The 547,913-nt window shown below is 37.0% G+C and overlaps 5 protein-coding genes across 19 annotated transcripts; 3 read left to right on the top strand and 2 right to left on the bottom strand.

The window, feature by feature from the left end:
- Nucleotides 1–3,277: 3,277 nt before the first annotated feature.
- LOC114479138 (neuropilin-1a-like) lies at nucleotides 3,278–102,374 on the bottom strand. The gene is made up of 18 exons (XM_028472654.1): nucleotides 101,769–102,374; nucleotides 100,704–100,878; nucleotides 69,742–69,923; nucleotides 59,489–59,716; nucleotides 52,075–52,245; nucleotides 46,459–46,625; nucleotides 30,228–30,383; nucleotides 29,326–29,470; nucleotides 25,729–25,904; nucleotides 24,862–25,017; nucleotides 21,995–22,139; nucleotides 16,892–17,074; nucleotides 16,301–16,345; nucleotides 10,324–10,461; nucleotides 7,309–7,613; nucleotides 5,562–5,658; nucleotides 5,434–5,466; nucleotides 3,278–3,810 (listed from the first exon to the last, which is right to left on the bottom strand). The coding sequence occupies exons 1-18, from the start codon at nucleotides 101,833–101,835 to the stop codon at nucleotides 3,536–3,538; spliced, it is 2,844 nt and encodes a 947-aa protein (XP_028328455.1). The 5' UTR covers nucleotides 101,836–102,374; the 3' UTR covers nucleotides 3,278–3,535.
- Nucleotides 102,375–212,657: 110,283 nt separating this feature from the next.
- pard3ab (par-3 family cell polarity regulator alpha, b) lies at nucleotides 212,658–492,078 on the bottom strand. 10 transcript variants are annotated; one of them, XM_028472041.1, is made up of 26 exons: nucleotides 491,773–492,078; nucleotides 452,152–452,253; nucleotides 401,679–401,862; nucleotides 396,638–396,825; nucleotides 396,229–396,372; nucleotides 369,937–370,028; nucleotides 365,532–365,615; nucleotides 361,395–361,520; nucleotides 358,486–358,901; nucleotides 356,079–356,218; nucleotides 354,993–355,121; nucleotides 351,102–351,137; nucleotides 344,532–344,579; nucleotides 330,792–330,980; nucleotides 328,751–328,921; nucleotides 322,099–322,249; nucleotides 312,396–312,582; nucleotides 310,700–310,851; nucleotides 309,824–309,868; nucleotides 300,959–301,189; nucleotides 299,822–300,062; nucleotides 291,617–291,745; nucleotides 279,770–280,042; nucleotides 230,877–231,000; nucleotides 220,847–220,992; nucleotides 212,658–215,214 (listed from the first exon to the last, which is right to left on the bottom strand). In XM_028472041.1, the coding sequence occupies exons 1-26, from the start codon at nucleotides 491,890–491,892 to the stop codon at nucleotides 214,824–214,826; spliced, it is 4,239 nt and encodes a 1,412-aa protein (XP_028327842.1). In that variant the 5' UTR covers nucleotides 491,893–492,078; the 3' UTR covers nucleotides 212,658–214,823. The 10 variants fall into 10 exon arrangements, 9 of the variants coding, with proteins under 9 accessions (XP_028327842.1, XP_028327844.1, XP_028327845.1 ...); XR_003675910.1 differs by lacking the exon at nucleotides 212,658–215,214 and adding an exon at nucleotides 255,455–255,477 and having other exon boundaries at nucleotides 220,976–220,992; XM_028472043.1 differs by lacking the exon at nucleotides 309,824–309,868.
- A 6,731-nt stretch (nucleotides 492,079–498,809) lies between these two features.
- crema (cAMP responsive element modulator a) lies at nucleotides 498,810–512,454 on the top strand. Of its 3 annotated transcripts, none has more exons than XM_028473240.1 (8): nucleotides 498,810–498,936; nucleotides 501,258–501,382; nucleotides 501,620–501,736; nucleotides 504,335–504,417; nucleotides 505,331–505,455; nucleotides 506,371–506,556; nucleotides 509,912–510,071; nucleotides 510,444–512,454. In XM_028473240.1, exons 2-8 carry the CDS (start codon nucleotides 501,269–501,271, stop codon nucleotides 510,586–510,588), a joined length of 930 nt encoding a protein of 309 aa, XP_028329041.1. In that variant the 5' UTR covers nucleotides 498,810–498,936; nucleotides 501,258–501,268; the 3' UTR covers nucleotides 510,589–512,454. The 3 variants fall into 3 exon arrangements, with proteins under 3 accessions (XP_028329041.1, XP_028329039.1, XP_028329042.1); XM_028473238.1 differs by having other exon boundaries at nucleotides 506,368–506,556; XM_028473241.1 differs by lacking the exons at nucleotides 498,810–498,936; nucleotides 501,258–501,382; nucleotides 501,620–501,736; ... (1 more) ...; nucleotides 505,331–505,455; nucleotides 506,371–506,556 and adding an exon at nucleotides 507,602–507,947.
- Nucleotides 512,455–517,552: 5,098 nt separating this feature from the next.
- Nucleotides 517,553–540,501, top strand: LOC114479280 (cyclin-Y-like). Of its 4 annotated transcripts, XM_028472876.1 has the most exons (11): nucleotides 517,553–518,322; nucleotides 531,768–531,842; nucleotides 533,913–533,930; nucleotides 534,342–534,376; nucleotides 535,098–535,192; nucleotides 535,324–535,359; nucleotides 535,909–535,966; nucleotides 537,723–537,842; nucleotides 538,452–538,618; nucleotides 539,150–539,312; nucleotides 540,297–540,501. In XM_028472876.1, exons 1-11 carry the CDS (start codon nucleotides 518,169–518,171, stop codon nucleotides 540,411–540,413), a joined length of 1,038 nt encoding a protein of 345 aa, XP_028328677.1. In that variant the 5' UTR covers nucleotides 517,553–518,168; the 3' UTR covers nucleotides 540,414–540,501. The 4 variants fall into 4 exon arrangements, with proteins under 4 accessions (XP_028328677.1, XP_028328678.1, XP_028328680.1 ...); XM_028472877.1 differs by lacking the exon at nucleotides 533,913–533,930 and having other exon boundaries at nucleotides 517,555–518,322; XM_028472878.1 differs by lacking the exon at nucleotides 535,098–535,192 and having other exon boundaries at nucleotides 518,271–518,322.
- A 4,704-nt stretch (nucleotides 540,502–545,205) lies between these two features.
- Nucleotides 545,206–546,261, top strand: LOC114479634 (gap junction delta-4 protein-like). Its single transcript, XM_028473401.1, has one exon. It carries the CDS (start codon nucleotides 545,206–545,208, stop codon nucleotides 546,259–546,261), a length of 1,056 nt encoding a protein of 351 aa, XP_028329202.1.
- The last annotated feature ends 1,652 nt before the right edge of the window (nucleotides 546,262–547,913 follow it).

The raw sequence follows: 547,913 nt of genomic DNA, 5'->3' as shown, positions 1-547,913 counted from the left end.
TAAAAGAGAGGGGGTACTTGGACCAAAAAAATGTGAAAAACTACTGATTTAATGTATATTTGAAACTCAAGAACTGCATGTCAGATTTAGAAAATAATCCCCCTGCCTATAAAGGTAGTCACTGGATAATAGGGAAGTGATGTTGGATTAGATTTTGGGGGGAAATTGTCCTCCAGCCTGTGGAATGCAAAAAAAAACACTTCACAATTTACAGCCGAACAGATTTTTGACTACAAATAATTAAAAAAAAAAAAAAAAAAAAAATGACACATATTTGCACTCACTGAGGTCATAAAACATCTCCATCTGACTGGGAAGGAAGCAGCGGAACGGTTTGTACTTAAAACATTTATTTGATCCAATTCTTTGGAATGTAATAGTCAATGATGAGTCTGCGACAACAGAGACGGATGAGTCTGGCTTGCTGACCAGATATTCCAAATACAAACAATACTTTAATCACATAAGGCCTCACTGATTTCCATTTTTTACCCCTACGTTCATGTTTTTTGTAGTTTTTTTTTTTTTTAATTCAGTTTTCCAGACGGCAAAAAACGACAGAAACCATAATGAAAATAAAAAACAACTTTCTCTTCATTACAAAGCGAAAGTTCAAACAATGGCACGTACATCAGTGACAGTACAAAAAAAAATAAAAAACCCAACAAGGTGATTAATATAGTGAGTAAATAAACTCAATACCTTTCCAGAGAGATGCGTGAAAGCCTTTTCGAGAATGAAAAGCATCTCTGTGAATCCAACATTTCAGTGCGATGATGGTGGCGTCATCTGAAACCTTTTTTTTTAATTTTTAAAAAAAAAGAAGCGACAATAACACTGTTCACTCCTTCCTCTCTTTTTCATAAATCAACATTATAAACACGTAGATTCTTTTAAATATATCAGTGCAACATTTGTTTTCACCTGGAGTGCTGCAGCATCCTTTGTTTTCACACACAGGAGCCTCCATATAAGAACAATTTAACAGCAATAAAAGATAAAAAGATAGATTTTATGCTCAATTCACACATCAAACTAAAAATGTCTAGATTTAAGATTTTTTTTTTTAATCTCATATACGACATGTGTCAAACTCAAGGCCCGGGGGCCAAATTAGGCCCTTTAGAGCATCAGATTCAATCAAATTAAAAAGATTAAAAATCATAGAAAAAACACTTTGTAAATGACCAATAATTAGATTCTAGACATCTCAGCCCTTCCAATTACAAAAAATCAATTAAAATCCACAATATTTGTAGAGCTCACTTTTCATTTTTAATCTGATATTATTGAAAGAGCTCCTAATTTTTCCAAAAAACTGGCAAATTTTCCTCAAATTATGTTTAACAATGAAATGTGTCGGACAATGTGAACCAGCTCTAAAGTGAAATAAAATAAATAAAAAACCTTCAGTCAGACTTTCCTTTTCACACATGGATAAAAAAAAAAAAGAAAAATAATTATCAGACTGTTGAATAGGATAAAGTGGGATCACCTCGTCTTACACCAACCCTGTAACTACAGCACATTCACGAGACGAGACGTAGGATTTGGAACAATCTTCATGTGAGCTGGAGGTCGTTTGCTGCCTCCTGATTGGCTCCCAGCCTGCTGGACACACCTCTGCTTTTTTTTTAATTTAAAAAAAAAAAAAAGTCTCTGTGGACCAATAAGCAGCGTTCTAACATGAATGTGAACCTGAAATTGTCTATTTTTTTTACCCTGTAGTAAATCGCTTCCTGTTTCAGAATTAGACCCTCTTTAAAACTCCTCCACGTGGAAAAATAATAATAAAAAAAAAAGGATGCTGCAGCACTGGTGTTTTTTTCTATAGAAAAGGGCGCTCAAATATATTAAAACCTATGTACAATACGCTGAATGTGTCATGTGCCATTAACAAATGAGGCATTCGGGGGGGGCTCCTACATGTTTCCCAACTGGAAAATACTGAGTCTTTTTTTCTTTCTCCACAGCCTCACCACCATCAGCTTGGATTGTAACAATTCCATATCGCCATTGGAGGCGTGAGGATCTACAGGTCGACACAGACATGGACAGCACATGACGAAAGTGAATCATAATCACAGTCTGGAAATGTAAGTTCTGACCACATAGGTGTTCACAATCTCTAGTGGGGAAAAAAGTCAGCCAATGGTACGACAACCAGCAACAAAAAACAACAAGGCAACAAAAATGTAAAAACAAAAAAAAAAAGGAGGAAAAAAGGCACTGTTGGAGCTAGACACGGTTCACACACACACACACACATGCACACACGCATACATTCCCACTTTTAATGCAGACCCACATGAATGAGTTTGGACTCTTTCCCACAATCAGAGGAACGTATGAGCAGCGAATGAGCAACACAGCTAACGTTCAGGAAGTCGGGCATCTGGTTAAGTTGTGACGTTTCTGTCCAGCAACACCAGTCGCCATATTTGTTTGGAGGTAAAACAACGTTAATGACGTTTTGACTCCCGTTTCACAATGCCGAAGAGCTGTTGTGTGTTTGGCTGTTCGTCCAATGTAGAAAATAATACAGATATCACTTTTTAAATCATCCCAAAATATAAAAAAAACAAAGAAAATGCTGGACGGATGGGTTTAAAAACTGTTCTCCAAAAACATCCCATTCCTACGTGTGCTCTCTTCATTTCATAACCGGTAAGTGAACAGTTAAGATCTGAAATGAGAATTGAGGATTTTAGGGGCATCTCGGTGGCTTTAGTTTTTATTCTAGATGGTAATATGTTGTATTCATATCACAGCACACTGTGATTATTGGCGCATAAGGATTTTACTGCACAATATTTCATAAAATGTGCTTCATCAGGCAAAGTTAGAATGGAAATATAATTTTAAACACCATGAAATTCCATGCATATAATAACTTAGCCTTATATCATCCCCTTGCCTCTTCTAGTAGTGTTTATTGATAGTTGTATGCTATACCGGGATGTATTGAAATAAAAATGTTTTTGTCATCGGACAAACAGGAGGCGAACAAGTTGGTTTCCCCCATTTCAAGATGGTGCCCGTTTATTTACTACCGCTAACGTCATCTGTGACATAAACCCGACTTCCCGAATGTTCTGTAAAATGATGCTAGCATCAGAAAGAAAACAACACAAAGTTTGACTTTAGCGTTCCAATGAAGTACATAAACAAGACTTTCATCTAGAATTGGTCTCAACACCAGCATGTGATTACATGAAGTCAACAAAGCACGGCGAAAAACAAATAAAATCCTTTAGTTTTCTTCTTCTTTGTTGTAGTTATTTTTGTTATTTTTTTTTTTTTTTTTGCTGTACAGATTCTTTATACACAGTGCTCCCTGCAGGTCAGTCCTTTCCTCTGCCACTCCTGAGAAATGAAAAAGCATCACACGGGCTCACTTTCAGCACACCCTGCAGTCCCATTAGTGGTTTTTTAGCCCTGTGTTTCCTCGTGCGTGATTGGCTGCCTCATTGTTGTCCACACAGAGCTCACACATCAAGATTAAATCTCTCTTCTCAATCTCTTCTTTCTCCCTTCATGCTTCTGAGTAGTTAGTCTGTCCGTTCATCTTCTCCTTCTTCAGCTTGACGCCATCCACCAGCTCAAAGTTATAGTTCTCTAGGGCCGATAAGTTCCTGTCCGTCATGCTGCCCTGTGAGCAGGCGCAGTACAGCACCACGCCACAGATGGCCCCCAGGAACACGCCCAGAGCCGACATGGCGATGATAGTGATGAGGATGGGGTCCAGGGTCTTCAGCATGTTGCCTGGACCACCCAGTTCACTGGTCTCCTGTGAGAGGGAGTCCATGGCTGCAGGAGGAAGAAATATGTCACTAAGTTAAAAAAAATAATAATACATTTTATTTAAAAGCTCTTTTCGAGACACTCAAAGACACTTTACAGTATAAAGCAGGTGTGGGCGAGGAGGCGGGCAGCTGTGTTTTGGATGTATTGGAGTTTATTTAGGAGTGTGGAGGTTGTACCAAAGAGGATGCTATTGCAGAAGTCGAGACGGGATGTGATAAAGGTGTGAATTAGAGTTTTGGCAGCCGGGAAGAAAAGTGAAGGGTGGAGACGAGAGATGTTTTTGAGGTGAAAAAAAAAGCGGTTTTCATGATTTGTTTGATGTGGTGGTCGAAGGAAAGGTTATTATGAAAAATGATATGAAGGATACAGCAGTGAGAGGCGGGACATAGGGTGGAGTTATCGATGGTGAGGTGAAAGTCTGAGGCTGTTTGGGTTAGGTAGTTTGGACCAATGAGGAGTATGTCGAATTTGTTACTGTTTAAGATCAGGAAGTTTTCTTGGAGCTATGCTTTGATATCAGAAAGACAGTTTGAAAGTGTGGAGTGGGATTCAGGGCTGAGTAGACTTCCAACATTATTGTTCCATAGTTTACACTTCAACATATACATAAGATACTAAATATGTAAGAAACCTTCAAAATCCAAGCAATAAGTGCCAGTTATCAGTCCCAACGGAGCCTTCACTTTAAATATTCTAGATTGTGTGACCAACTTCTATTTAATAGAAGGCATTATTAAGGGAAGTATTATGTAATCATTTGAGGAAAATCAGAGGATTTTGTAAGAATTTTTTAGTTTTTTTTTAACAGTTTAAAAATGACTGCAATTATGTGATATTAGCACCTGCAAATATTGTTATGTTTCATTTACACAACAGTTCCTGTTTTCTCTGTCATTTTTACTTTCTCCTGCGGGCCAAATTGGATGCTCAAAAAGGCTGGATTTGGCCCACGGGCCTTGAGTTTGACACGTGCATTAAAGGGATCCTCCACTGTGTTTTTTTTTTTTTTTTTTTTACAAATTTGGCCTTAAAGCTTCAAAATGTTCTTAATACAAAATATATGATAGCCTGTGTTGTAACAGGGCCCTCTAGTGACAGAATTACTCTACTGTTTATCCTAGTACTAAATAATAGCCCAGATTCTATATCATATCTTGCACATAATTATAACTCTTAACTTTTCTTGACTTCTAATCTGTGCACGGCCCGTCCAACGTTTCATTGTGTTTTGCCCAAAACATAATGATCTTTTGAGTTACTTTGCACAACGTAACTATAAAAAGAAGTGGTATTGTCTACTGTTAATAAGGTACAGTAAAGTATATAATATAAAAGGATTTCTATAGAAACACAAACACGGTTAGTATTCAGCACAGTTCTGAGTCTGTGCCTATAGATTTCGCACATGTAGACATACTGCCACCTACTGGCATGTGGGTGTATTTCATTACTTAAAGGAACTGATGCCATTTTAAAGTAAAATACCAGCTCGTTTTGGGCAGAGGATGGTTTAAAAGTTAGTTTTTCAGCCCCAGTACACAGTAATCTGTGATCTGTGTATGACACGTGAAAATTAACACACACTGTGAGTTGAGTTTTGAGAAAAGATAACAGTGCTCATCTTACGTAGAATGAAGATGTCAGTCGGTGGAGACGGATCTAGAAGTAAAAAAAAAACACAAAGACTTCATTAGATTAAAGCACAAGTAGGATCACAGAGAGGATTTAATCTAGTGTCATCAATGAAAACGCACCCCTGCAGTCCTCTGCACTAAGTCCATCCAGGATCTGGATGTTATCGACAGCGATGTGACCTGAGCTCCGTCTGTCTGCCACGCCCTCTACCACCACCTGCACAAAACAACACAAAACACAAGCCTGTGTGAACAACGGCTGGATCTTCTTTCAACACGAAATGTGGAAACAAGCCTTTTTAAGACGAAAGTTCAGACATAAATACAGGACTTTTGGTAGCTCCCATGTCAAAACAGTGTCTGAGGTAGTAGTGTAAGGCTGCAGCCAAACTCGGACCGCTGAATAATGACTAGTTTGCTTTAACCTCTATGAAGTTATTCAATGAAAATTAATAACCTCAATGAAAATTAAAGTTGCAAAATACAGAAAACTTCTTGTAAAGTTTAACGGTAACTCAAACTTGGGAATTATGTGAATATTCAAAAATATAAACTTTTCAGGGGAATTATTTATTAGAATTAACTGGAATTTAGGAGTAATTTTAAATAACTATCATTTCCAAACATACATTATGGCATCCATTCAAAAATAATACATTCAAAAAACATTATATTTCAACTAGGATTCCAATGACATTGAAGGTTTGCCCTTAACAGGGATGTTAAATATAGTTGTGAAAATAATTCAGAATCATCTAAAATATCAGCATCCGTCATGTCAAAGTTACACCCAACTTCTGGTTAATTCCAATAAATAATTCCCATGAAAACCTAAATGTTTCTGAAAATTCCCGAGCTTATAAACCTCTCCATAGTGTTTGTTTCTCCTCCAATGAGTCATAATGCAAATTATTCTCCCCCCCATAAAGTTTACAGTGTTCAAGCAGAGCAAAAAATTCGTTACCTGGTAAAGGTGGAAGAAAAAAATTCAGCTATATATTGCAATATTTCACAGTACGATTAGCGTATCGATTCAAAAAACGTCAAAATCAATTTTTCAAATCATGTTTTTTAACAAAAAAAAAATGAAACATTTAATTGCGCTAACATATGCAAAGCATGTAAACACCCAGTCACTATGTGTCAGTGAACGACATAAAACCTTGTTGAACTACCTCAATCCTCAATGCATTTTAGCTTAGAAGCTGATTTTCATAAAACATACTGAGCACTTAAATAAATATATGTGGTAACTTTTTTTATTTATCTTTTTATTTAGGAAGTTTTAATTAAAGAATCTGTTGTAGAAGCAAAAGTGAAACCTTTTAGAAAAATGTAATTTGACAGTTTGATAAAACATACCACTTGTTGAATTACAGTTAGATATCATTTACTTGTTCTCGCAAGTTAAAAAACAAAAAAAAAACAAAACATTAAATACATTTTATTTCATACCAATTTGTACTTGTAAAGGTGAAATTTCTAATTACTGATATCACAATATATCATAATATGATATTATTATATAATATTGTTTTCATTGGATTTACTGAGGTCATTTAGTTTATTCAATAGTATAATATTCTTATGTTTAAGGTTAAAATGGATGTTATTTGTTAATAATACATGGGTCAGTTGGGAAACAGTTCTCAATAATGAAAACGTTCTACTTTTTGGACATTACATCCTGGACTATTGCGCAATAATGGACTGGCTTACTGGTTCTCGCAAGTTTAAAACATGTGGCATTTCATTCCATTTTGTACTTCTTAAGGTGACATTTGTAAATGTTGATATTTCCTAATATATCGTACTGTGTAGAATGGGGATATATCGTATCGTGACATGCAATGCACAGCCCTATTACCTGGTAGGCGATGGTGGAGTGCTGCAGTAACACCCGGCCCTCCCTCCAGCGGCTGCCCTGATGCCCGCTGACCGTCCACAGCATCTGCCCTTCCTCTGCCTCCCTCCTGAGCTTGATGTGCAGAGCCCCAGCGTGTTCCCCAAACATGTGATACCAGAAGGACATGCACAGGTCTGCGTCAGGCGACGTGATGGGCAGACTGACCAATCTGGCCATCTTCTCCTCCTCCATGTCCTCATCGTCGCCTGTTTTGCTCTGCGTGTCTGCGTCCGTCAGCTGCATGTAGATGAAGTTCCCTGGACCACCTGTAGGGGGCAGGAGAGGAAAGGGAATGAGAAGACTGAGTGACTGGGAAGGGTTTAACACAGCTAGTTAATGATCATATAATAAACATATTGGGTATGCTCTGAAATCTATGTTACAATATGAAATCATCATTTTCTGTTCATTTTTACAGTTATAAAGGAAACTATATCTAAAGTTGTTTTCTTCAGCATCTTAAACACTCAGGGTTTATTGTGTATTCCATTATGTGAGGTTCAGTTCAATACTTAATGTGAACACCTGTCTGTGCAACTCTAAGTGCCTCAGTGTCTTTCATAAAACAAATAGTTTATATCGTCCATGTACTGGTTTAATGTCATTCCACACGTTCTCAGAGACGACAAATACATTTATGTCTGCATGCTTCAGGAGAAACGCTGGCGTGACACAATAAAGGACGGGTTTCATTTAAGAAGTGTTGATCTGTTTAAGTCAAGAAATCCAAGAGAAAGTCTCCACAGAGAACAGAGAGTTACATTCAAGACGTTCAGAGTTAGGTTTCTTAAAAAAAAAAAAAAAAAAAGAAACACTTGAAGGTTGTTCATTCTCAAGCTTAGAGCACAAAGCAGTGACTCAGTGTTTTTGTGATGAATGCCTCATTTCCCAGCCGTTTCCGTGACGATACGTTTCCCCACAGTGGCATCGAGGTTGGTGCATGATTGTGAAATTTTGTAAGATGGTTTTATTTATTTTTTTCCATATAGTTTCATTCAGACTTGGTCAATATTTTGTGGTATTACTTTGAGTTTTGGAGCTGTTCGGTGGTGTAGGACTAAACAACACTGCCTCCAAACTAAAGGAAAAGCTTTTCTCCTCGAGTCAAAACCCTGTACGATAGGACAATAGGAGTAAACTCTTATGTGTAGTAATGTGGCAGTTATGCAGTCCTTCAGGACTAATCCTCTGCATGGACACTGGGATAGACTCCATTACCAGTGACCCTAGTCAGGATATGGGCCGCAGGCTTCTTTAAATTCACCCTAGAGCACTATTAATGTGTGATTTTCACTCGTGCAAACATTTTTACAGGAATTTCAATATGTTGCATTTGTGTCTGCCTGGTTAGCATCAGCGTCTGTGAAGGTGTGGGTTTTTCCCTAATCCAAAACCACATTTTCTCTCTAAACGTGCCAAATTAACTAATGCGTAATATTCACTGTGGCCACCTCGGAAAAGAACAGCCAAAAAGGAAATGTCAATAGTGATAGAGAACAAATGTTGAAGGCGATGCTGGAGTTACCCATGACTTAGATCACGTGTGTCAAACTCAATGCTCGGGGGCCAAATTCGGCCCTTTAGAGCATCAGATTCGGCCCGCTCGAGAAAGTAAAAATGACAGAAAAAAACATGAAATACTTTGTAAATTACCAACTAATTATGTTGTAGGTATCTCAGCCCCTCCAAATACAAAAAGTCAAATAAAATCCACAATATTTGCAGAGCTCAGTTTTCATTTTTAATCTGTAATTGTTGAAAGAACTCTTAATTTTTCCAAAAATCTGGCCAATTTTCCTCAAATTACTCACATACTTCATCATTTACGCGTAGAAGTGCAAACCATGGCACATAAATGTTGAATTTGCTCTTTTTCCCACCTAAAATATGTGGCCCACTTAAGATCAAACTGGTCCGTATTTGGCCCCTGACTTAGATTAATAACATCATCACTAATGCTGGGACATTTGTACCTGATATAATATACCCAATAAAAAGTACTTGTCATCAAAATATTGTACGTATTGTTTTATTGGTACAACTCTATAATTTGTCATGCGTTGTCATATTTTGTTGAAAAGTACTTTTTATTGGGTATATTACAGTAAAAATCCCCTGGCGTTAGAGATGTTACTAATTCTAGCAATGGTGTTCTAGGGTTAAGGAAACAAACTCTTTTGTCTAAAATGCTAATTATTTCATAATAAATGCCCAGAGGAACATGGCTGTGATTAGATTAAACACTGACCTAATACCGTAAAGTTTTAAATTGATATAAAACGATAAACCAGAGGTTCCCAACCTTTTTCAGGTCGTGACCCCCATTTTGATATCCCAAATGTCCGACGACCCCAGAGACATTTTTTTCTCCCCTAGAATTAGTTTTTCATCAAGTTTATCAAGTTTAGCAGCCATCTCAGATATTTTCATACTGCATTTCATTTGAACTAGATTCATACCAGTATATGAAAATGTTTAGAATACTGTAATTTGATATTTATTGAGGTGATGTGTAGAAAAAAAAACATTAAAAAAATGTAAAAAAAAAAAATACAATTTTAATCAATTTCTTTACCTAAGATTTTAATTTCATTATTATTATTATTATTATTATTATTATTATTATTATTATTATTATTATTATTATTATTGTTTAGTATACTTTAGGACAGACGTCCCACATTGAGGAGTTTTCCCCCCATCAGACCAGTACAAAGGGTAAAATTGTCACTTTTTCCTCCCTAACCATGAGCAGAAACAGAACACATCCTCTGTCAGGAGTTCCCAGTGGCACAGCGAACACATCGTGCTATTTACACCTTTGTTAGAATTACTTCAACAGCTTCCCTGAGAGCTTTAAACAGACACTCCAACAGCCGAGCACTGACTGCTGAGAGCTATGAAGCACTCCCCCAAACTATTTTGTCGAGCGCTGCTGGTTTTACGTGAAACGTTTGGAACGGCGTTATCGTCTACCTGTGTGGTCGAGTGCAGGTCCTTTGTGGACGCTGGGAGCCCCGTTGGTTTGGACCAGCCACTCAGCACCAGCGCCACTCTCTCTAGTCCAGCCGCAGTACGAAGAGAAGTCAAAATTACAGGCGAACCACAAGTAAGCTGCAGGAGAGAGAGAGGAAGCCATCAGTGTTATATCACACACACACACACACACAAAATATAACCCTAACTCTGCTGTTCCCACTGCTTGGTTTGGTGGAACAGTAGACATTACACTCATGTTCAATACAGTATGGGTATCACACAATTATTTCTGATTGTGTGAAGCTTTTCGAGACCTCAGAGGTGGTTAAAAGTCCATTTTAAAATATACCAACATCCCTCTGAGAGAAACGCTTCTCATGATCATCACCCTACACAAGTGGTTCCCGACCCTTTTCTTGTCGTGACCCCATTTATATATCACAAATGTCTTGACGAGCCCAGGGACATTTTCTCCTTCTAAAATTTGTTTTTTTTGATTATATTTGAAATATAGGTGCATCTCAGGTTGATCGCCTCCATGCCACGCTGCACTGATGCAGTAATTCATGCAAAAGGAGGTCCAACCAATTATTGAGTGCATAGAAATTAACATACGTTTCAAAAACCTTGCATATTTGTTTAAAATATCTTTTTTTTTTATTGATCTCAAGTAATATTCTAATTTCCAAGACACTGAATTTGGGGTTCTCGTGATCTGTAAGCCATAATCATCAACATTTCAAGAAATAAAGGCTTGAAATATTTCACTCTATGTGTCATGAGCTTATATCATATATATCGGTTTGAATTTTTGAAATGAGTGACCAAAAATATGAAACTTTTTTTTATGATAATCTAATTTTTTTTTTAGATGTACCTACAAATACAGAGTAGCCAGTATCAGTGGATAAAGTAACATTACGCGCCAGCTGAGATATGTTTATACTGCATTTTATGTGAACTAGATTTATATTTGAGAAAGTGAAAGTATAGAATACAAAGACAAAAATTAAGCTCTTTGAGCTTTCTGCCTCTTCCTGCACTGTATATCTATTTCTGTGATATTATGGACTGTTTTTTTATTGTGCAAAATAGAAAAAAGTGAATCCATTACGATTTAAAATTTCAATTTTTCCTTAAATAAAATTACAAAAATATTTTTATTTAAATTTCAAACTTTTAATTAAAAAAAACATCTTCAAATGTATAAATGTAATTTTAATCATGTTTATTTAATTTTATTATTACTAGACATTTCAGGCAACCCCAGGTGACCCCTTATGGGGTCACGACCCCAAGGTTGAAAAACCCTGCCCTACACTGACATCACACCTGAAAACACAGTTTAATACACTTTAAGCAAACTACTGAGTGCTTTCCAGATGCTTGAAATGACAACTTTAATATTTGCAGGTTTTCCCCAAAATGTATTACTGAAATATTTGAAAAAACTGATCATTTACACAATAAATTACATGTGAGGACATGTGTTCATTACCTTTCTGTGAGACAACAATACGTTTTCAATCGACATGGCTTTGTTTTATCAAAAAAAATAAACAAACAAAAAAAATTAAAAAAAAGCCAAATTAAAGATTCTATCCAAAAAAAAGGAACATGTCACTGTAGTCAATCTTTTACACCAACATATGTAGCTGTGGTGTTGCCAGAGTCCAGATGTGCATAAAAAGGATCAATGCTGACATCCATGGAGCGTACAAGGCCTGATAATCAGCAGAGCCTGTTTTTGTGGCTTGTTATCAGTTCTGGAATAATAAAGTTTTGTTGACACCGGTCACGCACTGATTTTACGTCACTTTCCTCACAAAGCATGTTTTACATTCATATTGATTTATATTCAGGAATTTGGCAAATCCTACCTTGGAGCTCTTACGCTGTTGAATGCACTGAAATAATGACGGAACAAATGACAAAAAACAGGCTTTCTCAACATCATATAGAGAAAAAAAATAATCTACCATTACTTCCAGTTCCAGTTTTTTGTCTCTGGCTTGAAGTGCTTTCTGAATTAGCTTTCATTTAGTTCAATCCAAGCAGCTTCTATGAATAAAAAAACAAAGTCTCATGCTTTTTTTCTTTCTTTTCCCCTATGTGTGGAACCAAACGCAGTGTGATGAAGTGTCCTCTTGTTATCTGGTTAACTGCATATTTCATAAAACCAGGCTTCAAACTGTGAGTGTTTCCTTCAGCAAAGACAGTGGCTGCACATTTTTTTTATTTTTTTTTTTTTATCACAACACTACCAAAAAAGAAAGCTGTTTCTTGCTGCATTATTGCACCCAAAGTATGAATTTATACTGGGAGAAGAAATCACACCAGTTAAAGGTGTGCACAATTTGGATTGGGGGGGGGGGAGAAAGACAAAGCTAGTAGCGACTGAACACATTGTTCAGCACTGCTGGGACAATCCTCACTAAAACTGATGGAAAACAGTGCCTGCGTGCACATATGTTTGGGATCAGCACTTTGAGAAAAGAGGAACTGGGGGAACGGAGGGAGTTCGAATTGAACCGGGGTTAGAAACTGCCACCATCAACGAATGTGGCCCCTGAAAAAACAACAACAACCCAAAGGGGAATTCCTATCTTCTCTGTGCTTCTGCAAGTAATCGAGTGGCGGCAGTGGTTCACCGCAGTATCCAAATGAATGCAACCATCTCTGAACAGTGGACGTGTTTGTTACGGAGAGGCTAATAGGATGCAGAGATGACCCCCCCCCCCCCCTCCCAAACCTGAGCTGTCGTCACGCAACGCTTCAGCTCGCCTAATTGAGACCCAAGAGAGCTTTACTGGGTCAATACGCGTTGGTCCATTCATCCCCTTTACCTTCCTTTCCTCTTCCTGCTCATGTCTATTCATTCCCTCCTGCTGGGTTTCATTGTCACACCATCCACTCTTCAACCTTTCCACCTGTCCACTTCTTCTCAGGTTGGTAACTAACTGAAGTGTGTGCATTCACAAGCTAAAATGTTCACGCAGCAACAAAAATAAGCAGCGCATGGAGTTTTGAATGTGTACCGCAACGCCTCCCTACACCTGCAGTGTCATACTGTGTGTCTACAGCTTTCTCTCAATATCTCACAATTTCTTCTCTCTTACGGCTGCCGTTTGTCACTTAGAGGAAGTGCTGCATGCTGTAGGTGGAACAAACAAACCCCTGAACCCCACACGACCTCAGCCTGTTCTGCTCACTTCATGAAAGGAGAGCATATTAAATATAAATGAAATGTAAGGCTACTTCAATCTGCCTGTTATCCTGCTAGAGTATAGAGCATTTGCATTTTCTCATCTTTACCCTTTTCATTGTTTCTGTCTACTCCCTCCTTTATCCTGAGTGCTGTTGTGCAGCACTGCAGCAGGCTGAACAGGGCACTGCCCATTGCACCCAACAATGGTCCTCATGCAAGAAGCCACAGAAGAACCAAAATAAGAGAAATACCATTCGTATAGTGGATTTTGTTAGTAGTGCCCATTGATTTTTGGGATTCACCAATGTTTTCTTATCTCATGAATTTCTTATGTAAGAGATAATTCTAAGAGTGGTAGAGAGCATTCGTACTACGATAAGAAATGCCAAATAAATGTTCGTCCAATGCACACACACACACGTTTTAAACTTAAAAAACATAAAGAACCCACATAATATAGTCCAACTTACATTTTTATATATTTTAAAGGAATTTTAACGATTTATCTCTTATTTTTTCATTGTCTATACTTACTGTTGAAGGCCAACGCTACATGACGTGCAATCTTTTCGCGACAGCAATGCATGCTTTATTATTGCAATTAAACACATGAATCTATTTTATGGCATAATTGTGACCCTCACTAGCCCTCCCTAAGGAAGGGTAAGAACAGCTTTAAAAAAAGAGGGCAGTGTTACACCTCGGTGAAGGGGAAAGGAACAGGGAAGAGGGAGTCAGGGTAGGAAAATGGAACAATTGGTTTCTTTTTAATTAAAAGCCCTGGGACTATTTTGTGAGTTAAGGGTCGTAAAAGTGGTTTACCTGCTGATTTTAGATTGTTGGCAAACCAGGATTTAAAAAGACAGCGCATGTTTAGAGATCCACAGATCCATTTGCAGAGACAGATGAGAATCTCTTAGATTTATGCAATATTCTCGAGCCACTTCCTCATTTTTACATTTATTATGGCTGGGCAATACAGACCAAAACTCTTATCTCAATATTTTTTCTCAAAATGACAATATACTATAAATCGCAATATTTTTTACTCAATAAAATTTTACCAGAAAGAAAATTCAAGGTTAAATTTGCTGATGCAAAATGCCACACAAGCAAATTCATCAAAAAACAGAAGCACAGTACTGTATATGCCATCGTTGGCCTTTTCTCCTCGAAGGGAAGTACCAAAAATAGCAACATATTTGAATACAAAATAATTTATAAGTCCAGCAAGTTCATTTTGTTTTCTTTTTAAGTAATATGTAAAAGTTTTTTTCAGGAAATGTACTTTTATCTCCTGTCATGTTTCAATGGTCAACTGCCCGTCTTCCTCAGGGGTGTCTACTGATTGCATTGAAGTGTCCTTATGACACATCAAAGAAAATCGTAACACAAACTGTAATATAATAATTTGTTATAGGCAATATTGTAGTTTTCTTTATTGCCAAAATAGAACTCTTGATATATTTTGAATATCGATATATTGCCCAGCCCTACGTTTAATTAAGTATTATTTTTTTCCTACAAAATTCAAGAAATAAAAATACTCTGTCAATGCCACCTCTCCAATTAATTCCTGAATACTTTGGTCTATGCTTGGCTTAAACAAGAAACTTTTTTAATTTTCCATCTTCTTGTCAAACAATTTTCATTCAATCTTTGCATCCCTGCCCTGACAAGGCATTCATAGCATCGCATACGCTCTGACAACGCTGTTTTTGAGTTGATTGTAACATAATTAGGAACCCACTGTTATTGTTGTTTTTGAATATTTGCATAAAGAAACACAGCAGAGTAGATCAGACCACATTGTGCTTTAATACATTTAAAGCAGTTGAAAGCTCCTTGGACCTCAGGGGAGTGCTGGATTCTGTATTTGGGATCGTTTAAAAGCAAATATCCCTGTGATTAATAGGACTTCTAACAAGCTTCCAAGCACTTTATCTCAATTGCAAACATCTGCCACAACTCTTTGAATGAAGCACTTTATTTGAATCTGATGGATAAGCCGACCGTGTGCTATGTTGTTTTGTCGTGTGCTGGTCCCTGTGCATTCTAGATCTGTTGTTTTATTGGGTTTATTTTTCATGTTAATGTGTCTTAAGTGCTACGGATGGAAATTAGCTGACTGTGGGAATCTGGTTCACCCATCTGGCGTCTTTAGAAATGTTCCTCTGCATGTTGTCTTTCAAAAGAATGAAAGAGTTTTAAAAGAAATGCCCTTTTTAGATTGATTTAAACTGTATTCTTTGTGCACGTGGATTTCTTCTAGCTCATGTAACAAGGACTATCAGATCTTCTACCATCATACAAACAGTGTTACTTGTATGCTAAACAGTTGTCCTCGTGTAACTTATTATTATTTTTCTACACAAAACAGGAACAAATATAACGTCCACTAAAATGGAATTACAATCACATTCCTAATCTAAAAAACACACTGCAGATGTGTTTATTAGCAAATCTATCTCATTCTGCAGTCCAAATGGATCACGGCTGAGCAGCAACAGGCTCATTATTAATGTACCGGCTCGATCAAAAACACTTTAATGAAAGTCGTTTCCTTTGTTTGAGTCTCTGATGTCCCTAAATAATAGAAACCGTTGGCTGAACTGAGGCAATCGTCTGGCAAAGCCTCATATCGAGCAGCTTTCCCTGAATCTGAATGATGATCAGGCCCAATGTTGAAAGTTTTACAGCCGAGAGATTGTTAAAGCATATTCATGGTGTGTGTGTGTGTGTGTGTGTGTGTGTGTGTGTGCTCACCTGGTATGAAATCCATGATGGGTTCTGTGGCTGCAGTGCTTGCAGCTGGAAACACATTAAACACTGAGGTCAGCGTCAAATACCATAGAAGGACTATTTGGGATGAATCCACATTCCACACCAGACTCTAATGGTCTGCGATTCAGCTAGAATCAGTATTTTTGGTGTGTTTTTCCCTTTCCTATGCTCTACGTTTTCTGTTTGGCTATGTTTTCAAAGCTCTAAGAGCAAAGGGATAATGACTGCGCTGACAGCAGAAGGGAAGATAAAAGAGAATATTCAATGAAACACAAAAACCTGGTTACTTTTTTCAAAAAGAAGAGCAAATAAATGAACAAGCGGTGAAGAGGAAATGACACAATCCAGTCAAAGCTATACATCTTGAGAGGGTGGATAAAGGAGAATCTCAGATGATCCAATCCCAGCACGTTTACCTTTGTTTAAAATCAACAACAAATACATGTAGAATAGACTTAAAATACAAAAACTCTCAGAACTATTCCCGCACACTGCATTTTTCAACTTTAAATGAAAACTTTTAGACAGTAGCAAGAATGAACAAAGGAAAGGTCAAAGAGTCAAACTTTTTACCAATCACAATGTTGTCATCAACGGGAGACTCTGTTTTACTGGAACAGTCCGGATGTCCTTCCTCACAGTCCGTGGCTGGAGTTATGCCCGGAACCGTCATTGGTGCAGAGAGTGTGGCGCCGAAGGTGGTCATGGGTAATGTGGAGGCGAGCTGAGTGGTGGGAGGTACAGTGGTTGTGATATCTAAGAAAGGAGATCAATAAAATTAAGACCATAACATTTGACGGGCCACTGGAATCACTGGCAAACAAGTTTAAGGTCTGAGAAAGTAGAGTTTTTACTAGGGGTGTCCCAATCCGATATCGGATATCGGTCTGATATTAGCCTGAAAACAAATATCGGATATCTGATTCCAATTTCTGGATTTTCAGATTTTTTATTGATTTTGTTTTTTTCCAATCATTTTTTATTTATTTTAGTCAATTGTAGAATACTGTATATATTGTGTTGAAGGTTAAAATGAATGTAACCAATTGGTTAATAATAAATGGGTCAGTTTTTCTCATACCTACTGTTGCTGACTATTCACTGTTTGAGTGACATCACTTGATCAAGCTTTTCTAACATTCCACACTACAAAATAAGTCATTAATATTTTATATTAAAGAAAAGAGAGGAAAAAAATAAATAAAATAAAAAGTTTGTATGATTCATGCTGATATCGGATCAATATCGGTATCATATTGGAAATGAAAAAGTTGTATCGGGACATGCTTAGTTTTTACAATGTTTAAAACTTCAGATAAAAAATTATTCAAACTGCAGTTTAGAAAAAAATTCTAAATTATTATCATTATCTAAAGGCCATAGAGGCCAGTTATAACATATTTAATGAGTGAAACTATTATTTAAAAAAATCATGCAAAAAAAAACAATATTAAATTACAACATAATAATAAATAATATAATCTTAAAATCATTGCATTTAATTTTAATATTGTCATATTGTGTGTGGAAATACAAGAGTGAATTTGAAGCAATTTTAACATAAATACATAAAATGTATCTTCTCGAAGCACAAGTGTTAAAGGGAAAAAATATAAATATGTGTGTATATAAATATATATATGTACATGTTTGAACAGATGAATGTAGAGTGGATTGCATGAATCGTATAATTACATAGATATAAATGAATGAACTATGTCTCCTATTATAGTGTAAATAGGTGCATATTATAAGAAGATTATATTTATTATTATTATTTCCTCATTGTGGTAAATACACTGCTGTTGTGTTCATGTTTGAAATAGAAATCAAACATATTTTTTATAGAAAAAACATTACATAACATAACATGAGCTGTTTGCCCTTATAGAGCTTGAAGCAGCAGCAGCAGCTGACAGAGATCTGCAGGCAGATTGTTCAACTTCTCTTCACTTGATATTGTCGCTGGATATTTTTGTAAAACCAGGAGGAGACTCATTAACATGCCTCTCGGATTAATCAAAATCACACACTTTTTTTTAAATGACTGTTATTTAATAATTACAACATTCATTTTAACCTCATCCAGCGTACAACTGCTGTGCAAACTGGCCTTGTTTATCTTTTGAGGGCACTTGAGGTCAAAACTTTATCATTACACACATTAATACATCAGCAAAGAGCTTTGACTGAGAGTCAGGGTCCTTTCAAAAAATACCGTGATTTGGATAATTGAGCATGATTAGGACACTCCTAAATGACTCCAGATGCATTAAAGCGCACTCACGAGTGTTTGTACGTGCTTCAAGCAGCTTGATTAATGTTGCTCAGACTGCTTCTGGAGATAAACTGTGCTTCTCTGAGCCAGATGTAGACGTGTGGCTTTAAAATAAACGCTCCTGTCCTATTTTATCTTTGTTTGTGTTCTTTAACAATGTGCAAGTAGTGCACTCACAATGAAGAACCTGAATAAAGATCTGAGCAATATTTCTAATAATGGTGGCATCGTGTAGCAGGTAAATCACATGCATTAACAGCACAATAATAGCAGCTAAAGTAGTGTGGTCAGCCACTTAGTAGTGATGGTTCTAATGAGAATGTAGTGTTTAATGTATGGATACTACTAATATTGGCCTGTATTTTTAATATAATTGGTATCTCCACTGTTAGCCGATAAATTATGTTAATTTTAATACTCTTATCTTAAAGCTGCACTACCTGAATCTTGAACCATGACAGAAGGGTATGGCTGAATTCCAACCGTAAATCCCGCCCCCCACTCTGATAATCCCTCCCAGTCTCCTCCTCTGAGCGTGCACACGCATAGGTTGACAGTCCAAAGTTGCACCCAAGCATCTCCTTGTTCGTATTTTGTTGCCGAAAATAAATGTCATCGTCACGAGTACGTGTTATCACCGTGCACGCGCTTCGCTATATATCGTGGCAGCCAATGAGGAGGCTCCTTTGTGGGCTCTGCTCACTCCTCCTTTCTCTAAGTTTTGTGAGCTGGAGGGGGTGACCGCCAAGATTTTGTCTTCCGGGGTTTTATTAACCAAAATACTTACATATAAGGAATAGACAGCACACAGACGTACCATTTTTTTCAGAAATTATTACTTTTACAATATACTATATGATGCTAATAAGAATCTTTTTTTTAATTAATAAAATTAATTTGAGTACCCAAGCTTTAAGGTTTTTTGTTAATCATATGTGTAAAAAAAAACTAAAAACAAATACTGTAGCATACTGTATTCAGTCTACTGTAATCCAAGGTGTGTTGTTCTAAATTTTGACACCACAATTTAAATTTTTACAGCAAATGAACATTTGTTCTAAATATCAGGTATCAGTTTCCATTATTTCTAATAATAATCGGTTTCAGCCCTAATAAAAACCCGTATTGGTCGACCCTTACTGTTTATGGTGTAAGGTGATCTTTTTCTTCTACTGTACTTTAAGGTTTCTTTGTTGTTTATTTTGAGCTGGATGTGTGCTTTGATACATCTTTGATATCCAAATGTTGTTTTAGAAATATTGTCCATTTTACAGATTTTACTGTACCACTAATTTTGTTTAAACAAATTTTATTAAAAGTTTAATTTTACGAACAACTTTAAACTGATAGAAATGACATTTTTTCTTTAGATAACATTTTGTAGGACAGAAATGAATATATCATAGATTGTTTGCTCGAAAAAAAGATGGAAAATAAATCACTGTAAGAACTCCACATCCCATAATGCAATGCGCAATTTTTTTTTCCCAACAATGTCAATGAGAGTGTGTTAACGGTGGTATTGAAAAACATTTTTCAAGTTGCAATTTCAACCTTATTCATTTTTTTTTTCAGCAATTGATCTTCAATGTATTGATCAATGAGGCGTGGATTGTTTTTTTTGTCTCCAGCAGCTTTTACAGAATTATTCTTAGAGTTTGACGATGATATATGTGCAACTGTTAAACAGACAATGAAGATGCTTCAATTGCTTTTGTATCTGAAGTGTTTGACCATGATCGGAGCAGCTTTCATAAACACACGCGTTATAGTTTTATCTAAATGTCTAATGTGTACTATTGTAGCTGCCTGTGACTTTATCTGTACAAATGGTCTTAAAGAAACAAGAGTCAACTGCTGAGAGATGGTAAGTTTTTATTTAGAAAGCTTGATCTTTAATCCTTACACTTCTCTCTCATCCTTTACTTTTTGCCCTCATACCGTCTTTTATTCCCACAGCCGCTTTGCCTGATTCCCATCATTCTCCCCACAGGGGAATCAGATACTCGCGAGCCTCCTTCCTCTTTTCATCGGTTCCTTCTGCACCTCCTGTAAGAGGTCGAGCCCTCCCTGCCCCCTTCCCCTCCTCTCCCCTCACACACAAACCCTCAAACCATCAAACTGCGACCACTGCGGGAGATGAGATAGTCGCCTGCGTCAGCCTTTTCCTGCGCTCTCTCACTCTCTCTCTTGCAGAGCAAACAGCCTGAAGTGTTAGCGCTTCACTGTGTAATGGGCTGAGTAAGGTCAGTGCCAATACGTTTAAAAAGTGTACCTTTATTTGGCACAAACACTGTTAAAGCCATCTCTTGTCAAAAATATATTCAGTGTATGTTTAAACAACCAAGGCCAAACCCAAGTCACCACACAGACACTGAAAAGTTGATCTGACGGCTGAATATCCTTTGATTCAATTTGCTTTTTTTTTTTTTGTGCACACACTTGAAGATACAATAGCAGACCTTCAAACGATTGTTATATACAGTAACTGTATTCTATTATTGAAGCACCTTGACCTGACAAAATGTATTGTTTAAAAGGTAGCCATTATTAAGCCCTAGTGTTTGCACAATAATCATCCATGGCAAACTCTTATTGTTTTGTTTGCTGACGGGTAAAAAAAACAATGAAAAATCTTTTCACTCTGCACCACTTCAATTACACAGTTTATTTTAGGGGATTTAAACAAAACCAAAAGCCACAATTCAACAAAAGCTTGTCATTTTTTTTAATCTAAAGAAAGAATTGTGTAAACAAGTCTTAGAAAACACCTTTGAGGGATCTTTGGGTTGAGTTGTTGAGTATTAATACAATTGATTGTGAGTTTTTTTTAAATATTATTTGGTTCTTTCCACTTTGGACTGCACCTGAAACTGCTCAGATTGGTGATTTTAAAGTCAAGGAGGTTAAAAACGACGCAAAATGCATCTTTTAAAACCTGCTCCTGTGTTTATTCTATGTTTAAAATAGGTTTGTATCCACTGTGGGCCATCACCGTGGGACCTTATACGAGTCCCTTAAATCTAACTGCTTCCAGGTCTCTCCTAAATGGGAATTTGTTAATCCTAATAAGACTCTCCTGGTTAAATAAAGGTAAAAAAACAACAAAAACCCAACAACAAACAAGATGCTAACACGAGTAATAAAAATTCCTGAAGGCATTACTGTTGATAAGCAAGAGGTGTCTCTTCAAAAGAAGAAGTTGGTGCTGTGTGTGTGCAGCAATACCCTAACAAAGCTTTTATTTTATCTATATAACACAGGAAGTTGCACTAATCATTGGAAAGTAGCAGCTGCATGAATGAGGGTTTGAAGTTTGAACCATAGTATCCTCATAATGTAGACTTCATTGTTGCCGTTAGGTTAATCATAAGATGTGCGTGATAAGTGAGACTGACCGTCAAGTTCACATCCCAACAGCTCCAGGCGGAGACCTACACCCTCAGCCGTGGCCCTCTCTGGGTAGATCCTGACAAAGCGAGTGGAGATCGGGCCGATGGATCTCAGCTCTGGGGTGTCATGGTTCTGATTCCCAAAGAATATCTAAAAAAGAAAACATATATTATGTGTCAGAAAAACATGCCAAAACACAAAATTTCAACCAATCTGCTGTGAAGCCTTTAGGGATGGCATGTTTGAACAACATGTATTCATGTCTTAAAGAGTAACTGAACCCCAAAACCACTTCGTATGTATTTTATACAAATGTATTTGGTATGAAGAAGTGTTGTTGATTGATTCTTGTCTGACTCATATTTCAATTTGGCATATTTTGTTGTAAAAATGTAAGAGTGACTGCCCTCTATGGGTTTAAACCTTGAAAATACAATTGAAGTTTGCTATTTGCTGAGAATAGTGGTTAATGACATTTTGGTGGCTTCTTACATCACAAACCACCACTGCTGGCCCCGCCCCTCCTATATAAACTAGCCCTTGTCGACTGCAATCTGTATAGAGAAGGTTGAATTGAGAGAATTGTGAATAAAGATGTATAGTGAGTATTGAGTAGGTAGTTAGCATAGCATAGATTGTTCTTTGGAGATTTTATAGTACAGACTAGGTGTGTTTTAAATGCTCCAGAAGCCCCACCCATAATCATGGATTTTTTTTTAATTTGCATTCTCCCCAAACCCTCAGGATCTTGGTACTCTAAGTTTCTGCTGTGTTAAAAGGGGGAAAATAGCTTTTTATAAAGTCCCTTCACAAAGTACTAACTTTGATCTGTTTTTGTTTTTTTCAGACCTGCAGGAATATTTCACTTTTGTTTTGCATCATTTCAAGTGGAGGGTAAAATATTTGGGCTCCACGTGAACAAATGTTTGACAAATCTGTCTGCTCACACCTGCAACCGATTTCTGCATTTCCTCCACGCTCAAAGCTCGGCATAAACTATTAAACGATGCTAGCCATGTGTAACGCAAACATTGATGTGGGGAGTTTTTGATCCAACATTGGTCGCTTTGATAAGAGCCTAAACAACGTGAAAAGAAGCAAACACAGACGACGGTAAGGAAACCAGAAGCAGAAACCTTCCTTTCATATGAAAGCATGAAACAGAACAGATGAATATGATTACAGTCAGACGAGGAGCCAAACGGCAGGACACTGAGCACAAATGCACTCCTGTTTGTTGAGGATGAAGCAGTTTCAATGTGACCGACTGTAAATAAAACCACATGATTGGTTGTATCTACAAAGATAGTTCCTGAACATACCTTGCATGTATTGTTCAGTCATTAATGGCATAAATACATATAGCAGCTGATGCTTCAGCTGAACCTTCCTGCCTTCATCTTTTGAAGAGATTTTTTATGAAAACACAGAGAAAAACGAGCCGTGAGGAAGAACATCTAAATGTCTGTCTGCAGTAAATCAGCAGGAGTCTAACGGTCAGCCTCGTCCTCCTCCAAGCCATCTGGAACACATAGAGGAGGATGTCACACCGAAAGAGCCAGATGAGGAAAGGAAGTGGGATATTCTCTGCAGTGACACCAATATCCTTCTGCAGATGGAATTCATGTTAAAGCTGCAGTTTAATGGATGTAATACACAGGTTTCAGTTCAACCAAAGCAGCCTCTGTGTCTTTCATATCTCATTAATGTTTCATTTTGAGTCTGTGAAATCTGAGGCTTAAATGTATTTGATAGAGATTGCATACATTATATATAACCTGAATAACGTTCTGTTTTTATTCATTTCTATTACAATGCCTTCTCTGTAGAATGTCATCTATATCACTGTTTTGAAAATGGAGGTACTAGAGAAAGAGCGAGAGAAAGGAAAATTAACAAATTAAAGCATTACAAATATGTGGTTTTATGTTTGGTTTAAGTTAAACATGATAGTCAAGTTAAATATTACCAGTAACTCACAAAAAGACAACAAAAACATACAAAACAAGAAAAAAGATATGCTGAATAATAAAAAGAACAGACAACTACAAAATACACATTCTGAGCAAAATGTAGTCGTCGGACAAAGGGGTACAGGGATTCAAAAGTTAGAGAAAGGGGGTACTTGAGCGAAATGATTTTGAGAACCACTGGTCTATATCAAGCAAAGTTAATCACAGATTAACAATAAAACTCCAAATGTTCCTCTAAAGCGGCTTTATTTGTAACAAAGGCCAGTATGTGCGGTAGCCCAGCAGGGCCAACAACACAACACACCAACAAAAGTCACAACACACCAACAAACGCCACAGCACAACGGAAATAGGGGGGATGATTTTCAAAATAAAATACTATTGACAGAGGTTACCCAGGAGGAAAACACCGACCTTCCAGAGCGTCCAGCGACTAGCGCCTTGCATGGCAGTCCTGGCAGTCCTGTCCCACTGGTGTGTGAATGTGAGAGTGATTGGGTGAATGAGCTGATGTGTAAAGCGTTTTGAGACTGCTTCAGTGTGGTGATAAGGCGCTATATAAATCAAGTCCATTTACCATTTACCATTTCAGACTCTATCCAAAAACCAAGCACACATTCGGACTCGGGAGGACCAGACCTTTGGTACTATCTAAGCACTTTTAATACCATTTTAACTAGGCTGGTTGTTTTCTCTCCTTTTTGTTTGTGTCACACTCTGACCCAATGAAAACTCTACAAGTTGCAAAGAAGAACCAAACGCTTCCCTACAACATTTCACTGCTTTCCTGTGACATAAACCCTCCTGCTTGCGTCGACAGAACAATATTCTTCACGTCAACGGTCAGAATCTGAGTGGATCTCTATTATCTGACAGATGTTTAGTGAAAGTAAACCAACCTTGGGCTTGGTGCTGTTCTCCTCTTTCACAATGGTCCACTCTTCTCCATCCAGACTGTGGCCCACTTTGAACCTCTTCATGAAGACGTTCCTGTCACGGTGTTTACCTCCTTGAATCAACACGCCACTCACCATCTTGTCCTGGCCCAGATCAACCTGCCAGGTGGTTAAAGTTAGGCTTAGTGAAATGACAAAGGATGACTAATTTGGCCTATATGAAAGACATCAAGAGTTTGCCACCAAAGAATCGCGGCACATATCTTTATCTAGCAAAGCACATAATGACTTCCTACATCCTAAATCATCAACTTGAGGGGATAAATCCAAGAATAAAAAGTTATACACTATTAACAATAGGTGTGCAGATTAAAGACAATATATCTATGGAAAGGAACCAGGAAAATAGAACTTAAACCATGAAAGATTCTGTTACATTTCGGAGGGAATCCAGATAAATATATTGACTCTGGATCAGTTTAAAAAAATGAATTCGTAATTGACCGATATTTATGAAATTTTTAGTTAAATCCGAATCAGATACAGATTGTACATGTAATTGCAATTCTTTAAAAAAAAATGGAGGTATCCACACATTTGGACCTACTGTATCGTTATTAATGGGGATAGATATTTCTTCCAAGCCTTTAAAGTGTGAATGATTATGGTAGGTCAGAATCAATGATCCAGATAACTGCCAATAACTGGCTTAAGAGGAGATTTTGCACTTTTTGCGCTTCTTGAGATGTCTTCTTTTGGTGTAAATGATCTTTCTCAAAGGTACTTAAGCAAGCTGAATGTCAAAACAGTTTGTCTTCACACAATAAGGTTGTATATCCAATTATCCCACTGTGGATCTTCAGTTCTCACCTGTAGCCACTCGTTTCTAAAGGGTTGCTTGGTCTGCTGCCCCGTCCAGCCGGACCTCCCCGTCAGCAGGCGTGAGTTTTCCGCCACCCAGCCTCTGTCAGCGAAAGATGAGGCGCTGATCTGAGAGTCTGAGATCTGTCCGGAGACCATCCCCAACATGCCAGAACATCGGTAGTCTGTAAAGGGAGTTACAGCGAGATCAATGCACGAGAAAGTGGTGGATGGAGAAGTTTTAAAAATTGGTACGGTGTGATAAAGAAAAGTGTCACTACTTTCGGTATCTTGACATTAATGATGTCAGCACTTTTAGTTGACGTCCCCAGGGTACTGCTGCAGTGCTAAAATCTCCAGATTGAGTTCTTTTGAGCGGAGTGCTTAGCTATGATAATTTAGGAAAAAAATGAGGGTGCTGCTCCATCTCTCCTTGCCTGGGGTTAGTATATACTTCGATTATTCCTGGAAATGTAGAGTGTTTGATCTTTTCCTCGTGTAATGCATAACTGAAGCCATGCTGTGGAGATGAGCACTCTGTGAGGGCCTCACCATCTGTTTCAAGACTGTTTCTTCTGCTTGTGGAGGAGGACTGTCTTCTTTTACCATGAACTCTAAGTCTGTGTCGTGCAACAGAGCAAATCACAGACAATATCTCACTGATGACTCAACAGGACAATGGAGCTTTTGTGTTCATGTCTAATTACTGTTTGCTTGAGGGCACTGATCACATGCTTTGTTTTAGACCGATGACACTATCCTTATATACTTCTCTACTGTACTAGGATTAAATTAGTAATTTTAGTGAAAACCAAAACCAAACCCAAAACCAAATGTGTTAAAAAAACCCATGCATTAGGTGTGTAAAATCACACAATTCGTATTAGTTTGAAGTGCTGGCACAAGTTGTCCAAGGTTAATGTTTTTCCTCTGTGTGTCAAAGAATCCTGACGTTAGATAAAAGCCTGACAAATTATTCCCATTAGAATACGAGCACTTTGCATACAAAGTAAAAAGAACAGGCTGTTTTCTTCTTGTTTTCTGGACATATATATATATACACACATGTTTATTTACCACAGCCTCTAATCTTTTTTTGTGCTAAACTCAAAATAAAATAATAATAATTAAAAAATATAAATAGGTTTTAACAGAGCCCAACCAATTACCGTAAATGGTGAAGCTACTCCCTCTGCAGTAATTCCCTCCTGTTTCTTATGTAGGGTTGCTAGTAACTCCCTTCAGACATTGTTCATCTGGGGTCAGGTCTGTATGATTCAGAACTTGGGACTACAATGGTTTTTCAAGTAGGCGACCCCTGTTTTTATGGTGTTTCGTCAACTGCCTTATGACACCACCATGGGACTCCTAGAACTGTCCCTTCAGCCCTTTGGGCCTTATAACGAGACTTATGTTGATAACCAATAGAACGGTTATTGACCGATTATTGGCAGATACATCAGATATCAGAGTTTAAAAACTGTCAATATCAGTACTGGCCCCAAAAATCCCATATCTGTCGGGTTCTTGTTTTCGCTGCATGGCCATTTTAAAAGGCCAATACTTCAATAATCACTTATGCAACAGTGTTTTAAACTGGGGTGTCTGCATTGACATGATAATAAAATAATTGTTTAAACTAGAACTTTGGCAGCAAGTGTAAAAGCATTTCTGCGATCCACGTTAAGATTAAAAAAACAGACAGTTATGTCAGCATGGCATCGTCCACTAAAGTCAAACATATTTGCTCAATGCTGTAAAAAATGTGAACCTGGGGATTTCTTTAAAAAAAAAAAAAAGAACCTGAGGACTTGTAAAGCAGATTGCAATCCAAAAAAAAAACTGAATTCGCCTAATGCGGATGGCGTATGTTGAAATGCCACTCAACTAGAGCTTTCCTGTATGAGCTCCTAAGTGTGTACTAAAAACAAAGACAAGTAACTGAACTAGTAGGGGTGTCCCGATCAGATATCAATATTGGTCCAATATTAGCATGAAAAAGGAATATATCGGATATCGAATTCAAATTTCCGGATTCTCCGATATTTTTTTTTTCTTTACCCAATTCATTTTTTATTTATTTTATTCAATTGTAGAATACTGTATATACTGTGTTGAAGGTTAAGATCTATGTAACTGTCTTGCATCGTAAGAGCATAAGATCAGTAGAATTCACAGTCCAACCTACTGGGCATTTTAAATCTACCAAACTCCCTGACAAATAAGAAACTTGTGACTCTGAGTCTATGATGCTACAATGTATCATTCCAGGATTATGATTAGATACATACGAGAAAAGAAAGAAAAGCATTGTACACTTAATCAAATCCATTAAGCACAAACAGGATGTTTTAACAGTCATTGTCACTGGGTTACTTGTTCAAATGGTTATATCCACATGTTCTCCGATATCTACATTCGTTCACACTGTGAAGGCATTCTGTTCGTGTTCTTTATAGAAATCTCCTACAGAAAGACTGCTTACTTTTTTTTTTTTTTTTTTACTAATCTCATGAATACAAAATGCATCCCTTGGTCGGGATTGAAAACAATGGCTTGAATGAGAAAGACAGGGAGCTTTTCTTCCATGCATTTCATCATACTTTCAAATCACATGTTTAGGATTAAGAGTTTAGTTTGGGATTTAGATTAAAATAGATGAGAGTGAGGATCAAGTTTTAGAGTATGATTGATGACTCTGTCACGTGTAATACCTGTGCACCGTATGTGCACGCCCTCCTAACTGCATCATAACACATTTCTAAATCACCTTCTAAAGTGTTTCTTCTAGGATACATCAAAGACTTAGTTTAGTGTGATGTTAGAAGATGAGTAATGGGCCACCATAAATGTGTCTATACTTGTCTGGAATAAATCCAGTGCCTCCCTGTGGGAGCTTTAGAACATAAAGCTTTCTAACCACAGCATCTGTAGTTAATAACAGTGTTGGGAGTAACTAGTTATTTTTGTAATATATATTACAGTAATATATTCCTTTTTGAAGTAACTCAGTAGTGTAACTCATTATAAGAGTGAAAAGTAACTCGTTATATACATATTTATTTTAAGTGCATATTGTCTTTGTTTTCTCACAGTTTGCAATTATTTGAGGAAAAAAGATAATTATAATTAAATATAACTTATGGGGAACAAAAAAAAGCTTCCTGCTCCTGAAACAGCAGAAGTATTTGAAACAAAACTTAGATTGATGTTATTGTAACACTATCAGTGTGATATAATTAGTGTTCTGGACCAAAAGTAACTCAAAGTAGTGTAACTCAGTTACAATTTAAAAAACGGTGATATTGTAATACAAAGATATTACAATATCTTTGTATTACAAAGATATTGTAATATCTACTTACTAGTTATCCGAGTAACTAGTAAGTAGAGCAACTTATCCGCAACACTGGTCATTAACGCCTATTTTATGAGCAACAGACCAAAATAGGGAGTCAAATGTTCATGATCTAATGTCAATAACACATTTTGTGTAACATAAGGCATTGTTGCTTCATGAAAGGAGGTATGTTCATTAAGAATTAAGGGAAAATGAACTGAAATTGGCAAATTCTGGGTATTAGTCAGATTGAATGTTAATGTTACCGGAAGTTCTGCAGCCGTAGATCTCAAAGCGCATACAGATGCCCTGCTCCCACGTCATGGGGCGGATACGAATGTAGCGAGCTAGAGTTTGTTTTGGTAGGAAGGAGCGAACTTCATCTGTTGGGTTGTGGTTCCCCTGAAAGATCTGTGAACAGACATCACAAAAATATTAATTAAGTCTTCAACAAAGAAGCAATGTCCAACCTTCTATTATTCTGAAAGCCAGAGCATCTTAGCTACGACTTAAAACTATACATTTTCTATTGCAAGCCCAACAATGACATCAGCAATAGGTTTTTATCTTTCTGTTATCAACTTTGGTAACAAAAATATTTCTTCTTTAAAGGGCCCATGTTACGCTAAATCAACTTTTCTGCACTTCAAACGTCATAAAAGGGCTATGTGGGCTTCATACACATGCCCAAAGTGTTTTTTCATTGATTCCCTCAATCGTTAGTTAGAGGGTGATTTGCTCCTTTCTTACTGCAGGGTGAGCTCAAACACCTCGCTCCAATTTGATGACACGTTCCCACTTTGATGACAAATTTGACACAGCAATGAGCTGGAGAAGCCGCGCCTCCAGGAAGCTCTCTGCCGTGATTGACATGTAAACAAACACGCCCACGAAGGTGAGCATAATTCAGCATCCTTCGCGCAGTGCTATGTATGTATTTTCTACAGTCTATGTATGTACTGGCGAACGCCCCGCCCCCACGCCAGATTTCCAACACAAAAAAAAAAATTTAGAAAAAAAGGCTGCTTTTTTTTAATACCTTGAGTTGTCTGACGTCAAAAAGAAAGACAAAGCTTTGACTTCTTTTAAGGAAGGGAAATTATTCTATTTAATTAAACAAAATAGAGACTCCTTTATTACATGTCGATACTTGTTGACTAATCATTACCTTCTGCTTTGAGCCCTCCTTCACAGTGACCCAGTCCTCTCCGTTAGAGCTCAGGTCCACTTTGTAAGCACGTACGTAATAGTGCTTCCTGGTTTCTTTGGAGATCGCACCCTGTGTCCCCACGGCTGTGACAAACCTGAGGAAGCCCAAATCCACCTGGAAAGCAAAGGATTACAAAGACATGTTAGTACAAAATTTGATGAAGATTATAAAGGCTACCACAGACTTGTCGCTTCTGTAGTTAGGGGAAAAAAACTATAATGGTTAAAAGGAAAATCCCCATAAAAGCATAAAAACAAATAAAATACACATCACGGCCAAAATTCAGAACTGAAAATGTAGTCAGTTAAACAAGGATTTGCAGTATTTACAGTCATTTAAAAAGTTAAATACATGCCAAAGTGTTTATCTTCATGTGAGAGTGAAAAGAAAGATCTGTTGAAGTGAAATGTAAAAGTCGAACAAATGTAATAAGTTACAACAGCATTTTGTCCAAAACTACAGGGTTCAGCCAAGACAGAAATTAGTTGTGAAAGTAGAATAGAGATAGAAAATGCAGGGGGGAAAAAACCACAAATTGACTTCTCATTCCACAGCAATTACTGTCAAAAAGCACTTAGGCATAAAAATGAAAGCCTGGAAAACCCAAAAGTTTTGGTGTTTGAGGTCCAAATTAGCTCCATTGTACTCAAGCACGGTATTGTGTTTGGTTTAGGCACATTTTGAATTGTCAAAGTGGATCTAACTCACAGGGCAGCAGCTCATTCATATGCAGACAAATTGTCTTGCCTTAAAACTACAGTGAGCGAATGTAGCAAGGTGTAATATATCAGAGAGGAGACAGACAGGCACAGTCATTTTCACACCGCATTTCATACAAAAGGCAGTTCAATGGACTTTTTTTAACAGAATAAAAAGAATCAACAATAAAATGTAAACATTAAACAGTTTGAAATCAATAAAAACATTAAAAATCTATCTCAGTGTAAAGACTGAGCTCTTTTTTTCTGGTTTAGACTGAGAGGAAACAGTCTGTATTAACTCATAACCTTATACAGCAAAAAAGCATAGATTTCACTAACTATATTGGTTAACACTTGATAATAACCATCATCCATAATAGCTAAATAATGGTTAATTAACCTTTAGTTAATAGTTATTTACAGTTAAACAATGAACAAAGTCATCACGTTTTTTTTTTTTTTTAATAATTTGTAATGCTATAATTGATGTTAAATGAACAGTTTATTGATGAAAACATTATAAAATATTATACACTTTATAAAGTGTTTGTTAATGATTAACAAAGGATTAGTAAACCTTGATTTTTGGTTTATAAAACATATAAAGTTGGAACTAAATTTAAATCTAAAACATGTTTATAGATGCTTTATAAAGCATTAGTAAGGGATTATAATCTTCAGTTCCAACTTTATAATAACCATCCAGATAATGGTAATAGATGCTTCATAAAACATTTATAAACCATTAACAAATATCTGGTCCATGTCTCTCTAAACATTATAGATGTTTTATAAACCATAAACCAAGGTTTACGAATAATTTGTGAATCATTAACAAACACTTTATAAAATGTATAATATTTTATAATGTGTGCATCAATAAACTGCTCATATAACATGAATTATAGCATTACAAATCATTATTAACTATCATTTCATTGTTTGTTAACAATAAATAACTAATAACTAAAGGTTAATTAACTATCTATTTACCCTTTATAGATGATGGTTATTTATAAAGTGTTACCCTATATTGTTATCAATCCATGAGTAGACAGTCAAAATAGATGGCAAGAAAAACAAAAAGAAAACATGTTTGATAGACTTTGAAAGACAAACAATAAGTCACCCTGAATGGTTTTCCTTAGTATTCCTACTTGATTCACTATGGAATGCTGTCATCTCATCAGTGAATTTGATTACTGACACGATTAAGTTGTACATGTCAGTATCTTCTACATATCGACTGAACAATCTGCTAAAGACTCGAGCACCACGCAGGATTTGCATCGTGTGTTTTCTTCTGATGAGTTGATAATATGTGTAATCTCAGTAGTTTGAGCCTCAGGCAGCAGATCTAACAAGGATGTTGAGAGGAGGCTGTTTTACTGAGATACTGGAGAGTGTGCGTATGACGTGTGTGTGTGTGTGTGTGTGTGTGTGTGTGTGTGTGTGTGTGTGTGTGTGTGAAGAAACACGGCTTGTCTTCAAACGTCATCAGTTACTAATAGGGCAGATGTAACTATAGATTTGTGGGTTTAAAACTTACAGCTGTGGGTAGAGATTGAACTCTTAAAAAAGGACTGGTATGGAAAATAAAATATCAATTACGTATTATCAATATAACCTCAATTCGTGCAATGACTGCGTGTAAAAACGAACAACTCTTAACCCTCCTATTATCCTCAGATATTACTAACAATATTTACCTGTGGGGTCAATCTGACCCCAGGAATATTTGCCTCCAGAAAATGATTTTCATAAAATTGTTATCAGGCACTTTGTTTAGTTATTGAATACATAAATAACCCCTTGATAATGAAACATTGATCTGTTCTCTAGCGCCACCATCAGACCAAACTTTTACATTGCAATTAGATTATCTTGAATAGTTTTTATCCAAATCTTGTCAAATTTACTAACAACATTAATGACCACAAGAGTATGAACCCTATTGGTTGTGGTGATGATATGACCTTTCCTGCAGCGCCACCATGAATGAACCATACTGATTATTCCTGTGATAAACACATTTATTTACTTATCTTTATCTCCTTTTTGGTAAAATATTTGGGATTATTCACTATAAAGCCCTCTGCCTCAGACACTTTCTCATCTACGTCACTTTCACTGTGAAAGAGCTGTTCCAAAACCTCATTGTCTGTAAACCTTTTCCAAACACAGTTTTACACAGTTAAAACAGTTTGGGGTCAAACTGACCCCAGAGCAACACTAATGCATGCAATATGCATTCAGCCCAATGAAAAATACCCTAATGATAATTGTATGCTTAATCAATTCCATCAAATTAGGGAAAAATAGAATGGGTTCAAATTGACCCCAGAGATAATAGTCTATGTAACGCACTATTACCAGTACATCTTTCGTTCCCCTCTATACTGTTCACTGTCCTGCCCCAGTGGCTCACAGGAAAAGTAAACTTGAAGACATCACCCCAGTTTTTCCAGACAAACCAGCAGGAGATGTTCAGTTTTATAAATAAATATCACGGGCTTGAAGAAAGCATGTGCAGACAGTCGATACATTACAAACCCATCCATAAATGCATTTTACACTGAAAGCATTTCTGTGTCAAGCTTGTGAAAACAATACATCAGATGAATGAACGCTTTAATCCAGGGTCATTTCTCCTAATTCTCTTAATCTCTAATTCCATTTCTGTGATGGAGCTAAAACTTCTAATGTAGTAAACAAAGGATAATCAAGACAAACAATGTACTCGTCTGTAATAATGAAGAAGCATTGCACTTTCAGCTCTATCCTTTTATGAATGAAGCTAATTTAAATGCTGTGGTTTTATTATTGCGGCTCTTCTTTATCTATCACACAGTGTGTTGTATTGTGTTCTGTGAAGCAGCTGTGTGTAAAAAAAAAAAAAAAATCAATCAATCAATCTTTTGTTTGTATAGCGCCATATCATAACCAATTGTATCTCAAGACACTTTACAGTAGAGCAGTCTTAAGCAGTTTAAAAAAAGCAACATTCCATAAGTGATACTATCCTCTTTCATTGTAGGAATGCGAAAATGTTCCCTCTGAATCCTGACCTCAGGAAAAGCACAACTAATAAAAAAGACGGTTGCGTTTTTCTTTTAATCTCAATGCAGCAAACTGGCTCCCAGGCTTTTCAGAAGATTAGGATAGAAGAGCGATGAGTAGAGTGATAGTTATCATAAGGAAACATTTATCTACATTTGGATGTATTTTTACACAGGCAGGGTTTCGCTCTATGTAAAGTCGATATAAAAAGTTAATTCTCAATAGTGAAAACTAACACTAGTGATGTTTTTGTTGCGTTTGGACGCCTGTAATACATGACGTGTAACTGCTGCCGTGACACTGCTCATGATGGAGGACCCAGAGGCTGGGATTTGATTTATCCCACTGTTGTTGGATCAGGAAAAAAGGGACAAAAAAAGACCTTCCTACAGGGATGTGTGGGCACTGTGACTGACAGGCAAACCCCAGGGAAGCAATGTTTAGCTGGATTACAGCGCTGGCACTAAAGCTTGGCTCTGAGCAACATTCCCAAGAGATGTTTTGCTCGCATGTACAAAACAAACGGCAAGTTACAAGAATGTTTGTAGAATATATGGAGGGCACGAGTGAAGAAAAGACCTGACGATTAGTTTGAGTCCTTCAATGGGACATGTAAATGTGAAGTTCAAATGGGGACATTTACTCCCAGACTGGCACCAATTGATCTTCCATGTTCTAATAACTTAACCCCTTCCCATCATTTACTCCCAAGAAAAACGTTCACACTTTGATCTTTTTACGGGTGCAAACAGGAAAAGTACGAACCCCAGTCAAAGTGTGCTTCAAAGAGATTACACAGAACTCTGACTTCCCACCAAAAACAGGAAGCTGTTCCAGCAGAGATAGTGACTCAAAGATTTAGTTTTTGTCAGAGGTGATTTGTGGCTTTTTTGTGCACTTAGGTACACAAAGAACTGCAGGGATTGCAGTGGTTGCACAAATGACTCATTTCTGACTTCAACTTTTAAACATTTGTAAACTACACAATACAACACACTGACAATTCCATCTTATAGAACTTCAATATCCCAAAGTTAAAATGCATTGCCTTGATTAATGGCGTCTCAGTCAGCTGACAAAGGCATATTTCAATAGGGTGCTGAGTGAGCTAAATGTCGTCGTATTTTGAAGGGGAATAAATAACAGTGTTTGATCGGTTTTGGTGAAATAGGTTTGAAAGGATGAGAAAAAGAGATCATATATGTGGGAAAATATGTTATTGATAATAAACCTTTAGAAATCTCTTGATCCATAATCTGTCGTTAGAAAATTTGAGATGGATGACTTGAGTTTGATGGAATTAGTATTATTTCTATTCTTGTTACTCATGTTTCAGTTGTTTATTCCCAATGTATGAACTGCTCTTTTCTTACATTCTTCTTGCTGCTTTAACAACCCAAATATCCACACTGTAGGATGAATAAAAGTCTCTTATCTCTTTAATTTCCTAATACCAAACTTGATTCCATGTCTGCACAAGTATTCTAAATTAATGAAAGCAGAATTTGTTCCAGTGGTAATGTTTGATTTCTGCAAAGCTCCCAGTTAGTGATCATTTCCTACTTTGGAAGTCGACAATGTTGTTCCTCCGGGATTTGCTTTGGACTCACTCACAAACTTGCTTTAATGCTTTTTCCAGATGCACATCACTAAGCTCTTCCTGCTGGTGTCAAAGAGGTCTTCAAGACAAACAACAAGCTGGTTAAAAATACCTGAAGTCAGGGGAAGGAAGCCCTTCCTGAGCTTGCATCACTCCTTTTAGAACAAGTCAGTTTACAGCCACCTGTAATTATTTATCCAGACTTGAAGAAACATTTTAAACGTTGGTAGTAGGTACTTAAATTATTAATTTACACAAATAGTATTTGTTTAATCCACATTCCTCATCAGTCTTAGTGCTTGATTTACTGAAGCATAAAAATGTTTTGCATGTACGCTAACTTGACAGCAAACATGTGTTACTTAGTAGAGACTCATTGCACATTTAGTAGTTTTGCGTTAAAACTGAGATATTCAAAACAAAAGACGATGAAGAAACGCTCGCTTTTTTCTGGAGTCAACGTTTTTGGAGTGAACCAATCAAAGATGATTGAAACATGAGCTATTTTTGTCAATCTTTGGTTGATTCCCACGATAGTTCCTCTTATTTTCCCCACAGCATTCACTGTCTCACAGATATCGTGCTTCTCCTGCTTATATTCACATTTGTTTTCTGTATTTTTATTTATTTTATTTTATTTAAAGCTGATATCCGGAGTTTCTGAGAAACGTCTCAATGTCCCGCCCTCAACAGCCTCACTTCCTCCGCCAATCTACCAGAAGCCACGCCTCTACTTTTCTGCACGCGCATCGCGGAACATATTAAGGTCACATTGTTATAGGTCTATGGGTCAGGTAAGAGCCAAAATCATATTGATCTGTTTGCTGTTATGACGCACGGCCTTGTTTCCGTGCACAGTTCCACATTCACTTTGATTGACAGTCTCAAAAACAGGAAGTCGAAGACGATTGGCTGGGCGCACTCTGTGATCGTTTCCATTTGTATAGGGGTCTATAGGACAAAGGAGGGACTTATATACATTAATGTATATGAATGACCACCAGCAGTAGACCATAGTAAAAGACTAGCTAGCTATTTTTTCGCATTTCAAAAGAATCATACATAAACATAGATTTCTCAGAAACTCTGGATTTCAGCTGTAAATTGGATTAGTTTAATACACAATGAGGAAAGACATCAAATTAAATCAGAAACATATACAAAAATGTGTCAGGAGAGGTCGAAAAGCCATCAGGCTTATAGAAAGGCCCTCACCCCTTTATATGAGATAATAATAATCAAAATTTCAGTAAGAACATGTAAAATTCTTACATACATCGACACATGTTCAACCTTGTGTGAGACCAAATAAAAATGGACAATAAACAAACATAAACTAACAGATTCAACAGACAAACAGGAATATACTGTAGAAACTAAAACAGAGTTCACAAAAAAATAAAAATACATTTCACAAATTAAATGTAACAACAGTTTATTGTTAAGTTTTAGGGTTTATTCTCCTCTTCCACTAACCTCCAAAATTTGTCACAATCCCAATGACTATTAAAGATTATAGTAATTATGACATATGGATCACGTAGGTTGTCATTAGAGAACAGTAAAGTGAACCCTCACATTTCACAATATGTGATCACTGTGACTGATTACACACTGTAAATAGATAAGCTATTGCCTAATAGTATTCCCACCTTAGTCACATTCTTCATAATACAATGCCAGTAAGAAAGCTCTTGTTTACCCAATGACAAACAAAAACAATGATGCTGGGATTTTGCTTTTATGTTTTTCTAATTTCCAAAGGAAAAGTTTGCTTGCAAAAGTTTTAAAAACGCGACACTCTCTAAGCAGAGATAATAACATGTAATCATTTTTCTCAATAAAAGCATTAGGAATAGTTTCGCATCATTGAAAATATGGGGATGCTGATAAGTTGAATCACTATGGTACAAAATATGATAAGATATTCATCACGAGGGTAGATAATGAGCTCTGTGTCTGCTGCCATCCAAACATTCAGTGGGTGACATCACCCTGACAACAAAATGGATTGAGCGCTGAAAATAGACCCAATAAAATATAAATGCCTATGAATGAATAATAGAGGTGTTTGCAGTGGGGAAGGAAGGCGTGCAGGAATTAACTTAAAGTCCTGATTTTTTTTTACCCCCCAAGGAAGATGAATCGGAAGCTGTGATGCAAAACCATGCTGTGCAGAGTCGTCCACGCGCCGCACTTAATCAAATATAATGGTGAAATCTTCTCACAAAAATCCCCAGTCATAACTCAAGGGCCTCAAAGAGCTGGAAGGTGTGATGGGGAAAACAAGCGGCAGGTTCAGATGGTTATAAATCACTGTACCGGGGGATGGGATGCATTCTTTTTTTTTTTTCTTTCTAAGGATGGTTTTCACACTAAATCTGCAACTCTATATTCTAACACTGGTGCTGGTGCGGGGTTAAATACATGGGAAAGGTGGAGTGTGATTGGAAACATGTCGCACAAAATCCTTTTCTGATCCAGACAGTCCTGGACTTCATTATTGTTGTTTTTTCTGCCTTATAACACGTCAGTAGCAGCTGTGTTTCTAATGCAGATTTTCACAAAATAAAAACAATATTTCTAAATGTGGACAAAGTATAGTTGCGCTTTGAACATGTTTCCAATGAGGGTTTTTTTTTGGGCAGGAGCCTCGTAACTTTGCGAGACTTTGCTCCAAACCTCGTTATAACACTCTGCATTCCTTTGTTGTTTCACGTCTAATGTGGCAGTAATGATTTTTAAGTAAAATACTAAGAAATGTCTTGGTCTCCTCTTCCGTTTACACGTACCGCGCCATGTTTTCTAGGAGAGAAGTGGTCATGTGACCAGGTACAGTATATGTCACATTCTATTTAGATTTTGCACATTTCCAAGGGTAATGGAAACCCAGCTAAGGATATCCAAATTTGTTGACAGCGAAAATGTTTTTTTGTTTTTGTTTTTGTTTTTTTAAGAAAGCGTCTATTTGTATGGTTGCCATACGGACAACCCCCGGTGTAATTGGTACGTTACTGAAATACAAGTACGTAGTGTCTTAGGGTTAGGGTTAGGTTATAACCCAATACCGCAACAATTTTCCTATCACGTGACCTAAACTGGCCAAATAGGGGCGCTGCGTACAGAAAGAATGTCGGTATAATGATACAGAAACTGTACGGATAGCCACAGCCTTTTTTTAATGTCTGTATGCCCTATGCGAGAGCTGCCTGTCATTATTGGTGCTTTCACTCTGCGTGAACCCTGCTCTCCTGGTTGAGCTGACCTGGGATGCCTGAGTAGTAGGGGGTGGTTTGAGTAGGGGTCAGCATTGGAGTCGCTTTTATGATATCCTCACACACAAGAGAAACTCAACTCACAGATGTAAACCCAGTTTAATACACTATCGTCTTTAAACAGACTCAAAAAGCCTCTGCACTGTTTTTTAAACAGACCAAATGTAACTTCTTGTTAAAGTTCAGTTCTTTTTCTCTCCATAGCTGCTTTTTCTTGCTCAAAGACAATCTTTTTCTCTCTAAACACCTACTTTAATCCTGGATGTGCTAGTGTAGATACAACTATTGGCACAACTCTCTGTTTGATAAAGGAGGTAGCAGTTAGCTAGTGTTGAATCGATAACAAGCGCAGCTCTTTATGTAGTGTATATACATTTACACATTAAATGTAATGTAATCCCAAAAGGTATTAATAACCACAATAAACAATGGTTTATGGTAACAGTTAATTACTTATCATCTTATTCAGGAAGTTGCAGCCAGAAGCAACTGCAAAATAAAGGTGGATTATGTTTTTAACGTGTGATAATGTTTAAAATAATCTATAATTAAACATGCACCCCATCCCCTTCAGCATACTTTCCTTGTTCTTTTGTATATACAGTAGTTAATGTTATTGAGATAAAGGAAGAATTGTACATTTTTTTACTTTTGATTTGAAGATAACAGTTTTTAGTGGCAATTAAGCAGAAAAAACTGCTCAGGTTGTCTAAGGAATTTCTGTAACTCCATCTAAGTTTAGTTTGTACTGGTAATTGAGTATAACTATGGTACATTTTAATTTTTATGTGTTGAATTTGGGTATGTATGTTGATATATAAAACTACGTACATAATAATCCTACAAGGAAAAGAGTGTGATTTGATTGATTTTTTTAAAGGAAGAAATATTTATTCTCTGTTTTTTCAGGTTAATTTTATTAAAAAAAAAATTTATTCTCTCTGAGTTTTGTTTTAAGAAAGAGGCCTCGTCAAGACCTCAGGCATCTATTTACTTTATTATTTTATCTGTCAAATTGTGTTGCATGCCAACCTTTGTAAACTTTGTGTGATTGTTCAAACAAAAATACAGGAAAATAAAGAATAATAATAACATCAAATCTATAATTTGGTGTCAAAACATCAACATTTCTTACACAGTGTAATATACACAGACATGTTTTCTGGTCTGGTTTAACTTTAGCAGCAAACCTGACCAAAAGCCCCAATGTCTTTGTGAGAAACATGAATTCTGACCTTTTCCTGTTAACCCCCGTCCTGGGAGAAGTGGGGGACAAATGAAGACATCCATTTAAAGCCAAAAGCGCTGTTCAGTTTGGAATTAACAATAGAAACAAAAGACGGGCAAGGTGAAAGAGTAATAAAGATTAGTTGCGGCTACAATTGAATCCAAAGGCTTGCTCTGGGCTCTGAAGCCGTATCGCAACATATTAATAGCTTTACTGCTAGAGCACACACATGGCTTTGTATTGGAGGGACATGATTGACTTTCAATGGGTCTACAACCAAATAGTTTGGTTATTGAGTTGTCTAAATCTGTTGAGAAACCATTAAATGTCTTGAAATATCAATTGTATTTAATAGAGATGTCCCGATACGAACCCGATGTTGCAGCTTTGAGTATTGGTCGATATCGATACGATATCAGCACGAATCATACATACTTTTATTACTTGTTTTGTGGTGTGGAATGTTACAAAAGGCTTGATTATTAAAAAAAATAGACTCGTTTATTATAAACCAATGGAAAACATATAATTAACCTTTTAGAATAAGAATATTCTGTGATTGAATAAAAGAAATAAAAAAATTAAATAGATTTTGAAAAAAAAATCCAAAAAAAACAATATATAGAATAGATTTTAGATGCAGTCCGATAAAATCCGATATTAGTTTTCTGGCTGGTATAGGACTGATCAAAATTAGATGGGGACACCCCTAGTATTTAATATTCAAGCCATTTTATTACATTATACATCCGTCCTTCATTTTCAACTTTGTGTCAATATTACACAAGATCAGAACTGATCTAAATATAATTTCACAGGGCTCGTTGTATATGTGGAACAGTTTTCTTTGTAAGTTTAGCTCACTAACACTAAGACTCCCTTCCCCAGCCTGTGTGTTTACTAACTGCAGCATAAATAATATATAAAACACAAGACAAGCTACTTCTCCTCAGGCTAAATTAAAAATATCACAACTGTGTGTATTCAGTGGCCTTCTGTTCAACTCTACATCCTTCCATTACAGTATGAAGCTCTTAGCATTTAATAAAACACTGCCCTAAATATTTCAAACCTCACAGGACCAGAAGCTAAAACCAGTCCCAAGACAGACAATAGAGAGACACTCCAACTAATCCAGCACTCACTGTCTTCCTGTTGTAACCCTCAGAGGAAGGAAGTGAGGGTCCGCTGTAATTGCGCAGGGCATTGTGAGTCTGACTCTATGAGTTCCTGTCTTGGACAATAGGACAGTCCTGGACTCCAGACACACATTTAAGCTAGTCCATAAATCTCAAGGGGTAATCTGAACCAAGTCCAAAGTCTCATTGTGTAAAGCAGATGCTTTATGTTTACAAATCCTATAAATATCTGGACAAGATATGGGTAAAGAGTCATGTATATCAACATCATGGATTATGGTTTAAAGGTGCATTATCATGCTATTTTTCACCCATCTCCATTTGTTCCAAGAACCCCAAAAACATAGTATTTGAGGTTTATTTTCCCAAACTCACCTGTTTTCCAGAGTTTTAGCCTCTGAAAAGTCACTTTCTGAGCAACTTTACACAAACGGGCTGATTTGCGGCCTACTTATGCATATTCATGAATGGGCGTGTCTATAGACGGGACACTGACTTCCTCCTCCCCGCACGGTGACGTAGGGCCAGAGGACGGCCCGCCCTGCTCCCACCCACTCTGTAGCTGAACTCATGCTGCTTTATAAACACGAGACAGAGAGTGGGGGCGGGGCGTTCACTGGTACATACATAGACTGTAGAAAATACATACATAGCACTGCGCGAAGGACGCTGACATGCTCACCTTTGTGGGCGTGTCTGTTTACATGTCAATCACGGCAGAGAGCTTCCTGGAGGCGCGGCTTCTCCAGCTCAGTGCCGCGTCAAATTTGTCATCAAAGTGGGAACGCGTCATCAAATTGGAGCGAGGCGTTTGGGCTAACCCTGTAGTAAGAAAGGAGTAAATCACCCTCTAACTAACAAGTGAGAGAATCAATGAAAAAACACTTTGGGCATGTGTATGAAGCCCTAATAGCACTTAATGATGTTTAAAGCACAGAAAAGTTAATTTAGCGTAACATGGGCCCTTTAAATACTTCACATTGGCCCTCATTTATCAACCGTTTGTACGTTCAGATCTGAGCATACAACATGCGTTTGACCATATTCACGCAAACTTTTTTTTTTTGATACTTTATTTATTTTTAATGCAGCATATATAAATTCAAAAAGCAAACAAAGCAAAACAAAACAACATCAGAAAAAGAAGATGCTGGATTGCCATTTCTGTACATTTTGTTCCTGCGATAATGTCAATGTGATAGTCCTTATCCTGTCGTTGATGTGTAGACAGTCCATTTCTCCCACTTTTCTCGGCATTGTTCCCCTTGAGTCCATATCTTATGGGTCAACTGCTCCATGACATATATTTTATTCACAATTAGCAGTCAGTCATCTTGTGTTGGTGGATCTGGTTTGTACCATTTTCTCGTAATTGCTTTTTTACAAGCTGCTAACAAAATGTTCAATAAATACCTGTCTTCTTTTGACGCAACATTCCCAGTCATACTGCCAAAGTAAAGTAATACATATGACTTACAGTAGATATGTCATAATCCAGAATTCTGACAATAACCAGGTGAACATCCTCCAAAAATGTTATATTTTTAGGGCAAAGCCAAAAAAAATCTATTTAAGTTATTCCAACATAATAATCTTCAAGCACGTGATGACGTGGTGGACTTTTTATAAATTTTGACGTGAGCGTACGCTACGATCAGATCTCACGTCAGGTCTGACCTTGTGTACGCAAATCTGAGTGTGTGGATTTGTGTGTGATTTCTGAAAATAAAGTATTAAACTAACCTCAGTTGTCATTTAAGCATACGCAGACACACATTCAGAACAGATCAAAACTGATCTTTAAAACAAGATAAAATGAATTTCAAAGAGCCCACTTTAATACTGACTTGACTGTTGGTTTTCCTTCCACGGAACACTATGTAACCTCGCTAATAAACTTTATTATCGTCTGAGCAGGAGCAGTTCACAGGTTCACACACACACACACACCCACACGGGAATGCAGCCCTGAACGCTGCTGTGAATCATTCATGCTTTTGAAATGTAAAGTATACCTTAAACTTCATCAGTAATGTAATGGAGTATAGGTGAAATTGGATAAAGGCATAATAAACACAGACAATGGACAACATTTAGTAGTTTAAGGCTTTCTTTTGTTATAGTTCTTTTAGTGTGTTATTTATTGCCTAAAGGGTGCAAACAACTGATGCTGATATAAATGGTATATTTCCTCTCCCAGATCTCCAGGAGAAGTTGTACGCAGGGCACACAGGGGGGCAGACGTCACCTATGAGCGCCTTTATACGGTGGCCGACAGGGGCAAACACGCAGCAAACAGCAAAATGCTGCAAACACAGGGATGTTGCAAAAACTGCACCTTTAAGTCCAGTTTTCACACCGTCAAAAAGCACATCTTTGTTTTGCACCACCTCAGATGTGAGAATTTCCTTTCTTTTCTTGATCTCAGTGGGCGGGGCCTCCAAACCAGGAAGATTTAAGGGTGAAACATGATAATGAGGATGGAATTCAACTGCTGAATTTATCAACCCCCGATCATTGGTATACTGGGATTGTTCAGATACGAATGCTTTATAAATCACACATTGGTCCTGTCATACGACCAAATGGGAACTAAAATGTGCACCCGTTTTCACGCAAGGTTGATAACTGACGGCCAATAGCTCGAGTTAATACAAATTCAGCAAATGCAAAGATTTTCATGTAAACCTTTTTAGACATGATGACAACCAGTTTGTCCATATTTGTCCTCTCTGTCAAATCAGGCAGAATTCAAGACAAACAACACAAGAACACAGAGAATTGCCAACTGTAATGGAAAGGCCGACTTTCATAAATACTGCAGTTAGACTTTATTCTCTTTCTCTCCAATGTGCACGAAAGTGGTACAAATGAGTGAGCAAAATTCAGAGCAGATGTGATATCTCAGCGGTACATCCAAGTTCAAATAGAGGAGCACTGCTGATCCACAGGGAGACGGAAATGATTTCAGTGTGAGGTCAAACTCAATAAAAAAAACAGTTATTTTTAGCAATAGAAGACGTTACTTTATATATAGTTTTGCCATTTGTTCACAGTTTGGATTAAACAGAAATGTAGAGAAAGAATAAATCTCCTGAATATGTGAAAGCAACCGTTTTTGGTCAAGATGTTGACATCTAAACAAACTGTATAAATACAGTTTTCTGCTGTCAGGTGAATGTTTAGACAAAATTGCGTGAACTCCAACTGTTTCGTCCCCATGAACCGGACTCCTGCACAACACACATTTCCAAACACAGAAATGCCACAAAAATCTGATCAAAGCGTATGAGACTGAAATGAAACCCTTCAGGAGGGTACAGAGTAATTGAATGTTATGTGGGCTACTGGTAATACAGTGCATATGAATGATGCATACAAACACATCAAAAATTTACATGAAGTTTTTCTAAACTAAATCTCAATGGATGCTATTACAGCCCATCCCAGCTGGGAGGGAGATGTGAATATTTAACGCAACGAACAACACAGCACTATAATATGCAAGACATTATGTGCAAAGATAAGTTGTGCAAAAATAGATGTTATAGACCTTAACAGTATCTATCACAGACACATAGTAAACCAGTAACAAGAGCCTTCATAGAGCGTAAACCTCCTCCAAGTGCCAAATCTCCTCATTGCCAGAAAATCACAGTTATAGTTTTGTAAGGAATTATTAATGATACATAGGTCCAGGACTCCAAGTGTTTATAATTAGAAACCCAATTATTATTTATTTAAATCACGATGAAATGCACAATGCGGATCAGATCCAGATGAAACCTGTTTGAGGAATAAACTTGATATGACTGAGTCAAATTTCATAAAGATCAGTCAATTATGAGCTGAGATATGAATTCTTAAAAATTAACCAATGATGAAATACAGCAATTATTCCATTTTTCAAACTGATCCACAATCACTCCAATCAATCCCCTTCTAAATGTAATGGAATATTTTATTGCGTAAAGTACATCTTTGGTTCAAATGTCATATGTACTAGGACTGAACGATTTTGGAAAATAATTGCAATTTTCTTCCTCAATATTGCGATTTAATATGCGATTATTTTTTGAAGGGTGTCTTATTTTTTTATTTTTATTTATTCAGTTCATTTCCGACATGGTTGCATTCACAGAAATTTAGTCTTGTCATGTATTTTTCAATGAAGACAAGCAATAAATCAATTTGTTTCATAATAAACAATTTAAGTATTATTTAAACTTTAAATAAATATAAAGTATAATTTTTAAAGCACAGATTACAACAATAAAGTAAACAAATATGTGGCTTTACCTCTTCAACATATATAACTAACTTCACGTTTCATGAAACATGTAAACATGCGGACTGCACTTCTTAAACACTCTCTGAACTTAACAGGACAGTCTGTAAATAAACAAAATAAACATATATATATATATATATATATATATATATATATATATATATATATATAAAGCATACTAATAACCAGTCAGTAACATCACACATACTAAAGTGCAGGAAAAGTAAAGAGAACTAATATCTACTTTTACCAATTGGATGTTTTTTTTAGGTAAATCAAACTCCCAACGAACTTAAAATAATTTATTACTAAAAAAAAAAGAAAATTAATTGCAGCCTTTGCGATTAAAAAAATCTCAATAATATATATAATAATGCAAATAATCGTTCGGCCTTAATATGTACACATTTTAAATGAATTATTTCTCTTTTGGTATTATCTTGTTATGTGTATGTATATGTATCTACATATGTATTAATGTGTGTCAGTAAATATGTTTATATGTATGTGTATGTCAGGTATGTATGTACATACAGTATATTGTTTTTTTTTGTGGTTAGAACATAGACAAAGAATAAAAGAAAGGAAAGGAAAAATCCGTTAAGTACTTTTGACACAGTCCTGCCTACAGACAAACAAATAAATAAACGCTTTGTGGTGTGTCTGGGATACAGATTATATACTGAACAAACTTTCTAAAAAGCTTGATGTCTTCCAAAACTTACGACACTTATAAGTATCGAAAAACTGCACAGGACAGTTTCTAATTCTAAATAAAATCGGTAAAGTATCAAATAATGTCCTAAGATGTTGTGTTTAAATTACGCCCACAGCTTGTCCCATTACCCAGTGCAACTCTAACAAATAAGATGAATAAAGTGAAAGCAGTTCTAACCTGTATCCATTCCCTGATCGTGTCATCTGAGGGGGTCCAGCCGTTCTCCTGGTAGTTCAAACGGGAGCGTTCCGGTGACCAGTTGGAGTTATACTGGGAAGAGGCGGTTATCTGCTCTGAGGAAATATCCCCAGACTCCATGCCTAATGGCTCCATACAAGGAAAATCTGCCAACAAATAGAAACAGACTTAAAGATCCACATCACGCCAAAGGCATGGAAAAAAAAAACTTGAACACAGCCAGCAGAGGAAAGGTTACCGTTCAGATCACAAGCTTGTAAAGTCTAAAAAAAATACCCAAAACACAAGTTTTACACACATCATTTGGTGGAGGAACAAAGAATGATCCGGAATTTTAATTTGTAGAGTCTGATTTAGTGAAAAAAGCACTGAGCTGGGCTCTCAGGGGTGTTCAATGCATATACTGTGTCAGCATTGGGAAAAAAAATCAAAATTTGTCTTAAAGTCATCCAAAAACCTTCAGACATGGTTGCTAATGAGACAAGTCCAGCTCTGATTAAAGGTGGTAGGTTTAAAAACCATTAATAAGAATAATACACATCTCTGTCGGCAGGGAAATCTTTATTTAGGCACAAGAAAAAGTCAAAAACAACATTTTGCATCAAAATAAAGTCATTTCTGCATCACTGAGGCAGCAGAATTGCTGCTAAAGCTAGTTTTACTGCTCAAAATTCCCATATTTTTATTCTGCTTAATGGTTTTATTGCATAAATTTGGGGAAAAAGTGATTCATTTAATTACCAACATTCTACCTGTATTATAAGGTCCAGGTTAGCACGCAAAAATAAGTTGAAAATTAAACACTAAAATCTTTTGAACTCAGCCTTTTCCACCTTCGTCCTCATTATTTTCTTCATCTTTCCTTATTTGTATTCATGAGACCACATCCCATGTCCTCCCCACAGCAGGTACGCAGAACAATCTCAAGTGTTTGTCTTTTTAGTTCTTCATCTAAAATGAGCCAAATGACACAAACTAGGGGCCCCGCTGACAGCTAGACTGATCAAAGGCCTTGTAGGAGGGTTTTTTTTTTTTCCTGATGGTGATGGCGGCGACAGAGCCAGAAAAAGCCAGAAAAAAACCCCATAAAATCCCTGCAGGACATCAACACTTGATCCCTGCGTGGCTTTGGGTTGAAGCGGAAAGACTTTATTCAGAACATTTAAGAAGGTTGAATAGAATTGTGAATAGAAGATACAAGCATGTTGTTTTTTAGTCTGATTGCATTCAAAATGTCACACTAATCAAAATAGCAATGTGCTTGTTTGTGTGGATCTCATGTGTCAGGAAATATTTGCAACATGTCAAGCACATCCATGTATTAACATGTCTGAGTCACTCATCGTCATGGAAGAGTAAAAAAAAAAAAAACACATGCATACATGTCTTCAATCCCACAGCAAAAATAGAGAATTAACACTTTTCACTTCTTGGAAAAGTGAGTTTTCTTTCTATTTTATTTTTTTTTAACTTTATTTATGAGTTTTAACATTTTTCATGTGGCACAATAAGACAGAAAAATACATACAGCCAGGCATTCATACATACTGTACATGTACATACACAAAAATACATACAGTCCTTAGTCCAGAGTTCATTGTAAACACAAATAGACCTGGATAACACAAAACCACTACACAAAACAACAAAAAACACAATACTAACAATGAGGCTATTAACGTCATTAAAATATCCACAAACAAACAAATTGAGTGTAATGGTGGTCATCTAAAGTTCAAAATAGTCCATAATAGGTTTACACGTGCTGTAAAATGTATGTACAGTAGTTATCTTAGCCAAGCTTCAAATCAGTGCTGGCCCGAGCCTCTTTGGCGCCCAAGGCGAGATTTTCTTTTGGCGCCCCCTTATATTTCAAACCAAGTAATTACCAGATCATTTGTTGGAAGTGTCTATTCATACGGAAACGTATCAATAGCCGCTGGGACAATGGGTACGTTTTTCAGACCTTTTCTGGACCTTTTCTACATAAGCGTAATGTGCCTGTGTATCAATAGCCGCCGGGACAATGGGTACGTTTTTCAGACCTTTTCTGGACCTTTTCTACATAAGCGTAATGTGCCTGTGGATTCACCGTGCCAGAATGGCCGAGTGGCCTACGGCTCCTGACTCAAGGATTCTACCTTCCGCTGTGATGGGTTCGAGTCCCACTTTTGTCATATATATTTTTTTAATTTTAACATATTTAACACGGCAAATTTAAAAATACATATACAAATAAACATTTTAGGGTATTTCCTGGTTCAGGGTTAGGAATAAAATGAAAGGTTAGTGGGGCATCTAAAAATAAATACGAGCAAAAAATAAAACTGACAGAACTTTAAGTCATGTGGTGAACCTATCACGTTACCTAAACTGGCCAATGAGGGGCGCTGCGTACGAACAGGCCGGCAGTCTAGTCATACGTTTCTGTATCAATAGCCACGGCCTAATTTCATTGGTTAATTAGACATGACGCCACTTGCTGCAGCAGTAAACGGTAAACAACCGCTCCGAGCTGCCTGAGTCTTGCCTCAGACAACCTGTCAATCAATTTGGGAGGCGGGAGTAAAGCTATCTTTTTTATTTTTATTAAAACTAGTTATTAATAATACAATCAAGTTCAATACGCTAATAATATCGGCCCTTGGTTATTTAATTAATTAAAAAAAAAAAAAAAAATCTCAGCCAATTTGGCGCCTCCTATGATGGCCAAGCGTTTGAATCCGTTTAGAAATGAATCTCTTAGCTTCTGCGGGGCCGAGTAAGATCTTAAACAAGGAGTGTTTTGACTTATATCTGAAAAAAATGTACAACTTTTAGTTGTTTAAAAGAACAAAGATGTTTATTAATATAGAGATCTTTTAATGAAATGATGCCTCTCCCACTGCACTCTTTAAAAACACGATTAAGCCATATTGAGGAATGCACTGAAGTATCTGGGAGTTCACAGTATTTTCTAATCTGAAGCCAGATTTTTTTTTTATTTTAAATATAGTGAAATGTTCCTTACCAGAGACCTTGAGCTTCGGTGATGAAAAAGTGAGTTTTCTATTAGTTTTGAATATTTATGACATAGGCCACGGTTACATGATGTTTTTAATTGGTAATTAGTCATTCTGAATTAAATCATTCGTAATTAAAGTGTTCTGCTTCATGCTTACATGGAAATATTAATTCCCAAACTGATTTTTACATGGAAAGCCGGTTTATTCGGCTTTAGATAAATCCTTTTCAGGTCTCGGCTTTGGGAAGGCTCTGATTGGACAGTGGGATAACGTGACGTATCACGTCAATTGGGAAAAACACACAACAAACCTATTTTTGTCGCGCAAGTGCAAAACGATCCGAATTACCTTAAAGCGGCTTTAATGTGTTATGTGTTTACAAGAAAGAGGAATTATCTAAATCGGAATTGAAATCGGAATAAACCAGCCACTTAATTCGGATTTAAGTTTAATTCAAAATTAAATTAGCATTAAGAATTAACTGTTTACAAGATCAGGTTGAAGAGGAATGAACTTTTATTCCACTTTAAAGAGTAATTAAAGCTCCCATGTAAATGTAATGTAGATGGCTTAAAGAACATGTGGTAAACTCATTGCCCAGGGGCCAAATCCGGCCCTTTAGAGCATCCAATTCGGCCCCCAGGAGAAAGTAAAAATGACACAGAAAACACAAATCATTAGGGGATCACAGTTCTCCCGGTGCTTGTATCACACGATTGCAATAATTTCTAATGTTAAACAGTTGAAAAAACTAAAAATTCTTACAAAATCCTTCAATTTTCCTCAAATTATGACACAATATTCCCTTTAAATTAAATATAAGTTGGTGACAAAATCTAGGAAATGTAAAGTGAAGATCCTGTCTGTCACTTATTGCTTGGATATGGTCAGTTTCTTATATATTTTGTATTTTTTGTATACGTAGAAATGCAAACTAGGGCACATTATTGTTGAAATGATTAGTTTTCCCACATAAAATCTGTCAAACTGCTCCGTATTTGGCCCCTGAACTAAAAAAGAGTTTGACACTCCTGGGTTAAATATGTAACTCTGAAGTACATTTTCTCTTTAAAAGAACAACAGCATTGAAATGAATGACTAAAGCAGCAGATTTGTTGAATTACTCATTATTTTCTTCTAAATAGGCACCAGGGGACCATCCAGGAGTTCACCTCTAAGGACCCACACATTCCTAAACAGGAGCCGGTGGGGTTGAGGTTACCAAGGAGCAAGAAGCATACGGGCCAATGTAACCTAAATCTCCAGGCACTCCTACAAGGTCAAACAGTCGACAGACATGTAGACAGATGACTTTTTCCCCTGACAGTGTGGATGTGTGGAGGGGAGAAGCAGGAAATGAACCTCGGTCAAAGACTTGGAAGTCAAATGGAAAAAGTTAAACAAATCGTAAACAAAATAAAAAAGTTTAGGAAGGCCGGAAAATAAACAGAAAAATCTAAATAAAACAGGAGACTAATCCAAATATGTAGACAATTTGTCAAATAAAAATAAGCATTACATTAAGCTTATTATTGTCAACAGAGTTTCCGATTCACCAAAATCAACAATTAATAAAGAGAAAGTAACTCACTTCCCCCAATATGTCTAAGGACACAAACAATAATAAACATTATCAAAGTTGAGACTTCGTGAAATATATAATCTATGTCAGACATGAGTAATAGTTGACCCGGGGGCACTAAACGCACAAATTGACACGAGAAGAAAACCAAACAATGACAGAAAATTACGCAAAACCTCATAAATACACACACACACACAAAAAAAAACACTCCAAAAACTCCAAAAGCACACAAAGCGACAACAAATATACACACAGATTAAAGGAAAATGTATAATAACAACAAGAAACAAACACAGAATGACATTAACAAAAATACACAAAATGATTCCAAGCAGACAAAACAACAACAAATTGACAGAAAATGGAATAAAAAAATACAAAACAACAAAGATACCCAAAATGACTACAAACACGCAAAACAACTACACAAATAAGCAGAAAATGAGAAAGTAATGTATACAATTACAACAAAAACACAAAGTGATTACAAACACACAAAACAACAAAAAATAAACAGAAAATGGAAGACAAGATACAAAACAAAAACAAACAAAATGACTCGTAACACAAAAAAACAGCAACAAAGATACCCAAAATAACTCCAAACACATAAAACAACAAAACATAGACCGTAAATGACATAAAAAAAATATAAAATTACATCCAAAACAACAAAACCCAAAAACAAAAACATCAATAATATGCAAAAATGACAGGAAAAACAGACAAAACCATTCCTGTTGTAATGATCAGATTTATCATTATTCTAAACGCAACAATGTTTATTATGTGGCACTGGGATCTGATAAATCCCATATCTGTGGACCCCACAGTGGTAAAAGTCAGACCATCTCTATTTATGCATTTATAAATCTAGTTTTATGCAGATCAGAGTCAGTTGTATGTTTGTGAGGTCAGAGGTCAAAGATCAGAGAAAGCCTGGACTTTAAATCCCATTTCAGATGCATCAGATGACAGACATGTGAGTGAACTGGTGCTGCTCACCCTCGTCCTCGTGTCCTGGAGGAAGGCTCCTCTCACGGATGGTGTAGTTGGCGGAGAATCCCTCTCTGGCTATGGCGTTGTCGGTGGTGATGGTCATGGACAGAATGCCCGTGTAGGAGATGACTCGGCCCGGGGACGTCTGACCACAGTATCTGCCGATGTGAGGACCCACTGAGGGAGGAGAAAGTCAGCTTTATTACTCGTCTGGAAAAGTGCATTTATCATGATTCACTTTGTCCTCTGCTGGCTCGCTGTCATGGGAAATCTTTAGTGGCCTTAAAAAAAATAAATGAATCTCACACGCTGGCCGTATTTCTAACTCCGTACAACTTGAGACAAAAAAAATCCAATTCAGATTAAAAGTCCAGAAACTTCTATCTGCTCTGATAAAACCTTATTAGCAGCTTATCTGTGCTGTCAACTCTAATCTCTCACCTCTCATGAGTGACTCCACTTTTGGGACAGTGGAATGAAGAGAATGGGAGAAACTCTCACATATTGCCATGAAATAATCCCTTCACTACAAATATGCTGCGTAGACAAAGTCACGACTCAACAAAAATGTTTTATCTTAAATAATCCACTTTTGTTTGTCATCATTTTAATTATCTAGTCTAAAACTTTAATGAGGGCATCGTGATAAAAATGTCATTATCTAAGTATCAAAAGTGAAGTTCATCTGTTCACAGTGTTATAAAAATGTGTATGTAGTACACGTTACTGTCAATGAGTTGCTTTTATGTTTTTTTTTTGGTACATTTCTAAATCAGTGATTGAAAAAGAAAGTAATTTGTTACATTTACAACAATTTCTTGTTTTAAAATGACATTGTGAAAATACAAAAATATTAAATAACTAGACAACAATCAAAGGCATCACATTAGAGCCGACAAACCAGATTAAATGTAATGCACCACACCAAAACAGCATTAAACGCTGGTAAGTTTTAGCGTTCATAAATGTAGCTATACTTAGAGCCTGATAATTGTTTTTGATATTTTAAATTTAATTAACTTGTGTTTTTTTTTTTTTTTTTTAAATGTGCATTTTGAGAAACCTTTTATTTAATACTGATGCGTTCGTGGAAAATAAATTAAGTTCCAACTGTGCAAGATTTGGTCTCTTCCTTTTTAAATTTATACATGAGATGTGGCAAGATTTATTAACTAACAAAACATGGGGGGTGAAAGTAATGAGTAACTTTTACTCTGAGCACTATTTGAGCTGCTTTTTACTTGTACTTGAGTATTTTACGTATGACGTACTTGTACTTGAGTACAATTTCAATCAAATAACAGTACTTCTACTTGAGCAGGATGTATCATTACTCTTTACACCTGATGGGGATGACCATGGCTCAGTGGTAGAGTGTGTCGTCCAATAACCAAAGGGTTAAGGGATTGAATCCCGCTCTATCCAAGTCATTGTGTCCTTGGGCAAGGCATTTTACCCACATTGCCTAGTATGAATGTAGTGTGTGAGTGAGTGTTGGTGGTGGTCGGAGGGACTGATGGCGCACTATGGCAGCCTCACTTCTGTCAGTCTTCCCCAGGGCAGCTGTGGCTACAATGGTAGCTCACCACCACAGTGTGTGGAGCGAAAGAATAATGCACATCAATGTAAAGCGCTTTGAGTGTCTACGAAGAAGCACTATATAAAATCCCAATGCAGCATTATCATTATTATTAGCTCTGTGTAGCGGTTAGCACTTTGACTTATTAACATAGAGCCCCTGGGAGTTTTCTGAGAGTTTGCATGCTCTCTTTGTGCTTCTGTAGGTTCTTCTCGTGTTCTTGCTTCCTCCCACATTTCAAAAACACAAACCTATCTAATCTATTGGTTGGTGTGAAATGCTCACATTTGAATTAGCCTGACATGTCAATGTAATATTATTAGGGATACTCGGTAGGTTTTATTAAAATGTGTGAACATTTGCTTTAAACCAGTGTCATTTTGTCATTTCTGTGCATTGGCCAAGATAAAAAAAAAATATATATATATATATATATTTTAATATCCACTGACACAACACCCTGTACACAGCAACACTCTGGCGTCCTAAAACATTCAGTCCCTGCATGTCCGCAGTTTCATTTCATCTCCTCCTTATCAGCACAAAACAAAATGAGGCTTGTTGTGGTTACTGTCTGCTAAAGATATTATATCTCCAACCTCTCCACGAGCAGCATCAGGCCTTTTAAATGACAAGGGCTGTGACATTTTCTGACAATTTGCTTCAGCTTTGGAGAAAATAAACATGAAGCAGCTGAGCTGGAATGCTGAGCTTCACTAATCTGATGGATTAAGTTTATCTGTTACAGTTTACAGAAGGTGACAGACAATCTGTGACGGATTACATTTTGAACTATTTCAGCCTGTGGTGGCGTGTAATGGTTTTCGCTGCATGAATGTTGCTGGTTTTAAGTGACTGAGAAGCAAATAAGGGATCATATGCATTTATGAAACAACATAAGATCAGGAGAGCGCGCATAGATTCTCTACCATTTTTACAAATCACAAAGTTTATTTAATAAAATCAATTATCAGGCATTTTTTTTCCTCTTTATTGGTATAGACTTTAAGAATGTAACACTGCTGTGTGGCAGCTTTTTGTGAGGCTCTTTCCCCATACATTACTGTGTGTATAATATATTTACGGCTATGATGTACAACGTTATCAGTGTGTTGTTCTGTTTGATCACTGCAGCCTTTAAATAACTGTTAAGATCAAAGGAAATGAGGGGCTTCACTCATGCCTAACTGTTAAAGATGGTTAGTTAGAAGTTAATATGTTAATGTTTCATTTACTCAGACAACTGTTTCACAGGAAATCCACTTTGATCTGCTGACAACTGCCAGTCTTCATCAGAGGCATCTGCTGATCGCTTTGATGTTTCCTTTGAAGTTTACTTGACTTCCCCATAATAATTTCCAGCAAGATTCATTTTGTCTTCTTTTTGTATAATATGTCAAGGTTTCAGGAAAGTAATGTCCACTATATGTTAACAAGAAAATTTATTCTGAGGGTTAGAGTTTCCTATAATTTAGATTAATGCATGTTAGGTCAATACGGGAAAATCCAACCACCTGAAGATAAATTATGAAAAAACTAATTTAAAGATGAACCCAAATTAGCCAAGGAACACATGGATTGATGGCTTATGTTAATTTGTGACATGTTATTTTGACTAATACAAACTTACCGAGTAATCACGCTGCTATCATATTATTAACTATGTATGTGTTACAATATTGTGTGTGTAATTAGTGTACTTCTGTTAGGTTTATATAAAGTTTGGAGTTTGTGTAGTATAACCTGCATGGTTTGAGTCTCTGTTTTAGTTTTTTGTTTGCTGTTGGCAGAATTTTTTGCAAAATGGTGATACAACCAAAGGTGCAATGATAATTACATGTCTTTATTTATTTTAACTCATTGAGTGCCATTCCTGTCTATAGACGTGAATTGTGTTTTTCGGCTGGGGTTGCTTGGAGACAGTGTGACAAAGCTCTCCGGTGAATATCTAACTTGTACCATGACGTAGTGACCAACTGGTGACATGTAGGTGGCAGCAGCACACCTTTGGATGAGAGATCACCCGCGATGGGCAGAGCTCAGAGGGAGAGGAAAAGAGTATACAAGACAGAAAATGGCGCTACGGGAGCTGATGCTGAAGCTCACACCAGCTCACAGCAGCACACACTCGACCAGAGCATGTGTGGAACTAAGTGGACTATTGAGAGTGTCGCAATGATGAGAGAAAAGGATAAAAAAAAACAAAACATCTGGGATGAGGAGGAAGTTGCAAGTGTGGAGAATGGCGGGGGGAGAGACTTGGAGGACGGCCAAAATACAGTAAGAAATCCATTCAACTCTGACCTAGATAACAAAATAATAATAGTTTTGTCATCAAAAGCCTGGTCTCAGTGTTGTTTTTGTAGTTTTATAGAAGGAAACCAATGCTGAGGTGTCCCCAAGGTAGAAAAAATTGCTTCAAAGTCACAAATAGGTTTTTTCAGAAAAAGCCGTTTTTCTCAGCTAAACATATTACGTTAAGAATTAGACACTGAAAGAAAGGAGGGGGCGGGACTAGATACGCTTGTGCTTCTTTCTGTCCCTTCTCAAACTCTGTATTCGTAAGATATGTTTGTGTTAGATTTACTTTTATTTTGATACTTGTTTTTTGATTAACGACCGTTCCTTGGTGTATATGTGATTCACTTCCTTCTTTTATTGTTTTGTTGTTATTTGATAGCAAATTTTGAGACAAAGAATATAGAAAAGAGAGAGAAACATGTATATAAACAAAGCCTATACAGTATACATCACAAACTCAGGCTTATCCATTGTATGACAAAGGACTCTAGTAGAAAGTCCACACCCTGTTTTTTTTGTTTTATTCTTTTTATAATATATATTTTTTAGCTGAAATTGGTTTGTCGAAAGTAAAAGGCTTTGCAACCACTAAGATTTTGTTGTTGTTTTTAACCATTTTGGAAAAATAAAAACACTTCGTGATGTTGACTTTAAAGAGATTGTTTTGACTTTGATGTTTGTGCTAAAACATTGCAAATGTCGTTGATGGGATGAAGAACTACACGTTGGGCCTCACCCTGCTGCAAAACGTCTTTGTTATCTGGGCCGAAAACATGTTTCTCTTTGCATACACAGCAAAATAAATCACACACAAACACACACACAAATGTTCAACATGCAAAGAGACACACCTGACTGCACACACGTACACAAAAGCATCATGTGACAGGAGAAGCCCTGGCATGTTATGTATGCTGGCACAGCATTAAAGTGTGTGTTGCTGTGTGTGTGTACCTGTGCCAGCCTTTGTGTCCCTCATATTCCCAAGCTCGTCTCCTCCTTGGCAATAAACAAGCCAAGCTTCGGACACAGCAGAGAGGAATTGTGGGCATCCTGGCAGACGGCAACACCGTGCAAAGTATGTATAGCTCTCATGATTATCTGCTCAGTGTACGGCTAAGTAGACAGATATAGAAGCTGAGAGTGGCTGGTCCAGGGAAAGGAAAAGTGTGAACAGAAGCAGGTTGTGTCTTTCTCAATCATGGGCATAGTGTGATTTCCCAAATGTGGTTGGTCAGAGAACAATGAGCAAGCTGTGAAGTGGGCTCTCATTCATTTGTGGTTGGTACATCCTGCGTGCATGTGTGTGTGTGTGTGTGTCCACACGTGGTGGAGTTTCAAGCAAAAGACTGTAATTAGCAGGGAGGCCTCCCTGGACAAAATGTTGAGTGTTTCTCTTGTCTCCATGCATTTATGACACAATAGAAAGTATATCTACTCATAATAAGTATAAAAGTAGATTTTTAACAATAAGCAAAAAAATAAAGAAGAATAAATGCTCCTGTATTCCTAAAGCTCATTTACAGAGCCAGGACAAGGATAAAAGATTCAATGTCCTCTTAAAAAAAAAATACATATTGCAGCTTTAAGTCCTGCAAAATCATACACATGAAAGCTTTTTCAATGTGTTTTTTTTTTAATTTATTATCTACTGTATAACCATTGCATTTATTTAGGAGGAGTAGATAAGTATGTTTAGTAAAACACATTTTATTTTACTGAAAAAAATAAGTAAAACAAACTAAAAGGCTGCTATTTCACTCATTAGTTCTTGTTCAGTTGCATGAAATACAATGACTACTCATTAAGTACTACTTTTAAATTGATTTAATTAGTTTTTATTATTTATTTTTTTTGGGTGGGTGGGACTGTTGCAAAATATCTTCACAGAATCCCCCTCACAAATGGATTATTTAGAGTGATCATGTAGAAGTCACTCATTCATTGTTAATGCGGACAAAGAAGAAAGACAGCACAGTACTCTGTGCCAATTCCCACAAAGTCTGCAAATCCTGTTTATATAAGAGGATTATTGAAAATAATAAAAAAAAAATGTCAACTTGCCAAAGTGATTTACTTGTATACAATATTATATCTTTGAAAATGAACGTGCATTTTGTTCTAGGATATTCGTTCCATTGTTGTCATTTCTTCTCTTTTCTCCCCCACTTTATCCTGCATTCTGACTCTGCTTTTTTTTACCCTTTTCTCCTCAACAGCTCACATTCACATCCTGTTTATGTTTAGCCAAGTTTCTATGCTCTGCAGCTTGATAGAAAAATACTGTCATTTGATTTTTGTAATTAAATTTAACATAGTTTACATGTATTTTTGGACTGTGAAAATCAGGTCAGGATTCAGCAGTTCACCTACAGTACATCTATTAAGGAGGTACATCACAATATTATACCCTGCGACTATCGTATTGATCCAAAAAATTTCCAAATTAATTTTTTTTAATCATGTTTTTTAACGTTAAAACCATTTAATTGCGCTACGTGTCAGCAAACCACATCAGACTTTGTTAAACTACCTCACTCCTCAAAGCATTTTAGCTTGGGTGTTAATTGCACTTTATTTTCATAAAACATGTACAGTATGTGGTTACTTTTTTAAGAATTTAAGAACTTAACAGAATCAGAATCTGTTGTAATTGTAATTTGACATACCACTTGTTTTTGATACTGGTACTTGAATTATAGTACCATTTACTGTTACTGTTTAATGTAAATTGTATTTCAAAGGATTTCGTACTTGTAAATGTGAAATATGTAATTACTGATATTGCAATATATATTGTATTGTGTTGTTTAGTATCGGATATATCGTATCGCAACATGCAAATGGTACACCCCAAACATCTATGAGAAACTGGATATTCTTTGAGGACAGTAATGTATGTAGACAGATGGTTTGATAAGTGTGAAAGAGACAATCTTTGTGATACAGGAAAGGCCATCTTTGAAGAGAGGAGGGGGGTTGACACATGATTTCTCTACTATCTATGATCCCATTGTTCACCTTTCACTCCCCAGGCGATTAAACAACAATCTACCTGAGTCAACTGACAGCATGGATCCTTTAGCATGATGCTAATGATGAGCCACACAATAGGTCAATGAGGGCTAATGAACTCCACAATAGCAATTCAAGACTCCCAACTAGTTAGTAAGTGAAGAAAATGAGAAGTGAAGCGTTTTCAAGTAAAAATCCAAGTGTGTTTTCAACAGCTAATCGAGAAAAAAATAATTTGTGGTTGAATTCTATAAAAAAACTGGGTCACAATTTAATGACCGTGGTAAAATGTGGGTCCCAGGGTGAGACCAGTTGAGAACCTCTGGTTTAGACTATTATTATTTTAGTCAAAAAACTGTTGCATGGAGTGCTGCATGGGTTTCTTGTGTTAGAAAGTTGCTTGAAAAGATTATTATTTTACTTTGGAAGCATATCAAAAATATCTCATTTCATAACATTCTCTTTCATGCTTAGCTCATTTACTTGTTCTCATCCATCTCACTGTCAGACCAGCTCTCCACCTACCTGCAGGAAAGCCGTCCCAGATCTCCAACCAGTCGTATCGGCACAGAGCCCCTGGAGGTGGCGTGGTATCTGGCTCCATGTCAAAGCTGTCAAAGTCCACCACGATCTCTGACATCTTGGGGGCAAAGATCATGAAGGTGCAGTCCAGGTTGTTGGGGTACTTCTCTGGGAAGCCCGGCGTTTTGATGAAGCCCTTGGGAGCCGTGAAGTTCCTGGAACATTCTGGACCTGGAATACAGATGAGTTTTTTGAGTGTCAGAAATGTTTGGACAAGCTGACTAATTCTCTCCAGGACAGAGGTGTGAATTCTCTGAGGTTAGAGGGCAAAACAGGGCCACAATTGGTTCTCACAAGACTATTACTTAAAGAAGATTGGGATCTTTTATAATTACTTGTCTAGGAAAGGAAAGGCATCATTCTTAAACATAAATATGGATTTCAGAATCAGAATATTTTAATGCCATTGTTGATGAACAGAATTCACAACTAGGAATTTGCTTTGGCTTACAGGTGCTTAAAAAAGGTGCTATAGCAAACAATAGAATAGATTAAATAAAAATAAGAATAAAATAAAATAAAAAAAGGCATGCAATAATACGTTCTTGATCATAATATAATATATATACTAAATAAATATAATATAATAATATATACAATAAACATCAGTGCAGGTTATGAGAAAATGAGCCTTTACCAGAACCTTCTTTGGATTGCTAATTTAATCTGTTTATTACAGATTTGACTTCTTAAAACCTTTATTTGGACTATAATTTAGACAAATGCAAAGTTTTGCCAAAAAAACATTGTTAAAAAAAAAAGTTAATTAATGTTTTCTGTTCATTTTAATACAGACAGCACAATTGTACAAATACTAAAGCCAGATTTAAAAAAGTACTTCCCGACATACGTAGATGAACTCAGTCCATTGTTTGATTGTTGCTTTATTCACAGAGTTAACCCTGGGCTGCATTCATTCACAGACATGCCGCGCTGTGATTAGTGTCCTCCCCTGCTGGAGCCGTCTGTGTTTTTGTTGTGACTAGTTTCAGTTGTTTGACTGTTTACGGAACGTACCAGACAATGCACGTACTTAACAACAGTAACGCACACAGATCCACTTATAGGCAGACGTACACAGGCTTATTAGCTCACATCAGTGGAAACACACACACACGCACACTACAGTAAACCTGGGATTTTCATCAACTGAATCAGGGCACAATGAAGGGCTGTAAAACAAAATGTGTGTGAGTAAAACTATGTGATCTTAAAGGTGTGTTATTATATTTTAGTGTCGGTGCTTTAAAAATGTGTCGGCAAACTTACAAACTACTCCTCCATACCAGTAGGTGGCAGTAGGTAGCAGAATGAGGCCACAATGAGATACGTTCTCAACAATTTGTTGGGACACATTTTGTGTGTTTGTCAATTCATTTAATAGATTTTCTTATAAATATATTGTGTTTATATTTTTTTCTGTTCCTGTTGTAATTTTGTGTATTTTTCTATCATTTTGTATAATTTTGCGTGTCTTTGAAGTCCTTTTGTATATGTTGTTGTTGTTTTTGTAGTAATTGTGTGTTTAAGTTGTTGTTTTGTGTCTTTGTTGTCATTTTGTGTGTTTTATGAATACTTTTTTGTATAGTTTTTTTAATTTGATTAATCTTGGTGGTTTTGTTGTTACTTTTTGAACTTTACTTGACATGTTGTGCATTTTGCTGTCGTTTCCTGTGTTTCTGGAGTTTTATGTATTATGTTGTTTTTCGTATAACTTTCAACTTCATGAATTACAATTTTGTTTTGGGGGACCGCACAAAATGTGACCCCGGGCCGCCAGTTGCCTAAGCCTAAACTAAAGGATTATATAAAATATTTTTTTAAATCATGAGTTTCCATGTACAATGAAAAAAAAGAGATAGGATCTTAACTGTTCAGTCAATACAGTGTATCATAATTTATCATCACACAGCTTTGGGTTGGGACATGGTCAAAATTTTTAGGCATGCACTGGAAACAGACGGTCATGGTTAAATTTTAGAAATACTGTCTTGGAAGGATTGTTCCTTTCTGGAAGGCAACATAACCCAACACAAGGGCTGACTCTCATTACAATTCCATTAAAACTTCATAGCATCACATTCCTAACTTGATCTTTAGGATTTTGAAAAAAAAAAATATTTATCCAACACACAAAACTAAAGTTTAAACATGTTCAAGAGACAAAACACCAAAGTGACCAGCTGGAAAACGTGTCTGCTGTTATGTTGCCTCCATCTTAGCCGTTTGGCAAACACAGCCATGTCCAATGTGAGAGTTTGGTTCTGAGTTGACTTGCATCAGTCAATCTCACTGGCAGTTCACACTTTGCTTGTCGTGACGTGACACAAGCGAAGTTACAAGACAGTGATGGATCACTGTGAGAGAGGAATGACACAAAGCTTGGACCAGGGTCACGCCTCCTGCAGAGTCATTAAGTGTGTATGTGCGTGATTGGGATGAGATGGCTTACGTCGCCCCAACAGATGTGACCCGCATGTTATCAGAGCATGGAGCTAAATGCTGAAAAAGAAGCAAAGATGCCCCCCCCTCCTTTTTACACATACACACACGTGTGCACACACAGGCACACTGCAGTGGACCTCCGGCTGTTGACACAGGTGGTGCCATTAAAGGGCGACATGAAAAATGATGAAGAAAGATGGGTGCACAGGGAACTGGCACACTTGGATCCCGTTCAGCTGGCACAGAATGTGCAGATGGGATGTTTGAATCTAGGTTGAGAAACTGTGCCATGCTCTTTGTAGGATGTGAAAGAAGAATAGTCCCTTACTCACACTAAGGTGAGTTTAAGTTAAAAAAAAAAGGTGTTTTACAAAACGAAGTGACTATTCATACGGAAACGCATCCATAGACCCTCGGACTATGGACATGAAAACGTACGTCTTCCAGACCTTTTCTACATAAGTGTAATGTGCCTGTGTGTTTTCACAGCACCTGACTCAAGAATTCTTCCTTCCGCTGCCGTGGATTCGAAACCCGCTGTTGTCATAAATATTTTTTCATTTTAACATATTTCACACGGCAAATTCCACCTTTAAAAATACATTTACAAAAAATTTTAACATTTTTGGGTTAGGGACAGGGTTACGGTTAAAAATACATATACCAGAGTATTTCCTGGTTTAGGGTTAGGGATAAACTAAAAGGGTTAGCAGAGTAGCTAAAATAAATCTGACGGTACTTTAAGTCACGTGGTGAACCCATCACCTCACCTAAAATGGCCAATGAGGGGGCGCTCCGTGCGGATAGATGGGGGGGCAATTGATACGTTTCCATACGAATAGCCACGGCCTTTACAAAAACAAGCGTGTGCAAACCCCTCACATAAATGCACTTTGGATGATAGGTTTGTGTTTCTCATTGTGTTAGAAATGTCTTTGGAGTCATTTCTATCTACGTTTAGCCTTCAAACACAGTGTTCGACGTGGTCATCTCCATTTTTGGAGATTTCAGCCAATCAACATTCGCACATCAGGTTGTCATCATGACATAAATACTGGTCATTATTTCTGATCTAATCTTACTCTACAATCCGACGTTGTAGTGCTTAGTTACTACATGTCATTAAGTTCCTTGGACATTATGATGTTATTCCTAAGAAGACCAGGAACGCTGGACAGATTTTGATGTTGCACTTACCAGGAGTTTGAAAATGCCTGTAGCCACTATCATCCACCTTACTACAGATCCATGCATTCCTTCCAGCTTAACAAGGAAGACACCTTCAAACGAGTAAGTACGCTACAATCGGAACCATCGGATGCCTTTAATCTCATACAAGTTTGGAGTTGCGTGCTAGATTCACTTTCTGGAATAATCACTTCATCACCGTTTGCCAAACATGTCGACCCAAAACACGCCTTGCTTTTAAAAGAGTTTTTATTGCATATGCAGCTTCTAAATCACCATTTAGTCCTACTATAAAAGTTTACATATAACAGTGTTTCAGTTCAGCTGGGTTGAATATCACTTTAAATCAGAAGTATTTGAGACTAAAGCATGCATTGTAAAACTTCTTTAGATTGTCCTTTTGTCTTCCTCTGTTTCCATTTAGGAATCACCCCAAGATGTTACACACCTCCTCCTCCTGTCTTTTGCACCATCAATGCAAACACCACCCACCTTCATGTCCTCCTGCACATCATATATAAACCTCTGTAGTGGTCTCTGTCTTTTCCGTTTCCAGACTCAAACAATTCCAAACTTCAGACCATATCTTTCGACCGTTTCACCTCAACACTTCCTCTGGTGTTCTCATTTCTAATCCTGTCCTTCTCGATCACTTATAAAGAGACTTTAGGACACACGGAATAAAACTCAAACTAAACCACAAACAGCAACATGTGTTTCTGGTTATCAAACCAGAAATGAAATGACATAGTGAGGATGAATCTATGGTGGAAGCCTCAAAGTCTATGCTTTATGACGGGAATGCACTCCGTGGTAAGCCAAGGGTGGAGCGCTGGCCATGGATGGATGTGACCAAGCTTTACAACCCGATTGCGCATTATCTCGTAAAGTTACCCTTTAAGGCAAAGCAGTACATGTGAAAAAGGCGGTAGTTTAGTGCAGTAGTGATAGAAAAAGAAGACGAGCTTTGACATGATGGATGTAGGAAGAAACAGAAAGACTACTGAAAGGTAATACTGTAAGCCAGGAAGGTTCATTATGTTTATTTATCTTGTAGGCAATGGAAGCTATGAATTGTAACCTTACTCTAATCCATTAAACCTGCAAAGTTCATTTTCTTGTCCTTTTCGTCAGACGCAAAAACACATTTAGCAGAACTGACCTGTTCTTTTTGGGGAGTTTCATGAGGAAACCAAGTGTGTCAAGAGCAAATCCTTACAAAGTAGCAACTGTCTAGATTAGATTTTCAGGTTTTGGGAGTTTCTACTCAATTTCACGCTCGGAACACTGTGGGATTGGTTTGAAATGTGGATCCAGCAAAGTCAGGCCTTTTCATCCATCAGTGGCTGATCTCTCAAATGCTCCTTTGGAAGAATATTCAAAAATTTCCTCAAACTCCTAAAACTTGTAAATGGTAAATGGTCTTGATTCATATAGCGCTTTATGACCACTCATGATCTTGATATTGTGATAATTTGTTTTTAAATTATTTAGGTTTTGGTCATCTGGGACAAATTAACCTCCTGTATGTTCCGACAATAAAAACTAAACACAGAGAAGCAGCGTTTAGTTTTTATGCTCCTCATCTGTGGAACAAACTCCCAGAAAACTGTCAGCGCTTTTAAATTAAGGTTAAAGACATTTTTATTCGACACTGCTTTAAATTAAACAGTCACACTATTTAATCTGATATTATACTGAATATTGATTCATATTGTTTTACATGTTTTTTGCTCATTTGCAAATTTATTTTTTATAGTGTTTTATATTGTTTTATGTAAAGCACTTTGAATTGACTTGTACATAAAAGGTGAAATATAAATAAACTTGACTTTACAATAGATGCCAAAGGATAAACCACTGCATAATAAACTCTTTCAATCTAGAATAGAGCATCATTAAAATAATATTTTATTGGGTAAACATGTCGTGTGATGACTATAAATTGTGCCACGTAATTGAAAGGAAAAAATAATCAATGGTCTGTTTATCTACTTTACACAGTGGATGCTGACTAGGACCTGTGAGCTGGAGCTGTTCCCAGTAAAGCCGAGGGAATGGGCACAACACAACGTGGACATGGCGCCTCGGCGGACACACAAAAGGAAACGATCACACATGCAAACGTACACACATATGGCCTATCTAGAGTCAGTGGTACACATGTCTTTGGAACGTCCACGCTCATTTGGTGTGTAGTTAAAGCCAGCCACTGGCCAACCACAAACACCAGCAACAGCAGGCTTTTTTTTTCCTACTTGATCCATTAGTCACACTGAAAACTGAGAGAAAAATCTAATGTCTCATTTTGGGTGATTTTAAAACCAAAAATGTCACTTTGAAAATTTAAAAATATCAAAGGATAAAACCAGGCAAAGACACAAATTCAGCCTCAAAGACAAAATGCAGGTTTAGAACCAGAGAAGCAGCTTCATTCGCCTTCAATTTGCTGATCTGACTGCAAGAGATTTTGAATAAGGCAAGAAAAGGAGCGGGCAGCAGCGTGGGGGGGGTGCAGGGGGGAGGGGTTACCTGAGTGAATACAAGGCGGCAGAGAGCCATACCGAGGCATACATTACATATATGCACTCACAGAAACACTACGGCCCAGTTTCTGAATCTCTTTTCTATGCCAGAGTATCCATCTCATCTGCAGGTCACCCTGTTGCCTCCAAGGACAAACAGCCCATTAGCTAAATGACTGAGCTTTCATTCAACTGTCTGTGGCTCACACAGAGCCACTGAGAAATGCACAGTAGGTCACAGAGGTAGATAGACACAGATATGCATACAGCTGGTCATCACTGAGCAGCATCATTAATATAAGAAGGCATCAGGTATTTACACATGTATTTGAAAGTGTGTATACGATGCATTACACTTGTTTTTTTTCTAAGCTCACTTGGTCTATTTCAAATTAAAGTTCTCTTTGATTGGATGACGTAGACCGATAACCTCTGTAATAGGGCTGGGCAATATGGACCAAAACTTATATTTTGATATTTTTTCTCAAAATGGCAATATACGATAAAAATCTCGATAATTTTAATTAAAATGAAGTCTGACCAGATTTATTAACAAACAGTTGATTTGGTTGATCAATTAAGGATACCTTGATCTGGGATGTCAGGCTTCTATGTTGTAATATAAAGGCATTTTTGGTCAGAAATGTTCAACGTTAAATATTCACAGGATTTAATATGGCAATGCCAGTCAAGGTTACTGTCAAATAAGCATTATATTTAGAATCCCTCAGGTCCAGAACCGTGGAAATGTGTTTTTAATTTCAATTATGTGACTTTTGGTTGGCTATAACACAAAAACCTGTTTTTTGGGTGGCTGCCATTTTGAATTGTCAAATATAGCGACCCCATTGAGAATTGGCTCCGACTCCTGTCAGATTTTAATTCAGCAGGTCAAAAACTGCAAATATGCCAAGTTTCAAGCTTGTAGACAAATATGCACAATTCTTCCCCTGACAGACTACTATAAGAGACAGCACGTGTGAGTGACTTCTTTAGTGTGGCTTGTTTAGGGGAAGGTCTGGGTTAGGACGCACTCAGAAATCCATCTACCTGTGCTTTTCATGTAGTTCTGAAAGCAGACCACTAAAATGAGTATGTTAATACAAAATAAGCTATAAAAAAAAAATAGATATATTAATATAGATGATGTAATTGTCTATATCGCCAAAATAGAAAACTCAACATATCTTGCCCAGCCCTACTCTGCAACAGTTTATGACTTCACAAATGATTTTATTAGAGATTAGGGATGTCCCAATACAACTCCTTCATTTCCGATATGATACCAATATTGCAGCCTTGCATATCGGCCGATACCGATATTGATCTGGTATCAGCAAGAATCTTCCATAATATCTACAGTATTCTACAATTGAATAAAATAAATAAGAAATGAATTTGGGGAAAAAAAAAAAAATATCGGAGAATCTGAAATTTGAATCCGATATTCGTTTTCAGGTTAATATCGGACCGATATCCGATGTCGATATCGGATCGGGACACCCCTATTAGAGATTAGACCTCACTGCAATCCTTGTGAGAGCTACAGCTTTAATAAGGGCGACCGTGGCTCAGGTGGTAGTGGGTCGTCTTCTGATCGAGAGGTTGGGGGTTCAATCCCTGACTATGTGTCGAAGTGTCCTCGGGCAAGACACTGAACCCCAGTGGTCGACTAGCGCCTTGCATGGCAGTCCTGTCCCACTGGTGTGTGAATGTGAGAGTGATTGGGTGAATGAGCTGATGTGTAAAGCGCTTTGAGACTGCTTCAGTGTGGTGATAAAGCGCTATATAAATCAAATCCATTTACCATTTAATAAACAAACAAAACAAAAAAAAAACATAAAAAAAGTAGAAGTTCTTGCTGACCTACATTTATCACATTAACTCGTGCCATTCATAAGTTATGGCTTCTTCATAGAGTCTAAGGTGAACGTAGCCAAAGAAGTCTTTGGTCGCTTTTGCTTTACACTAGTGCAGAGCAAGGATGACTGAGGAGGCTGAAGGTTTCCCATGTCGTGTTTGACCCGAGCCCCTTCTCAAAGCAATGTGTTCCTTGTTTAAGTACAAAATAGCAATCGCCCCTTCATTTTTCATTGAGCAATATGGTGCTTTCTAACATAAGCCCACCTGGGGATTGTTATTTCTGGACTCTGTGATTCTGTGAACAGTAACTGCCCTCAGGGGTACAAATAGAAAATGAAGAGGGAACACACACACGCAGACGTTTCTGTTTCTTTTTTTTTTTTTTTTTTAAACATGATTTATCAACGCTGCCCATTGGTGGAAAGTGAAGCGATCACAGGAGACTCCCAGCTTTGGCGGCTCTTTAAGTGGACCCAGGAGGGAAGAGCAAACACAAATGTAGGACACGGGGAGTAAGGTTCCTTCCTTGGAAGGCCCTGTTTATATAGGTCTATCCTGCCTCGGCTGGGAACGTGCAGTTTGTCCACTGAGACTTAGTTTGGCACACAGCTCAGGTCAGTAAACCAGAGGTGGCTGCTCCAGATATTTGCACCAGCAACGTCAAAGCTACAAACAGGGTTATTTTTGAACCATCATTTCTCAGAAAGATAAGGATGCACATGTCTAATTTTTAACAGCTTCTCTCCTTTTTCATGACAAATTAACACATTCACTGTTCTTTTTTAAAATCCACCAAACCAACTGAGGCATCTTAACTAATTAGTGAAAACAATGGACTTGATTTAACAACCACCAAAAATAAAACTGTGGACAGGATACTTTTTGATTTAGCTTGGACATTTTTTTCTTGGACAGGACTTTTGTTTAGGGATTAAATTTTTGGCAATATTGTTCAACACAAAATTTTTGATTTCTCTTATTCACCCATTCGAATATATACACAGATCTTCTCCCTCCACATATCATTTTTGGTTGCAATATAAAAATTTGCGGGTGTTGGAAAAAATCAAATCGACAATATGTCGCAATATTACGTCACGCGATTCTCGGATGCATTCAGAATGCATCCATATCGATTAAAAAAAATATGTAATTTTTTATTTCTTTTTATTATTATTATTTTTATTTTTTAACCTTTATTTAACCAGGAAAGTCTTTTCCACTGCAGGAGACATTGTAACTTCACAAAGAAATTCACTGAAACCTGGACATGTTGACCAGCTTGTGTTTTTTCAATAAAATCTAAAAATAAATTACTAACTTTCTGCATTTATTTGTTGATCTCGGCATAAACCTCAGTTAAGTTGCACTAAAGTCAAAGTTGGTTTAAAAGCCACAGGCAGATTGTTATGATGTTATTTTTTATTTTAAGTTGTTGGCACATGGCATGTTAAAGTTAATGTTTTGAGTGTAGAATATGCCAATAAAATATATTTCATACATAATGTTCTCATGATGGTGTACACATTTACAGATTAGTTGTTTCTTAAGTCATATATAACAAAAAATTGCAATAATTTCCTTATACTTTAATATACACACACCCCGAACTATAACTTCATTTGTCATTGGCACATTTGTTGTGTGTTTTTTTATGCCGCTGATTTATTTAATTTTTTTTCTAATTTATGTCTGTCCCACAGTCGTATATTTGCACTATTATCCTATGTTGGCATCTATTTTTGTTCTTACTGTCTGTTATTCTATTGTCTTGCTGCAACGTGTGAATTTCTCTCTGGGGACACATAAAATTCCATTCTATTCTATATATATATACGTATATATATATACTGTATATATATATATATATATATATATATATATATATATATACACACACTGTATATTTGCATGCAAATAACAGGTTAAGGTTGCTTTTAATGTGATGTCCCGCTGGATGTATTCCACAAATAAACATCATTGGTACAAATTAATATTTGTTTTCAGTATGTTGTCCCAAACAACATCACATATAGGTTTTTCCAATATTGGTGGAAAAACCGATATCGATATCAACCGATGTCATATTTTATGGCTAATATTGGCCGATAACATTGGTAAGGCGATAACATCACCCATCTCTCCTTTTATCGGAGTCCAAACATCACCACGCACCTGTCTTAAAGACCTCGTAGCGAACAGAGAATCCCGCTCCATGGGTCTCGTAGTCAGACACGAACTTGATGAGGAGCTGGCCGCCACTGGAGATGATCGGAGAAGGAGCGATTTTTCCACAAAACTTTCCTAGCATGGGAGAGAACTCATCCCCGCCATTGTAGACTTCCACATAGTCGTACCTGGAAAGGAACCAAGGAGACATTTAACGTCAATATTTATGTACATATCTAATTGTGTTTTCTAGCGTGTTGTTGCTCTCGTCTTCTATCTTAAATTGACTCTGCAAAACTGACAAACTGACAGTAAGTATATTTTATATAAAAAGTATCCGCTGTTAAGCAACTATCTATTTCATGAATCATACTCAATTTTCAAATTCATGACCATTTTTCTTGCTGTAAAAAGAAAAGAAAAGCATAACCCGACCATTGACTGCAAGCTGTGCCGCGTTGACAAGTTTAAAAGAAAAACACATCATATCTTTTCCTGATCCTTTGTTTTGAATTTGTTGAGCAGCAGAGGAAACACGCCTACATTGTGAAACCACACAAAGGGAAGCATGGTTGCTCAACTATATTTTGCTGACACTGGGAGCTTCTGTGCTTAGTGTAAAGAAAGGCATTAACCCAAATAGTGCGGTTGACCAGTTTAGAACTTGGCCTAAAGTTTCTTGTCGTCACAGGCAGTTTTCACATTTTTTTTTTGTAAATGTAAGCAAAAGCATTTAATAGTGCTTTTCTTATTCTCTCTGATTCAAAGACATTTGATTCATCTGGTAGGAATTATAATTATTTACTTTTCTGTTTCCTGCTGCTATAGGTTTAGGCAGCTGAGCTTCTCAGCTTTTTTTTCGCCCCACTAGAAAGCATCTTACACTCACAAGTACCTGTTTCAGTTTTAGTTCATTTGTTTGTTTCAGTCTAACACAAAAATATTCAAACATAAATCACAATTTGAAAATATAAAACAAGACTGAAACAGGCAGAAGCAAAAATGCCTATATGGCCAACATAAATCATAACTTTTTCAATAATACACACAAAAGAAACAATACATTTGAGTTGCCTTTATATATATATATATATATACACACACACATACTTTCTTTCATATGCAACATTTCACAAATAAAACAAACATATTTCTACTGCTTCACATAACTCTAAAATATATTGTGACATTTTCTTTTTGAAATTAAATAGCCTGTCACTCATTTTTATTTTATTTTTTTCAACATTATTCCACGATTTAACCCCTAGAGAACAGACAGACATCTTCGTTTTACTTCTAATCTTGCTTTTTGGAAAATAAACATAAATTGATCTCTTAGGCTATAAATGCTGGTCTTTAATGAGAATTATTTCTGAATGACTTCTGGAAGAGCGATTATTTTTGCTTTGAACATTATCTGTGCTATTTTATAATAAACAATATCTTTTTAGGTTTTAAAAGTGGTTCCCCAGAGTTCTACACACTACATTATATATACAGGTTGAGAAAAAGACAGAGAGAAGCAGTGATAACAAAAACAAAGCAATAGAAATAGACTACAGATCCCACATAGTGCAGTTAGGAAGCGTACACTTTCATCTGCCTCTGAGGAACTCCCACCAACAAGCTTTTGTACATCATCCTTCACCAGTAGACAGATCCCAGTGCTCCCACTGTCCAGCCCACCACACTGAGCCGTGGCATTCCTCTGTCTGTGACACTAAATTGGCTTTAGTTATGGGAATCTTTCCCTTGTGATGGACTGTCTCCTGTGCAGAATATAGCCACAGTTTCAACAATTAGCGGCTACAGCCTCATGGGATCCCATACTGGAAAGTACTGTAAATGGACGCTACAGTGACTAATCAGCCATGTACTTTTCTTTTAATGATTTGACTATCTACAAAATTAGCTAATCAAATTCGTGTGACAATGGATTGACCTTTTGTTTCGGCATGGGTCGTTTTCTTAGAAAAGGCTGGAGTCACATGTGTTCATCTAAACTGATCTTAACCCAAACTGCAATGCTAGTTTGTGTTGAATTTTTGTGTTTGTTTCTCTCGGGCTACTATGAGTACATATACTGTAGATATGATAATGCTAATGCTTGTATTGATATGACAACACATTTGGTGTTTTCATAATAAAACAAACATTATGATCAAATCCAAAGGCTGTGTTCGAAATGGCATACTAACGTACTACTCATACTAAGTTTGACGTCAACATGTGTAGAAAGTGTCTATTTGTACGGTTGCCAGACGGACAACCCCCGGTGCTATTGTTACGTTTACCGAAGTACATGTATTTAGCGTCATACGGTTAGGTTATAACCTTATATCGCAACAATTTTTAGGGTTAGGTTTAGTCTTAGTCACGTGACCTAAACTGGCCAATAAGGAGATCTGCGTATGGATAGAATGTCTGTATATTGATACGACAACTGTACGGAAAGCCACTGCCAAATTTGTATGTAGTGTGTTCACATTAGATAGTATGAAAAGATTCAGTATGCGAGAAATACGCAGATTTATACTATATCAGGACATCTTTTAAGTATGCACAGTGGGCACACTAGTCATACTCAACCGCCCCATGATGCATTGCGAGCAGACATTCAAGGAAGGTAAAATCATCCTGGGATCGACTTCAAGCTAAAAAATCCAACATCCTGTTTTCAAAACAAAAGCATCTCTTCTTGTATTCCATTCATTTTTTAACGCTTTTATAACTATGCCTCTTGTTTTGAAGTTTACAGGAAGTTTCGTCAGTAGCACAATGGCGGACAATATGGAATCTTCAAAATGTTGAAAGGAAATGTGTAAACGTGAGTTTTATGGATCAAATGACCACATGTTGATGTTATACTTGGTCACTTTTTCGCTTAAAATGTTTTCAGAACTTTCAAAGGTGGCAATATTTAGCCTCAGTGTGCTTCCATTTTTTGTCGTTGTAGGTTTGAAATGCATCTTGGGAAAATTTGAAGTACACTTCAAGGGGAACGGTCATCATCCTAATCATAATTATAGTAAATAGTGGACAGTATATACTCATTGAGTATACTGCCAAAGAGTTGTGTAATACTTGCATTCTCAGACACCAGTTATCAGGTATGTTTATATGTGTTCCAATGTTTTTCTAAAGGTGTAATTCAGCCAAACTGTATTTGTTAAACTTACCATTGCCACAAAAGCAAAATCATGATTTTCCTGATTGAATTTGAACCTTTTCCAGCCTCGTCTTGGTAAAAAAAAAAAAAAAAAAAAGAAATTGACATTACAAGCTCTAGTTTTACAACTCTACTTTAATGGTATCCTGACCTATATGAAAAAAATGTCTCCGCCCGTTTGTGCAGTAAAACATTTGAGTTTGAATCCTGCTTCAGGGAAGCAGAGCCTCCAGCAGAACCACGATTTAAACATATGGTGCAGATTGGCCTTTTACAGCAGCACCTGCATCAAGGAGTCGTAAAATGTTTTTATACTGTTTAAGGTTTGAAGAAAACTCAACACAGTGATATAACATAAAACTACACCTGTTATGAATTCTGTTTTTCTCTCATTATAATTGTGTACCTCATCGCACAACCGTATCATTCTACATCTACAGCTACAGTAAGTGGTCAAGGGTTGAAGATAATCTGCATTTTTTTTTTAACCTCTCTTAGTATTAGAAATGTCCTCAAGGCAGTACAAATGTGAATGTGTAATGTTTCTATGTTAAACTCTTTTTGTCTGCACTTGTTCTCTTTACAATTCTGTAATTTACTGAGAACTTTGCACACGAGCTTAAGACATTGTTGGGATCAGCGGGGTTCAGGTCAAAGTACAAGCAGATCATTAGACTGAAATTAGGTCTATATCTTCCAGAAATGTCTGTGATTTCTCAGATATCAAAATCCAACCTTTACTATAACCTTTATTATGCTCTAGTCCTCTTAAAAAGCTTCTCACGTATGTTTCAATATTTCCTTCTAAAACGTCTCTACTGTCTGAAAGATAATTGCCACACAAACAAAGCTAATTATACAGCGCTCGTCATGTGATAAACAAATCTTTTTTCTCTCTCTCTCTCTTACATACAGCTGTGCAAACAAATTTGGGTCACGAATGAGACGAAGATTAGCTATGACAGAAAAACATCGTGGACAAAACCAAGGCACGTTTTGGTCCAAATCTGAGACGGTGGGATGGGGCGAAGCTCAGATTTCGTGCTATAATAAAGATGACATCATTGGGTCCAAACCTGCACCTCAAACCTTTAGACCGAGGGCGCTCAGAGCTTATCCGAGGAAAATTTTGGTGGAATATGATAATTTAGCTTGGCAGAGAAACAGCCGCCCACCCCCAGACTACTTGGCTGCAGCTGAACCGGGAAAGATAACAACACACACAGCGTTCTCACAGCTAGCTTGTCGCTGCAGAGTGGTGACCTTCCTCGTGGCTAACAGCATTAACATGCAGACAGACAGCTTGTTCGGTGGCAGCTTTCAAAGGGGTCCACTTATTTCTTAGAACTGTGAAATTGGGTTTCTTGCATCGAATGTTGTCACAAATATCAAAAACATTTTTGGTAAGTGGCAATGGTGTGAAAAAAAAAAAACAACAACTTGAAAATAAAAGCTGCTCCCGCTGATATTTTTATTTATTTGATAAAGGCCTCATAGATCAATGAAACGAACATCATTTACTGGAAAAAGAAAGAAAAAAAGTCAAAATTGCAGCTGGAAAGTTTGTTTTCATCTCCACCCTAAATACTCCGTTTGTTGACAATTTTGGACATTGCATTGTGGGACGTGGAGTCCTGTAAACAGACATAAAGAAGAGTTTTTACTTAATTCTTACAGAAATTTGTTTTTTTTGTATTTTTTTTGCCAGACGAAGAACATCAGACATCATTTTTGTTCCAGTTCATTCCTGGTATTCCTGGGAATATCAGAATTCAGTAAAAAAAAAACAGTTCTATGCATCCGTCTATGTGACTCCATATCCCACAATGCAATGAGGAGTGGAGATAAAAAGAAGCTTTCAAGTGGCAATTTCAACCTTTTCCCTTTTTTTGTTCGATCTACAAAATGGTTGGTTTATCTATGAGGCATACACTATGATTGTATCTACTAAAAAATATCAGGGATAGTGGCTTTAATGTAACCAACTTTCTGAATTTACTAACATTTTGCATGCCACATGTTCACAGATATTAGATAAAATCATAGCCTGAAAGTTAGTTTTTATCTCCACCTTAAACACTTTTGTTGACATTTTCGCACATTGCATTGTGGGATGTGGAGTCCTGTAAATGTCCTGATGTAGAACCATGCATTTTTAGCTCATGTCCTAATTAAGATCATTTCCAACATCATTGTAAAGATGATCATTTTTAACTGAAAATAAACATGATAAAACCCCATATTCTACAGTATATATTGGGAAAACACTGATCATGATGGTCGATTCATTGATCTATGAGGCATACACAATGATTTATCTAGTGAAAAAGACTCTTCATTAAAAGTGATGGACTGAATTGATTTAATTTAGAGAAATTAACAATATGGGAAAAAAAATAAACATAGGACAGAAAATGCTCTTGTATGACTTTAATCGAGAAATCTAAACTGAGATTAAACAACCTGAGTTACTCACTTTCCAAGGAGACATTTGTCTTTAGTGGTTTTCTATCCCTGTTTATCCTTTACAAGGTTGCATAAGCCAATCCCAGAGCGGCAACAAACATGTGATAAAGTAGGGACATGAAGCTGAGCCTTCTGAATTGGTGTCTGAAGTTTTATGAAGTCATTTGCATATCGATGTGACAACAGAGCCTCAAAATAAGTCCCATGAATAACTGATAAAAAGCAACACCCACCGAGTGATTTTTAAATATTTTTTATTTATTTATGTTAAACGTTCATATTGTGAAGCGGCTCTCAAACAGCTCCAAGCGTAAACAATGTCTCCGTCTTTGAATTGAGTAATGAGTGCTTCAGGTGTACAAAATTTGCTCTCTCTCTCTCTCCTTTCCTGACTTCATTACTTCCCTCTGTGCGTCTGAGCCTCACATTCCATGTGTTTTGTAGACAGCTTTACACGCCCGGTGAGAAATGGACTTAAGTGTTCATTTGTAAAGTCGTAGTGCCGATAGTGATGTTTAGGTGATGGCATTTTTATTCATAGCATCAAACATCCGCCTCAACCCCCACCCTCCCTCTCTTGCTGGCATGTCTTACAGGGGCTCATAAAACCAGAGGCATGGGTAGAGGAAAAGATTGTGTGTGTGTGTGTGTGAGTGTGTGTGTGTGTGTGCGTGCATGCAGATGGCTCCACTCACTCACTCAGTCTCTCCAGCTAGTCCTGGAGGCAGTTGGTGTTTACACAGACAGGGCGTTTAATGAAGTGGCTCTGTCTCTTCACACTCTAGTTAAGGAGAGTCGCTCAGTCTGCAGCCGCTTCTCCAGCTCGCTCGCATCACTCATTAAAGACACCGGCCATTGGCACACGCAGAAAGCAGCTGTCGGTAGCAAAGCCCCTCGCACAGAGGTGGAGCACTCGCTCTCACATCTGGAGTTCAATGAGCAGACCTTTAAACGCAAGGATCGTCAGCCCTCTTTGTAACCAGAGATGGGCTGTGTATGAAATGGCTAATGCCGTAGTATGCAGAGCCCTATTTACAAAAGTGTTAAAAAAAACCTAATGGAAGACAAGCAGGGGATGTTTGACTTTTAGCTTGAAGCCGTTCCGAGGAGGATTTTACATTCCGCTCGCATTGCATCATGGGGTGGTTGAGTATGACTAGTGTGCCCACTGTGCACACTTAAAAAAATGTTTCAATATAGTAGGGCTGAGCGATTTTGCCAAAAAAAAAAAAAATACCGATTTTTTAAAGTTTTGATTTTTTTTTTTTTTTTAATGCACTTAAAATTGATTGCAGACATCAGATATATTGTCAAAAATGTAAATTTATTGCTGTTTGTCCTCAAGAGTTAAAATGCATAAAACAATCCCAAAATAAAATTTCAAGCTTTAATTCAGGTTTAAGCAAAAAGTGCAACAGCAACTTCACAGTAGCTTAAATTTTCTGGTTAAGAAATCAAATAACTTATATATTTTAATACATGTAACATTGCAATTAAAAAAATAATAAACTCTTCCCTTAGCATCTCAACATGCCTGTGCCTGTTGTACATATATAGCCTACTCAAAACGTAAACAAATGTAAACAAAGAGGGGGCGGGCTCACATCGCGCTATGGTAACCCACAAGGACGGAATGCGAAAAAGTCCAAAAAACTGTACTTGGGGAAAAAATTTTTAAAATAATTTAAATCTTGAAAAAAAAAAAAAAAAAAAACTTGCAAAGTAAAAATAGTTTTTATCTACAAATTCAATAAATCGATTAAATCGATTTTTCTGCCCACTCCTAAGTATTTCGCCATTTAGAGAAAAAATATTGAGATACAAATTTTAGTCCATATTGCTCAGAGAGGGAACTGGCTCACATCGCGCTATGGTAACCCACAAGGATGGAACGGGAAAAGACCAAAAAAACTGTGGCGGGGGAAAAAAAAAAATTTTAATTATTATTTTTTTTTTTTTAAACTTGAATTTGCAAAATAAAAATAGTTTTTTACCTACAAATTTGATAAATCAACTAAATCCATTTTTTGCCCAGCCCTACAATATAGTATACACCAGAATATTTCTTGCATACTATTCTAATGTGAACGCACTACAAACTAATACTGACATCAGACTTACTTTGAGTAGTACGTTAGAAGTCAGTAGTACGTTAGTATGACATTTCAAACAGCCATAGACGCTGATGAAACTGTGAAACATGAGATACATAAAAGCTTGGTCTGATATTGTATGTAAAAATGTCATCAGCACACAACGTCTACACCAGACATCCATTCCATGCTCGACCACATTTTCAAAACACTAATATGGAAGATTTTGGGTTGTGACGCACATGCACACTCAGCGATGACTATGAACAGCAAAAGTGTTTTCACTGGTGGAATCTGTGACCTTTTTGAAATTGAGGAACTAATCATTAATTCTAAATCTTCCCACTTACACACAGAAAAATCCATATTTCACAGACTGTACCGTCACTGTTTGCTGAACCTCTGTGTGCTGGGTTCCTCCATTTAAAAATATGGTTGTGCTCATGATCCAGAAGTAACTGCACCAGAATAAAGATACTGTAAATATTGCCTTGTTTAAATCACATTATTCGTTTTTTCTTTCGATATTAATGAGCTAATAGTAAGTAATTTAAAGTCAAAACTGTGAAATTGTTAACAGTTTGTTCCTAGAAGCATAAAAGCAGCAGCAGCAGCTTTGTGAAAGCTTTGATCAAACACAGAAGAAAAAAAAAGAACAAACATCTGTTTGTATTGTTAGAGCCCGATATGTAAAAAAAAAAGACTTAAAATGTAAAAAAGACCCAAATTGTTATAAAATGTAGAAAAAAACCTTGGGGCGTAGTATTTTACACGTATGTGTAAATATGTGTTGACTTTTTGGAAACTTTTTTTCTTACTGTTTATAAATTATCGAGCAGGCAAAACACTTTCCCCCTAATAATGTAATAATTCTATTACATTATATACCGGTATATATATATATATATATATATATATAGATGAAATGCATATAAATATATACACAGTATATGTATTAGGTACGCATATGCATTTGTGTATGACACTACTCTCTACATTGAAGCAATATGCCCTTTAATCCATAAATCATTGACTCACTCTATGATGTAATAAAATCAATATACTATTACAGTATTTTTCAACCACTGTGCCGCGGCACACTAGTGTGCCGCGAGAGATCGTCAGGTGTGCCGTGGGAAATTATCCAATTTCACCTAATTGGTCTAAAAAAAAATTTTGAAAACATATTAATTATTATCTGCAAATAATATACCAATGTCGAGTGTCCGTGCTGCAGTAGTGACTAAAGGTGCGTGCACACCGAACGCGACGGAAGCGATGCCATTGCCTTAAATCGTCCCTGATCGGTAGTTTGCACATAGTGGTGCTTTTTTGTCAGTCCATCATTTCATCGCTCCAGCGACGCGATCACTAGGGAGCTCTGTCTGTCTGTCTGTCTGTCTGTCTGTCTGTCTGTGTGTCTGTGTGTGTGTGTGTGTGTGTGTGTGTGTGTGTGTGTGTGTGTGTGTGTGTGTGTGTGTGTGCGCGCGCGCGTGCGTGTGGCCCCGGTAACAGGGTAGAGACAGAGAGAGAGTGTTGATGACGTCTTTTTTTTTTTCCTTCTTGCTCCGCTTCTACGGTTAAATGATCAACTTAACGGAGATATTAAAGGATGACTTCACTCAGAATGTGTTTGATCAGTAGTTACTGTGGTTTTAAAGAAATTTGCCGCTTTAATTTTGAACCTGATACTTTGAGGAAGTAGAACAGCCTCCGCTGCAGCCGTCAGCACTGAAGCGGGAGCGGGAGGGAGGGGCTGAGATTACACTGAGATTGACATTTTGTACATGTAACTCTTCATATTTCTCAGTGTAGAACAGTGAAATCTTTCCCAAATATTATTGCTTCTGTCATAATAAGCACGATATTTCTGTATTCCTGGTAATTAATAATTTTGGACAGAATTAGAGTTTGCAAAACACTTTGACGTTTTCTACTACCTTTAAGACCACATTGTTGTTTCATTTGTTATGTTCAAGCTGTATTTTTGAAGTGGACATGTTAAGTACACTTTTTATTTGAAAGAAGAAATACAAATGATGATAAAGTCCTTTATTCTTTGTGTTTATTTGATTCCTATTCAAGACACTTTGATGAGAATGGCTATATTGTTAATATATGCTACAGAGTATCATTTTTTAACATGTTTGGCTGGTGGTGTGCCTCGTGATTTTTTCAATGAAAAAAATGTGCCTTGGCTCAAAAAAGGTTGAAAAACACTGTACTATTATTTACCCCATAATGTAAACAAATAATTAATAAACGCAAATGTTTTTACATCTTGTTACATTATTGACCAGTTGTAACATGTTGGGTTTTATTTAAAAAAAAAAAAAAAAAAAAAGGTTTTATAACAATTTGGGTGTTGTTACATTTTGGGTTGTTGTTACATATCGGGCTCTAACACGCCTATATTTGGATAAGACGTCTAATAAAGTGACTATACACCATTGAACTTGATGCCAAGTCTAAAACACAAAGGAATGCAACACACATGTAGTGTAAACTGTTCAGGGGAACTTTCACACAGCTCCTCTATCATTCCCGCCCTCTTTCCCATGAAGCTAATAGAGTTCTGAGCGTTACGCACACACTCCGCTCATACATTACAGCTCATTAACAGGCTCACAATGCTGTGGTACAGTATGTTGGATTTTCTTCAGCAGCTCACTCCTTAACTCCCATCTGGAAGGTATCACAGGAGCATTTATGGGCTGAGCTGTTGTTACACTTGCCTCCTGCAAAGAGAAGCTAAAGCTGGGAATGACTCAATGTTTCTGCCAAGCTGTGAAACCCACCCCCACCCCTCCCCAACTCCCACCCACTCCTCTCCGGCACTCGCTTTCTCCAGCCACCGCTTGCTCTGTTTTTCTGGATCTGTTTGCACAAACCCCATTTCCCATTTTCCTCCCAAGACATTAGGATTGTCTTCCAAAAGCGTCTCAGTAAAATTGAACCAGATTTTTGGCTATTAAAATTTGATGAAGGGCAGCTAAGAAACTTGGCATGCTGATCAGCCTTCAGCAGACCTCGTCTACGACTACTACGATCTTATTCTGTGACTTCCAAAGTCATTTAGATTGGCCTCAAACAACCTCAGCTAAAGAAGGGGAAAACTACTTCAATTGATGACAGAGTGGATTTATAACCAGTGCATTTGCTGCATTTTTTTTTTTTTTTTACATATTTCCTCTAGTTTTGAAAACCTGTTGTATCCAAAATCCAAGCCTATGATTGAAGGGACCTTTTTGGACTTCATTTCTTTTTTTTTTTGGGTTCCATTTTTATTCTTCAAGGAAATAGATATATTTTGAAAACAAAGCTTTTATTTTATATTGAACGCAGGGAATGACAACTTTGACTGACACCTTTGCACTTTTCTTAAACTTTATTTGTTGTGTTTTTTACCATGAGGGGTTTCTCTCAAGTTTAGGTGACAATAAAGTTATTAGGGGTGTCCCAAACCGATATCAATATCGGTAATCAAATTAAAATTTCGGATTTTTTTTTGCAATACATTTTTTATTTGTTTTTATTCAGTTGTAGAATACTGAAGATAATATATTGAAGGTTAAAATTCATGTAACCAATTGGTTAATAATAAACAGTTTTTCTCACACCTACTGTTGCTGACTATTGTTTGAGTAACATCACTTGATCAAGTTTTTTCTAACGTTCCACACTACAAAATAAAAAAGTAATAAAAAGTATGTATGAGTCATGCTGATATCGTATCAGATCCATATCGTTATCGGCCGATACGCAAGGCTGCAATATCGGTATCATATCGAAAATGAAAAAGTTGTATTAAAAAAATTAAATTCTAGCATATAGATTCTTTACACAAACTTTTGTGCGTGGTGTCAAACTGTGGAACTGCCCGGGGGAGGAACACAAGCAATGCATTTTCATATCTTTAAATCAATGTATAAAACAATCCATTTTCACAAAGTATAGCGCTGAGAAAGAGCGATAAAATCCAACATGTTTGGTGTCATCACAGACTTTGTGGAAGTATGAATGTATATTAACCTCATGCATGTATATAAAATGAATTGGTGTATGTAATGTTGAAAATGTCAGGAACAAGTTTTGAAAACTGAATAAAAAAGGGGTGGGAGATAAGTGCTACTTCATCCCATTCCCTTTCGAGCAGTGTATTTATGTTTATCTACAGTATTTATGTTAATACATATATGTACGTGTATACACATACTACTAAAGCTTTTTATGATTGCATTAAATTGCTCAAAATAAATATATACTTAAATATATCTTTCTATAAAAGCAATGGAGGTCTGTGTGCGTGTGTGTGCGTGAGTGTGTCTTTGTGGAGCGAATATCTCCCTGACGAGGTGTGTGTTCGACCTGAAACTTTGTCAACGGCTTCCAAATACCACGAGTGTGTGCATCCATTATTTTGGAGTAATTTGGTGTGCAAAAAATTCATTTTAAGATTACGGCCCTCTCGGTATTCAGCGCGCTACTTCCGGTTCCCGGTTCATGACGTAACTGTGTTGCAGTTTGTTTGGATTTAAAAAAGAAAAGAAATTCAAAATTGAAAACGTTTTTGTACTGGTAAAAGTTACTTAAGTTAATATTTCATGGTTATTTTTTATTTTTTTCATGGTTATTTAAACTTCCGACGGGCACTGTACTGGTATAGTAAATGTTAATTTACATATTTATGGTTAAGATTTTATAGTTTGTCCTTTATTCCAGTTCAAACCTCTACCTGGCACTCGTCCTTAGCCCTGTTTTGTATCAAATTGCAAGAATGACTGTATACTAAGAGCTCGTACACTCATGCACAATTCATGCAACACTGCTAACTGAACTCCAGCTGAATAATGAAGTAGAAAATATGTCAAATACTGTATAATATATAACACTGGGTTTCCAGATTTCTAATAGGAAATAAAGAAAGTGAGAGCCTGTGCAGCTAAACAAGCACTGGGTAAAGCACAATTACGCTCTGTAAAAATGATGTGGTGAGAGGTTAGGACACAGTTTTTTGGTTGCATTATGTAACGCTTCCCAGAGGCCATAACCTAACCTTAACCCTCACTAGTAAAAGACCATGTCTGACCCCAAACTCAAACTGATTCAACCAATTTAATAAGTTTCCATCGCTAAACAAGTTTATCCCCAAACACGAAACAAACCGACATGCAGAGATGCCCAGACAGGCTCACAGGCTGCTTTAGGCTACAACATCCTGAGTTTGTAATACATGAGTTGACTCTGTTTTATTGCAAATAAACGACTTCGACTAATCGAGCACAGTTCTGCTGGGAGGCTTCAGATGGCGCGTGTGTGTGTGTGTGTGTGTGTGTGTGTGTGTGTGTGTGTGTGTGTGTGTGTGTGTGTGTGTGTGTGTGAATAGTAGACACTACAGTCACCTGTCACACACAAACACGCATACAAACACAGACACACACAGAATCTCGTACAAACTAAAACTTTTGATCAAATGTTAAGCTATTATCACTAAAATTAAATAACTTCATGATATATATTTTTGATATACAACATTAAACACTCCAGAATTGTATTTTTGGGTTATTTTTCCTGCAGAAAAAGTCTACACATGACCCTTTTAAAGCCAATTTCATAGCTTTATGTTTTTTTTACATTCACTTTGTTTTTAGGTGTCATTGTTCTATTTCAATTATTGTAGTTGATTTTTATCAAAAAATATATTGAACAATTATATAATATTTAGATAATATTCAGATTAAACTATTTTATGAGATTGTTATATTTTGTTGTTTTTTTTATATTAGCTGGTTTAAATTTAAACTGAAAGTCATCATTGGCAGCACCTTCATTTTAAACCTTAGCTTCCTAGGTAGTATGTTGTATGTAGGGGTGTCCCAATTTGATATCAATATCGGATTAAAATTTCCGAATTTTCTTTAAAAAAATTCTTAAATTTATTTTTAATTTTATTTAATTGTAGAGTACTGTAGATATTATGTTGAAGGTTAAAATGTATGTAACCAATTGGTTAATAATGAATGGGTCAGTTTTTCTCATACCTACTGTTGCTGACTATTGTTTTCTGTTTGAGTAACATTACTTGATCAAGCCTTTTCTAACATTCCACACTACAAAATAAGTAATTATTATTTTTCTATTAAATGAAATAAATAAATAGTAATGAAATAATTGATGATTCATGCTGATATCGGATCAATATCGGTATCAACCGATACGCAAGGCTGCAATATCGGTATCATATCGGAAATGAAAAAGTTGAATCGGGACATCCCTAGTTATATGTGCGTGTTTACACATTTTGACTGACAAATAAATGTGGAATCACATCGCTTCATTTATTGTTTTTCATACATTTTGACTTGTTTAACTGCAAGTAAACTTCATTTGGTTATAAATGAAATAAATCCAAGTCTTAAACCAGAGACGCCCAAGTCCAGTCCTGGAAAGGCCCTATCCCACATGTTTTAGAGATGCTGCCCTGGTCCACCACGTTAAACACATTAGCGTTTCATTAGGATGGCTTTTTCAGATGATACATTTCGGTGACATGACGAATTCTCAGTTATGGCCACCTGTACACATTTGGGAGCATCCTAAAAATGTGTAGCATCCCACAGATATAGCTGCACAAAGCCCCACTGGCACTGCTGCCCATAAAAACAAACTGGGCCACAGAGCCAAAGCATGGATAACTCATTCTTCACCTCGGCTGTGCAGTAGAAAACCTCTGCAGCACAATCCTGCTGGGAAATTAAAATAAGACAGAGGAGGGGGTGGAATTTATACTCATTTAGGAGGCTTTAATCCCATAGAATAGGAAATGAGAGTGCTTTTTTCCCCTTCCCAGTTTCTTCGACACACCGTTTCAAGACCCTGAAGAATGAAATAAGATTTGGTGTGGGTTTATCTGTGTTTATTGCAAAAAAAAAAAGATTAAAGTCAAATTTTCAATAGTGGAATAGTTTCACTTTAGGCTGGAGTTTAATTTCAAATAATCCACTTGCTTTAAACATAATGGAATTCTTGTGTAAATCCGAGTTTGTTTTTAAAGCATAACAATTACCTTCCAGATATCCTAACTCAGCAGTAATATTAAACCTATGACAAACACTGAAGTCATAGGTGGAGTTTGAGTTTGTTACGGGAGAGGGGGCAAAAGAAAAAAGAAGAATTAAATAAATAGACCATCTTGAAATTTGCACCAAGCACAAAGGTTGGTACAAACCTTAAACCTTACCCTAAACCTTACCCTACCCCTAAAAATTGTTGTGATATTGGGTTTTAACCTAACCCTAAACCTAACCCTAAATCTAATCCTAACCCTAAGACGCTATGTATGTGTACTTCGGCAAAAGAAAAAATGGAATTAAATATGTAGACCATCTTGAGATTCGTGCCAACCACAATGTGTGGACCATAAACAATAATGCAAAAATTATTAGTAACATTATTGATAACATTGACGACAAAAATTTGTGTCAACGAGTCGTTTAATGTTGTAAATTCATGATAAAATCAGGCCGACGGCCGCGTTCCGCTTCATTTTTGCTGCAGTACCATACATTCACTGCTGGGCGCAGTGTCGCGTCACCATTTACATGGTGAAGAACAATTGTGTAACAGAAGAAGAACCAACCTAAAGTCTCAAAAGTTTGGGACCATTTCACTGAAAACTTATACTACACACCTGAAGTAGAACTTACATCTGATACATGAAACTAACAGTAATATGTCAGAATCAAAGCAGCAGAAAACCGCTTTATAAAATTAATCATATTTGAATCAATTTGGGAAAACTGTGACAAAAATGTGACTTTCTGAGTGTGATTCCATAGACGGTTTAAAACCGTTTCCCTCTCGCTCTCTGTACCTGGGAGAGTTGGGAGGAAAATGGCTCTTTGTCAACAGACACTCAATCAACACCACCAAAAAGTGAGTAAAGGGCAAAGCAATAAACACTGTGTCACTTCCACTGCACGTTGACGCGCGCTAAACACTTTGACAAGTTCATTTGGATTCATCCAGATTCTGGTCCGATTACATATTAGCTTCTCTCGTTCCACAAACATGTGCCAATAATTATCTTCCACTTCTCAGACACTGATACAGAAACTGGAGCTGGGAAGGTTTTAGTGTCAGAGGGATTAAAAGCGATGAGGTATTGAATCCAAAAACGATGTCCGACAAAGCCTTCTGGAGTAACATCTATTAGATTATTAATATATTAGATTAACACATACATAGTATAATATAGTTATGTTTTTGAGAGCTGCTTTGGCCTGACAAAAAAGTGTCTCCATAGGTATACATGAACACATCCAGAAAAAAAAACATTAACTCCTAAAATGGAGATTATAGCACATTTTTACGACATTTGTGTAAGCGTTCATAAATTAAGTGGAACATACAATTATGGATAGATTTTCTGCCACCAAGATGAAAAGTACTAACTGTTAAAGGCTATTTTGAGCGTCATACGGGAGAACCTTTCAATCTATTTGATTTAGTAACATTAATAGTAATGAGATAGCGGTAGATGGTGACAAAACAATATGCGAGAAGATGACGAGACAATTAAAAAGAAAGCAGTGGCTATCCGTACGGTTGCCGTATCAATACATTGTCATTCTATCTGTACGCAGCGCCCCTATTTAGCCAGATTAGGTCACGTGACTAAGACTAAACCTAACCCTAACCCTAAAAATTGTTGCGATATTGGGTTATATCCTAAACCTAACCCTAAACCTAATCCTAAACCTAACCCTAAATCTAATCCTATCCCTAAGACGCTACGTACGTGTACTTCAGGAACTGGGGGTTGTCCGTACGCCAACTGTAAAAAGACACTTTCTTTAAAAAAAAAAAAAAAACAGAGTTGCTTTGTCAGCCTTTTTTTGAGAACAGGGTTTTTGAAATTTCAAAATAAAAGCCTCCCATAAAAGAGGCAAGGTTGACAATATGACCTCAATTCTTAGGGGACAAACGTACGTCTCCTGCTTCTATAAAAGCATTAATTTGCTTAAAGCTTTATTTAAACAAGCAAGTCATTAATCCCATAAAATATTGCTTTTGCCATATTACATATTAAATTGGCATCTTTAAAGTCCTGAATGTAGCTCCCCCTCAGGCTTTTCTACCAGACAGAGACCATTCATTTACAAGCCGTGGAAGTAAAAGACATCTTTGTCCATCCTGACTGAACAAACAGGGTGGCTCCAATGAAAGCAGAATCCTGTCACACATTTTTCAGAAGCCTTTAAGGGCGACCCATCTCCCCTGCAGGATGTCCAGACACCATGTGACCCACTGGTTGACCTACAACCTGTGGACTTTAACACTGGACTTTTTCAGAAAGCTTCTTTTTTTTTTTTTCCTTTTCCAATTTTAGGTAGAATCATATAAAGTTCTGACAGAGTTTGCATTGTTGGCGTTATCCTTTAACTTTCATCAACCAGACAAATGTAGGTCATTGATTTTTACACTGACACACAAAACTAGGCCAAGGTTTGTCTCACCCATTTCCTCAAAATCCATTAATCATTACTGTGAGAGATTCCGACACCCGTCTCATTGAAATCACTATTACACAAAAAGTATGCATTGCATTAAAAGACATATATGCTTGGCTATTTTTATGTCAACTGAGCAGGTTTTTCTGGACTTTGAACAGTTTTCTCTGACAGCTTTGGTGTAGTGTGAGGCCAGACCTGAGTCCAGAAATACCATCCTAATTAGATTCAGATGTGCAGTCATGAAATAGAAAGTTCCAACGTGTAATCGGATGGTTCCTCTCCATATCCAGTTAGTTATCAGTTGTGATGATAATCACAGAATAAAATTCCGTTGGTAAAAATTGTAATAATGGATGAAACCAATATGTGTTTGCAAAAATGTGAAATGAACACAAATTAAGCTAAAAATAAATAAATAAATCCACAAACAATGTTTTTGACAGATTAGCATATTAAAGAAATGATTATAAAACATTTTTGTACAAAACCTAAAGAAAACCTATACAAACTAACAGTAAAACAATAGAAAATACCCCTAGATTATGTGTCCTTTTACCAGAGAATTAAAAATCCACACCCTGCTACTCCAACGCTTTATCCCTTTATCGAACATCTGTTTGCCAACATCTGTCAATTCCACACAGGTTCTTAGAAAGGTTAAATATGTGACAGTGTAACAGAAGATTAAAAAAAAGAGCCAATAGAAGCTGTGCACAAAAATAGTTTAGTTCAAAACAGGCTTTGTGGCCACTGTTAAAATCCCACTGTTTATGCCAATGGAAGGGACTCAGTGTGCTATGGTGTGTTACTTAGACAACATCTGGAGTTTATCAGAAAATCCAGTAAATCCTTGGATTGCAGCTGTGCATGTGTGTGTTTTGTGTGTGTGTGTTGTCAGACAGGGATACCCCCTTCTTTAGGCTTTTAGACCCCTCTCCTTGTTAATCTGCTAATCCAACATGTGTTTCCTGTATTTCCTTGCGAAAGTACAAGTGTGTGTGTGTGTCTGTTTTTTTCAGTTTTGTCTTGTTCTCCTGTCGCAGAGTAAATAAAAAGTTATTTTTCCGTTAAACGCGATACAGTCATCCAGTCATTGGGTAAAAAAACAGCTCCTTCAGTGAATACAGTGGTCTTTTGTCTTACTGTGTGGTATTTTTCCCTTTCCTGTTAGTTTGCCAACTACAACCCAACAAAACACACATTCATTAAGATATTTGGACTTTTTGAAAATCTAAAGTACAAAAACAATGGAATATCCAGCCTTTTGTGAGGGTAATTATCTTTAATATGAATGTAAAATGATTGTAATTGCGAGTAAATTAACTTTTTGGATGCAGAAGAGAACAACACTCAGAAAGGGAAATAAATAAATATCATGTCTTTCTTTTTAACCACACTGCACACAGCTGTTCTACGAAAAAGGAAAGAGCTAATTTATACTTGACAAAATGTTTATAAAAATAATCAAATTTAAAAAAAAAACCTACATGAGACAAACGAGGAGCTCATTCCACTCCACCATTAGAGTCTAGACAAATATTTGCTGCTAACTAACAGGAGTCACCTGGTTTAGGTCTGCTAGTTTTTAGGTTATTCATTGCTGCAGAACACGAATAAACCCAAATGTTTACATACTCGTGATGAATAAATTAACTGCAGATACCCACTGCAAAATCACTGCGTGATGTATTTTCATATTGTAATGTCTTACAACCGCTTAACCATTTCTTTAACCTCTGCTCACCAATAATGACCAAACTCTCACAGGTGATGATGATTAATGTAATAAGCATGACAATATGCTAATACGTTGTAATTAGCATAAATCAAAACACCTGGAAGTTCTTGGAAGTGCTTGAAACAAAACCAGGTTTGATGCTAATTCTGTTAGCTATGCTCTTCGTGGTCAACACGTGTAAAGTTTTATTTTCATTTTAGATTAGCTTAAAGCGGCTCCCCACAATAACTTTTTATTTGATAAAAACCATGGTTTATGCCTCTAGGTCATTGAATTGAACATCAATTTATCCAAAATAAAAGGAAAAAAGGTCAACATTCCCATTCAAAAAAATTTTCTCATTCTCCCATTATCTGTGTTTTATGGAGCCCTGGAGGTGACATGAATGAGATTAAAGATTAAAAAGGGGGTAATTATGTCGGGATCCCGACTTACTAAGTCGGGGGCCCGAGATAGTTAAGTCAGAGGGTGCACGAGATAGTAACTCGGGACCAGAGACAAACTGTGGTAAGGCCATCAGTGGTTTAAAACTAGACTATCCGTTTACATTGCGTATTACGGTAAAGCCGTACTGTACCATGCTTCAAATAGCACCCAATACACATAGTACTGTATGTATTGTGTGTGTTTTGTGTAATTATGAGAAAACACTACAGTGATTCTAGTTGAAAATTGACATGGAGGTAGCTGGGAGGCTGTAGAACAAGAATCTGGTGCAGTGTCCTGAAAACAGAGCCTCGATTTACTATCTCGTGCACCCCCTAACTTAACTATCCCAAGTTAATATCTCCGGCCCCCGACTTAGTAATTTGGGATCCCGACATAATTACCTCTTTTTTTTTTATCTCATCCATGTCACCTCCAGGTCTCCGTATTGTTTCCAATACAAGTTTTTTGCAAAATTTAAGCTATATTTCTAAATGTCGACCAAGTATAATTGCGCTTTGAACGTGTTTCCATTGAAGGTTGTTTTGGGCATGCGCCTTGCAACTCCCATAAAATCTCATCCCGCAAGTATTTGCTGCAGAAAGATGGATGCTCCAAACCTTTCCATAAAACTCTGTATTCCTTTGTTGTTTGTCGTCAAATCCGACAGTAATAATCTTCACGTATAATGCTAAGAAATGTATGTCTCGTCTTCTGTCTACACGTACCGCACCATGTTTTCTTGAAGAGAAGTGGTGATGTGACCAGGTACGTCACATCATTGTCATGTGACGTGTAATTCCGGAAAAAGTGTTTCCATTATCCTTTCTGTGATATGCTTTAATGCCAATGCGTCTGAAAAACCTCTTCATTAAAGTGTAAAAACATTTAGCGATATTTGAGCATTTTTTCAAAATTCAGGCATTTCCATTACCAGTTTTTAATGCTCTCTTTCGATCCTTCTCCAAGGGTAATGGAACGGATGCATAGAAGTGTTTTTTCTTGCGTTTTTTTCATGTCTTTTTTTCAAGCAAATGTTCATTGATTTATTGATCAATGAGGCCAATATTATGGATTTATTTGATAAAAAAAAAAATATGCCAGCAGTTTTAAGATAATTAGCTTGCCTAAAGCAGCGTACTGCTATTAAACATTGAAAATATCCCTGCTAGTCTTGACATACCGCATGGGAAAGCTTCAGCATCCCCAGCAGCTAAGTGTAGGCTAGTAAACAAAGTTAGCGACTGAGTGAGTGCGTGTAGCCATTTGAACCCATATGAGGTTAGTTTGGATTGAGCTGTGATTAATATGCAAGCTCCTTCAATTTCACTTGGAAAGTTGGAAGAAAAAGGAAGTCTATGTGATGCTAATGATGCTAATAGCAGTGACATTTCACCCACCTCAATTGAAAACATTCCGAGCAATTGTAAATCATGCACTCAGAGCAATGCAGCCCCCCCCCCCCCCCACACACACACACACACACGGTGATGACACGGTTCAGATAAACACAGCTGTGGCAGCTATAGGTGGGCAAAACGCGCTGTCATCACTTTGTGCTAATGTGTTAGCCAAGGAAAAAGCTCATGTTACAAGCAATCAGCTTCACCATCATTGTTTTAATCAAGCAAAACGAGGCAAACATTAGGCCCATATGGCAAACATGGGCCCCTGGAAACATAACAAAGAGTGCTTAGAGGAGAGAGTGAGAAGTAAACAAAAGAAGTAGAGGCAGAGGAAAAAAAGAAAGTGATGGAGCCAGAAGGAAGGGTTGAAACAAGTGACAGAAGAGCCTGCGGCCAGAGGAGGACAAATAGCAAGAGGTCTGACACCGAGGGCAGGATTGGATTGACCAAACGGACCGGCCCCGTGCCCTCTGTCTCACTAAGTTTCTTTGTATTCCTCTGATCTCTTCCCCTTTAATCTCAACCCTATTGCACCTTTATCCTCACACTCTCTTTAACTTTTCAGCTCCCGACACTCTTATTTGTACATAATGTTCACCATATATTCTCTCTCTTGTTGCTCTGTTTTTTTCATCAGCCATACCAACTTCAAATGCATCCAAGGGCCTTATTAAAACAGAGAGTAGGGTCGAAGAAAGAAATCAACAATAAATGTGTTGTGCTGTTTTGAAACAATGTGTCCAGTAAAATGTTACACATTTACAGTACATCCTTTCAAACAAATATTGGATATACACTGTGTATATAGGGCTGGGCGATATGGACCAAAACTCTTATCTCAATATTTTTTCTCGAAATGGCGATATAAACCTCAATAATTTAAATTTAAATTAAGTCTGACGAGAAAGACAATTCTGGGTTAAATTTGCTAATGCTAAAATGATAGACTGATACATTGACTTGCCGATATTATCGCCCGATTTTTGCAGTTTTTACGTGTATCGCATCAGCCGATGCGGGCTGCTGCGTTTGCTGATTCGCGTTATTTAATATTTGTTAAATATTTTGTATATTTTTATAATTGTTAACATTTTATTTTTCAATAAATGTTAATTTTTTAAAAATGAGATTTGTACCATTTGTTATCATCTTTGTGTAATTTTTACGATGTGAATTGAGGGAGAGAAAAAAGAAAATCTGCAGTCCGTATCAGTCATTGGATAAGGCGGATGGAAAGTCCAAAAATATGTATATTGATATAGGTGATATTGTAATTTACTATTTTGCCAAAATAGAAAACTCAATATATGTTTAATAACAATATATCGCCCAGCCCAGATAGAAAAGCATTTTAAAATTTGGTTTAATGTATATTTAAACCTAAAATCAGTCATTTTGAACATAGGGATTGCCAAAAAGACATTGAACAGAGAACAAACTGAACCAATGTAACTTAAGAACTTACTATTTTTCATTCTGACATCAGAAAAAAGGGAGGAAATAACCTAACCTGCCCCCTTACTGTTTAATATTTAAAATAACTAATAGTCTTATTAGTTTAAGGCACAGAACAAACAACAGCATTCCTTCTGAGGCCCATGTGTCAAACACTCTTGGATGCAGACCATGAGATAATCATTCTGTGACAGCGCCACATTTAGTCTTCCTGTTTTCTGTGGCTGCTGTGGAACAGAAAAATACAACCATCTGGAGGGGACGCTTTTATTTATTTTTTATTTTTTTCTCCACAGAACAAGCTCTGAAATACCACCTTGGTCAAAAGCCACATTCGAAAAAGCTGAGTTTGGAGACAATTTTTGAGCTAATTTTTGAGCTGTGGCTCATTTTTGGCCTGCGGTATCAAAAACGTAGCTAAACATGTCTGCTGACGGATGTTTTTTTATGTTTTTCAGAGGAAGCAACATGTTATATTTGTCCATGCCGTCATGTGTCATCGGTTGTATTTGTATATACATGGATGCATTGTTCTCCTTGACAGTTTATCCCATTCTTTTCTAATCTATTTTCTCATCCTTTTACAGTAAAAAATAATCACTGTATTCCAATGAATCACTCCCTTTTGTTACTTTTCCAACCTTTCACCATCGCCCTAGAGGCATTCTGTCCTTTAGTTATCCACCATCCATCACTTGCTCATCCATTCGTTCAACAATTCATTAGTTCTGCTATTTCATTATTTATTAATCATCAACTTTCCCTATTTTTGTGGCGCATCCATCCGTGATCAATCATTCCAGATCTGTCACTGCACTATACCGTCTATCCACATGACCATTTTACATCTATTCAAATCAGCCATAAATTAAATACTCATTTATTCAAAAATGTATTTGTCTTCTATTCAGTTATCGCATGAATAGCATCCATTATGATCCATTCATTTCCATCTCATATTCAGCATTTGTCACTCTAAAAAGTAATTGTCCATACGCCATGTTTCTTTCAGGCTTTCAGCGTTACGTTGAGTGCACAGAATCCTCCCTGCAGACCGTCACACAGCCAAAATCCCCTGAATCTCTGCTGCAGGACATGTGATGCCTCCGAGCTCTGCCTATGTCAGTCCTGTGACTGCTGCCGCTGCTGCTGTAGGAAACATTTTTTTTTGACTAACTGTGGAGCGTTTTACGCCTTCAGACAAACCAAAAGGGACACTCAGGAGGAATTTATAGCCTCTTCCTCTGTGTTTCTCCCTCCTTCTTATTCCCCCTCCAGCCTCTCTGGTTCAGAATGAAGATTTGTTTGGTGTGTCCTTGAAATGTCAGTTCTCCCAACTAGAAAAGCCCCTCCACATACTACTGCCGCTGTTATTTATGATAATGAGGTGCTCTAACACTTATTCTGTGATTTACTGCAGTAATTACCTGAGGCTTTCCCTCAGCCTGCCTACCTTCAAGTTATGGGGTTTTCTTTCACTTACAAATGTTCTCATTTTTACTAACTGGTTCTGTTCTGAGAGTAAGGCTGTATTCACTAAGGATAGAAAGAAATGCCAATTATCGGCACGAATATTCTGCATTTTGACACATTTCGGCATCAGATATTTTTTTTTTTATCCGAAGTCCCAACTTTGAGTGCATCTTATTCTTCAGGGAAGTCCTGCACAATTGGGACTACAATTTGAGACTCACATTTCTGAGCAAATTCTATTTAACTTTGTTTTTATAACACTTCAGGAAGATATTTATTAATGAAAATGTTTAGTTACCTTTATAAGAGTTGATGCTGGCCCTGGGAACTCCCTGCCCTTTTTGTTTAATCTTCAAAGATAAATGAAAGATTCAATAATATTTTAGTTATATTACATTTTTTGGAAAACTTCACATTTACAGTAGAAAACTTTAGGGAGCTGTTCATTTGTTTGACTTTATAAGACATTTTGCTGAGGTTGGAAGCTCCCTGCACTTTCTGATGATTAAAATGTTAAAACAACCACGTCTATTGTGTGTTAACATGTTGCAAATATGAAAAGTTGTTTATTAAACATATTAACAGGATTTAAAACCCTTTTGTCAATGATTATAACATGTGCTCATGGAAAAAAATCTAATAAATGTTTGACAATCCTCTGTCTTTGACTTGCACATGAAACAACACAATGCAAACAAATTTGACAGTGTTTTAATGGTCTTGGGTTATGTAACTTTACATGTATAAGGAAATTCTGTTCTGTTTTTGTCTATTACCAAATGCTTAAAGCTTTATTTGCTTTTTTCTTTCAAAATGTTACGCAAGGCAAATTTATTTGTATAGCACATTTCATACACAAGGCAACTCAATGTGCTTTAAATGATAAAACATTCAAAAGCTTAAAATCAATCAGAACATTCAAAATCATCAGTAAAATCAATTAAAATCATCCACAAACACATTATATCAACAACATGACCAAAAATCTCTCTCTGAATCATACGCAGTAGAGAAAAAAGTGCCTAACTTTGATTTAAAAATGTTCACATTGGATGCTGACTTCAGCTCTACTGGCAGTTTGTTCCATTTAACACATAAAATCCAAGAATGGATTAGAATAATGATATGCAAACAGTTAAGCAATTCAAACTTAAGTGTTGGAGTTTGCCTTATTCAACATTTTGGCACCAATATTTTCACTTTGCAAATTAATATTGGCAATATCACACAATATCGTTCTAGTCATCAATAAATAATAAGCATCCTGTTTATATGGTTATCAAAAACTGTTTTCTAGTTGCCTTAAAAAAAGCCAAAGGAGTCAAAGATTGCTAGGCAACTGCTTTGAACTTACCATGTGACAGTACCACTGACAGCAACCAGGCAGTTTCATAAAACACAGACAAGGTCGCGGTTTGGATCCAGTACACTGACTTCCTGTGTCTGTGGGGAGACTGACACACTATGACTAAGCTAGAACAGTCAACGAAACGCACCGGTATCAATGTGTGCAAGTGCATCACAGAGTTCCCACGAAGCATACTGTAACTGACAGAAAGTTTCCAAGTGTGAGGAGCAAACTGTGCCAGTACAAGCCTCATGTGGGAGGGAAACAGTTCGGCCAACTCCTGAAAAGATGTCCCGAATTATCCGACCGCCGACGCATGTTCTGTCCCCGTGTCTCTGCTCTATTTTCCCGCTCTCTGCAGGGATCCACTTTTGTCAGCCACGCTATTTCTGACGTGGATGTGAGACAAGGCTCGTTCTGTTGTCGTTCCAGATTGGCTGCAGAGGCCGAGCTGACGGATCCAAACGTATCTGAGGAAAAGGGTTACTGGTTCTCGTCTGTTAGCCGAATAAAGATTTTGTCACTTGAGAGTTGGTGTGACTAAAAGGTTGACGTTAGAAATATCACCCAGAATAACTATTTTCCAGAACTGCAGGCATCAAAAATTCAGCATTTGAATATGAAAATTGACCCTAAATATGCTTAGAAGGATTTTTTTATAACATCAGGTCAAACCCACTTTGTTGGGGATCATCTAACTTTAGCATATCTTTCTTGATGAACACTGCTTCAGATTTAATCTAATTAGAGATCCTACATGCAAACGCTGAGTCATGAGCTTAGTTGGATTTTTTTTTTTTTTTTTTTTGCCGCAGATGTTGGAAATGCAGCCAGTGTGTGGTCTGGTTTCTCTATTTGGAAAGTTAAATACAGACTACTTTTACAGCAGCCAAATATGTTTGTTCCATTTTGGTCCAATAATTTGATTAGGGGACTGGGAGAAATGGGCAAACTGGGACACGCTATCCCATGACAGAGGAATGGAGTCGCTGTTTGTTTAGAACAATGATTTTCATTGTTTTTTGAAGTGGGAATTGGAAACCAAAACAGGCCAGTGATCTAAAGCAGACTGGCTTGCTACTAAATCATTATGTAGCTGATCAAAACACTATAAAAGCAAAATATAATGAGGTTGTCAAGATAAGAGCAGTGCTTTTGTAAATAGTAATATAATCTATCAGATAACTCGTGATAGAAGCATTAGCATCCAGCCTGCGTTTGATGGTTCCTGTTGGTTTTTTTCAATTTGTTTTTATTGGCACAGCCGCCAAGAGCTCCGAGTAGGGAAATTTCTGTTTTCACTTCTGTAATTCATTAAAGACACTACATTTATGTCATTTCTGAGAATTCTAATTATTTTCCATGCCCGTTTTTTTCTGTACAACAGGGGTTGCCAACTATATTTGCCTGAGGGTTGGTTGATAACAGAACGGTCTTTTTCAAACAAGCTAAAGTTTAGCATTGGCAGAAGTAGTCTACTAAGAATCATTCTAACATTCAGTGCGAAAAGGAGCAATAATGAGCAAATTAACTGTAATCTAAGCTCTTCTCCTATTAGCTTTGACAAGGACGTAATGTTATCAGCGGCGTTTGTTTGTTTGCAGGAATACGTCAGCAGTGCTGAACAGATTTTTACAAAACTTTAAACAAAGATAGAATTTATGCAATGGGAGATTCCATTAACTTTTGAAGGGGATACTGATAAATATACTGATTCTGGATCAGTTTAAAAGCTTAAAAATACCTATCTCTCATCATTGAAGAAATTACAAAATAACATCTCAGTTCATAATTGACCGATCTTTATAAAATTTGACTCAAGTATGTCAGGATTGTTTTTCAATTACTCCAAGTTTTATCTGGATCGGATACCGATTGCGCATTTCATTGGGATTTTTAGGGAAAAATGGGGTGTCCATACTGTACTTTTGGATCTACTATATTGTTATGAATGGGGATGGGAATTTTTTTCAAGCCTTTAAAGTGTGAATGATCATTGTACCCTGATCAAGATTATTGATCCACAAAAACTGCCAATAACTGTCAAAGAGGAGATTTGTTACTTGTTGTTTATCGTAGCAAACAAAGCTAAAATAGCTGCACAACATCAGAATAAATGTCAGCTTTAAGCAGCATAACTACTAAAGGACATTTTCTTTGATCTCATGACATGCTTCGACTGTCAACTACCAGTCTTCCTCAGAGGCGTCTGCTGATCACTTTGATGTATTTTTGATTTCCGCGTAGTAATTCCTGTTCATTTTGCCTTCTTTTTTAATAATATCTTGAAGTTTCATTTGTTCAGATTATTTATTGAAAAAGAAGACGAAATGAACTTGCTGGAATTATAACTACTTAAAACATTTCTAATAAGGGAGTCACTGTAATGAAGCCAAACTCCTATCTATCCGACAACCTACAGTCTATCAAACATCATTTGAGGATTAGCTGAAAAATGTATGACTATAACTGTAGAATAAATTGATTACATAAAAACATGCATCTGTATCGGCACATGAACTGTGTTTGTAAATCAGGAAGTGTCACCGTGTGATCGTGGGGCCATGAGTCAGGGATATAGAGACGAGAGCATGTGATCAAAAGGTCCCTGGTAGACAAAAAAAAATCCCCTCCCACTCACAATCACTGGTGCAAAACTCCCAAAGCTTCCTGAGCTCTGCTCATGGATCGGCAGAGAGAAGCTCAGAGCGGATACAAATTTTGTAAACATGGGGATAAATATTCACTTCTGTCCAAAACTGAAGAAAATATTGATGTTTTATCAATTTTTATCAAATGTTTGCAGAGTTCCCACACAGTAGAGGGATTGTTAGTTGCAAGAAAGCTATTGGTTTGAATCCAAACATCCATGCATGGATGGATCAAGCTGAGATACTTGCTTGTGTGTGTGTGTAATGGACAAACACAATATTCTGTTGGTCAAACACAATATTCTGTTGCTGTTTCCAATCACATTCTAGGGCCCTTTCAGCAAAAAATAAAACTAAGACATTATCTCAGGATAATAAGAGCAGAATCAAAGTCTTGCCAGATGCTTAGAAGCCATCTTCCTGGGCAGTTCCACCATTTGACGGGCTCCCAAAACCAACAGGGATCCCTGCCAAGTTAGAGAGCTACGAGCTGCACCCCATCACCATCCAACATCAACTCACACAACAAATAATGAAACCAATCGAGCAAAGTAGAAGCCTTCAAGGAAACAGCCAAATGGGGAGGGTGAAGCAGGGGCAATGGATGAATGGTCAATTCTGAGTTAAACTTGCTAATGCAAAAAGCAGCACAATGTGTGTCACTTTTGGCTTTTCCTCCAATAAGGGACAGCATGTGTGAGTGAGTTCTGTAGTGTAGTTTGTTGATGGGCAGGTCTGGTTAATTAGGACGTACTCAGAAATCCATCCAACTGTACTTTTCATGTCGTTCTGAGAAGTAGTGAAAGCAGCGACTCCTAAAACATACTTTATTACAAAATAAGCTCTAAATATATCGAGAAAGGCGATAGTGCAATTTTCTATATCGCCAAAATAGAAATTTTGATATATCTTGAATCACGATATATTGCCCAGGCCTACCACTAATTCAAAAATCACACATTTACTTTTCCTAGAATTTTGTACAGCTCTCACAATATTTGTCAAACATTTTAAACTTTCATTTTTCCATCTTTCCACACTTCAGTTTTTCATGCACACGCTCTTGCTCTTTGAGCCAATGATGCATCAGCTCTTTCGAATCGCATCATAAAACCATTATCTCATGATAAACCCTTACGGTGGTATAATATTTTCTTTTACAACTGCCTCATTTCAGCGCATTAACCTGTGGAAAAGTAATTTAGGGAGACAATAACACTCTGCTGGGTGGTGTACTACACTGCCAACTGCTGTCTTGATATTTTATCACCAGGATTTATGACATTTCATTAAGTACTTAAACTGTATTCTCATATTTTTATAGCTCTCTGGGTTATCACATGGTTATTATTGAAAAAACCTTATTGCCTTTGCATAATTAGGTCTCGAAAGCTCGTAACGAAGTGAAAGGGGGTGTATTCTACAGAAAAGAAAAACAATCCCCATTATCTGTCCTGAGCACCGATGGTTTATTTGTCCCTCGGCGGTGAAACGCGATCCGATAGTATTGGAGGAACCCATCTGTGAGACAGTGCTGGACAGCTAGCATGTGATTTACACACCAGCCATTTATGGAGCTTTTAAAAAAAAAAGGACAGCGAAGCCGCCATAAAAATAAGCTTATTTATGGAGGAGAGCAACACATGGGGCTGCTGTGTGGACACACATAACTGAGTGTGTGTGGTTGTGTGTGTCACAGAGGAACACTATGAGTTGTGTGTTTGTTTGGATGTTGTATAGCTACAAGTTCGGTCCAAACCATGCACAAAGCACACAAAACAAAACATAAAACTTTGCTTCAGGCAGTTAAATGAGTCATGAAAATAACATACGACTGTTTTGATCCAACAAAAAGTATTTGCAAAAGCAGTTTTTTTTCCCATGCAAATGGTGTAAATAACACATTTGTAACCATCATAGGCTAGAGCTGGGCAATATGGACCAAAACTCATATCTCAATATTTTTTCTCAAAATGGCGATATACAATATTAATCTTGATATTTTTAACTCAATAAAGTACACAGACATATTTATCAAAAACAGCTGCACAATATGTGCCACTTTTGGCTTTTTCTCCATTAAAGGACAGCACATGTGAGTGAGTTCTGTAATGTGGCTTGTTTTGGGAAAAATTTGGGTGAGGACGCACTCAGAAATCCATAAAACTGCGTTTTTCATGCTGTTCTGAGAAGTAACGAAAACAGCGACTCCTAAAATGAGTATTTTTACACAAAATAAGCTTTAAAAATATATACTGTATCTCCGAAATATTGAAAAATTGTAAAGGACACTGTTTGACTGTACTCTATGAATAATATTAAATACGTATATGATGTGATTTGTACTGTGTGATTGTATGAATTAAAACAAGTTTAAAAAATATAGATATCTCGATATAGGCAATATTGTCATTTTCTATATCGCTAAAATAGAAAACTTGATATATCTTCAATCTTGATGTATTGCCCAGCCCTATCATAGGCTCCAACAGTGCAAATAATATCACTTCTGAATGAAAACTGCTTACTCCTGATGGACCCACACTGAACTTCTTTCATCATTTATTATTCATATGTTTTTTTATTCTGAAAAATGATCGATGAATTGCTTCTTTGCACCTTTTTTTTATACAATTTATTTATATAGTGTGTGAGAACAAAATGTGATTTGCATCAAGGGGGACTGTGGTCCAATTTCATTGTATGTTGTACTTAATATGATTATGCAATGACAATAAAGACTTATCTTAACTTTTAATATTGGTTTGTTCCATCACTGCATGAGAAAACGTGTTAAATCCCCCTTAAGTATCTGTGTTTTACCATAATTTGTCAAAAGATTATCCCACAAATAAATAATGAATAAACCACCACATCAGGATCAAAAAGGAGTTCATGCATGATTTGGTTTTGTTCGGGGAAAACCTGACACAGCAGCATTTTATGATCTGAAAAATCAAGTTCACTTTCACCGTCTTCAGAACCAAAATCCCAACAGGAAAACTCTCACATCAAATAATGCTCACAAAACCAATAAAATACCATCTAAATGTGGAGTTGCTGCAGTTAACACTATCTGAACCTTTTGCCATGAAGTCAACACATGTGCGTTTTTTAACCAGTAGGGGGCAGAGTTTCCCACTGTATCCAGGCAGGATCCACACACAGGTGGGGGTGGGAGGACTGGGAGACAGGAGTGAGGGAAAAGGTTAAGGTGTGAACTCTTACTTGCAGTCTCTGTCCTCCAAGTCGAAATGCGGGTTGAAGTTGATGAGGATCTTCTGACCCGCTTCAGGCGCGGTTATGACCCACACACACTGCTGGGAGGGCGGGTATGCCCCCGGGTAGCCCGGGGAGGTCAGGTAGTCTGCGGTGTGGATCTCTATGCTCCCCCCGCATTTATCTGCACCAAAAACACAAGGCGGGGAGTGTTTGTAAGTCACAAAAAAAATCTGTGTTAAAAAACAAAACAAAACACATGATTTCAGCTAAATAGCCCAATATATTGTTTTACTTTATTGTTTTGCCCCTTGGTTCATTTCATTGTTGTCTTTTTTTTTGTTGTTATCTTTCAGTGTGAAATGTGCCTTTTTGTTTGAATTTTAACTTGTTCAATTAAAAAACACAATTTCATCGAGTTGCAAACTGTTTTATAATTAATATGCGTTTAAAAAAAAACAAAACAATAAACTAAATAAATAATCATTTCGCAGATTGTGTGTATTCTGTTTAACAAAAACCTTGATCATAAACACATGTATAATCAAATTAAATTCCCCATATTGGAGGCTGACAGCTTAAATAAACAGGTGGCAAAACTTCATTAAAGGTGCGGTGTAAAGTGAGAGCTTTGCCTCCTTAAAGGTGTGAAGGTGCAGTGTGCCACCTTTATCAGCAAACAACAAGTGACTGATTGTTGTCACTGGGTTATTAAAATGCATTTAGTCTGGCACACAATGCGCAAACACAGTCCATGAAATAACTATATATAGTCAAATGCTATATGTGAAATATCTGCATATTATTGTTACAATCACAAATGGAAGGTAATTGGTTTTATTTTCTGTTGATCTGCGCTATTATTGGGATAATGACAGCCTTTCTGCGCACATTATTTGATGCGTTTGTCTGATGGTAACTGTATTACCTGCAGACTATAATCTCAGAGGGAAAAGCTTAACAGGTGAGTGGTAACAATGGCGCAAAATAAATAAAAAAAAAATGATGCAAAAATGGATCAATACTCAGCTCAGCTGCCTGTTGTCAAGCAGCGTGCGTCCATTCAACACCTACCAGTCTGAGTCAACGAAGAAACCGCGATGACTTGGGTGAAAAGGAACAATAGCAATCCACTACGCATCCTTATCAGATGGTACAGCAGGAAAAATCAAAAAAACAAGAAAAGGGTCAGGAGAAAACGAGGAATAAAAGCAGGGTTTATCCGTCCAAGTAGCGGGAAGCAAAAAGCAATGTGTTTCAAAGTGGGAGATGTGCCTGTTGTAGCAGCATCCTGCACTACAGCACCGAGTCTGTCAGGGAACAACTTCCCATTTTCTGGAAAATAAATAAATAAATAATCCAAATTTTGAAAAAATTAAAAAAAAAAAAAAAAGAAAGAAATGAAACGATCAGTGAACAGGTGAAATCCGCCTTTGGTTCGTACTCAAATCTCCACTTCTGACACCACAGAGCACTGAGATACTTCCAGGTTTTTTAACAGAGAAATCAGGAGATTTCACACAAAAAAACCAGCCGCAGATCTCCACACATGGACCGGCTTTGTCACTCCTGCGCTCCGTCCGCTCGCTGAGACTCAGTGACTGACTGACTGAAACATCGGCGTCGGTGAAACTGACAGAAGGATTTCCACACCAGCTAAATGAACACCTCCTGTCCCCGAGACACTGCTGCGCGCAACTAACAGCAGAGAGCAACGAGGAGAGGAGAGTGGAGCGGTGCGCCCTCCGTGCGCTCTGACGCGTGCGTAAAGGGGCAGGAAGGAGGCGTGCACAACTATAGTGGACGAGCCGTGGACACACACACACACACACACACACACACACACACACACACACACACACACACACACACACACACACACACACACACACACACACACACACACACACACACACACACACACACACGTTCTCAAACTGAGGTCCGCGAATCCTATGGGAAAGGATTTTAAGGACCACATGTAAGATTTAAAAACAAACATTTAATGCTTTAATCAATTTAATTAAAATATTGAATTAATAATTTTCCAAAATATTTTACAATTATGTATACTTACTAAATCAAAACACTTAACTGTTCAACTTGATCATTTTAAATTAAAAATGAAAAAAAAAGGCAATGCATCAGGATGCCTCAATACAACCTTGAAAATCACCAATCACTGCACTTGAAATTAAGTTTTTTGTTTGTTTATTAGGACCCCCATTAGCTTAAAGCTAATATCCGGAGTTTCAGAGAAAAGTCTCGATGTCCCGCCCTAAACAGCTCCACTTCCTCTCACTGCCTCTGCCAATCAACCAGAAGCCACGCCTCTACTTTTCTTTGCTCACCGTGGAATATAACAAGGTCGCATAGGTTCACATTGATATAGGTCTATGGGTCAGGTAAGAGGGTCTTATATACAATAATGTATATGAATGACCACCAGCAGTAGACCATAGTAAAAGACTAGTTAGGTATTGTTTTGCATTTCAAAAGAATCAGTCATACATTAAACATAGATTTCTCAGAAACTCCGGATATCAGCTTTAAGCATAAGCCAGGCATTTCCAAAGTCCGGCCCTGGGGCCAATTGCGGCCCGTGTTCAAATTTCCACTGGCCCGCCGGCATCATTGACCACAGTAAAAAATAAAATACAAAAAAAAAATTACAAAAAGCAATTTTATATTTCACTGAACAAGACATCTGAATAAGATAATTGTTGGTGTTAACATGTTTTGAATTTACAGTGAGCATTTCATGGTGAATAAATTGTAATGTTGCACATGAACCTAGATATATTTAATATTCCAGAAAGTCTTTTTTCGCCCCCCCAGACATATGTTTTCTTCATTTTGTGATCTTTACATATAAAAGGCAGTGATTTTAACATAAACTTATTTAAATTTATTTGTGTTCCACATGAATTAATGAGAAGTGTTCCATTTGCAACACAAAATTCATAGAATAGTTTATTTGCATTTGATGTTGATGGTTCAAAGAATTTCAGGGTGAATGGGTGGCCCCCACACATTTGCACCTCGCTAAATCTGGCCCTCTTTTAAAAAAAGTTTGGACACCCCTGGCATAAGCTATCAGCTATTCTTCCTGGGTCCACAGATTACACAATAACAACACAATTTACACAGTGAAAATAATAATCATATTACACCAACAAAGCAGGCGTTTCAACAACTACAACTCAAACAAAATCAATAACAGACATAAATGCTCCGCAGTATTAGAATTTGCATCTGGCAATACATTTTCTTAATAAATAATACATCTGTAGGGATTTTTAAAATTAATAAAGATTGTGTTGTTTAATGTCATTTGGTAATGAATTTCATTCAGCTCTGTATGTTACTGAGAACTGTACTAATGACGTTCTTACTTTGGGTAAAATAAAACCACTAACTGCATGCTTAGTTGAGTAAAGGTGTGTTTCTGTTCTGAAAGAAAGCTTTTGGTATAATATTCCATAGGAAGATCATCAATTCATATAATAATTTGTTTTTAACTAAACATGTTTAAAGCCTGTTAAATAATCCAGTTTTTAACCATGATTGTTTTATAATGTAGCTATAAATAGGGTGTGAAATTATAAATGGCTTTAACAGGGGCCGATAACTCAATTCAAAGAACTTTATTTTTCCATTAGGAACTTCCTTTGTGACAAAGTGTAAGTGCATTTGTATTGTTGTCTTTAATCAAAAATATGAAGTCGTAAAGGGGTTGTCTTCTGATCGAGAGGTTGGGGATTCGATCCCAGTCTATAGCTATGTGTTCAAGTGTCCTTGGGCAAGACACTAAAGTCCAGTCCCTGGTTGGACTCTTCAACAACATTGCAGTACTTTATAAAATATACATCAATTAAAAAGACTGTAATATGTACTGCATTATGTTATATACTATTCTATACAATATACTGTTATGGCACTATACTGAAGCAGTGATACAGTTTATGTCCAAATCATTTATGAGACATTACTAAAAATGAGTATTGCTTAGCTGTTGTTGTATTATTTATTGTCTGCTTTTGCAGCCACTTTGTTCACTTGAAAACAATTTTTTTTTTTTTGATTTACTATAATAATTAACTACTAGTAATGTACAATGGTCATTCTTAATAACCATAAATCATTGTGTAACTGTGTTGTTAATTGTTTTCCTTACATATTGTAATTACAATAAAGTCTGTTCAGTTTATCAATTAAAAGCTTGCACCAGTGCAGCTATTAATGTCAGGGTACGGCTGTTTTCTCATGTGCCTCCATTAGGGACCCGATGACCTCCTTTACTGGTTCCTCTTTCAGCAATTTTCTGAGAACATGCCGGAACTTGTTGCTATACTGTTGTTTCACGTGCGTGTGAGTGTGTGTGTGCGAAGAAACAGCATTACTGATTAAATAAAGCCACTGTTGACTAAAAGCACAAAGCATCTGCTTTTACAGAATGTGTTTTGGTAAATTTGGTCAATAAAGATTTTTTTGTTTCTTCTTCAATGTTTTAATATTCATTTACACCAATAACAACCAAACCTTATCAAAATGGATTGTGGAATATGTCATTTAATAAATTACTTAAAAAATATAAAAATAAATTGTAAAACAACGTTTTTATCTATTAATGCTTTATATGATCAATGTTTATTTTAAAAAAAACTATAAGTATTGTTAGAAGAGCTTAAATACTGTTCTATTTAAGGGGACGGGACCCAGATAAGCAAACTGCTTCTCTCGTCTCCTTTTTCGGCATGTACAAAAACAAAAAAAAAAAAAAAAAAAAAGAAAGTGAATGTAACCATGTCAGAAATAAACTGAATAAATAAATAAAAAAAAAATAAAATAAAATAAAAAAATTTACTAAGGCAGCCAAAATGAATGAGAATGTGTCCTGATGACCTTCATATATCTGTGTCCCTGTCTGGCCCAATGGGTTTCCTGTGTGGTAAACAACAGAAGATTATAAGCACCTGCTGTAGCTGTGGGTAATTAATGAAAGACTGCTTGTTCAGCAGGACTTCACTTGATGAATTAGGATAAAAAAGTGATTGTCAGACGTTTATGTGAGCTGCTAATGGCTAAGGACACTGCACCGATTAAGGCTGTGTTCGAAATGGCACACTCTGTACTATACACTACAAACTCAATGAGTATTTACTGTCCACTCTATATACTATAAGTATTATGAGGATGATGACTAATGATGAAGTATACTTCCAAGTTTCCCAAGATGTATTTCGCACCTACGACAAAAACCTGACGCACACCGAGGCTAAATATCTGTTGATTTGCCACCTTTGTAAGTTCTGAAAGCATTTTAAGCGAGAAAGTGACTAAGTAGAATATAAACATCTGTTCATTTGATCCCTAAAACTTGCGGAAACACATTTCATTTCGACATTTCAAAAATTTTCAGAGACCCACCATTGTGCTACTGGCAAAAGCTATTAAAAAACTAATGGAAGACAACAGATGCTTTTGTTTTGAAAAGGGGATGTTTCATTTTTAGCTTGAAGTCGGTCCCAGGTCGGTTTTATATTCACAATGCATCATGGGATGGGAATATGACTAGTGTTCCCACCGTGCGTATGAAAATGTCCTGATATAGAATACATTCGGGTATTTCTCGTGTACTCAATCTTTTCATACTATCTAATGTGAACACGCTACATCCTCATTTTTATGTCAAACTTACCATGAGTTGTACGTTAGTATGCGATTTCGAACACATCCTCAGTGTTATTGAAATGGTGTAGTTGCGCTTTTTAATTTTCGCTATAGTTTCTGCCACCTGGAGGTGTTTTGTTTTTAATTTTTTTTCATATTCAGCGATGGGTTGCAGACAATGAGCCTTAACAAGCCCTCCTGAGGGTCCAATCAGACCACACAAGGACATTGCTAAATTCAAATATCACATAAAGGTTACAAAGTGCTAAAAAAAAAAAAAAAAATTAAAATGAAGGGAATACAATTCAACCGCAAGTCAATCCCACCTCTGGTAAAAAACGCTCATCCAGTTAAGAGGCAACACTGATTGTGAATCCATTTCACCTGCTGATGTGCAAACGGAACAGACAACGGGTGGTAATGAGAGGCGACAGACCGTTTATCTGTCCTCATCCTTTCTGGTTGACTTTTGGTCACTTTAGCATTTTTTTTTCACCTCATCCAGGATGTTATCAATGCACACTTTTTTGGAGCAATGCGTCATAAAAGACTTGATGTCAAAATACCCATTGTATTGAGCTTAATCTGCATCATTCCTTGAGGTGCTACTATAGATATGATTATTGGCAGACTTGATAAAGAAAAGTAGGAGTGTGGACATTTTGTTATAACTGTAATGTTAGACAGAATTTGAAGTCAATATTGGATTGTTGTGAAAGGCCAGAAGCACGTGTGTCATCTTCATGACCCGTTTGTTTCACACACGTAAACCTTTCTTTAGAGGTAGATTTTCTTTTGACAGGAAGTTCTTCCTCTATTCAGGAAGTAGCAGCCACGGGTAAAAAATAGAAAGTGTCTATTTGTACGGTTGCCGTTCGGACACCCCCCGGTGCTATTGGTACTGTTGCATCTGGTGGTGTGGATGGTGATGGCAAAAAAGGTGGTGTAGAATAATTTTCATCACTGTATATGGAATTACCTTGCTCCAGAAATAGTTGGAGAAAAAGACAACCTATCAATCAGTGAAACAGGGAGCTTGTTGTTTGACCCCCAAGTTTAAATATATACCAATGGTACACTTCTCAGTAATTTGCTGTGAAGACATACATGCATCCAAACAGTTAACATTTGGATATTTTCTAACATGGAATATAATTTCTATTTTAGATTCACATTTTCATTTTCTTAGAAATTTGAAGCTTTCTTGATCAAAAATAAGATTTCAGTAATCTAAACAAAAAAGACAAAAAAGTTTTCTTTTTACAGAAACAATGGACAAATTGTTAATATAAATGCACCAGCTAAAACAACTTGATCAATTTCAGCCTCAAGAAACGATGAAGAGAGGAACTGCAAGTGGAGCGGAAGCCATTTCTTTAAGTTAGAAAATGCAGGAAACAAGTACTAGTGAAGTAATCCTGCTTGAAATCTGAAAGGTCGATAAAAGAAACATCAGGCTTTAAAAAGGAAAATAAGGATGACTTTCAGCTTTTAAAGCCACAATACTCAAAAATGAGCAGCATAGCACTCAATACATTTTGGAGGAACTTTAGGAAAAATATAGGAGAATATGATAGCCCAAAAATAAAGCCACAGGAATGAAAACACAGTCTTTAAGTTAGTGAAGACGTGAGGGACAAAAGTGATTAAACTATCCAAAAGAAACATCCAAATAAGCAGCTACGGTCAAAGATTCAGATGTTTTGATACTTTAGTATACATATACAACTAGCGTTTATAAATATACATAGTGAAATATGAGCTTGCACTTCTTGTCCTCTTGAGTGGAAGACTGAGAAAAGACAAGTCTTTAAATAATGTTTGGCAGATAAACACACTCCACACGCCTGAAATAGCTTCAGAGGCAAAGCACATGAAAAGAGCAGAGTTTTTGTTGTTGTGTTGTTTTTTTTTTTTTTTACAAGGTTTGATCATAACTGTTTCCTTTTGTATTGACTCTGCCAATGGCTTCTCCATTGTGTTAATATTTGATTTGTTGAATGTTTTTTCCTTTTTTAACTGGTTAAAATTCACACCAATTATTTTGAGGCTTAATATGAGCCCAGTAAATCACTCCCAACATTTGTTGCGGTCCATTAATTACATGGAGTGGAGGTGAATTTCAAAGTAAAGCAGGAAACAGGGTGAGTTTTAATGGCAGGTGGAGAAAAAAAGTATATTCAACAATATTCTTGCACTTTATTTTAAGCAGCTTGTTGGTTTACACTTACTAGGCTACTCATTGCAAAACATAAAAGGAGCAAAAAAATTGAAACAACAGCCCATCTTATAGGGAATTGACCAATTCACTGTATACAACCAAAGGAATAGATTTAGAACTAGTTAAACACACACACTTTTGTTATTGTTTTCAGCCAAAAATAACTGGACAATACAGTATTACACATGGCTATTTAAGCGGCTGTTACGATTCTGAGTCTGGCAAACGTTGCTTCAGGATGTGTGTTTATCACAGCAGCAGCAGCATAGTTTGTCAGCTGTTTCATCTGTTTCAAACACTCACCAGAGCTGCTACATCACTTTCTTGTCATCCTCACCCTTTCCTGACCACAGGAATATTCAATTTATGGTGACAGTCCACTGTTTTGTCCAACCGCTGCGTCGCATTGGGTCTCAAACACTTCAGATCATGTCAAAGGCGAAACGAGGCAGTGTAACAGTTACTAAAAATGGAACTGATTGTGAGCGCTCAGTGCGTTTTGGATAATCTACAGTAAATACTGAACGTAAATACATTATCTGTGGGTAAAGGGACTAGTGGTTAAGGGAGAAGGCTTGTAATTGTGGGCTCACTGGTTCAAATATTACCTGGTCCATTACTGTGGGGTGTTGATCAGTCCCTTATATTAACCCTAACTGCTCTCTGTGCACTACTCCGTGGCTGCCCACTGCTCCTCAGGCAGGGGTTAAATGCAGAGAACACATTTAGTGTATGTAACTTTACATATATGACAAAGTATGTATATTCTATATTAAACCACAGTGTCTGTTTTACCTGTGGGGTACTTTGAGAGGGAGGAAGGGAGGAGCTCACATTCTTATAGGGTAGGAGGAGCCAGGATTGTCAGGAGGAGTTTCCACGTTGTGACGTCCTAACTTGAGAAAATATCCAAATCGCTCTTTTGGAGCTGACTTTATACAAAATGTGTAATAACAAGGCAGGAAGGAAACAGAACTTTTTCAACTTTGACCCTTTGAATGAGGCTAAAGGAATCACTATAGCAAAACCATTATAAAGTGATTTTTTCAGAATACTGCCCCTTTAAATTCAAACAATGGCAGAGCATTTCAAAACTGTTTTAAATATGTTTTTTAAATCCATCTATGTAAAAAATACATACATACATGAAATGGTGCAGGAGTCTGACAGCTTGAAGTGTCTTTTAAATAAGATGTAACAATAGATCAAGTTTAAAAAAAAGATGATTTAAGAATAAGGAGGGTAACAAAACAAGTTAGATTAAAAGGGAAGTGATATGACATCGTCAGGTTCTCCAAAACCAAGAATAATCAGACCAACCTACAAATCAAATTAGTTCAACGCTGACGTACTTTAACAGGCCACAATAAGGAGGAAAACGGTCGAGAGACACAAAATAGCTGAGAACCCACTCTTGTTTCAAGCAAATTTAGAAATGTTCTCCACACGAGTTCAGAGTAATAGCAGTAAGACCCACATGAAATATTCAGTGTATAAATGTTGCATTATTCACAGCAAAGATGATGAAATCTCAAGAATTTTATAATTTTTGCCATGATAAATGGGGAAAAATTGCTTCTCAGAAACTGAGCCAAAATGATCTACATAAGGAACACTATATGCACAACACATAGTGACATAGTTCAGGCAAACAAATAAAATGGAGTCTCCGGAGCTTTTTACACTTAAATGGGAAATTTGAAGCTAACATTACTTTTTAAAAGTAACGTTGACAACACTGCTAGTAAACAACCGACTGACTGATGACATAATAAAAAGGATTACATATGTTTCTTATTACACCTTTCAGTGTTTACTATTTTAAGGCTAATACATTTCTTTAATCCTGCAGTGACCTACTTGTACACCTAATTAGCATGCTGGGCTAAAACTTCAGCTTGAGGCCACATATTGATGCATTGCTGGGCACTCGCAGCTTAACTATTCTCAATTATTTCTGCTATAAATTCAACACACCACAAGCCTTTAGCACAGTGATTCGTTTTAATCCAGTTTCTATTGAACCCCAGGGGTTCGCTAAGTCAGTTTCAGGTGTTCGACAGTGGTCAAGACACACAGAAAAAATATATTTCCATGATAAATTAGTTTATTAAAAGATAAATTATGATCACAATGTTACATTTAAATTTTAAACTCTAATTTATATAAAACATGTCCTAATAAAATATATACCTATTGAAGAATTTTTTGTTTGTTTTTCCAATTACAAAGGGTTTGGTGAATGTAAGCTTGCAAATAAATTCAAAGGCACACCATCAACTGAAAATGTATCTTGAATAGAAATTAAACAAATACAAAAAAAAAAAAGATGTTTCACATTTCTTCATTCTAAAAAAACAACAAAAAATCTGTTACAATTTTACACATTTCTTGTTTCAAATAAAAAGTGCAATTAACAATATGCAGTCATTCTTATCAAAGTGTCTCGAATACAAACATGTTTTTTTTTTTTTTTATATCTTTCATATTTTGCATGCATGTCGAGGGTGGATAAAATTAAGTTTCAAAAATAAATAAATATTAGAACTACAGTTGAACTTTATTTTGTTAAATATTGTTTTGTTTTATATCATGGATCTAAAGAGCAGCGAAGTAGCTATGTAGCGCTTAAGGCAAGCAAATATCACATGGTGTTTTTTTATTGTGTGTTTTATCCAGATTTTTATGAATATCACAAGTTAAGGTAGCTTTATTTGCACACATCCACTGTGGTGAGGGTCTCCTCTCCCCACTGGCCTGCAGCTGTGGTCGGGAGCTGCTGTGAAGCTCACGGCAGCACAATAGCAAAATAATGAATTTGTTTTCAAAAATGTCAGCAAGCTTTGTCGGAGTTTAGCTATGTAGCCTAGCTTAGGAAACCAGTAGGGCTTTGTTTGTTGTAGCTTGAGTTATTTTGGCTTAAGTGCATCTAGTGTTAGAGTCATACTGTTGAAACCCCTATTCAAAAACACACAAAGCATACCCAAACCTACACATGCACATGCATGCATGGAAAGACTGTGGAATGATGGAAGAGTGATGGTATTTCAATAATGACAAAGCCAAATCACAGTAATTACAGATGACACTGACAGTGATCCATTGGCCAGCTGAGGAAAACCAGCATCCTGTCAGCCAGCTTAATGGGATCCTCCACTGTTTTTACAAATGTGGCCTAAAATCTTTGAAATGTCCTTATTATAAGATCTTTGCCTAGTAAAACACATTATTTTTGCACCATATTTGTTTTATAAACTTTTAAAAATGGGACTACTTTATCATTTATATCCTGTAATTCGCCATCTTAAAATCACGTGATTGAAAACGTCACACACACCCATTCGCCTGTAAATATCTCATTGTTTCCTATTGGAGTGAAGCACTCAGTCTGCTTTTTGGATCACTTAGCAGCTTTTGTTGGTCAAAATGCCAATTTGTGCTGCTTTTGATTGCTCAAAATAATCAGGAAAAGTTAAAGATGTCAATGAAACCTTCTTTGGTTTACCGAAAGAGGATAAAAACAGTAATATATGACAGTTGCAACTCTGCAATTTGGTAGTAGACAATGAAGCAGAGAAGAAGAGCTCTCCTTCTCTGCTTTCGGTAAACCAAAGAGGGTTACATCAACATCTTAGATCTTCTAATAAGGACATTTCAAAGATTTTAGGCTACATTTGTTTAAAAAAAGTGAAGGATCCCTTTAAGGCTCATGGTTTACAAATGCTATCCATACTAAACCAATAGCTAAAGCCATAAGCTATATTTAATGCATTATTATAGGTACATAGAATGCTGATTGTTTACTACATTTGGTAATGCAATTGTAGGACTACCTTAATTTTGCATTCTATATTTTTGCTAAATTTGACAAAAATTACAACTTTTTAAAATAGTTTCTTATCTCTCTTTGTATCAATTTTGCAACTTTGATTTGAAAGAATTCTCCGTGTTTCTTAGAGGTCAATTTCTATTTTAACCTGAACTCAATGTTTATTAAGTTTGTGATGATGTCAGATTGATACCCAACATAATGATAGCAAGTACAGTAGTAAGTAGGACTTTTTCTAAATACAAAGGGAGTTAAAAAAAAAAAAAATATATATATATATATATAAATAGCGCTGTATTTGAAGTACATACAGAAAGTTTCATCTTTATTCAAGTCAACTCAATCTATATTCAAGTCAAGATGCACAAAACCCATAGGCCCATGTGAAAAACTGCTCCAGTTCTTTGTAAAGCACGCATGCCTGCAAACATTTGTGATCCCTTTCTCTTTAAACATGTATGTATGCACGCACACACGCACACACACTCTTTCGGAAGATATTTCAACACAAGGTCATGCCACTCATGATAAGATCTCACCTTGTGGCACAAAGCCAAATGGACTTTGGTTTGTGTGCACACATGCTAGCAGAGAGCCGGCGCTCTGGAGGTCTTTGCCAGTTGTACTTACCCAAAGAGCCTAATGATGACACACTAAACGAGGGAACGAAATGGACAACACTTGCCAAAAATGCCTTGTTTGAGGACCCAGATAGTGATAATTACTGTCATTAGCAAGGAGAACGTTTGAAAAAAAGATTAGGAGTCGTTGTCTGGTGCTAAATTAAAGTGTGTGAACTATTAGTTTGTTGGCTACCATTTCAGGGGTTTGGCCAGTAATCCAAAGCGCTCCGACCCCACCAAAGACAACCGCCATGTAATTCTCCCTCTCGACTATTAAAGAATAAACATCTAAAAAAAAAATATATGACTGTGACATGTCATTATTTGTGGAATTTATTTATGAGCCTGAAAATATGTACTTTAAAATACCAACCACTTCAACAGTTTTGTCATAAATCCTACCGTTTTGTACAACACTGATTTCCACAAACTGGGACTGTATCGAGATAGCTGTGACGTTAGGTTTTAGGTCAGAGCACAGTCAGAAACAGCTGAAAGTCACACTGTTTTTTCTGCCTTTTGGAAGGATTTAATCACAATTAGTCACTAGTCTGACTATGTCTCATGCACAATGTTAAAAAACTCTATTATAGATTTGTGAGTAGAATGATAGAGTCGAATGAGTCAAGTCAAAAATAATGTGTAACAAATCAGAACTGAGCCGTTTGTGATTTTATTCTTTTATTATGTATTAATTTCATATTATGACTATATTTCTTTCTTTTCTTATTACATAATAACACATTCTTATACCTTGGGATTCTTGGCAGGAATGCTTATGTGTAAAGACTAAACTCTGACACTCATCCTATGCTTTGAAAAAGCTGTTTGACATCTGCATCGTGCGTTTATACATAAATCAATATGACTTGTCATTTCTGAAAAATCTGTGTTCACAAGCTTATAGGTTTTGTAAGAATATTTTGGTGAAGTACAATATCATATCAAATGAAACTTTATTTATATAATGCTTTTCGTATATAAAATATAATTCAAAATGCTTTACAATATTAAAACACACACAGATACAGGCTGGTACAAAGGATCTGAGAGGAACTTGGACAACACAAAGTTAATTCAACTCTTGGTGTTCATGAAGGATGACAGATTATAATCTTAGTTTAGAGTCACATGAAAAAGAAAATAATCACATGTGGATGGCTATGATTCTCATCTCTTTTAACAAGACACTGAACCCTTTTATGCCAATGCTTTTTGGCTATCAAAAATAAACAAATTTTGTTGCAGCGCATTAATCATATCCTGTTTTGTTTTGGGTTTTGAGTAGGTTTTTTTTTTTGGCGTTTGTAGTTCTTTAGCAGTTTGAAGTTAGTTGTCCTGTAATGTAATAATAACAAACTGTGCATCCCAAAGCTTAGAATAAACTGCAAAAACATGTACAATATGAATTTACATGTATTTTTTTTTCCCCCAATATGGTGCAGATTACTTAGGAAAAAGAACAACAAACTAATAAAACAAGTAACTTGACAAATGTAATAGAATTACAAATACTGACATTTTACAACTAAAAACACAAAATTTACATACTTAGACTAAAATGTGAAAAGTGGGACTAGGATCAATAAAACTTCATTAATTTATACCTAAAATATATGTATTCAACAGAAAAAAGTGTTTTTAGGGTGTACTTATACTTTAATAACCATACAGTAGGTCAAAATGTATGGATGCCTTTTTTGGGGGTGAAAACTGCAATGAAATGTGCAATCCAGACCTGATTAAACTTGGTAATTAATGAACATAATTCAGTCAAATTTAATAAACATCAGGAAATTATGAACCGAGACACAAATTGAACAAATTATGACGGATAGGGATTTTTGGATTTTTGAAACTGATCCAGAATGGGTATATTGATCCAGATCCCCTCCAAAATGTAATGGGGTTTTCCATGGCATAAGGTCGACCTTTGGTTAAGGTTTTGTCAAAATTCATTCAAAGTACTTTTAACGTGATTCTGCTAATAAACAAACTAACAAATAATTAGAAATACAAATGTGTGTGCGTGTATGTGTGAAATCAGGAGCATTGAAAGCCACTCATTGGCTTCAACAAGAGTTGAAACCCACAGGAAAGTGAGAGTATCACAGCCTTAAGGTCACAGTGAGTGTAATCAGTGACCTGGAGGCAGGGAATTTGTTACTCACTAAGTAAGTAAGTAAAGGGTGGGTGTGTGGGTGTGTGTGTGTGCGTGTGTGTATAGTTGTGGTAAAGGCCTGACCTAAGGTTAGATTGAGGGTTAGGAGGGCAATGGAAAGGCCGTGTTTCCTGAGAACTGTAATTAAAACCAATGTCCTGTGAAGTAGCCGTAGCCCGACTGTTAATGGGACTGCCACTTCATAGCAATAGAGACCACGTACTGCTGGAGTAACTGGGATTCTGGTGTGTACATTACAGAGTTATGTGAACATGCCGGACAGATAAGATACAATCCACATCCTCTCCCAACAACAATTACAGCACAGCATCCATCAGGGATAAAAGAGCAGCAAGTTTGCCCAGGTGGATTTTCTAAGGAACCCCTGATAAGTTAATTAGTGAAGGAAAGCATGTGGCAGAGGGTCCAACTTCAACTTTAGACAGGCTGTTTACGCCCACTGAGGTGTGACATTTAAAAGCCAGGAAGTCATTGCAACACATTGAAAATTTAATGCAAGACACGCATCTTTCTTTTTGACATTTAAATTGTTTTTCCTCTTTTTTTAAAGGCTATTTTAACTCATTCTCATGTAGCTATGCGTCAGAGGTACACACCAAGAACAGTCTACTCCTCCTCTCTGATTTAGCAAGTGGTGACCTGGTGATTTGCTGTGCTTCTTTTTGCCCTTTAATATTTATTCTCTGTATTTTACACATTCTGGGAATCTGTGAGCAGTGGTAGAGACAGCTGTGACACAAAAACCCATCTGGCCATCAATCAGATCATTTTAGGCAGTTATATCAGAAATTCAATATTTCAATTACTTGTATTGTTTCAGCTGTAGAATTTGGGCATTAAGTCAGAGTGAGCATGTTGCTCACGAGCTGTGGATTCACCACATTTATTATTGGTTGATAGATCATGTCTAGTTTTTTTTCTTTTGTGTATAAAACCTTTTTTTTTTTTTTTTTTTTTAACTCAAATAATAGTTTTATTTGTTATTTTGATATTGTTTGAACAAAGCAATGTTTACTCTGTGTTATGTCACAATGATTTTCCAACGGCAGGAATTCTGTCACAAAAAAACCTGAAAAACAGACGAAGTGTAGTTTTTGTATCAAAAAAATACAAAAATGTTATTGTTATCACAATTGTGTGGGAAAAATGGCACAAGTGATAATTGTTTTTCTTTGTTAACTCTGCCATAAACACCAGTGTTTATTAATTTTTTGTTTATGCATTAAATTGTTAAGCATTACGTCAAATGTACTCAACAGATTTTGACAAAATTTCAACCAAATGTAGACCTTATGCCATGGGAGATTCCATTAAATTTTGGAGGATCCAGATTATTATACTGATTCTGAATCAAAACCATACGTTTTGACCTACTGTATCATTATTAATGGGAATAGAAATGAAAACAAACCTTGGTTAAAAAAAAACATTTATTATTTCATGATCATAGTGAAAACAAACTGAGTGAACGAGGTAGAGACAGGCCTTTCTGGGTTCAACATCAAGGACTGACTGAAAAGTGCAGTTCTATTATCTGCCCTTTGAATGCCCATTTGTTTTCTTTTGCTAAACTGGAAAATAACAAAGATGGAAAATTGCATGAAAGCTAAGCTGCTTTCATTTGAGCCACTGTATTATGATAATCTGCTGTGTTAGTTCTTCTTTGACACAAGTGCAGGGAAAAAATAAGGATGGTGATTTAGCTGTAACACGAGTGTTACTAGATGTATTATAGTGCAAAAAATAAGTATATTAACATTATATACAAGCCTTTGAGATGCAATGAGTACAGCGTTTTCGTGTGCAAGACTTTTCCCTTGATTCCTTGCTAAAGCCTCTCTGACTGAGGACATCCAATGAAACGGAAGCTTGAGCAGCACTTACAGCATGTTCATGCCTGAAACTCAAAATGCTGCAGTCATCCACACAATTCATCCAGACAACTACCATTTTAAAAGAACAACTCACTGAATCTCTCCACATTACCAATAACCTTCGCAAAAAAAAAAAAAAAACAAATCTCCTCACATGGGCGACTCTTCTATTGCACTATTTACAATGCTGAAAATAAATGACCCCAGTCGAGTGAGGCCTCTACTTACTAAATCACTAAAAACAGCCACTGCCTCCTGACAACATGTTCAATTTTCCAGCTGCCTCACCTCATTTTTATTCTTGGTGTAATGTCCAGTGTCACGCAGCAGTGGTTTCAAGCACGAGCAGAATGGAAATGATAGGAAAGGGGAGAGGGGAGAGGTGAGGGGAGAGCAGAGGGCTGCCAGGGTTTAAGGCACCATGCATCTTTTCTATCTGACGGACTCTGCTGGTTACCGAGTCAATGGTTCACTGGGCCATGAAAGAGCCGATTTGTTCTCCTCCTGCAGAAGACCTTTGGTCTGAGAAAGCATGCGCACCCCAGTAGTATTTCTAAAAAATAAACCCATTTTAACATTAGCATTAGTCTTACAGGGAAATGTTTGAATGTTGATTATCTGTGACCATTTAGCTTGAAAGAACACATTACAGAAACTAGGGAAATGTTTCTCTTATGATTTCGTTATGATAAGTAATTCAGGGGATGTGTTGGGTGACCCGTTGACCTGTTGATAAATGAGAAACATGAGGTGGTTGGTGAAGTGGAGCAGAGCGTGTAGATTTAGAAATCATTTATCGGTTGCAAGATAACCAAAGCAACACGTGTACGTTTTTGGAAAGTGCTAATAAGACTCGGAAACTATAGATTCCATATGATAATGTCTGGATCAGGAGTAGTGTTCACTTTGTCGAGTAAATCACAAACAAAAACTTTTCATCAACGATTCTTTATTCGGTGACGAGTTTAGGAAGTACTGACAACAGAAATAAAAACATTTTATTTCATTTTTAACAAATTCATTATCGTAACTCAAGTGGTAGGTCATTTGTTCAAATATACAGAAAATTAAAAAGAACTCGTAAAGAACACGATGATGTATTTCTTAGACATTTTTATTATACAAGAGTGGCCCAGTTTTAGTTTAAATTACTTAACTCATAGCTATGCTTACAATGGAGTCTTTACCACAGTGACAAACATAATGGCCACGGTGACATGATGTTTTTTGATTTGGAATTAGTTATTTCGAATTAAATTATTATTATATATAGTGTTCTGCTTCGTCTTTACATGGAAATAGTAGTTCCAAATTGAGGTTTACATGGATAATAGGTTTATTCAGCTTAAACGTGTATCACGTCTATCGGAAAAACACAAAACAAACCTTTTATTTTTGGCTACAACATAGAAGATCAGGTAGGAGGAGCCAGGATTGTCAGGAGAAGGAGTTACCATGTTGTGACATCACAACGTGAGAAAAATCCAACTCGCCCATTTGGAGCTGACTTTTGACAAAACATGGAATAACAAGGGAGGGAGGAAACATAACTTTTTCAACTTTGGCCCTCTGAATGAGGCTAAAGGAATGTGTATCACTGTAGCAAAACCATTATAAAGTGCATTTTTCATAATGCTGCCTTTTCAACTTAAACAAAGCAAAAAGACTAAAATGTGATTTTAACTACAATAAATCCACTCTTTGATGAATGACTAAGAAAACTATATTAAAAATTCTTGGCAAAATTAATACTTTTATTGGAAGTGATCTGGCAACCAAGTTCTCAAAAATAGTTTTCTGCAAGACTTAATGTAAGATTGAGTTTTCACTTTTGTTTTGAAACCAAGAAAACAGTCAAAGTTATAAACAAGTGAATTTCATTTCAGCCAAGTTAATGTTTAACCAAATTACGATAAACTGTATTTAAAGCTAAAGTTTACCTTTGACTAAAGTATATGTCCGTTCAAATGAATCTATATTTTGAATATATATGATGTACTGTAGCGTTATCTTTGGGTAATGAAGCCCAAAGAGATAACGGAATCATTCAACATATCTTCATTTTGTCAGGGAGACACAATCACTCCATCAAATTGATTATTTTGTCAGACCAGACGGTTGTTAACAGGCCAATCAATAGTCAGAGCGAATTCTAATCTTAGCCAAAGCGCGCGCACACATTAACCGCTGCCACCATTCATCCTGTTCGGTTGCGAGTTTAGGAAGTGTGACCAAGTGCATTTACACTCAGATCTATACATCTGTGCATCATTTTGATCTTAAACGGGTCAGCCTGTGTGTGGGAGTGAACATCAACACACACATATGAACACAGCAGCCTGGTGCAAAGAATGTGTTGCCATGTTCTGTATTTTTCTAACCTCCATAATTAGAAAACACCAGTAATTTACATGCTTATATTCATCTGATTAGAAATCAACAACTTAATCATTTAAATTGAAGAAAATAACTGAACCGGTTTGTTTGTTTATTTCAAAACTAGTCCTGAAGTCCTGCATCTTTATAATAATTTGTTCAGCCATCAGCTTTCAGGCCAGATTCTATTATTCATCATTAGTGTTGTTATTATTGGAGGACTTAAAGCATAATTAAATATTAAACGCAGAATAAATTACCTGGTTCAGAAAATATAATATTTAAAGTGTTTGCTTTCATTCAAAAAGGAAAACACTAGCGGGTAAAAACAATTAGAAAAAACATTTCGTTTTTGACTAAACAATTTGGAGGTTATTTTAGTTAGTTCAAATACTTTGTCCTTTGAATAAAAGAATATCTCAGAGTTTTAGAAAATAATTTGTAAAATACACACAGGGGTCCTCAACCACCGGGCTGCATCGTCCATCAGATAAATAATTATGTTCTATTTATATCTGTGATTGTATGAACATCACTCACGCACATTAACAAAGTGTAAAGTGAGCGCCCCCAAGTGAGACAACCATCATCCCATACAAGTGGCAATTCCCTTGTGAATTACCTGTATAGTGAACATACGCTCCTTCCACTACATTATTGTCGTAATGCTACATTCACGCATAAACACCACTCAACCATTTTTTGCTTTAAACGTACATTTGTAAGTGAATTTTAAAAATGTGGTTAAATTGAAAGCAGAAACGTGCAGATCATTATTTCAATGGAAGCTGTTTGCTTTGGTCCCGTGTGTGAGAGAGAGAGGCTGCCTGCGGCTGTGCTGGTGGGACTATTGCCAGACAGTTTACAGTCTGGAATTTGATGGGACCGCGTAATGTTTTTCCATGCACTCTTCTCTTCTCTTTGATACATTATGAACGAAACATCGTCTGTCAAACTGGCAAAACAGACGTGTCATATCAGATGCGTGTGCACTGCAACACTGCGTGTACACCTAAACGTGCAGAGAAAACATCATCATCTCATTTCACATTCAATCGTGCTGTATTCTCCACCATGTAGACAAATGTTATCACAAAAATGTGGATCCAAGCAACTCTTTCAACTTTTTTAGAGCGAGAGAAAGCCCCCATAGACCCTAAAGTATCACTACATTTATGTATCTAAATATTCTGCCCATGCAAGTATGTATACTGTATATACATACACATGTAAGTGTATGTATATACAGTACGTACTTGTATAACCAGACGCACATGCGTGTATATGGATATATGTAAAATTCTGTACATAACCTTTTATATCACAAGTCATATTGTTTTGCACATCACAAATGTTGCTATTTTTAATATATATTGCTTTTCTGTGTACATCGTTCTATGTCACACTTGCTTTGCTAATGTAAACTTGTTTCTCGTGCCAATAAAGCTGTTTTGAATTGAATTGAGAGACAGAAGAGGCTGTGTTCGAAATCGCATACGAAACACGACACACGAAATGAGTATATACTGTCTACTACTACTGTATATACCATTAGTATGGTTAGGATGATGAACGTTCCCACTGAAGAATACTTCCTTAAGATGCTTTTCAAACCTACAACAACAAAAACCGGAAGCACCCTGAGGATAATAATTTCTGTTGATTCGCCACAAAAACATTTTAAGTGAGAAAGAATATCGACATGTGCTCATTTGATCCAGAAAACTCATAGAAACACATTTCATGTCGACATTTCTGAGATTTTCAGAGACCCGCCATTGTGCTACTGACCAAACTTCCGGTTGACTTCAAAACAAGAGCCATATTTACAAAAGCGTTAAACTATTGGAGGACAAGAAGAGATGCTTTTATTTTGAAGTGACGATGAATGACTTATCTTGAAGCTGGTGTCACGTACAGAGTTTGTAACCGTATCCCAGTACGTGACTGCTGCATTACAAACTCAGTACGTAACACGTGCTGCATTACAAACTCAGTACGTACTGAGTTTGTAACCGTATCCCAGTACGTGACTGCTGCATTACAAACTCGGTACGTAACACGTGCTGCATTACACACTCAGTACGTAACACGTACTGAGTTTGTAATGCAGCAGTCACGTACTGGGATTATACACATGCTGGAATTGCCATGTGCACATTGTCATACTGAGATTACAATGATATCTTAGTTGAATATTTTTTTAAATATTTCAGCAAGTTTCTCAACAAGTGCATTTTATGCCAAAAATGTACTTTGAACATTTGTTTTGAAGTTGAATGAACAATCTCAGCACAGAGGAAGTAAAAAAATTAATTTTCCGGTAGTGCGCATGCTCAGATACAATCTCAGTACGTGACACTGGTCCCAGGACAATTTTACGTTCCGTTCGCAATGCATCATGGGGCGGTTGAGTATGACGAGAGTGCCACTCCGCATACTTCAAAAATGTTGCAATATAGTATAAATCCGGGTATTTCCTATGTATTCAACCTTTCCAAATGATCTAATTAGAACACACTACATACTCATTTTGACATCAGACTTGGTATGAGTAGTTCGTTGGTATGACATTTTGACCAAAGCCTGAGAAGAAGAAAAAAAGTCAACTGCAACAAACATCCAAAGTTAAATTTGATTGGTTCACACAAAGCCACAAATAATGACAGATGCACATATGTACATACTGTAGGGTCAATAATAACCAATCAATCACACACACACACACACACACACTCTTACTGTAACAGCTTACTGTCAGACGGTCTTTTACAGACACATGCACACAGAAACCCAGTGGGAGAACCGAAGAGGGATCACAGCAACCCACCAGCCTTTCTCCTCCCTCCCTCCCTCCCTCCCTCTCAGCCCTGAGGTCTTCCATTTCCTCACTTTCCCACAGACGTCTCCTCCAATGATACACTATTGATTTATTGTCGGCCACAAAACAGAGAGACGGAGCGAAAGATGACGAAAAGGGGACAGAATGTTATTGAGCCAAAGAGATACACACAGAAAGAGATATCATTCATTTCACTGAGTAGCGATGATGCTCAACAGCACAACTTGGTTTTATTTATGGGTTGATAGAGACATATAAAGACAATTTGAGTTGAAATTGCTTAATAATACAGGGCGAGTAAAAACAAAATTGACAAAAGTCAATAAATGTTGCATAGTAAGATGTAATATGTAATGCTCCAACCAAGGTTTGTAATGCTCTTTTACAATTAATATAAACATTAAAAAAAAGACGTGAAATCAAGGCTGCATAATATGAAGCCTAAGGCAACAAAAAGGGAAACTAAATTATGTGCATGAGGTTTTTTGTTTGTTTGTTTGTTTGTTTAGTTTCTTTTAAAGATGTTTGTTGTACAAATTATTGCATGCATATGCATCAGGGTCATCCACCCACCCTGTCAGTTAAAAAAAAAAAAAGCCAATTCTATTTTATTTCTTTAAAGGCTAATTCAACAATGCATATTTCCTGTGTTTGTGAAAAAATATTTATTTTCATCAGGTCTAGCAAATGTTTAATGTTAGAGTAAAACGCCATTAATTGAAAAAACAGAAAGTCTTTAAAGGACATGTTGAATATGTTAGTTAAGACTGACTTACATCTGCATGACACAACTGAGTAAAGTTAAAAGTACTTTATTTTGACACATTTTGCTGAAGTGTAATCCCTTACACAGGGCTATCCAACCTTTTTTGGCTCACGAGCTACTTCTACCACGGACAGCTCACTTCATAAAGACCCAGGTTAAAGAATCACATCTTTGCACTGAATCAGAACAGAGAAATGTCTTGTCTGCATTAACCTAAATATTGTGAGTTCTCTGAGAGGCTGCTGGTCATATAACGGAGAAGTAAAACCAGTAAAACTCACAAAAAGCCGGATTAAACAATGGAAAACACTTAGGAATCAAACGATCCAGTAAGGAGGAAACAGTGATGGTGACGGACTACTATGGCTTATTAAAGAGCATGTGAGTGTGCGGGGAATGAAAAAACATTTAGCTGTGCCAGTCAGTAGCACACAGAGCATTTCACTATGTGTATTAGTGCTGGGCGATATGACGATACATATCGGGGACGATAGAAAAGTGTCTATCGAGCTATTTCTCTTCTATCGTTTTTAACCTAATTTTATCCAATATTTAAACACATTCAATTAAATGAGCTACGACAAATATATTAGTATTGTCACTATGCAATGCATAGTCTAAGTTTATATAAGTGATAAACAAGAATAAAAAACAACTTTTTCGCAAAGAAGCTCCACCTTGCGGTTTAAGTTATTTGACGTCACGCCACGAGTTTGCGACATGCTTTACGATATTAAACTCATGAGTGGAGTGCTGAAAGATGGACATGCAACAGGATGAAGTTGAATGCCCGGAGTCGCAACAAACAGAGCCCAAGAAGAAGTACTTTTACCAAAAAGAGGGGGTACGTCAGAATCGGATGGCTACAATGCTTTGGTGACCGTGTACAGCTAGCCCTTGGTAAGTGTAAAGGTGCGTTCACACCAAACGTGAGTGTAGCGACTGCAGTCCCAACACTATGCTAAATATAACAATCTAAAAATGGCCTAATGTAATATTACAATGGGAATATTATACTAACAACAATAATATGAGTGAATTAATTAGTTTGATTATACTGTGTTGAGTTTGATCAGCCTGTGTACAAAACTATAGATTATTATTGAACAAGGTATACTCGCCTTCATTTTATTTATTTATTTATTTTTTTTACCTGTTATGGCAAAAAGTGAATTGTGATACTAGCTGCCCACAGATCTAGTTGTATTATCATAATTTAATTATTACCTTGGGGTCATGACCCCATGTGCGGTCACCTGGATTTCAAATGGGGTCTCCTGAAAAGTCTAATTCATAACAATAAAAAAAATACTGATTAAAAATTTATTTTAATTATTATTCTTGTTTAAATTATAACACCACACACACACACACACACACACAAAACAATCTTAAACAACTGCATTCTTTCACTTTCTGAAATATAAATCTAGTTTAAGCTTTATTGTGGTATATCGTGTAATAGATCGTTATCGTGATATAAAATAGTCCATATTGTGATGGTTGTCTGACGATGATACTGTATCTGGTCAGGCTGGTGTGTCTGTGAGCAGCTTTGTGTCTTTCTTCCACTGATTGTTAGAGATTGTAAATAAACAAGAGTGCACTACGTCCCCTCAAACTGAGTCAGAAGCTGAATTGCTTGGTTTAATTTCTGTTAAACGTGACTGTGCCGTTCTAATTTATTTATGAAAACTTATGGCCCACGAGCGAGACTGACACAAAATGCCTCCGTGATCGACACCCTAACAGAACCAAGCAACACCTAAACATTAATGATGCTATCCAGAGTTTCTGGGAAAATGTCTCGATGTCCCGCCCTCAACAGCTCTACTTCCTCCCCTGCCTCTGCCAATCTACCAGAAGCTACGCCTCTACGTTTGTGCATGCTCATTGCAAAACATAAAGTCGCATAGCTACAAAAACTACACATTTACTGTTAGAGTGCCATAACTTTTGATTGAAACATTATCTGTCCATGAGAAATGTCGCCAAATCCTTTCAAAAGTCCCTCCACCTTTGAAAAGCAGCTCTGAGATAAATTCTGTTACAGTCACAAAGACGTTTATCCACAAGCTTTGCACCTTCTCAGAAACTCAGGATATCAGCTTTAATGACAGGGCACTGAATCGTTTGACAAGATATCGCAAGATTTAATCGTCACAAAATATATTGTTGATGATGATAGAGGTGATATCACAATATTTTGAAATATCTCGATACCATAAGGGGTTGATACAAGCCTTTCTCAAATGAGTGTCTTTCCAGGAGGAACTCAAAGGTCTCAATAGCAGCCAGAAAATGTAGACATGCTAATATTGTTGAAAAAGAACGTCCATATCCTAATCTGGGCTGTGTTGATTGTTTTAGTTTGATATTTAGAAAAACGTGTTATGCAATATCAGAATATTTTTTTGAAGAATGTCATGATGACGTGATGAATGACATGAATTGTCAGTCTGTTTTGTTCAAGTGGCACTTTTTGCACTTTAAATAGGAAAAGATGGTCTTATTTATGTTATTCTTTATTTTATATTTTACATTGAACTTGAGTTGAGTATATGCAAGTATGCTCAGCGTTAGTCAAACATTTTTTGTTATCATCTCATCTGGTGACCTTTCGTGGTAATGATTCGTTCTAATACGACAAATGGGAAATATATATATTTTTCTTTGTTCTCTTCCCATTTTTTGTGCTTTAGGTGGGAAATAGAATAAAATAAAGTCCTTTTCCTTTCTGATACATTGGTGCACACGTGGATCCACTTGAAAATCCTCCTCACCTCTGACCATTCCATCAATGGGTGCTAAATGGAAAAGACTGCAGCCAGCGTGAGATGTGCATTTAAACTGTTGTTTGCTTTTTTCCTTTTCAAAGGTGAGTGTCCAATAACAACACCACGTCTTCATACCCGGAACGCAGCTCATCTGTCTCTCTGGATCCAACACAAAATTCCGGCCACTTTTTTTTGCTTCTTGTTACTATGGCAACCACTCTGAACAGCAGCTTTTCAAAAGGAGAACGGCCCGCATGGCCATATTATTTACCTCGTGGCTGAGGCTGTAATCCCTGTCACCTTCCTGCTGCGATGCAGTCTGTACCTCTGGAAACAACAATTCAACCCCTGCATGCAACACACACACACACACACATACATGCACACACTTCATCGCCCTCAGGGAACAGCAGGGTGACAGTTACCATGGCAATATCAATAGTTATCTTTTTTTGCCTGCACGTCAACAGGTGAGCTACGTAATGTAAATTTGTCACGTTGTTTTTGATAGATGAAGAACTGAAGGAGCACATTTACTCCCAAAAAAGATGATTTAAAGGCAAGTATGTTTTCCAGAAATGAAGAGCATCAAAATCAAGTCTTGCAATAAATAATATGATATAAAAAAAAGGTAATTCAGAAATCTCAAACACATGCACAGCAATTTTGGATGCATGCATGCACCCCGACAAACACTAAACACGACGTGGGTTGTCGAGGTTGCTTTCATTAAACAGAAAATACAGATCCACCGCATTTCGTGCATACACACAAAATCAACCTCTCTCCTGCTGTGCACACTCACGAATCAGTCAAATCCATAATTGGCTGTCCATTATGCCAGAGTTCATTTGCATGGTTCCAGCTGAAGTGTTTACCAGATGTCTGTGGGTGTCGCTAACATGATTAGGCTGCCGTTTCGCTAATTTATTGGCATGATCCTCTGGGTGCTCGTCCATCATCAGTTGGATTTAAGTAATGTTGTGAAACTGATGGTTCTTCACTGGAGAAGAAAAAAAAAAGATGTTTGTAATGGTGACAGTGTTGGTTACTTGAGTGTATAAACATTGCGGTTTCTTTATTTTAATATGAATTAGTTCATCTTTACATCTGTTGTCCACCTCAACAGTAAAGATTCTCAAGAATAATGAAGATATGGCTTTCAACTTTAATTTATTTATTTACATCCAAATTAGATCATTCTAAAGGAATTACAATATGTGTGTTTGTCCTCCAATTTGGTAAGGATCAAAAGCAATGGGTAAATGTGATTAAGTATGTGTGTGTTATTTCTAAGGAGCACTGTAGTCAGAACATAACGTTAAGTGTTAAGTTTTTACTCTAGTATTTTCCAACTTTCACCATGAAATCCATAAAGCTGCCAGTATTAGTGAATCAAGACATAGCTGTAGGCAGTGAAATTCAAAAGCAAGCCTTCAATGGGAATTAAAAAAAAAAAAGAAAAGTTATTTGGAAAAATCAACCCAGAAACAGATTGAATTCTGATCATCTACTTCAATCAGGAATCTTCCAGAATATTTTTTTTCCTATTTCATTATATTCGTTTTTGTTAAACCTGTCTCGATGAAGCAAAACTAAATGAGAAGTCACTTGAATGAAACTTAACACATACATTAAGGCCAGACCACACTATCTTTGTTTATTCAAAAATAAAGATGAGTTTTAAAATGCAGTTTCTAACCACTTACTGTAATTCATCCTTTTGGCTTTTGCACCCTCGTCTGGTAATTAATTAATTCTATGTAATTTATCCCTGATTAAGGCCCCTCTATACATCTTACCATTTTAAATTATATATATATATATATATATAAAAAAAACATATTTCTCTCATGCAAACAAAACCATTTGAGGCATTTCTCTCGAATAGTATGTTTGCGTTGGAAAAATCTTTTATTTTGTGAACAAAGAAGCTTGGAGCTTATATCAGATAAAACGCTGTCGTTGAGATAGTGATTGATGTGTGAATGCAGTATAAGATCAAAAATATTTGTGAGATGTTGTGACACTTGCTCCCAAAGACAAACACAAACACGAATGAGCGCACGGCAACTAAAATACCACCCCATATTACACACTTGAGCTTGTGTTATATACACAAAGACAGGTTGTAATGTGGATGTTTAGGGGCATACGAGAAGTTGTGATGGACCAAAACAGGAAGTAAAATAAGTAAAAAAAAATATAAAATACATAGAAAGCTGGCAACATTCCTTAAAAATGATTTTTGACGAACATTGAAATAGAATGTGAGGTGTTTTGCCTATCAGAAAATGCAATCACCAGATGTAAATGTCACCAGTAATTCAACTCGAGGGAATTTGAAGAGGGACATTCAAATCTTGGGCTTTCATTCCAATATGAGGGGCTAAGCTGAATCCTGCCAGTCCTGCATGGCAACGATAGGGACGTGGCTTCAAATGCCAAGCAAATGTCACAGATATTACAAAAACACATACATATTTCTGATGAGAAATGGCTGCTGGTTATAGAATGTAAATATGTTTTGGCTTCACTGAGTAATTTTTGAGATTGCAATTTCACTCACACATAATAGCAAAAAGCCTTTTCACAAACTCTCTCTGGTTCAGTTCTCGTGCATGAGGTCAAAGGTCAAGAGTAATAAACTTGCCATAGCTGACGGTGTAAACAGCAAGTCTGACAGGAATTTAGATGATTGTTTTTTGAAAAAGAAAATTGCGTAGAATTGGTCTCCAAGGCAGAGATGGAGACTTAGCTGCTAACGCTAATGCTGCACACGGGCTAAAAATGCAGGCTTTTCGTGACTTTTTAAACAGTGACCAATCAGCTAAACAGTGCTGTTTCACTAATCGGCCTGTCCATCTTGTGCACATTTGTAAAATAATAGCTTAATAAAAATAATCATGGCCCTGGTTAACGAATGGTGGACCTTTTCAAAGCAAGAACTCATACTGTCCTTTTCACACTCGGAAATCATGCTTTACCATCAATAATTACAATTCATTTTATATATAAACGTGCTTTTCAAAAACTATATAAATACTTTACAGTTGTTAAAACAACTACAAAATTCAAAAGAAAAAAAAAACTACCAACGATAAAGGTAAATTCAGAAAATGCAGGAGTAGGAAGCAGAGGAGGTTGGTTGCTTTAATACTGCTTCTCCCATCGGTTTTACAAAAGTGCTTGGATATGTGCATCATTCCCAGGTAGAGTCCAAATTCCACCAGCTGGAGACCCAGGTAGTTGGTGTTTTTGTCAACCAGGGGTCACCTGCGTGGAAGTGCTTCCATTCTGCTGCTGAGCTGCATCCATTGGTTTTTAAAAGTGCTCGGATCGGCCGTAAGTGACATCAGTGAAAAACCCTGGTCACCTCATAGAGTCCAAATATTTGTAATACACTATTAAAACACTAAAGATCTCTGGAATAATATTACATAGACGCTGTTAGGTTGGAAATATCAACAGAGTTGATAGAGTGAATGAGCTTGTTTACGTTTTTATACCTCTCGACCTTTGACCCTCCCAGGTCTAGCATGCGCAGTTCCAGAGTGTGAAAAGGCTTATACATCTGCGGATAGGAGAGGAATCAGTCCTCTCATAAAGACATTCCAGACCTTTTTAAGGGGAGTGGTGGCCTAGTGGTACATCCTAGAGACCCCTATACAAATAGAAAATATTGCCGTGATCGCCCAGCCAATAGGCTTCAACTTCCTGTACCCGAGACTGTCAATCAAAGTGAATGCGGAACTCTGCATGGAAACAAAGCTGCGCGTCACAACAGCAAACAGGTAAATATGATTTTGGCTCTTACCTCAGAAATGTCCATCGCCAAAAGAATAACTATGACCCATAGACCTATATCAATGCGACCCAATGCGACCTTGCTATGTTCCACGATGCGCATGCACAAACGTAGAGGCGTGGCTTCTGGTAGATTGGCAGAGACAGTGGAGGAAGTGGAGCTGTTGAAGGCGGGACATCGAGATGGTCTCTCAGAAACTCCAGATTTCAGCTTTGAGGAAGCGGGCTTGTAATCGGAGGGTCGCCGGTTTCGATCTCACCCGAGCCAACACTTTGGGATGTGAGCAAGTCCCTGAAACCACCACGGCTGCCCACTGCTCCTTAGGGATGGGTCAAATGCAGAGAACAAATTTCATATATGTGTAAATATATATGATGATAAATAAAGGTGAAAGTCACTGATTTAATTTAAAATTGCTGTGATAAGAAATCTCTCCATTTGAAGCATTTCTCCCATCTGTTCAGGTGTCATGGATCTCTGAGGCATAAGGTGCATGCAGTGTAGCAGGAATGTCTCTGGTCCAGTAGCCATATTCTGAGAGTTAAAAGGTCGATATCATTGCTATGAAAGATGGCATTCATTTTGAAACAGCAAGGTCAAAAACATTTTCTCTAGTTGCAATTTTGGGACCTTGTTTCTGATCTTATGCTTAGTGAAAAAGGCCAGATGCACAAACATGAGCTCCAGAGCTTTCATTCAAACTCACAACTCCAGTCGCTAACAATACCCAGCATAGTCTCTAAATTGATATAGTATGACTTTGTGACACCGAACCATAAATTAGCCTTGTTGTTGAAGAGCAGCAGCCCCTTTGAAATGTGTTCCTTTGAAGGTTAGTTTTGTGGCTAAGAGGTATTTCTGTGACCTGAGAGTTCAAACTCCTCAACAGCAAACATGTCCATCAAATTCTTCAAACGGTACAATCCTCACAGAAACATTGCTGTGTACATTTAAAGCCTGACGTGAAATTAATCATGTGAAGTCGTGTAGGAAAGCATTATTGGGGTGGGGGTTGGTGGGGGGCACCGGCTGACGACCCTGCAGCTGGCGTTATGGTATACCAATGGAGGTGCAACAGACCAAGATACAAACACAGGGTGCAACGTCGTACTTAATCTCAATGTGCTTTATACAAAATATTAAAAGGAACTTCTATGTTAAAAATCAGCGACGATGATTTAAAAGCAGGACGGTTAAATGTTGTATTTTCTCTATATGGTACTGGCCTGGCCCAGCTCAACTCTAAACACTTTCTCTGCATTCCCATTTCCCTACAGCCTCTATAGCAATGTTTCTAAACTGGGGGTACGTGTACCCCTAAGGATACGCGATGGCACTACAGGGGGTACTTCAGAGAGAGAGTGGGGAAATTAACAAATTAAATCATTAAAAAATATAGGGTTTTATTATGTTTTTTTTTTAATTCAAATATTCAAATCCTGGACAGGACGCCAGTCCATCCAGGGCAACATACAGAAAAAAACACACACTATCATTTACAATTACGGGCAATTCAGAGACTCCAATCAACCTGACAGTCATGTTTTTTGATTGTGGGAGGAAGCCGGAGTACCCAGAGGAAACCCATGCAGCACGGAGAGAACATGCAAACTCCACACAGAAAGGACCCAGGTGTCCACCCGGGGGCATGAACCCAAGACCTTCTAGCTGTGAGGCTAACCTCTCAGCCACAGTGCACCCCAAAATAAAATTATTGATGATAGAAATGATCTTAGAACATGAACTGAAAATGCAAAGGTCAGTCTTGGTCCCACATCAGGCGGGAGATGACCGGAAAATATAAAAACTATTGAAATAAATCTATTCAGGAGGCACCAAATACTTTTTCCTTCTACTAATTTACAAAATGAGATTATTTAAAATGTGTGTTATCACTCACTCATCCTTTATAATGTATAGTTGTTTTTACATAGTATTCTGAGCTAAAAACTGTAGTCACCGTTGGACAAAGGGGGTACTTAGATTCAGAAATAAGACAAAGGGGGACTTCAGCCTAAAAACTTAATGCTCAGCTCTATAGAAAAGGGGTGGGCAACTCCAGTCCTCAGGGACATCTTCCTGAGACTTCTAGATGCTTCCCAGCTCCAACACACCTGGTTGATACCAACGTGTTATCATGCTTCTGCAGAGCTTGATGACAACAAGCCATTCATTTGATTCAGGTGTGTTGGAAAAGGAGAAAGGAACGAAGAAAATCCATCAACTGTAGCAGCTGTAAACCTGTAATAACTTCGACCAATGGAAAAAAACAAGCTGTTTTTTAACCAATCCCTGTTTCCCTGCTCGTTTTCTATCCCTCGCATGCACGAGCTCACACTGAAAGTTTTTCAGCATTTATAAAGGTAAGTTTATTGTATACTGCTGAATGAGACGACAAAGTTTCTACACAATACAAACGATGAGCTGAGCTCCTCCTCTGCAGCAGCGGTGAGCATGCATGTGAATGAGACGGAGCACAGAGGGGAGGGGCGAGGGGGGTAAAGGCGGAGCCGCTGGGGAAGTAACATTCAAAATCATGCTAGCTTTCAAAAATCACCTACCCTACCTTTAAAGACAGCGGTGTGGGAACATTTTGCTTTCATTGTCGAGTCTAACAACAGCGAAGAGAAAACGGTTAACAATAAAATGACATTGTTTGACTCGTATCGCCTATTTAAATGGAAACACTTCCAACACTTTGTCTGGAGCAGAGTGATTAACAGCTAACACCGTCATCCAAAAAGCAACAATTCCTCCCAGTGCCTTCATTCAGACACACCCCAACTTGTTCAGAGAAACACTAAAAAATAAAGGCGGCAGGGGTTCATCGTCAGTGATTTGCAGCCGTTTTTGGTGGTTGGAGATGTGGGCTTCCATCATCTTTTAAATACGCTGGATACATGTTTCAAAATAAATGGCCAGTTTAAGTGTACTAAAGTACAGGTTTATTTATTGAAAGTTTTGTTTATTATCAATTTCATTTTTGAGTGAATATTTCCCCTAGTTGTTATGTGGGCTGTTTTATAAAGTTTTGTTTATACTGTATCATACAATACACTATGTTTGTTTTGCTTCAAAGTAAAACAAAAATGTTTAAAATGAAAAAAGTAGCTCTGTTTTTTTAATCCCTTAAAAAAGCACTTAAAACACTTAACAGTGTGTGACAGGTGTTAGGTAGGTGCTCTAATCAAGACTGCTGCAAATGGTGACCTGCAGGAAGAACACAGGTTGTTCAGCCATTGGTATGAGGACAGTGGAATAGGGCAGGTGCACACCTTATTCCACATGAGCATGCAGAAGGTGCAGGAAAAGCTGGTAGGAAATTCTGTCTGGTGTGTATATGGTATGTTGTGTTAATGTCTAGCACATGACATTTACCATCTTTATTATTTCAGATGTGCTTCCCTGCTTGAGTTGAATACAGCTGGTTGTTGGTAGACTACCGACGGACCAGGTATTTTAAAGTTTGTTTGTAGTTCATCTTTTATTGATATGTTTTAATGTTTTTTGTATTAAAGTGTTTTTATGGTTATTAATGTTTTCTTTGCAGAGCATCAGGGTCCATACTCTGCTCTTGCTGAGAATAATGTTTGTTTTGTTTATTAGTTAGGCTTTGTTTCCTTTGTTCTAGTCCGTCCTGACACGTGAGCCGGTCAAGGGCAAATAGCTGGGTTTTGCCCGTGGGGCGGGGCTAGTTCCTATTTTCTTCTGTTTCTTCATTTTTTGTTTTGCGTTTTATTTGAACTTGTGCTCCCCCCTTGTCACCAATACCCTGTAAGCTCTCAGTCAGGCATTCAGGTGAGGCCTTAAGGGTGTAAGTGTACCGTGCATATTCATGTGTGTAAACTCTTTGGATATATAGGAATATTTGAATTGCAGTGTGTAATTGCTGTGACACCATATCCCCCCCAATCCTGTTGTCATAATTGAGAGTTGAACTGGGAGTCTGGTATGGTGAGGCTTATTGATCTTCATGAACTGGTTTTAATAATAAAGATTCTATTTCCCTACCTATTTGACTGTTTCTTTTGTATTGCTAAATCCTTAAGCGGGTGTAACAACTGGAAACACTTTAATGGCCTGGGCCATCAGAACCGAACCGTGACCAAAAAACCAAGGTACGTATTGAACCGTAAGCTGACTGTATTGTTGCATCCCTACAGTCTACAGTTATCTTCTTCCTTCCACTCTACACATGGTTGATGGCATTCTTCTTCTCCGTATCCCACAGCAACAAGTCAGGATGAAGAAGAACCTGCTCAAGTTCCAAAGGACCAGGAGGAACAAGAACAGCTTTTACATAACCAAGAGCCTGACTCCATTCTGGTAGCAGATACTAAATCAGAAGCAGACAATGAGCAGATCATCATTCTTCAGCTGAAGATATTAAATAGGAACACATCAGACAAGAGAAAACACTCATTGATCAGGAAGAACAACAACCTGCTCAAATCCAAGTGAATGAATTTTCCACCTTTCAGGAACAGAAGCAACTTTTACCAAAACAGAAAACTGTTCTGCTAACTGCTAATGAGAAGCAAAGTTAGCCCTGTCAATCAGAAACAGACAGTGAGACATTCCTACATAAAGATTTTTCTCCTCAAGATCACCAACAGGAACACCAGGAACCAGGATCTGGGAAACACACGGAGCAGGAGTCCAACAACAGATTTAACCCTGACACGAGGACCAAAAGCTTCATACTTAAGATTTTTCTGTTGGGCTAGTTTTCAAAGTAAAACATCTGTATTTTGTTTAGAGCTAAAATCATGCAACCTTACTATCAAGCAACCTCGTTGCATAACCCATCATACTGCTCACACTGCTTCACACCATTTACACTGATATCATTACGTACGACCAGTGCAAGACAAAACCTTGTCTGTAGTGATAGCATTTCCGAGAATGGAAGATGCCGCAAGACATTTAATGTTAACCTAACCTGGACTGATCATTGGTTCGCAGCTCAACTAGTCTGGATGGACACTTGGATGGACTATCCTTCTATCCTATCCTGTTTGTCCTTCTGTCCACTAACCCCAACCAGTCAAAGCGGATGGCTGTCACCTCTGAACCTGGTTCTACTGGAGATTTCTTCCTATAAAAAATAGGGAGTTTTTTCTTCCCACTGTCGCTAAATGCTTGTTCATGTGGATCTTGTTGGATTCTTTCTTTCTTACTACGGACTCTATTTTTTTTTTTGTTAAGCAATTTGAGATGACTGTTGTAAGTTGTGCTATGTAAATGAAGTTGAATTGAATTACTATATAGTGAATTAAAAGTAATTGACTATTTGAACCCTATTTAACATGTTTTCTATGATTTTGGGATGTTCAATAGCCACTGAATAATCCAAATAGGGAAGGACGATGAAACAGAAATGAAATGTAAAAGGGTAAACAAACAGATTATCTGAGTCCTTACCTATAGTACCTGCAGCCAGGTACCAGATACTACAGCTTTTTTACCTTCAAACCAGCTGCTCAACACACAACCAAATAGATATTGAAATGTGACAGAAACATTGGATGAGCGTTATAACCAAATGTCCAAGTGGAACATGCTCTTGCTGATAAAGCGAACATGCTGCTGTGTTCATCCACACCAACAACCACTCACAGCATGAAACATTTCACTTGTAATCATATTACACGCTACATAATCCCAGCATCCCTCACTGGGATGCCATGCCACTCACCCACTCTGACTTGGACATGTGTTGGCTATCAGCACTGACTGACAGAAACAGTGACAGACTCTTGAAAGAGGAACCCTCGAGTTGAGAAGCTTAAACAGACAGTCGAGAGCAGGCGGTTAACAGACGGTGGTTGCGTTTCAACTCTTATGTCAGTGTGTGTTTAAAACAATAGGCCTGAAGCCAGATTACACACACAAACACGCGTACTCGGTGTACATGAAGGCATTTACAGGTTTCATACAAAATCGTGTTAAATATCCGTACTCAACCCTCCTGTTGATCAATGTCATAACTCTAATTAATAACAAGCAGTAAAAACTCCTTCCCAGTAATGTTGAAGTTATTAATTTCTTTGAAAAAAAAATTACGAGAGAAAAACAAAAACACACAAAAAAACATGTAGCAATATTTGTTATACAACAAGGAAATTCGATTCTCCACTATATATGGGCAGAGGTGTAAATAGTACTGATATATCCTACTCAAGTAGAAGTACTGTAACTTGATTGAAATTGTACTCAAGTACAAGTAAGTGATACATAAAATACTCAAGTACAAGTAAAAAGCGGTTCAATTAAATAGTGCTCACAGTAAAGGTTACTAGTTACTTTCAACCCCCACATTTATTTTGGTAATACATCTTGTCACTGTTCCCTTGCATACAGTAAACATCTCATATATAAACTTAACAAGGAAGAGGCTAAATCTTGCACATCTGGAACGTAATTAATTTTCCACTAAAGCATCTGCATAAAATAAAAGGTACAATTTTTTTTAGAAATATAACACCAGATAATTAAATTAAAAATGAAAAACGTATCAGGCTCTAAGTATAGCTACATTTATTAACTCTAAAACTGAGAATGCTGTTTTGGCGTCGTGCATTACGTTTAATCTGATTGGTTGGCTGTGATGTGGTGCATTTGATTGTTGTCAGGTCATTTCATTATTTGGAGTTTCACAATGTCCATTGATCATTTTAAAACAAAAAATAATAAATTACTCATTAACGATTGGGTGTAGAAATGTAATGAATTACTTTCATACTTCTTTTAAAACGTACTTAAATACAAGTAAAATTACTGATTTAGAAATATACTCAAAAAGTACAAGTACACATAAAAGCAACTTAATTACAGTAATGTGAGTACTTATAATCTGTTACTTTCACCTCTGTATATGGGACCATATGCATAAAACTATAAATATGTATGTTACATTTCCAGTTTTATCACATCCACTTCTCCTTATCACGTGCAAAACTGTGTGTGCCAAGAAAAAAAGGTTGTGACACCATTATATATTTATATATTTCTCATACTAGTAAATTTGTTCTGAATAAACACACACAAATGGAGAAAAACATACTATGGTTAAAGGAAAAGTCTATCATTAGAGACGAAAAAGCTTTTTGTTGAAACAAAACTACACAAAGCTTTGTGTTAATTGATTTTCTTATGTCTGAGATTTTGCTTATGTTTTACAACATCTGTGGAACAGGACAATGGATAGTTAGATACTACCAAATAAGAGCAATTACTGTATGTCAGTACCCATAATATCTGCATTAAGTCAACTGCTTCAGTGCTTTCCCAAACCACGATGTTTGCTAACCTCAAGTAAAACACGCCGGCTGATGTCCAGGTGCTGTTCAGTAAGGTTCCACTTCAATCAGTGTTTACCGCAGACCCCCCCCCCCCCCCCCGGAAAAAATACCTAGATTGTGCAAAAGAGAGGCCACATGATTATGGGCCGCCAATTGTAAAATTGCGCGTGCTAAAATAAACAAACTTTTTGCAACATTTATCTACAAACCATGTTTACAAAACATTTACAACTTTTGACCAGATTCACAGCAATATTTGTAAAATTTGTCAAGTTTTTTTTCTTGCAAAAATATAATGTCAATGTTAAACGTTAAATCTAAATGTTAAATTTAAATGAAAAATGTTAGATGTAAATGTTAAATCTAAATGTTAAATCTAAATGCAAATGTTAGATCTAAATGTTAAATGCCTAATCTAAACGGTGAATTTGCATATTAGCTTAATATTTAATTTCACTCCTGACATTTAGATTTAACATTAACATTAACATTTACATTTAATTGTAACATAATTTAACATTGAAATTATATTTTATGAGGAAAAAACTCACAAATTTTACAAATATTGCTGTAAATCTGGTCATAAACATCAAAAATTCACATACGTCTTTTAAACGCGGTTTGTTGCTAAATGCTGCCGTTTATTACAGCAACTTTACAGTCGGCACCCCATACATGATAACATACAAAATACATTAATTTATTTATTTGCGGTAAACTGCCAGTTAAAGCAGTCAACATAAAAAACTTTGAATGACTTTCATTTTTTAACTTTATTCACAACAAAAGTCCTGTGCATTATGTAGTAGCAACAGTAAACATAGAAAACATCTATGAAACTTGAAATAATTTAAATAACTGGAATTCTTTTTAGATCCAAATATTTCACCCAGTTATTCAAGAAAACCATTTCTCGCTTCCATATTTAATCATGTTGGCATCTCCACACACATATGTACACTCTGATGATATATATGATACACACAAATTAGGGAAGTAAACAAGATGAGAGATACATCAAGGACCATTATAAACCAAACAGCAAATTAGTTGTAACTGTGTAGTTGATGAACCTTTTCTTCACCTGATTAAAATCCAATTGAAGGATTTTTGGATCAATAGGGTAAAGGAAACCCTACAAAATCAAAAAGAGGAGTCTGATTATTCCAATGTAATGATACTTGGCATGATCAGCAATTGTTTGAAGACGTGCCCATCTGCATGTCTTAGTTTAATGCTCGCTAAACATAATTAAGAACATAAAGCCCACTTTGAGCTCGATATGCACTCTGCACTGTGTAGTAATTAGAAAAAGAATTGGGTCTTAATGACGCTGTTTTGTTGTGAATCTATTGTGGACGAGCACATTTAAATAGAACAAAAATAATGAATCCGACGACAAAGACAATGAACCATCTTGTAAGATTTGCAGGTTAATAACGATATCAGAAAAAAAATAAAAGTACAGCCATACGCGGAATTACAGTCTGCAATAATGTGATACTTACTAGATCTCTAATGGGAAATTTTCCTTTCTATTGCTGCCGACCTCTTCTGGGAATGAGCTCTTTTCATCCTAATCCACCGCAGATTCTCTGCAAACCAGCTGCTTATAACGGATAATGAGTGCTTACATTTTATGTCACCCAAGACGCTCAATGAGTCACTGCTGATACAATGTCCTGGTGAGTATTCCTATTCCTTGTGTTCAGTGTCTGACCCACTTGGCAAGTAAATAGTATAACATCGATTTAATTCATCTCTATTTTTATGTAATAATTAGGAAGGACTTTTTTGAATGACTTACTTCAAGTTTAGGGAGCGTCTAACTGAGAACAGGCAAAGTAGGACTTATTGGAAAGCTTAGCCTTCTCTTTGTACCAAATAATGAAAGAAAAATAGTCTGTTTCTTTCTGTAGGTATGGGTCAAACAACCTTGAGATGAAGACTACAGAACCTTCTGAGAGAAAAATTCATCTTCATAAACAGTATACTGTATCTTTATGAGAATAGTTTGATTGTATACTTCTCTGTCTGATGCTAATGACTTAAAGGTCCAGTATTATGCAATTTTTATGCAAAAGTATAGTATTTGAGGTTTGTTCTCCCAAACTCGCCTGTTTTTCAGAATTTTAGCCCTCTGAAAAGTCAGTTTAATGACACTTCTAAAAACAGGCTGTCTTGGGGACTTCATGCATATGCATGAGTGGGCGTGTCTATAGAAGCTGACTCCACGCAACAGCTTTATTACCATAGTGATTTTCTTTTGCTATGCACACACACTTGTTATTGTTTTCGGCCAAAAAACTGCACATTACAGTAAAACACATGGCTATTTAAGTGGTTATTGTGGTTGTGAGTCCGACAAAAGCTGCTCCACGATATGTGTTTATCACATCAGCAGCAGCAGCGGAGTTTGTCAGCAGTTTCAAACACTCACCGGAGCTGCTGCATCGCTTTCTTGTCATCCTCTCCTCTACTGATTACATGAATAGTCCATTCAAGATGATAGTCCACAGTTTTGTCCAACCGCTGCATCGCATTGCGTCAAACATTTCAGCTCATGTCAAAGGTGATACGAGGCAATATAACGGCTACTAAAATTGGAACAGATTGTAACTGCTCCTCAGGGAGGGGTTAAATGCAGAGATTGTTGGTTGTATGTAGCTTTACATATATGACAATAAAGTATATTGTATGTTTTACATTAAACCGCAGTGTTTGTTTTACCTGTGAGTCACTTTGAGAGGAAGGAGCTCACATTGTTATATAGGGTATGAGAAGCCAGGACATTTAGGAGGAGGAGTGTCCGTGACGTGATGTGTCAAGGAGAGAAAAATCCAACTCGCCCGTTTGGAGCTGAATTCTTAACAAAATGTGGAATAACAAGGGAGGGAGGAAACAGAAATGTTTCAACTTTGGCCCTCTGAACGAGGCTAAAAGGATGTATATCACTGTAACAAAACCATTGTAAAGTGATTTTTCACAATACTGCCCCTTTAAAAGAGTGATCAGCAGACACCTCCGAGGAGGAGTGGCATTTGACAGTCGAAACATGTCAGGAGATCAAAGAAAATTTCCCAAAAAAAGTTGTCTGAACAAATGACAATGTCTTAAATATGCACCTACAGTATACATCATTAGGTTTTACAGTTGTTTAAAAAAAAAAAAAAAAAAGAAAGAAAAACTTTTTTCTTTGTTTATTTACTTTTCTACATTATTAAATGTTGGAGCAGCAGACAGAAGTCCGCCAGCCTCCAATTGAACTTCTTCAACTGTCATTTTGTGCTTCTGTGCACTCACCTCTCCACATTGAACAAGCAAAATGTTCATTTCAATAGGGCGGTCTCAACCACGTCTATACGCGCAGCTATTAGTGCAGCAATGTTAGTGAATTCCCTATAGCAGGGGAGGAAACAACAGCACCAAAGGATTTAGGGATGCACCTGGTTTACCACCATTTATTTCAGATCTTAATGAATCCGCCCCTAAGAGTCTAATGAAACTGGTACCATTAAACCCTTTAATTTCCACTCACAGAACAAAGACACCGATTATAAGTATTAACATTCCTGGATTGACAGCAAGATGTGGATGTCCATGATTTCTGACTTCTCCTTACTTTCTTTCTGACTCCTAAGATGAACATTTCATTTCATTAGTGTGTTCCATGCTTTCCCACCCTCAGTAAGCTTGCATTAAATGCTATATTGACGTATTCCTTAAAATCAATAAGCTACAGCCAAAGTTTGGCGTTGTTCTACAATTGCTACAGAGAAAATATTCCCTGGTTGAGTACTAGGAAAAAAGAAACCACAAATGAACAAAGTGAGAGCGAGAACAAGGCTTTCATTTATCAGTGTAAGAATGCAAGTGACAGAACATCACAGCATGTAGGCCTTTCCGTCTAGCTATATATAGCAGCACGGAAGGATTCCCTTCATCTCTGGTTGATGCCAAATGTCCTCACTCTGCAGGTGTCCCTATCTGTGGCTAATATTATCCATGTATAGAGTAAGGATCAACCAATGAGAAAGCCTCCCTTTGGTCCCTGAGGACCATCTGTCTTAGAACACAGCATGGGCCGATGGCATCGTGAGCTGCCAGTGCTCACACCTCCTCTGATGCAGCTGCACAATTTTTTTTTTTTTATCAACTCACCTTTTTTTTTAAATTATTCATTTCAGTTTTATTTATATAGCACCGAAAAGCAAACAATGAGAAAACCAAATGCATGTCAGGCTAATTAGAAAACAACTAGCGTTACCCAATATGCAAGCAAAGGGTTGGAGTCAATTACATTTACCAATTACAATTATGTTTTCAAATAACCAATTTCAGTTATAACTCAAATACAAGTTTTTCCAATTAGAATTAAAATTACAATTATTTTCCCCAGAAAGTCAATTACAATTACATTCTATAATAATAATCCCAATTACTGAGCCTTTAATAAATTAACCCATAAAATGTAACCTTCTGCTTGTGTTAGCTTTCTGTTAGCATCTCTTATGATAACTCGTTACCATGTTAGGCTTAATCAATAAAAATGTTGGCATTAGTATTTTTGGTGTGGGTGTCTGAGCCTTTTTTCTGTCTGTATACCCCTTGATTTAAAACATTTTTAAATTGTAAAATTAATATTTGTTTACTACAAATGTGTAAGCCATAAAACTGTAACATGGTTCCCCAAGTATGTTTTTATATAATTTCCAAGCCAATAACATTTACAATAGTAAATTATCTGAACTCAACTACAATTACAAAAAAACAGATGTCTCATTTACAGTTACAAATATAATTACACCATAACTGTATTTAATCAACCTTGGGGTCAACCAACCCTGGTAACAACTCACTTTTAACAGAAAGAATCATCCAGCAGAGCCACACCATCAAATGAATTTAATTAATATATGATTTTTTGAGCGTGCAATGCACAGTTTGTCATTATGAATAAACAAAATAATAGCCTTCGCAAATCAAAACATCAAAGGGCTATGTAATAATATCTATTTAAATGCCTTTAAGAAATACAAAGCAGAAGACAGTCACAGCCATAGCCAACCAAGACAAATGCCTTGTTGTCGATTACAGCCATGCTAATTCGCAGAGCAAATCTCCATATGCCTGGACAAACCTAATTAACACCCTTCACTTATTAACACACCCAACATTGATCTTTTCTACGCTAATTAGATGGCTTTCATACAAAGGATGTTTCTTGGCCTTAAACACATCACAGAACGTCGCAGGGTCTTTGTCGTCCACCACCCCCACCCCTCCCCATACATGCTCATCCATGGATCACTCACATTTATGCGAGTCAATGCCAAGCTATTAATCACTGAGTGATTAGCTACGCATCAGTTATTAAAGATGCTTAACCATACTTTTTGATTACAGTGAAGGCAAACTGTGGGAGTGTGATTTGATGAACATTTTATAAATATCAGGTTTTTACCACCTTTCCCACCTAGAAAATGACAACCTTAATTATTACTACTTCTTTGATTCCAGTTATAATGTAATAAATTCAGTGAAACTGTTTATTACTGTTTTTTTAGTGTATATACATATATATATATATACATATATATATACATATATATATATGTATATATATATCCAGATATATATATCCAGATATTGGATATATATATATCCAATATCTGTTTCAGAAAAAAAAATCCTAATTTCCTTTTTTAGGCAGTCAAATCAAAATGGTACAGTGATAGCCCAGATGTCCTCAGATGCATAAACAATTTCAACAAATTCACTCTTACGCTCCCATACGAGAAAATACGAACAAAAAAACATTATCCTCAGGTAACGACAGCGTTGCTCTCCTCTTTTTATTATTATTTTATTTTGAAAAGGATGTTTCTAATGCTTGATAATAATAAGCAGCAGCAGCAAATGCATAGTTTGGTGTAAAAGTGAATTTATAAGTAACCTGTAAAACAATTAGCCAACAAATACCTTGATTCGAAAATAATAGTATTTTTCTGTCTCGAAGCTTCATTTATTCATTCATTTAAAAAAAACTTTTAAAATTATTTTTCTTTTTTTCCCCTTTAATATCTTTTGGATTTGCATTTGTCATCTTGACACAAGTAGTGGAATCTTTTCGTGACAAATATCCATGTTTTTTAAAGGAAACAAATTGGTTGGTATTACTAAGTAATTGCTCTTTTCTCATTTGAAATTGGGCATTAAAGGGGCAGTATTATTAAAAAATCACTTTATAATGGTTTTGCTACAGTTATATACATCCCTTTAGCCTCATTCAGAGGGCAAAAGTTGAAAAAGTTCTGTTTCCTCCCTCCCTTGTTATTCCACATTGTAAAAATCAGCTCCAAACGGGCAAGTTGGATTTTTCTCGAGTTGTGACGTCACCTAGTGGAAACTCCTCCTCCTGACAATCCTGGCTCCTCCTACCCTATAAGAATGTGAGCTCCTCCATTTCAAACTACCTCACAGCTTAACCAAACACTGTGGTTAAATATAGAATATACATTATACTTTGTCATACATGTAAAGCTACATACATGCAATGTGTTCTCTGCATTTAACCCCTCCGTGAGGAGCAGTGGGCAGCCACGGTGTAGCACCCGGAGCAGTTCCATTTTTAGTATCTGTTGTATCGCCTCATATCACCTTTGTGTCACAAACACGTCAGATCAAGTCAATGCGACGCAGCAGTTGAACAAAACAAATGATTATCACCTTAAATGCACTATTCCTGTAGTTAATAGAGATGAGGAGGAGAAGACAGTGACTTGGCAGCTTAACACTCCGGTGAATGTTTGAAGCAGCTGAATGACTCCGCTGCTGCTGCTGTGATAAACACAGCCTGAAGCGCTGAGACGGACTCACAATCACAATAGCCGCTTACATAGCCATGTGTTTTATTGTAATGTGCAGTTTTTTGGCTGAAAACAATAACAACAGTGTGTGGATAGCAAAAGAAAATCGCTTTGGTGATCACTGATCTCCCTCACAAGAGCGAGGCATGAAGTCTGCGTTTATAGACACACCCACTCATGAATATGCATAAGTAGGCCACAAAACAGCCTGTTTTTAGAGTTGCTCAGGAAGTGACTTTTCAGAGGGTTAAAACTCTGAAAAACAGGCGAGTTTGGGAAAATAAATCTCAAATACTGTACTATGTTGTTGGGGTTCTTAGAACAAATGGAGATGGGTGAAAAATAGCATAATATTGGACCTTTAATTAAGTAAAAATTAATTGATGTAATAACCGATAGAATACTTGACTACCAAAATATTCAATAACTGCAGGCCTACATTTTTATTTCACTTTAGTGTCTATAGTTAAAAAGACCATCTATGATAATGTAACGCCAGAGATTTGCTTCATATAATTTTGGCATTTGCTTAATTTGAATCTGTGCAGCCTTTAGTACATATTATTAACCTCAGAGTATCATTACATTGCTCCTGGTACTGGACAATAAAACCATGCACTGCAAACGAGAAGCTTAAACTCTTCTTTACTGTTAGAATGAAAAATAGCTTTAAGGAGTTCTTGAGTGAAACCTTAATTAACCCTTTGATTTCACTAACTGCTCAGGTAGACGTGCTGATGACCCACAGTGTGCTTTTAATGGGTAATGTCTCAAAGGTGTAACAGTGCCGAACAGAGCAAAGATAAATAAGATAACGCCTGCAAGGCATCTGAAGAATAAAAACAACTGTGACAACTCACGTATTCACAGTTTTAGCTTTGACTTTACACAGTTGTCATTAAATGCTGCAGTAATTTCAGACTTTCCTGAGTGTTTGGGGATAAAAGTTCAGCCAGACACTGTAATGTCATCATGAGATTAGTTCATAAAAAGCAGGCAGAGAATTTGTTCCTGCGGGTGGGCGTTCAGCGCTATTGTCAGACAGAGTGTATATATATATATATATATATATATATAGAGAGAGAGAGAGAGAGAGGAAAGTATATGTTGTTTTATGATGAAAAGTTTTATAACCTTCATAATGTCACTGCATTAACAGGCTATCCTAATGTTCTAATTGTATATACTGTAGCAGAGGTTTGCAGTGACAAAGAAAGTCAAAGAGAAGATGCTGTTTTATTTTGAAGGAAAGAGAGTTTTCGTAGTATCAAACCACTGATAATTTATGTATGATTTGTCAATTAATTTAAATTTTGGATTCCCTTGCCAAGGTACCATGATCATTCACACTTTAAAGACTTGTAAGAAATTTCCATCCCCATTTATATTATACAGTAGGTCCAAATGTATAGTATGGGCACCCCCATTTGTTTTTGTTGTAAATAGCAATGAAATGTGCATTCTGGAGCCTACCTGGATGAAAATTGGTGAAATAATTGAGGAACAAACCAAACATAGCAAAGTCCCATTTCATACAAATCGGTCAATTACAAACTGAGATACAAACTGTAAAAATTGTGCCAAATTATGAGAAATAGAGATTTTTAAATTTCTTAAATTAATCCAGAATCAGTATATTGATGCAGATCACCTCCAAAATGTTATGGAATCTTCCATGGTGTAAGGTCTATCATTGGTTTATATTTTGTCAAAATCTTTTACTTTTGATGCAATCCTCCTGAAAATATTACCTTGGCGAAAATAAAATAAAATAAAATTTCACAGCTATTTTTGTGATAATCAGTGGGATTATGATACATTTTTCATGACTAAATGCACCTTGTTTTCATGTAACAGTTTATTGAAACTGAAGATTTTATAAATTTGGGTCACAGTTTGTTTTAGAAAGTGTCTATTTGTACAGCTGCTGTACGGAAAACCCCCGGTGCTATTGGTACGGTTACCAAAGTAGAAGTATGTAATGTCTTAGAGTTATTGTTAGGTTTACGTAACCTTACCTGCAAGATGGATTCTCCTGGTGTTCACAAACACCAGAATCCATCTTGTGCTTTTCCCGCCTTTGCCTTTCAAATCCGTATTCATTGAAGGTTCAACCAATATATTAAACAATGGATTAATAACTACTGTACAATGTCTAATATTGAGCATGCTGTTTTGTGTTGCATTCATTTTACCCATTGATTACATTATATAAAAATCACAGTTAGATATCACAGCATATAACAATATCACAGTTATCAGAGTGTAGTGTAGATAAAATAGTATTGTTTTTTTTGAGATAATTGTGTCTTTCAACAAATTAATTTGTAGATATTTAACTGACCATTGCTGATAATGTTATATATTTTAATGATATTGACTGAACTGTAACACTTATTTATTGACTGAAGCCAAAAGCCCACAAAAGGTCAGAGTTAAGTTTGAAGTCTCGGTAGTGGAGGCCCAACACCCTCAGAATAATCACAAAAGGACAAGGGTTATAGTAAAAGACGGCTTTTCCAACACAGGGGCTCTTCATAAGAGCTTTTTAATGAAACCTGGGCCAGTGGACATGAAAAGAATGTGCAATGAAAAGCTTTGCTAGATTAAATGACACTTGTGAGTCCATTAAATACTGGCAATAGCCTGGTGCTATTTCTCTTGATCAGAGCACTCAAAGCAGGCGAGGTTCAGAAGCGATCATGGGAGTTAATTATGTTCAAAAGAGAGCCACAGTTTCATCATACAGGACTGTGGGGAGGATTAATGGGCGTCACAGAAAAAAAAATCCAATATGAGAGTGATTAGCATTCCCCAGGGAGAGTCGAAGATTCAGTGCTTGTCTTGATAACCAGAACATATCAATGTGTTGGGACTTGACCTAAAACATGTCATTTCGGCAAAGAATATAAACTATTTAAATCGACTTATATTAGATATTCTAAAGACAATTCTCATCCCCTAAGATTCGCCATAGAAACATGTCTCGAAAACTTCATCCAGCAGCCAGATCAGCTCTTTAGAGTTGTAATTATTTATTTACCATTGCACACATCAGGCATTGCTGACAGCAACAGGGTATCCATTCTACCCCTTCTGCTGGCTCTTGAAGCTTTCCATCTCTCCACCCCATCTAAAAGCTCCAGGCTCATTTTATTTCAATTAATTTGCATAAATGTGTGTGTGTGTGAATGGCTTCCCTAACACTCCAACACCCCACCATGGGCACCCATGACAATCTAGTATGCAAATGTTAATTAGAAATTGATGTATTGCAGGAGGGTTTAAAGCAATGGCATCCCAGGGGGGCGAACCTTCACCATAAAGTGGAGTAATCTTCACAAACACTACAGTTTCTGGAGCACAATGTGTCTGAAAATGCACCTCCAAGACAAACCAGTCTGCCATATACTGTACGACAAGCAACTGTTCAGATAAACAGAGGAGGATACACGCGTAATGGATTTGTTGTTGTTCCAATGATGTTTTGTATCAGAAACGTATGGGAAGAGGTCCCGAAGGATTAAATTCTATGTTCTTATACAAAAATGACACGTTGAGTTCATTATTGGTTAGGCCAAATTAGATATTTTGCTGTCCATAGACCAGTTAATGTTCATTATAAGTAAGGTTATCTAATTTGTAATATTAGCTGACAAATTCTGACCTTCAGGTGTCTAAATACATCCTGGACTTAACCTCAGTCCAACACAAATAGAAAAATATTTTTATTCACACATCCATTGCTTTAAGACAGGGGTGTCAAACTCATTTTAGTTCAGGGGCCAATTACGGAGCAGTTTGATCACAAATGGGCCACAGATTTCATGCTGGAAAACAAGTCATTTCAACATTATTGCACTTCTACGTAATTAAAAAAAAAAAATTAAATATGTAATAAACCGACCATATCCAAGCAATAAGTGATATCAATCCCAACAGGATCTTCACTTTAACTTTTTTTTGTGACCAATTTATATTTAGTTAAGGGCAGTATTTTATATTGTGTCATAATTTCAAGAAAATTGAAGGATTTTGTAAGAATGAGGTTTTTTTCTAACAGTTAAACATTAAAAAATGACTGCACTCATGCGATATAAGCACCAGGTAAACTGTTGAGTTTCCGTTACACAATGATTCTTGTTTTCGCTGTCATTTTAACTTTCTTCTCTGGGCCGAATTGGATGCTCCAAAGGCCTGGATTTGGCCCCCAGGCCTTGAGTTTGACACGTGCTTTAAGACATGGAACTGATACAATACCAAATGCAAGTGTACTAGTGCTTTGCAGGTATTTCACTGAGGGTTTTCTTTTTTTTTGTGTATTTCTTGCTTTCTATTGTAGCAGGTTTATACATGCACACAAATTACATGCACACAAATTACATTTATGGGATTTTTTATTTATTTATTTATTTTTATTTATTTCATCATGTAGGGAAATGTACCAATTTACACAATTATAACCCCCAACTGATTTAACAAACAAAAATTTTGTGTAAAATAGGGACTCCCTGGTCAGAAAATCAATATCTTAAAATTGTGCAGAGCACTTGCATTATATAGAACCCCTGCATTGTGAAAAGTCCGATTGTTTTGTGCGTGGTCTGAACAGTAAAGGTCAGACTAAATTATATATAAATATGTAGTAAAACAGTCTAGGAATCATTGTTGCAACAAAAAAAAAACCCTCAACTCAAAGCTAAGCATAAAAATTAAACGCTAAATAATTAAGGTGATACATTTTGAGGATTTGTTAGAGGCTATTGGTGTAAGAATGTTTATTAAAAGAAATGTTCACGAATAGAATTAATCAAAAATGTATGCTTAATATAACAAAATAAATGTTGAAAAGATGGTAAAGGGGGGGAAATGCCTTATATTTTATTCTATGCTTTCCCTAAAAATAGATTGAATATGTAGCATTAAATGTCTGGGGGTGCATTTAAAAAACATGAAAACCCCCTTAGCACAAAATGTAGATTTCATGCATAGAATGTATTATGTGCACAAAATTCCCCCTGGGGTGCCAAGTATCACTTTTAATGACATTTAATGAGTTTTTTTGGAAGGGAATTAGAAATGAATGGGTAATAATTACAATGTAATTAGCATTTGATTTCCATATTAATCTGTAAGTCTTAGAATGCATGCAACGGTCTTTGATAGTTAATAGTTTATATGGAGCACAGAGCATACGCTAACGAACCTTATTGTTCTAATCTAGACACTGGAGAGGTGAATAATAAGTGTTGTGATGTGCATCTGGCATAAATGTGCCTTGGCTTATTCATCTGATTTTTCAGCGTCATTTCCCTTCAGTCCTTTTTGTTTCAGCATGTTTTTCAGTTGAAGCTAAATTAGCTTCTAATACACCAAATTTGCACTAAATTTCACATAATTTCAATAAGGCTTGTAAATTCTAGACAGGGCAAATATTAAACAGTTTCAAATTCCTTCTTCCTGGAGAAATGTTTAAATACTATTAGCCAAATATTAAGTAGAACATCTGCCATTGGTGTCTGATGATTTACAATCAGTGTCTATCTGCTTGCTGCAGTGCCAGTTTGACATTAGTACAAGAAGAAAAAACAATTAATTGCATGTGATACAGCAAAGAATCAAAGTGCAAGGCGGCTTTGTGGGCACCCGATGATGCACATCTTGCAGCCAGCTTGAAGGGTCACAGACGTCTCCATGGTTACTTTTGGCACTCACTTGCAGTTTCTGATTGCCGGGAAATAGCAGCTTCAATAATACTTGACATTTCCAGTGCTGGGGAGCCCTATATAACTACTATAAAATAGAGATTTGTCTCACAACTAAAATAATCATTAGTCTGTCCTCTGTTTGTTCTTTGTCATATGTTTCTAAGACTGAAAAAAGCTTTGAGTGTTAAACCATTAAGTGACATCTTTCAAAGTAAATGTCACTCCAGTGGTTTCTCTACAAGTAATAATACATTGTACTGGATCTGCTCTTTTGCAAAATGTTCCTCGTCAGAATCACTACAACATCCTCTCTGTCCAAGGGCGGACTGGGACAAAAATTCAGCCCTGGCATTTTGTGTCCAGACCAGTCCACTACATCATCAGCGATACAATGTAGAAGCAGTTTTACAGTCAGTAATGCTCAACATGTGGCTCTTTATGGTGTGATTTTAATTATTATTCCCACACAAAAACCTGAAAAGGGGGGAACTTTTTAATCTATCTTCTTTGTCCCATTTCACAACTTTCTTTGTCTCATTTTCAAAAATTTCTCACTTTTTTCAGATTGTAGCTTCCTTTTCCCAATAAATATCCCCTTTTTCCTATTTTTTGTCCATTTTTACAAGTTCTTTTTGACAGATCAATTTTTTGTTTTTTCTTTAATTTTTTTGGCCACTTTTCATCCAAATATACTATAAATACCCTTTTTCACTATTGTGTGCCACATTCTGACTATTTAAGCTACTCTTTGCCATTACATACCTCCTGGTTCCTCTTTATTTGCCCATTTTTTGGCAAATCTTGAGTGCCATTTTGTCACTTTACATTCTAACCCTAACACTTATTTGTCATTTTACATTGGCCCATTTTTGGCCACCTGTCACCATGTCTGTATCCACTCGCACCGACCCACTTTGGGTCGACGGCCCACCGGGACAATTCCAAATGGCCAGTCCACGCCTGTCTCTGTCTCATCTGCATCTGCATCTCATTCAAATGAATCAAAACAATACAAAAACAGAAGTTTCAGATGCTGCTCCTCATCTTAAAGGCTTAGGATTCCATTATGTATGTTGCATGGGGTTATATTGAGTCTTAAATTAACCAGTGGGAAACACACACGTCCTACTTTCAACAAGGAGCCCGTAAGTAACTCAGCTATAATTTATTAGCAGTGGGAGAACACCAGTGAAATGAAAACCAATACACACAGACAAAATTCATTATTTTCATTTAAAGAGATCTGAACCTGGTGGGGTGCAAACACATAACCTTCTAGCTGAGAGGCGCCATTGCTACTCTCTGCTCAACCGAGTTGCGAAGACATTTTCAGCTAAATTTAACCGTATAACAATTACTCTGACTGACATGACCTGATGCCTCGACATATGCCACAATTCTTCCTCTTTCACCTGTCTTGCTTATCCATCTCCTACTGCCTCATTATCAATAAACCTCAGCTGCACAGACAGGCTGAAGTGTCAGGCTGAGAAAATTGTCAATTACATGTCACAGCTGTCTTTAACTAAGCCCAGACACCGATGGTTTACCTAAACCTAACGCAAATGTATGGCTGTTTGCATAAGGACGATGTCACATACATCCTACTAAGAAACATGTGCCATAGCGTTGTTTAAATCTAAATATTTAAATTTCAAATAGACAATTTCCAAATGTATTTTGAAAGTGTATGGGTTGAGATTTGTGCCTCTAAAAACTGAATAGTTAGTATTGAATTTAATAGTAACAACTTGAAATTGAATTTACTGTTTTAAAACTGAATTAGTAAGTTGAATCTGTATTTTTTTTTTTTTTCCCGTTGAAAAAAAATGTATATTAGTACATTTCAAAAATTCAATGTATTTCTGCTCCTCATATTTAGATTCACTGCACGCAATTCAATTTCACTACACGGAGACACACTTCCGGCCAGCGAGGTTGATCAATCAATCACTGATTCATGGAACTCCTGTTTACGCCTATAAAAACTCCTTTACGACCCGTTGAGGGTGTGACCATAGATATCAATAATGAATATTTATTCATTCATTATACATATCTATATAGCCCTGAAAAAACTACTAAATTCACATGAAAGTTCAGATTTTGCTAATATTTTTTTAGTTTTTCATTTGAAGTGTCTGTTCATGTTCCCTTGTGTATGTATGCATATACTGTATCTGTATGTAGATATGTTTATGTGGATATACTGTTTTCTTCCTCAGCCAAAGCCCATAAAGACACTTTTACTGAAATCACCCCAGATTTATCAGTTTTGGTTTACAGACTAACATTTTTTGCTATTCAACTCTGCTCCAATATATATATATATATACAGTATGTTGTATGCCCTACTCATATGGGATGGGAGCCCTGATGCTCCTTTTTTTTTTTATTTTCCTTTAATGTACCCCCTTTGTTTTTTGTTCTTTGCTTTTGAAGAAGTTAGAAGTTGAGTTTATTATCCTCATTGAGAGGTTAAATTTTTGAAAATGTTCAATAGAATTTTTTTAAATTAATTATATATATATATATATGGTCACACCCTCAATGGGCCATAAAGGAGTTTTTTAGATGTAAACAGGAGTTTCATGAATCAGTGATTGATTGCTCAACCTCACGGACAGGAAGTGTCTCTCCGTATAATACATTTTTGAATTCTTACATTCTTACTATCAAAATTTTCAAATTTAATACAAACTATTAAAATTTAGTTTCTGGTGGCACAAATCTCATAAAAATGGCCCACTCTGCAAAAGAGTCAAACATTACCGAACAATATCTGAGAGGTGTGCCAACAAGACTGAGATCTGTAAAAACAGCTTCACATTCTACATCACTCTGTGCTGCTACAACATGTGCCAAGGTTTGCTCTGACAGACCTTCTTTGTGGCTTCTTCTCTGTAAATGTCATCATGCTTTCGACATCACTGTGAAAATGTCACCTCCCTATCCTGTTCATTAGCTCAGCAGCTCTCATCTCCATTATACACCATTTCCCATTATGTGGATCACACACCCAGGGCAAGACACTTTTCTATCTGCAAAGTGTGATTGTGAGACTGAAAGGAAGACTGTTCAGCCATGATCACGTTATTAAAGACTTTCCAACATTTCCCATGCAGCACTGCTGCAGAGATTGTGTGTATACAGACTAAAACAGGATGTATAGATTTGGCACTTCCTTTGAAGAGAAAGTTTTTAAGGTGGTGGAATGAAAAATTTAAACTCCAAACAAATGAATTTAACATGAGAGTAGAAAGTATTTCTATCATATCGGGGAGGCCTGTTTTTTCAACTTATCCCAGTACATGCTGGAGAGAATTCTGTAAAACTTTGACCAATCCCTGCTATTCGGTCCGAATGGAAAGAACCAATCAGATGCCTTCATCTCTTGTCCTACCCAAGCCCCACCTTTTGAGTGCATACTCAACACATGACACATAACCTGAAATATCTTGCACAAATGGGGCTTCTGAAGCAGAGGTTGCAGGCCAGTATTAATTTGTCTCGGGGGGATTTGTTATTAGTATATCAGATGTGCATTCAAGCTTGTAGGGGCGTGGTTTAGGACGGAGCCCCAATGGGATAATAATAACGTAACCTTTATTCATCAACACAGTGAAATTCTTCTCTGCATTTTTACCCAATTTTCAGCAGGGGCCCGGGGGGACTTGCTCAACAGCCCACAGTGATGGCCCGGGTGAGATTCAAACTGGTGACCCTCCGATTATAAGCCCGCTTTCTTAACCACTAGGCCACTACTCACTTATAGGATGGAGCTTAGAGGAGATCTTGTTATCTTAAATCTTGCTAGCTTGCAAATTGCAAACTGCACCTTTAACATTATGTATTAGTGATTGTCTATATCTGGAAAAAAACAAAAAGCAACATGTTTGTATGAATCAATCCTACAAAGTGTAAGTATCTTACATTTTACATTTATACTGTACATAAGAACCTAATAGGTTTTAGAAGAATGACTGCTTCAGACCTTTCAAACATTTAACAATCAAATTCAATAGTTGGTCCAGATGCTCCCACTGTAAGGCTGTTGTAAGGCTGCTATAAATGAACTCATTGTGAGACACATTTTAAAAACCAAAGTAAGTAGAATCACAGCACACAGAGGGGAACTATCAAATAAGGAAGCTATTACACACAAGATGACAGACAAAGAGGAAGAGTACAGAAGAAGTGTGAGAATTGAACCAAAGAAGACGACAGATTTTCAAAAGAAACTATTTGCATACGCTTTTATTTGTAATGAAAAAGGTCACATAAATTACATTTAATTTTTCCTCCTTTAGGATTAAATGTATTATTGCAACCGATGAACCAAATTTAAAGTGACCATCAGTGAAAAATAAAAAGGCTTCTTTGTGACATGTTGAAGGAGAAAGCTTGAGAGGAAGCAAACAAGTAATATTGTACCAATCAGCATCAAGTTGCAAACGCGTGGAAGACTCTTGAGCTTTTTAATTGGTTTGTATTGCAAGTGCTACTATGGCAACTGTTGTGATTGACAACTCAGACTCCACAGAGATCACGTTTCTAAGCGAAATGCGCTTTCAGGGTCTTTTCTGTCAGTGGCAACAGACCAGACGTCCATTTCTCAATAAACTGGACAAACGGGACTGAGGTTGTGAAAAACCAGCACATGTCAATGGTTTGGGGGAAATCAACCAGGACACGGGACGTAACTCTGAAAAACCGGGATTGTCCCGGGTTAATCGGGACGTCTGGTCAATCTATACAAAGTCAAAAACATTAGAACCAAAAGTGAAAGACGTACCAGTAATCCATGGCATGTTGCTTCACTTTGTTGCATGATTTCAGATGAGATATGGTTGATGGGTCCTTAAAGAGGAACAATTGAAAGATTTCCACTGCTCCAGAATGCTTTCCAGGCTTTGAGTTGCTTGTTAAGAATATTTAATTTTCTTAAAAGGTGGTGAACATCAGGTAAATTGAATTAGCAGATATTTGAAAAATGGCCCCTTGGGGACAGGAGTACCCCCTGAAGCGCTGGACATGATTCAACCCACACAGCAGAGATCTAATAGCATTTAACAAGTAGCTGTAGTTATAAAGACCTCGTAGATATTGATGGATATCACAAGGGAAAAACATCTTCCAAATGAAAGCAGTTGTTAATATTCATGAGCTCAGTAGAGCCATCCAATACCAGCAGATATTCAGCTGTTGGTGCTTTCCTCCATCAGTAGTAGAACCATTATCGCATGTCTGCTGCTTTCTCTTTGTCAGTCTGGACCCAGGGTAATATTTGTTAATGAGTTACGCTGCTGCTGCCATGGTAACCGGCCGATCACCACAGAGTGTGAAGCAGGAGTGGCACCCTTGACACCAATCCATAAATACAAGCCACCCCGGCTTCGGAACCACAATGCATAATGCAGTGGAATAACCCTCACCCGCCCCACTCATTCAGCTGTCTTCTGCTGTTTCCCGTCTTCCATCTCTCACCTTTTCTTCCATCCCTCTGCCCCCCCCCCACCCTAATTCATTCCCTCTGATTTAATCACATCATCTGAGAGACCCGCATCACCCACTGCAAGCCACCTCATCCAAAATCAGGAAGAAGGCAAAATGAAAGAAGGATAATGAGAAAAATATTTTCTGAAGGGAAACGAAAAGGAAGAAAGCAGCACTTTGTCACAATGACACGATGGTTTGGATCCAATTCAAGGTCGAAAATTAAAACTTGCTTCGGCACAGCCAATAGAAGGGAACTCTAGGGGCATATTTAGTTTAGAAGAAAGGCTTATGATATTGCCAATCCATTAAACATGTAATAACCCAATTTATTGACCAATTGGCTTTGAATTGCTTTGAATCATCAGTTTTTTAAAGCTTCATTAGGCTTCATGGTACTTGTATTTTGATGCATGCAAAAGAGCTGCTACAAATGTCCTCAATGTATACTACCATTCTTTGAATGAACAAACATAACTTAAAAAAGAGGCCATGAGTAAATACAAATATCAAGGTTGGGGTCAGTTATAATTTTAATTGCATAATTGATAATTACAATTATGGCATAATTATAACTGTAATTTCAAAAATCTGTTGCTGTTGTAATTACTTCTAATTACTAATTCTAGAAAAAATGTCAATTGTAACTTGACACAAAACTGGAGAACCATGTTACAGTTCTATGTGGAGTTCTACAAATATGTTGTAAACAGTCATTAAAATATGTTTCCCACATTTTACCATTAAAAAAAATTAAATCTAGGACTATACTGACACAAAAAAGGCTCAGATGCCCACGGCAAAAATATAAACACCTATGTTTTTCATTGATTAGGAAGCTTAACAAGGTAACCAATCGATAGAAAATAAATTGGAAGATAATCATTGGTTTTTAGTGTATTTTACAGCTGATCTAGGACCCGTTATCATAAGAGATGCTAACAGAAAGCTAACACAAGAGGAAGGTTAACTTTTATTATGTAATTTATTTTAGGCGCAGTGATTGTGATTAATTGTAATTTAACTTTAATAATTGTGAACGTAATTGTAATTGACTTTCTGAAGATAAAAAATAATTGCAATTTAATTGTAATTGGAAAAAATGCTGGTCACTGTAATTGGAATTGAATTGTTATTGAACATGGGTAATTGAAAACGTAATTGTAAGTGAAAAATGTAATTGACCCCAACCTTGGCAAATATACTCACTGAATGTGATTCAGCACAGAATTATGTCCATCTGAGAGAGCCTCCTTAATAATATATCTATGTTTTTTATCATATGGTTAAAATAAAAAATAAACAACATTGCATTCATCATTTCTTTGAAACCGTGCTCCTTGTTTGGTGCACCAATGCTCTTAAGTATCATCAGCAGACAGCTGCAGGTTTCTTTGTCAGGTCATCAGTTCACTGACAGAGCGCATCTATCTAATTACACAAAGGTTGCCCTGATGCCCTTCTTGCTACGGTGTGACCAGATGACACCGCTCTCACTCCCATCTGTCCCAGCTTCCTGACGGCTTGCAAACCAGAAGCAGCACAGATTGTGACACTTATGTGACTTCACAGGCACAGCGGGCTATGATGCTCTCCAGAGTCACAGCGGTCCCCAATCCCATGTGACCCCTTCTGGATGCAAGATTTTTGACCAACTGCATGAATGCTCAGCTCGGTATCTCGCTTTCTCTTAGAAATACGCAACAACATTTTATATGTTTTTCCGCCAAGAAAATACATCACACGTGTATCTGAAGGGGAAGTCATGGCTTTGCACAAGGGTGGAATTAGTCTCTACTTGTGTGTGTGTGAAGTATTTCAAAGAGAAACACTCCAAACCATACATGAGTTCCTTTCATACATTAATTTAGCAGTGTATAATTAAAGCTTGTTTGTGTTTTTCTCTACAGATTTCTTAATTTTTTTGTTTTGTACTTCACGAGGCAAAGTAAAATGCCTTATTTTACATCATACCATGTATTTCCATTTCGTCACTATAGGATAGGAAGTCAAAATGGCATTTATTTTTTCCACTCCTAACTAGGCTTGTTCCCAGAGTCCACTGGGATAAACTGCAGTAACCAGTGCAACTTTGTACTATTGGATAAGTCGGTTTCAGAAAAGAAAGGAAAAAACAGCAAAAATTAAAATGAATAGTTATTGACATTGATGTAATGTAACTTAGGATTTCTCTAAAGTTTTTCATCTAATAAGCAGTTTGTGGTGGAAACAATCTGGGGGTTTAATGTAGCGTTTAATGTAGTGTACATTTGTTTTCATTCCTTATTTGTGACGCAAAACTGGAAACGTTCGATATAGTAAATTATTTATTTATTTTTTGCCCCCCCCCCCGTCAAGAATCTCAAACTCCGCCTATGAATAAAATTTAACTTTACGAGTTTACTTCTCTATTGATTTCAAGCCATACTGCGCTCTGCGTGCTGAAAGACGGCAGTATTTTTTCACCACAGGAATGTGTAATTATGTTTCATGTTATGCTCTGTGGAACCCTTTACATGACCATTCTGTTCATTAGGAGTCTCCGGTGACACTATAATGTGCAGCCATTATTACAGGCACCATAAAACACAAGTTGGTGATAAATTATTAAGTACATTTCTATTAAATATTGTTTTAGAGATTGGGTTAATGGAGGGAGGTAATGGTTTGTTTGAACAAATGAAGGGATTAGACAGGACTATTTCAATCATTCACCCTGTTTTTATTATAACCGCAAACATTTTTACATTTGTTTTTTTTTGTTTTTTACAAAATTTTAAGTTTTATATTAAGTATAGATTGATCTCATCTCATGTTAATTGCTTAGTAATAAATCTCCTCTTTACCAGATATCCCCAGTTATCTGGATCAGTGATCCTGATCATGTTACCATGTTCATTTACACTTTAAAGGCTTATAGGGAAATTTCTATCATTATTAACGATACAGTAGGTCCAAAAGTATGGGCATGCCCAATGTTTTGAAAAAAAGCGAGCAATTTATTTGGTTACTAAATTACTCATTAGAGTAATTTAGTAACCAAATAAATTGAACTCACTGAAATTTCATGAAGATTGGTCAATTACAAATTGAGATATGAATTTTTTTTTTTAGATTTCACCAATATTGAGAAAGAGGAATTTTGTTATTTTTAAACTCATCCAGAATCAGCGTATTGATCCAAATCCCCTCCAAAAATTTTATGAATTCTTATATGGCATAAGGTCCTTCTTTGGTTTAAATTTGTATTCTGATGTAATATTGCTAACAGACAAAAAAACAAACATTGATGGAATATTACCTTCTTGACAGAGGTCAAAAATCAGATATCAGGATAGAAGTTCAGATCAAGTTGATAAATGATCATTCCCAAATCCAATTCTGTAGGAATTCAGCTCGACAAAGTTGCATATCAATCTTAAAATTATTATCTTATTACAGCCTGGTTCACAATAATCAAGCTCTTATTTTAAAGGAGAAATGTTCACCCTGTTGAAAATGTAAAATTTTGTTTTTACTAGCCAGTTCTTAGCCTATTAACCAAATAGCCCTGTCAACAAACAGGCTACTCACCATTACAATATGCATCTTGTGTGTTCAGGTTTTTTTTTTTTGTTTGTTTGTTTTTGTCTTGATAAGACAACAAATCTGTTTGTTTTACTCACTAATCTTCAACTAAGCAATCTTCTCAACCAGCAACTAGTATAGTTTACCTATATTCTCGCTGTTAAGTAATTACTGAAGTATGTTACACTGGTAGCAAGTAAAAATTATCTCTGACATTACCAGTAAAGCAAATCACTTTATGATGCTTTTTACACACTGACATTACATTATTGTGTTGGTCTTAGAGAGGAAATTAGGTTTAATTTCAGAGCAAAACTATTGTGCTTTTTTAGCCAAATAAACAAAAGAGATCAGCCACAATGTCACTGTTGATAATAATATAGGTTAACACATAACGCGACCAACATATTCAGATTGAGAAATGTAATAGTGATGACTAAAAGTATTACATGACGTCAAACACAAATCAACACTCTACAGCACATCAGTGAGAGACACGGACCGTTCTGCATCTGATCTACTCAGTCCACTATCTCTCAACTTACATAACCTCTCTTGTCCTGGGGGGGGCTACCAGTGCTGCTCGAGATTGCATCAGCACACAGGTCAAAGGAGCGTGATGACTAATTCATGGGGCCGTTTGCAGGGAACCCTCGCTGAGAGCCATTAGTCGACGTCAGCCGTTGCTCGTGCAGTCATGGGAGTTAGTGGGCGTTGTGTGTTGGAATTGGGCTTCTAGAGTCACAAGGACAGCAGGGGTCATATTGGAATTTCTTTAAATAATTAATATTTTTGAATGATTTCAATGCTTTGGTAGATTTTGTTGATGTGATCCCAGATTCAAAATGGTCTGTGTGTCCACAATATAATCCTCAATATTACATTAAATAGGATATTATTGTGTGTATTACATATGGTATTATTTAATGAAATTGTTTTTTTCTTCTAACAATCCATCGAAACATCCAAAACAACAATTTGTTTGGGAGCGAGTAAGCAGAAGTTTAATCTAAATATCAATTTTCTCTCCTCCACACTGCTCTACAAAGACTTTTAAAGAAAGTGACCAAACTAAACCTCTGGTATTATATATGACATTTGATAGAGCTAAAATTTACAACAGGCACTATTTAACATTGAAACCTCGAGATCTGACACTAGAGCTGGGCAGTATACCGGTTCATACCGAATACTATATTTTTGTTATGATATGAAATGTTTATTGTCCGCCGTACCAGTGTATTTGATTACACAACTTTCAGACCGGACCCTTTAACGTTGCACTTCTAGGTAGGAAGGTAAACAGTAGGGCTCTGTTGTTAGTTGCGGTGTAAATCATACGTGTAAATGGATAAGAAAGACACAATTAAAAGGTCTGAAGCTATGTGAGCATGTGCCTGTGTGCGCATGCCTCTGCTACAGAAGAACAACGCTCACAGACACGGAGGCACGGTTAGCTTAGCGTGTCGGCAGTAATACACAAAAAAAAAAAGAGAGCAAAGGATCGCAATTTCTAATTCCCATAAGAAACCACCACACCACTGAGTATGCAGCATTTAAAGCTTGAAATCAAGCTAATTCTGAAGCTAAGCTAGCGCGGTAAAGAGCCATTGGGCTGCTGTTGCAAACTTGTATTACTACTAGTGTGGAATTATTCTACAATATTCGCTCATTATGACAGTAAAATAGACCATCCTAAGTCAATCTACTGCAGTAATTCATCTTTCAACCCATAAAAAATGCTGTGAACATTTGATTATGCATGAAAAAAAAAAATAACGTCATATACCGTGAAATTGTTAGAATTTTGAAAAATACCGTGATATACATTTTTGGTCATACCGCCCAGCCCTACCTGACACTTCTCGTGTCCTGACAGGAAACGGTCTCGTTTCGGAGGACAAAGAGCGTTACCCTGGCTTTATCAGAGAGTATATTTATAAGATTGTGGAAAATCTACTGAATGAAGCAGAGCACAAAACCCTTTGTTCAGAACTGGTTCATAAAAGAACAAAAGAGGAAGTTTTCCAGAGATGAATGTAGAATAGAAAAGCAGCAGGGTATGTGGGGTGCAGCTTTCAACAACTTCCAAATCTAAAGTAAGCTTGGCTAATCGTGCACAAAATGTAAACAAACGATTTCTCCTTGTCTTTATGTTGAAAGTACTTGGGAGGCCCAAGTATGCGGTGATGTCAGACACCAGCCATTGGATAAGATGATCACCAGTTAAATCAGAAGACAACAGTACGAGCAGTTGATAACCGTTCAGAAGAAGAGTTTACGGTACTTGCCCGTTGTTGTGACCAGCGGTTGTCAGCAGTGTGCTCACACACTATTTGCTGATTTACCTTTGTAAGTTGTATTGAATCAACAAAAAACATGCAGACTTTACATTTCTGACTAATCACACAGCAGTTTCTTTGTTCTACTCAGGTAATTTTAAAGAAAACAAGCTGCAAAAACAATAGGAGTTTTTGCTGACGTATAAGAGAAAATCTGTCTTCAAGAAATATGCAGAGAGGCCTCAACTAAACAAAAACCTGTCCCATTAGAACAGAGGAAGGCGGATATAAAGGAAGTGAGAAATTCTTTCTTTTCTTCTTTCGTTCTTTCTAAGTACAGTAATTAAAGTTGTCAGTAGGTGGATTTGTGAAAGGAAGGATTAGGGTTCTGGTGCAGGATCTCAAACTGTGCTGACAATATGGTCAAACCACAAAGCCGGAGGCCACTGGGACCTCAGCTAGTGGATGATAGATCCATCAATATGACAGCTTCAAGCAGCACTGATTGCTCTCCAGAGCAACTTGCGTTAGTCTGAAGGCGCAGCAATGCACAAAAATCTCAATATTCCGAAACTTGTATCGACTTCGCTTACATGCAGACCAATAACCAGTCAATAAAAACCTCAGACAGACTGGAAAAAAGTCTTCATTGAGTCTCTTGAAAGCTTATAAATTACTTTTAATGAGCAGAGACTGTTTGTGGGAAAATTCAATTGAATTTTTTTGCAATAGAAATTGTCACTCTTAATAGTCATTATCTGAAGTGGATTTGTCAGAGTTGTGTTACGTGGTCAGGCAGGAAATCAAAGTAATATTCCTCAAGCAGGAGCGTGTGATGCCGTGAACCAGAGTGGTAGGAAAGAGTGCAATGTTCTAATATAATGGTGAGAGAAAGCGACGCGATATAGTCAGACATTTCCTGGTGGACAGCAGTAAAATAAAGCAGGTCTATGCTGAATAATGGCTGGTAACAATCACAAACTAACATACAAGGGCTTGAAAAATTGAGCCCTACACCCTACAACACAGTTATGATGAAAATGAGGAAAAACAATGACAGCCAGGAAACTTCTGTCTGCTACAAAACAATATGTCAATAAATGATGAACTTGAAATAACAAATCTTTTAGCTAAGAATCCTTTAAGATTTTCTACACCGCAAGATTCTGATTCAAAAATCATTTGTCAATAACAGTTGACATTTTATTATTTCTTAGACCCTCTAAAGCAGGGCACACAATTTTCTAAACATGAAAAGATTTTTTTTTTTACTTGAACAGACCCCACACATGAAGATCAAATTTTTTTTTTTAAAAATCAGGCATAGAGCATTGTGTGTGTGCTCCGATAATCTCAAAACAGCACAGCACATATAGAACCATTCTGTCTCACCACTGATCTTCCTCCAAGACAGAAATCTTGAGTGATCACAAAAGATCTACCGCTGCATTCCAAGCAACTCGGAACTCATAGTTTTCCGACCTCCTACTTGAATGTGAGTTGGAACTAGCCTGGAATCCATCCTGATCTCCTTCTATTATTCAATGTTTAATACAGACCATAGTCTAGAAGTGCTCACAAGGCATTTCAGTAGTGGGTGGCTGAGCAACCAATCAAATGAAGAACGGATGTGACGAGAATAGCGCAACAAGTGTAGATCTTTTACCCTAAACGGAGTCGGCAGAGGAAAATGGCCTGTAGTACGGTACAGACTTCCGGTTTTAAATCTTCTTATTGTGGTTTCAACAATCTATCCAGGTCTTTTAAAACAGAACAGAGCACAGCTCAGAGCGTCTTCTCCAATGCTGGTACCATGTTTGTTTTGACACCGCTTGGTGCAGGTGATATGACGTTATTTCTGTACGGCTCTGATTGGCTAGGTTTCTTTTGAACCGAGGAAGTGAGCATTACCACACCCACTTTCTTACAAAAAGTAAAGAAGTGGGTGTGGCTTATTGCCAGGCTAACTTGGAACGCCACCTGAATTCGTTGTTCCAACTTAGTAAAGTCGCAAAAAAAATCTAATATTATAGGGATCAGTACGTTTGAGATATCTCGATGTGCCGCTGCTGAACTCTGTTGAACTCAGATATCTGAATTTTTCACTCGGAAATCGCATCATTAAATGTTTTCAGTCAGCTTGCTTCTTGATTGCCTACATTTTGTTCCATGTCACAAATCACAGATCATGAGTCGTTGGCTTTCCCCACCCACAAGGAGTTTTAGTCATAAATATTTAACAAGTTCAAGATTTAACAATTGTTGGTCCTGACTGGTTTCGGAATCAATCATTGGGACAGGATAATCTTATCGGATAAACTTTTAAAACATATAATAATTCGGCATTTGCCGTCCTTTGTCGGGAAAAGGAGAAATTTGGACAAAAACAGCCCAATTGTCTTTTTGCATGTACCCCACTGAAGTCTTTTCCTTAATCAATTGTACTCATGTTTGGTGTGTGGGAACCCTAAGCTTGAATGTTCCCAATCCTGTTTTATGCTCAAACTGAAGGTCTCACTTCCTGCTGCATCATGTGATAACATCGTCACCGGCAGTATGAAGGCTCTCCTATCAAAAGGCTGCCTTGAAGCTTTGTCGAAAATTTAAGAAAACAAACCACAACAAGGTTTTTGAAAAGCTTTTCAAGGCTGTGCGTGAGACACAATAGTCCGTCTGAAAAGGAAGGCAGAAGACCAGCAAACAAGCATTCAGACTCCATGGGGACAATGACCTCTATGCTTCCTTCCTTAGGGTGCTTTAAAACACTCTTGAGAATCACACAAACCACTGAAAGAGGAAGCAGGGGAAATAAAAGTGGCATGCATGCTGGTCTGAAGGTGATAAGATAACTTTTAGAATTGACTCCATTCCCACACTGGCCCTAAAAGTACTACTGCTAGGGAAGCATTATACTACTTTTGTCATAAGCTTAAAATAGTAAGCAGCTGTGATTAATTTGTGGGTGAAAAAAAATCCATTATCACCTTCATATTTGAATTCAGAAGTGTGGAAGTGTACAACATTATTTCAACAAACCTTTTTTAATTTTTCTATCAATAAAATCTACAGCAAAATGAGTCTACAGAAGAATGAGCGACATTTGCAATCTAGTCCTATGTTTAGAATTCAATTACATGATACAGTGGACATCTGACTCACATTTGTGGAAGGTTGGGGGGTGGGGGATAAGGTGAAAAAAGCATGAATAACATAATTCAACCCAACACGGTTGTATGCTTTCTTCCAGTGACAAAAAACCAATCCATGATGAAAGCAATTATTTCTGATTCACTGAATCAGATTTTTGGGTCAAAAATGATCATTTCTCAACTGCTTTTAAATCTTAAACAATCTTTAAATCTCCAACAACAAAATGCTGAACATCCTGCTAAAATCCAGGCATCGACATTTATTACATTCACACCAGGAATGTCCTTTTTTTCTGTGTACTGTATTTCCTTTCACACACAGCTCTCACATACTAAATGGGTTTTTCATCGTGGAAAAAGAAGAGAGGCACATAAATTTTCACCAGCGAGGTGCCGTTCCATCGGCACAGCCTGAGCAGCCTCATTTTCCCGGGTACATCACACAGTCTGCTGATGGAGAAAGATGATGCACTCGCACCCCACTAACAGGTTCACGCAAGCCCAGATGCTTAAGCCACCTTGGGCTAATTCAATTCCAGTGCCTTTCCAGAGTAATAGAGTGTACCCACTCCTCTTTGCAGTTGTGGCGCATGGAAAAAGTGGGTCGACGAAGTGGGTCCACCACAACACTGATAAAGTAAAATAGTCATTTTTTTTAAATCCTTGAAGAACACAGTCTGAAAATGTTGAATAAAATATAATGTTGCATTAACCATGCTGTTTTTGGGATGTCCCTCATCCAAACAGATTGAATTAATTTTTTTTAAACCATGAACAAAACTGAAATTTTTTTGATTTTCTCTTTTGCATTTTATGATCATTTGTCTGTTGTTTTTCATTGTGTTTTTGCAACTGCTCTTTATCCTTTTGGCTGTCTTCTTTGGAAGGATCAAAAAAGTTTCACAGATTCTTTGTAATTCACATTGCTAAATATATGTAAAGGAACAAGACGAAAGTTTTGAAACTCTATATTTAGAAAAAAAATCACGCCCTACTTTACAGACATGCTGCTTATAGCCGACTAGAGCCTCATGCATCCTAATTTTGTGCAGCCCTTAAAGTAAATGCACAAATTGAGTCCTAAACACACAAAATGACAACAGAAACTTACAAAATGAAAGAAAAAAATACAAACTGACAAGAAAAATACACAAAATAAAAATATACGATGAACAAAATGACAACAGAAGCTTACAAATGAAAGGAACATTTTCAAAGTGACAAGAAAAATACACAAAATAAGAGTACAATGTACAAAATGACAACAGAAATACACAAATGAGAGATAAATATAGAAAATGACAAATAAACCCCACAACAATGACTCCAAAAACACAAAATGGCAACAAAAATACACAAAATATTATTTTACATACTCTATTATAGCCCGACTGATTGATCGATGTTGGTGATAACGAAAATCGGCCTGATTAATATGATGCGCAGATTAATACATTGGGCTCTGCTCCAAAAGCACAAAAAATGACTCAAACACAAAAATTAAAGTAAAACAAAGACAGCATAATAAGAGAAAAATATATTAATAATTGTTTCCTGTATTATTGCTCAGATCAGCCATTATTCTAAATGCAGAGATGAATGTTGATAATGATAAGTCAGAAAATCTTATTTTTGTGACCCCCACCTTGATAAAAGTTGACCATCTCTGGCTTGAAGGGCGTATCTAGTTTGACATGTTCTGCAGTTAAAATGTTTTGCTTTCAAAAAATTCTACAAAATATTTCATCTTTGATGACTGTTTATACATGCCATTGATACTGCATTTGGTGGAAACAGCAAACTAAGATTGCACAAATGCAATCTCCAAAACAACTTAAGCCACGTGCTCATAAGTTGATGTTCAGTCTCTGTGAAGTTAATAGTTTCTGCTTCTCTCATACACATGGAATGAGCTGCGGTGCATATCTACTGAGTGTGTCTGGCTACTCGTCAAAGCCACATACCAACACAACATTCATCATCACGCACGAAAGAGCCTTAGCAACCTGCCATGGAATTGCTTTTCACAATAAACCCAGCAGTGATATTACAGAACCTGGGCCAAAATAACACGTGAAAGGGATCTAAAATTGATCTTAACCAGAACCTGATAGCAGGATCTTAAGATACATATTGATGACAGTAATAATGCATATACTGTGCTTCCTTGGCACACTCAGTGCAGATATTCACACTTATGACAGAAATGGTGAAACTTTAATTTCCTGATTACAGGCTTTGGTACAGTATAAAAGTGCATTACCACGGCGTTTCAGAAACTCTGATATGATAAGGCTCCATTTTTTGGCATTCTTCTCACATTTGATTTTGAAGAGACTAACTGAACATATCTGAGGGGAATTTTTCTCATGCAGCTATTGTGTAAGACTGATGAGAACTGGTTAACTTGTTTGAAAACCACATATTGAGGGTTTTGGAGAATAATGCGTGTCGAATTTTCCTTTATTAATACAAGGTGTCCAGCAGCGAGTTAGACGAGGGCCAAGTTATTAAACTCAGTGGTGTGTTCATTCAGTCAGCAGCTAATATATGTTACAATAATGGCTGAAAATTCCCTTTAAGCTGTTTAATAGTATTCGCGGAAGATTTGAATGCCTTTGTGAAATTGGACTCAAAGCGTTAATTTGAAATATCATAATGAAATGAAATACTAAAGAGGCTTATTTTATGTCATACCTAAGAAATCCTATCAAATTTCATGACGAAAATTAGACTCATGAAAATTGTTTGTTCAAGACATTTAAAAAAAAATCTATTAGACATGATCCATTTGCATGCACAAATGGAATGTGAATTTTAATGATGCCACCATGCATTTTGGGCTTCTTCTTTACTCATTTATGCCTTGCGTTACAACCAGAGGCATTGTCAAATCTTCAGATTGCCTGACTTGTTGCAAATATTAATACAGTTATTTTGTTATAGATTAGCTTCAATACATTACTCGGTATTATATTTTGATACGCGTTTGCTGGTGTGCCTTTTGGGAATTCTTTATAACATGTTTTATGCCCCAAAAAATTGGAAAAACACTGCTTTGAGGTACAGATTAATAAATATCAAACCAACAACTGAAGCATTTGTCTTTTATAACCACTTAGCCGAACACAATTCTCCCTGAAGTATCTTCAGTAGTGCATAGAGCATCATTCCCTGATGAATGTAATCCAATCATCCCTCTGTGAAAATAGTCTAATAAATCTAAAAAAAATGGAACAATCTACTTGTTTTCTCCCTCAATTTGGTTCCTTATATTGGTTATTTGTAAGATAAGAGATATTAATGACAGTTACATTAAGTATTGCATTGTGTTGATATTATAAATTTGTCTAACACAGAATGTCCATTGATTATATGACATTTTTAGATATAATTACACTGTGGCAGACATTCACTAACTACATTCTAGATACTGTATTGTAGTATTATGATCATGATTATCCTGGATTGTTAAAAATGGACGGAAATTACAAAATCCACTTCCTCAACATGGATTATAGTGAATACTCTAATTTTAAGCATGATATTTTTCAGTAAAATCAAATGGAAATTTCCATATGACACTGAATATACCCTCACAAGCATGTTTTGAGAATGTATGATGCACTTACACGCAATTTGTTTTGTCAAGACAATGGAAATATTTAATCTCGTTCAAAATCTGTCCACATGTGACAAAATATAACAGACGATGGGCAACCGTGGATCACTGGTAGAGTGGGTTGTCCATTAACCCAAGGGTTGGGAGTTCGAATCTCGCTCTACCAAAGTCATTGTCGTTGCGTCTTTGGGCAAGGCACTTTACCCACATTGCCTCGGATGAATGGGCATTAATTGTTCATGAATCTTGGCGGTAGTCAGAGCGATCGTAGGCAAAACGGGGCAGCCACTCCTCTGTCAGTATGCTCCGGGCCAGCTGTGGCTACAATGTAGCTTACCACCACCGGTATGACTGATGTGACTGACGAATATTGGTTACTGTAACATGCTTTATGTCTCCTTGAAAAAAAGTGCTATATAAATCCAAGCCATTGTTATTATTATTATTATTATTATTATTATTATTATTATATCATTAGACTTCTCCTTCAGCAATGGAAATAGCTATATGACCTAACTCATGGGTCTTGCAGTTTGTCTAGTTGTTGAATGACTACTCAACACATAAAGCAGCCTTTTTGAAGAATAGTAGCATAGCAACGATTAGGATCACTGCAGTAAAAGCATTAAATGTCATGTGTCTGCCTTCCTATTGATCTCAAAGTAGAATTTGACGAGAAAACAACTCAAACAACCTCTAGGTTAATGTGTACACATTCCAACCTGCTGAATATGAGTCAATACATCACTATCGACTGTACAGCACTCAAACAAATGTTTTCAAGGCAATCCTTGATGTAGAAACGGCATGTACAGCTTTCAATGCAACGATATGTTATACTGTACCTAAACAACATGAAAAACCAGGCGTCAACAGCAAGTGTGTTTTTGTTTAAAAAAGAAGAAAAAAAATCTATTAAATGTATTTAATGGGTACAACACAAGTTAAGATGAGACATAATATTGTTTAATAATAATGTTTTCATGGAAAAACAGACAGAGTCCTGACTGTTTTAAAAAGTAGGCATCTATTTAGCAAGAATTGGATTATGAAACAAAGATGAGTTGTTTCAAGCTAGTCTCACCATAGTGCAGATGATGCCATTTGTATTACCTTAATGACCAATGTCCCTCTTGGCTCAGCACCCACGCAGGCTTTGGTCCAACACTTACCAATTACAGCTCAGCATTTTGTCCTTACTCTCCTCAGGTGTTCTTTTATTGTACAAAATCAGCTGAGAAAGCTGCCAAACCTGCACCACACGCAACCACCTCACATCAGGTCAGTTCAAGCAGAAATGGGGTTTGTCACCTGGCCAATGCTTTTGACTGCGCTCCTGCCATATGGTTAACAGCAAGACGCCATATCTAAAAGATGTCACAAAGTCTAGAGAGTAATAAAAGCGTGTCTTACCGAAGCATGGCATGTTTTTGCTCAAAGAGGGGAACTTAAATGCAGAGGTGAAAGTGATGGATTACAAATACTGAAGTTACTGTAATTATGTATGTTTTTTTTAAAGAAGTAAATTCATTTGTTACATTTCTACACCCAACCAAGTAAATTATTATTTTTGTTTTAAAATGATCAACAGACATTGTGTAACTACAAAAAAAAAATGAAATGACCAGAAAACAAAAGCATCACATCATTGCTGACCAATCAGATTAAACGCCATACACGGCGCCAAAATAACATTCAGTGGAGATTATTTTACCACTTTCTTGAGTTCAGGTTGGGGTTTCTATCTAATGGTATTATGTAGTCCATAAATGTAGCTATACTTAGAGCCTGAGATTTTTTTTTGTTAATTGAATTAATTGGTGTAATTTTTTTTTTTTTTAAAAAGAATGGAACATTTTGATAAACCTTTTATGTTATACAGATGCCTTTGTGGAAAATAATTTAGTTTCCAATTGTGCAACATTTGGTCTTTTCTTTTTTTAAGTTTATACATGAGATGTTTACTGTATGCAAGGGAACCGTGGCAAGATTTATTACCAAAAATAAATGTGGGGAGTGAAAGTAATTAGTAACTTTTACTTTCCATACCGTTTAATTGTGCAACCTTTTACTTGTACTTGAGTATTTTATGTATGACTTACTGTACTTGTACATAGGGATGCAAATCGTTAGGATTTTTGTCGGTACCCTTATCAGTAAAACTTTATGTAATTTGGTGTAATAAAAGATGTGAAAATATTTGTATTTATTTTTATTACCATTTGTATTACCACAAGAGGAGGTAACACATACAATGCAACATGACTGACGTCAGAGAAGACTCTTCTCAACACCTGCCTTTTCAAAATTTAGTAAGTCAACTATTTTTGTAATACACAGTTTTTCTAAACAAAGTCGCAGCACACCATGCATACAGTGATGCTGATAAAAACAGAAGCTAAAGTGCTTTTTAGAAATGACAATAAGGATAAACACATCTCTTGGCTTCAACCCAATAAGCTACAAATAAACATATATGTAAACAGAAAAATGTAGAGGAGGTGCTTCTCTTCTTGTATTTGGCCAGGGTCATGGTCAGTAGGGATAGGAGGAAGACTTCTGTAAACTGATATTTTTTTTCTCAAATTGATGGTGGTGGTGTCCGAGTGCAGATGCTGGTTTCAGATGCTGAGATACGAAGCCATAACGTATTTTCGTGGTCAAGTTTTTTGCTTTTTGCTGCAACACAGCGTAAATCCACAAAAAGATGTCTGACTTACATCATCTTCTTCATTATCATTGTCCTGAGCCTCAACCACAGTCATCATCACATCTGGCTGTAGATCCCTCACAATTAACCTTGTAATGGCCCTGTGATATTCCTCTTTTGTCTGCCATCATGTTCATTTGCCCTCGTTTGGTGACGGTAAATGGGGTTAGCGGACCCGTCGGGGCTACTGCTCAGTTCACGATCGCGTAAGGATTAACGTTATTTACATTTAGAGACGTCACATAATATCAGCAGAGTTAATAACTACTCTATAGACTCAAACATGTGTACTTCTACCATCACTTTCCATTGGCGCATTGTGAGAGACAGAGCTGGGAGGTTGCATTGTAGACGCAGCGCTAACGTTAGCCAGCATGTTTTAGATGTTTCCCTCTTCCAACACACCTGATTGAAACGTCCAGGGTCGTTATCAGGCTTCTGCAGAGCTTGATGATAAGTTCATCATTTGAATCAGGTGTGTTGGAGGAGGGAAACTTCTAAAACATGCTGGATAGTGGCCCTTGAGGACCAGGATTGGGGACCCCTGCCCTACATCATCACCTGCTGTCATAATTACGTTATGGAATAAAAATACCGATAGCGGTATCATTTGTTCAGAATCTTAGCGGTACTCCTGTACCAACCTAATTAGGAACCGGCACCAAAAAATACCGGTTCTAGGTATGCATCCCTACTTGTACTTGTACTTACGAACAATTTCATTCAAGTAACAGCACTTCTACTTCAGTAGGATATATCAGTACTCTTTACACCTCTGCTCAAATGTTTCTTATAGAAATATTTCTTCTTAAAACCAAACAACTGGACTTCACACATGTAGATCTAAATTGTGCCACATTGTGAACACATGCACGCATCCACTTGTTACTTAAATGTTTGCACAGGCTTTGATTAGACAGAACTGTCTCCCTTGCTACAGCATCAAACAGCTCATTTAAAACACCAGAAAGTCCACGCATCGCTTCTCATCTGCTTCATCCTTACTGCTCCTTCTCTCTCTCTCTCTCTAGGACACTAACACACACACAGCGCTGCACTCGTTAATCTACCTTGGCTCTATTTAAGAACAAATACCCAACAGAACAAAGCAGAGAACACTTGATCCAGATGAGATAGCTTTATGAAGTGTTTGAGTGCACTGAATGCGAGTAGATGTGTAGAAACAAAATAGGATCAAAAGAAGTGTGGCGCGAGCACACACACACACACACACACACACAAAGTCTTCTCGTGTTTTCCCTGAGAGTTTCTCTTCATCTATCCCCCGAGACGCTCCACTCTGTAATCCTTCAGTCGACATGTTCATTAGCCACCGTGCGTGTGTTTGTGCGTGTGATGTATGTGATTCACCCGCAATGCTCGCTTGGGAATCAACATTAAGCAGCGCATCAGTTCCCCATATGCTGTGACCAGAAAGAAAAGCGTCAATTAGCAGACGTTTTGATTCCATCATGAAGTGCAGACAGGCGGTACAGGTACGATGACTGGGATCTAATTATTTACCTTGAGTCAGTCTCAGCCGTTATCATAGTCTAGTTCTATATTTAGACTCACGCATAAATACATACTAGTATTAAATGATCTTAATAAAATATTAAATGATAAATGAAGTTGATAGTTGATATTTTCCTTTACATTTTTTATTAATAACTTAATAATTTATTTATTAATAACTCTTTTCCTCGCAATTGGACTGACACCAAATTCTAGCAGCATCTATGTACACAATACATATTTACATGTATGAATGTATACAGAAAGTATCAAGAAAAAACATTAAGATTGTGGATTCTTCCATCTTGTTTATGATGTGATGATAATGCTTGGACCTTCCTTCCTTGCAATAGATCTGATGGTTCATGACATGTTCAAATGGGCCTTTTGTTGTGGTGCAGACTGCCAAATGAAGCTGGGTTTCCATTACAGATTTTCACAGTTTTATTCTAAAAGAGGACAAAGTATAATTGTGCTTTGAAGGTAGCTTTGGAGCCTCGTAACTCCCATGAAATCTCACGAGACTTCACTGTAGGAAGATGGACGCTCAAAAACTCCTTTGTTGTTTCACGTCTAATGTGGCACTAATTATTTTTAAGTATAATATTAAGAAATGTCTCGGTCTCCTCTTCTGTTTACACGTAACGCGCCATGTTTTCTTGGAGAAAACTGGTCGTGTGACCAGGTACGTCACGTTCTGTGACGTGTATTTGTGGAGAGAAGAAAGTGTTTCCATAGCGCTTTTGCGAAACATTTCATTATCAAAACGTCTGAAAGCAGAAAAAACCAATTGCACCACTTTTTATTGCACGATTTAGATTTTTGTGCAATAGAAGATCAATAATCAGCAATAATCAAAAATCGGTAAAAGACTTCAATAATCGAATCAAATTGGGAAAATGGGCTGATTAACCACACTTAATGGTGAACGTTTCTCAGTTGAGTTGCCTCCAATATATCTACAGTAGGTGGAGAAATTAAACAAACCATATGTCGTGATCTACAATAGCATTTACGTTGTTACAAAACAATTTTCTTTATCTCGACAAAAAGGCATGAAATAACAGGGTTTTAGTCATAAAATGACAGTGTATAATGTGCCATTATCAACCATCACAATTCAGCTATGAAACATTGTATTGGTACATCAATAAGATAGGGGAACCTTTCCATGGGAATAATGAAAGACTTGAATTGTAATCAGCTGTTGCCATGGTAGCACATGTTTGTTCACATACACGTCCACATGCAACTAAATGTAGTCATAATAGATGCAATCACAATACTACTAGGTTACAGAGTACATTCTGCCTTGCTGATGAAGGAGCAAAATCACTTTAGTGGTTGGCCCTTAATGTTTTGCATTGAAACACACAAATGACATGAAGTATCAAAATAATTACAGTACGCTAATGCACCAGGTCAAATTAGATCCATTCTGTCACTCAGCAAGATATTTTGTGTTAGTCACTATTTCATGCCGTAAAACCTATTATAAGGTTAATGAAATTATGAAATATTGTTTTCATTTTTACGCAATGAAAATTGTTTTTTGCTCACACTACTATATTAGATGCCATTTTTAATTTCATAAAAGTCAGACTATAAACTAAAATGGGTCTGGTCCTTCTAGACCCTGACACTGGTAATACAGTGTCTCTTTTTCCAACATGACAAATCACCAAACAGTGTCCCAACCATATACACAGTGGTTCTCGTAATGGTTCTAACCAATTTATTGTGCGATATTTACCAGTAATTGACCCAGCTGTCTGTTTATCTCTAATTTACACACCTTTAACAATATATTAGGAGCAAAAATGAGGAAAATGCACGAGGTTAGGGTCAGGTTCTGTGTCATAGAGCTATTTTTGTTTCAGGGAGTTCAAAGATTTTTGGGCAGGTGACTGTCAGTCTTTATCTATTTATTCATTAGTAAATGATAACTTGAGACTCTAAATAATTGTTTATTAATGAACATCCAGGTACCATGTATACCATTACATAGCTGTTCCTTAATGCTTATTCAATCCATAGAAACACCTTTAGTAAATGATTACAAGAGACATTAATGTTTTACTAATATATTAAGTAATGTATTAATTATTACTAAGTTATGGATACATAAGAATAACTAATTGCATTATGTAAGATTAACTAATGCTTAATAATGTATTATTTAACTCTGAGCAGTAGCCATTAGTTAACTGCTTATTAATGCTTTTACTAATGTTAATTAATGTTAAGTAATATATTATAATGGTTATTTAAAATTATTTAACTGTTAATGAATGCTTAAAAATGCATTAAATAACGTTAATTAAGGGACCCTTATTGTAAAGTGTTACCATCTATTTTTAGTTAAATCATGTCCAAATAGTTTTCTGAAGGTTTTTATTGTTTTTCCATCTCCACTAAAGTCAAAATAATGACATCTAACGTCACTGAGGCCCTGTACTAGTTCAATAATTAAAGCCAAACTTGTTTTGAGCTACAAATCATTAGTCAGTGGTTTCTATTTAACAAATTCACACAATTTATCATCAAATTTCATACAAAAAAAAGTTTTAATCAGACTGTAGTTTCTGCTGTGAAAAGGTCAAAACGTCAGGATTTAGTGCATCATGAAATAAAACGTTTTGTTTTTTTTTAATCCTCTTGTAAACATTTGGCTAGAATGACAACCCACTGTATTTGCTTTTATTTTGAAGGAATAAGAGAAGTTTTCTGCTGTGTAAATGTAAAAGGAAGATTCTATTGCTTCGTCTTATTTGGATGTTAAAAGCCGATGAGTTTTTAAGAGGAAACCAGCTGATATCAGGGGAACATTGGCCTTTTAAGTATTTTGACAACAGGGTTTGAAAAGTCATTACAACCTGCAGGCAGCCATCATTTATTGCGTCAGGGTGAGTTATTTTTAGTGTCGCTTCTACTTGGTTTTTTTAGCTGTAATTCAGCACATCTGATCATTGAAAAACAATGATCGTATGACAGTTGAAGAAACAATGCAACTATTGAGTATTAAATAGAAAATAGAAAAAATAGTTGCCATGGTAACAAAACAAATAAAGAAAACCAAAAAGTTGTCCGCTATGCTTTTGTACTCTATGAAAGAAGTTCAGACATCATTAGTAAGACCATGTTTAGTATGACTGACTAGTTAAAATCAATTATGCTATAATAAATAAAGTGATAATCTAATAATGTCTATCAAAGTACAATTATTTTAATTGATTGCGTCAAATTTTATATTTATATATATATATATATATATTTTTTTTTTTTTTTTTTTTTTTTTTTTTAAATCTTACCAATGATGAGAGATAGGGATTTTTGAATTTTTCTAAAGTGATGCAGAATCAGTATTTTCATCCAGATCCCTTCCAAAAATGTACTGTAATGGAACCTTCCATGACATAAAACTTTTAAGATAAGCAAAGATTACTTTTTGGAGTAGCTGAAGTACTTTCACTACAAATCACTGCAGCTTTGAATACATTTTTAATCAAAATCAAAGCCTCACATTTCTTGAAAACTTTTGCCTGCTGAAGAGAAACCTAATTGTGCAAGTTAATTTTAAAGTCATTTGGTTGGAAAAACTTAAGAATTTGTTTTAACAGTTGTGTGCTAAATAGGCCTTCTATGCTAGTACGGACTTGGGTGCATTTGAGAATTATATGTTGTATCCATTTAAATTTACAACACTTTTGTCCTCCCTTGCTTTCTTTATTAATCATTGGGTGCAAAGAAAGGCACAGGATGCCAGTCCATCGCTGTGCCAACATATGACCCATAACACCCATTTAGTCCATTTATTTTTACATTTTTTCCTTGTGGGGGGAAGCTTTCCAATCCAAATGCTGCTAGTTTTGTACTATAGTGTGTTTATTTTACCTTTTAGATGTGAGTAGCCTTCTAGGGTATAGCTTGTCTTCCCACATTGTGTATAAATTACATTGAGTAAATATATGTTCAGTGGGCTGCTCGTGCTGGACTATCTCCTGATAAATAATAACAAATAAACCTCAGAAAACATACGCTCTACGGGATTGAGGTCAAGTCACTTAACACAGCTGCCGAACATTCTTTAGATTTGGCTTTAAGGCCTTTAGAAAGTATCCCTCAGTGTTGCCCTAATTTCTCTGGACGGTGGAATAAAAGGGCTTTTCGTCTTACTTTGTTCATCCCCAGCTAACCAAATGCTAATATGGGGAAGGGTACTCAGTGCCTGCAGAGAACATTATAGTTTTTAATCCATTGTTGAACATTGAAGATCCCCTCTGTATCTTTATGATGCAAATATGGCCAGTATGTTATCAATCCTATGATAATGATCACATCAAGGTAATTTCAGTCAAGATCTAAGACAGGAAAAAAAACAAAAAAAAAACAAGAAATGTATGTTTTGCAGAGAGATGATCCACCTTTTTTCACCTCCGATACGATACCAATTTCTGTTTTTTCTTATCGGCCGATATTGATCAAGAAAACAGTGCTGAATCACCAAACAAATGGAATGTCTCATTGTGACTGGGATCATTATTTCGTTCAGATGCTGAGGCCGATTGCCACCGACTCTGCCTCAGGATGAGGGCGTTGGCCCCATGGATCACCCACTGGTCTGTCAGGCCCAAAGACACCCCTCAATACTCCTTCGGCACCTCCAGCCCCCGTCACCCACCGACCCCCAAGGCGGCGACAGCGACGTCAGCCTCAGCTCCAGGATGCTTAGCCAACTAAGGAGCATCTCCGTGTCTGGCGTCAGTGACCAGGTGGGCGTCGGCCCCGGGGTCAACAGGAACTACTTGAGTTAGTTGGCTGCAGTAGTGTGAAAAAGTTGAAAACAATTTGGACTTCTGTTCTGTGCGTAGCTTGAGCATAATGCGACTGATGATAGCTAGCATAGAGTTCTACTGATTGGCCCCTATAGAATGGGCCAACTGTCAGGATACCAGATCAAGATTTTTCTTCAATATCGGGACAGATACCGATACCAAATATTGGAACGGTGCATCCTGAGTTTCGCTTTTTTTTTAGATATAAAGTCACGTGATTCATTTGGGGAATCCTTGGCTACGTTCAGACGACAAGAAATTGCGGTCCAATATTACATTTTTTTTCCCCATATGCGACCTGTATCCGATATGTTAAAGACGGTTTAAAGAGCCAAATAAATCCGGATTTTTTTCAAATCCAACCCAGGCCACTTTCATATGTGGTTCTAAATCTAAAACGTATTTGAAATTTTGTTATGCAACTATTGAAATGCGATAAACGTCACAAGTCTAGGTGGAGTAGAAAGTGGACAGTGGAAAGAGCGTCATCATATAATCCTGTAAACTGCGTGGTCACACATTACCTTAGGACCTCTTTAGCACATGCATGGTCACATTGGTGCTCTCCTGAGGACCAACAAAGTTCTGCGCACCCCTGGGTATAAAAGTCATTTTGAATCACTTTGAGTTTTCTTCTACTCTGGTGGTAAATAAGAAAATTCCCTAACCAGGGGAAAAAAAGTCTTTTTGCTATGATATAATTTTTTTCTTCTAAACTTTCTCATTTCAAGTTAAAAAATGTCTGCTCATGATGAAGACAATTAATGGTGACTAAAAGAAGCCAGACGCAATGTTGAAGTGACTTAATCTGTTTTCTATAGCAGAGGGAAATATTGGATCTGTCAGTCAGCGTTGGGCCACAATAGGCTATTGTTTAGTAATGGGAAATGAGAGATGACTTCTCTTTAAACCGTCTCCAACATCAGCACACACACCTGCACAGATTTAGAAGAGAAGGATCTCAGTGACAGTGCAGACAACCTTTTTTAAACCCCTCGGTGTAAAGTATCTTATAATGCTGCGTTATCTTGACAGAAAATGTTTTTCATATGAGAGTGTATGATAAAAGTTAAAAAAGAAAATAGAAAAGTTTAACAAAAGTCATTTAATTAAAAACAAATGTGTTTTCCCGACCAACGACATTGTGATCCGTGATTTATATTGCGTGTTTATTAATTTTGAGGTTCATTTTCAGTCTTCTAGTTTATCTATTTTTAGGCTTGGCTACCGGACTCAAAACACCACTCACTTTGTTCTTCTTCTTCTTCTTCTTCTTCTTCTTCTTGTATACACTAGTTAAATCGCTACTCCTCTGTTATTCGTGACCGTATCAGGCTGAAATTTGGTAGGTATAATCTATATTTCTATATTTCTTTTAAACTCAAAATAATGATTTCATCACCAGTTTTGCCCTTATCTAAACACAGGAGGAATGGCATAAATGCTACTCAGCTGTTATGTGGCGCCAATTGTATAGCTGTGAATGCTAAAATAAAAAGCAACGTTGAGCAACAAACCTCACCTAAAAACGTTTTTTTTTTATTTCTCGTAAAAATATGTCAATATTAAATATAAATGTTGAATATTACATTGAGATATTTAGATTTAATATTTGAATATAGATTTAACATTTAACATTGAGATATTTAGATTTAATATTTGAATATAGATTTAACATTTAGATTTAATATTTGAATATAGATTTAACATTTAGATTTAACATTTGACATTGAGATATTTAGATTTAAGATTTACATTTAACATTTAGATTTAATATTTATTATTCAGATTCAGATTTAAGTTTTACATTTAGATGCAACATTTTGATTTAGATGCAACATTTTGATTTAGATTTAATAGTTAACATTTAGATTTAACATTTAGACTTAACATTGACATTATATTGTTATTAGAAAAAAAAATCACAAATTTCACAAATATTGCTGTAAATCTGGTCAAAATTCACATTTGTTTTTTAGATGTGGTTTGTTGCTAAATGTTGCAAAAAGTTGCTGTTTACTTTAGCATGTGCACGAGCTGTATCTCTATAATCATGCACTTGTTGATAAATGATGCAAACAAATAAAAAATATACAAGTCATTAAATGTCTTGTTTTGTCCGAGCAAATGTCAATACTTCGTTGTTTGGTCTTTAAATTGTAAAAAAAAAAAAAAATTACAAATGTAATCATCTGAGAGGCAGGAATTATTAACTCATTAATAAAGAATATTAGCATTTGTATTCAGAGTAACATGTTGCTGAGAGAAACCTCATGAATAAAAAATCATTCAAATGAAACATATGTTTTTTTTTCTTTGTCTAGTGTACAGGAACTCAGAGAGCCCTGGGGTTAATGACTTCCCATGCTGCTGTTGAACAGATATGTGGAACGAATGGTGTTGTTGCTGATACAGTCGAGGGGGAGTCACCATGTGTCCCGGCTGCTGTAGAGCCCTCCGGTCTCCATTCATCAGCAGGAACAGGGTCTGACCAGATGAAACCCTCGCACACGCACACATGCTATACAGCCTGAAGCAGTGTGTGTTTCCAGCGTTAACGCAAGACAGTGGGAGCAGATTCAAAGCTCTTTGTCAGTGAGAGAATACAAGGAAACAGAGGCAGGGATTGGTATATATTTCTTTGTTGTGTATCTATTGAAAGCAGACAAGACGGAATGAAATAACCTCATGTACAGCATATAAAATGCCTATAGTCTTGCAATAGTCAGCCATAACGCTGGCTGTTATAGTCATAACATTAGGTCCATGAACAGTGGAATTATTAATGATCAATATCATCGTTTTAACAATTAGATAAAGCGATGAGGCACAGAAAAATTGTGTTTTTCTTATTTATTTTTAAGCGTCTCTACAACTGCTGCTGTGCTGCAGCTTTCCCAGTCTGCAGTGGTCAGCAGCTATTGACATTCATCCAAGAAAGTAAAAGCTGTGAACAAGCAGCAACAGTGTTGCTGATGCACACGGAGACTGAGCAATTTAGCCAAAGGCAGAAATTCACATGGGGCACCTCCAGCCAGGCTTTTTCATATATTTATAAGGGGTTCATGTAGTGCTGGAGAACTGACAGGCTGTTGAAGACGTAGGATTGACCAACATGTTTTAACCCTAGGAATGCTGACTCACCAACACATTATCTGTAACAAAGTAACAACAGTGGTCCCCAACGAAAACATTTGGTACTGTGACGCAAAAAAAGAATACAGTTTTATAAATTACGTGCTTTATTTTCTGGGTGTTAATTTGAAAAAATTCCACTTTCTGTTTTAACGCTCATCACTACTGCACTTGATGCGGCGTGTACTAAAATGGGCTTCATGCACGCAGCTATACCCTTCAACCAGGCTGCGGACAGTGCCGCACACATACACACATTTGGCCAGTATCAAAGTGGCCTATGGCCGAGGTTCCCAAAGTGGGGTACGCAAATTGTCATGAATAGAAATTAAAAACAATGTGAAAACATTGGAAACTAGAAAATAAATAAACCAGCAGTCAGGAGCCTCCATGCATTGCCACAAATGACACATTTAGAGTCCCCTCATGCAGCAATCTCATCAAAAAAGCACAAATATGAAATTCATCCAAACATTGCAGAGTTCTGTGCATCCTCTCAATCTCACCCTTCTCAACAAAGTTGTAGTGAGTTGTATTTCACAGTTTCAGGGTGATGTATATACACACATTGTATTACTGCTATATGTTCAATGAAAAAATGTTTGGTAGATTTCTGTTTCCAAAAAAAAAAAAAAGTGATTTATCACTGAAAATGTCAGTAGACTAATGAATCATTAAACACTGGACGTGATGTTAAATTGTCTTTTGTGCCAACAAACGATAGTCACATGAGGTTTACCATTAGAAAGTGGCGTGAGAGCTACAGTATGTCTCAGATGAGGGACGGATATACATCTTGGGATGCATCATCAGTAGTGTTCCTTTGAATCAGGGGGTGTTTCGGCCTTTTTAACACTAGATACCCTCATCAAAGGTGACCAGCTACAGGGCGATCAAGCCTGGGCTTGCATCCCATAAAGTTTCCCACTCTCTTCTCTCTGCAGCTTTCGACCACTTCACACTCTAAATAACTAAAGCAAACAATGGATAATTGGTTTCATAAGGCTTAAGCTACAAATAAAAACACTGAGTGTAATTTACAATGGAATTTAGTTCAACTGCAACCTAAATGAGATTACTTCACTAGTAAGTCGCCCTTGTAAAATGTAGCTAATGTAGCAAATTATTCTCTCTTAAGTGTGATAAAAAGGCCTCTACAGCATAAAAAAATGCTGTTTCAATAAATTATAAGAAAATATAGTATTTTATTGAGCAATAATACTGTTAGTTTGTGATGAATTTGTCTAAAATATAGCCTAAAAAGGAACTAGGAGCATTTCCAGATTATTTTTTGTGCTGCTGTACCCCTAGGGTACCTCTCTTTGGGAACCACTAGTCTATGGCATATAAAAGGTTTCCCTAAAGCTAGAGGTGGACATAGTATTAACCTTTATTGTCATACTTGAGTGAAAGTACAGATAAAAGTAAAAGTAGCACAGTTAAAATAAAGTACTTGACTAAAAAATTACTTAAGCAATGAAAGTAATTAAAAATCTCAAATAATTTTCCTCATCAATGCAAATAAGAAAACACTGATGCACTGTGTACATGTTTTATATAGTACTGTAGTACAACTAAGTGATGTTTTCTTACATTGAGGTTTGCATTTAATCAAACCACATCAAACCAACCTGTTCTCTGTTGTTCACAGAATGAACAAATATCTTCAATAGGCTCAACATTACACAAATAGAGGCAAGAAGTCGGAGTTAACAAACTTGGAAGAAGAAAGAGGACCTGTACAGTACACGACACATATGTCGATGCATTGCAGATTGCTGTATAAATGCACCAATGAACTTTTTGTTATGTATTTACCACATGTACACCTTTCACAATCAAAGCGTGAAGCAATAAGCTCCCTCCAAGTATAAACTGTGCAGTGAGTGTGGAAGAGTTTGTACACACAGTGTCAGCATTGATATACTGAAGACAGCCATACTGTCCTTCATTAAACAAAGGGTGATAAACAAATAGGCAAGAGAGAGTCATTATTACCCAATAGCACACACACACACACACACACAGCGAGAGAGAGAGAGAGACTAAAGGCAGGCAGGACTGGTATTCATTACTTTGTCACATTAAAAGGCAGCACAATGGAACACAAATGACTCCACGCTCCAATAGCTTAATTGCTAATCTCTACTTTTAGGACACTGTTTATTTCATTAGCCTTGTTTGCGCTGATGCTATCTGCTTGCTAATTAACTTGTTTGGATTCAACGTCTACCCCTTCACGCAAGCCAGCAAACCAAACAAAAGCATGGACCACCATCATACAGACCTAACAAACACAAACTAAGGACCTGGTTGACAACAAGGGTCTAAAATCTACCAAATGGTCCTCTGAAAGAGGGTTCACACAAGCTAATTATGCAGTTTTGCAGCATGCCAAAGAAAAACTCTACTATAATGTTAAATGGGTACAGAGCCAAAGTGAATAAATCATTGAAAAGCATTCAAAGAGGCAGGCAATGGAAAGAAAAAATTAGCATTTGATTCTTTTTTTTTAGTTTTTGTTAATAGAACAAAAACAATATGTTTTATCAAAAAAAAAAATTGGGAAATGACTGAATTTCAGTCCCAACACTTAATTTATTCAAACATCTTTGTATCAGATCAGAAGGTAGGAAATTTAAGCAAAGCAGGGATTTAAAAGCATCTCTACATCTTTATTCGAGATGAGCAACTTTTATAACAGTGGGCCACAAAAATGTGACTGATCTGAGGGCCACATAATGAGAATTTTTGTTTGCATTTAGAAAAATGACCAATCTGAGCACTATTACAGGAGACAACAAATGGTTGCATCTATTTTTGTTGTCATTTTTTGTGTATTTATCAGTCAGTTTAGGCACTTCTTTTTCAATGTGTTAATTTTTGGTGTGACTGCGTATTTGTTTGTCGTTTTGTGATTTTTTTTGTGGTTTTATGTGTTTGTTCGTGTTGTTTTGTGTGTTTTTCTGTCATTTTGTTGCCATTATGTGTATTTTTATTGCCATTTTGTGTATTTTTCTTTCTTTTTGTGTAAATCTGTTTACATTTCATGTGTTTTTGTTGTCTTTTTGTATGTCTGAAGTCCTTATGTATTTTTGTGTTGGGGGCCACACAAAGTAAAAGTGAGGGCCGCAAGTGGCAGACAAACCACTATTTGCCCATCTCTGATTGACGCCATCAGATGCATAGCTTTATAGGACTAGACGTTTCCTAAATGCCATGAATTAGAACATTTCAATTAATCTGGAAACTCCGCACTTGGTGCAGAATTAGAAATAATCTTCACATTATTAGCGATTAATAAGTATCAGGGTGAATGCTAACGAAATGAAATAATTTCATTGAAGTGGTGTTCACAAACTTTCAAGTGATCCAAGATGCTTTTGATTTTGGATTCGGTCACTCTGGTGGCTTGAAAATAATGTTAATTTACTGTATCAAGTTCTGTTTAGTGACATTTTTTCAGTTGTCTCTTTGTTCAAGTTTATATTTGCGGGAAACCAAAAAATAAACTGGAGACACTGTAAACTTGGGTGTTTGTGTGTATATACTGTATTAGAGACAACAAATATTAGGCTGGATATGAGTGAGAGGTGAAATAGTGGCTTGGGAAAGAGTTTCATGCGTTTGTTTTATTGCAATAACTTCATTTCAGATAAAATAGCAGGATGTTTGTTTCTTTGTGAGCATTTTTCAGTTTAACGCGATGACGAAGCCTTGAAACAGAGCGTGATCAGGGTAAAAGCAGATTCTGAACTCACTAATGTAGTATCTGGCTGTTTACGTAGCCTTCTACATCCAGAGCCATGAACCCATTGAAATTCAGGACTAATGTTTGTCAAATCCTTCAGAACTGAATGCTTTGTGCACCCTGTGCTCTACCACTGTGGATAAAAATACCATGAGTCGCAACAGACAGAGAACAGATCCCTCAGTCTACTTAGAAAGGCCACATTATCCAACTGTCAATTTCGTTTTTATTGTTCAGCTAAGAAATAAAGCACGTCACCTGTACTGGATTTGTTTAGAAAACTGTCTACAAGAAAAACACAATGGGTGAGTTTTGTAAAACAGCTTTGACAGGCCCCTGGGAGCTAGGCCATAGCTGTGTGTGTGTGTGTGTGTGTGTGTGTGTGTGTGTGTGTGTGTGTGTGTGTGTGTGTGTGTGTGTGTGTGTGTGTGTGTGTGTGTGTGTGTGTGTGTGTGTGTGTGTGTGTGTGTGTGTGTGTGTGTGTGTGTGTGTGTGTGTGTGTGTGTATGACTGTTTCAGACATCCTTTTCCACACTATGCTTACAGCACACATTAGTTTAGATGCAATCATTGGCCACGTTTACATGGGAGCTTTAATCTTTAAAGAGAAATAAAAAGGTAATTCCTCTTCAAACTGACCTTGTAAAACTTAATTCGTAACGCTAATTTAATTTCGAATTAAATTTAATTCTGAATTAGGTGGCTGGTTTATTCCATTTTTAATTCTGATTAAATAATTCCTCTTTCTTGTAAACAGTGAACACTTAATTCCGCGTTAAGTTAATTCCAGTCATTTTGCGCATGTGCGACTTGGGGCAATGACGCGCTGGGTGACGACATAATCCAACATGGCGGCCCGGAATAGAGCCGACACTATTTAATAACAGCCTTAAAAGACATGGATGTAATGAAAAAAGTGGATGGACGGAAGCATAAACATGAGGACATTCACACGGACGGACGGGTGACACGAAGACCCGGAGTATCACCAAGTTTATCATTTTAACAGCTGTCCATTGAAATGATTACATGCAAGGTTTGGTTCAGGTAAAATCCAGCATCCACAAACTGTTGGTGATGAGAAATGATAAAAATAAAAGTCTTTGTATGGCAACTGCAGTGAAGCAATACACCAGGTTAACAACAATTGACCTTGTTTTCACAGTGTTAAATCATTTTCTGCTGATAGTTTCATGATTTAAGAAATAGGAAAGGAACCATTAAAAAAAAAAAAAAAATCCTTTATAAATACAGCAAACCATATTTCTTTTATAATTTTAGAAATGTGCCTAATCGGGGTTAATTGAGATCAATCTAGAATTTGAATAATAATAATAAATAAAGTATTTCAATGTGTTAAAATTGTGTGAGAAGAAAAAGAAGCAGCGTAGAGTGAAATATGTAGAACTTCTTATCAGATCATAGCTCATATCTGGGGGGTATTTTTTTTTTTTATTCCACCACTTTTCTCCAAGTAAATCAAAATTATATAGCACTTTTTGGGGGGAAATAAGAAAAAAGAAATATGAATAGCAATAAGAATATATGCAAAAAAATTGTAGATTTGAAAAAGCACCATAATAAAGTGATAAAGTCATTAGACTGTACATACCGTTCCAAAACCTCACCCCACAGACAGAAATACAGAAACTCTTGTCATACAAAATTGTTTTAATTCAGAAGTAAAAAATTCCCCTGAAGTTATAAGTGCTTTCTTTTTACCTTAACATTTATGGAATATTTCATAATTGGATTTAAAAACTGGAAATTTAGCTCACAGGTGAGGGTTAAAGTTAACGCTAACCATTGTTGTAGGATCCTTGACTCTACTCTGACTCGTTCGCTAATGCTACTTTGACTGTTGATAATATTATCATATATAGCTGCTAAATAACAACAACGATAGCCTCTAAAGTTACTCAAACAGTGGTTCCACAATCCAGAGTTTCTGATAAACATCTCGATGTCCCGCCCTCAACAGCTCCACTTCCTCCCACTGCCTCTGTAATCTACCAGAAGCCACGCCTCTACTTCACTGCACACGCATCTCGGAACATAACAAGGTCACATTGGGTTGCGTTGATATAGGTCAATGGGTCAGGTAAGAGCCATAATCATATTTACCTGTTTGCACGGCCTTGTTTCCGTGCACAGTTCCGTATTCACTTTGATTGACAGTCTCAAAAACAGGAAGTGGAAGCCTATTGGCTGAGCGCACTCTGCGATTGTTTCCATTTGTATAGGGGTCTATAGGACAAAGGAGGGACTTATATACATTAATGTATATGAATGACCACCGGCAGTAGACTATAGTAAAAGACTAGTTAGGTATTTTTTCGCATTTCAAAATAATCATACATAAACATAGATTTCTCAGAAACTCCGAGTATGAGCTTTAACAGAAAAGTTATGCAACATTACGTAAATAAATTCCGACTGCAGCTGTGTTCTGCAAGTTAAGAATATTCTCGTAAATTGGATGAAGTGCGACGTTATTTCAGGTGGAGAGGACTCGCCACTGTTTAGATCTGGCAAATTGCTAAAACCTATTGTGTTTAACTGTTCCTACTGAGTCTGTGGTTCATAACACACAAAACCTTTGATTTTTTTATTTTAGATATGTCACCTGTTTTATTTGAAGTTACATTGAGGTAAAATGAAAAAAAAATATATAATTTAGATGTATGGCTTTGTCTATTTATTGGAGTCAATTTAATGTCCTGCACCTCCACACAATTAATAGTACAAGGTATCGTTCAGGTTTTGAATGGTTGTTTTGTTGTGTCCGTCATCATCAACACATGTTCTTCATCCAGATGAGCAGATTTATCATATGAGTGCTAGGCTGGATATTAAAAAAAAGACAAAAAAAAATAATTTCTCTTTACAACTACCACACCGTGGACTATATATTGCATCTCATCTGCACATGTTCCACCAACACCCATTCTGATACATTCAAGGACAGCGTTCAAAATCAGCCAGTGATGGATAGGCTTTTACACGGGGGAGGGGCAATGACCTCAAATCAGGGTGTTTCTCCGAGACCGTTATCAATGAGCTACTTCCTGAAACATCTGTTCGACGGTTATCCATCATTAGATTGACCAAAGAAGCCTATGGACATGATGGCCTAAGATGTGGAATGTGTGGCAGGAGGCGGACACGCAACAACACCTTTTGAGGTTTTCATTGCTGTACTTTGTCATTACACGATGACAGTGATAGCGGGTGGGTTAGCGTTCTTTGACAAAGATGGTATTCTCCAGCTGTAATAAATCTGTGATTTCCTTCAATGATAAGAATGTGGTGATGAATTTCTGTAGAAATGCCTCGGGTGTGTTACAACCACGTTTATCTGATCGCTGCAGCGAATGGAGGTTGTAACTCTGCAGCAAAGGTCTGCAATAAAATAGATATAAGTTACTGCAGAAAAAAGTCACTTAAAGCATAAACCATAAAATTAAAAGATATGCGGTGTTGACGTTTTCTGGAAAATGGACAAAATTAAACAGAAACCAGAAGTGCTTTGAATTTGTTGCTAGTTTTGTAGAAATTGTTTCATTGTACTTCAGATGAGACAAATGTTTATCATTCTTTAGGTGTGACACCCTGTAGCTTTTTATTTATTCATTTATTTTGCAGTTTGCCGATAAAGCCCATGATGTTTGATATTATTACACCAGATGGTGCTTGGTATGCAACTAATGAGTCGTGCTTTACCCTGGGTCCGGTCTGAGGCTTCTGCTCCGGCTTTGGAACTTGTTTACCCCGATGCACGATGCCCATGAGGCCTCAACATTTCCCTGTTCACTTTCATACAAATTAAACACCTGCCAAAGTAGAAAGAAAATTAAAAAATGAACACAAACATCAGGCATTTTGCACTCAGCATCTTGTTACAATTGCTTTAATTTTTAGGAAAGAAGCAGGCAAACTCAAGGGCAATTCTGTGCTTTCAAGCTAAGCAAAAACCTCTACCTTCAGGTGAAGATAATGCAATGTCTGTGGAGGATAAAGGCAAGGCGTAGAGAACGGTGGCACAGAATCTGATGAAAATAAAAATTCAGAAAGGATTTTAGGGGATTTGCGACATCAAACCCAATGTTCCATTTCCAGAGTTGTGTGTACGTGCGTGTGTGCGCAAAGTGCGAGAATGAGAGATGTGTGAAGTATTGAATCTTGACCTTGCCATGCTGAATCCTATTTCCCGATAGCTGTTGCCCAGCAACATCACCTTAAAAGCAAGAAATGGTCAGGGAGAGAAAAAAAGAAGTATAAAAGCTGAAATAGGTCTCCTGCTGACGTGATACATCCACAAGCACTTTTTTTCCTTAAAGCCAAGCCCTCAACCCTCCACAAGACAGCTATCAGAGTGTATTTTATGTTCTAGCATTAATAGGACAGGTCAAACGTCAAAGGTCAAGCAATAGCAACTACCACCCTGGGTTAAGAGGATTTAGCAGCTTTAATCTATAAAAAAGTTATGGCTTTTGCTCGTATCTGACCCTGGGGAGGCAGATCAAAGATCAAAGACGTCCTTCCTGACATTGGCGCATATGGCCAGGGATGAGCTGTAATGCCTCACAGATAAACATGATGTAATATCTGTGGGAGTTTGTAGCTGTCCCTCATGGGTCCCACCTCTTCACCCTGAGTACCCCTCTTCAGTGTTGATCAAAGCAAAAAGTAAGGATTACGTATCTCGTAACTACCAGGAAAGCACTTCAAGGAAGACGGGATAGCTTGAAGAAGGTATGGAGACTGCAAAAGGTAACAAGATTGAGTACTTGGTTAAATCATACCATACATTTGTTTCACCCTGTCTGTCAAATCCTATTTTACAATAGAATACATTAAAGCATTTCCTTTCCTGCGATACTTTGGACTCTTTGACCTTTTCAAAGGAGCACCAATGTTGTTTTTTGGAAAGAAATAGAGATAAAGGAAGGACAGTTGATCGTTCTGATCATGTCGGCACATGTTGCTGTTATAAATTCTAAGCATAAAGACAGAAAACATCCAAATGCCATTGCCTGTATTTGTTCTCTGGTTCTTTCCTCCTTTTCTTTCTATTTCTTTGCTTTCCTAAAGTATCACTTCCAGCTATTAGCACCAAAATCCATACATAGTATTGATGTTCCCATCTCTGCTCTTAAATAGGAATCCTATGCATGGACGTTTTCCACTAATGTATAGGTAAAAGTTAATCATGTCTTATTAAAATAGGTATAATTTGCTTAACTTATTTTGCCTAGGTTAATTTCCATCAGAACACAAACATGCCAAGGATGAGGAATGTAAATGTGAACAGATCTAGAACATCAGAATAGTAAATGATGGACCCCCAGGTTGGAAAAAGCTGCAACATTGCCAAAACTATTGTACTGATGGAAGACCAATGCTACTGTGTGACATAAATGCAAACTTTAGAAATCAAAAGTCTTGGTTGGGAGAAAGTTCTCTAAGTGAGAAAAACGTCCTATTTATAAAACTTTAGCAAGGACGGATCAGAAAATTGCTTCAATTCACAGAAAAGTGGGCAGCCAAATTCATCTTTATTATATCTGTAACTCAAGCGTTAGAGGATAGATGAGCATGGCTTTTATTTTTGATAGATAATGAATGGAAAGAGCCATCTAATGCATGTCAAAAAAAGCTTTACTTCAAAGTGTTATAATGAAAGTAGAATTGGCTGTGAGGAAATGACAGAGCAAACACAAGTTTTTAGTAAAAAGGAGAAGCTTTCAACATAATGCCCTTCTGCACAGCCATGGGTAATGGACATTTCATTTATTTACTGCAATTTCTGTAAAAGCCACTTTTTTAGGGCATACATCTAAAAAAAATAATAAAAAAAACAGTATTCAATATCAAAATATCTTGTTACTTTTCATATATGTATTTTTCTTAAAGCAGCAGTAAAGTACTACTCATGTATTCTCTCAGATGCCATGAAATTAGCATTATGCTATTAATTGTTTATTAATTTCGAAAAATTATGTACAAGTCAAAAAGTGCCATTGAAACCCTGACACACTTTGTCTATAGATGAAGCAAAACACGTTCATTTTGAAAATGAAAGTATTTATTTCCCCCTCGACAGGGCACCAGTCCATTACAGGGCAAACACAGAGAGATAAACACTCACACTCTTCTACAAGCAAATTAGGGATTTCAATCGACCTAGCCTCTACATGTTATCAAATGGTTAAAGAAAACCCGAAGCAAACCCACACAAGCATAGGGAGAACATGCAAATCCCACACAGAAAAAAACCCAAGTGTCCGCCTGAGCAACTTGGGGTTCAGTCTCTTATTCAAGGAATAATTTGTATTTTGTAACCGTTTAGATCAAAACAACCATTCGAGTGGCAATTTAAAATCCGTTTAAATTTGTTTGCGAGTAAATCATCTTCAATTTATTGATCTGTGAGCCTGACATTATGTCTTTATCTGTTTAAACAAGTTCTGATGAAATACGGCCGGGCCCGCAGAATGCCTCCGCCCCAAATAGCACATACCACGTTCCAGAGAATTCAGTGAAATTACTCGGTTCCACCAAGTAAAACAAATTAAATTGTGTAACATAAAAACTGTAATCTACTTTGAATTGCCTTTGAAACAACTATGTTCCAATAAATTTAGAAATGACTGGAATAGGGGGTGGGCCCCAGGGCTCCCGTCCCCCCCCTTTCAAAAAGGTCTCCAAAAGGCTGTTGACATCTGCTCATAGAATATCCATGTCAAATTACAGCCTGATCTAAATAGTTGTTTGAAAAATGGGGCCTCATTTATATATTGGTATGTGCCAATGATTTGGTACCACCAACCGTCGTAATAATTGACTTACAAATAACTGAGAATTCGACTTTCAGATATTTTATTTGCCGTCCCTTGGGGCATCCCTGTGCCCCAAATCAAAAATCAGGCTCCGAGCCTCGATGCGTACACATCCATAGCTTATACCTACCAAATTTCTGCACAATCCGTTTGCGAATAACAGAGGAGTAGCGATTTTAACTCGTGTACACAACAACAACGTGAGTGGCGTTTTGAGTCCAGTAGCCTGGCCTAAAACTTAGTGTCGCTAGCAGCTTTAAGTCTTTAATTGTCCCTAATGAATATAACTTTATATTTTTTGATGAATGTCGAGTTTCATTTCGAGCTATACAAATACATTTGAATTGAGTTTAGTTTTAGTTTTTTATACCCTTCTTTCAGTTGGCAATTTGGTCAAAAGTATGCAATACTTTGGTGGAGTGCGCTGGCTCCTTGGCTTCTAGGTGCTTTTTCGGGTGTGTTTGTGGGGGGCGGTGGCTGCCTCTCGGCTTGGTGTCTTGGGGCATCTGGGGGGCTGCTCGGCCGGGGGGGGGTTGCCTGGGCTCGCTGGCCCCCGCTCTCTCTGCTATTCTGGCTGCGTCCTCGAGTCCGGGGCAGCGCTTGGGTTTACAGGGGCAGTTTCTTGCACATACATCGGTCTACGATGCACTAGCATGCCTTGGACTGTGGGATAAAACTTGTAGTGGGCTTAACTTTAGATACGTTGATCCCAAATACATGTTTCAGGTATTACCACTCACTCCTTCCCTCTGCCCACAGCCACCACCATTATAGTTAAGCCTCACATCTACAACTTCACATCTCACTTTACAGTAATCAACTCCTCCCCACCCTTCCATTTCTCTTCCTTGAATCGCTCCTCCCTGCTCTCTTCCCCCTCCACCTCCCCCCCACCCCCTCATCTAGGTGTAACACTGCCCTCTCTTTTTATATTCTCCCTTTAATAAAGTGTTTCTTACCCTTCTTTAGGGAGGGCTGGTGATGGTCACAATTATGCAATAAAATAATGCAATTTGTTTAATTGCAATAACAAAAAAATGAAAAAAAAAATAAAATGCATTGCTATCTAAAAAAAGATTGCACTTCTTGTAGTGTTGACCTTTGACAGCATGTGCAGACAAGTAAAAAAAAAAAAAAAAAAACAAAGTATGCAATACATTCAATTAAAAAAAAATGATAGAAAAATCATGCATATCTGTCTGAAAAGAAAAGAATGCACTAAATATAGCGTCAACCCAAGATTAATACAGACATGGGGGGAAAGAAAAATAAGGACGCCAACTTCTATTACATTTAATAACAAATATTGGCTATATAGGGCTGCCCTACTACAGCACTGAGTCTCATCAAATACAGTCAGGTAAAGGAGATGTAGGCGCAAAAATATAAAATTACCAAAATCTAACAATAAAATGAAATAAAATTCCCTTATTTTAAAGGCTTTATATTGAGCGAGAGCATCGCATAACAACACAATCGAATGCAACATTAAGTCTTTACAAAACGGTGTTTGTTTTTTTTTTTTTTTTTTACAATAGATTGGTAGCCCACCAGTATGGGAACAAGCTGAGTCAAGAAGAAATAAAAAAAGAAGAAAGTGTTTTATCCACCTCTCAAACAGAGGCACTAGAGGAAAAGCGAACAGTTCATGACTAATACTGCACCATCAGGTAAAGTATAAAAGTGAAGTTTTGTCAGCAGGAAGCCGTAATGACCAGTAGTGACCATGCAGAGCTCTAGTGTGACACAAAAATCAATCATATCAACAGATTTGGCCGCCGATAGAGCTCTGCAGATGTGAGGAAAGGTTAAGTGTCAGAGCTCTGCAAAACATCCAGGCGTTGACGGAGGTGTAGGTGCAGCAAGTACAGCCTTTATGTCATTACTGAAAGGTCAAAAGAATACAAGGGTTCACCATCTGGGTTTAAAAGCAACCTTTTGAACTGGATTGAGCTCGCCTTTTTACCAATGAATAAAATTATTTCTATAATGAGTGGCAGAAGTAATCTAGATCCTGATGTATGAGCATGTGATCTGTAAGGCTGGTTTACCTCAATGGGAGGTTTCTCTTTGTAGAATTTAACAGCATCATTTGATGAGGAACGATGCAGAAAAAAGAATAATCCTGATTATTTTATTCATCATTGAAATCACGATTATTCAAACTTCTATTTGTCAACCAAAAAGTGATTTATTTTTAGTGTAAAACAATGTAAACATAAATCCTACAAACATTAAACTCAAGTATGTTCACTTTTGCACAAAACAAAATATAAAAAATATATATTTGAATGCAAATAAATTCAAAGGTTTTGGATGGAGGAGCACGTATGCACATCCATTAAAAAACTCAAAGTTATTATTAGTAATTATTTTTGCTCGTGTGTGTCAAGCTTTATTTTTTGTAGATATCATTAATCGTAGAAGTTTGTTTTATTGAACAAATAATTATTATTTTTTTTAATTATTTTTTTTAAATAATTGTTTTTTTCTCCATTATATTGTTTTTGTAATCGTTGAGTGTATTAATTAAAAAAACACATTTCGATGAATTGCATAGCCTTAGAAAGATGTTGAGGTTGAGACTTGGAAGGAAATCACAGCTATTTTTTAGAGGATAAAGAAAAATAGCATTGGATGAGTCAGTAAATGGAATAATAAACCATGGCTGAATCAGAATATTATTGACTTTTAAACTTGCACATCACTCGTACCAAAGATTGTCCTTGAAAAGAAAACATCCCTCACAAAAACAAAGACCAAAAAACAGGGACTTGGTGTTTATGGCTTCATTATGATGTACTTTGGTTCAAGTCTCAAAACTTTGGCAACTCTTTGAACAACTTACTGTTTCATTCACAAAGAAAAACTATTGTTCATACAGAATATGTATATAGAAGAATTTTTGAGACACTAGGAGCTCAGCGGCTCTATTTATCGAGTCGAGCGTAAGAAAAACAAGACTTAAGAATAAACTGCAGCAGTCTGTTCTTAAAAGACATCTGAAGTATGCTTTATACAGTCCATTGGGTAGAATTCCCTCTTTTACGTATGTAACTCAGAAATTCAGTATAAGATCGTAGCTGGAGGAGAGAGAAACGTCTGGGAAAATGAATTCAAAAAAATCTATTAATCAACGGGAGGAAATTTACATTTGTTTTTACGGAATACAGTTCAGCAATAAAAGCTTACTGGCAGACTTGTGTTCTTAAAAGTCAGGAAAAAAATAACCTGCAATAATGAATAATAATAGTGTGGATGAATGATTTTATTGTCAAACAATTGGCCATAAATTGAGCAGTATTTAGGCTTGTTACTGTAAGGTGTAACCACAGATACCCTGAAGGTTTCTCTTTAAACAGACATCTGGTTAAGATGAGAATGTTTTCAGTGAGGAATACCAGAACTAGACAATACAAACGGGCTTTTTCTGAATATCATTTGAAGGTTTTTTCTCATTTCTCATTCAAAAGGAGTCATCCGTTAGAGACGGACCTGTTGGGAATTCTGAACGATGACTATTACCCACTGATAGGGAACATTCAAACTGTTGGTTAGTACGAGTGCCTCATAGAAACAATGCCTAGAGTTTGAATCCTAGAGAGGTTCTGGAGACTTTTTTATGTTTACATATTTGCTTTTGGGATTCCTCAAGATAGTATATACAGTATACAGGCATCATAAGCATGTGCGTCTCATTTATTTGTTACCTCTGCAAAAGAGGTAATATCACCAGCATTTTTTATTTGTTTTTCTGTCGAAAGTCTACATCAAAAGTACTCGACGGATTTTAACAAGATTTTAACCTACGATAGACCTTACTCCATGGAAGATTCCGAGATCCGGATCAATTTTTGGATTCTGGATCGGTTTAAATAATTTTTAAAAATCCCTATCTCACATCATTGGGGAAATTTCAAAACCTCATACTTAGATTTGTAATTGACCAATCAATATGAAATTTGACCCAATCGTGTTAGGTTGGTTCAATTACCCACCGAGTTTCATCCAGATCGAATCCAGATTGTGCATTTTATCAAAAAATAAAAAAATAATTTTTTCATACCTATTGTATCCATAGATCCAAAATAAATATATAGAACGTCTCGAGTTTTGCTTGACAAATAAGGAATGAAAGCAAGAATGAAAACAAATGTACCAATCTACCTGTTTTTATCATTATCATTTCTGTAAGATTAGTTTCTAAAGCTATTTTTTGAACCTGCCAAAATAAATCCAAAATGAAGCTTGAAATGTTCAGCAATCTAAAGTATGAGAGAGTAAAGTTTCTCAAATTAAGCAGTGTTATTATTTATGATGTTCTACATTATATATGATACAACATTTGATACATGTGCTTTAATATGGAAGATACACTTTAACATGGAGGGATCGACTTACTGTCAGTTGTGATTCACTAAGTTAGACAACAGCTGGTATAGAATAAAAGGATTAAAAGCCTTTAAACTTCCAACAACATAGATTATGGCATTAAAAGTTTCTAGCAACGTAACTCTACTTTCACTGAATGTTTACTCTACGAGCTCCCGTGGCAAACTCTGCGTACGATTGTGTCGTTATTAATAGAAAGAGAAATGTTGGTAACATTGTATTTGAAGTTTTATACATAAGGCTGTAGTCAAGTGTCGTTCACTAAATTATGACATCTTTCTCTAAATGATGACACCTTTGGAGCTATGTTGGCATTTTCTGGGTCAGGTGGAGGGATCTAGTGGGGTTTGGTAGGGTTAGGGTTAAGTTTAGGGTTCAGGGTTAGGTGTTAGGGCTTAGAGTAACAAACGACACTTAATGACAGCCTTCATGACACCTTATTCATGCTAATGACAGGTGTTATGTCATAATAATGACAGGGTAATGTCAGCCTCATGTATAAAATTTCGAGTAAGTGTTACCAAAATTTCTTCCGAGCCTTTGAAGTGTGAATGTTCCTGGTACGATGATCAGGATCACTGATACAGAGAACTGTGAATATCTGGCAAAGAGAAGATTTGGCTCTCTCTGAGTGCACTTGCTCAAATATGGGTTTTTGTTTTTAACTAACTCTTCAAAAAATTAGATTTTTTTAAATCCAAAACTACAATCTCTAATCATCAAAACAAGGAATTAGTAGCAGGGATTGGTTCCCTTTAACCTTTGGTTTGATAGAAGAAAAAAAAACAAAAGCATGCTGCTTGGACTCAGGAGAGTCTTTGGCCGAGGTCTTGATTGACTGAAATCCTTGGTTTAAGCTTTTGTTTCTGTTGGTCTGCTGTACATGATAAGCTGGATATGTGCCTTAAATGCAGACTAACCCATTCAGCCACGAGATGTGATGACCACTGGCCAAACTGGGACAGTATAATGAGGCAAAATAGACTTGTTTTGGGTAAAGTCTGGTACAGACCTGTGGGCTGGCTGGGTGAAGCTGTAAAGAGAATGACACATCCTTCAGTGTAAAAAAAAAAAAAAAAAAAAGATAGTATGATGAAGCAAGTGTATGATGAACTTTGCCAGTGTTGATGAGAAAAATCAATAGATTACAGTGAGACTTCTCGTCTGTATCATCTCTCATTAAATAAGGTTATACATAATGGATATGTTTTAATCAATAGTTTTTGATTATGGACTAAATTAGCTGTAAACTTGACAGTTTCAATTTTCTACATTCCAAAAACATACATAGGTTTTCTGAGCAGAAACATATGTTCCTTCTCTCAAAGTTAGATGAAGTACAGTTGTTTCCCGGAGACTAATCAAGAATGGATGAGGTTTAAAACTGTTCTCTCTAAATTCATTGTTTTCTGTATAAACATGACTAAAAGATTCAAACTTTGAGGCGTGAAAGCACAGGCCTTGGGCTCAGGTCGGTGACTCCTTGTTTTTCATTTGAAGGCTGTATATGCTGGCCATTCTCTAGTCCCTATTTTCTATCAAGAGGGGAAAAATGCATGTGCAAGGAAAGTGGAAGCAGAGAAAAAGAGGGCAGTACCCATATCAAGAGTGTGAGATGGGGGAAGGAAAAAAGCAGGGACAGAAGATGAAATGACTTTCATTCTCCCAGCAGTAGTGGGTCAGAGGCCACTCATTTTTTCCCTGTTTTGGTTCTTTCTCTTCGTCGCTTCCTTTCATCCCCTTCTGTGAAGCATATTGTGATTTTAAATCTCGTGAAAGATGTTTACACATGCTTCACAAGCCCTCGAGATTAGCTTGTTTTATTGAAATATATGCAAATCTGTACAATGCAATTAGAAGAAACACCTTCATGTGTGTGTGGAGGTGAAGATTTTAAAAGTCAAGTTATTCCAACAAACGTTATAAACGTTGGTGACAACCGCTAAAGGTGAAAAACATGTTTTCCGTCGTGAGGGCGATGGGGATTCTCTGTGCTTAGTTCATGTTTGTGTGCATGTGTTGCTCTCTGTGGTGCTCTGACAGTGATGAATAAGCATTATTAAACAGAAGACACGAGCCCGGTGGTATCATTAATCTTCATCCGTACTGGCACCATCACAGAACTCACTCCTCATCCACCATAACATATGCACACCCCGATGTCAGCGACACAAAGGCGGTATGACCGGTTGCCAGTGTTCCGATTGGGTTTCCGTGTGGCTCTTTAACCAAAGTGGCCCAGCTGCGAGGTCACAATGAGACGCGAGCAGTGATTAACAAACCTCTGGCATCAGATGACTGATGGGACACAGAGAGAGGATGACACCGTGTCCACTAGCTCTGAATTAATCACACTCTGCTTGGGGTAGATTCACGAGTCTATAGCAGCAAAATGAACTGGCTCTGAAAGAGAAATGTGAACTTGTACAAAGACACTGGCAACAGGTGTCGCAGTGCGGCTTCACAAATGACCAAGAAAACAATGAAGACGCTTGGTGTGGTCGCTCTAGATGCTCTGAAGTCAAATTGTTTCTCACCCCACATGGCCAATGTTGTGCTATTAATATAAATTCATCATTTCAACACAATAAAATCTCCTTTAAAAGCCATTGTAAGGAAATATTTATGAAATACATACAAACACAATAATTGGAATTTAGCTGCTTGCTCTGCTAGCCTAAAGGCAGGTATACACTGTGCAGTTTTTGACTCATTTTGAGCCAATTTTTGACTCGTGCGTCTATTTTTGGGATCGGGACGAGTCTGCTAAATCGTGTGTCGTGCATGGAATCACGAGAAGCGATTAACACCTCACGACCAGCTCCTGATCAGTGATCGTATGGTCATAAAAAAATGAAACATGTTTGCATTTCAGTCGCTCCTTGTCAGGGTATCGCACTATTGAAGCAGTGCCACGGACCGGCTTACCTTAAACTCTCACACTGCGCATGCGCGAACACCGTAGGACCGCTGTAAAATTGACGGACTATACTGCCCACTCTGTCCAGCCATCTCCTGGTCCATCACATCGCCGTCTTTTCTTTTTTAAAGCTCTCTTTGCTGAGATTTGCGAGTGTCTCTCTACTTCCGGGTTCTTCTTCTTCTGTTTTATTGGCGATGCTTCAGAGGTCTTCTTTTTCTTCTAGTTTGTACGTTGCATTTTCGGAAACAAGACCACGACGTGTCGTGTATGAACGTACAGTGTGAGAAGTCAGATCGTGTCTGAGTATTGGTCAGTTTAGTGTGAGAACATGCATCGTGAGCTTGACAGTTTGAGCTGGAGCTGAGTACAACGATCGCACAGTGTATCCCAGCCTTTAAGCTGCGTTTCAAATCGCATACTAACGTACTACACACTCAATGAGTGCATACTATCTACTATATACTATTAGTATGATTAGGATGGACCATTCCCACTTGAGTATACTTCCAAGTTTCCCAAGATGCATTGCAAACCAACAACAAAAACCTGAAGCACACTGAGGCTAAATATCTTTGAAAGTTCTGAAAACATTTGAAGTGAGAAAGTGACCAAGTAGAATATCAACATGTGTTCATTTGATCCATAAATCTTGCGGAAACACATTTCATGCCGACATTTTGGAGACCAGTCATTGTGTTACTGACAAAACTTCCGGTTAACAAAAAGGTTAAAAACTAATAAAAGACAAGAGATACTTTTGTTTTCAAAAGGGGATGTTTGTCTTTTAGCTTGAAGCTGGTCCCAGGTCGATTTTATATTGTACTGGCAATGCATCATGGGGCGGTTAAGTATGACTAGTGCGCCCAGCGTGCATTTCAAAAATGTTCTGATATAGTATACATCCAGGTATTTCTCTGGTACTCAATCTTTCCATTCTATCGAATTGAAACACACTACATACTCATTTTAACGTCAGACTTAGAACGAGTAGTAAGTTAGCATGCGGTTTTGAAGTACGTAAGCTATATTTGTATAGTGCTTCTCACACAGTAGTCACAAAGTGCTTCACAGTAGTAAAATAAAAAAAAATTTAATAAATAAGTAAAAGAGCATGTAATCAAGTAAATAGTATAAAGTATAACAACTAGACTAGAAAACACAGCCTTGGTGTAGCTAGGTTAAAAGCTAGCTATGGAGCGTTTAGTAACAAATTAATTACTCGCTTAATTTTGACAGACATTATTTTTAACATTGTTTGCGCCAACAATGTAAAGTATTTAGGATTTTTATTACAATGTTATATTGTAACAGAGTGATCTTGCTGCGTCGGTAAGTGCAGATAATAAAGCTATACCGTGTATAAATGCACAGTTGAACGGGTCCTGTCTTGTTTTTTCACAAGCTTCAACTTATATCCAACACTTATATAACACACCTCCTTTTCCGATATAACTAGGCATTACAAAATACAAGCCCCAGAAACAGAAATCCCTTAAAATATGTTATCCAGAGTATCAAATGTTTCCTTTTAAATACATACAACACAATTAGAATACCATAGACATGGAATAGACTGTAGTTACTAGAGGGGCACACAGCTATCAAGCTCTGCTCACAGGTTGACGAAGGACTCCATCTCACTCCTCCATAGGTGCACTGTATCCTGCATATTGATTTAGTTCCGTGAGAAATGAAAAGATAACGGATGTGATCTGTGCATGGATTATGAGATGTTTAGCTCATCTAGCTTTAGCGGCGTGAAAATGGTTTTCACGTTTGTCGAAAAATACTTCTGCTTCTCGTCCACCATCAACCTCTGTATTCCGGGGAATAGTCAAATGGAGAAAAAGTGGTGTATTCGCAGAACGCTGTGTTTGATTTTTATCAAGGTGTCTACATGCACCAATAACTCAATTGTCAATCGCATTATCTGGGAGTGTTTTAAGTGGACATGCTACGGATTGTCCAATTCTAGCCGAGCAAAGCTGTTTACATGCATTGAAAAATCCAGTTACTATCAGACTAAGACATTTATTTGGTTAGTTTTTTAAAGCTGCATGTAAACCCAGTGAGTGATATGCTCTGGTTGTACATGACCCCATCACCTGTTGAGCATTTTTTTCTTTATGGACTGAACACTACCAAACTAATGTTCACTTGTGTAATTAGAAATACAAGAACATTTTTCAGAATTGGTACTTTTTTGGTCTCAAATTCTGATGGATTTGAGAATTTACTAACTATAGTTTAAAAGTACATCATTAAACCAATCTTAGCATATTTCCAGGATTAAATCTTCCTGAGGACACAAACCCATTATTTCCACATCATCATTACTATGAGCACCTCCACCTCCAGATGGTCACCCAGGGTAGCACCTCCCTCCACAGGTGGTGTCACTTTCCCCTCCACTCACCTTTTCTGCCCTGTGATCACGCAACATCTGGTTCCACCTTGAAACCTATACTTGTCTCTGTCCAATAAAACGGATGCCTTGCACTGGGGGGGGTGGGGGGTGGGGTTCTGTCTGTGCTGTGGTTTTCTGCCTCCGTTCTGGATAGAGAAAACAAGAACAGGAAGCAGTGTAAAGGTTAAAGGCAAAGGAGAAAAGATATTTATGGTGTTACGTTTAATAAGAAAAAGAGCAACAGTGAATTTTCAAAAATGCATTGACTCTACAATAAATCTTCTGCACAGAGCTTCGCATGATGGTTAATGGTTAAACTTGACAAAAATAAATAAATGAAATAAAATGTTTAAAAATGTGAAAACCTATGCCAGCACTGGGAGAACATGCAAACTACCTACATAAAGATCTCATATTAACCCCAGGAGCAAAATTCACAGCACAATCATCATGTATCAATTTACGATACACCACCATAAATCACGTGTCCAACTCATCTGGCCCTTTGGAGCATCCATTTCAGCCCACAGTAAAAAAAATAAAATAAAAATAAAATAAAAAATAAAAATGAGAGAGAAAAAAGGAATTATTGTGTAAATGAAACAACAATATTTGCATGGCCTCACTTTTTTCCCAGTGCTTATATATCATGATTGAAGTCATTTTTAATGTAAAACAATAAATAAATAAAATAAAAAATCTTTCAGTTTTCCTGAAATTGTGACATATTTCCCTTTATTAAATAAAAATTGGTCCCAAAACTAAGAAAAATGGGGCTGTTATCTGTCACTTATTGCTTAGATATTGTCAGTTTCTTACATATTTTATAATTTATGTATACGTAGAAATACAAACTAGGGCACAATAATGTTATAATTACTCGTTTTCCAGAATATAATCTGTGACCCACTTGAGATCAACCTGCTCCGTGTTTGGCCCCTGAACTAAAATGAGTTTGAAAGCCCTGTCCTGAATGAATACAATCTACTTTAGATAGTGTCTAAATATTACCTGTAAATGATATGTACTGTATATGATAATATTTAAAAACTAAATTAATCTTTTAATGATAATCTAATTGGAATCACCTTCATGTCTCTTAAATATTAAATTCCAATAAATGTACTACATAATGACTGCATAATGCTGTCTTATGTCAAGTAAAGCAGAAATGCAATACAATCCCTTTGCTGTGTTGGTTATAGAGATTGAAAAACTGAAACCAAAGCAAAGGATGTTTTCTTATTTAAAAAGTAACTAAACCCCTGCTTTACCCTGACCTGCCACTAGGAGGAAAATTAAAAAAATAATGCCTTCATTATGGGCGGGGCTCCTGAAGCAGTTAAGACACGCCCAGTCTATACTATAAAATCTCCAATGAAAAATCTATGCTATGCTAACTAGCTACTCAATATACCTCTCTATTCACTCTTCTCTCAATCCAATCTACTGCAGATTGTAGAGCCCACAGGTGCTAGTTTTTTAAAAGGGGCGGGGCTAACAGTGCTCGTTTGTGACGCAAAGATGGTCATAAAATGTCACATGATCTTGTTCTCAGCCAATAGCAAAAAATCAATTGTAATAGCTGGGTTTCAACCCTTATGCTGCATTCACACCGGATGCATCACGAAATGTCCGTACGTCCAGATTTCATACAAAGTCAATGGATAGATGCGCTTCCGATTTTACGCATATCCACACATCTGCAAGAGTTGAAAATATTGAACTCCCGCGACTGTTTCGCATGACGAAAGCAAATCAGTCGTTGTTGTGTGACCACCTGGAGATTTATGACACAGCCTTTATAACCGGGACCGGACTAGGAAGGATTTGGCGTGGAGGAGAATCAGCGAGGAGGTGGTAGTAGCAGATAAAAGTTCGCTGTAGTTTTCATCTCTGAAAGTCGGCACTGAGCTAGAATAGCATTAGTCGCTAATAACCCCAGCTTTTTTCACTGGTGGTTTATGTTTATGAGAGGAGAAAAAAGAGCGCAGCTCCTCGCTTCAGCAGGCAGTGAAACTCACTGAGTTGGATGTGTCGCTGGTGGGCGGGGCTTTGCTTCAGGCGTGCGTATGAAGCTAATGGGGACATTTCTTGATCCTGCGACACATGCGGAACGTTTCGCGCAGCAGATGCATCCAGTGCCGCAGAAGATGCATTCGGTGTGAACACAGCATAAGAGGGCAGTCACTGACATTTTACAACTGAATATGCCAAATTTAAATACTTGGACCAAAATGTTGAGAGTTGGATCAGGATCAACCAACAGCACTACTTAATACACAAATACATTTATATTTAGGGTTTAGTTGCTCTTTAATGTTGACTTTGAGCTTCTTACACACATCTTACCTCCATCAAATGTGAGTCTCTGTGCCGTTTATCCGCTTTGGGACGCTGCCAGCGCCTGACAGATCAGTGTCCGGCTAGGAAGACTTGTAATCCAGGAGGGGGTGTTAAAGGGGTTCATGGCCAAGTGGAGCTATAAGCAGAGGAGAGCCGGGCGTGTTAGAGTCATTTCATGGAGAATTTAAGAGAGGAAAAAATGTGGACACAATCCTGTCAGAGTAGATAAGCAGCAGATTTTGAAACGGTTTGCGTTCTTCTGGTTTGATACTTTACAAGTTACTGTAATTGGTCTTGCAATGCTTCCCACGCAGCCTGTTTACGTGTTTGTGTTCATGCTGGATCTTCCATGGCGTAAGGTCTGTCTTTGGTTTGAATTTTAGTCAAAATACATTATTTGCTTTTGATGTAATCCTAACAAACAAACACCAATGATGATAATACTACAACCTTCATGTACTTATTGCATAATTGTAGAGTTTTTGAGTGTGTGCAGGTTTAATAGAAGGTCAAAACCGTCTCGGCCCAAAGTTCTCTCCAGATGTCCTCGAAAGGTCAAATCTGGAGAACTTCCTCGGTTGTTTTTTGTTTCCTGTCTTGATTTATGTTCCCGTGTCTTCCAAAAGCTTTCGCAACTTCTTCAGCTTCCTCCCTGGATTCCAGGAGGATTGTGTCATTCTCATTCTCAACCAGAGCATCAAAGAAAATAAAAAAGGAAAACTGTAAGTGAACAGAAACAGGTGTCACCTCTAAATGAGCCCTGAGCCGACCCCCCAGTCTGTTCTGTGGATAAACCGCCCTCTCTGCAAGGTGAGCATGACATTAAATGAAATAATGGGCTGTAGTAATAGTGACAGTAAGCAGATGGTAAGGGTGGCAGTAAAATAAAAGGTTTAGCAACCTCTTGTTGTGGATCTGTGTTGACAGAAAGGGCTCTGCTTGAAATGATCCGTGACATATCTCTGGGGCGACGTGGGGTGCATTAAAATGTGTTGGAAACAAAATGGAAAAAATACATTGAAGGTGCATTTTATGGGCTTTTAACGCAGGATGGTGCATGCCCTTCATGGGCTGGGAAAAACAAAACAACAATAAAAGCAAAGTACTGTATGTCATGAAGAAGCCAACTTAGAAGCTATTGATGAACAATATGCAGCAATACACTGTATAATGATACAACCCAAAGGGTAAATCCTACATGTCTATGATCTTAAACGGTCTAACCTACAGATTTGCAAACTGTAGGAGGAAAAATAAATATAATGGAGGTCAAGGAGCACTTCATTAACTTTTAAGCAGAGGTAAACGTAATGGATTACAAGTACTCACGTTATTGTAATGAATCTGCTTTTATGGGTAATTAAGTACATTTTAAAAGAAGTAAAGTAGTTAAATTTCGACACCCAATTGAGTAAATAGTTACTTCTTGTTTTAAAATGATCAAAGGACATTGTGAAACTACAGAAAAAAAAAACAAAACACGAATGACCAACAGCAATTAAATGCATCACATCATAGCCAACATACCAGATTAAACGTAATGCACTGCGCCAAAACCCCATTTAATGGAGGTTATTTTACCTCTTTCTTGGGTTCAAGGTGGGGTTTATATCTACTGGTATTATGTAGCTCATAAATGTAGCTATACTTAGAGCCTGAACATTTTTTTTATTTTTTGCAAGATTTATTATCAAAAATAAATGTGGGAGGTGAAAGTAACTAGTAACTTTTACTTTGAGTACTATTTAATTGAGCTACTTTTTACTTGTACTTGAGCGCAATTTAAACCAAGTAACGGTACTTCTACTTTAGCAGAATACATTAGTACTCTTTACACCTCGGTTTTTAAGTGTCAGCATTAGGTGAAGGACACACAAATGCAGAAATGGAGGCAGCAGGCTCGGTCTCCAAATAGTTAGAAGTTTAATTTTAATTAAACTCATAATTCTAACAAAAAAAACTAACTCTGAAAAGTACAAACCCAAAAGGTCCACCAAAGTTAGTCCATCAACTGAAGATACTCACAGGAAAATAAAGTAAAGACTGAAAGTGGAGAACAAAATGGTACGAAGACAGAAACAAGAGGTCGAGGCAAAACAATGCACTGACATTAGTCTGTATATAATCAGGGAATGTGGAACACCTGAGTGGGATCTGGAGGGAGGAGCCTAAACACTACCACACACACACACACACACGGACTGTAGAATAGGGGTGTGACGATATCTCGATACGGCAATATATTGCAATATTTTTTTGCACAATAGATTATCAATATGCTCGTGCTAAGTATTGTTTTTTATTTTTATTTTTTAATTTATTTATTCATTTAATTTTTTTTTCTCTTGATTTAAGATTTATTTTATTATTTTCCAAACCTTTTTTGCTATTTTGTTTACTGGAATATTTCACTATAATGGTGTCACTGGTAAGAAAGACCCTATTTTTTGTTTACAGAAAGCACTATTGTAGATACTTATTCATTTACATTGGTATGTTGACACTTATTTACAGAAATGTTGCACTAAAATAGTGTCACTGTTCATAGGACACTTTTTCAATTTATTGTCTTTCAGAGATATGAAATATAAATTGTATTTTTTCACTTAATCTTTTTTTTTTCTTGTTATGTCATAGATTATCGTAGATTGATTTCTGCCAATATACTGATAATCGCAGTATCGTCATATTGTGAGATAACTGTTATCGTGAGCTTTGTATCGCGTATCGTATCGTGAGGTACCCAGAGGTTTCCACCCCTACTGTAGAAACAGGCAAAAATCCAAACCAACTCACAAAATATAATTACAAGATTGACTAAAGTCCAGTTTAAAAGAATTCCACCTTGAATGCTCGACAATCAACAACCCAGATCAACATAGAGAAAACTCTTTAAAAAGATGGATTCTACCATTAACTTAATGGTACTTGTCCTAAAATAATGTTAAACTTTAATGTGTCTGGTCTAGATATTTTATCAACTGTGGTCAACAAGTAGCGCTGTGTGTGCGTGGCACCGTACCAAGGCTGAGTGAGGAGTGTTAACGCGGAAGTAGGAATTTTTCAAAATAAAATATATGGGAAAAAAATCATTGTGTAGTAATTCCGGCAAGATCATCTTGTCTTTTATGAAATAATATGTTAAGGTTTCATTTATGCAGACAACTATTTTCGGGAAATGTACTTAGAAATTTGCTTTGAAATTTACTTCGGTTGTAGGGATACATCAAAGCAATCAGTAGATGCCTCTGAGGAGGACTGACAGTTGGCAGTCGAAACATGTCAGGAAATTACATTTCCTGAAGAAAGTTGGTCCACAGACCCGTACCAGTCCCTGGCCCAGTGGTTGCGAACCCCTGGTCCAGATCAAGCTGTGCCTACCAAGGCCTAAAGGGTAAATATTACGTTTTTAACATACTGGAGAACATGGAAACAATTTTTAGGTTTACACAAATAGAATACATATATTAAATATACATTGTGATGGAACTTTATGTATATTCTGAATGGTGACAGAAATACACTGTTTAATGGTTAATAAATAAAGTAGGTTTATTCATTTTTACCACAGCATGAGCAGCCTACCTAAGAATGGATATCAGTGTCCTTCCATAAAACCTTTTGTTTTGGTTTTGACAATTTTTGCGTATTGCCTTCCCTTTTATTAATTAACCGATGTGTAATGTGACAAAATTAAGTTCATTATCGTACTTAACGCGGATATCTTTGGCCATGACTGGATTTCTTTTGTGGTATACTTACCCCTGTAGAATGGAAACATCCAGCAAAAGCGACTGTTTCAACATTGCTTCAAATAGTTTTATTGAATTGAACTGAATTTGTGATTTATAATGGACATCCATTGTCTACTACGGTAGTGTGTTTAACATTAAAGAAATATAAAGAAATACATCATTTATAGCGTATGACAGCAGCTTTATGAGCTGCAGACAGGATGCACCTGTCAGTCCTGCTCGCTCTCTTACAAGCTATAATATACAAACTCAGCAACTGCTCCGCGTGTTACAGAATTCAGCTGCAGAGCAGAGGAACAGCTTCATGGGAGCTTGTAAATCCACAGATGTGAGTGTCGAATATCCACAGACGCCCAACCAGGGTGTGTTTCTCTGTGTGAACTGTCAGGGAAAAACAGTAGTAAGAAGACTATTAAAGTGTTACGGCAAGTATATATATATATATATTATTTATTTTTTAGTAATACAAAAAATAGCAACATTGAGGATCCATAAAATTCCAGCTGTTGCTTTCTCTTGGCTTCAGCCAGTTGTTGGAATCTGCATTGCTTGTATTTGGTTTAGGATGTCACTCTTTAACCTTCAGAGTTAAAACAGTAGCGGGAAGCCACTCAACAAGTCCCCCGTGAGGCACAATGGGAGTTTCATGTGGACTTAACAACAGGAAACAGAAAGATGCTAAAGAGGATCCTTTTAGTTTGACATAAACAGGGCACAGATGCCAAAATGTGCTGTTTTCAGAGGTGGACAACATTCCCTAATTTCTCCCTGTGCCTTTTGCACACTCTGGGTGAATCCCCTTGATGGTTTATTGCCATCGATTTGGACGGTCATAATACCAAATATGTTGGAATGATGTAAGTTTTACTTGCATTCTTAAAAGTTTATACTTAGAAAATGCAGGTGTCTAAAATAAGACATACTGATAAAATATGGGAACATCCGATGCCATTTGAACTAAAAAAAACCTAAAAACAATCTCTTGGCAGTGCTAAATTTAGTTTAATTTAATTTAATTGTCCAACTAGCACTATAGCAACATGCCTCCAAGTTTTATGCCTTCGAAATGGGGTATAAAATTATCCAAGTGTTTTGTTTGGCACTTTGTCCAGTTTTTTTTACCTTTACAGTGACTTTTCCCTCAAGCCAGTCCGATCTTTACTGAAGCGGATTAGGACCAATTTTGATGGATAAAACAATTTTGGGCAAAACAAGAATAAAGTTAAAATGTTGAGATGAAAGTTGAAATTGCCAGAATAAAGTTCAAATATAATGTTGAGATTAAAGTCAAAATTTCGAAAATGAAATCCAAAAGCAATATTGTGATAAAAGTCGAAGGTCTGCTAATGAAGTCAAACCTACGGAAGCTGAACAAGAAAGAGATTCTTTCTTGTTTAGCTCATACACACAGCGCTGTAATATCTTTAAGGACTTTAAAGAGATATTGCCAAAAACTTTCAGAAGGAAAAACCAGTCAAGTTTGGAAGAGGTGGAGCATTCAGTCCCATCTGTGGCTATTGAGGAGCTGTACGGAAAGATTAGGGCCAGTTTTGAATTGGCCATAGTCCACTTCCATAGATTTGACTTTAATAGCAAACTTGCGACTTTTATCATGATATTGTATTGAGTTTATTTTTGAAATTTCAACTTTAATCTGGTCGTTTCAACTTAATTCTTGACAATATATTTAAATTTTCATTTTAAATTTCAACTTTCATCTTCACATTTGGACTTTATTCTTGATTTTCTCCATCAAAAATCCACTTCCATACATCTTAATCAGTTTTTACCACTTTCTAGAAGTAAAGACTCCTAATCATTAGTTAAAAACCTCATATCTCCACTAAAAACGATACCGAAAGCCGATCACGGCATTAATGTTTGAAGTGAAATGCTTTGAGCATTTTCATTGGTTGAAATTGTTTTATTTTCATCCATTCGCTGATCCGTTAGCAAGCGTGCCAAGCTTTCTGTTGTTTGTGGAAAAGACAATGTGAGATTGATTTGACACGAGATACTTTCGATCTGTTGAATAGCTACGCATAAGCGAGAAATGTATATGATCATTTTTAAAAACATTCACATAAATGTCGTCTCATTAAAAGATCTCACTGGGCTATATGCACAGTAAGACGTGACGTATTTCTGGTTGAAAATAAGGCCGATTACGTCTTTCCTGTTACCGCGATGCTAGCTTTCGGACAGTCAAAACATTAAGCCGTCACACTTTTGAGAAGTGTTTTTCACAGTTTCGTGTCATTGTGCCTGTTTGTGTGGTTGTGTGTCAACACAATGACTTCCAAAAGAACAAAGTTTACCTTCCAAACAAGAAAATATAGCGCATCAAGATACCACTGTTGCATCCCTAAGTGTACAGCTTCAGCTTGATGTAGTTCTTCTTTGAGTTTTTTTTTTTTTTTTTACGTTCCCACAAGAGGATGAGCTGCGAAAAAAGTGGGTCATCAACATCCGGAGAGATAATTTTCCTTTTACAAATCACACTAGGGTCTGTAGTCATAACTTTTTTAGCCAGCTGACAAACGAGCCGTCAAATCCACAAGGTCGTTGGCGTTTAAGAACTGGAGCTGTCCCCGTTCTTTGTGAATGGGATAATTACTCCCTACTGGTGTTCGGGAGCGGAGAAAGTAACCAAACTCTCCCTCTGAGAACCCCGAGGAGGAAATGGATGTTCCATGTCCTGACCACGACTACTGCTCCTCTGCTGAGCCGGGTGCATTGGACTTAGCCCTCAGTGCTATAGAGGAGGTCCAGGCGACAGATGGATGAGATGACTATCAGCAACAAGTTTGGCTATAGCTGTAGCTATCAAAGGGCCCATGTTACGCTAAATCAACTTTTCTGTGCTTTAAACATCATAAAGTGCTATTAGAGCTTCATACACGTCCAGCGATTCCCTCACTTGTTAGTTAGAGGGTGATTTGCTCCTTTCTTACTGCAGGGTGAGCCCAAACACCTCGCTCCAATTTGATGACTCGTTCCCACTTTGATGACAAATTTGACGCAGCACTGAGCTGGAGAAGCCGCGCCTCCAGGAAGCTCTCTGTCGTGATTGACATGTAAACAGGCACACCCACGAAGGTGAACATTTTGAGCGTCCTTCGCACAGTGCTATGTATGTACCGGTGAATGCCCCGCCCCCACGCTCTGTCTTGTGTTTATCAAGCAGCATGAGTTCAGCTACAGAGTGTGTGGGAGGAGGGTGGTCCGTCCTCTGGCCCTACGTCACGTGCGGGGAGGAGGAAGTCAGTGTCCCATCTATAGACACGCCCACTCATGAATATGCATAAGCAGGACGCAAATCAGCCTGTTTGTGCAGAATTTCTCAGAAAGTTACTTTTCAGAGGCTAAAACTCTGGAAAACAGGCGAGTTTGGGAAAATAAACCTCAAATACTACATTTTTGGGGTTCTGAGAACAAATGGAGATGGGTGAAAAATAACATGACATGGGACCTTTAAAGTAGCATCAGCACCTAGCTAAACATAAAACAAGAGAAGCAATGCTGAATAAACGGGGAAAAACAGTTAGTCAGTGAAAGGCTAGTAGCCTATGCAAATATATAAGATGTGTTCTGCTGTTGTTGAGTTGCGTGAGATTAATATGAAAACTATAGTCATTTGTCATAATACAGAACAGGATGTTCTTTCTTGGTCTTCGAGCCCATTTACTGCTGAAAAAGATAAACCAGGTGATGAAACAGCCTTCCGTTTTATTTTTATATTTGATATGTACAGAAAGGGGCTGCGTACATTTCTCAATATAACATGTAAAAGTCCTCATGGAACAAAAAAAAACAATAATCAAAAAACAAGGACACAATTGCACATCAGCTTCTGTCAACTTCCATTTCTATTTTATGAACACATTATGGTACAGCAAGGTTGAAGGCAAATGTCGAACAGGATACAAACACGCTGACAACCGACTGGAAGCGTTGGCTTTGATAGGTAACATTTTAAAAGTTTGAGGAGGGGGATCCCTCTGACAATTATACATTTCTTATGATGATATAAAAAACTATCAAACAGAAAATAAACAAAAAAAACACAGTCTTTGATGTGATAAAAAGTCACTAGAAAAAAAGTGACTAACTTTGTGTTTGTCTTAGAGTATCTCAGGCACTTATTGACATCAGACCCTGTAACTGAACAGCCAAGCAGCTAAAACACAATAAAAGGATGGATATATCAAACTGCTGAGTGTTCCAACCATTGACACAAGTCGCTAAATTTACCCGAGTCCTCCCAACTGCTGTAATCAGCTTCATTGTATGTGCTCCATGCTGCAACTCACATCAACTTAAAAAAAAATCCCTCCCCTTGCAACCACAGGTGGTAAAAATGAGAAGGTAGATATGCCACGACTCTTTTTAAATCTTTATCTTCGTGCACTTAATCATTTATCATCCGTACCAGGCCTGTATCTTTCCCAGCAGGCGTCTTAATTAAGCAACAGGAGATAATGTTTGTCGTGCAGCTCCAATTTGCATATGAAGCTCATATAGGAGTGAAGGGCAATTATGCCCCACCTGTTGGTTTCCCACTGCTCTTTAAAAAAAAAAAAAAAAAACAACTTTTTTTTAAAAACTCCACTGAAAAAAGTTAGAACTTCACTCACTCTGTTGGCACAAATGTTAGTGTTTCCTAAAGAAAAGAGAAGGTGTTAATGGTTAGCGTTGGTTTAATTCCTTTGGCTTTGTCTCCATCGTTAACTATAGCTTTGTATTCTTTTTCTATTGCTTTAGACTTGTTGGAATGAAAACATGATATAACGTAATGATGAAACAATCAGAATGGTCTGATATTTTACATATTATTTTTTACTCTTTAAATCTGTTTAGCATGAATTGCCCCGGCCTTGAAATTGCTGCTTTTTCTTTCTAACACTATACTAAATAATGCATTTCTACGTACCTTTAAACCTATTGATCATTACTTTAATGTGCATGGGAAAGGATGTAGAAAGTAAGTCAATGTCTGTAAAAGATCTGCTTATAAATAAGTTGTTCTGCAAAATTATTGCTCGAATTTTCCATTAAAAAACTACATTATTATGTACATACACGGCCGTTATTAATGGTGCAGTCTACGACTCTCGGATCCCCCCCCCCCCTCCAAACTTTTCAAAGTCCCTCCCTCAGAGGAGCTAACAAGCTAATGTTAGCTTGACAGCAACATCACAGTAATATAACATGCTCTGTTAAAAGCATATTACTGCAGCGCTTCTCTCTCTCAATGTGCACGTAGCTCAGCAGCAGCAACGACTACACGTGTGAGCGCACACTACCAACACATGCACTACAGAGTTCTATTGTAACAATTACAAATCAAACATAATGTAAATCAAGCAGCAGTAATTACCTTTCAAGCAGAAAAGTTGCTAATTCCGTCTTCTACTCATCCAGACCATACACTGTAAAAAAGACGGCGTTCCAGCTCCGGGAAAGGGGCGGGGACTGAGCAACAGCTGTCAGACAGCTCATCAAACACAATCCTGGCTCTAATTGGTTCTTTTTGCTCGGTCGTGGTGCATTCTGGCAATCTGCCAAAGGCTGGAGCAGCAGGGGGGGCTCAATGTGTCTGTTTTTTTCACACAAACTACTAGTTTGATTTAAAGCTGTCCTTACATAGTGACAGCTTTAGCATATATGGCAAAAAGTCACTTTTATAAGAGTTGCAGACTGCACCTTTAAATAAAAACCTTTTGCGTGTATTATAGGATTCTCAAACTGTGGTCTGTGAGCAATACATTTCGGGTCCGTGTAATGATTTTAGAAAGAAAAATAAACAAATGTTTAAAATTGCACAACAACGTAAGCAGCCACATTTACATAAACATTGTAAAGCCCAAAGCGCTTACACACAAATCCAAAATACGATGCTAATCGGTGTCATTCATTTTGCTCAGGCTACATGCTGCTAACTTTAACGGCTAAAGATGATTCATAATAAAATACAAATCAAGTGGTGCATATTTAATTACTGGATGTAGGAATGCTCAATTCATATTGTTTTCATTAATCTTTTTACTTATCTTACCTAAATCTAATTAAATCCCCACTTTGTTGAAGGTCAGTCTCTCAGATGGCAGTTAGCATTAGTAAATAGCAGGGTTGGGGTCAATTATAATTGTAATGGTGTAATTGATAATCAATTACAATTATGGCATAATTATCATTGTAATTTTAAAAATCTGTTGCTGTTGTAATAGTAATGAAATTGTAATTGGGGCTAAATAATTCACTTTGTAATTGTATTTTCCATGAAAATTCCATAAATACTGTCAATTATAGTTGGGGAACCATGTTACAGCTCTATGTACAGTTCTACACATATTTAGTTAATTATTAAAACATGTTTCATATCAAGCTTTGCCACATTTTATCATTTAAATAAAAATTTAATCGAGGGCTATACTGATAGAAAAAAGGCTCAGACACCCACACCAAAAATATTAACACCTATATTTTTATTGATTAGGAAGCGTAACAAGGTATCCAATCGATAGGAAAGACATTAAATGATAAATATTTGTTTTTAGTTTATTTCACAGATGATTTAAGGACCTGTTATCATAAGACATGCTCACACAAGACAAAGGTGAACTTTTATTAGGTTATTCATTTCAGGCTCAGTAATTGGGATTAATTGTAATTGAAATTTAGTAATTATGAACATATTTGTAATTGACTTTCTGAGGATTAAAAAAACAACTGTAATTTAACTGTATTTGGAAAAAATAGTGGTCACTGTAATCATAATTGAATTGTAATTGAACATGGATAATTGATGACGTAATTGTAACTGAAAAATGTAACTGACCCCAACCCTGATCTATAGTGATGGTTTTTCTCATTATTTCTATGTGTAACTATGATAGAAAAAGTAAAAAGTAATGCATTTTTTTCTTCATGTAATCAATAGAAAAACACAGGTTGTCATTTACTCGCCATTTGCAGCAATTGCTGGTGTTTGAAGTGAACGTGTCAAATTGTTAAAATGTTTCTGTACGCTAAGTTTAAATGTTTCATTTTACTTTAAATCTTTTTAGTGGGGAAAAAAAGAAGAAGATTTTTCTAGCCATTTTCTTCAATATTCGTCAAAGTTGTAAAAAAAAAAACTAAAAACCCAACAACAATGCGTTCACAGAGCCAAACAACTTACATCACCACACTATGCAAAGCTGTCGTTTGGTTCAACCCTCTCTTCAAAACCTGACAGCCTAATTTCAAGGCAACATCGTACCTTTACCTGCTCCATATTGTTGTTCCAAGACTGAGTGAGAGCGCTAAAAAAGAGGAAAACATGCATAAAGCAATAGAACAACTCAAAGGAGATTTCTTTCTTTTGTTTGACAGGAAAAGCTCCGTCTGATCTCTCCAAGTGAGATTGACTGTCTCTACCCATTTTTGACCTCGGCGTCTCTTTTTTTCCTGGTCTTTATGTCAGAAGCTGGGCCCTGTGGGTGCCTCTGGTGGCAGCGTTCTTTGGCTCTGGCAGGCAGCAGGTGGCTTGCGATGAAAAATTCAGTGCAGGGCCTGACGTGGGAGTTGAGGAGGAGGAGGGTGGCAGAGGGTAGCAGTAGGGGTGAGAGGAGCGGAAGGTGTGGAAATGAACGAGGGGGGGTAGAGGGAGGGAAAAAAACAGAACAAACAAAGGTGGTGGTGGTGGTGATGGAGGGGGTGTGTGTTAGGTAGGAGGAAAATAATGTAATGAATGAGATGGAAGAAGGAGAGAATTGGAGCAAAGGAAAGGCGAGCAGGCAAGCGAGTCAAGCCCAGAGTGGCTCCGAGGATCAGGGCTGTCGACTCTCTCCGCCAGAGCTTCCTCCGTTGAGATTACACACGCTATGAATCATTTATGAGGGACCTCTCTCATTAATAACACACATACTGTGCCCTGCTTTCTTTCACACACTTTTTCCCTCTTTTCCCCGAGGAGAGTTCTGAGATTTCCACTGGATGCTGACAAACACTGGCAACATCTTCAGGAAGGAGGGGGGGGTTGAATTCAAACCAAAGGGCGAATTGTGACAGGTGGACAGAGTCATCCATGGGATACGCAGGCTTGACAGTGAAGCATGTACCTCATCACATGCCCACACACAGACCCACAGGGAGACTCACGCCTCCCAGCGAGCTCCAAAAAAAAAGCGCCCACTCGCTTGCCTGTCTGCCCGTTTGATTGTCAGTAAACGACGGTGCCAAGATCCCGATGAATCACAGTCCTGGATGACTGTGAACAAGCGTCATGTTTGTGGATGCAGTGAAGGCACGGAGCGTTTGATGTCCGTAGGAGGGTGAGTGAGCGACAACTGGTATAGGTCAGCGCCGCGACGGGGGAGCGCACACAAACACCCACACACGGAGCACACTTCACAGCCGATTACCTCTAAGATTATTGCTAGGCTACGTGACCTCTGTCCCTTGTCAAGAGTTCATCATCTGATTTCATGGTTTTTCAGTTCTCCTCCTGCCTCTTTAGCTAAAAGTGACAAACCAGCTTTGAATTAATCAGTCCATCAATAGTCTTTAAGAATAAAACAGTCTTCCTTTTTCAGATCCCAATCTATTAAGCCTTGCCAGCTGTGAGGGTGAGGGGGGCACATCGTGCCGGTACGGACCCTTAGGAGAAGCTGGGTCTTTAAGGTGTGCCGTGTACCCTTCATAGCTGCTGTTAGTGCTCTCCTGCACCAACTTCCCTTTGGCTTCCTGCTCTCGACGTCTTTGTTCCTGCCTCAAGAGCTCCTGAGCCTCCAGAAGGACTCGGGCGTTGACGCCTCCACCAGTTGGATAACCATTCCTGGAGCCCTGGTAGCTGGAATATCTGGGGTTGTCCTTGGCACTCTGGAAGCTTTCACCAGGCGGGTACGCCTTGTCCCAGGAATCCTGGGAGATGGAGCTAGGGTTCTTCCTGGGCTGCCTGTTATTAAAAGAAAAAAAAATGATAGTTTAATGTGTGCCTGATAGGTTGTATATCTGACCATGTTACATCACCGTTCAATCATACTGATCGTTTTTTTCCCCTACGCAAAAACAACATAATATTATAAGTATACTAATACACCATATGTAATATCTTCTCATTATTATACGATGTCAGTATATCATGAAAACATACCAGTGATTCCTGGATAATAAGGGTAGCAACTAGGGCTGAATGATTAATTGCATTTGCGAAATTATGGCAATATCATAAAACGTGATTTTCTAATAGCAAAGGCTTTCCCTTTTTTTGTTCTTGTCCTGTCTTGTACTGTCCTGTTAAGTTCAGAGAGTGTTTCCATCATTGTTATTATGATTATCATTTTAATGAAAAATAAACAAGATAAACCTCCATGTTTTTAATGGTTTCAATTGTTAATTTTCCACTTTTTCTCTCTCACGTACCCCCAGTTGAGAAACCCTGATTTACACAATGATTTATGTTTACTTTCTCATGCAGGCCTTGAGTTTGACATATTCCTATCTTTAGACAGTACTGGAAACGTTCTTTGAAGATGCCAACATTGGATTTTACCGTCAAGTGAAACGTTCTCCTAATAGTTCCTGACTGACATTATGTTATATTATGGGCTGTATGTATTGCACTGTCCTGTTTGTTCCATTAGTGTGATGCACTAGCTGTGATGTGAGTGGAAGTGACAGTGAAGTTTTTGTTTGCTGAAAGAAACCTATGCACCATTACAGTTGCACAAACTGCCTCTGGGTATAACTACCAAACCCACAGCAACAACATAAAGGCATATCAAATCATATCAATGTTCCCTTCTAGCCCATTAGGCCATTTAGAGATAAACTGAAAGAGGAACAGGACCTGATAGGACGTCAATGGCAGACATTTTGCACAACACACAGAAGAGGTGGCTGATTTTTTTTGTGATGCACATTTTCCTGAGGCTGATATACCTGACGCACTCGTACAGGCACCAGTTGGCTGTCATTGATTGTGGGAGAAACAATCCAGATCGATGACATCACATCACATCTTGTATCTTGCCTGACTTGCCTTTTTGTGCCATCTGAGCACATACGATATGCATGAGGATCCTGAGCCCGGCAGCTCCGCCCGGTAATCTCCGGGGTGAGGCGAATGAAGAGCCGAGCCGTGGAAAACGAAGACGCATAAAAAAAACACCAATGGGCTTTTGACTCTGAGCCATGCATAATTAGCAGGTTTATCAGCCAGCTGTGAAGAAATCACATTATTCCTCAATTTGGACTGGAGTGGAAAGAAAATAATCCCTAATGAGAGAAGAAAAGACCTTTTGTTTTTTATTCAGCTAGGATTGAATGCAGTTGGGAACGGATACGCTCCTTGATCGGTGAGATAGGAGAATATAGCCCAGGTTTATTCCCGCCCACGCTTGAGTGATTCCAATTTTACAGAGACAGGCATCCGAGGCGTCTGATTTCATTTCATATGTAGACACCGAGAGGCCGGAGCTGATCGGCCTCTGCTGAGAAATGCAAACCATATCTCTGCTGCTGTGCTGGGGGAAGCATGTACGGTACGTGTGTGGTAAATACAGAGAGGTGGATGCAGCACAACATGACACTGATAGGGAACTGGAACGAGGAACAAAATGGAATTGTGGGAAAAGACAATGGTTGTGCATGTGGTAACATGCCCTGTTGCAGCCACACTTGGGCTGCATTGTAAATCGCATACTAACGTACTACTCACTAAGTCTGATGTCACATTGACTATGTAGTACGTACACATTAGATAGTATGGGAAAATTGAGTACGTGAGAAATGTCCTGATGTATACTATATCACAGGGATTTCAGTTCAGGGTTAGTAGTTTGATCTGGGCCGCAGATTATAGGTGGGAAAACGAGCCATTTCAAGATAAATGTCCCCAAGTTTGCACTTTACACGACATATAAATCATACATGTTATAGATGTAAGGCCCCAACAATATCCAGGCAATAAGAGACAGATTTCAGTCCCTGCAAGGGTTTCTCTTTTAACATTCATTGATTTTGTGACCAATTTTTATTTAATTTGGGGGAAATTATGTGAAATCATTTCAGGAAAATGAACTTCTTTGAACAACTTGAGATTTAAAATGACTACAGTCATGTGCTAAAAGCTTGGAAAAATGGTGCTCCTCTAAATATTGTGGAGTTTCATTGAATTTGTGTATTTAGATATCTGAGCTGGTCTCGGAAAGTCTCAGAAATGTCAACATAACGTGTTTCCGTGAGTTTTATGGATCAAATGACCACATTTTGATATTCTACTTGGTCACTTTCTCACTTAAAATTATTTCAGAACTTTCAAAGGTGAAGAATCAATGAAGATATTTAGCCTCGGTGTGCTTCAGGTGTTTGTTGTCGGTTCAAAATGCATCTTGGGAAACTTGGAAGTTTACTTCAGTGGGAACGCTCATCGTCCTAATCATCCATATAGTACAGTACATAGTAGACAGTACATACTCATTGTGTACTACATTGATTTGTTCTAATGGCAGCACTCAGGATACCGATGCTACTAGTTTATGAGAAAAATGGGCCCTTTGTGCATTGTCATTGTTTCAAATGGCAGGGCTTTATTTTCCTCCACACGGCTCCTTGTTTGGAAAACGGCCACCAAACGGGACGTGACCTTTATCCCAAATGATTTGCTGTTTTCATAAGAGTCTTCTCTGCCATCCATCACAGGTCGGTTCATAATACTGGGTCAGGTTCTCATGAAGACGTTCTTCCGTGACCGTGCGCCCCCTTCACAAGTGCAGCCTTCACACGATGGTATGCGCTAAATTAAACAATACTTTGTGTTCTCAAGAAACTACAGCCGGGTTTATCCAAACAAAGCAGAATATTAATGGAATTAGTGGAAGAGTGAGCCACAGGATGTGGCCTCTGACCGCTGGAGCGCAACTGCAGTTCATTAATCTTTCAGTCAAGCTGCCTGCAATATTTATCAGGGGAGGGATTTATGTCGATAACAGTGGATTAGAGTACGATGGTGTTGTAATAATAAAAAATGCACTTGATTCTTAACATTCTTGGGAAGTGTGAGCGTGTACCACGACATGTCTGCTCACATTGGCCTGAGTCGAGTGTTGGAGAAGGTGATGATTACACAGACGGAGATGAGGAAGGAAAAGGATATGATTTGTCGATTCACATCAGTGAGAACGTAATTGTGTCTCCGAACATTAAATCTTTAAGCCCCGTCTGTTTGTGAGCACATAAAAAGGCCTTGTGACAAACAGATTGAGATTGGGCACTTTGTGTTCTCACAGGAACAAAACAGTTCCCACTCAAATGTTATCAACAGTTTGCTTTACAATGTAAATGACTGAGTCAACAGTTTTGACCTTGGGGTAAAATTGGATAGTCATCTAACTTCCTGTGACACAAAAAAGCTATTTGCAAATCAAAGTACTTGAGTTAATATAGTTTATTCTACAGTAACTGGTAGAGGTGGGCCAATACACAAGGTTTACGTAACGACGCGATACTGGATTCACAATAACAATACGAGGCAATATTTTTGAAAAGAAAAAAAACCCAAATTAAAAAAAAAAAAGAACTTTTTATTTAACTTTAACAACATATACTCTGGGTAGGACCTTTTCAACTCAATAGGAATATAAAAAACAAATAATATTATAAATCACACCAGTTTTCCTATTTAAAATGCAAAAAGTGGAAATAGAACGCAAAAAACAAAGACTGATAATTAATGCCCTTTTAAAATTTAATTTAATTTAATCTATGTCATCATCATGACAGTCTCAACATAACAACAGTCAACTAGAACGGTCTACACAGCCCCAATTTAAAGAGTCACTAAATCCCAAAACCACATTTTTTCTGCTGAAAACAATGTATTTTGTAGTTTCGTTGATTGATTCTTTTCCATCTGACACTCTTTAGGCCAAACTATTTCAATTTGGGTTTTTTGTTGTAAAAATGTAAGAATGAATGCCCTCTATGCGTTGAAACCCAGCTATGACAATCGAATGCTGCTATTGGCTGAGATTGGAGGTTTGTGATGTTTTGGTGGTTTCTTACATCAAGAACCACCACTGTTGGCCCCACCCCTCCAATAAAAACTAGCACCTGTCGACTCTGCAATCTGTGGCGAGTAGGTTTGATTGAGAGGATTGTGAATAGAGAGGTATATTTAATATTGTGTAGGTACTTAGCATAGCCATAGATTGTTCTTTGGATATTTTATAGTTTAGACTGGGCGTGTCTTAACTGTTCCGGGAGCCCCACCCATAAAAAGGCTTTTTTTTTTTTTTAAATTTCTCCCTAGAAGCACGTCAGTCAAAACCTCAGAGTTTAGTTCATCTTTAAGATATAGACGTGCTCTTTTTCAACAATATTAGCGTGTCTTCATTTTCTGGCAGCAGTTGAGACCTTTGAACATTGATTATGTCTCTTGCGGTTGAAAAAACACGCTCACTTCTGGACAGAGTGAACAAAATGATAATAAAAATACAAAAAAAACAACAAAAACACACACAAGAGACTCTGAAAACACACATAGCAGCAACAAAAACACACAAACTCTTTGGTCATTATTAAAACGCTGACGCGGCTGTTGATAATGTGGCCCTCAGATCAACCACGTGTGTGTGGCCCCTGCTGTGGTAAAAGTTTTCCATCTCTGCTTTACTCCAACCCAAGCATTCCTCCTTAAAAGTGAATTATTGCTACGAATAAAACCCAATGGTGTGTATAATATTAGTCAGTAATATTCCAAACTTCTCACAAACAAACAAAGACACACACACACACACACACACACACCCATGCATTTCCTGAAATTTGAGGCGGGCCTGTTACAGAGATCAAAGGGAATTACATTAAGGGAGAGCAAAGCAATCATGTTAGATCTGTGTGAGGAGCTAATATGATTGGACTGTGTGTGTGTGTGTGTGTGTGTGTGTGTGTGTGTGTTGAAATGACCAGCTATGACCTTGCATCTCACTCATCCTTTATAGCAGACGTGATCGGCCCCTGAAGTACTGTAAATGCACCAAAGTGAGTTAAAAACACATACGAAATGACAGAAATACAAACTAGACAACGTAAATACACAAAACGACTCCAAAAACACACAACGGCAAAAAAGAACCCGACAAAAAACACCACCACCAAATGAGAGAAAAATTATAACATTACAAAACGACAACAAAAGCACAGAAAACGGACACACAAAAAATGTCAGCAAAATCACAAAATGTGAACAGAGATACACAAATTGGCCCATGACCCACAAAAACTAACAAAATGAGAGGATTTTATGCTAAATGACTTGAAAAACACACAAACAATGAAAAAAAATACATGAAATGACAACACAAACTTCTTGTTGTTCAATGTATTAATCCGAGATTGGTTATTATTCTAAATTCTGACATTAATGTTGATAATGTGGCCCTCGAATCAGAAACGTACTTCTTTGTGGCCCCGCTGTGATAAAAGTTTCCCTGTAATACTTTAAATAACAGTTATTACTGTCAGGGACTCTTCCAATTAGCCGTGACATTAATGGTTACTGAGTGTTGAAGCTCCGCCCCTCTTACCGTGGCAGTGAGCTGTACTGTCGCTGTGCCTGGGCGAACGAGTCTCTCTCCTCCTGCCGTTGTCGTTGCATCTGCACTTCCACGGACACAGAGTGACGGCCAGGCTGGCTGCTGGGTCCGCCTGGACCGTTGGTGCTGACATTTGGCTGGAAAGAGCAGGAAAGTCCCTCCTTTAGATGCGTATCAACATGGAAACCATCATTACCAGTAAATGCACATTACCAAGGGACAGTAGCACTTACCTGGATGATAATCTACCAACTGTACTCTAGCGCAGGGGTTCTCAACCTTAGGGTCGCCAGATGCATTCAAAACACTAAGAATGTTTTCTGGACACTTTTTTTCCCCTTTTTCTGAAACTACACCAAACTTCCCACATTTTAACCTATTTTCATCACTTTTTCTTGCCATATTTTTGCTCCTTTTAATGCATTTTTGCGACATTACTCCCATTTATGCCACTTTTCCATCAAATTTAAATGCCTTTTCTGCACATTTTTTCCACTTGCAAGACATTTGTGGCCCTTTCCACCACTTTTCCACCTAATGTCACATCTGTTGACTCATTAATGTCACTTTTAACCTCTTTTCAACATATTTCAGGCTGACTTTTTGCCAATTTAACCAAAATCACAATTTGTCATGCCCATTATTTGCCAGTTTAAGCTACAGTAATTGTTCTTACTTCTTTCTGCCACTTTTAAGCCAGTATTGACACTTTGAACCCCTTTTTTCAACCCCTTTTTCAGTCTGTTTTTGGCCACTCTAATTTGCAACTTTTAACCAATTTCTGTGGTTTTTAAAATCCCATTCCACCACCTTTTCCATCATTTTATGGCCCAAATAATAATGAACTTCCTGGATAACAGTGGATATTATTCAGATAATAATCACAGATTCATAGGACAATGGACCATCATTTTGCTGACTTTATGGATAGGTTCCAAAAAGCTCCCCCTTTATTCCCCCTTATAGTTGGTCCAGTGTCCACATGACTGGTCTTCTATGTTCACGTCTGTGTTCAACCAGCTTCAGGCCCAGTCCCCCGGTCTCTGACACCTTTATATTTGGGCTCGTGGGCTGAAAAGGTTGAGAACCACTGCTCTAACACACATGAATGCATCTCTTTGCACTGAACTTACTTGTGTTTGCAGCAGATAGTTTGTTCTGATTTAGAAGTTTTGAGTCCTTCCGTTTTTGTTCAGCAGGAGTTTGAGGAAAACGTTCCCTCTGACATTAACAACAGCATGGTGAGTCTAAGGCACACTGCTGCAGCTATTAAAGCTGAGTGCTCTTTTATTTCTCTGCAGTCCACCGACAGTTGAGTTGAACGTGAACCAATAACAGGCTGCTTTTGCTTCTTTGGTGCACTTTACTATTTGAAGGTTACGTTCACACCTTCCTAAAGGAAGCAGAATGTGAAGAAAAGGAACTTTGGTTTGTTTGGAAAGAACCATGTGGTGCTGGAGTGAAAATAACGTTAGCATTACAGTAGCTAAACTCTAGGTTTTGGCTAATGCACGTTCAGTGTTGCAAAATGTCTGCTACATTTTCACAGGGAAGTTTTGGAATAGTCAAAAAATATGAACTTCATGGAAATTATTTATTGGACTTAACTAGCACATCCAAAAAATAAAATAAATAATAAAACAATTAAAATAAAATTCCAGGAGTTTTTTTGAACTTTTTATGGGAAATAACAGGAAAGGTTGTCTCTTAACAGGAATGTTAAATATAGTTGTACTTTGAGAACGCTTCAAATGTCCGAGTCCACATTTTACGCAGTCACCTGGCGCTAAAAGAAGCCAAAAAACTCAACACTCCATAACTTTATTAAACTTCCAACCAACTCTGAACAAACTAGACAGATAATTAAATCAATTGGCTGTTTCATAGCGGACTACCTTGTAGTCTCATAAAATTGAGATGTACTTATTTATAATAAAATCTGCTGATAAATGCCGTATTGTACTTAAATGTCATTCTTTATTTTCAGATTTAATTTAAAATGTTGTTAAATGTTTACTTTTAATGCTAATAACTGAGTAATCATGTTTACTAATTTGAACAGAAATTGAACAGTTAAACACTTATTTTGTAGTATTGTTAAAATGAGAATTCATTTATTTGTTTTCTTTTGTTGTAAGAAAGTTTATTTATTATTCGATGTTACTAAATTGGTAAACTTTGTAGCCACAGAAACTTGAAAAGTATTTGATTTTCATTTTCAAAACTACTATTAGGTGACAAAGAAATAAATAAATGTTACCATTTTGTCCAAAGTTTGCCTGTGTGTAGTGTGTAGTGTGTACTTACAGATCGAACCTCAGAAAGCAGCATTTTCTTGAACATGTTCAGTTTTTTTTTTGGCACCCTTTGTTACTAAGAGTATTGATTGTGAATCAAGAATCGGTTCTGAACTTAATTGTCGCCCCAAGAGTCGGAATCAAATGGAATCGTGAGTTGTAAGAAGATGCACATCCCTAGCATCAGGTATTTAAAAGTTACTCCCATATTTCTTGTTAATTCCAATAAATAATTCCCAAAGACATATCTTTGATTATGAGTTTTCTCTTTTATAAAACGCTACAGAACATCCTTTAAGTCTGACAAAAGTCACGTAAAACATAGAACTCTTACTTTAGGTTCGTAAATAAAGCGATGACCTCCTGAGTTCCAACTCTAAGCATTAAAATCCTAACAGTTGGCGTGGAGCACTGGACACAGTCGCCTCATAAACCCCACGTGACACAGGATCCTCCAACCCAAACCACAGCAGACACTTACCAGCAGCGAGCCAGGCACACACACCCTGAGCTCAGCCCGTCGCCTTCAGGTCACAAAGAAGGTGAGACACAAACGGGGGGGGTGAGACAGGAGGACCATGCTGGAGACGCACACAGATGTGATGGTGATGACAGGTGAGAGATGTTAGTGGGTGTTAATGACATGGACGACCCATGGGATGAACGCCATCTGCGCACGTTAAAAATACAACAATATGGAAAGCAGTTTGAGCTGGTAGTAACCATAAGGGTTCTCACCAGCGCTGTTGAGCGTAGGGACCCCCGACGTTGTCATTTGAAAGTGTCGGTTGCCGTACGGACAACCCCAGGTGCTATTTGTACGTTTACCGAAGTAAACGTACGAATGTGTGCGTGTCAGTAATACTGCAGGTCCCACATAATACCTCATTTAAATCTCTCTTTATATACACCAAGCATGAGTAACTAACTACATTCATCATCAACTTCACCAATTCAATAAATAACTTTAAACTTTAAGGTGAGGCTGGAATAAAAGTTACTTCACTAAATTTGGCCCTCAGAGAGTTATTGCATTTTAAAATTGTTCACAACCACTGCCGTTCGCTCACTCGCTCGTGCCACGCAATCGCCCTATGCTGTGAAAAATTCCTGGTGAGAACCCAGAACCATTATTTTTTAAATCAAATAACACAGATGAAGTCAATTCAAAATAATAAAAAAAATCTCAGGCTCTAAGTATAGACACATTTATGAACTCTAAAACTCTAAAATGATTGATTTGTATAGAGCTTTATCCCTAGACTGAAGTCGTCTCAAAGCGCTTCACAATATCAGCTTATTCACCCATGCAGCACTGAGCAGCCATGCAAAGTGCTAGTTGACCACTGGGAGAAACTTAGGGTTCAGTGTCTTGCCCAAGGACACTTCAACACATACACAGGTATAGACCGGGATCGAAACCCCAACCACTCGATTGGAGGAGGACCCCGCTACCACCTGAGCCACTAAGTAACAACAGAATAGGTAGAAACCTCAACCAGAACCGAAGAAAGTGTTCAATGTGCCTCATAAACTGGTGTCAATTTAAGAAAAATATTTACTCAGAAATGGTTGGGTGTAGAAATGTAATGAGTTACTTTACGTACTTTAAAACGTACTTAAGTACAAGTAAAATTACAAATGACTGATTTAGAAATAGACAAAAAAAGGACCCATAAAAGCAACTCAATTACAGTAACGTGAGGCGTGGTCTTTAGTACTAATGAAACAAATATGTCATAAATAGTACTAGTAGAATATGTTACTAGTAGAAACTCAAAGCTTTACTAGTACTGTTAGTAACACAAAGGTGTCTACTAGTAGATGATTTCACTTTACTACTAATGTGCAAAAAACTTTAATAGTAAAACATTTTGTACACTCACTAGTAGTACTAGTAGACTGTTTTTAATCTACTAGTACAACTAGTTGAACCGAAAGATTCACTAGTAGTACTAGTAGACCTAATGAAATAAGAGGAATTAAAACCAAATCCAGCTCCGTGATTGGTTGTAAAATCTTCAAAAGCCATAACCAAGCCTTTTCCCCGCCCTCTATGAGCATACAAGCTTTACTTGTGACAGGTTTTGCTTCTCTAGTCCTAGTAGTGACACTTTTTACTTCACTAGTAAAGTGTACTTGCACACTGGTAAACCAAGATTGAGTACATGATGTACTACACATTTGAGAACTAGCAGCGCTTCACTATGGCTAATGTCACCAATATCAAAATTCTGCACAAAATGGCTTGCCGTACACAAACCACCAAGTGTTATGTAACAAGCTTTCTTTATGTTAGACATGACATAAATATCTGAAAGTAAAGTATGATCAGCTGTTTAAGAATCTGTGAGTTGTTGGTTTCAAGTTATCTATACTGTATACAGTATAACCCAATAATTGGAGAGAAATGTCCTATAAGAAATACCTAAAGATCTTAATTTGGTGAAGTTTTTTCCTCTTCAAATAAACTTACACGTGCACGTTTTTTCTGGTAAAGATTAAAAACTGATGACTCTTACCTACAAGTGCAGGAGACACTAAGTGGAAAGACAAAGATTTCATGTCATGGTTCAACCACCTGGTAAATCAGTGGTTTTAGCACATCCAGTACATAAATCCAAACTTAGTGGCAGATCCATGAACTGGAAGAGCTTTTAAAAATGTGAGGACAGTAGAGACCGCCCTTATTGTCAAATAAATCACCCCGCTGAAGACACGCACACGCATCCTTGTCAGCAGGAGCGCTCTATCACAGCCTCCAGCCCACACATGCAGCACGACTCCTTCGATGTTCATTAACGGCGTGGGCACAATAATTGTGTGCAGATTAGTCGCAACACAAAGCCAATTTAATTACTTTTATGGGGGTGCAGCATATTGGGAGCCTGGTGGGAACACTGTGGACATCGGTTTGTGGGAAGGCCATAAAACCATTAAGATTGCTAAGGAGAGTGCGCTTTAACCCCAAACCCATGCTAATGCTACACTCTTTGGTAGTGACTGCTGTCGAGCACCTACACACTGCTCGGTGCACAAAGTCAAAACTACCCCAGGGTGTGTTTTTTCATTCGAGAAAATATTCCTTGAGTGATACATTTTTCAGAGAATGGTGGCTTATCTGCTTAAACATGGCGACTGTGTATATAGGACTGGAAAAATGCCTTAAAGCAAGGCAGATAATAAAAGTATAAGCATGCTATTGTAAATTGCAAGAGGAATTGTGCAATGTGCCGACAGCCTTCCAAAACCTCAATACCAAGAGAAGAAAAAAAACTCAGCCATTCGCATGGTGCGACAAACGAGTGCAATAAAGCTCTGCTCTGTGAGCCTGGCAGAGCGGACATCAGTCATCCTTGATGGAATTAGACCAAGTTACCCACAATCCTTCTGCTTTGGGAAAACTACAGTAAAAAAAAAAGAAGGGGGCTCTATTGTATGTACAGTGGTAGCAGTAATACTTTTGCTCAATGTCAGTGTGTATGAATGAATATACAGAATTTACATAAAAGTAACACAATCCAGCTTTTATACACACACAGTATACGTAAAGAGATAGAGAGACATTTGAAAAGTTTTTATCAAATTGAGCTTTTTTTTGACACAAAAACCGTAAAATTGCAACAAATATTGAAAACTAAATATTATCCTTTACTTTTGCTGTGTTTTTGTTGTCGTTCAGTCTAAAGCAGGGGTGCCAAACTCATTTCAGTTCAGGGGCCAAATACAGACCAGTTTAATTGGGGGCCGAAGATTATAGGCCGTAAAATGAGGAATTTTACCATTCTTGTGCCCTAGTTTGCACTTCCACGTATAATAGTATCTCATGTATGTAAGAAACCAATAATATCCAAGCAATAAGTGACAGATATCAAAGCCATGATTTTGTTACCAATTTCTATTTCATTTGTGAAACTTTTGGCTAATAATTTGAGAAAGATTGTAGGATTTTGGAAAACTTCAGAGTATTTACAACAGTTTGAGATTAAAAATGACTGATATCATGTGATACAGGCGTGGGAAAATGTGCAGTTCCATTGAATTTGTGTATTCAGAGGTCGTGAAGTTGATGATTTAAATGACGAGTCATGTTTCTCCTGTAGTTTTTATTTTCTCCTGTGGGCCATTGTGGGAGCTTTACATGGCCAGATTTGGTCCCTGGGCCTTGAGTTTGACATATTTGGTCTATAGTCTGATCCAGTCTTTGAACAGAATTCACAGGTTCTCCCGGGGATGTGTACGTTTTCTACAAATACATTTGTTTCATTCCTTATGATAAAAAAAATGTGTTACTTTAACTGGAAATGAACTAATCCACTGTAGTGTTTCTATGTGTGAGCCTCTGGTCGTTAGCTTGTTGGTTAGCTGTGTGCTGGTGCCTGGGTCGAGCCTTGTATTAATGTCAGAGCAGCTCATTACAGCGCTGCTATGACAGACTGAGGCACATGAAGGTGAACTAAAGATAAAGGACTCCTTGCCTCCATGATATTTGCAGCCCATCACTCAAATGTGGGACTAAAATCAAACATATGCATGGCAGGAAGAGGGTCAATGAATTCCAAAGACCATGAGTCTAACATGCAAATGCAACAGACAGCCTTGGTGTGAGGTGAACCAATCAGACGAGATCATTGGACCAAAGTCACTGTCCAACACTTTCTTTTACGAGGACATTTACTTTATGGTTATTTATCTTCAGCTCAAATAAAGTCACCGTCCATAGATTTATTTCATATTTAATAATGTTTGTGATAAAGCTTGTGTTACGTCGTGGAGAGAAAAGAGCTTAGTTTAGTTGGTAACACTTTAAGTTTTATACATAAAGGCTGACATTACGCTGTCATTATTATGACACAACTCGTCATAAGCATGAATAAGATGTCATGAAGGCTGTCAGTAGGTGTTGTTCGTTACTCTAACCCCTCACCCTAACCAGGGTTGGGGTCAATTATAATTGTAATAGTGTAATTGATAATTAATTACAATTATGACATAATTATAATTGTAATTTTAAAAAGCTGTTGCAGTCATAATCATAATTATATTGTAATTGAGTTTATATAATTGACATTGTAATTGTAATTGCCATGAAAATTCCATAAAAACTGTCAATTATCTTTGTAATGTAACGCTAAACTGGGGATTCGAAGGGTATACTGACACCAAAAATATTAAAACCTCTATTTTCATTGATTAGGAAGCGTAACAACGTTAGGAAATAAATGAGATGATAGATATTTGTTTTTAGTGTATTTCACAGCTGATTTATGACCCGTTATCATGACAGATGCTAACAAAAAGCTAACACAGGAGAAAGGTCAACTTTCATTAGGTTATTTATTTCAGGATCAGCTGTTGCTCACAGTCCCCGCCCCTTTCCTGGAGCTAGAGGGAGATCTTTCTTAGTGTTTGGTCTGAAGGAGAAGAAGATGAAATTGATAACTTTTGTGCTTGAAAGGTAATTACTGCTGCTTGATTTACATTATGTTTGATTTGTAATTGTTACGCTAAAAATCTGTGGTGCATGTGTTGTTTGTGTGCGCGCAGCAGCCTCCGTGTGGGCTGCTGTAAGTGACACTGTGTTGCTGCTGCTGCTGCTGCTGAAGTGTGTGCACATAGAGAGAGAGAGAAGCACTGCAGTAATATGCTTTTAACAGAGCATGTTATATTACTGTGATGTTGCTGTCGGACTAACGTTAGCTTGTTAGCTCCTCTGAGAGAGGGACTTTGGAAAGTTTGGAGGCAGGGCAAGAGAGCAGCGGGGACGGAGGGGGGAAAGAGAGAGAGATCTGAAAGTTGCAGACTGCACCTTTAAGTAAAGTGTTACCACTTAGTTAAACTACTACTGTAAGTGGTGTAAAGTTGTTGTAGTACAAACTTGGTCGAGGAAACAAGGCTGAAAGCACGATAATTAAAAGCATATTATGTAACAACTAAATACTTTTCAAGCATGTTTGATCATGTTTGTTTGCACAAGATCCTAAAGTTAGTTAACATCAACTCCTTTAAGAATCAGAAGCACCTGCTGTAAATGTTTGTAGCTCTTATAATAGGTACAAATATAGAAAAGGCATATGCTGCTGAACAACAAACAGCCATCTGTTAAAAGTCTGAGTGCCAGATTGAGAATAAACTAGATGCTTAACACCCACAGAGAACGCATAAAGATGGTATTACCTAACACAAGTACCTTACATACAAACTTTTATCCATGTCAAAGATACTGTAAAACATCCCGGAGGCTAAAGGAGGAATTTACTTTGTTGTTATATAGCTACGCTAACACTATAAGGCTTGGATTTCATGGGAAAATGAATTGGGGGGAACAAAGAACAAGCAGACCGCGTCGGATGTAAACAATCGCTGCTGTAAGTCTGTCCAGATCTTTAATTGAGAGCACGCTGTGAAACAAAGGCAGAGGTGACCGATGCTCTCCTTTCCCACACTGCCTTGCTTTTGTTGTGTGTGAAGCTTCCTGGAATGCCAGTGAGTCCGTCAGTCCCCATCAAAAGACAAACATTTGGCTAACGCTGCCTAAAATCCAACCAAACGACTCACTTTTATGTAAAATAGTGCCTGAAAATGAAAGGCCAGAGCATGGATAATCAGGTTCATGAGTGTTCATCACTTTTATCAGTTCATTTATAGTTTAACCCAGAGAACCAAATGTTCCCATTGCAAGGCGATGACTGATTAACGTTACAATGAGAACAGCAATAAAACAAGTTTGTACAGAAACATACAAAAAGTCACCTGTGCTTCAAAAAAAAAAAAAATGACTCACACAGGAAGAAATAAAACAGCAAATAATATTTGTAGCAAAATATTACAAACAATCCACCATCAGTGAAATCAACACAAATACGTGTCAGGTAAAAACCAGCTTTAAGTGCTATAATCATAATACCTATTGTACCATAGACATTTAAAATTGATATGTAGTTACAAAGCTGGTTAAACAAATGAAAATTATATGTTATTTGAACAAGTTACAAAATGTGCTTCCTTATTTAGTGTGTTAGGAAGGACATGATAGCGTTTACAGTGAAAAATTAGCATAATTAGGTAAAGAAACTATTGTAAAACCATTATTTTTGTTTCTTAATTATTGTAAAACCAAGTACACTTGAGGTGCAGAGCAACAACGCAGAACTAAACTATACTGGATATGCAAAATGTTACGAGCTGTAAAAAAAAATGTAAAGGCATACACAATTTGTTCGATTCAAATAACCTCGTTTTTTTCGTAATGCACAAATGACCAAAAATGATGAGTTATTACCTGCGCATATACTCTAAAACCACATTATGACCTGTGAACAAAAAGGCATTTAAAAAAAAAAGGGAAATAACACAAATATGTTGGGGACAATGTCCATGAGATGGTGGGTGGGTCCATTATGAAGACTGAGACAGAAATCAGTTTGATGGATGGATGGATGAGTAGAGGAGGAGCTTTCAGGTGGGTGGGGTTAGTGATGGTTGTTACAGACGGTGTGAGGACTCCTGCATGCAGATGGTTCAACATTCAACAGTGAAGGGGTTTGTTAGCACGAGCGAAACCAGCCAAAAAATATCCTTTTGGGTTAAATCTGGATCATCAGTCTTGTTTATGTTGTTAGTGAGATTTAACAGCGTGCTCCGTGGTGTTCTGTGTTCACAGGTTACTGCTCGACCTTCTTCTCTGTCCGGCAGAAGCTTTGAGTCACATTTCAGACACTTACCCAGGGCTGCTCGAAGCTGTAGGTCCTTCTGCGATCATCGGGGTCGTCGGGGACATTCTGGGACTGCTGGAACTCTTGCCTGAGCCGCTGTATCCGGTCGTGGTTGCTTGGGGTTAGCCGGTTACTGGTGAAGGAAAAGAGAGAAAAGAAGGATGAGTATATGAGCGACTGTGATGGAGTGATGAGCACAGGCAGAAATAAATGGCCTCCAGGATTAAGTTTTTATTGCCCAGCGTGCATAAAACGTGAATTGATCAAGTTCACTGTTGAAAATGGCAAAGCAGCCCCAGATAAAAACGCAGGATGTGATAAGTGAGCAGAGAGGCCATAGTGGGCTTACAGCGAGGGCCAACAGCAATATGAATCAAACTAATGTGTCTCTGATGTATTATTCATAACAATGAACAAAGACAAGTGGTGAACGGTGAGCTGTAGGACAATAACTCCCCTCACAGCCTCAGCCATTCCCCTCGCGGCCTCCTATCATTCAGCCACCGCACTGCCATTGTCTGTTTAAGGCCCGCAGTGTTTATTTCCAACAATACGCCGGCAGTGTCTCATGGTACACAGAACAAATACAGACAGGCAGGGTCACTCATAACCTGCCCCTCACCTGTGGAAAGTGCTATGAACTATTGAAGGTTCTTCTTTCTAAACGTAGGAACTGGGACATGTTGTAAACTTACTTTTAGTGTCTTATTTGTTGATGTCTGTTGTGTTATGTCTTCTATCAACCTTGTGTATTAACCTTGCCTGCAAGATGGATTCTCCTGGTGTTCACAAACACCAGAATTCATCTTGTGTTGTTCCCGCCTTTGCATTTCAAATCCGAACCGAATCATGAGGTAGTGTTGTGGTTTAGGGCGGGATATCCGGGTGTGACGAAGGCAGAAGTGCCGAAGCAAAACTAGCGCATGCGCAGTTGCGGGGACAGGAATTAGCTGGGCTTCCGCTATTAGCATAGCTACGAATCAATATGACGCAGGAGGATGTCACTCAACGACATCAGGACCGCAGCATTACTATCACAAATGAAAGTTTTCACCAGCGGAGCCTTGTTGTTGTTGTAGCAGCGTCTCTGCGGCGCATGCCATTGACGACATCATCATTTGTTACCATGTGATTGGCTAAAACAAATCATGGTGGACAGGGGCTTCGCCCAATCAGCTTCAAGCATGCTGTTCATGTCCCTCCCTGGTTCTGAAAGGATTCGTCAGACAGAGACCCAGATTGATGTGGAGAACTCGTGGAGAACTGGAGTTAGAGGGAGGGCTACACATCAATCTGGCTCTTGCCAGGTTACTTGTATGTGTCCGAAATTAAGTGATGATGATGATGATGATTACATCATAACTCACACCGAATGGAATTCAGGCAACATCTGAATAAAACCTGCAACCGATTGTTTGTTGGTTCAATTCAGGTAAACTTGGTCATTTCTTGGTTTCATTTCTTCAAATGAAACCAAGAGAAACATTGTCCAATGCTTCTTCCTGTTGACCAGATTTATTGTTAAATGTTTGCCTTTAAAAAAAAAAAAAGCAAACCTCCACTAAGCTCCGAATCTCCTCTTTGCCAGGTAATAACAGTTATCTGGATCAGTGATCCTGATCATGGTACATTGATCATTCACACTTTAAAGCCTTGGAACAAAATTCTATCACCATTAATACTGATAAATACAGTAGGTACTGATGTATGGCCAACAGTATTGTTTTTGGGGAAAAATAACAATTAAAGTCACTATTTGGATCCAAATGAAACTTGGAACCAACCAAACATAACTAAGTCAAATTTAAAAAATATCAGTTCATTACACCCGAGATATACATTTTAGAAATTTCGCCAATTATGATAGATAGGGATTATTCCATTTAATGTAGTTATTTGTTGATCATGGCAATATTCAAAATCTTCCACATAGAAAAAGAAAACGCACACAATTCCAAAGCAACAAAGCAAAACAACTATCAACTGAAACATATTCCATGACTGAAAAGGAGCACGTATTACGACACAAATAAACATTTGAAACAGATGCTTTGTCCATTTACAGTCACTCTGTAATCAATACAGTATGACCATGATAGAAACCAGAAGTTTATTCTTTATCTAAATTAAGACTTATACAATATACTGTTCAAATATCTACCTATCAAGTTCATACCGTGCAACTATTCTTTCTTTAAACATTTTCCTAAACTGATCCAGAATCAATAAATTGATCCAGATCGTCGCCAATATTTAATGGGATCTTCCATGGCACAAGGTTTATCTTTGGTTAATATTTTGTCAAACTATGTTATGTACTTTTGACATAATTCCACTAATAGACAAACAAATCAATAAACACCCTTGAAAATATTACCCCTTTGGATGAGGGAAAAAGTCTCGAGCTAAAAAGTTTTCCAAAAATTCATCCTATCTTTGGTGTTTCGTATATTTTAGTTACCGTAATTTCAATTTCAAGCCAAAGAAGACAAAACTATGAAAGGTTTTGTGAGCAATTAATATGTTACGTGGTTCTCGTAGTGTGAAGTAAATAAAAGTTTTTTTCCCTTGAATGCTGCAGTAAATACAAATGAATGAAAATGTTAATATGGGCCCAATATCAAATTAAAAGCATTTCTTGATGATGCCACAAGATACTCCGACAAGTTCATTAAAATACCACATAAATGAATTTGAAAGGTGCTGCTTGTGACTTTTCTTGATTGGAGCCTTGACAAGTTTCTACAAGATTTCAAAGCTCCCAATAACTAGAAATACAGCACATGAATGTTAACTATTGCACTGGCTAAAAACATTTGGCTTTCAACAGAAGAAAGCAATTAACACGTTTCCAGTCAAACAGTGAGAAGGAGTGTATGAATAACAGGCAGGGGAAGGTTAACTCATCGTCTGACCTTTCAACTTTTGCCAAAAAAGTCTTATCTCTAAAATACAAAAGGTCAAACCTGGAACGCTTTCACACGCCGTAAGCTCAAATGTTGATTACTGTTGGGTTACAGTGAAGGATAATTTTAACAGACTTAGGGTGAAATGATGATCTTTTCCTTCTTGTGTCTTTAATTGGATTAGAATGGTTGTTTTGATAATATGATGAAATGTCAGCTCATCGCTTGTATTGTGTAGCAACGTTGTCATCTCATGTCTCATTCAGCAGTAAGTAAACACTAAACTTTATCATTATATATGTTAAAAAACTAGACTAGTAACTCTGTTTTAAGTCCGTCAGTGGTGACGCGCTTTGAGTGTGAGCTTGTGCACGCGAGGGGTCGAGAACGAACAGGGAGACGTGATTGGTTAAAAAAAACGAACTTTACAGCTGCTACAGGACATAAAGACAATTTCAACCAAAAACTTAAAAAGTGTATCTGGAGAAAATCACCTACCCTACCTTTAAGCCTTTCTACTGGCCAATTTTATTGTACATAACCTTGGGCCATGTTCACAAAAAAAGGACAAAGATCACCAAATTCACTTAAAAATGGCAATATATCACATATTTCTATTATTTCAAACAAAAATCATGTACAAATGGTAATAATACACCCGGAATATGCATGTTATGGCAGCAATATCATGCGTTTACAAGCTATTTTCCCCATACATGGTTGGTAAATGCTGTAGCAAAGAGATGGGAATGTCAAATCTCATGTTATTCTTGAAATGGAAATAGCTACATGACATATAGGCTAAACTCTCTCCTACACGTATGGAGACAATATTACACAGTTTCATGATATTTTTTACTGTAAAACAGGGGTCAGTAGCTGGTTTTCCATTACAGATTTTTGCAAAATAAAAGTGATATTTCTAAATGTCGACAAAGTATAATTATTCTTTAAAGGTGTTTCCATTGATGGTTGTTTTGGACAGGAGCCTCGTAACTCCCGTGAAATCTCATCCCACAAGACTTTGCCACAGGAAGACGGACGCTCCAAACCTCCTTAAAACACTCTGCATTCCTTTGTTGTTTCATGTCTAATGTGGCAGTAATCATTTTTAAATACAATACTTAGAAATGTCTCGGGTCTCCTCTTCTGTTGACACATATCGCGCCATGTTTTCTCGGAGAGAAGTGGTCATGTGACCATGTACGGCACGTTCTGTGACATGCATTTGCAGACAAAGTGTCTCCATAGCACATTTCAATATTGAAAGGTAAAAACTTTTTAGCTATACTTGAGTGTTTTTTCAAAATTCAGGTAGCCATAGTGCCATAATGGCAGATTTTAAAATGCAGCAGCCCCAGCAACTTAGCCAGCCATTAACTCCAGACACACAATGGAAAAGCCAAAGCCAGCCAGGCTAATGAAAGACCAGGAACTTGTCATAAGCAATCCTGCTAATCTCCATGACATGTAACAAAGCTGTGTGGCCTCTTTAGAGCTCAGCTGCTCCAGTGGGCGCTAAATGGGTGACCCTCTGGCTATGGGTCAATTCCTCAATGCCAGCTTCAATAGACAGGCCAGTATGTGTTAGTGGGCAATGTTAAGCAGATGTCTGAGAGAGGGGAAAGATATAATAAAGAAGAGTGGGAACTTAAGTAAGTGTTCGAAAGAACACATCGACTCAGAATGAATCTATATTTGTTCTCTCTGGTGAGATTCTGAACAATGCAGTAAAATGTTCATCAATCTTAAAGTGCATCTTTTCTTGTTGAATGTTACCCAAAAACTCAAAGAGAAAGAAAAAAATGAATGAAAGGTTTCCCTCTTTGGTGCTTTACTTTAATAAAACTCCTTAAAATCAATCAAAGAAAGGGCAGCAGTGCAACACAAAGCCTCTGTCCATAAGAAGCCAAGATGGGAAAGAACAGCAGGGTGAAATTTGCTCTCAGATGAGGTTCATCCTCTGAACAGACTCGCTCAATATCTGGTGCAGCAGTGTGAGGCTGAAAGGTCACGATGTGTGGCTTTGCTGAGGGAAGATTTGTCCCTCGGACTCAATAACAGCACCGTGCCTGTTGCTGACTGGGCTGCCAGCGAAGCTTTTTAGCCTGAGATGGACACTGACTTTCATGGTCCAGAGTGTGTCCTGAAAAGCTGAATGTTGTGCCTGAGAAGGAGGCTTTGTGATGATAGCATTGTATGCTAACTGGGTTTAACATTTCACTTTTGTTTTTCATACGGGTATTATCCTTTTGATGAGGTGATGTTTTAAAGCTTGACATACTATACAAGTATATTTGAATTTTGCTTTTTGCCAAGTTACAAAAGCCTCCACAACTTGTATCTCCAAAGAATGGTCTTTAAAATGTATATCTACATTTTAAAGTTTACTTGCTTGAAAGACGTGACATTTTTAATGGAGATCAGTGACATTCAGGTTTTAAATCAGAATTTTCGTTTAGCTTGGTTACTTTAACTGTTTTCCACTGATGAATGTGCTCTCTTTAGACATGGAAAAACATAATTTAAAAAAAGGGAAATTTAGGAAATAAACTATACTACAAAGTTTGCATTATCCAGTTAAAAATCCAAGGAACTAAAAAATGCCCATCATTGTAATGCTAATCCAACAATTCAGTATTTTTATTCAGAAAACAATATTTCTCTCTGTTGTTCAGATTAAAAACTAAAAACTAAAGGCATCATTGGGATGTAATATTTACTTCAGCAGATGAATGAAGAGCTGTTTATTTAGGCAAGAAACCCAAACTTTAGTGGATTTGTTACTGGATTACCATTCATGGCCAAATCCTCTGCTAATGTTGACATTTTTATCAGCGGTAACATTCATATTAGAATCCGAAAGAAAATACAGCATCTTTGCTTTGTAAATAAAAAGTAACAGATTCATCAGCATCTACAGAGACAAGGTGGCTTCCCTCATTAAATGGCTCTTTATTACAACATCGGCTATAAATGTAGTAAAATAAATGACCTCTGTGTTGCTACAATACGGTTTCTTCCAGTGCTCCAGAGCTAAAGTGTATTTAAAGTAGATCTGATTATAAACAAAACAAACACAGCTTCAAGTGCTTGACTTTTGCAGCATAGAAGTGAAAGAAGAGAAAGGGTGAATGCCAATCTAAGAGGATTTATTGGATTTGGCTTGTCATTTCCAAATCCCCTGTGACACTGACACTAGTTTCACAGATCCCAATCAAAGCATGCCAACAGCAAGAGTGAAAGCTCCCACGGAGCAATATACAGTAAGTGACAGAAGCAGCTGAAAGACAGAGGCCTAATCCTGCAGATCAGACATGAATGATCTATGTTCTTAGACACTGTATAGACCTACCACCAACCGGACAACTTTTATAACCGATAAGCTGAAATACTTGGCGCATTATTCGGATCATTGTGCTCTTGAGATGAATGCAGAGCTGGGATGGCCACACAGATCCCACTGCTAAAAAGAGTAACAGCTGGCCACGACTCCCTCCGCACCAGCTGGCCCACCAAAGTTCATCCGAGCAAGTACAGCATGGTGAAGAGCAAGAGGCCTCCCATGGTGGATTCAAGTGACTGTTGTCTCTGTTTTATGATGAGGGCCTTTGTGGTGAGTGGCTACAAGTGGGGTGACCTTGAGGATAACAAGAGCAGCACTGTCTGTCGATTCACACTTCAAAGCCTCTGATGAAAGCAGTACCCGAAGCTACAAACCCAGCCATGCTGTCTTTGAACACAGCCAGGCATGACTTTCCAGCATCTGAAACTGTTGGGTCTTCAATGGAGTCTGCTTCATTACGTTTCTTCATCCCAATGGGCACCAGTTTGCCCCGTAAGCAAATGAACAGTTGCCGATTCAGTAAATATTCACCTCGCTCTTAATAATCCTGGATTATATTTGATGATACCCTATCTATTTCATTTGCACACAACCCTTACTTCATAATAATCAAGTTTTTAATTAAAAGGCGCTCTCTTGATTAAACATTTAATTAGGCCCGGGTAGTCATGGGATTTCCATTTCTGATGTGACTGGTGTACTGACTAGCTCAGCAGCCTGTTAAATAAACATTTTCCACTAACCCATTTTACAGGGTAAGAACATGGTGTGTTGAGAATGCTTATCGTCCCCTGAATAGAGCAGTGGTAGTTATTTCTTGTAATGTTATCAGATGGATGAACTAGACTCGACTGCCTCTGAGAAAGAGCGAGCAGCTGGTCGAGTCTTTCTCTGCTGTGAAAAATGAACCCGAGATGCTGATGATGATAATCCAGGTCCATTGATCGAAGGCTCACAGCCATCGAGGAAGAGACGGATGTCCTTGCTAACGTGAGCTCACAGCTATTGCTCTATCTGGGAGCCGCTTTTAGGGCACATCCCTCTGATTGACTCAAGAAGACTGACCTTTCTTTGCACTCCGGTAAACAGTCTTTTGGTGTACGCTACTATGCTAATATTAGTTTTATATCTATCTAAAAAGACATTTTATGTGAAGCAAAGTCACAGAAATCACACTTTGATTGTGCAATTTTTTTTGCTTCCAAACTTTTCATAGCAAGGATGACAATGATAATATGGTGACCATACATAATTCAGGAATTCAAAGCTTATTTGAAAAAAATATATAGGCTGGGCTGAAATTTACAACAGGGGTCACCAACTTTTCTGAAACTGTGAAATACTTCATAGGTACTGTATAGTTCAAAGGGCTACCAGTTTGAAAAGAGCTTCTTAAATACTATATTATCACTTTAATTAGACACTAAAATAATAAAGAAGGCTAGCAGGCATTTAAAAAGGTAGGAAATGTTTAAGTATCAAAATGCAATACTTTATTTACTATATTTTATAGAAAATGCCCATGAAGCTACACTATTTTACTAGCAACAAAAAACGAATTTGAACTAAAACATGTAAAATTTGTAAAATTCACCTTGCGTTTAAAAAAATATTAATTTTATTTACATCATATTATTATATATAACATACCACAACCTATACACCAAATCTGCAGCATCATGCAAACATTTGTCACAATGTTTCAGTGAAAATAAATATTCAAAGATGGTTAATTAAGTACTAAAACTTTATCACATGCAACTTTACTAAATACTAACTACATCTGTATTTAATTATTTAGTATGAATCCTAGAAGGTAAATCAGATTCTAGATGGAGCTCATTGGTGACGAGAGCTACTGAGGGACCCTCACAAGGTGTTGGTGACCCCTGCTTTAATCTATGTCCTATAGAGCTGCCATTTTTGCAGGTTCTCCATGCGCCAACTTACATGAGAGACTTGGAATGACCAGGCGACCAGGCTTTTTCTAAAGTTGCATTATGACACCTTAATCAGCTTCATAATATTAGTATCCTTAATTTAAAGCTGCTGGAAACCAATAAAGCCGTAAAGTAGGCCTCATTTATCAATAAATTGAAGATCATGTTCTTCGAAAAAAGATGTAAGAGGTTGAATTTGTAGCTCGAAGTGTGATTAAATCTAAGGGTGTCAAACTCATTTCAGTTCAGGGGCCAAATACGAACCAGTTCGATCACAAGTTGTTTTAGGTGTTTTAGGTAAGAATACAAACAATTTCAACATTAATGTGCCCAAGTTTGCAGTTCCAGTTGTGAGTTAAACAAAGTATGGAAGACGTCAACAATATCTAACCAATAAGACATACATTTCTTTGATTTATTTATTTTTGATCAATTTTTATTTAATTTGGGAAGATTTTGTGGAATAATTTAAAACAAAAAATGCTTATTCAAACAACAATTTACAACTGAATTATTTGGTAATTCAAACAATGATTCATGTTTTCTTTGTCATTTTTGAATCGGATGCTCTGAAGAGCCAGATTTGGCCCCCGGGTCTCAAGTTTGACACACGTGATCTAGACCATAAACACTCAGTTTATTTTATTTTGTTTCAGGCATTGCATTGTGGGATGTGGAGTCCCATAAACAGATGCATAGAAGTGTTTTTCCTTCATTCTGCACCAAACAAGGACTAGTTTATTCCCTGTGATATGATCTCACTCCACGAGTCATTGAATTTTGGCCAGATTCTGATTTTTCCATGTAAACCTCAAAATAAACATTCACCATTGTTTGGCCACAACTGTGGCAGAGTTTTTGGGGCAAACACAAGAAATCATGTAAGAATGAAGTAATGATCTTTGATTTATAGATCTGAGGCCTACACTATGTCTTTATCTGATAATATTATCATATCCAGCAGCGTTTACCAGGAAATTCAGATTAACTTTAAAAACTCTAAAAAGAAAGACGTGGGCTTTATGTTGAGGAGGTGACGACATCTAAAACAGACGGGACAGCAGACGTCCAGATCACCCCTGGATTAGCGTGTTCACTTTGTACTATTTAGCTTCTGATTGGGGTAATCCTACTTTTACCTTGGATTACATGGACTTAACCCCTGCGTCACAGACAGAGCCAAATTGATCCAAAAAAAAATGTGGCAATTAGGAGTCGATCAATACAGCATCTCCACCCTTAGCATCGCATTAACTCACGCCTATTGGGTTAAGTGAGACTAAAGTGGAGCTGCTTGTTGATAAACGGCACCAACAAATCAGCAGTTTAAAGGAAGACTTTAGCTTTCCATGAGAGTCGCTATGGCGATGTGGGAATTTGAAAGGCTAATGGATGTAACCAACACTGTAACACAGGCAGAATCAGTCACCACCTGCATGTTCAAGGACTGACTCTGATTAAACCCTCACTGACGCCACATAGCACAGTGTCGACACTACTTTGGGACCAAGTGGGTGTTTCTGATGATTGGAGACGAAATATGGCTTTTCCAGAGACTTTCAGCTTTTGGACGAGCAGTTGCTGAGCAGAGTTAATATCAGATCAATAAGAAAACAGGAGACAGGCTGCCCACTCTGACTTTTGCTTTTTGCAATATTCGTTGAACCTCTCGCAGCAGCTGTATGTCAAAACTCTGTTATTAAAGGACACCACTCATCCACCTCGGAACACAAAATTAATCTCTATGCAGATTATATTTTACTGTTTTTGGAAAACCCCAATCCTCATTAGAAGACGTGCTTAATCTCATTAGCAGCTTCTCAAAACTATCACACTAGTCCATTATTACCTGGTCAAAATCATCAATTCTCAACTTAACAAAAAAAATCATAGAATCCCACGGGCCAGAACCCACACTATCCTTCCCCCACAAATACAATTAAATATGAGTATACCATCAAACTTAAATGAACTAATTAAACTAAACCTTGATCCACTGTTGGATAAAATCACAGAAGATCTGCAGAGGTGGAATAATCTACCTAAAAACTCCGACCCTGACTCCCTCTTTCCTGTTCCCTTCCCCTTTATTTATTTTATTTTTAATTAAAACATTTTTTCTTGTCCTGTCTTGTACTGTCCTGTTAAGTTCAGAGAGTGTTTAAGAAGTGTAGTCCACATGTTTACACGTTTCATGAAACGTTAGTTAGTTAGATGTGTAGAAGAGGTAAAGCCACAGATTTGTTTGCTTTATTGCTGTAATCGGTGCTTTTAAATGTATATTCTACATTTATTTAAAGTTTAAATAAGTTGAGTATGAAACAAATTGATTCATTGTTTGTGTTCATTGAAAAATACATGACAAGAGGGCCTTGAAAAAATAATCGCACATTAAATCGCAATCGCAATATTGAGGGGAAAAAAAACGCAAATAGATTGTTTTCCAAAATCGTTCAGCCCTACTGTCGTGAAAAGATTGCACTACGTATAGTGTTGACCTTCGACAGCATGTGCAGATAAAAAAGAAAACAGGAGAAATAAAAGCATAATATTTTCCTACTCAATGTCAACATTTCAAATCTAAACTCCATCTTTTCCCTCCAAACCTATATTTTAAATAAATTGTGTCCAACCTCGTTCAGGTTTTTCCCTGCATTCATTTCGACACTCAACATTCCCACCACGTGCCAGTATCTTTACAAGACAGATAGTAAACACTGGAATCCACCAGAGGAGTGGATTTAATTAATTACTTTCTCCTTTCCGTAGAGCATCTCACATTTGTTTATGCCCACTGCTGATCAGAAATGTCATGGAAGCTAATACAATATTTGACTGATATTAATGCAGATGGACGCCTGGATATTTTACAGTGTGGTAAAAAAAAAATAAAAAAAATACTCTTCAATTTGGAGCTGTGGTGCTACTGGAGGACATAATGGTGCAGCGCACAGGGGAAATGCATGCTTTTAATTCACAAGCCAATTTCATGCTTGCATACGTCCACGTGTCGATGGAGTCCCATTCAGGTACAAATAAATTGAACTGCTTCCTAGGCTTCTCTAACACTGTCCTACACCTAATGAAGGTGTGGAACTGGAAAACCTAAGAGAGCCATTTGGGTTTTATAACCCAACTCCCAGTGGACTGTAAAGTTAATGTAAAACTGTTAGCCTGTCTGCAAATGACATTCAACAATTTCATGTTAATGATTTATTTCTCATTTAGATTAAACTTCACAGCGTGGTTTAAATTGTGGTCAAACTAAATCTCAGGGGTGTTTTCTGTTACTCTACATTAACAGTGCTGTACTCAACACCTGATTGGTTTATAATCAGATTCCTATTTTATTATTGCAATAATATCACTTTAAACAGCCACTTGTAAAGCCATACACAGACCTATAAGGAATACATAAGGTTGTAAATTACAGTGCCCTCTATAGTAGTCTTTGATTAATGTGAGGGATTAGCACTGTATAAAACAAAACATGGGAACATTATCATGAGTAATACATGCCTTTAAGAACAGCATTAGTTTAAAATGAAACTCGTCTGACCCGCAAAATGTTTTTCTTCTTTAGACTATTTTTCATGTACCGTAATTTGCAGACGTGAAAGTAATGGATTACAAGTACTCACGTTACTGTAATTGAGTTGATTTTATAGGTAATTGTACTTTTTTTTGTATATTCCTATATCAGTAAAGTTACTTGTACTTCAGTACATTTTAAAAGAAGTAATTAGTTACATTTCTACACCCAAACGTTACTGAGTAAATATTATTTTTGTTCTGAAATGATCAACGAACATTGTGAAACTACAAAAAATTAAATATTCAGACAACAACCAAATGCATTTTTTGCAATTTTATGTATGACTTACTTGTACTTGTACAATTTCAATCAAGTAACAGTACTTCTACTTGAGTAGGATTTATCAGTACTCTTTACAACTCTGGTAATTTGCTCATAAGAGATGATGTGTAGAGGTTTCAATTGAAGTTGTCTCTTAACATTGTCTGCATTGGCATTAACCTGCAAGCCCACCTCTGGTCTTAAAGGTCCCATATCATGCTATTTTTCACCCATCTCCATTTGTTCTAAGAACTCTAAAAACATAGTATTTGAGGTTTATTTTCCCAAACTCACCTGTTTTCCAGAGTTTTAGCCTCTGAAAAGTCACTTTCTGAGCAACTCTACAAACAGGCTGATTTGTGGCCTACTTATGCATATTCATGAGTGGGCGTGTCTATAGACGGGACACCGACTTCCTCCTCCCCGCACGGTGACGCAGGGCCAGAGGACGGCCCGCCCTCCTCCCACCCACTCTGTAGCTGAGCTCATGCTGCTTTATAAACACGAGACAGAGCGTGGGGGCGGGGCGTTCACCGGTACATACATACACTGTAGAAAATACATACATAGCACTGTGCGAAGGACGCTCAAAATGTTCACCTTCGTGGGCGTGTCTGTTTACATGTCAATCACGGCAGAGAGCTTCCTGGAGGCGCGGCTTCTCCAGCTCAGTGCTGCGTCAAATTTGTCATCAAAGTGGGAACGAGTCATCAAATTGGAGCGAGGTGTTTGGGCTCACCCTGCAGTAAGAAAGGAGCAAATCACCCTCTAACTAACCATTGAGGGAATCAATGAAAAAAACCCTTTGGCCATGTGTATGAAGCTCACATAGCCCTTTATGATGTTTAAAGCACAGAAAAGTTGATTTAGCGTAACATGGGCCTTTTAAGTAAGTTAATGTTGAGCTTAAGATAAACAACCTAAACTTACATCAACACTCTTTAAATACAACCTGTTTAAATGTTAGGAACCGGGTTATACATCGCCAACTTACTATTTTTGTTGCAGTTTTTGTCAAAAATAAAAACATCCTGTTGAAAACCCAAAGGCTAAATTGATTTGAAATGTAGTCTTATATATATATATATATATATATATATATAAAAAAAAACACCAAAATGGTTTCAAAGACTGAAATTGATGAGAACTAAGATGTTTTTTTTTTTTTTTGGAAGTAAGAGAAAGTTTGCGTCAAAAAGCAGGAATAAGCCTACACATGCTAATCTTCAGTTGGTATTTACAAAAAGCCCTAAAGTACCAACCACTACAATAATAGAAAGCTGCCTCAGCATATTCTCTTATCATTTTTGGGCGATAAAAACCCATCCGTGTTTCAATTCCAACACCGTACCTTCCAACAAGATAAATATGGAAGTGGATATCTAATCTCCTTCTCATTAACATTCTCTAGTTTCTAATCAAACACACCAATCCGAGTTGCTTGCATGCTTTGATGTTACAATTACAAAGCGCTGTCTTATCTAATCTTCCAGACAATCATTGGGATAATTTTTACTCGGATGTAGAAAGTGATATTAAGAAAAGAAAAATCAGCGTATGTAAAATGAGACTTATTCTCCACACTACTTGCACTGGTCAGAATGTGAAGACACACTCTCTAATGCTCTTTTACTTCCTGTCTCAGACTTTACGTCTCCAACTAAAAATTCCTATCCACTCTTTTGCCGCCTGTATTGCATTGTTGCTTTCTGCTCCTCGCGCTGACACGAGGCAGAGCAGGAGATAGTATACATCAAACCGCACCATTCCATCAGTCAGTGGACAGATCTGCGCTGCCAGATAGGCCACTTATTGTAATATATCTGAGCTTCACATTGCTGTTATGATCCCACCAATCAAAACTAATGCTTTCAGCCCGCTCCTTTTTGTAATTCACAGGCAATCGCCATGATTCAGCACATTCAGCCACCTGGGGAAAAAACAGTAACCAGGCAACGAGGTTTCAGGAAAAAAAAGAAAGGGTCTTCTGAGTTAATGGCGTTAAGGTTTCCAACATGGCATCTTACTAATTATTCTGTTCTGTGTCAAACATGGCCATAAAGTAGAGTCTTCGAGGCCATTAACTAGTGCTTTAATATCTCTGCTGCCCTGCATGTGCCTGTCAGAGCCAGAGCTGTGTTTTTCTACAGGTTTGTGCAAATGACTGGCTGAGTCTGAGGAGGCAAAGTGTGAGATGAAAGTGTGAGGGGAAGAGGAGAGGATTTTCAAACCGTCAGTGTGAGTATGGTGTCTTATCAGCAGTGGATTAGGGAGACATTAAAGAGTCCAACTTGCTTTTTTACATTTTTATGAGGTCTCAGCTAAACTAAACATTGATAACAAGGGCATTTTTTTTCTTCTTCTCCATACTCATGAATAATGTTCACTGTGAATGAGGGACTACATTTGCACAAGTTCTTAGGATCTTGTCTTCTTGTGCCGGGAGAACATCACAGAGCTTTACTTAGGGATCATTTCTTTGTTTTCTGAGTTGAGGGAGGAAAAAAGCTTTTCAGGTTTGGCTGTGATTTAAGGAGGGATGTAAGAACATGGCTTAGTTTCTGCAACTACATATCAAAGGCTCCTGAATCAAAATCAAATCGTGGCAGATTTTGTGATATAGGTAAGTATTAGGGGTGTTGAAAAAAATTGATCCGGCGATATATCGCGATATTATGTCGCACGATTCTCGGATCGATTTTTTTTCTAATTAAAAGAAAATTTTACCTTTATTTAACCAGGAAAGTCTTTTTCACTGCAGGAGACATTGTAACTTTACAAAGAAGTGCGCTGAAACCTGACCAGCTTGTGTTTTTTCAATAAAATCTAAAAAAAACAGTAATAACTTTCTGCATTTATTTGTTGTTCTAGGCATATACCTCAGTTAACTTTCACTAAAGTTATGTTGGTAGATTGTATTTTATGTTTTTATTATTGTTATAAGTTGTGGCACATGGCATGTTAAAGTCAATGTTTTGAATGTAAAATATGCCAATAAAATATATTTCATACATAATGTTCTCATGATGGTGTACACATTTACAGATTAGTTGTTTCTTAAGTGATATATAAAAAAAAAAAATTGCAATAATCACCTTATACTAATATCGGGATATATCGTATCGTGACCTATGTATCGGGATACGAATCGTATCACCAGATGCCAGGCATTACACACCCCTAGTAAGTATTGTACTTTTTTTTTTAAATACAGAATTTTATTTTCTATTTTGTGGTATTTACATTTAGATCAACAACTACAATTCTACAATTGAATTTAAAAATGATATCTGTTGTTCAGGGAATCTTATTGTCTCGTCATGAAAACTGGTGATTTCAGAAATCAGAAATAGTTTTATTGCCTGGTCTCGTTTACACAATACGAGGAATCTGTGTAAACTACAACTGGCAATAAAACTGCTTCTGGTTCACAAGCCTGTTCCCAATCCCACAATGCAATGCGCAAAACTTGTCCAAAATGCAAGTCCTCTGACCATTTTTTAACAAACCCAATGTTTGAGATGCATTAAAAAACAATCTTCAACATTTGTGAGTAAATTAACCATTTTTTTTTTAAAAAAAAAGGTGAATTCGGCATCGTCACCAGCAGCTTATAATTTGAAATATATTTGTGGAAAGCCCCTTGAGATGTAACATCTCGTTTTCGAGGGGAACCAAAAACACAACATAATTAATACAACCTATTTTTTTATCTTTATTAATCATGTTAATTATAACTAAGGGTGTTCCGATCCAATATTGATATCATATATAGGTCTGATATCGGCCAGAAAATGAATATCGGATTTTATCAGACTGCATCTAAAATCATCGATATAAGCGCTCGAATAAAATGTTCTGCTCCAGCACATCTATCCATAGGTAACTGTGGTTCACACTCCAACAAAGTAACCGAATGTTGTTGACTATTGTTCTGTGTTTGAGTAACATCACTTGATCAAGCCTTTTCTAACATTCCACACTACAAAATAAGTAATAAAAGTATATATGATTCGTGCTGATATCGTATCGAATCAATATCGGTATCAGCCGATACGCAAGGCTGCAATATTGGTATCAAATCGTAAGTGAAAAGGTTGTATCGGGACATCCCTAATTAAAACCCCTAGCAGCATTAAGCTAAATAAAAACTAGCTAATAATCTAGTTCCTATGCAATAGTAAAAAGCAGTATGTTGTTATTTAAGTCAAATTTCATTTTAATATTGTTTTTTGTCTCCTGATAAAAAACATAATTTGGTCATTTTAGTTTTTGTCTACTTTGAGTCTAAATTCAACATGATTTTGGTCGACTATTCTTATTAGAAATGCATCACATGAAACCACTGTTCATATATGTTTGCTTTCATCAACTGCTTCGCTTTGAGATGCAGTGGATCCAGGAAATCAGATCAATTTTAAGAAGGTTATTAGTTCTGAAATATAACAAAGACTGAATAATACAATGCAGCAAGTAATCAAAAAAGGTTTGCAAATACAAAACTACCCAGTGCTGGTGTAGCATTAATAGGGAAAAGTGTATTTCTCTCTTTGGAGAAAATTGGCTAAATTGTAAGGTAGCAGTCATTTGGGCTGTGGTGAAATAAAGTCACCCTGGCTTAGTAAGACGACGAAGCAAAGGAAAGCATTGGATTCTTTGCCCTTAATTAAAGCTGATAAAATTGGACATAAAGGGGCCTGGAGGAGACAGAAGAGCTAGATAAAAGGACGGGGTGGAGTAAAGAAAATCACATTGGCTCCGTCTAATTTTTAGGGATGGCATCATGGTCCAGTGTGCTTGTCCGCCTCTCGTTCTTTTCTGTTATGTCCATTGCTGTGTGACAGATGGGTGTCTCAATTGTAATGGCTCCCATTTTCAGAGAGCTGTATAATACTTCCTACTGAAGCATGAGCAGCATCTGATAAATCATAATCTAAGTCAAATTAGGGTCCATTATCATCAGGAGGCAGGGGGCCCTTTCCTCTCTGTTTCAGGCTGCGATGGAGGGAAATGAGACTCGAGGCATCTTGTGACAGCAGGCAATTTTGAATGAAAAAGATTGAGTGTCTGATGCACGATTGCTATGGTATCGTGTGCTGGAGATGCCAGGGAGACTACAAAGGCTGGAGCTGGATTTTTGTAAACCTGTGATCCTACAAATGTGTTCATGAAAAAACTGGAACCCTACACAACATCCTCATGAAATATTCAACATGTAGCATTTTTTTTTTTTTTAAACTGCATGTTTTCCAAACCACCAGAACAAATGTGATTATAAAAATGAAACATGAAAGATTCTATGGAATACGTTCAAATCAAATGAATTTTTAAAATCGTGTTCGGTTGATGGATAAAATGTAAGTAAAAATGGCATACTTTCTTCTTTCAGCTTTGTTTAACAAAGAAAAAGGGCTTAATGTTCTTTTTTTTTATTTTTGGTAAAATAAAAATATATTTCAATATAATGAAAAAGGTGTTTTCACCTTTAATCACTCACATCAAGAAGAGAAGCTAAACTTTAGACAATTTAAGTAGCTAAATTCAATCCAAATGAAATTCATCTAGAAAAATTATTGATTTTATTTTGATCGTCATTGTCATTATTTTCAATGAAACAAACTACAAAGGTTAAACATATTCTCCCAAGACTTTATATATATATATATTTAATTGTATTAAATGTTTATTTCGAACATGAACACAACAGCAGTGTATTTACTACAATGAAAATAATAATAATAGTAATAAAAAAAAAATCAAACAAAGCGAAGACAGAATAAATGGTTATAAAAACCTTCACGAGAAGCTTATACATGTTCGAAAAGAAGCAGGAGAAAGTATAAACCTATATGATCCTATCCCTTGTAATATCTAGTGCTATACTTATTTTTACACAATAATCATCTAATAATTAACTCCTATTTACACTATAAGATCAGAGTAACAAAAAAGGGTAACAGATTTAGTCACAAGCATATAAATTCAAACCTTATCATCGAGGAGCCTTTTTTCATATTTGAGTGTAAAATCTTAAAAAGATTGGTAATCTTCAGCAATGGCTCCTTCCAAAGTTTCAGTTTAATGGTATTTGTACAATAACATCTCCCTATACAACAGATGTTAGAGCAATTTGAGGTGATATCTAGTGAAGCGGGTCTTCAAACTCTTTTACTCACCGTGAAGGAAATCCTGGGCAACCCCCTCTATGTCCTTTCTCTGTCTAAAAGATCAAAAAACAAGGAGACCCACCGTGAGAGAGTCTTAGTATCAACAGACGGCAGGCACTTCCTTTTTGCCGTTTCCCCTCCCTTGTTTAAATCATCTTTTCCTGGCTTTTAAATGGAGCTGCCCAACCATAGGATTGTTTGCAGGTGGAGGTTTCGTGGTGGAATGGCACAAAGATATTTAAGAAGTAAACAACCCTGGCCATGTTCGCCTCATCCTTGTCTGCATTAGTCTTCTTTAGAAGAGTATGAGTTGGGTATGTTAGTATGGAACTATAGGTGAACTGTAGAGATAAACAATACCAGGTGTATTGATTTCAAACTCCTTTTTTTAAAAATATTTTTTAAAAGGACAGGTAACATTTTATCGAGCATACAGTATGTTCACATTTTAAAGCTAACGATTGGAAAATGATGCTTCAAATGCATTTTTTGAGTTAATAAACAAATGGTTGGCTCACATATTATCTCAGGCTGTATCCTGGCCAGGTGCACAACCAAAACTCATTTGCACGAGAGGATTCTGATCTAATGTCAGACCATTGAAAATGTGGAGTCTCACAAATATCATGGGACTATCAGTGACAGCAAGCTGAAATTTGAAGAGAACCGTAAAGTCATTTGTAAAAAGGGTCAGTAGTGTTTACATTGTCTCAGGAAGCATTTTTACATTGACTGTACCATTATAATCATATTTTATCTTAACCTTGTCTGCAAGATGGATTCTCCTGTTCGCAAACACCAGAATCCATCTTGTGCTGTTCCCGCCTTTGCCTTTCGAATCTGAACCAAAACAGTTCGAACCAATCATGAGTCAGTGTTGTGGTTTAGGGCGGGATATCCTGGTGTGATAAAGGCAGAAGCGCCGAAGCAAAACTGGCACATGTGCATTTGCGGGGAGAGGATCTAGCTGGGCTACTGCTATTAGCATAGCTCGGAAACCAAAATAAAAATATGTCGACGCAGGAGGATGAACGAGTGGAAGCTTCTATAAACTCAGTTTTAGAAGAATCCAGCATTTCCTTTTTGAAAGAGCAACAGCGAGAGGAGCTTTGTGCATTTTTGTTTGAACCTGATTGTTGTTGTAGCGGCGCATTCCGATGAACATCATCATTTGTGACTGTGTGATTGGCTTAAAAAAACGTTGTGGACAGGCGCTTCGCCCAATCAGCTTCAAGCATTCTGTTCATGTCCCTCCCTGGTTCTGAAAGGGTTCGCCAGACACAGACCCAGAAGTGGAGAACTAGAGTTAGAGGGAGGGCTACACATCAATCTGGCTCTTGCCAGGTTAGTTTTATCATGCTTTTATTGAATCCATTTGATCGTTTTCTCTTGTGTCATGGTTCGGTCAGAAAACGTTAAGACAAAACAAGTCCATCGACCAAATTGTCAAATGGTCAAGTGTACTGTTGGGTGAGCCACAGCTGAACTCAGCTTCACTGTACTGTACGCAGGTACAAAGGATAACTCGCTCCATTTTAACTGACCACTCCCACCTCTTGCACTTTAAGTGTCTTCCCTCTGGACGAAGATTCATTGTCCCAAAAAGTCCGACTCTGCTTTGTTTCTGCTGCTGTTCCAGCACTGAACACGTTTTTGAACATATTTGCTCTTATTTTTTCTGTATTTTTTTATCTTTGTCTTTAATCCTATATTTGTGGAACCAAAGGTATTTTAATCAATGTATGGTTTGCTCGTTACATTCTTGCGTTTTGTGTGTAAAAAGGACTAAATTACAGCAAAAAAAAATCCACCAAGTAACCTGAACCCAAACCATTCACTTCTACGATCAAAGTCAAATTAATACAACATACATGTTGTTGGATGACAGGAGGAAACAAGAGAGCCATGCAAACCTGGCACAGAAAGACTGGTGTTTGACCACAAGCACGTGAATCCGTTAGCGTATTGCTGTGAGGCATTCCTGACCACCGCCACATAAAGCAGTCCCTAAAAATCAGAGCAATGCTAACCACAGAGTTATTGGTACCCTCACAATACCAGAGCCAACATTCTCCATCCAACCAATGGTTACGTTTATAGACTCAGGCAATACAAAGAAATCTATATTTTCTGACTGTCTGGTCCCAACCAGACTGCAGTCTCCCTCTAGGCAGACAAAACTCCAGACTCCTGTCAAAACAGCTTCAAACTAAGCAGGAGCGGCTGCAGCCGTCACTCCCAATGGAGACCTCACTGCTCAGACAGTGTAGTGGAGGCGGGGCTAGGGGGTGGATGGGACTCTTGTCACCCTGTGCATTTGTCTCCCATATATTCATTTTAAGGTTTTTTTCTAAGTGGTGACTAAATAACTTGCTAAGTCCACAAGAGCATCAATGCCATGCTACGCTATTTTTTCTTTTGGATAGGATTGTTCCATTTGGCTGTCGGAGCTTGGAATTCCCATATTCCAAAAAAAGAAATGCACAAAGTTCACTTGAATTACAAAGGTTTTGAAAGTTTCCAAATTTGGTTCTCACTTAAAAAAACTTAAAGAAGAACTTAGTATTCTTCTGCATATATCTTAAAAAAGAAGATATTTTACAGAAAGCCATAAATGTTCACACGGATGAATTCTACATAATAATTTCTGGCAAAATACCTCCAAAACAGCTTTAAATTCATCATATTCTTTACCAGGCCCCCGCAGATCCCCAGCTCTACCTTTTTGCAGAGAGACACATGTGGCCACATCAAAAGCATGAAAGGTGCAGCCTATCAAAAAAGGCAGCCATGAAAATCTCAAAGGATGTCACATGTTTTCTGGCAGACACCCGTCAGAGCTCTCCACGGTTCAAATCTCTCTTGGGGGGGGGAAGAAGCTGCTTGGTGTCTAGAGAATACTGCCAGGATCCATGGATGAGAAGTCTTTTAAAAGCCACGGTGAGGCAGATGAGGAAGGTCGAGGGTGGCAGATAGGAATGCAACAAAAAAAATGACAGAAAAGGAAGGATAAGAAGTGCGTGGGGAAAGGTGGGGGTGATAAAGAGAGGTGGAGACAAAGCAAGGAAAGTGTGAAACAAAGGAAGACTCATATAAAGGTGTAACAGAGAGGGATTCAACAGGAATGATAATTAATATTTTCAAGAATGAGACAAAAGCCGTCCCAAATCTATTCTTTATAACTCATAATTCACAATAAAAGAATAGATGTAAACATGATTAAATAATTGAATCTTTTTTAACGGCAAATGCTTGTTTTTAGTCCTGTTTTTTAATATATTTTGTGTTGTATTGTTTTAATCTTGTAGAACTTTGAGATTTGGTATCAAATGTAAAGTGAATTACAAATAAAATGTATTATTATTATTATTATTATAAAGAAATTGTATTTATTGGGATTCTTAATATTTACATCACATCATTTAGACCAGGGGTCTGCAACCTGCGGCTCTGGAGCCTCATGCGGCTCTTTGACTCTTTTGCAATGGCTCCCTGTAGCTTCAAATAATATATTAAAAATAATGAGCTATATTTCTTAGAGAGGGAATGGATGATTAATGACATTAACTTAACAATTGGTTAACCTAAAAATAAATCACATTGTGTAATAACTGCCACCTTGCTACTTCAACTTCTGCAACCACAGGCCATCAACTTCCCTTTCACCTATGGTTAACGGTATGTTTTAAATCCCTTATAAATAAATCAATTAGCAGTTAGCATGTGTTGACCAACATGATCACGTGTTGTCAAATTCAAGTTATTTTGTGTAGCCTTTCAAATCTATTAATTCATAAAATTATTTGATATTATATTAACTGTAGAGAATTTTCTACACTGTCTTCAATGAGAAAGTATTTTATTCTGCTCCGACAGGATTTTAATCCAGGCTAGATTAGGTAAAATGTCTCCTTTGAGAGTAAAGGTTGCAAACTCAGCTCAGGGACCAAATACGGACCAGTTTGAAAAACAAGTAATTTTAATACTTATGTGCCCTGTTTGCACTTCTACATATAAATGATATATAAAGTTTGTAAAGCACTACCAATATCCAAGCAATAAGTGTCAGATATCAGTCTCTGCTTGATTTTCACTCGAAATGTCCTCGATTTTGTGACCAATTTCTATTTAATTTAGGGAAATGAGAGTATGTTCAACAATTTGCCATTAAAAATGACTGCAGTCCTGTAATATTGTGGAATTTCATTGAAATTGTGTATTTGGAGGTGCTGAGATTAGTTTTACACAATGATTCATGTTTTCGCTGTCATTTTTACTTTGTCCTGCTTAAGGGCCTGATTTGGTCCCCAGGCTTTAAGTTTGACATGTGATTAAGATGGACAGGCTTTATCAGAGGAAGTCTTTATGCTAGAACGTTCTATAAATGTTGAAAGGAGGAAAAAAACCTTGTTCACTTTGAGCAAACTCCATCTGAAAGCATCTGTTCCCACAGCCCAAAGCCCGTCTCTGAGCATGGCCAAGTGTAGACGTGTGTACTGTAGAACTGCCACTGAGGACGACTGAGCCCCTGGCGGATCTGGAATTGAACGGAGCAGACAGGCGAGGGTGCAGTCTACTTTCTGGCATGAAGTGAATTAATCCCTGGAGCTCTTCCAGCCGGCTGCTGACACAGGCTGGTTTTATAGCGAGCCAGGGGGCCATAAATAAGGCATTATTGCTAAAGAGAGGGTGGGTGCTGAGCATAAGTGAGCCACTTTAAAAGGGCAGCCTTTTGCCATTAGCGCAGCCTCAAAGCAGTTTGAAGTGAACGGGCATTGTGTGTGCACGTTTGGAAGGGGGTCGATGACCTCACCTTGGCAGCGCTGTATTTCAAGAGGCCAGGCGAGACGTGAGTCAGAGGTCTGTAGGGATTTGTCCATCTACAGACTGCTATTCCCCTCTCGTCTGTCAGTGGTGCTGTTAATCACACAGACTGGTGTGTGTGTGTGACGGCGCCTAATGATGACCATCTCATCACTGTGTTAAGCTCTTAAATCATTCCTCACATATTTTACATGATACAAGGAAGGAAATGTTCAGATGATTGTGTGTATTAGCATTTCCTCATTTTCATATAATACTTTATAACAACAAATCTGCCAAAGCTCTACCAGTGAGTTACACAGAGTAAAGTCATTTACATTTGCTGCTATGCATTCTTCAATAGTGCTTCATTCTGACACAACTAAAGCTGATGAAAGTGTTCCCAGAACGAGAACAGAATGACTCGTCAAGTCATTTAACAACAAATAATCCTCAAAGGAAAATGTGCATCGATGCTTTGATTGATAAAAGTCCATGTGTTTCATTATTAGATGAAAGATGAACAACACAATCTTTAGACAAAAGGGGTTTCGTTTGGGTTTTTTGCAATTGTATTATGTTGGTTTTGTGTACTTTCTGTGCAACATGTGATTTAATTATTACAGACCAAGAGCAGTCAGAGAGCGCAAACCTTTGCCAAGCACCAAATCTCCTCTTTGTCAGACATTGGCATGTATTTGGATCAGTGATCATAGTACTATGATTATTCACACTTTAAAGGCTTGGAAGAAATCTCCATCCCTATTAATAACAATACAATAGGTCTAAATGTATAGGCATTCCCATTTTATTGAAAAATTGCGATGAAATGTGCAATCTGGATCTGATCCAGATAAAACTTAAGTGAGGAACTAACTCAACATAACGCTGTCAAATCTCACTAAGATCGATTAATTACGAACCAACATATGAGTTTTTGAAATGTTGCCAATGATGACAGATAGGGATTTTTTTTTTAAAAACTCCTTTAATTTAATGCAATCTTCTATTGCGTAAAATGTATCCATGGTTTAAAGTTTGTCAAAATCTGTGCTTTTGACAAACAAACTAACTAATAAATATTAGGTTCCCGTAATTTCAGAGATTTCTGTATTACATTACTGGCTTAGATGTGTGAAAAAGGAGTCAATACAGCCAATCAGCCAATTCAACATTGTCCAGAATTTAAAAATAAAATTAAACTAAAACAAAGAACTTTCACAGGTGTTTGCATTGGTTTATGTGCACTATGCACTGTTAACTAGATAACTAGTGGACAAAACTCAAATCTAACACTATATATCTATGTAGTTTCAGTTCATTCACTTGATCAAAGTGAGTAAAGTTGTTATCGCTATCTCAGGGTCAGATGGGCGGGGTTTGAAATAAGGACAAGGGAATGAATGACAGCTAATTAAAGCAGAGTTACTCATAAAAACACTACCTCATCCTTTCTGCAAATATACAGTTGGATCGAGTTTGGGTTTGTATTACACTAAGTCAGACTAACACAGTACAAAGTAAACTAACTATCAACGCTATCAACATACACTGGCTGCTTGTCATTACCTTCTGCTGTGAGGGTCCGATCGCTTTTGAGGTCCATGGAGCGTGAAAAATCCACAGAAATTTGACAAAACACAAGGATTAGTTCATTCAAACGTGTTTTTTTTTTTACAAAAAGTGACACATATGGACTTTTAAAATAGCACAGGGAGCATAACAGCCATTGTGTCTGGATTAGTGTTACTAATGAAACATTTTACAGCCAAATCTACACTTTTTTTAAAAAACAGATTATGATCTAAAATCTACCACAGCTAAACCTGAGATTAAGATTAATCTTTTTTTTTGGTGGAGAATTACTGATACATGTGGACAGTGATTACATTCCTATAATGAGACATGCTAGAGGAGGAAAATGTGTTTGAAGAGCGCAGAAAGGCCAAGCTTTGCAATACATTCAGGTTAAAAAATATGGAAATCACAGCAGGAGGAACTTCTCGTGTTCATTTTTAGCCTTTTCGTGTTCATATTGTTAGTCTTTTTTTTGAATTAGTTCTAATGTTCCAAGCTTGTTTTGTTTTGTAGCCGTTTCAGGAAAGTGAGTCGCTCCCAGATTAAAATATCTTTACAAAACTCTAAAAATAAAACATCAGCTTTTCTAGTCATAGAAGTAGTTTGAATAGTGATCTAAAGCACACGACAACCAAGAAAGTGCAAAATTCACAGTGCAACCTGCTCGTTGTATGAGCATTATTAATGGTTTTGTATGGGTTTAGGTTTATTTTGAAACCACAATTGAGGCCGCCTGCAACTTCCTGTAGGTTTAACAAAAACAAAGGCTGTGTTTGAAATTGCATCCTAACGTACTACACACTACACACTCAATAAATATATAGTCTACTATATATTATTAGTATGTTTACTATGGTGACCGTTCCCACTAAAGTATACTTCCAAAGACGAAAACCTGAAGAACTCTGAAGCTAAATATCTCCATTGATTCTCCACCTTTGAAAGTTATGAAAACATTTTAAGAGAAAATGACCAAATAAAATATCAACATGTGGTCATTTGATCCATAAAACTCACGAAAAACACATTACAAGCCATTGTGCTGCTGACAAAACTTCTGATTAACTTCAAAACAAGAGCATTATTTACAAAAATGTAAGACAGGAAGAGATGCTTTTGTTTTGAAAAGGGGATGTTGGATTTTTTAGCTTGAAGCCGGTCCCAGGATGATTTTACATTCCACTCGCAATGCATCATGGGCTGGTTGAGTATGACTAGTGTGCCCACCGTGCATACTTAGGAATTGTCCCGATATAGTATACATCCGGGTATTTCTCGCATATTCAATCTTTGCATACTATCTAATATGAATGCAAAACATACTCATTTGGACTTCAGACCTCGTATGAGTATTATTATTATTATACATTAATTTTATAGAGCTATAGGGTTCGGTGCCTTGCTCAAGGGCACCTCGGCAGTGCTCAAGAAGTAGTACGTTAGTATTCGATTTCAAACGCAGCCATACACAAACAACAATAAAACTCCAATAGACTCAGATGTTCTGCATCTGAGTCTATCCTGGTTGGTTTGGGATTAATCATCCACTCGAATCTCTAATCTGTGTTGTTCAATTTCTGGTTCAATGAAGATAAAAGCACCGTCACCTCAAACAAAACCATCCTTATGGGATCAATTCACTTTCACTGTACTGTTTAATGTTTATTTCTTAGTAATAAAAGTTCACATTTTAGGATTTAATACACTCAAATATGTTTTACTGCGTATAAAATGTAAGTTCATGGCTTTGGGTATTAAATCCATTAAAGGACGATCAATGAAATAAAATAAAAAATTTAAATGCTTATATGCCCTTTGTGTAATCTATCCAATAATATCCAGAATGTTCCTCTTTGTTAGAATGTATTTTTATAACCCAAAAAAAAAACAAACTGCGCAACCAGATTAGAGTGAATGAAGAAAATCTCTTTTTGATGCACTGACCTTAGAACATGTTAATGAGCAGTGAGTGATGGACTGAAGATGCAGATCAATGTAAATCTACCTAAACACAATCCAGATATGGAGCCTGTGCACAAACAATCCACTGGAACATTCCTTATTCCAACTAAAGCAGACGTGTCACCCAGGTCACAGGAATCAATATGGCTTCATTAGGAATGACATAGGCGATATTAAAAACATCTTTAAATGTATACAATGAAAATCAGGCGTCCTGTGATTGGTTAAATTGATCGGCTGGTAAGCACAGTGAGTAAGAGAGTGAGTGTGCTGCTGCTGCCGTGCCGTGACATAAATCATGCGTTAAAAGGACATCCAAAGGGACTCCAGCGCATATTGATTAGTCATTATTTGTACTAACAGTCCTAAGGGAAGTACGGGGGTGGGGACAGAAGTGGGTGAACTGCCAATCTGTTATCGAAAGGGCGGATACAAAGATACTCTCAGGGATCAATAGATCTAGCACAGGTTGGGCTGGCTTCCAATGCTGCTCTTCTTTTAAAAGTTACTACAGAGGGAATCAAAAAAATAAAAATAAAAAGACTAAATGCAGCAAGAACAAGACGTCAACATTGTGACAGGATGAATAAGTGATTGGTAATTCACTGGAAAAATATGAGTTAATATTAAATATATTAGCTTTATTGTACACACTATCATTAATCAATCAACATTTATTCATATACCACTTCTCACTTATATTAAATGTAGAACAAAAAATATTTTAAATATAAATACATAGGCAATAAAAAACTAAGATCCTAATATCATCAGTACCACCAACCCCCTGCACGCGCACACACAACACAAACACACAAGCATGCACAAATAATAACATTATTAATTATAATTATCATTATTTATTTTGTTTTAAATTATTTTATTTTTAAGTATGTGTCAATAATTTTATTTTGAAAAATTGTCACCCCTTGCACGCGCCCATACCTGGATCCTGGGCATTATAATTCACAACCATTCAGCAGAAATCAACGTAAAAATTTGTATTAAAAAAAAAAAGAAAAAAAAATAAATAACTGAAAATAATAATTGAAAATAAAATAAAATCTATATATTAAAAACGTTTTGTTTTTTCAATTTAAAACATCAAAGTAAAATAAAAAAATAAAAAAACTCTTGCAAAACTAAAGTATCTTTACTTTCATTATTTATGTTGAAACAAATGTATATTTATTGACTCCACAAACAATTTTTCAGTTTTGAAACACACATATATACAAGGTAGTTGTAAAAATTTAAAATGTCATGGCTCGTCCTAACCACGTAGCAAAAAAAAGTCAGCTGTCAACACCTCACAACCCCTCTCTACTTCTAAACTATCACTCCTGTAGACGCAGCTGAAAATGAAAAAAATAAACTTACTACGTACTCGAGCTGTTTAGCATTCCTTTCATCCATAAGTTTTTCCGCTCTCTCTCTTTTCATCCACCAGCCCAGCCTGGTGACTTTGACATTTGCTCGTCGATTAGAGCAGGAGACAGCGGCACATGTTTGCCTGCTTCTTGTCAAATGTTTTTTTTTTTTTGAGCAGACAGAATTTGGAATAGGATCCACAGGAAAAGAAGGGGAGAAGGTTGCTTGACGTCTTGAAAAAACATCATGTAACGAGGACTAAATGGAATCCCTTTAATCTAGAAAGTTTCCTCCTTAAGTGTGATTTAAGGGGATGGAGGTGTCATATTACGCATCAAAGAGCAGTGTGTTCGACATGAGGCCTGCTTGAGATAAAGCAGTTGCTATCAGCTGACAGGGAAGGAGTGTTTTACGAGATAAAAAAAAAAGAAAAAGTTATTCAGGGAAAAGTCAGGAATACATTCTAAAAGTAAAGGATAGCGGGTTAAATGAGTTAGCAGTAGGGATGTAATGATTAATCGTAAGGCAGTTAAAAATCGATTCATAGGTATCACGGTTCACATCGATATTCTGAAAATTGAATCGCAGTACTTTTTTAAACAGCAGAGGGCGCTATATATTTATCCTTCTCTTGTTTAAAAGTGTCGGCTGCGGGCGGAATCTGCTACTACTTTCTTTCTGGCCGCCTTCTACTCTTAAACATGTTCATAAATGATTCCTTACCCCTTTAGCACCGAAAGAACATCTGTAATATTACGTGAATATCTGTAAAAGTCACGTTTTTCTATTAGCTCTGTCTGCTAGTGCATAGCATCTCTTCGTCACTGCTAGAATAACTGCATGCCAACCGACCACTGGGCTACTAGCACCCTCTGCTGGTCCAATTGTTAAGGCACAAAAAACATTTTTAGTTGCACTTTTAAAAAGAAAAATAACAATTATGCAGTTTTGCATTGTTTACTATAGAACCAGAATTTAAAATTAATAGGCTTCTTCTTCATTTGCATTATTCCGTTATTAATTTTATTCAATATTTATTTTTAGTTAAATTGCATTGTTTTGAATAGTTTATCAAATGATTCTTTTGACAATGAAAAATAAAAGGAAAACAGTACAATATTTTCTAAAAAATAAAGGGATATTTTTCAGTCATCATTTGTCTACAGTCCCATTTTGTAAAATAAATTGTGAGAGAATCATATCGTGAACCCAGTATCGTGAATCGAATTGTATTGGGAGTTGAGTGAATTGTTACATCCCTAGTTAGCAGCATCCAGCTGTGGATTTGGATTAAAAAACAAACTCTCAGAGCTACATTTAACTATTTAAATATCAAACTTTTGTGTATGTTTGTCGAGTTTTTTGTGTTCAAATCACTGCCATCACATTGGTAATGGAAGATTAACATTAAAAATAGAAACATAAACCTCCGCCAAGTTTTAGAAGTACTGTATCTACAGTAACTTCCGGATCATCTCCAAAATCAAACTCAATCTTCCAACAGGGAGGTAATAAATGTTATAAATAATCAAATACATTTGAAGAGTAAATGTTCTTTGAAACAATCTAAACTTTCATACTCAGCGCAACAAAAAAGAAGTGAAAGAAAATGAGCAGTAGCACAAACAAGTCCAAGATGACAGTCTGTGTTCAAAGCCCGAACAGCCGGTAAACTTGATCCATGGAAACAGCGAGTGCATCGCAGCACAGACGGCCAGAGTTCACAGCTCACAAAGTTTCTCTCTCTGCCTCGTCTCAGAGCGGTGCCAGCTCCACGATGAATCCAAATGTTGCCGTGCTGAACCACTAAAACCCGTCCTCACGACGGCAGATCTGCATATGCAAACCAAGGCCCAGGGCAACGCTCACGTTTTGTTCCGACAGTTATTGCAAAGGCAAATCTCCGCCCAGCAGCTGTGGGCCTCTTTCAGTGCGCTGCCGTCATTTCACCACTGCCATAAAAGGGTGATCCACTCCTGATATTACCATTGAAATGTAGCTGATTGAAATAATACAACCAACGCATAGTTAAACATTTCCCTCTATGCTCCTGAAAAAGCTTAGAAAAGCCTTCTGCAGCAAATTAAATGAGTATAATTAGGTTTTTTTCCTTCTGTACCATCAAATAATAGCATTTAACTTATAGCGAGCACACTTTTCAGGTTATTGTGGGTGCACAAGTGTGTGGGGAGAGGTATGAGAATTACACTGAAGTTGGTAATATGGTATATTTATGAATTTACTCGCTAACGTGATTCTCTAAGTGGCAAAACAGAAATGTTGAGTAAGATTCAAAATAATAATCATAACTTTTAAAAATCATTATTGCTTATTGTGCAAGATAAATATATAAATGCATGTAGCCTTTGTCCAAGAAAGGTAAAAAACACTATTTACGTTTATTTATTATTAATTATAAAATGTAGGACGACTAATAAAGAATCAAAAGCAACTATAGTAAAAAAAAAATCATTATTAAACATTATTAAACATTAAGTAATGGTGTTATATATATATATATATATATATATATATTAATACATTCAAATGTAAAAACTAAAAAGTTTAAAATAAAAACCCTGAATTTTTGCAATTGATGTTTTTGCCAATTTAGGAGGCTGCACAGATTTTTATCTAATTTTGTGCCAAAGTATAAACCGTCTTAGTTCTCTTTTCCCTTCCTCTGTATATCAGAGTTTTATTAGGAACTAAAACAAACGGTGGTAAGTTGAATGCTGCAGTTCCTGCGGCAGAACTCTCCGTTTTTTTTATTGCCTAGAATGTGGGAAAACCGCGGCCTGGGGACTGGTGAGGTTACAGTGTGGTGAAAGGAGGATTTCCTGGATTCACACACACACACGCACGCGCACACACAGAAAACATCACTACAAAAAAGATCTACACAAAGTTGTGTCAAATTCATGAAAGTCTGATGATTAGCATAAGGCTATAATTCAATGTTTATAATGCCAATGATTAAAAAAAAATATGAGGGATGTCCCAATACAACTTTTTCACTTCCAATACAATAACGATATTGCCGCCTTGAATATTTATTGATACGATATCAGCAGGAATCACACATACGTTTATTACTTATTTTGTAGTGTGGAATGTTAGAAAAGTCTTGATCAAGTGATGTCACTCAAACAGAGAACAATAGTCAGAAACAGTACGTATGAGAAAAACTGACCCATTTATTATTAACCAATTGGTTACATACATTTTAACCTTCAACATAATATCTACAGTATTCTACAATTGAGTAAATATAATATAATATATGTCGGAGATTTTAGATGCAGTCCCATAAAATCCGATATTTGTTTTCTGGCTGATATCGGACCGATATCTGATATCAATATCGGATCGGGACACCCTATAGCTACAATAAGTAAATAAGTCTTCTACTTGTTTTTGCATCAAATTTCATTACATAATTTCTGAGGTGAAACAAACAAACAAAACAAACAAACAAAAAAGTGTCTTGTCCTGTGTATTTTATTTTGGAAAACTACTACTCCAGCACTAGACATATTCATCAAAGTTATTCTTTAATTTAGGTTCTAAGAAACATTTGAAATCTTTTGAATCTAACATCTGAAATATTGTTGAATAAATCAGACCCTGATGCTCAACAGGACCTGAACCTAAAGCAGGGGTTCACAGATACATTTTTCTTTCTTCTTCTAGAATTAGTTTTTGATCATGTTTATTAAAGTGCGTTAAAATAAAAATACAGAGTAGCCAGTATTAGTGACACAGTGACAAATGTGCCACCTCATATTTTTATACTGCATTTTATTTAAACTAGATTTACTGTATATTTGAGAAAGTCTAAGTATAGGATACAGTTATTTGATATTTATTGTGTGTGATTTTTTACCTAAGTTTATTTTTTTTATTTCTACCAATTACATTCCAGGCGACCCCAAGGCTGAAAAACATTGACCTCAAGGTTTTTTAACAAAAAACAACAACAAATAAAACATTTTTTTCTGTATAAATAAGTTCATGTAATAATCTTATTTTGAAAAGCTGATCAACGCACCAGATTTGCCAAAAAACATCTGCTTTTGTTGTACAGATTAAAAGCTGTTGTAATGATCAGTTTGTTGTACACGCACACACACACACACACACACGCACACACGCACACACGCCCTTTGTCTGAGTGAAGGCAAAGCATTTTATGTAAATGACGTGTCCATGGCGACAGGCTGCAGGATACACAGTTTCCGAGTGTTGTGGTCAGGCAATCATGGGATATAAAGGCTTGTGTCCCCTGAGGCAAACTATAATAATCCATCAGTTCACACAGTAGGTGATTCTTGGCACAGGACCAAACGCTGTGGCGCTGCCGTACGTCGCGCAAGCAAAGCAGCCTGCGGGCGCCCGTTATATCTAAGCATCAGCAAATGAACGCGGGCCAAAACCCCCTTTTTGGGAAAAGTTCACGTGCAGTGCAGCACTGTGAGAGGAAGACCATGACACGGAGCATTAATGGCCACAGACATCACACAACATTGCACACAAAAGGATTCCTTATCACCGCTGCTGTGTTTTACACCCCAGGGATACCACAGCGCTCAATCCCAACATTTCTCTCCTTTTCTCACACACAACACAGATGAATTCATCTACGAGATGCCTCATGCTGCGCCTGCTGCTGCCATAAAAGAAAATGCTTTTTCTCATAGAGAGCTTTTTGCGATCTCTAATGATTAAGCAAAGCCCTGATGGCACCGCAACTCTCAATACTTCAAAGGCAAAAATGCAAAAAAACACATCCAATTGCTTTAATAGTCCCCTAGCTGAAAGTCTGTCGAGGGTGCCACACTTCAACCCATCAGCACACGTCAAAGGCTATTCAAAGATGAGGGCCCTGATATCATTTTTAAGGGGTGTATGAGCGTATTAAGGAGGAGTTGGATGTGCTGGGAGTGATGTGCAGAAGGCAGACGACGAGAGGCAGCAATCACCACCACTCAAACCCCAGTGGACCTCACTTCCTTCCAAAGGGAAGAATGATTGTAAATATCTTCATTTTAGCGCTGACAGTGTTGCTCCCAGTGGTGGGATGGAGTTCTTCTGCTGCCTTTTGGTCTGATGTGTGTGTATTTCAGTGCTTTCTCTTTTAATGTGTCGCTCCCACAAAACCCAAGACTGAGAGTTGCCAAACTGGGAGCGCAACGCTTTACAGTCAAGTAAAGTATCTTCTTTAAAGTCTAGGTCTGGTATGCAGATATTAAAAGTGTAGAAGTGTAGAATCCACAGAGATTGTACGTTTACAGCCTCCCGATGCTCAACGTGTTTTATAAAAGAAGAAGAAGAAAAGAAAAGAAAGTAGACGAGGTATAAAAGCATTCAGGGGGGAATGAGAAACATCAAGCACATAAAAACACAAGTAGCATGTGTTGGGGAGAAAGTAGCAAAATAATGAAAGTGAGCAGTGCAACTTAGTAAAAGGAACAGGAGCGTGAAATTTTGTCAAAGGATGGTGCAAGATGCTGCAACTGCTCCCAGAGTGCACTGCTTCATTCCTAATGATTCAAATGTTTTGTATGCATCAAGCAAAAGCCTCTTTTCTTCTATTATTCTTTCTACACTTTTTTCTTTGACTCTCTAGACACAGTTTGGCATGTTTTATTCAGAAAGTCTACGAGATACAGAAAATCCACTTTGAATGAAAGGATAGCAATGTATTACACTGGTGTCGTTCAAACAAAAGTTTTTTTTTTTAAAAAGCATTAATGCAGGAAAGAACAAAGGGTTTTGTGTGTTTTGTTGTAATTTCTTGTGATTATGTTGTTGTTTGTGTGTTTTGGGAGTCGTTATGTGTATTTTTGTGGTTGTTTGGTATATTTTTTATGTGTTTTTGTTTGCATCTTTTTATTTTTTTTAATTAAATCATCTTTTTTGTTGTGTTTGTGTGTGTGTGTGTGTGTGTTTGTAGTCATTGTGTGTGTTTTTGTAGTCATTCTGTGTTTTTGTTTTTTTTGTGTGTTTGTGGTAAATGTAATTATTTGTCATGGAGCTGTGTATTTTTTTTCATTTTGGGCTTTCGCTTTTGGGGGCCACACAAAATTACACAGAGGTCCACTGGTGGCTTGTTGTCATACCAACAAAAGTTTTTTTTAAAAAAAAGCCTTAATGCAGGAAAGAACAAAGGGTTTTGTGTGTTTTGTTGTGGTTTCTTGTGATTTTGTAGTTGTTTTGGGAGTCGTTTTGTGTATTTTCATAGTTGTATGGTATATTTTTCTATGTTTTTGTTTGTCTGCATTGTTTTTTAAATCAGTCCTTTTATGTGTGTGTGTATGTATGTATGTGTGTGTGTGTGTGTGTGTTTTTTGTGTGTATTTTTTTCATTTTGGGCTTTTACTTTGGGGGCCACACAAAATTACACAGAGGTCCACTGGTGGCTTCTTGTCATACCAACAAAAGTTTTTTTAAAATCATGAATGCAGGAAAGAACAAAGGGTTTTGCGTGTTTTTGTTGTGGTTTCCTGTGATTTTGTAGTTTGTGTGTTGTGAGAGTCGTTTTGTGTATTTTTGTGGTTGTTTGGTATATTTGTATGTGTTCTTGTTTGCATTAATTTTTTATTTATTTATTTTTAAATTAAATTATCTTTTTTGTTGTGTGTGTTTGCGTGCGTGCGTGCTATGGAGTCATTTGTGTGTTTTTTCTGTTATTTGTGTGTATATTAAAAGTCTTTTTTGTGTTTTTTGTTTTTGGGCTTTTACTTTGGGGGCCACACAAACCACCAGTTTCCAATGTCTGCAGTAGAGTGTTTTAATTGATTAATACAATCAAATTGTGCGTGTTGTAAGAGTGACACACACACTTTTTAAACTAAGCTCTGGTTTGGAAGTCAGTACTTGAAGTATGAGACGGAGACAGTTCTCTGTGAAAATATGGGATTACAACAAAGAAAATACAGTACACAATCCACTTAATCCAGTAATAGATCCTTCTAAAACAGTAGATAGGAGGCAGAGGGCTCAGAGTGTTGTGTTGACAGAAAAGAACCAGTGAAGCTTTAGTGGGAGGAGAGGGACGACTAACTGGGAACAGGCTGTGCTGATAAAGAGCAACAGGCTCTGCTTGGTCATGGAGCTGTGATTTAAAACTGATATCAGGTAAAAAGGGACATAAATACATATGTACAGTATGTTCAGTTTACAGTGTTTTCTGTGTAAAGACTAAGTGGATCTTCTGAATCAGAGTTTTTCTTGGAAAAAAATAAAAAATAAAATAAAATTTAAAAAAAAAAATATATATATATATATCTTTTTTTTTTTGAAGTTTATGAGTCGAATCAGAATTGTGGATGATTAGAATTAGATTTGTTGCCCCGCCCCTTATTGTTCACATTTTATAAAAGTACATTAAGTAGAGCTAAACCTTAAACTTGTTCCTCAAATGGTTCACCATTGATTTCTATGGTGGAATGTCAGGTCAGGATTTCCACACAGATGCAGAAATAATTGTCATTAATAGCCAATAATTAAATATTGACCAGTTAATTTAATCATAAAGTGAAATGTTCATTTTTCAGATTAAAAAACCTCAAAAAACATATTGTACTTCAATGAGTAAATCCACTTTTTATTTTTTGTAATAATTAAAAAAAAAAACATCAAAGCATTATATTTATTTCTAGGTTTTTATGGCATGATTTTAATGGTCCAGACACTGCTCTATGACTGGAATCTCTGTGTAAAACAATAATCAAGAGAGATTTTATTTACTTTTCTTTTCCTCATAAAACATATTTGGATACCAGTCAGAACTTCTAATATAATTTGTCCAACCATCTGGTTCAGTAATAAGTCTGACGAAGGCACAAAGTGCCTTAGTGCACAACGGATAATCTAAAGAATGCATTTAAGTGCAAGCACCAATCCTTATCTAATACGCTGCATTAATAATACATGTACTTGGCTAATACGCTACATATTTAATACATGTAATACATCTGTTTGCACACATGCACAGGATTGCAGTCGGACAGACTGAGTGATGGAAAGTGCAATCCATGATGCCAAATGTGGGTCAACAGCCTTTTAGAGTCACACTGAGCTCTTTTAAACCCAAATGGCCACCAGTTCCACACGCCCACCCCCTCCCACCCCCACCCCCACTGTGCCAGACTGAATCCCAGCACCAGCAGAAGATAAGCAGAATAGGTCGTGTGAGCTGTGCACCAATGCTGTCAGACTAATGTCTAACATACTGTGGGAGTTTTATAGCAGAGATAGAGTTAAGCTGTTTTCTCTGGATATTATTAGGAATGTTGGCACATTCTTTGATCTGATAAATATCAAATACATTAATTGGATTTTACTAAGATGTTTGCAGCATTTATAAGTCCACTAATCTAACAACCTTAGTGCTGAAGTTGACATTATGATCATAAAGTCAATCTGAAGTGAGATTTCTTAATCATTTTTGCATGTTTTCATGTTTATTCCTCTGGAACACCTCTATGAATGAACCCACCTCTACATGTAAGTACTGTATCACGTGTATCAATGTTCATTTTTAATCAATTCATGTACAAAATGTTAATGTTTTAATTACATATAAACTTTTTTGGTTAATTCCTTTTTGTATTTAGGCTTCCCTTTTATTTGCAATATTGCAAAACATCCAGTGGGAGGCAACAACTCAAAATATGGTGAAAACACTGAGAAACAAAGATTCTAACAATGGAAATTACAAGAGTCAAAAAGGTTGGAGCAGAAATGGACAACTTTTATCACAGCGGGGGCCACAAAAATCCCAGGGCCACATTATCAACGTTTATTAAAGCATTCATAATAAATCTGAAGATTATAATTGTACTTTTTGTGAGTTTCCGTTGTTGTTTTGTGTTTTTGTTGTCATCTTTTATATTTTTGTTGTCGTTTGTGCGTTTCTGCTATCATTTAGTAAACTTTTTGTATATTTTTCCTGTAATTAAGTGTATTTTTCTGTCATCTTGTGTGTTTCTGAAGTGATATTGCTGTATTTCTCTGTCATTTGGTAGTGTTTTGTATATTTTTTTTGTTAGGTAGTGTATTTTTGTAGTCATCTTGTCATTTTGTGTTTTTGGAGTGACTTTGAGTGTTTTGTATATTTTTCTTGTTATTTTTTGCAGTCATTTGTTGTTTTTTTGTGCTTTATTTGGGGGTGAGGGTAAGTCAGTTGCTAATGTCTGATTTAGATTGTGTAGTTGCTCACCAATGGGCACAACAAGCCTTTGCTAAACCATAGATGACATATTAAAAACTAGACTGCCCCCTGAGGTAATTAATGGTACTGCTCTGTTTTGTCTGTGTATGAACAGAAACATGGATGAATGAATGCAACATATCTATTTAGTATGCAGTCGCTGCTGAAGTTGCAATGTCAGCATGATCAGAGTGTTTTACGTCACAGAGCAAATCAGCAATACTGAATAAAGATTCAAATACCAACATATAAAGGTGGATGTTTTAAGTGTTATGACTTCACACAGAGTAGACACAGATATACTCTCTGCTTTGTAAAAGTCAAAGTCTGGACACTATTAATAAATGTTAGTGAATGCAAACGTGCTAATATTATCCAAACCTGTGCAATAATATTTGTAATGTTCTCTTCCACTATAGAGACATGCCAAGATTTCATACGAGTGAACATGTGACTCCAAGTCTCACCTTTTTAAACAAGCTTTTAACATATGATTGTCATGTATTTTCTCTATTTGCCTTTATTGTCGTTTGTGATGTGTGTGTGTGTGTGTGTATTTGTTTTAACTGTAACGTGTCTGAGTTTTTGAAATAATAATAAAAATGAATAAAATGTATTATTGTTATTATTATTAGGTGAACTTAATTTGTGATCTCCTTTTTGGATTATTAGTAGTGTTTTTCCTACTTTCTGTTTTCTAGGTGTGTAAACATGGAGCGTTGCTAATGTGTGATACACCGGCAGTCAGTCTGGCTTCTGATAGGAGAGCATGACATCATCAAGCTGTTGGAGATGATCAATACTGGGTGGGGATGCCCCTCAGACTGAACATGAGTGAAACCCCAAACGAAATGATAATCAGCATGCATTTCCTGTATCCATCATTCCAGCTGCTGACCAGTTGTTGCTCTAATCTCTCCTGCTGGAAGTCTGTGCATGTGGTTTCCACACTAATCACTGCTTGTTTTTCTCTTTGTCTTTCTAATACTTTCCAATGCCCCGCGGAGCTTCTTTTGTTTTTTCTTCTTCTTCTTTTTCTCGCCGTCTGCGGCTTTTGCGAGAGACATAAAGTCAGATAAAGTTACACAGAAAAACACGACTCAGCAATGTTTGCAGACACTATCAGTGATGTCAGCGCTGGGATTGTTTGCTTTAGATTTAGATGCATTTCAACTATTTCAAACACAAATAGTCCTCAGTAAACAACCGCTCAAACCTCTCATTCTGTAACGGGTGGTATTAATACGTGTGTTAAATGTACTGTACGGACTAAAAACAGCTGTAAGGCAGTATCTGAGCAGGCAAAAGCAGGGATGTGCAAAAGTAGAAGTAGCAATTTTTCAAAATAAAATCGCCACAACACTCGTGAAAATAAAATTTAAATTTTCAAAAAACTACATTTATTCTTTGTGGCTAAGTATATACAGTATGTAATGGTCTGTTGTTTGGGACGGCTGTTATAAAGTAAATAGATTTATTTATGTGCTAGACATTCAATGCCAGTCAAGTAGTTATAAATGACTAGCAATAGATAATAAATGTGACACCAGTAAGAGTCACTGATTAAAAAATAGATATTGTACCTGAGGAAACGCTGATTCAAATAGGTCAGATGTGTCAAACTCAAGGCCCGGTGGCCAAATCCGGCCCTTTAGAGTATCTAATTTGGCCCACAGACAGTAAAAATGAGAAAAAACATACATTTTTGTGTAAATTACCAAAATATTAAGTTAATTTAAAAAAAAAAAAAAAAAACACACACAATGGTATTTTCAGGGGCTTGCAGTTCTTGCGTTTTCTCACAAATAATTTTACAAAATTCCTCTAAATTACACAAAAATTGGTTACAAAATAAGAATTTATGAAGTAAAGATCCAGCATGGATATTGAAAACTAGGTAAAATTGCTAATTTTGCCCAGCTAAAATTTGAGGCCCACTTGAGATCAAACTGGTCCGTATTTTGCCCCAAAACTAAGATAAGTTTGACAACTCTGAAGCAGGTCATTATTTAAATATTTAATAAGTTAATGATTCATCATTTATAAAGGAGACAAGGTGACATTTCTGGATTTAAAATGACTAAAGGCTGATTAAATACAATTATGAGTTGCAGAAAAATGGAAAAATATTATCTGCAATCCCAGTTAAACAGCAAATACTTCCCATTGATGACAATATTAGGACTTCTTAATATCAATATTTTGACAACTGTATAATCTTGGATTACTGTACACATTCAGGATGAAAGGCTTTGAGGGGGGAGCAAGTTTAATGCAGTCACAGCAGGCGGACCACTATTAAAGCCTTTGGAGTCTCCAGCTTTAACACCCATTACATTAATATGAGGCATTATCCACATTCCTACATCAATCAACAACGCACTTAAAGGTAATTCAGATGTTTTTATTCTGACTAGCTGGTACTTAATTGAAACCTGTCTGGAATTTTAAAATGCTCCCAAACAACATCAATCATTTTGATTTGATGATTACAACTACTGTAATTGGATGGATGTGAAAGTTTAAAAAAAGAACTTACTATTTAAGGAATTTTAGGCAATTGCAGAACATGAAAGTGTAAATGTTAAAGGGCTCATGTTACGCTAAATCAACTTTTGTTTAAACGTCATAAAGTGCTATTAGGGCTTCAAACACATGTCCAAAGTTTTTATTTTTCATTGATTCCCTCAATCGTTCGTTAGAGGGTGATTTGCTCCTTTCTTACTGCAGGGTGAGCCCAAACACATCGCTCCAATTTGATGACACGTTCCCACTTTGATGACGAATTTGACGCAGTACTGAGCTGGAGAAGCCACGCCTCCAGGAAGCTTTCTGTCATGATTGACATGTAAACAGACACGCCCACGAAGGTGAGCATGTCAGCGTCCTTCATGCAGTGCTATGTATGTATTTTCTACAGTCTATGTATGTACCAGTGAACGCCCCGCCCCCACGTTCTGTCTCGTGTTTATAAAGCAGCATGAACTCAGCTACGGAGTGGGTGGGAGGAGTCTATAGACACGCCCACTCATGAATATGCATAAGTAGGCCGCAAATCAGCCCGTTTGTATAGAGTTGCTCAGAAAGTGACTTTTCAGAGGCTAAAACTCTGGAAAATAGGCGAGTTTGGGAAAAATAAACCTTAAATACTATGTTTTTGATATGGGACCTTTAAAGGAAGATATATTCATTATTTTATATTTAGTTAGTTTGCACACTTTATTTACTGGAAAAACTTTGATGAATGATTTTGACAAATTTGATGTTTTGTGTGTTGAGAGTAATTTTGTGTGGCTTGCAGCGCCAACCTGTAAGATCGCGGAGCTGCCGACACCAGGGCTCGTTCTGGAGTTCTGAAGTGACCGTATGTGCATGAGAAGATTCAAAGGAAAAGATCCAACATGAAATAGAACTATCCTTATAATCTGTACCCCAGCAGGATAAAAGCATCAAATGTTTGTACAGTCTTGTAACATTAACAGTCAGCAGCTCAATGAGTTCCCTGAGGTAACAGATGAACACCTGCACCGCTGCATTTCACACGTATCTGAGGAATGTAGAATTTGCATCGCAAGTCACCAAGAAGCTCATGATGGCTTTGATATTCATGAGCTGGAACTCAGAAACGAATAAATGATTGTAAACGTAATAGAAAACACATAAAATGTGTTGTGTAAGTGTCTGATCTGAGGGCCATATTATCAACATTTATGTCCGCATTTAAAATAGGTTTGTGTATTCTGTTGATGTTTTATGTTATTCTGTGTATTTTTCCTATCCTTTTTGTTCATCTGTTAATGATTTTGTGTATTTCTGGTGTCATTTTGTGTAATTTTCTTGTCCTTTTTATTTATTTGTCAGTAATTTTGTATGTTTTTGCGAGTCGTTTTGTGTATTTCTGCTGTTTTTTGGGAAATTTTGCAGGTTTGTGGTATCTATCTGCCATTTTGTGTGTTTTTGGAGTCAGTTGCCCATGTCTGATGTAGGGCCTTTAACATTCTCTTTCAATACTCAATTTGATGAAATGAATAAAAAAGACCCTGCGATTTTATAGCACAAGGATTTGTGCAAGATTTACTATATACTGTATGTCTGTTCATCTCATCAAAATCGCCCTAGTTTACAATGAGCTTTCTCAGGTACAAAACCTGAAATCATCTATATCATTGTATCAAACTGCAGGCCAAACATGGTGGCAGATGATTAAAATGATGTGCATACTTTCTCACCAGGCTTTGAATCTGCATTGGTGACCATTATGACTCAGCAATGATAGCAGATATGTTCCCCGACATCCTATTTTGCTCAGTGAATGGTGAGAACACACATATACATATTCTGTTTTGCTCTGAGAACCACATTTTGGCTACTGGCTGAGGAGACGTGACCGAGTTTAGAAGGTTGAAGCAAAGAAGAAACAATTCGTAGCTGGAAGTTATTTTAACTTAACTCACAAGTCGTGACTCCAAAGTTGCTGAAGGTTGTTATATTTGTTTATTTTTGATAAAGTCCTTACAGCTTCCTCTGAAGACACGACATTATGCTGCAAACTTGGCAGCAAAGCTAGACCGCATGCACGAGAAATAAACAGAAATGGCTAAACATGATGCAACAATGTTTAACAGTCAAACAAGGCTGAACCATGATACTGTGAAAAGAGAAGAGATAAAGTGACTGAGAATAGCTTTAAGGTCAAATGTGGAGGAATACAGAAACACAGGAAATAAACAACATGCTTGGTTTCTGTTGGTAAGTGGATTAAAGAGGATAAAGAGAAGAAAAAAGGGGATTTTTTTTCTTCGGGTTTGACATGCAGCGTATGCATAATGCAGCTAGTGTTAAGAACAGGTTGGAAAAACTCTTTAAATCAGGTGGTTTTTGTGCACTCGGTGTGTGTGAGCATGTTCACAACTAGGTCTTTATGTGCAGTTTACAGTCATAATAATAAATAATACATTGTCACATTCTAAGAAGAGATGTTTGCTATGAGAAAATAATTAAATAGTAACAAATAATAATAACAATAACAAGAAGACAGTCATCAACATTCCCCGCCAAAAAAAAAACGGAACAAAGGCAATAACTCTGGAAAAAATAACTCGGAACAAACCTATATCCCCCTTCCACACTTTGTGGCGGGGGATAAAAAATACCACTATACAAAAAGTCAGCTAGCTTCATGCTAATGTCTATCAAACAGATAAACAGTGCACTACCCGTGAGGTTTACAACTAACAAACAACTGCTTAAACATCTTCACTCATGAACGCATCACACATGATATACATAGGTGTAGCAGAGAATATTGTCACCTGTACATGCAGTGGGTTTTACTCAGTAATATGCCACCTAGTGGTGGACGAAACTGCTTGCAAATCTCCCATATTGCACCTTTAAATTGTGAATGATCATGGTACCTTGATCAGGATCACTGATCCAGATACTATCTGGTAAAGATGATACTAGATGCTGTATGACATGAGCTTGCACAATGTGAAATGAAACGCATGCACTCTTCGGTATCTGCGAGGCAACTGTTCTGTTCATTTGTGTTTTCATTTCTCGCCTGTTTGAGATAACCAAGACTGTGTTTGACTACGATCCCTCTGAAGCCTCATTCCCACGGTTGAGATGAATTATAATAGAGTCTATTCAATAAGAGCACGGCTCCTTCACTGAAACACAGGGAATCAAATCACGCACACACTTCCTCCAAGCCTTCCCTGCATCTAATGCTGCCTTGTGTTTGAGAGAGAAAATAAAACATTGGTATTGGATTGTTTTGGCTTATTGCACACTGTGTACTCACACAACTGTGATGTTGCAAATGCTGAGGGCTAATATAGCCGTTTAATAGTTCAATACCAGTGGTTCCCAAACTAAGGGTCTAGAATGGCCTTGCTGAACATTGAGCATGAAAATAGAAAAAAAAAATGTTTTACACTTTATTAATAAAGAGCTGTGATTGCAAATTTTATGTTATTTTTATGAGATTTGAAGAAAATGTGTCCAAATTTATTATATTTTTCAAAAAATGTCACTTTTTTTTTTTTACCATTTTTGTGAAATTTCTCATAATGGGACTCCGCATGACTTGATGTCTGTCAATTGTACTCACACATACGACCAAAAAGACACAAGTTTAAATACAGCTTTCCTACACATTTAAAATATCAAAATTCCATTCTTTTTCCAGACATTGATTTCCAGACTTCTAGGTAACATAACTCTAATAGTTTGTGACATTTAATGTAAATATGTAAATGTATATAATTTACTTGTATCATGGAATTAATCGTTTGCTTGGTTTTCAACTTGTCAATCTGCCCAAATGCTTTCTGGGATGCATAGTGTGCTCTCACACAAACACTTTAGCTATGCTAGCAGGCGCTTAAAAAAAAAAACAAAAACAGAATGATCAATTTCTTAAAAATATTTTTTTTTTCATTTTTTTTTTTTTTTTTTTTTTCTGTTTTTTAAAATTCAACAGTAACAGCAGTCATGGAAACTTGAATATTTTCCTATACATTAGTTTCTATTTTCTATAGTTTTCCAGACCTAGAAATGAAAAAAAAAATAAATAAATAAAAATAAAATTCCAAACTTTTCCATACTTGCATGGGAACCCTGTAGATAACAAAAAAATATTAATATGTAGGCTGGTTGCTAAATGTCACTGCAAAAATCTAGATTTAGAAAAAAAAAAGTTATACATATATATATATATGGCTGATCACGATCTCTATCTTAAGCGATATAGAAAAAGACAATACGTACAAATATATCTTAATTTCAATGCTTATTTTGCGTTAAAACAGTAGTTTAATGAGTCGTTGCTTTCGCTCATTCTCCCCAAGTGCTATGGCAACATGACGATGGACACAGATGGAAAAAAGTGTTTGATAAGGAAAAAGGAACTGGTCAGCAAGAAAAAAGCTCAGTTATTTAGAGATAATTTGGATTTTAACCATTAGATGTACAGACCAGTGTGGGAAAAGGGGAGGACAGTATTTATGCTACTGTATCTGAGTGTGTCCTATCAAATGCCTGCTGCAACCCAGACATGCACTGAAACATGATGTCTGTGTGCAACAAGTTGAAACTGCACAGCTAGATTTTAATAAAAGCATTTTTACGCCAGTGACTTTGACATAAAATCAGCTTTCTGCTAAAACTTTATTGAGGAAAATATATAGATATACGATTAATTGGTTGAAGTTTAAAAAATAATATTTTTTTGATAGTTCATATTAGGGGTGAGTACTGTCTGGCATCTGGCGATACGATTCGTATCCCGATACGATATATCCCGATTACTGCAATTTTTTATTTTTTTTTATATATGACTTAAGAGACAACTAATCTGTAAATGTGTACACCTTCATGAGAACATAATGTATGAAATATATTTTATTGGCATATTTTACACTCAAAACATTGGCTTTAACATGCCATGTGCCAACAACTTAAAATAAAAAATAACATACAATCTGCCTGTGGGTTTTAAACTAACTTTGACTTTAGTGCAACTTAACTGAGGTATATGCCTAGAACAACAAATAAATGCAGAAAGTTAGTACTTTATTTTTAGATTTTATTGAAAAATCACAAGCTGGTCAACATGCCCAGGTTTCAGTGCACTTATTTGTGCAGTTACAATGTCTCCTGCAGTGAAGAAGACTTTCCTGGTTAAATAAAGGTTATGAAATATATATATTTATTTTTTTTAATTAAAAGAAAAATGATATGAATGCATTTAGAATCAATACGAGAATCGCGCGACGTAATATCGCCGAATCGATTTTTTTTCCAACACTCCTAGTTCACATGGACAAAGAGTTGTATTTTTAAGAAATGGTTTTCTCAGTGAGAAAACCTAAAATTAAGTAAAAAAAAAAACTAATAATACTTTATGGTAACAATGATGTGATAGGAACCAATACACACTACCTAAAACTTGAAATGTCTCTAGCAACGTCGTCTAATGTAGCAGACAATATGTAATATATAAAATTGTCATGTGAGGAATTGCAATATTCCGCACATGACATTTGCCACCATTCCAAAGCTATAATGTCATTTTGTATCATTTTTAGTCTCCATGTCGATGCAGAAACTTCAAAAAACTCATAAAGTTGCATAAAACTTAAATGAGAAAAAGTCTCTCTCCGTGAGAAATATAGCAAACGTTAAATAACAGAAAAGGTTTCAGGCCTGACGGAGCAGCCGACTGTTTGCACCAAACGTACTCATGACTTTGAAGAAATGGAAATAGTCGAATCTCCCCAAAGGCTAATGAACCTATTTCAGAGCCACTTTTCTTGTTTTTCTGTTTTTAAAATAAAGCAGTGAAATTGAAATTGTCTGACAGTGCTGTGTTTAAAAGTGACAGCAGCAAATAAACATTCATTCCACAGGATATTTATGCAGCTGTATGCTCTTTCCTTCACAAGTCGTCCCATTGGACCACCAGCAATAGAGCAGGAGTCAGTGGAGCAACTGTCCGCTTTACAGCCCTAAGGGGACCGGAGAGACGGGGGCCACTGGGATTCTGGGATTCTCATTTAGACACGAGAAAAAAGAGAGAAAAAAGAAAAGTCTCAAGGAATTTCCTCTTGGCTGGTAAAAGCTTGAATAACATGCGTCAAAAAGCTCAAGATGACAAAGCTGATGATGAGTGGTAATATCAGTGGAAAACAACAACTATACTTTGCGGGCAGGATGTGTGCTGGAAAATAGAAGGACAATATTTGGGTAATTATAGGTTTAAGCAAGTCTATCGTACTCTTTTTGCCTTTTAAACGGACAGATTTAAAAATGATTTGGAAAAGATCAGAGGTAGATTGATCCTTTAGATAAACAGACTATTTCCTGATTTAATCCACGAAAAGGGGAAAAAAAAGTAGCTTCTATAAACATTGGGCCCAGCATGTATTCAAGCTGACTCGAATGAAACCTAAACCTGTTTACATTGGAACTTATCTAAGCAGGTCTATTCAAAACAAAGCGTAGGTGAAGAAAAAACAATGTTTTCCTTCATTCCCGGTTTCTGTGCACATGCTTTGATTAAATCTTAAGCTCTGATATCGGCTCGTTCTGCCAACGGAATCCTACAATAACAAATACTTCCACCATTGGGTAAGGAGCCCTGCCTGCCTTCCTGAGCTCAACAAGGGAGGGTTTAATTCCCTTCCTGTTCAGTAGGGGGCAGACAGGAAACAAGCTTCCTGAGTGAGTCGGAGGCGCGTACGTCTGCTAGATTTCCAGGGGTCTATGCCACGTATGGCGGTGTCATAACAACTTCAAAGTAACTTCTTCCTAGACAAAGCAGTTAGTGTAGCCGCTAGCAAACGTACATATAACAAAATGTAAAGTCATACTGATGGATCATGACAATCGGTCCTATTGAGTGATAAACGTCTGAGTGGAAGAAACCAGTCCCAAAGTTGGATTGATGAATCACGACAAGCATTCGAAGCAGATGACTGACTGAAAAGTAATTAAATAAGTAAATCAAAAATACTCTTGATTTATGTGAATGTGGTTGTTTTTACTTGGAAAGAGGAAACTGAGATTCCATAGTTTATAGCTTGTGAATAAAATGGGTGCAATGGGCCAAATATTATACAGTATTTATCAATAAATGTATTCTAAATCACTAATTATTCCTATTTCCTGTTTCCATTCCAGTCTCACAGATTCTACATACCGTAGCTTTAATCTGCAGGATCTCACATTATTTTAGACAATGTACCTGGATGCTGAAAATTAAAAAATTAAAAAAACACAGCATCAGGGAATAAAATGTGGGCAGTAAAATATATACAGTATGTGCAGAAGTTACAGCAACTCAATCAATAAGGAATCCATACACAATGCAGTGCTGGGTTGCAGAGGCTACTTGAAACCTGTGACCAAATTCTAGAAGTAGACCGATATGGGATTTTCAAAGGCCGATGCAGATGACAATTTAAAAAAAAAAATAAAAAATCAGCCGATAAAGCATAAAGCATATTTTGGAGGCCGATATACTTTATTTTTAAAGCATACTGCTTATTAAAGACAATTGAAACACTCATATGATATAAATGTATATACAGTATTAGAAATTACATTAAATACACCAATAGAACTTTTAACATTTATCGAACTTTAAATATACCCATACACAACCAATAAAACAAAAATTACATTTTGTCAGGCACTATTATATTTTATCCTTATCCTATTATATCAGCTTTTTATTATGGATTTACAATGGACTTCCACCTCTCCCTTGCACATGCTGCTAATATTATTACTTTTTTGTGTTGTATATTCATACATACAAATTTATGTTTTCTGTATGTTCTTTCTTTCTTCTTTTAATGGCTAAAAAAAAATTAATAAAAAAAAATAATAATAATAATAATTAAAAAAAAGCATTCCATATATCGGCCCGATATATTGGTCGACCTCTACAAAAATCATTTCAAATCATGTCTCCTCTATGCTGCACATTAGCTTGTGCTCAAGTATTTATTCGATTACAAACCAAGTTAAGATTATTAACAATTACTGATATACATTTTGATTGTTAATCTTTTATTTAATGTCAATCATCTGCTGAATGGTTTTTATTACAATTTGAAAAATGTAAATAATGACTCTCTGAAAATGTAAGAATTGTTTCATAATCGTCTATAATAAAATCGGGAATAATGGATTTATTATTGATTTTTTTTTCATGACCCCTAGTTTGTATATTGACTATCGCAATAGGACATAAAGGCATTCAGTAGGTATTATATCACAGGCTAGTTTTTAGGTATTTTGTTACTCAAGCTTACAAGCAATTGTCATTATTTGATCATTTTTAATAAAAGTTCATTATGATGGTTTTACAGTTTATGCCAAACAACTAAAAAAACTACTTCCTGTTAGTTGCAGTGCACTTATTTAAATTTGCAATGAAGTTATACCACATTTTTAAACTTGACCTTTGTTCCTTATGTTTGAGGTTTGTCGGTAACTCAACAATAATTATCTGGACAAATTACCTGGATCAACAGAAAAACTGCTCTGAAATAAAGAAAACAAGACACATTTCTGGGGCAACATGATCTGCCTTGAACTGGCTCTCTCTAAAAGGTGTCGACTGACTTAATATGTTTACCAAAAGGCAGGAAACAAGTAATGATTCAGAGATCCAGTATGGAGGTTGATCCTTTTGGCTGAAAGAGTGTTTTGAAATGATGTAAAAAGGCGGTGAAATCCTCTCACACGCAAAGAGAAACAGAACGAGAGACAGAAAAGGTCGAGGGAGATGAAGCAGAGCAACAGGCACTCAAAGGTCTCCATTCGCTCACTCACCCTGACTAATCCTACATCAGGGTGTCCTACAGTCGGTGAGCTGACATTTACCACCTGCCTTCTGTTGCTGTGATTATTTTCTCCTCCAGGTGTGATAGCTGCTCGTTTACGTGTTATAATGCTGCCTTAGATGTAAGAGAGCTGGAAATGTGAGACATAATCAGGCCAGGACAGACCTTTTATTGAAATACTAAGAGTCACACTTTGGAATTAGAGAGAAAAAAGTAGCTAAACTCTAATTGGTAGCTGGTCACCCAGAAGGAAAGGGCATGATGTTGGAGGTGCACAACATTGACCTTGGCTTGGTATTGTTACACAATATTTATATTTCCCACCAAAAAATAGAAGAAGTGTATAAATAAAACAAACAGACAAAGAATAACAGATGATAAATGCACTCCTACCTATCTGTGGATGGCGGCCGGTCGTTACGGGCCTTGCTCACTTGGGTGTAAAGGGTGTCGGAGTGTTGGTGCGAATGGTAATAATGGTGTTCTTCACGGGGGCTGTGGGGTCGACTGTGGCCACTGTCCACGGAGCTGTTCAGGGCGTTGATGCCCACGTACATGTGCTCTTCCTCGGACAACATTTCAGGCGAGCGACTCGTGTCCAGAATCTCGGCGTAGTCGCGCTCCCGTGCCTGTCGCTCCCGCAGCTCCCTCGTCTTGGCTTGTATTCTGATGGTGATGGAGGAAAAGGTTTCACTTATTTGTTTACACCACATAAAATACTTCACTATTGAAATGAAGCTACGCACTTCAAACATTCAGAGAAATGGATAAAGAGAAAAAAACAATCATTTATTCCATTCAACACAATAAAACCAAATTCATCCATTGTGTAACTAATAAAGTACAATCTTATCATTCAATTTGCAAAAATATTAAACAAAAAAAGATTTGAAAAAAAAAAACATGCTGCTGTTCAGTACATTATGACCTAAATTTGTACTAATAAGACAGAAAACAAAAGTGTCTCAGGCTACGTTCACTCTGCAAGCAAAAGTGGCTGGAATCTGATATTTTTGGGGGATGAAGTGACCAGGTCAGTTTTTTTAGAAGCCCATCTGACCCATATCTGTTTTCAAATCAGATTTAGACCACTTTTATTTGTGGTCCTGAATCAGATACAGATCTGATTTTTTTCAATGCGACCTCAGTGTGAACGGTTAAGGCGGTTTTAATGCACGTTTCATACAATGATATCACACGTCATCATTCTGCCGAGTGGGAGCCTTGCAAAAATGGATGATAGCAATGATGGAGCAAGTCAATAGAGTGACAGTGAGATCTTGGACTTAATAAGTATATGGGGTGACACTTCCCATACAAGCAAAGCTTGAAGGTTCATAACTGGTCTGTGTTTAAAAGCATGCCAGCACTGCAAAAAGCCAAAAATAAATGTTTTTTTTTCTCTCTCTTTGTTTATCCTCATCCTCCTCTGCACCTGATCATTCAATCTCTGTCTCCCACTGCACAAACACTTTGAAACAAACGTCAAAATGCTAACTCCGTCCACGTTTGTGCAACAGCTTGCGGCATCTGACGTCATTTTTACTGTTCATTTGAGCATGTCTGTTAGTTCATAGCCGCAAACAGTTCAAACTGGAATCCGATGCAGGTCACATTATATAGGGTAATCTAAAAATCTAAATTTAGCATTAGGCTTGCAGTGTGAACGTAGCCTAAGTCAACGGGATGGCACCAGATGCAAATTTGCATTGGTGTTGAGCATGAAGGGGTGGTCACTCTTACCCCCAGTAACTTAAAAACTGTACCTGTATGTTACCCAAAAGTTATTCTCATAAATCCTCTAATAAGGACACTCACAAATTAGATAAATTAAAGTAGAAATTGTTGCTCACAAGTTTAATTTTGACTCCATCATTAACAATCGGTAGGGTTGTCCCATCGGATATCGGTCCGATATCAGCCAGAAAACGAATATCAAATTTAATCGGACTCCATCTAAAATCTCCGATATATATTATAGTATATTTATTCAATTGTAGAATACTGTAGGTATTATGTTGAAGGTTAAAATGTCTTGATCAAGCCTTTTCTAACATTCCACACTACAAAATAAGTTCTAAAAGTATGTATGATTCACGCCGATATCGTATCGGATTGGTATCGAACCATAGTCAAGGCTGCAATATCGGTATCGTATCGGAAGTGAAAAAGTTGTATTGGGAAATCCATAACAATCGGGTTGTTGACAAATGTTCATGAGTCTTGCAAAGTTTTGCACATTGCATTGTGGGATTTGGAGTCCCGCAGAAGAATGCAAAGATGGCACTAAAGCAAAAATGTTTCTTTAAGAGGTGTTTTCTTTTTTTATCTACATTTTCTACGTTACATGAAGAAAAGTATAACAAAACATAATATTGGGGGGGGTCCTTGTAAATATTCAGTCCTTTGTCTTATAGTTCACTCATTTGGTCCATCGTTTCCTAAAACCTCTCAACTGGGTTCTCAGGTAATGGGTTCAATCTTCCATTGAATATATTTCCTCTAATATATTCATCCATTGAGACACAGTTTTTGTGTTTTTGTGATGCTCTTCTTTGCTGCGATTGTCATTATTTTAAAAAGATAAACTAGACTTTTGGAGAGAACATCCACTTTGACCAAACAGAACATCTCTGATTACATGTATGACCTCCCTCCAAAGGGATTGGATTTTTGGACATAACCAGAAGATGTGTGAGTGGTCCACATCTGCCTGCCCACACAGCTGTTCACATTCCAGTTGTCTCTTTAAGATTTGTGGTGTTATGAAGAAACGGATCAGGCTCTTCCAGCCAAACTACCGCCATCTCCTTGAGCTGGTGAAGGTGGGCTGCGTGCCGCACATATCGAGCCACTCATCCTCAGATATGACAATATTTAATTCCTTTCCCTCTTGTGTTTTATATCAAGTGTTGTTTTTGTTTAGTTTCAAGCTTTTATACAGCTTGGAAACTGCCATGGAGGGAATAACTTTACTCTTATTATGATTTCTACTTTGAGAAGCGTTTTCATGTCATTCTTAACGTGATTTCTTGCGTTTCTTTGCCAGACAAGATAGTGAGACGATTGACACCATTTTTGTCCTGCTTTCTTTAATTTGTTCCCTGAGTTATGCAGTCACTCTAATTTCAGCCAATTTGGGTGTTTCCGTGGAAGCCAATATATCAGCATCCACCGTTAATTTGTTAACAACTTTATAAAAACAATGCAAGCTCAAGTGCTGTATTTATTCATCCAAAAGATGATTTCATGAGTTCCTGGTTAGCGTCAGTAGATAAGCTAAGGAAAGACTTCAAGAAATGAAAAATAACACAATGGCTTTTCTAAAAAAAAAAAAAGAAATCTGAAAAGTTGGCAGTAGAAACATGTGCAGACTAATATTCCTTAGTTCTGTCTTTATGGAGCCAAACAAGCCCAGTCTGCCTTATCTTACAACGCTGCTGGGCAACTCCATCAAGAAGCAATTTACCAACCACGAAGAGGCAAAATATTCCTGACACTTTTACACTGTTGAATAATCTCAAATTGTATTTAGTAGGAAAAACAATTTCTTGTGATTTAAAAGTTGTATAAATAAAAGTATAAATACAGTATATAAAAACAAGGATAATACAAATTGTCAAATGGAGGCTGATTTTCAAGCAGCAGTCAAGGTTTTCTTTTAATGATAGAACACTAAAATTGAAAAGGCTTTATCTTTAGTTAATGGTTTAGTCTGAATGTTGACAGAAAAATGTATGCAATATCATGCGCAAAAGTGAGGACGCGCTAATACTACACTGTCATGTTTATCAAGACAACGACAATCACAGCGGCATCTACGAAATGTGTCTTTTTAGGCCATTATCATATTTTCCCCAGTGAATTGAGCCACAGGGAAATAGAGGTCGTCTTTTGACAACATGAAGGGAAAAAATAAAGCACTTTGTAATAAAATGTGTCACTAATGTTTAGCCGGTACACTGCCTTTATTCCCTCTCACAACACTTCTCACTCCTCTGACATGGCACCGTCTCTAATGCACAACAAACACAATGAAATCACATTTTCTCTTTGAACCACCATTGTTTGACTAACAGGGAACAGCATTTTCTTACAGCAGGGGGACCAACAGTCATACAACAACCAATTATGGCGATGCTCTCTTTTCAGCAGGGCCCTTTTAATAGGACAGTGTTGGTGCAGACGATGTACGGGGGTGCAACTTCCTCTAAAAGTCAGCAAGTAAACAGATTAAATGCTTACTCTGCACAAGGTGCCTGCTGTGCATATAGACACACAATGGCCCTTATTTATGAACTGTTTGTACGTTCAGATCTGAGCATACGATGTGCATTCGACCATATTCACGCAAGTATTTATCAATTCTGGCGTGAGCGTATGCTACGATCAGCTTATTTTTGCTTCTGCACACACATGTTCACCCTCCATGTTCAACACAACAAGTACAAAACACTTATTTAAATAAGGGTGGTCTGCAGCAGTTCAGCAGGTGCACTAATCATTGCTGCAATCTTAGTGAATTCCATGCAGCAGGTGAAGAAACTGCGTCACTGAAGGATTTAGCGATGCTACTGGGTTATCACCCTTTATTTGAGATCTTAGTGAATCCGCCCCCGAGTGCGTGTTCAACAACGTCAAAGGAAAGAGGGTCTTGTGAGGAATCTATCTTTAAACCCAGAGGGAAGTGTGTTTCCCAATCAGTGAAAGCAGCAGCAGAAGCTAAAGTTGAAGCCGCTTTGATTTGTATACACAAGCACAGCGGATGATAAGATAAGACTAAACATACCAATCCTGACCTTCACCTGCCATCCCCCTTTCTATGGGCAGAGAGGGGTCAAGAGGACCAGGTAGGAAGAATGGAAACAGCTCATTAATCTTTGTCAACTTCTTTGTATTATAGACGTGCAAATACAGATGAGCACCAACACCACTGCAATGGTGGTGGTGGTGGTGATGCTTTTTCGTTAGACATGAAAACAAGGTCCATCACAAAGAGGCTGATTCATTTTAGGAAAATATTGCAATATGTACAGACGTTATTTTATAGTCACACAAAAGCTGAAGTTATTTAAGTGATACAAAACCATCACATGAATGCACTTAAGATCAGTGATTCTCAACTGGTGAGTCGGGACCCAAAAGTGGTTCACAGACCTATAATGGGTGGTTAGCGGATAACTGATAAAAAAAATAAATACTTAATGTGTGTCTCATGTTGGACTTGTCTTTTCTTTTGAAAGACATATTTTGACAGGCATGCTGTGAAATGCATGTTGCACAGGAAAATATAGAAATGCATGCTTTAAAAAATATATATATACATGTGTTTTCTCAACAGCAGTAAAAAAAAATAAAATAAATGTGGTTGGTTTATTTTCTAAAAAAAGTGGGACACAATTGAATGATCTTGGAAAAATGTGGGTCCCAGGGTGAGACGAGTTGAGAACCCCTGCTTTAGATGACAAGTCTCAGCTGAATAATAAAACCGACTTACAACTTTGTGCAAGAATTGTTTTTGGAGTCATTTATATCAACTTTTAGCCGATTATATTATCATCACGGCAGGCTAAATTCTCATATTTCTGAGACAATAGCAGCCGGTCTATGGTTGAATAGCATTCTTAATTCAACAGTTTAGAGCTTAGTTTTGTGTCTTTCAGTTCTTTGGACGTTATGATGTCACTCCTAAGAAGACCAGGAACATTACAGCGGACGGATTTTGACGTTGCACTTGAAATGTGATATTGAAAATGAAAGCTGAACAAGAAAGACACCTACGTTACATTCAGAACCATCAGATGCCTTTAACCTCATAAAACCAGTAAAAAGTTATGCGAGTGGCACACTATCTTGAGTAATCAGAGTCACAGTTTATCAAACATATCGACTTCCGCAATAGGGTGGTACAGAAAATTATTTTTCACCAAATTTTGTGAGATCGCTTTTTGTCTTGTTCCAATTGACATTGTAAGCATCTGTACCAAAAATGGAGTGAATCGCTGCACATTTAGGGGCAGTGTTGGGAACGTTAATTTAGAAAAGTAATTAGTTATAGTTACTCACTACTTGTTCCAAAAAGTAACTGAGTTAGTAACTGAATTACTCTATAATAAAAGTAACTCATTACCAAGAAAAGTAACTATTTGCGTTACTGTTAAAAATAAAAAAAAAATTAAAAAAAAGTTGCTATAGGTCAAATAATTCAGATTTTTTAGATGTGTGTGTTGTGAGGTGCTTCATTAAATTTGTGCTGCTTACAACGGATGTCGACAGAGTCTTCACTCCTGGATATAATGAACACTTCACATACATGCTCTTCCCTTTGACCACAATTAATTTAAAGTAGTGTTTGTATCGTCACCTTAAAAATGTCAACTTTTCATCAAAATGCTCTACGCTCACTACCTCTGCTGCTTCATCCAATCTGTAGTGTGTGTGTGTGTGTGTGTGTGTGTGTGGCGCGTGTGCTGGCACATGTGTAAAAACGCTGGCTCTGATTGGCTACCATGAAACATGACGCCGCCTTAGCCAATCATAATCACTCACCTTGTTTTTAACCCACCTCCTCACTATGAAGCCAGGGGTGCTTTCAGATAACAGTTTATTCAATCAATACATGTAACGCACCGCATTTAGCGTTCAGTAACGATAACAGCATTGTAACGATGTAAAAAGTAATTAGTTAGATTACCCCGTTACTGAAAAACAAACGCTGTTACATAACGGCGTTATTTTAAACGCTGTTATTCCAAACACTGTTTATTGGTGGCACACATTCTCACAATGTTGACATTTTTTCTATATTCAGGAATAGTGTTTGAACCGTTCTAATGTTCTTACTCAGTCAGTATAACAACAAGGAGAAACTATTAATATAATGACCATACTTGTCTTCATAGTTTCTGATATCAGTGAAAGTTATGCATTCTTTGGTTGAAATTGTGGAAAAAGTGTGCCGCCCTTTAAGCTCATTATATTGGCTCAGTTTTTGGTACAGATGTTCAAAATATCAATAGGAACCAGGGAAAATGAAATCTGGCAAAATATGGAAAACTATTTTTTATACTGTTATATTGTGAGCCACCCTACTCCACAAGCCTGCTTTAAAGTGCTTATTATAGCTTCTAAATCACAGCTCATTCCCACTAGTAAAGTTTACATACTTTGTCATTTGGGTTGAATTTTACAGGGTTTCAAGCAACCTTCATGTGTTGTTTATTCGATTACTGCAGATTAATTTCCATCTATGAACCACCTTTCTAACTTTTTTAAAGATGCAGGAAGTAAAATCTGACAGGGTCGCTTCATGGTGAAAAAGTCTCCTTCAGTGCTACGTCAATACCCACGACATCAATGATGCTAACAAAGGTTTAAAACCATAAACATAAAGATTGATTTTTACCTATTGATTCTCAGGATAGATACAACCCATACAAAGATATTCCTGCTGATTTTGCAAGACAATATGCTTAATGCATAAGTACCGGATTAGCAAAAGAAACGTGAGTTGAGAATAGGGTCAACGGTCAGGGAGGAAAGCAATAAGATGGGAAGAAAGTGTGAGGCACCAGATAAAAGGGTATAGAAATGGTCAAATGGAACATTATTGTGGTAGAAATGAATTTGACAAGTGACCTTTCTACCACATCAAGCCAGAACAATGGTCCATTATGTGCTATTGTGCTTAGTGCATGATAAACTGTCCTTTTAGCGGTTATGCTGACAGAACTGATAGACCAGAGTGAAAGACAGGAAGTTGCACAAAGAGAGCAGGTCCAGCAGGATAACGTGACTGATAAACTCTCATTTGGACTGCTAACAAGGCTAGTTGTGTTTGGCAAATGCTGGGATTTAATTTTTTTTTTCCTCACATTTTGATGATTCTTCAGGAATATATACACGTCGTACCACCCAGTGGTCATGAGTGAATATTTAATCTGAGTCACTTCAATGACAGAGAAAACAAAAACTTATTCAGTCCCTCAGCCTTGATCTGATGCAGTTCATCTTGAAAAAGAAGAATAAAAAGCTCACTTGTACAAATGTCCAGGTCAATGAAAGTTCAGTGAAACAAATGTCCTGAAATGCAACACACTGTCTGTTATATGGTTTGACCCTGTGCCCTCATTGAAGTCAGAGCAAGATTTGATTTAGTTCACAGATGGCCAGAACAAAAAGTATCCCCCAATATTGGCTATATAGTAAGTATTCATAGGATTTTTTTTTCCTGACCAGTTTATTTTATTTATTTGTTTGTTTATTTATTTATTTATTTAAAATAATGTTCGCTGTTCTGTTTTTTTCTTCCCAAATTTAATTTAAAAAAATAGATATTTTTTTAATCACTAAGGTTAGTCTTTTTAACTTTTAAAATGATCCCCTCAACTTGCATTTCACAAAAAAATATTGAAACATTCACTGACTGCTTGTTCGTGTGGATCTTGTTGGGTTCTTTATCTTACTATGGACTTTATATTTCGTTAAAGCACAATTTGCGCCATATAAATAAAGTGGAGTTGAGTTGAGTTGTCTTTGGCAAGTTCTGTATGATTCTCTGCCTAACTTTAAAGTTCTAAGAGATTTAAGACTTAAACCTGGGAAGGATTCATCTATTTTAGTCAATTAAAGCTGGATTAACCATTATTGCTGGCAGTAGTCAATCAATACACTCTGCAGAGACAGGTCCAAGCTCCCTAATGAACGTTTGGATAGCAGCTAAGTCAAACAGAGCATTGGATCATTGTTTAGTAGTGTGCTTGTTCTTTTGGGAAAGATTAGATCTATTAGAATGGGTCAGACATACAATTCTCAAGTGTATAATTTACAGAATTTGCTAAAATCTAGAACTGTTTTTGCTCTTTGCATGAAAAGTTATAACCTTAAAGGGGCAGTATTATGAAAAATAAAGTCACTTTATAATGGTTTTCAGAGGACCAAAGTTGAACAAGTTCTGTTTCCTCTCTCCCTTGTTATTCCACATTTTGTAAAAAGTCAGCTCCAAACGGGCAAGTTGGATTTTTCTCACATTGTGACATCACAACACGGAAACTCCTCCTCCTGACAATCCTGTCTCCTCCTACCCTATGAGAACATGATCTCCTCCTCTCAAACCACCTCACAGGTAAAACAAACACTGTGATTATTTATAGAATATAGATTATACTTTATTGTCATATATGTAAAGCTACATACACAAAATGTGTTCTCTGCATTTAACCCCTCCCTGAGGAGCAGTGGACAGCGATGGTGTAGCACCCGGGGAGCAGGTTAGGGTTAATATAAGGGACTGATCAACATCCCACAGTGATGGACCAGGGAGATTCAAATCAGTGAGCCTACATTTACAAGTCTGCTCCCTTAACCACTAGTCCCTTTATCCACGGGTAATGTATTTATATTCAATATATAAATAATCCAGTATATAGATAATCCAAAGTAAAGTGTGAGCGCTCACAATCAGTTCCATTTTTAGTAGACGTTATATCACCCCGTATCGCTTTTGACATGATCTGACGTATTTGTGACCCAATGCGACGCAGCAAAATAAAATTGCGATGGTGATCAGCTGTGGCATGAAGTCTGAGTCTCCAGACACGCCCACTCAAGCATATGCATGAAGGCCCAAAACAGTTGGTTTTTAGAAGCATCATTAAAGTGACTTTTCAGAAGCTAAAGCTCTGGAAAACAGGCGAGTTTGGGAAAATAAACCTCAAATACTACGTTGTTGGGGTTCTTAGAACAAATGGAGATGGGTGAAAAATAGCATAATACTGGACCTTTTACTGCAATTCATAGTTAAATATGACTGTAATCACTGTCACTATTTGAGAGATTAGTATAAACATTCTCGTGCTCTCGTCAGTGCAACTTGTGAGTGAATTTATTCACTTCGTGTAATTGAATTAATTCTTAATAACAGAACACCGTACGGTCCAAACATAAATGTATCCATTTGATGCACTATATCACATTGGGTATTAATCAGATCTAAGCTGCAGCCGTCATAGAACACAATAACGAAGACAATAAAAACGTCAGCGGTGGATGCTTCTCATATATCAAGCGTTAAGTCCATTATATCAGCAGTGAAAAGGAGACAATACAGATAACAGTTTTATTACAGAGCACAAAGACAATGTGCTGCAGAGTTATTGCAGAGTTGCAGAATCAGCCAATATCTACATATCTAATCATTACAAAGTCCTTTTTTTAAAAAAATATCTTCCGACATGTTGTCTTCCATCCAGGTCACTATGTAAGAAGTACAATAGAAATAAACATTGTGGCATTAGGGAGCAAAGAAGTCATGGATTAACAGAGTGATAATGATATCCCATGTGACAAAAAAAAAATCACATGATGTGTCATTTGGGTTCACCCTGTGCTGCCAATGTAAGAGATAATATGTTATCAGATGATCTGCCTTCCAAATGTAAAAAACCAAAAAGGAGAAAAGTTTTTTTATATATATATTTAAAGAACTCCAGGGGAAAAAAATGACTCTCGCCCTGTACCAAAGGTGTTTGGAAGATAATTATTTGGCTGGTAGAGCTATAATGGAATTGGCATTTATAAACCGCAGACACCTCACTACTGGTATAGTACTATTTGACATTCAGTTGGAGAATACGGAGACTCTGTAATGGGAGCTGTAATCTTGATCCTGCTTATTTAAAGCTGCTGGAGACGATAACTAACTTTTTTTTTTTTTACAATACAGATAAACACATAACGTAGGCCTCACGGATCAATAGATTAAAGGTACTTCTTCTAGAGAATTTACTCCCAAATGGATGTCAAATGTTGAAATTGCTGCTCCCAAGATTGTTTTTACTCCATAATAAACAACGGGTTGGTTGACAAATGGTCATGTGCCTCGAACTTGGTAAAAGTTTGGCACATTGCATTGTAAGATTGGGAAAAACCAAAGACAGAGCTTAAGCGGAAGTTTCTTTAACCCTCCTTTTACCTTTGGGGTCAATTTGACACCATTCAATGTTTATCATTCCAAAAAATTACAGTTTTTGCTTCATATTTCATAACTTTTCCTAGTGTGATGGTACAATTGATTAAGCATAAAATCATTATGATAATATTTTTTCAATTTGCTGAATGCTTTTTGCACGCAGTGGTGTTCCTCTGGGGTCAACTTGACCCCAAGGGTAAAAGGTGTTAGTAATATTTAAGGATAACAGGACATGTGTTTATACTTCATTCTTACACTCATTTCTTGCTCTTCTTCGCTAGACAAGGAGGACAGTGATTTGCTTTACACCATTTTTGTTGTGGTTTGTATATAGTGTTCCCATGATATGACATCACTCCACCAGACATAACATTTCAGCTGTTTCAAAACCAGAAATGTCACGTATTCTGGCAGTGTCTTTCGGGGCACAGTGCGTGGTAGAGATATTGGATGCAAGTCCACAGAATAGTAGCAGTAGTTTTTACCATCAGAAAGAAGATATAGCTCATTAATACCATCAATCTTCTACCACTGACTTCCTGATCAGAGGGTATATAGAATTCTCCCACAGTTTATTCAGAGCAGGAACAAACCAATGCATTTGATGAAATGCACACATGCTTTGGGAGCTCATATATGTTTGGAGATGAGAGAGCTGGTGGTTAACCTCGGTTGCTAGCTACCGCTGCACCAAATTGAGCTAAATTTTAAAAAAAATGTCCAGCTTCTCCACACCAATTTAATGGATATAAGTTGGTTTTTGCTGTTTTTAAGAATTTATGTTGATTGTTTATAGACAGAAGACCGACTGCAATAAAGACAGTGAGACCACAATGATAACAGGAAGATGGCAGGTCATGAAATGATCAAAAATAAGCAGTGGGTGAAGATTGAATATAAATGCAGTGCCTAGATGAAGATAAACTTCAGCTGCATTTGGATTGTAAATGGTAGGTGAAATGAGAAATATACTAATTAGTGACTTACAAATTGAGGCTTTGGTTACTTCCTTGAGGGTTGAAATAAATGAGAACAAAAAAGAAGATTAAACGAAATAGAAAGTTTAAAAAAACAAAACACAAAATTCTGTGGCAGAATGAAAGATTTGGGGCAGAAAAAGTTTTAGAAAACCTTTGAACTTGGAAACTAATCAACTTCTATTCGTAAATAGCTCCAATCGCTAAGCTAACCCATCTCCAACTATTTGGGGAAAGCTGCGATGGCAACAGTTTCTCTCTTCTCTGCTCTTCGGTCAAATCGTACAGGCTCACCTTTCTTGTTCCATCCTCATTTTGATCGTCTCCTCATCGGACACCTGCGTCTCCTCTTGCCTCCACTTGCTCGAGCCTTTGCGATCCATCTTGTCCAACGGTCGGTCATCTTTACGATGCTTACCAAACCTAAAAAAAAAAAAAAGCAATCATTTTAGTCATTGATGTATCTTTCATTTTTCATCATTTGTTTTTCATGTTTTTGTTACATAATGAAAAATGAAAAAAAAAAAACACTTATTATTTGATATTTGTTTCCAAAACCAAAATGAAAAAACGGAAAACGCCTTTGTTTTTCAAATTCAAGCTCTTTTGCTTCGGTACAGAAAACGAAAAACGGAAAGCGAACACCTTTATTCGTTCTCTCCATTAAATGGTAAATGGACGAGATTTATATCGCGCCTTATAACCACACTGAAGCAGTCCCAAAGCGCTTTACATATCTGCTCATTCACCCAATCACTCTCACATTCACACACCAGTGGGACAGGACTGCCATGCAAGGCGCTAGTCGACCATTGGGAGCAACTTAGGGTTCAGTGTCTTGCCCAAGGACACTTTGACACATAGTCAGGTACTGGGATCTTACCCCCAACCTCTAGATCAGCAGACGACCCTCTACCACCTGAACCACGGTCGCCCTACCGATTTGCCAAAGTATGTGACCCGGAAGGGAAGCGTTACACATTCTGAAATATCTTTAGCTCGGCAACACTTAAGAGTCTCTAAATCCTCTGAAATGTCCGTGAGGAGGTTCTGTGCCCAACACCAGCTAAAGCGAAAAGGACACATTTCGGATGCACAGTTGGAAGCAGCAATCTTGTCATGCCTAACTGCCGTTAGCATAACCGTTAGCGTCGGATGAGAGTACACTTCTGGGTCACGTACTTTGGCAAATCGGTAATGGAGAAAACGAATAAAGGTGTTTGTTTTCCGTTTTCTATCCTGAAGCAAAAGAGCTTGAATTTGAAAAACAAGGCGTTTTCCATTTTTTCATTTTGGTTTTGGAAACAAATATCAAATAATGAGTGTTTTTTCCATTTTTCATGTTTTTGTTATATAATGAAAAACGAATGATACACAGATTAATCTCAGAGAACATATTTTGGCTTGTTTTTGCTCTACATCAGCGAGAAGCGTTGAAATAGCCTTCATTTCATTTGCACCTAAACAAGAATTACGAAAACACATCCTTGACGAGTTGTGAAAAGCACTTCTTCCTACTTTAAACCAGACTTAATTTAAAGTTGCTTTTAACTGAGCCAATACCAGTAATTATATTCATAGGAAGGGATTGGAGTTGAGCTAAAGGGGAGCCATTGCTGAAATGTTTCAGCTTTATTGTGTCAGAGTAGATCTGGAGCAGGCCACCGTCACTACTCTGTAGAGAACGCTTATGTTCTTGAAAAAGGTGAAAGGACAATAAAGAAGACCTAAAAAAATTCCATGGACTCTAAAAAGATCTTAATTAATGGTAAAGGGAATGAGAAACTTAACTATTATGAATACAAAGACCGCCCTGAGAGGGATGTGTCTCTGTGAGTGAAAGCTATCGAAAAAGGTCGGAAAAGTCGCGAGACGCAAAATAAATGAAAGAAATGAAAAGCTCTGAACAGTGAAGTGCAGTAAGGGATTAAAGAGAAACTGTGTAAATTGTCTGAGTAAGAGTTGAAAAGAGCGTGAAGGTGGTGTTTGGTGAATGTGCTGTTTGGAACTAAATCAATAGAGAAGAAAAGGTAACTGAAAGTAAATCGATGCGCGCTACACTTGACAACTGAACAAAACAAGCAAACGAATGAGCGACTGAAAACCCAGCGGGGCTGACGTGTAGGTGTGTGAAAAACAACATAACAGAAAAAACACTGCGTGGAAGAAAACAACGAATAAAAAAGTATGATTTTAGGAAAAATAAAGATGGTAACCATTGCAAAAATGAGTTTATGATGTTCACAATAAAGTCATTTTCTAATTTCTTAAGATTTAAGGCAGTTTTTGACATACTCAAAGGATGACGCAAACACATTTTTTTTTAATTAAACAAGTTCATGGAAAAGTACGTTACATGCGCAAGGGAACTAATTTTACAAGCACGAGTAATACATAGAGTAGGTTATGTGCATTGACATGTTTTTTGCTCCAATGGTCACAGATTTTGGTGTAATCACTACATACACTATATATTTACTCCAAAAAACTTTGAAGCACTCGCATTAAACTGTTTCATGTCGGCACTTAAAATGTGTTTAATAAAACATTTATATTAATGCCACTTTAGTAATTTACTACTACAATACTCCATGGATACTCGTACACAGTACATATCAGCAGCTTAAAGAGTACCCAAATACCAAGGTTTTTGCTCACGTGCATCTACGATGAAAATAAAAAAAAATTCCTTGATTGTGGGCGGGGCTCCTGGAGCAGTTAAGACACGCCCAGTCTATCTATCTATAAAAGCAAGGAACGTCTGTGTGCGTGTGTTTGTGGAGTGCATATCTCCCCGGCACGGTATCTGATCGACCTGAAACTTTGTCAATGGCTTCCAAATACCCCAAGTGTGTGCATCCCTTGTTATGGAGTAATTCAGACAGAGCTGAGAGGGCGTGGAGGTGGACTTTCCAGTGATTGGATAACATCATTGATACATAGGGATGACATCATCACTGTAGAGGTAGGACTGATGACATCATCGCTGGAGAAGCAGGATCAATGTTCTAATGTTCTAATATTCCAATGTTCCAAAATGGGTGGGGTGTGGGGGTGGGCTCTCCAGTGATTGGCTCTGACTCACATTGTTTTAGAACTCCAGTGATTGGCTCTGGCTTGAATGTTCTAACTGATGATGTCATGATAGGAGCGTCCGAGCCGCACGCACTACTACTACTACTACTACTACAAACTACTATTCTACAAATCAATAATTAATTGGTTGTACCATGACAAAAAATTGATATGCAGGAAAAGAGCGGAAACGTGAGGCAATGTGATGCTGAGTCACCTGAAATCCGAAATGCCCGCCTGGCCAGCAACGCTGCGCGCGTGGCAAGACGGCATGCAGCAGAAACACCTCAGCAGCAGGAGGAACGCTTTAACACTAGAGTATGTACACCTCTTTGTATAGCCAACCTTCAAACACATACTCATTTGGCCATAATTGACAACTCTACTTAAGGTCCCACTAAATGAATACATACCCTCATATGTAGGTAACTAAAAATAACTGCTTACCCGATCTGTGAGACCATTTGATAGACATAATCACTCCTTGTTTGGAACAAAGGGGCTTTTGTATTGAAGAAATTGATGATAATTGGTGATAATTACATGCCTACATGTTGCACGTTTGTTTTCCAAAGGAAGTTTGTAATGCGGTGTTGGAGATGGAGGAACTCGCTCACAAGTGATAATCAGTCCACCATCAATTTTCCGCCGCACTTTCTTTATGAATCCCTCACAGTCATGGTGAGTTGCAATCCACTAATGACAGCAGATGCACAAGATATCGAGGGTAAAGGCTAAACTTAGAACAAGTCTCTGGGTAAAGAATGACAAAGAACAAGTACAGCTGGAAGAGAGCGGCATAGACTTAAGGCTCATTACCTGATTAATTCAACTGCGGTCATCTCAAATGCGCCGAATGACACTGATAAAAGTAAAAACTGGAATCATCTGTCACCATGGCACAGTTGACACTTTCCTTTTCACACCATTAAGTTTCATTAACGACCCGTTATAAAACACTTTTGTACCACACACCAAGATTTATGACTGAATAGGAAAACTTTGTTGAGGAGACAGAGTATTAATAATGACACCAGGTCATTTAATAAGCCTATATGAGGGGTTAGGTTTGCCGGCTTTGTTGTGCGAGCCAAGAATTATTAAAAAAAAAAGGTGGAAGCCAACTTTCTGCAATTTGAAAAGATGCCTTTAAAATGTCAGGGTGATTCATCTGCCTGAGGGCCACTAATAGTCGATTTATTGGAGGTGGTTTTTCAGTGCTATGTGGGTTAGGCACCAGTCAGTTGAGCAGTAAAACAAAACATCTTCTCCACCTCATATTTTACATTTTTGGAAATCGGGCCCTACATCATGGGTGACCCGGCCTACCCCACACAGGGGCTATTCACCCTCCCCCCTCCCCTGAGGGGAAAAACTCTGCAGCATCAGAACCAAAACAACACTACCACCCTCATCTTTCTGTGTTATTCCATTTTCTATTTCTACCCTATTCTTGAAGTACATTTGGTATTTCTTCTTATTTCTTTGAGATGTTCGACATTAGCTTTTTAACGATATAACTGTATCTAAAATCTACCCCAACAATATTTTAGGCCACATTATACTGCAAATAAATCTCTCCGTCTAACTAACTTGCAAGTCTGCTTTTAATGTGATGCCTCACTGAATGTAGTCAACAAATAAATATCATCTGTGCAAAATAAGAACATTTATTCAACTTCTGTCATGGAAAAAAGTGCCATATTCATCATTTTTAATATGTTGTCTCAAACAACAACATGTCTCTCTGCCTCAGTAGTTGTCCAGACTACAGACTTTTACTGTGAAACTGTAACAATACAGAATAAAATAAAGATCACACATATCACATTTGTTATATAGTGCGTACATGTTGTGCTGGTTGATTAAGATAGCTCGTGAGTTAGCGTTAGCTTAGCGGTTAGCTTGTTAAATATGTCCGAAACAGGAACAGCATTCTATTTTACTACTGAAAAACGCAAGTCTTAAATCTACTTATGTTGTTAGCTGTGCATTTAGCATGGTATGGTTTAATGTCAGCATTAGGATAGTAATGTCATTACATGCTAATCCTTCACTATGAAACATTAAGAAACTGCTCAAAATGTGACCTTTTTTTGTCAACTGTCTAGGGATATCCCAATACAACTTTTTCATTTCCGATAAGATACCGATATTGCAGCCTTGAGTATCGGCCGATACCGATAGTGATCCGATATCAGCATGAATCATCCTATTTTTTTCTTTTTCTCTTTAATAAAAAAAACAATGATTACTTATTTTGTAGTGTGGAATGTTAGAAAAGGCTTGATCAAGTGATGTCACTCAAACAGAGAACAATAGTCAGCAACAGTAGGTATGAGAAAAACTGACCCATTTATTATTAACCAATTGGTTACATACATTTTAACCTTCAACATAATATCTACAGTATTCTACAATTGAATAAAAAAAAAAGAATTGGAAAAAAATATATATATATCGGCAAATCCGGAAATTTGAATCCGATATTCGTTTTCGTGCTAATTTTCAAGCGATATCGGAACGGGACACTCCTACAACTGTCACTACTAGACAACATTTTCTGCTCAACCATTTACAAAACAAGCTTATTTCTTGATAGGTAATGTCAGAATAATGAAGATAATCTGAACAGAATGGCAACAATGGCAAATAAAGGTTCAGGTCAATTACAATTTTCAGTTAAAATGACTAAAGTTCAATTACAATTAATCACAATTACAAAGCCTGAAATACATAACCTAATAAAAGTTAACCTTCCTCTTGTGTTAGCTTTCTGTTAGCATCTGTTATGATAACGGGTCCTAAATCAGCTGTAAAATACACTATAAACAAATATCTACCATCTAACGTGTTTTAATATATTGGTTACCTTGTTAGGCTTCCTAATCAATGAAAATATAGGTTCTAATATTTTTGGTGAGGGCGTCAGTGCCCTTTTTTGAGTCAATATAGCCCTCGAATAAAACATTTTTTAAATGGTAAAATGTGGGAAAGCTAGATATGAAGCGTTAAAATATAACTGACAAATTTATTGCATTTTCATGGCAATTACAATTGCAAAGTCAATTATCTAAACTTATTTACAATTTAAATATAATTACAACAGCAACAGATTTTTTATTAATTACAATTGTAATTATGCCATATTTATAATCATTTATCAATTACACAGTTACAATAATACCGCTCCCTTCCTAAAGGGATACCACTCATACCAAGTTTTGTCAGGCATGAGTCAGGAGGAAACAAGAGTTGTCACTTCTTGATGACGCTTGATATTGTGCTGAGTGTCAGGACTCAGTGACAACACACACATCCTATGAGCCCCCCCCACTCCTGTGCCACATCAAAGGCCCCGCTCACACAATCAAACCTATGGCTCTGGGCTGGAGGGGGACTCGGGCTCTTGATAGTTCATACACTTTATAAAAAAATAATAATAAAAGAAGCAGAGACACATCGTGCTGCACCCGCCCTCTGTGGTTTGGGAGAGCTGACGCATTTGCATGCTGTTTGATCATGATGTGTTGACACTGAGACAAGTGCAAATTATGCTATCATGGCTGTTTTTCATGGCAGTGACACATTTGCTGCTAACTGGTTACTGCTGGTGTGTTTGCAAAACTGTGCCTCAGAATATATCACCCTGTTCATAATTAATGTACGTGTCAATGGATTTGATACATTTTAATCTTTAGAAATGCATAATATGACGCAAGTTAATATTAACGACATTCAGACATTAGAGATAGTTATAGAACAGTTTTACTTTGCTGATTTACTCTTTTTATTGTAAGTCTCCTCAAAGCTGATATACGGAGTTTCTGAGAAATCTGTTTATGTATCATTCTTTTAAAATGCGAAAAAATACCTAACTAGTCTTTTACTATGGTCTACTGCCAGTGGTCAGTCCCTCCTTCGTCCTATAGACCCCTATACAAATGGAAACAAGCGCCGTGATCGCCCAGCCAATAGGCTTCAACTTCCTGTTTTTGAGACTGTCAATCAAAGTGAATGAAAAACTGTGAATTATGAACGTAACTGATCGCCACAATATCATCCATTGTATTAACACCACCGGCAACAGAGAAGCCCCTCCCCTCAACGTGCTGTACGCGCGTCCCGAGCATCTTTGACACAGGTGACAAGCGTCTGTATTCAATTAGCGCAAGCGTCCAACAACGCCCGAGGCACGATTTTGACATCTGAAACACGTTTGGTGTGAACGTACCATAAGGGTAGCAATAACTTCAAAAAGTAAGAAATGTTTAAGTTTCAACATGCAACACTTATCCTAATTAATGCAATTGTTTTATTTCCATTACATTTCATAGAAAATGATCATCTTCCTATTTTACTAGCTAATAACAAACAACTTTTAACTAATCGTATAACTTGTGACGTTTGTAAAATGTAACAATTTTGTAATTTTTCAAAAATCCACCTTACATTTTTTTTAAATATATTTTATATATATTATATTATATTACATATAACATACCACAACCCATACTGTTGTGTTATACAAATCTGCAACACTTAACAATATTTGTCACATTGTTTCAGTGAAAACAGACATTTATATGGTTAATTTAATACTAAAACTTTATCACATGCAGCAGTATTTCACTCTACTAATCACTAACTACATCTGTATTTACATTTCTGAGTTTGAATCAGATTTTAGACGGAGCTCATTGGTGCCTAGAGCTCCGGAGGGCACCTCACATGGTCCATGCGGGCTACCTGGTGCCCGCCGGCACCGCGTTGGTGACCCCTGCTTTCAGGTCTTCTCGTGCGTTACAATCATTTGTGATGAATACGTAAACTACAGTCATACTATACGTAGGGGACTGTCTCTGTGTAATATTTGTAGAAGACCAAAGAGCTCCTGTCTATGTGTATCTGCTAGTTTTCTCTGTTTTTTTCTCAAACTACCATAGTTACGAATGTGTCAAAATGGACTGATGTCGATTTTTCAAAATAAAAGAGCCAGACCACTCATGATAATAAAAAGTTTCATTTCTTTCTTTGTGTTGTGTGTGCGTCTTACATTTATATTAGGTAAATGAAGACTGAAATGCCCAAGATTTGAAGAATGAATAAATTATAACGTGATATGTATTACGTGATCATCAGAATTCCTTTAATTACCAATTGAATATTAGACTGTAAAACATTTACCAAATAATTTAGAACATTTAAAAATGAAAAATGTGCAATATTTGTGAATTTAAAAATGAAAGTGCGTCTTCTTAAAGACAATCTACTGAGTATTAATGGATCTGATTGGGGTACGTTTGGATCTCAGTTTGTCATTCGTAGTAATTAACTGGTTATACTATACTGTTCCTTCCTGATCACATAAAACAAAAGATTTCTCCATGACTTGGGTGAGTTTGAAAATCAGTTGATCTTTACCTGAACATGTCGCCGAGGCCCTTCAACATGCCTTTCTTGGTCTTTCCCTTGTCTCTCTCCTTCCCTCCCTCCTGCTTCTTCTTCTCTTTTCCTCCTTTGTCTTTTTCCTTCTTCTTCTCCTCTTTGGTGCGGTTGGTGCCGTTGACCAGAGGTTTCTCTTGGGCTGTGAGGGGGGTCTGGTCTGCCACCGTGGACACAGAATCTCTCCCCGATCGTGAACTCTCCTCGGTGTCCTCTTCCACTGAGTCGGTGAAAAAGTAAGAGTGCAAGGAGGAGGACAAAAGACGTACAAAACACAATAATAAATTAGACTAGTTATTGCAGCACAAACTCAACACTAATCAATCAGCAATTGTCAATATTCAACTTTTGAAGGCACAATCAGGGTTTCCATTGTTTGAACTTAGAATAAAATTAATATTACACAATTAAATATTTACTTTCTTCAGTTGAAAATGTTTCTGCTTGAGTTAGAAATATTACATTAGGCAGTGGTATTAAATTGAAAACATTAACATTTGAGAAATGATTGGGCAGTTTTGGAGTTTTTAAAGTTGCAATAATAACTCAATCCCTGAGCTGATTATTTGATCATTAGATGACATGTTTAAATGTGAGTACAGTTTGGGATTTTTTAAATTTTGTTAATTATAATTAATGTCATTTATTTATTTTTTAATGGTTTTGTCTCGAGTATAATCACTAAATACGATGATTACAGTCACAACTGGTCTGTAATAGCATTTTTGATCCACCGTGTGTGGAGTGAAAGAATAATGCGCTATATAAAACCCAATGCATTATTATTTTTATTATTATTAATGCAGCAGCGATTACATACAAAGTCAGTGATACGCCATTCCCACAAGCAGAGATGACATCAGCAGCCAGATACTGAGCATTAGTCACAATGCCGTCACTCTCATGCAAAAAAAAAAAAAAATAAAAAAAGCATCTTCTCAGTGGTTTGTATTTCATTCGTCTCAGTTGGAATCGTTGCACCTTTAACGTGATGTGACAATCATTGTTCTATTTCACATGTTGTGCACATGTTCCAGTAGATTCTGCACAGGGAGGTAGGACCGAGCTGTTGATTATTATTATTTTTTTAAAATGCGGTTTAATCTTTTCTCTTACATGTCTCCATTCCTTCGTCGTCCTCCTCCGTAGGAGCCGGTCGGTCGTACGATTTATCAATGGCTGCCCTGAAGCTCTCGTTACAGCCCCGCCCCCTGATGATGCGAGGCCGGGGCCGGTGGAAGGGAAGGTCCCCGTTTAGGGTCACCTCTGCAACTGCGGTCTGAAGGCTCTCCAAAGAACTGGATTTCTTTAGCCCCAGAGACGGGCCCACGTCTTTAGTGGAGGAACCTGTGGATGGAGGAGGGACACGGAGGTGAATATGGAACCAAACCATATGAACCAAACCTGAATGGTGCACAGTAAGCATACTAATAGGATCCATGCATTCTCAGTTCTGACTGCAGCCCCTCTGCAGTGTGATTTAAGAAAACTAACTCGCATAAACATGATCGACCGCCTGCGCAGGAAGAAGCACTGCATCCTGACACACTTCTAATCAAACCATGTTAGCGTTTGTTTCCCCCACGGATAAGCTAATCGATTGTGTGTATAGGTGTGACGATCCTGCAGACTGGCTACAGATTTCATTAGAACTCGGTATAAAAATAACCATCGGAAAAGAGCTTGGAAACATGACAGTTTAATTAAACAGAGAATATTTGTACTGCTGCACAGGCATTAATTTGTTCCCATATGGCACCTTTCAGAGACTCAGAGCATGTATGGCGGATAATAAACGGCAAAAGATAAGGTGAGGCGGAGTGATGAAAGAGCCACTAATCTTTTGGCGAGTGTCCCCTCTGAGCCGCTGTAGCAGAAGGTCGGAAAATACACAAGGTCTAACAATTTGACATGAGGAGTAAGGAAAGGAAAGGAGAGGAGAAGAGAGGAAAGAAAAGAAAAGGAAAGGAAGAGAAAAGAAAAGAAAGGAAAAGAATGCCAGCTAAACCCCACAACTGGAAAATTGAATACATGCAGAATGAACAAGCTTGTGGCTTTTGCCGCCTCCCATTCTCTCATCTGTCTATCCTATTCCCTTAACGTCTCACTGAGGGTGGGGGTGATGGGCTTTTTCACTTTATTTAAAGTCTTCCCACAGCTTCATTCACGGCGGTCACACTCCAGTAGCACAAGGCAGAAAACATTAAGTTGAAGTCCGTTGGAGATGTGACTAATGGAATGTCGTCACAAACGTGACAACTTCCATGTAAACTTTGCTGTGAGGATGGACAGACTGTTTATTATTTTGCCCAGTCAATAAAAGTAAATGTGCATAAAGAAATAGTCCCAGCACATAGAAGGGGTCGATACTGTATGTCTGAGCAAGTTCCCTCTCCCACACATACTGTATATACATATGAACTTGCACTGATCCAAAATCCTGCAATGTTATTAAAATTATTCCAAAAGTTTTTCCCAAATCCAATAAGAAATTGGTCACAAACTCAAGTAAATTTAGAGAATAGATATTGTCTGTAACTTCAATGTGTTTACATATATTTGTAGGGCAGAATAATGTTTAAAGTGCTTGTTTTCCCACCTAAAATTTGATTTGCGGCCCACTTAAGGTGAGACTGGTCCGTATTTGGCCCCTGAACTAAAATACCCCTGCCCTAGACAATGGATGTATTGATATAAAAATCACCCTGTTATGGCTACTTTTTACCTCCGTCCTAAGGTGCATAATTAGGCTTTTTAGAATAATTTCCTCTTTTAGATTTTTGAGGTGGCTGGTTTCCCCATTTTTCTGACACATTTTTACCCCCCGTGTTTCCAAGAGCTCTTAAAACTGCTAAACTTTAAACACTTTGAGCAGCCAGTCATCCCCTTGCCTTTGTTCTACATCTTCTTTAAAATTGAGATTTAGAAATACGGGTGTACTGATCCGATATTGATATTGGACATCGGATATTAGCAAAAACAGTGATTACTAGATTATATCGGCCTGCAGCTAAAATCTCCAATGTAACCCATTGGTTAAAGCTGCTGGAGATTAACTTTTTCCTATATCAGATAAAGACAGTGTAGGCCACACTGATGAAGAAAGTGAAGAGCGTTTGCTTGAAAAAAAGATGCAAAAGGTTCAAATTGACCCTCAAGAGTTTTGCCAATAGTATGGAATGATTGAGTACGCGAAAAATACCCAGATGTATATTATATCACGACAGTATGCCCCATGATGCATTGTGAGCAGAATGTAAAATCATCCTGGGACCGGCCTCAAGCTAAAAGCCAAACATCACCTTTTCAAAACAAAAGCATCTCTTCTGTTTAAGTCAAATGGAAGTTTAGTCAGTAGTACAATGGCGGGTCTCCGAAAGTCTCAGAAATGTCGGCATGAAATGTGTTTCCGTGAGTTTTATGGATCAAATGACCACATGTTGATATTCTACTTGGTCACTTTCTCACTTAAAATGTTTTCAGAACTTTCAAAGGTGAAGAATCAAACGAGATATTCAGCCTCGGTTTTTAGGATTTAAGTTTTTGTCGGTTCGAAATGCATCTTTGGAAACTTGGAAGTATACTTCATACGGTCATCATCCTAATCATACATACTGTATGTAATAGACAGTATATACTCATTGAGTTTGTAGTGAATTGAATGGAGTATGCCATTTCAAACACACAAGACAGTGATTAGCTTGACTCAACTAGTCTGTTCCCAGTAATCCCCGAGATATCGCCTCACTCCGCCAGACATTTTATTTCGGCCGAATTCGTGAAAGCCCCAAAATTAACATTCACCATTGTTTTGCCACAACTATCAGTCCGTGAAAACACCAGCAATCATAAGTAATAATGGAGTAAAAACACTTCTATGCATCTGTCTACAGGACTCACAATACATTGTGGGAAACGTATCTGACAAAGTCAATAAACCGTGTGTACAGTAGAGATCAAAACACACTTTGGAGTGGCAATTTCAACCGTTTACATCTTTTTACGAAGCTAAAAAAAAAGTTCCTAAATGTTAACGCAGTCCAAGTTATTCCTTTTCCTGTGTGACCTCCTCTAACATGTGGCTGGGGCCTGTGTCAATAATCCTAGCTGCAAATCATAAGCTCAGACACATCCCATCTCATGGCTGCTGCTGCTGCTGCTGTAGGCTTTAGTTTGGGCAGGAATCATGTGTTTTGGATTAGGTTAATGGAGCATGGGTCATTTACACTTAGTGGAGAGTGCACAAAAACAAATAGGTAAAAGCAGGGGGGCCCTCAGAGTTAAAACAAACTATGTGCACCTACCAAAACTAGGTGAAATCTATTATCCCTAAAATGGAAAAGGGCCACATTCACTTTATATCACTGGCTAAAACTTTCCTCCATGAATAAAACAAAACAAAATCCCAATCAGAGTTGTGAGCCTGAGATTGGGTGCATACTTCAACACAATAGTGCCTGATTACACACATATTCATCTTTTAACAGTGAAGGATTTTTAGTAATCACCAATAAAAATGATGCACAACTTTGAACACTGTAATATTACTACTAATATTGGAATATTATTCTCCTTCCTATCAGAACATTTAATCACTACTTTAAGACAAAACTTCAGAAATTAAAAAGTGTTTAGGTGGATCAGCTTACAGCAGAACAATCACTCTAGTAGCTCATGGTGGTTTTGTATGTCAAGACCTAAACTCTTAAGAAATCAACTAATTGAAGGTTACGCCCCTATCTAAGCAAAGTACTACCACCAGCCATTACTGTATCTCCAGAACCGTTGTACCTAGAAGGGTGTGTGACCACTCATAATGTGTGCAATGAGCACATTATGGGGGTTGAGTCATACATTTTAATGTCAAAAAGTCAATGGTTTTGCCATTAAAGAACACTTTAACAATTGAACACCTAGTGCTTCCTACAACAAAAACAATAATAGGTTAACTGTAATTTTTTATGCAGATTATTTCTCACGTAGACTGTTCAGAAATCAAGTAATTTAACTCTTCAAGAAGAAAGTAATTTAGCTCTTTAAGAATCAAGTAATTTAACTCTTCAAGAATCAAGTAATTTAGCTCTTTAAGAATCAAGTAATTTAACTCTTCAAGAATCAAGTAATTTAGCTCTTTAAGAATCAAGTAATTTAACTCTTCAAGAATCAAGTAATTTAACTCTTTAAGAATCAAGTAATTTAACTCTTCAAGAATCAAGTAATTTAACTCTTCAAGAATCAAGTAATTTAACTCTTCAAGAATCGAGTAATTTAACTCTTCAAGAATCAAGAAATGTACAAAAGAAGCAGAAACAAAAACAAATAATGAAAGTCAGAACATTTTTAAATCAGTTTTTGGCAAATATCTTAAAGGGGCAGTATTATGAAAAATTCACTTTACAATGGTTGTTCTACAGTGATATACATCCCTTTAGCTTCATTCAGAGGGCCAAAGATGAAAACTTTGCATCTACCGTTCACTATCTGCTAATTTGGGACCTCCTGTTTTGACACTGTGCAGCTCTCATCCTTCAGTCGATCTGTCCTTCATGTCCCAGTAACAGATTTCAACAAGTGACCTTCTTTCCTTCTTTTTCTTTAGCCGAGGCAACGTTAAAAGTATACCAGACTTTGAGTGTGACAGATGAGTCCTTGTCAGCTCGCTTCCCTAACCGAGAATGGACTGCTTCTGGTCCCTCTCACACTCATACATGCAAACCATTAGTGTTCCTGTTGCATCCCAGCAGACACCAGCAAAGAAAAACCACATCTGTAGTCACCCAACACTGCTCTAGCTACCATGTTCACCAGTGACCTCTGACTGCAGCGGGGACCGTGAGTCAAATGTGTGCTGACGGACAAATTTGTCACGTCAAGAGTGTGTCAGGAATCCGACCCTAGGAAAGCCCCACCCAGCCTTCCATAGTTGAGTCATTGATAACAAAATGCAGCGTGTAAAATGATCATTTTATTTCAGAAGAGCCGATCAATGAGTGCACTTTAATGCCTGTCCGGTTCAATTACTGCCATGTTATGTAATCATTAACAATCACTGAACTTCAGTTCATTTGTAAATAAGTTTCAGTCTGCTGAACATTATTTTTTTGGTGTATGATATTTTTGAAAGTGTATAATGTGTTTTTTTTGTATGTATTTAATCAAAATCATACAAAGACAAGACAAAATGAAATTATTAGCAGGACCAATGCTTGGGAAACAAGATTAGGGGTGGGACTAATACATATATACTTCCACCCACTCCTTTTCAAACACAAAATGTATGTGTGTGCAGTAATATATGTAATTAATTATTGTTCTGTTTTTCTTTTTTTCTGGAGGGAAGCCTTCTGCATTAAATATTTTGTCTATCGTAATATTGTCTCTTGTATTATTGCATTTGTTTGAAATAAAACAGTATACCATGTATCAAAAAATGTGATAAACGCTATTATAGGAAATTCTTCACACATTCCAAAACATGGAAAGTAAATTAACGTAAGAACAGAAAGTGAGAATGAGTCTAAGTTTTTTTTTTAAATATATAAACTGACAATAAACAAACTAAAGCAGTGTTTTTCAACCTTGGGGTCGTGTGGAATTTAAATGGGATCGCCTGGAATGTCTATTATTAGCACAAAAAAAAAAACTCAATATATATACACTGTATGTACTTAACATTTAAAAATATTTTTCAAATTGTGACAACACAATCTTAAACAACTATTCTGTTTCATCTTCTCAAATATAAATACAGTATAAAATAATCTGCGCTGGCGCATCTTGTCCCTTCGTGCACTAATCCTAGCAACTCTATATTTGTAATCATTGCAATATTATTAGCACTTTAACCATGTGTAATAGGGCTCTGTGCAATAATTTTTGCACTTTAAAAAACAACCAACCGGACTTAGGCTGAGGTGCAATTTCTTAATTCAGACAAAATATAATCACGTTTGCACTTTAGCACTTTATTATCTACCTTATGCACTTTAGCTACAATGGTCATTTTATTTCTGGTCTGTCCTCAGCTAAATGTTGTTATATTGACGTCTTTGTATTTTATTGTACAGTCCATGCTGTCTGATTTTGGAGTTGTCTGTTTTGTTTTTAAATGTAATTTCTATTGTACAAAACATCAACCTGCTGGGGACTACAGCATCATGTCCATTAATGTGAACTGTCCCTTGTCACAAATAAATAACTACATAAATAAGTAACATAGTATAACGAACATATTAAAAAAGCTAATTCTAAAATTTGGGGGTCACCAGAAATTTGAGATGTTAAAATAGGGTCACGATCCAAAAAAGGTTGGGAACCACTGAATTTAAGGCTTGATTTCCTTGTGTAGAGTTCAACGTTTGTTATTGAAAAAAGATTTCTCAACTCTGGAGCTGAGATCTACCCTTCACGATGCACTTTGTACATGAAATCAACCAGTGCCTACAACTAACAGACCACTGTATTTCCCCTACCACATCATCCCTGTCTCTCTGTCTGGGATTGTGTTGGTAAGCCCTGACGACCTCACTGTAAAACCAAACCAATTCAATAAGTGCTTTTTCCTCCAGTGGTCAGGAGGTCATCAGAAGGCCGGTCGGCTTGGTAGACTTGGTTTCTTACTTCCTCGTTGGTATTGTGGTCTTTGTAAGAAATGAAAATGAATGTGGGAAAGCATTTCCTCTCTGTGGTTTGTATTCTTTTTTCTAAGTTACTTGTTAAGGTCACATACACACAGTAACAAATACTGCAATTAGTCTTTACTGATTACAGACGATTTAAGTCAAGCCGGCACTAATAAAATAAACAAGAAGATAAAGTCATCAATTGGCACCGGCAGACCCCCGCGACCCTGTAAAACAGGAGCAAGTGGGTTTGAAAATGGATGAATGGATGGAAGTCATCAACATCTCCGGGAAAAAAAAGACAAAACATGGGCAATAACTCCGGAAAAAATAATAGCGCGCTTCTCATTTTCGAACTCCATCAAGGTATTGATACCTTAAAGCCACACACCGAATGTGGTTATCCTATCTTAAACAGTTTCTGGGAATAATTGTCCCCTTTAACTCGGACGGACAGATAGCGGATGGTGTTCAAACCTACAGTATATCCCCCTTCCACACTTCCAGTCTGCTAGCTTCATGCTAACATCTATGGAAAACCCATGTATATGCTCATGCTAACATTTACCGCGATAGGCAGGGATTTATATAACACACCGTTTATGCTTAACTTTCACAAACACAGTCTTAGGAGTGTTATCAAACAGTACACTTTTTTTTCAAGCCGAAAATACAAAAACTTAATAGACACCAGTCGGCCAGGGGTTTTAAAATGGTGACTTCCGACTACTACGGCAACAGTGTTAGGTCAAAGCACACAAACTCACCCAGAGTAAAGAAAAACGGAACGAGGGCAATAACTCCGAAAAAAGTATTTGCGCACTTCTCATTTTCGAACTCCATCAAGGTATTGATACCCTGAAGCCACACAACAAATGTGGTTATCCTATTTTAAACCGTTTCTGAGAAAAGTTGTCCCCTTTAACTCGGACAGACGGACAGATGGAGCCCAAACCTATATCACCCTTCCACAATTTGTGGCGGGGGATATTAAGCAAATGGAAATGACAAACAACTTTCTAGTATTCTATGTCCACTGGGGTGGTAAAGGCTCTGTTCAAATGCTATTTTTTTAAAATGCTAGCTTAGTTTTTTGCTGTGTGTTGACCCTGAGCTACAATTGAGGTTTAAAGTTACTATATATTTTATAACTATGCAGATTAAAATAAAAGCACCAAATGTATAAAAAACGAACTTGTTTATTGTAAATGGTGATTTTTTTTTTTTGTACCTGCTTTGCAACATGGACATTTTATATTTAGGAAATGTGTTTTTTTTTTTACTGATTTAACATTTTAAGCGGCTGATTGATTTGTTTTTACTTAAACTGTTTGCCAATTTTCCACCTACTGATAATGGGATTACGTCCAGCTCATAGTCACACTTACTGTACATAACATTTGGTAGATTCGTAAAACACATTCCTGATGGTTTCTAAATAGGGGTGTCACAATATTGCACGTTTGCTTCGTTGGTCGATACCAATATCGATTCGATATGATATCAGCACGAGTCACACGTGCTTTTATTAATTACTTTGTATTGTGGAATGTTAGCAAAAGCTTGATCAATTGATATTATTCAAACAGAGAACAATAGTCAGCAATAATATATGAGAAAAACTGACCTATTTATTATTAACCAATGATTTACACATATTTCAACCTTCAACCTCAAATCAAAACACATCTCTACAAATCAGCATATTCTCTGTAATTCAATATTTTATCTTATTCTATAATTTCTCCTACATTTTTTCTTTTATCTTTTGTATTATTGGGTTTTTATTGTATTGCACTGGTTTTTTATTATTATGTTTTTATTGTAAAGTATCTCAACGTCATAAATTGAGGGTCACCTGTGCATTACTAAGCCTACCTATTTAACCGATGGGTTATATACATTTTAACCTGAATCATAAGAATATTCTATCATTGAATAAAATAAATGCAAAAATAAATTAGAATAAAAATAAAATAAATAGAAGACCCTGGAAACGAACCTAAAAAAATCCAATAAAAATGATATTTTCATTGATATCAGACTGATATCTGACATAAGTATGAGATAATGACATACTGTATTTACAAATATAATTTTTTAGTAAACAACTTTTGAATGATTGATTGATTTTATTTTGAAAATGAACTGTAACTCAACAGTAACGAAAAAAAATGAACCGAGGGTCATTTGTCCATTATGAGGCTTACCTATAACAATAGAAATCTGAGCTGTTAGCATATCAAAGCTCCTCTTTATTAATGAGTCGTATTTAATAAATACTTAATCCTTGAGTACAAGGCATTGCGATGGCAGCAGAGCCACATGTTTCTCTAGCCGTCAGTGCACCAGTGCTTACCTGTGTTGGCCTCGGGACGAGGGGTGAGGTTAATCTCGTCGGCTACTGTTAAAGGAAGGAGGAAACAAAAGAGAGGAGGGATACAACATTTGGGCTTCGGTTAGTGCTCACATGCAACATTCAGGTGGCACTACAAAAATCAAGACGGGGCTTCATCTCAATCAGAATCTAACACCATGCGGGGAGACAGAAGTGAGCTTGTGGGAATGAAAACGGGGGTTTGAAAATGGCAATCAAACTTGTTGTGGTATCAACAAGGCACAAAGCGGCAATCTGGTCAGGAAGATTAGATATGATTATAGAGAGAGCGAGCGGGGAAAAAAAAAAAAAAAAAAAACCTGTCACAGCCAAAGCAATCAGCGGCTGCTGCAAGCCATTTCAAGGTGAATCAAGACAGCAAAATTCTTCACTTTGAAAATGAGCGTGTGTTTGGAAGCAGGAGTGAAATCATTTACCTACGATGGAACGTGTCCGAGACAAAGAGAGGGTGCAGGAATATGAAAATTAAGGAAATTGAAAATATTTTCTTGTACACAAGAATTATCTTTAGTATTTTGGAGTGATGTGACTAGGAATTATTACTATTAACCCTAATAAACAAAGACGGGGGGCATTTAGATTCAATAGTTTGGCATTTTGGGAAATTTAAACTAGTTTTGAAAGATGTGAATGATAATAACCAGTTATTTATTTGTAATATAGAAACAAGCTTTTAAAAACCTACCTTTCACGGATGAAAAACTATTCAAACTAATATTATTAGTTTGCTTTCACAATAAAGGCTTTCTACACAAAACAAGGATGTGGATGGTTTTATAGAATGTTTGAGGGTAGATGTAAATGTATTTTTTAAAAAGGCAAACAGATGTACAGTACCTAGATCCATGCTCTTCGACTTCCGTGTCTTTATGATCTCAAGTTGAGCGGCGTCTCCAAATTGCTTGGTGCGTTTCTCAGACATGCTCTGACGGCCAAAACCTTCTCTCTGGAAAGCTTCGTCTGGATTGTTTTCATCCGGATTCACAGAACTGGATAGAGAAGAACAAAGGGAAAGAGGGTTAATGATATCAGACAAGGAAAGCCAGAGTGTGAGGGAGAAAAAATATCAGTCTTAAACTTCAGAAAGTAAAACTAGGTTTAAGTTTAGAAGTTATAAAAGAAGTGTGAGGACTGGAAAAGAAAAATAGAACTAAAAATGATAAAACAGAGACAAGATCTTTTAAAAAAAATGCATTTAAACACACAAACCTAAAATAAGGAACTGACTAAATATTTTTTTAATAAAAAACATTTTAAGATTAAAAAAAATAAAGGTTTCAGGTAAGAGGAATGTGACCAATATTTTAAGTTTTCTTTTATTTTAAGTGTGAGATGTAGTCGCTGACCCATCATATTATTTTACAGTAGGGGTGGGACAATACACTGGATCATGATATTATGCAAAAGAAAATAATGGGCTTGCCATAACAATACACAGGGATCCCACGCTTTTATTACAATGATTTTTCAAAACTTTTCCAAAATATTTTACCAAATTTCCATGACTTAGTTCTGAAGCACCAAAATATAATTTTTTTTTTGCCCATGCATTTCCTGGTTTCTAGCGTACACCAGCTGAAGTGATTTTACCTACGCACAGTTTTATAAATGAAGCTGAGAGTGAATTTGTGAGATCTCGTGATTCCTGTTCAATGATGCTGCCGGTACGTAGCACTTTCACTTTGAGATAACGCTTAACATCTTTGGGTTTAACATATGTCACACATTAAAATAAATACATTATATTTCCAAAAGTTTTCCAAAGCTGTTAAAATATTCTATGACTTCTCAAGACTGGAAAATAGTTTTCTCACATTCCATAACTTTTTCAGGAATTTCATGACCGTGGGGATCCTGCATTCAACAATTTTTTTGCAAGGACAAAAACTGCAGTTGGAAAAATATAATAACCATGCTTTTATTTAACATTATTCGTGGACATACATACTTATTTTGGGTATTGCAAAAAAAAAAAAAATAATAATAATAATCTTGTGTGTAGTCCGAGTAGATTGTGTGGATTTTTTCATTTTTTATGTGAAGTCCCCCTCTCCTCATCGCAATATATCGTCCTACCTTTACTTTGCAGTATTGATTTTGCTCACACCAAGACACTGCATAGCTGGGGTGAAAAATGACGGTTGTTCATGGTTGATGTACTATACAGTATGTTGCCTATCTTTTAATATGTTCTGTGTGTACAGTATCTGTTATTCCTATTACTGATGGTTGTTTTCCTTTTCGTTTTTTTTTGTGTTGACACTAACCTGCTAATGGTACAGGGGACGAAAATTAGCCCTTTGGCTGCAATCCTATGTATTTACATGTAAATGTTTATGAATATACGTTTTATTATAAAAATAATAAATGAAAAATAAAAAGTCTCAAAACCCAGTGGAGGAGGAGCTCCCAACCAAACACACACAGCAGTCAGTCACATGGGACACACTATGGTCTATGTAAACGTTGACCCACAACTCAAAGCAATGCAGGAACTGAATCATTGATTATAATCTACTGATTATCTACTTACGCCTCATTCTGATTGGGAGGCTCTTTGGCCCACTGAGGTGTCACATCTGTGACGAAGCCCATGTCGTCATGAGAGCTGGATGATGATTGGTCAGACAGGTGGGGAGGTAGAAGTGGAGGTCCATCATCTTCTATGATCACAGTGTCGTCCTGAGGCATGTTGACGGTTGGTGACAGCTGATAGTTTCCTGGTTGGAGAAAAAAAAAAAACATTTATTTTTTATATTCCTCTCTTTTTTTGCACATGAACAAATGTTTACCGTCATGTAATGATATTAATTTTAACAAAAGCACAGGGTTAGTGTAAACCTGCAGATTTCAATGTGGAAAAATCATGAATAACATAAAAATCCTAAAAGCAGCTGCTTGTACTTTTTTTTTTTTTGGCAGATTTAAACCTCTTTTTCTATTGTGTTTTTAAAATATAAAAATTCTGTGTTAAAATAAATCAAATCAAACTTTATTTATAAAGCATATTTCATGTACGAGGCTACACAATGTGCTTCACAGTCAAAAACAAGTCATCTCAAATATCACTTGCAAATGAAAAACACAATATACAAATTCATGTATATACAATACAACATGTACAAGAAATGATCCAAATAAAGTAAATATTTACATCAGCTACAGAAAAGAAATGCATCAATCTTTATCCATATTAATCAATATTTATCTTTTTTCAAAATAAAAGTTGTCAACGAACCCCACAATGCACAAATATGCCATAATGTTTTTCGACAAAATGGTTCAGATTTTATGATTTTATTCAGTTAGTCAAATCAATTTCCTTTTGAGAAAAACATCTAACTCATGCTGAAGATTTATTCATGTTTTCTACTAGGGATGTAAAGATTAACCGTGAAGCAGTTAAAAATCGGTTCAATGGTGTCACGGTTCACATACTTCAATACTCTGAAATTGAATAGCAGTACTTAAAAAAAAAAAAATAATAATTTTTTTTTTTACAGCAAAGGGTGCTATCTATTTAGAATTTGAAATTCAGGACGCACCACCGTGTTTTAAATCAGAAGTGTGGAAGCATTTTGGTTTCCCCAAGACAAAATTAAAGAAGTGAGAAAGAAAAAACATGTGAAATCTAAGGCAAGAAGGGAACAGAGAGGAAAGAGAGAAACAAGTTTGTTTATTTATATTATTTCTTGGATATGGGATTTGTTTTAAAGTCCAATTGGCACAAAATACATTTTCAGTTGCACTTTTAAAAAGAAAAGGAACTATTATGCAGTTTTACATAGTTTACTGTAGAGCCAGAATTTAAATAAATAGGCTTCTTCTTCATCTGTACTATTTATTTTATTTCATTCAGGATTTATTTTTAATTAACTTGCATTTCTTTGTGTCGTTTATCAAGGGAGTCTTTTGACAATGAAAGATAAAAGAAAATAGTCCAGTATTTATTTATTTTTTCGAGGAAAAAAAAATGAATATTTTTCAGTCATCATTTGTTTACAGTCTCATTTTGTAAAATAAATCGTGAGAGAACTGTATCGTTAACCCATTATCGTATCGGGAGTTGAGTGAATCGTTACATCCCTACATTCTACACATTTTTTTCACTTTTAGAGCAAAAATTTAAAGTATTTACCGGTAAATCACTTAATTTTGAAATGTTATGGCATTTAATAAAAAAAATAAAGGATCACGGTTTGTAAACGGAGTTGTCTCACGAAGAAACAAGAAATCACGGTAAGAATGAAGTCGAAACACAAAAAGAATGCAATGTGCGGAAGTTTTCCGAAAATGCCAATAAGAGCGTGTTCACAGTGGAGATAAAAACAAACTTCTTTTTTAGAGCAAATGATCTTCGAATTATTGATATGTATTTAACTGATAAAAAAAAAAATCTAAATATTCTGGATGACTCACTCAATGTTTTTTTTTTTTTTTTTTTAATCCAAATCCACATTCTTCTCCATAATCAGCTTTTACCTATAGATGTTTGGCAACAGACGCCACAGTTGTTCTGATGTCAACTATGATTAATTTAAGCCTTGGGGAAAGAAAACACTTCATTCTCTGACAATAAAAAGTGTGACTTCTAAAGTCCCATTGGTATGCAGCAGCATATGACTCTTTAATCTGCATTTTAAAAGTGTTAAAAAAAAAATTAAAAATTTTTTTTTAATTGGTTTTGCTGCTTTAGAAAAGTGAAGTGAGCTTAAGCAGACGCTTGGCTTTAGAAAGCATTAGAGGGTTTAAAGGTAGGGTGGTATGAGCTGGGCCTGGATGACTACCCACAGAGATGACCCATGCATATACATGTACGTATGATGAATACTCTTACGTAAAACATTTAAAGAAACCAAAACAAAGCTGTAAGCAGAAGATGTAAAACATGATACAGGCCAAGGTGAAGGAAACACTCACTGGTTTCTGGGTAAATAAGGAGGAGCTTAGAAATAAATGTTCATTCAAATAAACTTCAAGAACCAACTCAATTCAACACAAAACCTGTTTCTGTTAGTCAGTTCCACTGTTACAACTTACACTAGTTATTTTCCGGCAAAACAATTATCCATTCTCGAATATGCATGAGTTTTCGATTTTTACTTTGGCCTTATTGAGACACAGATGTGACATTTTATCTGAAAACACCACTTGCTGTCATCTTCTAAAGGCCCCAAATTATTATTTTATGGAATAAAGGCAGAATAACGCCAATGCCAAAAATAACCCTTTGCACTGATAAGATGCTCCTTAACTTCCAAATGACCACAAAATCAATAAACAATAAGAGCTGAATAAATATTATCGGGTTCTGCTGATTCGTTCCAAAGGGACTTTTTTCCTCCCCACTGTAGTTGATGCATTTTCATGTGGATTTGTTGGGTTTTTTTCTTTTTATCTTAAGAAATTTACATTTTATTAGCGCTTCGAGATGACTATTGTTGTAATTTGCGCTATATAAATAAAGTGTGAATCTAATCCATCTGCCTTAATTCTCTTTTGCCCACAAATTGTTCTCAAGCCTTCGCAATCTGAGGGAGACCATCCAACCTGGCAACACCAGTGACTTGGACCAAATTTCATCCCGTTCATTCTGCACATGCAAAACCTTTGTGAGTACCGGTATTTTAAGTATTTTATTATATTTAATAGGTCGCTAATTATAGAGATAGAAACAAGTCAGTGTTAAACTAGTTTACATACATTTAACAGACTTCCTCAGCAAATCTTTATAAAAACAAACTTTCTATTAATTCATGAATCCATAATTTAAAAGAATAAAATTTCAGAAATAGTGTGATAATACATCTTGGACAGGTAGGGCTGAGTTTGTATGATCCAAGAAGAAAAAATATGCAGTAGAATATTGCAGCGGTCACCAACCACTGGACCACCGACCAGTACTGGTACATGGACAAACCGGTACTGGACCGCAATTACATAAATAAAAAGCGTTAAAAATGAATTTTATTTCATTTTTATGCACGTTCTGGTAATTTCATATAGAAAATTATATTTATATTATTTATATGTATCTTAGATGGACAAATCGTCACTAATTTCCTTTACTTGACTGCATTGGATTAGACTATTAGACTCATTGGCATAGTGAGGTCACGCAGACCCCGCTGTGGAGGGTATTGTCGCGTGTACACCCCCTTTCTCTTCACCCCCTCCTCCTGCTGAGTATATTTGTCATTCCCTGCAAATTAGGCAGTCTGTGTGCATCCTCCAGAACCAACACCGGCAGCCCGTTCTTCCCCAGACACCAGACAATCGCGAATACAGAACTCATGCATAAACCCAACTTAATCCCATTGTCCTAAAGCAGTCCAGTGTGCATCACTGAGAATCTCATCAATGTCTCAGTGTGAATCACTGCAGTACAATCAGCTGGCAGCCAGTGAGAGAAAACCCAAGGAATCCGTCAACTCGCTGGCCAAGTGAAAGAAGCAAAATAATAATCGGCTTTGTTTCAGTGCCAGCACCTGAGGGCGAGTGGTGGCCAGTAACACTACCACTGCCAAATGGATAAAACACACACAACATCACCTCGACAGCTAACTCACAAAAACATATTATTGTCCCTGACTGCCATAACAAAAAAAAAAAAAAAGTCTGACCATCAAACTTTAAATGGTGAGAGGTGGGTTTTTCTTATTTTTGGGGGAAATAAAATGCTGAATCCTTAAAGGTGAGGAAGGACGGCCATCTGGATAAAAATAAAGATAAAATCACCATGCAGAGATGGACGTTCTCTCCCAAGCTTTTCATTAAGTCTTGTCTCAGTCATTAGCATAATTAGTCAGGAGGTTATTGCCAAGGGTGCTGGGCCTCAATAACCCCTATTGGCCATAAGTCTCTCTCTTATCCCTGTCATCTTACTAAAACAATATCAGTGAGTAATCACAGAACGTCCACAAGGCCAACATGCCAGTCAAAATGTTCAGAATGGGAGTGCTGCCTTCTAAGAATGCCTGATGTGTGATTTATGCTTTACTGCTCCATCGCAACAAGATCTCAGTCCAAGTTGCTAGGAAGGACCCCTAGCATTTAGACACACAATTTTTTTTATTAAAGATGGAGTTAGCAAAGCATTCCTCTGATTGTAACACATCAGGGGTTTTGTCAAATGGAGATGCTACTGGTAGATTTTGTGTTGGAGTGATGGGTTTTAAAGGGATCCTCCACTGTTTTTACAAATGTGCCCTAAAATCTTTGGAATGTCCTTATTAGAAGATCTATGCCCAACAAAACTCATTATTTTGGTTTTATTAACTTTTCAAAATGGGACTACTTTACTGTTGTAAAACCTGTTTTCAGCCACATTTGTAAAAACAGTGGAGGATCCCTTTGAGACTTCTTTATTTCCCAAATGTTCATCAGCTCTCAGAGCAGCACCATGCATTTTTCCTCGACAAAAAGGTCAAACATAAAGCTTGAAATTGACTAAATAATAATTATTGATATGTAACTGATTTTTCATTAGTCTCAAGTATAAATAACAGGTACACAGGTGAAGTAATACAGCAATCAATAGCTGCTGCAACATTAAAAACAACATTATCCAACAGTTATATATTCATGCCATGAATAAATACAGTCAGTGTGTTTACAGCTATTGAGCTCTGCTCACTGGTCGATGGAGGACCTCTCGTCTAGTCTGAGTACACTTTACATGCAGAACAGAACACTAAACTCCTAACAAAGTCCCACAAAGCCACCTCAATAGGTGGAGCTGTATCCTTTACAAAACAGTCCATATTGACGTAGTTCACGTTGATACAAAGAGGAAAATGAGAACGGATGGAAATCGTTTCTTTCTGCGTTTTTCTCCAATCCTTGTATTTTAGGAAGTTCAGCTACTTTAGCTTTAGCAGCATGACAGTGGTTTCTTGACCACTTTAAAAAAGACATATCTTATTACATATAAAGAAGAGAAGGCACCATTTCTAACCAATCTGTAAAACTTTTCATGACAACTCAATTCAAATATACATTGACTTTAAAGCACAACGGTGAGAATTAAAGCCAATATGGACCAAAAAAGACCAAATAAAGAGATAGTGTAGGCCTTATAGATCAACGTATCAAAGCACAACTACTCGAAAATATAAAAGGTTGAAATTTCCGATTGAAAGTTTGTTTTGATCTCCACTGTCATTGTCGGACAAGTTTGGCGGATTGCATTGTGGGATGTGGAGTCTCATAGATGGATGAGTAGAAGAATTTTTACTTTATTCTTACACTGATTTCTTGTGTTGACTGAGAGGGTGATTTTTGGTCACGTTGTTGATGATTTTAAATGATTTTACTGATGATTTTAATGTATCATTGAATGTTTTCTGTTGCACTTTTTGATCATGTAAAGCACATCGAGTTGCCTTGTGTATGAAATGTGCTATACAAATACATTTGCCTTGCTTTTTTTCCCCCAAATTTCCCAAAGTTGTTGGGATACATGGAAAAATCTGAATTCAGTCAAAACTGAAGGACTCGCCGGGTAAGGTGATATCCCGGGGAATACTACGAACAAAATAGAACAAAAATAGTGAATCACTGTCCTCCTCGTCTGGTAAAGAAACACAAATAATCACAGTAAGAATTAAGTGAAAAATGATGAAAAACAGTTTGTTTTTAAACCTTTTTCAATCTTTTTCGAGCTAAAGATCTTCGATTTATTGATCAGTGAGGCCTACACTTTGTCTCTATCTGATAAAACATTTTGTCTCCAGCAGCTTTAACAGTGATGAAAGAGGCTTATTTTAACCTCAGAGCTGAAAAGGAATCTGAAATCCCAGCCTCAAACAGAGTTAGCTAACTTAAAACCAGAGCCACTGGCCTTTATCCTCTTTGCTTTTACCCAGAGCGGCAAATTAAACATGTCAAACACGACTTTAATCCCCCTCCCCACCTTTCCAATGTCTCTTTGATTCAAAAGCACCGTGATCTTCTAAAAGTGCGTACTGTGTTAATGTCGCTCAGAGTAGTTGGTAAAATTCAACATCTATCTTTGCTTTTTAAGACCTTCCCAAATTCACCTGATTCAAAACATATTAAAGAACAGCCTGCATATTTTATGGTACCAATTAGGTTTGAAATCTTCCTTTACGCAGTCACAAAAGCACTCCACTGGGCTGAGTAAGTGTTTAATATGGAGGGAAATGTCCCATGCCTCTGTGAGGGCAATTAGAAAGAGCACATCCCTCCATAAGCAAACCTGGGAGCTTTTTCAGCATCTGGTCTCTGCTCCTGTGCATTCACTTGGGTATAATATGAGATGAAATCCTCCACTTGAGCTGCTTTGAACTCTACAGATCTCTGTTCGGCTTTCCTGACTCCAAGTGAGGACACAAAATCATTAGGAGAAGTTATTTTTCAAATAAAAACAGCATTTAGGCAATTCGTGCACTTTCATCATGAACTTTTAATATTGTGATGCACTTTTAGCATTGATCTTAACATCCTGGTTATTATTGGCTGGTTTATTTATGGTCTTGAATTAAAGTGTATTTCTTTTGTACTGTCTGTATATTCTAAACTTTTTTGGCTCGTATTTTGATTGTTGTGTATTTTAATGAACTTTAATATGTTTTTTTGTGGATGCATTTGACGGCTGGGGTAATATAGATAGACATTTGCTATTGCTATAAAGAGGCACATTTGCATGCTTATGTTTATCCATGTGTGTTGTCCCTTTTATTAATAAATAACATCTGAAATCTAAAATATTGACAGAAGCTTTTCACTAATCACTAATCAAATTGAAATCTCATCGTTTGTGTCAAAAAATATTTTTCCCAAATTGATTTTCTATAAATATTTAAAGTATATATATCTAGTTTTATCTCTTTATAACAAGTTTCATATTTTAATTAATGTCACTCTTAAATAATTTTCTCAGGAAAGAAATAAGGCGTTGCGATGCCAATTGGGTTTGAAATGCCCCATTTCTTACGATTTGCTGAATTAATTCCAATGTTTATGGATTTATAAAGCTTTCTAAAATAATGAATTACATCTATAAAGAATTTTTCTGCTCTATTCTAACTAAACAATTGAGCTTTTTATCAAAAACCCTTTCATTCACTGACCTAAGACAGCATTTATAATAGCTTTACATGTATTCAAAATACAGAGTGAAAATCAGATGAACTCTTGATGATTGTTAAGTAATAACGAATGCAGCCAACAACTGTTCTTAACTCAAAATAGATATAAATGTTGGATATTTTCATGTTTCTCAACTCAGGTATGTTTGGGTTCTTTTTGCAATGCTTAGTAATAAATCATCTGCAGAGGACAAAAATATATAAACAGCTGGATCATCTGGGCTCTCGCACCATCTGGTGCGCAGAAGTTTTTTTTTTTTGTGACATCAAAATAAACCTAGCAAGTCATCTATGAATGATTTAAGTGCAATGCACGTTAGAATCGGCACGTCCGTTGGCAAAGCTCTTGCACAACGTTTCAAATCTTCCCACTAATCTCTTGCGCTTTGGCCAATACACAAACTCCCTTTCAGAGCAACGCAACCATTTTGAGCAATGGCAGAAAGGTCATTTGGCAGCAAAAGGAATCCAACTCGACATGTGTTCATGACTCGCTTTAAAAAAAAAAAAAAATCACACAACTTTTCTCACAGTAAATTTCTATCTTTTTTGCGAGAAGATGATGAAAAAGCTCAAGTTGCAATTTTATCAGCCTGTTTCTATTGCACAAACCATTGAAAATCTAAAAACAATGATTACAAATGCTTTTAGCCTAGCAAAGAAGAGTTGACAAGCACCAGTGCTTGACAGATATATAACAGATTAGGCCAACTGTCACGCTCTCAGACACCAACCATGTATTTAGTAGGCTGTTTGTCTCTCTCTACCTCCGCAGAATGGTTGGGTGAAGGTGTAGGAGTGACAGGATGTCTATTGTGGCTGATCACGTGTGTGTGCGTGTGTGTGTGTGTGTGCGTGTGTGTGTGTGTGTGTGTGTGTGTGTGTGTGTGTGTGCGGAGGAGTGTGCACAGTTCAGGTATTGGTGTTTTTTTGTGCAAGTTTCATGAGTGTGTTTGTAAGGCTGAAGGTTTGTGATCCAGGGTTACATGTATAGTGTTGTCTCGACCAGTGGTTCGCAACCTTTTTAGCCCGTGACCCCCAAAATAAGGTACCAGAGAGTGGGGGCCCTCAATGTAGCTGAAGGTGGTTGAACACAGACAAACACTGAAGAATAGTCATGTGGAGACAGGGCCATCTATAAGGGGGAATAAAGAGGAGAGATTTTTGGGGTCCATCCATAAAGTCAGCAAAATGATGGTCCATTGTTCTATGAATCTGTGATAACCACACTTATTTATTTATCTGATTAATATCCACTGTTATACAGGAAGTTTGTTATTATTCACAGCATAGTATATAGTCATCTTAAAGGTATAAATCACTGTTTTAATCAGCAATGAAATTGGTTAAAAGTGACCAAAAATGGTGGAAATTGTGGTGAAATTGGATTTTTAAAAACCACAGAAATTGGTTAGAACTTGTAAATTACAGTGAGCAAAAACAGAAAGAAAAAATTGTAAAAAGGGTTCAAAGTGTCACTATTGGAGTAATTAGTAGGAACAATGAGTTTAAACAGGCAAAAAAAAATGGGCATGACAAATCATGAATGTTGTTAAATTGACCAAATTATGCATGAAATATGGTGAAAAGAGGTTAAAAGTGACCATAATGGGTCAACATTAGTGACATTAGGTGAAAAAAGTGGTGCAAATGGTTTATAAGGGCTGAAAATGTGTTGAAAGTGGAGAAAATGGGCAGAAAAAGCATTGAAATTTCATGAAAAAGTGGCAGAAATGAAAGTACTGTAGCAAAAATGCACGAAAAGGACCAAAAATATGACAAGATAAAGTGTTAAAAATAGGTTCAAATATGGTGAGTTTGGTGTAAATGTATTTCTTAAAGGCACCTGGAAACCCCCTCCCAGACCCCAAGGTTGAGAACCCATGGTCTAGTGGGTGGTATGTGTTAGTGAGCAGTCTTAATTAAAAAGAAAGTAGGACTAATAATTCAGAAGAAAGAACTATTTATTACTTTCTTAGAAAATGCCAAATTCAAGCCAAGTTTTAGTCATTTTTCTATTGTCAGGAAACATAATAAATGCATCACATAACGTACAGAGTAACTTACTTTAACACTACCATAAAAACTAAAACAAGTGAAGAGTTGAAAATAAGACAGTCTTACCTATTGTGCGTGGAAGCATGCCTTGTCGTGGCATTAAGTTGTCATCAAGCCCCTCCAGCCCCCCGTACAGAGAATGAGAGATTCTTCGCTCATGGTCATCCAGAGAGGTGCTGAGATTCTGCTGTGGTCCCAGTGGACCTCCGGGCGTCTCCTGATTACAAAGAGAGGCAATATTACAATTACTGGTTTATTTATTCATTTATTACACTATATCACCAACACTTGTTGTCTTTGTTGTGTCGTACATACCCAGGTAAATGTTAAACCTACAATAACACACCATCAAAACAATTTCAAAAAAAATATATATTGTATGTAAGAAAAAAATCAACCAAATTGCTAGGGTGTGTGCTAACAGCGTAATGGATGGCACAGAGACAGCTATCAGTGCTAATGCTACCACTGTGATAACAAGGATGAATGAGCATGGATTTCCAATAGGCTGTGGAGACAAAATGCTGTTAGCCTACACTTGGTGCTCTGCAGGGAAAGCTTAGCTCGCTAGCATCTTGACAATTCCCCCGAGGACCCATAATAATAGGCTTCTTCTGCCAGACAAACAGACCATTTACTGGCCAAGTCGCCCATTGGCGCACATACTGTATGTTGGGGTTATGATGTATATAATGTACATCTTTGTGTTTGTCCGTTCAAATCGTTGACTATCGATTCACGCATGTTCCAGCATTTTTTTTTTAAGGTGTTGACTGCTCATGTCATAAAGATAGCAATCATATATAACAACGCTATCACACGTGAGTCAATACTGGAGCCAAATTGCCTCAATCAATGGCCACAACTTCGGGATTAGATCTTCACTCAGTAGAACCTTTACTTCATGATACATTTTTAATGGATTTTCATGTGCACATGTGCAGAGGATGACATTATAACACAGGGGAAAATGTCAAATTTAATAACAAGGAATTGATTTTTAAAAGCAGATTTTTATATATTTTTTTCATAACTCAATCATATAAGTTATCTTATTGCTATCATGTGTGGAGACTACATCGGAGTCAACATCGCTGCAGTCTGATGACCACATAGGCAGTGAGATTACAATCTCAAGTAACGTAGTAAAAATAGAAACTAAAAACTAAGATTTTATAGTAGGACACCAACATTATCTTGATCCACCATCTACACATAGCTCTAGTGGGCTGCAATGGGATGACGTCCAGTCAGACAAGGTTGTGCCGGGTTGTAGAGAACCCCTCGCTTCTGTCCTTGCATAACCCATCATACTGCTCACACCGCTTCACACCATTTACACTGATGTCCACTCCATATATCAATACGTGGGACCAGTGCAAGACAAAATCTTGTGTGTAGTGGTAGCATGTCAGAGCATGGAGGATGCCGCATTTAATGTTAACCTAACCCACGAGGAACGAGTGTATCATAGTGGATCATGTTTTTCCTGCAGTTTGTGTCTTCTTCTCGCCCTCCGAGGGCTCTCTTTTCTATTTCAGGTGTCTTGATGCTGGAGCTGGCGGTTCTTGCTCGATGGTTCACGGCTGGAACACTCGGATGGACTATCCTTCTATCCTATCCTGTTTGTCCTTCTGTCCACTAACCCCAACCAGCTGAAGTGAATAGCTGCCACCTCTGAACCTGGTTCCGCTGGTTCTTCCTATGAAAAAGAGGGAGTTTTTTCTTCCCACTGTCGCTAAATGCTTGTTCATGTGGATCTTGTTGGGTTCTTTCTTTCTTACTATGGACTATATATTTTATTAAGTGCTTTGAGATTACTTTGTTGTAATGTGCGCTATATAAATAAAGCTGAATTGAATTGAATTGAATAGTAGTGTAACACGTTATTATGAAAATACTTGTAATTAAATTATACTTTTGTCATCGTCACATTTTTCCGAGCTTCCCGATGCTGAAAACAAACTCCGTAAATAGTTGTTCTTACTCCACTTTTTTTTAACAACCTTTTTGTTTGTTTTATTGCCAAGCTGAAAATATATAAATAATAATTAAAAAATGATTCACTTTCGTGTTAATGTTCTGTCATTTGAGAGAGTTTCAAACAACTTCTTTGTAGTTGACCTTTATTTAAATAAAGGTTTTAATAAAACATAAAAAAAATACACTTTTGATTATTTTTTGTGACAGAATTAATCCACAAGTAATGCAACTTAGCTACTTTCTTGAGGCAGTAACCAATAAATGTAACTAGTTACTTAATTTTGAAAAGTAACCACTAATTTGTAACTAATTACTTTTTCAAAGTAACTAACCCTACACTGCATATAGGAGAACTTTACTTGGCTATATGAGTAACTACCCTGGTAAATGGAACGTAACATTTTTCATTTTGGTTTTAGAAACCTTAATTAACCTTTTATTTATTCAACTTTGTGCAGTGCAGGTGTTAACCCTTTTTCTTTGAACTGAACTGGACTGCTCACCATTGCACAAAACAAGGTCTTAAATGGTCGACAATACTCTACACTTGCCTTCAACATAGTAGAGCAACTTTAGGATGAATCAGAGTGAGTCTAAGGGTTTTAGGTCAAACATCACTGCCAAGATTCAAATAAAAAAAAAAAAAAACAGAACAGTTGAGCTGCCACAGGTGCAAAAACTAAGCCTGTTCTACATTAAACCACAGCCCTATTCTCCCTTATGCAGGTTTACCAAACACTTTTAAAGTAGCATATCTCATTTTTTCCAATTTATAATGTTCTTATAAAGTTATTGGTTTGGCACCAAATATGACTAAAGTCCCAGAAAACAGAATTAATCAAAATATCTCATTCAAAGGTCACCATGTGGCACAGCTCCTAGAAGAGTGTTGCCTTTCCTGATTTTAAATGAGGAAACTAATGAATTGGTTGAGGTGGGGATGAGGGTTTAGCTGAAATGCCTTGCTCATCACCAAGGAAATACCAAGGGTGTATCAACAAATCCAAATGCGGTTCATTGCATATTCAGGAGGGCAATCGAGCTTCTGGAAGGTCTCGATCCCATTGGGTGCCGATGGCAAAGTGATGAAAGCGCGCCTGTTTGCAGAGTGACGTGTTTGTATGGGTCTGAGGATGGAGGCAGCTGGACCTGGGATTTAATGTGATGGCAAACATTTCACATTTATCGGAGATTGGAGAAAAGTAAATAAAGGATAATTTGAACCAATATGTCAGTAAATGTCACTATAATCCCCATTATATGTCCACTTGTGATTGGGGAATATTACATTGATTGACAGGTTCCTGTGAGATGTTCTCCAAAACAACTTATGGGACACACAAAATAAGCTGTGTGAGCTGTTTTAGTCCGACTGTGCAGCAGGAACAGAGTTGTTTTCCTGTCTTGTTATTCCCATGTCAGGAACACTATGGGCAGACACTTGGACAGCCCCGGGCCATGCCTGCAGCTCTGCATGTGAAGCACAGAGCAGGAATTTTATCCATCTACTATGTTCTCTGTAGAGAGTCAATGCCTTGGCGTGTTTGCAACACACAGGGGGATACAGCTTCTCAACATACAAAGCGTATGCACAGAAACATCCCACATTCATGCATAACTGGGTCGAACACACGAGCTGAGATGAACCCAAACACACACACACATACATGAAACGCACCTCCAGGTTTAGCCTCTGCTTTCAATTACCAGTCGGGGCCGAGGGGAAATCAAAACTTTGACACAGCAGGTTTGAAACGGAGAGCAAGGAAGAGCGTGCAGTGCCAGAGGCAGACACGAGCACGGCGCTGTGCGCGCACATTCAAAGGCTCTGCAAGCGGCGCTGCACACGGACTCGGTGTTTGAGCAGGCGACAGGCGAAGAAAGAGCACAGAGAATATTATGAAAACCTAACGTTAAAGTTGTGTAGCTCAGTCCATTTCAGCTTCTTTTTCTTTTCAAAGCCCAGTTTGCTGCAATGCATGTGTATTTTTAAAGTTAGCAAATTTAAATCAGCTCACTTTCATGATTTACACACATGCAGAAGTTAATCACAATTAGATTTTCCTCTCATGACTCAAACTACACGTGTAATCACAAATCCCATTTATGTGCAATAATTCACATCAAGGTTTATTTATTTATTTTTTTAAATTTATTTATTCAGTTTATTTCCGACATGGTTACATTCACTTTTTTTTTTTTCACTTTTTTTTTTTCTTTTTTGTACATGCCGAAAGGTTCAATCCACTATCTGCCATATGTATTTATCTCACCAACAGGTCTGTTTACATTTTTACATTGTGTCTTATTATAATGTATATAGTGTGCTGAGTATTATAGTATTATATATTTATAGTTCTTTTTTTCCAATATTTTATGTGTGTGTTGTATGTCATTCCTCATTCTTGGAGAATGAGGAATGAATTTTGTTGTATTTGTTGTACAATGACAATAAAAAAAAAGCTTCTTTTATATTCTATTATCATTTATTTCTATCCATTTAAACTAGTTATTGTTCACTACGACCTATAAACACAGTAATACGGGTGCCCTGATCCAATATTGATATCGGTCCGATATGACAAAAAATAAATAAAAATCTGATTATATCGGCCTGCATCCAAAATCTGTGATACAATATTTATTGTTTTTATTGGATTTGTTGAGGTTATTTTTCAGGGTCTTCCAGTTTACTTTTTATTCAATTGTAGATTATTCTTACGTTTAAAGGAAAAATTCCTGTAACCCACTGGCTAATATTAAATGGGTCACTTTTTCTCATACCTGCTGTTGCTGACTATTCTTCTCTGTTTGAGGAACATCACTTAATCAAGCTTTTTGTAACATTCCACACTACAATATAAGTCATAAAAGTAAGAATGATTTGTGCCAAGATTATATTGGTTCGATTTTAATTATAGTATTGTAATCAGCAGTGGGAAAGTTGTAAGGGAACATCCCTAAACACTAATATAGCAGACTACAGCCACAGTAGTCACATGTACGGCCATTCCCCGGAACAGCTGAAGAAAAAAGAAAAAAACACAACTGAGTGTTTGATTAATGCACAACATTCTACTTTGACTAATGATGACAGGATTTCCAGCAGAAATGCTGGGGGGTCAGCAGTCAACAACAGCTGTGATTTGCAGCTCTGAGGTGTCAGTGTGTGAAACCAGAGACTGAAGAAAGCTGCTGCTCTAACAGTGGGTGGGGTGGGGTGGGTGGTGGGGGGGGAGGTGTTTGGAAAAATAACAATGAGAATTTGTGTTTAGCAAAAAACTTTTTTTTTTTTTTTTAATTTAGCCTTAGAAATAATTCAGAATCAGAAACTTTATTTATCCCAGAGGGACAATTCAGTTTCAGTTTACACCCCGTCCAAGAAAACGTGAAAAAACATGGGAGTACATGGGGGGGTAGGGCTGGGCGGTATAACGATATTTTTTTTTTTCATGCATAATCAGGTGTTCACAGCATTTTCTACTGGTTGAGAGATGAATTACTGCAGTAGATTGACTTAGGATGGTCTATTTTACTATCATGATGAGTGAATAGTGTAGAATAATTCCACACTAGTAGTAATACAAGTTACTATGAGACACAGCCCGACTCCATCTGTTATTAAGGCATCCACACATATAACACCCAATGGCTCTTTGCCGCGATAGCTTAGCTTTAGCATTAGCTTGATTTCTAGCTTTAAAAACTGTATACTCAGTGGTGTGGTGGTTTCTTATGGTGAATAAGGTAGAGTTTTGATTGCAGCTCCTCCAGGATTTATTTCCGTGTTACAGGAATTACAAATTGCGATCCTTTGCTCTCTTTTTCTGTGTATTACTGCCGAACTGACGACATGCTAAGATAACCGTGCCTTTGTGTCCGTGAGTGTTGTTCTCCCGTAGCAAAGGCATACGCACGCAGGCATATGCTCACATGCAGCTTCAGAAAAAAAAAAAAAAAAAAAAAAAATATATATATATATATATATATATATATATATATATATTTTTGTTGTTCCCCAAATATGTAGTATTATTCTTTTTCAAATTAACAAATAGCACACACACAACCTGTATTCTATACTTAAACAGGGTTCCTACAGCTTTAGTCAAACTAAATTCAAGACTTACATTATTAAATGTAAGACCAAATTTACAGTAAACATAAATGGGGGAAAAAAGTGTAAAAAAAACACAAAAATACAGAAAATGACAGTAAAACACACAAAGAAATACAGACTAAAATAAACAAAATCCCTCCAAATACACAAGATGACTACAAAATAGCAAGAAATCTCTAAAACAACAAAAATACAAAAAAGAACAAACCATTAAGAAAAATATCTGATGGACAGACATTTTCCCATGTTGTTTATACATTTTTTAAAAAAAACTAATGTTACCATTCATAACTATGTGTTAAAAAGAGTTTTAAAACATTGATTTAAGACATTTTAATGACAATTTAGGCCTTATTTTTAGATTCATGAATTTAATTCCTTTTAAAACTTTTTAAGGATCCGCCGCGAGAACCCTGTCAAATATAATATCTTGTCACTTGCCAACACACTTTAATAAACATGATCAAAAACTAATTATAGAAGAAAAAAAATGTCCCTGGGGTTGCCAGAAGTTTACGTTATCAAAATGGGGTCACTGGAACCACTGAGTTAAAGGATGCTCTAAATAAGCTCATTTTTATTTATTTTTTTTTTACATTGAAAAAGCCTTATTACCTCATTTCTTTTAGCCACTCGCCGAGCAACAATCAGCTGAATCATCCCACGCTTGTTGCCTTCCGTGGACATGGACTTGCGTAGCGTCTCCATGGCGTCTTGGTTGGTTTTCCCCAACAGGGACTCTCCATTGACAGCAATTAACTGATCGTTCACTCGAAGCCGTCCATCCTTTTGAGAGACACCAGAAAAGCCATTATCAGAAGTGCATTTACTGCGTTTTATGTCACTCAGGCTTGTTTTGACTTTTAACAATGTCATCAGATTCACTCTCACTCGTAGCATATCGGGTTTCTAGACATGATCCGAGGATGAGTGCTTTGAATGCGTTCATCAAGCGCTGTCGACACATGGGTGTGTGTAATAAACAATCTATTTTAGGGGCTATAAAAAGATTTCACAGTCAACATCACATAATCTTGTTTATGGGAATATACTTGAAGTCATTCGAGAAATGTTCTTTTAAAAAGTTATTACTCGTCACCAGGGTTTAGGGTCAATTACAATTTTCAGTTACATTTATGTTTTCAATTACCCATGTTCAATTACAATTCAATTACGATCACATTGACCGGCATTTTTCCCAATTACAATGACTAAAGTTCTATTACAATTACTCACAATTACTGAGCCTGAACCTTCCTCGTGTGTTAGCTTTCTCTTAGCACTCCTATGATAATGAGTACTAAATTAGCTGTAAAATACACTAAAAACAAATATCTTTTATCTAGTTTATTTCCTATCTCTTGGTCACCTTATTAAGCTTCCTAATCAATGAAAATATAGGTTTTAATATATTAATATATATATTTTTGTGGGGGCGTATGAGTTTTTTTTGTGTCAGTATACCTCTTGATTTAGTGGTAAAATGTGGGAAAGCTTGATATGAATCATATTCTAATAATTGTTAACTACATGTGTGTAGAACTGTACATAATGAACTGTAACATGGTTTGCGTTAAATTATAATTGACAATTTTTGTAGAATTTTCATGGTAATTACAATTACAAAGTCAATTATCTAAACTCAATTACAATTTCATTACGATAACGACAGCAACAGATTTTTAAAATTACAATTATAATTATACCATAATTGTAATTATTTATTAACTCACTCGCTGCCATTGACGCATATATGTGTCAATAGTGTTTTTGTGTGTGATGCAGTTCTCCTGCGAATATCAGGCTTGTACTATGGTGTCGTGACCAACATGTAGGTGGCAGCAGTGCACCTTTGGATTAGAGATTAGCCGGGATTATCACTATCGATGGGGAGGGACACACAGGTACGAAGCAGAAAATGGCGCTACGAGGGAAGATGGTGAAGCTTCCAGCAGCTCATAGTAGCGCACACTCTACCAGAGCATGTGTGCAACTCACTGGACTATTGAGAGTGTTGCAATCGTGAGACAAAATAATCAACAAACCGCGGCAAGCGGGTCAACTCTGCATGTCTGGGCGGAGGAGGAAATGACGTCCGGGGGAATGACGGGGGAAAGACTTGGAGCAAGGCCAAAATACAGTAAGAAATCCATTCAATTCTGACCCAGATAACAAAGTAATAATAATTTTGCCATCTAAAACCTGGTCTCGGTATTGTTTTTGTTTTGTACCAATGTTGAGGAGTCACTAAAGCAAAAAAAAAAAAAGAGTTTCAAAGTCGCTAACAACATTTTTTAGAAAAATTGACAAAATTGCAATTTGTGTGAAACTTGCCTCTATTCAACTGCTGATTACAGAAGAAAGAAACAAGCTAAAAACAAAAGTCTTTCTCTAATCTTTCAGAATCTGGTTTCAGATTTCAGATTGTAATAGTAAAAAATATTGTGTGGGTCTTTAAAAATCAGTCAAAATGGTCTAAAATGGCTGTTACTGACGGGGGTAGCTGGCAGTGAATGAGTTCATTAGGCGAATACAATTATAATCCTGCCCATCACAATAAAAAGCATACTAATCATTGCATAGCTGGTGACAATTATATAATTTTCTTTTTTAATTCTGTAATGGGATTTATATCTGCATAATAAATCAACTGCACCTTGCAGGCTGCTCCACCATTAATGATGGATTTGACGAAGATTCCCAGGTCAGCGTGGTTTTCCTTAGATCTGTTGCCTTTGACGCTGACACCCAGACCTGCCGACCCAGAGTCACTGAGGGGGATCTCAAAGGTGAGGAACTCTCTCGTACCATCTGGAGTCAGGACCAACTCATCCTCCTCCGTCTTCTGTGGGGCAGAGAAGAAAGGGGGAAAAGGTCAACTTTAGACTTTAGAGGTAGAAAGGAAACTCTGAGCGTAAACTGAAACTCTATATAGCACAGATGTGTTTCAGACATGTAGAAATATGAGCCTTTAATCATAGGAAGCAAGATTTCTGCAGATATATTGCACTCATTCAACAGTGGTGGACAAACATGGTCAGAAATCGGCTGAAATCTTGGATGTTTTTCAAACTAGATTATGATGAGTGGTTTCATATTAGTCTTTCTACAAAACTACTTGATGCCATTCATGATCAGGCATGAAAAAAAGAAGAATAAATTGTACATTTGTATGATATTTTCATGTGTATTTGCACCAGTGTTTATTTTTTAAACTACCGTATTTTTCGGACTATAAGGCGCACTTAAAATCCTTTAATTTTCTCAAAAATCGACAGTGCGCCTTATAATCAGGTGCGCCTTATATATGAAATTAACTACTGTGCTTCAACATACTGAACTGAAAAAGTGAGTGTATTGTTCTGTATTTTATGTGTTAAACCTGAACAATGTTGAGAGTTATTGTTATTGAGTTGAATAAAGTTTGACTTATCTGACTATTTTATTTCGCTTAATGTGTCTTAATAATAATAATAATAATAATAATAACAACAACAAACCGGTGCGCCTTATAGTCCGGTGCGCCTTATAGTCCAAACAAACAAAAAACAAATACCAAAGAACAACAACAACAAAAAAAAAGAATACATGAAATATGAGCAGAAAACCTACAAAGGCTTATTTGAAAGCCTCAACCTAAAAAACAGTTTAAAAACTGATCAATATTTATTTTTTATTTATTTATTTTTTTTAACCGACATTAGAGATTAGTTATTATTACGCAAATGAAAAAATTGTGACCGATTTGCAACCTCTAGATCTTAAATTAAACTTGGATCTGGATGCCACACATTTTGGGAAATAAAAGTATTTTTTATGCCGTGTGCAGTAATTATGAACCTGTGAATAAATCTTAAAATAAAATGTAAAATAATCAAGCATTAAACTGGATTTAATCCTGATTGTTCATACGTAATCCCTATTTTCGTGTTAATATAATCATTATTTTGGTTTCCTTGTTTACTTATAACTCTGGTTTTTAAACACGTATGTATGTTTCTTTTCACCTTTGTTACAATTTCTAATAAATGTAATTTCCCCCTGTGATTATTAAAGTATTTCTGAATCTAAAACCAGCAGGACTGCAGTCATTTAAACACCAATGGACTAAAGTTACAAAAGACATCCATTTACCTTTATGAGAGTAACAAAAAATTACTTCCATATAAATAACAGTGGGTCGGCACTAACACAATCACAGTGCAAGCTAATTACTAAGAAACTGCTTTTAATTCGTTTTAAAATAGATTATTGCTTGTTAGTAGCATATTGGAGACTATGCACATTTGGAGACTCGTGTTCTATAAAGCATGAACGTCTCACTGATTTATCTCTCAGATAATAGATACTGTCTTGAATTCTGATGACTTATCAGTAATAATCCGCGCCGAATAGCACGTAAGATGTTCCCGAGAACTCAGTGAAATGACTTGGTTGAACAAATGAAATTGTGACACGTAAAAATTGTAATCTACGCTGAATTGCCTTTGAAACGATATATCACACGACTATGTTCCGATAAATTTGTAAATGACCGGAAATGGGGGGTTGGCCTCCGGGCCCCATTTTTAAAAAAAAAAAAAGGGCTCCGAGCGTCTCATCATATTCATTCATAGATCAAAATGCAGTTTGCTATAAATAATCTAAAGAGAACTAACAGAGGAGTAGTCATTTGAAAAGTGAGGCACACAGGGTACCCCTGGCGCCCCCGTGACACGGCCCCATTTATATATTGCTATGAGCCGATGATTTAATACCACCAACCGCCGTAATATTTGACTTGCAAAAAAATGAGAAATCAACTTTCGTTTTTTTTTTTTTCTTTTGGGGCCCCTTGGGGGAAAAAAAAAATTGCGCGCTTCTCATTTTCGAACTCCATCCGGTATTGATACCCTGAAGCCACACATCAAATTTGGTTATCGTATCTTAAACAGTTTCTGAGAAAAGCTGTCCACTTTAACTCGGACGAACGGACGGAGCTCAAACCTATAACCCCCTTCCACTTTGTGGCGGGCGATAATAAATGCTTTTGAAACCAACGCCTGAAACAAAGCAAATATATAGATTTGTGTGAAACTTCCATCATTGTAATGTACACCTGTTGAGAATATGTCCTGATTACATTATAACAAGGTTGCCTATACTAGGCAGTTCAACTTATATCTACCTTTTAATTGTAGCTTACACATTATTTTAAATTATGTCTATTTTTGACATATATTTATGTTTAATTATGATTTTCTTTTTTAATGATTTATTTTGTTTCCTCACATGAGTTAACAACAACATTTTCTGAAATAATTGATACATATTTAAAAAAAATTTTTTTTAAATATATGTGGAACACATGGAATTTGGGAAAAAATCAAATTAATTTTACAGGGCTGCACCTATTGCATCAATTACAACTGACGTGTAGTGCTTGGTGGTCTGCTCCCAGTGGAACACCCAATGCCTGGTGGGAGAGTTGGACCCTATAATCAAACCATCTACATGATTACATTTCAGGAAATTATAGTCTTCAGATTATGTGCTAAAATAAATACAAGAAAAGAGTTATTGGAGCCAATACTAATTAATTGTGCACAATAAAACAATACAAAAACATTAAGTTTGCAAAAAAAAAAAAAAAGGCCAAAGCATTCTCATCGACAGCTGTGATTTGTTGGTAATATGTTAATATGATATTCATACTTTAACCTTCCAGATTTCTTTAAAAAAGCTTTTAGTAAAGTAGTTGAGACGGAAATTGAAAAATACAGAACGGAAAAATTGGACCTGATTACGATGCCAAAAATGTCAAGCTAGCATTATATTCCCTCGCACACCAACTGACACTGAGTGCTCCCTCTGCCTCCTCTCCTCCACAACAGGTGCTTTTCTCCCTATTTTCTCCATATTCATTCTCCCTTCCTTTTCCAGCTTAACAATAAAACGCTATTCTCTCTCAGCTTGTTATTTGACAGCTGTCCCCTGAATAGATGGGTGCGTACACGCTCGCGCCTGGCAATTATTGTGCACGCTTAATGAATTCAATCATCGGGCTCGGTGTCAGCATGTCATTAGCTCCCTTTGTTTGCTGGGAGAAAGATGGAATTACTCTGGGTAGAACGAATGGGTTGGGGGGGGGGGGCATACAAGGAGGACCGGGGGGGGAGTGGAGGAGGAAGAGTAGGGCTAAACAAGGAGGAGTGAGGAAGCTGGAGGAAGGAAGGAGGAAGACAAAAGACGAGGTTGATGAAGAGCAACTGTGTAGTTGTCAGCATGTTTTAGAGCAAATGTTTGCTTCTAAAAAGGTACAAGTTACAAAAAAGGAACAGCATATGATGCAGATTAGAGAATTAAAACAAAACATAATGAAAAACACCACTTAATTAGTTTTGGTAGAGCCCAACTCATCCATGTGCCCAAAGAATGTCAAGACTAATTAAAAAGTGGATGAAAACACGTAATCCTCTCGAACGGTTAAAGGTCAAAAAACAAACCAAGTCACACTTTGATTAATTAATAAAGTAGACCAACATTTCTTTTTAAAAAAGCCACAGACCTGATGTCTTAGAATTAGTCCAAATAGTCTCTCCTATCGCCTTTCCTATCCACTTTTCCTTAACCCCCGGAAGCGTTTAAGTAGCGGCCATGATAAGGAGCATTCCAATTCTCTAAAAGCTAAGGAAAGGAGCCTCAATGCTTCCTTTATCACCTCCTTTAGCCTAGGAAACACTGGTGCATCCTTTACCAGAGGAGACAAGACCATGCAGACCCACAATTCCAAGAGGTGACAACATTTAAAGGGACATGCACACAATGACTGAGAACAAAGCAGAGGATCAGAGGTGTTTAGCAACATTGTGTTTTATTCAACATAATTCCTGGGAACACCTGGGAATGCGTTGTACGGTTGTACATGTGTATGTCTACAATGTTAGGAAGGCCTGCATCTTCCATAAATGTAACAATTTCATGAAAACATACTTATTTTGGATTAATATTTATTTCTGAGTGAAAGGTGAGTGTGAGCAACCATTCTCAATGTGACGTTCTTGGAGTTACATTTTTGTTCCTTGTAGCCTGGTAGCCTCTTTTCATTTGATTTACATTCAAACCTTGTGATATTTGAGATTATATCAGCGGTTAGAGGCACAGGGGAAAGTGTTAAAAATGCACTTTTAGTAGTCCATTTTTTAGGTTTATTACGTCACCTTGTGGAAGTGCGTTTGATTGTCAAAACAACGTGATGAACTTTCCCTAACTCCTTTAGGAATTCTCCTAACTCTTTAAATAGGAAATGAATAGGAAAGGAGATAAGAGGGACTATTTGGTATGGAAACTAGAATCTAAACAAGATCCTCTTCAATTTCTGATGTTTTACTACTTGCTTTTGGATAATCGAGGTGTTGGATGGCGGCTTGTCACATTATTTGTTTGTTGTGATATTGGATTGGAATGACACAGTCATGTTTATATGAGAGAATGGATCGCTCATGGTTAGCTTATGCTTGCTAAAGCCATAAAATACTGTACACTGCTAATTAGGGCTGGGCGATATGGATCAAAATTTATATCTCGATATTTTTTCTGAAAATGGTGATAAACAATATAAATTTAAATACATTTAAGTCAACATCCACATAATGACTCTAAAAAAAACATACATTACAGAAAAATACACCAAACAAAAAAATATGAAAAATACATTTATCATACATATGTCCCATAGAATTAAACCAGGAAAATCACACACTATTTTACTTTGCATCCGCACATAAACCCCTTTATAACATTACAGAGTATGTTACACCTCTTTGTACATCCAACCTTCAAACACATACTTATTTGGCCATAATTACTAACTCTACTTAAGCTCCTCCCACTATATGAATACATACTTCCAACGGGCACTGTACTCATATCTTAAATGGTATATAATCATGCTATCCTAGATCCAGTTATTTTAAAGGCCCATGGACTGCGGTAAAACTCCAAACAATCACTAATTTACTATTCAATAGTGCGTAGCCACAGTCGGGACCGCATAATGATTAAAAAAAAGTGTCATCCCCTATTGATCCACAAGGGCACAGCCTTCATTACACCAGTCAAAGTGCCAACAGCAAGCAGATTAAATAGATAAGGTTGTTGGATAAATCTAGCATTAGTAAAAGTCAGATTCACACCTCCAGGCTAAGCAGAGTCACTGTGTAATGCATGAGTACACAGAGACCCTGTGGCAGGTATTTAATGAAGTCAAAGTCTCCTAAACAACACTGAATAACAAACTAAACTTTTTCTAACTGTTTGTGCAACAAGCTGAGGTCAGATGAAAATAATGTTTAAAAAAAAAAATAGTCAACTACTCACCAGATTGTTAAGTTTTTGTTGTTTTTGTAAGTCGAAAAGGTCATACCCCAAAACAAGTGAATCATTTTTCCAGCTGGAGATAAAATTTGTTTTAGTGCTGGATGGGGAAGTGTTGCAAAACATCTTGCTTTGTGCAAAAGTATACAAATTACACCGTTAAATTTAAGTTTTTGCATTGAAACCAAAGGTTACATGCAGTATATTCGTAAACGTCTAAAAAGCTTTGAGATTTCTATTTGAGTTTCCCGTTGCCAGACTCTAAAAATTCCTAAACAAGAGACGGGAAATGTGTGATGATAAATGAGTGAATAGAAATAAAAAGGCGGGTGCGAGGTTGAGGAAGGAAGTGACAAAGCGATATTTGTATGTAGGAGAAGAAGAAGGAGAAGAAGAAGAAGGGTAGTTTGGAGCAGAAAGGTGACAAATAGAGCAATGCTGAAGGGCGAGGAGCCAAAATGGAAAGGGTGAGTAGAATGAGACAGAACGAGCCTGACAGTGACAGAGTGAATGAGTGAGTGGGAATAAAAGGCTGACAGTAAGGGATGGAAGAGACACTCCTTTTCTTCTGCCACTACTTTTACTTTCACATGTCTCTTTACCACTCCTCACTCACTCTTTTCTTTCTGTTTTTCTTTTTTTTTTTTTTAACTTATTTACCAAACATTAATTTCTCAAAGGAGAAGTTTGAATAATAAGTATTTAGTGATAAGCTAGACTGTTCAAAAGTCTCACTTTAATGGCATCTGTTTGGAAGGAATGAATACAGGAGAGCAAAGAAGAAAGCAAAGACACAGACATGAAAAGAAGGATTGAGGTGAAAAAGAAGCAGCGAAGGGTGTAATTGGTCAAAAGAACCCAGGCGTGGTTATCATCGGTGGCTGATTACTGTAGCACCATCTATTTGCTTGTTCATACTCTGACTGCCAACACATTTATCAGCACAGTCTTCTTTGCACCTTAAAACAAGCACAATGCCTTTCTCTATTCATCTACAGAATATTAACAAAAACACGCATGTTTCAGCCCCAACAGGTTTATGGGTGAAATTTTCATAAGGGGCACATTTGGGATGTTGAAAATCAAGGAAATTAATAATCTAAATTTTCCACATGACCAGCATAGCAGCAGTGGTGAATTCTTCCTAATTTTTGTTTAACATGGGGTTGAATGATGAAGGTCCTTCCACTCCGTTACCTTCTTGTGGTAACGGAGTGGAAGAGAAAACATGAAAGTTGGTCACAGTCATCACACACTAACACACAACTCAATTTTTAAAAATGTACATCAAAAAGTTGTTCTCATAGCCGGACATTTATGTAGCAACATTAGGCTATGATGTTCACTTCCAGAAGAGAGCATGAACATTTGTACATGGTTTTTTTTTTTTTTTTTTTGAGTATTCTGAATCCATTCTTAATGGGATCCACGATGGGAAAACAATGGTTCCCACTCAATATCAAGAAATTCAGATGGCCACTATCCATATTGACAATTTGGATATTTTGTCATAACTTTGGTTTGATTTGACATAGAAGTATGGTCTCAGTGGTAAATAATAGGTTTTCAGGGTCAAGGAATTGAATAATATATCTTAAAATACTGTAAATTTTGCACAGAGCAAGATCCAAGATGGCCGCCATCCATCTTGCCAATTTCAATCGTAACACTTTGGTTCTGTTAGACGTAGAAAAATGATCTTTGCGGCAAAATGCTCCATTGTTGTATAAGATTGAAATTCTCAATATGGATGGCGGCTATCTTGGATCTTCCTCTGAGCACAATTTACGGTTTTTTAGGATGTATTATTGATATTTTTGACCCTGAAAACCATTCGCCACAGATCAGGCCTCTATGTCAAATAGAACCAAAGTTATGACAAAATATCCAAATAGGAAATATGGATGGCAACCATCTTGGATCTTTCAGTTTTGAGTGGGAACCATTGGTTTGCCTGCGTGGATTCCATTAAAAGTGTACAAATGGTTATGCTTTCTTCAAGAAGTGAACATCTTTTTTCTTTTCCATCTGCCAGGCTATCGGGTTTCCATGGATACGGTTGATCATAACAAAGTGGAAAGGAAAAGGAAAAGTGCTGAAAATCATCAATCGAACCTGCATTACAAAAAAACTAGCAGAACTAGAAACCTCAGACTTTTTCTGCTTGTTAAAAAGTATCTGGTCTGGACATATTTTTTCCCCAAATGTTCCCCCAATAGAAGTTTTGCCGTTATACAATGATTTTTGTGCTTACCTACCAACCAGGTACCTACTCTCCCATCTCATTTGCTCATCCTATTTCTATACCTTCTTCTTCACTCTTATGTCTCAATGCAGAGACGTCTCACTATAGCTCGGAACTGTTAATACCGGAACATACTGGTATGATCGACAGTGCTGGGACGAGCACAGTGAAAAAGATGGGGGTGTGGCAGGTTTGTGTGTGTGTGTTTATGTCTGTCACACAGGAAAAAAAACTGAGTAAAAGCGAAAGCAGCTACATGTATATCAGAAAATGTCTGGGGGGGGAGTGGAACAGGCAACTTGATGCATTTCCAATGACCACAACTGTCACTCTCACTAAGAAAATGATACCTTCAGCTTTCACAGGAAGCAAAACACATGCGCGCGCACACACACATGCACACACACTTTTCACTTGCTGACTAAAACAAACCGGCAGCCCACTCCCAATGCCACTAGAAACTGTTTATAACCTTATCCAACCCCAAGCAATTACACCAGCAGCTGCTTCTCGTCACTCCATGTAAAGTATATGCACGCTAGTGTGCAAAAAGCACTTATGTGCAAACTGGATTATGTGCAATGTGTTTATGTGAACTGCTGTGCAAACAAACCATATGGCTTGTGTTTTTTTTTCTTGTGTGTTTGCAGTATGCAAAACTGTACAGTTTGTCCAGCTCGTGTGTATGGGTTCCTGTAATGTGTATGTGTGGGTGTGTGTTTGTGTGGATGGGCAAGGTGGCAGCTTGAAACATCACTTTAATTAAGCCAGAAAGCTTGTTTAGTGGTAGAGGGACCCACTCGGATTGACTCGTACATGTCAGCACTGGGCTACTGCTGAACACAGAAACAGCATTAAGCTCGCTGCCATCGAGCTGCAACCATTAATCACTGTGGCTCCTCTGTTGTGCTAATGATACAAACTTATACAATGCCCGCAACCAGTTTTTATGTGCAACACTGCTGCTGTAAACTAACTCAGTAGTTAAGCCCCTGAGGTTTGGGACAAGAGAAGATATCAGATTCTTTGATGTAAAGTCTTAAAGGAACTGTACTGTAGGAAAAAGAAGTTGCAGTAACACTCTGGTCGACATTTGGAGTATTTTATCCCAGCTTACTGAGGCTCATTTATTTCTACAGTAAAAGAAACCGAAATGCAAGAATTAAATCAACACATGCCTTACCGATGTTGTGTCTACACCAAGACATAGGCAACTAGCGGCCCACAAAACAAAATTGTAATTATTGAAGTTGTAATTTATATGAAGCCCAACTTAACACACAAAACTCCAAAAACACAGGAAACGACAGAAAAATGCACAAAATGTCAACAAAAGTACACAAAATGATAAGAAAGGCACACAAAAAAAAGACACTTAAACACAAAATGACTACAAACACAACAACATATACAAAAGGACTTCAAAGACACACAAAATGCCAACAAAATTGCACAAAATGACAGAAAAATACACAAAATGGCAGAAAAATACACAAAAAGACAACAATAACACAAATATAATATTACAAAACACACATAATGACTCAAAAAACACATAAAAAGGCAAAAAAAAATGTCTAACAACTAAAAAAAAAAAAATCAGACAGTCACATTTATGTGGGCCCCGCTCTGACAGATGTTGCCCATCTCTGGCCTACACTATGTGAATTCAACAATATTAGTTACACAAATTGACTAAATAGTAGAGGTTTCCTGATCCGATATCGATATCGAATATCGGTCCGATATTAGCCTGAAAACGAATATCGGATGTTGGATCCTAATTTCCGGATTTTCTGATTTTTTAATTTATTTATTTTATTCAACTGTAGAATACTGCAGATATTACGTTGAAGGTTAAAGTGTATGGAACCAATAATAAATGGGTCAGTTTTTCTCATACCTACTGTTGCTGACTATTGTTCTCTGTTTGAGTAACATCACTTGATCAAGCCTTTTCTAACATTCCACACTACAAAATAAGTTTTTTATTAAAAAATATTGGTATCGGCCGATACGCAAGGCTGCAATATCATTATCATATCGGATATGAAAAAGTTGGATCGGGACTAGAGGAAGTAAATAATCTGGAAATGGTCAAACTGGTAAAAGAACGCTAAGTGTAAATGACTGTATTACTCCTTTTTATACAAAAGAGTTGAAACACTAAAAAAAAAAAACAATGGGGAATTATTTTAGTGTCCTGTGTCCTATGTTAGCATTAGCATGTCACGGCTTGCCCTTTACTGATAGCTGCTGTGTGTAGGGAGGCTATTTCGACATATAACAAAGCCAAAATAAATATTAAAAAACAATAGCAAATTATTACATATATGAATTTTAGAGAAAAAAGTTGAGTCATATTGTGTGTAAAAAGCAATACAAAAAAACTATGTCTTCACTCTTCAGATATGTAACTTTGACTCTAGACTTTCATGCAGCTCAGTCACAGTCAGTGTCTCAGATATTATTGTCTGCTTTACTGAAAATATTGATTAACCAAAATAGAATAAAAACTGTTATTTGCTGTACAAATCTACTCCTAAACCAACAGCCGTTTTCAGATAAGATAAACCCTCAAGCATGTTAACACATTATCACACACTAATAATACATTTATTTTACCAGAATTTACTGACTTTATTTTAAGTATGTAGCCTGTGCTACTAAATCTATCAAAACAGAGGCGTATTTAGCATTTCACACACTTTATACTGACTAAGAGCTAATTAATAAGTCCATAAATGATCAAGTTTCTGTCTTCTCTGTTTCCTGTTTATTAACATTTTTCAATCAAGTGCATTGGTGTTTGAAGGATCTCCCACATGACACAGTCTGCTCTGCGTTGCCAGATAGAACTCGTAATTATATCCATAAATTGTCATATATCCACCAAAATATAAGCCTATAGCGCATCCTTTGGAAACTCCAAACCCAACCTGGCAACGCAGCTTATTTTATATTTTTCTTTTCTCACTAAGTCTCGTCTTTTCCCCAGAGAATGAAATGAAAACGTGTTTATTGTCATTCACTAATTTATTTTTACTTATTTATTATATATATATATATATATATAAAATAGAAAATTGAGATCCATCAGTCAACAAACTGATTTAGTCCTCATAGGAACATAACGACTGTTAATTCAAGCTTTAGCTTCCCTCTACAGCACAAAATTAGGATATAGATTAGCAAGATGCTAGCTCACTAATACAGCACCTTTACACATTGAAGGTTTACTTTATTCTCCTTTAAATAGCTAAGGAACTCCACTAATTTAAAATAAAACCTTTTTGTTCATCTATATTTCCACCAGCTGGTCTTACCACAAGTAGGGCTGCTTGATTATAGAAAAAATAATAATCACAATTATTTTTAGTCAATTGAAATCACTATTATTCAAACGATTATTTTGTCAACCAAAGAGTTATTTATTTTTTGTACAAAAAAAAAACATAAAATATATTCTTTAAACGTAAATAAAATCCTTCAAACGTTAAAATCAAGTATATTTGTGTCTTTGCTCTATAGCTCTTCATCATCAAACCCAAAGTGTTCCCATAGATATATATATATATATATATAAAAAAGAGAATTTGACTTGCTTTGCTTGTTCACCAAGGACCACTAGCAACAACTTTCCTCGTGTTGGCCTGCAGGCTAGCTTTGACATTGAGAGGGGCGGAACAGAGGGGAAGAGCTTGCATGTGCGTGGATTAAACCAGTGTTTCCCAACCTTTATTGTCTTGTGTACCCCTTGAGTCTTTTTGTCGTACCACGAGTACCCCCTCTAATTTGTCCCCTTTAAACAGGCATTTAAACTTTAAAAACTAGTCATTGCGCACGGGTATCATTTTATTGATGGACTTGAGAAATAACTGAGAATATGATTTTATTATCTTGGAAATAAATTCTTAATTTTTCCACGTACCTCCTGCAATGTGCTCACGTACCCCTAGGAGTACGCATACCCCTGGTTGGGAATCACTGGATTAAACAACTCAAAGTTAATATTAATATGTGTGTACCAAGCTTTATTATTTGTAGATGTCCGAAATAGTGGGTTTGTTTCATTTAGCGAATAAAACATAATTAAAAATAATAATAATACTAACCATTTTTTCTTGATTATGTTATTTTTGTAATCGTTGGGTGTAATAATCGAAATCGTAATCAAATTTCGATTAATTGATCAGGCCTAACCACAAGTAATTTTATTTAACTGATAATCATTCTTTTTTTTCACATACTGTAGTGCTAAGTTTCATAGGACCAGGTTATTAGCTGTTAGCTATATGGCCTATGAATATGGCATCGGTTACTTGTAACAATGCTTCTTGTTCTGTCCCTATCAAATAAACATAAATGTCCATTTAAGACCCAAGATAATCTATTAGCTGAGAATCGAGGCTAACCGTTCTCACCTGATTGGTCCATTGAAGAAAAAAATAAAAAATCTTGTCCTGTGATTCAAAACTATATACTGTATTTGATGTAGCATGTGCTTTCTATTTCTAATTGGTAATAAATCCATCTAGTGTTAAACACCTGCTTTGTCACAGCTAAGTTTATATTATTATCTAATTCATCGCTGTTACAAACTACTTATTATTTTTTATACGCAAACTACACTGTGTTTTTGTGTAGGTATGCGAACTATTTGGTGTAAAAAGTGTGTAAAATGTTTGAATTCTGATCAAATTTCTGAATCTGCTGAAATGTCTGTAATAGCATAACAGTTTCAGCCCAGTGCACTAATTTATTATTTGGTCAAACATCAAAATATTAAATGTACAGTAGTATTGTGTTGTGTAATGATTGGACACTGCATTGCTGTGTAATTTCTGCTGCAGCAGTTAAATTATGTTGGATTCGAGACGTGGAGTAAATGATTGATTTAATGTTAGGCACAATAACAATATTGTGATAAGCAGGTTTATGATCACATCATTTCACACAATGGCCTTGTTATGTCGAGTTGTAAATGACACTGTGTCAAATGCATCATTCGCGTAAAGTATAAATATCAGCATTACGCCGATGGATTGCATCATCGTACATTCTGTTATGATTCATGAAATCAAATGCCATGGCATAAACAACCACAGCACTCGTCTGTGGTGAATGCTATGTCATCATATGAACAAATCCTTCATCATGACACTAAAACAGCCTCACAGATGACTATTTACAGCCGCTTTATGTGCATAAAATACAGCAAGGATGCGGAGCATTCATGTGCAGTGTTTCTGAGCATTACAACTGCACCTGTTGAAGGCTTTTTAGTATAGCTTTGCAATAATTTCCCATAAGCCTGCGTGACTAATGGCAAAAACAATAGTGCTGAATGTTCACGTTACAGGCCCATTATGGAGCTATCAGCACAGACATGTAAAGACGGATGCCTTTGATCAGAGCTCTATTGTACAAGCCAGGTGCTGGGAGGAGGGCTGGCTTCCTCAAGTGCGTCTTAAGTGCGTGAGAAAGAGAACTGGGATAAAAAGGGCTGCATGGAGTCAAATAAAGCCATGAAGAGAATGAACAAAGATGCAAAGGAAAAGAGAGAGATGCAGTAAAACTGATGGTAAAGCAGGAGGCTAGGAGCTGGCAAAGAACTGAAGCTGAGAAATCCCAACAAAGTGTTTTGTTTTCACAGACCACTGGCGAAGCAATGAGTTGCTTTAATGACACCCAGTCCACTTGTGCAGCCACCCAAAGTATCTCATTTGAGTTTTATGCCTTTTTGCCTCCACACAGCATAATGGGGCCATGCTGGCGATGTCATGCAGCAGTTACCTCGATCAGCCAATGGGGGCTCCTGACTGTCACAGGCTGCCTTGGATGCTAGAAGGAGCAGTTAAAAGGACAGCAACAGATTAGACACAACACTAGCTCCTGGGGTGGATCAAGTCCAGGTTGGATATCATGTCACGAGGGAACGAGGGATAATACAAAGGTGAATCAACTCAGAGGATAGAAGCCTTGTGAATATCTGTGGTTTTCACACAACAAGGTGTTTCTCGTGCTCGTAGAACTTTAAATGTGGAAAGAATTTTATTGTGTCATTCTTTTAAGACAACAACAATATGAAAAACAAACTGGCCACATGATCAGGAGAATAAAGATGATGACATAGGCAACTGGCCGCCACATGTGGCCCTCGGTCAAATTTTGTACGGCCACTAAACAAATCCCCAAAAATTTAACTGTATTTCAAGAAGTTGGAAGGAATATAAAGCCTGACATAATACACAAAAAAAGACTCCCGAAACACACAAGATGAAAGCAAAATGCACAAAGTACACAAGCAAGTCAAAAAATACACAAAATGTCAACAAAGACAGGCACAACAACCACTAACTACAAAAATAGAATTACAGAATAACTCTAAAGACACACAAACTGTTAACAAAATTGCACAAAATGACAGGAAACCCCAAAAACGCACAAATCAACAAAAAAATGCAAAAAATGGCAGAAAAATACACAGAATTACAACAAGAACACACACACAAATAACAAAAACACACATAATAACTCCCGAAACACACAAATCGACAGCAAAATGCACAAAGTACACAAACAATTCGAAAAATACACAAAATGACTCGTAAAACACAAAAATACAACAAAGACAGATAACCAATTAAAATTGAAAAATACAAAAACACATTCCAGAATAGCTCCAAAGACAAACAATCAACAAAATTGCACAAAATGACAGGAAAATACAGAAAACAACACAAATACAGTGACCCAAAAACGCATAAATCGACAAAACAATGCAGAGAATGGTAGAAAAATACACAGAATTACATCAAGAACACAACAAGTAACAAAAACACACACAATGACTCCAAAAACACAGACAAGGACAAAAAAAGACAAAACCCCTTTTTCCACCTTTATTAATGCTCAGATCAGTCATTATTCTAAATGCTGACATGAATGATAATGATAATGTGGCCCTCGGAACAGATACAATCACATTTTTGTGGCCCCTGCTGTGATAGAGTTGCCCATCCCTGTGATAGATTGATGCATACAATATGACAGCCAACTAAGAACCAAGCATCAACACTACTAATGACAAATCTCACTAGGGCTGCTGTTAAAACACCAGAGAAAAAGAAAGCTATTCTAGTGTCTTTGGGCTGATTTTAATAAGTGAGAGATTTTTTCTCACTTCATTTGGTGCATTTTATCTTGTGTGCAACCCTCGACAGACGCGCTCTCACTCCTTCTCTCTGACAGAATGAGTCATGGCATGGCAACCTCAAAACCCCAGTGGGAAAACTGACAAAGCTGCCAGTTGAAAAAGCAGTTGAAAGACTAGCTCGGCTAAGTTCTTTTACATATGCATATTGCATAGCAAAGAAAGGTCAAAGAAGTTGATCAGAATTCAACACTCGAGCTCTTTGTTGGAACTAAAGCTGCCTCTATCTTGTTAAAAATGGGGGAGAACTAAGGCATTTGAAAGTGAATTTAGAGAAAAACCACTAAAACAAAGCTTTAGAACAACTGCTGACAACAATATCCCAGCAAAATAAACCTTCTAACGAGACAACATGAGTAGTGGAAAACAAAAGTTTCTCAAACCGAACATCAATCTAGAGTTTCCTTATTTTTTTTAAAAGCACACCCAGCTTCCGACAAGACATGACATCTGAAAAGGGCTGAATCCATTATGGCGGTGGATGTTCCAGGAAAGGGCGAGGAGAGAGGCTCATGTGAATGTTTGGAATTTGGAAAGAAAGACTTGAGGGAGTTGAAAAAAGACCAAATGGAGCCGAGAGCAGACGGCTCGACCACAGTGCACTTTCTGCCTCCTGTCTATATGCTCTTATTGGGTTTTAGGAGGACATGTAGTTGTAGAAAGATAGAAAAGTAAAGTAAACTCATGATTAAACCCTTGAAAATGTGATATTTCTTGACTTTGGCCCAACAAGCAAAGGGTAAAATGACTATTTAATGGTGCTGATACTGGTTAAAAGCATTTTACAAATGAAATAAAGTTGGGATCCCAAGCCAGGCTTTATCTGCCAAGTCTGATCACATTCCCCTTCATCTTAAAGAAACCGGTGACGGGTATGAGTGTTACATTGTCACAACATTATAATAACTGTAAGAAATTGAAAAAAAAAAAAAAAAAATACCCCAGAAGTAATTTGTATTTGATTAACTTACTTAACCTTCTTAAAGCTGCAGTTTGTATAATCCTCTCTCTCCGCTGCATTTTGAGACCAAAACTGAACCTCCCATATCGGTATTTTTTGTGAACATTCTTAGTGACTTTTTTCTCACTAGAGACTAGTGACAAATGTATAGACTTTATCTTGTGTTATTGGAAATGTTTCTGGTGTTTTAGAGACATAAATGCACGTATCACTCAGTAGTTACTGTCCTGAACAGCTGCTGCTGCCGTCAGCTCATCCCCGGCAGAGAGCTCAGAGGCGGCTGCACTGATCCCAGCTGCCTGAGCCGCTCTGATAACCTTCACTCTGCATACAGACTGCAAAATTAATTCACCTTGAATAAGCTTCTCTTTGGTTTACACACAATTTATCCCATCTATTCTCACTCTCTCTGACACCAGAGTGTGTGTGGTGCGGACCCTGCACAGTCACGGGGATCCATGAGGATACAAAGCGGTCTGTTCCTCCTGAGTACAGGTATGTTTGTGGCTTTAAACAGTCGCTTCTCCACCTTAGTCTGCCTTGTTCCGCTTGATTTGCCGTGTAACGCTGTTATGGAGACTTTCTTGGGATGTCCGTCATTACACTATTACTACCGAGGGTACCTGAACTTGCATGACTTCAGTAGAGCAGCCAATAGTAACACCAAAAACAGCTCATAGAGAACACCTGTTTGTAGAAAGATCTCTGATTGTCTGACATCCAGATTCCAGGAGCGTCACATTCCTGGATTTATGAAAGTCAAATACAAAGCCAAGAGAAGGAGAATAGATTCACTGTCCACTCAGAACACTTTAGATTACAATATGCTCAAGGACGATTATAGATTTTTGACCAAATGATGCCAAACTGCAGCTTTAGTGGCGTATAACTGGACCTTTATTGAAGATACGTGTTTTGACTCAAGTCACAATTATATATTCTACAGTGCATCAAGTGGTTAATTTAGTGTACAGTGCTTTTACATCTGACAATTACTCGTCTAAGAATAAATGCAAACCCATCGATCTTATCCTGTTGCTTTTACATTTTCCTCAAAAATATTGCTAGATTTAAAAACTCTTAATTTTGTCCAATCAATAGCTCGTCTCTCTGCAAGAAGTTTTGCTTGGTGGATCTTACCTTGTGGGCTAAAAAGACAACTTTGTGTTACTAAATGTAGAAGGAAGTAATTTCAGTCTCATGACTAGTGTTACATACACGTTCACTGAATTTACTCGCGTGAAACAAAAACTATGGTAAGACTTCACTTGAAGTTTTATACATTAAGGATGATATTACGCTGTCATTAATATGACATGACACCTGTCATTAGTATCAATAAGATGTCATGAAGGACGTCATTAAGTGCCGTTCATTACCCCAACCCTGAACCCTAGCCTGAACCCTAACCCTACCTAACCCCACTATATCCCTCCACCAAACCCAAAAAATGCCAACATAGCTCCAAAGGTGTCACAGTTTAGCGAACGACACTTAATCACAGCCTTCATGACACCTGATTCATGCTACTGACAGATAATGACAGCGTGATGTCAGCCTTAAGTAAAGTGTCATCAAAACTAAATGTAATCTTAATGGGAGAAGATTACAACTAAATGAGGACTAGAAATAGGGCAAACACAACATTTTTAGACATAGTTAAGTGGATCACCATATAAGTCAAGAATAAGACATCATTGGTTTCTAGAATGATGCTCTGTACCTCCTCTTCACTGAGTTAGCACCAGCTGTGCTTACACAAACCACCGACTAAGATCACCTACACAGCTGGCACGTACATCTGCCAATCAAATTACCTGGCCAATTACGCTTCAAATTCCCTGTGCAAAAAGGAAAAAAAAATCTTATCCAATTACCTGCATTTAGCCTGATGTAAGTGAGCGCTGGGGCTAGATACAACGTCTCAGGTTAGGTGTGCAGATAGAAAGTTATAGAAATCTGAATGGCTTTTTAATACAGGTCGTAAAAATAGATGTGAGTTTATCAGCTGCTGCAGAGGAGAACGTTTTAGGGTAATGTGTGACAAGCTGCAGAAAAAGCCTCAGGAACTGATTCAACTGAGGTCTGAGGTAACAATACAGAATTTACACAACCTGATGAAGGCTCATTATCTCCTTCTATTGCACACAATCCCAGAATTGGGGAAAACTAAGTAGATGTCAGAGCATTGAGAGTATGCCGAGTTTCTCTGTTACAGATGGCGTCATAAATGAAATCTGCCTCTTACTCGTCGACGCAGAGGCAGCCACAGCAAGATCCGTCTGTAAAATTTCTTGAATGAAGAGAAATAAGCTGCACAGGCTGCTTGTGATTCACTTTACATTTCAGAGTGAGTGTGCAGCACAAAGGCCAGACTGAGAACCATATCCACAGCCGACGAATAAAGAAAACTCCCATGAGCTTCCACCTTCAGTGAACAGCTTGAGAAGGAATGACGGAGCAGATTATACTGCAGCAAATACTAAGCAGTCCACACCGATGAACCATGAAATTGTGATTTGTAAGAGCAGCACTGGATGGAGTTTTAAATTGGTGTTACTGACTGAGATAATGATGCCAACATTTGGATAAACCTGCAGGTTTACAATAAAAGCCTGAATGCGTGAGGAAGCTAGTCTTCTGGACGATAACTTGGTGTCTTTCCTAAATCAAAAGCACATTTATCCTCCACCAAGGAGGTATTACTTTCACCGGTGTTTGTATGTTTGATTACGTCAAAAGTATTAACAGATTCTGACAACATTTTAACCAAAGACAGACCTTGCGCCATGGAAAATTCCATTACATTTTGGCGGTTCCAGATCATTTACTGATGCTGGATCAGTTTCAAACCCTATCTCTCATCATTAAGGAAATTCCAATGGTACCATGAGCAGGATTACTGATCCAGATAACTACTGGCCAGGACAATATTTGGCTCTTGGCGGTGGTTTGCACTCTCTGAGTGCTCCAACTATTTCTTTTAGAGGCTAATTACAAGGTGCACCTTGCTAGCCAGTTTGATGTTGCTAATATCCTGTCCCAATTGGAGTAACTGAATTTCCATGATGCGACCATGACTCTGTGGTAGTGTAGGTCATCCTATAACTGAAGGGTTGGGGGTTTGAATCCTGCTCTATCCAAGTCATTCTCATTGTGTCCTTGGGCAAAGCACTTCACCCACATTGCCTCGTAAGAATGGGTATAAGTTGTACATGATTGTTGGTGGTGGTCAGAGGTAGCCTGGCGATACCACTTTCTGCTCACTTCACCAGTTCAAAAGAAACCGAGCCAATCAGAGCGAGAACGTCATATCATATCTCCTGCGCAAAGTAGTGTCAAAATAAACATGGCGCCTACCACGGCGAAGCCGTTCGGAACTTCTGCTGTGCTCTGTTTTAAAAGACCTAGATATATCGTTGAAACCACAACAAGAAGAGGCTTTAAAAAAAAAAGTCTGTACCAGACTACATGCCATTTTCCTCCTAGCTTGTTGTGCTTTGGTCGTCACGTCCCCTCTTCGTCTGATTGGTTACTCTGCGTGTGTTTGTCCCGTCCCGCTCAGCCCCCAGACCTCTAAAGCCTGGTGAGCGCTTCCAGACTAATTGCCTGTATTAAACATTGAAAAATACAAGGAGATTAGGATGGATTCCAGGCGAGGTCAGAGGGGCCGTAGGGGAGAAATGGCAGCCACGCTTCTGTCAGTATGCCCCAGCTGTGGCTACATTGTAGCTTACCACCAATTGTATGACTGATGTGAATGACTGGTGTGAATGAATAATGGTTTGTGTACGCCCATTTATTACAATAAATACCCTGAAAAATCCCTTTTGGATGAAAAATTTGTTGCATACCGGAGGTTTTCCTATTTTTCATACCATCAACTTGGTTTGAGAAATACAACTTGATCAGCTAATTCTGATATAAGCAAGCAACTTACAACCATTGACTCACCATCTCATCTCAAAAACATCAACATACCTTAACACACCAAGTAGGATCCTTAACTACATTTCGACATCAATGAAATTCATGTTTTTTCCTTCTTCAAATTCAACCTCTACTGATTATGGATCCTGGCTTCAGGGTTATATTATGGAAAATAAGATATATACACTTTGGGAAAGGAGTTAAGAGGTAGGCTTTGGGAGGTGGGTTCAAATTGCAGTGTGTTCGGATGAGGTCTTACCGAATCTCTGGGGGATTGCATCTGGGGCTCAGCATTCTAGAGAAAGAATGGGGAGGGACAGAAGAATCAAAAACAGCCAAGTAAAACTACATAATGAGTAAACTGAAGCTTTAAACTGCATATAAAAAGATGTGGGATGGGAATAAAGCAGGGAGGTGAATGAATGAGCATGCAGATTAATCAAAGGAATGAATATCAGCATGCCAATGAGTCAATACAGCTGCTGTGCACATTCAGACTAATGTTTCATCACTGAAAAACATCAGGCTTGAGAGAACAAAACACAAATATCACCCTGCATACTTTATTGAAATTATTTTTTTAATTATCATTTGAATAATAATATTGTTATTACACAATTATTGATTAGATTTATTTTTGTAAGGCCATATCACGTTAAAAATCCCTGTCCTAATGTCCCTGGTAGATTTTACTGACTAGCAATGCCTTCCAACACCGACAGGAAAAATTCTATCTGGCTTTAGAAAACCTTACACTTCTAATTTTGTGCACTCGACCACGTCTCCCCCGAGTCTCATCTCAGCCCTTTCATATCACACTCTCTATCCTCAAAAGCTGATAGCCACACATCAAATAAATCCTTTCTTATGGCTCCCAAGCATACAGAGTCAGCCCAACCTTAATCCCTCTTTAATCCAGGGATGAGTATCGACAGGGTAGTTGTTTGTCTCCTCCAACATTGCCAGCGGCGACAACCAGCCAATAGCCTCATCTGCAAACCCCGCTGTGATAATTGTCACCAATCAACAATTTGATTGACACGACTCCCCAATAAGTGACTGTTTGCACCTCTGATGGCTGCAGCGGCATCTGATGGAGCACATTTTTATGACTCAAGGCTTGGGATTTAAGGCTTTAGTGCTCAATAAAGTGTGAGAGTGTGTGTGTGTGTGTGTGTGTAAGAGCAGTGGAAATATCAGTGAACCATTAACTAGCCCTGTGGTGTAAATGCCAACATGATCTAAAAGCTCATCAACCATCGTCTCTACTGACTTGTGCCTTCGTAAAAAAGCACCAAGTCTCACTGTTGGCATCTTTTTTGTTGTTGTAACCCTTACAACAAGAGCTAACAATATATTCATTTTGTAACGATAGCTAAGAATCACATCCATAAGGCAAACAATATTCTGTGATCAAGGCAAGCAGACAGAAAGTAGAGTTCCTGAAGCCGAAATAGATATACGACACAGATGCCTGAGCATAAGATTTTCACTCATTTTCACCATATTTTTCCATTAAACGGCCGGTTCAATGTGTAGCAAGCGTTTGAAACACATCAACAAATGACGTTTAATAAATCAATAATAAATCAATATGTCAAGCTCCATGAAATTTGGCGTGATTTGAGCGTCCAGTTTTGGATTCGGAAGCATTGAAAAGTATGCTTATATGCCACATTTGACTTAATGAATCAGACTAATGCATTTTTGGCTGGAGTTTTGGATGTTTAGTATGTCAGTAATCCTATCAAATAAAGGAAAGCTGATAAAATGGAAAATAATGGAAATGGGTAACATCTAAAAAGGGAAAATTTGGCACGGAAAGTCAGGGACCCCACCATCTAATGTCAAAACATGACAGTGAAGAAAAAAACAGGGTTGCTTGTTTGGCATAAAGCACCTCGCGTAACTATTCTCCATTGGGGCTGGGCGATACAAACCAAAACTCATATCTCAATATTTTTTTCTCAAAATGAAGATATACGATATAAATCTTGTAATTTAAATTTAAATTCAAGTCTTACCAGAAAAACATTTCTGGGTTAAATTTGGTGATGCAAAATTCCACAAACTGTTGATTTGGTTGATCAAATAAGGATACCTTGATCTGGGATGCAAGTCTTCTATGTTGTGAAATAAAAACATTTTTGGTCGTAAATGTTCAATGTTAAATATTTACAGGTGGCCACCTGATGCCAGTTAAAGTTACTGTCAAACAGGCATCACATTTGAAATCCCTGAGGTCAGAACTTTGGAAACATGTTTTTAATTGTAATTATGTGACTTTTGGCTGGCTAGTAAGAGAAAAATCTGTTTTTGGGTGGCCACCATTTTGAATTGTCAACTAGGGTGACTCCGTTGTGAATTGGCTCCGGTTCCCACCAGATTTAAAAAGAGACTCACGTGTGAGTGAGTTCTGTTGTGTGGATGTTTAGGGGAAGGTCTGGGTTAGGACCAATGGGCACGCACTTCTTGAAGGCAAAAATATGGCGCTTAGGGGCGCTTCCATCTTGCAAATTTGGAGCCAGAGTCTGCGCAGTAGGGTTTGGTGGGAGGAGCCCTGGTAACACGCCCCACCCATTTAGCGTACTGCCCTGATGTCTTACGCAGCCCAGCTACGCCAAGAACATAAGTATCTTTCTCGCTGGAAATTCTACCAACGGCTTAGAACAGTTTACTACAGAATAACGCATTTTGACAGCTCAAAAAAGATTAAAAAACTGACCGGAACAGTTAAATGGCATCTCGGCTTTCCTTCACGACGTAACTGCTATTCACAAAGAGGCTGTTTCACAGAAAAATGAGCACTTGAACACATTGCAGGGAGATAATAACTAATGATCAGAGCAAAGTTTAGGTTTGGAAAAAAAATATCTTTACAGTTTGACCCACATCCCATCTGTTATCATTGAGGAGATGGGGTTTATTACCTTTACTGTAGCCCGCCAGCAGGGGAAGCTCTAAAAATAAAAGCTTCACTCTACCGGGGAGCTTGTCTATGTTTAGGCCACACTCCATCTAAATGTGCTTCATGCTCTTCTAAGAAGTAGTGAAAGCAGCGACTCCAAAAACAAGTATTTTTAAAAAATAAAAAAAAGCTATAAAAAATACATTTATATCGACATAGACGATTTAATTTTCTATATCACCAAAATAGAAAACTCGATATATATTGAATCTCGATATATCACCCAGCCCTACTTTCCATGTACTGTAAGCCGGTCTCTGAAGTGATTGATAGAAAAAGAGAACGGCCAATCTCTACTTTCACAACTACAAAGTAACACCATAGTTACAACAAAGTATTATAATGGCTTGGAATTGTATACTACTGTGTATATTTCCTTAGGAGAAATTGAAAGCGTGAATAAATTCTTTACGTTTGAGCACTTCCATCACATTTTTCAAGCTAAATATACTGTGCATCTGCCAGAAATGGTGCACACATTTCTTCAGCTGCAAGTGGCGAGTAGCATCTGTTAGCGCTGACTGACAGCAGTAACCTAAAAAACACTGATCGCAAAGACCCGCACAGCTGATTGAACAGTGTAAAGTGTGCGAGCAAGGCTTGATTGATATTCCAGCCAAGTGTGTTTTTCCCTCCCAGCCTATACTACCTGCCCTGTATCTGTCTGCTCATCCCCAAATTCATCAATCTACCAAGTCAGCTCGGAGACAAAAACACAAGGAGAGAGATGGAAATGGGGAAACAGAGGGTTACCAAACAAAGCAAAAGGAAGAAAGTGAGATCAGTGAATGAGGAGTGTTAGGTTACTCTGACATGTACTGATGACAAGGAGACGAGGAGAATGCAAGGGGGAAACAAAAGGAGGTGCAGCAGATCAAGAGGAAAGTGGGTTTTCTTTTAGGCTAATCACAGCTTCATATGGAGGAATGTAGAGATAGACTGGTGGAAACCAATTTGCATGTTCAGATACTGTGTTGAGTTAGCTGGAAAATGGGGTGACAACACAGCGCTCACTGTGAGGGATTAACAGCTGTTATGGCAACAGAGAGAAAAAAAAACCGCATGCACATGGGAGCACAGAAACGTAATCTTTGTGTATTGATGCATAAAGAAAAAGGGCCGTGTGTGTATCTTCTTTACTGGGACAAAATCTAAGCCCTGAAGGAGAATGACAGGACATACCACTTCTCTGGGGAGAAAGGTGTCTTCCTGACGAAGAACCAAAAGAAAAACAGCTCCACCCATAGGTGTAGCCCTTAGCAACGACACCACCTCCTCTTGATTACGCCCGTTTAGGTCCACACCATTTACCTGAAAGAAAAAAATCCAATAAGTCCTTTGTTTTTTTTTAGCCATGGAACAATTTTAGGGAACATTTTTTTGTGTAAAAACCCCAAAAAAACACATTTGTGCAGTCGAGTTTTAAAAAATCTAGATCTTTGTTGGGTTGCATTTTTCAGGGATTAAATTGCATCTCCTATATTTCAAAAGCAATAAAGAAAATCTGAAGAAAAATTTTTTTTTTACATAAATACGTGTACCTTTTTTTTTAATCCCCAAAAAGTTTAAAAAAAGAAAAGAAAAAAAAAATCTTTAAATTATCTTTAAAAAAGGTCCATCTTTGAAGCTGTTTAAAGTTAACCCTCCTTGGGGACAATTTGACCCCATTCAATGTTCAATGTGTTGAACACATATTGCAGGCATTGGTGTTCCTCTTGGGTGATTTTTGACCACAAGCTGTTTTAGCTGCGTTAAAGGCTTGGATGAAAGATTTTCCAGATACACTAACTTTTAAACCAAAGATTTGACCTGATGGTGGCGCTGCAGCAAAGGTCTTATCATCACCACAACCAATAGGGTTCATACTCTTGTGGCCATTAATGTTGTCAGTAATTTTGACAAGATTTGGATGAAAACTATTCAAGATAAATCAATTCTAATTTAAAAGTTTGGCCTGATGGTGGCGTTACAGAACAGGTCAAGGTTTCATTATCAAATTATTTATGTATTCGACAAAAATAAATAAAATAAACAAAGTGTCTGACACAAAAACTTGGTCAACATTTTCTGGAGGTAAATATCCCTGGGGACAGATTGACCCCAAGTGTAAAATGTGTTCGTAATAATTGAGAATAATAGGAGGGTTAATAAAGAACCATCATAAATGACTTTCAGTTTGACACTTAAACATTTTTTGAAATTGAAATCATTTTTAGTATTTATTTAGTTTTGAAAGATAAAGACGAGAAAAAGTATTGTTTTATTCACCTCCAACAAGCGATCCCCAGCCTTTAGGCGGCCATCTTGGATTGCAGCCCCCCGAGGTAATATGTTCTTCACGTAGATTGGTGCCGAGCCCCCAATGGGAACGTCTCGTGATGTTATGCTGAAACCGAGTCCCTCTGGGCCTGTCAAATTATCAGCAACAGCAAACGGTTTCAAAATGGACCCAGTACAGTACTAGAAGTAGGAGTGTTTTTGTTGATGTACTGCTTGAATATTAAGACACATCAGGATTGTTATGATTTGGTCCAACATGCAAGTAATTGATGGATTGCATCATTCAATTTGCCATAGAGTGACTAAATGAGTCCCCTGGTAAAATACTGAAATACAGAAAACATTTTTCAACTTTAACATTCAGCTTCAAGCTCACACACGTACATGTTTGTGTGGGTGTTTATCTTTCCTTTACTTGCTAGAGAAGGTGAAGTGGGTTTAAAGCGAACTATCAACACGTGAGGCAAAGTAACGGCGTGCTTTCATCATTATTACAACATATTTCTACTCTGTTTTAGAACCGAAAAAAAAAAAAACACATGCAGCGAAAGGAGCCATTGCATGCATAACATCTGGCTTCATCTTCAAATAGGAAAAAAAATGTGTTTTTCTTATCTAATAAATCTAATGCTAATAATGAGCATCCTGGAGTGCTACCTTTCTGCCCTCTGTTTGTCTAACAGAGATGATACATGGAACAGCAGAACACTTGCTTCACATCCTTTCTTCAATGCCATGCATTAATGAGCCAATCAACTTCCCATGGTCGCCAAGGTGGGGTATTACCCTCACCGGTAAATGCCTGTAGAGTTACGGCTTGAAACAGGAACAATCTTTAAAAATCCCATTAGCTTGATTAGGAAATACCAACACAATGGCAGAGTAGGTGATTGATTTTGATACGCCCCAGGATTTACAAGGAGACAAGAGTCTGAATCAGATGCATAAACGGCACACAAGTGTAATCTATGCTCAAAGCTGTGGGCTTAAGTCACGACTCAGAGCAAGCAGATGAGCGCAAGACCTCCTGGGAAATATTGTTAACCCCTGCTAGTACCACAACGGCAAACAAAAGGTTGGATGATAAAAATCTCAAAAGTATAAATCACAGATCTTTGCTTTCGGTGTATATAATCCAGTGTTTCCTGTGATAGAAAATAAAGCTCCAATGAGGGGACGATGTGAAACAGCCTTTAGTCAGGATTCTTCAGGTTGTTGTTTTTGTACTGGTTTCAACACAGTTCAAGAAAAAAAAGGTAAGTTTGGGTGAAAGTCTTCATGCACATATGGCAACATCTCCCCAGACTTCCAACTGTGGTATTTCAAAGTACACAGGGACCAGCTGCTGCTTAGCAACAAGCTCCATGATCCCCAGACCTGGCAACAACACCTGGATCGCTGCTGGCTGAGGATTGCAAGGTTTGAATACATTTCTCATACTTTATTTCTAATATGGCTAATCGTATGACGGCTGCATCATTATGTTAGGTAAGGAATTAGAGAGGATATATAACATCCTCACTAATGTTTTCAGTGTACTTAACTATTATAAAATTGTTTTTAGTCAGATAACTCGTCCCCCAAATTTAGTCTGATTTTACCAACCTGGGTATCTAACAGTAAATAATACTAAGGACACTCCCCCTGCTATCTTATGACATTTTCACAAATAAGTAATTGATTAATTGGCAATTCAATTCGCCATTCAAACCAATTGGAATAGTAAACATAGCAACCCCTGCTGTTAGTCATTATATTATAGTTTACTGAATTACCAATATTAACTTGAAGGGGTTATATTGATTTGGTGATGATGTTGGTCATACTGACTCTGAGGGGGTTATACTGATGGTTATACTGTTGGTTATACTGACTCCGAGGGGGGAATACTGACACTGAGGGGGTTTTATTGATGGTTATACTGACTCCGAGTGGGTTATAGTGATGGTTATACTGACTCCGAGGAGATAATATTGACTCCGAAGGGGTTATACTGATGATTATACAGACTCCGAGGGGGTAATACTGACTCCGAAGGGGTTATACTGATGGTTATACTGACTCCGAGGGGGTTATACTGCCTCCCAGGGGGTTATACTGACTCCCAGGGGCTTATACTGATGGTTATAGTGACTCCAATGAGTTATACTAACTAGAGGGCCTCAGCTTATGCATCGTCACTCATTTTCTTCAGGAAATGCAGTTGGTCTGGTTTACATTTGATACTTTTCTCCTGATGTCAAATTTAATCAGGATATTTTGACAGCTTTGCGCATAGTATACATCCATTATCAAATGACAATGCAATATAGAGTTTAATAAACAATGCATTTATGTGATTATCATTAAAGGGAAAAGCACATTTTCTCATCTTTCCGACTATTATTGACCTCACCTTTCTTTAGCTGGATGTTGAGCCTCCTTCCGACTTTCTTAGTGTAACCACCGCTCTGGTTGGAGTTTGCTGCTCTCTGAGGCGAGAGGCTGTGGCCTAAAGGAGGTTTCGCTGCAGAGACTGCTGGGTGAATCAGGGGTGAGTAGCCATTGAATGGGTCTAGATGACTGTGAGGGTGGTGGTGAGGATGGGAGTGCGGGTGCGTTTGAGAGCTGTGGCGAGACATTCTGTGAGGTGAGTGGTCCATGCCAGACATGGAGCTGCCAGTCAGGGATTCAGGGCTGAAACGGCCCGAGGCATATGCAGGGTTTCTCTCAGCTTGGGATAGCTGCTCATAATGGGCCTTCATGGAATGGGGCACCACGTGGAACATGATCACTGGAGAGCGCATGGCTTGGCAGAACATTTTCTGAGCTCTGGGACAGAGAGAAAAAGTCAGTTATTTATCACTTCACTTTCTCTATAAATTAATGGTCTTGTATTCTTGCAGTATTAGTGAAGGGGAATCAGTCTTTGGGTTTGTAAGATGATGCAATTGAAGTAATGAGACTTTTTGGATGAGAAGCAAAACATTTTCAAGAAAAAATTGATGCGTAACCATTAACAATTTCATATTTGTCTTCACCAACCTGTCAGGCTTAACCATTTTCCAATGGCTCTTCAACACATACAAAGCCCTTGAGGTTTTACAATATCCATCTTCACCCACCTGAACATTGTGACATGTTAATTGATACTTATTGCAGACTTGAGCAGCTCCAAAAAGAAACTAAACCCTCCCCAACAGCTCCATCTTATAATCCTCTCATTTGGCTGCAGATGAGGGAGACCTCTATCCGTTGGATAGTTTGCAGAAAATCCTTTTTTAAACCCCCGTCGGAGAAAGCTCGTATATGGTAGGTGTGGAAGAAAACCTATGTTGGCTGTCAACACCCTGTAAAGGCAGAGTTTTGTTTTCACCACCTGTTACAATAAAGACTTTAAGTACGACTCAACCCTCAGCCTCCCCCCTGACAGCTGAATGGACGTTTGAGAAAACGGAATACCGAAGAATTTCTCAAATTCCACCCAATGACTGACAGCTAAGACTTATACCCACACAGATCTCCTTTGTGAAACTCCCCGTTTCTCAGCTACTAACAAGTTTCTCTTATCATTGACAGTCGTGCCATGGCATCTGAGATGGACTGAGAACCAGACAAGTAATACGCTCCAGCTGAAAAAATACTCTTAAAATGACCAAGTGTTCAAAGAAAACTATTCTGAGCCACATTACTTGGAACTAAGAGTTGAATCTAAAGGGATTCCAATTTTCTCCTGCTTAAATGACCTAGTATGACTTCATTGATTATCTTTGATATTGACAATCAAAAGAGAAAGAAACACCATCTCTTGCATTTAAAGCTGCTGATAACGATCGCTAACATTTCTAAACTGTACCTGTATTTCATCCAAAAGTTGTTTTCATCCACTACGGATGCCAGTGCGCCCCCCAAACACACGTCAAAGTGGCTTCCCAACACAATTCTGGTGTTTTCATGTATTGAACATTGTGTTGTGGCTTTCCTCAGAAACACCCAAATACGGCCGACATTTTATATCTGACGGAGTGGCATCATTTCACAGTGAACTCCATAAACAAACCAGGGGAAAAGTGGCATCAAACAAATCACTGTCTTCCTTATCTGGCAAAGAAAATCCAGAACTCTCAGTACGCATGAAGTAAAAACACTTCTTGAATATCAAAAACGTCAGACATCACAGTCTAACCTTGTATTGTAAATTTAGCATCATAACGTGAGGCAATTCATATAAGTTGTGCGAAACCATGAAAAAGGATGATGCGCCTTAGAACTAGCCTTACTGTATTTCTTGCTAAATCTATCATGAACCTTAGACCGCTTCACCTGCATTTTACGATGCTCGAATTCGCGATCCAAATTCTTCCCAAGTTCATGTCACACGACCAATTGCCAACAAGCCCAATGTTTGTGCAGGAGTCAAAAACAATCTTTCATGTGGCAAAATCTACCTTCAACATTCACTTCCCATTTTGCAGAAGAAATACCTTTGTTTTATTGAGCTATAAGGCCTACACTATGTCTTTACCTGAATTTTAAATGAGGTGATAGGAATAGTCACAGGTAGATTTAATAGGTGCCAAACATGTCAACAGATTACATGGAGGGCTATACAGTACATCACTTCATCAAAGTGTTTCCTGGTACTCAACAAAATAAATTCTTCTCATTGTGGTTAAATTTGAGGGAAAAGACAATACAAACTTATTCTAATAGACACTTGAGTCATACTTGATGGCAATACATCAAGTATCTATACTTGGATGTGTAGACTTTACTTAGCATACAAGCTGTTTTTGCATAATGCATAACTATGTAAAATGTGGTGTTGCTTTGAAAAATGTGCATGTGTTTAGTATGCATTTATGCAAACATGTGTTTTGTCACTTGAACATGCTATATGCGGCGCTAAATGTTGACACATCATACAGAAGCTGGGCAGGGTTAGACGGGAGGAAAACATGAGATACAGGCAGCACTGAAAGGCAAAGGCTGTGAGTGTTAGGAGCTTTAATCTCATTCAAGAAAAGATGAAGGTGCACAAGCAGAAGTGTGGTTGAGCTGATACTGAAACACAGGGGAATAAAAGCTGAAAGGATTTCAAGGACGACTTCAGCAACTGAGGCTGTGACCTACAGGAGGTAAATCAGAGAGGCAGTTCAGATGCCTGAGAGCTGCCAGGAAAGCAGGAGATGAATACAAACGTAGGCAGAGAGAGCAACAGCAGAAGCTAAAGACATAACAAGAAGGTGAGGGTATCAGAAAGCAACCAATCAGACAAGACGTCGAGGAAGGTCAACAAAAAAGCCCGGTGTGCTGCAGTCTTACTGTTCGAATCGGATGTTTCGCAGGTCTCCGTTATTGATACGAATAATACAGTCGTTCTCCTGGAAAAGGCCCTGCTGCTCAGCTTTTCCTCCCCTTTCCAAACGCTTGACCAATAAGCCAAGAGTCCTGAAATGTTTGAAAGTCTATGTCAGGAAGATGCAAGAATTACACAAAGGAACCAGAGATGAAAGTAGTTTTCCTGTTCGTACAAATTGATGTTGATCCAAAGGATTTCTAGGATTCACCGTTATTCCTTTAGGACGTTTGTAAACATTCATCAAACATGTTAAAACATTGTTTTAGTTTGGAGCCTTTTTTTGTTGTGTTCATTCTGTCCATTTTTTTGTTCAGGGGTATGAAAAAATATTTTTTAGACTTCCTTCAATTAAAATGGCATCAATGCTTCTTTAAACAAGTGGCATGTGCCAGAGTCATTTTAGGTAGCAGTTTAATTCAGGAGGGAGTTAACAAAACTAGCCAAAAGCAACTAATATTAAGAATGAAAAAAAAATGATAAACACTACTACTCTCTAAATAGCCAAACACATCCTAGACACCAGCATCACTACTAATACATGGAAAATTAGTTATATTTTATACCCATGCACTTTTATACTAATGAACTTTTTATATTGATTTACTTTTTATTTCTTTTACCGTACCTTATGTTGCTTTTATAATAACTGTGCCTGTTTGGCTTGAATCTTTGAAGTGTTATTGGGAGGGGCATGTGCAATTTCATTGTACCTTTTCCAATGACAATAAAATAATTCTATTCTATATTGGTAATACCAGGATATTTGGATAAAATACAAGTCAATCAATGGCTAAGCCTGAACAACATCTCTGTGATGCCATCTTTGGTGGCAGTGGCCATACCTTTAGGACATATTGTCTAGTTTTGTAAAGTTCTAGTCATGGCTCCTTCAGCAATGTGGGCAATGTGTGTGTGGAAGATAATTCAGAAAACCCAATAGAAAAAAAAGGAACATTACCCCTGTTTTAAAACAATGTTAATGTTGAGTTTACAAACCATACAGGATTTGGTTCTCAACTAGTCTCCTTTTTAGGCCGGGCCATCGGACTAAAAACCCCACTCACTTTGTTCTTCTTCTTCTTCTTCTTGTGTTCACTAGTTAAAATCGCTACTCCTCTGTCAATCGTGAACGAATAGGCTGAAATTTGGTAGGTATAATCTATGGATGTGTACGCATTGACGCTCGAAGCCCGATCTTTGATTTGGGGCCCAGGAGAGCACCAAAGGGCTCCAAAAGAAGAAAGTGGGCTCCCGGGGGCCCCATTCTTCAAATGACTACTCCTCCGTTTATACTCACTGAATACTCGTTGAATTGGGCTGAGGGGGCCCACCCTCTTTTCCGGTAATTTCTAAATTTATCAGAACTTAGTCGTGTGATATATCGTTTCAAATGCATTTCAACGTAGATTACGATTTTACGTAGCAAATTTTCATTTGTTTAACTCGGTGGAACGGAGTCATTTGACTGAATTCTCGGGAAGGTGGTACGTGCTATTCGGCGCGGAAATGTTCCGTGGGCCCGGCCATAGTTCATCAGAACTTGTTTTTTAACTAACCGTCTACCCATTTTAAGAAACAGGGCTCAAATCAAAAAATGTAATTCAGCTTATCGGTATCAGTATCTCTGTTTGCCTGGAATACTTAAATTAATACACAGTGTGGCAACACAACAACAAAAGTTTAATGCTAAGCCAAAATGCCTAGAAGGTGCTAATACAACAGAGTGAAAGACTCCTTTTAAACTGATTAAAAACCAAAAAAATGGATTTTAAAAACACAGGTTTAAAAAAAAAAAAACATGTAAATAAAGATTTAGAAACTTTACTTTTGAAAAATCTAACACTAATTAACTAACTACCATTGTGTTAAGGTTAGGAAATGAAAATAACATGCATACAGTTTAAAAATTATGACCAAATTGTATTTTTAATATTGTTTGCGTCCCACTATGCACCATTCTTAGATTGCGACCCATGAGTTAAAACCTGTGCTTTACATGCTGTATGAAAAGGCATTGAATTAAACCAATTCACTATGTATTAAACAAAGCTTGGTTTATAAAACTTGAAGCTTTGCATCTGTTCATATTTTCACACCCCATTGACAATCCTCTTTGCTCCTTCTCTGAGAAGAGAATAAACAAAATATTTTTCAAAGGCGACATAGAAACAAGCAGAGATAGCAGCAGACTCCAGCTGGAGGGAAGCTGCTCTATCGCCTTGTAGCACTTTAGCTGTGCTGAGCCGCAATGCTTGTTGCTCTGTAATCTGGTGTGGCAAACTGGCTTAAGCATCCCCGTACAGCCAATGCGAAAGGCTAACTTCACCTGAAAGGGCGCTTTACGGATTACGCACCAGAAGGTAAGGGAAGAAAATCTAGCACGGGCTGCAGAAAAACTAATCGAGTCCTCTTCGGTACATGGTGTCTATTTGTGTGTATGAAAGCTTTCTCTGAGCCACTATGAGCGAGTGTCACCAAAGTAAATTGGGTTAATTTTAGGCTTTAATACTGGCCCTATGCCCAAGGCTTATAATTTAATCTGAATGGGAATGTGATTACAGGGAGGGTAGAAAAGTTCAGGAGTTGCTAAAGTTCAGAGACAATTCCTCAGATTGAATTTAGGTGGGAACACAAAGGAATTTGCTGTAGAGGGACCAATTCTCTGATGGAAGCTGGGCATCTTATCGTCAGTGTAACGTCTAAATCCACATTTCCTCAATAAAGGAAAAGCAGAATATAAATGTGCTTTTACTTTGATTGAATTGGGTGGAAAAAAATAAAACGTAATGTGGCATTTTATATTTTCTTGAAGTCAGTGGTAATATTAATGTAGCGTAATTTCTAATTGAAGTGTGGACATTAACATTTGCACTAACATTTGTCGGCCTTATGCTAAATCCTGCTGGGGTTTAACTGTGGTTATGTCTTAATGCCCAAGGGCAGCAGGGCACCAACCAGAACCTTTAAAAACTGCCTCTATTTAAAACAGATGTGAAATGCTTCTAATTCAGTCACAGCTTTGATTTTGCTCCACGTGTTCCTTTAAACGTATCACATACATGCGTATGTTGTATGTGCACTGCGTAATGTTTGCTTTGAATAACAGAAATTGGATGTTACAGCAGGCGCAGATATGACGGCAGTGATTGATCACTTTAAACTGGCAAATAGCTTCACCATGCTGATGGATGTGTGCGTTTAGTGCAGTTGTATTGGGTTTGTTTCACACTTTTCAGAGGTTTCCATTATTGTAATGACTTCTTGTGTGTGCGGTTGATGCCTTTTTAAAAAAAAAAAAGCTCATTATTTCTCAATATTATCATCATTATTTTCTATTTTATTTTTCAGTGAGGTTTTCTTTATTGTCTTAAACTAAAAACATATTTAACATGAACTGTACCATTAATTCAAAATTATTGTTTTTTAAACTAAAGTATCGATTTGAAAATAGTATAATGCTACCCACTTCTAATGTTTATCTATTTTCTAAATTTGCTATGTTAGTAAGAACTTATAACATACATTTTTACTTGTGCAAATATATTTCATTTTGTAATATAATTTTTAAAAAAAACTTCATTTTATGAACATCTAGTGGTAAAGAGACAGGAAAATAAATAACAAAAAATTAAAAATAAAAATTTCAGTGATGTGTTTTCCCCCAACATATTTAACATTAACTGTATAATTCATGTAATTCATTTTTTTTTTATTAAACTAAACAATGATATTAATATTAATTGAAAAAGAGTAAAATGCAGACCCTATTCTAATGATTATTGAATTAATTTAAATTGCTATATCTAGACAGAACTTCAAACATACATTATTAGACATTCAAACATATTTAATTTTGTAACTTATTTGAAACAGAACTTCATTTTATGTACATATAGTGGGGAAGACACTTTAATGAAACAAATGTTGTAATAGCAAACATTTAAGGAGGAATCCTAAACATATAAAATAAATCAATAAATAAGTGACCTGTATTATAACTATGTGGACATTTCCCTTTTCTTTTCTTTTTTTTGAACACGTTCTGTGCTTTTCCTCTCCTTTAGCAGCTCTGAAGGCTCTGCTCTGGGGATTTTTGTTACCTGCGGTCCCTGCCACTGAAAGGCACCACGTGGATTCCCAGCGGACCACCGTCGTTTGACACCTCCACCAGTTTGACAATGTCTCTGGGAGACCGAGATGGATGGAGGAGGAATGAGGAGGGGAGGAGGAGGAGACGTGACATCATGAGGAGGGAGAAACAAAAACAAATAATAATCCAATGAAAGAAATCAACTTTGTGATGACAACCACACAAAACGCTGGTATACAAGATAACATGATTAAGAGAGAAGAAAACAGGCAGGAGAAAAAAAAACAACAACTAATAAACACACAAATAAATAAATATGATATGGAATGTAAAACTAGTTCAAAACTGAGCTAAAGCTAGATAAAAAAAAACTAAGATAGGGCTAGTTAAAAAGTTGAAAAGATAATACATTTTTTGGAAAGACAGATCTGTAATGGCAGTAATAGAATAGTAGTGCCATTACACTTAATTACAACTTAATTAAACAACAAGTTTTGTGTAATTTTTATCCATTCAAAGCCAGAACTGATTTCTGTTTTTGATGTTCTTAAAAAGAAAATGTACTGTCATACAAATTAAACCACTTTATTTTGAAACTTAATTTATTTTAGAAACATAAATGTAAAAAAAGCTACAAAAAAAACACAATTAATACGTTATTATTATTATTATTATTATTATTATTATTATTATTATTAATAATAATAATAATAATAATAATAATAATAATAATAATAATAATAATAATATTTTAGAAATGTTTATCCATCACATACAAGGAAATTATTATACACAGCAGACACTAGAAGAAAACCTATGCATGTAGTATTTAAGTTCATAGAAAAAAAGTATAAACATAAATAAATACATTTCATTCACCGACAACAAACCACTGTTGGAAAAGGGAAAACATGCATTATTTTGATTTATTCTGCCTTGTGTACATCTTTAGGTGTAAACCAATTGAACCTACATCTGAAATGTTACATATACCCTAAAAACTGTTATTATTAGTATCAGTAACTGGAAATTAATGTGGCTAAACCCTCTGCAGGCGGCTGAAAAACCCTATAACAACAAATGACAGATCAATATCAACCCAGACTCACATTTTCACACGGAAAAGATTTACATGTAAAAAACCATCAGAGTTGACATGTTGTGGCCCTTGAAAAGACTTAATGCTGTTTACTTCCCCAGGGCCACACCAATATAATGTCACATTTCACAAGATGCTGATCTAATCCACTCACAGCTTTGCTACAATGGCTATGATTAGCTTGGGGAAAACGAGGCCCTTGTTCACAAATAAACGCTAGGAGAAGCAGAAGACTCTGGGAAGCCAGAGGAGGGATAAAAAAATAAATAAATAAAAAAAACCACCATACCTGCATATTAAACTGGAAGCATGCAACAGAACAAAACAACAACACAAAAACACAGCAGAGTGTTAGAAGAGCAGCTGAATGGGTTAATGCGTGGGAGAGCGAGCGCTGATGGGCGGGCGAGGATCATTTTGCTCGCACAAAAGGGAATTATGTAAATCACAAACCAAGGCTGAAAATGAGATTCTCTACAAACAAATCCACACGTCGACACAGTTGGACTTTTAAGTGCTTATTATGGGAAAGAAGCAGAATTATTCAGGCTTTAGTCATGAAGATGAAACCATGCTCCCAGAAATAAATAAATAGAAAAACTCATGAGTCATTTTGCACAATTAGCATATGAACATTATTATGATATATGATAGCAGATGAGCATGAGAACTACAGCTTCCTGAGAACCAACTTATTCTTCTCTGTTTTCTGCAGTAGGCATTACCATTTTGACCTTTATCTTTGAACTCATTTAACTTACATTCATATAGGCTTTTAAAGAGGAAATCTTTGGCTTTCTAAATATGTTATTCTTTTTATGTTTAAAACGAATTGCAGAAAACAAGAGAAGTCAAACTCAAAATTGCACCAAAACAAATTTTTTGCGACTTAATAATTTGCTAGAAAAAAAGGTTCATTTAGAATATAATGACTTGTTTATAACCATGTTTTACATAGCGTTTTTCACCAACCATGATTCAAATAGGCTTATTTTTTATAAAATCTAAAAGAGTGGGTTGGATGAGGTGTATTTTATTCTATGCATAATTGTGTTGTAATGACTGAGAACAGAGGAACAGACTTATCTTAATCTTGTATGCTTTACTTTGACCTGTCACTTATTTATACTTTGTTCAATAATGCTGTAGGTATATGCAGGTAATCTCTACTCTCTGGATACTGCTTTCTAATTAGGGGTGTTGAAAAATATCAATTAGGCGATATATCGCGATATTATGTCGCGCGATTCTCGAATCGATTCAAAATGCATCTATATAGATTCATTTTTTTTTTTTTTTAAATATATTATTTTTTTTTTTACCTTTATTAAACCAGGAAAGTCTTTTCCACTACAGGAGACCTTGTAAATTCACAAAGAAGTGCACTGAAACCTGGGCATGTTGACCAGCTTGTGTTTTTTCATAAAAATCTAAAAAGAAAGTACTAACTTTTTGCATTTATTTGTTGTTCTAGACATATACATCAGTTAAGTTGCGCTAAAGTCATGTTGCACTAAAGTCAAAGTTGCTTTAAAAGCCACAGGCAGATGTATGCATGTTAAAGCCAATGTTTTGAGTGTAAAATATGCCAATAAAATATATTTCATCAGGAATTTTAACATACATTTACGGTACATAATAAGATTCATATTATTGTGAGTAGCTCTGTGACATTTATAAGTAATGAATGACATTAGTGTGAGTAGTTTCACTCGCCACCTTCACTGACAAATTTGTTTCACATTAGGTTTATTACTACAGCATTACTTCTTTCACAACTTCATAATCATTTTCTACAGAGCATCGGGTAATGGACATAATTATTGTGTGTATATATTTGATAGTAAAACATAAGATCATGATCTGTTTTTTTTAAGGATCTATTCAGTGTTTGTTTTTCATGCTTATGTTCAGTTTGTCATGTGGAACTATTAGGTCGTGGTTCCACTTTTAGTTTATGTATGTTTGTCAATAAATTTTGTTTTATTTAGGTTGTAGTTGCTTTTATAGGTTTCTAGTTGGTCGTGTCAATATATTTTTGTTATTTGTTTGTTATAACTCTTGTACGTATGCCTGTCTGTTCTTTGTCTTGTGATTAGGTCTCCTCCTGTTTCCACTCAGGTGTCCCTCATCTCATGATTGTCTTCACTCAACTATTAAGGAGGTGCTTGAACACTGTGTTGTCTGTGCTTGGTCTTCATGTCTGATGCCATTCCCTTTTTGATTTGTGCTTTTTAAGTATTTTTATTTTGTACTCTACTGTGATTAATTTGAAATTTGTTAAAGTTTTAAGAAATTATTATTCCTGCCTGCTGTTTAGGTCTTAAGTCTTACTTTACTCTTCCTCAACCCTGAAAAACAACTGTTAAAACCCAACCATATGAATAACTAAGCTTTGTAATTAGTCAGAGATACATTTTAATAAGACTCATTGTTTAATATTGTGCAAAATGGCCCAGAGCTTCTGATTGTATATAAAGGTGTTTAATGCTGCGTTCACACCGGATGCGTCATGAAATGTCCATACGTCCAGATTACAGTGCGACGGTGCGGTCCGATCCGCACGTCAAGAGCGTTGGCCGTGTGAGCGCGCTCCCAATTTTATGCATATCCGCACATTCGCAAGAGAATATTGAACTCCTGCGCCTGTTTCGCATGACAAAAGCCAATCAGAGTCTTTGTTGACGATGACGCCAGGCCGTCAACACGGACACCGGTCTGTTCAACCGTGGAGTAGAAGCTGTGTGTGACCACCTGGAGCTGTATGACATGGCCTTTATAACCGGGACCGGACTAGGAAGGATTTGGCATGGAGGAGAATCAGCGAGGAGTTGGTAGTAGCAGATAAAAGTTATCTCTATAGTTTTCATTTTGAAAGTCGGCATTGAGCTAGAATAGCAATAGCCTCTAATCACACCGGCTTTTTTCACTGGTGGTTTATGTTTATGAGAGCAGAAAAAGAAGCGCAGCTCCTCGCTTCAGCAGGCAGTGAAACTCACTGAGTTGGATGTGTCGCTGGTGGGCGGGGCTTCGCTTCAAACGCGCATATGAAGCGAATGGAGACATTTTTTGATCCTGCGACACATGCGGAACGTTTCGTGCGGCAGATGCGTCCGGTGCTACAGAACAAGCATTTGGTGTGAACGCAGCTGCTCAATAACAAAAAATTAAAGAATCAGCCAGTTGATTTTAAAAAGTTATTTTTGCCTCAGCTTATCTAACTTTAAAAATGAGAAACATTCCAAACTGGATGATATGTAAATCTGTGCAGTTGGAAAAGAACTCCAAAACAATTGAAATCCAATCTGTGGCTTACTCTAGTGATCGAACAGTGTTGTGATCAATGCACGAGTCGGCTCGGCCAACTGGATCTATTCTTCCATTCTGGTCTTCTCTCGCCTCCTCCTCCTGGGAAAACAAAAACAAATAACAAAATACATCAATTTCCTTCAAATTGATGCATTTCAATTTCAAACTAAACTAAACTCGCTGCAGCATCAGAAAATCCATCCTCAGCATGAATGGAAACAAACTCATGCGGAGGCAAGTGATTTTAGTTTCTGGTTAGTTGGTTGGTTGTCCGTCAGCTGTCGCCACTTTGACGCATAATTACAAAACCTATCACAGCCATTCCAGTTAGTCCATATGTCACTTTGGCAACTCATGCTCTTGACCAGCCCTTGGCCAAGATGTGTCAGACTACTATTTGAACGCTGTCCAGTGCGTGTAACATTTTTCACAGCTTGCCTCAAGTGCACCACTCCTACATGAGGTTTTAGTAACAGATTTCAAAGATTAAAAATAAAGCTAAGTAGTGTCAAAGAACACCCTGCACTTGATCAGTTTCATTGAGCTTGCACTGCAAGTATACGCTCTCAGGCAGGGTTAGGGTCAATTATAATTGTACTCACGTAATTGGTAATCAATTACAATTATGACGTAGTTATAATTATTGTCAAAATGGAAAAAAATAAGTTATTAAACATAGTTATTAAATTAAAATATGTTTCATATCAAGTTTACCTGTTAGTTATCTTGAGGATAATTTTACCTTTTTAAAATTAAAGGGTATACAGACAGAAAAAAGGCTCAGTCGCCCACACCATAAATAATAATACAAATATTTTCATTGATTAGAAAGCCAAACAAGGTAACCAAGAGATGAAAAATAAATTAGATGATAGATAATCTTTTTAGTGCATCTTACAGCTGATTTAAGACATAAGAGATACTAACACAAAGCCAACACAAGAGGAAGGTTACGTTTTATAGGCTTATTTAAATGCTCAGTAATTATGATTTAGTGTAATTGAACTTTGGTAACTGCTAAACTAATTGTAATTGATTTTCAGGGGAAAAATTATAATTGTAATTAAAAAAAAAATGCCAGTCAACGTAATTGGAATTGAGTTGGAATTGAACGTAATTGTAATTTTTAAATGTAACTGACCACAACCCTGCTCTCAGAATCATATCCATTAGTTCTTATTGCTGCACCGATCACCAGAAGAAAGATAGAAGAGAGTTTAAACCTTAAGAAGCCAAGATGAGCAGATCGGAGGAGGCCTTCCAGACGTGTAAAAATACATGCTCTTGTAAAAAAGAGTCGACAAAATTACATTTCCTTTTTTCCTGTCGCGTACAAGCAGTGAACATTTGCCGTTACCCTGATGTAAAGTTGAAGCTCTAGAATGTAACCACACACACACACACACGCACAAACAGCGTCGTAAAAGCAAAGAGGAGAAAATTGAGAAGCCGTGAAAGATGGTCATTAAAATTTCAGAGCGACACTGGAGAGGAGAGACAAGCCAGCAGCAGCGGCAGCAGCAACAGTGTTGCAGCAGGCCTCCACAGCAACTGGTCTCATCAGCATGAAAATGAGCCTCCGTCCCGTTACCATGACACTAGCAGAGCCTGGAAGACATGGAACTACAGGGCAGGGTGGAAACGTGTGTCATGGTGGATCTCAAGTGCCAAGTGTCATGATTGACAGTGAAAGACAAAAAAAATGGAAGTACACAGAGCTTTTTCTAAAAAACGAATGAAAAAAACATTGCTTCGCCACAATCAAAAACACTAACACAAGAGTAACTAGAATATTTGCATTTCTTGAAAAAAATGCAAGCGAGGATGCAGGTGCTGGCCCGTGTCATACTACATTAGCATTAGCATTGGTATTAGCTAGCATTAACATTAGCTAACAATGTTAACTTATTATTAGCACTATCTAGCATTAGCTATCATAAACTTTAGCATTAACATAGCGTAAATATAGCATTAACCAAACATTAGCACTAACCAACAATAACATTAATCTAGCATTGGTGTTAACCTAGCAGTAACACTAACCTAGCATTAGCTAAACATCAACCTTGCATTGGCATTAACTTAGTATTAGCACTAACCTAGCAATAGCTAAACATTAACCTGGCATTGGTATTAACCTAGCATTAACACTAAGCTAGCATTAGATAAACATTAACCTAGCATTAGTACTAACCTAGCATTAGCACTAACCTAGCATTAACACTAACCTAGCATTAACACTAACCTAGCATTAGTATTAAGCTAGCATTCGCTAAACATGAACCTAGCATTGGTATTAACCTAGCATTAGCACAAACCTAGCATTAACTTAACATTGGTATTAACCTAGCATTAGCACAAACCTAGCATTAACTTAACATTGGTATTAACCTAGCATTAGCACTAACCTAGCATTAGTATTAGTCTAGCATTAGCACTAACCTAGCATTAGCTAAACATGAACCAAGCATTGGTATTAGCCTAGCATTAACACTAACCTAGAATTAGCTAAACATTAACCTAGCATTATCACTAACCTAGCATTAGCTAAACATGAACCTAGCATTGGTATTAGCCTAGCATTAGCACTAACCTAGCATTAGCTAAACATTAACCTAGCTTTAGCAATAACCTAGCATTAGCTAAATATTAACCTAGCATTGGTATTAACCTAGCATTAGCACTAACCTAGCATTAACTAAACATTAACCTAGCATTGGTATTAACCTAGCATTAGCAGTAACCTAGCATTAGCTAAACATTAACCTAGCAATAGCTGAACATTGGCAATAAGGTTGAAAAAGGTTGAATGGTCAAAATCAGTTGAAGAATGGCTGGGGATGAAGGGCTTAAAAGTTGAAAAAGCTGAAATTTCCAATAGAAATGAATGGAAAAGGAAAAAAGTAATCAGTCAAAAAGTTTAAAAGTTACAAATTTAAAAAGCAAAAGCATATATCTCTTGAAACTTTCTGAATTTTTTGATAGCTTATTTGTCAAAATCGGACAAACGGTCAAGTTAACTGCATCCTCACTAATAAATACAATCTGATCGTTTTTTTTTTTTTTTTTTTTTTTTTTAAAACAAGGCAGTTAAAAAGACTATTAACTTTACCTTTTTTTTTTTTTTTTTGGAGGGGGGGAGAGGGGATATAAATCTTTGATATTTGGAAGCAGACAAAGCAAAAAGAACATCCATGCTGATGAATATGTATCAGGGACAGATAACTGAGGCATGCAAGACATCAAACAGTGAGAGGAATCACTATCTGTAGGAGACCAAATAAGATCACTGTTCATCAGAGCACGCACACGCTTCTCCTCTGTCCTTTATTTGCACAATGATAATTCTATTCTGAAACCCAAAGACACAATATGTGAGCCAATTTGCTAAAAGAGAAAAGTCAAATGAATTTCTGAAGCAAGTGTAAGAAGAACAAATGTAAACTAACCATCTAAGACATCACTGTGTTATAAATATACTGTATGTAAGAAAAAAAAAGTACATTTAGCAAGGAAGATTGCAAAACTTTATCGGCCAAGCACTTTCCATACAAAAGATTGTAAAACAATTAAAAAAAATGTTTTAAAAACAACATAAAAAACAAACCATAGACCACATTTCAAACTCAAGGCCCGCGGGCCAAGTTCGACCCGCCAGATGATCTAGTCCGGCCCACAAGAAGATTTCCTTCAAAGTAGAAATTACAGCCAAAACAGGACTTTTTGTAAACTACAATATACGTTTTAGATAATACATGCATTATTTACATAATGTACAGTGATATTAAATCGCAATTATTTATGGAAAGCTGAAAAATTATTGCAAGTTATCCCACAGAATTCCAGGAAAATCAAGGAATTCTCACCAATTGCTTAACATTCTGGATTTTCTTTAAATTTGTGCTTTTTTCCTTCACAAAAACATGGATTTTTCTGATCCGGCCCACGTGAGGTCAAACTGGGTCGTATGTGGCACTTAAACTATAATGAGTTTGACACCCCTGCCTTAGACCATGATTTATGCCCACGTTTACGACAACCAACCTTAAATTTGCCATATTTCCTCTCCTCCACCACACAATTAAATCAATATAGCATAGGCACTAAAGATCCAGCTAAGGAAATGCTAACTGTAGGATTGGGAAATATGGAGCCTCATGGTCCCATGACCACATTGGGTGAGGCCACACAGAAGGGAGAATGGACCACCACCAAAAAGCTCTAGCTGTCTAGATCAGTGTCCAGTTAATCAAGCTACAGAATGACCAAAAAAGAAAAGAAAATGTTCATCTGTCATCCTTACACATGAAGTATTATGCTATTACTCATGTTTCACTTACGAACCTATTGGGGTAACACTTTATATACCCGCAGGCTTGGATTTATCTTCCCACTGGATGAATGGATGTTAAGAGAAGTACAGTGAAGACCTGATATTAAGCTTCACCTGTGGATGGTAATTTTATATCTTTCTTCTAACTGCTGCAAAGTGCTTTTTAGTCAGTAATTGACTTCTTGAAAACCTGAAATCTGTGTGATTCAATGAATAATATGAGGCTGATTTTCCCCCCAATGCGCTACTGTTTTGAGTTGCAAAGTAAATACATTTGGAGAAAAGGGAAGAAAAAAAAATAACAGGCTTAAAGCGTTGCATGAGAAAATGTGGGTGAAATTAAAATGCTAACTTTAAAAGTCCAGCTCTCAGTAAATACCATTACTAATCACTTTTCCTATTCCAAACAAATCATCACATTTTCCAAACCACACTTTAGTGGCGTCGCCCATTCCCGATCGTGGGAGTGGGCTTGACGAGCAGAAAAATGGATTGCAACATTAATAATTCACCGAATGGTTGGGGGTTAATGGCCAACACACAGGTACAGGAACGGACGACAAGTGTGTTTTCCAGCCAAGTCATTGTTTATTTCCTGGATGTGAAGAAGCAGAGGCAGACGGGCAGTTTTCAGGCCTGAGGGCTCATTAAAGTTTAATAGGAGAATCCATTGGGGCCTGTCCTTTCTATCTCTCAGACTAAATGAAGTGGTCTGCGTCTGCTGTGTTTGTATGGCAGAAAGAGTGAGGAGAGTAATGCAGCACTTTAATGAAGTGTTGTCTGCTCCCCTTTCCTGGCACTTTGACCATGCTAGTGTCACCTGGAAGCTAATGTGAATGCAGACACACAGCAGGAGATGTCCATAGGCCAAGACAGCTTTGCAGCATTAGGGGGGTGAATTCAGACCAGAACCATGAGAAATGCAGTTGAAACTGATGCAATGCAGTACAAATAAAGGACTTAAAATCCACTTGAATATGGGTGCTAGAAGAATAAATGATCCGTAGCCATTTTGGGAATTTGTTTTGAAGGTTGGATGTCAAAGCTTCCCATCAAAGTGACGACACCTCTGACAGGTGTGGGGGAAACTTTTCTGACGGGCCTTTTTAACTGAACTGCCGATGGAAACAATGGAGTCACATCTTTAAAAAATGCTATTTAACCAATTTGTGCAACTGGAATGACACAAAATAGCAAACAGAAACCAAGGGCAGTGTAAGGTTGAAAAATGATCACACTCAGTACATGGTACACCTTGGACAAGATGCAGGTTTGTAACAGTTCCCACTGAAATATTAAAGTGACAACTTTAGACAGTCTCTTCTTCTATGTTTTTAGACTTGGATCTCTCTTGGGTTTAACTTTTGTAGAGTGTCTAATGGTACGGTTGCCGCACGGACAACCCCCAGTGCTATTGGTATGGTTACTGAAGTACAAGTACGTAGCGTCTTAGGGTGAGGTTTAAGGTTAGGTTATAACCCAATATGGCAACAATTTTTAGAGTTAGGTTTAGGGTAAGGTTTAGTCTTAGTCACGTGACCTAAACTGACCAATGACTGACCTATCACGTGACCTAAACTGGCCAAATAGGGGCACTGCATACGAATAGAATGTTGGTATATTGATGCGTCAACCGTACGGATAGCCACTGCCTAACTTTTAACCAGTAACTGTTACTTTTTTCTTTTTTAATTATTTTTTTATTTAGAAAAGTAAGTTTCCATCACAAACATTATTCACAACAATGTAACAAACATAGAAAATGTTGGAAATAGCTAAATTCAGGCGATTATGTCCATACTGCCCATGTTTGTTTTGTTTTTTTTTTACATATCATACTATATTACAGTTGAAAACAATGAGAATAAACATAACTGGGGTCGGAGCACACGTACTCATTCCAACAAATTCTCTTATGCAAAAACTGGGATGTTTACCAAAAGCACTAGTTAAACCCATGAAATCAGATCTGATTGGTTTCACATACTCAGTCCATTTTCTCCAGACCTTGTGAAAACAGTATTTTTCAACTTTGACGGAAGTGGATATTTTCTCCATCACATAAATCCCATGGACGATGTCTATCCATTCGGAACACTTACATTTAAGGCTTTTTCATCCATATTTCCCCCCTTCCTGACCAAGGAGGGCAAATGCCAGATTATTTCATGTTTCATCAGACTATTCGATGAGATTATATCCTGTGGTCTGAGGTGTGTTAATTAATTTGTCCTAACAATTGGGGACTGAAACGTAAATCGTAAATGTTACACTTGTTCAACATTTACAATCAAAAGTTTTTATAAAGCCGACTACTCCTGAGTGAGGAAAAAGGAAGCAGGCGTAAAGTGGTAAAATCCTCTTTTGTTGTTCAGGATTTTTCCATCAAAAATCCTCCCAAAACCACCATCTTTCCTCCTCTTGTACGGCCACTTGTTGTGTTTTCCGGCTGTTGCCATGTTTCTGTTTTTTTTGTTTTTGTTGGGTCACGTTTGATCACGCGAGATTTCTGGCTTGGGGGAATAGATTCTAGATCTGTGGTGCGACAGATTGGTTATGTGTGTGGTGTGCTGTCCTGGGATGATTGGTGCACACCACACACAATAAATGGTGAATAGTAAATGGACTTGACTTATATAGCGCTTTATCCCCACACTGAAGTAGTCTCAATACGCTTTACAATATCAACTCATTCACCCATTCGCGCTCACATTCACACACCAATAGGACTGAGTTGCCATGCAATGTGCTACTCAACCACTGGGAACAACTTAGGGTTCAGTATCTTGTCAAGGGACACTTCAACACATACACAGGTATAGACTTGGATTGAACACCCAACCTCTCGATCAGAAGACGACCCCTTTAACTGTTCAATGTCTGATTTTTTATCTTCATGTGTGGGGTCTTTAAAATACGAAAAATCTCTTCAGATTTAGAAAATCCTTATGTGTGTACCCGGGTTATAGAGGGAATCGCCAACATCCCTTCCAGATTGCTGCTGAACTGGCCTTTATTATCTAAGTTTCACTTCTTTCTCTTAAAGAACAGCATCAGGCCAAGACATGACAAAATAACACAAGCTGTACTTGGATATTCATAGACAGTCCATTTGTCACTGTTAACCAGTATCTGTTTCCTCTCTAGCTGGGCTCCATATGTTCACAACCGGATGGAACTCTGAACCTGAGACAATAAATTAACTTTTAACCTCTAACCTGAAAACTTCACACACCATCTGTTCTTAAAAGGGAGACGGATGAAAAATAAGGACGGGGTCTCACAAATCTTCATATTTGTGAGGTCCTTAAGGGATAGTTAGGAGGGGCTAGTCAATTTATCTCAACTAGTTTCCAACTATTCCTCTACTAAAGGAAGACGCTATTAGAAATGAAGCTAGGAAACTAGTGCTGTGCTGTCCTATAATATAAAAACGGTACACTTGTACATTCGCATGGACTTTTTTAAAGGCTGCCAAGATTAAAACATAACAGTCCGTTCTCCCTTTTTCATACTTTACACATGGCCTATAGGTTTAAAAACTCCTGAAAAAAAACAGGCCACTATTGGTTTCTGGGTCAGCGGGTTGTTGACCATTTCAGGAAGCAAAGGGCAACTCAAAAAAAAAAAAAAGATTTAGCTCCATTTCTTTGTAGGTTAGAGAACTTGAACACACACACAGAGCTCCCAGGTGTGTTGCTGGCTCATCCCACACTGGGCCTAGGATCTGCTTTTTAATAAAACACTTACTGAGAGTAATCTGAGAGTTCAACACAATCCTCACATTTCAGAACATCTCTGCATTGGACCTTTGATGTCTTAGTCTTTTGAAAAGGCTTTGAGGTTAGGGGTGTTGCAATACTAACACTTGTGTTGGCAGTCTGACAGATATCAGCCACAGAATTTACTTAAATAAAAATAGACAAGATGACTCACCAGCAACAACTATTGAAAAAATACATCTATAGGTTTGTGTAGGCCTAGCAGTGGCACAGTGGCAATCAAAAAGAAGTTATGGTAACATTAATAGTGCACAGCATGGAATAGTAATCCAATGTGACGGAGAGACGTTTGATTAATGTTGATGCTCGACTTAGAGCGAGACCACAATGCATCATTAGAAACAAGTTTTCAATTACCAAGCCCTGCACTAATTCAAACAGTCTCCTTTGAAGACGCTTTGATAATAAGATCCAGGCGGCATCGTCAACAACGTGAGGATCTATTCAAGTAAAGGGAGCGTCCCTTTAGTTTATATGAGCCGGGCAACACAGAGGTTGGGTTCTGTGTTTGGTCCCATAACATTCTAGAGTAGGAACACACCCACAGAAGAAAGATGAAAGATGGGATTTTAGAGACTGCTAGCACTCTTATGTAGACAACAAAGAAGAAACAAAAAAGGTGAAGAAGACTTTTGAGATGGGCAATTTTCATCACAGCAGGGGCCACAAAAATATGTTTGTGTAATCTGTAGGACTAGGACTGTAAAATGGATGAAAGATGGACTTCAAAATAGACAGAAATGTTTCTTCCAGAATTATTTTAGTCTTTTAGTTTGAAACCAAACGATCATTCCCGGTATTGCATGTGTTATGAGTTTTTTTGTTCATTTTTGTTGTCATTTTGTGTATCCTGGAGTTGTTTTTGTGTATTTTTCTTGTCATTTTGTATATTTTTCTGTTATTTTTGTAGTCCCCTTGTGTGTTTATGGAGTACATTTCTGGATTTTTGTTGTCCTTTTGTGCATTTTTCTGTAATTGTGTGTAGTTTTGTGTTTTTCTCTGTCATTTTGTGGGGTTACGCCGGGGGCTACACTAAATTAGACCACTGTCTGCATATGGCCACCATGCCACCAGTTTCCCATGTCATGGTTCACTGAAAATAAGCATTCATATGTTGTTTTTGTTGTTGTTTTGTATATTTTTCTCTAATTTTGTGTTTGTTTTGTGTGTCGAGTTAGTTGGTTTATTTTTCTTGTCATTTTGTGTTTCTTGGAGTTGTTCTGTGTATTTTTCTTGTCATTTTGCACATTTTTCCGTTTTTTGTATATATTTGCAGTACTCTTATGCAAATGTAGAGTAAATATCTGCAATTTTTTTATTTTTATTTTGTGTATTTCTGTGTATGTCATTTTGTGTGTTTACTTCGGGGGCTACACAAAACTAGACCACAGTCTGCATGAGGCCACTGGTCTACCAGTTGATTATGTCATGGGCCAACATACGAATAAGCATTCATATGTTGTTGTTGTTTTTAAATCCCTCACTGGGAGCAGTCACTGCGACATTGTCTTCCGGCATACTGCGTGTGTGTACATCCTCATATTACAACAGGCAGCAACAATATCAGCTTGAACAAAATGAGACTTTCAGCACCTTCTAAATGAACACAGTGCTGCTCTGGCAATCCACTTCGTTCAACGGCAATTTCTGCAATCCCATGCAATCAAAGCCACTGAGGCTGTGGAATGGTATTGCCGCTCCAAAATCCTTGCAGCAATTTATCTCAAACACGATAGACAGAAGAGGCCTCATTAAGAACAAGATGAGCTTGGACCGTAATACGTTTATATTCCTAATATTACAAACAAATATCAGACCTGGGTACTATGAAAAGAATCCACATACTCGCTACAGAAGTGGTTGAAGTTGTTGATGTTTAGATGAGATTTGTATATGGAAAACAGACAGGAAAATATTTGGCTTCAAAGTGCAAAAAAGGTCGACATTTGTGACAAAGTAAAGAAAATGGCTGCAAGCGGAAAAAGCTAGACAGAGAAACTGGATTCAGGGGAATGACTGAAAGGCAAAAAGAGAGACAAAGACACATTACACAGAGGAACAACAAGTCACGACAAAAATCCTTCTGAAGGAGAAATATGACAGTTTGAAAACTTCCGGAGTGAAACCTTTGGGGATTCAGAAGTTTATCTGACATTTCAAACTTTTGGTTTCTTTGTTGGGGCTAAACATTTATACATTCCAACCAGGTATCAAATTACACCAGTTTGAAAGACTGGAAATGCACACTTCCTGTATTTCCAGTCAAATACTGTATTTTAACTTTTGAAATAGCAATAAAGGTGTCAAAATAATTGGATGAAATGCATTGAACATCAAAAGAAATCCAAATTCTGATTGTGAAACACACAAGTTTCTAGTCAATGATAAAAGACTTAGCCATTGTTTACCTTCTGTATGAGACTTTGACCTATATCAGTGTTTGGATCTCAGGTGGATGTGTAGTAGTAGTTAGTTTTCCAGGTTTCCATGTTATATCAGACATTTTTGTGGCATCTTATTGCAAGTTTCCCACTCCTAAACGGAATATTACCGGCACATCAACCGACAGCAGGTTTCTTTAGTTTGGAGATTCCAAGACAAAAACTGGAAGATGGATGAAAGATGGACTTCAAAATGGACAGAATTGTTTGTTCCATAATTATTTTAGACTTCTAGTTTGAACCCAAACTAGTGTGTTTTAATATCCACAGGTTTTAATAGCCACAGGGACAGTGCCTGACAGAATATTGCATTATTTTACATATATTGTCAAAGAAAATGATGTGGTGTGTTTTAGTGGGTGGTAAGTAGAATGGGAAGACACACTGGAACATCTGTCTTGTTTTTGCGCAAAGTACAAGTCGAGAAAAAAAAAAAAAATCATTTTCTAATTAAAAAAACCAATTGTTTTTTGGTTTTAAAGAATGTATATCAACTAAAATTAGAGTTGATTTCAGACCAGTTTTGACCAAAGACGTTCAATTTTAGCTTTTAACCCATTTTTAATATGCCAATAACGTCCAACAATGGATTTCTGATATTACATTACAATACATAAACAGGCCCCACTCCCTTCAATGATTTTAGCTCACATTATATACTGTATCTCTCTATGGGAATAACAAATTCATACTTTTAATGGCATGTATTCTAAAATAAAAATAAATAAATAAGAATACTTAATCAACTTTATTAATGGTAAAGGTGCCACGTTATTTTTGCCTCAAACAAAAGTTATCTCGGCCACAGTAATTATTCAATTCAACTTTATTTATACAGCACAAACTACAACAAGTCATCTCGAAGCACAATGAAAATATGAAATTCTTAAGAAAAAAGACAAAAAAAAACTAGAAAATGCACCAGCTACAGTGAGGACAAAAAAAACTTGTAAGAACTCCCAACAAACAAGTCTTCATGACACCTTATCCATGTTAATGACAGCGTAATGTCAGCCTTTATGTAGAAAACTTCAAGTAAAGTGTTACTGTAAATTTAATAACACAATACTTAAAGCAGAGCAGCACATCTAATACATCAGTCAACACATTTTATGGCTTGTAATCGACATTCTCTAGTTTTAACTATGTACCTATCTATAATCTCCTCCAAACTTGTTGAGGGAAAGTGGGCGCACATAAAGTTTTTTTTTTTTTTTTCTTAAAAACTTTCCAGCTCCTGTGAAAGCAGCTTCATAATTGCCTTCACTGTGGTACACGCTGCCACCCACCAACATGGGTAATTATGCTGTTAATGACTATAAATCAAAGGCACTGCTGCAGCATCAAAGGTTGAACAATATGTATTTTCAGACCTGCTATAAAGTGATCAGCTTTAAGCAGCACACCTGATGGCTGCATTTCAAACGTGTACAGTGGCCAGCGTGAGATGGCATTCATTGGATCTGAAAAATCTACCTTTTCCCAGCAGGTTTGGAAAGCAAAACTGTGAGCATTCATTCAAAAAACAAAGAAAACTCTCGTCTTGTGTTTACTGAAACACATTTCCAGACCTAAATACAAAAAAAAAAAAAAAAAAAAAAAAAAAACCTCTGAAATTGTTTCGTGCACGGCCATGCCTGTGTCTGTTTGGTTTTATAGACATTTCTGTTCATAAAGCTACAGGAGCAGCAGGTTCTCCAAGCACAGAATCTTACCTTTGATTTTACTTGTTACTGTATTTGTTTCTAACACTTTCTGCTCCTCAACAGGTGGGTTACTTTTCTTAGAAGCTGCCATCTGTTCAACCTGAGCGGGTCGATTTTTTTCGGTGTAATTAGATTTCGCGAGCAGGTGACGAACATCAAATGATATGCTTGTGTGCAGTGTCCTGACAGCAGGCTACACCATGAGAATAACACCCCCTCTCCTCCCCTCCTTGGGGAATCTGCACACCCTCAAGAGGGAAGGGAGCTGTCTTTCATCTCGCCTCTATCTCTCTGTTGCTGCTTTCTCACTCCGTCTCTCCCAGCTGGAAGGGATCTGTGCTCTCACAGTTCTCTGTCATATTAAAACCAGGAGATCAAAGGAGATGAGTAGCCAAGGACCAAAGGATGGACAGAGCCATAAAAGAGATCTAGGGAATGAAGGCAGAATAGTGTGAGGAGGTGAAACAAAGAAGGAAATCAATAAAGGGAAGAGAGTTTAATTATAATGAATGAAAGATGTAAAAGTAAATAGTAGAAACTTAGGTTTACTTTGTGCTCTCAAAGCTTCAATTTCTGCTTAAATAGAGCAGTGTTTCTCAAATGGGGGTACATGTACTCCGAGGGGTACGCGATGGCACTACAGGAGGTACTTGAGAAAGTGGATAATTACAAATAAAGAGTCAAAAAGATGGGGTTTACAATAATAATAATAATAATAATAATAATAATAATAAAAATGATCTTCATTAGAACATGAACTGGGTTTGGACCCCATGTGGGGTTGCCTGAAATTTTTGAAAAATTAAAATATATTTTTGATTTTTTTTCTTAAATCAAAATAACACAATCTTAAACAAGGTGTACTAAAATGTAGGAAAATAAATAAATATATGAGCTCAAACAGGATCAAAAACTAATTCTATACAAAGAAATTCAGAAATTCCTGATCTCAAAAAGGGGGTCATTATCCAAAAAAGGTTGGAAACCACGGCGCTAAATAATGTTTATTTCCACTTATTTATTTATTTTTTCGCTCTTTTTTTCTCTTTTCTTATTTTTTTTCACTTATTTACAAAATGAGATTTTTTGTGTGCGTTATCACTCATTCATTCCATCATTATGCTCTATAGCAGCGATTCTCAAATCGTGGGTCGGGACCCAAAAGTGGGTCGCGGACCTGTACTGGGTGGGTCTCGGACAGCTGGTCAAAAATAAATACTTAATGTCTCTCATGTTGGACTTGTCTTTTATTTTTTTTAAAAAACTTTTATTTTGACAGGCATGCTGTGAAATGCATGTTGCACAGGAAAATAAATAGATTTATGCTTGAAAAAAGGTCATAAATGTGTGTTTGAAAAATTTAACGACCGTGGCAAAATGTGGGTCCCAGGGTTAGACCAGTTAAGATCCCCTGCTCTATAGTTATTTTTAAATAGTTTTCTAAGCAAAATGTTGTAGTTGAACAAAAGGGGGTATTTGTTTTCAGAGATAATACTTGAGTCAAAAAAGGTTGAGAACCACTGAAATAGAGAATAGAGTCCTAATATTATCAAGATGTTCAATCTGAGGTGATGTGGTTGCATCACTGACATAATGTCAGACTGGACTTCTCACGTGGGCAGGATTCTTACTGAGGGAGTCGGACAACCTCCCATTATGCTTGCAGTACAGGTAATATTAATTATTGTAAGTAGGCTAATAGGGCTGAAAGCTAATGATGTGGTCATGTCCTTCAACCATGTGTGAAAGTAACAGTGGCTTAAATAGAAACGTAACACCACCATCAATTATTGTAGGAATACAGCCTCCTCTATTTATTGCAATGGCAAGTGTTAAGGCAGTGCAAAAATAAATACATTCATATATTTCAGGATTTGTTTGTTTTTATTTTAGGGTCAAGGAGATTTTCTCACACACACACAAAAAAATAAATAAAAATAGCACAACTAGGAGGAAGTGTTACTTTATCAGACAAAAAGGCATGAATTCACAATGAATCCACAAACATTACACTGGTTGTGCTAAGTGAATACACACTGTTTAAAATATTAACACTGTTATTCTTTATCATTCTAAATCACGTTGCTACAGTTCTGGCCTCTCAGCATGCCCTTCCTTCATCTCGCACATCAACACCAGAGATTAATTTGCAATCAGATAAAGAGGGAGGGGCCTATTGTACGCCCTAGTTTTGTTCTTTTGTTTCTTGGATTATAATTAAACTTCCATTGCTAATTTTCATGATTTAATTGATATACATATATCTTTATTTCACGTTGCTTGACATCCTTTATATCAGTGGTTCTTAACTACAGGGCTGTGGACTAATACTGGTCCTAAGACCATTAAAATGTAACTAAACTCCCTGGTTTAGACTGACCTGCCACATTTAGGAAAATGAATTGATCATGGACGGGGCTCCTGGAGCAGTCCACGTGTTGTTTTTATAGGAGGGGCGGGGTCAACAGTGCTTGTTTGTGACGCAAGATGGTCCAATGATGTCACAGAATCACGTTTTTAGCCAATAGCAAAATTCAATTGTAATAGCCTGGTTTCAACCCATAGAGGGCAGTCACTTTTACAACAAAATACGCAAAATATTATTTTTATATTTTTGTCACCCGCATGATTTCCATGTTGTAGTCGCTTTACAAGGCTAGTCATTTCTGGGATCACCACTCCTCTCAGAAATACCCCAGTTTAGTGGGGAGAACTAGCACCCTCAAGTTGATGTGGGTGGAGTCTTAGCTTCTTCCTGAAGAAGAGACAGACTGGGAAACACCAAACACTATTTATCCCATAGCTGGGGACTGCAGTGGGAGTTAAGGGACTTGCTCAACATCCCACAGTGTTGGCCCGGGTGAGACTAGAACCAGCAACCCTCCGATTACAAGCCCGCTGTCCTTAACCACAAGGCCACAACTCCCAGAATATAATTACTTTGACTAAAACACTGACAGTTTGGGCCAGGATCAATCAACAGCAAAACTTAGGACCAAATACAAATGTATTCAGCAGAAAATAGTGGTTTTGGGATTTAGTTACACTTTAACTACCAAGTAGGGATGTAACAATTAATTGGAAGGCAGCTAAAAATCGATTCATAGGTATCACGGTTCATATCGATTTTCTGAAAATTGAATCGCAGTACTTTTTTGAAACAGCAGAGGGCGCTATCCAGAAGTGGAGGCGGCGGGCGGAATCTGCTACTACTTTCTTTCTGGCTGCCTTATACTCTTAAACATGTTTATTAATGATTCCTTACCCCTTTAGCACCGAAAGAATATCTGTAATATTACGTGAATATCTGTAAAAGTCACGTTTTTCTATTAGCTCTGTCTGCTAGCATAGCATCTATTCTTCACTGCACAGAATAGCTGCATCCCAACCGACCACTGGGTTACCAGCGCCCTCTGCTGACGTAAATACAGTGCAGACTGTTTTTTTTTTTTTTTTTTAAGTCCAATTGTTAAGGCACAAATAAAATTTTTAGTTGCACTTTTAAAAAGAAAAAGAACTATTATGCAGTTTTGCATTGTTTACTATAGAACCAGAACTTAAATTAATGGGCTTCTTCTTCATTTGTATTATTCCTTTATTTATTTCATTCAAGATTTATTTTTAGTGAAATTGCATTGTTTTGAATAGTTTATCAAGGGATTCTTTTGACAATAAAAATTAAAAGTAAAATAGTACAGTATTTCCCCCCCCAAAAAAATAAAGGAATATTTTTCAATCATCATTTGTCTACAGTCTCATTTTGTAAAATAAATCATGAGAGAATCGTATCGTGAACCCAGTATCGTGAATCGAATCGTATGGGGAGTTGAGTGAATCGTTACATCCCTACTACCAAGTCCAATTTTTTTTTTTAAATTAGTTTAAAAAATTAAAAAAAAACAACTTTTTATATATGTTCCTCTAATTTTACTTTGAAAATTTGTCACTTCCACTTTTGCGCTCACATCTCATTCACTTGGCTGCATTTGAATTGGGCAGAGCATATTTACTGACCGGAATGCCCTAACGAAACACACGTACACACACACACATATCCATTTTGTGTTTGATGTTTTCTTTGGGGTGTTTTTAAAGTTGTTTTGTGTATTTCTATTGTCCTGTAACAATATTTTTAGACACATTGTGTGTTTTTGTGTTTTTAGTTAACTTGTGTATTTGTCTGTGGTTTTGTTGACTTTTGGAGTAATTTTAATCATTTAGCTTGGAGGCCACACAAAATCAAACAGAGGGCCGCATGTGGTCCGCAGGCCACAAGTTGGACTGATGTAAAGGAAGGAAACATTAATGACAATGTCTTCTATTCCACCATTTGTATAAAAGCATACTTAAGACACTTGCGACACATGCAAGCTTCAACTTTTGTTGATTTTGTCATTTCAATCTACTTCTTACTATCCATTCATCCATTGTCTGATCCGCTTGTTCCTGTTTTTCAGGGTCACGGGGGTCTGCCAGTGCCTATTACTTCTTATTAGTTTTGGTTTCTTAGTTATTATTCATTTGGCATTCAAATTAAAGGGACTCTGATTCTGGCAATGTAAGATAGAAACAGTTCTAAATCTATCTATATAATTAACTGCGTCTTTATATCAGAGTAGAGATCTATTTTTAACGCCCAGATAACTGAAACAGATTATAAAGTGATTATCACAGCTATGAGACTGTAAACTTATGCCAGTATCCACCTGAGGTCTTACATCATATTTCAGCATCTCACCACTTCCCTGCACTACTTCTATTTCATTTAAACACATCTATAGGTGCTTCATGTGAACTAACAGGATGTGATCTTTTGTTCATGCCGGGAACGAGAAATAAACTGAAAGCTGTGATGGATTTCAGTTGTTGGGAAAGTTGAATTTTATTTTATACTTTGGAAAAAGAGTGGACGGGGAAGCAAGGAAGCAGATATTTACTGTAAGGAGGACGTGGAATGATTAAACCTTGGCGTCAGGACTCCATTTGGGTTTACTAGACACAGGGAGGGGGTTGCCAGATGCTTTTGAGAAACTTAAAACATTTTTGGAACAATTTGAGCCAATTTTTTGCCTATTTTTACCCTTTTTCTGCAACTACACCAAACTTGTCATATTTTAATCTATTTTCAAAACTTTTTCTTGCCATATTTTTGCTCCTTTTAATGCATTTTGGCTACATTACTTCTATTTCTGCCACTTCGTCAAATTTCAATGCCATTTCTGGACAATTTTTCCACTTTCAAGACATTTTATGCACTTATAAACCCTTTCCACCACTTATCCCACCTAATTTTGCATATGTTGACCCATTATTGTCACTTTTAACCTCTTTTCCACATAGTTTGTGCTTATTTTTGCCTATTTAACCACATTAACGATTTATCACGACCATTATTTGCCAGTTCAAACCTATTGTTCTAACACATGTCTGTGTTTAACCAGCACCTTTATTTTGGGGGTTGAGGGCTGAAAAGGTTGCGCCCCACTGGTTTAAACTATAAGACTCTTAAAGGTTAAAAACAGAAGAGAAAATGTTAAATCAGCAGGCAAAGAACACTATATAATCATAAAATGACACTTTAAGGCAACAAAATAGATATTAACACTTTAAAAAAGTGATAAAAGTGAGAGATGGAATAACAGGGTTTGCTTCAAACAAATTAAAAAGTAGAAGGAAGAAAAAGGCTAAAGGCTGGAAATAACAAGGTGACTGCAAATGAACACACACCTACAGTGTTGTTCTGCAAAACCTTTTACGCTACACTTGTAACAGAACAGAATCACACACGGGGTCCTGTGCCTGCACTCACATACTCACACATTCACACACACAAACCCAGTGTTGAGCCTTTCTAAGCTCCACAGCAGCACCTACTGGTTGTCCCCGCAATGACTGCACTGCTTTGTAAAGCGCTCCATTTCTTCCTCCCGCAACACATTGTGTTACGCAGACGCATATGCACGCACATGAGCAGGGATGGGCAACTTTATCACAGTGGGGGCCACAAAACTGTGATTGAATCTGATCTGAGGGCCACAATATCAACTTTCATGCCAGCAGAAAGAATAATGACCAATCTGAGCATTAATACGGGGGGGATGATGTGTTGTCATTTTGTGCATTTTTGGAGTCGTGTGTTTTTGTAATTTTTTGTGTTTTTTTCTGTCATTTTCTGAATTTTTTTCTAAATTTGTACCTTTCTGGGGTCATTTTCTGTATTTTCTTGTTGTTGTTTTCTGTACTTTCATGTCACTTTGTGTACTTTTGCTAACAGTTTGTCTTTGGAGCTAGTCTGTAATGTGGTGTTTTGTGTGTATGTTTTGTGTACTTTGTACATTTTGCTGCTAATTTGTTTGAACACCACCGTTTAACTCAATAACTGAAATAACACTGATTCCTCCCCCCTCCCAACCACCATATTCCTTTATTTGTCATTTGCACATTGCTGTGTTTTAAATGTCATTGTTTTGTTTTTCTTATTTTAATTCATTTTATTTTAATCTTTTTTTTCTAATTTGTCTGTCCCACAGTTGTATATTTGCACTTTTATTTAAATGTATTTTATTTTTTACTATTTACTTATGCTATTCTATGGTGTTGCTGCAACGTGTGAATTTCCCCTATGGGGATCAATAACAGTTTATTCTATTCTATTCTATACATGGAGCCCCTGGGTCAGCAGGTGCCTATGTCTGCAAATGAGTGTGCTAAGATTAAAAAAAAGAATCAAGAATCCTGCCTTGAAACTCAAACACAGTGATTTTAGTGAAACTTCTTGCTCTACCTTATAGAACACAGACTGAGGCTCCAGTCTGGCTGAGGATTGTATGAGTTACTGTGTTAAAAGAGCACAGTCCACCTGAGGGACACAGCCCTCATCTACACACACTCTAAAAAGCCTTGTTAAGCTGGAAGTAGGAGAAAACTGAGCAAATATGTCCACGAGTGACAGTGGAATGGCATGTTCCTGCAGTGTACGACGTGTGTTCATAACTCCCCTAAACCTCCTGCTGCTGTGTGCGACTGAACCCATCGTGCACACCTGCAGACGCTGACCTCAGCATTCCTTCCCAGGTATGTAAGTGTGCAGACCTGCTGTCAGAGTGTCAGTGTAACGACATCCCCAGTGAGCACAGCAAAGACCTTCATCCCACCATGAAACACATCCCAGTCCCTCAGCAGCCTAATGGCCGATGACACACACTCTGATGCAAGCCAACTGTGTGCATTACAGTCAGTGAGAGTCAGGCTGAGCGCTGCCTGCCAGTGTTGTTAGGATGGTATGAAAAGCACCAGCAGAGTCAGGAGAAGACATCTTTCAAACCAGTGGGCTACCCCCCTGGACATGGAAACTGTAATTACACATAAACAACAGATGAGATGGGAAACTTCTATCACAGCTAGGGACACAAAAATAATTGTGTGGTGTGAAGCCCACAATATTCATTCATTCATTCACCATGTCTGCATTTAGAAAAAATACTAAACTGAGCATTAATACAGGAAAGAACAACGGGTTTGTGTGTTTTATGGAGACCTTTTATTTATTTGGGATTGTTGTGTATTTTATTTGTTATTTTGTCCATTTTTAATGTGACTGTGTTTTAGAATATAACAATTTTTATCATTGCAACAAGTACAATGAAATTGCAATTAGTCATTTGTGTGTATTTTTATTGTCCATTTTCTGTTATTTTGTATTTTGAGTTTTTTTGGAGTCATTTTGAGCTTCTTTTGTTATATACTGTATATCATTTTTAGCAGTGACGTGCAGTCAGGGTAGGCAAGGTAGGCAGTGCCTACCCAAGGGTGAATTGATATTTTGATTATTTGTTTTAATTATAATATAATTATAATTTATTTTTCAATTTCCGATAGCCTGCAGTACCTATACCTATGACTAAACATAGCTATTTCCTGGTATGGCAGAGAAGCTGCACAGTCTCACTCCGCTGTAAGGCAGGAGGAGGCCAAACCCCCTCCCAAAGGCAAATCGCTGCTCTGCCTCTGGCCCCATAGCATGTGTTTATATGTTTGCACATGCACAGTCAGTTCCCCAACATGAAAACCATTAACGTCCAAAGGCAGCTCTACGCTGTCTTTGGACGTAACCGTGCTATGCTAAATGCTCTACGTAAGTTCATAGTGCATTAGTGAATTGATAGTGTGGCTGCTGCTACACTTTCTAACGAGTGGGCTTCTTTTGAGGAAAAACGACAGCTTTTAAAAAATAGGAGACCAACACCTGAGCTACCAGACCTTCAGCAAAGGTAAGGTCAGAAAACTGTTCGTATTTTCTAGAGTGAAAAAAAGGATTGGCTTTGTGGATGTGCCTCACTGAGGCTGTTCTGAGTTCTTGTTGTTGTTGTCATTTTCTCCGTGTTTCTGTGTTTCCAACACAAACAACGGATGCGCTGCCATGTCATGAGATATATCTTGTTGGGAGAGTATGGAGGCTATATCAAATAATTGTTTATGTTTCTTTAATGGTGTTTTATGATCTTAATTGTGTTAGATTAACAACTGCCAGTAGAAGCATATGGAAATGTCATTGGTGTTGACATTGGTGGTCTTGATTTGCAACGCCCTGCCTACCCAACCCTAGTGCTCACGGCACGTCACTGGTTTTTAGGGTATTTTTGTTGTCCATTCTGTGATTTTTGTTATGTTTCTAAGTCATTTCAGAGTGTTTTTGTTTATGGGTTTTTGGAATAATTGATTTTTTTATTTTTGGAGTCAAGTTGTTCATCTACTTTGGGGGCCACACAACATTAGAACAAAGTGCCGCATGTGGCCCCCGGGTCACCAGTTGCCCATGTCTGACATAAACAATATTTTTATATTTGGAAAAATTACTGATCTGATGAAAACAAATTGTGATGTCATAGTTTTTTTGTCTCTAACCCAGGCTGCTGCGTCTTTTTTGAGTACCTGGTTATCAATACCAAACCAAATCATTTCCTGATCAGGGATGTGGAGCACTGAAGCCGGTCCTTGCTGACTCAAAGCTCAAAGCAGATGAAACCCGGTCAGACAAGGTCACCAGTCCGTGGTGTCCAGGTCGTGGACCATATGGCACCGTGTGTTTGTAAAGCAGTAGACGAGTAAAATTCTGTTCCTCATACTCTTCCTTCTTCCATCAGGTAAACTCCAAGCACGGTATCCACATTCAGAACTAAGCCCCAGGCTGTCGTTTGAAATTCTCCACTGTATCAAAAATTCACGTCAAAATAAGAGCATGATTCGGTGTCAAAATAAAACAAGAATTTAAAGCTGCTGTAGATGATCATTTTTTATCAGCCAAATCCATAGTGTAGGCCTCATATATTAATACATCACAGATCATTTGCTCGGAATAAAGATGTAAAAGGTTGACATTACTGCTGGAAAGTATTTTTTGATTTCCACTGTCAACACTCTCTTACAGTATTTACATTGTATGAAAAGTTTTGCCTATTGCATTGTGGGATCTGGAGTCCGGCATATGGATGCAGAGAAGTGTTTTTACTTCATTCTCTCTGTGATTTCTTGTGTTTGCCTTCCAAACACATTTCTGGTGTTTTCACAAATAACGATGGCGCATGGCCCTACGATGGACTGGCGCCCTGTCCAGGGTGTACCGCCGCCCAGCGCCCAATAAGAGCCGGAGATTGGTACCGGCAGACACCCGCGACCCTGAACAGGAATAAGTGGGTCTGAAAACGAATGAATGAATGAACGATGGCGCATGTTTATTTTGTGATTTAGGGAAAGTCAAATATGAATGTCAGACGGAGTGAGGTGATATCACGGGGAATACTGGGAACAAATTCAAACAAAAATTATGTCAAGCAAAGAAACAAGAAACTACAGTGAATTTTGAACATTCTTTCTGAGTTTAAATGACTGTTTAATCTTTAGAAATCGCTTGTACAATTGAAACTGTTGATTTTTTTTTCACTATTTTCACTACTTCAAATATTTATGTCAAAATAAGAGCAGGATTCTGTGTCAAAATACTAAAAATCTAAAGCAAAGTCAAACGAAGAAACACAAGAAATTACTATAAATTTTGGTGTTTTAATTCAATTAACTTTTAATTAGGGTTGGGCGATATGGACCCAAACTTATATCTCGATATTTTTTTACTCAAAATGGCGATATACTATATAAATCTCAATAATTCAAATAAAAGTCTTACCAGAAAGACAATTCTGGGTTAAATTCGCTGATGCAAAATATCACACGGGCACATTTTTTAACAAACAGCAGCACAAAATGTGCAACTTTTGGCTTTTTCTCTTATAAGAGACAGTACGTGTGAGTGAGTTCTTTAGTGTGGCTTGTTGAGGGTTAGGATGCACTCAGTAATCCATCGAACTGAGCTTTTCATGCTGTTCTGAGAAGTAGCAAAAGTAGCGACTCCTAAAACAAGTATTTTAAAACAAAATAAGCTATTAAAAACCAACAGAGGCGATATTGTAATTTTCTATATCGCCAAAATAGAAAACTTGTACTACTTGTGCATGTACTATTGAGAATATCGATTTTTTTATTTTCTCCCTACATAAGACAATAATGCAGGGGTGAAATCAGATACAGCTAATGCACCAAATTCCTGTGTATGTGATTGGTTTGTGGGTTTTATTTCAACAGCTTCATGTGCTACTGAATAACATCATACACACCTTAAATACCACATGCATGTGAATTAACACACAATGTATCCATGACCTGTGTCTACACAAAAACACACACACACACACACACACACACACACACAGGCAGACATCAGTGCAGTGCTCTCGTTCTTCCTGCACAGCGTCAGCACCTCCACCCCACTTTCATTAACGCTCACTCCACTGACGGCTCACTGTTGCCATGGCGACCCCCTACCTGTTGCCAAAGGGGGGGGGCCGTCGGTTTATGCGAGTGTGAAGGCAGCTCAAATCTATCATGGTTCAATTTCTTTATTTATTTCTAAATTATTATTTTTTTTTGCAGGCAGTTGGAGAGCCAGCGGTGCTCCTGCAGGCACACACAGTTACCCACTTTGGTGCAGAGAATAGTCTCAATCATTTCACTGCAATTCAATCTGGCTCACTTCACTGGGAATCAGAGCCCTGTTCACTGCATTCTGTTATGAGAGAAGCTGAATTCTTCACTTGAGTAAAATAGGTCTTCATTATGTGACGCTCTATTTGGATTCATCTTCTTAGTTCAGACACGTCTGTTCCCTGGTATTCGTTCAGCGAGAGATAAGATGAAACTAACTTGAGGTAATTGCTTTGCTCAATTCATCATTCCGAGCAGCTCTATTCTAATTTAATTAAATCTTATTCTATTCCTGCGACGCTATTCTTCATTCTCATGGCATCGTATTATATACTCTTCACAAAGGCTTTAATATGCTGTCAGAAAATGGGTTCTATGCCATTTGTGGCACAGGGAAATTATTTTAGGTGGTAGGGGAAGTTAATTCAATGAGTGTCAAAATGGACAAATGTTCAATAGCTGGATTATTATTATTCCACAAGGTTTTTTTTCCCCCTCCGCCCTATATTGTTTAAGTTTCTGGATATATTTTTAATGTCTATACATTTACACGTTTTTGTGTATATATATATATATATAAATTTAGTCACATTTCTTTTATTTATTTAAATTTAGTTCTATCATTTTTTCTTCTTCTGATTTACAAAGGACATTTTCCGAACGTGGGATGAATAAAGGTCTATTTTATTTGATCTGATCTTTATTCTTCACTGAACACGACTGATCGCACTCTGTAATCTAGTATCAGTCACAAACGGAGACAGAGATGTAAAAGAAAATCATTATAATTAAAAACAAAATATTATAATGTGCATTCATGAATTATTATTTATTGGTCACTTTACAATGAAATATGGTCGTCGCTTTCTGAAATTTTCTGTGATTTTTTTACTTAAATGACCTTTTAGATTAAAATATTAACAGGTAAACAACTTGCAATTTGTATATATTATCTTTTTTATACACATTTTTAAATTGTATTTAATTAAATAAATTTTTTTTGTTTTGTTTCTAGTTTTTAGTCCATAAATCTATATTAGTAGTAATTCTATGACTAGTCAAGTCTTGCGTCCGATATAAGACTTAAACTGTGTCAAACTAAGCCTTTTAACAATTATTAATATCTGTCAATGACGCTGTAGATTGGCACCGGTAGACCCCCGGGACCCTGTAAAATAGGAATAAGTGAGTCTGAAAATGGATCGATGGATATCCGTCAATGACACATTAAAGCACAGATCTGGATTTTGATACACAACAGTCTGTTTCAGTGGACGCGCACTGTAGCTGTTCCCCCTCAATGATCTTGAAGCCAAAATACGGTGCTTCCATCTTGCAAAATTGATGTCTTTTGGAACCAGAGTCTGCGCAGTAGGGTTTGGGGGGAGGAGCCATGGTAACACGCCCCTCTCATTTAGCGTACTGCCCTGATAAGTTACGCAAGGTCAGCTACGCCACGAACATAAGTATCTTTCCCGCTGGAAATTCTAACAAGGGCTTGTTCAAATCATAGAGGTTAGTACTACACCATGAGTTAAATGGCGTCTCGACTCAAATCTCGACTCAAATAACTTATATAAAACAAACTTCACAGAAAAATGAGCACTTGAACACAATGTAGTGTAATAATAAGTAATGATCACAGCAGGATTTAAGTATGGAAAAAAATAAGTGACGAATATTTCAACTTTACTGTACAGTTTGACCCACATCCCATCCGTTACTATCAAGGAGGCGTGGTTTTTTTTACCTATACTGCAGCCAGTCAGCAGTGGGAGCTCTAAAAATTAAAGCTTCACTCCACCTGGGAGCTTGTCCTGTCCATTATTTTTACAGTCTATGGTCTGTTTTAACACAAGCTGGGTGTCTTTGACTTCTTAAATCATTTGATTTTCAAATCTGGAACTATTTCAATGTATTTCCCAAACTGCTACAGAGTTGCAACATCTTTCCTGGAAGAAAAATGAGCAAAGACGATAAACTGTGACAGCTTTGCAGAGAGACTCCGTCCAACACTAACACCAACAGTTCCACAGAGCCGAAGACAAAAACAGGGCTTTAGCAAGTGGAGCTAGCTGCTAGCAGGACCACAGACTCAGACCCTTGGGCCATGTTGTAGCTTCACAGGTAGAAAATCAACACTGTGCCGGAGGTCAAACTATCAGCAATATGGTCTAGACAAAAAGAGACAAGAGGTACTTGGTCCACTTATTACCCCCAACTGTTTATGAGCCTCAATTCTGAACGCATTATGTTTGAATTAGAGTTCAACTGATAACTCTGAACAAACTTATTAGATCATCTTTGGCAAAAAAAAACTACAAATAGAGAACACAAGGCTTACAATTGCATTTTCTAAGCCAGTGGTTGTAGATTACAACACCCACAATTGCATTTGGCTACACAATGTGATGGTTAAATGACAATATGTATTTCTCCCTCATTGTTTTGCAGCTGTTGAATGATCGCTCTAACCATTTGGAAAAAAGTGACAGGATTAAAAAAATACAATTTACCCCGATAAATATTAAAATTCCACAAGTTTCTTCTTTTATATCAACAATTATGTATTTAGCATACAGCGGTTGTTTGAATGAAGGCTGAAATACTATAACTGCAGATCAATATTAATAGACTTAGCAAAATATGTGTGAATTACAGATGTTTAACATCATGTTTGTTGTTTTTGTTTTTTTCAAAAGGAGTCCATAATTGGTCCCAGATCATTCAGGTGTTGACCAAAGTTCTTTGTAAAACAAGGAAGGATCATATTCACTGTTAGCGGCCAATATCTACACCAAGTTAGTACTCCTCAAATCCATTCTCTGTCACTGTGGATTTAGGATGAATTATATTCACTTTCTAAGCTCTTCAACAAAGGCCCATGCAGGAGTGAGGACGGACTCCGGATCTTTGACAGTGGATAACTAAAGAACTTAGAAGTGTATTCAGTAGCCTAAGATATTTAAGATGTTATTTATATCAAATAACATCCATTCTTACCTGTTCTTGCCTCTCCAGCCAGCGGTCTACCATTGGGTGGTTGGCGCTTAGTGACGACCTTGCGGTTTCTCTCTGAAACTCCCTCTGATTGGCCCAGCCTCCTGCATCTCTTGGCAAACTACGGTAGTTTTCCATACCTTTACACTGTAGAACAAGCATTACAGCGGGCTTTAAGGAAACCACTGAAATCGTTCAACAGTTTCAAACAATATGAAAACAGATTAAAGACACAATTTTCTCCTTTTTTTAGGGTATGATTTATATATTTTTCAGTATTACTCTATTCCAGCAGACATCTACAGGGTTAAATACGCCTCAACCCAGTGTGACACCTTTGGAAACAGTTCAGTGACCCTAATTAAAAAGTAATTATTCTGCAGTTGCATGTTCTTGACACCCTGCTGCCTACCTTCCTCTCCAGGCTGTTTGTGCCCGAGGCATGGCGGACTTTCAGGAAGCCAGCAGTGGTGGACCAGCGGGTGGGGTTCCTTCTGGAGGGAGCATCTTCCGTTTGGACTCGTGCCTCTCCGGCGCTAAAGGGCCCGTTAATGGAAGTCAGAGCTGGGTCGCTGCTGCGCCTGACGTGGAGGGGCATATCTGAGAGAAAGGAAAACCACAGAACAATAATGGATGGTGAGAAAACAAACAATGATGTCCGTAAAGTGTGATTATTGACAGAATCATGCTGGAACCATTTTTGGGCCACTGGATCTCAACCTTTTCAGCCCGTGACCCCCAAATTAAAGTTGCCAGAGATCAGAGACCCCCACTGTAGCTGAAAGTGGTTGAACACAGACATGGACATTGAAGAACATGTGGAGACAGGGCCATCTATAAGGGGGAATAAAGGGGAGAGCTTTCTGGGGCCCATCCATAAAGTCTGCAAAATGATAAATCATGACAAATCATGAATATGGTTAAATTGGCATAAAGATAAGCATGAAATATGGTGAAAGGAGGTTAAAAGTGACAATACTAGGTCAACATTAGTGACATTAGGTGGCAAAGTGGTGGAAAGGGTTTAAAAGTGCCAAAAATGTATTGAAAATGCAAGAAATGTGCAGAAAAGGCATTGAAATTTGGTAAGTGGCAGAAAAACGCAGCAAAAAATTTCTTAAAAGGAGCAAAAATATAGGAAGAAAAAGTGATGAAAATAGGTTACAGTATGGCAAGTTTGGTATATATATTTGCAGAAAAAGAAATTGTTCAAAACAGTATTCCTAGTTTCTGGAAGGCGTCTGGACACCCCCTCCCAGTGTCTTGCGACCCCAAATGGGGTCCCGACCCCAAGGTTGAAAACCCCTGCTTTAGACTATGTGGAAATTTGTCACTGAGTTCCATTTGTTGTCAATTCAGATGTTTTTTCAAGATGCTAATTAGGCTTCTCAAGTTTGTATCCGACTGTCAGTGCATTGCACTGCCGTAACACAACAGAAAGAGACAATATGACAGCCTGTTCCACTGATCCTGTACACCACCCACGCACTGTAACTTATAAGCTGCGTGACACCTCCTCCAACCAGAATACAGACACATTATACATGACAACAGGCTGCACACATCTCCTACGTCTCAGGCTTTAGCTCACAAGCCACTCTCAGCCATTGCAAAAGGCCTTTGTTACATTATGGAGGAAAACTCAAGTGATTTAGAAGGATTTGGTCTGGTGTCATGTTCCTCGTCTTCTCCTCCAAATCCAGCTGATGATGTTTTAAAGAGTCTTGTGGGTTCATGCAGGAAACACTACAATCTGTCCCAAGAATGTGCAGCTGAGTCAACACGTTTTGCCCTGTTTGTGATATGACTGACTGTACCCATGTGAGTCTGCTTCAGCCAGTTTGTTCTACTATGTCTATTGTGCTTCCAAAACAGCAGGTACGCTATGGTAGAGTCAACGTGAGCCTGTTTTCCTCAGCGAGCGTTTTGTAGTATTTGTGCACAGAGGGGGCTAGTGTTTGTGTTGGCTTCCTGAAAGTGTGGGACCGAAATGAGTTTAAAGCCAGGGAGTGATGAGTCCATGGGGTGAGGATGGAGAGAAGTGTTTGCTCTTCTGACAAGTCCTAACAAGACCAAAGAATACATGGAAAACAACCTGCAGTGATGCACTGATGCACAGGTCCTACTTATGTCAACCATTTACTGTAGATCAGGGCCACTTTTATCACCACGGGGGCCACAAAAATGTGTTTGTCTGATCTGAGGGCCACATTACCATAAATCATGTCTTCAGCAGTTAGAGTAATGACCAATGTGTGCATTAATACATGGAACAACAAAGGCTTTAGTTTGTCTCCACCAAGAATTTCATGTTTTCACTGGCATTTATTTATATATTTGTTCGTTTGTCTGTTAGCAGGATCTGGTCAACAATACTTAACAGATTTTGACAACATTTTAACCAAAGAGTCCGTTACATTTTGGAGGGGTTCTGCATCAACATAATGAATCTGGATCAGTTTGAAAAATGTAATCATCTCTTTATCCCGTCATTGGCAATATTACAAAAATGTATTCTCAGTTTGTAATGACCAAACTTTATGAAATTTGACTCAGTTATGTCCGATTGTGCATTTTATTGCCATTTTTTTTTAATGGTGTGCCCATACATTTGGACCTACTCTATAGTTATTAATGGGATCAACATTTCTTACAAGTCTTTAAAGTGTGAATGATCTTCCCAAATAACTGGGAAAATCTGGCAAAGAGGATATTTGGTGCCTGGCAGAAGTTTGTGCTGTTTTTTTGTTTGTGTTATCATCACCCATTTTGTGTATTTTTGTCATTATTTTGTATATTTTTCAGTTGATTTTGTGTACATTTGTAATGCTTAGTGTAATTTTGTTATCCTAAATTATGTATTTGTATTGTCCTTTTGTGTAAATTTTAGGGTAACTTGTTTTTTTTTTTGTAATTTTGTGTAGTTCTGCTGTTGTTTTGTGTATTTCTCTTTCATTTTGTGTGTTGACTTCAAGGGCCGCACAAATTTAGACCCGAATGTGGCCCCTGGGCCACCAGTTGCTCATGCCTGTTTTGAATATTTACATTAAAAATAGATGGTCATATTTTGGCAGGGATTTACGAACAGAAATTTAGGCAATGACTTTGTGTCACTCATTTACAAATGAATGAATTATCCTGCATGCATACAGGTACAGTGGATATTTGGGTTGTAAACAATGTGCACACACTAGGTTTTTGCAGTGAGTTGGTGGTAAAAAGTTTACAAAGTCCCCATGAATCTTTATGCTTTCTGTTGTGTCTTATGTAAATACTATGGGGTCTATCCTCCCGTCTAGACTTAAGCACTTTTTTTGCACACCTGCAGTAACGCGCTTCTCTTCTACGCGTATTCTCCGGTCCAGGCTGCTGACACGCCCACCGCGCGTAAGGTAGACCAAAAGCGTGTATGTGTGAATGAAGGTGGGCTGAAAGAAACGAGACGTTGATGACCTTTTTTTGGGCTGTCTAGAAATCACGGAACCTGGAGTTTTTCCCAACGCTTGTAAATGTCATTGAAATCCTTAAAAATGATAATGTTCACTCTTAATTTGAAACGCCTTTATTGATAAACAATGTAACAGGTTGATTTGATCAGATTATTGCAGTGTGACTGAGGATCGGCCGCATTCTGTCCGAGTCACAGTTAAAATCTCTCTCCTTCAACATCATCATCATCATCGCTGTAAAGCGTGACCGAGTTAGATGCGCTGGAGATATGAGAAAATAACCCAGCCGCAGAGCATCCTGCTTTAATACAGAGGGATGTTTGCAGTGAAACAGAACTATTGGCTTCCATAATTTCCAGTTTTAAATATAAATTGTTTATAGTGACCTGAGCTCGTTAATATATGTGTGGGAACAGTTTGTGGTCCATCCTCATCTGCATATGACAGCTTGTTTCACTATGTAGTGGATCAAACTGTGACTTTACGTTGGACATAGTATGAAACCAGTTGAATCACTGTGACCAACGTGGACAGAAGTCTGCGTCTGTCAGAGTTTGAATTAATCTTGCAGACGCACAAGTCCATGTGGCTTCAAATGTAACTGAGTCCATATTTCTAGTGCAATATAATGTTTCACCTTATCGGGGAGCTGCACTTATTCTAGGGTTAGAAGTGCGTAAGAGGAAAAGGACTTACGCACACCGGAGAATGCGCGTAAAGCCAGATTTGAATTGGAACACACACATTTCAGGGCTGCTCCACCCACAGTGCATAACTGGGATGAAGGCGCGCAGCGACTGATTTAAGTACAGGAGGAGAATAGCACACAGCCAGAAACAGCGCCGCTGCGTGGCTTTTTGGACTTACACACATGGAAGAATAGAGCCTTGTGTGTGTACGATTGGTGTACGCATTCGACAAATGATCATTCATTTTCATCTTGTTGTTCAGTTTACCTCACATCCTTGTTTTTCTGCGTGGGTGTGTATTATTATTATTATTATCATCATCATTTACTATTATTATTTTTTCTCAATTTTCTTTTTCTTTATTTGCTGCTCTTTGCCTTTCTAATTTTTGATTAGTTTTCTTCTGATTCTGATCATGCCTATGATTAATTTTAATGTCTGCACATGGGTCTTATATAATCTGTACACTGTATTTCATAACATTTTTAAACCTCCATTTAACAGGGCAAATAACCTTATTAAGATTCAAACCATCTTCGAGAAGAAAAATTACATCCTAATTTTTTTTTTTTTTTTGCAAAGATTGGCTGCAAATGAAATCATTTATTGCGTGAATAAATGCCAAAAAAGGCCCCAGGATGCTGGAGAATCTTTAATAAACATTATAAAAAAAACTAGAGAGGCCATTAGAGGTGCATAAACCAGTGTCGAGGGAAGCAGAAACAGCTCTTTCTGGTCATTTGTTAGAAAATCTGAGGCTATATTTTCTTTTAAAATCATGACATGCATGCAGTTTGTTTACTTCCTCTCATGACTTTGTGCAAAAGGCCTTCGATTGATCCAAATGGACGGATCCACTCCACAGATCGACTCTCAGTAATCACAGTGGAACGGTGGACTGGGAAGCTGCGGCGCCGAGCGGCCTATGCGTCACATTTGATTTAGGAGGCAGTGAGTAGAACCAATTAGCTATTTTGGCTGAGGATCAAACGGCTATCTGTGCCTGGATTAAAAAAAGGCTGCTGTCCAATTAACACAATATATGAGCGCGGCAGAGGCAGAGAGATGTAATGAGGTAATTTGTTGAGTTTTCATGGATACCGCTGTAGTTGCTGACTTATGATTTCAGCCAGGATGACAACACAAGGTATGTTCGAGGAAGTCACTTAAATATTAATCAATGAGTGTTTTAGTTCCTGGCGGTATCTGAAGATAATGGCCTCTCCCTACAAATAATGCACACATCGCCGAATATATAGTGCAGATAAAGGGTGTTTCCTCCGCTTCTCTACTCTTCAGAGGGGTGGGGTCTTACTGGTGCGCAGAGCTGATGGTGTGACCTCGATTTCGCTGGCTCCCTGGTAAGGCTGGAAGGCAGAATTCCCACTGTTGGCGCTGAGTTCTGCTGCAAACAAGTCAGGGCTCTGGGTGCCAGTGGAGCTGGCACTGGTTCCATCACCCCCATGGTGAGGCTCCTGCTCATCATATAGCGCTATTAACTGGAAGAAAGAAGAAGTAGAAAATTAGATGAACATGTGAAGTTTGGACAATAAATATTAAACCACATAAAAACGCTGAAGTTCTATTTTTTCACTCATCAACATCCCCCTCCAGAATGGTTGTCATTATAACTTACAACCTTTTCCTAAATGTCCTAAATCTAAGAACTTAGATATTAAATATTATCACGTCAGATTATAAAATTACTATCTAAGAAAAGCTGTCTCCTTTGAAGGTACCTCGAACAGAGTAAAAATAAAATGGCACAAGGGCATTATAACGGCGAAAAAAATATTTGTGCACTTCTCATTTTCGAACTCCAACAAGGTATTGATACCCTGAAGCCACACACCAAATTTGATTATCTTATCTTAAATGTTTTCTGAGAAAAAATGTCCCCTTTGTAGATACCTCAAACAGAGTAAAAAAACACGGCACAAGGGCAATAACTCCGGAAAAAATATTTGTGCACTTCTCATTTTCGAACCCCGTCAAGGTATTGAAACCCTGAAGCCACACACCGAAAACATCTTAAACAGTTCCTGAGAAAAGCTGTCCCCTTTAACTCAGACGGACGGACGGAGCTCAAACCTACAGTATATCCCCCTTCCACACTTTGTGGATAATAATGTATTTGTGTATAACCTGAACATATATATATATATATATACACAGTATGTAATATATATGTGTGTTTCAACAATCTTGGCTCCCTCCAACCACCGTACCATGAATGGGGAAAAATAGATAATAAAGCAAAAAGAAACAAAAATGAAGCGCTTTATTTTTATTAATGAGAAAAATAAACTTAACGCAGCAGAGATAGAAAGATATTTTTCATTTTGAAAAAAAAAAAAACAACAGGTGGATTATGGTTTGATAAGTAAGATCTATGGAATAAGCTGTAAAATCTAAAAATAATAATAATAATAATAATAATAACTTGAAAACTATAGAATGTAGCATGCAACCAATCACATTCTGGATAGTTATTGTATTGATCTTAAGTCAGATTAATCTTTCACAAAATATTGATCACTGTGGCCTGTTCTGCTGAAAGTTATCAAACGTATGTATTAACTAATGATTTTCTTAAGAGCTTCTGAGAAACACAAATAACCGTTTAATGCTGACGGAATCTACATAAAATATTTTACTTTTTTTACATTCACTATGTATATTCTTAAATGTTAAATGGTGTTTAAATGGAGCTGATATTTCTTTCATCATGTTACCCTTTCTTATCTTTGTATGCGAGGCATTCCTCCTCAGAATAAACAGCCTGTGTTTGCTGGCTGTAGATGAAAAAGATACTAAACATCAATAAATTCAAATTAAGAGATCAAACTTCCCTTCCTGTTGGGATCTGATGGGAACCATGACTGTGATGAATATGGAGGGCTTGAGCCCCAGGCATTAACAAAAAAAACAAAAAAAAGGGTGTTTATATTCTGAGCCAACAACCGAAAACTCTATCATATCACTGTTGTTCATCTGAGTTTATTTACCTGCATCAACAAGTCAACACAGAACTTTAACTTCAAAGGAAAAACTGATGACCCCAAAGGCAAAAACATCAAATAAAAAAAAAAAATCAACACATGGCGGGTACACCTGCAAAAATACGCATGTGAAAAAAAAAAAGAAAAAAAAGTAAGAGTTGTGCAAGGAATAAAAATAAATAAGGATTTGAAGTCCGTCTTTGAACTTCAGACAGATATAAAGGTTGATCTCTTCTGGTAAGGTTTTGTTGTAAAGTTAAAAAATAAATAAATTCCAGTGATTATTATAGTCTTAAGTAAAAAAAAAAATAAAAATAACGCTTTTTCTATAACTTTTCCCAATCTATTGTGCAACAGCATTAGATTAAAAAAGAAAATAGCAATAACTAAAAATTAAATCAATGGGGAATTGACGTTAAAAATCCTGTCTCTGTGACTAGTGTATGATGATGATGATGATGATGAATGCCTTTATTGTCATTGTACACATGTACCATGAGATTAAAACAAGCCAACTACAATAACAGTGCAAGAAATAAATAAATAAATAAACAATATTATACAATATAACATAGGACATAAATAAATAGAAATAGAAAACAACTCATGAGCATGAAAAGACAAGACTTTTTTCCTAAGTACTTGAAAAACAGAATAAAAGTTGTCAAAAATACTGATTAAATCTAACTATTAGTATTATTTCAAACCCATGTGATCAACAAATTACCCGTAAGTGTTTTTTTTTTTTTTTTTTTTTTTTTTAATAAATAAAATACTTTTTCTTGATTATTTTTTTCTTTTTACAGAGACTATAATTTCCCTGATCACAAAGATTTAATCTGAACAACTAAAGGTTCACCAGTGGGAAAATAAATGTCTAAGATGTAATTACTGTACATAATTCAAAATAAGGGTGGGAAAAAAATATTAATTCAGGTCACATTGTCATGTTTCTTTCTTTTTGGTAAAGATACTAAAAACTTTATTTCTTCCCAGAATTGTTGTTTTATCTCATTTTTTATTTTTACCACATCTGCATATGTTGTCATACTTATTGTGCACTTTCACGTGGAGGTGAAATAAAATTTCAGATCGACTGACTTACTTGTGATGTAAAAAGTAGTATTTTTTTGTTTTTATTGTTTACTGTAACTCGTGCATTGCTTTCAGAAGTGTATGATTCAACTTTTCCTTGTGGATCAGGAAAATAAGGAAGTTAAAATCACAACCATTACTTTTCAATCGCAATACTTAACAAAAATCAGAATTGTAGTTTAAAGTTTAAATCAAATTGTGACAACATCATATCGTCCCAGCCCTACTTCACCCACACATGAATATGAAGAGCATTGTAAAAGGTTTAAAGAGGAAAACAAATAAGATTTTGGCAAAAAATTAAATAAAATACATTGTCATTGTAGCCTCACAAGTCCTAACGTGATCAAATTCTTTTGTTGGTCTAAACAGAAACGGGAAAGCAATTTTTTTTTAACATGTTTTCTGAATTTGGCGCTCATTTCACAAGACATTATTTACATTGACTAAATAATAGGCAAATGCAAAAACTGATGAAACACACATTATTTCATTTACAGTACAGTAAACTATTAAATTATCGTTCAGTAAAAACCTTTATGGTTTCATATATTAGATAAAGAAAAAAGCTAAACCAAATCATCCAATCCAAACCTTTTACTAATTACTTAACGTCTAAGAGTGACACACTTTCAGATCTCCAAACATATCATAATTAATATATTATTGCCATTAAACATTCAGATTAATATTAACACATTTACGTCATACTACAGCAGATATAGCTGCTACAGCCTGGCCTTAATATTAAGAGCTCATAATACTGTAGAGAATAATAAGTCAAAAGACAAAGGTGTGTGTGTGTGTGTGTGTGTGTGTGTGTGTGTGTGTGTGTGTGTGTGTGTGTGTGTGTGTGTGTGTGTGTGTGCATGCGTGTGTGTGTGTGTTAAAAGCAGATATAGAACAGAACAGGAGAAAGGAAAAATCAACAGCCACTAAGAAAGGCTGATGTTTCTGTATTAGTGAGACATGTGGGAGTATGAAGTAATGTAGGCAGTGCATCTGCTTATGATTGTTGGTTTTTTTTTTGCTAACAAGTCTATATACACAACCGAGCAGTACATGACTGACACACAGAGCTCTGCTTCTACCTCATTAAAGTTCATCTTAGTGCCAAGTCAGCAGCAGCAAACTCACCAAACTTAAAGACAAAAAGTGAAGCCTGCGTGCACTCCCAGCCCATGTGCTCGTTATTATATGTTAATGAGTTCAGCGGCGGTGAGCCCTATAAATGTGCTCAGGCTGATTTGATACAGTGTCGCTGAAGGATAGGAAGCAGCAATGCAATAAAAAAAAAGGCAATAAAACAACAGAGATGTGACGTTATAGTTTGATATGCCAAACTTTAAAAAAGATGAAGTAATGCAAACTCCGTTAAAGCAGATGAATCAGTCTAAATGAAGAGTGTAGTGCATAAGGTTGGCTTTCTCCTTCCAATCACAGCTACAGTAAAACAGCTACAAGATGCATTATTTTACCTGACATTAGCCTTGAGAACATTGTTTTATCAATTACAATTTTACTGTTTTTGTCTAAATTATTTTACTTTTAAATTCCCATCTATAACCATGCAAAAAACATTTATTAAAGGTCTTGTAAAGTCTATTATTTACTCCAACAAATCGGTTTTGCCTCCTACATCCTCACTAATAACGGAACCGTTAAAGCTAATGCTTGGTTATTGTTGATGTAAGGTTAATGTTATTGCTAGGCTAATGCTAATGCTAGGTTAGTGCTACTAGTAGGCTAATCCTATTGTTAGGTTAATGCTAATGCTAACGCTAGGGTGATGCTATGCAAATGCTAAGTTAATGATAATGCTTAGTTAATGCTATATGAATGCTATTGCTAGCTAATGCTAATGCTATTAATAACCTAACTGTTAATGCTAATGCTAGGTTATTGCTGATGCTTGGTTAATTTTATTGCTATGCTAATATTAAGTTAATGCCATGAGTAGGTAAATTGTATTGTTAGGCTAATGTTAGGTTAGTGTTATTGTTAGGCTCATACTAGGCGAATGCTAATGCTAGGCTAATGCTACAGCTAGGCTAATGCTTGGTTAATGTTATGCTAATGCTATTGCTAGCTAATGCTAAGCTAATGCAGTGCGACGTGGGCCAGCACCTGCATCCTCACTTGCATTTTCTTGAGGAAATGCAAATATTGTATATATAACATCACTTGATCAAACCTTTTCTAACATTCCACATTACAAAACAAGTAATAAAAGTATGCATGATTCGTCCTGATATTGTATCGGATCAATATCGGTATTGGCCAATACTCAAGGCTGCAATATCGGTATCGGAAGTGAAAAAGTTGCATCAGGACATCTTTAGTGTACACAGTGGAGGTTAATATGCTGGAGTGACACTGTAGCTGTGCTCTTGCCATGACTGACAGCTGCTCCCTCCGGACTTCCTAATGTTGTTTCCTTGTTGGATTGTTTTGTTAAGTGAATCACTTTCTGCAAGCCGCAAAACAGCCTCCAGTCAAAGCTAATTGCTGGGGTTTGTTGACAAGCATAGCCCTGACCCGGGACAAAAGCGCGTGCACACACACACACACACACACACACACACACACAGGAGACATTATTGTCTGGCTTGTGTTACGCTGTCAATAATGTTTGGATTATCTACAAAATATCAGTGATATGTTAAAACTTATTAAACTCAACACCATCGTGCTGCGCTAAACCTTTTAAAAATCTGAAAAAACAAAAAAAAAAAAAACGGAAAAACAAATCACGATGGAAAGTGTGACTCGGTCCACAGTTCAGCAGTCATAACGCAGCTCATAAATCATCATCAGATCACTGGCCCAACAATACACTGGCAGCCAGGCCAGAGAGAGCAAAGTAAAGGTCTAGCAGAGGCAATATAGGGCTGTACGTTAGGAGCACAATTAGGGGGCTGATTAATATAGCAGAAAACGTTGGAAAAAGTTTTTTCTTTTCTATAAACTCGCATAGTGTAAACAGTCATACAGTTTAGACACTGAGAAAAGACCTCAGACAGTCGCTCTCATTAATGTTCAGTAGGTTGTCTTCTCATCTTACAAAAAATCTTTAATAATAGTTTGAATATATCAGCCAGAAACCTGGAAGCGGTAACCACTACTACTCAGCTGTGAAACCCAAAGTCAGCCATGCAAAAGTTTAAGACACTGCAGTCTAGAAAACACTCCTCGGTGGCATTCTTGGAGAACTATGTTGAAAGTGCAAGCTTGCAACAGAATCTTTTCCAAAACAACTGACGTAATCAAAACCCTGAAAATCAAACTGAGTTCAAACAGACCGTGACCATCATTGCTCCCAGAGTCAACATAGCACACCGTTTACGTGAGGGGTTCAGTTTCCAAATTACATGTCGGGAAATTACACATGGGTAGACATAACATTATTTATTTAAAAAAAAACGTGATGAAATGATTATACTTTTGCAGGCATGATACTGCACGTATTGAGGTTTTCATATTGTTCCAGATTGGATTTAAACTTTAAAAGCTGCTTGGGATGATCATTTTTTATCAGATAAATCCATAATGTAGGCCTGGCCTCATGGATCAATAAATCAAAATAACTTGCTTGGGAAAAAAAAAAAACTTGAAAGGTTATGATTGCTCGAAAGTTTGTTTTAATCTCCACTGTAAACACTCGGTTGACAATGTCAGAAGAGTTGCGCACATTGCATTGTGGGATGAGGAGTCCCATAGACGGATGCCTAGACACATTTTTACTTCATTCTTATCGTGATTGTGTATCTTCACCAGACAAGGAGGACAGTGATTCATTTGACACAGTTTTTGTACTAGTTTGTGATATCACCTCACATTTTATTTTGGCAGGATTTATATTTTTACGTGTGTAGGGGGACAAGGGGTTTTAAAATGTATAATATTCATTATTATTAATACTACATTAACACTTACCGGAGTGGCATCTAGGATTAAGGTTATACACTATGAGTTATTAACACCTTGTTCTTCAGGGTGTGAATTCTTGTAAACCCAGTTGGACGCTTGTGCTCATTGAATCAGACGCTTGTCACCAGCGTCGAAGACGCTCTAGACGCATATCCAAACAAGTTGGGAAGAGAGCGCATTGAGCGTGTTTAGGGGAGGGGCTTCTCTGTTGCCATTGGTGTTCATACATTGGATGATATTGTGGTGATCAGTTATGTTCATAATTCACCCAGTGACTGTGAAGTGGTGGGGAACATTGTGTTGAGAAGGCTGTGTTTCCGGTCGGATGTATTTTGCTGTGACTCAGTGTGTGCACTGTGATGTTAGAGGGCTATAGAGAAGTATGGGTGAATGGTGAATAAAGTTTGGAGTTCCTTGCTGAACACGCCGCCTCTGACTCTTGTTGATCAGCTCTACATTATCCAGAGAGTGGCATGGCTTTATTTGCTCCTCGGCGCCGTTTCTGGATTCACCGGAGCTGCGCTCGTACGAGAGTCGCTTTCAGCGCTGCTTCTGTCTCTCCTGGGCCCAGTTTGACGACCTGCTGACCCGCATTGTCACTCACATCTCCTACCAGGACCCCAACTACAGGCGCTCTATTCCAGCAGAAGAGAGCCTGTCCATCTGTCTCCAGTTAGTTTTTTTTCCCCCTCATTTTCCTGAATACGTCACGAATGGGGAACGCTCCTGATTGGTCAATGCGTTGCAATATGCCCCAAAAGTTCAACAATTCCAACTGTAGCGTCGGCTGCATTGGAGGCACTGGACGCACATCAAAAGCTTGAAATCTCAAAACGTGCAGCGTCTGCTGCGCGTAAAGCTTCAAAACACGCCACACATGAGGTGTGTGACGCGCAATGGGACCTCTTGATGCTCCTGGAAGCGCGTCCACCATATATTGTCTATGTAAACCTGACGCTCTTGACGCTTTGGACACATTTGGTGTGAACGCAGCATAAGCCTCAAAATAAATGTCCGCCATTGTTTTGCGCAACTTTCAGTCAGTTTAAACACCAAAATTGTGTTGGGATGTTTTTTTTGGCAGTGCATTGTAATTTTACTACTACTACTACTATAACAAACCCATTTCTGTGCTCAAAAAACTCATTGGAACAATGACTGTGTGTCTCTGGTAAAGTGTTGCGTCAACAGCAAGAGAGCTAAAGGATGGTGCTTTGGATATGTGACCGATGTGTTGGAGTTTAGCTATGCTCAGTCGATGAGCATCCACAAACCCCTGAGGAAACCAGTGTAGTGTGCAAGAAGAGGAACACGCGGTGACCTTGACCTCAGCAGGTTATTAGAAAGAAGCACTCAGAGGAAGCCGGAGGAGGCGTATCTAATCCTAGAGAATGAGACGTGGCGTTACCCAGGTGTGCGCTCACATGTCACACACACTTAATGCTGTCTCACTTCTAAATACAATTAGCCGCAATATAGCAACTGGGAACATGCGATTATTCCTTTAACATTACATTGTAAATGAGTTGGGGACATTCAACAGCAGCAACGAACAAAAGGGATAATGACCTCCAATCTATTTCTCTTAAACTCACTCAATAGAAAACATATGGGAAAGCATAACTTAGTCTGAGTGGAGGAGGCCTAACTGATGAAATGAAAATGGCAATCAGCGTGAGAGGAGAGTTGGGGAGTTGGGCGCGGAAAGTGATTCATTCTCTAAAATGAGAGCAGTGCTGAGTAGAGATCCAATTCCCCAAAGGACTTGCCTCCAGTTACACCACTTTCTACTTAACTTTCACATCTGACTTTGGAAACATGTACAAAGTTACTAGACATGATGTAAAGTTGACATTTATGTTTTTACAATTTTACTTTTTGGGTGTTTCCTTTCATTTTTAGAACAGATAAATAGTAATCTAAACTTCAACCCAATGTAAAATAAAAAGCCAATTCCTTTTTCTAATGAGTGAAGTTGTAAGAAAAAAAATCGATTGTGCGATATATCGTGATATTTCACCGCGCGGTTATTATATTGAGCCAAAAAAAAATGTCCAAATCCATTTTTTGAATGAACAAAAACAACATTTAATTGCGCTAACATATGCATAGCACGTAAATGCTCGGTCAATATTGCAATATATCGTATCATTTAGTATCGAGATATATCGTATGGTGACATGCAAACCGTGAATCATATTGTAACGTCTGATTCATGGCAATGCATACGGCACCCCTACTATTTAGCATGTAAAGGAGGAGATGCTGTACAATGAAGAATCATTATTGCATATGCAGCTTCTAGATTGCCTCTTGTTCCTATCATTAAAGGTTACATATTATAGTCGTTCACATTGTCATTTAGGTTGAATATCACTTTAAGTACCTCCTGTATTAATACACTTTCCAACAAGTCTACCTTTTGTGGGTAATGGAGCTTTTTATCAAAACTATAATTGTTCATCTTAGAGGACAGTAGGTTTAACATAAGGTGTTGAATGCTGACTGACGCACAGAAGAGTCACACCTAGAGTCTATTTCTGATACTTCAGGAGAAGATTGTGAGAAAAGGAACATTTCTAGAAGGTCCAGGAGACTGTTAGCCTGCACACTAATGAGCACCATACATCACATTCCATCACTACCACTAATCACACTTGGTGCTAAATATAACCGTTAAGCTTTAATTACTACTTTCTTATAGGACTAATCAACACTCTAAGTGTTGATTAAAAAACGGCTGTGATGTGACCCTCCGTGTGCTTAATGAAGTCATAAAGATATGGTGTTGTATCTTTAGAAGTTTAAACCAATGTGTACTTTCACACCTTTAAAGCTTTACTATTTTCTTCATTATAATTGTTTTTTTTTACAGATTTATTGAGACAACTTGACATAATTCCATCAAATTATATATATATATATATATATATATATATATATATATATATATATATATATATATATATATATATATATATATATATATATATATCTTCTTTTGTATTTTTTTCTATTTTATTACTAAATAAAAGTATTTAAACCAATTTAAATTGGCAGGTAACTGGCAGGTGAAAAGCTAAAATGAGCCAGAAAGTGAGGTCTAAAAGAAAAACAAAATCAATAATCGATTAATCGTGATTTCACTGTTGCTGATTATAAATCAATTCTTAAATTTCCAAGGATCGATGAACTACATTTTTCAAAAACAATTTAAACCGGGAAAATTCTCCTATTTTGTATATTTGAATTACACTATACAATACTGAAGGAGCTGTGAGGTAAAGAGAGGTCAAATAATTCAGCAGCTGACTGATGTTAAATGAAAGACCAATTAGCAATAATCAGAAATGAGTGTGTAACTGAATCAAGACTTCCATAATCAGAATGGAATTGAATGAGTAACTTGGGCCGATTACCCACCCCTAGAGTACAGAGACTAACACAAACAAAAACAAGTGGTATCTGGTTAGAACGCAGAGGACAATGTGGAACTGAAGTCTACTCCCACTTACATTGCCTTGAATTATGCCGTCAGTCCTTTGGCCTGACTGAATGGGGCTGGGGGGAGTGCTTATGAAGACTGAGTGCAGGTTTAAGTGTGTGCAAGGGCAACCTAGTCCAAAAGTTGGGCCAGTTCCTGCTGCAGAATAAAACAACCATTAACCTTGTGGAAACAACTCTTCGTTCTTCAGCAATAAATCGGCTGAATTAAAGCAGGAGGGGAGGGGTAGGCCGACCCAGAGAGAGAGAGAGAAAAGAAAGAGTACAGTGGCCCGTGGAGTGTGTATGCATCTATTATGTCACATAGAGCAAACTCAGGAATTATCATTACAGCAATGAAACTCATCCTTTTCATCATATAAGAGCTGAATTGCCAGTAAATGTGTGATTTTGTCCTAAAACATGTCGGTGAGAGTTTAGTCTATGTTATACAGCCTATTTCTAATTTTAGGAATTCATATTTTGGGCGAGAATTGACATTTCCGTCTCATTGCCTAACCGCTTACAGTGGAAAACTGCGTTTAAATGTGTGATATTGTCCCAACATATACATGTGAGGAGATATTCCCTGTAATAACGCAAATTCTGCTCGACTTTCTTTAAAAAAATAATTACAAACATTCCAAAATAGTAATAACAGTATTGACAATATTGTCATTTCCGTTTAAGGAAGTAAATTCCATTTCTCTGCGATCACAAAAAAAATCCGAGCCTTTACATGGCATATGAATTCAAATAATTAAGGTTGGATACAGGGTTAATTCATTGTCTTCTAAATTCAACTGTACATGTTGTATTTGCATCATCGTGTAGGGATCATAAGGTTAAACTCCAGCAATGTCAAACCTTGAAGTTCAATCCTTAAACCTTGTTAAAAACAAGGCTTTAAACAGTATTAAATAAATACATGGTTTAGAGCAGTGTTGCTCAAATGGGAGTACACAATGGCACTACAGGGGGTCATTGAGAGAGAGAGTGAAAAATTAATAAAATAAAGCATTAAATGTAAAAAGTGTTTATTGTACGGTTGCCGTACGGACAACCCCCGGTGCTATTGGTACGGCTACCAAAGTACAAGGACGTAGCGTCTTAGGGTTAGTTTTAGAATTAGGTTATGACCCAATATCACAATAATTTTTAAGATTAGGGTTATGTTTAGGGTAAGGTTTAGTCTTAGTGACGCGACCTAAACTGGCCAAATAGGGGCACTGCGTATGGATAGAATGTCAATATATTGATAGCGTAACCATAACGTAGCCACTGCCTTAAATAAATGGGGTTTTATAATGTTTATTTTTAGTTAAAAATGCTCATCATAATAATGGTGATGGATATGATCTTGAATAGAAAATGAACTGATAATACAAGGGACAGTCTTGGTCCCACACCAGGCAGGGCGATGACTAGAAACGATAATGTTGTCGTCGGACAAAGAGGGTACTTGAATTCAAAAACAAAAGAAAGGGGGTACTTGGGCCAAAAACGTTTGAGAACCACTGGTTTAGAGGACAGTGGGATGTTTTTGTTAGCAAAAACAGAAAACTTTTGTAATAAGTTCACCTTCTACCACATATGCAGACGTCACAGATGTATTTTGGATTACTTTTTTATACCTGCCAATAAACCGCAGTCGTGTTTCTTCCCCCAAAACTTATTCTGACAATCCCTAAACATCGTTGTTTCACTCAGCTTTGGATAATACCAGAAAGTAGAAGGAAAGCGAGTCAGCTCATCCAAAACACCAAGAAAAAAAAACCAAACTGTGTTACTCACACTGCCAGCTGACGCTCACAGCAGTGTAGGTTATCTAAGCCACGCCAGTGAGATTGGACCTGAGAAGACTTCCCTGAAGAATATTTGCACAACAGCTTTGCTCAGTGACTTCTGTGAGTAATAACCCACTATGTAGAAAGTAGGGACTTGTATAAGTGCATTACCAGCGGGAAAATATCTGATGTAGATACGAAGCATCGCAATCTGCTGAAACGCTTTGTGCTGCAGGAGATTTACGTTCAGACTGGATATCTGCGTGTCTGTGTTTAAAACTTCATGATGTGAAACTGACCTACATCCGCAGTCCTTCTCCAGCCAGCCTGAGGTCTCCTAAGCCCCGCAGTAAATAAGAGCTGAAGGATCACCTCGGGAGTGACAGCCGCTTAATGAGAAATAATAGTTGTGCTGATGCTTTCACAAACCTGACTCTGCTTGATAGCAATTACATCTCAGATGGTTTCATTACACAAGCTCCTTCTTTGGATTAGGAAATATTAGGAGTGAAATAGGAGTGGAGAAGTTCCATCAGCCATTCAAATGAGGACAACCATCAGCCTCCCAAATACATGCAAACAAATGGAAAATGAGAAACTTTTACCGGAACTAATTCCTGTGAAATTACTGTTCGAGAAATGGTGAAGACGCGATTGATGACAGAATTTATTTCAATTGTATACATTTGTCATCCAAATAGACACGAGTCTATTCATTCAACCCGTTTCTTTCCACTTTCAATATGTGCGCCAAAGTGAAAAAGTGTGTCAAAAATGGTAAACTGTCAACAAGAACATCAAAGTAACATCATGTAAGTTTAAGAGTGGGCCGTCATTCCACGAGGCACAGGTAACAAATACAGATTCAATTAAACTTTATTTATTTCATTTATATAGCACAAATACAACATATTAAGTCATCTCATAGTGCTTATCACAAAAAACATAGTCTGAGGACCGAGATACATACGGTAATCTAACCTGGATCTCATGCCATTATTACTTAATCACAGTATGTTATGTTCACATCTTCAGTGTAAAATACATTCTTATTCTAGTTCAAATGTATTACATTTCCATATATTTATATCAATATTCATAATAATAATAGTGGTCGATTACATATTGCGTGTTGTTCAACATTGGGGTGACCTGGAATTAAAATGGGATTAAAAAAAAAAAAAAGTAGGTAAAAACTGATCAAAATTCTATGTTTTTTTTGTTTTTTTTTTAATCATCATAAACATTATTCAAACACACATCACACACTATAAATATCAAATAACTGTATCCTATACTTAAACTTTCTCAAATCTGGTTAGATAAAATGGAGTATTGTAAAACACTTTAATAAACACGATCAAAAACTAATTCTAGAAGAAAAAATGTCACTGGGGTCGCCAGACATCTGTAATACACAAGAATTCCATTGTACCTGTTCTTTTTAACTTGTACATATCAGAATCAGAAAGGTTTTTTTACATACGGCAATAAACTATTCTTTTTTATTCTATTTCAATATCAAAATGTGGTCATGACCCAAAAAGGCTGGGACCCTCTGAACTAAGGAATCTGGGGGCTACTTTAAGTTTCACAGGCAAAAGTAAGGAGTAATCCACATTTTAAAATGAATGAGTTGAAAAAGTTTCCTCTCTCCCTTGTTATTTCCACATTTTGTAAAAAGTCAGCTCCAAATGGGACAGTTGGATTTTGCCCACGTTGGCAGGTAACACGCCTTCTAGAATGTGAGCTCCTCCCTCTCCAACTATCTTACAGCTAAAACAACCCTGCTGTTTAATATAGAATATATATTATACTTTATTGCCATATATGTAAATACAAACTGCACTCCTGGACCCCCAAACTGCACTACTTTTCCTGCTGCCGATCGTGTTGGGAGTCAATGCTTGGAGCCACGGACCCATTGCTTACACACATCAGCTGTTAGCACTCCGTGCTAATGCTACACCAGCCTGTGCAGCGAGACCCAGCGTAGTTTAAAAGGGAAGCGTTGGGGATGTTTACAGATTCGTGGCTCACAGCGCTAACAACAAACTCGGTTGTGGAAATGGACGGCTTCCAACTTTTACACGGTGACGGACGACGGAGAGCGGTAAAGAGAGAGTCTGGCTGTGTTCGTGTGAGGAAAGGAGGAGCTGATGCTGCTTCTCCTGTTGCTGCTCTGGTTCTACAGCAACACGCACACACTTTTCTGACTCATAATCACTGCAAGTTGTTTGATTGCGTCATTGCGTCACGCTACTTTTCGGCTTTGCTTTCAACTCACTCCACCGAGGGCCGAATGTGGCTTTTTTTGCAATATTCGGCCGAATATATTTGGTTACCGAAGTAAAACCATGACCAAGTCTCAACCCCCGTAGACAAAAATCTGCCCAAGCACAAGTACAACATCGAAACTCTACACAGAAAGGTCTCTACGTGAGGACACGTAGATATATATCCCAAACCTTTCTGGAAATGTTTTATTTGGTCTGACGTTGACCACTTTTGCACCAGTGTTGATGAAAAGTAAAAGGTAGAGGTGCAGCAGTAGAAGCCAAAGTTGGCACAGCTAATATCCCAGGCTGCAGCTGCATCTTGCTTATTACCACAGATATTACACTGATTAAAAAGGATTCTGCAAAGTCAGAGGTAAGAGTCAGTAGATTTGAGGAGCAGAGGTATTACGGCAATCTAATCCAAACTGAGGCAGCAGCACAAACATTAAACGTTATTTTTTATTTTTTTGCTGAGTTCATCTCTCAAACCTCCACATGCCCTCTCAAGAGCAATATCAAACATAGTAGTTAACTTTGCAATTTAACCGGCATCTACATCGGCTCGGAAGTTAACTCCTACTTCAGACTCAACGCAACCACCCCCCTCCCCAACCCATCACTGGATCCTTTCCCCTTTGCTCACCTTCGTCCCCAGGAGAGCAGCCCCCGCCTGCACTGGTATCTAATTAAAGGCACCACAAGAAGAGTTCAAATGAAACTGTCACACATCAAAGACGCAGCTGGGACAGGATGGCACAAATCAATAAGAATGAGAGCTCCAACGTATCCCTGTACACTCGGGAGACTCCTGAGATGGCCTTGTTGGAATTAAACCAGTGATGCACCGCTCTGACGGGAGGTGGGAAGAGAAAAGACAGCCATCAGACTTTTTAGGAGTAGTGTGCAGCTCTTGTAAGGCGGAAAAGATAAGTTTGTAACACGTACAGCAGATTGCTAGATTATTTTTGTTGTTTTATTGCCATTGCTGCATAAATGCATTATTTTTTAATAACTTGTGCAGCCATGACTTGGTGCTCTGGGTGCAGTTGAGTAAGTAAGAAAATATCTCTGGGAGCCGAGCTGCTCGAGCTTCATTATTCTTAATCTTTGCTTCGATAGAAAACAACACCATGTTGAATGATTAGACAGCCGTGTATAGAGATAAAAAAAATATTGTGAACCCAACTAGGATTTAGAATAGATGCGGGTATAAAGTAGGGCTGGGCAATATATTGTGATTCAAGATACGAGTTTTCTATTTTGGCAATATAGAAAATGATATCGAGATACATCTATTTTTTTTTACATGGGTTTTTTTTTTACAATGCAGTACAAATCACATCATCCAAGTAGTTAATATTATTCATAGACTATAAACAAACAGTGTCCTTTACAATTTTTCCATATTTGTGAGATATATATTTTCATAGGTTATTTCGTATTAAAATACTTGTTTTAGAAGTTGCTGCTTTCACTTGGAGGACTTGGAGGAAGGTCATAATACAGTAAGAAAACCATTAAATTCTGACCCAGATAACAAAATAATAACAATTTTTCCATCAAAAGCCAAAAGTCTCAGTGTTGTTTTTGTAGTTTTATAGAAGGAAACCAATGTTGAGGTGTCCCTAAAGCAAAAAAATAAAAATAAAAAATTGCTTCAAAGTCACTGACAGGTTTTTTTCAGAAAAAGCTGTTTTTCTCAGCTTTTTGTCACAAACTGGCGATTTGTGTGAAACTTGGCTCTATTCAACTGTTGATTACGGTAGAACGAAACAAGCTAGAAACAAAAAATTTTTTCCTAAGTCTAATCTTTCAGAATCTGTTTTAAATGTCAGATTGTCATAGTACAAAATATTCTGCGAGTCTAGATAAATCAGTCTAAAACATCTAAAACGCCTGGCAATATGGGGTTGGCTGCTCTGAAAATGGCTAGGGGTGAATGAGTCAAGTATTTTATCTCCTAGTCAACATTAACTATTCACCAACTATTTTATGATTTAAGACTAATTACAATGTTAGAAAAAATTTAATCTGAATGGGTTAACATTTTCTAGGACTTTAAAAAAGAGATAAAAGACATTTTTATGCCAATTACAAAAGCCCTGCAACGAAAGAAGTCTGATTTAACAACATTAATTTATTTTGACTTCCACCCCAACAATGTACCGTATTAGATAAAATTAGTTTAACTACCAAACAACTAATGCGTCGTTTAAATTTACATTGTGTCCTGAACCAATGAGTGATAGACTTCATCATGTTTCATTTCATTTACCCAAAAAAAAAAATGAAACCATGTTCATTATTTGGTGAAAGACATCCAGGTAGATTTTTATTTTCTGGAAGCCAACAGTTCACAAGGTTAAGTTTTGCCTGAAATAAGGAATTGATTTCATCATGAAATCAAGTATTTATCTGCATTTGTAGTGTCAACCTTGTAAAAAGTTTATCAGAAACAAAATAAATCTGTTTTTTATGTGAGATTATCTTTCCCCCACCGTTACTCTATGTAACATTCAGGAAATATATAAAGCCCTCCTTTGCAAAGCATTACTTATTTGAAGAAACATCAACACTTTATTCACTCCGTGGGGAATAGTGGAGTGGGATGTTTGCTGTTGAAAAAAGCACTTTTATTCGCACACAGACAGCAGAAATCTGACAATGATACCTTACACAATGGCCATTGTCGGAGTTGAAGCCATATGGGAAGAGCAGGCAAAAAATTGGCTAATTTGCTGCGTGAACAAAAGCATGTTTGTGACAGCTCTGCAGAAACATGTTTCGGTTGCATTAGGGATGAAGAAGGGGATTAGAGCAACGCGCGATCCTGTCTGACTCTGATCTTTGTGGAAAAGTTGCGATACAGTTTGACAGGAAAATGTCTGCAAAGAAATAATAATGGTGCAACAACAAAAGCCTCCGTCTTAGTACATTACTACATTTGTAGATTATCCATCATGAGGAAAGGCTGTAAAGATTGTTGGCGTCACCTCAATAAATCTCACTTTGCTTTCTTCTGATCTTAATTTTTCCATTTACTGCCAATTAACACTATGGGTGAGTAAACACTTCAGCACTCTATAATCGTACCAGAACATTTGTTTTATTTTTATCCTATGGGATATTTAATCCATATTACAAAGACAGCTCAACTGAAAGATGATAATATGTAAACTTTACTAACAGCAATGAGGGGTCATTTAAAAACTGCATATGCAATAAAAAGCACTTTAAAACTACGCCTTTGGAGGTCGACATGTTTGACAAACTTTTGTAGCTTTTAGGCGGACTCAAAACACCACTCACTTTGATCTTCTTGATCTTGTTGTTGTTGTTGTGTACACTCGTTAAAATCGCTCTGAAATTTGGTCGGTATAATTTTTGGATGTGTACTCATCAACGCTCAGAGCCTGATTTTCGATTTCCCCTAAAGAAGAAGAAAAACGAAAGTCAATTTCTCATTTATTTGCAAATCAAATATTATGACGGTTGGTGGTACTAAATCATTGGCACATACCAAAATATAAATGGGGCCGATTACCCCGTACGTGTCACGGGAAATAACTATTCCTCCCTTAGTTCTCGTTAGATCAGAATTTTGTTTGGTATGAATACTTTATGAATGAATGTGCTCAGAGCCCTTTTTTTCTTTTTTTTTTTTCTTAAAAAAATTTCCGGTAATTTCCAAATTTATGGGAACATAGTCGTGTGATATATCATTTCAAAGGTAATTCAACGTAGATTACGAGTATTTATGTACGGTTGGTGGTAGTAAATCATTGGCACATACCAATATACAGGTATGAATGGGGCCCATTACCCAATTTCAAATGACTACTCCTCCGTTAATGCTTGTTGAATTGCGCTGTAATTTGACATGGATATTCTATGAGCGAATGTCAAGAGCCTCTTGGAGACCTTTTTGAAAGGGGGGGACAAATAATTTCTTAATTTATCGGAACATACGTAGTTGTGTGCTATATCGTTTTAAAGGCAATTCAACCTAGATTAAATTCTCAGGAACGTGCTATTCAGCGTGGAGACGTTCCACGGGCCCGGCCATAGTTCATCAGAACTTGTTAATCAAAGAAATTTCTCCATTCATATAACTCCAACGGGTTTTATTAAGTTGAAGGCATTCAATGGTTCCAATGGTAGCGTAGGCTAATGTCTCCATTGTTCAGCTGAGAGGCATGCGTTGATCTGTATTAAAATGGCTGATAATGGCATGGAAATGCTGTACCGACCACCACTATCAGTGAAATAAGTGTCATAATCCATCCACCGTAATGTTCCTGGTCTTCTTATAAATAATGTCATAATGCCCAAGCAACACATAACTAAGCACAAAAATGTCATATTTTAGTGCTTTAGTCAAGTGGAACCAGTCGTACGCCTGATGTGACGACAAAATAATGTGCGAATGCTGATTGACTAAAATCTATAAATTGGCGAAGCTCACATACAGTGTAAAGGGATATTACGTGTATTTGAAGGCTAAAACTTGATAGAAATGACTCCTAAGACATTTCTGGCAGGAATTAGTGACAAAGCTTTATTATTCAGCTTTAGCACTATAATTTACATTGCTTTCATGTGATGGGCTGCATATTGCTTTAATATGTTAAAAAAGGGTAAATGTTTTTTGTACAGTACTGTGTGTATCTTTATTTTGCAGTGTGTGAGAACCCTGCGGCAATTCCTCTCTCCAGCACATATTTAGCCCTCAGATCTTTAGATCAGTAGATATAACTGCCTCTATGTTTAGATCCACAGTCTTAAACATTCCCATATTGCTTGTAGAAGCAGGTTTCTGCTTGCATTGAAGACAACCATTAATATTTCAGATTTCGATTAATTCTGCTAGCACTGCAACGTTGAAACACCTAAAGATACTTGTTTAGATTGTACACCCACAGCAAGAGTATTGAACTTTTTTAAATGCCGTGAAAGGGTATTAGATGGGCTTAGTCTGCTGGATAAGCAACATGCCTTAAGTAAAACTGTAAACAACCATGAACTGTTTTGAGGGATCTCTTGTCATAAATGTTCTGTGGCACTTTATTAATACAAGAGGCTTTAAAGTGGCCCGGCCTTGGTATGCACCAGAACCTCTTGATAACAACTGCTGTCCAAATGTTCCTTTCTCATACTTGCAAAACAAAAATATTTTGGTTTGTACCTTAGATATTAAGGACCAATAATAAATTATGTGCAATTCAAACTAAGCAAAAGGTAGACTAAATTGACCTCGTCAGAGGATGTTCTCAGTACCAAAGTCTCATCCAATGTCAGAAAAAGATGGAAGTCCACGGCATAAATAAACACTTTATCCAAAAAGCACAATATATTTTTCTTCTTGTTAACCCAGATGAGTACCAAAGTTTCCCTGAGAAGCAATCTGCAGACCATACGTAGGTTCCAACTACGAAGTTGAGACTGCAAAGTTCACACTATGGATTGTCTGTTTTGTTGTTGTTAATTGTTCCTCTGATAGTGACTGATAATTCTAAGAAGTGTATCATATAGTTTTAGTTACTTCACAGTAAGCTAAATGGGCTTTTTGAATGCTATAAATTAGCACTGATGATTCATATTATCATTCCTGTATATCGTGTATAGATCGTGTTCAGATAAGGTTGCAGAACTAGATGCCCCAAGCAGGAAGTTCAGCTTTGATAAATGATGTACTCTGCAGGAAAGAGATAGGGTATGTGGTTTGGGAAGCAATCTGAAATAGCGTAAAGCACCCCAAGGCTTCGTTTCAGTCTTCCTCCACAGAAAAGCTTCAGAAGTAAGGATTTTATGAATTATGTATCCAACTTCATTTTAAGTTACCCAAGGTACTGTAAATGATTCATTAAAATGTGTAGAGGAATTATATAGATAATATTAGATACTGATGTATCTGTTGTAGTGTGTATGGAAAAGAAAGAAGATATTGGCGTAAAGTTGCAGGCCTTTTTAGAACATTTCAAAGTTCTTCTTCAAGCACATGCTGTTATGTGCAGTGTTTGCGTGACTTTTAGCCAAAATAAACCTCTTCAACCTTAGCCAATTTTCTCCAAAAAGCACATACCAATACCAAAAACATTTTTCTAAGCTTCAACCAACATGACCTACAAGGCTATTTTTTGTTCAGATTGAAGTAGGACCCTTAGTGGTTACAGATCATGTGAAATTTTGGAAATATAAGATACAGAATGACAATAAATCATGTTTTAAATACAGAAATCTGTAGTTCTTCCAAAAAAACACCTAGAGATTTACATCAAATATGAAGCCAATTCTCAGTAAGGAAGGCTACAAAAGCAGAAATAATTGAACTAATGCATGAACATCAACAGCAGCAAGTTTGGTGATAATAATAAACAATAGGCCAAAGATACACGTTTTACAAAAAAGTTCAGGCGGAAGCCCACTTTGCCACAAGTGTGCCAAAGTTTTCCACAGGTTTGGGAACAAGTGTGTAATATGTCAGTCAATTTGATAAGAGACAACAAAGGTAAAACACAGTGTGTATTTTCTGCTTTTGTAGCATTGTACGAAACATACCCAACCTGTATATCAGTGGATTAGCTAGGCCTGTAGTTTCACCTAGTCTCTTGTTATAGAGCTCTGTGTTTATTTTGTGAAGCAGAAAACTGTAAAAAGAAATTTGAAAAAAAGTTGTCGACTTTTCCCTCTTTTAACATAATGGGCTGGTATGTGTGCTGTGGTCTTTTGTTCTGAATGTGGGTTGGCTACAGTTTTAGGTGAGTTTCTTAGGATTACAGAGAGGTATAGAATGTGTGATTTAATTCATTCTTTACAACATTTTGATCCGTGAGAGCCACGGAAGCTAGCGCTTCCCCCGCCGGCAGGTCTGGTGGAGGTTAAGGAGTCGAGAGCTCCTGGTGTACACTTATGGCTGTGTACATGCACCCATTGATGAGCAAGCCCAATCTCATCCACCAAATCTCCTTGTTTGGGATGAAGTATCACTCTACATCCAGCAGTCTTACACTAAATCCCAGGGAAAAAAAGCCCTGAACCAAGTTCCCATGGACGGTTAAACTAAAAATAAAGTCCCATTGCAGCTCATATGAAATGTTTGCATCATTTTCATCGCCCCATTAAAAGCTTTTCTCTTCAGGGGATCTCAGAGAAATCTGGTGTTGATGGTTCTTGATGAGTCCCGAAAGACTAAAGTTCACCAATTTCGCAGCTGCTCAATGTCAAAAGGCGAAAATTCCCGGGATGGACAAAAACGTGGGTGGTATAAAAAGGTTTAAGATTGAGCAACAGAACAAAAACAAAGGGAAGGAACAGAACAATTTATTGAAAAACAGTGAGATTTAGTTCTATGTGGTCCGTGGTTCAAAGACCACCACTCGCTGGCTTCTTTTAACTGCAAGCAAACGGACAACAAGTGCCTCTCCGCTTCTCTGAGCAATTAATCTTCCGTGCGTCAAGCGAGGAGAGATTTTAGAGAGGGTTAAATAAGTCTGCATATCTTTTCTGAGCCAATTACCATGACAAGAAGAAGCAAAAGGGATAGAAGGAATAAGTGCAGGGAGTGGAGGGAGAGAGGGAAGATTGTTCGACAGAATGAGAACAAGTACAGAGGTAAACATGAAAACATTCACTCTCATTAACAAAACCATTTTGAGATTTTACCCCTACCTCATGTATTTTTATATCGCTAAAAATATTTGAAAAAATTTAATATTTAAAAATAAATGAGTTTGACATAAAATCTCTCAATGGCCAGAAAAGTGACTGAGGTACATTCGTTATGACAATGTAGTAAACACATGACAATTATTTTTACCACATATGAAACATGCAGCAGTTCATCTGACACTATGAACATCTATACATAAAAACATTAAAAAGAAGAAATTACTGCCACTCAAGTCCTCCTGCTTTAAGAAAACAGCACAGGTCCCTGTGCTAAGCTTAGCTGTCAGTAATGCACTTACACTGACAGATGACTGTTATTATGGAAGCAGCTAACGTCAAACGATGCTGCTAACGGAGACATTAAGACATTTTACAGAGGCACGTAGAATGAGATGATTTTCCCCTCTGTTCAAAAAAGGAGTCATAGTGAAAAGAATGAAAAATAATCATATTTTTTTGCTGTCAATGGTGAAGACAAAACATCAAAGGTACTCCACCACAACCCAGAGGTAAACAACTTCTCAAGGACTTCGACACTAGAAGTGAGGCAATCTTCTAGAAGGACGTTGAAATGTTCTTTGAAAAAAAGTCCAGAAAATACAAACCATACCATGGCTCTTTACGGAACCCTAGTCGTATTTTTGCTTGTATTGACTCAGTTATTAGTAATGTGTATAAGGATGATTACTTACACCTGTATCAGGAGTAAGTAGGTTTAAAAGGCTGGTGATGTGGAAATCAGTTCAGAACCATTGTCAGATAGCAAGACAACATAATGGGTGTTTGTTTGAGCCTTGGACTTTCATGTTAGCATATGTTGTATGTTCTTCCTGAGGCGTTGTGTATTTCCGAGTCCTCAGACTGTCCAAAGAAACATGTTGGTTAATAAATGTATAATTATTATGTTTAATCTGTTCGACCTGATGTCAGCTATTAAAGGAGGGACAATATCTTTTGCCACAAGATATCACAACAATGAAGCGTCACAAGATCAGTCATCGGTGGTACGAGTGGTATCGCAGTAACGCGATAGGCATACCTTTCCATTCTTAATACATCTGTACAAAGTGCGTGCATCTTTTTCAACCGCAGGAGACATAGTCAATGTCCTAAAGTCTCAATAGATGCCAGAAAATTCAGACTGGCTAATATTGTTGAAGAAGAAAATGTCTGTAACTAAATCTTGGCTGTGATGTTGTAAAAAAGAAAGAAAAATAAACTTATGTAAAGTTCATGGAAACACCATGATGTCGCAAATCGTTTTCCTGTGTGATGGAAACACCTGAATTTTTAAAAAAAACGCTCAAATATTGCTAAAAAGTTTTGACTCTTTCATGAGGAGAAATTTCAGACGTTTTGATATTGAAATTTGTCGCAAAAGCGCCATGGAAACACTTTTTCCACAAATACACGTCACAGAACATGACATACCTGGTCACATGACCACTTCTCTCCGACAGTGGGTAAAGTGCCTTGCCCAAGGACACAACGACAATGACCTGGATAGAGCAGGTTATTTTATGACCCACTCTACCACTGAGACGTTTTTAAGTTCTATTTGTTGAGTGGCACTTTTTTTGCATTTTAAATGGGAAAATTTGTCTTTTTTATGCTATTGTTTTCCAAATATACCGTAGTTTCACTATTGTGAGCCCATTGTCGTATCGTGAACTCTGTCAATTGTCCCACCCCTATTAGCTACATATCATCTGGACTAGTCTACTCTCCACCTTTAGTTTTAGAAACTAGGTTGGATAAAAACTCTTAAAGAAAAGTTGGATGTGTACACCTGAAACTACAAACTGATGTCTTTCACTGTGAACTACACATCTTTTTTTTTTTTTTTTTCATTTAGCTCCATTGCTGGACTCCCATGTGTCTGCTCTCTCCCCTGTTGTCCTGTCACAGATTGCAGAGGTTATTGCGTAAAGGTCCGTATCCAGGGCTGCCACACACCCAATCATCCCCCCAGCAAATCTCATTTACGCCCTGCCCTCAGGGAATTATGACCATTTCGGATAATGTCTGTTGCCCAGAAGCTCACAGGGAAGCAGAGTTCAGCAACTAAAATATCATCCGTATTCTCATTAATGTGAGTTTCATTTCAGGACAACAACAAAACGGCATTATGTACTGCAACTTTAACAATTTTGTATCAGTCAGAAACATCGAGTCTCTTTTTAAAAGACCATTGGGTATATAATGCTCCAACTCTTACTCATCCTTACGTGATGGACAAAGGGATAAAAGATAAACCCACCTGTCTTTATATTGAGAGGCTACACAGTGGATGATTAGTGAGGCTTTCCCCACCAGGTGCAGAGGTCTCAGAGGGCAAGTCCCAGCAGAACAACATGATAATGTGGGACGATATAGGTTTGTGGTTTCAGTTTGCATCAGACACACGTTAAAGACTCTGTTGTGGCAACAATGATGATCTATTTGCAGCTGTTTGTCAGTATGTTTGCATCATCGTCATCAGTCTCTCTAGTATGCTATCCTAACTCACCTGTATGACTATGTGCTAATGAGGTAGAAAGGCAATATTTGAATCAAACGTGTGCTTTAAAATATGTTCTTAATTTTTTGATCAAAGGAGGCTTAAAAACTTTGATATCGCAAATCGTTTTCCTTACAATATAAGATAATGTTCTCTTATTTTGAAAGTGCTATTCATATGTTTAAGAATATATGGTTAATTAATCTGGCTGTCGACACCCAGAAACTGTCACGTCAGAAATCCCTTTGAAGGGCCATATTGATATTCTATCAACAAATTGATCAATTTGATTAGCTTCAGTCTTGTTTTTCTAATTGGTGAAATACACATTTAGCAATTAAAACTGATGAAACAATTAAATACATAAAAAAATCCTAATAATAATAATAAAAGTTGAATTACATCATGTTATATCATGACTACATACATACTTCTGCTAGGGGTGTCCCGGTCTGATATCGATATCGAATATTGCTCCGATATTAGCCTGAAAACAAATATTGGATTCAAATTTCCGGATTTTCTGATTTATTTATTTATTTTTTATTCATTTTATTAAATTGTAGAATACTGTAGATATTATGTTGAAGGTAAAAAAATCTACGTAACCAATCGGTTAAATGTATCAGTTTTTCTCATACCTACTGTTGCTGACTATTGTTCTCTGAATAACATCACTTGATCAAACCTTTTCTAACATTACACACTACAAAATAAGTAATTATTATTTATGAAAGATAAGAGAGAAAGAAAAGTATGTATGATTCATGCTGATATTGGATCAATATCGGTATCGGCCGATATGCAAGACTGCAATATCGGTATCATATCGGAAATGAAAAAGCTGTGGGACATCCCTACTGCAAACCCTGGCTGTGACCCTGTCCACTAGGATAAGCAGGTACAGACAATGAGAAAAGACAAGAGTTATCCTGATGCTAGTTAGCGTACCATCTTTATCAGATTTCTTAATACTTTTGCCAGTAATGACTGTTTTTCGTTGAACCCCGTTTCACAATTGAAAAACACCAACTTTGCCTTTCTTCCCATGGTTTACTAGTCTTTTATAAATCAGACAATAACAGGAAGTCAAGTCACTCGGTTCAGCTGTGGCTTGGAGGATTACGTCGTCGTGCAGAGAATAAGATAAAACATCCAGAACGTGGAAAGGCTGGCTGCAAGTCAAGATTCTGCCTTTTTAAGCTGTGTTTTATGTTGTGTTCCTGAGATCTAACGCAAAAGGGGAAAACACACACACACAGAGAAACACACACATATACTCCTTCATACTAACCGGTGCCAAGTTCACACTTGTTGATTAGCTCTAATGGCTTTAACATGCAGCAGGGATAAGGAGAGCGCTCACCCCTAACCCAATGTGTCAACACCAGGAAAAGAACAGATGAATGAATGCCAAGATATCAGTGCACTGAATCACATCCGGCACGGCTACAACCTGTGGCTTCAGATAGCGTGTAGCATGTCCATCAGACAGATGGCTGCTCGTACCGTTCACAGAAAAGCCTTTTGTGGCTGCGCTGACAGCAGTAAACATGTGAAAAGACAGCAGGAGATCCACTCATCTGCTCTGGATTTCATTTGTGCCCAAGCAACACGCAGAAGGCTGAACAAAAAGCCCATTGATAAAATATAAAAAGGGGTTTTTAACAAAAATAACATTTTGGATTTTAGAAATGTCGTTATTTTTAAAAACCCCAAGCCATTTCAATTACATGGTCAAGATCCAAATCCAATAATTATCTCTGAAACACAAGCATCATCAGCTGATTCACATCTGTCTTGAATAAAAGAGAAAGTATTGCATCATTTTTGCATCACAGTATTTGAATCTGTGCTTTTTTAAAGATTTCATTTTGCATCTATCATATCATTTTTTCAGGATAACTAAAGAGCTAATGTGTACTTATCATTTTTTTAGAAGGTATATCTGTACATGAATATGGGCATAACTTGTTTTCATATATTGGTACTTGAATTACAGTGAGTTACCATTTCATTGTTTTTGCAAGTTTAAAAAAAGAAATAAATTGTATTTCATCCCATTTTTTTTTTTTTTTTTTTTTTTTTTTTTTTAAAGGTATAGACTATAGAGGACGATTTTCCCAAAGTTTAGAAAAGAAACTCCCTCTACGCATGTGCAACATTTGTTGCACTCTCTCGCACACGCCTATGTGTGCGAGAGAGCGTGCACGAGCCCAATTTTCCACGCGCACAGCTCTGTTTAGTCCCCATACCTCAAATAAGCTTAGCTTTCAAAAGAAGATTCACACTTTTCCCGCTATGTCAGACTCGCCACCGTTAAGTGAAAATCAATTTTCAAAGGAGCTGGTGCGCACCGGGCACGAGCACGTACAATGGCCTTACGTAAACATATCATCAGAATGATTGACAATTAGGAGGACTAATAGTCGTGATGATCCACCTGGAAGTTGAAGCCAAAATAATTATCGTCCACAATACCTTTAATATTGAGAAACATCTCAATGTAAATCATATCGTTTAGTATTGGGATATATCCGGGTATATCGTATTGTGGCATGAAAATTGTGAATTGTATCGTGTCGTCAGGTTCCTGGCAACGCACACCCCTAGTGTGATAGAAGATGCAACAGTAACTGGGTAGTGAATCAATAATGGGAACATTGCTCTCTCAAATGATATTAAAACTTGTTTTAATATCAAGTTGTTTTTCATCGTTACATCAGAAAAGTGGAGTTCATGTGATCTGTTGATTACATACAGTCGTATTACCTCTGCCACTGGTGTTTACTTATTTGTTTGTCTGTTAGGAGGATTACGTCAAAAGCACTCAACAGATTTCAAAATAAAATAAAATAAAAAAAAATAAACCTTATGCGATGGAAGATTTTATAACATTTTGAAGGGGATCAAAATTAATATACTGATTCTGGATTGGGTTCAAAAATAAAAAAAATAAAAAATCCCTCTCTTTCATCTATGGTGAAATTTCAAATATCTCAGTTTATAAATGACTGATCTCTAAAATTTGATGGGTTGGATCGTCAATTATTTCACTGAGTTTCACTCAAATTAGATCTGATTTGCACAACTTATTGTGATTTCTTGTGCCAAAACATGTGGACCTACTGCACTGTTAATTAATGGGTTTAAAAATGTCATGGTACCGTGATCAGGATCACTGATCCAGATAACTGCCAATATAGGACAAAAAGGAGATTTGGTGCATGGTAGAGCTAGATATAAAATGTAAATAGAAGCAAACGGTGTTGTCTCTGCAAACAGTTGACCGTTTCGATGGAAAAGTGAAATTAGAACTCAAAAAGCCTGTCCTTAAATTTGTAAATTATCGATTAACCACAGACTAAAAATAAGAATACATTGGAATGTTGTATTTCTGTACATAATGTGGTATATTTTCAAACAATATTTATAGGATGCTACATGTATCATATACAATAGGGGTGTGTTTTACCTGGCATCTGGCGATACAATTTGTATCCCGATACATAGGTCACGATACAATATATCCCGATATTAAAGTATAAGGCGATTATTGCAATTTATATTTATATATATGACTTAAGAAACAACTAATCTGTAAATGTGTACACCCTCATGAGAACATTATGTATGAAATATATTTCATTGGCATATTTTACACTCAAAACATTGACTTTAACATGCCATGTACCACAACTTAAAATAAAAAAATAACTCAATCTGCCTGTAGCTTTTAAACCAACTTTGACTTTAGTGCAACATGACTTTAAGGCAACTTAACTGAGGTATATGCCTAGAACGACAAATACATGCAGACAGTTAGGAAAAAAACACAAGCTGGTCAAAAATAAATAAATAAAAACTTGATATGGATGCATTTTGAATCGATCCGAGAATTGCGCAACGTAATATCGCGATATATCGCCAAATTGATTTTTTCTAACATACAAGTCTTTGAATAGAACAGAAAAAAGTTAAGAAATGATCGATAGTGAGCCTGAAAAATTAATTGCATTTGAGATATTATCGCGATATCATAAAACATGATTTTCTAATCGCAAAGGCTGCAATTTCTTATTTTTTTTGTAATAATTTATTTAAAGTTCGTTGGGAGTTTGATTTACCTAAAAAAAACATCCAGTTGGTTAAAGCAGATATAGTCCTCTGTACTTTTCCTGCACTTAGTATGTGTGATGTTACTGACTGGATATTAGTACGCTTTATCTAATTATTTATTTATTTATATATGTGTTTATTTTATTTATTTATAGACTGTCCTGTTAAGTTCAGAGAGTGTTTAAGAAGTGCAGTCCACATGTTAACATGTTTAAAAAATACATGACAAGAGTCCCATTGAAAAAATTACTGCATATTAAATCGCAATCGCAATATTCCAAAATCGTTCAGCCCTAATCGTTAGACAGTACGAGCAGTTAACAAAAATATACTTTGCATTCAAAGGACTTTTCTTTCTTTTAACTTTACAGTGAACACAGATCACAAATCTAACAGGGGAAATATATCCATGGATTAAAAAAAATGCTAATGCTTCAAAAAGTTAACCTGCACTAATTTTTTCCAATGATCAAGTTGGTTAGCTTTTCTCATTTTCATTGCTGTTGATGCAAAGCCACAGGAATCCCCTTCAAAAACCAATAACCTTGATGCAGTTGGTTTCATTCCACCACAAAAAACCAAGATCAGTATTTCTCTTTACACTCCATTCCAGCACAATCTGCAACCGCAGATGAGAAAACATTATTCATTATTTCTGCTGATTTATTCTTCACGACTTCACAGGCCACCAGGGCCTGGATGGTGGAAGGAAGCGACTCCACAAAGAGCACTGATCACATCACAACATCCTGTTTATTCCCTTCTCCTCCAATGCTGACTTCCTGCCTGGTTGGCTGCCACTTCCTGCAGTGATGATTAAAAATGCATAGGAGAGGAAACAATGGCTGTTATTGCGACATCAATGAGCTATTGTCCTTTTATGAGGTAAATCATCTACATCTGCAAGCTTGTGTTGATATGTTTGGTGTTTTTTTTTTTTATTTTCTCAGCAAAGCATAGAGCTTTGGTAAAGGTTCACATGCACTTAAAGTGGCTCACATGTTGTTGTTCCAGAGTCGAGAGCCTGACTCATCCATGGCTGTTTAAAATGCAGCGTATGCACTTCAAACATACCCTCTGAGTCCTTTTTCCTCCTTTAAAAACACTACTTTAAAAAAATAAAAACAAAATAACAACTGCGCACAAAGGGTGAAGTGGGGCTTCACAGCATTAAGAAGTGAACTCAGCCCCATCCTTTCTTCTTTGAAAAGTTCTCACAAACAGTCTTACTAAAGCTGAACCCATGCTGCCCCCTAGTGGAGGACAATTGGAAAAATCAGAATAAACTTTATTTATCCCTGTGGGGTAATTAGAAAGGCAAAAAGGGGCAAATAAAGAAAATTAAAGAAACAATAATAATAGTAATAATAATAATAATAAATAAATAAAAGCAACTCTAATAATAATAATTATCCACACCCACGCAGAAAAAGAGGTTGTAAGGTAAACTGAATAACAAGGTGCAAATGAATGAAAAGGTGCTGAATGCCTATATATAAGTAAAAAATAAAAAATAACAATAATGAATAAGAATGACGTAAAGTATATATACATGTGTTAAAACAGACAAATATGCAAAAGAAAAGCTGGAGAGGGGCCAGGGCACTTCTCAAGCACTGCTGAGGTGACCTTGAGCAAGGCACCGAACCCCAACACTGTTCCCTTCATTGTAAAGTGACTTTGAGTACCCAGAACAGGGCAATATAAAATGTATGTCTAATAATAATAATATTAATAATAATGTTAAAAAACTTCTCAGATATCTAAAGAGTGAATGCCACAACCAACACATTCACACGCAGTCAAAAACAATAAGAAATAGCTGCAAATATTAGGTTAATAATCAGATTAATAATTACTCACAGCTCAAAGAACACTAATGGATGATTTAAACCAGGAATGGGACATTCTATCACAGCGGGGGCCACATTATCAACATTTATGTCAGCATTAGAATAATGACTGATCTGAGCATTAATACAGGGGGGAAAGGGTTTTGTCTTTTATTTTTTTTGGTCTCCGTCTGTGGTTTTGTTGTCAGTTTTTAGTCATTGAGTGTTTTTGTTATTTTTTATGATCTTGTTGTAATTTTGTGTATTTTTCTGATATTTTCTGCATTTATGTTTTCAATTTGTGCAATTTCAAGGTCACTTTCTGTAATTTCCTGTCATTGTGTTGACAGTTTGTGTCTGGAGCGACAGTATATGTGCCATTTTGTTTGTTTAAGTAGTGAGTGTGTCAGTCTGTTGTCATTTTGTGTATTTTAGGACTTCTCTGTGAGCTTCTGTGCTTTGTGCTATTTGCTGTGGATGTGTGTGTTTCGGGAGTTATTTTGTCTATTATATCAGGCTTATATACATTCCTTCCAACTTCTTGAAATACAATTTTTCAGGATTTGTTTTGGGGGCCGCACAACATTAGAGCGAGGACCGCATGTGGCCCCTGGGCCGCCAGTTGCCTATGCCTGCTTTAAGCACTAGGAAACAACTTCAGAGTCACAATAGTCTCATTTAGACACCAAATACATGAAGTTTGCAGTTGATTAAAGCAGTTCAACAGTTTATATATCAACTCAAATCTCGTTATTGATCTTGTTTGATAAAAAAACGTTTTATCAACAAGTCGAGATTATTTACCTTGAAATATCTGAACACTTGCAGGTAGCAGGCGACGATGAACGGAACACTAAAAACCTCATTTTGGCTGTTTTTCTAATCTGTATTTTACAGCATCGACGTGAAGCACTGATGTGTTGTTACCTTGAAAGGAGGCTCAACATGGTTACCATAGCAACATGGAAAGGGAATGGATGGTGGAAAATACAAAATCCAGCTTATCTTGATAACTTGTGACATCTGTTGTAACTATTGAAGTTAAATCATTTCTGATGGACTTTAATCTATGGAGTTTATAAATATATGGTAACACTCACTGTCACTGAGGATTTTTATCATGTTATAATTTGAAATCAGGGAGTTCAACAGTATGGACGTTTCTGGCAATAGGTCAGGAATCTGTAGAGACATCCATGACGTAAAAACTGTGCAGATATTAGATAATACACAAAAATAGACATAGACCACTTCCTGCCTGTGTGTGCACACTGTTCCCATGAACAAAAGCAGCCTGGCTGAGTCACTCACCAGACTGAGAGACCATCCAACAAAGAGTGGAACAGACAAACATTTATGACATTTAGGAATCAAATATGATTCTTTGTATAATGAACTGGGCTCCAGAAAATCAAAATAAGCACGTTGTGTGTTCACACCAGCAGACAGAAACATCTATGATGCATAAATAACCCTGAGTCACAGCTTCTGATCAACACTTAAGGAAATTGGATTAAACCTTGAGTAGAAGATGTTCAATTTTAATGTATATACAGTATGTTTGCAGAATGGAAATGTCACAAGACTCTTCTGAGGAACTAGTGAGCTGTAATTTAAATGATTAACTCTCACTTCCAGGCTGGATCAATCATATCACAAATGCTGTGTTGAGACTTTGTGACATTTAGGAGTTTGACTGCGTGGGAGCAAAGCAATGATTCTGCAACTGTGGCTTTAAAAGGTTTTTAAGTTAATGACAAATACAGAAGGGTTAGAATAAACTAATAGAGGCGCGGACGGATCAAAGGCAGCTTGCAGTTCATTTCATATATGTATTTATTTAGCACACATTAAAGAAAAAACTATGTTAAAGATGCAAGGAGGGAACCAAAGGGTTTGTATAACAGCTCCACTTCTTCCAATAAACACAAACTATTTAGAATAATGGCTAACAAATAAACACATGTAAAAACATGAGACAAAATGTACAATTTTAATTTTGATATATGAGAAAAAATTATTTATAAACAAAGTACACAAAAATAAATACCAAAAGACAAATGAAAATATTGAACAAAATACTAATAAGTTATTTATTTTACTTAATTATTCTAATTATTTTTTATGTAAATATTTATCCATGTATGGATTTTTCTGGTTTAAAGTTGATTTTGAAACCAGTGCTGAGTCCCTATTTGTTCTTACTATCTGTAATTCTGTCTGATAAATAATAAACCTATATAATGTAATGTGATGTCACATGTACTAGACACTATAAACACCCATTACAATCAGCAGCCACACTGAATATATGAATAAGTAAAAATTCTCTATAAGTAATAAATCGGTTTAGAATCTGTCATTGCATATTTCTAAGCAACACAAAATATATAAATGCACTACTGTGAGCTGAAAATAATCATTTTAACTGATTATTTACTAGTTTCTGTTTGAACTTCAATCAGACCTGAGGGAATAATGCACTGTTGCAAACCCACCACTAGAGGACAGACTATGTCCTATAAATTACTTCTACCTCAGCTTTAGGGTACACATAGGATACACATTAGATACACATAGGATACACATAGGATACACATTAGATACACATAGGATACACATTAGATACACATAGGATACACATTAGATACACATAGGATACACATTAGATACACATTAGATACACACAGGATACACATTAGATACACATAGGATGCACATGAGATACACATTAGATACACATAGGATACACATTAGATACACATAGGATACACACAGGATACACATTAGATACACATTAGATACACATTAGATACACATTAGATACACATAGGATGCACATGAGATACACATTAGATACACATAGGATACACACAGGATACACATTAGATACACATAGGATGCACATGAGATACACATTAGATACACATAGGATACACACAGGATACACATGAGATACACATGAGATACACATTAGATACACATTAGATACACATACGATAAACATTAGATACACATAGGATACACATTAGATACACATAGGATACACATTAGATACACATTAGATACCTACAGTTCTTATATATTGCCCTATTTTTTATGTTATTTATTTTAGTTTCTTATTTTGTTTCTGTTGCCGCAAAAGTGAATTTCCCCTCTGGGGATCTAAGACATTCTAATCTAGGGGTGTGTGAGGAAAAAAAACTATTTTTTTGGGTGGCAATTTTAAATCGATTTTTTTATTTTAAAAAATCATTTATTTATTTATTTGGATATTTAATCAATATTTTTGTGTATTTGTGCAATATTTCAGTGGTGGTTACAATGCTTTTAATGTGTTGCAATGGTTATTTGATGCACATGATTTTATGATGGCAGTGTTTAACACTGTATTTTCTTTTTTTTTTTTTAGTAAAAATGTTCAAAAACACTAATAACAAATAATGAATAGGATGTTTTGAAGCAAATGTTTTGACTCGATTTGTCCTCTGAATGATCAATATCTTCTGATAAACATATACAGCATCTAGATTTTTCATCTCTACGTTTCATTTTGATATTACCTGGGTAGAATATCTCAATAATATCGTATCGTGACCCACGTGTCGCGATACGTATCGTATTGCAACTTCCTGGCCAATACTCACCCCTATTCTATTCTATTATATTCTATCATGCAGACGCCTATGATTTGCAAAGCCAAAACAAGACTTAAAAAATGTACAATTATTTTGTATTAATAATTTTTCATTATTATTTTAACTCTTTTTTTTTTTTAAAAGGTATATTTTTTTGCATATTAGAGCAAAAAAAAACTCTTAAAAAAGTGAAATAAATTCTAACTTAGTTTATGAAGCTAAAATGCATGCAGATAAACTCTTTTATTAGTTTTCTTCTTTATAACGTAAGAGTGACACATTCTTGATCTCCCATACAGCTGTTGATGGGTGAAAAGGAGATCAAAGAGCAACTGTCGGACTCTTGTTTTAATGTCGGCGCCATTCTCAAATTTTTTAAACCTTACTCTTAGCAATAAAAAAATAAAAATGAAATAAAGATAAATCACAGATTTTTGCGCCGGTTGGGATATAGCCACAGTGCAGCAAACTGATTGCGAATGAGCTTGCATTGCTGTCGGGTCGCACTAAAATTGTGTTGCCGTAACAAACTGGAATCAAGCAGTGGAAAATTGAAGTGATGCAATCATGTGACTGCCTGGAGTATTTATTTATTTATTTTTTTTTGTTGGATGTAAAGTTGCCAATATTTTCTCCTGTGTAAACACATCTACATGTATTTACTTTACCATTATATGCATTTCTTCAGTGTATTAATTGTGCAGTGAGTGCTTTATAGGGCTGGGTGATATGGACCTAAACTCACATCTCGATATTTTTTCTCTAAATGGCGATATACAATATATAAAAGGAAGGAGGAAGTCCTTCTCAACAACTGATAGAACTGAACATGAGTCACCTTCAGCTCCATTCATTCTCCCACTGCTCAATACACTTTATTTTTGATTTTTCTATATTTTCTACCATGTAAATATACATCTTTATTACTTTGTATATTATTATAATTATTGTTATTATACACTACACTACTGTACTATTATCCTATTATCTTGTTAGATTATCCTATTTAGTTTTGCACATATTAGTCTTTAGCTACTGTTTATATTTTCTAGTTGATTGTTATTATTTACATTGTTAGAGAGAGCACAGTTCACCAAGTTAAATTCCTTGAGTGTATAACACATGTCCATTAAAGTTGATTCTGATTATACTTTTCTTTGTTTTGTTTTGTTCTTTGTAGAATTTCATTGTACAGAGAAATGTGTTTCCTTGCTGTGCACATCACAATAAACACTTTGTTGAGTTTTAAGATTCAAGATTCAAATGAAGTCCGAGCAGAAAGACAATTCAGGGTAGGGCTGGGCGATTTTGTCTAAAAAAAAAAAAAATTTAAGAAAAATTCAAGTGTTTGGTCGATTTTTGATATATATTTTTTTTTTCAATGCACTTAAAAATGACTGCAGACATCAGACATATTGTCAAAAGTGCAACTTTATTGCTGTGATTGTCCTCAAGAGTTAAAATGCATAGAAAAATCCCAAAATAAAAAGTAAATGAGTCTGTCATTCAACAATTTCACAGTCGCTTAAATTTTCTGATTAGGAACCAGATAACTACATATTTTATAACATATAACATTACAATTAAAAATATAATAAACTCTTCCTTTAGCATCTCAGCTTAGTGCAAATGAAAGATTTTACATGCCTGTAGCACACATATAGCCTAAACAAAGAGGGGGCTGGCCCACATTGTGCAACGGTAACCCACAAGGACGGAATGTGATTAAGTCCAAAAAAACTGAGGTGGGAAAAATAAATAAAAAAATAAAATAAATAATAAATTTAAATTAAAAAAAAACAAAAACTGAAATTTGCAAAATAAAAATTGTTTTATCTACAAATTTGATAAATGAATTGAATCAATTTTTTTTGCCCAGCCCTAATTCAGGGTGAAACTTGCACGCTATGTGCAATGTGAGCCACTTTTCTCCTATAAGGGACAGCACATGTGAGTGAGTTCTGTAGTGTGGCTTGTTTAATGGTAGATCTGGGTTAGGACACACTCAGCAATTCATCTAACTATACTTTTCATGCTGTTCTGAGAATTAGCAAAAGCAGCGACTCCTAAAATGAATATTTCAATACAAAATAAGCTATAGAAAATATATTTATATTGATATAGCAATATTGTAATTTTCTATGTCAGCAAAATGGAAAACTCCAGATGTCTTGTATCTCACAAGTGCTTTATCTACCTTTCAGTATCAATCCCCATGTCCATGTTAGGTGCTGGTGTGGTGCTGGTTCTATGCTTCAAGAACCCTGACTATCAGAGCATCACAGAGGGAGGAGTGGACAGAGGGGGGAGGGGAGGGAGGGGAGGATGATGCACTCGCTATGACCACAGAAGGAAATGACAGGCTGTGACTGTTATTCAACTGCTAACCTGCAATTGTCATAAAAGGACGCACAACACAAGATCCATACGCACAATGATGACTCACAAAGAATAAATGTTCTTAATGTGCATTAAGTGTGCAAAGACAGCCAAACAAAGCATGAGTGATCATAGGTCAGGATGTGTGCGGTGCATAATTACTGAGGGCGAGAAGCTAAGCCATCTTACCTGACAATGAGTAATCACCTAAAGTACCCATAAATAATCATTAAAAAAAAACCATGACTATAATTTCAGTTAATGTGGCAGATCTTTCACCAGGATCGCTTCCTTTGATTTATTTATTCATCCCAAGTGATTGACGCATTAATGCACATCCTGTTGAAAGCCAAAACAATAGCATGAAGCTCCTATCACAACAAAAAAGGACTTCATCAAAATAATTTGCAATGTGCAGAAAGACAGAGGAGAAAACAATAATAACCAAAGAGTTAGTAAACGCATTAGACAATTTAAATGAATGTATGCATAATAGTCAAGTTCTGCCAGCGCTTATAGGTTATCTATAAAAGTTTTATTCTAAGACTAGAGATGGGCAACTTCATTCACAGTGGGGGCCACAAAAATGCGATTGTCTGGTCTGAGGGCCTCATTATCAGAATTATTGTCATTTCGTATTATCTACAGTACTTGTATATATGTATATATGCATCCTTTATCCTTTATATGTGTTATTGTTATTATTATTATTATTATAGTGTTTCTGGTTTGTTTGTTATTTTGTTCTTTGCACTATCCACCAAGCTAAGTTCCTCGTATTGTTTTTAATCTGTACTTGGCAAAAAAAAAACAGATTCTGATTCTGAATCTGATAATGTCATTGTTGTGGTTTTGTGGTATTTTGGAGTAAGTTTGTGTATTTTGATATATTTGTCCCTCATCATGTGTTTTTGACTTTTGATTTATTTATTTTTTAGTTTAGTCTGTTTTAGCGTCATTTCATGTCGTTTTGGAGTCACTTGTGCATTTATTTTGGGGGCCGTACAAAATGAGACCGAGGGCCGGCTGCCAGTAACCTTCTCCTGTTCACAAACACCAGAATCCATCTTGTGATGTTCCCGCCTTTGCCTTTGGAATCCAAACCGAAAGCGCCAAAGCAAAACTGGCGCAGGGAGAGGAACTAGCTGGGCTACCGCTATTGGCATAGTTCCGAATCAAAATAGAAAGTAGACGCAGGGGGATGGTTAATGTCCACTTAACTTTCACACTCGTGTTGCAAAAATGGCAAAAGTCACTCAACGACATAATGACCACAGCATTACTATCCCAAAAGAAAGTTTTCACCAGCGGAGCCTTGTTGTTGTTGTAGCAGCGTCTCTGTGATTGGCTAAAACAAATCATGGTGGACAGGCAATTCGCCCAATCAGCTTCAAGAATTCTGTTCATGTCCCTCCCTGGTTCCGAAAGGATTCACCAGACACAGACCCAGATTGATGTGGAGAACTAGAACTAGAGGGAGGGGCTACACATCAATCTGGCTCTTTCCAGGTTAGGCAGCCAGTTACTCGTGTCTGATCTTGACTCTTCAGGAAGGTACATTTTACAAATTACTCTCATTACTTACTATTAGAGCTGGGCGATATATCAAATATACTCGATATATCGCAGCTTGTAGTCTGTGCGGTGTTGAAAATGACCATACCGTTAAACTCGCGGACTTTTTTTTTTTTTTTTTTTTTTTTAAATATCTTAGTGGCATTATGCACAAAAGGGCACTATTTGTTTTAAAATATTGTAGTGGCATTATGTACAAAAAGTGCACTTTAATTTTGTGTTTTGAAATGCCATGTGAGTTGCATCCTGCACTAATGTCTTGTTTTGAAATGTCTCTGTGACAATTTTGCACAGAACGTGCACTTTCTGTTGACAATTTTATGTTTGAGCCACTCACTGTTTAATAAATACAGTTATGTCAACTTTGACTTAGTTGTGATATCCCCTTTTTTGCATGAAAGTTTAAAATTGGCATATATTAATGCAGTATGATCAAGAATGTTTTAATGTAGACATATAGAATCATCATACTGGTGTGATTTTGTGCATCAAAGTGTTAATTCAAGGGTAATGCAAAATATCGAGATATATATCGTGTATCGTGACATGGCCTAAAAATATCGCGGTATTTATAAAAGGCCATATCGCCCAGCCCTACTTACTATTAACTAAAACTTACCAAAACCAATCTTCTCAGCTTGACGAAAAACAAATCGTTTTCTTTTTTTTCATAACACAATCCTAATTATAACAATTAATGTGTATATTTTAAGTCAGGCAATCATTTTAACAACCAACTGAATAAAAAGGTCCAAACATGAGCCATCAACAGTCTTATAAGGTGGTCCCATCAGGCATTTCCATTCATTAGATGAATGAGTAGAGCCACTGTTTGCAGAACACAAGAAGTAGCTGTTTAAACATGACGAGTCAACGCGGCAGAAACACACCTCAAACAGTTTAAATCACACCTAAATGCTTGCAATAGTTCTTCACATGTTCAAACACAAGACACTGCTTTTCAGAGAGCATTCCCCCCAAAAATTGCGATTTATGGATCTGCAAAGACTTGGAAGGAAAGGAGAAGCTGCTGGAAAGAGCAGCGAGGCATCAATGGCGTTAAAAAAGATTTATTTTAACTAATGTCTAGATTTTACGATATCAGTTTGCCCTCTGGAAATAATGTAGGGGTGGAAGCTTTTGACTGATGTAAGAAAACCTATGTTGAACTTAGTGAGGAATGTACCATTCCTTGGGTGTGATTAAATACACAAACACGAGCATTCAGATAAATGTGAATACTGTTGCAGCAAATGTTAGCGCAGGTGTTTTATAGCTTCTGATTTCACTGTGCAGACTGCTTCAGAAATGATTTCTGTCATCTGTATGGCACGTTTTAAATGTTGAATGACACTAATGTTTTATATCACCATGTTAGACCACATAATGATTAGTGAGGCGAGTTCAAAATCAACTTCTTCAGGAGTTCAAGACTTCAAGAACATAAATATTGCAAATGGAAAATTAACAGTTTGAAGAGGTTTCGTGTAAAGATATTAAAGACCCAGAACTTTTTTAATAGTTACTAAATCCTGAGGTTTTGGCTGACGAGAAAATTGTACACGCCCAGTCTATACAACGAATTATCCAAAGAACACTCTCGATGCTATACCTATACTACTACCTACTCAATACTGCTCTTTATTCACAACTATCTCAACCAAATCCACTCATCATAGATTGCAGTCAACAGATGCTAGTTTTTATAGACGGGGCAAAGCTAACAGTGGTAGCAAAACCCAGTTGTAATAACCAAGTTTCAACCCATAGAGTGTAGCCAATCACTCTTACATTTTCACAATAAAATACACCAAATTTAAATAATTTGATGAAAAAATATCAAGAGATGGAGAGTAATCAGCAAACTACACAACATATGGGAAAACATCTCTTTTCCACAGAAGGTTTTGGTGTTTAGGGTGGTGTTGATATTTCTCCAGAAATACTCACTTTTAAATAACAAGACATGTCTTTCAACTTCAAGCAGGTTCAAGGTCAAATGCCTGTAAATACTTTGATAACACCTTCTCAAGTAACTGCAAAATGTAACTTTATAGTTGACATTTTCATAGTTTGGCAGTGTGCTATCACACTACAGCCAAATAACTCTCAGCCCTGAGGACCCGCAACATTAAAGGATGCCAAACAACAAACTCAAAAATCAAAGGTTTTTTTATATATTCAAAACATAAAAAGTAAGAACAGAAATGTAATCAAATCAAAGAAACAAAAGGAGATATAGCCTATGGCCAAATTGAAGAAAAGTAAGCAGCCACAAAACTACAAAAAAAGAATTGAAAGTTATAAGATGATAACAGGACTACTAGTCATCTCCAGCCCAAACTAAAACAAACTTACAATAAAGTCAAACAGCTGAGGGACTTTAGGGCACCAGTCGTGATACCCCACCCTTAAAATCGTACAAAAAGATTAATTGTAGCGTAATTAAGCAAGATCCAAAGACAAAAAAAAAATGGCCCCACCAACTCAAAAGCAAAAGGGTAAAACAGACAAACAAGAAGCACAACACATAAAATAAAAACAAGAAGACAGTCATCAACATCCCCTGCCAAAAAAACAGAACAAGGACAATAACAATTTTCAAACTCCATCAAGGCATTGATTACCTGAAGCCACACACCAAATTTGGTTATCATATCTTAAACAGTTTCTGAGAAAAGCTGTCCCCTTTGACTTGGATGGACGGCTGGAACTCAAACCTATACCCCCCTTCCACACTTTGTGGCGGGGGATAATAAATAAATAAACCCAAACCAGAAACAAGGCATCCAAACTACCGTAAGTGGGATTCCCCATAAAACACATTAACACAAAACACAACTGCAAGTGGATGAAACACCTCAAAAATACAATCCTGAAAATGATTCACATTTAAAACACATTTGCTAAATTCAAGGTTATAAATATATAACCTAAGATTTGTGAGCGATACGAGAAGTATTAAAGGGTTGTCTTTTCACTCACTGACTGGTATTTGTAATTCAGACTCACACACTTTACGTGTACACGCAGCATTTGAGTGCATGTCGTTCTTTGCCCCTAAGTCTGACCCTCTTTTTTTCATGCTTAGAAGTTTCTGTGTCACTCTGCCAAGTGTGGTATGTTGGAGTCATCTTGTTCTCATTAGGTGGCTTGAAGATGGAAGAGGAATGGGTGGAGGAAGAGGAGAAGGAGGGCCAGCCCGGAATAAATGAGGTCATCATCACGCTCCTGCAGGAAGATGTTAAGAGGACTGGAGGAGGGGTCAGCTGGGTAAAGAGATGCCCCTCGATAGCAGCAAACAGCAAAGGATATGAAAGGGAGTATATGTGTAAAAGTGAAAGATGGCAGAAAGTACTGACAGAAAAAGGAAATTTGGGGTTCAACAAACCAGCCAAATTTTTGGTAGCACTGGCCAAACCTCGACTCAAATCTAGAAAAACATTTCTGTTTATTATAAATAAATCTCATTTAATAAAAAGCTGTGGTAGTTTGAAGGCGATCAAACAATGCATATCATTGCATGACATCATAGCAAATAAGGGTTAAATGATAAATACAAATGTCTACCAAGTGTGCCATTTTACTTTAACTACTTTTTTCAACCAAAACCAACCAAAACATAATATATGCACCTGTTTTAATCAACACATGAAGTAAAATCAAGGAAACACAAATTCAATAATGAAGTAGATGGTTGGAATTGGTTACAACACGTTATTAACCAAGAACAACAACAACAAATTCAATAATGAATGAGATGTTCTCCTAATTGTGCAATTAAAAATATTATGGCTCATATGATTGCCTCCTTTGAAATAAATAAAAACACATGGGTTTTTTTACTTGGCCTGGCAAATGTACAACAACCCAAATTTGGGTTGGCTACAACTAATAAACATCCAGATGCAGATCCATAAAAAGATGGGCTATTTGTAGCATGCTTCTCCCTTGATACTCTGCAACCCAACAAACTGAGAACCATGAGAGTCATTTAAGAAGCTGCTCTAGATTTATTTAACTTCCTAACCCCTCCCATCTTTATCTGTCATGTCTATGTATTAACTAAACTGGGAAACCGATGTACAATGAGCCAAACCAACATACTAACAAACATACAACTATGTGTATCTTCCTTTGTCATGTTGGAATGAATACTATCAAAATTCAGATGCCGGCAACGTAACCATAGATCTACCATCGTGAAATAACTCAGGTTATCTTTTACAAAGATCCTACAATCTACCAAGATAAGACAAGCCGTTAAAAGAGGCGGGGCGACTAGAGTACCCGTACACTTGCAGACACAGAGGAATGTGGTGTTGGCATAGTTCAGGTGCCGTCATTCTGAGTTGTGACATCGCAGCTGGGGTGTGTGTAAAGCCATGCTTGTCACCATACACAGGCTATGTCAAAAGGAATGTAAAAAATGCATTCCAGTGTCAATGTGCAGATTTAGACACTTCATTGGAACTAGATTGGCAAACTTGTTTTGGTATTTTTTAAATAGTTTGTCAAGGTGGAATAGGTTGGCAACCGTTTCAGGTTGAAGCACAAAATCAAAAGTGCCACCTGTGTAATTGTCCTACTTTACATGTTTCTGTATTGTTCAGTTTAATTGTTATGTTACTGAAGAGTTCCAGAAGCAGGCACATGGTACAGAATAGTCTCTGAATAAGAGTCGTTCACATGTAACACTGATTCTGAGAGTTTTATATTGCTTCTAACGATTAATTGTAAGGCAGTTAAAAATCGATTCATAGGTATCACGGTTCACATCGATGCTCTGAAAATTAAATCGCAGTACTTTTTTTAAACAGCAGAGGGCGCTATAAATTTATCCTTCTCTTGTTTAAAAGTGTTGGCGGCGGGCGGAATCTGCTACGACTTTCTTTCTGGCCGCCTACTACTCTTAAACATGTTCAGAAATGATTCCTTACCCCTTTAGCACCAAAAGAATATCTGTAATATTACGTGAATATCTGTAAAAGTCATGTTTTTCTATTAGCTCTGTCTGCTAGCGCATAGCATCTCTTCTTCACTGCAAGGATATCTGCATGCCAACCAATCACTGGGTTGCCAGCGCCCTCTGCTGGTCCAAACAAATACGACGTAAATAGTGTAGTTTTTTTTTAAAGTCCAATTGTTAAGGCACAAAATACATTTTCAATTGCACTTTTAAAAAGAAAAATAACTATTATGTAGTTTTGCATTGTTTACTATAGAACCAGAATTTAAATTAATAGGCTTCTTCTTCATTTGTATTATTCCTTTATTTATTTCATTCAAGATTTATTTTTAGTTAAATTGCATTGTTTTGAATAGTTTATCAAGGGATTCTTTTGACAATGAAATATTAAAGGAAAAAAGTACAGTATTTTGTAGTTTTTTTCCCCCCAAAAAATTAAATTAGATTAGATTAGATTGGTTTATTTGAAAGGGAACAGTGTAATTTCATATAACACATGAACAAACATGGTCAAAAAAAGCCAGAATTAGCCAGAAGGCTATTTTTCATCTGTAGTCCCCTGGCCAAGATGTAAAAAGGCATTAAAATACAAGCATGACAATACATTTACAAGTCAATAACAACAATAACAGTACCTGTTACAATATTAAAACACACAAAAAATACGTGTTCAAAAGGCTACGTTATCTAATACAATACAATGCAGCGCAACATGCTCGACTTTTAATGTTGGCAGACGTACATGTTAATAAGACAAATTTTCATTTTTTTGTAAAGGCCTTGTAAGTGGTTAGCTGTTTAACCTCCTCAGGTATTGAGTTCCACTCAGCAGCGCCCCTAACTGACCAGGCCGAGTGACTGAAAGCACTCCTGCGCAGAGGGATGACATAATCGCCTCTTACAGAGCCTCGAGTGACGCGCTCAGAGCTGTTTCTTTGGCTGACGAACTCTGCCAGAGAAGCTGGAGCCAAATCATTTGTTACTTTGTATATGAGACTCAGATCTGCAAATCTATGGAGACTGTCCCAATTTAAAAGGTTGTACTTTTTTAGGATTGCACAGTGATGATAGTGCCTTGGTTTTCTATCCAACACTTTGATGGCTTGTTTGTATAATGTTTCCAAAGGTCTTTTTGCACTCTGACTTGCCTGAGACCAACTTGTTAGGCAGTAGTTAAAGTGGCTGAAAATCATGGAATGGAGAAAAATTATTGCAGCTTCGGTTGACATTTTTGGATTGAGTGGAAATTTGCTAGATTAAACTTGATATTTTTACATAATTTGTCAATAAAGGAATATTTTTCAGTCATCAATTGTCTACAGTCCCATTTTGTAAAATAAATCATGAGAGAATTGTATCGTGAACCTAGTATTGTGAATCGTATCGGGAGTTGAGTGAATCGTTACATCCCTACTTTTAGGTAATTTCCTAATGGAACAGTAACCAACTACATACACATGAGTAACTTAGAAGTGAAACTGAACATCCTCCCAAAACCCCTGAAGCATTAATCACAGTTTTCAGGGGGAAACCAACATCATGGTAGTAGTGCACCTAATTACAGTGGCATTTCCTGCCTTGTTTATTGTCAAAGGGTTGAGCCTGTAGTTTAAGCTCATAAACTTGTAGATTTTTTTCAGGGTACTACCATTATAAACCCAAATACAACAAAAAAAATATTACTTTACTTATTTTATTAAAGATTTGTCAAAATAAAGTGCGATTGTGTTCAGGCCACCATTAGAGTTCAATCATTCATTTTTAGTTGTATTCGATAATTTACGATCTTCGAGAATAAAAAAGATAAATGTGAAAACAAATGGGAGGACAGAAAGATTGCATCTGGTAAAACCATTACCTCATCTGAAAGGATAGGAGCCAATTTCCCTGGCATTGATGTATATGTATAAAATAAACACATCACACACCTCAATTTTTGCAGATTCCTGACACACACAGTCATCAAAAGCACAAAATCTACACTAAGCAGCTTGTATCCTCGTGATGACCACCACTGTATGTAGCCAGTGTTATACCCCAGTGGAAGCTAATAAAACTGTCCTTGTGTGATGGGCCAGACATTCCTTCAAGCCTTTAAAAAGCTCCTGTGGAATAGCACCCATGAGTCACAGCTGCCAGAAGACCACCAGTCATGTTTAGAGGGACACAGAGAGTCATTATCACTCTAGTGCAGTTTTTACTTTGCCGACAGATCTTGGGCCAAACCAACTTGAATGCGGATCAATGCAAGACTCCATTTCATTGTACTTCATATATACACAGAACGTGGGTTTATTTTCTAACTTGCAGAGGTGACAAGTAACAAAGCACAAATACTTTGTTACTGCACTTAAGTAGTTTTTTTCTGGTATCTGTACTTTGCTTTAATATATATATATATATATATATATATATATATATATATATATATATATATATATATATATATATAGTTTGTTTTGGCGACTCTTTTATTTTTAATCACTTTTTAAAACAAATATCTGTACTTTCTATTCCTTAGATTTTAAAAATGTTACTTTTAAGACCTTCGAGGATGACGTCACAACGTAAAAAGACGTAAACCAACAACCACTTCTGCTGCTTGTGAAATGCTTTTCAGCACAGCACAACTCATTTTCAGACCAAAAAGGGCATGTCTCAATTCCAGAAACCTAAAGAACATGATTCTCTTGAGGCTAAATGAAAAATTTTAGCAGCTTTTTTCCCCTGTTAGGCAGGTTCCTTAGTTTTATGGTTAACATTTTCAAGTTATTAAAAATGTTAAACTCGGGGTGGTGTTTAGCTCAGTAGGTTGAGCGCCCGCCCCATGTACAGAGGCTATAGTTCCTCACCTGCAGCGGGTCCAGGTTCGATTCCCGGCCTGGGACCCTCTCCTGCGTGTCATTCCCTGCTCTCTCTGACCCCTTTCCTGTCAAGCAACTGTCATATAAAGGCCACTAGAGCCAAAAAAATCCTTTAAAAAAAAAAAAAAATGTTAAACTCAAAGATGTTCTGGGTTTAATTGAGCATTTGCATTTATTTTTTCTTGAAATATATTTTACAAATGTGATCTATAATGAGTGCTAAATTATCCAGGTGTTCATAAAGGGTGACAGATTTAAGTTTTCCGCAAGTTCTTAAAAAAATAAAAGATATGAATTTGCTGGTTTAAAAACCCTGTCTTATTATTGAAGGGACGTGTTTTATTTTTTACTTTTTTTCTTCAGTACATTGAGTAGCATGTACTTTTTTTAACTTTTTCTCAAGTAAGAGAGCAACTTCAATACTTTTACCAGAGTCATTTTTATTCAAGTATCCATTCTTTTACTTGAACACTGAAGACTAGTACGTTTGCTACCTCTGCTAACTTGTGCAACTGTCCATGCCTCTATTTAGCAAACATCTATGTCTCCTATTAGGTTAAGTAGGTCACACCCAAAGTAAGTATGCAAGTATGACCAGAGTTAAAAGTCATGGTTATTTTCCCAAATGCAATTTTCTTTAATATTTTTTTCCTTTCCAAAAAATATTGTATTGTTATGGCAAGCCCATTCTCGTCTATTGTATTGTGAACTGATATGATCAAGATATGATACCCTGAGGTCAAAGGTCAGATAAATACCACAAGTCTTTATGGGCCCACACAGATACAGATGGATGTCCACGATAACACAGTGACATCTGTGTAATTAGGAGTTATAGAGACCCAACTGTAAAGGTGTCGAACAGAGAGCAGTATTGTAGGTCAGCAAAGGCCAACGAGTGACTCTTGTCCAAAGCTTTAGTTTCCACTATGAGCTAGTAGACTGCAAACACTCAGTCTTGGCTTACAACAGGGCACAATAAGGTTTAAAGAGGAGTTGGTTTACTACCCGTGTCATCTCAGGACAATCCGGGCAATAGCCAAGAGCCCATTAGTGTATGAATGTACTACAAACTTAACCTTAAGGCCAGATTTGAGGAACTTGTTTTGTAACAGTGCTGTCCGTCACTTGGCAAATCTGTGACTGTGATTTAAGCTCCTCTAAATCAAATAAGTTTCATGTAACGTTTTGAAGGATACATTGTTTTTTAGTATAATAGAAAGGCCTATAAATGAACCGCAACACACAGATTATATTGTCTTGATTATTGTCCATGAGAGTGTTTTGAAATAGGGCACTATAAAATCCACGTTAACGGATAAATTCACGGAATCGACCAATGAAAACGGAATCCATTGTTGAACGTGGAATGTGACAAAATTGGGATGAAACACATTCACTGTGAGGCAAGGAAAATGTTTTTATGAATAAATGTTCCTGGGGAGCGCTCTTTAGGTGCACCGCCCTCCCCCTCCCGATATCTCTACTTCAAACAGTGTCTAAACCACCCGAAACACCGTCTAAACTGCCAAAATTCTACGCAACTCATCACTCACTCAAAAATACAGACCCACCAGTTTCCACATATGTGTCTGTTAAGCTCTGCTCGTTTCTCGTGTCGCGCTGCGACGCTCCGTGCTCTGAGCAGTGTTTGAGCAACACGTCTCATTAGAGCTACAGACGATCCGTAAGAAACAGTTGTTTGTTGTTGTGGATGAGACCACAGATGCCAGGGATTGTACAGTCTTAAACATCATAGGTTCATGATAACTATAGCTTCTAATACTGTAAAATGTTCTGGCCTCTAGTGGTGAAATAACTGATGCATCCATGCATACATGTTTTATCATTACGGTCTGGAATGATGTCATCAGGATAATTTAAATTGAGTTGATCAAAACTTCATCAATAAACCTGCTCAGATTCAGTAAACCATTGACCCCTGAGGGACATTAATGCTGCTCTTATACATCTTTATATGACATAAATAATAAAAAAAAAGCAGTCAGATTGTATCTCACTCATTATTTTAAATTACATTTAGATTTTTGACAAACATTTTTGTTGAATTATGGTTTGCATTTTTATTAGTATTTATTGTGTTCCCTCACAGGAGTTAAAAACTAATTATTTTCTGAAAATAATTGTTTCATGATTAAAATTTCTTAAAAAAAAAACAGAATTTAAAAAAAAATAATGCAAAAAAACACGGAATGTGGGAAAAAATGAAATGGATTTTATAGGACCCTATTGAAGGGTTGTCGGTCAGGAAAAAATGCTTTTTAGGTTTCTGCAACTCTATGCCAGAGGGTGACTTTAAGCATTTTGAGGTCTTCTTCAGGAGTGATGGGCAATCAGCTACATGCTGAGACAAGCAGCAGCAGTAATGTGGGTGACTATTTAAAGAAAATCTGTCATTTCTCCGTCCAAAAACATGGAAATCCGTCAAGGGTGAAGAGGCCAATGCAAGGGTTTCTATACTGAACATTGATCAGTCTTATTCAGGTTTAATGCAGTGGAACATGAAGCTTTGCTTAAAACAATACTAGTTTTGAACTATAACAACAACAAAAAAAGTAGTAGGCTAAATAAAACTCTTGGCGAGTTGCCGCCGCTGCGCGCCAATGACGCGCGACACCTAAGGGGATCGGGGCAAATAAGCAAAAAATATTTTTTGTTTCTTGAAGGCATCTGGCGACCCCCTCCCACTGTCTCACAACCCCAAATGGGGTCTCGACCTCAAGGTTGAGAACCCCTGTAAAATAAAAGTGTTAAAAAAGTTGCCACATACAGTCGGGAAATGGCATACTAGGAAAAGGAAACATGAAGTCACAGTGATGGAATGTTATTTTACACATCTTTTGCTGAGAGTGACCCTAAACATACATGTAATACTGAGTCCAGTGGTTGGCTGTGCATCTAATGTGTGTGATAAATATCCAAATGCATGGACATTCTTTGAGTCTTCTCACAGAGGCTTAGCTGTCAAAACTGACAGGCACTGTCAGACTCAGAGGTCATGAAATATCCACATTTTCTACTGTAAAGACATGACCACAGGGTAAAAAAGAAAAGAGCGGTGCGTGAAAAGAGTAAATGACCTGAAAGAAGGATGAATGACAGTTCCAAGAGCAGCCACACACATACTAATCTCATAAAACACCAACACAGATTTTGCTCATGAGAGCTTTTAAACAACAGGTTGAGAAGGGCTCCAAAAGAGAGAACACAGATTCGCCCACAGCAACATTCCTTTAAACATGGAAATTGTTTGGATGAAAGCTACAGTTTAGGACCTGTTTAGGACCTGTTTAGGACCTTTTGATAGCATCGTTAAACAACATGCTTGAGATCAAAAGTTTGAAAAAATAATTTCAATTGGGTTAAGAAACATAATTTTGAACCGGGAAGCATGCAAACTGTTCATTTTGTTAAGAAAAGATAAGATAACACATTTTGGTGGAGAAATCTTCCAGATGCCAGGTAAACAACTAAGTGTGCAAACAAGCTCAGTGTGTGTAAAAAACAAAGCAAAGAAGTGTCAAAGTAGGAAAGTATTAAATATGTAAACAGAAAAAAAAGGATTAAAAAAGCTGAAGAGTCAAAAGCTGAATATCAAATAATCTATAAACGGTAAACAGGATGCAGTAGAACATCAAATCATTCGATTCATCAATTCTAATATTAATGCTCTTGACAATTCTGCTATTCCTTCTTTTTTTTAATTACTATTACACATACCCTGTATACTAGGGTTGTAACGATTCACTCAACTCCCGATACGTTTCGATTCACAATACTGGCTTCACGATATGATTTTTTCATTTACAAAATGGGACTGTAGACAAATTTTTTTGGGGGGGAAAAACGAGAAAATAGTGTATTATTTTCCTTTTATTTTTCATTGTCAAAAGAATTCCTTGATAAACTATTCAAAACAATGCAATTTAACTAAAAATAAATCTTGAATTAAATAAATAAAGGAATAATACAAATGAAAATGAAGCCTATTAATTTAAATTCTGGTTCTATAATAAACAATGCAAAACTGCATAATAGTTCTTTTTCTTTTAAAAGTGCAACTGAAAATGTATTTTGTGCCTTACCAATTGGACTTTAAAAAAAAAAAAACGTCATTGCACTGATTTACGTCATATTTGTTTGGACCAGCAGAGGGCGCTGGTAACCCAGTGGTCGGTTGGCATGCAGATATCTTGCAGTGAAGAAGAGATGCTATGCTAGCAGACAGAGCTAATAGAAAAACGTGACTTTTACAGATATTCAAGTAGTATTACAGATATTCTTTCGGTGCGAAAGGGGTAATGAATCATTTATCAACATATTTAAGAGTAGAAGGCGGCCAGAAAGAAAGTATTTGCAGACTCCGCCCGCCGCCAACACTTCCGGATAGCGCCCTACTGCGATTCAATTGTCAGAAAATCGATATCAACCGTGATACCAATGAATCAATTTTTAACTGCCTTACGATTAATCGTTACATCCCTACTGTATACCACTGTCTGATGGATGACGAAAAGAAAAATGATGTTCCATATCGGAAAAAAAGCATTTATGCATATACAGAAATATGACAAATAAAAAGGGATTTCCTAATAGCCTAGTTGTGCCACAATTGGTTTTGCAGTACAGCAGAAAAGCGTAACTCACCCTGTCTTTGTCGTCAACAACATCGCACAGCACGTCGTCCAAATCGAGGATTCCGCCATCTCCATGCTCTAATCGGTGGACTTGCAACCAATAACTGGCATCCTGAAAACAAGAGATTTAAAAATCTATGTTAAAGTTAGAATAGAACGACTTCAAAATGCAGGTCAAAACAATGCAGCCTCACTGAAAAACAATGGGAAGATTGTCTGAACTGGAAAAACTTCCAAAGAGCTTTAGAAGGCCACTGAACAATGATATACATACAAGTACTAATGCCTTCAGATTTAGAAAGAACAAAAGATGCAAACAAGCAAGTTTGCATTATTTAATAAAACAAAATGACAGCCCATTTCTAGAGTGTTCACAACTAGGGTAGCAAAATTTAGAGAATTTTCAAAGTTGGAAACTTTCCATGTGGAATAAACGGGAATTTATTGGAACTAATGGGAAGAAATGTGGAATTTACTAAACTGAAGGTTGGTTCTTAACAGAGAAGGTAATAAAGTTGGTAAACTATATATTTTGCATCATCTTAACCTAAACAACAAGGTTTCATACAAGTATACTTGAGAATATCATAAAAATGTGTGGCCATTCAAGCAAACCTACGGCGCTTAGAGCCAGATTTTCGATTATACTGGCTAACAAACTCTTGAGGTCATCTCTACGGCAACACCGTCCCATGTCATCAGCATTGGAGACAAACTGTGAGAGACTGCAGCAGAGTCTCAGTAAACAGGCTTACTCTCACACAAACACTGACCACTCTAACATTATACACACAACCCAATTTTTCACCATCTCCACTGGCCCGAACTCCGACTCCTTCCCTGTAGATGGCAGCAGGAGGCAAGGCCGTAAGGACAGCGCCACCCTGTGGCTGACCTGCGAACTACGCATCCTAAAGACCCGTTCTCTTTGCTAACGTGCTGTTGTTCAGAAAGTTGTTTGTTGGTTTTTGTCGCAATGTTTGCTGAGGAGTTTTTTTTCCTGATCGCAAACTCTGCCCCTCTCTACAAGGGCCTAGTGTGGTTTTGCCTTTTTAACCTCTTCTTCTTACCCATTGTTGCATATTTCTCGTCTAAGAAACGGAGCGCCACCCTGCTGCTGACTGCTCCACAGTTCTCCCATTACTGTTCCCCCATCTTATATGCGATTGTCTTTTCATGTTTCTTGTTAACTGAAACTGAGTTTCCCCTCTGGGATTAATAAAGTATAATCAATCAATCAATCAATCAATGAATTAACCCTAATCCTACCTAACCCAAAAATGTCAACATAGCTCCAAAGGTGTCACAATTTAGCAAAAAGTGTCATAATTTAGCAAACGACTCTTAATGACAGCTAAATGACAGCCTTCGTGACACCTTTTTCATGCTAATGACAGCGTAATGTCAGCCTTATGAATAAAACGTCAAGTTACCAAAGTTTCTGTATGGGCATATTCCCAAAATTCCCAAGCTACCGAGAATATTTGCTGGAAGTTTTTTGCCCATTGGCAACCCTATTAACAACTAAATTAAACAAAGGTCCTACTGATGAACAAAGGTAGACATAAAGATTGCTTAGGGCAATCTATTCATTCTGTCCATTCAAGCTGAGGCTCGGCTTTTAACACCCAAATTTGACATGGTTTGGGTTGCAAATGAACCTTTGGAATCTCTCAAAAAAGTTATAAAAACTGCTTATTTTTTGATGCACTTTGACACAAATTGTACAGTGTGAATATGATTTTCAGCAGAGAAAAAGCAGAAGATTGAACATGCGAAGCGAGTCCCTGACCCTATTTTGCTCCAGTCTCCAGTTGTGATTCACACAGAAAAAAATATATTATAGTGCTGAACAAAACCGCTCATTAGATTGTATGATAAAGCTGAATAGTCAAAGGCCTACAGGAAATCACTAATTTCCTCAGATTTCAAGGTAGGAACCATTTAATAAGTACAATTATCCACCATTCAAATACAACCGATGACATACCCGTTATTAATCACACCTGTAATATTTGCTATGAGCTTAGAAAAAAGGCCACAAACGAAAAGATCACAGAACGCTGATACTAGTGGGAGAAGTTCTTTCCTCTGTTCAAAGAGCGTAAGTGTCCTGACAAAGTTAGGGATCATGGCGTGACTGCTTCGTTTCATCCTGCAAACAACAAGCTGTAAGCCTGAGGGTTACAGCTTCATCACCCACTGGTACAGTTACAGTTCACTGCTGCAATGGCTTTCTGCAAAGGGCAAATGAGCAATTACAGCAGTACAATAACAGCGTGGAGCGCTGAAACGGAAAACAAAATCAGGAGAAAGAAGATGAAAAAATAGAGTAATTTTTCACACATGAAACAGATGAAAACACTCAGACTTACCACAAATATGATTACAACGTCTTGAAGCATCTACTCTAATATGTCTCTAAATAAACAGAGAAGAAGAAAGCTAAAGTAAGGAATACATTTAGGCTTAAGTATAGGTTGAGGTCATATGCTTCAGCTTTATCAGAGAAAATAAGAATCAAGTGCAGAAAGTCAATTTAAGGCATGGGTGGATTATGGGGAACACATTATTTCTTTATGTATTGATTTTCAAATTGCTGTAGAAGTGCAAGGGTTTTTTTTTTTTTTTATTTCCTGTCAGTCTTGATGAAATTGTAGTGTTCGACGCAATCCTGGCATTGAACACCCTAAATAGAAAATTTGAAATTAAAATGTTACCAAATGAGGAGAATCAAGGAAAAAATAGGATGAATATATACAGTATTACCTCCGCCAAGGAAGTAATAATTTCTTTGTTTCTCTGTTTGTCTGTGAGCAGGATTATGCCAAAAAATTTGCCAAAAGATAGACCTTACCATGGAAGATTCCATTACATTTTGAAGGGGATCTGCATTAATATACTGGTTCTGGATCAGTTTGATCAAAAGATCCCTCTCTCACTGTTGGCGAAATTTCAAAAATTCAAATGTTGGTTCGTAATTGACTGATCATTATGAAATGTGACTCAGTTATGTCGGGTTGGATCCTCAACTATCTTTGAGCATTTTATCACAATTTTTCAAAAAATAAAGAGGATGCCCACACATCCCATACTGTATCGTTATTGATGGGGATGGAAATTTCTTTGAAGCCTCTTAAGTGTGAATGATAATGGTAAATAGGGTTGGGCATCAAGCATCAATTGGTCCAGGGACTAACTTTACGATTCTCTCAGAATCACTCAAATGTAAAAACTTTGATTCCTACTTCTGATACCCAGTCCGCCGAATGGAAGAAGAAGCCGCCGAACACCAACGAAGAAGAATCCACCGGAGGTGTTTGCGTTACCGCGTAACATAACGTAGTGTATAATATATATATTCAAGTTCATAGATTTGATATTTATATACTAGTTGAAAACATCCCTGTGAGAAATTACTTGTTGAGTTTACAAAAAAGTTTATAGGATTAAAATTCATGGGGAGGTTCGGACTATTTCATCCAGAAAGACCTCTGGTTAGCTAGCTCATTTAAAACATGTCAACTTTTTTTTTTACCCTGCCTCTTAAAAGAATCGGAATCGGTAATTATTAGGAATCGGAAACGTTCAAATTCAAACTATGCCCAACCTTAATGGTAACATGATCAGAATCACTGATCCAAAATAATGCCGATAGATATGTGACGCTTGATGGAGTTTTGCGCTCTCTGCATGCTCTTGTTAAAAGTATACTCTAAAAGTGCTGAATGCCTTTTCTATTGCTATTAGCTAAACACGGTGTCACAACAAAGGTCATGGATTGTCAGTGTGTATGCACTTTCTGTGACCCCTGACACACAAACCTTGCTGTTCTAGGCTGGTGGAACCATAAAAAACTCAGCAATTGCTGTCACATATAAGATTAAGTGATATTGCGAACCGTCAACCAACAACGCACAAATGACTTATCACCAGGAACACTAAATGCAACCAAAACACAGACTTAAGTTGTAGCTATCTTGATGTTTTAGAGCTTAGCTTGATGTTTCTGCAGATCAAAGCTGGGCCATAAAAACACTTATCTGACACGGAAAAAGAAGGAAGTAGTCAGCAATCGCCAGATCAATATCAGTCTGCAAGCTACTGCAGACCAATGATTTTATGTGCGTCTAGTCTGTTTTAGAGCTTGTACTTAATGGTTTGTGTTTCCTGATTTCCAGTGTCTTCTTTGTTAGGCATCAAACTGCTCTACAATCCAGTTTGACCAAACCTCTTATCAAAGCCCTATTAAAATCCAAACAAGTTGATTTACTACATGAGGTAATGACACATTCTGAAGTAATCAATAAGGAAAATCCATATGTTCCTTTTTCTTAATACTAAAAACGGGTGAATTATTTATTTGAAATTTGCAAGTCCTTTGGAGATATACTGAGGTTCTATGGTTAGCTACTTCACAAGTTCATATCAGTTTTAACTTTGGGCGTCATTTCTCACAAGTATCTTCAAGTAATCTGGAGACAATCTAATGACATGTATTTCAGGTTATTTACACAGGCTGTAGGAGTGTACATAAGTGCTTGTCCCATCATGTTACGAATCCAACAACCTTTATCCTAGATGGATTTGTAATAATTAATCTTTTGTAAAGTTAAATCTTGCAGTAAAATAAATAAGGAAGGAATCAGTTTGGGATGTAAAAGAAAAGACAATTTGGTAGAAAAGAAAAGTTTTGGGGAAACTAAAACACAAACAAGCATTTCCAAAAACTAAAAAGCAGGAAATCTGTCAAGGGAAATAGTGGGAAATTCTATTTTTGGAGGAAATACAGGTTGAAAATAAAGAATGAAATGACTCAGCAGGGAAAAATATGCCTGGAAAGATGTAGGGAAATAAAAACAGGATATTTTAATGAGAAAAAGAGCACTAGAGTGCAAACCTCAACCAAGCACCTAATATCCTCTTTGTCAGATATTGGCAGTTTCTGCATCAATTATCCTGATGATGGTACCATGATCATTCACACTTTAAAAGCTTGGAAACAATGTATTTCCCCATTGATAAAGATACAGTAGGTCCAAATGTGTGGGCACCTCCGGTAAAATGCGCAAACCGGATCTGATTCAGATTAAACTTAACTGACGAACCAACTTGACATAACTGATTCAAATTTCATAAAGATTAATAAGTGAGATAAGAATTTGTATTTATTTTTTTGCCAATCAGAATCAGAATCAGAAATGTTTTAATGGCCAAGTTCAGTTTTTAGGACAGTACAAGGAATTTGACTTGGTCGTGACAAGGGATAGGGATTTCTAGATTTTTCAAACTGATCCAGAATCAGTATGTTGGTCCAGATTCCCTCATAAATGTAATGGAATCTTCTAGGGATAAGGTCTTAAACCCCGTTTAGTTCTTTTGATGTTCTCAAGCAAAAAAACAAAAATAAAAATAAACCCCGGTGGAAATTCCACCTCCTTGGCGGAGATAACACTAGGCAATGTAATTTTTGTTTCAAACAATACAGTTAAACTGGAGATAGAGGTAATCTACAATTCATTGAATCTGAGTATAGAATGACAACAGCAAGCAAACCTGAGAGTAAGGCTGTGCAATTAATCAAAATTCGATTACATGTTTTATTTTCTAAATAAAACAAACTTCCACGATTTAGGATATCTACAAAGAATAAAGCTTGGCACACACAAGAAAAAAAACAATTATTAATACTAACTTTGAGTTGTTTAATACATGTGTTCCTCTCAAAGCTAAAGCTAGCCTGCAGGCCAACACGAGGAAAGTTGTTGCTAGTGGTCTCGAAACATGGCAGGAGAAACGCAGCAAAAACGCTTGGTAAACAAGCAAAGCAAGTCAAATTCTCTTATATGGGTGGGAACATTTTGGGTTTAATGATGAAGACCAAGAGAAAAGACACGTCACGTGCAAGTGTTTTGTGCAAAAGTCAACATACTTGATTTTAGTGTTAGAAGGATTTTATTTACGTTTAAAGAATATATTTTATATTGTTTTTTACTAATCACAACTAAAATCACCGTACTCGCGACCAAATCTGCAAAGGTGCCAGAGCTTGAAGAATATTTGTGTGAAAAAGAGATCTGCACACAAAAAAAAAGTTAATTTCCAAGCTTTCTGTTAGAAGACCTTCATCAGGGCAACAAACAGCAGCAAACAATGAGCAGATACCGTATATATGATTATATAGAGAATTATATAGAAATTTACATTACATTATATATATATATTGTTTTTTACAAAAAAATAAATAACTTTTTGGTTGACAAATAATCGCTTTAATAATCGTGAATTCGATTATGACTAAAATAAACGAGCAGCCCTACCTGAGAGCCTATGGGCGTGTCTGCATTATTGTGACATTTTTTAGGGGGTGGGGGCACCTCTATCTGATAAAAATAGCTGAGAGCAAATGTGAGTGTATCAAAACCTTAAACATAGACACAAGTCACCAACTTAACACGGTGACAGCCCGCCAAGGCTGAGCAAACAACACACACATACCTCTCTGAAGTTGCCAATGCCACCTAAAATAGACACATATCATCCCACAGACTAAATGATCTGATATTCTAATGGCGCTCTTTTTAAATAGCATATTTTTATTCCCTCCACTTTCCCAGTATTAGCTGAAGTCCTCAGGGTCTCATTAAGATTTCCACTGACTTCAGTAAAAATGAAGCAGTCAGAGGGAATTTGCTCGGTGCGGCTCTTGTCTGCCTGACAGCAAACCTGGAAGGAGGCCAACACCAACACAATGCCTGTGGGGGAAGCCCTGTGCTACATTACAGACAGACAAGAGGCCTCAGGGTGCTCACTGCTCTGCAACAGCACCATAAAAAGCAGGATTCATGAAGAGCCAAGAGCTCTGGATCACAAATATGACCCCAAGTGGTTTGGCAACAGTGGCTGCTGATGTCAGATTGTGTAAAATACAATTTAAAAAGCAAAACAATGGCAATACAATAGAGAGATTATAAATGACATTAAGAACAGAGGCAGTTTGGAGTCAATTATCCACTTTTCATAATTTAAGACAAGACAGGTGGGTCAAAAACAAGGCCTGTTGGCAAAATTCAGCCTCAACTCAACCAAGGAGATCATCTCACTCAACATGGAAGTTACACAGAAAACATCCATTTGATAAATGACCAAATAGTCTAGTTCCAGTTATCTGTAACTGCATGCTTCACGTCTTAGGATATTCTAAGTTATCTATAGCTGGGTTTCCATTATAGATTTTCTCAAAATGAAAGCGATTTTTCTAAATGTCGACAAAGTAAAACATGAGATTGAACGTGTTTCCATTGAAGGTTGTTTTGGGCAGGAGCCTCATAACTCCAGTAAAATCTCATCCCGCGAGACTTCACTGCAGGAAGATGGACACTCAGACCCTCCTTATAACACACTGTGTTCCTAATAACAATTTCAAAGAATAATGCTAATAAATGTCTGCTCTTCTGTTTACACGTACCGCGCCAAGTTTTCTCAGAGAGAAGTGGTCATGTGACCAGGTACGTCACGTTCTGTGACATGTATTTGCTAAAAAAGTGTTTCCATAGCGCTTTTGAGACGAATTTCATTATCAAAACGTCTGAAATACCTCCTCATGAAAGCGTCAAGGCTTTTTAGTGATATTTGGGGTTTTTTTTTTTTTTTTGGAAAATCAAGTGTTTCTTTTACCAATTTGGCATAACTATATTTAAAAATATAAACTAACTAAGTCAGACTTTATCCTAAAACATTAAGTTTGAGCTCAAACAAGGCCCTTTGTGGCCCATGAACACTGATGTAAGAAGTGATGCAATGTTAGTTGCATTTGAATAAGGAAAAGTTCTTTTAATTAATCCTTACAAAAAACCTTTTTTAAAAATCCTTATTTCTTATTAACTTCATAAAACGTTGCCAGCTGCTTAGCCATTTGCATCCCTTTACCCACGTGCTTTAAATTACTAGATTGATTTTTTTTAAGACAATTCTGCAAAACAGTTCACTGGCATGAAAATCTGGGATTCACCAAAAAAAAAAAAAAAAAAACTGTGCTTTCTCACTGGGAATCATTTGCATATCCATTCAACAGCAGCCCACAGGCTTCAATGAAGCAATGCACAGGTTTATATCTTATCCAAACCTGTTTTTTTGATCAACCACTTTTCCCAAGACAAGTGGCGCCCTGTTTAGTACTTGGTATTACTCTCCAGAGTAATGTTGGTGATTTATTTTTATTTTTTATTTTTTTAAGGCTTCCTTAGATTTAATGTTGAAAAATGAGGAGAAAAAAACCTTGGAACAGAGAAGATCTGACAGAATGTTAAATTGTAGATTTTAAGTTTTGGGCACCGAAAGGCAATGGGAAAAGCCATTTCAAGGATTCATGGATTTGAATGCGTCATTGGCCACGTTTACGTACATGGGGGCTTTAATTCCTCTTTAAAGTGGAATAAAAGTTCATTCTGTTGCTTCAAAACTACAATGAAAATAAAGGTGAAAACAGCTCTCATGTGTGGTCTTCTGTGCTACAGCCAACAATAAAATGTTCGTTGTGTGATTCAATGTGATACGTCCTGTCCAATCAGAGCCTTCCCAACCCTCAGACCTAAAGTGGAATTAACTAAAGCCAAATAAACCAGTTTTCCATGTACACCTCAATTCGGGAATTACTATTTCCATTTAAACACGACGCAGAACACATTAATTCCGAATGAAAAAACATCATGTAACCGTGGCCATTATGTGCATAACATGTACCGGTACATAACGAAATAACGTTCCCATGTTCTCCTTAAAGAATAGAGTAAAGGAATAATAGTATAAAAGAATAAAACTAGAAAAGCACCAGTAATATATATATATATATATATATATATATATATATATACTAGCATACAATAATAATAATGCAACAATATATAAAATACAAAACAAAATAATGGAACACCAAAGTTCTACAAATTTACACAAAACCCAATTTAAAATTTGCAAAAACTAATAGAAATGCTGATCGCTAAAAAAAGATAAAAAAAAAATGAAAATAAATAAACTAAATTTAATTATCTGACTAAAACAAGGAATTACAATAAATACAGATCATTAAAATACAGGTACATGAAATTGAATGATTGTAAGTCAGGCGTACAGTTTGTTTTAATTACAAGCATCAGTACAGCTGGTAGCAGTCTCAAAACTCTTATGTACAGTATGAGCTCATTTTACTAGCCGTCAGTGGCTTGTATTTGTTTTAATGAGCACCCAATGAAGAGTTTGGAAAATTATGTTTCACTATCATCATGTTTTGCAGCATTTATTGCTATACAGAATTCAGCTTTAATCTGTCACACCCTGAAAGTGCAAAAGATACGAGAAAAGAAAAAGCAGAGTGCGTAAAGGCATTCAAGAGAGCAAACAAGTTATCCACACAGACTGATGATGTATATCAGATATAACCATCTGTTGGAGCATGTGATTTTAAAGAACAACAGAGTGTTTGGTTTCTTATCCTCAACACATCACAACATCAAAACCCTTATTTCCTGTTAAATCTGATACTGGAAAGTGAAGAGGTGGACGCAAGTGAACATATGAAGGTTCTGTGGAGTTTCTCAACGCTTCACCAAGAAATTTCAAGTTTACTAGATCGTTTGAGCTGGAGTCATGTACTGGTTTATTTATCTTCACATTACTAAAAAGTGAATGAGAAATTGAAACAACAAAGAGCAAAGTGTCTTTGCATATAACCCACATATGAAATCTTTATTCATTGTTGGACAAAACTGAAAAATCCTCATTTTTTTTCCATGCTGGATTGTGTTGATGAATCAATGATTTGTCAAGTGAAGAAACAAAAGATCTTTTCATTCTTATAAACTGGTGTAAGTGAGTCGAGAGACAGGAATTGTAAAAAAGCTGTTGAAGTGTGATGTGATGTGAAAAAGTCGACTATATTCTGCACAGCAAGATGTGATTGGGAACCCAGCAATGAACTGGTTATCAAAAGTTGTATGTGGAAAAAATATGAACAGTAAGCTCAGTGTCAGAAATTAGAGTGGGTATTTGGTCCTAAATTTAGCCAAGACCGCCCCCAAAAACCTTGTTCCAAGCACCAAAATTGCCCCCCAGTTCTATCTCAACAACTTGTTCTCCAGACGTATTTAAAAAGGTTAACGGAATCACAAAATCGACCACTGAAGACTGAATCCACTGTTGAACGCGGAAATTGACAGAATGTGGATGAAACGCCGTCACTGTGAGGCAAAGAACGTTTTTCATTTAATGGGGAAATGTTTCCCTCTCGTCCTGGCCATTTCAAACACCGTCTAAACCACTCGAAACACCGCCTAGACTGCCAAAAAACTACGCACATCATCACTAAGTCCAAAATACGGAGCCGACCAGCTCCTGCTTAACTTTACTGTGTCTGGGTGAAGCTCCGCTCGTTTCTCGTGTAGCGCTGCGGTGCTCCGTGAAAACTTCAGCTTCACCTGCTCAGAGCGTGTGATCAACATCTCATCAGAGTTGCAGATGATCTGTGGATAAAGTTGTTCTGTTGTTGTGGACGACACCAGCAATGCCAGGGTTTCTATAATCTTAAACATCATAGGTTAATGATAACATAACTTCTGATACTGTCAAATATTCTGAGCCTTGTGGTGAAATAACTGATGCATCCTTGTGTCCATTTGTTTTTGTTTAATCATTATGGTCTAGAATGATGTCACCAGGATCATTTAAATGAAGTTGATCAAAACTTAATCAATAAACCTGCTCACATTCAGTAAACTATTGATCCCTGTGGGGAAAATTGGGTGACATTGATGCTGCTCTCATACATCTTTATATGACACATACACTTAACAAAAATATATTTATAATGCATTGTTGTTCAGTGTAAAATAATTAAAAAGGAGCAGTCATAATAATCCATGTCAGTACAACTTATACCTTGACACCTTTTAATTGTAGCTCACTCGATATTTTCACTTACATTTTTATTTTTGACATCCATTTTTGCTTAATTATTAGTATTTATTTTGTTTTCACACAGAAGTTAAAAACCTATGTTTTATTAAGAAATTGATTCATATTTCTAAAAAATACTGAATTTTAAAAAATGAATGTGGAAAACACGGAATTCATATTAAGACGTTGACTTATTCTGTTGCAAAGATGCAGCAGTGTAGACTTTTAACATGATTGTTTAGTCCATTGCACAGACACCACTGGTCTTTGAGCTCGCAGTTTTCAAACTAAAAGTTTGATACTAGACGCTGTTGCTGTTGCATTCAAGGGCACCACCGGGAAATAAGCACCATTTTTCATTATTGCAGTTGGAATCCGGCAGCAACGGTACAAACTGAACAGGGACACAGCTCATTTGTCACTTTCATACAAACAAATAAAAAAACAACCAGAAATGTGTTAAACAAGTGCCAGACATGGAAAATGTGCTGAGCATGTAGTCTTTACAGTGTAATACTTCTTCTACTGGGCAGGATGAACTCACTGTAGGTTAGCCACTATAGTATTTTTCATTTTTCTGGACAAATACCTCTAGCTTTGAGATAAAATCACTTAAGTTAGAACAATGCTGTTGTTACTGCGTCATCAAACCGTTATAAAAGCTTTAGAGCGGGGGGGGGGGGGGGGGGGGGGGGGGGGGGGGATCGTTTGTGATCCAAGGGCCACATTATTAACATTCGTGTCAGCATTTAGAATAATGAACAATCTGAGCATTAATACAGGGGGGAAACAGGGTTTTGTCTTTGGTTTTGTCAGTTTTTACTCATTAAGTTGGTTTTTGTTGTCTTGTTGTAATTGTGTGTATTTTTCCCATCACTTTCTGTATTTTTGTTGTTGTTTTCTGTATTTTCCTGTCATTTTGTGTAATTTTGTGTCTAGAGCTATTCTGTAATGTGTTGATGTTATTGTAGTAATTTTGTTTAAGTGGCTGCCATGTGTCTTTGTTGTCATTTTGTGTATTTTTGAGTTCTTTGTGCATTTTGCTGTTGATTTGCGTGTTTAGGGAGATATTTTGTGTAATACGTTGAGCTTTATATTCCTTCCATCTTCTTCAATTACAATTTTTGGGGATTTGCTTTAGGGGCCGCAAAAAATTAGACTGAGGGCCACATGTGGATGCAGGCTCTGGCCTGTGTCGCACTGCATTAACTAGCATTACCATGAGCATATTTGCTAGCCGTATCATCAGCATTAGCTAGCATTGGCATTAAAATTTGCTAGAATTGGCATTCACTAAAATTGGCTAGCATTAATCTAGCATTAGCACTAACAAAGCGTTAAATTATTTATAGTGTAAGAACCATAAAATGATTCGTATCGGTTCTCAACACCAGGTCTCATCTGGTGCTGTGTCACATTCCCATTCCCTTATCAATTCATTCACTTTCAGCAGTAAGCAGCTTAGTGGGGAAAGCAGAGTGCAGACTTCAGGATCAACAGTTGAATGCATTGTCTTATCTCATACAATGCAACAGTGACCTTGACCTGGGTTATACGTTAACTTACTGGGGAAAAAAGAAGAGATCGATAGAAGCAGAGACTATTCTCAGAGCTGTGTTTTCCCACTGATGAGTAAGGGGTGAAGGATGATAGGGCTGGGGGAAAGAATTTGGGTTTGTTTGTTAAAATGTCCTTGATTGAGTCAAAACAAACAGAAAAAAAAAAAGATCTATAAAACTGGCTGGAAGAACTGTTGCACTGGCCAGGCTTGTGTGTGTTTCAGAAACATTTGTTTTTAAGATTGATATTATGGTACTAATTTCAGTACTTCAGTATAAGACAACTTATATCACAGCGGGGGCCAAAAAAGTCTGATCGTCATATCTGAGGGACACATCAACATTTATGTCAGCATTTACAAGAACGATGACACATTTTATGTTTGTTAATTTTTCTCTCATTTTGGTGCATTTGATGTTGTATTGTGTCTTTGAAATTCATTTAATGTATTGTGAGATTTTAGTCATTTTGCATATTATTATATATATATTTATTTATTTATTTTTTTCCCTCCTGTCAGTGTATGTTTAAAGTCCTTTTATGTATTTTTCTGTCATTTTGTTGTTGTTTTATGTGTTTTGCCGTCATTTCGTGTATTTTTGTCGTGGTATATTTTTCTGTATTTTTGTAGAAGTCATGTTTTGTGAGTCATTTTGAGCATTTTTATTGTCATACTGTGTTTGGGGAGACATTTCTGAAAGTTTTTGTTGAGATTGTTCTGTACATCTTTCTCTTATTATGAGTATTTTTGCATTACCATGAGGGCTCCAAAAAATTACACTGATGGCCACATGTTGCCCTCGTCTGGTGTAAAACTTTTTTGGATAGGGGTGTTTCCTTTTTTTTTTTTTTTTCCCTCAATTGTATAATACTGTAGATATTATGTTGAAGGTTAAATTTATGTAACCAATTGGTTAAATGGGTCAGTTTGAGTAACATCACTTGATCAAGCCTTTTCTAACACTACAAAATAAGTCATTGTTATGTTTTTATTAAAGAAAGGATTGAAAAAAAAGTAATAACAGTATGTATGATTCACGCTGATATGGGATCAATATCGGTATCGGCCGATACGCAAGCCTGTGATATCGGTATCATATCGGAAATTGAAAAGTTTTATCGGGACATCCCTAGTTTTGGACCCTGTAAAAAAAATCATAGTTCATTTTCCAGCTTAATTTCAATCACAAGTTACATAAAAAGATGAAAAATTCTGACTTTCTAGCAATTAATTCAGTGCCCAGTTGGCGAATAATAATTCAACTAATATCCAGGGGGATGAAAGGTCTACCTTCTGGTCAGATCCACATTAGAGAAAACAAGAAACCACCAAACAAGTTGCCACAGAGTTAAGAATCCACAGAGTACCCCGAGGCTCCTCCACCAAAACACTTGCAAAGTCCTTTGATACAGTTGTTTACTTTAACAGAAGCTTCAAGTGTTGCTTAAAAGTTGCATCATTGCTCTCTGACACATACAATCCCTTTTTGACAGCTGTTGTTGACATTTTTTCAGATTCATGCTCATTACTTGTGCAACATAGAGAGCTAGCAAGTCATTTCCCATGCTGAAATATTAAGTAGTTAATTGGTCACTGTAACCACAAAATGAATTATCACAACATAAATGGAATATACTGGGAGGAAAAAGGGTTTGTTTCATTCATCACATCCAAATCAAACACTGAACAGGTGTTCCATAAAAAAAGCCAAAGTTGATTTTCTTTCAAAAAAAAAAGACTTGTGTAATGTTAATGCTAATAGCGAATAAACAATCTTAAACCACATCTTAGTAATCAACTTTACGGCATAGTATGATTTGTGATTTCCACTGTATCTATAACTGTATCTTAGCTGCAACACATACAACACAGTTTCCTCTTAAACGGGACGAACCAGGAAATCTATGTTTTAGTGAAGGAAAAAAGCTACCAATTCCAAATTGCGGTGCCCTAGTTTTTGCGTTCACATTTAAGAAATCATGTAAATCACTTATAATATCCTGAATGTTAATCATTGTTTTTGCTCCCATTTTTTATGTGCTGAACTCAAAGATCTAAACCATTTTCTATAAACACAAAAGACCTATTTCTATCAAATACTGTTCACAAATCTGTCTAAATCTGTGTTATTAAGCACTTCTCCTTTAGAGATAATCCATCCCACCTCGCAGATGTGGCAAATCAAGATGCTGATTAAAAATTGAAAAATGGGAGCAAATACAAGTGTTGCGTTTATAATTTTTTTGTGTACAATTCTCTCAAAATTTGAAGAGTAATTTTTCAAAATACTGTGAAACAATATGCAAGAACTTTATGGATCTTAGAAAAAAAAATTTACAATTCATTATTACAAAAGAAATCATGTACTGTAAGCCACAGTGTGAAATTAGATTAATTGAATTATCTACAACTTATATGATGATTTACAAAGAGTCATGTTGATTTTCACTTTTAATCAAATCTTCCTTTAGGCCAGACCTTATACGTCTCTGGCATGCCAGATCTGGTCTGAAGGCCTCAAGTTTGACAGATGTCCATTAAAAAAATAAGAAATGAAAATGTTATCGTTTTTATAATTTCAAATGACAATAACTTTCCAGAGCTAAACTGCTTCTCAGTCACACAAAGACTGATGAACTAAAATCCAAAGAATTTAAAAAACACAAGTAATAATATGGCTTGAATGCAATACAGCTGGACATAAAGTAATAATAAAGTATTGGCACAGATGCTCAGAAACACAAAATACAGAACAGTGACAAACGCATCAAAAATGAAATTCATAAGTGCAGAACAACATGCTGGGCCAGCAGCTGAATGAGGCCTGATCAACAACCATTTATCTTAACAAAGGAAAGCAATAACATCGAGGTGTCTGTAACCAAAAAGCCCACACGACACAGACATTAGAGGACTTTGTAGAAAGGTGAGGTTGTTCATCAATAAATTCTTTGCTTCGTCAATAAAGGGATTTCTGTTAATAGAAATCATTTTAATCTGATTTCAGGATATTTCAATGTTATCAAACCTCTCGGATCAGACTTGTATCATGTTACAAAACCTTAAGACTGAAGGCAATATTCATAACAACAGCTAACTACTATCAGAGACAATCTTGTGGTTCGTCCTGTCTGGTTTCTGGCAGAATGTGACAGGAGGATTTCCTGTCTGTCAGAGGTGGAAGTCTTACAGACTTAACTTCCAGCAGCTTGAAAGAAACCAGATGAACCACAGCCACTTTCCTCACCACACCAGTGCTTTTTTTTGTCTTTTTGAACATTCACATATATCCCAATTACTATTGTTCAACTTTCACCTAAATGCTAATTTACACAAGTTGTTACATGGTCTTATAAATAATAAAGCATTGTTAATGCAGGAATCAAAAACATATTTTTGCATATTAATACATAGCGTCACAACCTCACGTTCTTTGAACCAGCCCTGAGAGTGTCTAAGCTAACAGCTTTTTTAGTCTCCTTTCCTATTCCTAGAATGTCCCTTGGGATGACAAACACAAACCCCAACCATGGAAACAAGGTGTGTCCCTGCCATTAATTCCCAAGAGTTGTGGACACAATTACAAGATTCAACTGGTATTTCCATGGGGGGGGGGGGTTATCTAGTCCCTAATATTGTTAGGAATACACTGGCACAACAAGACCTGATAAACATTTATGTAACCATCATGTGTAATAAAAGGATTCCATTTGTTGCTTTTCAGTTGCTGAAAGCTGCTTATGCTACATAGAGTTCAACAAATGATGGATGTAAACACAACAAAGGCCCTACCGAGGAAACGTACAATTTTATTACATTCATGATTTTATTACTACATTTCTAAACATGCTCAAATTCATTTTAGATCGCATAAGAAAGAGGCCTCAACCTTTGTTTCTTAAACATCAAGAGTTACTGAATTTTACTTTACTTTCACTTTTTGGCGATTATATGCTAACTGGCTAAGCTAACAATAAGAATCCAGCTTTAGCTACAGTTACCAATGAGAGCATGATTTTGCTATACATTAGGGATCGACCAATATGGAATATTTTTTTAGGGCCGATGCCGATACCGATTTTTTTTTCCATCAGCCTAAGCCGATGACCAATACTGACTGCCAATTTTCTTGGGCCGATATTTGGAGCCGATACTTTTGCTCCCTCAATTTACATCATGAAAATGACACAAAAATGATAACAAATGGTACAAGTCTCAATAGAAAATGAACATTTATTGAAATTAACAAAGGTGAAGTAGAACGACACCAAGTAAAAAATATTTAACATATAATAAAAACAGGTGATGTAGAACAAGAACAAGTAAAAAAAATAGACGTCTCATGAAATATTATGAAAGAGAACTGTTTGTCCTTGTCCGGAAAATAGCTTTGACAAAAGTTGGCCTGACTGAAGATATATTTTATAAACAGGATTATTGAGTATAAATATATATAATTATAGTATTAAACACAAAAAGAAAGCATGAATAATGAATAACAGTCCATTCCAACACAACCCCAGAACATAAATTAGCAGAGGAAAATAACGTGATGTCAGATGCGCATTAAGCAACAAACTGATCAAGTTTCTGTTCTAAATTGCATCAACATTAACAGGAATAAATATTCAAACAAGTAGTAAACTGCTTCTCAAAGTTAGAAACTTCTCAGCACAGCGCTGAGTGAGAAGCATAGAGAGAGGGAAAGAAACGCACACGCCAAACCTCCAGTGCGACGACAACAAGTGAACCCACTGAACAACGCTAAGTTAAACAGTTAAAAGATGCTTTGAAAGTTTAAAACCTGCCGTTGGGGTTGAAGAGCTTGCTTCACGTTCTGCTAGTGGGGGGGAGGGGCTCTGCAGCCTCTGTCTCCAGCAACACGGAGCAGCCTGTGGCAGCCGCTCTGTTTATGAAGTGGATTGCGGAACGCGGCAGCGCACATCGGCCGATGCCGATACACGCGAAAATTATATATATATATATATTTTTTTTTTTCCCCCGTCAATTGTGTGGGGACCAATGCTAAGAGCATTGCTTTTACAATGATTTAGCTAAGGCTGCTAATTCAGGGCCTCAAAAATGCTCAATGGTATATTAATCGAGTTAACTCTTCTTCATAATCTTGTGAGATCGATCCCAACCAATACTTACATCCCATCCAAACACTTGCTAAATATTTAACCACCAATTCATTGGGGGAAAATATGGTGAAAATCCATGATATTCCCCAGAAACATGCGTCATATAGCTAACTACAGTACCGCTACATCTATTATAGTTTCATTCTGTTATTTTGATCCGTTTTTTGGTGGTTACAGAAAATCAGAGACCGTACTTGTCAAAAAGTGCAGCATGAGCAAGGTATGTTGTTAAATAATACTTTACAAATGTTTAAACTTTGCATTTTATTGCTTGATGAAAAGCTTGACTCACCTATACCTGATTTATAGAGAAAAATGATAATAAAAAAAATATGCTGTGACATTACGCAAGATATGCTGCCATGTTAACTTAAAAACCTTTATACAGGCCAAAAATAAATATAACTACTACTTTCCAGTCATAATCCAACAGTGACATTTTACAATCCCAAATGTTAATCTTACAACAACATGATTACGATGAATAAATCTAATAGAATATTGTTTATTAAAGTAACAATTTAGCAACAAATCCAAACATGGGTGATGGAACATCTCTTAGACTCCTTTTCCCCTCATTCAAGATTAAAATGAAAGCTTTAACATGGTGAGTCTCGTCCAAATCAGTGGATTTTGTTGCGAAGGAATCTAAATATTGACATCCAAACGTCCCCCAAACGTTCCCTCTGTCAGAAAGAATAATGATGTACGCATGTCCCTGTCCTGATCCAGTTACGAAGCTGAATGTTATCCAAGGGATTGGGAGATGTAGTACCAGGGGATTTGCAAAAGTAGAAGTCCTAGTGAACAGTTGGTCAGTGGGCAGACAGCGGTGCATGGGATTATTTTGTGAAAACATGGTCTCTGACAGAGTCAGAAACAGTTCTCTGTCTGCCAGCATCCTGTGACAGTTTGACAGAGGAGGGAGTAAACTGCCAGCAGCCTCAAGCATATCAGATTACAGCTCAGCAAATAGAAAAGGCCTAAATAAGTAGGCTTATTTGTAGTTGTATTATACGTGACTGAATGAGGAGCCTTGCCAAAAAGCTTACTGCTCCGCTATGACACACAGCATGCCAGATGAGTCCTGCTACAGTTTGGATTTAATCGTCACAGTTCAAACACGTACTAAACAAAAAGTACAAAAGGAGCCTTTGTCACTCACAAACATAAATTATTCTTAACATGACTGCAGATGTCTGTCATACACAGGTAATATTTTTTAAGAGACAGCTCAGAACAACTTTAAAAACAAAGTCAAATATCTTGTTCAAAGATGAACAGTTGCTTTTTATTTAATTATTCCTTTACCATAAACAGAGCTCGAGACTGCGACCAAAATGGTCGCATATGCGAGTATATTTTCAGTGTGTGCGAGTGAGAATTTCATCTGGTCGCATCCGTGCGAGTTTGTATAGGATACCTTATTTTGGACGGAGCGGCTGAGCGCTCAGTCACGTCCCACAGACTGCATTTCTCTCTCTCTCTCTCTGCGCTGCGGGTGAGGAGAGGGTGCACGCTAACCCAACGTGGCTACTTTGGAGTGCGTGCGGTCCGCGATCGGAGCCAGGGGTAACGAGCCCTTCACTGAGTGCGTGCTCACATTGAGGGCAGCAGTAAAAAAGAAAAACATGCCCAGCGCAGTGATAGAGCGTACATGCTCATCAGCTTTATGTGTGGCAAGAAATTAGCAAAATTACGGGTTATCAAATTCAAGTTACTTTTTGTAGCCTTTCAAATACATTAACTAAAACAATCTTACATGTATAACATTGTGTTCTTGTAAACTGAGATGTGTAAGAATTTGAAGATGCAAGATACTGTTTTATTTCTTGATGTCAATTTATTTTATTTTAAACTGTTTTAAAGTTTCCATTTACATGATCAATATAAATCAAATCAAATTAAATCAAACATTCTAAATCATTTTAACTGTATAGAATTTAATACACTGTATTGTCTTTATTGAGAAGGTATTTTTTTCGGATGACTTTAATCCAGGTGAGATGAGGTTAAATGGTTCCTTGTTGAGAAAAGGTTGCAGACCCCTGACCGGGGGAAGAGGGTTAGGAGACCCCACTATCAGAGCTGGACCCTCTGAATATAATTCCATGGGGTGAAGCAATGCAGGTGCTAAGTTATGCTACGGTTAAGGTAATTCAAGTACAGCCTTTCTGCAAAATAAAAAAAACGTCACCCATCCTCTCCTGCATCTCCACCTCCTCATCCTCCTCACCACCAGCTCCTGTATGTGCTAATGCTTAAACATGTATGGCTCCGGACCACCGTGGTTGTGACTGTTGGGAGGAGACTCTGGAGGCGAAAAGTCCTCCACCTCAAATTACCTCTTTATGGCAAAAGTGTACGCATTGTCAGAGTCGCTCATGTTTAGCTCGTTAGCAGTTGTGATGGGTTTTGATTCTGTGTGTGCGGTGACGGGGCAGTTACTGAGAATCGCTGGGCGTGTCTTACAGCTACAACAGTAACTCCCATAATCAAGGCTTTTTTTGAATTTGAATTTTCTCTTGCTATGCACATACTGTTATTGTTTTCAGCCAAATAACTGCACATTACAGTAAAACACATGGATATTTAAGCGGCTATTGCGTGAGTCCGTCTCTGCGCCGCGCGCGTTCATCCAGCAGCAGCAGCTTCAAACACTCAGTTTTAAGCTGCTAATTCACTTTTTTTCCTCCTCATCTTTATTAAATACAGGAACAGTGCATTTAAGTTGATAATCACTTGTTTAACACCTCAGCCGTTGTCACGCACGCGCACTTGCTTTCCGAGAGAGATAATTGTTTTTCAGGATATTTACTTTGATCTCGACATGTTTCGACTGTCAACTGCCAGTCTTCTTCAGAGGCGTCTGCTGATCGCTTTGATGTGAAAAATAGTAGCCTGAACAAATTAAACCTTAACATATTATTAAAAAATAAGAAGAACTTGACGAAATTATTTTCTACATTTTTAAGTTACTGCTAGCCTTCCTTATTATTATCTTACCCTAATTAAAGTGAATCTGTGAAAATGCAGTATTTAAGAAGTTATTTTCTAACTGGTAACCCTTCGGACAATAGAGTACCTACAAAGTAGCTCACAGTTTCAGAAAGGTTGGTGATCCCTGCTCTAAAAACATACTCAGTCTTGCAATACCACATTGTACCATTAAGTCTATTGAGATACAGAACGTCCAGACGCTGTCAGAATTATAGTCGCAGATGTCACAGTGGTTAATTGAGCAAAACACAATGTGCTCTTGAATCTTACCACATTTGAAATGTTCCAAAGAAGAAATATTCTTCAAAGCTAAAGCAGTTTCTCATGAGGATCAAAGTTGGAAGAGAAAACTCTGTTTGAAGAAGTAGAAAGCGAAGCTGGTGGGGGAGGAGAGACCTTGGATGTAGAGGAAAAAGTGTGCAGAAGGGAGGTTGGACAACTGGGAGAAGATGCAGATTGCAATCATTTTCACCTCTGGAGAGAGGAAGGGTGGGCAATGAATGTGTGGGGGTGAATTAATTGCTGCAATACTGTAGATGAGATGTGATTTTTTTTTTTTTTGGTTTGTTTTATGAAAATACATGAGGGTACATGTCTTTATCTCACAATGTTGTGAGATCCATCCTGCTTAGAGGTTAGAGTTGTCATCTGTTGGTAATTTACATTTGCAGTGAGTGAGGGGGGTTACTAAGAAGGGTTGGCTTTGATAATAGCACATTATGCCAAAATTAGCATTAGAACATCCAACATCATTATAACTAAACATTAACAGTCATTACTGATTAAACGTATCATATGAAATGAATGAATGCGGTCTACATACAACATACGCAATGAGCATACCTTTGGGTTTTCCCTGTTGTGGCAGTACAGAAAGGTTCCTACACTGTATATGTAACTGGAAAGCAAACAATGGGTCTCTTTGAAATTGTCGTCACTTTGACTAAAGTCAAGAAACACACACTGGTAACAACGACCTCGGACCACTTTGGAGTGCAGTCGTCAACATTTACCTTACTATGAAAAGGCATCTGCCTACCTGGATCGATACAGTGATGATTTTTACTCAGGGTGTCTTGATACAATTTCACTTACAATATCGCATCCTTGACAACTGGCCGACACCGAACCGATTTATAATCAGTACAAATTACACATACATTACACATAATGTGGCTCAGATTGACCTGAGACTTTCAACATGGCTGCTGCTTAGTGCAATGTCGGATTTGTTTGGACTGCAATGATACCGTTAATTAATTATTTCATAAAATTGTCTTAAATGCAGCTTTGCAGAACAGCTCAATGTTGACAGGTAGTCGTGGTAACTCAGGATAAGTTGAAAGCTGAGTAGAATCTACCGGAGTGATTGCACAAAAATTAAGACCTCAAAAAATAACGTCCGTAAAAAATGTTTCTTAAAAAGTAGAATTGTATCGGAGATTTTAGCTGCTGGCCAAAATAATCCTTTTTTTTTTTTCTCCGATATTGCATCAACATCTGATATCGGATCGGGACAACCTTATTTTTTAACATCACGTAGCATTGATAATATGAAATGATAAATTGCAATTATCATGCAGATGTACCTAAAACTAAGGCAGATGCTAGCATCTGCTTTCCACTTAAATTAAAAAAGAATAAAAGTTCATCGCTAGCTTGTAAAGGTTTCCAAAACAAAAAACTACAACTCAGTTAACAACGAAACCAAATTTTGGGGTCAAAAACCTTTATTTTCTTTAGTTTCCTAAAACAGACCTTCTGAATTACTAATTATTTATTTTGGTGCTAAGAAACAAAACGTTATCATGTCCGTTCAATAACGCAAACACTTTCTGCTATTGCGATTGTGGACATAGTTCAATACGGCATCATGGTGGTCTAAATGGGGCACTTGTTTTCAATGAATGACCTCCTCTTTGAGATGCCAGGCATGTTGGATTCAGTGTCCTAATTCATGTGTGTGTGCTAACTTGAGTAGAACCCTGACATACACAATGACACAGAAATTCATGTCTAATCCTGTCAAAAGAGGGAAAATGTTGCTGTCCCAACCCGACACTCTTCCGTCATCTAAAGGACATTTTTCCTTTACACTATTAAGATCCGCTGCATCTAAGCGACTTGTACAATTTGTCAGGGTTTTTCAGTTAAGAACGAGCCATTTACAGTCCAAGGCTGAAGGATCTCCCTTTGTACATGGAGCAACTGTATCCAACATAAAAAATCTACATCAGCACACAACAGATCAATAGAAGATGCAGTAGAACTTTGCTTTTGGTTTGAACTTCAATTTACAATTTGTAAAAGAATTGTTTCCTATTGTGTTTTTAATTAATTGTTCTTGCCAAGTGTTTCTTATTGTTCACACTAAAAGCTAAATAAATGTTTTTTTTTGTTATTTTATCACAACTGTATTATTCCAAGTTTATGTTTCCATTCCTTCTGGTTTGACAAAATCATTACTCTCTGTCAATGCTAATAACCCACTAGATCAACAACTAGAATATGATAGGAAACATTTAAACCATTGTACTGTGACTCAACTTGGGCTGTGGGAGTTTATTGCACTTGGCAATTGTTTGAACTTAAATCTTTATAAGACCCATGCAGGGTTTCGGGCTAAGGGGAGTTGTTGATCTACTTTTTTTTCTGAAATGAAAGATAAATATATTTCTAATTTACTAGATTTTCATTTGAACCAGCTGTGCTGTCAGTAGTCAGTACTTCTCCTAACGGTATATTAATGATCAAATAAGGCAGGAAACTCTCCTCCCCTGTGACACTCAACTCCAATAAGCCATGTGGGCTAAGGTACCCTCCTCTAAGAACACTCAACGTCTCTTTGAACTGCCTCTAGAGTAACACACAGACTAGGTTGGGCACCATAATTAAAAGTTACAGGTACAAATACATCAACCCTGGTTTTTTCTCCAAGTACCCTATGTGCCCCAGGAGTTTGGGATTCAGGATCTGTGCCAGTCAGGTATGTGTTGGCGTGTGTGTTGTTGAAGGTGTGTTTGGGTTTGTGGCTCATAGCGTGCAGCCAGAAGGGATGTCCCTTTACACTTGTTGTGAGCCATGACATGACGTGCGACAAGCTGCACAGTTATTACTACAAATCTCTTTATTAGTTTTCAATTAGAAGACATACATTACAACTGTCAGTGAGCAGAAAAATTGGGAAAAAAAGAATAGTCATAGTTATGTCTAGATTTTAAAACTTCAAGTCCAAACCAACAGAGGAAACGAATACAATTCACAGAACAATGTAGACACTCCAGACAAACACACACATAGAAAAAAACAACGTAATATTACAGATATTCTTTCGGTGCCAAAGGAGTAAAGAATCATTTATGAGCATATTTAACAGTAAATGGCGGCCAGAAATAAAATAGTAGCAGATTCCGCCCGCCACGTCCGCTTCTGGAAGGATTAATATATAATAAAAGTACTGCGATTCAATTTTCAGAGCATCGATGTGAACCGTGGTACCTATAAATCGATTTTTAACTGCCTTACGATTAATCGTTACATCCCTAATTTCGAGATGTGCATCTAGTAACTTTTTTTTACTAATTGTAATGTGTGAAGTTCAGATCAAACAAACACCAAAAGAAAAACATAATTTGTTGCCAGAGTGAGTAAACAACTGTTCCCATATGATGGTGAAACATACTATCAGATGGCCTGCTATTTTTCCTGTTGGGCAACCGCCAATTGTCCCACTATGCTGAACTGGAAAAAGCTGCACACCATAGGAATTCAGTTCTGTAATATTCATTTTACTCAAATTAGAACAGCAATAACATAACTGAAACTTTTTTGATTTTGTTGAATACAAAGAATAGGTTGAGTTTTCCTGAGATGAATTACTCTTAATCCCCAATTTTCTTATAATGCCAGAGCTTTTGTGTGAATCTTTAATCATTGTGCATGCTGACAAGTGCAGACCAGCCATGTCAAATACACACCCAGGGGAAAATGAAGGCCTGGGATCCCAAAGGTGGCTATAAATAAAGGCCATTATTTCTTCTAAAGAATTCATTCTGTTATTTAATCCAGGAAGGGAAATACAGACACGCAAAAGTGGTACCACTTAATTTCAACAATAGTTAAACACTACTATTACCCCCTAAATGAAAAGGCATTGTTTTAGGCTATTCATTATGTGAAACACAAGTTGATTGCTGGTTAACATTCAACTTGTGGTTTGCTAGTAGTAAAGTAAATTAGATATCATTTTAGATATGACAAACATGTTGTTTGAAGAAAATTAAATTTATCTAAATGCACAAGTTTATCCAACCAACATCTTCCACAACCTATCAAGGCTCAACACCATCAATTTCACGTTTGCCAGTGGCTAGTTAAAGTTTTATGTAGTGTTTGCAAGTAATCATTGTCCAACCAAGCAAGTCAAAGTCAAACTGATTCAGTTCGCTAACCGAGCAAACATAATCAAAAAAAATATCAAAAGATATTTGGAGCTTCTATCCGACGTAAAACTCCTGTGTCAGTTATTTCGGTTTACATCCCCCTTGTAACACACCGCTCTGACATCTCACTCGCAAATGTGCAAGATTTTGGTGGCAAATGGTGACAATAACCCTCCACCTGTTGATTCCCATTGAGCCAGATGCCTTTTAAGTCATTTAAAAACGGTTAACAAAAATGCCTGGCAAACACTGTACTATTAAAGACTTTGTAAAGTCTAGTATTTATGCACTCTGGAAGAGGTAACGTGAGAAATGCGATTTACACGTCTGTAATAACCGTACTTGGAGATGCATCTCTGAAGTTTGGATGCCCTCCTCACCAAAAGAAGTTACGCTATGCTGTGAGGTAGCTCAGCTCAGCTAAATACTGGACAATAAAGAGCCAGAAAATTTCAACCTGTCTGTGTGCCTTGCATCAAACCATTGCCTGGTCAGCAGTCTTGCTAGAGACAAATTCCTTTGCAATTCTTTCAGTTAAATCCTTTCCAGCGTTGATCTACTGGTACATACACCGGAGCCACAAGCAACTCTGTCACCTTCCCCCACGCATCTGTTAGTTTCAGGCTGTTTAAAGCCACCCAGGTGTAAGTTTATATTTTATCAGGTGACATCTGCTTTGCTTTGAAGGAACAAACAGCCACTTTTGGTCCCCCGCTGCACATCAAAGCGCAACAAGTTCATCTTTCTGTTTGTCAGTAAACGTCAACCAATGTTCTTTGTGATACTCTAGTATAAATATTTACAGAATAAACTGAGTTAAGAGTGGGATAATAATCTATTAACCATATCAGATAGAGGTAGAGGGTTCAATTTATTGTGATTTAGATTCTTGCCCTATGCGCCCTACCCTAGTTGGAAGTCTCTGCATTGCAAATTGATTACACCAATTATATTGGGAATCTGTCATGTCAGCAGAGACAACAGGACACAGCTTAGTGAGAAATATTCTGTAAAGATGTTAAAGACTCCATAACAAAAAGCAAATGAAGGGCAGTGCTACAAAACGGCAAAGCACGGTAAAAATCTGTTAAAAGTGCTTGAGATCCACTGATGAAATTTTAAAGGCTTATTCCTTTTGACTTGAAATTAATCCCTGAACATTAAAATCCCAGTTAAAAAGCATTTATATTTAACTTTCTGTTAAAATATTTATTTATATTATGCTAGGAGCTTGCAGACTAGGCTAACAGCGAGTCAGTTACAACCCTCCACACTATTTCTTAGCCAAGAGATAGCCTTCATACAAATTAAGATAGAAGTTCAAGGCTTTTTGTGCCTGGGTGAAGCCCAAAGGCCAATAATCATCAGTGAAAGGCAGAGCTCTCACTTGTACTGTCCTATTTTTAGTAGACAAATCCTCATCAGCCTAAGTACTGAATTCAATTTCAAGGGGCATCATTAATCTACGCTCATAAATCATTTGGGTTATGCTATTGTGGGCTCCTCATTTCATTGAGCAGCGTTTGGTTATATTGTTTCAGGGCTAAGCCTCACACTAATGTCAGATTATCACTGTGTTCAAAAAATTTGGAGTATGCAAGTGCTAGATCTTCATCCATGTGAACAAATTTGTGTATTTGGTAAAAACTGTGTGTAGTGACCAGGACCATACAGAGACCTCAGGAGGTTTAAAAGGGACGAGTCCAACTTCACTGATGCTGTGACGGATATAACAGTTAATGTATGTGGTCTTTTTGGCTCGTACCAAGTATGAGTTTTGTGAAAATGCCTCAATAAAAGTGTTGAGTGCAGTTTGTTTTCATCTGTTTACTGGAGAAAAAAATAACCAGGTTTCTCACTTAGCTGCTGGCCCTTAACAGCTGGCTGATGAGAAGAGGGAAAATACACGTTTTCAAACTTTGGCAAACAAATTGTGTGATTCTTCAAGAAGGGAAAAAAATGCCTTAAATCTGGCAGATTAAAAAAACATCAAGGACCATCAAGTAATGAATACAAACAATTGAACAGACTAGGTTTCCATATACGAAAGTCATTGTATATCTACAAAAAGCTGTTTAACTCAATCAAAGCTTGTGTCGGGCATCACTAAATAAAACAGTGTATAACTGAACCTTCTTTTTGGTAAGCGTCTTGACATTCCTACCAGACAAATATCTTCTTGTGCAAGAACACAGACGATCCTTGACATTTGTTCGTATTTGTCCTCTGAATGGACAAAAGGGGACATTCAGTCAGCCTGCTGAGACCAAATGCCCATTCATTTCATGTTTAGTTGATGGCAGGCCAGGATATAGTGATGCTGTCGCTCTGCTAGTCGATAAAAGATGAGATCCAGTTTTTTGAGCAGTGTCTATCTTCTCTCCAATGTAGCCACGTGCTGGACGAAATCTAAGTGTGTTTCTATTTGCTATGTGACGAATCAATAGCCCTATTGAGGTTGGTTATGATCTTAAAAAAATTATTTTCTTAAAGAGCAAATACAGAGTGTGTCCTCACCTCTTTCCTGTAACTAGTCCCAAGATAGAAAAGTAAAAGCTTTTTCCAATGTGCCAATGGTTCAAGAAGGTTCAGAGGAAAAAGACTCTCAAAGAACAATAATTCTTTTCTCCTTTAGAAACAGCGCCTGGGCTGTGTAAGCTCACTGTTTATCATTGGGGAAATTTGATGACTACCATGTTATGCTTGGCCAGCTTAGTCAAACTATCAGTTGAGACTATTTAAAAATAGCTGAAGCACAAAACCACAAATCTCCAAGACAACCTGAAAGGAGGCAAGGAGTCGGAAAAGCACAAGGATGAATAATATAGTGTTTTAACAAGGTCAAGATAGTGTTCTTAAGAAACTGGCTGATTGCATGTTTGTATCACTTACAAACTATATGAATGAGTTAGTATTCTTTGTTAAAATATGATAGCCAGATGATCGCTGCAACAACATTCTGAGTTGCCTCACAATGCATGAAGTCACAAGCTTTTTAACAACAGGAGAGTCCTTTCCATAAACATCAAAATGTGCATCTTATGAGGCAATATACAATCTATTCATCAGCAAGCTGCTGAAAAAAAACTAATCCAAATGAAAAAACAGTGAGCATAACTAAACCAGAGAATGAAATTGACTTAACTCCAGTACACCAACCTGTGATACAAGCGCTCATCAGAAGAGCTTCAAGTGCTCCAGATCATTTCTGAAGCATCCATGACTCATATATGGTCAGTAAGCATTAGCTGCAATGGTCTGTGGCGTGGAATACTGGGCCACATGTTGCAGTCTTTTCAGACTCAACCAAAGATAAAGGCTGCTGAGCAGCCAATTTCTACAGAAAACTGTAAAAACTTTGTGTCATTTATGACATGTTTAGACTGGAACACGGACAGAAGAAACGGAAATCACGTTCTGAATTTGAAATGGAAAAATCAACAATCCAACATGGAAAAAGGAATCTGACCCTTTATTTTTTAATTTATTTAAAATCAGGTCCCAACATAGCAGAAATCGTTTACATGCATGTTTTGGGAAAAACATGCATGTAAACCCCTTTGCACGCTAAACTCTACCGGAAAACAGGGAATGGAATGTCTAGGAATTGTGACCAACGGACAAATGTGTCCAAGTCTGCCCATAATCCCGTTCAAAATCTCAAACTACGTGGAATGGATAAAGTAGTGATCATGTTATTGTGTGATTGAAAATTAATTAAGCTTCATTTGAAGTGTGTTTTGCTATTTCATTCTAGGTATGTTTTTGTTATTTTACGACTACCATTTGTTTTACCTTTTGATTATTTGTATGGTCCTTAATTATTTCTTTTCTCATCCAGTGTTTCCTCATGGAGCCCTCTGGATCTCCTGGTCCAGACGGCTCCTGTGTTGGTGTCTTCTTATTAGAGCCTCTGTAGCCATGAATGTGCCATTGTCATTATTGTGTCTTTTTTTATCCTGTGTGCCGTGTTGTGTATGTTTCACTGTTTCTTTGGGGGGGGGGGGGGGGGGGTGTTTTGTTCCTTTCTTTGAGCTGCATTTTCTTTGTCTAAAACGTGCCTTATAAATAAAATGTATTATTATTACTATTCTCAGCATAGAGAATGAAAACAAATATATAACAGATATGCGACTTCTGCAGTCACTCTCTCCCATTCAATTTCTCTCCCACTCAGGCATCGTGCTAGGTAGACGAGAGACTTTGCATCCAACCTGTGTGTTGCAAGTGCATGACTTTCCTCACAACTTCCGAAGCTCTGTTCATGGACATGTACAGTGGCTGTGCCAGTTTAGTCTTTTCTCTGCAGGGCTGGCTGTCAGTAATACACAATTCTACCTCCGACAGCAACTCTCACTGGACAAACGTGTGACGTCTTGCTGAAAAATCCACACGTCGCAAACTCTGCCATACTACCACAAAAATAGCTACCTATATGGTAAAAAGAACGGTAGTTGGATTGGTAGTCATTTGACATGGGGACACGTCACAGCAGAAGTATCTATGGTAAAATCACACGGCTGTGCGGGGGTTTGTGCAAAACGTGAGGGTGGTTCGCCATTCGCGGTTATAACTGTACGTACCAGGTTTTAGAAGTAAGTCGCAAATGAACTTGTTGGCAGGTCATGTGTTAGACTGATGGTGAACCACCTCAGTGTCTGAGGGAGGAGAGTGCAATTGCAGTTTGTAAGTAAAGTTGCAAAAGCCTTTATAAAGTAGTTGACAGAATAAGACTTGACTCCTTCCAAAACACATTGTACACGGTTGAACATAGTCGGAATGCCAGGGGTGAATTAAGTGGTTTCAATTCACCTGGTCAATCATGTTTACTGGTGACTCACCTCATCTGGTTTCACACTGCAAACTGCTGCGTCAGTGGGCGGGTCTGTGACTAGTGAATAGCAAAATATTTAACAGGATACTATTAGCTTTGTGTTCATACGGTGTAAACAATGAATAGTGGTATGTCGCAAGATGATTATTTTTCTAATGTAAAAAAAAATGTTGAAAATCAAAGGTCTTGAGGGCTCCCACAGGAAGTGCTAAACACTACGACGCCATGCTGCCTGGATTTTTCCAATCATACACCTTTGTTTTTATCACGTATTTCATTCACATTGTACCAACATGTGGCTCCTGCTTCCATTTGAAAAAAAACAGATGTAAAGCTACTTTGTCGGTGAATCTTTAATTTCCCTTTCCACAACTTGAGCCTTTAATACCTAATAAATGTGCCAAGGTATTTAAATCCTACATTTGTATGTTGCATTGAACTGATTTGGGTGTGTTTTCTAAGAATATTTTCCTAAGTCCTAAGATCTCCCTCTATCAAAAATTCAAATCCTACCAGAGTGAAGACAAGTAGAGGCAATGTCTCAAAAATCAAATGAATGGTAAAAGTCCGTCCAACATTTTCCTGTACAAATAGTAACAGTGTTGTACATGCTCTTAACAACACATGATTATGTGAGATGCACATTACATGTTTCCTTCATTTTCAGATTAGTTTTGAACAAATACAATCTAATCAAAATGTAAATATTTCAACTTTAATAAGTCAACCCTAGAGGGCACTTTACTATCCATGCATTCCAAACATGGCATACATATATAAAGTAGCTAAAGCTGCTCCAAATAACCACATTTAAGGGATCTCCCAAGAGCCTGATGCCATAAAGAAGAACAGGATACAATAATCCCCGTCCAGTTGGGGTGGGGATTATGAACACATTTTATGACAGACTCTCCAGGAGGGCATTTGAGGATGCTTTTTTGCACATAAGAGAGAGAGAGAGAGAGAGAGAGAGAAATGTGTTGAAAAATAAATCCAGAAGAATTTGTGCAAAGGAGCAAATCCTCCATATACTTAAACCTTCACCAAGCTGCTAACATCCTGTGTGGCAGACCTGGGTTGTTGATATAGCACCACTTGTGTTGAGTTGGGCTTGACTATGTTAATTTTTAATGTGTAAAATGTTTTCCAACACAGCATGACAAGCAAAAGACCAGTTCATTGAAAGCACACTGAGACTATAGCACACATAGCACGTGTGTTAATCCAAAGCAATTTAATTAGAGAAAGCAGAAAAATTAGTTCAGGATGGAATTCAGTTAAACATTCAGTTAAAGTAGTAAAAATTGTAAATGTGACCCACAATCTTTATTTGAAATAATGTTGACAAGTTCTGTCATTCAGGTCTAGACATGAATCATTTAAACACACCTGATTGCAAGCATTCTTCAAATCTTATCAATTTTTATCAAATTCCGTACAATGCTCGACTGCAGCCTCTAGGACCAAATTTGGACATCACTTGTAGGAAAATGTGTCTTAAAGGCACACATTATGCCCTTTATCTGAGTCGACTATTCAAAGAATTTAAAATTTACAGTATACACTATTTATACTTTTGCATAAATTCATGCTTCTTCTAAGGACAACAATCAGCTCTATTCAATCTCCCACCGGACATGTTTATTTAAGTCTGAAATGCTGCTCTGCTCACTTCATCAAAACACACTATGTTCACTGCTCCTTTGGGAACTCCCCGCTGGCAAGTGACAAAAGTGAGAGAAATTTTCTAACATTATTATTATTATAACAACATTAGCAAGCCAAAATCTGATAAGGATGAAAGCTTACTCACTGCACACAGTCAATTGCATCTATTGAGTTAAATAGAGGAAATTAAAAACCTCATCAAAACAGATTTCCCCTGTGGCTACAGGCCTATACAATAGGAAGATTGGGACAAAATGTTCACATCCATAGGAAAACAAGAATATCCTTACAGTATATTTTGCTTGTTCATAGCTTCTCATGAACTTTTCAGAAGTTCAAATTTTGGGGACCTCACAATTTCCATGATTGTGGACAACAGACGGAAATTACATAATTTGCTTCCTCATTATTGTTGTTGTCTTTTTTGACAAAATCAAGCAGAAATTGCAACAGGACATGAAAATCATACAGTTACATGCATGTTTTGGTAAAATATACATTTACATGCAATTTTAAACATGTGTGCAAAGCAACAGAAAAATGTCATTACGACATGTCGCAATATGTAGGACATACAATATTTTTGCTCGACATGTAATGTGACTTCAGCGCATGCTTTTGGCCCATTTCTACAGTAGGCAAATATAAAATTATTTTAAAAAAATGCTAACATTTTTAACAATACTAAGAATGTTTGGCACACTTTTGGGAAGTGTAATAGATAAGTAATGACCTGTAGTTAGGGAAAGCTGATTAAACAAAAATGAAATGGAAATGGTAAACTGACATGTAAATCTCTGAAACGGAATTGTGGAAATTTTAAAAGGAAATATTTGTGGTTCAACACAATACCAATTTCAATAATTCACTAATATTTAGGGGTGTGCATTGCCATGAATCTGACGATATGATACAATTCACGATTTGCATGTCACGATACGCTACATTGCGATATATCCTGATACTAAACAATGCCATATAACATTGCGTACAAATATCAAAAACAAGTGGTATGTTTATCAAACCGTCAGATGTGGAGGCAGACCACATTGGAACTACGTGAAGCCTCCATCAGCATTAGCATGAGCATTAGGAGCAAATACATATTTACTGACTGTGGCATCGCAAAACCTGCTGTTGCTAATAGTCCATATTCACAGGTGCACAGGCATTGCTCTGCTTTAGGACTCTCACTTTTAACATGCTCAGGCTGAATAAAGAAAACAAACGCACACACAGGCGCTAACAGCAGATGCTACCCCTGCTTTCAGAGCCAGTAGACTGGGGAAGAAGAACGGTGCTCAGCTGCGTCGCTCCATCGACATTTTTGCCGTTCACTCATAGGTTTTCACCTTTGTGCACAAACGTGAATGAAATGAAGCCGTGTCACGTAAAGCAAACAACTCTTTGGTGTAATTAAGACAGATAAAACAATGCGATGGGAGCATCTACTGAAAGTTTCATCATGACAATGACGTCATTGATCGGATCGGCAAATTAAGACATTACAGCCGATCACATTAATTGCATAAAATGCAAAATATCGGCCGATCTGATATAGCCGATCTGATCGGTGTAAAGCCTAATAATCGAATGGTGAAATATTGTACTATATCGCCCAATATATTTTTTTTTTATACTAACATTATCATAAGGGTGTGCAATCTGACGATAATAGATTGTTACAAATAAAAACATGACAACGATTGTGCCAAATCACAGAGATCGTAGAACCGTATGTAGTGCACAATTTATCCCCCGTGTCAGCGCCATATGTCTGTGGCCCATACACAACACATCCAAAGGGTTTTTTTCTCTGGCAAATCACACCATTTACTACTCAGGCTCATGTTAGTAGTACAGACACACCGTAGAATTATGGTAATCAGAGCTCAATCACCGCGGTCAGTGCCTCAGAATGTTGATATTGTGCTGCTAGTGATTAATAAAAGGGTCTTTGTGGCATTTTTCTCCACTGACTTTGACCCATTATTGTTTTTCTTGTAAAACTGTAAAATACAAATAAATTGAGTTTATATCGCCTATCACCATTTTGAGAAAAAATATTGCGATATGAATATTGGTCCATATCACCCAGGCCTAATGTAACCAAAGCAGTAACGTGTTATCTTGTAAAGGATATAAATGTCCAAACTGTGGGAAATGGGGGTTCAAACGACTGCCTAAGGTGTGTTACCTCAAAAACAATTCAAAATCACGAGACTGATATGCTGCCTTGTTATGTAGCAAGTGTTGCTAATGCTACATCACTTTTGTTAAGCAAAGTAAAAAGACTGTGTGATTAAAATAACTCAGCCTTTGTGTTTGATCGTAATTATAAGCAATTTTTGAAACTGTTTCCAAGTACATACAATTTTACCTGATTTAAATTATCTTTTATCCCTTTTTACCTTTTAGGGTGATGGTTTTAAGTAGGGGAATTGGTTTCTTTTATCGGTAAATAACTTTAAAATAGTCTAAATGATCTGAATGAAAACAAATTGTGATAAAATCGTGCCCACCCATACACTATCATGATACATTGTGCACAGCAATGTCTTTTGTTTAATGTTTTATTGGGAGTCAAAGGATGTCTAGCCTTACACATTTATTTTTGAATCATTCTTGTGAGCATTCAACGCACCTGTTGAAAAAAACTAAATACGATTTTCACAAAAGCATAGTCAAGGACAAAGTCAGCTGCCCAGGGATCACCAGGGAAGCTTTTAATCCTGTGATGTGCTTGTTTTGAAAGCATGAACTCCTGGTTGCTACAGCTCAGTGATGCACGGATCAATCAGACCAACTGTAAAATTATCAGGGATCTACTGTGCAACAATTTTCTGCACAATCGAGCCTTAAATTTCCCTGGCTCAAATTTTAATGGGAGTGAAAATAACTATAATTACACTAAGAATGACTTCATCAACCAACCTGGTTGAATTTCAGCCTGCTCACTCCCAACACAGGTGGCCTGCTGCAATGATGTCACCGTGTGTTGTTGACTATTGTGAAGTTCATAGTTAGACTAATTCCAAACATTATGTATGCATTTTCATGATGACCAAAAGCGACAATATAAAGAAAATCAGTGTTTGTAAAAACCAAACCAAAAATCAAAAATAGCCATTATTTAGGTGCCACTTGCCAACTGCTCCTTCATCACACAGTAAGCTGTGCCCTTATTACTAATACTTTTTTTTTTTTTTATATCTCTTTCGTAGGTAGGTCCTAAAACAACTTTTTCACTTTCAATTCAATATCGATATTGCTGCCTTGAGAATTGTTAGTTACCAATCTGATAAGATGTCAGCATGAATCATACATACTTTTATTAATGATTTTTTTAGTGTGGAATGTTAGAAAGTGATATTACTCAGAGAACAATAGTCAACAACAGTAGGTTAAACTGACCTAAAGAAAATTATACAATTGAATAAAATAAATTAAAAAAACATAGTCGAGGGCCATGAAAAATAACCACCATTTATCCAAAAAAAAAAAACAAAGAATGTATCGGAGTGCTTGATTATATCTGAGATTTTAGATGCAGGCCGATATAATCCAATACTTGTTTTTTTCGGGACATTGTTACTCAATAGTGAACAAAGGAGATTAAATTAATTAAATTAAAATTAATTAATTTTTATAAACACTGATATCACTTTGTAAAAATCATGTATAATAATATCAAATTAAAAAGGGGGATTTAAGTTCAAATCCGGGCTGAGTTGCCTTCTGTCGGTCTTCTTAAGGCTTTATATAGTTTCTTCCCACAGTCCAAAAACTATTAAATGAGGTTAACCTATTTAATGTCTAAACATTAGATATTATCATGGCTATGCAGGAGATCTGTGAGTGCTGTTTCAGCCTTATGATAGACCAATGACTAGTTGTAAGTGTTTTTGGCATTTTGCATGTCAAGGATGCAATTCTTGTCTTTTAGCGCTTGAGATGAAGTCTAGAGACAACGAGAACAGACTAGATAAATACTTCTCAGTAGTGTTTTAATTGGTTGATGATTTCAGCATCTCATTTTTGTGGTTTGTTTGGCAAAAATAAGTATTATTTTTTTTTTTTGGCTTTGTATTCAACATTGAAAACCTCAGATTAAGATCAAGAACTGTGCTTATCTTTGGTTGTTAGTAGGTTTTAGTTGTATCTGTATCGGTCCCGTATCAACCAAAAATATCAAAGCGATGAATTTCACTTTATTTATCCTTGTGAGGCTCTTAACTTACACCATCATGTCATTGACCCCGCATAATGACAGCTTTCGCAGTATTTTGCAGTATAAACAGGTGCAAAACAACAGCTGGCACCTGCCAATCGTCTCCAACGGTTTAAAGTCACACATTTCTAAATTTTCTACTCCTTCAAAGACATTTTTGTTAAGAGCAACGTGCAAATGGCAGTGTGCCATTTATCAGCATGGCAATGACAATGCAGACAGAACAGATGACACCACATTGTATTTCCAGGAGCAACGCCAAGCCTTAAACGCCTGGAAAAACGTGCAGATTTTCAAACACGCCAACACTCGCGTCACTTGGGGCATGAGGTCGGTTGTCTAGTCAAGACTCTCACCAGTAACACGTAAACATTACTGACAACTCATCATCGGAACTATGGGAATAAAAGAGAAGTGACAGTAATAGTTCAATAAATACTGCCCTGCCTCCTTTAAACAAAAATCTTTGCAATTCCAGCATTATGAGGCAGCTGTGGGTCATCAAAAGTACGGTAGATCTATTTTGTTTGTACAGGAAGCATTCTTTTGTAATGACAGAGGAAGTTACAAGATGCTCCATCCAAACAGTGAAGCCTGCTTAAATGTAGTCCTCATATTAGGGCGGGTAGACCAAAGAAAGCTGTGATCTTTAACACAAAGGTTCTCGAGAGTCTTATCCAAGCCTTTACACTAAAATGACAGTGATGTAATCACCGAGGTTGGAGCAAAACTGTAAACACAGATGAGTTGATTAAAGGTCAGAGTGTTGTTCCTTGAGGGAAGGTTATTTGTTGGTGAGCAGGTCCGCCAGAGCCCTGTTTATCACTTTCTGCATCTAACAACTCCAAGGTCAGATATTGGAGAAAAGATTCACAATAACAGCAATGATTCCCACAAACTGTTTATCTACACAGACTCCACAGGTAATAAGATAATATATAATCTGATGTAAGGAGAAATGGTTGTTTTTTATTTAGATTTACTAAGTTGTATGAGTATAGGATCAGTTTATCTCATTAGGTTGTATATCTACATGTGTTTGATGATGAATAAGATAGTGAAATTACAAATGGGATATAAGGAATAGATACTTTCTGGTAATTATCACAATAACGATAAAAATTCACGATAAGTAAAAACTATATATAAATAAATAAAACAATTCCCAACTTAAAGTGTAAAGAGGTCCCTTACAAACACAAATATATTTTGAATACATCAACACTAGACACATTAAAAATGCTACAATAGCTGCTGACTCAAAGAGCTCAAGGGCTGATATTTTATGGAATATATTAGTGCATGTGGGTCAACTCTATTGGTGTTATTGTATGTAACTCATTTGTTTCCTCACTTAAAATAAAATTATCTTAACTTTTATCCTTCCATACAAGTGTTAAATCTGACCATAAACAAATCTGTGGCTCTTTGTGGTTTGCTGACAGTAAGACGTGTTCTTTTTACTTGGTCTATTCCTTAAATAGAGTGGTTAGCGTGAGTTCTTCTTAGCCCAGTCTGTTATGTGTCGGTGTGTTAGCTTAGCATAGTTAGCTTTAGTTGAGTTTCCAGTTCATAATCGTTGCTACGGGTTAATCTCTGTCCGGGTGTTTGTGGAACTTTGGGTAGATCTGATGGAGGAACTTGGATTGGATCACTTTGTTGGATGGTTGTCTGGTTTTAACCAAGTAGCGGTCCATGATGTATCGCAGCTCGGCAGCTTCAGGTAACTGAGACAAGCACCGTCTTCTGTGTGTGAGGGGCGGGGGCAGCGGTGGCCCACACCGCGGAGGCTCCGCTGCCATGAACAGCGCTCCCCTCAAGAGAATAATAACTTAAACATATTCTTACCGGTGACAATGTTTTTGACGATATATCGTTAACTATAACATATCGCACATGCTTAGTGAGCAGCATTGTTGTTGCTTGAAGGTCAAAATTGTACAATTACATCACATTATTTTTGTGCGAAGTCGAGATGATTGCTATGACTGGGTAACGCAACGCAAACCAAAAAAAAATTTTTCCTCAAAATTAGGGATGTCCCGATACAACTTTTTGACTTCCGATACAATACTGATATTGCTTGAGTATTGGTCGACATCAATATTGATCCGATACGATATCAGCACGAATCATACATACTTCTATTACTTATTTTGTAGTGTAGAATGTTAGAAAAGGCCCGATCAAGTGATGTTATTTAAACAGAGAACAATAGTCAACAATTCAAGTTCACTTACGTTATGTTTTACTGTCAGTATATGGTGGGAACAACAGAGGGCGGGGACAAAAACAACAGAAACTTATCGGAGCGCATATATCAGAGATTTTAGATGGAGTCCGATAAAATCCGATATTCGTTTTCTGGCTGATATCAGACCGATAACAATATCGGCTCGGGACACCCCTAATCTGAAGCAAAACATAGAAATGAATAACTGTAAGAGATCCTTTCGTCACAGCCACTGAAATTAAACAATTTATTTATAGAATGGTTTCATATGATGAGATAAACATAGTCTGAATGTTTTTAGGGCTGAGAATAAGTCTTTAGTACTATGATATTAAGGTTACGTTACTGCTACTGTATGAAATGGTTCGGTTTAGGACTAAAGTTAAGGTTAGGTTCCACAAGTATTTTAGAATGAAGGAACGGACCTATTTTGAAGCAACTTTAGTAAGAACTCTTTCCTTAATAACAGTAGTTGACTCTGTTAGCCCATTTAAGTGTTTGGTACAATTTTGGTTAGTTTTACAGCCAGTAAAGTCATCTAAATACCGAAAGATGAGGACATGGAAAAGTGTAAAAGTGACACAGAAATCTATTGTATGATGCAACCGAGCCAATAACCAACGAATAAGAAGAACATTGTAATATATTTACCGCTTTTACCGGATTTATTGATACAAGCAGAAGTTAGACAAAACATGATCAGAAACTACACCAACTGGTCTCCTTTTCATGCACTTTAGGAGGTAGAGGCTTGTTGCATGTCAGGTCCATACATTGGCTCCAGCTTGGCTCTAGCTGTTTCCCTCCACATCCTGCAGGGCCTGGTGCCTGCTCAGACACACATCTAACTGGGGGGTTCACAGTCACACAAGCTTTTGTCACCACCAGTGTGTGCTTTTTTTACACCCCCCCCCCAACTAACCAGTTTAAAGTGGGACTTCTTCATTAATGCAAGCAGCCTTGTTCACGTGGTTGTATTGGTATAGATCACAGATCAACTTGCATAAAAGTGATCAAACCTAAAGCACACCTGAAGTTTTACATTGATTTTCTCCACACAAAGTGACAAACTGTAGATAAAAGTTTAAAAGCTGCATTGGCATTGAAGACTACAGACTAGTGGCTAACGTGCTAATAGGCTAATCTTCTGTTTGCAACTTTCTGAAGCATGAATCGTGGACTTCCAACAGCACAAAGCAACAGTTTGTGCAACAACAAAAAAACATCCACACACTTTGTTGGACACCAGGGTTTCCCTTTAGAGCCAAACTTGGGACTGGTTACTAATAACACCAGAGCCACAATGGCGGTGTGCCTTTCTGTGGAAGCGGCAGCAACAAACACACACACACACACACACGGCTGGGAACCGATGATCGAAACTGCGCAAAAGAAGAAAAAAAAACATGAGGAAAAGAACAAAATTCAGCAGGTTTTCCCTTCCTTCTTCTGTTCTTTAGCATGAAGTTAGCGCCATATTGCCTGCGCCTGCAGAGCCTCGCTCCCCCTGTGCTGAGCAACAATGAATGTCGTCAGGAAAACAAAAGAGAAAAGTAGCCGCTACTCACCTTAGCGATGGCTTTCTTATATCTCATGACAGCCTGCTGGATGAGTGAGTGCACTTTGATATTTCCATCCCCGCACGGCACCACCACCCGGGTCCTGCCAAAACACACCGTGACTTTCATGGTTTCAGTATCCGAGAGGAGCCCCAGAGACGGAGCAGAACCATGAGTTAAAGCCGCGCATGAGGCTCGGCTGCTCGGTGTAGTCCTGTGGTGAAGAAGCGACGACCTAAGGGTCTGACCACCGCTGCTCCCCGCCGGACGACATTGTTTTCCTCTGTTTGTCAGAGTCAGACCACCTGTTTAGTCTCTCTCTCTCTCTCTCTCTCTCTCTCTCTCCCTCTCTCTCTCCCTCTCCCTCTCCCTCTCCCTCTCCCTCGCTCTCGCTCTCTCTCTCTCTCTCTCTCTCGTGGTGCGTTTATGGTCAACTCAGGAATTTGGCTCGCACCCTCATTTCATTATCTTCAACTTTATACTAAATACAAGAGCTTCGAGACCGCTAACCTCCACCAAGAAACAAATCTCCTCTTTGTCAGATATTGGCAGTTATCTGGATCAGTGATACCATGATCCTGCACACTTTGAAGGATTGTGAAAAAGTATATATCCACATTAAAGCTGCAGTATGTAAGTTTTTGTTGGTATCATTTGTATTCCATATTGTAATCCAAAGTGTTCTGAGTGGACAGTGAATCTCTGCTCCTTCTCCTGGCCCTGTAAATGAGCTTTAGAAAACAGGGAGCATGATGCTAAACTTCAGCCAATCAGAGCTCTTTCTACCAACAGTGTGCTCCATGAGCTGTTGTAGGCGTCACTATTGGCTGCTCGAGCTGCTCGTCAAAAATCTATTCACGATCTGAGAGTAGGGGAAGTGTAATGGTGGACGGTCCAGCCAAAGTGTCCATTGCGGCTTTTGGCTCAGCGATTACACGGCAAAGCATAAGGAAAAAGGAAGACCAAGGTGGGGAAGCAACAGAATAAAGGCATTGACGTGTTCAGGAGGAACGGACTTTGCAGATGTCCCTCTGACTCGGTGTGTGCAGAGGACTGCGCGCTTATAAACCTAAGATAACATTATCCAATGTGAAGAGAACAGACGCAATTCATTTACAGTGTGGATGGGGAGTGTCTGTCTGCTCTGATCAGGTCGGCACAGCTGCTTGTGTGTGAAACATCTGTGACTGGGAGCCTCTTACTGTCCTCACAGCAGCAAGTGATTCATGCTTTCATGTCTCTAAAACATCAGAAAACTCTCCAATAACACCAGATAAAGTCCCTATATTTATCACTCGACTCTATGCAGAAAACAGTCGCAAAGAATTCCAGTGTGCGCTTTTGCACAAAAACGTTCACAACAACACCAGTAAGTGTAATTCAGGAGGGGAGAGGGAGCATGAAGTGTGTCACAATTCTACATACTGCAGCTTTATTAGTGAGGATGCATTAGGCAAAATACTTAAAGTTTTATACATAAGGCTGACATTACGCTGTCATTAGCATGAATAAGGTGTCAGGAAGGCTGTCATTAAGTGTTGTTCATCAAATTATGACACCTTTGGAGCTATGTTGGCATTTGTTGGGTTAAGTGCAGGGATCTAATGGTGTTCGGGGTTAGGGTAACGAAGGGTTAGATTTAAGGTAACGAACGACACTTAATGACAGCCTTCATGACACTTTATTCATGCTAATGACAGGTGTCATCATGATATATTAACTTGTAAATGTTATAAAAGGGGAAAAGGTCATGTACAGAGTTGAACATATATCATTATCCATATACACACACACGTGCCTCCGGTTACATCAAGTACAGTACATACATATATTACATACATGTACACAAGCACTTACATAAGAGTTTAGAGTTTGGGCCAGAGAAGACATAACCCAGTCAAATTTAATTAAGATTGCATAATTACAAACCAAGATATTATTTTATTTTAATACTAATCCAAAATCATAATCATCCAGTCCCCAAAATCAAACCATTTATTTCTTATATCATTTCAGATTATTATTATTATTTTTTTTTTCTTCATTAAAATTCCATCAGAATCAGTTTTATTCGTTTTTGAGTTAAATTGTTCACAGACAAACAGATGAATATATAAATAACCTCGTTGGTGGATGTAATAACACTGTAAATAAAGTAATGTATTTAATTACACAGACAGTCACAGACAGTACCAATTTTATTTGAATATGGGAGAGATTCTCAGATATCTAATACTGTAAATATTAGTGAATAACTAGCTTGGTGCAGTATTAATCACTAAGCTTATTGAAGCATTAAGAATTGAGCCCACGGCAATGTGCTACTGCGTTAGACACGGTAGAAAATGTATTAAACGATCAATTTCAGGATTGTTTTATGAATCTATATTGGGCCATTCAAAAGTTCTTGTGTACATGACACTCTGCCACCCCAGTGTAACTCAATGAACCAATTTATGCACTCAGTAAAAACTATGTTTATGTTACACAGAGAAACAAATACTTAAATAAAAAAAGATACTTGGAAAATAAATAAATAAATAAATAAATAAATAAATAAATAAATAAATAAATAAATAAATAAATAAATAAATAAATAAATAAATAAAATATATGTATATATTGTGATTACATTCACTTCTTTTTCCAAACATAGCTGCATTCAAAGTCGAAAAAAAAAAAGCTTTGATAAAAAGTGTAAATATTTGAGATACATAAATCTCCTCTTTCCGAGTAGTATGTGAACGCACCGTTTAGAGCAGCTCGTTCCACGCTTAGCTTTCTGTCCCCACTGTGTGGTCATACTGGGTAATGGAGCTGATACAGTGAACACTAGTAATAACTAATGCACTGAATCACAATTAATACCTCTATTTACTAATGCACAACCTGTGCTACAACAAGCACAGAAGGTTGTGTGGATTCTCCCTCTAAGGCCCCAAAGATAAGACTTATGTTTGGCTTGTAAAGACAGATTTAGGATTAGGAAGAGATTTCCCATGCTAATGGTAAATAACTTACAAGTCTTTAGGTGTGCATGTGTGTTCTCAGTGGGGTTGCAAAGGGGAGGAAAACTTCCAGTAAGTTCCAATGGGAACTTGTGCTCAGGATTTTTGGGAATATTCAAGACTATAAACGTTTCATGGCAAATATTTATTGGAATTAACTGGAAAGTGGGAGTCATTTTAAATAACTGTATCATATCCAAACCATACATAGATATTAGCACCCATTCAAAATAATGCATTGAAAAAGAAACATAACATTTCAACAAGGGTTGTGAAATTCTAAGAATTTTTAAAGTTGGAAACTTTCCATGGGAAGTACATTTTTTTTAAATTGAAGGTTGGCCTTTATTAGGGACGTTAAGTATAGTTGATAAATATACATCAGCATCATCTAAAATACAACTTGTTTGAAATGACTCTCAATTTCAGGTTGATTCCAATAAGTCTCATGAAAAGTTTATATTTTTGAATATTCCCAAAATTCCTGAATTCAAGTCTTGATGGAAGTTTTTTGCCACTTTGCAGCCCTAGTTCTGACTCTTTTTCATGATTGTTTCTAGTACAATTCAATTATTGACTATATAAAAGTTTTTTTTACACAATTTGACTGTAAAGTTTGTTTTTTGTGTTGCAAAAAAGAGTAAAACCCTTCCTATAATTAAGATGGCAAAATAAAGGCAACAATAAGTGCATACAGAGACAGATACTGGAGATATTAAAAAGCTATAAGCCGTAATTAATGATCTTTTTATTTATTTTGGTTGGTGGTCCATAATTGTGTTTTATGCTTTCTGTGGTCCTTGGTCTAAGTTTTTAATCAAAACTGATTTTTCTACTGTTATGTACGTGGGCCCTCAATAGGATTATTAACCAATACCAATAAGAGTTAGAGTTCAGCTTTAAAGAAACTTAAAATAGCTATTTATTCACATGACTCCTTGTATGGGTGCTGCAATTTGCACCACAAATTTTACTTAGAAGATATTGATGCCAGAGGCTCTTCTTGTAGTAATTCCAGCAAGATTATTTGTATCTTCTTTTTTTAAATTGTATGTTAAGGTTTCATTTATTCAGACAACTTACTGTATAAGAAATCCACTTTTGATCTCCTGACATGTTTCGACTGTCAACTGCCAGTCTTCGTGAGAGGCATCTGCTGATCACTTTGATGTTTCCTTTGAAGTCTATTCAACTTCTGTGTAGTAATTCCAGCAAGATTCTTGTTATCTTCTTTTTGAATAGCAAGTTAAGGTTTCATTTATTCAGACAACTGTTACTTAGGAAATCCACTTTTGATCTCCTGATATGTTTCGACTGTCAACTGCCAGTCTTCGTGAGAGGCATCTGCTGATCACTTTGATGTTTCCTTTGAAGTTTATTCAACTTCTGAGTAGTAATTCTTTTTGCTCAAATTACTCCTATACAAATTAGCTTGTTCTGGCTGTCAGTTTTTTGGAAGCTAATTATTGAAATTACAGTTTTGTATTTAATTTCTTTGCAGCGATTAATATGTACATTTTTTAAATGACATCTGCCTTCAATGGCCCTACATTGATTTTCTCTTGAAACAAAGCCTTAAAAGCTTTATAATATTATGACAGTTAAGCTGCCAAAGCCTCAGCAGAGCCTGTTTGATGGGAATTATCAGCGTGTCATTGTCCTACACGTACATCCCAGGCTAATTTGGTGCAAAAGAGCTGTCTGTTACAGGTCACAGAGGGTTCCCTGCTGTCAAGCCTTTTGTGCCATCCATGGGGGGGGTCCCTTCTGCTGCCCATCTGGAGCCTTCATCCTCTTACAGGCAGGAGACGGGAGGGGGAGAAGGAGGCAACTTAACAAGTTTAAGTCAAAGGTTTTAAATGGATAACGGACACCGATTGCATCAGTATTTGATACATTGCAGAGTTTTTTTTTTTTAAGACATTTTATGTATTTTTTTTTTTTTTTTTTTGCACCTTTTGCAAATCAACCAACTGATACACAACATATGTTATGACCCTAAGTCACCAATATAGTCTTGAATCTGATTTTATTCAGAAATCCTCTTTTTTTTCTCCTCCTGTTGAGATCCTTTGTTGGCTCCATTGGTGGAGCAGTTTGGTGATGCAGAGTGGTGCTTTTTGATATCAGGAGGTGAAGTGTTTAAACAGAGCATGCAGGGGGACAGATGGTCAACTCTTGGTTAAACACTGGTTAGTGAGTATAGGGGATCAAATAAAACAAGTGAACCTTTAACGCTCCAAACTATTATGGCAAAAACAGGTTGAGTATTAATATTTGAGGGAGTTTGACAGAGGATAAAATCTTAAAGTGAATGCGTGAGGCTGAGCATCTCAAAAACTAAAGCTTATTAAAAGCTGTACTGCTCTGTAGGGGCCAGTGTGCTTCAAAAGTGGCCTAAAAAAGATAAAACAGAAAAACCTGAAGCTGGAAACTGATTTAGAAGTCAGGAATGATGGATGTTGGGGCCGGTCTGTGTGTTCAGATAAATGGTGAGGCAATGTTGCACTATTTGATAAATAAGGAGTTTTATATGTGATGCTTCTGCGTGAGACAACACAGAGGAGATTGCATATTATTTAGCATAAATATTGATGTATTCATCCACCTGCAGGTTAGAAAAAACCTTATGTAGCCAACTGCAAACACATTTTCATTCATCAATGCTAATTAGAATGAACATGTTTTTATTTATTTATTTATTTATTTTTTATTGGGCAATGATATTTACAAATCAGGTTCAGATTACTTTATCAGAATCAGAAATTGTATTTATCCCCGTGGGGTAATTAGGAAAATTATTGACACCCGTAGGTATGGAGGTAGATTTTTGTCTTCATGATTCAATAAAAAATGTTGAATATTATAATTTTTCCAATAAAAAGAAAGTTTACTTCAATCAAAAATAAATATTTTCAACCAAAGAAAAAAAGTGTTGAAATGCAAAAAATATTTGAGATCCAAATACTTGCATTTGAACACTTTTGTCTTTGATTGATTTTGATTTGATTTTTACGGCTTTTTTTTTTTTTTTTTTTTGATTAAATAATAAAGACACAAATCTACCTCCATAGTAGGTAAATTTGGTGAAATGATCCTTTTCACACTGAAAGCACTAACATTTAACAAGCGAACCAACACAAGCTGTCTGATTAAAATACCATTAATTCCACAAATCAGGACATAAACAATAAAAAAAAAGGTTAAAAAACAAAAGTACAAAGGCAGGAAATAAATGAGAATAAATGTATAACTTATGTGTTATACATCCTTCTATAGCTTGTTCAGTGCTGTGACAGCAGCAGGAACAAAGCTGTTTTTGTATTGCTGAGTTTTGCTCATCTAAAAAAATATTGACATTACATTCTATTATTCTATATAGTATTGATTATAAACTTACTATTAAGCATCGAAATACCAAAAACAGAGGCATGTCTGTTGCAGGATTGTCTTACAGAATGATGGACACAAGATGGCGATAAATCCTATTTTATTGCTTCCTACGAATATAGTGGTTGGCTTTTAAACGTGAATAATAAAAATAAATAAAATGTTACTGTAATATATTTGACCACAATACTAGTAAATGGTGTTAATCTGTTCACAAATAGGCGTTTCAAACATTCTGTGTCAGAAGTTTAGTTTATTTGTTTGCTAGTTTAATTAATTTAACTGTGTTTTTTGTACTTAGTTTAGAGCTACAATAAATAAATAAATATATATATAGAAATAAACTTTAAGGAGTAAAAAAGTAAACATTTAGAACTTTTTTTTCGTTGGATTTTGGGTAATCTTAAAGCTGGAGAATTCGAATATCTATATATTTATTGTTTAGGACATTCTTGTGAAATGAAAATGAGGAACATATATGACATATACGTTTATATGTTATATTATATGCGTATAACATGTACGTTTTGTGTAAAACTGATATTTTAATCTAAAAACAACAGCGGCCACCGTGAGCATTCGCCATCGCACCGAACCGGAAGTAGCTAGACATGAAAGCTCTTGCTCCGCCCACAAACTCTCTGTCAATAAACGGCACTGGTCGGATGACATTTCCAGCACTCGCTGCATCATCAGCGCTGACGTGTTCTGCTACGTGAGCGGAGGCTTCAGGCTCTACTGTCATCAGTGACGAGGCCTACTACGTAAAACGACGGTAAGTCGCTGCATAGCTGTCACATTTACACTCAGAGCCACACAGGCGCCGAGGAGAGAATGTGCAAGCACACGTTTGGCGTGAAACGTGTCACTGGCAACATGTTTAATCGATGAAATAAAAGCTGAAACTTTGAAAAGAATATAGGCCACTCTGCTCCGTCGCCCACTACTGCGTCAAATCTCACTGATCAAGTTACACTGGGCGATGTTTTTTAACTGGAATAAAAAAAAAAAAAAAAAAAAAAAGAGTAATCTTAACTTTCGACATTGTGTATGCAATTTATTTTTCATTTAAAGTAATTATATTGATGATATCATAGCATTTAACTGGGAAAGTGTACAAATTAGTTCAATAATTGACTTATTTGACATTATTTTAACTCGGTGGGTCACACATTAATGAGTTAATTTCTTTATCAAATGAGACCTGATAAATTAAAATGTAGCCAATGAGAAATGTATAACTATTATAAGGCAATGGGATCTCAACTGGTCTAGATTTAGCACTCACCATAATAACCCATCATGACAATATATCTATAATAAAAAACACATTAGAAGAACCTGAAAATAAAAGTTTTACTTTAATGTAGTTTATGTAATTAGCTTTGAACACATAATAATAACACTTTAAAATGCTATTACAGCTATTCCAGACACGTGCGCACAATATTTAAATCTCGTGGCATCTTTTTTTTTTCTAGTGACACAAGTTTTATGAAAACATATAGTTAAAATGAGTAGTTATCTGTAAGGTATAACTTAGTATAATATTACTACATTAATATCACTAATATTTAACCTCTAGACAACTGAGATCAAGTTTGATGCCCTTGCCAAAAACGTGAGCTACTGTATATCCAGAATAACAAAAACATCACCCAGCCTGTGCCTTAATAGGCCAGTAATTCTCAAACTGGGGTTCGGGGACTCCCAGGCGTCCTTGGGCTCTAGCTTGGGGGTCAGTGAAATCATAATAATAATAAAAAAAAAAAATTATTCATCTTTCTTTCCACTGTCGCTAAATGCATGTTCATGTGAATCTTGTAGCGTTTTTTCTGTCTTTATATGAATTTCATATTTTGATAAGCACATTGAGATGATAAAACAATAAAACCTCCCCCCCATCTCGCCCCTCACTGAGTAGACTGTACATGGTCTCTGGAGGGTTCGGCAAGTTTTTTTTCCTAACCCCAGAACGCACCTCTAGAGCAGTGATTCTCAACTGGTAAGTCGGGACCCAAAAGTGGGTCGCGGGCCTGTATTGGGTGGGTCGTGAACAGCTGGTCAAAATAATAAAAATAAAAAAAAAACACTAATACTTACTGTCTTTTTGATGTTGGCTCGTCTTTTATTTTGAAAAAAAAAAAAACTTTTCTATTGACAAACATGCTGTGGAATGCATGTTGCACAGGAAAATATATAGATTTATGTTTTAAAAAAAAGAGTATATGTGTGTTTTCAACAGCTATTTTTGAAAAACTAAATTTGGTTAGTTGAATTCGGGAAACAAAGTGAGTCGTGTTTTACTAACCGTGGCAAAATGTGGGTCCCAGGGTGAGACCAGTTGAGAACCCCTGCTCTAGAGTTCTCTGTTTAAAAATTAAATTGTAATATATTAATTTTGTGCAGTTATCTTAATTTGCTGTGGTAACAATGGTTTCTTAAATCATATTTTGTGCAGTATATTCTTTTTTTTAATTCATCTAAATATGTAAATAATTTAGAAAAATACATTTGTAATATTCATTCTCTATATAAACCTAAATTGAAGTGAACAGTGAATGAGTTCATTCTGCTCATCTATCAAGGTCTCACATGTGTCAAACTCAAGGCCCGGGGGCTAAATCTGGCCCGTTAGAGCATCCAATGTGGCCCGAAGAAGAAAGTCAAATTGACTGAGAAAACTTGAATCATTGTGTAAATGACCAACTCATTCAGTTGTAGATATCTCAGTCCCTCCAAATACACTCATTCAATAAAACTCTACAATATTTATAGGGCTTACAGTTTTCCCTGTGCTTATCACATGATGGGAGTCATTTTTAACTCTCAAGTTTTCCAAAATCGAGCTATTTTCCCCAAAATCGAATAATCAAAATTATTCAAAGTGAAGTTCTAGCAGGGAGTGATATCTGGCACTTGTTGCTTAGATATTATCGGTGCCTTACATATTTTACGCATCATTGTTGAAGTGCAAACTAGGGCATGATAAGTTTAAAAATACATGTTTTTTACCTAAAGTCTGTGGCCCACTTGAGATCAAACCGGTCCATATTTGGCCCCTGAACTAAAAAAAGTTTGACTCCTCTGGTCTAGGTGTTTCCCCTATGGATGCTTCAGCAGTGTTACAGACACACAACAGTCTAAACGAGTCGGGGACAGATGACGGGGTGAAGAATAGTGAAACCATTCCATCACCTGCTGCTCCTCCTCCTGCTCTGGTACGTACTCTGTGCTAGCATGTTTGGCTAATCCCTACACACAAGGAAATGCAAGGTCAAAGATGCACCCGAGTTGTTTTTTTTAAGGTTTTCCTTTAAAACTGTTCTATGTTTTTATAAGCATAACATGTCTAGTTATTAAATTACAGTATGTGTTTAAAAACATACATCGTAATATTCATAATGTTTTACTGGTAATGTGCCTTTTGATACCAATATTTAGCTTTGTTTTATTAGGCGTCAGAGTCTTCTGAAGAGACCGATGTGCATCTGTCTGAGACGCTTCAGGAACAAGGAGTGTTTCAGACGCCGCAGACTTCTGTTATACAGGCACGACACGTCCAGACAGGCCAGGTAAAGGCTGATTAGGGTGGGGGGGGATCAATTATAATTGTATTCACAAAACTGATAATTAAGTTCAATTTAAAAAAAAAAAAATCTATTGCTGTTGTCATAACTGAGTTCAGATAATTTTTAATTGTTTTGTATTTTTTATAAAAAAATATATATTTTTAATTTTACTTTATTTAATTTTTTTTTTTCTCCATTTTATTGAGTTCAGATAATTGACTTTGTAATTGTAATTGGCATGCAAATACTATAAAAACTGTCGGTGCCGAGGCATAAAAATTGAAAAAAATATATCATTTTTTTCCTGAGATAAGGCTAACATTAGTTAGCCTTACTGAAACTGCAGTGAAGATCCAGTAAAGCAGGCAAAATAACAAAAATATATAAGATAAAGCATCAAAAAGAAGAAAAAAAAATTGCAATTTTGTTTGAAAATATTATATTAAGGGGTATACTGACAGAAAAAAGGCTCAGACGCCCACACCAAAAATATGAATACCAATATTTTCATGGATAACAAGGAAACCAAGAGATGAGTAACAAATTAGATGATAGATAATATTTTGAGGCGCAAGAAGGAAGTCACATTTTATAGGGTTATTTATTTCAGGCTCAGTAATTGTGATTACCTGAATTTGAACTTTAGTAATTGAGAACGTAATTGACTTTCAGGGAAAAAAATATAATTGTAATTGAGAAAAATGAAGGTCACCGTAATCATAATTGATTTGTAACTGAATATGGATAACTGACGTGATAATTGCTTGCTGGTTGTGATGTAATTTAAAAACGTTTGCTGTCAACAAACAGCTCTGTCACACTTGTAAACACACATCTACTCCCTCTGTTCACTCTTATGTTTATAGTATCTGAGCATCGGGACGTTTCCCCCTAATGTTCTCTCTTCATCTGTCATTACACTAGCACGGCAGACTTCACTCCTCTACACAATAGTCTTAACACATTATACAAACAGCACGAACAAAAAGCTTTGCTCTCATCCTTTTTAGTGTCCTCCCTAACTCTTTTACCCCTTTACTTCCCCCCCACCCTCACTCAGGTGTAACATGGCCCTCTCTTTTTCAATCTTTTGCCCTATTAATGTCTAACATACCCTTACCTAAGTAAGGTGATGTCATCAGTTCATGCATTTTATTTGAAAAAAATATTTGATTAATAATTTCCATCCTGGTATGAGATGGTATAAGGGTTTCTAAATACACACAGACTGATTTGATCCTTGTTATTAACCATAATTGATTTTTATTTACCTATTCTTTCAGCATGAACACAAAGACACATTAATGTCTGAACAGTAAAAGTAACTTTTCAGTAAGCCTGCACTAGCAGAAAAAGTTATGCACTAACAAAAATAGCAAAATGTATACTGTAAAAGCAGTAATGCCATTGGTACAACGAATTAAACACAATATAACAAGTGAACTATCAATAATCATTTATTATCGATTTTTTTGTTTTTGTTTAAAACTTCGTTGACATCACGCCTGCTTTCCCTGAGTTTTTAGAGCATCTCTGAATTATTAGGATATAATCAATAACTATAATTAGGAACATTAACTATGTAGGTTTTCAACTGAAAATGCCAATCATGGTAAGAAAAAGTATAAAGTATTAAAAAAAAATGTGCCTGCAGCAGCCGTTTTAGGTTTATTCTCTTTGTGCTTATGGATTTCTTACTGGTTTTTCCAGGTAGAGATCCTTAAAAGTATTTCTGATTAGATTTTGTCCCATGTGATATAGATTACAGTTTTGTTTTTTATCCAAATATCAATACATTTCTACATAGTTTTCGTTCACATGGTTTGTTTGTTTTAGTTCAATAATCGTCTCATTTTTGACACGTTTATTTATTTTTTTGTCCGTTTAAACTGTGACATGAATTTTAATGAACGAGCGTTGCTCACTTTTCAAGCTACTGTGTGTTTGTCTTACACTTCAACCTCATTTTCAAGCTTTGATGGTCATTAATAAACACTTAGCTGCTAAGTGTGGGCGATGTTATAAATGCATGTTTAATAGGATTAATGTTGGCAAACAGGAGCTCAGCTTTAACTCACGGTTCTGACCTTCAGTCCTTCACAAGATGTTGTGTCTGAGATGGATTGCAGTGCGACTACGTCTGATTAAAAACATCACATATAGGATGCTGTGTAAGCTTTTATTGGTATATAGATGTTTCAGCATTGACACGTTTCTGAATTATTAGATGATTATTGAAAAGTTGTAGATTAATTTTGTCCAGTCTGAGTACATTTCTTTTTTGTATATATCTTTGGACTTTTATGAAATGCTTTCTATAGATTACATGAATTAAAGCATTTCCATCAATCAGCCATAACATAATGACAGATGATAACACTGATTTATGGCCCTTGTCAGGCATCAAGGGAACATTTTGTTCTAAATAATGATGGGAACCAAATGGCGTTGGACAGATGGCACTCCAATGGAGCGTCTGTGGGATGTGTGCGACAAACAAGTCCAGTTGATTATTACAATGTTTAACAAGAACAAACCTATCAAAAGGTAAAAGAGAACATTGTGTTTTACTTTCCTATTTCCTGTTATTTTTCTCTACAGACTGATAATGAAGAAAAGATGGAAGATGAAGAGTCCGAAGCACACAGGAGGAGAGAAGTCCTCTCCAGACGTCCATCATATCGGTGAGTAGGAGTGTGACGATATCTCGATACGGCGATATCGCAATATTTTTCCGCATGATTGGTTATCGATATGCTCGCGCTAAGTATCGATTTTTTAATGTTTTTTTTTCGAATTTTTTTATTTATTTTTTAAATCGATAGCGCGAGCATATCGATCATCAATCGTGCGGAAAAATATTGCAGAAAGATAATTCTGGGTTAAATTTGCTGATACAAAATGCCACACAGGCTCATTTATTAACAAACTGCTGCACAATACGAGAAGGGGAAAGTCTTGGTTAGGACGCACACAGAAATCAGTTGAACTGAGATCATTATGCCGTTCTGAAAAGTAACGAAAGCATCGACTTCTAAAACAAGTATTTTAATACAAAATGAGCTATAAAATAAAAAAATATACATCAATATAGTAGGGTATGCACAGTTATGGCCAAACTAATAATAGTGATTATTTTGATCAATATTGTAATCACAATTATGACAATTATTTATCTTAGGGAAAAATCTGTGTTTTTGTTGCGCTACTTTTAAACAAAATATGTGTAGTTTACAGTGCAAAATTAAGCTTTAAAATTGAAGTATAATTTAAGAAATAATTTAAAATGTACCAAAGGCTAGCTGAATAAATACACTATTACAGACTGATTTTAAATGCAAATATTGCCGTCGATCAGGTTAATTTAATCGTGGCAACCCAAATCGTGATCATAATTAAAATTTAATTAATTGTGCAGCCTTACGATATAGGCGATATATCTGTAATCTCGTGCGTGTTTTAAATGCCTTCCTGATGGTTATTAATGGAAACATTTTCCGTCCGAAAGCCCAAACCTCCCAGTTTGGGCTTTAGGTAAGTTACAGTATGTAAATGTGTGTGAAATCACTTAATCACACCTAACTTTCTGTTCTACAGAAAAATTCTCAACGAGCTTTCGTCAGAATCAACAGCAGCTTCTGATGTTAAAAAAGAATTGACGGAGGACAAGGCAGAAGTCTCCAGCACTACCTCCATCTACCAGACAAGCTCCGGACAATACAGTCAGTACACACATAAATACTCACTCACTATAGTTTCTGGTTCAAGCTCTAGTACAGACATGGGCAACTGTGACCCTCGGTCTAGAGTTGTACAGCCCCCAAAACAAATCTCCAAAAATTGTATTTCAAGAAGTTGAAATGAAAAGAAAGTCCCACATAATACATATACCAACTCCTGAAACACACAAATCCACAGCAAAATATACAATGTACACAGAAACACACAAAAAATTCTAAAAATACACAAAATGGCTCATAAAACTAAAAATGACAACAAAGACAGACACAACAACCACTTAAACAGACAAAATGACTCCAAAAACACAAAAAAACAACAACACATTAAAGAATAGCTCTAGACACACAAACTGTCAACAAAATTAAACAAAATGACAGGAAAATACAGAAAACAGCAACAAAAATACAGAAAGTGATCCCAACAATGCACAAATCGACAACAAAAATGCAGAATATGACAGAAAAATACACAAAATTACAACAAAAACACAAAAAACTAAGACTCCAAAAACAAACAAAATGACTTAAAAACTGACAAAACAAAAAAAAAAACTACAAAGACAAAAGGATTGGTCATTACTCTAAATGCTGACACAAATGTTGATAATGTGGCCCTCGCATCAGATACAATCACATTTTTGTGGCTCCCGCTGTGATAGTTGCCCATCACTGCTCTAAAGTTTTAAAATATGGATTAATTAAGTGTTATCATTTTGTTCACTGAGATGTGATAAACCTAATAAGATATTTGCCAACAGGTAAAATGGCAAAACGTGTAAAAAGCGTATGTTCTTATCAGTGATGATTAATTTAAGTCTCACCCTATAAACAACCCCATGACTACAAATCTAACTTCTGCCATGTATTTATAATTGAATCTTTGACTCCACACAGTAGCGATCTCCCAGGGAAGAGCCGTTCAGCTGAACAGCGCGGGAGCCGGCTCTCTACAGGAGGCCCCGGCCCTGACAGTTGCCAGTTCTCCCACTCCACAGCCTGGAACTGCTTTCCTGCAGTGTGCAGCTCCGCCTGCAGACTCCCCACAGCAGTTCTACATCCAGGGAGGACAGGTGCTCATTCAAGGTGGGATGTCAACAACGCTGTCAAACAAGTCAAACAAAGTTCCCAAGTTGGGTGAAATTATAATTTGAATTGGTAATTAATTACAAATATGATAAATTAAAAAACATGTTGCCATTGTAATTGCATTTGAATTGTAATTTAGTTCAGGTAATTGACTTTGTAATTGTAATTGGCATATAAAAACTGTCATACAATTTAATTAAACACGAAACTGGGGAACCACGTTATAATTCTATGGCTTACATATAGGTACCGTAGGTAAAATGATTGAAATATGTTTCATATGAAGGATCATTTTACCATTTTTAAAAATTAATTGAAATTGAGGGCTATACTGACACAAAAAAGGCTTAGAATTCAACATCAAAAATATTAATAACAATATTGTCATTGAAAAGGAAGCCTAACAAGGAAACCAAAATTAGATGATATTTTTAGTGTATTTTACAGCTGATTTAGGACATGGGTCAGAACTGACCCGTTATCATTTGGAGATGCTAACAGACTTTCAGGGGAAAATAATAATTAGAATTTTATTTGTAATTGGAAAAAATGCCGGTCAACGTAATTGTAATTGAGTTGTAATTGAACATGGATAATTGAATGCGTGTTTGTAATTGACCCCAACCCTGTCTCACAGTGAGATTTCACAGATGACTAGTGACAAAAAGTAATAACAGTTCCTGTTAATCACACGTTTAACGCCTAAAGGGTGAAAACTTATCATCTGTTAATAATATGTTCAAAAGCATTATTAAAAATGCTTTTAAACAGATTCAAATCAAACAGATAAATTCAAAGTGTTGAAGCACTGTTAAATAGTTCTTCTGAGCACCTTCGGCACAAACCCAGTGAAACCAGTGCTGTTCAACAGTTTGCAAGGCAGCCACTCGGGGACACAATATCCTCTTGTTTGTTGAGCGTTTCACTAGTTGCGTCATTAGGGCTAAAAATACAACCCACTACTGCCGCCCTCCCCCCTCCCTCCCTCCCTCCCTCTCTCCCTCCCTCTGTGCTAGCCTGCCCTGCTCTCTCTGTTCTTTACGTGTTTGATTTGTTTGGGAGGGGGTGGGCGGCCGGTGGTGGTGGTTTTTTGGAGGAACTCTAATTCAGTGTGTTTTACTGACTTCAGCGGGGCAGCAGTGATGTCACTGTGATGTCAATGCCTGTAATTGTAATCCGGCTGCAAAGTTAGCGAGCGAGCACTCTGGTTCAGAGAGAGAGAGAGAGAGAGAGAGCAGAGAGTTAAGGGATAGAAGCAGAAAGTGAAGCAGCAGGAAAGTCGCGGAGGATCCTGGGCTTTTTATTTTTCTGCAGAGGCAATTTTTCTGCTGTGGTGCTGGATTATTGGAGACAAGAGATGGCTGTAACAGGGGATGAGACTGAGTCAGGTACAGTCTAAATATATACTCGTAATCTTATTTTATAAACAATATTTGTAAACATAAGGTCAAGATATTTGTAAAGTTTTAATGTATTTGCAAATGTTACATTATCTTGTCTGCCTTCACACCACAATATAGTTGTTTACTTTCATCTGAGTGTGAGTGTAGCATTTAGAGAATAAACAAACACACTTAACTCTTCCAAAAAGCACAATGACAGCTCAGGTTTGAAAGAAAGCAACGTGATGTAACGACTCAACAAGTAGTAGGTCAGCAGGCTGCGTGCCCTTCCTGTATCTCGCTGTTAAACACACATACACTACACTGAGCCACTTTAGTGGTTGTCAGGCAGAAAGGCAGGCGAAGGTTGGAGGGGGAGGAGCGTAATGAGCAAAGAGGCGGGCAGCTGCAGATGGGGCGTGTGCTAAGATAGTTGTCTGTTTGACGTCACTCCAGTTTCCTGGAACACAAGGCAGCCAGGCAGGGAAGAGAGAATGTAACGCAGGCGAGAGAGACGCACAAACTGACGTCAGCAATGACCAGAGTCGTTGTGTTATCACAACGAGACGCTGTGTGTGTGTGTGTGTGTGTGTGTGTGTGTGTGTGTGTGTGTGTGTGTGTGTGTGTGTGTGTGTGTGTGTGTGTGTGTGTGTGTGTGTGTGTGTGTGTGTGTGTGTGTGTGTGTGTGTGTGTGTGTGTGTGTGTGTGTGTGTGTGTCTGTGTGTCTGTGTGTGTGGGCGTGTGTGCGAGCGTGGAAGGAGGTTAGAAACTTTCTCAGGAACACAGTGAGTGACAATGTGAAGCCGAGCTGGCATCGAGGCAGCACACGAGTGGTTAAAATATCTCTGTGATCTCTTTTCTTTAGAAATGAACCAGTGTGTGACACCACTGTAAATTCACTAACTTCTAAACGCCTCATAGTGTGGAGGCAGGAGAAAAAAACTAGAAGATGTATTATTTATTTATGCCTGGGAGATAAACAGCTTTTTTTTTTTTTTTTTTTAAACATCGCTAAAAATGTTATGACAGATATTCAACATAAACAGTTTTTATGAATTAACTAAAAAGAAATCATAAACATGGACAAAGAGTATTTAAAAAAATGTAGCATACAGTTATCAGCCTGGATCGAGGCTCTTCTCTGATTGGTCAGTTTCAGCTACTAATATTTCACCCTTTCAAAGCATCAACCCATCTGCCCATTAGTGGGATAAAATGGCTTTAAGAAAGTTTTGAAGATTTTTTTTTACCTTTAAATAAAAAGTTTTTACAAGGAAAATGAACCATTCCTAAAGCCAGTGGTTCTTACACTAACAACATTTTTAGGGCCCCTTATTGCAACAAAATATCTCTTTTTTATTATTTATTGAAAAGCATCTACAATAAACAGCTGGCATAACAATGTATATATGTATATTCACATCAATAAACAACTTGTTTTTCCTTTCTTTGTTTAAAAAATCTACATACATATAAACACACATTTGTATATACAGTATACAGGTACATACAACACAAATATTCTGGCAAAAAACATCACGATCGCGACAAAATTTCAACAAAATACATAACATTTTTTACCTTTATTAAAAAAAAAAGCAAAAATTGTGACTTTTCTTCTTTCAAACTCATAAGATGTTCAGCATGGTTGTTTTCACTAAGCTTTTTAAACAGATTAAGTTCAATAGGTACAAACAGAGCAGATACCTGTTCATGGTCACAGGAAATCCATGTTTTCAAACAAGGAACTTTTCCCATGAGCCATGGCTGAAGTAACTGTTTAACTTCCTCTGCTGAAGCACAATACATATTTTGACTTCAGGAAGTGAGAAAAAGAGGATTAACTGTGCTGTGATAAGTCATTTTTTGTGCATCTTTAGAGAACCGGTGTTGATCAGACGTCGGGGACAAATAAAGTGAATCCTAATATGATTCCTAATTCATTTATGTGTTTTATTTTTTGCCCACAGCTGCTACAGGAGACATCCCTGCGTACCAGCTGCGTTCGCCTAACTCCGGCCTGGCTCAGAGCTTTGTGATGGCTGCGTCTCCAGGCAGCATGGAGAGCCCTTCATCTCAGCACACAGAGGAAGTCACGCGCAAGAGGGAAGTGAGGCTGATGAAAAACAGGTGAGGATGATGCGCTGGACTGAGTAAATGATGAGCCTGGCGTCATTTACAACTTATTATTGAGTATATTGGAAGCTGTTCAATGAGAAAATCAGCACAAAGTTCAAATACGGCCACAGATATGGTCACATGTTATGATGGATGACAAAGAGATGTTTCACAACTTTGTCTTACTTAGCGTTTGAGGAATCATTCCAGTACAAAAAAAAAACTTTTAAAAGAAGTCACAAGTTAGAAACAGAGATAATTTCACACACAGCACTAGCAGGAATCTGGTTATGCTGGTTTTGCTCAGTTGTTGTGTTTTTTACATGTATTTTAATAAATTTTTTTTTTAAAGAAAATCACATTTTCTTCCTCTTTCGTCTCCAGAGAAGCAGCCCGAGAATGTCGCAGGAAAAAGAAGGAGTACGTCAAGTGTCTGGAAAACCGCGTGGCTGTGTTGGAAAACCAAAACAAGACCCTGATTGAAGAGCTTAAAGCACTAAAGGACATATACTGCCACAAAGCTGAGTAGCTGCATGTGGTTTATGGTCAGAGGACGGTTTACAAACTGCAACTGCAACAGAAAAAAGAAAAAGAAAAAAAGAGGAAAAGCTTTGGTTGTCTTTGTTTCCCTGCTTCTCAGACTTCATAATATGGATTTGGTTTTTGAAAGTTTGGCCCCTCATTCGTACGTTGTGCGCTTTGCATGTGAAGGCATAAATGTAGTATGCACTGATTGCTGTCACTGACATCCATGGATGACGTCAGCCAGAGGACGGACAGGAAATGGAAGCCGAGTTGCAGGTGCTTCCTGAAAAAGCGTCGCACATTTCGAGGATTGGAATTTAAAAAATAAAAAAAGGGAATTTAGCCATGTTTTCAATAGTAGCAATTTTGCTCAGTCAGTACCAGCTCAGCTCACCATGTGTATTTCTCTCTGTGATAACAGTGCAGTGTACGCTTCTGCCTATAAAGCATTTTTTAGTGATTTTTCTTTTTAGGTTTATTTGGTAACTCTTAATTTGACCATGAAAAAAAACAACAACTATAGCTACAGTAATCCTTGTGCTTTATAGTTCATGCAGATATAAGGTTTCGTTCATGTCATGAATTTTATCTGTGAAGCGAACGAGCACCGTAGCACAGTAAATCCTGAATTGTACAGAAATGAACACATATTTTGCTGACTATTTTCTATACTCTGTAATAACTATGGTTAAATAGGTTTGTACATTTACTAAAGCCCAAGATTTACATTGAATTAGTTTTGCAGTGATAAAACAGATCAAAGTGAAGTAAACCTGCTTTGCCTCAAACAAGCATCTTGGGGATTGTTTGCATTTCTGTAATGAAACTGTATTTGATCGTTGCTTATTGTTCTTGCAGCCTTTTTCACAGGGCGATGTTTGTTTTGTCTGTGTAGATTTTTTGTTTTTGTTGAGTTTTAAAAAAAATATTTTGTCTTTTTTCTAATATATATATATATATACTGTGGAAATGAGAATCCTCTGCTCTCCTTGTTTCAGTGATGTGTTGAATTTATGCAGTTTGTTCTTTGTAGAAAACCATATGACATAAATCTATGAAGGCAACAGTTACCCAATCAGAACTACAGCTTACAGACAGCAATCATTCTGTGTCTGTTTTAAAGTAAAAAAATGATGTACTGTCTGAGGAAGCACCGGCCTACTAAAAATAATGATGACCGAAATCAAGTATTCTTCTTTATCAGCTGAGTTAAAACTGTTTAGTTTTTACTTGTTGACATGGCTTCATCTTTTACCAAGTGTTTTCCTTTTATTGTACTTTCTTATTTGTTTAATAAACCTTTTCATTTGATAAAATAATGAAAGTGTTTGATTGTGATTTACCACTGAAGCCTAATGTTGCCATGAATGGCTATGGCCCCGAGTTATTAACATCCCAAATAAGAGGTGCAAGCGAAAAGACTTGGTTTTGCAAATAAGAAACATACATATCCAACAAATACAGCATGTTTCATACAAAGAAACATTTCTTTAATTCCAGAAAAAACAAATTTTAAGTACAAAAACAAACAATTTTAAAACAACAAAAAACCTATCATGTGATTTTTGGCATAATCTTACCACATTCAGATGATGTTTGGCACTAGTTTCCTGCCTTGCAGATTCACGCACCAATGTCTTCATATTTTCTACGTAATGTCTTGTTTGGTACTTGAAGGATATTATTTCTAACTGAAGACATGTAAAATATCCTGTGTTTGTTTGATAGGTACATTTCTTATTTGCAAAAAACAAAATGCATTAGTTTGTGAATGATGTTTTGGTTTGTGAATCACTTGGCATGTGTAAAACATGTTTGTATGTTTTGGCTGGATTTTAAGGCTATAATTCCAAATAAAAATCTCCAAATACTTTTGCGCATTCTGAAAGATCAGCCTAATTGCATAGCTATTAGAAGCCAAATTTAGATTGATGGTTTCATTTTTAACATTTTACAGATGCAATCCTTATTGCGCAGGGTTAGCATGAACATCTCAAGGTGTGCAAGTGATGCCAAATAATCGTTCCTGAACCATTCACACGAAATGTTGGGCAAATCACATCACATGACTTTAATGAAATCCAAATTTGATTCTTGCAGGGGTTTTGGGTTCAGATTTAATTACTTATATTGTGTGTGTGAGAGTGCATATTCAGTAGTGTAGCAAATAAGCAGAATCCTACTGTTATTTTTTTTTTTTTTTTTTTTTTGGGATAGTCAAAAGAGGCTGACATTAAACAAGTAAGGACAAAAACATGAAACATATAAATGACTTTTGGCGATTTTATAAATTCCCTAAAAGGCCAAGTGATTTGGTTTTATTTTAGGTTGATAATAGGCTATAATTAGGTGGGGGCATTTATATTGAAGGGGTGAAAATTAAAGCTAACATCATGACACAGTCTTTTAAAAGTCAATGCGAAGAACGAATAGTTCCCATAGCAACCTGAGAAATTCCCACTGACTTCATAGTGGCTTTGTACATGTTTAAGTGGCACCACACACACACACACACACACACACACACACACACACACAGACACACACACACTCTCTTGTTGTGCACAAATTATGAAGATCCACAGTGATATGACACTATTCGGGACAATTTAGAGACTCATGCTTGTAAACAGAGTCGTCATGACAACAGAGTTCTGAGTTGTGTTTGTTTACATATTTTCAGGCATTTCAACAGAGAAAAATCAGCTAAAATGTGTGTATGTGTGTGATCTTTGTTAAATTCCTTATTGGTTACTATTCACGTGCTTTAATCAAAAATTTCACTTCAGCCGTTTTATTTTGTACAATTTATAATTTTTTAAATAATAAATGTACATCATTACAGAGCAATTGTACTCAGCTTGTAACATAGTCAATATTTGTGATCATGAAAACCAAAAAAAAAAAAAAAAAAAAAAAACAAACAAAAGAAAAAACAAATATTTGCAACAAATCATGCTCATATTACATGACGGCAGTCATTATTAATCTCAATTTGTTTAAAGAACTCTCAATTTTCCTCAAATTATTCTACTAAATGTATCCACATTTTTCAAATAATTGATCAAGAAATCAAGGAAATTGAAGTGAACATCCCATCTGACACTGTGATACCGTATGTGTCATACATAGTGGAACATTTTTTCACTTTTTTTTATTTTATTTTTTAAACTTTAGATGAATTATCCAGCATTGCAACTCATCTACGAGAACATAATTAATCATGTCATTGCAGCTTTCTTATTTATGTGATTACTTGTCTGTTAACAGAAATACATCAAAAGTAATTTTGACAAAATTCTAACCAAACATAGACCTTACCCTGGAAAATTCCATTACAATTGAAAAATCCCTATTTCTCATCATTGGTGCAATTTCAAAAATTCATATTTCTGTTTGATTCAGTTATGTCGGGTTGTTTCCTCAATTACTGCTCCAGGTTTCAGATTGTGCACTTCATGGAGATTTTCCTAAAAGATAGAGCTGCCCATACATTATGACCTACTGTATGATAATTAGTGGGATATAGATTTGTTCCAAGCCTTTAAATTGTGAATGATCTACCATGGTACTACCATGATCAGGATTATTGATCCAGATAACTGATAATATCTGAGATTTGGAGCTTGGAAAAGGTTAATGTCTCCAAGTGAACTCTTATTTGGTTATGCAGTTCTCTTCAGTTTTTTCTTCAGTTACCAATGTAATAAAGCAGTTTGCATTATTATTTTTAGTGAGCGAGTAATAATTCATATTTGTGAGCTCATTTATAATCCATTTTACTTTGTCTATATTATCATTTTTCAGCACTAATCTTTGTTAAACCCTTATTGATTATTATTCACGTGTGTTTTCATGAAAATATCACTTCATCTGTTTTGTTTTGCACATTTTATAAATTTTTTAAACAATAAATGATATATTTTTACAGAGTGATTGTACTCGGGTTGGAACATAAAGTCATTAATGTTTCCATATTCTTCAACGATAACGTTAAAAACAGTTGGTGTCACTTCTTTGGAGATTCCTCCACCTTCACCGCTTTTTTTTTTTTTTCTTTGTCTGCACATGCTGTCAAAGATCAACACTACAAGAAGTGCAATCTTTTTAAGACAGCAATGCATGTTTTGTTGTTACAATAATAATAATAATAATAATCATAATTATAATAAATGAACTTATTTTATTGCTGACTCTTGAACAGGACTATTGTCCTCTAGATCACAGATTACCTGGGCCTCGGGCTCCTCAATGGGAGACATGGGCCCCTCAGGGGGAGGCATGGGCTCCTCCGGGAGAGACGTGGGCTCCTAAGTGGGAGACATGGGCTCCTCAATGGGAGACATGGGCTCCTCAGGGGGAGACATGGGCTCCTAAGTGGGAGACATGGGCTCCTCATTGGGAGACATGGGCTCCTAAGTGGGAGACATGGGCTCCTCAATCGGAGACATGGGCTCCTAAGTGGGAGACATGGGCTCCTCAATCGGAGACATGGGCTCCTAAGTGGGAGACATGGGCTCCTCGGGAAGTGTTGTGGGCTCTTCAAAGAGAGACCTGGGCTCTTCAGGGATGTGGGCAAAGATGTAAACCAATAATCCCATTTTTGTTGCACCAGTTAGAATGTTAGATGTATTACAGCAGTGGACATTTTGTCCCCAAAGTTAATCTGTTACAAGCAGATAAAAAAGGGCAGGATGTGCGTCAGAATTGCAGAAAGTTTAACATGGGCTAAATTTAGCCACAGTTCAGTCTTGGTGGCTCTGCTGATCCTTGTTTCAAGTCAAAAGCTAACAACAACAACAACAACAACAACAACAACAACAACAACAACAAAAGGCATGTGAGCTTAAAATTGATTCTAGCATCCTGATAATCACATAGAAATATTCCAAATGCATGAACAGAGGAGACTGGAGAAGTTAGTGTGTGGGTGTGCATTTACAGATTTCATTTGAACGCTTTATGTGTGTCCTTTGGTCTGGTTCAGCCAAAGTGGAAATTTCCACCTTGAGGTTGAATGCTTCCAAGTGAGACCATGACAACACAAACTCAGATATCATGCTGAAGTCAACGAGGGCCTCTACTGGTCCCACAGAAAACTGCAACCCACACTTTACAATGCACTATGGCTGTGTCCACAAGATGTTTCCTGAACATTCTGGATCTGTGCATACTTGGAAAACAGACCCTCAAGCCATTTTGTCATAGACTGATTACTTTTTGATTTGAAATTACATCAGCAACAGAACCGTTTTATAGCTTTAGATATGAACCATGGCTTGGCTTGGACTCAGCTTTAGGGCCACCTGGTGGGTCATGGGGCCCTGTGCATTTGGATAGTCCGCATATAGCCAGAAACTCCTCCCTAAAATTTGAGTCGATACTCAGTTTTAATAGTTTTTTTACGTAACAGATATTATCTCATAACTATGAAATACTAAGTCATAATGATTGGATTTATATAGCGCTTTTTTTTTTTAAAGGAGACTCAAAACCCTTTTCAGAAACCATTATTCATTCATCATACCAGTGGTGGTAAGCTACATTGTAGCCACAGCTGCCCTCCGGCATACTGACAGAAGTGTGGCTATCATTTCGCAGCTACAGCCCCGCTGACCACCACCAACATTCACGCACAATTCATACAAGGCAATGTGGGTAAAGTGCCTTGCCCAAGGAAGGATACAACGACAATGACTAGGATAGAGCGGGATTTGAACCCCCAACCCTTTGGTTATTGGACGACCCACTCTACCACTGAAACTATCTAAGAGGTCTAGTAAAAGGTCTTCCATGTTGGAAGGGGCTGAGACAAATTTTTACAAATGGATTTTATCCTTGAAGATTACTTTTTACGTGGATTCACAAATGATGAAATTGTAGTTGCTTTGTAGGAAACTCACAACATCAAAATCATCCTGGAGAGAAAAAGCTACCGAAGGACCAACTGTGGAGGAGACAAAGTTAGACGGATGAAGCTCAAGTGGCAGCCTTTATAGACCGTCAGTGGATGGGCGGGATAGTTACTGACAGAGAAACTGAGCATCAACTGAAGTGATTTATTATATATAGCATGTAGAAAAACACAATTCACAGTTTTTCAAGTACATATTACCCTCACAAAGCTCACTTTAAAAACATTGTGGTGTGCCAAAAACATCTACACATTTCCAGTGAGTCAGTGTTTCAAAAATAGCTTGTGAACGTGAATGTGCACAACCTGTTGTGCATGGTAACCTAAGTCATAATTAGGACTTTGTATCTCATAATTACAGATGTGACAAGTAACAAAGTACAAATACTTCATTACTGTACTTAAGTAGATTTTTTTCTGGTATCTGTACTTTACTTGAGTATTTATTTTTTTGGGAACTTTTTGCTTTGACTCCTTCCTTTTTTAAACAAATACCTGTACTTTGTGTTCCTTTATGACTTAGTATCTCATAATTATGACTTAGTATCTCATAAGTATTAGGAGCGTGACAATATCTCGATACGGCAATATATTGATTATCGATATGGTCACACTAAGTATCAATTTAAAAAAATTATATATATATATATATATATATATATATATATATATTATTTAAAATGTATTTTATTATTTTCAAAACCTTTTTTGCTTTTTCACTAAAATGTGCAGGTACATCTTCACAGAAATATTGTCACTGTTTGTTGAAGGAACCAATATATTGTTTATTGGAATATTGCACTATAATGGTGTCACTGGTAAGAAATACCCTATTTTTTGTTTACAGAAAGCACTATTGGAGATACTTATTTGTTTACATTGGTATGTTGACACTTATTGACAGAAATGTTGCACTAAAATAGTGTCACTGTTCATAAGACACTTTTTCAATTTATGTCTTTCAGAGATATCAAATATTTTTTTTTTGTTTTTTCACTTAATCTTTTTTTTCTTGTTATGTCATAGATAATTGTAGATTGATTTCTGACCAACATATCGATAATCGTAGTATTGTCATATCGTGAGATAATCGTTATACGTGAGCTTTGTATCGCGTATCGAATTGTGAGGTATCCGGAGACTCTCAACCTTAATAAGTATAACTTAGATTTATTATTATTATAATAATTATTTTACTTTTCCATTTTTTTTTATTTTTTGGCGGGCTTCCATAAAGGCTAATTACAACTTTCTTACAAGAAAAAAGCCTTTGGAATGATAAATGCTGGACTCTTCTGCGCTTTTATTTTGTATCTCTCCGTGAACCGGAAGTTCTTCAGGGCCCCTGATCCCTCCCTCCCTGTCGCTCTGTTGACAGCCAGTCTCTGCGCACATCCAACGGTCCCTGTTCATCTGTCCGTGTTTACGATGCCTGGCAGAGCCGTGGGTCGCGGTGCACACACCCTGGACCCCCCCAGGTGGAGGCTCCCCCTGCTGTGACAGCCGCTCAGTGGACGCTGACAGTCGGGCCGATGGTCGCACCACCAGCCGCAGCAGTAACGGATGCTCTCCGGTCCGACTAGCCCCGGTGGAGCAGATCGTTTTTCCTCCTCCTCCTCCTCCTCTCTGCGGGCCTGCCGGCACCGGCACCGGGACAGGGACAGGGAAGGATGGGGGGAGCCACCTCCTGCTGCGTGTCTGGCAGCCCGAAGCTTCGCAGAAATGCTCACTCCAGGCTGGAGTCCTACCACCAGGACTCGGATCTAAGCAGGGAGGAGACCGCCTGCAACCTCCAGCACATCAGCGACAGGGAGAACATAGACGGTAACACATCACTCCCTAACAAAGCACCAGATCATGGAATAATACAAGTGACATAGCTGTATAGCTAATAAACACCACTTCATGTGCTCACATTGCATTTACTTTGTAAGCATGTTGCCAAAGCTAAGGCCTGTGGGCCAAATGAGGCCCTCAAAAGCTTCTCATCAAGCCCTTCTAGAATAATAACAATAATTTAAATATTACCGCCATTCCAGGTAATTGTAAGTAAAGGATTTAGCCTTTACTTTATATCCTGAAATGTCTTTAAATAGTAATTTACATGTCTACAAATTATAATCTACTAATAACTATGTAATAGTTTAGCATGCACTTCTTTTTAAATGTAAGCATTCTCCTACAATTAACAGAAATGGGCGACTTTTATTACAGCGGGGTCACAATAATGTGGTTGTCTGATCCGAGGGCCACAATATCAATGATCATATCAACATTAATGATAATTTAAGGAGTGGGCTATGGAACCTGGGTCATCACTGTGGGACATTGAGAAAGACCCTTAACCTGAACTGCTCGTGTCTGATAAAAGCGTCTGCTAAATGGAACTGTAATCTTCTAATGACCAATCCAAGCATTAATACAGGAAACCAACCAATAGCAAAGGGTTTTGTGTGGTTTTTTGGAGTCTTTTGTTGTCATTTCGTTTATTGTCCTCTTGGTTATTTTCTTATTATTTTTGCTCTTTTTTTTGTCATTTGTGGGTTTTGTTGTCCTATAGTTTTGTATGTTTTTGTTGTCATTTATTTATTTGTGCTGTCATTTTTGTATATTGTCCTGTTGGTGTGTTATTTCATTATTGTCTTATTTTATGTCTTCTTTTTTTTTTTTGTCATTTTGTGTGTTTTCGTTGTCCTATATTTTTGTTGTCATTGTGTATCTTTTACTCTGTTTGTATTTTTGTGTCTTATTTTATTGTCTTTTATGTTGCTTTGTGTTTTTTAGGAGTCATTTTGTGTTTTTTTGTTATTATTCACCATTAAGATTTTGAAATGTTAAATTAATTAACAAAACATTGTGTGTGTGTGTGTGTGCGTGTGTCCTCTCCACACGTCCTACGGAGATAAGGAGCTGCCTATTGGACCCTGTACATGAGGACAGACTGCTTTGTACTGGCCTTTTGTTTTCAGTCTGTAACCAACTATGAACCCCCCTCCTCCCCACCGTACACACATCACCCCGCACTGACACATACTAATATGCATTACAATCGACCCATTCACACTGCAAAGTGTCCTCCAAATGGACATCTGATTTTCTGCCTGCAGCCAAGCATTAATGGATATTCCAAAGAATGACAGAAGATGTTATGGCTGTTATTTTTAGGAAAAAATGTGTTGTGATCCTGTTCTCCACCATAATATCATTTTTTTTCCCAGGGCAGTAATTTCTATTTCACATAACTAATATAATTGACTCTAGTCTTTTGAATTTGTATGCTGCACAGGCAGTTTTGAAAGATTTTAGTTTTTAATGTCATTGAATAATTTGATGAATTCAAAAGTAGTGTTAAGGGACTTGTAAAGAAAGGATATTTTTTTCCTTAAGTTATATTTAAGGGTTTGCTGAAAGCACTTAGAGCACTTTTTTTTTTAAATCTCTTTGATGACTTTAAAAATGTTTAATAAACAGTGAAGCTAATGATTATCACAGGGTTTCTTTTGTAAATTGTTGGACTAAAAAATATGTCTTTTATTGATGAATAAAGGAACTTATCTTGGTAAAACATCACAAATCAATTCTGGAAAGAGCTAAAAAGCATTTTTTTCCCCTTCTTTTTTGTATTTTAGAGTGTACAGGGCTTGGAAAATTGTTGAAAAACTGTGAAATCAAATTCTTCCGTTTTGCTGTCTTAAGCCATTCCTGGATATTATTGGGACATTCAAATGATTTTGGGTCTACTTAGGGTCCTGAAAATCCTGATTTTTCTACATTGAAAACTCGATTTTCGAATACAATTTTCAATTTTTTTTCCCCTTAAAAAAAAAAAAAAGACACTGGATTTAATTATTACAAGTATTTTTTTTTTTTTATTGAAAAACTAAAAACAAATTTCCGTATTGGGAAAGAAGTGAAACTGCAAAGCTTTAACAAAGAATGTTGATAAAATAACAACCTGCCCAAACAAAAATGAATCCCTCAGCATTTTTAAAAAGAGAACCTTGCGTTAGAAAAAAAAAAACCTCACACAAAATTCACATTTCAAAAAGAGGGGGTCTATCACGTTAAACATGTGTTTGAAACTTGTTTTTCACAGTTTGTTGAAAGCCGCGATTAACACATGATTAAACTGGAAAATCGATTTTCCGATTTTGACTTAAAAAAAAAAAAAAAAAACTCAATAAATAATCCGATTTTGATTTTAGAACGATTAATCGTGCAGCCTTAATTTGGAGTTGTCGGCACAAACAGATGTTGGCGCCTTGCGTGGCAGCTGTGTGTGGTTGAATGAGACTAAAAATGATCTTTGGGATGTCGAACTCTTTTATATTCCAGCTATGGTCAACTTAATCGACCATTCCAAGTTAAACATAAATCAATGCAATTGTAAAAAATGCATGAATGTGGCTGGATGCCTTCCTCATCCTCACAGAGTGGAAAATGTGACATGACGTAGATTCAGAGGGTGGATAGAGTGATGTCAATGGGGCTATAGAAAGATGTGGTGCTGAGAGGACGTCTGTCTCTGTCTCTGTGATTGAAACCGTAGCGTGTCTAATGTCTACGGTCTGCTATGAATTCACAGATTGTGTGACAGAGATTAGGGGGCATCATTACAATCTGCATCATCAAAAATAAAAAAGAACCCACCCAGCCCCCCCCAAAAAAAAAAAAAAAAAAAAAAAAAAACAGGCGCAGAAAGACAGCTGTGAGCCTGTGATAGACGAAGCCTCCAGGGAAACAGGATGGCTCAGAATTAATGCTTCTTCTTCTTCTTCTTCTTCTTGGATAATGGATAATATTCATTCTTAGTTACGTTAAAAATACAGTCAAATCAAAGTCTGAGTCAACTGTGAGTGCCTGCCCCTTACTACACATCACTAGGGGTGAGTATTGGCAAGGATGTTGCAATACGATACGTATAACGATACTTGGGTTATCGTGATAATCTACCCAGTTAATATCAAAATGCAAGTTGCTGTGTATGTTCATCAGAAGATATTGATCATTCAGAGGACAAATTGAGTCAAAACTATTTGCTTCAAAACATCCGATTTATTATTTCTTATTAGTGTTTTTGCACATTTTCACTGAAAAAAAAAAATGCAGTGTTACACACTGTCATCATAACATCAAGTGCAACAAGTTTCTTTTCACAAAGTAACCATGACAACATAATGACGGCACTGTAACAACTGTAAGTGAGAACATTAAGGATAAAACACCCTGAGTTATTGACAATGCACAAAAATAAGAAAAAATAATTTCTCCTATTGTGTCAGTTTAAACACTGATCTGAAACAGATTATATGAAAATAACATGCCTGCGCATACATAAATATTGCAGACATTAAACACTGCCATCATAAAATCAAGTGCATCAAGTAACCATTGCAACACATTGAAAGCATTGTAACCACTACTGAAATATTGCACAATATACAAAAATATGGATTAAATATCCCAAAAAAATAATAAATAAATAAAAAATCTATTTTCTAAATTAAATAAAGCAAATTAAAATTGACACCCAAAAATCGTGATATATCGTAAAATCGATTTTTTTTTCTCGCACCCCTACACATCACCCCACGAGGAACTGGAGGGCAGATGCAAGAAAAGGGTTGGTTGCACTATATGAGATAAACCTAATCAATAAACCACATGTATACTGACAGCCTTTTTTATTTGGATGGTATAGAAATCAATCTCATATATGCTAATTGTCAGACTACACTTAATGCATCATTTTCTTGAGTATTCTTTCGATTTTCCCCTTGGATCAATAGATTAATGGGATAAACACCTTAAAATAGCCCACTCTTTCCCACCCCTTCCATTGTCCTACCCTGACTCCCTCTTCCCTGTTCACCGAGGTGACCTGCCCTCTTTTTTATATATTCTCCCTTTAATAAAATGTTTCTTGTTGGTGATGGTCACAGTTATGCAATAACATTAATGTCGTTATTTAATTGCAAAAACAAAACATGCCTAGCTGTCCCGAAAATATTGCACTACACATAGTGTTGACCTTCGACAGCATGTGCAGAGAAAGTAAAAATAATATATATAATACAATAATATAATACAAAAAATGAATGGGATAAAATAGACTTTTTCTTAGCTAAAGCTGAATTTAAAAATACAACAGAAAATGAAAAACGATCACTTAATAATACCAACAAATTTGGTTCAATTTTAGGGAACAAAAGAACATTTATTTATTACATGCATGTACGCACAGTAGAAAAAGAGAAAAAAAAAACAAAACATGCATAGTTGTCATGAAAAGATTCCATTACTTGCAGTGTCAACCAGAGTTGACAAATGCAGGCATGATAAGAAAAATACATAAAACTGTATTTTTTTTTTTTTTTTTAAATGAACAAGGTTTTGAAGCAGAGGAAATTCACATTATTTTTTTTGTAATGGAGATATTTAAGCACCTGGAGGAATTGTTGCAGCCCTAAATGGTTTTTGAACAGCACAAGAGAAAAACATAACAATAACTGAGGATTTATTCCCTTTATATTCTTTGATTGGATAAATTCTACTATTCCAACGAGAATGTAGGAAATATTAAGGAAACTCATCAGTTATGGTTAGACACAGTGTTTAGGGCAATTCTTTTATGTCACATGGGGTTTTTTAAATCTGTATTATGATTGAAACACATCAGTCTTTATCATCACATAACTTACTAATTAACTTGCATTACTTTTTTTTAAATGGACACGAATGACACTTAAATTGTACAAGAGTTATTACTAGAAACCAAAAGTGTTATTCCTGTCTATTCTGCCACATTTGGTATGATAAATGACATGGGATGACAGTGCAAATTTTTTATCAAATGGAAAAGATTATATTAATACATTTTAATGTTCAGGATTTTTTTTAAATAAGATTTTAAACCAATTTGTCTCTTATTCTATTGGATTTCTATTAGTTTTATATGTTTCCCTGGATCTCAACACAATATGACATGTAAGGCAGTATAATAACAGAACATCCTCATCATCAACAATATAAATAACAATATATGTGTGATAATATATGCATTTACAACTCTTACAAGAACTTTTACAAATTCCTTCCCATAATTTAAAAGATATATATTCAATAGTGACTTTAAAAAGCTTTGTTTTGTGCAAGCATTTAAATGTAATCCTGTAACACAATCAACTTTTAAAAGAACAAATTAACAAAATATCACAAATATCTGAATAAACTTGGCGTTTAAGGTCTGATCCCTTACTGCACATTGACCTGAAACCCTTATTCTGACCCTTAAGTACTTAGTGCCTTATTAAACAATAGGACATTTACTACTGTGTAGGGATGCCGATATTGATCCGATATCAGCATGAATCATACATATTTTTATTACTTAAAAAAAACAAAAAAAAAAAACATTTCTTTAATAAAAAAAAAACAACTTATCTTGTAGTGTGGAATGTTAGAAAAGGTTGATCTAGTGATGTTAAACAGAGAACAATAGTCAGCAACAGTAGGTATGAGAAAAACTAACCAATTTATTATTAACCAATTGGTTACATAATTTTAACCTTCAACACAATATCTACAGTATTCTACAATTGAATAAAATAAATAAAAAAATGAATTGGTGAAAAAATAAATAAATAAAAATATCCAGGAATTTGAATCCGATATCTGTTTTCAGGCTGATATCGAATCGGGACACCCCTACTACTGTGTTTTAATGTGGTTATATCACTGTTTACTTATGTACAACCACTGATAACGATCTGTCCCGCAAATAATTGACAGAAATGAGCTGCTGAACTTTTTTATTATAGGGGAGGTGTAAATGACTTTGGACTGAAATACTGGAAATTCACTTTTCAACTTCTCAAAATCCAAAATTACACAATCTAAAAAAAAGAAGAAAAAAAAAGTTACACACTATTTATGGGAAGTGGTTGCTTTAGATTAGATAGATAGATTTACCACAGTTTGAAAAACGTGAATCAACTGAACCCATGGTCCATTGTGTATACACAAGTGTAAATATTGCTGCATGTCTACCATGTTAAACTCTATAGTAATCATGTCTCTCAGGTCTAAAAAGACTTAAATACTGGTTGCATACTGTGTAGAACTGTGACTAAGGAGCTGCCATCATATGACCAGCCTTTCTTTGACACAAGGCACGCTGTGTTTCGCTCTAAAAAACACAGTTGTTTGTGTGAGGCATCGTGTATCAGCTGATGCTCTTATATTTAGGTACAGTCTGGGGGAAGGAAAGAAGTGGCTTCTCTATTGTTTGGAAAAACAGAACCAGTGTTTACTGCTATACGTTAAAGCTCAGAGTTCTTAAACATATTGATTTATTTTGAACTAGGGGTGGGTATTGCCTGGCATCAATTCGTATCCCGATACATAGGTCACGATACGATTCGATATATCCCGATATTAAAGTATAAGGTGATTATTGCAATTTTTTAATAAAAAAATAACACAATCTGCCTGTGGCTTTTAAACCAACTTTGACTTTAGTGCAACTTAACTGAGGTTTATGCCTAGAATAAAAAATAAATGCAGAAAGTTAGTACTTTCTTTTTAGATTTTTATGAAAAAACACAAGGTGGTCTACGTGCCCAGGTTTCAGCGCACTTCTTTGTGCAGTCACAATTAGGGTGTCCCGATCCGGTATTAATATCGGATATCGGCCCGATATCAGCCAGCAAACGAATATCGGATTTTATCGGATGGCATCTAAAATCGCCGATATAATATGTATTGTTTTTTTAATAAATTTTTTCAATATCTTCTATTTTATTTTTTAATTTCTTTTATTCAATCAAAGAATATTATTATTCTAAAAGGTTAATTATATGTAATCCATTGGCTTGATATATATATATATATATATATATAGATATATATATATATAGATATATATATATATATATATAGATATATATATATATATATATATTTATTTATTTATATATTTATTTATTTTTTCTAACATTCCACACTACAAAATAAGTAATAAAAGTATGCATGATTTCTGCTGATATCAGATCGGTATCGGCCAATACCCAAGGCTGCAATATTGGTATCGTATCGGAAGTGAAAAAGTTGTATCGGGACATCCCTAGTTACAATGTTTCCTGCAGCGGAAAAGACTTTCCAGGTTTAAAAAAGGTAAAAAAAAAAGGAGAATCGCGCAACGTAATATCGCGATATTACGCCGAATCGATTTCTTTCAACACCCCTAATTTGAACTAATAACATAGAACGTAGCATTAATGAAGGTCTAGACATTTTTCTGTAGTAAACTATGAGCTTATTTTACACTGACGCAAGGTTATTACCGTCTTGATTTGTTTGATTGTGTATAGATACATAATAATGTGTATAATAAATCCATCTATACATCTACTGTATATAGACAGGGGCCACTGTCTAATTTTGTTGTGGCCCCCAAAATAAATCCACAAAAATTGTAACTCAATAAGTAGGAAGGAATATATACGATAAAGCCCAACATAATACACAAACTAGCTGCAAACACATGAAACAATAGAAAAATGCACAAAATGTTTACAAATGTACACAAATAACAAAACACACAAAGATATTCCAAAAATATATAAAATTGCTAATGAAACACAAAAATAAACCACTCAAACACACACAAGGACTATGAAAACACACAAAACAACAACGCGTACCCAAAATGACATCCAAGACACGTAAAAAAGAATGCCAACAAAATGACTCCAAAAACCCCACAAATCAGCAAAAAACAAATTCAGAAATTGGCTGAAAATCACAAAATACTATAATAACACAGACACATTGTGACTCAAAAACACAAAAAAATAAAATAAGAAATAAAAAATCCCCAAAATGACCCAAAAAACACACAAAATACCTAAAAACTAACAAAACCCCAGATAATTATGACAATGACAAAACCCTTGATTTTTTCTTGTATTAATGCCTGAAACAAATCAGACAACCACATTTTTGTGGCTCCGCTGTGATACAATTTGCCCATCTCTAATTTACACATATTACTGTTTCTCAGCTCACTCATGGTGTACACCCTGAACAATGTCACACCCGTTATTTGCACAATTAACACAGATGCAGACAATCACAAATTCACTTTTATGGCTTATGGAAAACATCAAATAAAATCAAAATGAATGTTTCTTAACTACAGGAGACTGAAGAATTCAGAGAAAACGGCAGAACTTCCAAGCTCCACATTTAGAGATTGATAGTCGTGATGATCCTTCATTTTCAGGTTCTCTGTATTTGCCCTCATCTAGATTTGAAGGAAGCAGAAGTAGTAGAATTTTACCTTTGTTTATTAGAAAAAAGCTGACTGTTGTAAATGGTAAGGAGGATTTTTATTTAGTGATAATTGCATTCAAGGTCTGTTTGAAGAAGAGTGTCCTTGTTTGATTTATTAGCCATCTTTGACAAATTCGTTTACTCACTGCACACTCCCAACCTCATCACTCTCATTACCACTTCAAAAGGCAGTGTTGGCTTTGAGATGAAGATGCAGACAACAAGAGAATCAGATTTTCATTCATGAGAAATTAATCTTACAAGGTAAACAGAAACCTGATTGAAACTAGTTGAAATGAAAGTGCAACAAAGCGGCGTAAATGGATTAAATTAACCTTATTTCAAAGGAACATGTTATTTTCAGAACAGATAAAAGCAGAATTTATTTTCTTTATATCTCAAGGCTCAAACCAGCCATTTCATATTTTTAAGCTTTTTATGCTGTAGATTGCTGCAAATGTTCTGTTTGTAGGAAATGAATAAAATAAAATAAAATGCTTATTCACAGAATAGGCATTTTAAAATAGAACAATTATTACAACACAGGTTCTGGAGCGAATGCAACTTCATAAGTCGCCTTTAAGGAAATCCCAAAAACAAGGCCAGTCTAAAATCAGCAACAAAATCCAATTCTTCCTGAACTTGACCTCTAGATCTTCATGTGGTTCTTGTATTACTCAAATAAACACCATTGGGCAAAAAAACGACCTGGATTTAAAGCTGCAGTATGTAGATGAGACTGGAATGAAAACAACCAAGCCTTTACCCTCCCCTCACCATTTTGAATCCACCGGTATCCTTGTGATTTGCTGTGACTTTGTCGCTAAATCTGGCAACTTTCCAACTTCTCTTAGTGACCTATTTCTCAAAAGCTACTAGTGACACATCTAGCAACTTTTCCTTGGATTATTGAAGAGTTTTCTGTTGTTTTAGAGACTGAAAACACGTATCTCTTTGTAGTTGCTGTCCTCAACAAGCAACGAGTGCTGCCGTGGGCCCCTCCCCCGTCCCAAAGCGCTCACAGTTGGTCACGTTCACACTCAGTAGCCCCCAGACGCAGCACTGCTAGCTGATCAGAGCAAGAGAAGACCTGCACCACTTCGCGTCAAGCCTTTTGCCACCTTAGATATGCTTGTCCAAGATTTACATGCAACGTATTCCGTCTGGTATCATTCTCCCTCTTACACCAGTGTGTGGCGCGGACCCCACACAGGCGCTGATGTCTACGGAGTATGTTTGAGCCTTTAGACTGTCGCTTCTCCATGTCGTTCTCCCTTTTTTCGTCATGCTTTGCCCTGTGAGCTGTTGTGCACAATGCCGCAATGGGGACTTTTCCTGCCGCAACACCTGCCATTGCACTTTCATTACCGAGTGTCACAGCCTCCTTGTTTTCTAAAGCCTCGAATACAGAACCAAGAGAAGAAGCAGAGGTCCAGTGTCCTCTCAAATAACATGGAGTTTTGACCAAATGAAGCCAAAGAAAACATACCGCAGCTTTAACTTAGCAAATAAGCTGGTCACAAGTTATTAAACCCTAACTGATGCAGTGAGGAGCTCCTTATTTGTTAAACAGCCATGTGGAAAGAGACTTCCTGTGGTCATGGAAAAGATTTACTGTTGTGCATCAAGCAGAGAAAGCAGCTCAGGAGAATGCTGAAACGACTAAAATGTGTTTAAGAACTGTCCAACATTATTAAAAACTGGGAAGGAGAGTTGGAGAAATGTCATCTTCAAGAAAGGAATCTAGTCTGAATACAAGAATGAACTCCAGTCTGGATAGACAGATGAAATGTGATGTGACATTGCAGGAGCTTGTTGAATGAGCGAATGAGTGCTGCAATCAAAGTTGAAGAAGGCCGTCCAATGAAATATTAGAGCTATTCATGTTGTCAATGTTACAGCGCCACATGCTGGGTTGGAATAGGAACAACAGTGTTTTGGTCTTTTTTGGTCTCCCTGTGTGGACGCATGAATTCTCTAAAACAAAATCATTTTGGCGTCAAATAAAAGTTTTCCTCACTTCTGTGTTAGGGCTGGGCAAAAAATATTTATTTAATCGATTTATCGAATTTGTAGATAAATATTATTTTTATTTTGCAAATTCGAGTAACAATTATTATTTTTTTCCACTGCATTGTTTTTCTGACTTTTTCACGTTCCGTCCCGTAGCGCGATGTGAGCCCGCCCCCTCTTTGTTTACCCTTTGAGTAGGCTATGTGTGTGTCACAGGCATGTTTAATTTTTTATTCGCACTATGCTGAGATGCTAAGGGAAGTGTTTATTATTTTTTTTTAATTGTAATGTTATATGTTATAAAATATGTAGTTATTTGATTTCTTAATCAGAAAATTGAAGCTACTGTGAAGTTGCTGTTGCACTTTTGCTTAAACCTGGGTTAAAGCTTGAAGTTGTTGAATGACAGAGACTCATTTACTTTTTATTTTGGGATTGTTTTATTTATTTTAACTCTTGAGGACAATCACAGCAATAAAGTTGAACTTTTGACAATATATCTGATGTCTGTAGTCATTTTTAAGGGCATTGAAAAACAAAATCAAATCGAAACTTGAATTTTTCTATTGAAAAAAAATCAGATTTTTTTTGTTTTTTGGGAAAATCGCCTAGCCCTATTCTGTGTTGTGGTAATGATGAGTTATGTTTGCATATAATTATTGTACCAAATAAGTAGAAAAGTAGAAAGCACAGTTTTTTTGTCAAATAAAAGTAACATCATGTTTAAACCTTAGGTTACATTAACCCATGATGTTAACAGACACTTTCTGTGAACATTTTTGTCCTCAGTCCTATTGTGACTGTGCTTACATGTGACAGCTCATGCCTGAAATCTGTGGGAACTCGTGTTTATTCCCTCGGAGCCTTTCCATGGGAGTGTAGGGTTTGTTTCTTTAACCTGGTCTACTACCTCTCCAGGCCAGTGGTCACTGTGTGTGTTGTCTGGAATGTGGTTGCTTTAGTCTTCTTTACTCACTTTGACCAGCTTAGGGAACAATGTTTGACACTATGGCACAATGCTTCAAGATCTAGAATAGTTAGTTTACAGCAGAAAATCATCCCTAGAACAAAGTACTTTCCCTGTGTTTTGATGCTGCAACCAAGGTCGATGTTTAGCTAAGATTCAAAGCTCAACTAAAATACAGTCATGGTTTACAAGGTCAGTGAACTCTTGGAGTTAACACTTTAAAGGTAAAGGTTAGATTTATTTCTGTTCTGCTTCTGGTAAATGGTGGAAAAATAGCATTTTTACTGTACCTTCCCAGATCACATTTCCCATGAAACAACTGTCCTAAACTAAAGACTACACATCAAACATTCATAATACTGTATGTCTGTGCCTGTGAGACTAAACCCACAGTAGACTGTGGGGGTTCAGTTGGAGCCTTCATCAAACATTTTGCACATCTCCGCTAGAACCAATACCCTAATGGAAACATCAAACCTGCAGATGTTGCTACTCTTAGCAGCCATAGCCTCTCCAAAACACTGCAATCGTTATGTGGTTACATGAATAGGTTAAAGTATGCCCATAAAGGGCCACTGAGGGTTGTTTTTATCACTATAAAACAAGACTCTGCTCATGCTATGAGATCAAAGTTGTTTTTCCAATCCATAATAAAGAAGGAAACTGCAATATTCAAAGTCCATCATAGATTTGATTATCTACACTTTGACAGGTAAACAGAGTTTACAATTATGGGCTTGATGCGCCTGCTGTTAATACATAATCCATGAGTTGTAAGGCAGACACGCAGGTTTGCCAGCTGATGGGTTAGCTGAGCTCCTCCTGTTTCAGCAGGAGTCATTGTTAGCGTTTACTATCCTGTGTCAACACTCGACACCAGCTGCAGTGCACTGTGGGAATCCCAGTTCATGATACTGGGAGATTGATAGTTAAAGACAATATCAGAGGGAGTTCGATATTAGCTCTTGAATGTTGGTAATGTGGCCCTCGGATCAGACAATCTCATACACTGTAGAGCAGCGATTCTCAACTGGTGGGTGAGGACCCAAAAGTGGGTCGCGGACCTGTACTGGGTGGGTCGCAGACAGCTGGTCAAAAAAAAAAAACGCAAAAAACTTAATGTGTTTTATGTTGGACGTCTTTTATTTTGAAAGAAACTTTTCTTTTGACAGGCATGCTGTGAAATGTATGTTGCACAAGAAAATATATATGTTTTTAAAAAGATTTTACAGTTGGTTGAATTCTAAAAAAAAGTGGGTCACGATTGTGGGTCCCAGGGTGAGCCCAGTTGAGAACCCCTATTGTAGAGGGGAAAAAAATGCAAACTCGTTACCTCAAAAAACCTAATTTATGTTGATTTAGATCATCTAAGTCAACAGAACTTAATCAATTAATCAGTTCATCAAATCTAATTGATCTAAGCCAACATAAATTCACTTTTTTAAGGCAATGGAGTTTACATATTTTGATCATTCTTTACAGTATTTTTGGCCCCACTGTCAAGCCTGTTTTTATATTGTTTCAGTTTGTTTTCCACAACGCACACATTCTCATTCATGGCGTGTGCATTTTGGCTTAGATTTAAACCATTTATACAATGTAAACCAATAAGTGAAGTGGCTTTATTTATTTTTACATTTTTACAGGTGTTATAGTAGCTAACAACTTTAAGAAATTCTCGCTTAATTGATTGTATTCTGTTACAAATAAGGGTTTATAATAAGAACTGAAGCAACTACTCTATACCTCTTTTCTGTTTTGGTATTTTAAGTTTTTAGTTGATTTAGATTGATATAGCTCATTTTGATGCTAGTTAGCATATTGTTTTTAAGTACATTTGGTCACAGCGGTGAGTAGTGTGTCTGAAACGCATTAGTAAGGCTAATACTTGTTTTATAAAAGACAGTAAAAGTCACATTGCTAAACGTCTAACCCGCTCCTTGTACGTTAACAGAGCTGTATATGGAGTATAATCCATCAGACCATCCGCGGGCCAGCACTATATTCCTCAGCAAGTCACAGACTGATGGTGAGTCACTTTATTCTCACTCTAACAGCAGATTTAATCACAAGTGGCTGATGTTTTTACTGGATCAAGTGCCACTCATTTTCTTTTCAATGAAAAGCTTTCAGTCCATCCTGTGCTATCACAATCCATTTTCTACCATAGAGGATACCAAATGAAAGCATGTCATCACATTTCATTTTTCTAATAAAATCTTTATTTATTTACTGCTAAATGTATGCAACAATCATGTCTAATCCTGCACTTAAGACTTTTCCATCCACTCTGAAAATTCACCAAGTCCTATTATCATCGTAATAAATTGTTAGTTTGTGAAATCTTTTCGTTTTGACCTTAAATGCGCACCAAAAAATAAATAACATGTAATTCTAAATTATACCTTTTTGATCATCTTCTTCAAAGCTCGGCATAGGTTTTTCTTTTAGTAAATCTGAAATGTCAAGCGGCTATGGACAGTGTGGAGGGGCTGTAAGCAGCGGTCCTATCATGGCCAACTGATGAGCCGTTTGTAGCCTCGCAGTGTGTGGCTGGAAAACTCAGCGTGTGTGTTTGATCACACAGTGAGAGAGGAGACATCAGTGTTTATCAGAGGGATCAAAAGCCTGGAGAGATGGAAGGTCTTGTTTCTGTCAGAATACTGATAAGTCCCTTCCAAACAGGCCAGTAAAAGATTTAAATGCCTTTCACAGAGGGAATACTTCATAAAATTGTGATATTTGATATGATTCCTTGGAATCACAAGCTTGAAGAAGCAATATTTTCCATGCAGCATCCACATTAATTAACTAAGGGAGCCCTGCCTTCAACCCCAACTGAATAGCTGCCATGGCCACAGCTAATAGAGGGTTTTCACGGTGCGTCATCAACCGCGTCATCAACCCGGAAGTCGCCATTTTGGAGATAAGCAGCAGTTTTACAAACAGCACACACACAAGCAAATCCCGAATTTTGAGAGGAAATGGTGAACTATTGTCCTGTTTTTGGCTGTACTAATGAGTCAGGCCATGAAAAACGTGGAGTTTTGCCAAAAGTTATAACAAATCAGGGAGAACAATGTCTGTATTTTATAGTCAGTAGTTCTACATCAGGAGAGCAGTGACATGAGACTAGCTCATCGTTGCTACACCAGTTGTTATTGGTGTATATGCAAACACCGCCGCCCTCGTCTCCCGTCTTGCATTTAAATCCAGCTTCAGGTAGTCCAGTTTGTTCTCCAGGGAGCGGACATTAGAACACAGGATGGAAGGAAGCAGCGTTCTCTGAGGATTAGGTTTTAGCTTGGTTGCTAGCCCCGCTCCTGCTTCTGATCACACCGCTCTACGTCTCCACCGCTGGTACGAGGTTCCGCAGCATCCTAGGCCGCGGGATGTAGTGGGCGTAGCAATCCGAGGCTCAAGGTCCAGAGTTGCCGCATCAAACAGACTATAACTGTTTGATATGCATAAATCTAAGATTTCCTGGCGGTCGTATACTATTTTAGAGCAAGTATGCTGCAGGTTCACTGTGAAATTATTAGAACTGACTGAGTTATCTGCCAATAAACAGTATGCTAACCCGTTGCTAACGCGAGCCTCTGCAGCCGCAGCCAACCTCCAAACTTCTATAAGATGTAAGGTCTTCTGCTGTGTATGGGCTTGGTGAAATCCAGGTAGTTGATGATATCAGGATACATAATAGACGGGTCGTCTGCACCACCAATAAGGATGCGTGAAAATCAAGACATATCCCCCCCTCACTGAATTGGCCGTATCTCAACAAGTATTCATCTGATCAAACTAAAAACTTACACTGTCTATTGAATAATCACTGAACAATTGGTAAAAGTTGTTTTAGGCTTTGTGGAAGAATCACAAATATTTTTAACATGTAAAAGATAAATGTACTGCAACGAGGAAACACCCAAGGATGGAATCATTTTAACTCAAAAATCTCTTCTCTCTGGTGTCTCGTCTTAAGCTAATGTTTGTAAAATAGTGCATAATGAAAGCTGAACGAGCCCCAACACCTGCTGTTCCACCTCTAGAAGAATCTATTGTGCAAAACAAATAAGGTTCTTGGTTGCTCTTTTTGCAGAGGTGCTTTATAGAAATGGTGAGTGATGTTACTTTGTCTCCCTCTAGTGGCTCTATGTCTAACCAACCATCTGCTGTCATTGTGTTTGTACTCTACCTTGACCTTTGTCTGACCTCTCCTAACCCAAACACTACCTTTAACACCGTTATTGTGTGTTGCTTCTTGGTTGATTGAACTGTGGATGAAGTATTTTAACTGTTGTGCTATAGAGTTCAAACCACACTGTAAAAGGAGTTTGTTTTATCCAAGTAATTCACACAGACCCTAAAAGACTCAAATGTAACATGTTTTTTTGCTTTGAAATGCCAAAAAAAAAATATTCAAGCAGACTCTTGCTCCCTGCAAATAAAGTTCATGCATCTGTTTTGTGTAATTATTATTGTGTTTTAATAATAAAGCAGTTTGTGGAATGTGTTTTTACTGTTTCAGTGCGGGATAAACGAAAGAGCCTTTTCATCAATAACGTAAGTGGTCTTTGGTTCTAACCTCCTTATGCTGCCTGTTTATGACAGCATTTAAAGTTCATTTTCTTCGTGTTAGAAAGCTGCCTTTTACTTGCTATGTTATTTTTTAATGAATGGAAGGTTTTAAATGCATGTGTCGGGGCCAAATCCAGCATCCAATTCGGCCCGCAGCAGAAAGCAAAAAAAGTCAACGAAACCATGAGTCTTTCTGTAAGTTACAAAATTATTTAGTTGTCTAAAAAATATTACACAAATTTAATGAACCTCCACGATATTAGCAAAGCTCACATTTTCTCCATGCTTAAATCACATAATGGCAGTCATTTTTTATCTCAAAATGTTAAAAGAACTCCCCATTTTTCCCAAATCCTGCAATTTTCTTCAAAATTTCCCCAAATTACATAAAACTGTGTCACAAAATCAAGTAAATTGAAAATAAAGATCCTGCAGGTACTAATATCTGTCACTTATTGCTTTGATATCAGTGCCATACAAGTTTTTATCATTTATTTATATGTCAAAGTGCAAACTATAGCACAATAATGATTCAATTACTAATTTTTCCACCTAAATTCTGCAGCTTACTGAAGAGAAACTGCTCCGTATTTGGCCCCTGAACTAAAATGAGTGTTTTTAAATCTCTGAACTGGCATGTTGCTTTAATAACAGCTGTGTTTGTATGTGTGTGTGTGTGTGTGTGTGTGTGTGTGTGTGTGTGTAGCATGGATCATCCAGGCGTAAATACAGCTCCTGCTCCACAATCTTCCTTGATGAAAACACAGTCAGCCAGCCCAACCTCAAATACACCATCAAATGGTGACATCACGGAAGCAAACATGACACAGCAATAATATGCACAATTTAAAAAAAAAACACAACAACAAATAAACACATTCACAACTCTCCTCTGTGCATCGATAATATAAACCTTTTTCTCCTTTTTGCAGCGTCTCACTGGCAATTTACTACCATATAAAAAACAGGTGAGATTTTAATATTTTTGGATGATAATTAGCATCTGAACGCTGAATGATGAGTTTGTGTTTTTTATTGAAATTAGGCTGATACAGGCTGACGTACACCTGCATTATGTGTATGACTTTCATTCCTTTCTACAAATGGATTTAAGGACAATAAATAACATGGATTACTACTTATTGGACCCAAACTATAATAAATCTTCTCACGTGCATTATGATTGCACCTTACACACACACACACACACACATACACACACTACTCTCCAATACTCTCCATACTTCATCGATTACATTTTTTTGTTTGTTTGAAGATGATTATTTTAGATTGCACGACATTTCTAAAGGAAACTAATAAGCCTAAAATATGTTTGACTTTGATATAGTTTAGGATTTTAAGAATTGCACACAAAAACTCTGAATCCAGTAAAAAGCTTATTTACATCACATCATACCATTATGACCAATTTTCATATTAAACTGTGATATGTTCAGTTTGCATGACTACTGTGTAAATCTTGCAGTAATATGAGAAAGTGTTGTGTGTGATTTCAGGGACTCTCATGGAGGAATGCTGATTGATATATTTGATGAGAAACTTCATCCTCTTACGGTGAGACATCTATTGACTGGGACGTTATGATGTTTTGCTATTGTTTAGCTGTAAAAACCACACAATTGGATTTGTGAAATCAGTTAGTCTAATGCTCAAAATGAAGATTGAGCGATTTTATTGGATTTCCTAGCTTGATATTTTTTTTTAGTTCTCTAATGTGATTCCAGCAGGCGTCCATGGCATCCATCACTAGACCTTGTTTGGAAACTCAATATATCTGATTCATGAAATGCTAGATTCATCTTTTATTACTGCTTTATAAAATCTAATTGTTATTTTTTGTTCATTACGCTGCCTATTAGCATTGAAATTCTAGTCTTCCTGGGGTCCAACACAAAATAAATGTACACACACTTTCATTTCCTGATTATGCATCTATCAGTCTTCAAAGTAATTAATTAAAATAGGAGATAATATGCTACAAAAATAAAATAGTCCATTCTACTTAAATTAGAATCACATACATGATCATTTGTGCCTTATTTTCATTAAGTTAAGTTTAAACTTTTACTTGAAATTATATATTGTATTCTTTAACTAGGTAATGAGTCCCATCTTGTTAATTATTGAAAGTGTTGCAATGGTAGCATGGTTAGCTGTGGAATGTCTGGTTCAGCCCCCAGATGCCATTTTATTTATTGATGAGGTTAAAAACAGTGAGGGCATTAACATCAAACATGACTCCATTAATCCGTCTTCTTATGGCGCATTCACAACAAACGTATCGAAAGCGTCAAAAGCGTCAGGTTTACACTGACAATACGTGGTGGACGCGCTTCTAGGGAGCGTCGGAGGTTCCGCTGCGCGTCCCGTGGCTCCTGTGCGGACGCTTTTGATGAGCGTCCGGCGCCTCCAATGCGGCCGACGCTAGAGTTGGGATTGTTGAAGTTTTGGGGCATATCGCGGCGTGTCGATCAATCAGGAGCGTTCCACAAACGTGACATATTCAAAATAATGAGAAAACAACAACACTAACCGGAGACAGATGGACAGGCTCTTCTGCTGGAATAGAGCGCCTGTAGTTGGGGTCCTGGTAGGAGATGCGAGCACCGACGCGGGTCAGTAGGTCATCAAACTGGGCCCAGGAGAGACGGAAGTAGCGCTGAAAGCGACTCTCATACTCTCGCTCTGGTGAATCCAGAAATGGCGAAGAGGCTAAAATAAAGCAAAACCACTCTCTGGATAATGTAGAGCTGATGAACGGGAGTCGGAGAAACATGTTCAGCAAGGAACTCCAAACTTTATTCTCCATTCAACCACATTTCTCTATAGCCCTCTGACATCACAGCGCACACCCTGAATCACACCAAAATACATCCGACCGGAAACACCGCCTTCTCAACACAATGTTCCCCACCACTTCACAGTCACTGGGTGAATTATGAACGTAACGGATCGCCACAATATCATCCATTGTATGAACACCACCGGCAACAGAAAAGCCCCTCCCCTCAACGCGCGTCCCAAGCATCTTCGACGCTGGTGACAAGCATCTGTATTCAAGCGTCCAACTACGCGCATGCGGCACAATTTTGACGCCTACAACGCGTTTGGTGTGAACGTACCATTACCCTACTTATTTCAGAAACAAATCACACAGTCAATCTGGATTGCATGATGCTAATCGATCATGCACGGTATCTCCACCAACCACTAGGGGTACAGCCCACCCTTTGGAAATCACTTCATTTCACACTCCTCTACAGTTTGTCTTTCCTTAAACTTAAATTCTCCATTCTTCCTCTGCCTGCAGAAATCTGAGGTCCCGCAGGATTACAACAAGCATGAGCCTGAGCAGAGGCAGATCTATCGTTTCGTCAGGACGTTGTTTAGTGCAGCTCAGCTCACAGCTGAGTGTGCCATCGTCACACTGGTGAGATTCAACTGCATTCGGGCTCCCACAGATTTTCATTGGCCACCCGTGCTCATTCCTGTGGGCGTGCCCTGATCAAATGGAAACAAAAAAAATAATTTTCTCACTAAATATCTTTAATATCCACTCTACAATGATTATTGAAAAATGACATCCAGCTTCCATATTTCATAAGAATGGCTTGTGTTTTCTGCACAGAACTGCACTCATATCACAGCGCTGCATATGTTGGTAGTAATGTTCTTTGGTGATGACAAAAGTTCAATTCCAGTTCCAGAAATACCAGTAATCCTTTATTTCTACTATTGAGTCACCAGTGGTCTTCTTTTGTTATATTGTTTTACAGGAATAAAAGTTTTGGTTTTTCCTACAGGAATAAAAGTTAGTGAAATTTATGCCATGTATGTGATATGGTGGGAAAATTCCAGTCACATGTGTTAAATGAAGGTTTTCATCTCACAATACAGCATCATAATCTGATTCAATAACACACTCTTGTAATATCACATTGGTAAATGTTTTCATGCAACCTATTTTTGACTTGTATCACTAGTTTACCCATGACTATCTACTCTAAAGTGGCATGTTTCTCCATTCTGTGACCTGCAGGTCTACCTGGAGAGGCTTTTGACTTATGCTGAGATCGATATCTGTCCAGGGAATTGGAAGAGGATTGTACTGGGAGCCATTCTGTTAGCCTCTAAGGTTTGGGACGACCAGGCCGTCTGGAACGTTGATTACTGCCAGATCCTCAAGGATATTACAGTCGAGGACATGTGAGTGAAAATGGATTTGACTTCACGTTAGGGCTGGGCAATATATCGTCATTCAAGATATATCAAGTTCTCTTTTTTGGCGATATAGGAAATGACAATATTGCCTATATCGAGATATATTTATATATTTTTTTAACTTGTTTTTATTTATACAATCACATGGTAAAAATCACATCATATAAGTATTTAATATTATTCGCAGTCAATCAGTGTTCTTTACAATTTTTCCATATTGAGATATACTGAGAAATATATTTTTATAGCTCATTTTAGGTGAAGTGGAACCCATTGTACAGCTGTTTGTAAATAGATGTGTATGTGTGGCATTTTCCATCAGCAAATTTAACCCTGAATTGTCTTTCTATTAAGACTTTATCAAGTTAAAAATATTCAGATTAATATCGTATACCGCCATTTTGAGAGAAAATATCGAGATACGAGTTTTGGTCCATATCGTCCAGCCCTACTTCATGTTATAGTTCATTGTTGATTTTAATGTTCATTTATTCATCCTCTGAATCTCATGTTCAGGAATGAGTTGGAGCGCCATTTCCTGGAGCTGTTACAGTTTAACATCAATGTGCCGTCGAGTGTCTACGCTAAGTACTACTTTGACCTTCGATCGCTCTCCGAGTCCAACAACCTGAGCTTCCCTCTGGAGTTACTCAGCAGAGACAAAGCTCAGAAACTAGAGGTGAGATACTTCAATTCAGCCTGGAGCTACTGAAAAGTAATACAATGAAGACAAGCTGTCTTATATCGTCTCCACGTCATCACAGTCGGATTATAATGATGATGAATGATGATACCGGTAGTTTAGTTTTGGCAGTTGTCCAAGTAAGAGTATGGTGTTAAATAGTTTCTCCCCTGTATTTATAGTAAATAAGTAAGAACATTAGAACAGTTCAAAATCTATTCCTGATAATAGAATAAACATCAATCGGTAACATCTAAAGATGGGGTGTAATGCTGCGTTCACACCGAATGCGTCTTCTGTGGCACCGGACGCATCTGCCATACAAAACGTACCGCAGGTTCCGCAGGATCAAAAAATGTCCCCATTCGCATCATAAGCACGTCTAAAGCAAAGCCCCGCCCACCAGTGACACATCCAACTCTGTGAGTTTCACTGCCTGCTTAAGCGAGGAGCTGCGCTCTTTTTTCTCCTCTCACAAACATAAACCACCAGTGAAAAAAGCTGGTGTGATTAGCGGCTAATGCTATCCTAGCTCAGTGCTACAGAGAGAACTTTTATCTGCTACTACCACCTCCTCGCTGATTCTCCTTCCTTCCTAGTCCGGTTCTGGTTATAAAGGCTGTGTCATACAGCTCCAGGTGGTCACACACAGCTTCTACTCCACAGTTGAACAGACCGGTGTCCGTGTTGACGGCCTGACGTCATCCTCAACAAAGACTCTGATTGGCTTTCGGCATGCGAAACAGCTGCATGAGTTCAATATTTTTAACTCTTGCGAATGTGCGGATATGCGTAAAATTGGGAGCACTCGCACGGCCAACGCACTTGACGTGCGGATCGAACCACACTGCTGCACAGGAAAGATTTTGCATCTGGGACGCATCTATCTATTGACTTTGTATGTAATCTGGACGTACGGACATTTCGTGAAGCATCCAGTGTGAACGCAGCATTAATCTTATGTATATGTCCTCCCTACAGGCTATCTCCAGACTTTGTGATGACAAGTACAAAAACGTACGGAGAGCTGCACGAAAACGCTCAGCCAGCGTTGGAAATCTGAGTGGGATCCGATGGGCTCCTGCGATCCTATCGTAACCACCGCAGTAACCATGGAGAATCCCTCTACAGACTCTACTGATGTGAGAAAACTCCGGGAACAGGGACCCGTAATATAACTTTTAGGTCAAACTGCGGTCACCAAGTTATGAAGCACATACCTGAAAACTGGCATCAAGACACTTAGGTTTACATCAAGGAAGTGATTAACTAAAGAGAGCCTTGATCTGATGCCTTCACAGTGCCTCTTCTCTTCATTACGTCAGAAATAACGAAGATTTGAAGGTTTGGGAGAAGTGAGAGCCTCCATATTCAAATCTGTTTTCATGTGAAGAACCACCGTCAGGTTTTTTGTTTTGTCTCGACTAATTTGTGTTTTCAACTCTCTTAACTTATCCTGAACAGTATTTTATTTATTCTTCTTGATTATCTGAACTAAACCTGTTGCTCTGTAGTATTTTTCAGCACCCGACTTTGCACTGGTTATTTCCTCTGGCAAAATGAAGAAAAATAAAGCTCTTGTCAAAGTTTTCCTCTTTAGAGATCTTTAAAGTTTATTTGTAGCGTTTCTCCTAAATTCTTAGTAAATAGCAGATTTACACTTAAAGAAATAAGCACATCAAAATGACTGTTAAAATAGAATTATTTAAAAGTGTTATGGTCAGGAAGCGTCCAGTCAATCAATAAGTCGGTGAGGAGAGTATATATTTTTGTGTCAAAAGTCATGTTTTTCTTTCGTGATTCACATGTGCTTCACTTTTTATATAAGACGTTAAGACACAAACTAACCGCCATCGCTCAATATACACAATAGACCTCTAAAGGTGTGCTGTGGTATGTGGTACCAAGATGTTAGAGTGAAATACTCGCTTCTGTAGCACATATTTTGGAGAAGCGTGTCTGTTTAATTGCTAACACTTCACAACGCCTCACAGATGATTTAAAGCTTTAGTTTTCAGTTCCAAAGTGGATCAGGGGGTTGGCATGTTGTTCCCACGCTTGGGTAGGTTGCCTCTGGGAACTCAAAGTTCATACAAACATCAAGTGTTGGACATTTGGAGCTGCTTTAACCTTTGCCTGTTGTCCACTCACTACAGTTTGCTTCACACTTGCCTTTTTTTTTTTTTTTTTTTTTTTTTTTAAATTAAAAAACAACTTCTATTAAATCGACTTGTTAAGTTTTCAAAGGTCAGGTACGATGATGAAAAAGATGATCAGTGTTATTCACTTTCCCTTTTAGTGGCCATAATGTGGTGCCTGCCAGTGCAAAGGTTTAAGGTATATTGTTAAAGTCTGAACGTCAAACATTTATATCAATGGAACTGCGTATTTTTGGAGATATCCACCATTGTACATGAAATAAAATCCTACAAACATGTTGTTACTAGTTCCTGTTGGACTCAGCCCAACAACTTCAATAAATGTCTTCCTAAAATATATGAACTTCTGTCAGTTTTTGTAAACTGCAGAGTTCCATGGGTACTTAGGGGTTGTTGGCATCAGGACCCCATTTGAGGTCGCGAGACTCTTGGGGGGGGTCACCAGACGCCTTCAAGAAACTAAGAATATAGCCCATTTTTGTTTATTTTTACCCCTTTTCTACAACTACACCAAACTTGCCATATTTTAACCTATTTTCATCACTTTTTTGCCATATTTTTCTGCAAATTGTTTCCACTTTCAAGACATTTTCAACACTTATAAACCATTTCCACCACGTTTCCCACTTAATGTCACGTATATGTTGACCCATTATTGCCACTTTTAACTATTGCGTTGATGTTATCAGTGCCGTACATATTTCATAATTTATGCATACATGGAAGTGCCAACTAGAGCGCAATAATGATTAAATTCCTCATTTCCCCCAAAAAATCTGCAGCCCACTTAAGCTCAAACTGGCCCCTGAACTAAAGTGAGTTCGACACCGTTGCGCTACAGTATTACAGCCTTTAATAGTGTCTGGGTGACATGAAAAATATAGTGGTATATTTTTAAATTCAACAGCTGTAATAGTTAGAAATACAATTTTCAAGCATAAATTAGCCGATTCTGAGAAATTACATGCATGATAAATGTGTCAGATTCTTTATTACTGTGATGCAGTCCCACTACATCACTCTGTTTTTATTTCTTTAGTTTGGTCTTTTGTCTTCATGTCAAGGCCTTTCATTTGGCTAATGGAAACATGTCTATACTCCTAAATTCATGAAGCCCAACTGTCCATATCTGAATCCAACACAGTGTAAAACAAAGTAAATAATGTACAACAAAGAAAGCCACTTGTACTGTGGTTTTCTAAAATATGTTCAGTTCAATGCATAACATCTACAGTCAGCACAAAAAGGTGAACTATGGGTAGAGACAAGTGATCCTTCATTGCATTTATTTTGTCGGAAAGAAAACATTGTGATTAGATCTGTATCCAGGGGCAAATAAACCGACTTAAGATCTCTCTGACACCCTGAGGGTGTGTCATACCAGGTCAATGTGAGACACTCAGATTGCTTCAGAGAACTACAGGCCTTTAAATAACCTCAAGTTATCTGTTATTTGGCCAACAGCACAATTATAAAGCTTATTTTTCACAATAAAACATTTAATTGTAAACAGAGGTGTAAGCAGTATCGATATATCCTACTCAAGTAGAAGTACCGTTACTTGATTTAAATTGTACTCAAGTACAAGTAAGTCATACATAAAATACTCAAGTACAAGTAAAAAGTAGCTCAAATAAATAGCACTCGAATTAAAAGTTACTAGTTACTTTCACCCCCCACATGTTTATTTTTGGTTATAAATCTTGCCACGGTTCCTTTACATACAGTAAACATCTGATGTTTAAACTTAAAAAGGAAGAGACCAAATCTTGCACAATTGGAACTTTATTTCTTTTTCCCACAAAAGCATCTGTATAAAATAAAAAGCTTGTCAAAATGTACAATTCTTTTAAAAAATAAAATAAAATAAAATAAAATAACATCAATGAATTAAATTCAAAACAAAAACAATTATCAGTCTCTAAATATAGCTACACTAATAAACTGTGAAAATAACCAGCATTCAAGGCTGTTTTGGCGCCGTGCATTAGGTTTAATCTGATTGGTCGGTTATGATGTTGTCTGGTCATTTCATTTTTTTGTAGTTTTACAATGTCCGTTGATCATTTTAAAACAAAAAAAAAAAAAAATATTTACTCAGTAACAGGTTGTGTGTAGAAATGTAACTAATAAATTTACTTCTTCTCAAACGTACTTAAATACAAGTAAAATGAGTGATTTAGAAATATACTCAAAAAAGTACAAGTACCCATAAAAGCAACTCAATTACAGTAACATAAGTACTTTTAAGTACTCTGATTGTAAATCTGTATAGTAATAATATTCTTACTGTTATATTTACATATATAATACTATTTCATACAGATAAACAATTATAATATATAACTTAAATAGTTATAGAGAAGATTTTACTTCTTCCTACCCCTTTTTCAGGCATGCTAATCAGATATAAGATATGTATGTATGTATGTGTGGGCCTAATTAAACAGAGTTTATATATTTTTGTCTAACTTTATTTTTTCACAAGATATAATTTATTTTATCTAATATCAAATGGTTTATATATTTTTGGATGTGTGTGGGTATAGGAATATTTGATATGTATGTGATTGCACGAAATGTATTAAATGTCACATGACTGAAAAAAAAAAAAATAATAAAAAAAAATTAAAAAAAACATTATAATATATACTATGTAGTCTACTACATACACATGATGCTCCCCCTGACCATCTTTTTTAGTGCTTTTTATATGATTTTGTCATTGTTCCCCTGTCGGGGATCACGCTGACTCTCAGTATTTATGATTATGCATCACGCGTTGGCCCAGTAAGGTTGACATGTACCTCGACATCCCAACAATGCTTTGATGGCAGCCTGGTAAGAATAGCTCCCTCCACAGGTCCTGGCCTGGGCAGAACAACAGTGGGAGGCAACCACACTACACCACGGAGAGGTGAGGCTGTTCACTGAGCTGGAGATTTGGGAACGGCTTTGAAAACACTTTAAAGGATAAAGCCCTTTGGATTTGGAAGGATTTGTTGCCAAACAATGAGGATAATTGGAGCGAAGGATTTTTTATTCATCACCATCAGTCAAAATGTGCCTTTAATTGGTAAGCTCAAGTTTTTATTGCCATGTTAGTAGTAGTTACTGTTTCCAAACTATCTTTGTCACTTTAAAAAATAAATGTAAATCAAATCAGAATCTTACAAATCTAAGCCAAAAAAATAAGAAATAAATTAGGGAAAAACTGACTTTTTGAATTTATTTTTAATTCTAAAGAAAAATATTTAAAATAGATAAGAATTCACCAACTGGTGACCCATTTTACCCTTTTCATATTTTTTTCACTCAAGCATTGAGGAAGTCCTATTATCCTTGGGGTCAATTTGACCCCATTCAATGTTTATCATTCCAAAAAAAAAAAAAAAAAAAAAAAAAAAACAAATGACTTGGTTTTGCTTCATATTTCTTGACTTTTCCTAATTTGATGCATTCCTAATATTTGAGGATAATAGGAGGGTTAAATATATATAGACAGTGGCTATCCGTACGGTTGGCGTATCAATATATCGACATTGTATCCGTATGCAGCGCCCCTATTTGGCCAGTTTAGGTAACGATAGGTCAGTCATTGGTTGTCTGTATGGCAACCGTACAAATAGACACTTTCATATATATATATATATATATATATATATATATATATATATAACAGCTCTTCTGTGTTTTATTGATTGATTGCAGGTAAAACATGGTGGGTGGTCATGCTGACTCTACGCTCATTCCTTCTCCTATTGGCTGGCTTCACGCTCTTCAGCGACGAGCAGGAACGCTTCATCTGTAACACCATCCAGCCCGGTTGTTCCAACGTGTGCTTTGACGTGTTTGCTCCCGTGTCCGTCCTCCGCCTCTGGCTCTTCCACCTCATCCTTCTCTGTCTTCCTCACTTCATGTTCGCAACCTACGTGGTGCACAAAGTGCTGTCATACCCTTTTTTTGAGAATTTTGATTACGACAGAAGTGGAGAAAGTTCCCCTTCCAGCTTGGAGAACTCATCCAAAGAACCATCTGTACAAAAGGCCACGAGTCGTCCCACTTTCAGCCGAGAGTGCCGAACGCCGCGTTTCCACTGTGCTTACTTCTGTGTCGTGATCATACGGATTATTCTGGAAGTCTCTTTTAGTGCTGCTCAGTATTTTCTCATTGGATTGACAATACCAAAGAGCTTTTTTTGTTACGAGACCCCCTGCACGTCAGGAGTTGAATGCTACATCTCCAGACCCACAGAGAAGACTTTAATGCTCAACTTCATGCTGGGCATTGCGTCTTTATCCATCTTGCTCAGTCTGATAGACCTCATCAGCTCCGTGAAGGCAATGATAAGGTGGAGGAGGAAGAAAGAGAGGCTGACGGAGGAGATGAACAAAGGAGAGCAAAGCAGCGTGTTCACAACCATGACTTCGACGGAGGATTCGGATGTACTTTTAACCAAGAGAATCAGCCCAAGTGGAATCTCAAAGATGAATGGAAAACCAACGCCAAGCACTGATTCCTTTCACTCCAAGGTGAACGGAGGACCAACACTCAAAGACGGCAAAGTGGACTCACGCTCATCCACACCCACCAGCACTCCTGTGCCACCACACCATGTTCCTCACAGCTACTCCAAGCCTCCGCTATCTAGTCGTCCCGATAGGAGGACATTGCAGAACCTGACACCAATGGGTGCCAAAAAGCTAGGCCAGCACACTCCGGCTGGGACAAGCTCAGGACAACCGTCTGATAACAGTGAATGTCAAGATAAGAGAGCCTGGGTGTGACTCACTGTGGGTGGTCAGTTATTTATGTCCCTGGAGAAAGACTTCCATATGTCCCTCAACATTGGACACCCAAACAAAGTGATACATTTGGGTTTATCATTTGGGAATGTTCAAAGATCCATTACTGGAAGGCACTTTAAGAAATGTTAGATTCATTAAATAAAACTGACAAAATGTTCCTTTTAAGAGGTCGATCGTCTTTTTTTTGGTTGTATTCGTATAGAAGTGAATCAAATATTCTGATCCACTGATTATTTTGTGTTTATAGACATTGGAGATCACGAAATGTCAAGCTAATTTTAAATCCACAGCTCAAAACCTTTCAAATATACAATAGTAAAATCTTTACAGTTCTGTAAAGAGCATTGGGACTAAATGTATTACCACCACTGTTCAGTTTCTTCTATTGCAACAGCTACTCGACGCTCATGGGCTTTTTTTTTTTTTGAATTTTTATCTGTAACGAGTAATATTTTTAAATAAAGCAAATATTATCTTAAACTTTGAGTTATCTTGTGTGCTAAGCTGTAAAACTGCTGTACAACTAAATGGACCATTACATTTTTAAATCTATAAATTGACTTAAAAAAATAAATAAAAATACAAAAATGTTAGAGAAACTAACTGTACAAAGCAAACAAATGCATACAGTATACACATTTCGACTTTACCATACAGAGCGACTTCCTCTTTTTTTCATGTCTTCCCTCATCTATTTACTTCCCCAGTGTCTCCTGTGTTTTGCCAGCTTCACAAGGGTCTCCCAGAGCGTATTCCAGCTAACTTTTCTAAAACTAAAACCTAATTCCAGGTTCTATCATGTGTCTAAATTCAAAGTACTGCATGGGAACCAAACAATGCAACTAACATAACCATCTGATCATTTACCATAATAACACCAGAGCTTTTACATAAAAACAACTAAAGCAGCCTATACAGCTTCATAAACAACACACTGAAAAATGACAACAATAAAACTCTAACATCATTACATCATAAAGTTTTACTTTATTTTGTGTCAATCATGTCAAAGCTGTTTACCATGTGTTATGCAAACACACACTATGCTGTGCAGCTGCTTACAGCCACAACATCCCCTCTGCCATGACCCCTGACCCCTGACCCCTGACACCACTGTTAGTCGACCAAGCCGTGACCCGCCTTAAGACCAACACACTTGGATGTATTGGGACCTAAAATAAGCCACACAGTGATTCACGATGGAGCCTTTCTGATTGGCCTGAACCTGCACGTGATAATTGTCAAAATATTAAAACCTCGTGTGATTTTTTTTCATCTTAAAAATGAGTCTTTCGGTTATTAAAAATATCAGTAATGCAATTATTTTCTTTTAATTATATCTGACTAAGGGCCGGCTTTAGGTCATTCGGTGCCCTAGGTAAAAGTGGACTTTGATCTGCCCCCCATGAAAGAATAAAAATATATATTTTTTTACAAGTCTATAGACAGTGTGTACACGTATTTTATTTTAAATATCAAGACAAAACAATGCAATTCTGCGACACAACAAACTATTGAAAAAAAAAATACATCCTATTTAAAAATGTAGAATAATACACTATAATACACCTATAGGTATAGTACAAACGTTTCGAGGGAACAGTAACAAAAATTGTGCAAAATTCAAAAGC

Source organism: Gouania willdenowi, chromosome 17 (assembly GCF_900634775.1).
Source record: "Gouania willdenowi chromosome 17, fGouWil2.1, whole genome shotgun sequence".
Classification (NCBI taxonomy): domain Eukaryota; kingdom Metazoa; phylum Chordata; class Actinopteri; order Blenniiformes; family Gobiesocidae; genus Gouania; species Gouania willdenowi.
This window is presented reverse-complemented; position numbering and strand designations above follow the sequence as displayed.

Excerpts from the sequence above, each read along its gene's own strand:
- LOC114479138 (XM_028472654.1), bottom strand. The coding sequence starts at position 101,835 with ATGCGTAGTGGATTGCTATTGTTCCTTTTCACCCAAGTCATCGCGGTT. Across the intron at positions 100,879-101,768 it reads TTCTTCGTTGACTCAGACTG|ATAAATGCGGGGGGAGCATA; the intron begins GTAGGTGTTGAA and ends TTTTTGGTGCAG. Across the intron at positions 69,924-100,703 it reads TTGGAGGACAGAGACTGCAA|GTACGACTATGTGGAAGTCT; the intron begins GTAAGAGTTCAC and ends GTTCCTTTCCAG.
- LOC114479280 (XM_028472876.1), top strand. The coding sequence starts at position 518,169 with ATGGGGGGAGCCACCTCCTGCTGCGTGTCTGGCAGCCCGAAGCTTCGC. Across the intron at positions 535,967-537,722 it reads AGAAACTTCATCCTCTTACG|AAATCTGAGGTCCCGCAGGA; the intron begins GTGAGACATCTA and ends CTCTGCCTGCAG. Across the intron at positions 537,843-538,451 it reads AGTGTGCCATCGTCACACTG|GTCTACCTGGAGAGGCTTTT; the intron begins GTGAGATTCAAC and ends TGTGACCTGCAG.
- crema (XM_028473238.1), top strand. The coding sequence starts at position 501,269 with ATGGATGCTTCAGCAGTGTTACAGACACACAACAGTCTAAACGAGTCG. Across the intron at positions 501,737-504,334 it reads GACACGTCCAGACAGGCCAG|ACTGATAATGAAGAAAAGAT; the intron begins GTAAAGGCTGAT and ends TTTTCTCTACAG. Across the intron at positions 505,456-506,367 it reads GACAAGCTCCGGACAATACA|TAGCGATCTCCCAGGGAAGA; the intron begins GTCAGTACACAC and ends GACTCCACACAG.
- pard3ab (XM_028472041.1), bottom strand. The coding sequence starts at position 491,892 with ATGAAAGTCACGGTGTGTTTTGGCAGGACCCGGGTGGTGGTGCCGTGC. Across the intron at positions 328,922-330,791 it reads ATGGTGGAGCAGCCTGCAAG|GATGGACGGCTTCGAGTGAA; the intron begins GTGCAGTTGATT and ends GTCTCTCAAAAG. Across the intron at positions 322,250-328,750 it reads GAGTGGCTAAAAGAAATGAG|GAGACGCCCGGAGGTCCACT; the intron begins GTAATAAGGCTT and ends CTTTGTAATCAG.
- LOC114479634 (XM_028473401.1), top strand. The coding sequence starts at position 545,206 with ATGCTGACTCTACGCTCATTCCTTCTCCTATTGGCTGGCTTCACGCTC.